Source organism: Mus musculus, chromosome 10 (assembly GCF_000001635.26).
Source record: "Mus musculus strain C57BL/6J chromosome 10, GRCm38.p6 C57BL/6J".
Classification (NCBI taxonomy): Eukaryota; Metazoa; Chordata; class Mammalia; order Rodentia; family Muridae; genus Mus; species Mus musculus.
The window spans coordinates 25,312,135-25,888,850 of NC_000076.6; the positions used below are offsets into that span (position 1 = coordinate 25,312,135).

At 42.0% G+C, this 576,716-nt stretch overlaps 2 protein-coding genes, 4 long non-coding RNA genes and 3 pseudogenes across 28 annotated transcripts; 4 read left to right on the top strand and 5 right to left on the bottom strand.

Moving 5' to 3' along the window:
• Positions 1-47,647: 47,647 nt before the first annotated feature.
• Epb41l2 (erythrocyte membrane protein band 4.1 like 2) lies at positions 47,648-211,385 on the top strand. Of its 21 annotated transcripts, none has more exons than XR_001779454.2 (22): positions 47,648-47,847; positions 129,439-129,923; positions 131,608-131,820; positions 148,658-148,762; positions 155,962-156,004; positions 157,062-157,137; positions 159,285-159,503; positions 160,942-161,029; positions 166,875-167,027; positions 167,534-167,631; positions 172,074-172,246; positions 176,817-176,959; positions 178,576-181,193; positions 183,311-183,457; positions 187,642-187,809; positions 189,444-189,497; positions 189,690-190,253; positions 192,003-192,125; positions 194,041-194,139; positions 195,643-195,723; positions 200,839-200,947; positions 210,163-211,381. XR_001779454.2 is itself a non-coding variant. In XM_006512506.2 (22 exons), exons 2-21 carry the CDS (start codon positions 129,453-129,455, stop codon positions 200,944-200,946), a joined length of 3,189 nt encoding a protein of 1,062 aa, XP_006512569.1. In that variant the 5' UTR covers positions 47,648-47,847; positions 129,439-129,452; the 3' UTR covers position 200,947; positions 210,163-211,381. The 21 variants fall into 21 exon arrangements, 20 of the variants coding, with proteins under 20 accessions (XP_006512569.1, XP_006512576.1, XP_006512577.1 ...); XM_006512506.2 differs by lacking the exon at positions 178,576-181,193 and adding an exon at positions 181,433-181,495; XM_006512513.2 differs by lacking the exon at positions 178,576-181,193 and adding an exon at positions 181,433-181,495 and having other exon boundaries at positions 189,690-190,004.
• A 4,423-nt stretch (positions 211,386-215,808) lies between these two features.
• Positions 215,809-224,138, bottom strand: Smlr1 (small leucine-rich protein 1). The gene is made up of 2 exons (NM_001195596.1): positions 223,827-224,138; positions 215,809-216,170 (listed from the first exon to the last, which is right to left on the bottom strand). Exons 1-2 carry the CDS (start codon positions 223,951-223,953, stop codon positions 216,097-216,099), a joined length of 201 nt encoding a protein of 66 aa, NP_001182525.1. The 5' UTR covers positions 223,954-224,138; the 3' UTR covers positions 215,809-216,096.
• Positions 224,139-224,251: 113 nt separating this feature from the next.
• Positions 224,252-361,209, top strand: Gm29571 (predicted gene 29571). The gene is made up of 4 exons (NR_136909.1): positions 224,252-224,535; positions 225,139-225,266; positions 258,859-258,974; positions 359,829-361,209. It is a non-coding gene; the product is annotated as a predicted gene 29571 (long non-coding RNA).
• Positions 303,498-309,429, bottom strand: Gm36908 (predicted gene, 36908). Its single transcript, NR_156009.1, has 4 exons — positions 309,399-309,429; positions 308,527-308,766; positions 307,551-307,677; positions 303,498-304,761 (listed from the first exon to the last, which is right to left on the bottom strand). It is a non-coding gene; the product is annotated as a predicted gene, 36908 (long non-coding RNA).
• A 25,400-nt stretch (positions 361,210-386,609) lies between the features above and the next one.
• Gm36543 lies at positions 386,610-402,137 on the bottom strand. 3 transcript variants are annotated; one of them, XR_380210.3, is made up of 4 exons: positions 401,888-402,137; positions 395,760-395,869; positions 393,579-393,713; positions 386,610-389,632 (listed from the first exon to the last, which is right to left on the bottom strand). It is a non-coding gene; the product is annotated as a predicted gene, 36543 (long non-coding RNA). The 3 variants fall into 3 exon arrangements; XR_380209.4 differs by having other exon boundaries at positions 395,760-395,939; XR_871536.3 differs by lacking the exon at positions 401,888-402,137 and having other exon boundaries at positions 395,760-396,131.
• Positions 402,138-467,179: 65,042 nt separating this feature from the next.
• On the bottom strand, positions 467,180-525,303 carry 4930401C15Rik (RIKEN cDNA 4930401C15 gene). The gene is made up of 5 exons (NR_045349.1): positions 525,273-525,303; positions 496,849-496,933; positions 476,567-476,718; positions 473,300-473,503; positions 467,180-467,572 (listed from the first exon to the last, which is right to left on the bottom strand). It is a non-coding gene; the product is annotated as an RIKEN cDNA 4930401C15 gene (long non-coding RNA).
• Gm19801 (predicted gene, 19801) lies at positions 518,990-524,097 on the top strand (annotated as a pseudogene).
• Positions 520,948-521,562, bottom strand: Gm8681 (predicted gene 8681; annotated as a pseudogene).
• Positions 524,553-525,118, top strand: Gm6906 (predicted gene 6906; annotated as a pseudogene).
• Positions 525,304-576,716: the final 51,413 nt, after the last annotated feature.

Here is a 576,716-nt window from a genome sequence, read left to right on the forward strand (position 1 = left end):
GACTGTTTAGCAAAAGGTTAGCATCTGTGGGCACGTTTTGCCTCTCTCTACAGCTGGCCATCTAACTGTGTATTTGGTGTGATGTATTCCTTGTTCTTTATTTGTGTGACCCATAGCTGCAGTAGAGGTAGTGTAGGATTGGAGAGCTGAATTTTATTTGCATTCTGTGAAATTGGCATAATTATACATTACATAGAGCATAATTGACAATTATCCTATGAGATTTTCTTTGAATGCTGTAAGAATTAGAAGGTATACGAAATGGGGAATTGGGAGAAGTTTAAGAGTAGAAAACTCACCCTCGTGTATTTTACAATTTATGATAGGGTTTCAAATCAGAGTAACTTTATTTCATTGTCTTGTGATACAGTCAGGTAATAAGCATCAAAATCATTGTAAACAAACTGAAACAGTCCCTTCAGCAAACATATTCACCTAAGATCCTCTGATCTTTCTTAATCTTTATCAGATGTAGCAGATTTTATGGACATCATTTGTATATATAAACAATACATATTATCCTTTACATCGGTTGTATTGAGCTCATTCCTGTAACCCCAACCTTTGGAAGGTTGAGGCAGGATGATTGCTGCAAGCTCAAGGCCAGTCTGGGCTACAGAGTGAGCTTCAGGTTACTCTGAACTACAGGGCAAGATTTTGTTCCATTCTGATGCAACAGAAAGACAAAAAGAAAGAGGGAGGGAGGGAGGAAGGAAGGAAAGGAAGGGAGGAAGGAAAACAAGTAACAAGTGGGAGGGAGTGGAGGGAAAGGAAAAGGGGGAAATAGGAAGGGAAAGGGAAGGAGAAAGAGGGAGGGGATGCTATTTCCCAAAATCTTCTCTGCCCTAGGTTTATCAATGTCCTAGTTCTTTACAGTCTCTCTCTCTCTCTCTCTCTCTCTCTCTCTCTCTGTTACACACACACCTGCTTGAGCCAGAGTGTGGCTTTGAACTCTTGAACCTGAAGACCAGCTTTACTTTACCATCTCTGCCTCAGTCAGATTTCTTCAATCACCAACAATGCTCATTTTTTCTTTCTGTCAGTCAAATGTTTACTGAGAGCTTCACAAAGCTTCTCCAGTTTAGAGGGTGTGGTAAGCTGTCCCTACTGACTCCAGGCGGCAGCGTAGTGAATCTGATAGCTCACGCATCTACAGTCAGATGCTCTGAAAAGATGCGGTGGGCTTCCCACACCACTAGTTTCCTGTGAAGTTAGCAATTCTTCATCTCAGAGTTGGAAACTTCCCAGTTCATCTCTACACACGCTTGTTGTTCTCCAAAACCTTCAGGATGCCACATAAACTCAGCACTTTTCTCTTCTTTAAGTGCCCTTGAGGACATCCAGCAACTATTGCTCCAGCGACTGGGCTGCTGTTCACTTGCAACGTCTCCTTTATTTGAAAAACCTCCGGTCCTTCCTTTACGTTAGTTTCTTATGCTGTCTTTTTCTGTTTAACCAAGGAGACAATTCCCCACTTTGAAACCCCTGTGTTATATTTTCACCTATCTTGGGATAACTAAAGTTCCATGTCACTGCATATTTAGGGCCTTGAGGATACCTGTCTGTTGAGCAGTTAATTTCATTTATAGTTTTGAAAGAGAGTTTCACTATGTAGCCATGGCTGGCCTGTTGATTTGGTTGGTTTTGTTTTCCCTAACAAACAGTCCATTTACTATGCATTTTCTCACTAAGACCTCGTCAAATCTATGTTAAAGCTTTTCAAAGTCAAGTGACAATTCTAGAAATGTCAAGATAAATTTTAAAACATCCTTCATCTTTTGTTGATGTTTAGAGACAAGGTGACTGTGTAGCCTTGTCTGTCCTGGAACTTGCTCTGTAGACCAGGCTGGCCAAATTAAAACATCTTAAAGTTGATGTCTTAGCAATTTCCTGACCGTGAGTGGCTTTTTTTTTTTTTTTTTTTTTTTTTGACAGTTTAGCCTTCTTTTATCTTCTCTATTGTTTTTGTCTTGAGACAGTGAATCGTGGAAGAGCCTTGAAGTCACTATAACCTTGTACTTCTGACCTTCCTGCCTCCAGTCCCCAAGTACTAGGATTACAAACATAATCTCCTGGGGAAATTTCTTAGAACAAAGGCATTCTATTATGGACATTCCCATCGCCTGTTGTCTTCTGACTCAGGCCAAAGGAATCCCACACCTGGTGCGGTTTAACAGCCCGCTGTTTCTGGAGCCACACCTGGGACTCCTCCTGGGAGAATTAGCCCTGGATTACTTTTATTGCTGCTTGAAGAAAGATCGGCTTTCAATTTAAGGAAGACTGGTTTCCAAAGAAGGGTTAGAGTCTCCAAGTAATTGTGCCTTCACGATGTGAGCGCGCTCGCCCCTTTCTCCTCCCTCCCAGCGCGGTCTCATTTTCCACCCCGGCTCTTCCAGGCTCACCCTGCGGCACGATATGCCACCACAGTATGCCGTCAGCATCAGCGGCTGTGCTGATGTGCCAGACCATTTGTTAAAGGTTCAAGGATTTTGAGAACTGGCTATTAACAATGAGTATTGCTAAAAATTCAATTGAATAAATGTACAACTGTTAGTAATTAAACCAATAGTGTCTTAAAACTTTTAGAACCTGAGCATAAGAGTCAGTCCTTGATATGATCCCAATATATCTTATCACACTGTTAGCACATTGCACGCATACATTTTACCTAGCAGCAGATATTAGATGTTCTAAGTCTAATTAACTGGGGTCCATGATTTAATTATGGGTGTTTTTGTTTGCGGTCTTTCGCTACTTAAAAACAGTGGTCGTATGAATATCATTGTGTATATATATCATTTTGCACCAAAATCTATACATTCACAGACATGGGGGAAAGAGAGTCAGTGTTTGTTACTTGGAGAGCTGGGTGTGGTAGCTCACACCTGTAATCCCAGCTCTCAGGATGCTGAGGAGAAGCCAGGGACTTAGCAACCAGGCTGGTCCACACAGGAAGATTCTGTCTCCCCAAACACACACACATACACAAAAACAACAACAACAACAAAAACTTTGTACTTGTCTCAGCAATGATTTAAATATAACAACGTCAAAAGAACCACTGATAAATTGGACTTTATCAAAATTTGTGTGTGTGTGTGTGTGTGTGTGTGTGTGTGCGTATGTCTGTGTAAGCACGCTTCCAAAGATACTATCAAGAAAATGAGGGCCTAAGTCAATGGTTCAATGGTTCTCAGCCTGTGGGTTGAGACCCCTTGGGAGATCAAACGGCCCTATCACAAGGTTCACCTAAGACCATCAGAAAACACAGATATAGACAGTATAATTCATAACAGTAGCAAAATTACAGTTATGAAGTAGCAACAAGATAATTTTATGGTTGGGGTGGGCACAACCTGAGGAACTGTGTTAAAGGGTCGGGCCTTAGGAAGGTGGAGAGCCCCTGAAGTAACTCATCAGTGAGGTGATGGCCCCACATCCTTGAACAATAGATTCAATCACTAAGAATGTAGAACGAGCAAAAGAAATGGAAAGACAAACCTACACAGCGGGAGTGGGAAAAACACTTTCATATCAAGTATCTGATAAGGGCTTGTATTTGCCACATATTTATTTCTTTGGTTTTTTGTCTTTGTTTTGTTTTGAGACAGAGTCTTGCAGTGTAGCCCCAGCAGGCCTTGACCTTGGGTCACTCCTCCTGGTTCAGCCTATCAAACGCTGGAAAGGCATGCACCACCAAACCAGACAGAGTAAAACTTTATAAATGATGTGTGTATTGTGTGCTGGCACATGAGTCCAGATCAGATCAGAGGACAACTTTTGGGGAGTTCGATGACTCTTTCCAGCTTGCTTTTGACTCAGGGTCTTTGCTTCCAGATGGCCCTCTGTCTCCACCTCCCATCTCATCATAGGAATCCTGGGAATACAAATGTATACCACCAAATCTGACTCTTTACCTGGGTCCTGGGGTTGAATTCAGGTTATCGGGTTTCTGTGATAAGTACTTCTATATGCCAAGCCTCTCCTCAGCCCCTAATATAAATGCTCATAATTCAGTTAGAAAAGGTCAATTTAATTAAAACAACAACGATAAAGGATTGGAAGAGATAGTTTACTGAACAAGATAGGCAAATGGACACTTAGCACGTGAAAAGATGTTCAAAACCACTCTCTTAGAGAAGTACAAATCAAAGGCACAGGCGCCATTTCTCCAGCACCAGAATGGTTTTGATTTAAAAAAAAAAAATTGGAGAGATATGCCTAAGCAAATTCCCCCAAAACAAAAAGTCAATATGCAGTTCCCTAGGCCTGGGAGAAGGGTGTGACTGTATATCACTGTGGGTTGCTTTTGGAAGGACAAATATGTCCTGTAGTTAGATTTTTGCAATAGCTACATAATCACATAGATGTATGAAAAATAGTAGAAGTGTATATGAGTTGCATAGGTGAGTTCATGGCATGGGAATTATATCTCAATAAACTTATAATTTCAAAAATATGAATATATAAAACATCACTTTGTGATTATTTTACAAGCATTTTATTTTTATCTGTACTCTCGGGGTTACATAGTCAGAGATGACTTACAAATAGCACCAGAATATAGCATCAAATTGTGTCTAATATTAAAACCACAGGATTGTTTGCTACAACTAATATCTTGTTTGTATCTTCATAACAGACAGCCAGATGGCCAGGACTGATAATGCGATGAGCTAATCCTTTAGGAAGGCTTGTTGGCTTGAGGTTCAGACATAATGATCTGGATTGTTATAGAGAATGCCATGTGTACCAAAATGTTATATGATAAATGTAATTTTAAAAGAAAAAGAAAAAATTCAAGAATAATGAAATAAAAAACATGATGCCAAGAAGATTGCCATGCCAAATAAAATGATTATAGTATGTTATACAGAGTATCGACTCACTTCTTCTGTTGTGTTCTACCCACAAATGCCTTTAGGTACTCTGGGAAATGAGATCATGAAGTAGGTCCCGTTCCCACACATAGTAGTCTCAGCCAAGGAAACAGGGATCCGTTTGACCACCTAAAGATAAAAGTGTTTGGTTTTAAACGTTTCTTGAGGCAGACTCTGGCTATTTGGCCCAGTCTGGATTGAAGCTTATGTGGCTCCCGCCGGCTTCAAATTCAATTTTTCCACTTCCATATCCTGGGTGCTGGGATCAAAGAAATGTGTCACCAAGCCCAGATTGGCATTTAGCTTACAGAGAATATAATACTTAAAAAAATTTGAAGGTTCTTAAGGAGTAAAGTTATAGAAGCTGCATCAGGATTTCATGTTTACTGAAGTCCAAAAAATTTGAACCAACTTGTTTTCATGCAGAAATCAGGAATATGTGATGTGTTTATAAAAAGATAAAGAGAAAGGAGATATGTTCTATGGGGGTATGATGAAGTATGGGGAAAGGGGATGTCTCAGTGGGCTCATGCCAAGGCATTCCTTCCCGCTGAGGGACCAGCCACACAACAGTATAACATAGAATAGAGTTTATTCAGGGCAGAGAAAGACAGAGAGAGGGAGAGAGGGAGAAAGTAGAGAAGTAGAGGCTGGCCATGAACACATGGAGAGAGGAGGAGAGAGAGGAGGAAGGGAATGGGGAAGGGAGGGGGAAAGGAAAGAGCCCAAGAGAGCAAGAGAGAAGCAAGAGATCAAGAGAGAGAGGAGGAGGGAAGTGGCCCCTTTTATAGTGGGTCAGGCATACTTGGCTGTTGCCAGGTAACTGTGGGGAGGAGCATACCTGGCTGTTGCCAGGTAACTGAGGGGTAGAGTTTAGACAGAATGCTAACATTATGCAACAGACTAAAATCAATAACAGGCCTCAAAGCCCCAGGGCCAGTCATTTCTTCTTTCCTTCCTTCCCTGTTTGCTTCCATCCCTCCTTGAATCCTCCTTTCCTTCCTTTCTCCCTTTGTCTTTTGTTTCTTTCCTTCCCATCTCTCTTTCCTCATTCCTTCCCCCCTCCCCTTGCTTCTTGTAGTTTTTCTTCTTTTCTTTCAGTGTATGTATTTACGGTGCACTCTGGTGTGCATGCAGGTTCACGTGCACACATATGCACAGGCATATGGAGCCTAGCTGTTGGTCTTAACTGTCTTCCTCTATTGTTCTCCACCACACATTCTTTGACAGGGTCTTTCACTTAAACTCAATGCTTGGCATTATGGCTAATCTAGCCAGTTAGTTTGCTCTGGGGTTTCTGTCTACATTTCCCTAGTGCTGGAATTACAGGTGGGTCACTGTATCTGCCCAGCATTTATAGGGGTCCTGGGAATCTAAACGCTGGTCCTCACACTTACACACAAAGCACTTTACCTGTTGAGCATTCTCCTCAGTGTGCTTCTTTTATGATGGGGTCTTGCTGCATAGCTCAGGATGGCCATAAGCGCCTGAGTCTCCTTAGTCATCCTCCTACGTGCTAGAGTTTCAGGAACAAGTTCCCCTCTCACGTTCACAAATCTACCACTCTGGGTAGAGAAAGAGGAACAGTTCTGCTTCTCCTCTGACTTCACATTCAAGCACGTGACACTTCAGGGACAGAATGTAAACTATATTTAGAACCCTGAGGGTAAGAGACTATGGAAAATAAGCCTCTTGTGTGTCGGCCCCTGACATGAAGGGAAGAGTATTGGAGAGATGTGATGAGAAGTGGTGTTGAGTGCTCATAATTGATGACTATTCATTATCAGAAATCAGATTATTCCCAGATTTACTGAAAATATAGGTAAATTTCTGAGTGTATACACAGTCCAGTTTGGGTTTGTTCCTCAACTGTAAGGGCTACAAGTGGCAGAAGTGACGTTTTTCCCTCACCTCACATCTGGAATGGCTTAACTCATAGGTGTCCTAGGCGTTTATCACGTTGGCAGGCCCTGAAGGTTACTGGAATATTATATTCTATCCTCTATGACATATTCTCAGAAACACAAAGAGCATTTATACATTCCTATCACTTGCGGTAATCACCATGATGTCACCAGTGCAATGGGACAATATGAAATCCTATGGAATGGAAAGATATGGAAGTCCCTATAGGGTATTTCAAAGACAGAAACCTAGAGAATTAGCCAACACTAAGACAGGGGCATTGTGTGAGGTTTATTCTTTTGTAGGAAGTAAGAAGTTCCTGGTGGTTTTAATTTATTAGTAGCATACTGATGTGTTTATAAAAAGATAAAGAGGTATAAGATATGGTCTATGGGGGTGTAGTGAGGTATGGGGGAAGGGTATGTCTCAGTGGGCCCTTGCCAAGGCATCCCTTCCCCGCCCGAGGGACCAGCCACACAACGGTATAGTATAGAATAGAGTTTATTTTTAGGGCATGGGGAGGAGAGTTAAGAGGGTAGTAGAGGCAGAGAAAGGCAGAGAGAAGGAGAGAGGGAGAGAGTAGAGAAGTAGAGGCCAGCCATGAACACGTGGAAAGAAGGGGGAAAGAAATGAGGAGAGAGAGGGGGGACAAGAGAGCAAGAGGCAAGAGAAAGAGAGAAGGGGCCAAGCAGCCTCTTTTATAGTGGGTCAGGCCTACCTGGCTGTTGCCAGGTAACTGTGAGGTGTTTAGCCAGAATGCTAACACATACAAAAGTCAGAAAGCTAGAGCCTACAGGCTGACCATTTGTGTTGTAAATAAAGAATAGTCATGGAAGCACAGCCACACCCATCCATCTACATATGATCTGACTGTCTTCATGCTACAAGAGCAGATGTGGCTGGGCAGGGACCACAACACAATAGGAACAAATGCTTGTTGCTCAAGCAGAAAGACCAGAACTCAAATCCCCAGGACCCACATAAAAAAAAAAAAATCATGTATGGCCATGCACACCACTGTAACCCCAGTGCTATGAGACTGAGGGATCAGTGTACGTCCCTGGCTGCCAGCCTGGTTCCAGGTTCAAAATAAGGCAGACAGTGACAGAGTAGGACACCTTGACAACCTCTTCTAACTTCTACATAACACACACTCACACACACAAACAAAGCAAGGAGGGGAAAGGAGAGGGAGAAGTTGGGGAAGGTGGAGAGGGAGAAAAGGATAGAGAAAGAGAGGGAGAAGGAGGGAGAGAGGAAGGGAGAGAGGGAGAGCAAAGGAGAGAAGGAGAGGGAGGGAGGGAGAGAGAGAGAGAGAGAGAGAGAGAGAGAGAGAGAGAGAGAGAGGAGAGAGAGAGAGCTTTATCACTGTCCATACCACAGCATAAAGGATTAAACCAAGGAGCAAGAAGACCAGTGAAGAGTTTAGCTGTGATGTTCTGAGCCAGCTAATCACAGGGAACTGTAAAGTCTCAATAGGTAACTTTTACCATTAAATAGTCAACTTGTCTTTAGGGAGTGACTTGAGGATAAGTCTGTTTCACATTAGCTATATGAGGCTTTTCTCCTGTATGCATTACTCATTAAGATGTGGTCCCTGCTTCACAGAGTGGTCCCTCCCTTTATTATTGCATAAGCTCCTTGTGAGAAAGTATGTCATTATCTCTGACACGGACATGCTTTCAGTGCATCATTGAGCTCCATTCAAACATGAAGCAAGAGCAAATACATTCTTCCTTGGCGTCTGTCAGAAGTCACACTCTGCCACATCCACGAGAGTCGGTCAGTCCCTCACTAAGTCACCTGAGAAGCACATATTATATGATGTTGTGCTACACATAAAATACGCCGATGTGCTAGACTTGTGATGAAGTAGAGCAACTTAGTTAAAAACATCTATCACAGATTTTGTGGCCTAATGCAAAAGCACTCAGTGATATATGTACATTTTTAGTGCTAAATTCGCACAGGCCCAGAATGGCTTTAAACTCCTTATGTAGTCCAAGGGATGACCTTGGACTCCTGATCTTCCTGTGTCCACCTCCCCAGGGTTAAGATTACAGGCATCCATCCTTACCTCAAGTTTATATGGTGCTGAAAATTTGACACAGGACTTCTGCCTGCCAGGCACGCACTCTACCAATTGAGCTATAGCTCCAACATAGAAATTATTTTCATTAGGAAGTAGTTTTAAAAAAAAGTCTAGATAGTATACAAGTACCCTGCTGTCAGCTAGTACAGGGGTCAGAAAAGGGCTACATGCGACTGTCTTAGGATTATTTTGTGGCACTTTTAATAAATTGTTTTTTAAGATGGCGTCTCATATGCTGACCTAGAATTCACTATGTAACTGTGGATAACCTTGACTTGCTGATCCCCCTGCCTCCACTTCCAGAATGCTGAGGTTACATATATTTGGTACTGGGGAGCAAACCCAGGGCTCCATGCATGCTAAGCAGGCACTTCCCCAACTGAGTCACACCCTCAACGCTTTGCCATTATGCAACCTGCTCCTTCTTAGAAACGCAGCCAGATGTGAATGAATGTGTGTGTCTGAGTTCTAGTAAGACTTTATGTATAGGAGTTCACATAGTTTTCAAGAAACAAAAACATTATTCTTTTTATTCCATACAAACCACCCAAAAGCAAGTAATAGCATTAAGGGTATAGTTCACCCGATGAGTGTTTGCCTCTCTTATAACATGCAAAGCCCTGGTTCTATCCAGCAGTAAGGAAGGGAGACAGGCAGATAGCAGAGTATAAATTTCTAATCCCTGATCTCGGAGACGTATCATCTAAGAAGGAGAAAACAGTAGTCAATGAATAGGAACAGTATGGAGGCAAAATAGTAAAATATCAAAATACCAACCTAGCACTACGTGGATGAGCAAGGACAGTCATGCATGATTAATTAAAACAAGCAAACAAAAGTTTATATTCAAAATTGTCACGCTGTCTGAATGTTGAATTGTTTTTCACAGTTTTCTGAACTTGACTACTATCTTTTTTTTTTCTATTTTGTTTTCAAAATAATTGACCTTGTTTTTCTAAAACAATGTATCCCTTGTAGACAGCATAAGAGATGAGAGGTGAGTGGCTTATTATGAGAGAGCTCTCAGCTCTCTTAGTATAGCCGACTCTAGTCATCAAAGGCTAGAAATGAAGGGAGGGTCTTGGAGTGAGGCTTGTGACTGGAGCTAGGAATGGGGACTGGAGTTCGTGGCCTGACTCCTCTCCTCCAGTAACTATGTGCACCCAACAATCCTGATGTTTTGTCTCATACCCTCTGAGCATCATTTACCCTGGTCACTGTAGCTAGCAGCTTCATGCAACAGTCGCCTCAGAGCAGTTTGCCTCGGGTTCATTATTTGATCTCTCTCTCTCTCTCTCTCTCTCTCTCTCTCTCTCTCTCTCTCTCTCTCTCTCTCCCTCTCTTAAATTGCGGGCTTCCCTGACTGAATGCATAGGAAGTCTCCAGGGACCTATTTAACATTCAAACAAGCGCACTCCAGATGTGTCAGGAAGCTTGAAGAGATTGATACCACAATGGAGTACCTGTAGTTGCTTGGGGCAAGATCCAGTGTTTCAAATATTCTCCTTTGCTCTCTGCCTTTCCTGTGTGTGTGTGTCTGTGTGTGTGTGTGTGTGTGTGTGTGTGTGTGTGTGTGTAGCTGTGTTTTAACTAGTTGGATTTTTTTGAGACAGGGTCTCACATACCCCAAGTTTCCATCCAACTCCCTAGCTGTCCAAGGATAACCTTGCACTTCTGAGCCTCTAGACAACGTACCCCATCCCCAGCTTCTGTCTTTTTAGAATGGATATTCTGAGGTACCTTGGAAGGTGTGAGCAGGAAGGTAGCCTTTTATCCATTTTTTTAATTCTTGTTGCTTTAAGGTTAAATGTAGTCTTCTGAAATCAAAATGTAGTATTTTCGAAACCAACATGGGATCAGTGTTATCCATACTACCAAGAAGTTCTCCAAGTCCCTTAACACAGACTGGGCATCTTATAATTCAGTCCAATTCCCACACTAACTGCTCCACGTTAGTATCACATGAGGTTAAAGGGTTCACTCTCAAAAGACAGCTCTCGTCGCAGATGGTAGGTGCATATCAGTTTCCAGCTGGACTTATGACCAGTCACTCATCAGGCAAGGTTCCCACACTTCCTTCCACGGGTTGTCTCACTGGCTAGGAAATACTTTACTTACGTCATTGGTTAATTTATCATAGAAAATATATACAAAAAGCCAGATAAAGAGATGTACAGAGAAAGGTCTAGAAGCTTCCTGTGTATGAGAACTTCTGTTCCTGTTGAGATGTAGCAGTTCTTGGCATGAGGACGTTTGCCTGGTACTGACTTTGTATGAAGGTTCTGTGATATAGGCATGACTTTATTTTTTTAATGTTGAAGGGGCTGGTTTACTTTATTATTTTATCTGTATGAGTATTTTGCCTCTATTTATGTATGTGCACCACATACATGCCTGTTGCATCTCTTAGAACTGGGATTATGAATGTCCAGACTGGTCTTGAACTCGTGGCAATCCTCCTGCCTCAGTCACCCCAGTGCTGAGATGATAGGTATGAGCCACGTTGTTTATATGATCCAATTAAATCATTGGCTACTGATGACTGGATTCAATTTCCAGGCCCCTCTCATCCCAGAGTAGATAAAAAAAAAAAAAAAAGTTAAAGAACTCTGATAATATGGTTCATTCCTCTGGGAACCAGCCGTATCCTGAAATGATCCTGGGACTCACAGAATGTTACCAGCTGTCTGCAGTCTCTGAGGACTTAAGAAGCTCTGTGAGGGACAAAGATGCTCGCTCTCTCTCTCTCTCTCGCTCTCTCTCTCTCTCACACACACACACACACACACACACACACACACACACACCTCTTCTTAAAGGGCACTAATGTCATTGGACTGTGGTTTGCCCTCACAATTCCACATAACCCACCACCTTCTATTATTAGTCAATTTTCCACCACTACAACAAAACACTTGAAGTGTCAGCTTATAAGAAGAAAAGGTTATCTTGGCTCCCAGTTTTGGAGTTTCCATCCATATTGACCCCATTGCTTTGGGCCTGTGATAGGCAATACATCATGCTAAGTGTGTGGCAAAAAAAAAAAAAAACAAAAAACAAAAAAAACAACAAAAAAACAAAGCAAAACAAAACAAAAAACCCATTCATACACTCATGTCTGGGACTGTAAGAAAAGAGGAAGGAGCTGGGGCCCATAATCCTCTTCAAGGACAGGCCTCCAATGGCCTAAGAGCTCCCATTAGGCCCAGCTCTTCTGCTCCCAGACCTCAACTAGGGATGAAAGCCAGGGCATCCCCAGCCCTCAGCTGTTAGAGGTTCCAGCCCTTCTTAACACACAAGCCTTTGGGACTCCTCCATAATCCAAGCTGCACCACCCACTTACAGTTCATTTCCAAATGCTACCACTTGGGAATGAGATTTTCAATATGGCGGTCATGGGGGTGGAGTGTCACAAGTAGTCCACAGCGTAGGATTATCTATCCAACTTTCCCTCTGTAATCATTTCATTGTGGTTTTTGTTCGTTGTTTGTTTTATTTTTGTTTTGCTGATGGTTGTTTTCTTTTTTTATGTCATCAATTTTATCAGAAATTTATTCTACTTATGTCCAGTTTTATCAGAATTTTTTCTATCTATATACTCAATTTTACCAGAAATTTCTTCCACATACATCTTCAATTTTATTACATATTTCATCTTTATATGTCTAAATTTTATCAAAAAAATTCTATAAATATCTTCAATTCTATCACAACTTTTGCTATATACATCTTCATTTTTAACACAAATTTCACCTATATATGTCTTCTGCTTATCAGAAATGTGTTCTATATATGCTATCCATTTTACAACAATTTTTTCTATGTAAGTCTTCAATTTCATCAGATAATTTTATATACATCTCCAATTTTATCAGAAAGTTTTTAATAAATAGCTCTTTATTCTTTCATTAATTTTTTACTCATTTTTAATATATATTTTGTTAGATATTTTCTTTTTTTACATTTCAAATGTTATCCCCTTTCCTAGTTTCCCCTCCGAAAATCCCCTATCCACTCCCCGCTTCCCCTGCTCCCCAACCCACCCACTCCCACTTCCTGGCCCTGACATTCCTCTGTACTGGGGCATAGAACCTTCACAGGACCAAGGGCCTCTACTTCCATTGATGACCAACTAGGCCATCCTCTGCTACATATGCAGCTAGAAGTAGGTTGTTTTTGGTTTTATTTTTATTTTTTTTTTAAGCTACGGGATGCAACTTAAGATGTGCGTATGTCTATGAGCCATATGCATGCAGCTCCGTCAGAAGCCAGAGCGGAAGGCCTGCTTGAACTGGAGTTACAGATGCTGGGAATTAAACCAGGGGTCTTTGCACTTAACCACTGAGCCGTCTCTCTGGCCCCTGTGGTCTTGAACTCCTGATCCCTGTGCCTCTCCCTGTCAAGTGCTGCAGTTACACGTGAGCACCATTGCACATAACTTTCTTGCTCACTTTCATTAGCACAACTATCCTGGCCTCAGAGACCATTATGCATGCATGTTTTACTACAATGATCCAAGTCTGATATTGGCAGCCATAATTCATAAAGTTCACACCTCTACAATGTCTGGAGATCGGAGTTATCCATAGATTAGCAACAATAAAATCACATGTGTAATATAGGACCTAGAAAATATCCCTCATCCCCACTGGGTTCTCTGAGGGCACCATAGGAGTTAAGTTACTTCTGATTAATCTGAATCAGGAGTTCCCAATTGAGACTACATAATAAAATCAACCATGGAGGGTTTGGGGAAAAAAAAAAAAAAAAGTCTGGGCCCACGTCCAAAGGCTGATTGAGTTGTAGTGCTTTTGTTTTGTTTTGTTTTCTTCTGTGCCAGAGATGAAACTCTGGGACCCATGCCCGCTAAGCCAGCGGTCTACCACCAAGCTTCTGATTTCATTGTTTTATGTAAGAAGTTTTACTTTCTAATGGGCAGTCCCAAAGGCTCAGGTTCCTGCTCCACGTGCCTAATGCCCATTCTCCATTTCCTGCTTGACAAACAGGGACTTTGGGGAAGAATTTAGTAAATACTTTTAGCTACAGGGTTTAAAAAAAAAAAAAGATTTATTTTTATTTATGTGTGTCTGTGTGTCCTATGGGTATGGGAGCCCTCAGAGAGCAGAAGAAGGTATCAAACCCGCTAGAGCTGGAGTTTACAGGTGATTGGGAATGCTTGCTCTGGGTGCTTGGGTTCTCTAGAACACCAGCACGCACTCTTAAACATTGAGCCATTCTGGTGTTTAACAGCGGCTTTTATTGAAAATAAACTTCCCAAGAGCACAGGTGACAGTCCATTTTAAAAGATCTGAATCACTGAAATGGCTCCTGGGTGGAAAGCACTTGTTACCTAAAGCTCCCGACGTGAGTTCAATCCCTAGAACCCTATGGTGGAAGAAGAAAGATGAATTCGGCTAGTTTTCATCTGACCTCTACATAGGAGAGGTGCATGACCAATACACACCACACACACACACACACACACACACACACACACACACACACACACATGTACATGCACACAAAATCACATACCATATATACACATGCACACACATATGCACACACTCATGCATAGAGACACACTCACACACTCATACACATATACTCACACACTCACACTCACATACATACATACACACTACACATACATATCACACATATACACACACACACACACACACACACACACACGCAAGCACACTCAAACACACCACACATATACCACACACACACAAACCCATACCTGTATACACTATAAATAAAAGGTCTTTGAGTCACTCCCAGGAAGTGAATTCTACCTTATTTGTGATGGTTTGAATGAGAATCACCCCTCATAGGCCCATGAACTTGAACACTTGCTACCCACTTAGTGGTGCTCTTTGGGGGTGGCCATAGTCTAGCTGGAGGAAGCAGGTCAGTGGGGTAAGCTTTGCGTGTTTAAACCTTGCCCCGTTCATGTGCTCTCTGCTTCCTCTGTGTGTACATTTGATAAACTCTGGATCCTGCCTCCCTGCCATACCGTCCATGAGGATGCTTCCACTCTGAAATAGCAAGATAAAATCAAAACTTGGTTCCTTAAGTTACCTTTGGCCACGTTATGTATTTTATCACGGCAACAGAAAAGTAACTAATACCTTATTTAAAGATATAATATTCCTTGAAAACACATGTGCTAGTGATGTTATAAGAACTGAACGGGTTGTATTTATATATTTAGGGTGCGTGTGTGTGTGTGTGTGTGTGAGAGAGAGAGAGAGAGAGAGAGAGAGAGAGAGAGAGAGAGACAATTAAAAAGAAGCCATGAATTTGAGAGAGAGCAAGGGAGTATACATGGGAGAGGTTGGAGGAATGAAAGGGAAGGGGGAAATCATATAATTATCTCAAAAAATTAGAAAGTAAAAGCAACATACTATACACCAATATTTGGCATCTTTACTTGCCAAAAGGCAGACATAATCCAAGTAGCCACATTTTGGAGGAAGGATAAAATGACTGTGAAACACGGATTACAACGGAGTACTCCTCGGCCTTTCTAGGAAAGAAATTCTGACACATGCTGCAACAGAGAGGAAGCCTGAAGCTTTATGCTAACCAAGGAAGAAAAGAGAAATGCTCTGTGTGGTGGGTTTAAATATGTGAGGCCCAGGGAGGGCCACTATTAGGAGGCGTGGCCTTGTTAGAGGAGGCGTGGCCTGGTTGGAGTAGGTGTGGCCTTGTTGGAGAAAATGTGTCATTGTGGAAATGGGCTTGGAAACTCTCCTAACCACGTGGGAGCCAGTCTTCTCCATAGCAGTTTTCAGATGAAGATTCTTCAGCTCCTTTCTTGATGGTAATGGATTGAACCTCTGAACCTGTAAGCCAGCCCCAGTTAACTGTTGCCCTGGTCATGGTGTCTGTTCACAGCAGTAAAACCCTAAGATACTCTGTAAACAGGTCTTATGTGTCTTACTTACAGAAACACTATGACAGGAATCTCAAAGCTGCCTGTCAAGTTCTCCTAGGAAACAAGAGTGTGTACTATATATATGAAAAATTAGAATTGAGTAAATAAACTAGAAAAAAAACAGAAATTGTCTAAACTATTCAGGTGCACAATGGCGTTTCCCAATTACCCTGGAGCCTTTCTGCTTTCTTTTTTTTTTTTTTTCCATTTTTTATTAGGTATTTAGCTCATTTACATTTCCAATGCTATACCAAAAGTCCCCCATACCCACCCACCCCCACTCCCCTGCCAACCCACTCCCCCTTTTTGGCCCTGGTGTTCCCCTGTACTGGGGCATATAAAGTTTGCAAGTCCAATGGGCCTCTCTTTCCAGTGATGGCCGACTAGGCCATCTTTTGATATATATGCAGCTAGAGTCAAGAGCTCCGGGGTACTGGTTAGTTCATAATGTTGTTCCACCTATAGGGTTGCAGATCCCTTTAGCTCCTTGGCTACTTTCTCTAGCTCCTCCATTGGGAGCCCTGTGATCCATCTATTAGCTGACTGTGAGCATCCACTTCTGTGTTTGCTAGGCCCCGGCATAGTCTCACAAGAGACAGCTACATCTGGATCCTTTCAATAAAATCTTGCTAGTGTATGCAATGGTGTCAGCGCCTTTCTGCTTTCTTGTGGCAACGTTTCCTTCTCTATCCCTATTCCACAGAAAGGTGGCTCACTTCAAAATGAAGAGGCTTTGTCACAGATCTCTTTCTCCCTAAACAACTGGCTCAGCTGATACCAAGGCTCTCCCCCTCTTTATTGCCCTGTCTATCAATAGCAACCTCCCTGTGCCTTGCCTGTGTGTGTGTTAGGGGGGCTCAGTATCCCACTTTTTCTCTTAACTTCTAATTTGAATAAGAAGTTCTTCTTCTTCTTCTTCTTCTTCTTCTTCTTCTTCTTCTTCTTCTCCTTCTCCTTCTCCTTCTCCTCCTCCTCCTCCCCCTCCCCCTCCCCCTCCTCCCCCTCCTCCTCCCCCTTCCCCTCCCTCTCCCTCTCTTTCTCCTTTTCCTTCTTCTTTTAAGATTTATTTATTTTATGTATGTGAGTACACTGTAGCTGTCTTCAGACACACCAGAGAAGGGCACTGGATCCCATTACAGATGGTTGTGAGCCACCATGTCGTTGCTGGGAATTGAACTCAGGACCTCTGGAAGAGCAATCAGTGCTCTTAACCACTGAGCCATTTCTCCAGCCCAGGACTTCTTTTAAGAGCTTCCTTTTGCTTTTCCTCTGCCTTGGGCCTTGAAGAATCATTACTCCAATAGCAAAGTCCAAGGTTTTCTTAGTGGCCATAATTAATCACCAGGATGAGTTTTCAACAGGATGTACTGTAAGTTATATCTAAGCTGATCTATCTTAGTACAGATGTAGAATATCACTATAGATACACGTATGTTAAGCTACTCTATGGTATTCCCCACCATTCTGTTGCTCCAACATTCATTGCTGTGGAGAGCCTTTTTGGGGTGCCGCTTGGCAGGTGTCTATCCTTGGCCAAGGATAAGGAAATGGGCTTCAGGCAGGAATCTGACATTGGCCAAGGACAAGGAAGCAAGAATCTGGTTTTAGGGTAGAACAAAGAAGTAGGCTCAGATATCTTGATCATCCTTAGAAACAGCATCACTAGAGAGATCATGGGACTTTGCTTGTTTCATGACTATTGTCCATGTTAGTTCCTTATTGTACTGTTCACCCTTAGTACTTGCATGTAATTAAAAATGGTATAAAAAGTGGATTGGGAAAATTAAATTTGCCTTCAGTCTCAGAATTGACTGGGTCATGCTCCATTGTCTAACTGTCTTTTTTCTTTTTAATCCTCACTCCTGTGCTGGAGAAGCTGTTGACTGACTGAGCGGGCTTGGTCACATTGCTCATTCATTTATAGATAGATGGACTAGGTTATCAATTCAGTTACTACAATATTAGGACATATAGTTATTATATGCTAGCTATAAGACAAGACTAGAATCACAGAGCCCGTACTAGTGAAGATAGCTTAAACAATAAAGAACTAGCATATAGAGGGTTAGATTGTAACAAAAGCAAAGAAAAATAGAAAGGAGAGAGGGAGGAAGGGACGGAATAAGGAGAGAGGGAGACAGAGACAGAGTCAGAGGGGGACGCAGAATCTTGAAAGAGTGAGGGAAGGCTCTTTTGAGGACATGTTTTAATAAAGACCTGAAGGAGGAGAGAGAGTATCAGACTCTTTTGAGGGAAAAGGACGTTCCAGGCAGCAGAGGGTTCTATGCGTGGGAAAGATGCCTCTGAGTTAATTGTGCATGCGATCCAGAAGGAAGAGCAGTGGGTGGAATCCAGAGGGTGGGGGAACCTCAAGAGCATCAGTGTGCGGGGACAGGAAGAACAGGTGGGCCAACTCCCGTTGACAGGATTTGACTTTCATTTGGATGCTCATGGTTACAGTCTTGATGGTTTCAAGTGTTGCAATACTTAGGAGGGCACTTCACTGACGCAGAGGAGAGATGATGGTGGTTTAGGCCATGATCAGAACACAGCTGAGGTGCTGAAAGGAAACACACCTTGAAATATTGGGCAAGGACAGTCAGTAGGCCAGTACCTGGGGAGCTAACGGCTGAGGTGTTGAGGGGCCTGGCTTGACTGTAATGCTCAACATGACAGCTGTCTCCGTTTGTCAGTCTTTGTCCAAAGATAGTTATTAGTAGTAATGTCTATGTGCTCAGATGAGGGAATCTAAGCTCAGAGAAGCTAGATCATTTGCTTGAATTCTCATCATGCATATATAGAAGGGGAAACCAAGGTTTATTTTTCAAACATAACTTGTTTGGCTATCAAACCAAATCTAAACTCGATTTATCATTTCTTAATAACAAGCTTTTAAGACCAGATGCAAAACAGCAGAAGTTATTATAAAGTTACATCCAGGTAAAAAAGAAAGCTACATCCATCAAGTAATAAAATCTGTTCCTTCAGTCAGGCGCGGTACTCTCATGTAGTTTCAGCAGTCTGGAGGCTGAGGCAGGAGGATTGACACAAGATCAAGACCAGTCTGGGCTGTCTCATGAGTACCAGGCCAGTAAAAGGTAAAGAATGAAACCTTTAAGAATAATAGTAAAATACGAAAGAAAGAAAGAAAATGAGAACTGTTCCTGTGATATTTTTTCTATCAATCACTAAACCGGTGTGCATGCACTGAAATGGGAATGGCAGGCAGCTCTGCCTCTGGATTGCAGGAACGGCTCTATAGAGAAAACAAGTGGACTGGGAGCTGACGATAACCACGAGGGAGGGAGTGGTCTTCCTGGCCTAGTTTGTACATCCAGACTAATGCTTTTTTAGGGAGCTGCCCACATCTGGGGAGGCTTGTTGTATTCTGGGGGTTTAACTCATGAGTTACCACGTTCTAGTCTTTCCAGACACTAGTCACAGATGTGACTGAGCCTGCTTCCATTACAGCTGAGCACAGGCTCTCGCAGTTCCCCTTGTGTTTTTGTCCGTTCTGGCCTAAGGCCTCACTTTGAGTCTCCACTGCTGTGTTGCTCTCTTTCCACAGTTCAGGGGATCAGTGAGCAGTTTCTTGGCAACACTGCTGCTGGGCTATTTAGATGCCTCAGTTCTTCTCTTTCACTTTTTGTTTTTAAATAGCCACCAGCACCGTATCCATTTTGAGCTCAAGTAGTTTAAAAAAACTCTTTGGACGTGCACTTTTCCATTAACACAACTGTGCACACTATATAAGCCAGTGACAGAGTTTTCTAACAAAAAGGATGTGAGCTTTATAGTCAGTATCCCTGAGCAGTAAGGATAAGTGTGAATGAATGTTATAAACGTGATACATTGTATGACTCAGATCAGGGCTCAAGACAGAAGCGTCCTCTTCCTCTGTCTCTAAGCAACAAGCGAATACAATGTACTGACAGCTTTCTTCCTGTATCCTGTCCCAGAAATGAGCATGTGTGAGGCTGCTTAGGGTTTCACAATATTAGCAATGGTAAGGAAGTTAATCACAGACTTTCATGTGACATCTCCTTAGCATGAAAGGCCTGGGTAACGTATTGACACCAGTGTTAAGAGGCAGTAGGAAGGGAGGGAGGGAGGAAGGGATCTCATTGGGCATAATAACTGGACACTGTTAGTCACTTCATTCTATTAAGTTTTATCCTCTATAATCTGAAGAAGAAAAAAAAAAAAACCTCACTCATAATCCCAGCTACGCAGATGGCTGAGGCAGGAAGCTCAAACTCAATGCCTATCTGGGCTTCTTAAAGAGATCTTGGTTCAAAATAAAACAAAAGAAGTCTAGTGTTGCAGCTTAATATAGAGCACATGACTAGCATGTGAAAGGCCCTAGGTTAATCACTAGAGTCAAAAATAAATAAGTAAATAAAAAATAAAGCTCTGAAATCCCAAAGGTTTTTTTTTTTTCTGTACCAACACAACAGCAACTGTAGGAAAGTCTACAGGTGGCCTTGTGTAGACACACACACACACACACACACAACACTAGATAAAATTACTTTCAGGGGTGGTAAGATGGTGGTCCATTTGGTAAAGGTGCTTGCTGCCACGTTTGAGGGTCTAGTTCAAACCCCAGAGCATGCATGCTAGAAAAAGTGTACAGGCTCCTACAAGTTGTCCTCTGATCTTCCTATGTACACAGTAACATGAACACAAAATAGAGCAAGAAATGTATGATTTTTAATTACCTTTTATTTACATGTTAGGACCCAAATCTCACCCCCGAAATTCATCGTTATACGTAAGATCAAACCTCTGGACATTACATGTGATTTTATCATCTATAGATGTGTATGGACGCATCCACAGCTATCCTAGGACAAATTAGGCCAATAGGATGGATACATCTAATACATGCAAATACCTCAAAATTTAAAACTTCGTCGGTTATAAGCATTTCAGATAAGCAACACTTAGCCTGTCTCTCACTTTCTCGTCTTGCACTGTAAAGCTATCACTGTTCCATGCAGAGAATGCCATGGCTCTGGGTAGATGGCAAACTCACTCTCTTCCTATAACATAGACCTGAAGGCTCAGGCTGACTTGAAAGCCAATCATATTTTAGTTTTGATTTTGATAAATATTTGATTATTTAGATACATGAGTGCTTTGTCTTCATGCACACCAGAAGAGGGCATCAGATGCCATCTTAGATGGTTGCGAGCCATCATGTGTTTGCTGGGAATTAAAATCAGGAACTCTGGAAAAGACTGCTGAGCCATCTCTCCAGTCTCCCTGTCAATCATATTTTAATATATTTAGTGCAAATCAAGGTGTACTTATGTGGTATCTTATATGAGCATACAAATCAGTAACTATATACATACACTATTTCATAAAAGCAAGCGTCCCCTTTACCCTTTCAGATGAGTGCTAAGTCATGGTTCACCCCCAGTAACGTTATATTTTGATGACGATATGACTAATTAGTGAGAGAAACAAGAGTCAAGCAGCAATGGCAGATTTAGTTTTACTTTCCACAGATCTGTTTTTATATGAAATTTGTAAAGTATAAATTTATAGTAAAATTTATAATGTGAATATCTTCCTGAGTATAACCATGGCATGGTTCCCTGAGTTCTGTAATAGCTTCCAGATGTGAAGATAATTTTGTTTTGAAAGTTTGAAAATTATTGGAGTTCTTTGCTGATTAAATAGGACTTATGTTAGAGTAAGTCTTCCCTCCACATTAGACTTCGAAACGTCCAAAACTTTTGAAGTCATAACTTCAAAGTAGTTTTTGTGTTTATAGTCTCATAGTAAATATGGGATGATAGATGTTTGTATAAGGCTATAAAGGAAATGAGAAAGAAATAATGGCAAACTCACTTCCCATGTTCATATGTCCTCATCTTAATGTTTACTCACTGATTGGTGACTGTGGGAGGCTGGAAACACTGAATGACATCAAAGGAGGTCTTCTCCAGTAAGAAGGTCAAGTGTGGTCACCTAGCTCTCAACTCACAGGCCACTGCTGCTGAGTTAAACAATTTATGTGGACTTCAGATAACGTCAAAATAAATAACATCTGTCCAGGGGAGGAAAAAGTTCTCTGTTGGAAAAAGGATATGTCTAATCTCTCTCTCTCTCTCTCTCTCTCTCTCTCTCTTTCTCTCTCTCTCTCTCTCTCTCTCTCTCCTCTCTCTTTTTCTCTCTCTCTTATAATTTCCATGTTATATTTATACCAGTTGTGTGCATTCCATGCCTTTGTGTGTGTTATTCATTTATTCGGTGTGTGTATGTGTGATGAGTGTGTGAATGTGTGTGTTTGGTATATATATGTGTATGTTCAGTGAGTATATGTATGGTGAGTATGTGTTGAGTGTGTGTGTTAAGTGTGTGTGGTGAATGTGTGTATGTGTTGAGTATACGCTTAGTGTGTGAATGTGTGTTGAGTGTGTGTATGTGTTGAGTGTGTTTGTGGTGAGGATATGTGTGTTGAGTGTGTGTATGGTTAGTGAGTGTGTGTGTGTGTGTATGTGGTAAATGTGTGTGTGTGTGGTGAATGTGTGTATGTCTTGAGTGTGTGTTACGTGTGTATATGGGGAGTGTGTGTGTGTGTGGTATGTGTGTGGTGAGTGTAAACATGTGCATGGGAGCTATGCACAATCACACTAGTCTACTTGTATGTGGAAGTTAGAGAATGACTTCCACTGTTCTTCCCCAAGTTCCATCCACCGTGCTTTGCAAGCAGGATATCTCATTGGTCTAGATATTACCAAGTAGGCAAGGCAGGCTGACCAGAGAGCATCACACCCTGTCTTTGCCTCTTGGGTCCTGGAACTACATGTGCCACTATCCCAGTTAGACTGGTACTTTCGAGGCAAGCACTTTACCCACTGAGCCGTCTCCTCTGGCCAAAGTCCCCTGTCTAGATCTCCAAGTAATCTAGTGAAGGTGGCTGGAGAGGTGGCTCAACAGTTAAGAGTACTGGCTGCTCGTCCAGAGGACCCAGGTTCAGTTCCCAGCACCCATATGATATGGTGGTTCACAATACTCTCTAACTGCAGTCCCATGGGATTTGATGGCTTCTTCTGGCCTCTGTGATCACTGTATGCACATGGCACACAGACATATATGCAAGCAAAACACTCATGCACATAAAATAAAATTTAAAAAGAAGATTCTATTTCACAAGGACTAAATGGCCTAATTCCCAGGTACCAGTTCTGTAAGGTTGCTTCACAGCTAAATTTACTTTTTAAAGTTTAAGTTAAAAAAAAAAATCCAGATATTGAGAAAAATTCTCTGTAATCTGCCAGTGGTGATAGCTCTTTGCTACTACAAGGCCCTCATACCGCAAGGAATTTTACACTCTCTCATTCTGTGACTGAATTTCAAATTGTGTCAAAGTGTTATAACCCGCTTTAAAATAGCACACATAGGGCCTTTAACACTATTTTTGTTGGATCGACTTTGATCTTATCCTTTGGCCTGTTATTGGCTGCTATCTGACTTACCAGCTCTTTCTGTCATTTCAGAAATTTTTGCATGATTTTATTTTGCTTTGGTTGGTTTTGCTTGCTGAAACAGTGGCTCCATGTTTAGCCCAGGCTTGCCTAGAGCTCTCTTCATATTCCAGAGTCATCTTGAACTTGGTCTTCAGGCTTTATCCTCTCACGGGCTAGAATTACAGGCATGTGTCAAAACACTCTGGAGAAAGTCTTTTTTTTTTTTTTTTTTTTTTTAAAGAAAGCTTAGTTGTCATAATTAAATATTGTATGTATTTTTAATTGCTTACATGAGCAACTGTATTTAATATCTGTCAACCACGGTTTTCCTTTGTGTTTAGAAATAATTATTGACTTTTAAAGAAAATATGTAAGGAAATGCCCATTTCTCTCTGGCTCTCTTTACTCTATACATATTTATTTTTGAACAGCATAACAGTGTGGGTTGGACTGGTCCTTCTTATAAATAGGTGAAGAATACAAGCAACAGCACAACTTATCAATGGACATGTGCACATGTGAAGAAAAATATAAATTTATCACATGAAGTGGCAACTGTTTTTAAAAACACTCACTTAGGGTAATGGAGATATAGCCTGTGGGAAAACTTACTTAGAGTAAGACGAAAATAATAGGCTGGGGAAAGCAAACTGGTTTGCTTGTTTTTTGTTTTTTTTTTCCAGTTTGGCGGCATGGCTCCTTTCATTGGATCACGGAACAATTCTAATAAATTCCCAGAGGACAGGATGAAAAACAAGACCATGGAGACAATGGGACCAAAGCAACTGGAAACCACTTCTAAATAAGCAATTGTGTGGAATCTAATCGGGTTACAACTACGCAGATGGGATTTTTCTCCTCCAAAGATACTTACAATTCATGTGCCATTTAAATTTCTTTAAGCTACACCCTAAAAAGCCAACCTGCTCAAAGATGGCTGAAGTCTCTTCCTGGATGCTTCTTACTGGCACAGTGCTTTTATCTAAACAGAGGAAAAAGAATGTGGGCAGCCAGGTGTGAAAATACAATCCTGCACTTCTAGATGAGGTGAGACAGAGGCAGTAGGATTGCTTGAGACCAGAAGTTTGGTGTCATAAGCCTTTAAAACATAGCAAGGCATCCTTCTCTTAAAATAAAAATCTGTGCATTTACCTCATCTGTTGATGACGGCCAGCAAAGAGAGCAAACCACTGGGGAATGGAACTGTTGGAAAAAAATCACACACCCAGACAACACAAAGCCCCAGATTTGACTCCCCAGCGCCTGATAAAGTCGGTGTGGTGGATGATGCGTGCCTTGGAGGTAGCAGAAGGACCATCATTACTTGAGAGCTACTGGCAAGTTAGAGGGCAAACTGTTATTAGGCTACATCAGACTCTGTCTCGAGAAACAAAACGCAAACACCAAACAACAACAGCAAACAACAGGTCCTTCCTTCTCTTGTGTCTTCTGTTTCTCAAGAGTTGGAGTGTGATTACCATCCCTAAGTGTCTTGTTCCCATTTCTTCGCCTCCTTTTTACAGTTCGAGGGATCAAACCTAGGGCCGGGTTTTGCTAGAGGAGAGTTTCAAGACTGAGCTACACCCTTGGCAGGCATCCCTTCTATTTTTAAATTTTAAACTAAATTTCAAGAAGATTTTATTTATTTTTATTTTGTATGTCTGAGTGTTTTGCCTGCACGGATGTGTCTTGTGCCCTCAGAGGTCTGAAGAGGGAGCTAGCTGGACTGGAGATGCGTAAAGCTGCCATTTAGATGTGGGGAAGTGAACTTTTAAGTGGAAACCTTAATATCAATGCAGAAACAAGAACAAATGTCAAATTCTTTTTTATTTATTTTTTTATTTTATTATTATTATTATTTTTTTTTTTTTTTTTTTTTTTGGTTTTTCGAGACAGGGTTTCTCTATAGCCCTGGCTGTCCTGGAACTCACTTTGTAGACCAGGCTGGCCTCGAACTCAGAAATCCACCTGCCTCTGCCTCCCGAGTGCTGGGGTTAAAGGCGTGCGCCACCACGCCCGGCTCAAATTCTTTTTTAAAGTTAATTCATTACTATTGATGATGATGGTGGTGGTGGTGGTGGTGGTGGTGGTGGTGTGTGTGTGTGTGTATGTGCCTGCATGTTATAATATGCGCATAGAGGTCAGAGGGCAGCTTTGTGGGACAGTTCTCTCCTCCACCTCTTCACCGGTTCTGGAACCAAGTCCAGGATGTCAGGCTGCTATGACAGGCACCTTTCCGTGCGGAGTAAGCCCACAAGTTCCAGAATCATCTATTTCATTGTTCAGTGATTTTCATTTTTTGCAAAAATTAATGTGCCAGTGTAACCACCATCCATAGCAGAAACCACTGCTGGAGCCTAACAACCTCCCCCCAGACGGTGCATCTCCAGTGTTTAACCTCATTACTGACTGCCGGTTTTGAACTTTGTGTAAATTGAGGCATCTTGTTTGTTATTCTTTTGTGTCTGGCTCTTTTTTTTTTTTCACTCAGAATTAATTCTTTTTGGATGCATCCATGTTTGGTGTTATCAATAATTTGTTTTAATAGCTTCCTTACAATTTTGTTCGGTGGGCTATTACAGAAGTGTGCTGCTGTGCACATGTCAAGTCACAGCCTTTGGTACTGGAAACTTGGCTGGGGTGGATGAGGGAATGAAGAGATTACAAACACTGAGGAAATGCAGACACACCTACAGAAATGCTGGGTAGCATGGGCCTTGCTCGCTCTGATGGAGACACAACAGCCACAGCACGGAAACACAGTGTCTTTATTTCATACATCTGGATCAAGAAGGTGGGCTTACTGTATACAGCTGAATCAGGAGGCAGGTTTAGTTCATCTTGGAAGAAGATCCCTGTAAGGAGCCGTCTCTGGCTGCAGCCATCCCCTCCAGGAGGAAGCTGTGTTGGATAGTTTGTGCACACACTGGCCAATCATTTGTAAACACTCACACCTGGACTACACAAAGGCCATGCCATTCCTATGGGTCTGAAGCTCTGGAGTTCTTCACATGGCTGTGCCTGTGCCAACAGCACACATTTTCTCAGGACGTCACTCTTTACATGTGCCCTCAGGGGTCTGTCCATCTCCTACACCTTTGGGTGCATTTGTGTGTGCACCCTTTTACAACATACTCTTTGGTGTGTAATTTTGTGTCATCAGATATATGTACGTTCACTTCCACTATATGATTCTAAGGAGGGATTTTTTTTTCTGCATGTACGTGCATGCATACTCATGTGTATGCAAGTATATGTGGGAGGTATGTGTGTGTCCACGTGTGTATGCTCACATGTTAGAGATCAGAGGACTATCTCAAGGTGTCTTCCTCTTTTGAGACAGGGTCTTTTACTAAGCCTGAGCAGTTAGGCTAAACTGGCCAGGCATTTAGTCCCCCCATCCCCATCCCCCAGAAATCCTCCTGTCTCTACCTCCATAGTGCTGACATTATAAGTACTCATTGCTATGAGTGACTGTTTGTTTGTTGTGTTCCTCAAGACACAGTTTCTCTGTGTAGCCCTGGCTGACCTGGAACCCACCTTGTAGACCAGGCTGGCCTTGAACTCAGAGACCCATCTGCCTCTGCTTCCCAAGTGGTGAAATTAAAGGTATGGCCCACCATGGCTGGCTTATGGTTGACATTTTTACACAGATTCTAAGATTCTACATTAAAAAACCAAAACAAAAAATTAAAAATAAATAAAAATAAAAAATAAAAATGGGGAGCTTGTGAGATAGCTCAGTGTGTAAGAACATTGACTGATCTTTTGAGGGTCCTGAGTTCAAATCTCAGCAACCACATGTTGGCTAACAACCACCTGTAATAAGACCTGATGCCCTCTTCTGGTGTGTCAGAAGACAGCTGCAGTGCACTTAGGTATAATTTAGGTATAATAAATAAATAAATCTTTGGGCCGGAGCAAGCAGAGTTGACTGGAGTGAGCAGAGGTCCTAAAAATTCAATTCCCAACAACCACATGAAGGCTCACAACCATCTGTACAGCTACAGTGTTACTCACATTCATAAAGTAAAATAAAAAAAAAAAGAAAAGAAAATACTTTGTCCATTTCCAACTTTGTGATTTTTAAAAAAATGATGACAGGTAAATCCATTTTAACCTAGCCACTTCTTTATTCAGGCACCATTGAGCAGTAATGCAAATGGTTGTAAGCCACGCCCCCATTTCCGAGGGGAGGGAGGGGTTGCTGATAAGCCTAGTCAGCTCAGTCTATATTGCAGGACAATATGTGCTCAATCTGATAAAGTTAGACTTGAGCATATTAGACTATGCGCTCAGGTTTCGAGGATGAGCTATATTTATAGTACAAGAACAAAATATAATAATCTAGTAGTCTTATGGGGATCTGCAGTGTTCCCTAGTTGTGTACAAAGGCTAAACTTATTCTCAAAGCCTCAATGCCATGGTTCAAGTGGCTTTTCTCACATTATTTCTGTCAGATGTACGTGATGCCCTTAGTCAGAGTTTAGCATTCCTCTCTTTACATTGCTAATACTTTCATTTAGGATTTTAAACTATTTTGTCCATTGATAGAATTGGCCTGAAAATTTCCCCTACTGCATCTTTCTTGTATTTCCCTACTATGAATGACTTGGGGTATGTGACTTCTTGTGTCACAAATGCATTAATTTATTGTTGCTCTATTCTCAAGGTCTGCTGGTGTGGGGAGCGGGTGTGGCGGCAGTCCCAAATGCAGCTAAGTCATATGACTTGCACCTGACTTCCTCATATAAGACACAAACATCTTGAGTGCTGCGCAGGTGTACCAGGATACAGGTGAATCCAATTTGGTGGAGATTTGCCCCTGCTGCCCTGATTAGCTGAAGCTGCGTGCCTGGTGAGGTGGCGTGGCCTGCTGTGCGTGGATGGGAACTGAGAGTATAAAAGAGTGAGAGGCCCAGGGTTCGGGCGCGATATATAAACAAGGGAGATATAAACAGGGGAGATATAAAAACAAGGGAGATATAAAAACAAGGGAGATATATAAACAAGGGAGATATATGGAGAAAGAAGAAACAGGACTGAATAAATGTGTGCAGAAGGATCCTGTAGCAGCGTCGTTCTTGCTGGCGAGTTGGGGGCGCGCTCGACATGCTGGTTAGCACCTGTAGTATGTCGGTCTATAGAGATAACATAAGGAGCAGGCAGCTTAACTGTACACTCCTCAGTTTAAAACTCAACGAGGAAATGAAGGCATTCCTGGAACATAGTGGAAACTATAGGACAACCAGAATCTCTGGGATACTCCTAAGGTGCTTCTGAAAGGAAAGTGTGTAGCTGTGAGTGTTTATATCAAAGAATCAAAATATAAATGATGCGAGCTCCAGCTAAGAAAAGCGCCGGTGAGATGACTCAGAGGGTGAAAATGTCCGTGGTCAAGCTGACTGACCTGAGCGCAATTCCCACACCCCTCATGCTAGAAAAAGAGAATTGCCTTACAAATGGGTTACTGACCATATGCACATGTGGCATGTGCCACAACTTTCCCACATAAATGCCAACAAGAATAAATTTAAAAATGTAAAGGAGAGAGACAGACAGACAGACACACACAGAGAGAGGGAATTCAAATAACCTAATGATGCACCTTAAGAAGTTGTAAAAAACCAGAATCAACCCAAACCCCAAAACAGTAAGGACAAAGAAAGAATAATGGTCAGCGCAAAAATCAATGCACTAAAAACTCCAGGATGATACAAAGAATGCAGGAAACACGTCTGGCCTTTAGAAATAACACCACCAGGACTGGCAAAACAGCTTTGTAAGGCGAAGGTTGTTCAAGAGACAGGCTCAGTGAACCAAGTTTGAGCTTCAAAATTCATAGGAAGAAAGAACTGCCTTACAAAGTTGTCCTCTGGACTCCATGCACATGGCCATTCCCAAAGCATCCTTTTAACTAGATCTATAATGCGCTTGTATTGATTGTAGTTTTCATTATAAATGGATTAATTTCTACTATCACAGTACTTTCTTTCAAGTTTAATTTCCTCAGTGCCCCAGGGTAATGGAAGCCATTTCCCTCCACTGGTTATGTGGAAACTGTCACTACCGTGTTTTTAAATAGTCTATTTGAATTTAAAATTTTGTATTACATTTATTTATGTGTGTGTGTACATGTGTGTGCATGCATGTCTGCAATGCTCTGTACAACAAGCATATGTGTGTGTGCCTGCATGTGTGCACATGCTTTCTACCGAGCGTGCTTGTGTGTGTGCGTGTGTGTGTGTATGTGTGTGTGTCTGTGTGTCTGTGTGTATACACAGCATATATGTAAAAGTCAGAGGCCAGCTTGCTGGACTTGGCTTCATCCTTACACCATGTGGGTTCTGGGAGCCACACTCAGGTTTTCAGGCTTGGTGGTTGGCACCTTTACCTTTTGAGCCACGTCAGTGGCTCCTTATTTGTATTTTAAAAAATGTTTTATAATTTCATGTCCCAACTTTGGTGTATATAATTTTTAAATTTTTATTTCCTTTTATAATTATGTATTTTTTGTGTTTTCTTTCTTTCTTTATTTAGAGACAAGCTATAGTATTATTAATATAGCTCGGGCTAGCATAGATCTTTTTATGAGTCCTGACTGGCCTAGAACTTACTATCTTGCTATCTCCTATGTTCTGCTAATACAGGTTGAGCAACACAAATGGCTTTTTTTTTTTTTAAGGCTAGAAAAAAAATATTTTTTTTTAATTTTATATCTTATGTGTAGAGGTGCTTTGCTTGTATGCATATCTGGTGTCCTTAGAGTCAGGAGAGAGCATTGAATCCCCTGGAGCTGAAGTTACTGATGGCTGTAAATCACCATGTGGAAATCAAACTTAGGTCCTCTAGATCAGCAGTGAGCCCTGAGCATCTCTCCAGCTCCTTCACTGGTTTTATTTGACAATTTCATGCATACATACTCGGAATCTTGATTTTATGCACACCTGATGCCCTTCCTCTGCCCCCGAATCTCCCAACACACACTTTCTACCTGGATGCCCTTACCTAGGTACAATAGGCAGGCCTTGAACTTTCAGTGATCCCCTGCCTCTATATCTTGAGTGCTGAGTTTCCAGGTGTGCATGGCTGATGTGTTATCTCTCTAAAGGCAAGGCTTCATCCTCACAGCACGCTTTGTTTGTTTGTTTGTTTTGTTTTGTTTTGTTTGTTGGTTTTTCAAGACAGGGTTTCTCTGTATAGTCCTGGCCGTCCTGGAACTCACTTTGTAGACCAGGGTGGGCTTGAACTCAGAAATCCACCTGCCTCTGCCTCCCGAGTGCTGGGATTAAAGGTGTGCGCCACCATGCCTGGCCCTCACAGTACTCTTAAAGGTGTTGCTTTTCATAACCAAATGTCTTCCAATAGTGTGGCTTCTGGAAAACAAGTTTAGAAGTATCAGAAACACACAGGTGGCTTTAGGCCAAAGCCTGCTCAATGGTTTTGGTTGCACAATAATAGAACACCCCCTAAAGGTGTATTTCAAATGGGTGTTTTTCCCTCTGAGCTGATTCAAGCTTCAAGCTACAACACATTTCACTTCAACTTCCTGTTCTCAGGCAGTGCACAGCCAGATCTGTGTGCAGAGTGCAGTGCCAGCTTTCATGGTTGTTCACCTCTAGGGGCTTGGTCTTCTGGAGTCACACCTTCTACATTTACTTTACCTTTTCCATCAGGCTCAGCTAGGTATGTACAATATATTTTATAATAGTAAATCTGGGGTCTGGGGATTGCCAGACAAGTTGCCATGCAAGCTTGAGGAGCTAAATTTTATTTTTAGAACCCACAGAAACGTTGGTAGTTTGTACCCATAATCACAGTGAACCCACAGGAACACTGGTAGTGTGTGCACCTATAATCACAGTTCCAAGGAGGCAGAGACTGGAGGACCCTGAGGGCTTGCTGGCAACTCAGTCTACGTGAATTGGCACGTTCTAGACTCAGTGAGAAACCCGGACTCAAGGAGATCAGGTAGACAGTGATTGAGGAAGACAAGTGACAATAATCTCTGACCTGGACACACATATGTGCTCACACATGCATGCGCACACACACCGGAACATATGTCCATACAAAACTATTGTATTTGAGCCGGGTGTGGTGGCACACGCCTTTAATCCCAGCACTTGGGAGGCAGAGGCAGGTGGATTTCTGAGTTCGAGGCCAGCCTGGTCTACAGAGCAAGTTCCAGGACAGCCAGGACTACACAGAGAAACCCTGTCTCGAAAAACCAAAAAAACAAAACAAAACAAAACAAAAAAAACTATTGTATTCATTGTGATACTTGTCTTTGAATACTTTGCCTGTCAAACTAGGAAATAGAAGGTACTTTACTTGTTTTTGATTAAGGATATTCCTTTTTTCTTTCAACAAATAATTAATGAAGATGGCTGTATTATGCAGGGTTCTCTAAAGTCACAGAACTTATGGAATTATTATATATTAAGGGAACTCATTGGAATGACTTACAGTTTGCAGTCCAACTAGCCCAGTAATGGGCAGCTGTGGGTAGGAAGTCCAAGAGTCTAGTAGCAGCTCAGTCCCATGAAGCTAGATGCTTCGCCTGCTCTTCAGTATGGAATCCTAAAGAAGTTGTTTCCAACAGATGTGCTGGCAAGTAAGTACAAGCAAAAACAAAGAACAAACACTTCCTTTTTCCATTGTCCTTATGTAAGCCTCCAGCAGAAGGTGTAGCCCAGATTAAAGGTATATACAACACATCTGGATTTGGAACTTGCTCTGTCCTAGACTGGCCTTGAACTCAGAATGCTTGCCTCTGTCTCCTGGGATTAAAGGCATCTATTACCCTGCCTGAGCCTAAGCTTTTCATGGCCACTATGCCTCAAGATCTGGGCCAGAAGCCTGTGCCTTCCAGCCTCAAGTTCTGGATCACAGATGTGCCCTTCATTTCTAGATTGTAGTTTAATCCAGATGTTGTCAAGCTGGCAACCATGAAAAGCCATCACAGTGGCTTATTTAAACCCGTGTACTGAGATTAAAACACCATGGGATACAAAGAAGTCCCTGCTTTCATAGAGCCTGTAGTTGTATGGCCTTTTATTGCTTTCTGGGTGTGGTTTTGTTTTTCTCAGCAATCGTGTTTTCCAGGAAATTTTTCCTCTGCAGAGGGTTGGGTCATGGGTGGAAGTAGCATCACACAACCTTAAACTTCATTTTAAGCTTTCCCCCATAAGCAGAACACATTTCTGTGCTATGGGGACCCACACGGAATGCAAGTAAGGGCTGGTAGTTGGTACTACTGGCCTTTCTACAACCAGTCTGTTTTGAATAAACAAAGGCCACCCTGCAGGAGAATGTGTTGTTGTCCAAGTAGAAGTAATTGTTTACTTAGAAATGGCCTCATTCCTGCCCAGAGGTGGTGCATGCCTTTAATTCCAGCACTCAAGAGGCAAAGGCAGGTAGATCTCTGAGTTTGAGGCCAGCCTGGCCTTCAGATTGAGTTCCAGGACAGCCAAGGCTATCCAGAAAAACCGACAAACAACCCCTGTCTCAAAAAACAAAGCAAAGAAAAAATAAAAAAAGAAAAAGAAAATAAATGCCTACATTCCTGTTTCAGTGTCTCTGTCACTGCTATTTCTACAGGCCATTAAAAACAAATGAGCCCATCAAGACTGGGCTACACAATATCCAGTGCCAACTTCAAATAATTGAGGGTCTAACTCTTCTAACTTTTCTCTTGATTCAACAATCTCTTAGCTGTTCCCATTGATATAAAATCACTGCTGCTAGGTTTTATATCACCAGTTGCTGAGGCCAGTCACAAATTATACTCCACAGGCAAGATCCCTCATAGCATGTTCAAAACCTTTGACATTCAGGATCACACATCATCAGAAGTTGTCTATGATAGGCTTTGGACATGTCACCCCAAACACACTAGATTTCTGAAGCTAAGCAGAGTCAGCCCTTGTGATGGTTTGAGTATACTTGGCCCAGGGAGTGGCACTATTAGGAGGTGTGGCCTTGTTGGAGTAGATGTGTCATTGTGGGCTTTAAGACTTAGCTGCCTAGAAGCAATCTTCTCCTAGCTCTTCAGAATAAGATGTAGAACTCTCAGCAACTCCAGCCCCAAGTCTGCCTGCATGCTGCCATGCTCCTACCTTGATGATAATGGACTGAACCTTTGAACCTGTAAGCCAGTCCAAATTAAATGCTGTCTTTTATTAAGAGTTGTCCTGGTCATGGTGTCTGTTCACAGTAGTAAAACCCTAAGACAGGCCTCATTAGTACTTGTGAGAAAATTGGTCCATGGAATTGTGGTGGTAGATCTGTGTGAGAAATAAAGTCCAATGCCAAGGCTTGAAGGTCATTTTGCCTCCCAACTCCCATATCTAGTTAAAAGGGTATGAGAAGGACATTGTTTCTCTATAATCTGATCAAACCCTCTTCTCAGTACAGCCTGGGAAAGAGCTTAGAACAGTAGAGACAGGCTGGCAGTGTGGCTGAGTGGGGAGAGACAATCAGAGGCCATTCCCATCTTATTAAAATACAGTGTTCTATCTTAGTCTCTCCCCATAGACAGATATCTGTTTGATCCAAGCAAAACTGGTACCCATGTTCATAATGCACGTTCTGTAGTCCCTTTGCCTTGGGTTCTTTTGGTCTTTGAGTGAGTCTAACTAAACTCTTCTCCTTTGCCTTCTGAACTCTCCTTGAGAAATTTTGAGACATCTTAAATCCCTATAGCTCTTGTTTACAAAGTCAGTCTAAATCAAAGTGCAAAATAACTTTTTACTGAATTCACTCTGTGGTTATTTTATGAATTGCATTGGCATGTAATAGAAATCAATGAAGTCTGTCATTCATATAAAATAGTATTTCGTCTTCATTGTTCATACACACTTAAAGATGACAAAGATAGTCTCTGTTAGGGCATGAGGACTCTCTGAGGGCCAGAGACAGCAACCAGAATTCCTGAATCCTTGTATTTTTTTTTGTTGTTGTTGTTGTTGTTCCATATTTACTGTCCACCAGACTCTGGACTTGGCAGTGGGCATAGTGTTTCACTCATCTTTATATTTCCTGAGCAAGACTTGGTATAGGATGATGTCAGACTGGTAGATTGAAATCATATAACTTTGTTGTAGCCTTCTAAAAGCTCCTTTTCTAGGAACTTTTTTTCAGGGTTAGGATTTGAATCTAGGGCCTCTTGCAAATGCTCTACCACTGAGCTACATCCTCAGGCCATTCTATTTCTGATTTTAGTTCTAGGGAGCAATTGGCCATGAGTATCCACATGCAACTGTGGAGTTCTGGTTCTCATGTTGGTGCTTCTTTCCCCTTAAGAGTGAGAAAAAACAGGGTACATTAGAGGAAAACCTATAAGTACAGTTGAAGGAATACCAACTTTCTGTAGACTTGAGAAGACTATGGCTACTATTAGCCATTGTGGAGTTGCCAAAGGAGACTGTGATCATTTACAATAACTTATATGCAAAGGGGCTTTGTGATGATTCTGATGGAAAAACTATAGAGACTATTACTGCAGATGGAAACTGGACAGGCTGCTTGAGGGAAGATTCTGATCGTGTGCTGGAAAAGTGTGGCAAAAGCAGGTGGATCTCTATGAGTTCATAGCCAGACTGGTCTACATAGTGAGATCCAGGAGAGTAAGAACTATGTAGTGAAAATCTATTGAAAAAAGAAAGAGAGAGAAATGAAGAAAGAGGTAGGAAGGGGGAAAAGAAGAGAAAGAGGGAGAGAGAGAACAAATGAGCCTAAGACTAGGCTACACAATACCCAATGCCAATTCCATACAACCGAGGGGATAACTCTTCTAATTTATTTCTTGACCCAACAAAACAATCTCTTTGCTTTTTCCATTACCACTGTTGCTAGGTTTTACATAACCAGCTTGCGGGGAGGTGGTAGTGTGGTATTTAGAAATTGTTTATCAAGATAACTGCCAACAACTTTTCTTTTATTTTTTTTCTTAAATTTTCTTATTATTTAAATGTATTTTCTACATCAAAAAATTAATAATATTGAGTATTTTGAGAATCAAATAATACATAAAAATTTGTTCAACTTTTTATTCATATTCCTAAAAATATCATTAGTGGATATTTAACACTATCATAACTGAGGATCCTATATCTAATGTTGAATACTAAATTGTTTCAAAGCATACAAAATATTCTTTGGAAGTTAAGCATAGTAAAAGAGCATAAAATGTTGAAAATTAATCATTAAGAAATATATTCAAAAGCCCTTATATGATACCACCTGACATAGTGAAAGAGTATTTAAAATGCATTATATATCTGTGTACATTGTTTAACAATCAGTTTACTTAAAAAAGATTATTCTAGAAGTTATTTTATCAGTAAGTATATTTTAAACATTTCAAAATAGCAAAAACTCTTTGAAGTTAAACATTAAGAAAAATGCTATTTTCAGCCACAGAGCAAAAAAATTATCATTAATATTTCCATGATGTTTGCAGAACATGATTTTAATATTTTCAACTGTTGATATTCAACAAACAGAATAATTATTTTAAGGTATATTTCATTGTTATGTCTCTCTTTTCATTTCTGATTTTGTTAATTTGGATACTGTCTCTGCTCCCTCTGGTTAATCTGGCTAAAGGTTTATCTATCTTGTTGATTTTCTCAAAGAACCAGCTCCTGGTTTGGTTGATTCTTTGTATAGTTCTTTTTTTTTTTTTTGAAGATTTATTTATTCATTTATTATATGGAAGTACACTGTAGCTGTCCTCAGACACTCCAGAAGAGGGAGTCAGATCTCGTTACCGATGGTTGTGAGCCACCATGTGGTTGCTGGGATTTGAACTCCTGACCTTCGGAAGAACAATCGGGGTGCTCTTACCCACTGAGCCATCTCACCAGCCCCTTTGTATAGTTCTTTTTGTTTCTATTTGTTTTGATTATTTCCTGCCTTCTACTCCTCTTGGGTATATTTGCTTCTAGAGCTTTCAGGTATGCTGTTAAACTGTTAGTGTAAGCCCTCTCCAGTTTCTTTTTGGAGGCACTTAGAGGTATGAGTTTTCTTCTTACCACTGCTTTCACTGTGTCACATAAGTTTTGGTATGATGTGTCTTCATTTTCATTAAATTCTAAAAAGCCTTTAATTTCTTTATTTCTCACTTGACCAAGTTATCAATGAGTAGAGTATTGTTCACCTCCCATGTGTATGTGTTTAAGACCAGCCTAAGTCCATGGTGATCTGATAGGGTGCATGGAGTTATCTCAGTCTTCTTGATTGAGATAATCTGTTGAGGCTGGTTTTGTGACCCATTATATGGTCAGTTTTGGAGAAGGTACCATGAGGTGCTGAGAAGAAGGTATATTCTTTAGCTTTAGGATGAAATGTTCTATAAATATCTGTTAGATCCATTTAGTTCATAACTTGTGTTAGTTTCACTGTGTCTCCATTTAGCTCATGTTTCCATCGTCTGTCTATTGCTGAGAGTGGGATGTTGAAGTCTCCCACTATTATTGTGTAAGGTGCAATGTGTGCTTTGAGCTTTAGTAAAGTTTCTTTTGTGAAGGTGGGTGCCCTTGCATTTGGAACATAGATGTTCAGAATTAAGAGTTCATCTTGGTAGATTTTTTTCCTTTGATAAGTATGAAAGTTTCCTTTCTTATCTTTTTTGATAACTATTGGTGGAAAGTTGATTTTATTTGATATTAGAATGGCTACTCCAGCTTGTTTCTTGGGACCATTTGCTTAGAAATTTGTTTTCCAGCCTTTTACTCTATGGTACTGTCTGTTTTTGTCATCTAGGTGTACTTCCTATATGCAGCAAAATGTTGAGTCCTGTTTACTTATCCAGTCTTTTAGTCTATGTATTTTTACTGGGGAATTGAGTGCACTGATGTTAAGAGATATTAAGGACCAGTGATTGTTGCTTCCTGGGTTTTTTTTGTTGTTGCTCTTGTTAGCGGTGGAATTATATTTTTGTGGCTATCTTCTTTTGGGTTTGATGAAAGATTACTTTCTTGCTTTTTCTAGGGTGTAGTTTTCCTCCTTGTGTTGGAGTTTTCCATCGATTATCCTCTGTAGGACTGGATTTGTGGAAAGATATTGTGTAAATTTGGTTTTGTCATGTAATACCTTGGTTTCTCCATCTATGGTAATTGAGACTTTTGCTGGATATAGTAGCCTGGGCTGGCATTTATGTTCTCTTAGAGTCTGTATGACATCTGCCCAGGATCTTCTAGCTTTCATAGTCTTTGGTGAGAAGTCTGGTGTAATTCTGATAGGTCTCCCTTTACATGTTACTTGACCTTTTTCCCTTATTCCTTTTAATATTCTTTCTTTGTTTTGACTATTATGTGATGAAAGGAATTTCTTTTCTGGTCCAATCTATTTGAAGTTCTGTAGGCTTCTTGTATGTTTATGGGCATCTCTGTCTTTAGGTTAGGGAAGTTTTCCTCTATATATATTTTTTTTGAAGATATTGACTGGCCCTTTAAGTTGGGAATCTTCACTCCCTTCTATACCTATTATCCTTAGGTTTGGTCTTCTCATTGTGTCCTGTATTTCTGGATGTTTTGGGTTAGGAGCATTTTGCCTTTTCTTTGACTGTTGTGTCAATATTTTCTATGGTATCTTCTGCACCTGAGATTCTCTCTTCTATCTCTTGTATTCTTTTAGTGATGCTTGCATCTATGACTCATGATATTTTTCCTAGGTTTTCTAACTCTAGGGTCATCTACTTTTGTGAGTTCTTTGTTGTTTCTATTTCCATTTTAAGGTCCTGGATGGTTTTGTTCATTTCCTTTGCCTGTTCGATTGTGTTATCCTGTAATTGTTTAAGGGATTTTTGAGTTTCGTCTTTAAGGGCTTCTAGCTTTTACCTGTGTTCTCCTATATTTCTTTAAGAGAGTAATTTATGTCCTTCTTAAAGTCCTCTATCATCATCATGAGAAGTGATTTTAGATCCGAATCTTGCTTTTCCAATGTGATGGTGTATCCAGGACTTGCTATAGTGGGAGAATTGGGTTCTGATGATGCCAAGTACCCTTGCTTTCTGTTGCTTATGTTCTTATGTTTGCCTCCCGACATCTGGTTATCTCTAGTGCTTCCTGCCCTGGCTGTCTGACTGGAGTCTGTCCTGCCTGTGATCCTGGTTGTGTCAGAACTTCTCAGAGAGCAAATGTCTCTGTGATCCTGTGATTCCAGGATCCTGTAATCCTGAGATCCTGGGCGTGTCCTGGGTGTGTGAGTTCCTGAAGTCAAGCTGCCTCTGGGACCCTGAGATCCTATGGTCCTGGGCATGTAAGAGTGCCTGGGAGTTGAGCTTTTTTTAGGTGTTGTGGGACTGGCTGAGGAGTTAGAGCCCAAGGTCTGCTCCAGACACCTCTGATACTCTGATCCTGGGCGTGTTAGAGCCCCTGGGAGTGGAGTTTCCTCTGGGTATTGTGGGACTTCCCAATAGTTCACTCCCAAGGAAGGTCTGCTCAGGTCACCGGAAGGAACCTGTGCCACTGGTCTGGTGGAGTTCCTGGGTGCCTGGGTCCTGGTGGTCCCAGTTACTCCCGGCACTGGGGCTGATGTTATGTCTTCCTCACCTCTCATCCTGTGATCCTGGGAGTTTTAGAGCACCTGGGAATAGCGCTTCCTCTGGGTGTTGTGGGACTGGCTTCAGAGTTCATGTCCAAAGTCTGCTCAGGGCACCAGCCCAGACCAGAAGGACCAACAACTTTTCTTCTCCATCAGACCTACTCTTCCATCAAGAGGTGAAGTCAATGGTCTCTCTTTCTAAACCAGGGCTGGTCTTCTGTATTTCTTTGATAAGACAATGGAGTGTGATACTGTACTACAGCTTGACTTAGGTTTTGCAAGCCTTGTAGGTTTTGTTCATATTTTCTTGAAAAACCAGATGCCATGTAAGAAATCTGGGTTTTTCTACTAGAGAAGCCATACAGAATGAGATAGAGGGATAAAGGGGAAGAGCATGCAGTGAGCATCCACATGGAAGAGATATTTGGCGCTCAAGTAACAGACAGGACCAACTGGCAGATGTGAATGTCTTAGCTTCTTCATCTACAGTTAAGCTTTTCAGCTGCTATCACATGGAACAGAGATGAGGAATACTTTTGAGGCTTGCCCCAAAGACTCATGGCTAATAATGATTGTTTTACCTTTTTGAAGCCCGACAAAACTCCACCAAAGGGTGGCCATGACAGTGTCTTCTACTGGGATATTTGAATGATGTCTTGGTTGCTTATCTTGAACTGGGATTGTCTGAATGTAAGCTTGAGAATATACGAGTCAGTCACACTAGAAAACTGTATTATTAGGTCTTCCTGTCTGTGTTCCATGCAAAACAAGGGCTGATTTTTTTCAACCCAGAGCCCCTACAGTGTGTTTCTGTGGCTTAAGCCAGGTACTCAGAGGCACACATATAAATTGCTAATATAGTAATAGTATAGACCAGCTTTCTTCCCAAGCCTGTGGACTTAGTAAGGCCATTGGGAAGATCATGTGTACACTGCTTGTCTACACTGCTTGTCTACATTGCTTGTCTACACTACTTGTCTGGTTTTGCTGCTGATGGTACTCACATTTGAGGCTGTTGGTACTTGGATGAGGTAACTCTCAGGTCTAGTACCTGAATTTCTATAGTTTTTGGTCTGGGTCAGTCCTTTGCCTGTTATTGTTTGGTTTAGGGATACCCAGTTATTATTACTGGTCTGTTTTCCTGAGGATGAACGCCTGCCCTTGAACCATAGCCTGGTAATTTCAGCAGTGTTTCAACCTTCCTGCATTGCTGAGAACCTCCTATTTAGGACTTTGCCCAAATGCCCCTCCCCTCCCTGTTAGGTTTCCTTGCTTGCATTGGCCACCTGTTGTTTGCTAATATCTCCCATCCTGTTTCTTTACAATCTTCAAATTCTCGGAACACATATTCCTCTCAAGTCTGCCAGGTCCTCACTGAGTCTGCTTGTCCTAATGAATGTTGTACACCTGGACATAGTGTTTGCAGCTGGCAGTCACAGCACTTGAGAGACTGAGGCAGGAAGATCATGAATCTGAAGTTAGACTGGGCAATACAGTCAAAGAGTGTCTCAAAAAGAAAAAAAAATAGAAAAAGAAAGAAAGAAGAAAAGAAAAAAAGGGAGAAGAATGAGTAAAAAGAAAAAAGCAAGCGGGCTGGAGAGAGGACCTGTGAAAACACTGGCTGTTTTTCTATCTTTTCCAGAGGTTCCAGGTATGTTTCTAACCCCCCATGGCAGCCCACAGTGTCTGTAACACCAGTTCCAGGAGACCCAGTGTTTTTTCCTGACCTCCATAGATGCCTTTTCCTGATTTCCATAGGCACCAGGCACACATGTGATACATAGATATATGTGCAGGCAAAACACCAATACACATTCAATAAAATAATTAACTAGTTAATAAAGCAAATACGCACACATGAAAACAACTGAATGTTAGTTGTTGCTATAGACTTCTTTCTGAATGTAATCTTAAAAAATAACCCAGTACAAATGTTTAAAGCCCTGGGTTCCATCCCCAGCACCACATGAGATGGTTGTGGCTGCTCGTGCCTGCAATTCCAGCACTTATATGGTGGTGGTGGAACCAAATGGTTCTAGGATCTTAGTCCAAGACCTGATACCCTGAAATTATTACTGGAGAAAAGTAGGGGCTATGCCTTGACTTACATAAACATGTAAGGACTTTCTGGATAGGACTTAGTAGTGCAGGGATTAAATCCAACAATTGATAAGTGGGACCTCAGGACATTAAAGCAAAGCAAAACAAAACAATAACATCTGTACAGTAAAAGTCAACAGCAACCAAGCAAAGAGGCAGCCTATAGAATGTGGGAAAAAAATCTTTGTCAGCTACATGTCTCATAAAGTGTTAACATCCAGAACATACAAAGAACTAAAAGCAACTCAGCAAGACAAATAATTTGTTGGAACTAATTGCATGGAACTGAACAGAGAGGCGTTTTGTTTTTGTTTTTGTTTTTTTAAATGACTTAGGAACTATTTACAAAAACTTTGACACCCTTAGCCCCAAGGAAAATGCAAATTAACTACTTTGAGATTTTTATCTTATCCTAATGGTTAAGATAAAAAATGGAATTTAATTTAGATTTTTAGAATTTAATGAAAATGAAGACACGTCATACCAAAACGTATGGGACACCATGAAATCAGTGGTAAGAGGAAATCTGGTAGCTCTAAGTCCCTCTTAAAACAAAACAAAACAAAACAAACAAACAAACAAAAAACCAACTGGATAGAGCTTACACTAGCAGCTTGATAGCACACCTGAAAGCTCTAGAACAAAAAGAAGCAAATACACCCAAGAGGAGTAGAGGGCAGGAAATAATCAAAGTCAGGGCTGAAATCAACCAAATAGAAACAAAAAGAACTATACAACGAATCAACAAAACCAGGAGCTGGTTCTTTGAGAAAATCAACAGAGAGACAGTATCCAAATTAACAAAATCAGAAATGAAAAGGGAGACATAACAATGAAATATATCTTAAAATAGCTATCTGTTTATTGAATATCAACAGTTAAACATATTAAAATTGTGTTCTACAACCAAACAAAACCACACAAATGACAACAAATTCTGCCCTGGATGTGGGGGAAAGGGGACACTTAGTCACCATTGATAGGAGTACAAAGTGTGGGAATCAGTTGGGCTTATTCAGAAATGCAGATCTACCATGTGCCAGGCTATGCTGGTCCTGGGCAGATTCCCAAGGACTCCAGCTTGTTACTCCAGGCTCAGTATTGCTCTACTCAGAATAGCCAGGGAATGAAAACAGCCTAGATGTCGGAAAACTAACGAAGAAAGGGTGAAAATTTACGTAATGGAACACTACTCACCTGTTAAGGAAAATAAAATGAAGTTTGCAGGAAAAGACACAGGAAAGAATATTTTCCTGAAATAAACACAGGTGAAAGGATGATATACCAAACACATGCAAAGACCCGTGATGAAGGAGTATAAATATGACCCCACAGACAAAGGGAGAAGAGCACTGAGCCTTGGTTTAGTTTTCTCTGCCTCACCGTGCCTCGATTAACGGCATGTGTATATTGGTTTGCCTTATGTAGTGTTATTGATCTCCACTAGACATTGATCTGCTCCTGAGGTTGCAGACTGGCAGTGTCTTTAGGATTGAACGACAGCTGCTGGTTCATGTGTGGTGTCTGCCTGCCAAGAGGGCTGGCTGGTCTGCAGCTGCCGAGTCGAATTTGGTGTTTGTTATGGGACTGAACTGCTGCCAAAGAAGATCAAGCTTGCCCTAAAGAAGAACAGGTCCACTTCCTCCATATCCTAATAACTTTCTTATTACCTCTTCTGTGTGGTGGGCCAGAGGAGAGATTAAATGTTCATTAAAAGTAGGTTGCAAAAAATGTATGCCTACATCCTATAATATGTGGGGCAACATTTCTCCCAAGCACAACTGACTATTAAACAAAAGGCACTGTGCCACCTCTCTGTCACCTCTGAGTTGTCAGTGCCGTCCCATAGACTCTCAAACACTGCACTCTATTACCATAGCTCTTCATTACTGTTTTAGTTTACTGTCCTGTTGCTGTAACAAACGCTGTGACCAAAAGTAGCATGAGAAAAGAATTTTTCTTTTCTTTTTTTCAGATTGTACTTCCATGTAATCACTGAGAGAAGTCAGGACAGGAACTAGGTTAGGAACTTAGAAGCAAGAATTGTAGTAGAGACCATGGAGGAATCCTGCTTACTAGATAGCTCTCTGATTCATGATCAACTGGCTCAGGACCACTTGCCTAAGGCTGTACTCCACTGGGCTGAGTCAATACAGATGTGGTCATAGGACACGGTGATCTGGGCAGTTCTTTAATTAAGGTTCCCTCTTCTTAGGTTCCTGGGCTATACTGATAAAAACTAACTAGGACAATTAATTACCCTTCAGAATTTGATGCTAAGACTCCACTGCTTCATAGGACACAGAGAAATCAAACTGGTACCAGTCTGGAAGCTCAGCCCTATTGCTTAGTAAGTGGCCCTTAGTCCGAGTGTAAACCGTGGCAGGACTAAGTGCACTCAGGAGCTTTAAGAAGATGAAAAAGACAGTCCACAAGGCTAGCGAGATAGATGACTGGTGGTTAAAAGTATTGGCTGCTGCTTCCAGAAGACCTGGGTTCAATTCCCGGTAGCTATCGGCAGCTTACAACTACTTGTAACTCCCCTCCTTGTGGATTTGCTACCTCTTCCTGACCCCTGTGGGCACTGCATGCACATGCTACCCAGGCATCCACGCAGGCAGAACAGCCATACACATACAATTAAAAATAGGAAACATTTTTCTTTGAAAGGAGAGAGGCTGTGGGGAATGCAGCGGAAGAAATAGGATGGAGAGAGAGGCACCACAAGCTTCTGCGACTCTTTGAATAGTCCTGATCCATTGTCCACAGTGAAGGATCTGACATGGTTCCCTGCAAGCCAGTGAGACGATACATAGATCCTAGGCCAGGGCGGTGGCTGTTTCTCTGGCTTTTGGGCAGGCGAGTCAGATTTCTGTTAAACATCTGTTGTGCCCCCGATTTGCCCTTGCCTATATAAACATAGCCTAATTGGCTAGAAAGCTGTATATTAGCTTATGTAATAAACAATAAAGTTAGATCTGAACTCTGATGCTGGTCTTCGGAGTCTGAATCCTGGGCACAGTTGTGGACTCTGCCTCCATTTACCCCCTATTTCCTGTTCCCTGTTCCCACAGAGGCCATGGTTTTGAGAGAGAAAAGCCATGGTGGGAGATTAGGGGAGGAGTTTGAGGGAGGGAATGAGGTGTGGTTTTGATCAAAGATTATTTATGGATATTGAAATTCCCAAAGCCAGCATCTTGGCCTCTCCCCCCTCCCCCCTCACACATACACACACAAAGGTAATAGCTTTTTAATAACATTAAATCATTTCTTCAAGTCAAATCTTTTTGGCTCCCACATAGAAGCACTTATGGATATAATTATCTTATTAATATCCTTTAAAAGTGACACAGGGCTGGGTACAACGGCACATGCCTGTACTTCCTCTGACTTGTAAAAAATGGAGCCAACCTTTGCTACAAGCAGACTCCACGGCCAGCATCAGCTCCTGTCTCCACTTAGCTTTCTATGGCTATGATAAAGCATACCAAGAGCAAAAGAAAAACAGAGAGGAAATAATTTTTCTGTTTATGCTTTCACATCAGAGTCTATCAATGAAGGAAGTCAGGGTAAAAACCTGAATTCCTTTTTCCTTCTCTTTTCCTTCTCTTTTCCTTCTCTTTTCCTTCTCTTTTCCTTCTCTTTTCCTTTCCCTTTCCCTTTCCCTCTTCTCTTCTCCCCTCCCCTCCCCTCCTCTCTCTCTCTCTCTCTCTCTCTCTCTCTCTCTCTCTCTCTGAGACAGGGTTTCTCTGCACAGCCCTGGATGTCCTGTATATAGACCTAGAGAGCTCTGCCTGTCTCTGCCTCCAGAGTGCTGACATTAAAGATACATGCCACCTTCAGGCTATGGCCTGTTTTCTTATAGCACTCAGGACCACAAGCCCAGGGATGACCCTGCACATGACCAGGGCCCTCCCATATCAGTCATCAATCAAGAAAATGCACCACAGGCTTGCAAACAGGCTAATCTGATGGAGGCATTTTCTCAATTGAGATCCCCTTTCCTAAAATGACCCTAGCTCTTGTCAAGTTGACATAAAACCATCAAGAAAAGCTACGTAAGAGCTTGATACCTTGTCTCAGCATCTCTTCCTGAACAACAACAACAACAACAACAACAAAGCATGTAGAAATGACTCACAGTGTGCAGCAGAGAATACTATATAAGAATCTTTTTTATAATAACATTATATTCTATTATTTATACATATGTTCATTTTACAAGTTTGCATTGGTATTTTAAAAATCATTCATCTGTATTTGAAACCCCAAGAAGAGTGTCAATTGTCCTATCATCTTTGGTCTTCTTCCTTTTGAGGCAGGCTTTCCCTCTGAACTTAGTCCTTTTGTGTTTTGGCCTAGGCTACTTGTCTGCAAGCTTCACTCATCCCTTAATGTTGACCCCAAAGTGCTAGGGTTATAAGCACCTGCAGTACTATACCTGGCTGCTACCTGGATGTTGGCTTCTGATTTCAGGTCCTCATCAAGCCACCTTTGGGACTATGTGGATCAAGGTTTTATGGGCCCCAAACTTACGTATTGAACTCAGGTTCAACACTGTGGTATGAACCTGCACTGTAGTCTTAGCTACATGTGGTAGGAATATCACTTGAGCCCAGGAACTCTAGGCAAGTGTGGTTGTCTTAGTCAGGGTTTCTATTCCTGCACAAGCATAATGACCAAGAAGCAAGTTGGGGAGGAAAGGGTTTATTCAGTTTACACTTCCATACTGCTGTTCATCACCAAGGAAGTCAAGACTGGAACTCAAGCAGGTCAGGAAGCAGGAGCTGATGCAGAGGCCATGGAGGGATGTTATTGGCTTGCTCAGCCTGCCTTCTTATAGAACCCAGGACTACCAGCCCAGGGATGACGCCACCCACAATAAGCCCTCCCCCTTGATCACTAATTGAAAAAATGCCTTACAGCTGGGTCTCATGGAGGCATTTCCTCGAGGGAGGCTCCTTTCTCTGTGGTAATTCCAGCTTGAGTCAAGTTGACACACCAAACCAGCCAGTACATGATCAACATGGTGAACATCTGTCTCAAACAAAAATGAAATATGTCTTATTCTTAGTATGGAATCCAAATTACAGATATTTAATTTCAATGTCTTGGAAAGTACTGGATCTTGAAGTTTGGTTTATGGGAGCTGCCTCTGTGGACCAGGTCTTAATTATTTCCCTGAAGGTCTTGGGTTGAAAGGCTTGGTCCCCAGTTAATGATACTGTGGGGAGGTGGGAACTTTTGCATGTGAGACCTAGTTGGAGGAGGTTAGGTCACTGGGTATATGTCAGTGGAAGGTATATTAGGACCTCAGTCTCTCAATTCTTGCTTCTCAGATTCCATGAGGTAGTTTGCTCAATGTGGTCCCTGCCGTGATACCTTGCCACCCATTCAAAGTAAAGGACTGGGTGACCAAGGACAGAAGCCTATGGCGCCATGAGGAAATCTCTTCAAAGTTATCTGTTTCAGGCATTTCCTCATAGCAACAGAAAAGCAACACCAATTATTCCAAGCCTTCTTTATGCTAGAAATGTATGTAATCAGGATTCCAGTATTCATTAAACAGCTTATCAAACTCTCCTTGTGTTCTTAGCGTCTGGGACTGAAGTCAACTAAGTCAACTCAAGTTCCTGACACACAACAAATGCTATTATAGCAATAATTTTATTATTTACAAGGATGATTCTAGCAAGTAATTTATTTCCCCAACTCTTTTCTTTTTGATGTAGGTACCCTTTTCATAGCGAGGAACCAGCTGATAAAACACCTGCATGTGTGCCATTACCTGGGAAGTATCCACACGCAAGGCATTGCTACTGATGGTTAATTTGATCTTGCTAATTTTACAATGTTTAGGAAGGAAATTGGCAGAGGTGAATCATTAAAGATTTTATTAGAGGTGGGAGGAAGCAAATGACTAGAAGAACACAGGGTGGGGTTGAAGATGCTGGAGGCAGTGGGCTGCCACTCTGACAGCTTGACATGCAATGCTCAGAAAAGATGAAATAAGTAGAAGAGATTGAGGTCTAATTGTACTAATGTGTAAAACTTACCACTATCTATCTATCTATCTATATCATTCATATATATAATATATACATATCACGTGTGTGTATTTTTTTATTTTAATTTTTTGTCACTGCCTTATCCCCATTATACTTTGCAAGCTAGGTTCTCAATTCTCTGCCGGGAGATATCCTGACTAGTAAGGCTGAGCATCAAAGCGCCTCTCCTCCACAGGGTTTACCCAATCTCTCCTGCCTCTCCCACAGGAAGAATAAATGGATTCTTTTCAAGCCTATCCTGTGAAAGCACTTCTTTCACTGCAGACTGAGGGGGGACCCGGCTTTCCTTATTCGGTTTCCTGGACCTGCTCTACCGTCTACCACGAAAAAGGCATCCAGTGAAGGTTTGGTTAGTGAAAGCACTCCGAAGAAAGAACTTTTCGAAGTTGAGAGGGCATTTAAGGCCAAGATACTCAGAAAGAACGCCTCGCACACGTGCACTGGCTGTCATTATCTCCAGGGTCGCTCCGAGGGCGAAACGCACCCCTGCGGCGGGGCACTGGGCCCGAGAGCCGCGCGAACCCCTCGGGAAGGCCCCCCTCCCACGCCAGCAGGCGCCGGGGGCGTGGCTTTGGCCGTGGGGCGTGGCCTGCCCGCGGGGGTTTCCGCGCCCGGGGCGTGCCGGGCGGGGGACGAGGGCGGGGCTTCCGCCAGGAGGGGGCGGGGCTTGCGCGGAGAGTTCTCTGACGGCCCCAGTCAGGGAATTTCAATTTGAAACCCAGAGGAGGGTGGAGGCGGCGGGTGCGGAGGGCCGGCGGCGTCCGAGGCTGGAACGGGACGCGTTCCCGGGGCGAGCAAGCTCGAGAGGGGCGGTGTCCGGGTAAGGAGGCGAGCGGGCTGCGGAGTGGCGGGCGGGGTCCTGACACGCTGCAGGCGGGAAGCGGACCCCGGCAGGAAGCCCGGACGGCCATCCCGGGCGGGGGAGGGGGCGGCCGCGGGCCCGTCTCTCTCCTTCCCGGGCGGGGACCGCGGCGGCGTCCCCGGGCTCTCGCGCCCCGGCCCTGCCGAGGCGTGCGGCTCCATCCTGGGTGCCGGGGGCTCGCCGCGCCCTCTCTCCCGAGGGTCGCCAGACGCGGGCCCGCGGCGCGCGTGGGCTCTGCGGGAGTCGGGGAGGGAGCGCGCCCCGCCAGCCACCCAGCCCCACGCGCGCCGCAGGTCGGGCCAACGCGGGCGACCCTCTGTCCCCGCCGCCCACTGTGCGGTCTGGAGCTGAGGACAGACACCCTCGCACGTTTTCTGCGGCGAGCCTTCCAGCTCGGACACCAGGCCATCCGCCCCCGATGGCTTCTTTTTCTCGGCGCTGGCAGCTGAGGGGTGGGAGCAGTTTAGGTGAGCTGCAGGTCAGGGGCTACGAGGAGGAAATAACCGAGTCGGTGGCGTTGAGGTTGGCATCTCGGGATCCCCCATCCTCAACCCCAGACGTCTGCGGTGGACGTTAGTCATTAAATGTCCCCAGACGCCAGCCTCAGGCGGGGCCAAGTTTTATTTATTTATTTGGGGTGAAGTTAGAAGAGCGCCCTCTTCCCCCGGTGTCTTATTTTGGGGAGTGGTCTCCGTGGAGCTTCCTTACAAAATGAGGAAGCCCTTCAGAAAATCTGTCACCTGAACAGCTGTCCCTGATTTTTAAGGTTCCTGGGAGAGTGGTAGGCACGGTGGCATCTAGGGGAGTTGTACTTACATTTCCTCCTTTGGGAATCAAGATTCTCTCTGTTTCTTGAACTTTGTTGCATGTGAAATGTGGGGTGTGCAGGGCAGTATGTTCTTGTTTCTGTGATTAGCTACAAAACAAAACAAAAACGGTCTCAGTTTTCTCCACTCATTTTTCTTCAGTCCTTCCTGTCTGTCTTTCTTCTTTTCTTTTCTTTTCTTCTCTCTCTCTCTCTCTCTCTCTCTCTCTTTCTTTCTTTCTTTCTTTCTTTCTTTCTTTCTTTCTTTCTTTCTTTCTTTCTTTCTTTCTGGGAGTTCATTATCTCTGTATTCTTCATTGCCTTATCACGCTGCATTAGCAACATTTTAGTCTACCCTGTCAGACATTCCCGTGGATTTGAGGAAAACTCGATCCGTTTCTTGGCTGTGGGAGATGAAGTTTAGAAGTTGCAGTGCTTGTACAGGTTTTCCTGTGCTATTCAGTTTGTTTGCAGGCTCCTGCTGTGAGAAATCTGGTTTGTCTTGCAGCCCCTGGTGGGCTGCCTTGCAATGTTATCCTGGATCTTGGTAGGCACCAGCAGCCCCCTCAGGTTGCTAGTTTGACATAACTTTGAGAGAGAGAAAGGCTATGTCACCTGTTAGGGCTAGGGCGATCATTTCAATAATTTGGTTTGAGAGCCACCATCAAACCTCAGAGGTCTTTGTACCCTTTGGAGAGCTGGAGGAGTTGAAGTAGTGGTGTGAAGTTTGCCCAGTTTAATCCTATTCTGTGTTCTCCACTTCTGAGGCAGAATTCCCATTGAAGTCAGCAGTGGTCTTGCTTGCAAACTGCCTATTGAGAACAAGAGGCTGCTCATTAACAGGAGAGGACGGTCCCCTCTCCTTTAAAACAATCCCCTGTAAGAAGGATCTAGTCCTAACAGTTCTTCACTCATTTACCTCTAGTAGAAGTAGGACACTGTGTGCAAGAAAAAAAAAAAGTGTGGCTGGATTGAGCCATCAGCTCTCTTGAAGTCTAATGAGAGGGAGACTGTTAAAAGGAATCCAAAGCTCAGCTGTTATTTAACGCCGTGCAATAGATTTTCAGTGATACGTTTCTGTGTAAGAAATGTAAGCTGCTGTGGGATGTTTTACGGTAACTGATTATGGATCTTTAAAATCCGAATTCTTAGGTCCAATTAGAAAGAAGCCCATTTGGAGCTTTCCAGGAACGGATGCCCACCCCCACCCCAAAATAACTGCAGACAGAAAAATAAGGGACCTCGGAAGTTTGCTATACCTGGAGACACGGCTTTAGGACATTTTGTTTGTGTGCATTTCATGTAACGTGTGAGTCTGGGCGAGAGGGACCGTGTTTAGGTTTGTGAGGACTCAGCTGACCTGAGTTGGTGAGCCTGGCATCTTCTGCTTTTTAATGTAATGTTCTTGGGGTTTACTTCTTTCAAATTACCAGTTCTAAAGAATCGAGTTTAGAAAACCTAGCCAGTGACCAGAATGTAAAAAATAGACATTAAAAAAATCAGAACCATATCCACATGGGCTTACCCAACCACATACTTTCAACTAAAAATAGTCACGACGAGAAGGCAGCCCTCAACTAAAATAGTTATTGGTAAATTTTCTCCATAACTAGCAGTTCTGTGTAGTTCCCCTTAGCATTTAGTTGTGCTCTGAATCGTCACCCTGTAATGCTGTGGCCGGTGACCTGCAGAGGCTGTATCTTTGCCATATTATTTAGGAATGCGGGGCTCATATTTTACATAGTGGGAGGTTTGATTTTTGTTTCCTTTCCACAGTAAAGCAAGGGCTTTTTCTTTCCTTGGACTGAGATAGCTGTGGGTAAACATTCTTGAAAAATATGAATTGCTAGTTGATTTTTTTCTTTTTTCAATAAGGCAGCAGAAGTTTGTGGAGCTCGTTCTCACCGAGCGCACGGCACGGGCACGTTGCTTCTCTGAAGTGTTTATTGGAGGAGACAGAGGAAATGTGCCTCTTCCCTCCGCCCCACCTTTATTTAGAAACATTTGCTTTTGCTTGTTTGTTTTTTGTTTTGTTTTGTTTTCTCTCCAGATTAGAGTTGCTGTATCTAACCACTGGGTACTCTCACAGATTTAAAAGCCTCAAGTCAATGTTTATTCTGGCTTCCATAGTCAGCAAATACTAGCCAAACCCTAATTCACTGCTCTTTTATAGAATCTTGGAATCTCAGGGCTGAACTTTTAAGAGTCAGCAAATCTACTCTTAGCTCTGTTCCTTTCCCCTTCCCACACAAACATCTCTAGCTTCTTTGGAAGACCTGAATAAATAGGGGCTTGTATGATTCCTTCACAGATTGTAGACAGAGCATCCTTGGGGAGTACTATGTTTTAGCAGTAACTTAATATTCATAAGATTTCTATCATTTGTCTCTCTGGGCAGTGTCCCAAACTAAAATCTAAGATTGAATGACTGCTGTGTATCATTAACTAACGGACATGGCCACTATAGCACCTATTAGTAGTGTAGTTGCTGAGAGGTCACAAGTAAGCTAGAAATGAAATAGGAAAACTATCTAATAAATCTTGAAAAAATTAATAGTTATAACTTTTTGAGGGTAGTTTTTTTTTACAAAGTACATGTATTTTGTATGAGATAGAAGGGAATACACATACACACCACATATTTACAGTATATCTGATAGATGGTGAATCAGTAGTAGAAAATTAATTCACGGAACCTTTTTTGTATATTTTTAAAGGTTGACTTTTTATGTGTGTGATTATGTTGCCTGCACGTATGTATGTGTACCATGTGGGTGCCTGATGTCCACACAGACCAAACGAGGGTGCTGCTTCTGTTGGAACTGGAGTTACGGGCAGTTGTAAGCTCTGTAGGTAATGGAAATCAAATCTGGATTCTCTGCAAGATCAGCAAGTGCTCTTTAACTGCCGAGCAGTCTTTCCAACCTTCTTGAGTATATTTTTAATTCCTTTAATTCCAGCACTTGGGAAGCAGGGGCCAGCAGATTACTGTGAGTTCAAGGTCAGCTTGGTCTATGTTGTGAATTTCGGGACAATCAGGGCTATGTAGAAAGGTCTTGTCTTCAAAACAAAACAAAGCAAACAATAAACAACAACAACAACAAAACAAAACAAAAATAAAACCCCCAACCAGCTAACCAAATAAAATTCCAAAAAACCAAAACAACAACAAAGCCCAGAGTTTCATATAGTTTAGAATGGTGCATATCCTTCTGTGTAGCTGAGGTTGGCTTTGAACTTCTGGTCCTCTAGTTTCTAGTTGCTAGGATTCCAGTTGTGTGCTTTGAAAACTTGAGACAACTTTATAGAGGTTGGTTGTAGCTCATGTAGAAACATCATGTAAATAATAAAGAGGACTGACTTTTGAAACAGCGCTGGACACAGTTCCCCCTTGTTCTTATCATTGGGTCTGGGATGGGTGTAGGGGCTTAGATGGGCGTTTTTCATGTTTACGATTGTAAATCATCTGTACATGGTTTTCCTGGTTTGAATAGCATTTATTATAACTAGAATTTTTGTAAAAAATGAGAGGTTTTCTGAGTTTTCTTTTTTTAACAAAAAAGAAAACTTTTTATTTGAGTTTTCATCTCAAATCCCAAGTCAGATCTTTATAGACTCTCAGTGCCTTCATACTTCTTCTGGGTTTCCCTCTCAAATGGGCCTTGAGTTAATTTTACATGCTTAGTGACGTTAAGTATGCTTCGTTCAGATAACTGATTTTTTTTTTTTACATTTTAACATTTTTTTTTCATTTAGCACCCTTTAAGATGAACTAAAAAATGGCACGTAGGTTCATCTACCATCCAGGCATGTTGGGTGTCCAGGTCTCTGGATGAGCTTTGCAGCTGACTCCATCAGGGTTTTACAGCAGTGTCTAGTTCACCCATTGTTCCACAGTGTGTGTGCCTACATCTCAGCAGTGTGAAGGTATGCAGATGTGAGTTATATTTGCTACTGTTCTTTGCCCTCCATCCCCCATTATCCAAAGAGGCTACTTTTTAAGAATAGACACACACACACACACACACACACACACACACACACACCCTCCACTCTTGGGGGACTTGGTCAGAAGTGCTTAGACAATTTAATTTATACTCTTGATGTGAGGCTCGAGAGCTTAGTGAGAATGTGTTGCTTGGGGTGTGCCTTGGACTGTGGTAAGAAGAGCGCTTCTGTTTGTGTTTGAGTGAGTGCAGGGAAGAGGTTGAGAGGTAAGGGGGACATAGAGAAAGACAAAATAGGAATATGAGAATATTTGGGTGATGAGAAGAGGCTTCAAATTGCTGATCTAATTCAGCAGTTATTTTTAAGTAATAATTACTGTTGTATGAAACAAGCTTTCGTGTAGACGAGGAGGCTGACCTTGAATGTGGTGTGTGGCCAAGGAGGACCTTGAGCATCCAGTTTATGTGGTGCTGGGGTCTGACCCAGAGCGCACACTCTATAGCTGAGTTGCATCCCAGACCTAACCTTAAATGTTGGCGATGAGGAAGTCAGAGTCTGCAGAGACACTATTTCCTTATCTCTCCTTTTGTTGTAAGGTTGTACTTTGTCACTGTTGTTTTTTTCCCCTCTGCCCGCTGTACTTACTTCCTTTCCATTGGATTCTCCAGTCCGATCCCTCTATGCTGTTGTCAAGATGAAACCGAGTTCTGATATTCAATCTTATCCACTTGTATTGTTACCTGTGAGTTTAATGCCTGCTTTTGTTTCCTCAGAAGTTTCTTGAAGTAGAACTGTAATTAGAGAAGGCCACTAACATGTCCATGCTGGGTGCTGTTGGCTAGGCTGACATTTTGCCAGGGACTTTGGGCAAAATATTTTACAAAGCCATTTCTTTAATGGTGTGTGTGTGTGTGTGTGTGTGTGTGAGTGTGCATGAGTGAAAATCGTACCTATTTCATAGAATGATACGAGAATTAAATGAGCCAGTGTTTATAGAATGCTTCACGTAGTGCCTGGCATCTGTGAGAGTTGTTTGCTCGGTTATGAAAAGAGCTAGTGTGTTGCTTGTGGTAAGCACATTTTCTGCAGTTGTCAGGAACCAGTTATCTGTGTGGAAGCAGAGTCTGATATGGGGCTGGGATTTTTTATACTTTGAATGCCTTTTAAAAACTATTTTTAGTACAGTATCTTTAGAATTTTCATTCTGTTCTGTGACCCCTGTTCTCGCCTATTTTTAAAAAATAATGCAGGACGTGCCCTGTATATGGTGGTTCTCTTGGGACCTGGTTTCAACAAGACGGGAAGAATGTAGTCTTTTTGTGGTGTTGCTAGAGGTAACGGGTCCTGAGTCTGAAGGGCCCTGTGTTGTCTCTCAAGTTCTCTTCTCTGTAGTTGAAGTAGTTGTTGAAATAAGGCTCTTAGTAAGTGGGTGTTTTACTGGTTGTTTAAGCTCTGGCAAACAACACACTAAAACCTAACCTTTATAGATCCAGTACCTTGTATTATATGTGAAATAAACCTGCAGGCGTATATTCCCCCAGTGTAGTGTTTAATTTTAAAGGATCTGCCAGTATTATGAGACCAGAAGTCTAATATAAATGCTTTTATTTTGGGTGGGAAACTTGGAGGACAGTGATTAATACTGGTTCCATTTGCCTCTACTGGGAGGACCATCAGCCCGACAGAGCTTGCGTTATTTTTTTATGATAACTCTTTTGACTCAGTTTCCCTATTTCCTTTTCATGTTACCTTTAGAGCAGTGGTTCTTAGCCTTCCTAATGCTGTGACCCACATGTTGAGGTGACCCCAACCATTAAATTATTTTGTTGCTACTTCATATCTATAACTTTGCTACTGTTATGAATCGGACTGTAAATATCTGATGTGCAGGCTCTGGGAATCTCTACCCACAGGCTAAGAAACTCTTCTCTAGACTGCTTCATTTGTATCGTGTGAACCAACTATTGGATTGATTCCTTTATTAAACAGTGGTTGAACTGACGATAGATGAGGCTGTGTGACCTTACAGCGAATGTTGCTTACAGTAGGGCTTTCCTTCCTATTGGGCCTCTCCCTCTGTGAAGTGTCACTTGTGAGTCACTATCAGGGTCATGGTTGATCAGCGTCCCCTGTGCAGTAAGCCCTCAGACATGGTGTTGAATGGTTCCTTTTCTGGTTTGGTTCTAGACTTCCTCATTTACTGTTCAACAATTTGCTCATCCTCTAAAGCTTACTTTTAGACTTCCTTAGCCCACGACTGAGCCTGATTTATCTGTTGTTTAGCTTTTTAAAGTGATGCTTTTCATTTCATCCTTTGCACCAGCCCATCAGTTCAGACTGTAAAGCAGTCTGTAAAACAGTTTGTCATGTGGTCTTAGGAAGTGCAGAGTTCGTGAGAAAAGAGAGGAGGTGGAGACCAGCAGTGCTGATTTACCTTCAAATGCCGAGAAAGAACAGGGGTCACATGACTTACAAAGGATAGAGAAGACAGTGTGTATACCATACAGGAATGCTCACAAAACAGGGCTGACAACCTCTTGTATCTCTGGACACAGTGAGCTAATTATCTGGTTATTTGGTCATTTTGATCATTACCAGATGTCATAGTCAAAGACCGGAGCAACCAAAGTTCACCCTTTGAGGCAGCAGCTTGATATGGGGTTAAGTCTTATTTTCTGTATCTTCTACATTTTCAAAAACAACTTTTCCTGAGACAAGGTCTCCTGCATCCCAGGACCACCATGCAGCCTGACATGAACTTGAGTCTCTCTTCCTCCTGCTTCCACCTTTCAAGTGTTGAGGACACAGGGCTTCAGGAGCTACCAGCCCTGATTTACGTGGGCCACCCTGGGAAAACCTCAGTGTTGTTTTGTGATTTTTTTTTTTTTTTAATTTTGAGACAGGGTCTCTCTGTGTAGCCCAAGCTGTCCTGGAACTCACTCTGTAGACCAGGTTGGCCTCGAACTCAGAAATCTGCCTGCCTCTGCCTCCCAAATGCTGGGATTCAAGGCATGCGCCACCACGGCCCGGCGTTTTGTGATTTTTGTTTCATTGTCAGTTTTAGATGACAATACTCTTTTATAATGTTCATTGGAATGCCATCATTACACTGAACGTTTCTTAAAGCTACCAAGTTGTCTGTCAGCATTGAAGTCTTGATTCCCAATTTCTTTCTTTTTAAAATTGGTTTGTATTTAAGCGCATGTTTGTGTGTGTGCCTGCATGCTAGTGTGTGCACAGTGCTTGTGGGGTCTCTGGAGGTCAGAAGATGTTGTAAAATTTCCCTGGAGCTGGAGTTACAGGTGACTGTGTACTGCCTAATATAGTCTCTCTGATCCAAACTGAGGTGCTGTGTAAGAGCAGGAAGTTCTGCTAACTGCTGAGCCATCTCTTCAGCCCCATGGTCTTTAACGCTCTTAAGTGTCAATTTTTAAAGTGGGAGGCTTTGAGACAGGGGCTCACTATGTAGCCCACATTGGCTTCAAATTCCTTTTGTAGTTCAGTCTGGTCTCACATTCTTTTATGTAGCCCAAGATGGCCTTGAACTTGTGATTTTCCTGCTTCCCAAATCAACTTTGAGATTATAGGTATATACCCACCATACCCAAGTGTCAATTTAATCAATGTCATTTTAAAAACGTGTATTTTATGTGTATGAGTGTTTTACCTGCATTGTCTGTGCCTCATGCGTTCTTGGTCCTTGTGGAGGCTGGAAGAGGATGTTGGTTTCCCTGGAACTAGAGTTACAGACAGTAGTCACCCACTGTGTGAACTGGGAATAGAACCTCGCTTCTCTGCACGAGTAGCACGTGCTCTTAACCATTAATCTTTCCAATCTTTCAAGTGCCAGTTATTGAAAAAACTTTCTTTGTATGAAGATGCAGTTAAGATTTGTACATGCAGTTAGTCTTTGTAGCCCTTAAGATTTAGTTATCTCTTTATTTCTTATTTTTCCTTTCAGTATATTTTGTTGAAGAAACATAATTGATTGTCCCATGTACTAAACACAGTGTGAATTTTGCTCTTTTCATCCCTGTGGTGTGCTTAACCTATTCCTGTACCCTGTATTCTCATTGATCTCGAAACATGACCCAGTTCCCTCCCTCTTTCCTATTTCTGTGAGATTATTCCATAGGTGTAGGCTTGTATTCAATATCTTTTATTGAATTTTGACTTTACCTTTATTTTGTGTGTGGGTGTACCACAGGGCATTGTGGAGGTTCGAGGACAGCTCATGGGAGTTAAGTCCTGAGGGTTTTAGGGATGAACCCAGACCCTTAGGCTTGGTTGCAAGCACCTTTACCCACTGAGCCATATTCCTCGTCTGTGGCCATCAGGCTTTTGATGCTGTCACAGCACAGATGGGTTCATTCAGTCTTAGGGGCTGCCTTCTTTTGATTATGTACATAATGGAGGTGTCAGCCACAATCAGTAACGGTGTGTTAGAAAAGAAAGAGAAGCAAGCCTTAGAAAACCAAACCCAAAAGAAGGAAGGCTGTTTGGACTGTATTTATACATGTTAGTGTGGTATGCAGTTCACTTTACAGATGAAGGTCACGGCACCCAGTGGACGTGTTGGCTGAATGTTAGTTTTGCCCACGGGGGAATGTTAGTTTTGCCCACGGGGGCCGGTAGTTATGTAAGTTATTTGATGCTGCGCCTAAGAACTGGACTTCATTTTGGAGGTCGTTGGCATCTTGAGCATCTGGCTTTTGTAGGAGATAGGCTTGCTTTCCTGGCTTGCTTTGGGCCCCCTCGTTTCTACTCTACTGTGTGATCTCCCCCCCCCCCCCCCCCCCCCCACTGAGTTTCTCTGTGTAGCCCTGGCTGTCCTGGAACTCACTCTGTAGACCAGGCTGGCCTCGAACTCAGAAATCTACCTGCCTCTGCCTCCCAAGTGCTGCAGTTAAAGGCATGCGCCACCACTGCCCGGCTTACTGTGCGATCTTGAAGCACTGAGTAACAAGTCTACCATGACTGAGCACTGCTTTGGGTTGTGCGATTCTTGTGATTGAAACAGGGCCTCATGCTCTGCCAGGGCCCCACAGAGCTAAGCTCCTGCTCAAGTGGAGAATGACCTCTTGCCTGTCAGGCACCGCTCCTCATCTGCTCCTCCGACATCAGCGAGACGTGCCAGAGTAGAAAGCCTAAGGATCAAGTGTGGCTTTCTCCCTCTCCCAACCAGCTTCTTCCTTCATGTGGTTTTACACGTGTGCTATTTAATTTACAGTGGAAATGGCACTCCCTGGAGGACTTTGGCATGCTGTAGGGATACAGGGGAAACAGTGGGCAGGCCAGTGCCCAAACTCTGATATCCGTCAGCTTCCCAGTGGCCGCTACTTTCAATATTTCTGGTTTTGTTTTTGGTGTGTTTGGTCTCTAAGAAACATAACTATCTTGTTTCTTGAGTTGAAGAAAATGATGAAATAGTTTTCATTTTATTATTTGTTAAAGTCTTTTGTATTTTCTAAGGGAACAGGACATGCTGGGAGTCAAGAACTTGGTCCCACAGACATTTAACAGCCACTGTCTGGTTGCTTGGGTTCATGTGGAGGGTTTTTGTGCATCAAAAGTTGTTTTAGTTGATGTTTCATCGTGGGAACACTTGAGAAGCCTATGCAGTCTTGCTAATGTCTCTTCCCTCCAGTTTCTTGTACATATAAATGATATAGCTACTTACTTTACGTTTTGATTAGAGTTAGCTTATTTTAATCGCTTCTCATAAGACGCATACTCTCTTTCCCAGTCTTTAACTAGAGAGGAGCCATGTAAAGTGCGTTGGTTAGGCCTGCAAAGATAGTGTTAAACAGTCTTATGTTTCATCCTGAAGACGGTTTTGCTTTTGTCTCATCTGCCTGGTGTTTGTGGTATCAGCCTTTAGTTCAGCTGTGTTAGAAGCTATAAAGTTCCTGCCGTTAGGCTCAAACATAAAACCATTTCTCAGTTCCATCTTACGCTCGTGTGTGTGTGTGTGTGTGTGTGTGTGTGTGTGTGTGCGCACATGTGAGTGTGCACATGTGTGCAGGTCTATATCTATGTACATAGAAGCAGAGCTAGTGTGACGCCTGGCGTAGGGGTGGCAGTATGGCCAGGCTGCCTAGGAAGAGCCAATGGCTACAAGTCTGTGCTTTATTTTAACTTGCCCAGTGGGTTTCAGAAGTTTATAAATTCCAACTCTCTATTTTTTTTTCTGTGAGAAGATAGTGCAGGTTCTAAATAGTACAGTGTCTCCCTGAACTATAACAATGACTGAGGCGTTGTGTAGACTCCTTTTAACCCTTTGACTGCATATGCAGATGTAGAATTGTTTCTAACTCTTATTTCATTTCTATTACTTAGCCAAACTTGGAAGCAGATACACATTTTAAAGTGATTTAGAGACAGACATTAAATTTAATACAGGATTTGGAAAAATTATAACATGGGTGCACAAATTACTGAAGCTAAAAGAGATGCATGCCTATAATTCGAGATGGAGGCAGAATTCAAAGTCATTTTTCTGCTTCGTAGCATGTTCTAAGTTAGCTTTGGCTACAGGAGGTCCTGTCTCAAATCAAAACAAGACCTGGAGCTGGAGAGATGTCTTAGATGTTTAGAGGACTGGCTGCTTTAAGAAGACCGGGGTTTGATTCCCAGCTGCTCAAATGGCAGCTTACAAATGTCTGTAACTCCAGTTATAGAAGATCTGACACCCTCACGTGGGCAAAATATCAACACACCTAAATAAAAGAAAGAATCCAACAAAACCAAACCCTTCAAAGAGTCCCACTGGGTAGGTTCCAAGGAAGATGTCTCTGCCAGTGCTTTTTTATGCAGTCCTTTTTCCTCTTGGTAACATATAAAGCTATGTGGTGACTGTGGTGGGCTTCTCTTTCCCTTCTCTTCTTCCACAGGCTCTCCCTGGCAGTTCAGCTCTTCTGGCTCAGTCTTCTTAGTGCTGGGATTATGTGTGTACCTAGCATGCTGCTTGCTTGCTTTCTTTCTTGCTTTCTTTCTTTCTTAAAAATATATATGTATACATATATATCTGTTAAAGTTATTTTTTTCCAACAAAAATCTCTAGAACATTTTGTCATTCTACTTTTAAGATTTTTTTTTTTTTTTAAAGTTCTGTTCGTAGCTCTGACAACTAAGAAAGGCAAGCCAGGAAGAGGTTAAATGGAAGCACTCAGCAGTTTAGTAATGGCAGCCAGCCTGGCCAGGCTCCTGTGTTCCGTGGTTTCTTCTCTATTCTACTCCTCTGCTCGTAATAAAGTAGCTAATTGGAGTTTTCTTGGAGACCCAGGAAGCCTGCCAAGTTTTGTAGGTAAAGGGATGTCCTGTAGCTTTTAAATATTTGCATCATGAGCCCTGAAGGTAGACAGACTTCCAAATATAGCTCAATAAATGTGTCAAGGTTTTGAAATACTGCTAAAAAAAACCCAAGGAAGTCTGGTACTGTGGGGGTTATTGGAAAATGATGCCAAGTGCTTTCAGAAGTGTTTGCAAAGCAGATGTGGCCCTGGTGGTATCTAGACATACAGTGTGCAGAGTCAGCGGAGGCTTTGGGAGACTCTATTTGTTATGATAATCCTTTGTGTCTTCCTGGTACTCTCTTGTTGAAAGCAGCTAACTGAAAATCTTCCTGGAGACGTTTCCTTTCATTCACTTCTCTTAATGAAGAAAAGAAAAACTTTCTCCCTCCATAAAATAAATAAAAAAAATATATAGGAAAACTTAAAGAGTGTCAAGTAATGAGTTGAGCCTGTCTAAAAAAGAAGTCAAGATTTTCCTCTGCACTTGTAGCCGGAACTGTCTTTGGATCATGGCCATTAAAATTAACATCAGTAAAGCTCGTGGCTTCACTTTCCTAGTGCCAAGCGTGTCTGTTTTAAATTAGGCGCATATGGGATTGTGAAAACACTGGTTTCTCTCCCAGGGCCCCACCCTAACACTGGAAGCAGGACGAGGTCTGTGGAGGGCATTTCCTAACGTCTGCAGCCCTGAAAAGGACTATGGATTGGTACATGTTTGGTGTAGGTGTGGCAGCTGCTTTCGTGATGCCAGTTCACTTTTATCTTGGTGCTGTGAGCTTAGGATAAAAGACTGTAGTGTGGATTCTAGACCGTTCTATAGCTTGGGACCTGTGTGTCAATTGCTTTGTGTAACATACAGGGCAGCAGTGGAAGATGGTTGTATTTAAGACTTTTCTTTGTATATGTGTATGTAATTTATTGAAGCCATGTGTGTGTGTGTGTGTGCATGTGTATCTGCTGCTCTTTTTTATTTTGAAATTCGTTCCTACCATACCATTATTCGTTACAGAAAACAGAAGTCTTTCTACAGAGACAGACCCTCATGTCATGCAGGCTGGCCTGTAGCTGAGGCTGGCTTTGAACCTCTTGTTCTGTGTTCAGTTCTCCAGTGCTGGGATTTAAGACCTGAGCTGACATGGCCTCCTCTGCCTCCCTTTGTACTTGGTTTGCAGAGTTTATAGGATGCTCCTCAGTAGAACAGTAGTAAAGAGTAACGTGCGCACGCGTGCTATGCGGAAAGCGAGCCCCTCATGTGTATTTCGCCTCTATTCCTTGATGCTCACTGCACCCACCCATAATATTTTGAAGCAGATCCTAAACAGTATATAATTTCCTGTGTAAGTAATGTGAGAGCCCTGTTATGTACTACACGGTGTCTGAGGTTCGTGTTTCCAACTGATTGGTTTTTGTGTAAGTCGTTCATTTATATCATACTTAGTTGTCATGTATTTGAGATAAATATTGAGTAGTGTTTTGTCACTGCGAGCAGATTTGTGTGAATGTAGCATTGTGTGTGCTGTCGCCAGTACTAGCAATGAAACACACTACAGTACATCAGTAAGCTGTGACAGAAAAATTCTGAATGATCACTAAGTTAGAGCAGAAGAGATCTAATTGTAGTATATTTTTATCTTTGAGAGAGGGTCTCAGTGTAGCTCTGGCTGTCCTTGAAGTTACTACGTAGATCTGGCTGACCTTAAACTTACAGAAGTCCTTTTGCTTATGCCCCCTGAGTACTGAGATCATACCTGGCCGTTAGTGTATTTTTAAGGTAATGTTTATGTATATGCATATTTTTCCTGTCTCCAACTTGAGTTTATTTTAGATTTTTCCTTTTTCTTCCTTTCTTCCATTCTGCCCTTTGTTATTTTATGGTTTTTTTGTGAGAACTAAAACAAGTGAGATATTTTTCTTTCTGTTGGGAAAGTTGTTAGGCTTCTGTTTGAACTGCAGTGTGGGGACAGTGTACCACTTCAAACATTGACCATGCTCTGGCTTAGAAGCAGCAGAGCCGTGGTAGAGTCTCTAATGCTGCAGTGCTTTCCTTACCTGGTAAGTGGGATTTTTATATTGGAACTAGTTTACATTTAAGTTACATGAGGTTATAACCTCTTAGTAAAGGTGTCAGATTATAAAGCATCGATAATACATGTGTGCCTGGCTTTGAACTTTGACTTAGGTTTACTGCTGAATCCTGGTAGTAGCTCAGCTTGGTAGAAACTGGTTTTTATAGGAGCAATCCTACAGTTGAGGCCCTTCAAGTTTCAGGAACTTACTTTAATTAACAGAATAACGTTATATTCTCAAATCTTCTATTCTAAACACTGCCCTGTATATTGATAAGAATATGGAAACTCCTTCAGACCTGTTTGTATCTGCACTCTTTGCCCCTCCCTCCCCCCAGCCAGGACTGCTTTACTGCATTTGGGAGTAATTTGCTCACCAGAGGAGTTTCACTCAGTAACTTGAAAGCAGTTGCTAAGATTGTGCTCCAGTTTTGTGCCTAGTCTGAATTATGGCTGGCAAGGAACTCTGGAAGCCTGTGGAGGGTTGTTGGTGACATGTCTGCATCTATCTTTTCTGAAGGGAGGGTCTTATTAGCACTCAGTTCTCCTGCCTCAGCTCATAAGTGCTGGGATTACAAGCATCCAAAGTCTACCTTTAAAGTAGATTTTTAAAAAAGGTTCGCATACAAGGTAATGCATTTCATTGTGTCTTTTCATGCAAACATATAATGGTACTTTGTTCTTATTCTCACTCCCTTCTGCTTCTTAGAAAATAATTAGCTGTTTTCACTGTGAAGCGTAATGGCTTTGTAGACAATTTTATTTAAGCACCTTGACTACATACTGTCTTCATTCAATGTGTCATGAACTCACCCTACTCTCTTCCTCATTCCAGCCTCTTCTCCCTTTTCTCTGTATGTGTGTGTGTGTGTGTGTAAAATCCTGACTCACTTATAGTAAAATTCTGTATTCAAGAGAAACATGATAAATCATTTTTGTCCCTCACTTATAGTAAAATTCTGTATTCAAGAGAAACATGATAAATCATTTTTGTCACCCCCCCCCCTTTGAGCCCACCCCTGCCTCTGAGATGGAGTGGGGATTCCATTTGGAATGCTGAGATGTCACAGAGGCCCTGGTGAAGGCGATAGTTGAAGGAAGGCAGCAGTGGATGGAGAGATCCTGTCTTGGACTGAGGGCTTCGGCAAGTGTATTGCTGGAGCGCAGGGTGCTTGGCCAGTGCTGGAGTCATTCACAGAAGTTCGTCCTGAGTCCTTAGAGTTTTCACAGAACAGGTAATTAGACACTGTCTCTCACCACTTTCTTCTGCAAGGAGAAGGTAAACCCATGACTGTAGCCCCATGTTCCAGTCCCAGGGCAGCGATTATGGAGGACAGTGCTGGGCGAGGGCATTGCTTTAATGTCTGTTTTCTCTTCGGTGGCTCAGGGTGGTGAAAATAGTCCTAATTCATACGGTTGGGACTCATTAATTTATCTCTGTAGTGAAAGTGATTTTAAAATGTCCTTATTAAAAATAGGTGAAAGATTTTGGTAAAATATTTGATGATATCATTATAGCAACTTTGGAAGAATGAGCGGAAAGCAGTTTGGTGGTAGCTGAAATCTTAGTGTTGACCATCTCTGATTCAATATAATTTTCCCACTAATGGATTTGTTTGTTTGTTTGTTTGTTTGTTTGTTTATTTGGAGTTTTTTGAGAAAGGGTTTCCCAGTGTGTAGCCCTGGCTGTCACAGAACTCACTATATAGACCTGGGAGGCCTTGAAATCAGAGATCCAACTGCCTCTGCCTCTGGGATTAAATGCATGTACCAGTACTGCCTGGCTCCCACTAGGATTTTTATTTTACATTTTATTATTGTACCTACTTTTGAGATAAAGTCTCACTGTATACCCCAGTAGCTTGCTGTGTAGAGCATGCTGGTTTTGAAGTGTTAGAGATCCTCTTGTCTCTCCCCCTAGTGCTGACATTAAACGTACACGCCACCATGCCCAGCATTAACGTCTATTTTTTAACTGATACATAACATAAAAATTGGGCTGTGTATGTATCTCTGCGAGTAGTGCTTGCCCAATGTGGGGATGGTATTCTGGATTCAGTCCTCAGCATCATGTGAACAAGTGAGGTGGGGCAGGTTGCTATTCCACAGAGGTGGAGGCACGAGACTCATGAGTTCAAGGCCAGACTACACGAGGTTCTGTCTCCTTGAAGTAAAACAACCCCAGAAAGAGGTTGAATTGTGATTTTTCATGTGATATTTAGATACATGTGTATGTTTTGTAATAAGTTGTATTCAGTATATCTCAAACATTTCTTTATGGTGAAACATTTAAATTCTGTTCTTTAAGCTTTTGAAAATAATACAGCATGTTATTATGACCTCACTGCTTCTTTGCTGTTATGAATAGTGATCTTGCCCCACCCTTCCCTCCAGTGTGTGTGTGTTTTCCCCTACCATCTGGGCTCCAGGGACTGGCTGCAGTTTGTTAGGCTCGGCAGCAGGTGCCTATACCTGCTGAGCCATCTCCCTACTGGCCCACGGATGTCAATTTGAAATACTGATTCAGTCTCCTCTGGATTGTAGAAGTTTATAGGGAAACTTCAGAAGTTGTGTACATTGCTGTGTTTCAAAGTAGATGAACAACACAAACTTTGCTAGAAGTGAGTTGTTGTTTCCCCAGTTATAAATTCCGTGAAGACACTTTAGTATGAAGTGAGAATTATCCTGGTACAACTTCCATACCTTATTCTTCCTACCCCATTCCTTTTCTGGTCTAGAATTATCACTGTGATCATCATTATTATTGAGAGAGAGAGAGTTTGGACACTCGTGTGTGTCACAGCCTGGACTTGAAGATCAGAGGACAACTTTTGCAGTCTTCCCCTTCCACCCTTGGTCCCAGGATTTGAATGTGTATTATCAGGCTCACATAGAAAGGGCTCCACCCACAGGCCACCTCACTGGCTCTACTCTCCTTGGTTTTATTTCAGTTTAGTTTTTTACAAGATTATGCCTGTTCCTTCCAAACTTCTATAAAAAATTATTTTCATTTTATTGTATGTGTATGAATGTTTTGCCTGCATATATGTCTGTGTACCACATACATACCTGGTATCTGTGGAAGTCAGAAGGCAGCACCAGATCCCATGACTGCCTTGGGTCACCATGTGAGCTGGTACTGGGAATCTAATGTGGGTCCTCTGGAAGAGCAGCCAATACCATTTACAATTCTTTATTTTAAGAAAGGGAAGGTACATTTTGGCTCCTAGTTCACGTATACAGTCGTCATGGCAGCAGGAGCATTTCATCCTTAGTCAGGAAGCAAAGAGGATGGATGCTTGTGGTCAGCTTGCTAAGCACGTCATGGTTTGTATTAGGCTTGGAGTAGGGCGTAGCACCATTAGGGGGTGTGGCCTTGTTGGAGTGGGTGTGTCACTGTGGGCGTGGGCTTTAAGACCCTCGTTCTAGTTGCCTGGAAACCAGTATTCTGCTAGCAGAAAGAAGATGAAGATGTAGAACCTCAGCTCCTCCTCCACCATGTCTGCCTGGATGCTGCCATGATCCTGCCTTGATGATAACGGACTGAACCTCTGAACCTGTAAGCCAGCCTCAAGTAAATGTTGTCTTTATAAGAGTTGCCTTGGTCATGGTGTCTGATCACAGGAGTAAAACCCTAACTAAGACACTCTGTTTTATGCAGTTTAGGATCCCAGCCTATAACATGATGATGCCCACATCTCTCGGAACTTCCTTTATACACATGTTCATCTTTTCAGTGACGCCAGATCTTGTTGACAGTCAGCATTAACTCATCAGTATACAGGCTTTTTGTCCATAGGCTGGCAAGCAAACAAGGCTTCTTCAACTTCCAAGTGCTACATACATGGCGTGCATTGTGCTTTACCTGCTGACGACCTTCTGAAGAAGGAAGGAAATGCAGCCAGTGTCTCATCGTTGCTGTGAATTACGGAGAAAAACCTCGTTTATTATTGCCAGTGGAATTTTCCCAGTTGTCCAGCAATCCCCAGGAAAGACAAAAGAATGTGCTCTCCTGGTTGTGCTAGCTAGTTTTTAACTTGACACTGGATATTCATTTGGGGGAAGAGAGAATTATCTCTTGAGAAAATGCCTCCACCAGATTGGCCTGAGGGCAAGCCTGTGGGGCATTTTCTTAATTAGTGATTGATGTGGGAAAGCCTGCTCTTTGTGGGTAGTGCCACCTCTGGGCAGGTGCTCCTGGAAGTGTATAAGCAAGCAGGTGGAGCAAGGCAGCAGTAGTGTTCTCCTTGTCCTCTGTGTACGTTCCTGCCTTGAGGACTTCTGCCCTGACTTGCTTAGATAATGGACTACATACAGGTTGTGAGATGAAATAAATTCTTTCCTCTCCAACTTGATTTGGGCGTTCTATCAAAGCAACAGCCCTAAGATAGCAATTGGTACCATGAGTGGGTTTTATTATGGTAGGTGTGACTATGTGTTTTTTGGGAGGATTGCTATGACAGTAGAATTATGGGCTACGAAAGCCATTGAGTGCTCAGAGGTCAGTGGGCTGTTTTGTTGGCGCTTGGAAGAGACCGGAGAGCAGACGAAGTTTCAGAAGGAAGCGAGGACTCTAGTGGTGCCCTTTCTGTGATATTCTGAATTAAGAATCTGTGGTTCCGGTTAGCTGGTGCTGAAGAATCAGCTGGGATTAGCAGGAGGCTGGCACCACTCACTGAAGTGAAAGCTTGGTTTTACGGGGACAGTTGGTGCTGGTTAGTGGAGCTGAGAAAGTAGCAGTGGTTAAGAGACCAGCTTCACCGAGAATCATGAATCTGGGAGTGTGTCCTCATAGTGAGCCCAGCAGAAGCTGTGCCTCGGAAGAGACCGAGACTGCATCTCATGCTGGCCGCCGAACTCTGTATTATACGAATCACCAGGTGCTGCTGGTTGAAGGCCATAGACATTGTGGGCAGCAGCTGAGCTTTGGCACTGAGAGGCAGGGCTGTTTGAATCGGAATCCAAGTTCAGCCCACATACTGTGATTGGAGACACTTCTCCTCACTCTCTTTAACTTAGGTTCTGCTTCCTCACAGATACTTGTATGAAGTGATAGATACATGTTCTGAACGATCTCCACAGTTTTTGGGGTGCCACTTATCTCTGTTCCTCTCTCCCTTTTACGTCAGTAAAACTGGAAACTTTTATTTTTCCTCATTAACATCTTGTTTTGTAATGTCTTTGAAAAATTTTGAGGTATTATTATTGTGTATGAATGTTTTGCCTACATGTATGTTTCTGCATCATGCACATGGTTGGTGCCTGAGGAAGCCAGAAGAGGGTGTCAGATCCTCTGAGCTGTAGCTACAGCAGGTTACAAGCTGCCTTATGGGAGCTGGGGACTGAACCCAGGTCCTGTGAGGAAGAGCCTCTTGGTCACTGAGCTGGTTTTTTCTTGTCTTTCTTCTATGTGTATGTGTGTTGTGACTGTATGTGTGTATGTTCACATGTGAGCAGTCAGGAGTGAGTTCCCTGGGACCAGCATTACAGACAGTTGTGAAGTCCAGTGTGGGGCTGTGAATAAATCTGGGCTCACTAGAAGAGCAGCCAGTCCTCTTAATGCAGAGCATTCTCTGCAGAACTCTGGTTTTGTTTGTTTGTTTCTTTCTTTTTTGTTTGTTTGTTTGTTTGTTTTCCGAGACAGGGTTTCTCTGTGTAGCTCTGGCTGTCCTGGAACTCACTTTGTAGACCAGGCTGGCCTCGAACTCAGAAATCCGCCTGCCTCTGCCTCCCAAGTGCTGGGATTAAAGGCGTGCGCCACCACGCCCGGCTGGTTTTGTTTCTTAATACCACTACAGGAGGGTTCCAGAACCAGCTGTAAGGATGCTGAGAGTCCTTCATTTTCTGAAATCAGCCGAACCCAAACTCCCCATGAAAACAAATGGAACCACTTACAGACTTGAGAAAGGTGATGGCCTGCAAACACCACACCCAGATACATACTAGAAAGAAGGCCTGGCTTTCATTTGGAGAAAGATGCTTTGCAGTTAAGCCAGGCTTGGTTTCGCTCACATTACATGACAGGGATGGGCCAGTTGTTGCCTAGGTTTCCCATCCAGTAAGCAAGTGTCCTTAAGTACTTTTTCCTCCTCTTTTCTAGACAGTTGGATATAAGGATTAAAGTGGGAAGATGACAAGTTAGAGATGACACCAAGATGTGTGAGGAGATCAAATAAACCTTCTCTGCAGGGAGCCTCTGAAGGCCTCTTGTAACCCCCATCTCCCTCGCCTTCTTCCTCCCTGCCCTCATTCCAGCCCAGCTTTGATTCTTTCAATGGAACTTTTCAGCTGCGGACACAGAGAAGACAGTAGAGAAATGGACACCAGCCGTCTGTCTCTGATGGCAGTGGGCAGTCTTACACTGCTGTCCATTAGAATCTTCGCCTTTTCCATGGCTTTTCAGACGTGTGGCACACAGTGGGTCCTTTGTCTTTCCTTCATCAATGCTGATGTTTTTGCTAGTTTTGTCTATGTGTTTTGGTTGGTTCTCATTATTGGTAGCAGGTGGAGGGACTTGGATGATAAACTAAGATGATGTAACATGCCTTCTTACTGTCTGCCTTTTTAAATGAATGGCTTTTACCCATGGTTTTTAGGTTACTAGTTGCCTGGAAGCATTGTGATTACATTCCTTTCATATGTATTTTTTACCCAGATAATTTAAGTTATGGAGCTCAGAGACTTTCATCTCTACATCTATATTATGTATTTGTGAAAAAGGGAATTCAACATTTAATCAGAGCACTGCTATTTTTATAACTGTTAATTGGCAGAACTCTCGAACATTATCTTGTTTTTGGTGTATTATCTGCAGTCATTCCCACGGTATCTTCTACAGTGTGCTTATTTAACTGGTCTTGCAAAGGAACCTTTCCTCACTTACCCATGCCTTTGCTACTTGGTGTCTTTTATTTTGAAATTCTCATTTCATTATGTTTTCATAATGGCGACTTGTTAAAAAGACATGATGCCACCTCATGTCTTCTAAGACCTTTCCTTTCTCTGACTGGGTTTTACTGTTTCTGTGGTGTATTTAGCTCATCTTTCTGTATCCCTTATTTCTGTCAAAGTAAAAGTCTGTCTGAAGAATTCAAACCAGAGTAAACATTTTAGTAGAGTGTTTAACAGCCAGACCCATTGCATCATCGCAGGAACCATACAAGTCAGTAGTAATGAAGGTGATGATTTTTCGATTGTGAAATCATGATTTCCCCTTTTATATCATCTAGGAGGAGTGAAATTTTGGCAATACATATACGTCTAGTTCTTCATCCAACTTCTACCTAATATAGTATCCATTGGTGGTTTTTACCAGTTATCTTCCTGGAATTAGCAAAAGTTATAAAAAGGATTTTTAAAGAATTGGAGTCAAAATATACAAACTTTTTATCTTGATCTTTTTACAGCATATAGTTCAGTATTACAATTTTTTTTGTGATGTGCCGATCTTAACTGCACTGAAACTGTATATTCTAAAATGGTATTTGATGCTTTAAAAAAAAAGATTTATTTTTATGTGTGAGTGTTTTGACTGTGTGTGTATAGTGCACCCACCATGTGTATGTATCCTGGGAAGCCAGGAGCTGTCGGGTCCCCTGGAACTTGGGTGACAGGAGTTGTGAACTCCTATTTTGGTGCTGGGAACTGAACCCCAGTCCTAAGCAAGAGCAGCAAGTGCTGTTCAGCTGAGCCAACTTTCCAGCCACCTTAGTTAAACAGCTCTAACTCTCTTTGCTAAGTGGCTTTCCTTTATCAATGCGGGCTCGTTGTTTACCATAAAATAGTTTTAAAATAGGAAACACTGGGTAAATGTTTTAATTTTTTTTGCTTTATTGCATTTCGGAAGGGGGCTTAATAGTTAGACCCGTTTCTTTTTTTCTGTACTAATAGAAAAAGTTTTGGGCTTTAAATGTTGCCAGATGTTCAAGCGATTTCTACAGCCTGCGGCCTGTGGGAGGAGGGGGGAGTGGTCAGGCTGTGGGACCTGCGGAAGCAAGTTGCGTCCTGGGAGGGGTTACTCTTGCAGGCATGCTGGGAATCTCGGCCTCCTCTGTGCCCCTGGCTGCCTGGGGTAAGCAGCCTTGCTGGACTTCACTCTGTCAACTACCATGAGCTCTATTGTGGGCGTAGGAATGGTGGCGCAGACTCACTGTGGACCGAAACCTTTGATTGAACCTGTGTGCCAAAATTAAGCTTTCATCCTTACAAGTTAGTTTGTCTCAGGTATTGTCACAGCAGTGGAAAGCTAACCAGAAGCAGTCTGCTTCCTTCTTGAGTATTGTCACTGATTTAAGATTTTTTTTTTGGGGGGGGGGGTGCTTTTTTTTTTTTTTTTTTTTGGTTTTTGAGATAGGGTTTCTCTGTGTAGCCCTGGCTGTCCTGGAACTCACTCTGTAGACCAGGCTGACCTCAAACTCAGAAATCCGCCTGCCTCTGCCTCCCGAGTGTTGGGATTAAAGGCGTGCACCACCACATCCGGCCGATTTAAGAATGTTTATATATTCTGTGGATTTCAAGCAGTTACGCAGACATTTTTTTTAACCTTCTGAATCAGGGTCTTGCTGTTTGCTGGATTACACTGTGATTGGCCAGTCATTGTTTTTGTATGATGTCCAGGTTTCCTAAGTCCTTTTATTTTTTTCTTTTTTAAATTTAATTTTATTTACATTCTAGACGTTGCCCCTCTTCTTGGTCCCCTCCCCGTGTTTTTCAACCCTCCCCCCCAGAGGGTGCTCCCCCACTGCCCACCAGGATCCCCCTTCCCTGGAGCATCAAGTCTCTACAGGATTAAACTCATCCTCTCCTACCGAGGCCAGACAAGGCAATCCTCTGCTGCATACCTGCCTGGGGGGTCACTGGGTGGCTTTTCTTTCAGTCTCTGCTCCATTTTTATTCCTGAGTTTCATTTAGGCTGGAACAAATCTGGGTCAAAAAAATTGAAAATGGGAGGGTGTTCCCCTGCCTCAACAGGGGGTCATGTCTATCTACTGGAGGTGGTCTCTTCCATCTCCCCACTGTTGGGCATTTTGGCTAATGTCATCTCCATTGAGTCCTGGTAGTCTACATCCAAGGACTCTGGGACACTCTAGAGGTTCCCCACCCCCACTCCCAGTCCCCACCGCTGTATATTTTGATTCATTCTCCTGGCCCCCTGGGTTTCTTTCTTGTCTCTCCCCATACCTAATCTTGTTCCTTCCTTCCCCTTTCTGAGTCCTTTTACACTGGCTCTTTTCTTTTTTTTTAATTTAGAATACCATCAAATCCCCATTAGCTTTCACACAAAACAGTCTGTGATGTAAAGAAGTGTGAAGCTGAGTGCTTACACTGTGATGTTGCGGTAAATCTCCCAAATATGCCCGGCAATGAAAACCCAACCCAGTTCATATGATTACATGCTGTGCGCCTAGATCGGGCAGATTGGGTAGCTACACTACCATCTTCCACATCTCTGAGACCCCTTAGAACTTGCGGTTTCTCCAGGCCATGTGCTTCTGCTCTGCTTTTCTTCTTCTTCCTCCTCCTCTGCATCCTCTCCACCTTCCCTTTTATCTGCCCAATCATCAGCTCTCCTTTATTTTACAAACTAAGGTGGGAAGCAGGTTTAGAGGAAATCACCTGAGTGCTGACTCATTCCTTGTTCACAACCACTCACAGGAGAACGGAATTAACATCAAATATAATTAGCCCCAGGGTTAGCCACAACACTGATACCAACTTATCAGCACTTAGGAACTGGGTGAAAGTCCTGGACTTCTTGTTGTATGGTTTGTGGTCCTTTAATGCTTACAATGTTGTTTTACTATTTAGTCATGAAGAGTTTGTTTATTGGTTTTTTGAGCTAGATGTCATAATTTGTTCTTCCCAGGCCACTGATTCAGTTTGGAGCCATGAGAGTCCCAGCATCCTTCAGAGTCACAAGCCTGTCCTCAGAGGAAGCTAGGAGGGCTTTGCATGCTAACCTCTGCCTCTAACTCATCCTAAAGCTAGCTCAGCGCTCTGCCTGCACGGTCACCTCGTCATGCTGGATTGATTAATAATTAATTAATTATTAATTAACTGCTGAGAGTCTCTGCGGGCAGCTCTGTTTCCTCTGGTTGGCGTAAACAGGTCATATTTGGAGTTGAAATGTATGAGTTTGTACAGGACTGCTCAGTAATTGAATAGAGTCTTCATGAGCACATCATGTTTCTACACCTCTGGGTAGACAGTGTCTGACCTTTTAAAGCACACATTGGCTTATGACTTCCTTTCTTTTCCTGCAGTGGAGTTTAAGGTACGTTTTGTTCATTGTGTAGGCAAAAGTTCTTTCTAGCTTTGTAGGCTTTCTTCTCTGAGTAAATGTGGCTTGGTTTATCCATGTCCTCACCCACCGGTCGCCATCATGACTCTCTCGGTGCGCATTACATAGGAACCTCCATCGTCGGAGTCCTTTGAGCGCGTACTGCATGGTGGGCAGCAGTGCAAATAATACAGCTGCATGCCATGCTAATACAAACCAAATGCTGTGCTTTGAAAAGCCATTTCTTTTCCAAGAATAGAAACTAGTATAACGGAATTCTGTGCTTATTCTACAGGGAGTTAAGTTTTAAAGTAAATAAAAAGAAGCCATACTATACTTTAGTTAGAAATACTCTTCTTTATATGTTTAAGCTATGTCAGGTTTGTAAACTATAACATTTTTGTAACTATAAGAAACTTATTTTGTAGAGACCCAGCACTTTAAAAAATATCTAAAATTGCATAAACTGCAGAAACTGAATACTGTCATTTCTAGCAGATAAAGCTTTTCTGTGGCTAGTCCAGATGTGGCAGCAACAGGATAATATGAATACTTGGTTATTTCTTTCACATTCATAATACTACTGAATTGTGAATGAGTTCAGTTTAAGTTGTGCAGGGTTGTCCTTTGTAAGGACAGGCTCTTCCTTACAGGAAAACACAAGTGTCTGAAGGTTGAATGGCAGTTACTTTGTATATTACCATACAATGATTTTAAGCCATCTTACAGTTAGTACTTACGATAAAATTTCTTTTTTTCCTTTTTTAAAGGAGTTTTTATTTAATGTACGAGTATCTGCATGTACACCTGCATGCCAGAAGAGGGCCCAAGATTTCACTATAGATGGTTGTGAGCCACCATATGGTTGCCAGGAATTGAACTCGGGACCTCTGGATGGGCAGCGAGTTCTCTTAACCACTGAACCATCTCTCCAGCCCTGTGATAAAATTTCTTAAAAAGCAATTAGGGTCGGGTAAATTAAGACTTAAACGAAAACATACAAGAGAGTGTCTGCATGCAACTGTAACTGCGGCCTAGCATATGTGTTGAAGATATTCTGTTTATTTCATTGCTTTGTTATTTTATTTTTGTATAAAGAATACTATGCAGTTAATGACTTATAACCCTCCAAAAGTATTTGTTCTATAAAAAATAGCAAAACAGCTATACACATAAATAGACTATCTGATTTATTCCTGATTTAACTGTTATTCTTTGGAAATGCTTGTTGAAGGTTATTGAAGACATTTTCCTCCTTAAATCCTGAAATTCTGTGTGTGTATGTTTGAGTATGTGATGCATGTACCTGCACATGTCCCTGGAGGGCTTGGGTGGTGTTCCTCAAGTATTATCTATTCTTTTTTTAATGAGATAGGCTCTCTCACTGTCCTGCAAGTTGTGCTGGCTGACCAGGAAACTTTAGCAATGCAGGGTTTACCTCCCCAGTGCAGAGGTTACGAGAGAACCCCGTGACTGCCTTTTCCCTCTAAAATGTAGCTTCTGGGGGCTGGACTCCATTCAGCTCCGTCAGCTTGGAATGCAGACATTTTACTAGCGAGTTTCCTGATCCTTAGAGTTTTTACAGCATAAGACAAAGCCATTGTGTAAGAGGGCAGTCACTGTTATTAAGGCTGGAAGCTCGTAATCTTAGCCCTCCAGATGCTGAGGCCTGAGGAGTTCTGCAAGTCTGAGGCCAGCTTGAACTATTCTGTGAGACCCGTTTCAACAGAAAGATTAGTAGCTGAGACTTTTCTGAGTTCGATCTATCTCTTGAGTGACTTATATACTTCAGAGCCAATTCTTCCCTAATTCTTCCCTAATTCTTGGTCCTTTTAAAACGAATAGTTTCTGATTCCCACCAGTCGGCTTAGCTGCCATCTCTTTGTCACTCTTGGATGTGCACAGCATCTACCAGGTTCCATTTTAACAGCCGACTGTGCAGGCTTTTCCAGCTACTGTCTTTTCTCAGAGCAGCAGCCATGCTTTAGCCTGCTCCTAGTGATTGGCATGTGTTAGAGCACTCTCTGCGTATTTATGGAATGAATAAAAACTAGTAAATGAAACACAAGTCTTAATGAAGTTCAGATTATGTTATGGTTTGAATGGAAATGTCGCCGACAGGTTTATGAGTTGAATGCTTGGAGCCTCAGCTGGAGGCACAGTTCTGAGAAGCAGTGGAGACTTTAGGAGATGATGGGGCCTGTCTGAAGCAGTAGGTCACTGGGATGTGCTGGCCTCTTCCTCACTCCATTTCTTTTCTGCTTCCTGGGTGCCTTGGCGTGAGCTTCTTGCCATGGATGCTTTCCTGGTCATAGTGGACCAAATGCCAAGACCTGAGCTGGAGTATGCTGTGCTTTTGGTTGAGTGTGGTGCTTGTCACAGTGAGTCCAACACACACTGTTACTTTTCTTTCCTCGCTAGGAATGAGAGTGCATTACCTGACTTGGATGCTCCTTTTGCCATGTAGAAATTGTAGGTGCTGGTGGTGATGTGGTATGTCTTAGAGTTGAATGAGATAGGTTCTTAGCGGAGCTGGGTATAGGTGCTTTTCTCCAGAGGGCTTACTCAGCTGCCTTCTCCTGTATCCCTTCCTGCAGAGGCGGCCTCCTGTATTGTCTCCTCCCCTCTTGGCTGCTCTCAGTGGCATTCCAGAATCCTCTCCTATCACTTCCTGCCTAATCAGATGTCCTGTTAGTTGATTGCAACTATTTAGTATTCCCTGTCTGCTGTAAGCACTGGTTCTCAATCCTGGCAATGTTAGAACCATCTGGGGGATTTGAAAAGAGGAAAAAGGATGAGAATCTTAGACCTACCGGATAGTACCATGGCAAGGGAGGAAAGCGCTGAGGGGAAAGTGAGATCTGGGGCCCTTTCCAAGAGAATGAACCATTTACCCTAAAAACTTGGCAACAGCTTGGACCCTTAGAACTCCTCTTCACAAATCCCGTCCCTATTCTTCACATTCTTCACGCTGAGGTATCAAGCCTGTCTTAGCCATTTGGTTTCCACTTTCTAGCTCCTTTCTGTTCCCTTTGATGTTCTTTTCTCCCCACCACTTCTCAAGCTGCCCTTTGTGCTTGATGATGTCACTTCCCTACTGTGGAGCAGTTAAGAGCTCCCTTTTAAGTGTCAGAATTCAAAGTCAACAGTTGGTATCCTTCTCACGGGATGCCCTATTCTAGCCATAGGACTTTCCGTGGCTGCTGGACAGCTTTGTTTTTCCAGATTTGAAGACATCCTTTTCATTTTATTTTAAAGAAAGGCTTAATTTCTATATTTGATTACTTGTACATGTGTGGGGATCTTTCTTGTGTGAGTGTGTGGGTTACCCTCAGGGTCCAGAACAGTTTATTAGATCCCCTGGAGCTGGAGTTAGAGGCGGTTGTGAACTACCTGATGTGGGAGCTGGGACTTGAACTTGAGTCCTCTTATAGACTAGCAAATGCTCTTAGCTTCTGAGAGATCTTGCTGGCCTCCTCTGTGAGTTGTATCTTAATTGCTCTCTTTTAGAGTTCCTACACCAGTTACTGAATTTTGAGTGGTCAAGAACTATAGCCATTCTTTAGTTGAACCTTTAACTTACAAATGCAACCCCAGGATGTTGACATTTTAAGTGACTCCAAGCAGCCCTAACCTATGCCAAAAAAGTAGCCACGGACCCTGATACGGCTGCCTCTGCAGCCACAGCCCCTAATACAACTGCAGCCTCGGCACTCTTCTCACTTCTTTTCCGTCTTAGCTGGCTCCACTTGTCTCTCATACCTTCTCTATCAGCTCAGCACAGGCTGTGGTGGAACACCTAATTCTAGTGTCATTTAGGTTCCATGACAGCATCAGACAGACCTTTTGTTACTGTAGTAATTAACAGTGCTGCTGTTGCTGATGATGCTTCAAGAGGTTCCCTCTCTGTTCCTTACAAACCTCTCTGCAGGGCACTGATACCCCCATTTTAGGAATAAGGAAAAAAAGGTATGAAGGTCTGAGAGGCGAAGTCCTTAAATATCAGGGTTAGGTTTGAGTGCAGGTCTGGTCAGAGCCAGGCTTATTTAGATGGTTTTGTAATTGTTTACTGTAGGTGTCTTGTTTTTCACTGACCATAAGGCTCTAAATAACAAGGTCTAGGTCATGGATGTCTCTTTCAGCAGCTTTCACCCAAGAGTGCATTACACGTTTTCTTCCTTAGTTGGAAGGGTGTCTAATTCGGATCACACTTGAGTGTAGTGTCAGAGCATTGGTAAAGAGGCAGAGAGAGCAGAAGGTGAGAGATGAAGCGTAAGCCTAGGACCTCATTAGGTCCTTCATCTCAGACATACAGTGCACAGCACAGTTCTCTGACTTTTATTGTTTAGTGTTTGAAACCAGGTTTTCATTTAGTTACCTGGAGAGTTTGTGCTAGCATCCCATATGACATTGTCACCTCTGGCCTTGTTCATTGTTGCATATGATGTTCCTTGGTTAAGAGGGACTGAGGCTGTCTCCTGCAAGAATATTAATGAGTAGCTTCCATGGAAGGATGCATCTTCAATCAGCATCTTCAGCTTGTCTAAGGCACTGAGGGCTTCCAACTTGGTGAGCAGCTGAACCAGGCAAGAGCCTTCTGTGATAGTGTGGGGCATGTGGACAGTTCAGCATCTATTGTCATGCAGTTATGGGTAAAGAATCTTGTCTTTTGCTTCTTGGGATGGTGAACCATTTTAGCTGATTAAGCTGATTTCCTGGGGTTTTTCTTTTCCCCTGAGATTTGTACTCAGTGTTCTTTGTTCTTCTGAAATAACTCTCACAGAATATTGTGATAGCCTAAGTCTTTACGGGTTAGAGTCTGAGAGTGCACAGAGGAGATTCAGGAGCATACTTGGAGGGTGATCTTCCAAGTTTATTTTTCAACACATTTGAATGGCCATTTTGAAATGAATGCAGTGTGTGGCTTGAGAGGGAAGCTCCAAGATGCACTCGGGCTAAAGCAAGTGTGTGGAGAAGCCTATGGAGGAGAGCAGAGACTTGCTTTGTTCTTGTCCTTCGTTTACCTTCAGCTAGTGAGTTGATGGTCTTGGAAAACTGAGGTGAACTCTCTGCTCTGCATTCGCACCTTTTAAGGAGTTGGAGTTTGTTACTCTTGCTCACCTTTCAGTGTGGTTACTAGTGTCAGAGCTCACACTCACATCTTATTTGTGGTGGAATAAAACCACTCCCTCTTGGAGGAAAAACAGGTCTCTAGTTTATCAAGTGTTTCTGGAACACAGCTGATTTGTAGTTCCTATCTTTATTAGGGAAAGCTTTAATGGTCATAAACACTTTCTCTGCTATAGATTTTAGCCCTTGAATTAATATTATCTTTATTTTAGTATATATGAAAGATACATTAAAACTCTATAAAATTTACATAAGATTTATCATTTTGCCTGCGCATGGTGGCACAAACCTGTAATTCTAGCACTGAGGAGGCTGAAGTAGGGAATTGCAAATTGAGATAAGCCTGGGGTACATGGCCTAGTGAGATTCTTCTGTAGAAAACAAATATGTTTCCATTTTAACTGTTATTCACTGGGAGTAAGGATATCCAGTGTTGTGTAGCTATTACTGCTATTTCCAGAACTTTTAAAAAACCTCTTATATCCTTTTTGTTGTAGTATATGTACATGGCTCTGTCTATGTATTTTCATGTTTGTGTGCCTATGTGCATATATATGGGCATGCAGTCAAGTGTGTGCACATTTGTGTGGAGGGGCAGAGGCCACTGTCAGCTGATCTCCTCTGTTACTCTCAGGTTTTTTTTTTTTTTGAGACAGGGTTTCTCTGTATAGCCCTGGCTGTCCTGGAACTCACTCTGTAGACCAGGCTGGCCTCAAACTCAGAAATCCGCCTGCCTCTGCCTCCCGAGTGCTGGGATTAAAGGCATGTGCCACCACGCCCAGCACTCTCAGTTCTTGAAGCAGGGTCTCTCACTGAACTTGAAACTGACTGATTGGCGAGAGTGGCGGCCAGCCTATCATCTGCCCCCCTTGCCCTAGACCACAGTGCTTCTATATTGGTCTTGGGAACAGAGCTCGTGTCTTCACCAACTGAGCATCTTCCTGAATTCTCAGTGTAGACTCTGTACCCATTAAATAATCACTCCTCCTTTCTCACCCCCGGTAGCCCTGCGGAACCTACCTCATACAATCATACACGTGGCTCTTTCTTTCATCTACTTTACCAGTGAATGGTGTCCAGGTTCATCTGTTTTGTAGCATGTGCTTGAACCTCCTTCCTATTTGAGACAAGACAGTATTTCATTATGCATGTACACACAGTAGGTAGTCTGTATGTTGTTTACACATGTATCTGTTGGGTCCTCTCCTGTCTTTATGCTTCTGCTTTTGTGGATAATGCTGGGTGAAGCTTGAACACAGGTGAACACGTTTTGGAGGGCTTGCTTTTAGGCTTCGGCTAGAAGTGGAATGGCCGATTCACAGTAACTTTTATGTTTGTGAGGAACCCTGGACGATGGTCTGTGCTGGGCTCTGCTGTTTCTATGTGCATTTGAGTAGGGCTCCATTTGCATCAGTGCCTAGTCTCACTTACATCCCTCTCCCCAGGTAATATGCATCCTGATGGGTAGGAAGTATCTTAACTGCGGGGTTGATTTACATTTCCTAATAATTTGAAGATGTTGATCAGCTTTTCTTAAATTTCTTTTTAGATTTATTATTTTATGTGTATAAGTGTCTTGTTTGCATGCAAGTGTATGGACCACATGTATGCCTGGTATTCATAAAGGTCAGAAGAAGGTGTGGGTCCTGGGAACTGTTTGTGAACCACTGTGTAGGTGCTGGGAACTGAACTTGGCTTCTCAGCAAGTGTGACAAGTGCTCTTAGCTGCAGAGCCATCCTCACCTGTCAGCTTTTCTTTTGAGACATGGTCTTGCTGTGTGGTCCTGGCTGGACTTGGCCCTGTTGTTACACTTGAGTAGATTCCATTATGGCTTAAAAAAATCATTTTATATTTTTTCGTACTTGTCTATCTGGCTTACTATGCAAATGAACATTTAGGGATTTAGGGAATGTGTTCGTGTTTTCTCTGTCTGTCTGTCTGTCTGTCTGTCACAGGTTCAGTCATTTTGCCTTTTTTGAGGGCACCTCATTTAATATATGGCTACATTTGTTTTATCAATTTATTCTTTGTCGTACTGGGAGTTGAATATAGGGTCTTGCACATGGTAGAGATTTCAGTACTGAACTACATCTGTAACCCTATTTTTATTTTTTTGTTTGAAGAAAGTAGTTTCATTAAGTGTTTAAGCTGCCCTTGAACACGCAAACCCCCACACCTCAATTGTCAGAGCAGTTTGGAGCCTGTGCTACTGGGACCAACCTAAACTGTATCTTAATATTCTTTACTTTATTTTTTTGGATATTTTTTGTATGCGTTTATAAGTTAGAACCTTTGGAATTCCTAGGGAGAGGATCTTAATTTATCGATCATTTGAATACTATGCAATTCTGTTTGACTGCAGATAGATTTTTATATAATGGCTTTGGTGGAGTTGTTAAATAAATGAAATGATTCAGTTAAGAATAGTTTAGTAGTGAGATAAGTGATAGAGAAATTGCCTGCTTAGGGATGGAGTGTTTGCTGGCCACGTTTTGTCAACCTGACACAAAGTAGAGTAACCGGGGAGAGGTGACTCTTCTCAACTGAGGAATTGTCTCCATCAGATTGGTCTGTGAGTATACCTGTATTGATGGCTGACGTGCGAGTGATGCCACCCCGGTTGGTACTCTGGGTTTTATGAGAAAGCTAGCTGAGCCAACCACGGTGGGTGAGACAGTGAGCAGCACTCATCTTCTCTCTTCCTGTCTGCTTCAGCTCCTGCTCCAGGTTCCTGACTTGAGTTCTTGTCTTAGCGCCTGCTGATGATGGGCTACACAATGCGAGGTGAAAGAAACCCTTTCCTCCTCAGGTTGGAATTGGTCATGGTGTTTATCGCAGAAGCAGGCACACTAAGATAGTGCGTGTTATAGAGATATGTTTGGATCTGAAGTGTGTAGGGAGGCAGCATGGTTTAGGGATCTTACTGCCATCCAAAGGAAAGCTTATGTAAAGATGTGGCAAACCAGTAGCCATTTAGTCAATTGAGAAATAACGTTCAGAAAGTTTATTAATAAAATCCAGGTACTTTATGGAGTGCTTGTGTAAGCCATTACTTTAAACTGTTTTAAAGGTCAGAGAGGCTGTTGTGAGAACAGGAGATACAGACTGCAGAGAGGGCCACAGAGCATATCTGGGACTTACTCGCATCTGGTTAAGGAGGGGCCGGTGCTGCAGGTTGTACAACCTTTGCTGCTTACTGTAAACATAGAGACCTCAGGACTTAGAAGGTCACCCTTAGCAGAGCCCTGAACCTTTCATTAAAGTAGTTAACAGAATCAAGAAAGGGCTCCAGCGCTGTAACGGAGTCCGTAAGCCTCTGAAGGTGACTGCAGCTCTCTTGTTATCCTCATCCACAAGTCCCTCCCTTGGACCCAATCCCAGTGCTTTATGGAGCAACACAGCAGCCCCTAAACCCAAGTCCAACCTTGTGGTTTTATTGATGATTATGTTGCTCAGAATAATCAGATCTTGGCTCAGATGTGGAGCTGTTGTGTCACCAGTGGCTGTGAACTACTAAACGTCCTTTTTGTGCTGTGTGGTAGCCACTAAGTGTCCTGGAATGTTCAGGCAGTTGCTTCGTAACTTGGTAGGTGTCTCTTAAGTTTCCAAGTGTCCATGTCTAAGCCGTTCTCGGGCATCTGAACCCTGTTCAGAGGTCCGCAGAGGCCAAATGGACTTTCAGGTTCTGAAGTTAAGTTGGCAACTTTTAAAAATAGAGAAGTAATGGCGCAGTCCTTGATTGTGTATGTATGCTTTGATTATGTGTGTCTTAAAGGCTCGCTCAGCGTCCACAGAATGTGACCGTGAGACATAAACTTAGCCTTTGATAGCCTGTGACTGATGTATTTGCCCACATGATTCGTCAGAATTTCACTAGTAGAATTTACTGTGATTGATTTTTTTCATAACTGCTTAGGTGGATGGGCAATGCTATTCTTAAGTTTTTAGTAACCAAACAAACACCAGACTTTTATGTGTAGTCCTAACAAGCTGAATAAAGTCTTCTCATTGTGCTAGATACTAAAGGAGGATATTAGTGAAACAGTCTCCTGTTCCCAGAATTCTAGGAACAAGAAAGGTATAAGGGAGGAGAATCCTGTGTGGGTGTGCAGTGATTTAGAAAGGGGGTTGTTTCTCCATTGGGATCATGGGCATTCTAGACTGACTGGGAGATGGGAAGCTGAAATGTTTGCTAACCAGAGCCTGAAGTACATCAGATTCCGGTACAACACACCAAGGAGCACTGCTTTAAGTAGCTGTTAGCAGCATTTGAGTCATGAGCATAAGTAGAGGAGTTCAGTGGTGAAGAATATCTATGTGTAGTTGTAGTAACTGGCTGCAGTACCTTGAGTGGCTGCCCATGCAAAAGCTTCAGAGAGCTGGGACCTTTTCTTGGAAACATGAGATGTGAAGGCTAGTGAGAAGTGTGTATTTAAGCATTACAGCACATGATGCTTTGAAGTCTGAGCCAGCTTAATGATTTGATTCTGTATTAATGATTTGATTATGATGATTGGTATTAGCATTTCCCCCTTTAAAATATTGAACCAGTTAGAGTCAGCTGTTAACAGAGTGTTGTGTGTCCAGAACATCAGACGGTTTCTTCATTCGTTTATTCTTAGGGAATGAAGCTCCCACTCCAAAGGATGATTGTTAGTGACCTGGCACTTAGTCTCAAGGGCAAAGTTATTCCTGTATATAGGAACAAAATGGGTACCTGTTTGGGGTGTATTTTTTAAAGGGACCTAAGGATTGGTGTGTTCCTCCCAGACTTAAGTAACTATTAGTTCTTGGATGATGTAGCAGCTCTGATGTTTCAGGTGACTGGTAATGTTAACTGGGTTATCCTCAGCCTTTTTGTACAGAGCAGTAGTGGAGCTCACATCTGGTTCATGGATTAGATGTGCTAACTCTTGTCAGCTTCTAACTTTAAACTGCCACACTTTCTTCACTGCTGAATGGAAATGCTCTTGCAGCTGTCAAATAAGGATACTGTGTGTCAGTTACTTGACTTCTCAGTAGGCACTTAACTGTTGAAGTTAGGAAGAAAAAAATTAGTGAATTTTTCTACAGAATGTTCTGTACAGAAGTATTTCTTTTTTATTTATTTTTTATTAGATATTTTCTTTATATACATTTCAAATGCTATCCCGAATGTTCCCTATTACCCCCCCCCCCCACTCCCCTACCCACCCACTCCCGCTTCTTGGCCCTGGCATTCCCCTGTATTGGGGCATATAAAGTTTGCAATACCAAGGGGCCTCTCTTCCCAGTGATGGCCGACTAGGCCATTGTACAGAAGTATTTCTAATCATGGAAGTTTTTAATAAATTTTAAAATTAATTATCAGCAGAAAGTAAATTGACATTGACTTTAGAATATTGTAAGAACAACTCTTGGCAACTTGAGTCAGTTTTAAATGATTTATAAAACTTTGGAGAAACCACACTCATTAACTGTTTGTATTTAGATAGAGTTCAGGACTCTGTTGTTGAATGAACAAATCTTTTTTTCCCTCAGTAAATCGAAGTTTTTCCAGTTTGGGAGTTATCTTAAGGCATTACTAATTCTTGGCATACTTATCTAAGAAATTATATACTACAGTGTTTGTAGATGTAAAATAAATGATCAGAATTGTTTTAAATGGTCTCTGTTGTGAGGCAGGAAGGGTTGGTCAGTGTTGGACCTTAAAGTTGAATAAGGATACTCCTTTGGATTATATTTCATTTTATCTCAGAGATAAGCAGGCTGCTGTCTCTAAATATTAGGTTACAATAAATATAGACCACAGGCTGGAGAGATGGCTCGGTGGTTAAGAGCACTGACTGCTCTTCTGCAGGTCCTGAGTTCAGTTCTCAGCAACCATCTGTAATGGGAGCTGATGCCCTCTTCTGGTGTTTGAAGACAGCTACAGTGTACTCACAGACTTTAAATAAATAAATACATGAATAAGCAAGCAAAACTGCCAGAGCAGGAACACAAACCATATAAGAATTTCACTTTTTTGATGATGTAATAATGTCCTCTTAACTTTTCAGAGTTGATGCTAGTGCTGTTGCTGACTGGCTCACAGAGCCATTACATAATCAATTGTTGGCTGTGTTTTCAGTATTGGCCTTGTTGCCTTTGGCAAACATTGCAGGCGTATGAAGTAATGCTCAGTGGTTTGACTTCCTAGGCGACGGTCTGCTGAGACCTAGTCACTTGTGTCCCAGGGGGATCTAAGCAGATCTATAGGGACATGGCCCCATGGAGAGAAAGCTGTGGCCTGACCATCTTTTGTAGTTAAAAATACATGCTGTGCATGAGTGATGCGCCTTCAGTATGGGACTAACTTATAGCCTTCCTGTCATGACTGAGTGTATTGCAAATTTGAAGCTAGTGATTGTATCTAGTGAATCTGGCTTGCAAGTAGTGGTGAGAGTAAGCCTTGAAGCAACTGTGAGTCCAACTTGAGACAGATAGAAAACATCATGGTATACACACACACACACACACACACACACACACACACACACACACATATTTACCTGCTTAGTCCCTTTCATAAATGGTTGGCATGAGGGAGTACAGGAGAATTCTTGTAACTAAGTTGTTTATAGAGTACTGAGCATAGTAGATTAACAATGCTAGTCACTATACAGCCTGCGATGTGTATCATTGAGGCTATAAGGGTATGTAAGGGAAGAAGGTGGACAGTGAGCGCGGGGAATTGGAAAGGGAAGGGAAGAGAGGAAGGGGTGTGAGATGTGCCTAGAGTGGGACAGGTCTCAGGGCCGTGCTGCATTCACAGGGCTGACTGGCTGCAGGGGACTTCCTGCATAGCCAGAACAGCTAGCATTTTATCAGAAAGACAACAGGGATCCCTTGTAGCTGCCAAACACTTTGTGTCTGTCAGACCAGACACAGAAAAGGTAGCCAAAGGGTTATAGCTTGTGGAGCTCTCTAGTCATTAGGAAAAGCAGGTTAGCACAGCAACCTGCTCATGACCGTCATGGATCTACGCCTGCCAGGTAAGCACTGAGGGAGGCCTAGAGATGGAGCAGCTGTACATCATGGCTGAGAAGGTGAATTGGCACCTCTGTACTGCCCTGTTGGAGAACAGTTTGGGACTACGGGGTAAAACCAGACCTGCGGTTCTAGGGGAGGACTTTCAAAAAGTCCTGTGTTAAGAAGACATTGGAGAAGTGGTCCTGAGGGATCTGTAGGAGAAAAGTGTTGGGGACAACCTATCTTCCAATTTGGAGAAGGAAAGAATACTTTATTTATGATAGAGTACTATATAGGAGTTAAAAAAAGAACATTGGCCTGAATAGAGCTATATGGGAACACAGAAATCCATAGTCTTGAACTAAAATCGAGTATGAATATAGTGATAATTATAAACATACAAGAGCAACACTGACCTATGAAAAGTAGTGCCTGAGAAGTGTGTTGACCTAGGAGATGCCTTCTTCTGCTCAGTGACTTCTGAGAGCCTGGTCCTGAGTTCGGAGCACAGCAGGGTGACCTCACTGGCTGTTTATGCATGATATGGTTTTATCTGCTTATGAAAACAGCTGACAGACTGCTAAGTTATAAAGCCTTTGGTAAAGCCATGTCTTCGTCTATGAGGCATCCCCATTTGTGTGAATGAAGTGGTCCTGTTTTGGCTCTCAGTTCACTAGCAGACTTATTCCTTAATAAACTGTGTACACTTTAGAAGTGGTGTGCTAGGCTTCCTATGGAAGAGCTCCGAGATGAGGCTTGGCACTAGTGATAGCTCATTGGAAGGTCTCCATCTCTCTACTGATCCTTAGTATGCATTCACAAAACTGGGGTGAGCCTAGGGTTGCCCTCAGAATCCCTTTCTGCCTGCTTTTCCCTCACTTAATGTGTTTCTTTAAGAGTATTGTTACCCCTCCCCTTTCTTTAGCCAGAAAGGTCACACTGTGAGTCCAGGTTAGCCTGGACTTGACTATATAGACCAGACAGGTACTTCTCATCAGTGAATAACCATCTGCTGTGCACATTTAATTTTGGTTTCAGTTTTCTCCCCCCCCCCCTTACTAAGTGCTTTAATATTTTCAGGAGGAATGTGCCCTACCTGAATTAATAGCTATGCCCTGAATTAATTGCTAATGGATAACACTGGAAAAAAAATCAAATGCTCAGAAGTTACACATTTGCTGAGACAGGCTTCAGGCGTGTCAGCCGTCAGCCTTGGGGTCACTTAGAAACACAACTGTATAATTGCATGGACGACTATAGAATTGCAAGGACTTTCTGAAGGAACTATAGTAGGAAGGATGAGTGAGTGAAGAAGGAAAAGCTCACGTTATTTTGTAGCAGCTACAGAGAGCAGCCTGGGAACTGCAGTTTTCTTTACCGGGAGCTCTGTAGCACAAGCTACTGCAGATGGTTCTGCTGCCCCTTTCAGCCTTTCCAGCACTCAACTGTAGATGATTCATACATAGCTGGAACCTACCTTCAAGACAGCACTGTCTCTACTGAAGCCAAATTGTTCCTAGCTTTCTTTCTAGGTACATGACAGGCACTCGGCACTACTGCTGTTAAAAAGTAACCTAGACAGAGGTTCTTAATAAGCACGGCACACAGATAGGCACACAGCACCTTGAACTGAGCCCAGCCTCTGTCCTGCTTGTCACTGTGAGCTGTGCACATGCTAATGCCAGAGTCCGTGGGAGCTGCATGTAGGCACAAGTAGGCTGGATCTTACTTACCAACTAGTGACTCAGTCTACTGTTCAGAAAACACCGTTAATGGGAAAGATTGAAAAACAGTCCCCAGTTGTCCAGTTAGCTCACATCTGAGGTACCGGTTTCCCAGGCTGAAGTTTCTAACATGGGCCAGAAAACCCATGCATTTGACAATTGAACTTGGAGCTTTGTTTTTGTGTGCCAGACCTCTGTGTGACCTCGGCAGTCGCTCTTCAGCTGGTCCCCTCCTTGGAAGTAGATGTGTGAGAACATGGGCAGCCAGCGGAGAAAGGCATGCTGAGCTTCTTTAGTGATTATCTTTAATTATGTTGGTGTCGACCGGCTCCTGTTTAGAGCAGGCTGAGCAACTCCAGTGCAGGGAGACTCGTCCTTTCCACATAAGCTTTCTTGTAGATAACAAGGACATAGATGTCCTTTGAAGACCCCGATAAGCTACTGACAGTAAAGTTACCTGGACTGCATTGTTCATGGAGATGATAGTCCATTACCATCATTAGTATTAATAACAGTGAAAGCAAGTAGTGGATTCAAACGTGTTGATTACTAGCCTTTGCTCCACTGTGAACTTTATCTTTAAACTTAGAAAAAGTATTTAAAATACCAGGTAAGCCTTTAAGCCTTTTTCACTTGCTTGCTGTCTATTTTCCTTGGAGTTTCTAGTTGGAGTGCCTTGGTCTGCTTCTAGATCTTTTTCTTATATCATCTGTATTGCTGTGTGTGTGTGTGTTTTAAATGATTGAAAGTTCTGCACAGGAGTTTTGAATGTCAGCCTAATTTCTATTCAGTCCCCATTCAAACTCTGACTGACAGTAGTCTTTTGATATCATGTCTTGGACAAGGGATGTAGCTCAGTTGGTAGAATGCTTGCCTCCTATCCTTGAAACTGTGGCTGCTGTCTCCAGTACTTCTTAAAACTGGGTGTGGAAAGCTAGTCTTGGAGCCCAGTGCTTGGAAGGTGGAGGCAGGAGGATCAGGTGTTAAGGTCATCATTGACTACGTAGTGAGGCCAGAGTCAGTCGTAAAAGGTACAGTGGGTCTCGCAGAGTCAAATCAGTTACTACTAAGAGGGACAGAGCTAGTTCATGTGTGTGTGTGTGTGTGTGTGTGTGTACGTGTGTACATTGTGTTATTATTGGAACTTGTTTTCAGTTTTAAGTCATCTTTGGACACAGAAAATGTCGCTTGAAAGACACTGCCAGATACTTGTCTTTCTTTAAGAATCATGAATTTTGTTCACAGCTAGGATTTTGGCTCTCGGTCCCCCCCCCCCCCCCCCAGTACAAGGCACTATTGAGCTTTATTTTTTTACCACCTTTTTATTACTTTGGCTTCTTTTTATTTTTAATAAATGATCAGTGTGTGAAATTTTAAGCCAAATGAGGAACAAAGGAATTGCTGGTTTTCAAAAGTTTGTCTTTAATTTTATATTAAGGAGGCAATGTTGGCTTTATTTTTAGAAATTAAATATTTTATAGTTTTTGGGTAATTTAACACCTGCTTTCACCTCTTCTTAAATAACTGGAGAAATCTCCAAGTTGTTTGTATCCTTGGATAAAGAGCTGACAGGGACTGTCAGTTCCATTCTGTGACTTGCCCAAATGCCTTTACTTGATGTGTCAGATTGTAGCAAAACTGAGATTAAAATCACAATTAAAGTGAGTGAGTTGCTTGACTTAAGACAAGCAAACCCCTTACTCCACTTATTCAAATAATATAAAATATGACAGGTTGGGAACAGTGGGGAACCTAAGGGTAATTAAGTGCAGGAAGTGGCTTCGCACACTGCCTGTCATACCTTGGTGATTTGTATAAAATACAAACAGCTGCGATTCCAAATGCCCCATCCACTTCAGATGCTCACCTTTGTGAGCTGATTCAGTAAAGCTTTGTCCATATGTCTTTGGTGACTTGCTTTCAGTTTTCTTCACAAAAATGCAAAATATTTGGGGCCTATTGCTCAATGGAGAGTTGCGTACATTTGCCTTTACACAGCATAGTACCCTCGGGAGAAGGGTTTGTATGGAGGGAGACTGCAGTTTTTGTGAGGGAACGGGTGAAAAGGGCAGTTTCCTGAGCTGCTGCCAAAAGGTCTGAACAATTTGTAGTAGCTCGTGGTTAGAAAATAGTGTGAGGCAGGGGAGACGCTGCAGACGGGCTATGGGTGAGAGAGAGAGTCCTTTCCGTGGTCACTACAGACAGGCTGTGGGTGAGAGAGAGTCCGTCCCATGGTCACTAAACCTTTGTGACAATTTAGTTTATAAAAGTGAATTTTAAGTCTCAATTACTAGAAATGATGCCTTGGTTGGTTTTGGACAGAAATCTGGAGAGATAGTTGCTTTAGCAGAAGTTGGACAGCGGTGCACTGTTAGAAGTAATATTTCTGCTTTGCTTATACTCTGATATTGATCGAGATAACCCATTTTCCCTTTACCTTATATGAAGGTAAACATGCATTTTACAGGCAGAGGGGGTGTCTTCCCGGGAAGCTAACTAGAAAGCCCCCCCTTCCACAAGCTCACATGTTGCATTTCATTTGGTATTAGATTCACACGTAGACAGTTCTGTAACTACTGGAACTTGCCACCTGCCTGTGCTGACAGTATCAAGCACGATGCTGATATCCGTACACGGGCGATGTCACCTGAATGGCTCCTGACAAGAGAAGCAGGTTAGAGAGGGTAGGGTGTCTTGTACCGAACAGCTCTCGGAGCTGGGATGTGGAGCCCATCTGCATGGTTCTAACTTTTTTAGGAAGTTACTATTCCAGATCCTTAGCCTTTAGAATAAAAGTCTTGAGGGATTATTCTTGTGGAATGTGCTTGGACATGTGGAGTGAAGGTAGTATTGGTTGGGTTCGTGTCTCGCCGAACTCTGACTTAAGTTAGCTTTTGCCACACATAAGCATCCAGTCATACAGTAAGCTTCCCTGGTGAGGAGGAGGGCTCCAGATGCTGCTGTGCTCCCTGCCTGACTTTTGGCTTTTGTTGCGGGCACCTAAGCTTTTCACTAATGCACGGAAGAAGCAGATTAGGGCAAAACCTCTCTCTTAATGTTTTGTGATACTCAGCAATGTTGATTTTAATAATTGTATTTGTGTTAAGCAGGTTTTGCTCCTCATCTAGCACAGTGGTTTTCAGTCCCACTGGAAGGCAGATCCATTGGTAGACAGAGCAGAGAGGCTACATCCTGTCAGAGCAGTGCTGGTCCTCATAGCAGGATGTTAAAACTGGGGAGGTTGAACAGTCCAGTTCAAGCAAGCAGAGGCCACAGGCTGTGTACCAGGTTCTTTAGAGACTCTGACTCATGAAGCTTTCTAATAGCAAGATGGTCCAGTTACTGTGGACGTGGAGGAAGAGGCTGTCTATCCATCTGCTCCCCCGCTCCAAGCTAAATAACAGAAGTTGACCCTTTGAGGGTTCTGTTTCCTGCCTTCACCTGATAACTCTATCATATGTTAGTAGAAATGGATGTTTTTGTGTGTTTTATTGTCACCTCGTGGTGTTGCAGTATAACATTTATGATTTTTGTTACATTTAAGATGAAAGGAGCAGTGTATAGGTGATTGTGAATTTTATATTTTACTTTTGAGATTATATGAGTACATATTTTCTCCCTTCCCTTTTCTCATTCCAAATCCTCCTATATACCCCTCCTTGCTCTCTTTCATATTTATGACCTTTTAAAATTGTTGTTAAATATGTATATGTATGTGTATTTGTATTTAACTGCATATTCCTAAATATAACTGGCTCCGTCTGTATAATGTTACTTGTATGTATATTTTCAGGGCTGACCGTTTGGTATTGGATAACTAGTCAGCATGCTATTCCCTGGAGAAGACTATTATGTCTGATACTCTCACATAGCTATGTTCCATAGTTGACTGTACTACTTAGTGTAGGGTTGAGGGCTGTGGGCTTTCCTGTGTCATTTTGGCATGTCTGTTGTTGTCCTTCTTCGGTTGTGTTTAGGCAGCCACGCACGTTGGTGAGAGTGTGTGTGCAGCCACTGGCATTACTAGGAGAAACAGGCTTGCAGAAGAGATCCTCTGGCTCGCCCAGTCTTTTCTGACCCTCTTCACCAGGGTTCCCCTAGCCTTAGGTGTGCAAGTTGTTTTGTAGACGTGTTCCTTGACTGGGCTTCACATGCTGCGTTTTGATTGGTTGTGGTAAAGTTTCCTTGAGTAATTTTTGTTCTTCCAGTTTTTCTTGCCCCCTGTTTCTCCTGTTTACAGCCCTGGTTTTGGCCCACTCTTCTTTCTACTTTGGCAGCTTTGCACGCATCTTTTTGTAGTGGCAATTTTTCAGAGTGGATGCTAATCCTGGGTTTACCCTTCCTCCCTCCCCTTCTCTCCTCCCTCTCCATCTTTACCTGTCAGGAGGAGCTGGGTCTGAGAGTGACGGAAATGATCCTTGAGGCCAGAAGAGATCCAGTCTTGGAGCTTGAGCGCCCTTGAGCTCTGAGCTGGGTGGTTCCTTGTGCTGTGCGCAGGTAGACTGACTGCCTCAGCCTGCACTTGTACTGACTTGAATTTCAGAGAGACAACTTAATTTTTTCTCGGGTTTAATCTTTTATGTGTATAAATATTACATGTTAGAGTAACTAACAAGTGTGTGTTGTTATTTTGATTGTTTTGGAATATGTGAAAGCATAGACAGTTGGATTCAAATGAGAGATAAATTGTGGGAAAGTTATTCCTTCATTGAGAGGCCCATTAGTAGGGCATTGGACTTGACTCTTGCAAATTGACCATGCCTGATTGCCCAAGTGTTTGCATGGTTAGACAGATTATAGTTAAACAATAAGCTGTTATACCCAGCAGTGATTGGACAAGCAAGGCATGGCTGCACACGAACTACTTTGAAAGAGAATACAACAAATATTACCATCATTTAGGGAAGAAAATAGAGCCACTGTTTGAGAGTAAAGGTTCCTCTCTTGCTAAGCAGCTATGCACCCTTGAGCTTGGTGTTATGAGAGTTCAGCCTTCAGTTGATGGGCAAATAAATCCTTCTGTGCCCTTCACACTCTCCCTTCCCTCTTCCTCTCCTCAAGTGTCTGGCATTGTATAGAGTTTGCTAGAGATGATATCAGATTCTCTTCCATTGAAGGATGGCTTAGTTTGACATTTTTTTTTTTTTTAAAGTATGTACAGATAGAAAGTTGATGTCTGTGATTGTGGAAATGAGTATGACTCAAGAACTTGGTAGGACTTTCTGGGATCAGCAAAGGTCCTGTTAAGGTTTGTAACTGTCAGATAATTTATTTTCTTTGTCTTTGAGATAGGGCTTCCCTCTCTAGCTCAAGCTTGCCTTGAACTTATGACAGTCCTGCCTCAGCCTCCTGAGTGTTTTGAGTAAAGAGTTGCCTTGCCTGAATACCGAGACTGAGAACAGTTTCTATGATGGTTTAACAAAAAATATACTTTTCATTCGTTGAGGCTTTCATACATGAAATAGGTGGGTTAGATGACCTGGGTGTGGGCAGCTCTAAACCTGGGTGGTGCAAGAGTGGGCAAGGAGTTAAGGTGCCACGCTGATGACGTTTGGGATCCAAGCTGCTTCAGGAGGGGAGTAGGGGCATAGACTCCTTATGGTCGGTCAAGCAAGTGTTGGAATTGGTGTTTGAGGTTTGCATTGAAAAGATAGGGAGAACCAGAAGCTGAGGTTGTGGTGAGGTTGCAGCTGTGGACTGGGTTTTCAAGAGAGTTATTTTGAGGGTCTTAAAGGGGAACAGTAAATAATATGAGACTCACGACCACATGGTGCTTATAAAACCCTTATGTGAATGAGGGAGAGGAAGGAGAGGGAAGGCCGTTCATTTGAAAACACGGTTTCCGGTAAAGCGGTGGCGTTTGCTATGCTTTTGTGAGTTGCATCAGACAGTAAATATTTCTGGGTCACAGTTGGGGAAGCTTGGAAGGTGGGGTGACTGTGGGAACAGGAAATGGGAATGGTGAGAAGAGGAAAACCGTCAGAGGTTGATTTCCAAGTAGGAACACATGGTTGTCCTGGCCCGTGGGGAAAGCAGGAGTGTGGGTAGTGAGTGCAGGTGTTTGCGTTTAGAACGCTTCATTTGCATGGGGAAGTCAGGGGCTCTGCCACACATCTCTGGAACACTGTCACAGACAGTTGAGTTGATGATGGAGATAAGCCATTGGAGACAGACAGATTTCCTTAGCCTACGTTGATAGGCAAGGCCCATAGCCGGCGTGTTCTCTAAGATGCTTACTGTCTGGTTTTGGTGAGATAAGGATTAACGATGTGCTGTGCTGTCCTTTTTTTTTTTTTTTTTTTTTTTAAATCCCAAAGGCCCCCAAATCAGTTTTTAGTCTCAGGAACTGCCTGTAAATAGAAGTACAAAACCCAGTCCCTCTGAGACCTGCTACCCAATAAAGAGAGCTGAGAATGGTTGGTCCTTCTAAGATTGTCCTAGCAGGATTTGATGCTGTGTTCTGTGAAAAGTTGAAAGCGGAGCGCAGTTCACTGAGTGAGGCTCTTAGGGCTTGGAGAAGAGCCATTTCCTTGGTAGGCAGCCTTGGGTGGGCTGTTCAGAGCCAGGGCTGATAGTGACATCACCCCCACAGCCACCAGATCATCTGTCTTTTCCCTATGTGGTCTGCCCTTGTCTAAAGGAAGCGGTGTGGTGAGGTACTGCTGGGAGATGCTGCACGGAGTCAGTTCTGGGTGTGAGCAGGGGATGACAGTGCAGCAGGCTTTGAAAACTGCATGGGATAGAACTCCAGCTATAGGTTCCGTGAGCTGTGAGCCGTGTCACTTGCAAGACAGTTTGGGAGAAGACACTAGGTGAGGCAGGGATTTCAGACTCTTCAGAGACAAGAAGTTGAGAAAACAGTTGGTGCTCGCTCTCACTCTGTGTGTGTGTGTGTCTCCCTCCCTCCCTTCTTCTCTCCCTCCCTCCTTTTCTTCTTTCTCTCCCTTTCTCCTTCTCTTCTCCCTCCCTCACCTGAAGACCACATTTTCAGTTTTTCTGAGAGAGCTATTGATAACCAGCCTATTTTCTAAAGGTTGAAGAACTTTGTTAAATGTCAAGTGTGGACTTGAGAGATTGGATCTGCTTACCGGAGGTGTATTAGATAGACTTTGCAATGCAGAGAGTCTTAAATAATGTGCCAGTCTTATTCCTCCCTTTACATGTAATTGTTATTAATATGTTGTTTTTATCCTTGTGCTATGCAGTCATAGCTTATGGAGTAAATGCTCTATAAACACATTCGTGTACGCTTTGGAAAGTGGGTCTTAGCTGTGTGTTTGGCTTAGATATCTTTCTTCACTCACTCTGTCTTTGTCTGTAGCTTGCCATGCCAGACTCTTTTGAAAATACTTACACCTTTAAGGTACACTAAGTAACGAGTAGTTGTCAGTTGTCTTCCCTCTAGATGAAGAAGGTAAAGCAAGATCAGTGCATTGCTGGTGATGGCAGTTACTCTCAGAGGCAGGCTAGACTCAGCCCGTGCAGTCCGGACACCTGTAAGTACACACGGTGCGCTGCGTGGCCTCACTGAGCGGGAGAGTTTGGCAAGTGTGAGTGTGCTCTAGAGTAAATTAGAGATCATTGACCGCAGAGAGGTAAGTCCCTCTGTCACTCTGAGTATGAAAAAATAAACAATTGAGACCCCCCAGACACAGCTACTCTGGGATTTCACCTGAGGGGCAGGTTTGAGAAGTGCTATGATTCGGCTGCTTTGTTGCCCCTTTGAGTTATTGGTAGAGACTTGAAAGGAGTTGGAGTTAAAGCGTGTTTTACCTTTAGCATGTGAATCTTGGATATTTTTCTTTTCTACTCTGTTAGAGTCCTGGAAGCTTTATGTGCACACTGTGCTCCCCCTCCTCCCCCTCCCCCTCCCCCCAGTGTGGAGCTGGGGATCCAACTCGGTCTTTTCACAGCAAGCACTTTACTGGCCACCACCTCTCCAGCATACTTGAGAGCTTTAAAAAAATGTTTTGATGAAGTAACTCACATCTCACCTATGTTTTATTCTGGAATGTATTTGCCTATATATTACCGAATTCCTATAAGAATTTGTAGCTTTCTAATTCCATTGGCTGTTGTTCACACATATTCTTCTGCCATTTACTCTGCTCTTAAATTTGGCTCAGCATTGTTAACCATGCCAGGTTTTCCACACAGGAACAAGGTTGTTGTTCTCTTGTTCCATCCCCTTCTCTTTATTCCTCTCCCTTCTTCCTAGAGGGGGCTGTCAAGGGCTCTTTTCATGTCTTACTGAAGATGTTCTGACCCTTGGGGAGCACGTGGGGAAACAGGATCTCTTGGGTTTAGGCTGGCCTTGCTGATCTAAGGAGTATCTCTGAGGAATGAGCAAGTCTGGCATATTTGGCACTTGTGTTTTGGTTAAAGGTATAGTTTTATTATGGCTTCAAACTCACGGACATCTCTGCAGTCGTTGTAAATCTTCAGGACTGTATATGAGCTGAGACAAACGTTGGTGAGAGGTGGAGGAGTACCAAGAAGCAGGTGGGGAAGCACCCAGTTTCTTGCTTTATTTTCTGAGTCTGTATCTGTGGCCTGGAACTGGTGCAGGCTACCCTGACCCCGTCATTCACCCTGTCTTAGCCTCCCTGGTACTGGTCCTGTAGGAAGGACTCAGCCAGCACGGCTGCCCTTCTCTGAGAGCTATTGCAGCGAGGAGGGAGGTTGGAGATTCTTAGTCTTGAAACTCTTCATCAGCAGGGAGTGAGGAGGGCTGAATCACTGCATCTATTTGTAGGTAGGGAGAGAGCAAGAATAGAAAGATGGAAAAACAGACAGCCAGATATCGAGGTGAGTCTAAGTCTAGTTGTCACTTGGCAAAGTTGATATGTAATTTCCTACAAGATTTAAAAAGTGATTGGGATGGGTATGGAAAGTTCTCTAGAGATGACATCTTAGGTATTAGAGAAATATAACAAATTGGTTTATGTTGTGGTAATTTCTTACCCCCCATAAGCCCATGTAAAAAACCACAACCAGTTATTATGTTTATAGTATAATATATAATAATATAGATTGGGACGATCTATCACTATACTAATTTATTTCCCAGCTATGAGACCCCTTGCTACTTGTGGCTTCTCCAGACCATGTGGTTCTGCTCCATCTTCCAACCATCTTCTCTTCTTCCATCTCTCTGAGACCTCCTGTACTCCCCCCTGCCCTGCCCAGCCATCTGCCTTAGCTTTATGTGACCAGTCAGGATGGGGAGAAGGTTCAGTGAGAAGGATCACCTGAGGGCATCATCTGCTCCTCCTTGGGGCAGCCCCTCTTGAGGAAGCAGAGTTAACATCAAGATACAAGCAGCACCTGGGCAACTACAGCAGGCCAGGTGGTTAGTTATGATAGGGAAAACAACTAAAAAATTGTTTTTCCCCTGTGGCAGCACTCAGTGTTTCTTATAATGAACCTAAGTTCTTTCATTTCCCTTGAATAGTTTTTGCTTACTAATTCACTATATGTAGCTGATGGTAGATGTGTATGTCCTCTATGCCAAACTTTGTTTTTTCCCACTGTAAAGAGTCTTCCTTTTGATTGACTGTGACAGCCCTACATTGCTTCTTGTTAGAGTAGCTGTTGGAGGCATCCGTACCCCACTTCTTGACCATGATGTGTAGCAGGTATGACTGATTGCATAAGCAGCTGTGGCACGTCATGGTCGTGCCCATGTGTGAGATGTGTCTTCAGTACACAAGCACGATTTCTTCCTTTAAAAAAGGAAAGGGAATAGTAATGTTTTTGTTTTAACTTTGTTTTTGGTGCTAAACTCTGTTGCCAGAGTGATCTCATCTCTTGATTATCTTTTGCTTGTTGATTTATCATACTTAGTAGTTGTGTATGCTCTCACATTTGGGAATATTTTCTGTTTGGCTGGAGAAACAGGTAAACTACCTCAGGAATTAATTTTGTGACTGGAAGGAAACACTGCTTCTTAGAGATGCTTGTGTTTATCTTTGGGTCCTAGTGTTAGTGGCACTATTCCTGGCCTGGCCTGTGCCGCCTCTGACTTAAGCGCTGGGACTGAATTGTGTCAGCACTGCTGCTTAAGGGTTTATCGTAATCCAGGCGTCCTTGGATTGTTCAGGGCTGGCAGGCGAGCAAGGTGGTGGCAGACGACGGCAGGTGTGGGCTCCCAGCACTCTTAGGGCTCCACCACGGATACTGTGAGTTGTGCTCTCCCTGGGATGCTGCGATTGATGGCGTGATGGGTAGTGAGTGAGTAGCATTTGTTCTTGAGGGCGTTATTCTTCTAGAGCAGAGTGCACATCTGCACTCGGTCTTCAAGGGCTCTGTTGTGTTGCAGCATGAGAAGGTATCTAGCCAGTGAGGAGCCAGCTGCAAGCGGCCGAGGCACTGTTCCAGTTGGGTTTTCTGGTGGTTAGGCTGACTGGATTTTCTAGACGACAAATTGTATTTTATTTAGCAATGTCCTAAATGCTCTGTGTGGCCATTGCATGTTATATTTGAGGGATCCAGAAGAGTCTAATGGTGGCTCAGTTGTGATATAACTGCTTTCCAGAATGCGTACCCCCACTTTCGAGGCACCTTTTTACCTTTGATAAGATTTTTTTATTAGGGAAATTTGGGTCCCTTCTTTGGGTCCATAGTTGAAGAACAGACTATGAAGTTTGAGGACAGTTTTAATAGGATCTTAAAGAGAAACTGCAGGTCAGCAAACTAAAGTTTGGCAGCTGCTGTGAGCGGAAGATGAAGAAGAGGAAGCCATGCTGTTTGAGTTAGGATGGTATGGAGGTCAGTTACATGGCAGACAAGTAGCTCAAGGCAGGGAGGGCAGCTTAGAGAAGGACAGAAGGAAGCCATTGTGAGGAACACATACTCAGAGAGAGCTAGCAGAAGAGTGTGAGGCTGACATTCTGTGATGTGGAGATGCAGCTAGCTTGCCTGGCTGCATGGCTGTGGCTCGCTAAGCACCCTGGGAAAGCCAGGAGTGGGGATGCTGGGAAGGAAGATACATTGTCTAACAAAGAGCTACTTATTCCTCCATCTCTAGAGTGGCCTAAGGTAAAACCTGCTCTCTTGATGTAGCCCGATGTCCAGCTGATTGGTAGGCCCAAAGGGATTGATTCTGTTTTATATTTGGGGAGCTGGCCCACACCAGCCAGGAACACAGCCTTCCCTGAGGCGCTTGTGCAGAACAAACCTCCCTGTCCTGCTCTGACAACCAGTGCTGCACACTGAGAGAGCCTCAGCACTCCTGTAGTTGGAAAAGTACCTGCCATCTTTTATCCATCCATCTAGCCATCCATCCATTTTAAAAGGTCCTACTATGTAGCTTAGGTTGGCCTGTCCTGCCTGCAGCTTCCTGAGTGCTGGTATTACAGTAGTGTAGCCATACCAGGCACTGTCCTGTATGCAGGAAAGGAATGAGCTTCATCTGAGATGAGAGGGAGTGAGGGTAAGTTTATTCAGAAACACAGTTCAGCACTACCTTCTAGCATTTCATGCAAAGAGGGACAAATGGCAACTCTCTGTTGCCTTTGGGTGGGGGCATTCTGCCTTTCTTAGAACGTTTAAAAGCTGACCTCTCATGTACTTACATCAAAGTCTCTCAGATTCTTTAATAGTTATAAAATAAGTGTTTTGGGATGGTTTTGTTTGTTTTTGTTACTCAGAGGGTCTATACTCTGGTCCATTCGAGGGTTCATTTCAGAGACTGCCTCTTTCCTCTTGCCTTCCTTAGAGTTAACACCTGCTCCCTTCATTCCTCCCCCAACTGCTGTTTTTTTGAGAGGGGGTCTCTCCATAGTCTACGCTGGTTTTGATTGCCCTGCCTATACCTCCAGAGTGCTTACCTTACACCTGCAAACCATCATCTGTACCTGCCATTCCTCATCTGTCCTAATGCACAGTTAAGAGATGACAGAATTTCTTATTAAAATGAGACAAAATGTACATGCCATGAAAGTGCTAGTTAATTTAATATAGCTATGGGATCATTACATGACTATCGTGGATATCAGAAAAATAAGATCATAATTGACAGAATTACTTGAATATGGAGGTCTACTGAATTTCCTCCATTTGTCCCCACTTTAAAAAAAATCTAACTTTAAGCATAACTTGTACATAGAAGCTCTGAGAGGTAGAGGGCACAGTTGGCATCCCAGAGGAGGGGAAGGGTGGGGTAAAAGATGGGTGGCAGGGACTCCACTCAGTGATGATGGTGATGGCTGGTGCTCAGCTCTGCTGTCTGCCTCTGAGTCTTGCCTAGGGTGTGAGCCTTGGGGCTAAGTGGCTTTCACCTGCTCAACTATAGCATTCAGCCTGGGAGAAACGAGGTCAGAAAGGATTGTCAAGCCAGCATCTTACAGGCCTCTGCATTCTGGGTGAAGAACTCCACTTGCTGTCTGTGACTAGTCACTGAGGCTTTCTGGACACAAATATTTCCATCAGAACTGGAATTGGGGAAGGCTGGTGAGAAGCAATATTCTAGAAAGACTGGAAGTAGGGCTAACCAGTAAGTTGTATGAAACAGAGGCAGAACAGTTTACTTGTGGGTGACTTTTGTACGTTAGTCTATTCATAGTTGTGATAGAAGTTTTTCTCTCAGGCCGTGGAAGAGCTTTTGGGGGCACTGTCTGGGGCACTGTCTGGATGATCTCTAGCACACACAGGAGAGTGATCGAATCTCCCCGCTGTGCTATTTCCCCATACTATGAGTACAGACATTTCCTCATTCGGGTTCCCACCTCTGACACTCTTGGTTTTTTTCCCAACCCATTTCTTAGTTTGCTTTTGCTTTTTTGTTGTTGGGAGATGCACCCCAGAAGCCCTGTGCTTGGTGTGGGAGGTGTGTGCTTTACCACTAAGGGCCTACCAGCCCTCCTGATTCATTTCTAAAGGGACTCTCTTAATAGGATTTTGAAAATATTACTCGGTTGACTGAGTTAGTATATCTTGATTTCTCTTTTCCAGAGGCATTAATCTAGCTACATTTTTAGTGCTGTTTTAGGGATGCTCTTGTGCCATTTTGAAAATGGGTTGTCTCTAAACTACTCAAATGTTCCTCCTTGTTCATAGTCTTGAAAAGTCAGTGTTCTAACTGGTAAGTGAAGGATTTGGAAATTAAAACTTGGTCTTCTTGACACCTAGTGTCCTTAGCTGTAGAAGGAAGCATTGACTGGGTTCTCATGAAGTGGTCCTGAGGGAGGAAGTGTCCTGGGAGGCTGCTGTAGCTGCCTCAGCAGCACCGGACTCTCACACACTGTGGTGGATGAGAAAAAAATATTTCTGCTGATAACTTTTGTTTTTAAGTTGTTGTTAGTTTTTCTTTGTAAGTTTCACATTTGCAGATAAAAAGTGTTTTTTGTTCTTTTTTTTTTTTTAAATTAAACTCTGTTCCATGTTGAAATGAGGGAAATTTGTGCCCTAGTAGTTTTAGTTTTTCTCAGTAGACTGTTATTCTGCATTTTTAGTTCTGCTTTGTAAATTTTTACTGGTTTTTCCCTCCAAAAGTCAACAGCCCTGTTTTTAGTGGAAACAGTGCTCTTTGTCAGGCTAAAGAAGTGCCTTTGTTATTCCCTTGAGACATTCTACAGATGCCATTTTGCAGTTCTGAAAAGTAAGTTCTTATATCGTACATGCATTGTGGTTGGTATCGTAATGGAGACATAGAGAAAACTAAACAATAGCACTTGTCATATGATAACAAAACAAAGACTTTCTCCATCCTTGGACATGTGTGTTATGTGTTCTTGGGTGGTCCCAAAGCAGATGATTTCTTCAGCACTTGGATGTGACCACAGATGACTGACTCCGCGGCCAACTTCACAGAATGACTCCTGAGAAGGACTCTCAGTTCATCATGTTGATATGTATTGCTCTTTAAATATCTTTGGATTTATTTGCCAAGTGGTTTTAACCCATGTATTCAAAAGAATTGGAAGCAAAAATCTTCTGGGAAATTGCCTTGAATAAAATGCAGGAAATTCCTTTCATTCTTTTGAATCCAGCTGAGATGAGTGAGACTTTTGAAAGTCCCTCTGCGTAACAGTGTCCAGAAGCCTTGTTCGTTTAGAGTCCAGCAGTTTGTGTGCCTGTGCTCAGAGAACACATGAATACACCTCTGTGTTCAGATAAATCTCCTGCACACGGAACAGTGCCATTTGGTAAAAGGATGGAGCCTTAGTCTTCTTTTTACTGCCTCTAAAACTCTCAGTGGGAGGAAAACAAAGGGAGAAGACTCCGTGTATCTCCAAGGATTGTGTATTATATATAAATTGTTATTACATTTATTTTATCTATTTGTGTGTATGTCTGTGTATATCAGGATAGCTTGTGGGAGTTGTATCTCTTTTACCAGGTTTATCACTACATCAGATTTAGTGGCAGGCACCCTCACCTGCTAAGCCATCATGATGACCCTACCTTTTTTCTTATTACAGCATCAGCACATATTATGTACAGAAAACTTGGTAATAGAAAAATACAATAGAACAAGATCTCCCAGTGCCCATATTTCTGGAATTAGCAGCTCGCATTTTGGTTAAACATTCCTAGTCTTTGGTTTGTAGGTATGCATGTGTGTATTAACACAGCAGCATTCTCTTTTTAAACTTACCTACCTTTGACAGAACAGGGCAATTAAAAAAAAAATCTGTGTTCTACAGGTAGAGTTAGTGTTTGGAAACATTAACTTCATTTGAAAGCTTGTATTTGGTAACAGGTGTCTATGTTAATTGATTACAGTTATGGCACAGAAAGGGCTAGGCTACCATTCTGGAAGTTTTCTGAGATCATAGACATAGAGCAGGTCCTTTCTGTTAAGGAACCATTGAAATAGAGATCAGATCACATAGCCTTAACTTGGCCTGGAGAGATGATTTGCAGATTTTCAAGGGCTGGTTCAAATGTGATCTGACGCTTGTTATTTGGACATGGGGGTTAACAGTGTTTGTGTCTATCTGGGCATCAGCTGTGCCAGGTTGTCCTGATTTCAAGCCCCATGTCATGATATTCCATCAGTTTCTTTAAAAAGTAAATAAAAGATTGTATAGGCAGATCCTGTTCAAATCAACTCCGTGACAAAATTAGAATTTCTTTTTTATGGGTGTTCTTGTATAACTTGGGGTCCAAGTTGATCCACTAGTCACTGAAGGGCACTTAAAGATTCTGGGGCCAATGGTCTATGGAAGAGAAAAGTAACCTGAATTTCCTTATTTCCTTACTTGGGATAGAGCAAGGATGCTTAGCTTTCTATAGAAACAGAACCGAAAAAAGCAGATTCCTTATTGAGTTAAAACTTTGCCGTTTAGTTTAGTCTAGTTGGTCAAACTGAAATTACCAAGGAGAATAGGAAAGGATTGTTAGGGAAGATCTGGTATGGTTCCCAGTTATTTCCATACCATACCTCTTGAATATGTAATCATCAGATTAGTGTTGACCATGAGGGAGGAAAGGTTTATACAAGTAGGGCAAAGGGGAGGTTACCTCTGTGTGTGTGTGTGTGTGTGTGTGTACACGTGTACACCTCAGAACACACATACAAGCCCTTACTTCTCCAGGGCAAATCTTTGCACACTGGTTGTGTGGTTCATAGGGTGTGGATGGCAGAGAGAGAGGGGGCAGAGAAAGAGGGGGTGCAGAGAGAGTGGTGCTAGTGGTGGATTTAGCTGGTGGTGTTTGTCATCTAGATTTCTGTTTCATGGCTTTTGTTATTTGTATATGTACCATCAATTCACAATCAACTATTGGGGTCCACTCAGGCCCAAGTGTCATTCTACATATTTTGTAACTGAAAAATCAGTAGTAGATTCATTGCTGCATTTGTTCACTTAGTGCCTATTTTCAGTCTTGGATCTGGAAGATCATGTTGTATTTTTTGTTCGTTTGTTTGTTTTTAAATGTAGTCATGAGAACTGGACAGTGTAGACCTAAGATAAAGGTTTGCATTAATGCACATGGGAGCATGGAGATGCATTTCTTGTTGCAGAAGTTGGTGTGTGGCTGGAGTTGAAGGGCGTGAGGGCTGTGGAGGGGCAGTGGAAGGCAGTGGGGAGGAACTATTAATTGCTTCCTCCCTTGGCAGCCTGCATAGAATTATCTTCAGGTGCCAAGGAAGTCAGACTTCAGAAGGAGGATTTAGGTCAGATCTAGCTGAAGTCTTGTACCCTAACTGTGTGTGATCTTCAGTTATAGGTGTCACTCTCAACCCCTGGGAGGCAACCAAGACCATATTCATAATCCACAATACTGTGGGGGTCCTGTGGACTTCCCTGATCAACCACTGGAAAGGAGTTGTCTCATGCTGGTTTTTTTTTGTTTTTTTTTTTTTTTTTTTTTTTTTTTGTCTGTCGGGAGCATTATCAGTTCAAGTAGCTTAATTTCCTTTAACACACACATGTACACATATACAACCACACACATGTGAACATGAACACACACACACACACACACAATCTTGTGTATAATTTTAGGTAAATATAAAAATAATCCTTGAAGTTTTATCAATAGTCTTGGCATTACTGCAATGTCATTAGTTCTTTGTTTTTTATGTTACTTACTTTAAAGACAACTTCAAGCTGTCTATCAGTAAAGTCTCTAGCAGTGAATTCCTGGAGAGAAACAATGGGAAGTTGGGATGCCATTTGAGGAGCTGACTTTGGTAATTGCTGCTGTTCAGTACAAAGCACTTTTATGTCCATTCTTTCCATGTGGTGGGCTGAGATGCAACCTCAAGAAGACAGAGCTGCTGAGTTCTCAAGACACTGGTAGTAAGACTTAAGAAATGACAATGTAATCAGTGGTAGAAATACAAGAGGGTGTACAGCAGTTAGCCTGGATGGAGAGGCAGGAACGCATTGAGTCTTGGTGTGCTTTCTTTAGAATGGGGAGCTAGTAGTAGCCTTTACTCCATGATTATATGCCGTTGCTTATAAATTCATCAAATGTTCTTTTACTCACCCATTACATATCAGGCATGATATGACTTCCTATGACTAGCGTGACATTTTCTGTCTACATTGAAGACAGCCACAGTGGAGCCATGTTACTAATGTGGTAGATGAAGGAGGTGGGAAAGGACTAAAGCAGTGGTAGACGGCCTGTTCACATGCTGGCCCTCTGTACATCCGCTTGCTTGCCTAGGACACCCCTGTCTGGCTGCTGCGGGAATTGCACCTTCATTTCTACTTGCAGGTGTTTGGTAATTCTCAGTAGAAAGGAAGAAGAAGCCGCTCTGGGTGTTTTCTGAGATAAGGAATTCTGTACAGAACTGAGGTCTTGATCAGTGAGACCATCAGGTTCTGATGGAATATCTATCCCATCCTCAGAGGGTGCCACCTCCCTCAGAGGTTTCGTTGTTGACATTTTTGCTCCTATGAATTTGGAGAAGCCCTGGAATTCCTTTTTTCAGGTCTAGTGCTAGAAATGGGAAGGGGAAGGACCATAGCTGTGTCTCTCCTGTCCCCGTGAAGACTTGTAGCTGTCAGCGGTGCTGCTCTCAGAAGGTTTCGGACTAGAGCAGTCAGGAAGGATCTCTACAGTTCCTCGTGCTGTGCTGACTCCCAACCACAGCATTATTTTTGTTGCTACTTCATAACTGTAATTTTGCTGCAGTTACAAATCTTGATGTAAATATTTGATGTGGGACCCCTGTGAAAGGGTTGCTCAACTCCCAAAATGGGTCACAGCCCACAGGTTGAGAACCACTGGACTAGCACATTCCTTTGTAGCAGAGCTGAGTTTATCTAATAACTATGAAGGCAAATGGTAAACTGAACTGTATTGTTCTTAGAAACAGTTTTTTTGTCATTTGCTTCAGTCCAGTTTTTGGACTACCATCTCCATAATGTAATCAGACAGTTTTGCCTTGAAGTAACCTGTTTGTGCAGCTTCCCCTTCACGGCACTCTGGGTCTTGAGGCTGATCTTGGTACTGATTTCCCTGGCTCAGTGGATGGCAGCCTCCGTTACCTGGGGACATGGCTTCTGCTTTGCCTGAGCCAGCTAAGCCTTGGCTTTTGTTTGCAGTACATAACATAAAGTTGGCTCTTGCCTTCTCGTTCACCATAACACTTTCTGTCTTTTCATTGGTGCCTTTAGATGATTGCATGTAGTTCTTAATGTGGGTGGGCACTGTCTTGCCGTTTGTTTTCTATTTCATCGGTTTTCCCCTCTTCTCCTGTCTTGCAGGTTAATTGAATAATTGTCTGATTTCAGTTTACCTCCACGTATGGTTGTCTCTGTTTCATTGATACCCAATCCAAAGTTGAATGTATTCCCTCACATCCCCACTGTTCCTCCTGTGATAATGGTTTCCGTGAAAGGCTCTGCTGCTCAGCTATTTAAATGCCTCCCCCTCCCGCCCTCTGTCACCCCCCACCCCTGTTCCCAATCTCTTTGGCCACATTCTTCTCACCATTCTGTTAGTTGGATATTTGCTGAGTTTATCTATTTCACAGATCTCACATAGGTGAGTTTGTTCATGGCTGACTTTAATGTTGATGTCCAACATTGGGACGTGCTTGTGTTTTTAATTCTGTGTTTTAAACAACAAAGGAGCGGGTTCATTAGAACAGTGCAACACTGAGCAGATTTCTTTATTACTTCCTTCTCTAGTTCTTCAGAAACTATAGATTAGACCTTATTTTCTTATCTAACCTCAGTTCCTCCTCCAAAGGCAGTACTAACAAGCTTAAGCTTGCGTAGATCTTGTCTTCTTTTTCATTATAATTTTTAAAAACGTTTAGATTATATCATTTCCCCATTCCCTTTCCTCTCTCCAGATCCTCCCTTGTACCTCCTCTCTGTTTCAGATTCATAGCGGTTTTCTCTATTGCTGATGTACACACACACAGCCTGCCTAGTCCATAAAATAATGTTTTTATATATGTTTACAGGGCTAACTGTTTGGTGTGGGATACTCAGTTGCTGTGTTCTTCGCTGGGGAAGACTGTGTCTCCCACTCTCAGCGTTCTGTCGTTGCCTGTAGATCTGAGTTTAGGGTTGAGGCTTAAAGAACTTTCCTGCTTCAACATTAGCACATCTGTGGGTGTTGTCCCTGCTCAGGTTATGTTTAGACTGCCATGTTGGTGAGACATGGAGGGTATAACTTCCTGAGAGACAATCTCAAAGCAAAATTCCCATTCCCCTGCCTTTTTAGAATCTTTTCCCTTATTTTCTTCAGTGAGCCCTGAGCCTTCAGTGCACACAACTGAGCAAGGATCTGTCCAGTAGGATGCCCCTTACTTTTCTGCTTTTGCCTATTGCACAGCTTTCTATTTGGTCCTTGCTTCTACTGTGTGTCCTTGCCCATCCTGGGTTCTTTACATGGATTTCTACATTGTTTGTATACTACAGCCAAAGATGTTGTGGAACCTGAAACCCTTTCCTCTTGCATAGAAGAAACCTTGCACATCCTGAACTCCTACCCCCTCCCTGAGCCTGCACCGCCATTTCCCATTGCCATCAGCAGAGCATTCAGGCTCTAGGTTTCCCAGATCCGCATGAACACCGTGTGTATGTATGTGCGTTCTCGTGCACACACACAGGCATGTGCATATTCGCTTTATTTTTCAGGTATGGTTTTGCTTTGTACTCCAGACTTGTCTTTAGCGCCTGGTCCACCTTCCAAGTGCTGGGATTACACACTAACACTGTTCAAATAACTTTTCATCTTCATTTTTCTTAAAACAGCTATCCCAGTGGGTGTGAAGAACTATTACAAAGTGAATTTGATTTTATAATGAGTAATCTCAAACTTTTTTCGTGTTGTGATTGGCCTTTAGTAAATACTGTGAGAAATGTCTTTCAACACTTGTCCAGATTTTGAGTTTGGTTTCATGTTCCTTCACATGTTCTGTGTGGTAGACATTTGTCACATACATGCTCATTCAGGTTGTGGCTTTGTTTTCCCCCATATTTTATAATGTATTGCATATATCTAAAAATGCTTTTGAGAAAATTTATTAGAGCAGTCCTGTTTGTGGAAATGTCTGTATCCAAATGTGAATGGTAGGGAGGTGGGGCCGTGCTTGGTTAGAGAGTTGGGGTTTAAGGTGTGTGGACTTATGCAAGAACCACAGTGCAATATTAAAAGGCCTCACATAAAATAGGCTAAGGTTCTACTCCACATTCAGTGGTCAGGATTCTGAAGCAGAATTCCACAGCCGACTTGTGGAAACCCAAGTCTGACGGTTAGCTACCATGGGATCTACATTCCGTGCCACGAAGGGAAGTTATTGAATTTCTCTGAGCCTTATGTAGTATGAAGTGAGTTGTTAAGTGCTTGCTTGCAGAGACTTGGAAATCAAAGTGAGGACGCTTGTGATTTGGGAGAGTTGCTCCTGAAGCAGGCAGGGTCACCGTGCTGAGTCAAACGCTTTGTTGACTTTAAACAGTGGCACCAGCACAGGTCTGCAGGCGTGGGACCAGGGTCAGAGTCACTCAGCTTTTTGGTTTAGCTCAGGGATGATTGTGTGTGTAGGCACAGGCTGGCCTTCAGGGTTTCAGGTAACATTGCAAGCTCCTCCTTTGACAGTTGCCTATTTCCTTCTGTTGTGGAGGTGGTTGTTCAGGATGAGTATTGTCAGAGGAGTTTATGTTCTTCGTCCATAACTCCTGCAGTTACACACTCACACCGTGCTTAACTGCACCTGCGCTTATCTAAATAGTAGGGTTTGAAAGTTGTGTAGTAGAGAACCTGACAGCTTCTGGAACAGGCGGAAGCACAGAGGCGCTGAGGCAGCACCCTTTGTGGGCCGGGGACAGCCAGCCACCGTCCGGACCGGAGGACAGGTGCCCGCCCGGCTGGGGAGGCGGCCTAAGCCACAGCAGCAGCGGTCGCCATCCGAGACCCGCCGAACTTAGGAAATTAGTCTGAACAGGTGAGAGGGTGCGCCAGAGAACCTGACAGCTTCTGGAACAGGCAGAAGCACAGAGGGGCTGAGGCAGCACCCTGTGTGGGCCGGGGACAGCCAGCCACCGTCCGGACCGGAGGACAGGTGCCCGCCCGGCTGGGGAGGCGGCCTAAGCCACAGCAGCAGCGGTCGCCATCTTGGTCCGAGACCCGCCGAACTTAGGAAATTAGTCTGAACAGGTGAGAGGGTGCGCCAGAGAACCTGACAGCTTCTGGAACAGGCAGAAGCACAGAGGCGCTGAGGCAGCACCCTGTGTGGGCCGGGGACAGCCGGCCACCTTCCGGACCGGAGGACAGGTGCCCACCCGGCTGGGGAGGCGGCCTAAGCCACAGCAGCAGCGGTCGCCATCTTGGTCCCGGGACTCCAAGGAACTTAGGAATTTAGTCTGCTTAGGTGAGAGTCTGTACCACCTGGGAACTGCCAAAGCAACACAGTGTCTGAGAAAGGTCCTGTTTTGGGCCTTCTTCTTCGGCCAGGAGGAGGTCCAAATACAAGATATCTGCGCACCTTCCCTGTAAGAGAGCTTGCCAGCAGAGAGTGCTCTGAGCACTGAAACTCAGAGGAGAGAATCTGTCTCCCAGGTCTGCTGATAGACGGTAACAGAATCACCAGAAGAACAATCTCTAAACAGAGTCAACTATAACTACTAACTCCAGAGATTACCAGATGGCGAAAGGTAAACGGAGGAATCTTACTAACAGGAACCAAGACCACTCACCATCACCAGAACCCAGCACACCCACTTCGCCCAGTCCAGGGAACCCCAACACACCTGAGAACCTAGACCTAGATTTAAAAGCATATCTCATGATGATGGTAGAGGACATCAAGAAGGACTTTAATAAATCACTTAAAGAAATACAGGAGAACACTGCTAAAGAGTTACAAGTCCTTAAAGAAAAACAGGAAAACACAATCAAACAGGTAGAAGTCCTTACAGAAAAAGAGGAAAAAACATACAAACAGGTGATGGAAATGAACAAAACCATACTAGACCTAAAAAGGGAAGTAGACACAATAAAGAAAACTCAAAGCGAGGCAACACTAGAGATAGAAACCCTAGGAAAGAAATCTGGAACCATAGATTTGAGCATCAGCAACAGAATACAAGAGATGGAAGAGAGAATCTCAGGTGCAGAAGATTCCATAGAGAACATCGGCACAACAATCAAAGAAAATGGAAAATGCAAAAAGATCCTAACTCAAAATATCCAGGAAATCCAGGACACAATAAGAAGACCAAACGTACGGATAATAGGAGTGGATGAGAATGAAGATTTTCAACTCAAAGGTCCAGCAAACATCTTCAACAAAATTATTGAAGAAAACTTCCCAAATCTAAAGAATGAGATGCATATGAACATACAAGAAGCTTACAGAACTCCAAATAGACTGGACCAGAAAAGAAATTCCTCCCGACACATAATAATCAGAACATCAAATGCACTAAATAAAGATAGAATACTAAAAGCAGTAAGGGAAAAAGGTCAAGTAACATATAAAGGCAAGCCTATCAGAATTACACCAGATTTTTCACCAGAGACTATGAAAGCCAGAAGAGCCTGGACAGATGTTATACAGACACTAAGAGAACACAAACTGCAGCCCAGGCTACTATACCCAGCCAAACTCTCAATTATCATAGAGGGAGAAACCAAAGTATTCCACGACAAAACCAAATTCACGCATTATCTCTCCACGAATCCAGCCCTTCAAAGGATAATAACAGAAAAAAACCAATACAAGAACAGGAACAACGCCCTAGAAAAAACAAGAAGGTAATCCCTCAACAAACCTAAAAGAAGACAGCCACAAGAACAGAATGCCACCTTCAACAACTAAAATAACAGGAAGCAACAATTACTTTTCCTTAATATCTCTTAACATCAATGGTCTCAACTCGCCAATAAAAAGACATAGACTAACAAACTGGCTACACAAACAAGACCCAACATTTTGCTGCTTACAGGAAACTCATCTCAGAGAAAAAGATAGACACTACCTCAGAATGAAAGGCTGGAAAACAATTTTCCAAGCAAATGGTATGAAGAAACAAGCAGGAGTAGCCATCCTAATATCTGATAAGATTGACTTCCAACCCAAAGTCATCAAAAAAGACAAGGAGGGACACTTCATTCTCATCAAAGGTAAAATCCTCCAAGAGGAACTCTCAATTCTGAATATCTATGCTCCAAATACAAGAGCAGCCACATTCACTAAAGAAACTTTAGTAAAGCTCAAAGCACACATTGCGCCTCACACAATAATAGTGGGAGACTTCAACACACCACTTTCACCAATGGACAGATCATGGAAACAGAAACTAAACAGGGACACACTGAAACTAACAGAAGTGATGAAACAAATGGATCTGACAGATATCTACAGAACATTTTATCCTAAAACAAAAGGATATACCTTCTTCTCAGCACCTCATGGTACCTTCTCCAAAATTGACCACATAATAGGTCACAAATCAGGCCTCAACAGATTCAAAAATATTGAAATTGTCCCATGTATCCTATCAGATCACCATGCACTAAGGCTGATCTTCAATAACAAATAACAGAAAGCCAACATTCACATGGAAACTGAACAACACTCTTCTCAATGATACCTTGGTCAAGGAAGGAATAAAGAAAGAAATTAAAGACTTTTTAGAGTTTAATGAAAATGAAGCCACAACGTACCCAAACCTTTGGGACACAATGAAAGCATTTCTAAGAGGGAAACTCATAGCTATGAGTGCCTTCAAGAAAAAACGGGAGAGAGCACATACTAGCAGCTTGACAACACATCTAAAAGCTCTAGAAAAAAAGGAAGCAAATTCACCCAAGAGGAGTAGATGGCAGGAAATAATCAAACTCAGGGGTGAAATCAACCAAGTGGAAACAAGAAGAACTATTCAAAGAATTAACCAAACGAGGAGTTGGTTCTTTGAGAAAATCAACAAGATAGATAAACCCTTAGCTACACTCACTAAAGGGCACAGGAACAAAATCCTAATTAACAAAATCAGAAATGAAAAGGGAGACATAACAACAGATCCTGAAGAAATCCAAAACACCATCAGATCCTTCTACAAAAGGCTATACTCAACAAAACTGGAAAACCTGGACGAAATGGACAAATTTCTGGACAGATACCAGGTACCAAAGTTGAATCAGGATCAAGTTGACCTTCTAAACAGTCCCATATCCCCTAAAGAAATAGAAGCAGTTATTAATAGTCTCCCAGCCAAAAAAAGCCCAGGACCAGACGGGTTTAGTGCAGAGTTCTATCAGACCTTCAAAGAAGATCTAACTCCAGTTCTGCACAAACTTTTTCACAAGATAGAAGTAGAAGGTATTCTACCCAACTCATTTTATGAAGCCACTATTACTCTGATACCTAAACCACAGAAAGATCCAACAAAGATAGAGAACTTCAGACCAATTTCTCTTATGAACATCGATGCAAAAATCCTTAATAAAATTCTCGCTAACCGAATCCAAGAACACATTAAAGCAATCATCCATCCTGACCAAGTAGGTTTTATTCCAGGGATGCAGGGATGGTTTAATATACGAAAATCCATCAATGTAATCCATTATATAAACAAACTCAAAGACAAAAACCACATGATCATCTCGTTAGATGCAGAAAAAGCATTTGACAAGATCCAACACCCATTCATGATAAAAGTTCTGGAAAGATCAGGAATTCAAGGCCAATACCTAAACATGATAAAAGCAATCTACAGCAAACCAGTAGCCAACATCAAAGTAAATGGAGAGAAGCTGGAAGCAATCCCACTAAAATCAGGGACTAGACAAGGCTGCCCACTTTCTCCCTACCTTTTCAACATAGTACTTGAAGTATTAGCCAGAGCAATTCGACAACAAAAGGAGATCAAGGGGATACAAATTGGAAAAGAGGAAGTCAAAATATCACTTTTTGCAGATGATATGATAGTATATATAAGTGACCCTAAAAATTCCAACAGAGAACTCCTAAACCTGATAAACAGCTTCGGTGAAGTAGCTGGATATAAAATTAACTCAAACAAGTCAATGGCCTTTCTCTACACAAAGAATAAACAGGCTGAGAAAGAAATTAGGGAAACAACACCCTTCTCAATAGCCACAAATAATATAAAATATCTCGGCGTGACTCTAACGAAGGAAGTGAAAGATCTGTATGATAAAAACTTCAAGTCCCTGAAGAAAGAAATTAAAGAAGATCTCAGAAGATGGAAAGATCTCCCATGCTCATGGATTGGCAGGACCAACATTGTAAAAATGGCTATCTTGCCAAAAGCAATCTACAGATTCAATGCAATCCCCATTAAAATTCCAACTCAATTCTTCAACGAATTAGAAGGAGCAATTTGCAAATTCATCTGGAATAACAAAAAACCGAGGATAGCAAAAACTCTTCTCAAGGATAAAAGAACCTCTGGTGGAATCACCATGCCTGACCTAAAGCTTTACTACAGAGCAATTGTGATAAAAACTGCATGGTACTGGTATAGAGACAGACAAGTGGACCAATGGAATAGAATTGAAGACCCAGAAATGAACCCACACACCTATGGTCACTTGATCTTCGACAAGGGAGCCAAAACCATCCAGTGGAAGAAAGACAGCATTTTCAACAATTGGTGCTGGCACAACTGGTTGTTATCATGTAGAAGAATGCGAATCGATCCATACTTATCTCCTTGTACTAAGGTCAAATCTAAGTGGATCAAGGAACTTCACATAAAACCAGAGACACTGAAACTTATAGAGGAGAAAGTGGGGAAAAGCCTTGAAGATATGGGCACAGGGGAAAAATTCCTGAACAGAACAGCAATGGCTTGTGCTGTAAGATCGAGAATTGACAAATGGGACCTAATGAAACTCCAAAGTTTCTGCAAGGCAAAAGACACTGTCTATAAGACAAAAAGACCACCAACAGACTGGGAAAGGATCTTTACCTATCCTAAATCAGATAGGGGACTAATATCCAACATATATAAAGAACTCAAGAAGGTGGACCTCAGAAAATCAAATAACCCCCTTAAAAAATGGGGCTCAGAACTGAACAAAGAATTCTCACCTGAGGAATACCGAATGGCAGAGAAGCACCTGAAAAAATGTTCAACATCCTTAATCATCAGGGAAATGCAAATCAAAACAACCCTGAGATTCCACCTCACACCAGTGAGAATGGCTAAGATCAAAAATTCAGGTGACAGCAGATGCTGGCGAGGATGTGGAGAAAGAGGAACACTCCTCCATTGTTGGTGGGATTGCAGGCTTGTACAACCACTCTGGAAATCAGTCTGGCGGTTCCTCAGAAAATTGGACATAGTACTACCGGAGGATCCAGCAATACCTCTCCTGGGCATATATCCAGAAGAAGCCCCAACTGGTAAGAAGGACACATGCTCCACTATGTTCATAGCAGCCTTATTTATAATAGCCAGAAACTGGAAAGAACCCAGATGCCCCTCAACAGAGGAATGGATACAGAAAATGTGGTACATCTACACAATGGAGTACTACTCAGCTATTAAAAAGAATGAATTTATGAAATTCCTAGCCAAATGGATGGACCTGGAGAGCATCATCCTGAGTGAGGTAACACAATCACAAAGGAACTCACACAATATGTACTCACTGATAAGTGGATACTAGCCCAAAACCTAGGATACCCACGATATAAGATACAATTTCCTAAACACATGAAACTCAAGAAAAATGAAGACTGAAGTGTGGACACTATGCCCCTCCTTAGAAGTGGGAACAAAACACCCATGGAAGGAGTTACAGAAACAAAGTTTGGAGCTGAGATGAAAGGATGGACCATGTAGAGACTGCCATATCCAGGGATCCACCCCATAATCAGCATCCAAACGCTGACACCATTGCATATACTAGCAAGATTTTATCGAAAGGACCCAGATGTAGCTGTCTCTTGTGAGACTATGCCGGGGCCTAGCAAACACAGAAGTGGATGCTCACAGTCAGCTAATGGATGGATCACAGGGCTCCCAATGGAGGAGCTAGAGAAAGTACCCAAGGAGCTAAAGGGATCTTCAACCCTATAGGTGGAACAACATTATGAACTAACCAGTACCCCTGAGCTCTTGACTCTAGCTGCATATGTATCAAAAGATGGCCTAGTCGGCCATCACTGGAAAGAGAGGCCCATTGGACACGCAGACTTTGTGTGCCCCGGTACAGGGGAACGCCAGGGCCAAAGGGGGGGAGTGGGTGGGTAGGGGAGTGGGGGTGGGTGGGTAAGGGGGACTTTTGGTATAGCATTGGAAATGTAAATGAGCTAAATACCTAATAAAAAATGGAAAAAAAAAAGAAAATATCGAATAAAAAATAAATATAAAAAAAAAAAAAAAGAATTACATAAATGTAAAAAAAAAAAAAAAAAAAAAAGAAAGTTGTGTAGTGAAATTTGGGGAGGCCTATTTCTTTGTGTTTTCATTTTTATTTATTTTTTTTTGGTTGTTGAGAAGTAGGTGTTGATTTTTCTCTGGTCTGCAGATGATGTATTTGAATAGGAGAGTCTGTTGTTGCCTTGGGAGTGACAGTGTCAGGAGGTGCCCATTGAGCTGCCAGAGTATGCCTTGGTATTACTTCAGTGGTTTTAAGATAGCTTTTTCTTAGTTTTAGCTGTCATGAAATAGCCACATGCCATAAATATGAAGTTCAAATAAATATTCTTAATATGAATACAAATTATTTAATTTTTTTTTTTTTTTTTTTTTTTACTACTACTACTACTCAGAAGTTTGAAAAAGAAATTTCTGCCACTGTAGATCCAAATTTCCTGTTTGAGATGATGGTGGCAGGCTGTAACTTGCAGATGTATGTTTATCTACTTAAGTTTTGGTTCAAATGGGGATTTTTCTCAAGTTTTTATGTTTTCCATTCTAAATTAAAGCAACTATTATGTATATTAGTTTTAAAGTTTGGATCAGGAGAGTGCAGTTCCACTAAGCAGTTTGTAGGGGAAACTAGTCCTGCTTCTGGCTTTTATAGACTCTCTCTGAAAGGGAGGGGCTGTGATCAAGTGGCTTCCAACAGCAGGGGAAGATGGCTTGCAGCTGTGCTGTTTTGGTTCCCCTCCAGATAGTGTTTGTGTGCACCGTCAGAACATCTTAAAGCCCACCCTGGACAGGGTTCAACTCTATAAAAGGAGCACTGTCTCATAACCTCACATGCTCTTAGGGGTCCTGTTGGTGCTGGTGGTCTTCACTGGTTATTCTCTGAACTGAGCTTTTATTAGACTCAGGCCTCACAGTTTCAGAGTAGGAATCACAGTTGTAGTTTTTCTATCTTGTAAAATAAATGTAGTTGGGCCCTTGGTAAACACTCTGATGAGAACTGACCACCCTTCCTTAAGCTCTTCCGCTTTAGTGGTGAGTTTTTCAGTTCTCTGCCTTCATACATCCTATAGGTACACTGACACTCATTGGGTTGTGTTCCTCGTGGTAGTTTACTAAGTTCTGCTTTACAGATCAAGTTTATATATCAGAAGATGAAAGATTATACAGGAAATTCCAAACACCGAGAAGTTAAAAAGCAGAAGGGAACAATCGCTTCTCTTTGAAATTGTTTAGCCCAAGGGTTCTTGTGTGCTTCCTGTTTGTTTACATGGATTGTGTGTGTGTGTGTGTGTGTGTGTGGTGCCCCTCATTAGAAGCGATTTCCCCTCTCTTCTAAGATATTGGTGCCTTAGGTTACATACGTGGAGCATGTGTCATCCTGCCCTCTGTGAGGTGTGGTAGTTACTGCTTCCTGCCTTCCCAGTGCCAGCCAGGCAGAGCTTCTGTGGCCTGCTTGCCTCTCCCTCCTGCACCACACTCTCTTAGCACCCCTTAATCTTTGTGAGTCCCTACAGCTGCCTTCCTGTGTGTGTCTGGATGCCTCCCGGCATTCACATTCAACGGCTGGCTCCCTTCTTGTCATCTCACACTGTTTCTTGAAGTTCCTTGAAAATTCATTGGGAATGTCTTCCTTACTCCCTTTGCCCCAGGGCTCTATCCCCTCTGACACTACCTGACCTAGCAGTTCGAGCCTCTGTCATTCTGTCACTACCCAGCCTTTCATTCTTCAGTCTAGTGTTGTATAGACACCTCAGTCAAGTACCATCCAAGTAGCTTTGATTCCTTTGTTCTTATTCCTGGTCTCTTTGGAAGGTTCTTTAGGCCAGTTGTATTCCTCTTTGTCTTTTGACTTTAAGGAATTCTGTTCTCCTTTCCTCCACCACCTAGCTTCCTATCAGTCATGTCTGTTTGCTCACTAAACAGTTCCGCACCCCACCTCTTTGTACTTCAGTTGCCCCATCAGGAATCCTCCGGAATCGTTGGGGCAATCGTGTTATCAGCTTCCTTTCATTGTATCACTTGTTCTCAGACTGCCAGAGCAGTCATCCAGAGACACAAAGTTAATATTAGTTTCCATCGCCTAGAGGCTCCAGTGAGAACTTCTGAGTTCAGTACTGACCAGGCATTGTTTGGCTGTGACTTCCGTTTTTCCACCTCTACTCCCCACCCTTTGTTCCAGGCAGATGAGGCACTCCCCGTTCTCTGCAGCACATTTATCTTTAATGGTCGCAGGCCCTTCCCCACTGTTCCCACAGTCTGGAATGTACTTATGCCTTCTTATCATCTGCCAGGAAGCTCCCCCTATCCTTCAAGGTCACTTTGGGAGCCTTCTCCCCTCATCAGTCACTTACTTACTGTTGAATTGTCTGCGCTTCCCTTATCGTGCTTACGGTTAATGAGAGGAGGGTTATTCCAGCCCTCCTCTCATGCTGCCAGGAGCCACTTTCCTTAGAGGTCGGTAGCCTCAGAACCAAAATCAAGATCTCATAGGCAAAAGCAATGATGATGTACAGGCTTGCTGGCGCGTAGTTGTGTATTGTGCTGAACCGAGGGCACTTGTGTTGAGAGTGTGTTTTTACTCAGGGGTACGATTGTCTTCTTCAATTCAAGTTTGAGTGCTGAAGTCACAGAAGCACATGCAGAAGTCTAGTTCCAGGTAGGATGCTGTAGAGCTGCAGTTGGGAGGCTGCTGATCTCCAGAAGGAACGTCAGCAGAAGTGCCGGGAGGTAGACTGGCTCAGGCTGTACCCCCCAGGCTGTGCCCATCAGCTAGCACCTTCATGTTTTCTAGTAGAAGCAATCTGTGTTCAGCTTCATACAACTTGCTTTTTGTCTTATAACTTTTCTACATTGTGTGTGGACAGGAGTGAGTTCAAAGGTCTGCGGACAGTTTTTGGGAGCTGGTCCATCCCTAGCCTGTGAATCCAAGGCATTGAATTTAGGTTGTCAGGCTTGGCAGCAAGCACTCTTACCCACTGGACCATATGGCCTCTTTATGTTAATGATAGCATTATTTTTTTTTTTTTTCCCTTTTTTATTAGGTATTTAGCTCATTTACATTTCCAATGCTATACCAAAAGTCCCCCTTACCCACCCACCCCCACTCCCCTACCCACCCACTCCCCCCCGCATTATTTTTTTTTAAAAAGAAAAAAAAAATGGGTGAGGAATATCCATGTGCTTTGTGTGAATTGGGTGAACATGTGTATGGGCGTGTGTCCACGTGTGTGCCAGACCTTGTGCCATTGGACGTCTTTCTCAGTTGCTCTCTACATTATTTGTCAGTCTCTCTGAAGCTGGGGCTTATTGATGGGTTAGGCTGGCTTGTCAGTGAGCTTCAAGGAGGTGCCTATCCTCCCCTTGGCCCTACCCCACATTGCTAGGCTTACAGATGCACTGCACTGAGGCCAGCTCTGTGTGGATGCTGTGGGCCCAAACCTAGGTCCTCCTCTCTTTACGGCATCTTCCATCCCCAGTGATGGCTCTTTTAAAAGCCAGATGAGGACAGATTTGAAGGGAAACTACTGGAGGTGGGTAGGTTGGAGAAATTGTTTTCATTTTGCATATTGAGAAAAAAATAAACAAATCACGTTGTCTAGTCAGATTATTATATTTTAATATCTTTTTAAAAATAAAATTAATATAGGACACATTCAGTCAGCAAAAAGCTGATCATTGAAGGTTTTTGTTTAATAGTCTCCTGCATTCTGGTAGTGTTGGCACTTCACTGGCAGGTTCTATGGTCATTTTTTTATTGATCCTAACACCTATCCTGTTAAAGACTTTAGTGGCTGATACCTTCATTCTATAGACTTAGGTAAAGGGCAGCGTGAGAATATTATTTAAATGGGTCAAGTGTAAGTTTAATGCCCTCCCAGGTGAAGTAAGTAGATAGTTGTGAGTGTTTCGCCTGCATATATGCAAGTGCCGGAGGAAAAGCTGCTGGCCCCCTGAACTGGAGTTACAACTGTGAGCTGCCCTGTAGGCTGGGAATGGACCCCAGTCCTGTATGGGTGTGGTAAGTGCTCCTGGCCACCAGCCACCTCTTTAGCCTGAAGAGAGATGTTTTTAGCAGTTGTCCTTTGGTAGCTGTCCTTAGGAGTTAACTGGCTTTTTCTTGAGAACAGAAGATGGGGCAGGCTGCGAAGTACTTTAGATCTGCACTTCTTGTACTGGAGCTGGTGGGTCTCTCTTTTGTTTGTTTGTTTCTTTCTTGGCATTAGGATATAGAAAAGAGCCTCGTTTCTGTTTTCGTTCCTTTCATTTTGTCTTCCTTTTCCTTCTTCAGCTGGGCAGGGCATGCTGTAGTATAGGTTTTGCAGGTGATGGGTGTTCACTTTTTAAAGGAAGATGCACAGAGTAGAGATGCTCCTAAAGAGCTCTGCTGTCCCCTTGTCCTTTCATGATACCCAGAACCTTTTTTGCACTGCGTTTGCACACTTCAGGGTTTGGAGTTTTGAGCTGACTGCTGGGTTATTGAGTCCTCTGCGTGCTCATCTCTCTGTCTCTCTCTGTCTCTCTCTCTCTCTGTCTCTGTCTCTCTCTCTGTCTCTGTCTCTCTCTCTGTCTCTGTCTGTCTGTCTGTCTCTCTCTGTCTCTCTCTGTCTCTCTGTCTCTCTCTCTCTCTCTGTCTCTCTGTCTCTCTCTCTCTCTCCTTGCTTGTTGTAACCTTGGCTCATCTCAGATTCCCAGCAGTCCTGCACAGCCTCAGGACTTCAGGGACTAGGCATGCGCTCACTCCTGTGTGCTCTCCTGCCTCCCTTCCCAGTCCTATTTTTTTTTTTTTTTTTTGGTGGAAAACAGTTTTTAAAAAATCAAGTTACCCTGGGGTTTAATATTAAAATCACTATAGACTCTTGTCCACAAATAAAGGATAATGTTTTCCACCCTAGCAAACAATTCTCTTGACCAGTGATACAAACCACATTTTAAAGATAAACTTTCTTTTTTCAGTTTTATGATAGTGATGATACAGCATTAAAAATAGAGTATAAAAATATTTTTCCAAAGATACATGAAACATATACAAGTGTCTGTCAACAAAAGGCAAGCCGTGTTTCAGCTTGTATACTCTGAATTGTTTAAAACCTTTTCAGAAACAATAGCTTACATGGAAATGAACATTTGTAGAATTCTCTGCTGGCAATATAGTGGCTAAGCTTTATAACTGGATTCAGTTAATAATCTAGAAACCAAAGGTATTAAAATTGATAAGAGAGATGGAAAGTCGCCTGCTTTGGAGCAGACTGGAGTAATTTTCGCTTTCCTCTGTACCGACGCCTGAGTGCAGGAACACATTTAATATTTTTGGGTTGTATTTGCAAATCCTAGTGCCACAAAGTTGCCCTGCTACTTAGCTCTCTTGGTCTCTCCAGCTATGAGGTTCATGTGTCTCATGAATGGGGTCTTCAGTTTGAAACTTCAGCAGCTGAGGTGACTCCCATGGCTGTGAGGAGTCAGGCTGATGGAACAAACCACCACAGACTGGCCTGGCCGGCTGAGACGTCAGATATCGCTTCTCACAGTTCTGGAGGTTGCACATTGGAATTGGCAGGGCATTCTGAGTTCGTTAGGTGGGTGTGGTGTAAGCTCTCTGCTGTTCTCACAGGCTTTTAGCAGAGGACCTGTGCTCCACAAGCACATTCTACATTTGCTATACCCTGAAGCCTCCACGTACTCAGTGCAGATCTTAGTGGGGACACGTTTCTGACCTTACAGCTAGGCTAAAGAAAAGAAAGGCACGCTGGTGTGGTAGAGGTCTGAGCTAGAGCTCTGAGACTTGCTGGCTGATGCCTGGGGCACTGGTGTTTGTGCTGTAGGTCAGTAGCTGCTAGGTTTCTTTGTTCCACAGAAGAAGTCTGGAACTGTGTATGTAATATATTCGTATGACCAGTATTTATTCAAAATGTGTTTTAAAGGCGTGTGAGATGCTCAGTGGGTAAGGTGCTTTTTGGCAAGTCTGAAGACCTCAGTTTAGCATGTGAGACTAAGACAGTGGAGAGAGGGACCTAGCTCCTGTAAGGTTCCTCAGAGCTTTACACATTCAGTATGCTGTGCATACTTGTATACACTTCTAATGTACAGAATAAGTAAGTGTAAGTACATTTAAAATAGGTTTACAGTTCAAAATTATGCATACAGGATTATACTTTGAATTAACTAAAATGAATTCTCCTGAGAATCTCAGCAAATTGCTCATTCGTGGTGCAGTGAAAACTGGGAACAGTCTGCTTTCATTATATAGAACAACACGAAAGTTTACATTGTGTAGTTCGACAGGAATCTTTTTGGAGCTACTATAAAAACTTAACCTTGAGTATGTCTTCTCATGAAGAAAACATTATTTTTTCTTGACCATATGGTACAAGTGGAATCTTATTTATTGAAATATCTAAAATGTTTCCCTTATGATGGGAAAATACTGTTTTTAACCTTTGAAGACCATTTACTTCCACCTTTGGTGGGGGGTGGGGGGACAACCAAAGGCAACGGCAGTAACTTAAGATGTTTGGGGAGTTTCTTGGACAGCCTTAACAGCTCAAAACAGTTTCTCATGCCTGATGTTAGAGTCTTTGGCTCTTGAGGGGAACAAAAATTACTACCATAAAACTGAAGGCTCAGTAGGTAAAGATGCCAGTTGCCAGGCCTGATGACCTGAGCTGATTTCCGGATTCATGTGAGAGAAGGGCTGACTTGCAGAAGTTGTTTTTTGTCTCTCCATCTCTCTGTCTCTCTGTCTCTCCCCTCTTCCCCTCTCTCCTCTAAGTAAATAAATAAAATGTAAAAAACCCAACTAAATGAGAAAGGCATTCTTAGTAATGGTTGAATCATGGAAATTGCAGTTACAGAACTGCAGTTTTATCACCGCGGCAGTCTTCATGGAGTTAACTGCATAGGAGAGGCAGCAGGAAGTGCGTTGGGCCACTTGACTTTTCCAGCTGAGGAATGAAGTGACTTGGAAGCAAGCTGAGCTTTTCTAGGGAGCATGCCTTCTCCATCCCGCAGGGTCCACTTGGGTGGGGCCACTCACTAAGCTCGGGAACTGGATTTCCATCGGCTTTCCAGGCTTCCAATGGCAGGAAGCAGGAGAGCTGGCTGGCTGTGCTTGGATGCTGCTTGCTCGCGTGTATGAGCAGGAGAGTTCTGTTGGAGCGGTTGGGTTATGGTACTTGCTTACTTGTTTCTACTTGGGAAAGGAAGTTTGTTGTTGACCGTGTGATTAAAGTCCAGGTTGAAAATGTAGAGTACGACAAACACTGTGCCGAGTAGGTGAGACACTGTGCCGAGTAGGTGAGACACTGTGCCGAGAAGGTGAGACACTGTGCCGAGAAGGTGAGACACTGTGCCGAGAAGGTGAGATGTGGTTGTGCATACTCTGGGAATAGAATGTTGTGCTAAATTTGCTGTAAGCCCTTTTAAAAATGTGTGTGTGTGTGTGTGTGTGTGTGTGTGTGTGTGTGTGTGTGACTGCATGCATGCATATGTGTATTTTAGTGGCCCAAGTTTTGTTTAGTTATTTGCATTTTTCTAGGCAAATGCTGAGTTGTGTGGGTTATCTAACACAAGTAGCTGTTTCAGATGCAGCGGTGAGTCACGGTGAGGCTGGTTTATGTCATCCCCCTGTCCTCCTGCCTTACCCTTGGCTCACACCTCCTGCCTGAGGAACCGCATGAGGTTCAAGTCTTTTTTAATGCACTGTGAAGGCCGTGGCCTGCTGCATAGTTGTTGGGTTTTTCCCCCCACATTAAGGGTGAAAATCTCAGTGTAGTACTAATTTATAGAATTTCCCTATAGGATCTGACGAAAGGGAATTGTTCTTTAGCTCTTAGAGATGGGAATTCCCACAGCTTCAGCATCTACAGTTTCTGTCGTCAAGAACTGTATGCTGTTTTCATAATGTTGTTCTCTGTCTTTTGTTTCTAAATACCTAATTTTGCCTTACTGAGGAAATTCACTCATTTGCTTAGATTCTGACATTTATATGGGATTAAGTAAGTTTTGTTTTATCTTTATATAATTTACTCATCTAGGACTCTTTAAAAATGAAGAGAAACTCCAACTGGTTCTATTGCTACTCCCTAACAATAGAAAGTGGTATGCGGTGACTGACTGGTGATCTCTGTGGTTCTGTTAACACCACAGGGATTGCCCTGCTGTAATGAGGGAGTCCCCCTCCCCCAGCCGGTGTGTTTACATTGCAGCATTCCTGGGCTTACACAGAAGAGGATTTGAAAGCAGGCCCCAGCTTGGTGGACTTGTCATAGTCTGGGGCATTGATTGACTTTGACAAGCTTTTGTCTTATGACCTATTAAAATGCAGCGTCTGCAGCCTGTGTGTTTATCCCATGCAGTTAACCTTGGTGGATTTGTCTGTAGCTTATTTGGGAAGAGCCTCTAGAAACAGAGTTGTTATTTTGTTGCCATAGGAGTAAGTTTATTTACACAGAAATAGGTAACTGGTTATTGATTACCACTTGATACCGAGAAGTGGATACCAAGTGTTCCAGTTGGATGAGCATACTATGAAGAGGGTAGCTGCAGTGAGCTCATAAAAAGTACATTTTATGGTATCCGTTAAAATCATGAGAGATGGGGGCTGGAGAGATAGCTCAGTGGTTAGAGCACTGACTGCTCTTCTGAAGGTCCTGGGTTCAAATCCCAGCAACCACATGGTGGCTCACAACCATCCATAATGAGATCTGACTCCCTCTTCTGGTGTGTCTGAAGACAGCTACAGTGTACTTACATTAATAAATAAATAAATCTTTTTTAAAAAAATCATGAGAGATGATGGGTTTGATCCTGCTCTGAAAACCCGTTAGTATATTTTTCTTTTCCATAAAGTATTACTTGATGAGCATCTAATAAATGTTCCCTAGATGCTAGGAACAACATAAAAGTATTATTGGGAAGCCACCGGATGTATGACATTGCACTGGGGACATGGAGTTTTACTCATCTCACAAAAATGTCCCTCTTTATGGGCACATGGTAGCAGATGTGGCCGGCGAGGAGGTGTGGACAGGAAGTGTGACATCTCTGTGCTTATGAGACCGGCTGGCTGCTGCTTTCCTGAAGAGGAAGCCGCTGAAAGCGACCAGGAGCATTTATATGTGATTGTCTGGCCTTCCCTGTCTGTCTTCTCTTCCCTTTCAAAACAGCTCTCTACTTTGAGACAAGTGGTGCGTGCAGTGTTTTCCTTCCCTCAGCACAGAGTAGCCGCGGCTGTTTGCATCCCTGCACGGTAGTGTTCTGTTGGACATGTTTCTGCTCTGTCCTGAGGTTGGGAGGGGAAAGGAACAAGCAAGTGCATTTACCTAAGTGCATTTACCTAAGTGCATAGAAGGTGTGTGCAGCGTGCCAAGGGGTGGGTGGGAGCTTAGAGACATTTCTTTCACCGCATGAGTCCAAGGGTCAAATGCGTAGTGCAGGCTTGCTGGCATCTTGAAGGCCCATGAAAAGACTTCTGTAAAGGAAGTTTTAAGCACATAGGTTTTTAAGCAGTCTGTGTGGGATGAGGTTGATCTGTAGAATATTTCAGATAGATTTGAAAAAATCAGTTACTTTGAGCATTAGAGGGATTAAACTCCGTGCGCTAGGAAATGAGTTTCATGCTTCCGAGTTGGAGTAGCCTGGCAGTTGTCTGTGTCCATGCTGTTTCTGTGTTGGAGCTGTGTGGCACGGCAAGATGGCTCTGCTGCTCTCTCAGAGTGGGAATCTATTCTCATGCAGTGCGAAAGTCCTTCATCTCATGGAACTTGGGCTCCGTGAGAACTCCTTTCTCCTGTACTGCATCTCACTCTCTCTCACTTCTCACATTCTGTTTCTCTTGGAGAGTCTCCCGTTCGGCCCCTAGTACACAAGTAGCTACCCGTGTGCACATGACCATTTATTGTTTGTTCCTAATATACGAGTAGCTACATGTGTGCACAGAACATTTATTCTTTGTCTCTAGTATACAAGTAGATACATGTGTGCACATGAGCATTTTTTTTTCACATACTATGCTTTCAAACTGAAATGTAGGATAGTGAGACTGTTGGTTTGAAATACATACTTGGGACTGTGATACGCTTTCTGCTTTGTTTTGTTTTTTTAATATTTTTATTTATTGTATGTATATGAGTACACTGTCATTGTCTTCAGACACACCAGAAGAGGGCATTAGATCCCTTTATAGATGGTTGTGAGCCACCATGTGGTTGCTGGGAATTGAACTCAGGACCTCTGGAAGAGCAGTCAGTGCTCTTAACTGCTGAGCCATCTCTCCAGCTCCCAAACTTTCTGTTTTTTAAGATAGGGTCTCAGTGGTAGCTCTGGCTGGCCTGGAACTCAGTGTAGAGCAGGCTGGCCTCAAACTCACAAAGACATGCCTGTGTCTACCTCCCAAGTGCTTTGATCCAAGGTGTTCATCACAGATGTTCATCGAGTTCTTCCCTGGGGTATAGTTATTGACAAATTGATTTCTGTATCATATGTGGTAGTACATCTGTATTTGAATGCACCTGTAACAGTAGCCATGCTCAGTGATCATGTGACTAAGGGGTGCTGTTGTGGATAGCCCTGGGGTTAATTATATTTGATGTTAATTCCGTTCTCCTGTGAGGGGTTGTGAACAAGGAATGAGTCAGCACTCAGGTGATTTCCTGTAAACCTGCTTCCCACCTTAACTTGTAAAATAAAGAAGAGCTGATGATTGGGCAGATAAAAGGGAAGGTGGAGTGGAAGGAGGGAGAGAGAAGGAGAAAATGGAAGAGGGAGAGGACGCAGAGGAGGAGGAGGAGGAAGAGGAGGAGGAGGAAGAGGAAGAGGAAGAAGAAGAAGAAGAAGAAGAAGAAGAAGAAGAAGAAGAAGAAGAAGAAGGAAAGAAAGAAAAGCAGAGTAGAAGCATATGGCCTGGAGAAACTGCAAGTTCTAAGGGGTCTCATAAGCTATGGAAGATGGTAGTGCAGCGGTAGGTCTGCCCTATCTAGACGCGCAGCATGTATTTATATTAACTGACTCGTGTTTTCATTGCCGGGGCATATGTGGGATGGAGAGTTACTGCAACAGGGTACCTCCATTGTACATTTGTAGGTATATTCCCCTTTCTTTTTTAAATACAGAGTCGCCCCCCCCCCCCCCACCTTAGCTTCCTGTCTATTGAGGTCATAGATGAGTATCTACCTGGCCTTTGGGAACATTTTTTTCACTAGGACTGCAAGTGACTGCCTTTTTAATCTCAGCTCCATGATCACCTTTAGCCAAGTCAACTTCTGAGTGCCTTTTGAATTTGGCAATCATTTCAGCCACAGGAGTGCATGTTATGTCACAGAAAATGGAACCTGATTGGTCTGGCATGATGGGGTTGGTCCTCATTTCTGTAATTTCCCTCAGTGCTCTGTATCCTGAGCTGACTCCTCCTTAGGCTTTCTTCCCAGTGGATTGGAGATGATTACAACATTCATTCCTCAGTGTTCTGAGCCAGGAAAGCTGGCTACCCGTGTAGAGGGCCGAATCTTGTCCTGCAAACATGGTACTGGATGAATGCCTGTCTTCTTGACAAAAAAAGGGAAACCTCAGGACCGCTCTAGACCAACAGAGTCTACACTGGGACCTGTCTGAGTTGTGCATACCCGAGTAAGGTGAGAGAGACTGAACAAAATGTGGTTTTTGTTAAAAAGGAGACAAAGCAGAGGAACTCGGTGCTCTGGGTGAAACCCAATCTAGCCTATGCTGGAACTAGCAAAGGGCAGTTTGTAGTTCATATCTTTTCAGTGTGTGGTCTTAATTTCAAGCAGATGTTAGTTTATATTTTTATAGTAACAGTATGAATGTAAAATTGATGCCATTTCATAGATGCCACGCACTGACCAATCATTTCTTTCAGTATATTTGCACTTAGTGGATATCGGGCATTGCATTTCTAGACCATCTCCTGCTAAGAGAAACAAAGCTACAAAGACTCTCCCTCCTCCCTCCTGGTTAGCATACTCTCTAACAGTGAGCTGTGTCCATCAATCTTTGCAGCCATGTTGTTTGCCTGTTTTTATTACTCTTCCCTCGTCTTCATGTTTTTTATTTTCCCTTTCCCCTTTGCTCTCTGTCTTTCTTCCTCTTTGCTGTTTTGTATTTGTGAGAAGCATCACTCTCTGCTTTCTCAGTAGAATTAGGTAGCTTCTGACTCATCTCGGCTTGCTTTTCTCACATACGCTGTTTTAATGGAAGACGGTGGTATTAGCTGGACCTCCCTTTGGCTGTGGGCAGTGGGAGCGATGAAAGTGAGCAGTTGTGGGTGTTAGTCAGGTTCCTTACTCATCTCTTATGCTGTCATAGCATGGCAGATGAATACTAATTCTGTTAGCTCTAGGGACAGCTAAATTAGAACTGTCCACACATTGTCAATATATTTTTATATTCATGGCTATTTGTAGAACAGTTTTGTTTCCTGAAACAAAAATCTCTTAGCTTGTTACCTCTAGCTTTGAAGTTTAAAAATGCATATGTTCCCCCTTTGTTAATCTTGGCTCTTTGAATACTTCTTTATGTTTTGGTAGGAGAAATGGGTTGCTTCTGATCTTAGCACAGAAAGAAAGCCACGCCCCCCAGAGCCCTACTTACCCAGAACCTTATGGTTTGGAGGAAGCACCTGGAGCTGCCATTAGCGCAGACACTTGACATTTTTTCCAAAGTTGTGTGGCTGTCTGTTTTGTGTAGTACTAATGATTTAATAGCCTTTGTTTTAAACAGCAGATGTATAGTAGATGGTTTAAGCTAGAATAGCAATAACACCTCGGTGTAAATGTGTTTAACCACGAGGACATAAAGAGTGGTTTTTTAAAATATACTTTTCTACTGAACATTATTGGTCTCTGTTGATAGTTTTCTGCTTGATTGCGTGTTCAATGCCGCATGCTTTTTCTCCTGGAGCTGTCACAATAACAAACACTTTCATCGGCCCCAGTTGGAGAATGCCAACATGGTGATTGTGTCAAACCACATGCTTATCTAATGGGCTGGTTGTTCACGTCCTTGGTCTTTTGGTTGTTGATAAGTAGAAAAATCTTTACTTCGTATATTATATAACTATACTACTAATGATGGAGTTGGGAAGTTCTAATTAAAGATTAATGAGCACTATATCGTTTGAGAAAAAAAATAGTCTGGTTTTGTCTTTGCTCCTTAAACTTTGTTGCCTTGGGCACATTTTGCTTGCTCAATGTTTTAACCCTTGCTGATAAAATCAGGATATAGGACCAGATTTTGTTTTTTTTTTTTTTTTTTTTTTTTTTGAGACAGAGTTTCTCTGGGTAGCCCTGGTTGTCCTGGTTGTCACTCTGTAGCTAGCCTCAAATTCAGATATCAACAAAGTTGTGAGCAACCACCTCCCAGTTTAGACTAGATACTTAGAATTCACAATGCCCAGACAATAGTATTTACTGAATAGTGTTCCCCACTTTCTGAAGACAAGTCTAGATGCTCCTGCTATACATTAAAGAAAGAGCCCTGCCTTCAAGGATTTTAGTGGGAACTACAACCCTGACTTATATTTTTGGAAGCACCCAGCGTGGCACTGGGTTTCCACTCTCCTGGGTGGGGCAGTTAGAGTCCCATGTACATCTGAAATGCTGAGTGTTACAAGCATGGTAATTATGGTGAGCTCGTGTGCTATAATCATGTTCTCTTGATGGGAGTGATTTGTTTAAGAAATCATTTTACAAACAAAGTGGTGTTGGGTTTGAGCTCTTGGAGCTGTTTTAAGAACATGGCTATTTACATAGAGTTTCACCTACCTTCACTGTTGACTCCTGGCGGGCTCAGTAAGCTTTGTCCATTGTGTTCTGTCTCATCCATCAGTTTGAATGAGTAATGTGGGTCAGCTCTGGGGTGTGTACAGAGGTCACCGATGCAGTGTGTGAGGCTCTGCCTGCTCTCCCTGTGCTCTGGATTTCCATAGTATCTGTTTGTAGTGTCTTCAACTTGGACTCTTTAGCTTTTGATCACACGGCCAAGCAATGACTTTCAAATAATATGTTCTATAATATGTTTTTGTGGGGTAGAACTACTTCTGAGAACACATTTTATACCATGTTCTATAATCATTTCCACAAACTGACATGGATCTTTTCTCAGGAGTAAAGCAGGAGCTTTGTGATCCACTCATGGATGTTTGAAAGAACAGAAATTGCACACTGTTGGACACAGTGAGCTGTTAATGGTTGTTTTAGTTAGGGTTTCATTGCTGTGAAGAGACACCATGACCATGGCAATTCTTATAAAGGAAAACATTTGAGGCTGGCTTACAGTTTCTGAGGCTTATTTTATTTTTGTCACGGCAAGAAGCATGGAGACACACAGGCAAGACATGGTGCTGGAGAAGGAACTAAGAGTTCTTCATATAGATCCGCAGGGAGCAAGGAGAGACTTTGTGTTACTCTGGACCTAGCTTCAGGAAGAGACCCCAAAGCCTGCCCCCACAGCGACAAACTACCACCAACAAAGTCACACCTCCTAGTAGTGCCACCCTCTATGGCCAAGCACCCCCAGCGTTCACACTCTGTGGTGGCTGTTCCCATTCAGGCCAGCACAGTGGCTTCTCCTGTGATTACAGTGTGCACAGCTATTGGTTCCTTAATACTACAGTGGTGGTAACTTCAGTACACCTGTCACAGGAAATTGAAAGTCAAGTTCTGTGTCTTGGCTAGACCAGTCTTCCTGGATATCCTGTTTCCATGGATAACTTCCCCAGCTTCCCATAACTTCCCTAGATTCTTTTTCTCTCTTTCCATGGTCTGGATAGCTTTTGTCTTTCATTGTGAGATCCATTTCTTACCCTCTTCTCGATTGCTTTGGCCTTAATAACAAACCATGCCTGGATTTTTGCAACCATCTGCCCGCTGTTCTTCTGCTTCAGTCCCATTTTAGACCCTGCAGTCAGGCTGGGCTGTTGAAACAAGAGTCTTACCACATTGGTACTTAAAGCCCCAGAGCTCTCTAAGCACCTAATTTCAGCATGTACCCATGTGAGAGCATATATTACAGCTTTCTTCTTAGGATTAAACAACTTTCTAGTATATTGATGTAGTATGTTTTAAAAGGGTCACGTGTGTGGTTTGTGACTCTGCTTTAAATAATTGTACTTTAGGTTTTTTTTTGTTTTTTTTTAAACCGTTGATATTTGTACCCTTTTAAGAAGCTAGCTGTGACATTACCCAGTGGCTAGGGTACCAGCACTCAGAGCATTATGGGAGAACTACCGTGAGGGAGGGAGTCAGGGAGCTTGAGCTGGCTCTACCTGCCTGCTGTCTGCTATGCTGGAGGAGTCCCTCTCTGCTTGTGTACAATTTAGGCTGCCAGTTATTTTTAGATTGAATCAATTTTGTGTCATTAGTTGTGATAGAATAAGTGATTAGGTATATTGTTCCCATTCTATGTGACCTTTACTCTTCTTACACACACACACACACACACACACACACTGAGAGAGAGAGAGAGAGAAAGAGAGAAAGAGAGAGAGAAAAGGGTAGAGGTTTGGAGTTCTGATTTTGGTTTTAATTTTTTCAGAAGTTTGACTTTTCGAATAGTGCAGGTGAATCAGGATATAAAGCTGGAAAGCAAAATAATAGTACAATTTGTTTCAGTAAGGTTTTATTGCTGTTAAGCACCCAGCATTTCAAAGTGCTTTTTCTAATACTTGCTAATATTACTGACAGTGTTTCTTTAATAACGAATAAAGGCCAGAAGTAAAAGAGAAACATAAGGATTAGACTTTCTGTGTAGTTTTGTAACTAGTTGGGATCAAATAACGGTAGTTGCTCTCTCTTGAGTCTGGGTGACTGTTCCAGCTGTGCAGAGTGCACACCATTGTGATGCCGTGGGGTTCTGAGAGTTCTAATAGAGCAAGTGGTCTTGAGTTGGCTGTGCCTTCCTCCTTACCAGCGCCTGTTCCAGCTTCTCTGCTGATCCTCTTCCCACCCTGCTTTGCCCTTTCCATCACCTCACCACCAGACTGAAAGTGGGAAAGTCTAAAATATTATCTTGTGGTTGTTTTTTTTTGTTGCAGTGTAAGCGGTAACCATGACTACTGAAGTTGGCTCTGCATCTGAAGTGAAGAAGGGCTCTGACCAGGCTGGAGCAGATGCCTCCAAGGAGAAAGCTAAAGAAGTAGAAAATGAGCAGACTCCAGTATCTGAGCCAGAGGAAGAAAAGGGTTCCCAGCCAGGTCCTCCGGTTGAGAGGCAAAGCACTCCCCGCCTGCGGAAACGAGGGAAGGATCCGTCTGAGAACAGGGGCATCTCTCGATTCATACCCCCGTGGCTTAAGAAGCAGAGGTCTTACAATTTAGTAGTAGCCAAAGATGGAGGAGATAAAAAAGAGCCTACTCAAGCTGACGTGGAAGACCAGATCTTAGGCAAAGAGGAATCCCTTCCTGAAGAAGAGAGTCGGGCCAAGGGTGACGCAGAAGAAATGGCTCAGAGGAAGCACCTGGAGGTTCAGGTGGAGGTCAGGGAAGCAAAACCAGCCTTGAAAAGCAGCGTGGAGACCCAGGTAGGTCGGGAAGACCAGAATGAGGGCATACGTAACGGGCTAGGGCAGGGATGAGGGCACAGCACACAGGGAAAGGGACTGGCTGGTTTGGGATAATTTCCCCCTTATGTACCGAGATACCACCTCAGCCTAGTGTGTCTGGAATACAAATCTTGGATTATTAAGCTTTAGTCTTCCCTGTGAATCTTAAAAACTATTCCCAAACCACAAAAATCAAATCAAAGAGCCACTACCACAGCAGGAAAACCCACACAGCCCTGTCTTAACGTGCCTGTTTCTGAGAGGGTTGACCTTGCCAGGCCCTTTAATTCACCTTTGCCTTATTCAAGTAAGTAGTGGTCTCTCCCTCTCCCTCTCCCTCTCCCTCTCCCTCTCCCTCTCCCTCTCCCTCTCCCTCTCCCTCTCCCTCTCCCTCTCCCTCTCCCTCTCCCTCTCCCTCTCCCTCTCCCTCTCCCTCTCCCTCTCCCTCCCGACCCCCTCCTGTGTGTGTGGTTTGCTTGTGGAAGTCTAGGTTTTCTTGTGGTTTAAGATTTTAGAAACTTTGTTATTTTGATGCTATTAAAGTACAGCTGCTGGGATTCCTAGGCAAATGGATGGACCTGGAGGGCATCATCCTGAGTGAAGTAACCCAATCACAAAGGAACTCACACAATATGTACTCACTGATAAGTGGATATTAGCCCAGAAACTTAGGATACCCAAGATATAAGATACAACTTGCCAAACGCATGAAATTCAAGAAGAACGAAGACCAAAGTGTGGACACTTTACCCTTTCTTAGAAATGGGAACAAAACACCCATGGAAGGAGTTACAGAGACAAAATTTGGAGCTGTGACGAAAGGATGGACCATCTAGTGATTACCATATGCAGGGATCCATCCCATTATCAGCATCCAAACGCTGCCATCATTGCATACACTAGCAAGATTTTGCTGAAAGGACCCAGATATAGCTGTCTCTTGTGAGACTATGCCAGGGCCTAGCAAACACAGAAGTGGATGCTCACAGTCAGCTATTGGATGGGTCACATGGCCCCCAATGGAGGAGCTAGAGAAATTACCCAAGGAGCTAAAGGGAACTGCAACCCTATAGGTGGAACAACAATATGAACTAACCAGTACCCGGGAGCTCTTGACTCTAGCTGCATATGTATCAAAAGATGGCCTAGTCAGCCATCACTGCAAAGAGAGGCCCATTGGACTTGCAAACTTTATATGCCCCAGTACAGGGGGACGCCAGGGCCAAAAAGGGGGAGTGGGTGGGTAGGGGAACGGGGGGGTGGGTATGGGGGACCTTTGGGATAGCATTGAAAATGTAAACGAGGAAAATACCTAATAATAAAAAAAAAGTTAAAAAAAAAGTACAGCTGCTGGAATATAGCTTCTTTTATTCATTTAATGCTTACATCACTAACCTGGAAAAATAATGGGTAATAAAAAATGATACAAGAAAGGGTAAAAAGCTTAAAACCCTTAAGTTTAAAGGTGTTATACTGAAAATCATAATTCTCATTAAAGATTCTTCTTGGGGCTGAGGGTATGGCTGGAGCGCGTGGTACTATGTTCATAACTGGGATAAGTTACCAGTCTGCTTAGAAAAGTGGGGTCTGATCTTTTTTTCTCTTGTTAATGTTGTCTACAGGTTGGTTAACTTTAACGTGGATTCACTTTTTGTTTTGGCAGCCTGCTGAAGAAGTGAGGAAGGACAAGGAGGAAACGATACAAGACACACAGGAAGAGAAACTGGAAGGAGGTGCAGCCAAAAGGGAGACAAAGGAAGTACAGACAAGTGAGCTGAAGGCAGAGGTGGCCTCTCAGAAAGCTACCAAGAAGACCAAGACTGTCCTGGCCAAAGTGACCCTTCTAGATGGCACGGAATACAGCTGTGACCTTGAGGTGAGGCAGAGAGTTCTCCTCGTGACAGAATAAATGCAGGCTGCGGTCTCGGAGGCACAATTGCTCTGTGCCCCTTTCACCAAGTTCCTACAGGCCAGGTTGTCGTAATTGTGCTTTTAAAGTGTTAACTGCATGTAGAAGGAGCGCCATTGTTCCCATGTCACACAGCACCTTCTGCCTCCCTGTTAAGCAGGGGCGATGCTCTGCCATGGCCGTTCAGTCTCGTATGGTTTGTGTCTGGTCTGAAAGATCTGCTTTGATACCACCTCTATAGGATATCTTACATGAGAAATGCAGCTATAGCTTTAAGTTGACTTTTAGAGTAATGAGATTTCAGCAGTTAAACTCTTGAGAAAGAGAATGATGTAAACCTAGGCCATCAGCTTTGTTTCGTTTGGCGAGAAAATGCCTGTGCGTTGTAAGAGGTGTCATTCCCGGCACTGAAGTTGAGAGGCCCAGGTGGTGCCTTAGAGTAGCAGCTCAGGGCTTTCTGTCACCTCAGTTCTTCACAGTGACTTCTTTTCACATGACATGCATTAATAGTTAGTGTCCTCTGAACTGTGTTGAAGTTCTTTGAGTGGCTCCTCATGTTTCATGTAAGACTCCATTCTCAGTTCACAGTGGGAGGTAAAGGCTTAGACTCAGTAACTGCCAGGTGGTGGCAGAGCCAGGTGGCAGCTTGGCACTAGAGCTTGTGAGAGCATGTCCTTGGAATTACAGCCATCCCGCCAGTGAGCTGACTAAAAATTAGCCAAATTCCTGACAGCCTTTTTTTTTTCTTTTTTTCTTCATTTTGGTTTTTAGAGACAGGGTTTCTCTGCAAGTGGCCCTGGCTGTCCAGGAACTTGATGTGTAGATTAGCCTGGCCTTGAACCCACAGAGATCTTCCTGCCTCTGTCTGCCAAGTGAGTGCTGGGATTAAAGGCATGTGCCATCTCCAGTGGCATTCATATTTAACAGCTTGCTAAAACACCTGTGGCTATCTAGTAGAACAGTGCTTTTATTATATTTGAAGATACTCGATTGCCAGGCAAGGATACTCAGGGAGCACTTATAATTGATTTTCTTATCTTTTTATAAATCCTCTTGACCCATGCGTATATAATAGTTCTGGCACTGAGGCATTTCAAAACTAGAGTAACAGAGAATTAAGAATCTTTATCTTAGTTGGTACTTGATGTTATAACAAAATACTTTAGAAGAGGTAGCTTTTAAAGAATAGAGTCCAGTGATTTTCAGTCTGTGGGTTCAGACCCCTTTGGGGTTCACATATCATGCATATCATGTGCAGGGTCAGAGAAGGCTAGCAGCTCCTTTACCATCTTGTCTGAGTGCGCTAAGGAGGCTCCACCTCCTAATACATGGTTAAGCCCATGGCCAACAGACAAGGCAAGGGTCCACTTTCTCCATACCTATTCAGTATCATGCTTGATCTTAGCAGGAGCAGTGAGACAACTGAAAGACAAGATACAACTAGGAAAGGAAGAAGTCAAAGCATCTTTAGTTGCTGAAGTCATGATTGTATCCATAAAGGACCCTAGGTCACCAGGAAACTCTATAGCAGATGAGCACCTTCATCAAAGTATCAGGATACAGAACAATCAACACCACGAATAAATACTCCTTTTCTTTTTCCTTACTTACATTTTTGTTGCAAATTTACTGTGTTATTTTCCTTCCAAAACCAACAACTAAGTTTTGTTTACTGATTATTTTTTACTTTGTAATATTTCCCCCTTTGCTTACCCTGCCCCCACCCCCATTCCTGTGTTTTCTGATTTTTTGAGTTTAATACTTAGAAATACTGCTTTTCTGGGTCTTCATTTCATCTTCTAGTATTTTCCATAGCATTACAGTTTAGTTTGACTTTGGAATTTATGCATCTGATTTAGGATTTTCAGTGTGTGTATATACCATGGGCGTGCTGTGGGAGAGGTTATTTATTTATTTTTTTTCCGAATCCAAATTTTTTTATTGCATTGTGCTCAGAATGTGGTCTAAAGTAGATTCTGTTGTGTTTAAGACCTCACACCAGGATATCTCGTTAGCATAGTTCTCGTAGAGTTCCATAAACATGCATTCTTTTCTTTATACAGAGGTTTGGATTTGTCCTTGATCCAATTAATTATGTCTGTTTCATGACTGTCCTGTTTAACTGCATTGGCGATTGATTTCTAAGTGTGTTAAAATGGCTGTATTCATTTCATAACTTACCTTAGTATTCCTGTAAATTTATATTTTCTAAAATCTCTAAAATCTCTAGAATCAATCTCTCTCTCTCTCTCTCTCTCTTTCTCTCTCTCTCTCTCTCTCAGGTTGGCCTCGAGCTCAGAAATCCTCCTGCCTCTGCCTCCCAAGTGCTGGAATTAAAGCCCGGCTATTTTCTAAAATCTTAGGCTAGATTATTAACTTCAGAATTATATATTGTTGGCTGTTTCCCTGATTGTTGTATTATACCTGAATCCATTTTACTAGATACTAATATTACTACTATAGTAGCATTTTACTAGATACTAATATTGCTACTATAGTAGCATTTTACTAGATAATAATATTACTACTATAGTGGCATTTTACTAGATACTAATATTACTACTATAGTAGCATTTTAACTAGTGAATTTACAGAGGTTTTCTCACAGCCCAGATGCCTGTGACTGTATTTTGCTGCCTGAGTTTGGGGTATCTCTTTGCTTACTTGCTCCCCACTTTCATTGTTCTTTTTTGGGAATTGTCTGTATTTTATAGACACTGATTTGAAGTTTGCTCCTCCTGTGCTTGTGTTAATGTGTGTTTATTAGATCTCTGATCTAATTTTAGAATACTACAAAGTCAAAGTGTAGCTAGTCTTCTATGATTGATTCTGTTGCTTGCAGAGAATCTGTTTGTTGTGTTCCCCAAAGGACTTAGATAATACCCAGGGCTAAAAGCTGCCACTTAGTCCTTTAATTTGTCAAGAATTAAGCTGTATTATAAGAGTCTCGTGATTTTATGAGAGTATGCACTTAAATTCTTTTTCTTTAATATGGGATTGTTTAACAGTCTACTTTAAGAAGAAACTTTTGAAGACAGTAGATCATAAATCAGCATTATAGCAACTGTGCTGAGTGAATGTCTTATTCTTTTCAGGCACAAAGCAAAATAAAATCTGGTACCCTCCTCCTAGTAGGTGTTGGCGTAGTGCAGAAGTCATGTGCTGTGTCTCCCGTTGTAATGAATGTTTCTTTCATCTAAATTTTCTTCTCACTGTGGTTGCTTGGTAACATTAGTTTGGATCTCTGTCTTCTCAGCCCTGCTGCATGTGCTCCTCAGGAGTGGAGTGCCGAGGTTGTGAGCCATGGTTGGGTACCCTCATGCTTCCTGTCCCGTGCTGGCCTAAACTCCTGGCTGATGTGCTCATGCTGCTGTCTGGGCTCCAGCAGATCTACACCGGAAATTAGTGTCTGAGTTCTAGTTGAGGAAGTATATGTTGGAAACTGGCTATTAATGCATTTCTGAGCAGTCAAGAAAGGCACATACAGTGTAAGGCACATAGGGGTTTTTGGTGGCTTGGGAGAACTGCCAGTAAGTGTTGTATTTCTCGTTGTTTTCCATTTCTGTATGTGCCGTGCCTGTTGAGGCTCTCTATTTCTGTATGTGCTGTGTCTGATTTTCAGTTGGTCTTAGGTTCTATACGACATGTCAGTAAGGAGGGCCTAGTCATTTCTCACCCACATTGATAGAGGAAACCATTAGATAACTGGCACCAGCCAGGAGCGGTGCTGCACACCTTTATCCCAGCACTCTGGGAGGCAGAGGCAGAGGCAGACCTGCTCTACAGAGTGAGTTTCAGCATAGCCAGGGCTATACAGAGAAACTCCATCTTGAAAAACAAATAAAAGAAAATTGACCACTGTAGGAAGTCTATATAGAATGTCCATTCACAGGGTCTTTATTGAATAGACAGGATTTGGAAGACGTCAAATGCCAGTATAAGATTAAAACTGACCCCTAGAGCAAAGGGGCCAGGAATAGTGGGACTGAAAAGGCCAAGCTGCCAGTTAAGATTTGGAAAGTGTTGGCTGTGTTGTTGCAGTAGCTGAGGGGTGGGGTGTTAACAGTTCACTGCACTGTTAGCATACGCATGCGTGGTCCACTGCACTGTTAGCATACGCATGCGTGGTCCACGTAGGCGACGGGCTTTATGTGACTTGTCAGTGTGGCAAACTGCTGTTTGTATTACCTACCTATCAGGGTTTTGTCAGTGAAGGGTCCGTCTTTGACTATCTGATGTAATATTGAATGTCTTTAATGCTAGGAAACATAACTCTGTAAGATTGGCTTGTCCTATCTAATCGTCATCACTCGACAGATAGAATTAACATTCAGGATATGTGTAAGGTACTCATATACATATTATTTTTACTGCTTTGTAAATCTATGTAATATGTTCATTTCTGTATACCCATGTATGCGTGTAGAGGAGGAATGGATATTGACAAGAACATATTTGACATGGGTGTAACTAAGTTACTAAGGATGGCCTCGAACACCTGAACTGAGAGTGCTCTCCCCTCAGCCTCCTCCAGGATCTGCGACAGTAGAATTCATGGGACTTGCCTTACTGGTTTGGGTTTTTTTTTTTTTTTTTTTTTTTTGAGGGGGGGTGGAGTTCCTGTTTCAAAATTTTTTTTCTCTCAGGGACCCCCTGAAACCTGTTTATTTTGCTCTAGAGCCCCAGGATAAAGACAGCTGCCAAATAAACTGGTTTCAAACACTTCTGTCACCTTCGAAGTTGAAGTTCTTTTGAGAAAGGAGCTGCAGGTTAAAATTAACACGTTAAAGAATGTCACACACATTTGCCAGAGTCCCAGAAGGTGGAAGTGACAAGCAGTGATTGGACACAGTACATTAGACATGGATTGTTTAAGCTCAGAGGACCCCATGGAAATGGTTTGACAGTGTGCACTCAGTTGTGTGCGCTCAGGCTTAGGAAGTGATAGTTCACTGTGACTTAATGCTTTTCCTTTTATCCAAAGCCTACTATATCTTTATGCATTTGTTTCAGATTGTTAAGTACCTTTTCATTATTGTCCATGAAAATTGCTGTTTATATATTATTCTAGAATATCGTTTGATAAATTGAATTGCACACAATTTTAATACTTTTGAGGATTATTATTTTTACTACTACTTTCGAGAAAAAAAATTTCAAAATATATCTAGCCCTGAATAGCCTAGAACTGTCCATGTAGTCCAGCTTACAGAGATCTCCCTGCCTCTGCCTCCTGAGTGCCGAGATTAAAGGTGTGTACCACCTAGGCAATGAGGAGTATTATATTTTTAAATGAAGGCCATATCAACTTTCATCCCATTCTGTTATTTAAGTGATACATGGCAACCTAATTTGGTACCAGAGCTTGAGTTGTGCAGAATTTTAGGGTCTTTGGATTCTGCATGCTGGCTGCAGACACTCGACTGTGGGAGTCTCTATGTCGCTGCAGCAGAAGTCACTTACCCACTCGGTGTGCTAAAGCAGCAGGGCTCTTCCTGTAAGGAGCGATCCAGTGAGGTTGATGTGAAGCCGTGGGGCAGCAGGATGCTTATGTTTACTTCCTATTGACTCTCCCTAGGTCTTGGGCAAGTGACTTCCTGCCTTTTCTTCTGGCCTCAGATTCAGCAAGAATGAAAACATTGGCTTCCTGTCTTTCTAGGATTGAGCTGGACTTTCTCGGGCTTGTAAATCTGTGTGCAGTTTTGAAAGTTGGAATAAGTCTGGACTGGGGAGGCTTGAGAAGTGTGATTGTGTGTGCGCCCTGAGTAAAAGCTCACATTTTCCTCTGGCATGTGTGCGTTTTCCCTCGTGTTAGTTTTGTCTGTGAATTGAAGGCATTGTTTTAGCCCACACAGAAATGTCACAACCATTTGTCCTGATTAATGAATAAGGCAGTCAGAAAACAGGCTGTCAGCAGAGAACGGAGTGCAGCGAGGTCTGCAGTGCTTCTCTGGACTAATTCTGACACCCAGAATCCAGTTTCTTATCCTTGCCTTTGGGTGTGCTATGTCTTTGTGTCTACTTTTGTCAACCAGGCTTGTTTTCAAGCTACAGTTGTGACCCTTAAGTTATCTGCATACTCTAGATCATACTTCTAGATCTTAGTGGATCTAGAAGTTGTAATACTCTAAAATCCCACAGAGATGGGTATGTGTGTACATGTGTGCGTGTATTTGGAACTGGGAATAACTTATGTGCAAATTTAAAATTACAGTGACTAGATCCAAACATAGTGTCTCTGACCAGCTCTCAGTTTATTCCTTAGGTTATTAAAAAGGTTTAAGGTTGTAATTGTGTTGAAGGACTTAAAAAAAAAAAGTGGCAAAGGGTGTCATGCCATGGAAGTCGTAGAACCTTTTGGTTTCACTTGAAAAATTCAAAGAACCTACATTTGTGGCAGCTGGACGGACTCTTATTTAAGCCACAAATAGCTGGTCACTAGGGACTGTTAGGTGTGACCCCAGGCTATCTTCCCTCCCCTGTTCATACAAAATGACCTTATCCTCAACATCCTGAGTTGTAAAGTTTCTGGTCACATGATCTCTCCTTGTGTTCCTCAGCTACACGATTCTTCTCTGGTCTCTAGCATCTGATTCATATCCAGCTCACATGCTGTTAGTGTGTTCAGTTATCACACAATGACATGTGAAGGAGTCTTTGTTGTTGAGCAGCTGCTAAGTTCTTGTTGGATTTTCTTTAATACTTTCATTGCTTCTTTACCTACAACTTTACTTTCTCCCTGCAGAGCATTCGTGTAAGACTTTGTCTAAGTTACTTCTCCTGAAGAGTAATTATTCCCATTTACTTTCTTGTACAGAAACAGGGCTTTTCTCTGTAGCTCTGGGTGTCTTGGAACCTGCTCTGGCTCTGTGGACTAGGCTAGCCTTGACTGCAAGAGATCCTACTTCTTTTACTAGAGTGATGGGATTAAAGGTGTGCACCACCACGTCCTGCTGCTTTGTACGCTTCTTATCCTTTTTTCCTAAGATAGCTTGATAGCATTTGTGTTACTCATTTCATCTTTCTCTGATCCTCACTGCACTGACTTGTAGAAATTCTTCCAGGCCTTAGTGAGTGAAAATAATTCATTATAGTTCTGCAGAAGGTTGTTCAGGCCCAGGAGTAAGAGCATTCTACATAAGAGACCCCTCAGGAGTTGGCAGACTGCAGGGATCTATGAGACTTCTTGGCTTTTCTTGAAGTAGTGAATCTGACTGGGTTGGGCTTGAAAAGGTGAATCAGCAATGCCTTATTCCAAAGTCTTTTCTTTAATAATGCCTCCTCTTGAAAGGATGGATTCGAATTTTGAGTAGTCATCAAGTCTCTAATATTCTTTCCACTTTTGGTTTTAAAATGCCAGAATTGTTTTTCTGACAAACAATGAACTTGCCATTTGAAAGTAACTCAAAGTGTGAGTGATCATCTTTGACTCTTTCTTCTAGAGATCCTTTCTCCTGGGCACTGTGTTGAGCCTGTGGTAGCTTTGCCTGTGCCCGCCTATTGGTAGTGAATGACAAAAAGAAATACAGGAGGAGGATAGGACTGTTCTAGGTGTGGAGGGAGGCTTATTGTAGATATGAAGGAGAGCAGAGGCAGAGGCAGAGGCAGAGGCAGAGGCAGAGGCAGAGGCAGAGGCAGAGGCAGAGGCAGAGGCAGAGGCAGAGGCAGAGGCAGAGGCAGAGGCAGAGGCAGAGATATCTGGGACAGTCCAGAGTGAGCCTGAGCCTGAGCCTGGCCAGGGGTCAGGAGAGTAAGGATAGATAGAAGGGCTGAGTTACCAAAGCAGCTAGAGGGGGAGGGGGAGGGGGAGGGGGAGGGGGAGGGGAGGGGAGGGGAGAGGAGAGAAGAGAAGGAGACTCTGAGAGAGAATAAATATGTTTGTGCATTCACTAAACTAGATATATACCTTGTCTAGAGATCAGAACTAAGTGTATGTTTTCAGTTCTAAATCTTAGTTTATGTAACAGATTTTCTATAATTGTTTCATCGCAGGATTAAAATAAACTTGTGGATTCTTACCTTAAATGTAACACATATTAAAGTTAGGTTTTAAAAATTCTTTTAAGAATTTTAATTAGTTCTAGCAGTCTTACAACTTCTATTTTGACACTGTTGATAGTTTTCTTAGAGATGATTTTATAAGTGTTGACATTCTTTCATTTTTTTACACATTTCTAGATAAGTACGTTATTTTGCATGCTTATTTAATTGGCTAGAATGGAAGTTTTTTTTTATTTTTTTATTTATTTTTGCTATTCTGTTTAAAATATATATATTTTTTTTTGCAAATTTGGTTGTTACTGGTTTTCTAAAGGGGTGCGGGGGTTGGTTCCCAGAACCACCACAAATACCCAGAGCCACACAACATAAGTTCTTTTCTGTAAAATAGTAAAACAGCCTAGTATTTTTTATATGTATATTCTCCTGTATACTTGAACTTATTGCTAGATCACTTAGAGTTTATAACACTGTTGATACAGTGTAAGTAGATATTAATTTGTACCGCTTTGAGAATGAGGACAAAGGAAAATGTGTGTGTTCAGTCAGTTGTAGTTTTTTTTTTTTTTTTCCCCTTCAAATAGGAATTTCTGTAGGTGTCTTTCCACTTTTGGTTTTAAAATGCCAGAATTGTTTTTCTGACAAACAATGAACTTGCCATTTGAAAGTAACTCAAAGTGTGAGTGATCATCTTTGACTCTTTCTTCTAGAGATCCTTTCTCCTGGGCACTGTGTTGAGCCTGTGGTAGCTTTGCCTGTGCCCGCCTATTGGTAGTGAATGACAAAAAGAAATACAGGAGGAGGATAGGACTGTTCTAGGTGTGGAGGGAGGCTTATTGTAGATATGAAGGAGAGCAGAGGCAGAGGCAGAGGCAGAGGCAGAGGCAGAGGCAGAGGCAGAGGCAGAGGCAGAGGCAGAGGCAGAGGCAGAGGCAGAGGCAGAGGCAGAGGCAGAGGCAGAGATATCTGGGACAGTCCAGAGTGAGCCTGAGCCTGAGCCTGGGAGGAATTTTTTGAGTTCTTGAAATAACCTTTTCAATTTTTTGAATTTTTATCAATGATCAGAGAAACATAAATGACTTATTTACTTGTAGAATTATGTTTTGAACATATTAAAGAAAAAAAAAGGTCATTGGCTCCGGTTTCCTTTTGCTAGAAGTTGAATGAACTTTAGGAACAGGTGCGGGACAGGTGACTCACTGGCGGGAAAAGAACTGACAGTCATGCCCTCCGGCTGAGGCTCTTTCCTCCTTTGCACAGCCTTAGTTGACTTCCTCGGCCCCACCACGGTAAATGAGTTATGTTGGCTCTGTGCATACCGTTGTTCTTGCCCTTTTATATTTGCACAGTGTAGTTTTGAGCGAGTGTAGAATGCATAGCTCTGGGGAGTAATGTATGGATTGCATTGTGTGGTTCCCGTCACTGCCTTCTTGGCACACAATAAGGGCACTGTGGAGGGGCCTACACGGAGACAGTGATGGTGTTTTAGAAACTGCCATGATGTGTGGCACCCTCTGCAATATGCTGGGTAAGCAGTTGCCCAGATTCCTCCAAGTTGAGGGGCCTCCAGAAATGTTCTGTTTTGGCTTCAGTTACGAATGCCACAAATAACGGAGCAGACCCAGAGCCTGAGCTGAGGCTCACATCTCAGTCTGCCTTCCGTTAGCTGGGGGCTGCTGGTTGGTTGGTTTGTTTAAAGAGAAATTTCTCATAAGCTAGTCTGCTAGTCCTCGAGTAAAATATTTTTGAAAACACATCTTAACTATCTTATTTTCTCTATCTCCTTTGCACGTCTCTAATATATTATGTAGCTTCTACCGAAACAAACAAACAAAACCAAAAAAGATGTGGGCTGGTGAGAGTTTCAGCCCACAGAGTGTCAGCACAAAGACCTGGAGTGAATCCCCAGCGTCCACACAGGAAGCCCTGTGAGGCAGGCGCAGACCGGCTACAGCTGGGCACACAGGCACAGGATCCCTTGGACTGGCTAACCAGAAGTTGAGCTGAACCCAGTGAGCTGTGGATCCCGAGACCTCTTCTCCAGAACTGAGGATGAGGGAGACCGCACACGCATGCATGTGTACCCCTTGCCGTATGGGCACACGTGTGAACTTCTACAGATCAGCCCTACATACAGACACATAAAATGTCTGTCCATGCCTGGAGTTAGAGCAGTCTCCCCACTGCACCCTTCTTTTCCCTGGTTGTGCAATGCTGAGATGTAAGTTGGGTTATCGAGTGGCACATGGGGGATATAAACTGTCAAGCTTGTTGAAATTTGGTATAAAAAAAAATTAGTTTTTCAGAATGTGGTTGGTAAGTTTTGTGAACTTTTTGTGACAGTACTGAGGATTGGACGGAGGGCCTCATGGATGCTCTACAAGGTTCCACCACTGCGATGGTGCCCCATTCCTGATTATGGGGTTTCACTGACTGATGGGCTAGTGTGCTACATCATCAGGACAGAGACTGACAGTTTATATAAGTTACCACATAAGAACAGATACAAAGCAAAGAAATGCCTCAACTGGCAATATGAAACAGCTTGGGAACCCCAGTGGACATGCATATAAATGTGGCACAGCCTATTCTAGGACAAATGCAGAGCAGCTTTCTGCCTGAGTCGTTCTCCAGAGGTCCGCTCTTGCTTACCGAGGAAAAGCGTATGTAGGTTCTCCCTAGCTCTTACTTCAGCGTGTTCTTGCTTTATTGCTTTGAATGTCTGTGGGTCGGTATTGATGAATGAGGACTCATGGGACTGTGTGTGTCTGCTAACCAGAAAAGACTGAACTCTGCACTCGAGACTGCTGGACTTCCAGCCTGCATTAATAATATGAGCCATTCCACTATTGCCCTACTGGTTTTTAACTCAGTGAAGTATACCACTTTAGAAGACATTGAGGCAAGATATGCCTTTTCTTAAATAACCTAGTCACTGAAATCCATCAGTATGGGAGGGAGTCAGAGTGCCGAGGAAGAAAGTCTACACTTGATCTTAGCCAAAAGGCCGAGAAGCGATGAGGAAGAAAGTCTAAATATTAGGAAACTGGAATACGCTTTGTAGTAGATGACAATTTAGAGATTTGCCTAGAAGCAGAGTGCACTTTGACCTTTGGAGGTAAGTAGGAGAGACTGGTGAACTGGTTAGGGAGCGGCTTGCAAGCCTTGCCTACCTCAAGCCCACTCCTACAAGTTCTTCTTTGACCTCTGTGTGTGTTTTGTGGCACACACAAAACCCACACAAATAATTTTTTTTTTTTAAATCTAGAGAAAGGCTTTGAATGTCTTCCTTATCTGGGCCCAAATCCCCGCATTATAATAATAGCCCATGAACTAACTGATGTGTTTATAAAATGATAAAGAGAGAGAGGGGATATATATGTTTTATGGAGGTGTAGTCAGGTATGAGGGAAGGGAAGGGTTTGCCTCAGTGGTCCCATGCTGAGGTACCCCCCTCCCCCAGGGACCAGCCACATTATTCTATAGTATAGAATAGAGTTTATTCAGGGCATGGGGAGGGGAGTTAAGAGGGTAGGGGAGAGAGAGAGAGAGAGGGAGAAGGACAGGGAGAGGGAGAGAGGGAAAGAGACTGGCTATGAGCACATAGAGAGAGACGGAGGAAGGGAATGGGCAGAGAGTGGGGGCAGAAAGGCAAGAGCAAGAGAGGAGGGGGCAAGCAACCCCTTTATAGTGAGTCAGGCACACCTGGCTGTTGCCAGGTAACTGTGAGGTGGAGCTTAGACAAAATGCTAACACTAACTATATACTTTTAAAATATATTTTTCAAAAAATTAAAGTGTAACTATCATTTTCTCACTTCATTTCCTTCCCACAGTGCCTCCCATGTTGTTGTCCTCCAACCTTCCTGTGCCCTTCATATCCACTGACAGCCCCTCTTAAATGCATGTTCTCCTTTTCTTTGATTGCTATTTTGATTGTTATTGGTATATGTGTGGAAGGAATAATTAGTCTTTCCTAAGGATAGGCCCCCTAATTGCTTATCCAGTACCAAGTAGTCAGCCATGTACCTGAAATCATGTCTGTACAAGCAACACATAAATGGAGTTGGACATGCTGACTTACAGGCATATAGATACAAACTGCTAATTTTGATACAAGTTGTAAGCAGATGTCTTTCATTTTGCTTGGTTGGCAAATGCTCATTTGTAATCTTTCCACCTAACAGAATTGTAGTTGTTTATAAGAAAAAACTTAATGGCTGGACATAGTTTTGCATGTCTATAATCTAGCACTCAGGAAACTGAGACAAGAGGATTTCAAATTTGAGGCCAACTGATCTACATTCTAATACCCTAGCACAAACACAGAAGAAACCTGCCTTTCTAGACAGAAGTTTAAGTGTTACACTTACAGAGATCTACCATTAATTTTACAAAAGAAATTCAGAAAAGCAGATGGGAAAACGGGATCGCTTCAACTTCCTGTAATTTCAAAGGAGGTTGAATTCAATAACGGAAACTTTTGAATTATATTTAACACTAATTTATTTTTTACAGCAGCTCAATTCCTCTATAGGACTTCTGTGAATTCATGAAATAGCTCATATATTTTATTAAACATGTTATACACCTAAATGAATTCTCTCTGCTCCATAGGCAGCATTTTACTGTCTATTGAGTTCATTGTCTGTCTTTCCTAGTTGAATAAACATTTCTTGAGACCATTTGTTTTATTCATCATTGTTTCTCCACTGGCTAACATGGGAGCTGACATCTATTGCTGGGCCAGCGTATTTAGCCTTCTAGCCTGGCAAACTCAGCCATGTGTGAATGGGACAGGACCTACCACCATAGTGACTGCCTGTGCAGTGTACGGTGGCTTTCCCAATTCATCTTACGGATCCTGCAGTGTCTCTGAGGAGAAATTCATTCCACCAGGCTTCGTGAGCACCAAAAGTGAGAAGTTGGGCCTCTCAGAAACCTGCGCTCTCTGCCTCCAGAATCACTGCCTCCTCTGAGACTCACATGCGATGTCATGCTCATGATTTCTTGCTTTCTTCTTAGATACAGTTGCTGGTCCTTGGCATTTCTATAGCACTGGAGAGTGGAGATTCCGAGTGGAAGTTTAGAAGCAGCTGTGCATAGTCAGCTTCTCCTTGGCTGCTAAAATATCCATGTTTTGGAGAGGGGGAAACCTAACAGGAAGAACGGCCCGAGCATCAAGACAGTGTTTCAGGTTTTGTGAGATGTGGGCCCAGTCAAAGAGCAGCGCAGAGTAGAAACCCAGCTGTGGTTGCCCTAGATGCTTTGCATCTCCTGTCTCATTCCCTTGATTGTTAGAGCTGAGAGGTGGTTCTTGCTTCTGGGTTACAGGCAGGAGGCTAAGTGGTTTCCTGTTGTCACACTGCCTAGTAACAGAAAAGTTCCTGAGATGCTGAGTGATGTTGAACAGCGGGGTCTGACTGTAGCTCCCGTGTTAGGGTTTGATGTATTGCTCAGCATAGGAACGCCTGACTGTGGGTGGCTCTGTGGATGTGTCCTACTAGTCTTATAGGGTAAAGTGTCCAGTAGAGCTGTGTCTGAGATAGAAACTATTGGAAAGACACGAGTTTACAGAAATTGACTGTAAGCTGGAGTGTATTTTCTCTATGATGTCATCTTAGATGTCTCTTAACTATCCCTATTTTCAAGGACTGTAGCCAGTAGTTACACATTTTAATTCATTTCATGCTTGCCATATACCTTGTATCAAATTCTATTATTCTCATAGCTGTGGAAACTGGTGGTGGAGTAAGGTAAATGTCTTGCCTTCAGTCACTTATTTTATTAAGAGGTAGTGATGTGTTTAGTTTCTGTATACTATAAACATGTAAATAATAGAACCACATGTCTATCTTAGTAACTTAACTATCAACTGCTGACCATTAATCCTCAATGATAGACATAGCACATTGCTTATGGTAATATAATTTGTGTGAACTTCTTTCATTTACTACTGAAATAGTAATCATAGTTTTGAAACATTTAGTAGAAGTACCAGATTCTACTCCAAAAGGTCTGTGTCTGTCTGTCTGTCTGTCTGTCTGTCTATCTCTGTGTGTGTGTATGTATAATTTCTATGTATTGCATGAACAAATAGGTGCATATTTTAACAATGGGGCATCCGCTGAGCCCTCTTTTTCTTGGTCCTGCTCTGATTTCACTGGTAACTAGTTGTGCTGCCTGTAAGCGTGTGGGGAGGAAACGCCTGTCTGACTCAGCTTACAGTTAGGACATTCCAGGGTTCTGCATCTTAACTGGAAATGAGTATGCTTTGTCACTGGATAAATGGCAATCACTTTTTCTATGTCTTCCTGGGGCTTTTAAGTCTCTTTTAAGTTTCCTAAAGAGTGGATATTTTCCAGAAAGTTAGAAATAAAAACGTAATTTAAGTGGAAAAAGCTGGTGTTGTATAAATATCTTGGAATAGCAGCAACAAGGAAATAAAGCCTCAGTGCTGACCAGCATGACTTGTGCGAGGTCACATCAGTCAGGGTCGGGGCGGAGTTCATATGACTTGTGCCAGGTCACATCAGTCAGGGTCAGGGGCGGAGTTCATATGACTTGTGCGAGGTCACGTCAGTCAGGGTCAGGGGCGGAGTTCATATGACTTGTGCGAGGTCACATCAGTCAGGGTCGGGGGCGGAGTTCATATGACTTGTGCGAGGTCACGTCAGTCAGGGTCGGGGGCGGAGTTCATATGACTTGTGCGAGGTCACGTCAGTCAGGGTCGGGGACGGAGTTCATATGACTTGTGCGAGGTCACGTCAGTCAGGGTCGGGGGCGGAGTTCATATGACTTGTGCGAGGTCACGTCAGTCAGGGTCGGGGGCGGAGTTCATATGACTTGTGCGAGGTCACATCAGTCAGGGTCGGGGGCGGAGTTCATATGACTTGTGCGAGGTCACATCAGTCAGGGTCGGGGGCGGAGTTCATATGACTTGTGCGAGGTCACATCAGTCAGGGTCGGGGGCGGAGTTCATATGACTTGTGCGAGGTCACGTCAGTCAGGGTCGGGGGCGGAGTTCATATGACTTGTGCGAGGTCACGTCAGTCAGGGTCGGGGGCGGAGTTCATATGACTTGTGCGAGGTCACGTCAGTCAGGGTCGGGGACGGAGTTCATATGACTTGTGCGAGGTCACGTCAGTCAGGGTCGGGGGCGGAGTTCATATGACTTGTGCGAGGTCACATCAGTCAGGGTCGGGGGCGGAGTTCATATGACTTGTGCGAGGTCACGTCAGGCAGGGTCACAGGGCAGAATTCATATGACTTGTGCAAGGTTACATCAGTCAGGGTCAGGGGGCGGAGTTCATATGACTTGTGAGAGGTCACATCAGTCAGGGTCACAGGGTGGCCTTCATGAGTTGTGATAGGTCAGTCACATCAGATGGTTTTGTAGGGCAGTGTTCTTAAAAAAAAGTGAATCATATTCAGGTTTTGAGGGGAAACTTGAAATACAATGTTTTACTGTTCACATGAGTAGATGAATACTTAGCATTTTGCTTTTTTTTAAATTAGGTATTTTCCTCGTTTACATTTCCAATGCTATCCCAAAAGTCCCCCATACCTACCCCCCCAATCCCCTACCCACCCACTCCCCCTTTTTGACCCTGGCGTTCCCCTGTACTGGGACATATAAAGTTTGCAAGTCCAAAGGGCCTCTCTTTCCAGTGATGGCCGACTAGGCCATCTTTTGATACATATGCAGCTAGAGTCAAGAGCTTCGGGGTACTGGTTAGTTCATATTGTTGTTCCACATATAGGGTTGCAGATCCCTTTAGCTCCTTGGGTACTTTCTCTAGCTTCTCCATTGGGGGTCCTGTGATCCATCCAATAGCTGACTGTGAGCATCCACTTCTGTGTTTGCTAGGCCCCGTCATCTGGGTCCTTTCAGCAAAATCTTGCTAGTGTATGCAATGGTGTCAGCGTTTGGAGGCTGATTATGGGGTGGATCCCTGAGTATGGCAGTCTCTAGATGGTCCATCCTTTCGTCACAGCTCCAAACTTTGTCTCTGTAACTCCTTCCATGGGTGTTTTGTTCCCATTTCTAGGAAGGGGCAAAGTGTCCACACTTTGGTCTTTGTTCTTCTTGAGTTTCTTGTGTTTTGCAAATTGTATCTTATATCTTGTGTATCCTAAGTTTCTGGGCTAATATCCACTTATCAGTGAGTACATATTGTGTGAGTTCCTTTGTGATTGGGTTACCTCACTCAGGATGATGCCCTCCAGGTCCATCCATTTGCCTAAGAATTTCATAAATTCATTCTTTTTAATAGCTGAGTAGTACTCCATTGTGTAAATGTACCACATTTTCTGTATCCATCCCTCTGTTGAGGGGCATCTGGGTTCTTTCCAGCTTCTGGCTATTATAAATAAGGCTGCTATGAACATAGTGGAGCATGTGTCCTTCTTACCGGTTGGGACATCTTCTGGATATATGCCCAGGAGCATTTTGCTTTTTAAATGTCAATGAGAATAGCAGTAAAGCAGAATGCATTTAGTTATGGCTTTTAGAACGATACTTATCATTAGGACATTAGAAAATAAATACTTAACATTAATTTGTAATAAATGACTGATGCTTTTAAAATAATATTTTAAAATTTATTAGTATATAAAATTTTATTATGACTTTTTTCATACAAAATTTGTCTTGTTGTTTTTCTTCTCCCCCATTTTCACCTCGTTTGCTCCTGCCCTAGTCCTCTCTGTCTCCTTTCCTGTCCCATGCCTCTTTCCCACTAAGCTCCTCTTTCTCTTTCTTCATCTCCTTTAGAAAAGTAAAGACTTGCTGTGTTTTTCTACAGAAACGTGCCAAGGGACAAGTGTTGTTTGACCGAGTGTGCGAGCACCTGAACCTCTTGGAGAAGGACTACTTTGGACTTCTATTTCAGGATCATCCTGAGCAGAAAGTAAGCGATTACAACTCTATGTCCTTTATGTGTATTTTTTGTAAACAGTTTAATTTCACAATAAATTTAACTTTCATTTACATGATTATGAAGAGATTTTTGGCAAATATTTAAAAGTGATTATGTGAGAGACTCACTAAAGCTTTTTGGCATTTTGGGTGTGTACAGTGCAGTACATCAGCAGCAGACGGAATGGAATGTTTTCCTGTCTTATTTGAGATTGAAAAACTGATTTTACAATTATGGGAAAGCTTTAGCTCTTGAATTCACAGTGGAATCAACTTCTGTAATAAGTTGTTGAGGGGAAAGCACTTCAAAACATATACATTAAAAGATTCAATAGTGGGAAAATTGATGATGTACCATGAAGAATATCTTTTTAAATAATACTGTCTCAGCCATGCCCTGTTTTTGCCTCATGCTCTAAATACAGCGGCCAAGTGGGCTCCTGTTAGCAACATACAGCTGTGCAGTGACCGGTGTAGTAGTAGTTATTGAATGAGCCTGAACCACAGAGAGCTGGGTGCCAGAGGCTTGGGAAGAAGGGTTTGTCTTGCTTAGAGGACTTGAGTGACTTTGTGTGGGAAAGATACTGGTGTCTTTGTGGCTGAGCTGTTGGGGCAGAAGAGGTGGCCGGGCCAGCTCCCCTCAGGTGATGTCTGACCAACCAGTGCTGGACTGGCCCTGGGAGTAGTGCTGCTGCTGTCACGAGTGTGCTGAGACACTAAGCAAGAGAACAGGGTGGGCGGTCTGATATTAGTACTAATTTTATAGAGCTTCAAAGATTCTCAGTTTCACAGGTAAAGTAAGGATAGAAACATTGGCCCTTTCTGGCAGGACCAGGGCTAACCTGTAGCCATCAACATTATTTGGAAAAGTGCTTTTTGAGTGTCAAGGTTTGGTGTGGGTGAGATGTTGACTGAAAGAGGGAAGAATGTGAGTTTGTCCAGAGTCGCACCCTACAGAGGAAGCCCATTTAGTCTGTTAAATTGCTGCTGTGGACAGGCTCTCTGTGAGCATTCTGTTGGGATGTATAGAGCCTTCAGTGATAGTGAAAGAGGGTTCTGTGTAATGTCAGCCTCCATATCTCAGCCAACAGAACAGTAGTCATGGGAGGAAGCATAGTGTGTGTGTTGTTGTTTGCCCAGACAGTGCCATTGTTTGTGTTTACAGAGCCCAGGAATGGGATGATAATTATATGCAAATTAAGTGTTCTCAACTTGTTCAGCTTTAAATCTCAGATCTGTAATTAGTGGTTTAATTCTACCTTTAGATTAAAGACAAATTGCAAGCCTGCCTTTTGAATAGCATGTATTTTTATTAGAGTTGTTTAAGAGTACTCTCCTTAGAAATAGAAACACACTCCACTAAATAAACTAAGTGCCTTGTAAAGCAATAAATTACAAGTTGGTAATGGCTCCAATCAAGTGCTCTTTGTTATTCCTCAAAGCTCCAAAGGAGAGTTACTTGCCAGTCTATCCATCCGTCCTTCCTTCCTTCCTTCCTTCCTTCCTTACTTACTTTTTTTTGAGATTGTCTATTGGTAGATTCATAGGAACGTTTACTTTTTGTAAAATATAAAACGATTCAATATGTTGTGAATGCTTTTGTTAGTACAAACAAAATAGACAGTCTGAATAAGTACTCCGGCAATAGAATTTACTGTTTGAAATTTAAACTTTTAGTATACATGTCTAGTCCATATGGTACACCAGAGCCTCTGATCCCCGTTCTCAGTTGTCTGCTGAACACTCCTGGTTTAAAAGCAAACTTTATCCTCCCATTAAATGTTGTCTGTTCCAGAAGGATAGTTCTGGACTCCTCACCTCTGTGAATAGTCAGGTGCCTGTGATCTAAGTAAAGTTAGAAACCTTTAGTGCACACAGTTTAATCCCCTGCAGTTGGCATGAGCTTTCTCCTCAGCACCATCTCACAGAAGCTGATAGTGAGTGTGTGACGGATTCTGCTTGCCAAGGAAGCCTGGCGGGTGTATCTATCTGCTCATGCATACTATGCCTCAGTGGCAGCTTCTTTCTCTTAGTATCTCAATGCCTGCCTTTCCTAAAGAGTGAGAAATGCTTCCCTCATCCACGGCCTGCCTTCTACCATCCTCTCCCCAGCCCAAGGAGGTGACTTAGCAGTTTCTTCTGTCATCAGCATATTAGTATTAATACAAACCTTATTTGTGTGTTGCTTTTCGCCTCATTACCCTGGTTGTATCTAGAAACAGGATGCTGAAGTGTAAGGAGGTGGGGAGTTGTGTGATGAGGAGACCCAGGGTTTGGCTTAAGATGATAAGATCAGAAGGGAGCTGGGAGTATAGCTCAGAGGTGGGTAAATCTGCATCTCCTCAAAGACAGTGTAAGGCTGATGTTCTCAGTGACAGAAAGATGCCACTTGCTGAAGAGGAGCCAAGCATTCCTTACCTAACTTTGTGGTCAGTGTTTCTTACATGTCACATAACATGATGGTAAAGTGGGATGGGCACTTTAGTACTTACACTTTGCATCTGTGTCCTCTGGGAGACTTACTTTTCAGAAAGTGAGTACTCAAATATAGTTTGAATGTGTTAAGTTACATAATTATGTGACTATAATGCTCATTTTTAGATACAATGTGTTTATATATAAAAATATGTATAGGCAAAATCCAGGTCTCAAATACATTTAGGCAAAACAACTTTCATTCTTCTCAATATAGATGTGTACAGTCTTCCTTTTTTTTTTTCCCCAGAAAATTGTTACTGTCAAAGTTAGCTTCACAGTCCTTCTTTGAAGTTCTTGAGGTTCCCACTGTAGGAGATGGGGTGTGTCCCTGTGTTGTGTGTATGCCAGACCCAGGCTTTACCACCGTGTCAGACTCCTGGCTGTGCTGCTTCCCCACACTAAATACTATGCATTTAAAGAAGCCGTGGGTACTTACTTCAGCCTCTTGTAAAGTGGGATTTAGACAGAGCTATAAGTATTTTGTGTAGCAATTTGTCATGTGGGAAAATGTGTGCTATCTTGGTTTTAGTATAGCATTGTGTCTCTTAGTTGTGACACGGAGTTGGAAGCATTTCAGTTTATTGTGATTATAAAAATGTAAGTTAGTGTCAAACTTTTCACCATCTGTTAAAGTCTCATGTAAACTGTGCTATAGAAAATGTTAAAAGTTTATAGACTAAAGCAACATGCTTTTCTTTGATACAGAATTGTAAGTTGATATAGTTTTGGTGTTCATTAATAAATGAATTCATCATTAAAGATATTGGACTCTTCAAGAGGAAAGTCTTGAATTTTTGTTGTTAACAGAGTCTAACATTTGACTCGACTCAGACATTATATAAGTCAGTTTCCTATAAGCAGTACTATAAGAGGTGCTTTTTAGAAGTATAGTTGATATCCATGCTGTCTTTCTGAAGTTTAAAGGAGTTGACTACTAGCCACCCATCCTCCCCAGAAGCAGAACTAAAGGCGCATAGTAATTAACTTTAGCAAGATCCTACGTGTAGTTCATTTAAACTTTATTATTTTCTGTTCTCCAGATGGGCTATAAGTTTCACTGTGATGCAGAAAACCTGGAACTTCCCTCTTGTGTTGGTGTCATGTGGTTCAGTTCATAGTGAAGGGAGCTGGTGAAACAGTGCGTGTTCTTGTGGAAGGGGAGGGTTAAGACAAGACTACTCTCATCCTTTCAGCATTTGCCTAACACACGAGAACTTGGGTGAATTTGTTAAATTCTCATAGCCAATCTGAGACTCTCCAAAACAAAGAAGACATGGGCACACTTTTGCTGGGGGTGAGCAGTTCAAACTCTGAAATCCTAAGATCCAGCCTGAAGAGTAGTGGGCGACTCCAGGGTGGAAGATGGTCACTTCAGTTGGGTAGATGTTGTGAATTCTATTTTGCTGTTGAGGAAATTGAGGCTTAGTCGGGGTGAAAAATGTAATGAAGTCATAGAACTGGTGGGAAGTAAGTGGTAGTTTGACTCCATATATTTCTAAGCCCAAAGTCTGTATTTGTGGTTACAGTAGCCAGTTCTTTACCATAGTAAGGAACATCCTAGTATTCCCTGAGGGGCTGCTGTGTGTGCTCACACGTGTGTACTTATGTGTCCACTCACCACCATCTTTAATCTCAACATCTTCTTTATTCACTGATGCTGGTTTTCATTTCTTATGTGTCTAATGCTTTATTCATTTTTTTCTTTAAGTGTCAACCCAGAGAAGTTAATTTCCATTTTATTTTTTTGTTTGTGAAGTATGGTAGTATATATATATATATATACAATTTCCTAGCACTTGGAAAAGTGAGGTGGAGGGTCAGGAGTTCCAAGAGCAACCTGACTATAGAGGAGTCAGAACAGAGCAGCACAAATAGTTTATGCTTGGTTTTGTGTAATTGGTAATCCAACGAATATACTTAAGTTCCTCTATAATGTTACATTAAATATTTTAAACTTTTGCTTGATTATTTATAACACTAGTCAAGAAATTATATACCAACCATAACCTACATACTCAAAGATAACTATTCAATAAAAGTAAATTTAATAAAATAATGTGTAGTCATTTAAGAAGACTGCAGGGGAGGAGGAAGCAGAAATGGACAGATAACACTCAACACGTATTGGATTTTAATATTTAATGTTAGGTTCCCTAAAAATGCCAAGCACCCTAGAGAGCATGGATACAGTCTATCCATGCCTGTGTACAACTGTACTCTCAGAGAGTGGACAAGACCTCCTGCCTCCATGGGAGGAATGGAGCTTACATAGTGGAAGCCAGTGTGGTAGGAAACAGTGGTTTCTGCTGCTCAGTCCTGTCATGTAGACACAGCCTCTGGTATCTCTGGGTAAGGATCCTGTACTGGATAGTTTCTGTTGTCAGTTTGATACAACCTAGAGTCCCCTGGGAAGGCGGAACCTCGATTGAATTGCCCAGATCTAGTTAGCCCATGGCCATGTTTGTTAGAGATCATCTTGATTGATGGTAGATGAAGGAAGGCCCAAACCTATTCTGGGCAGCTCCATCCATAGGCAGGTAGGTGTGAGCTATTTAAGAAACCTCACTGAGAATGAAGCAGTGAGAGAGGCAGAAGGGCATGGCCTAGGCTGCATTGCTCTCTGGTTTCTGCTTCGGGTCTTGGTTGAGTTCTTGCTCTAACCCACAGTGATGGCAGGTGACTTACAAGTGTAACGCCTAGAAACACTTCCCTCCCCCAGGTTGCTTTTGTCAGTGTTTCTCGTAGGCACAGGAAAGCAACCCAGAACAGAGCCATACAATACAAGATGCCACAGCAGCCTTCAGTGTGTCTGACAGGCAGTCAGTGTTGTGACAAGTGGCCTAAGGGTGACAGTCTCAATTTAACTTGCCAACTTGTCACTCGTGAATATTTAGATCTTTAGACCCCTTAGTCCCTCCCTGTTATCAGGTAATTGGGAGAGTTGGTCCTGAGGATAGAAAGTGTGGTAGCTGGGACCTCGGGCCCATGTGCGGGTTCCATTGTTCTTCCCTGGAACACAGAAACCATTTGCTTCTCTCTGGCAGGCATCTGTGTCAGCTTATCCTTAAGGAAACTGGGATCTGGGAGGTCTGTCTGTGAGACGAGCAGTATTTCTGTGTCAGGGATAGAAGGGGTCTTGTCACTGAGGTTTGTACCAGTTGTCCCTGAGTCCCTTCCCTTTGTGATCATTACTCTCTTGGTTTCAGTGCCACACATTTAACCCTCTTTCCCCTCTGCCTAGCCTCAGTGCAGCCTGATTAAAAGCTGAACGATGTGCTTTTCTTGTTCTTGTGTTCTTATCATAGTTACCCATTTGTGGCCAGCTGTGTGTAGGACAGCAGCTGCAGGGTAAGGAAACTGAATGCTACTTTTTTTTTTTTTTAGTGAAAAAATAGAGCTGTTTCCTAACACAGCACTCGAGGTTCCATTATGGGGTCTCACTGGTCCCTCACATCAGTGCCCCATGCAGCTGGAACATCAGTAATAGTGGACCATGCTCTGGTGGCTCATTAATGAGAGCGTTGACTATCTGTCACCAGTGTTAGGGCAGAGACACATATACCTTGTTGATTATGGTCTGGATTCTTGCTGCCAGAGTTCATGGTATAGTAAAATCTGAGGACTACTTTGAAAAGATGCTGCTGTCATTACTTTTTAATGGTGGGTCATGTGCTGTTAAAGTTCAGTAGATTGACAGCAGTTGTGTCACAACAAACATTTTGTTCTCTCTTCGTGGGAATAAGATTGTGTTTAAATACAGGGGTTGTAATACATTGGGTGGGAGACTTAACATCAGACTTTCTTGCTATATATAAAGTCAGTTGTTTGAATCAATGTGTTGTTTTTCAAAAAATGTACTTGTTCTACATTAGGAAGGTGAATGGCTTTCTTATGACTTAACAATAGGGTGGGAAAACACAAAGTGCAAAATTTTTGATAATTTGTAGGAACTGTTTGTTTTACAGTTTGAAAGATTCACTATTCTTATGTGGTTCAGAGACTGGAATTTATTTCTTTTCTTCCTTTTCTTCTCTCTTCTTTTACTTTTTTTTCTTTGTTTCTTTCTTCCTTTCTTTTTGTTGCTTTAAGATGTTTTGTTTTATTTTTGGTTGACTTTCTCAAAGAATAGAAATGAGAGGCAAACGGAAGGATATTGCATTCCAAGGATGTTAGAATTGTGTTTTCTAAATTCAAATGAGAAACAGAGCGGGGCGGATGGCATTATCTCTTCGAGGTCTGAGTTGTAGAGACAAGAGGCTGAAGGATGTGAAGAGGTTAGCTTTAGAGTTTGATGTGATTGTTTGGATCAGGGCATGCGTATTTCTGAGCCAGTGGTTTACAATTCACATTTTATCTTTAAGTAAGAAGAAACTAGGAACAACTTATTTCAATGTCTGCGGGGTGATTTGTGAAGCAGGTCTATGTAATAAAGTTATATATAGATAAGTTGCCCTTTATCATTATTGTATCAAAGATTTAACATTTCATATGCACACGAGAGCACATGCATACACATGGGTACACACACATGTACACACATGTACACTCAGGAGAATGCTAACAAGTGAAAGCTATATAACTAGATATGAGATGTAAGGTATGGACTATAAATTGTTCCACTTTATTTTGGGGATGTGGGATAGTTCTTATGCAAAACTGAGTTTTTGTTTTTGTTTTTTTTTTTTTGTTTTTTTGTTTTTTTCCCTCCTACAGAACTGGCTAGATCCTGCAAAGGAAATAAAGAGACAGCTGAAAAGTGAGTATTTAAGACCCATACTTAAATTAGTTCATATTATTTCTGCCTTTAATAAAAACCCATGGGATAGCTACTACAATTGTCACATAGAATAGGGTGCTGGTCCTGTTTTGCATGCAGAGATAACAATACTGTAAGATACTTGTGAAAGTGACTTTAGCTGGACATGGTGTCAGGAGCTTGCAGTCCTAACACCCAAGAGGCTGAGGCAGGGATCCTGAGCTCCAGGCCGCACAGTGCAACCCAACCTTAAACAACAACAAAACCACGAGTATGACTGTGGGTGGCTTTGAGCCTTCCCTTTGAGGAGGCAATAGACTTATTCTTACATGTCTGTGAAATCGACTTGTCTGAGATTATAGCCTGGCGTTTAAAAAATACATTGAACTTTTTTTGGGTGACATTTATGTTGTATGTATATGTTGTATATATCTGAATGTGTGCATGAGTGTGCTTTGTGTGTGTGTGTATGCGTGTGTGTGTGTGTGTGCGCGCGCGCGTGCGCACGTGTCCATGCTCGTGCCAGAGGTCAACCTTTGGTGTCTTCCTTGATTACTCCCCATCCTGTTTTCTGAGATAACAGTTTCTCACTGAACCTGGAGCCCATCAAGTTGACTAGACTGCCAATCCATTGAACGTGCCTTGCTCTACAGTGTCCACCTCCCCAGTCTGGAGTTCAAGTGCATGCCTCTCTGTACCCTGCAAAGATGGAGTCCAGGCTTCATGCTGTGCAGACTGAGCCATCTCCGCAGCCTCACGTTCCACCTTTTGTTTGAGATGATTTGCTTTGTGATACCTAATATAATTGTAGTATTCATTTTCATTTGGAACTGTACATTTTTTTTGTTTTGATGTATGTTTGTTTTTTAGTTTAGAGTTTTTTGTTTGTTTGTTTGTTTGTTTGAGACAGAGATTCTTTGTAAAACAGTTCTGGCTATCCTGGCACTTAATTTGTAGATCAAGCTTATTTATGTTAATTGAGGTGATAACAAATTACTCAAAACAAAAACCACTCAAACCTGGTATTTGGTAAATAACTGAGATTTTATAATTTCAGATCTTCCCTGGCTGTTCACTTTCAATGTGAAATTTTATCCTCCAGATCCTTCTCAGCTGACTGAAGATATCACCAGGTACCTTGTATTTACATTTTGAAATAATCTTTGCTTATTACTATTATTTATTTCTGTGTTCTGTGAGTATGGTTGTAACTGTAGGACTGAAAGAGCAATAAAAGAAAGTGTGGTATAAAATTTTGCCTGCATATCTATATGTGTACCACCTGCATGGCTAGTACATACAGGGAGAAGAGGGAGATGGGTTACAGGCAGATCTCAGTCAGTGTGTAGGTTCTATGAAGCCAGTTTCTGCCCCTTGTAAGAACAGTAAGTGCTAAGCCATCTCATAGTTAATATATATTACTGTGTATGTCAGAGAGTATATAGGGTGGACATGTAGAGTAAGAAGGTAACTTGTGGAGTCTGTTTGCTTCTCCCACCTCTGTGGATTCTAGGGATTGAACTTGGGTTATTAAGCACATGTCTTTGGGCTGCAAGTACCTGTAGCTGCTAAGCCCTCACACTAGCCTCCAGCAGCTGTCAAAACAAAATAAAACAAACTTAGATGTTCACTTAAAACTGGATCTTGTCCCAAATAGCTTGAAGTATTAGCAGTGTCAAGACTTTTAATTACTTACTCATCTTTGGTTCTTCTTTTCTATTTAAGTAATAAAACACTTGAATAAAAAAAGGTATTGCCAGCAAATTTACATCCTGTGTCTTAGATATATGGTGAAAGGCACTTACCTTCAGGGTTTCATATGTTAATAGTTTACCCCCGTGTATACCTGTGTCAATCTCATGTATACAAGTATCATGTATTTATATTTACCTAGTTAGTAGGCAAAGGAACCTCTGTGTGTGTGTGTGTGTGTGTGTGTGTGTGTGTGTGTGTGTGGACACAGGTGTGGGAGATGTAGTAAGGCTATGGTGTGGGTTCAGCAGCCTGGGATCCAACTTAAAATTCAGTTCTCCAGAGCAGTGCTGTTGTGTTTGTGTAGTTCTACAAGTCAAAGGAACACAACTGGCCTTAAAAAGAGGACTTCTGAAATGCATGAAAATACTCAGACTACAACCTCAGTGAGAAGATTCTTTAAGCAGAAAATTCTAGAGCGATTGCAGAGCTTGTGTGAGTCCTTTTGTAAGTGTGGGGCCATGCTGATCCTAGAGTTCCTGTCTCCTGTGGGATTGACCCATGGAAACTTGGGTAGAGTTAAGCTGAACTGGAGCCCTGCCTGGTTGCTCAGTGCTTCACCAGCCTTGAGGCCTGCCCAGAGACTGTGCCTCCCCTATGTGAAGGACAGAACAAGAAAAGCAAGAGACTAACAGCTCTTAAGATTCATAGTGGAGATCACCTGTCAGCCCCGGGGAAGTTCGTCACGAAGGATAACCCTGAAAAGATCATCTAAGTGAGGTCACTGCTGTTCATCTCAGGGTCACTGGAAACTTCAGCAAATGGTAAATTTGCTGAGAGCAGAGAAGAGATTAGGTTTTAATATGTCCCAAAAAAGTGTTGATAATGGAGCTGAAAAGAAAAAGAAAACAAACTTCATAGAAAATAAATCACATTTTATATTAGTTTAGTAAAAACCAACACTTCTTATATAATGGTGTACTGAGACAGTTATCGCCTTGACTCCAGGTAGCTGTTGCTGTTCCAGTTACCAGGTAGTGATTCCAGGCTCCATGCCAGCCGCTTGCTTATGCACCTAACATTCACTGTCACCCTCAGAGGCAGCACAGTAGCCTTGGGCGTCAAGCACGGTAACCTGTGCAGGACTATACATCAGCTCTCAGACTTCAGAGTCTCTTGTATAAGAGAGTAGACAAGCAAGGGTGTCAAGGTAGATTTAGCGGGACTGTTGTTGCTAAAGGCATTTTAGGAAAAGAGGAAATTAGTATGAAAGGGTAAGAGTGGGCAAGAGTGAGTGACTAGATTTTTTTTCTTTTTCCTTTCTTCCTCCCTCCTTCCCTCTCTTTCTTTCTTTCTTTCTTTCCCTTGATAAATGATTGCTGTCAAAATGTCTATTGTCTTAATTAACTTTTAGACTTAGTTTTATAAACACGCCAGCAGTTTAGATGCTCAAGGAGCAGGGTAAATCTTCATGTTATGAAATGGCTATTTTTGCTATGAGTATAAATAGTCCCAATAACGTGTATTTGTTTGCAGTGGAATGCTAAAATGTAAGGTTGACTGATAACTCTCTCTCTGACCCTCACAGATACTTCTTGTGCCTTCAGCTAAGGCAGGACATCGCCTCTGGCCGCCTGCCCTGCTCCTTTGTGACTCACGCCCTCTTGGGATCCTACACCTTGCAGGCCGAGCATGGGGACTATGACCCAGAAGAATATGACAGTATTGATCTTGGTGACTTCCAGTTTGCCCCGGCCCACACCAAGGAGTTGGAGGAAAAGGTGTCAGAACTGCATAAAACTCACAGGTCTGTCGATGAGCTGGCAGGAGACAGACACATGGTGGGAGACAGACATAGGCGTATTGCTTGCTTAGCATTGAGAAGCAGCTTTAATGTCTACTGGCTCCTTTGGGTGCTTGTCCAACACTGATGGGCACAGCCTCGAGCTCTTGAGATGCCCTTGTATGGTTGGTTTTAGTGTAACGTGGAGATTGTGTTCTTGATAAACTCCTATATCAGAGTAGCGTATGTTCCCACGTGACTTCTCCCTCACCCTGTTATTCTCAACCAGTACACAGGAAGCAGACTTGTGTGCATACTGTATGACATAACTTTACATTTCTTCTACCTCTCAGTATAAAGTATTACTATATTTTATAAGAAAGCCAGGGAGATGGTGGGGGGAGATGATATCAAAACACACTGTATTCATGTTTGAGATTTTTCAAAATAATACTTTTTAAAAAGCTAAAAGGTATTGAAGCATCTGGATTTGATGTGCAGATAGTGACGGATGGGGACAGCTGAAGTTAACAGCTGGCCCCATGAGTCACAGAAAGCGTCCCTTTGTTTAGGTGAGGAGTACTTAAATTACTTGAATGGTATGTGTACTTTTGATTACTTTCATATTTCTGTCAAGATGGAGTTTTATATGAGTTTTCTAATATCTTTCTAAGCTATAAAATATTTACATATGAAGACCATAATCTTATGGAATATTGACTAAAATCATTTGAATAACTTTCAGAGATTTAAAACTCTTAAGGGGCATTATACATTAACTTTCATTTAAAAAAAATTAAAAGGGCAACATTTGATTCCCCACCCCACCCCACCCTTTATTGAAATTCTACTCAACAGACATTTTTTTGTCACCCAGATTTGAACTGGTAGTATGAAATGCTGTGTTGGAAATGAAGACTTTTGAGACAGAGATCAGTATACCTGTTGCTTAAGTTTGTTTGGCTGGAGAAATAGAAATAAAAATACATTTCTCTAGGCAGAGTACTCTGCTGCTTGCCATACTTAGAAAATCAAATACAAGTAATTCTGATCAATACTAGCAGAATTAAACAAACAACTAGGAATTTACCAGTTTTAAGATTGCAAAGTCAGAGTTTGCTCATTCTCTCTCGTTAGCATGGGTTGCACCCGTATTGCTTGGGCTGTTCTCCACAGTGAGAACCACAAAGAGCATCATTTCAAGGAGAAAGTAGGAAGGGTGGAAGTCCACCTTCTTGAGCACGCAGGCTAAAGTTCTGTCTTTAGTACAGAACTGTCTTTGGTAGCCCTTACTCCTTACCCTGGCCTTAGAGGCAGAGCTGCATCTTGTCTCCTATTCTGCTTTTCTACAGCCAGACAGTTTCCCCCTGCAGCCCCAACTCTCCAGGCCTGCGAACAGCCATATCTGTCATGACTACACATGTTTGCATCTCCCGGTGACACAGTGTCTTTTGATTCTCAGGGGCTTATCTCCAGCACAAGCCGACTCTCAGTTCTTAGAGAACGCAAAGAGGCTTTCCATGTACGGTGTTGACCTGCACCATGCCAAGGTATTGTGAATGAATTCCAGCTTGGTGACTGAAGTTCTGAGAAATTTCCACTTTCACAAAGCCTGATTCTTTTTGGAAAAGGTGGTTTGTCACCACTTTGGTCTGCAATATTTCTTGGTGATTACTTATAAAATTCATGCTGTGGGAATCCCTTGTCTCTCTACTTTCTTCTTCTGTTGGTTTTATTAATGTCTCTGTAAGAGTTCTTACTACAGAACTGTCTTTGGTATCCCTTACTCCTTACCCTGTTGTCCTGGTTCATTGCTATGCTCCATCTTCTGCTAAGACCATTGGTTCTCAACCTGAGGTTTGTGTGTGGCCCATTGTGGGGGCTGAGGAACCCTTTCATAGGGTTTGCCTAAGACCATTGGAAAACAGATAATTACATTATGATTCATAACAGTAGCAAAGTTACAGTTATGAAGTACCAGCAAAAATACCTTTATGGTTGGGGCCAGAACTGCCTGAGGAACTGTTTTAAAGGCTTGCAGCTTTAGGAAGGCTGAGAACCCCTGTGTTAGGCCCAGTGCTGCTGTCTGCGCGCTGTCTGCGCTCCCTATTCCTTCCTCACCTCTTTTTTTGGGAGAAGAAAGCATATCTTGAAGCATGGGAGGGCCAAAAGCTGCACAGATGTGCCCTGGCTCCAGGTCATGAAATCCCACAGACTAATCTCAGAAGTAGTACATGGATGGGACGATGGTGGCTTCAGCTGTCTCACATGGATGGGATGATGGAGGCTTCATCTGTAGTGCATGGGTGGGATGATGGAGGCTTCATCTGTAGTGCATGGGTGGGATGGTGGAGGCTTCATCTGTAGTGGATGGGTGGGATGATGGAGGCTTCATCTGTAGTGCATGGGTGGGATGATGGAGGCTTCATCTGTAGTGGATGGGATGGTGGAGGCTTCATCTGTAGTGCATGGGTGGGATGATGGAGGCTTCATCTGTAGTGCATGGGTGGGATGATGGAGGCTTCATCTGTAGTGCATGGGTGGGATGATGGAGGCTTCATCTGTAGTGCATGGCTGGGATGATGGAGGCTTCATCTGTAGTGGATGGGATGATGGAGGCTTCATCTGTAGTGGATGGGATGGTGGAGGCTTCATCTGTAGTGCATGGGTGGGATGATGGAGGCTTCATCTGTAGTGCATGGGTGGGATGGTGGAGGCTTCATCTGTAGTGCATGGGTGGGATGGTGGAGGCTTCATCTGTAGTGCATGGGTGGGATGGTGGAGGCTTCATCTGTAGTGCATGGGTGGGATGGTGGAGGCTTCATCTGTAGTGGATGGATGGGATGATGGAGGCTTCATCTGTAGTGGGTGGGATGATGGAGGCTTCATCTGTAGTGCATGGGTGGGATGATGGAGGCTTCATCTGTAGTGCATGGGTGGGATGATGGAGGCTTCATCTGTAGTGCATGGGTGGGATGATGGAGGCTTCATCTGTAGTGCATGGGTGGGATGGTGGAGGCTTCATCTGTAGTGCATGGGTGGGATGATGGAGGCTTCATCTGTAGTGGATGGGTGGGATGGTGGAGGCTTCATCTGTAGTGCATGGGTGGGATGGTGGAGGCTTCATCTGTAGTGCATGGGTGGGATGATGGAGGCTTCATCTGTAGTGGATGGGTGGGATGGTGGAGGCTTCATCTGTAGTGCATGGGTGGGATGGTGGAGGCTTCATCTGTAGTGCATGGGTGGGATGGTGGAGGCTTCATCTGTAGTGGATGGGTGGGATGATGGAGGCTTCATCTGTAGTGCATGGGTGGGATGATGGAGGCTTCATCTGTAGTGGATGGGTGGGATGGTGGAGGCTTCATCTGTAGTGCATGGGTGGGATGATGGAGGCTTCATCTGTAGTGGATGGGTGGGATGATGGAGGCTTCATCTGTAGTGCATGGGTGGGATGGTGGAGGCTTCATCTGTAGTGCATGGGTGGGATGGTGGAGGCTTCATCTGTAGTGCATGGGTGGGATGGTGGAGGCTTCATCTGTAGTGGATGGGTGGGATGATGGAGGCTTCATCTGTAGTGGATGGATGGGATGATGGAGGCTTCATCTGTAGTGGGTGGGATGATGGAGGCTTCATCTGTAGTGCATGGGTGGGATGATGGAGGCTTCATCTGTAGTGCATGGGTGGGATGATGGAGGCTTCATCTGTAGTGGATGGATGGGATGATGGAGGCTTCATCTGTAGTGGGTGGGATGATGGAGGCTTCATCTGTAGTGCATGGGTGGGATGATGGAGGCTTCATCTGTAGTGCATGGGTGGGATGATGGAGGCTTCATCTGTAGTGCATGGGTGGGATGATGGAGGCTTCATCTGTAGTGCATGGGTGGGATGATGGAGGCTTCATCTGTAGTGGATGGGTGGGATGATGGAGGCTTCATCTGTAGTGCATGGGTGGGATGATGGAGGCTTCATCTGTAGTGCATGGGTGGGATGATGGAGGCTTCATCTGTAGTGGATGGGTGGGATGGTGGAGGCTTCATCTGTAGTGCATGGGTGGGATGATGGAGGCTTCATCTGTAGTGGATGGGATGGTGGAGGCTTCATCTGTAGTGGATGGGTGGGATGGTGGAGGCTTCATCTGTAGTGCATGGGTGGGATGATGGAGGCTTCATCTGTAGTGGATGGATGGGATGATGGAGGCTTCATCTGTAGTGGGTGGGATGATGGAGGCTTCAGCTGTCTCACATGGGTGGGATGATGGAGGCTTCATCTGTGGTGGATGGATGGGATGATGGAGGCTTCATCTGTGGTGGATGGATGGGATGATGGAGGCTTCAGCTATCTCACATGGGTGGGATGGTGGAGGCCTGTGATAGGAGGCCTGGGTTGATTGAGAGGACACCACTAACGAGCATTCCTGCTGAGTGATCCTACATGGAGTGGTGAGACTTTAGGAGGACAAGAGGAAAAGTGATAGGTTTGGTTTGTCTAGAGTCAGTATCTGAGAGATTCTACCCATTCCGCCAGTCGCATGCAGTTTACCAAGTGGCTATCGTGCTGCCAGGAAACGTCCATGCAGAGACGCCTTCTCTTTCTAGGTCTGTGGTTAGTAACCGTTGCTTTTGTGTTATATTTGCAAAGGACTCCGTTGTGCTTGGTGGCTTTATTTTAAAATATTTTTCTTCATTTCAAAATAATGTATATTTAACATAGAAAATGAAAATCACTTGTATCTCTTTGTGTAGAAAGAAAGTTAATGTCTTGAAGCATTTTCTTGCTTGACTTCATTTGTGTGGCTGGGTTGGTTTTTTTTTTGTTGTTGTTGTTGTTGTTTGTGCCTCTGAGTAGTCTAATTCTTGGCTTCTTTCTATGAGATCTGCTCTGAGTGTCTGTTTTATTTTTGTTTTACTTTGAAATAGGATCTCACTGTGTAGCTATGGTTGGCCTGAACTTGCTATGTAAAACAGGCTGGCTTTGAACTCAAGAGATCTACCTGCCTCTGTTTCCCAAGTTGCTGGGATGCAAGGTGTGGGTGGGCCTCCACATATGGCTTTAGTTGTTTGTATTGAAATTGTACTTACATTTACAGATTTCCTCCCTTTGAGTTCAGTGAATAGTCTCTGGTAATATCATATGTTTAGACTGCTAGATGAAACACTTCAGTTTTAAAAAATGTATTCATGTATACTGTCTTTTTGAGATTTGAATGTATTTGTTTTATAAACACATGAAATAATAAAGAGGACACCTTGTCTGATGTTGTCTGTGGCTGGCAGTCACCTTTGCCTGAGACTCTGATAAATGTTACTACTTAGTAAATCTGATCTTCCTAACGCTGGAGGGGCTTTGTTTATTTGCTTGCTTTAGTTTCTTTTTATTTGTAGAAGAAAAGGGGGCATGAAAGCACAGACAGTAGTCCCCGGGGACGCTGGCATGGTCCTGTACCCTCTAGTGCTGAATGGTGGACAGCAGAGTGGCTGCCAGACCTCTGTAGAAGGCTGGTCTGCAAGGGCTTGTTTCTGGAGGTGCCGACTGTTAGAACCAGCTGATGTGACTACACAGGGAGGGAGCCTTCAGCATCTTAAACCTCTCAGGAGACCTTCCAGCCAGGCAGCTTCTGGGTCAGAGCAGACGACAATTGCTGGAGTCAGTTTTTTTTTTTTTTTTTTATTGTTATTTTGTATTGTGCTGAGTGGCACAGCTCAGACCTGAAGATTGAGAGTGCTTTTCCTCCTTGCACTTCGTGCCCTCATCCATGACTGTTCACAAATACTGATACATTTAAAGCAGTGTGGGCCAGCCATACAGGCACTGATTGCCTTGAGTACAGGTCGAGTTGTTTTTTTTTTTTAAGTAAAATAAAAATACTTGTTTGTACTGTCTAAAGATTGTTTCGTACTAGATTGAGCTGGCTTTGTCTGTTTCCAGTGAATGTCACCTCCTTAGCTATGATGAAAACAATATTTTCGGCCATCTTGCACCCTCTCCCATTGGCCATGGGTGTTGATGCTTTTGACAAACACTTTAGTTTGAGGCCAAGTAGTTTGGGTACCTATGCCTAATTCACCTGACTTTCTCTGCTGCTCCTAGATTGTTGAGGCCGCTAGGATTCCCGAGAGTAGAGGACTGGCTATTTTACTTTGTTTTACTGTTGTGTGTTTGATATGTAAGTGGGCATGCGTGTGTGGAAGGCAGAGACGAGTTTGGAGCTGGTTTCCTCCATCTCCCCATTGGCTCTTGGGTCGTTGGGCTTTTGCAGCAAACCTTCATTGGCTGTCGGCAGCCCAGTGTGTTAAAACCTGCTAGTGTGGTCTACTGTAAGTTTGTGCCCTTGTATTTGAATTATTCAGGTATCATAGCAGAAAATGAAGTTAGTATCAATTAGTTATATTGTACGTTAAAGAAAAGCTAAATTATGTTATGTTCTTTTTTGTAATGGCGCTGGCAAACATGCTGTCATTGAATTGAGACTTCTTAATGTGTTGTCTTTGCTCTGTGTGAAATTTTATCCCATATTGTTCATGATTTCTTAACAAGTGCACCTCTCTTGAGTCGTACTGTTGAGTTTCTCTGTGTTGACTGGGATTATCTGGGCCCTGATGGAAAGAGCGCTTGTGTGTTCTGAGCATTGTGCATCTCTTATCTTAAGTACTGAGTGACTTTGGAAGGGAAGGGTCCCGTGCTTCCTTTTTAAACACACTTGAAGCTGACTGCTCTTTACTTTTGTGTGTTTGTTTATGTGAGCAAATAAACCAAACTCTTCAGGCGTGGGATTATCCTGTATTGTCATCTATCCCAAGTTAGCTCTCTGGGGAAAGGAAGCTATTGATGACTTTGGGAGTAGTCTCCAGTCCTTTGTAGCTGAAGGGCGCTGAGTGAGAACTGTGCGTCAGCACTTAGGGTACTGAATGCTTCAAGGGCTCAGAGGCCTCAACACTCTAGAAGACAGGTTTATAGGTATAATCTTACCAGCTGCCAGCTAGCATAGCCATGTAAGTTTGGTGATAAAATAGTAGAATGTACCTTAGAGCAGGCCAGGCAGCCTGTCCATGGGGACAGACTTGTTCCAGGGGCGTGCTCTGTCCTGTAGCCTCAAAATACCTCCATCTGGCGGTTGTTTCTTCCTTGTTAACTTGTTAAGTTCCTTGTTGCAGAACTTGAAAATGCATAAATTAAATCTTTTACAGGTTATGTCTTGTAAATGATATTTTCACATCATTTTGCAAATTCAACCTGATCCCTGAAGATGGATCATCTTATTAGTGGAGTTAATTTAGGCACTCTCACTAACGTTTAAATGTAATCATATTAAGTTGACATTTTCACTCATTTGAAGTTTGATTTGCCTCAGTCTACCTAACTTGTCACTCTAACTGTACCATCGGTCATACTTGGCAGGACTCTGAAGGTGTGGACATCAAGCTGGGTGTGTGTGCCAATGGCCTTCTCATTTACAAAGACAGACTAAGGATCAATCGTTTTGCTTGGCCGAAGATTTTGAAAATTTCCTATAAGCGCAGTAATTTCTACATTAAAGTTAGACCAGCAGAGGTGAGCAGTGTCCTGTACCCTTGGCGTGGCTAAAGCACTGTCAGTGACCCCTTCCTCTTAGGAGGGGTAAATGAATTCTTCCATAAAAATATTGCAGAAGGAAACCCTTCTTTGTTCTTTATGCTACACAAGACATCATTCTTGATGATATATGAACATTCCTGTTGCTGATTTACAAAATTACTAGATTGTTCACAAGAAGGATTCTTTTATTCCCTCTCCCACACATAGTAGGAGCTTTTTGTTGTTGCTGACTCAGGTAAGTGATGGAATGTGCTGTAGTGGCACTGAGCAGTCAGTTTGCTTGGGCAGTCGGCAATTCATACTGCTTTTCACAGAAACAGTATCGCAGTCGGGAATGTGTTTCTTGTATGATTATATAGATTGACTGACAGTTATTTACTAAAGAAGAATTCCTTCTGCCAGAAACGACTGCATCTGCTTACCGTAGCATATAGCCCTTGGTTAAAGAATAGGCTGATTTTGTTTTTATGGGTCTATTCCAGCTGGAACAGTTTGAGAGTACCATTGGATTCAAATTGCCAAACCACCGGGCAGCTAAACGGCTATGGAAGGTGTGTGTGGAACATCACACTTTCTACAGGTAAGGGAAGAAGTCTCATGGAGTGGCCAGCTGTACCTTGTCCAAGCCAGATGGGACGGATGGCATGGCAGATGCATCTGTGTCCTACATCAGAGTTGTATTTCACAATGGCTATCTTTGTTGCCTGTAGCCATGCTTCAGTGTGCCATCTGGTTCTTTGCCTCCTCTCTCCCCATCACCACCATGGGCCTATCATTGGTCCTTTTGTTCAGAGAGGATCTATCCTGCTCTCAAGCCCCTGTGTCCTAACACACTAGCTACCCCAGTGTGCTGCTACTGGTTTAATCTGATGTCCTGACATGGCCGTTTCTGTGGTTATTGATGCAGTGTCACAACCTTGGGTATCAATGCTATTTCAGAAAACTCTTTTTCAGCACTAGTTGGGTCCTCATTGCTGCCAGCCCACCAGCCCGCCAGCCCTTCTGCCTCCCTTAGCATCTGAACTATTCAGTCTTCTAGAGCCGTTCACACTGGCCTGGCCTCAGGATTGCTCTCAGTGCAGTGCAGTCACTGTAGAAATCGGGGGTCACAAACACCCCACCTTTCTTTAATCACCTCTTTTCCTTCCAAAAGTATTATCGCTCCATCTTACCACCTTCCTTGTTTAATGTTGCCTGTTTTAAGGATGGATAGACATTGTTTTGGTTTATTTATTTCATCCCTCCTGTATTATCATCAATTCCAAGTTAACTCTCTGGGGAAAGGAAGCTATTGATGACTTTGGGAGTAGTCTCCAGTCCTTTGTAGCTGAAGGGCGCTGAGTGAGAACTGTGCGTCAGCACTTAGGGTACTGAATGCTTCAAGGGCTCAGAGGCCTCAACACAGTCAGTCTAGAAGACATCAAGGCATCCTGCTTGGCAAATTTACTTTACCATAGATACCTCTGGCTTCTTTGGCCAGTTACATACCCATGCTTTCCAAAGCAAAAGCCCCAAACTAAAAAAATTCCCCTAAGAGCTCCTAAACTTCAAATCTCAGTACGTGGGAAGTAGAAGCATGGTGGCTTTCTGAGTTCAAGGCTAGCCTTGTCTACATAGAGAAATAACCATGCAACAATACCAACAAACTCTCCAAACCTCCTTTGACTCCAGGCCACAGCTCTTGTATTATCTCCTTAAGGCCTTCCTCAGGGCTGCTCTTTGCCAAGTCGTTTGCTGGCCTTCATTGCCTTCATCTCCTCTGCCTTTGCTCACTGGTTTATCAAGCCAGATGGGGTTAAGTGTTGTCTCCAGACTTAGGACCAAGCACTGTGCTGCCACACTAGCCATGGAATAGTGACAAGCTAGACAGCCTCTGTTTCCCCTTCATTATCCCTGCGTGATACTAATAAAGGGTCCTTTATTTCTTTATGGGCTTGTTTTCAAAATTAAATGAGATTTTACATGAGAAGCAAACAAGCTGTTTCTAGTGTATAATAATGAAAAATAATGTCATCAGTACCACTTTAAAAACATTGTAGTTATTACAAATGACTGGTTCTTGCAGTGAAATGGAACAGATTTATTTTCAAGAATACTCTAATATGCTAATTTTAGAGAAGACATATAATTCAGCATATATTTGAATCTGTCTGACTCAGCTATAATAATTGTAGAAGTCCTTGAAAAGTTTAGATGTTTCTTGGTAGCTAGAATCAATGTTTTCTGAAGAAGTGTGGGCCTGCCTCATATAAAGCTAGATAATGGCGTCGGCCCTATAGGTCTAGAGTGGACAGAGAGCAGGCTTGCCATCAAAGAATGATGCCAACAGCAAGCATCCTGTTGGAAATGACAGGTGCTAGGAATGCTGTTATTGCTAGACACACTTTATTGTCTTAGAGTGCAATGGTTTGTTGTTTTATAGAAGTAAGACCAAAAAGAAATAAGTGATGATGTATGTAAAACATCTCACACAAAATGCTCTAATGGATAAATGTCTGGATATATACTTAAACTGTAACCAACTGACTCTAACCTTACCAGAAAATGAATGAGAAGACATTTGATTCTGTAGCGATCCTTTCATGTGGACATGGACAGTAGATGTCTTCTCAGCCCATGGTAATGAGAACGGGCAGCTTTCAGATTGGGTGGAGGGACAGCAAAACCAAGCTCACCCTCAAGCTCATTTTAAGGACTAATTGTTTTATGTTCTCCTAAGACAGAGCATTTCAGCAGCGGCTCTAGTGATGGCTCAGAGGTCAAGGCTTGCAGCACTTGCTTTTTCCTAAATTTCCAATACGCTGAACAAAAAAGTTGCTTCAAGTCTGCATCCCTGAGCTGTCAGAGGAGAGTGCTGACGAGGTGCTGCCTGTGATTCAGCTTTCTGTGTGTGTGTGTGTGTGTGTGATTGTGTGTGCACACGGGTGTGTGTGTGTGATTGTGTGTGCACGCGGGTGTGTGTGTGTGATTGTGTGTGCACGCGGGTGTGTGTGTGTGTGATTGTGTGTGTACGCGGGTGTGTGTGTGTGTGATTGTGTGTGCACGCGGGTGTGTGTGTGTGTGATTGTGTGTGCACACGGGTGTGTGTGTGTGTGTGTGTGTGTGTGTGATTGTGTGTGCACGCGGGTGCATATACCTGCACAACGACAGTGAGAGCAGACAGAGACAGGACTGGGGCAGGCTGTCACTTGAGTTCATGGTTTAAGACCAGCTCAAGCAACATAGTGAAACCCTCAAACAAAACAAAGCAAGCAACCCATTGAGCTGTGGTTTGGATGTGTCTAGAGTTGAGGTGACAGTGGGCCCCAGGTCTAGTTACAAAAAGTAAGTTAACAATTGCAAACCTGAAAAAGTTTAAATTTTCTTTAAAATTGTTTTCTTAAGCATAAGAAGTTTGTTTTAAATCTATTTTGTTCAAAAAAAAAAACAGAAAATGTATTAGAATTTGAAAGAGGATTATCTCTTGAAAATATGTGATCTTTAAAGTTTTCTTGTAGTTTGGTAAAACAGGTGCCCTGTCTGTAATTTCAGATCTTTCTTTGAGATCTCTTTCAGGGCCCAGTGCATGTGTCTTTGTTGCAGGAGTCTTTAAATCTTCTCTATTCCTGAGTAGACTTCGTTAATAGACAAGAAGGATCTATGTGTCTTTAAATCTCTATTCCTGAGTGGATTTCAGTGACAGACAAGAAGGAGCCATGGGATTTGGCTAGAGAGTATTTCCCAACCTCTGGCTGTACCGCCCAGCAGCCTTCCTCCCATTTCTATAACTGATTGCTTTCCTGCAGAGCAGTTCAAGGTCATGTTCATAAAGCATTGCGAGCTGGGGAGACTCCAGCCATCAGGAGGCAGCCGGGGGTGAAGAGCCCCCAGAGTGCATGCTCTCAGCACAGCGCTCTGTTGTATCTCTGAGGGTAGAAAGTGGAGTGTGCTTTATGACATGCACATGGCTTTATGTGTCCACCACATGAGTAGATGGGGCCAAGAAAGCCTGATGTCTTAGCTTCTCTTATTTGATCCTGACTGTCTCTCTGAGGAAACAGGATTTAGATGCCCTCTGAGCAGGATTATTCCTTACCACCTTAACTCAGAACTCGTCTTCCCCTAAGCCGAAGATTTCCAAAATCTTATGCAGAAGATCTGGGAATACCTGGAATGATTTTAGGGAGAAAAAAAAAAAACTTGTAAAAAACTGACTTTTCCTTGGAAAATGATTGAAATCTCCATATTCTTGAACTCTCAGCTAAAGTCTTCATTAGTAAATTGTAAGATCTCTGAAAGTATATTTTTGTTAAGTGTTTTTCTGACTCAGATAATGGAAAGATGATTTCAGTTGTATCAAAAAAGCGTACTTATTAAAAGCATGCTTTACGTAAATCAGAAAATTATTAGTCATTAAGTTTGAATTCTTGCATTATGAACCCAACTGCTTGGTAGAGTTACACCGGCAAGAAAGAATATTAGCCACCTCTGAGAACTACTGCCTGTTCTTCAGGAACAGATTGCATAGCTGAATAGATTCCCTGACTTAGATGGGGTTTTTTCCTACCAGAAAGAGGCATAAACATTAACAATTGCTAATGATAATGGGCTTTTTACTTGACACTTAGAGCTAGCAGCACAAATTCAGACATATGTGTTTACATAAGTGATCTACACTAAATCAAATAAATACTCTTGATACACACTCAGAGCAGCTGCTCTTTTGGTTGGGCTTAAAAAAAAATGTGAGCACATTACTATTACAAAACTACCTATGACCACCTCCCCCTCCCCCAATCTGGTGCTGCACTTCAGCCCCAGCACTTAGTGGACGAGTTGGAGGCCAACTTGTCTCAAAAACCCAAAACAACAAGAAAACCACACATACAGATAGGAAGGATGTTTTTATTAAGGCTGTGGAGCAGTAATTTTTTGACTGATCATATATGAAATGAGAACTTAAAATACATACCTGTGGTTTGGTTTTCTTAATCCACCTGAAGACTTTGTCCTTATTTTATTTTATTTTTTCCTTCTTTGTAGGCTTGTGTCTCCAGAGCAGCCACCAAAGACCAAGTTCTTGACCCTGGGGTCCAAATTCCGCTACAGCGGCCGCACGCAGGCACAGACCAGAGAAGCAAGTACCCTCATAGACAGGCCGGCACCACAATTTGAGCGTGCCTCTAGTAAACGTGTCTCGAGGAGCCTAGACGGAGGTAACACGTTTATACTTTTGGATTCTACTCATCTTTTCTAGCCCAGTGGTGTCAGAAAACAATAATCTAGTCATAAGACCATGAGACACCCTCTAGAGCAGTGGTCTTCAGCCTTCCTGATGCTGACACCATTTAACACAGTTCCTTATGTTGTGGTGACCCCAACCATAAAACCATTTTGTTGCTACTTTATAACTAATTTTGCATCTGTTATAGATTGTGATGTAAATATCTGATATGTAGGATATCTGATATGGATCCCCCATAGAAGTCACAACCCGTAGGATTGAGGAGCACTGGTCTCAAGTGATAGACAGTTACCCCCAAATTAGTAAAATGTTGCTATTCTCAAAGTAAAGTAATTGTATGCAGGTTGTCACTCTGAACATACATTTTTGTTGTTATTGTTTATGTATGTTGTTGGCAGCATACATAAATAGTATGTATTTTTGTGTTTATAAGCTATTGGATGAATATGTTTCTCTTGGTTTTATTTGATTATGACCTCTAATGTGGCTTAATTTCTTTTTTTTAATACATTTTTGTGGTCCTCTGGAAGAGTATTAAGTGCTCTTAACTACTGAGCTTTCTCTCCAGCCCCTCATTTGTTTATTATTATTTTTTTAAAGCATGCTTGCTTGCCCTCCCTCCCTCCCTCCCTCCCTCCCTCCCTCCCTCCCTCCCTCCCTCCCTCCCTCCCTCCTTTCTTTCTTTCTTTCTTTCTTTCTTTCTTTCTTTCTTTCTTTCATGTGAGTACACTGTAGCTGTCTTCAGGCACACCAGAGGAAGGCACTGGATCCCATTACAGATGGTTGTGAGCCACCATGTGACTTGCTGGGAATTGAATTCAGGACCTCTGGAAGAGCTGTCAGTGCTCTTAACCGCTGAGCCATCTCTCCAGCCTCCATGGTTTAATTTCTTAAACTTGTTAGTTGCTCACATTGCTCTATGGGAATTTTGGGGTATGTTTGCACATGGATTCCAGTAATTATAAAACAGTTATAAACTACTCAGATTTGAAGGTGTGCTTTCAGAAGTTTACCAGACTCAAAACATGTGAGAAATCATTCTAGGTTTCAAAAGTATTAACTTTAAATATGATTTTAAATAACAATAACAAAAGAAATACATACTCATGTGTCTGGGGAGATAGTATAAATATTCATGGTTTCTCTTAGAGTTCTGGTGAGCTACATATTTGTAGTCTTGCATGGCAACATTCATGGATTCAGGTGATGTTTCTTTTCCACATATTTGTCATATCGCTTATTAGTAAATTAGGAATTAATAATGTTTTTATACAAAAGATGATGTTACATTTTTATTAAACTGCTTTTCTTTTTTTTTCCATTTTTTATTAGGTATTTAGCTCATTTACATTTCCAATGCTATACCAAAAGTCCCCCATACCCACCCACCCCCACTCCCCTACCCACCCACTCCCCCTTTTTGGCCCTGGCGTTCCCCTGTACTGGGGCATACAAAGTTTACGTGTCCAATGGGCCTCTCTTTCCAGTGATGGCCGTTAAACTGCTTTTCTTGTTATATAACAAAAATAATATTAATTTTCATTGAAAAATAGTGTTTCAACCTTTTTCATTATATTGAATATTAATATTGAATAGTTTGAAAAATTTTATTTTTATTGCACTATTAGCAAAAATACCATTTTGATTGTTGTTTCTTTATATAACTATAGAAATATGAAATTTGGACTTGAATAGTAAGATGTTAAATACTTAGATAAGACAGATGATTCCTAGACTAACATTCTTTCGTTAGTAGAGGATTCTCACAGGTTAGCCTTGCTCTATTTTTCCGGGTAGAAGAAATGACTAAATAGGTGCAGGCACACACAGTTACTTCCCGGGCTTTGCTTGTGGCTATTTTGATATATGTGGTTGTTAACGCACAAGAGTCTTCCTTAAACTTTTAAGGAATCACCAGAAAAATACAGGCTTCAAGCAAATAATTGTCCATATTTCCAGATAAGACTATTTATAGAGAATTAGCAGTGTCAGACAACAACTAAGTATATTCCGTAGTAGGTCTGAACAAAACGTGCCAGTTGGAGTAGGCATCTCTTGAGTCTGCTCTTGCCATGAGTAGATGCAGTTGCTGTTGTTTCTGCCCCAGAGGAGCCTTCTGGGGACCGTCGCCAGCTTTTGTTCTAAGACTGGAGGCCGTAGAGTTCTCATGTTGTGTTAGAGCTAATGAAGGACAGTCAGCCAGGGCATCTTTGTAGGCCGTGCACTTCTTTGGGAAACCTGCCATCTTGATTGAGCAGTTATTACAGAAGGTGAACAGTTTTCCCGAGGAAAAGCTATAGGCGTAGCGCCAATCCTTTATTTCCCATTTGTGCTTTGGACACTGTGATCCATCGGATGGGCAGGGCATCAAAAGGATGATTGTGTTACTGTGAAAAGTAGGAGACTTTGCTTGCTAGTATGGCAGTGAAATCTGGCTGGGGTCTGTGTTCTGTTTCCCAGCATGGCAGAGCTGCTCTGACCCAGCACCGAGCTTCTTCCTCCAGCCTTTTATCAGGGTTCCATCAGTGTTGCTGATGTGTGTTGTGTTTGAAGGTTTGAACAATATAGATAGTTGAATAATCTTCCTTTAGTGATTGCATCACAGGCAGAGTTGAAGGTGACATCAGAAGACTTAAAAGTAAAGATCACCCAGAGCAGCTGTCGTAAAGCAGGGAGCCTCCTCTGAGGTTAGGAACAACAGCAATCTTCATGTGTTTTCTGAATCTGAGTTATCAATAGACGGGGTGCTGGGCTGCGTAAGTAGAGTCCTCAGGGAAGGAAGCCTTCTCAGATGCCTAGAAGGATGAAAGAGAGACAGCCATGACAAGAGAGGAGAACATAGGTCATCCCAGGTAGTGGAAGGTGCAAAGCGGCTCGGAAGTGAGAGACCAGAAAAAAGACAGCACACTCAGGCCTTGTAGGCGAGCCTGCTGCTGCTAGCTAGGCTTGCTGGCTCCATTCTGTAGGAAGCCTTGGAGGGATCCTTAGTGTGTTGGTCCTACCGTGCAGAGCGCAGTGTTAGTTTTGAAGAATCAACTGGTCCCGGAGAATGGTGAGAGAAGATTGAGTCAGGAAGCCCACAGACTGCATGCAGTGGTCACATAACAGTGTCTGCTGTGGTCTTCACCTTAGGTTGGAGCAGATCACTTGGTTACCACACAATAGAATGGGCGAGTGTTTAAATGTGTGCCATCAACATATTGTCAACTTGGCTTTGTAATTTTTAATTTTATATTGACTCATATTTCAGTATTAGTATAGTTGAAACTATCTTTTGGTCAGATTTTTCATTTTGTCATAATTTGTGATGGCAGCAAGTGCTTAAAATTGTATAATAAGTCAAAGAGGTATGCATAATTATATGCTTCTACACTGGAAAATTAGTAAAACCTTAGCAAAAACAAGCAAAAACCAGCTTTAGGAAATAAATAGGTATAATGTAAGATGTGAACTCATTTTAATGTTGTAACAATTTGTGTGGATTTTGAAAATACATTCAAGGGCCCTGTTTGACTTGCTAGTATTAAAGGGTGATGTTCTAGAATTTGAGGTTCCTGACTAAAGCAAATGGGTCTAAGAAGAAGTATCATTTGATGCAAAAGCAGGGCTAGGAAAGGGGCAGGTCGTGGCGGGACAGGCGAGGGGTGTGGAGTGTTTGGTACTGTGTAGAACAAAGATTGAAAGGGTAGACCCCTTGTTGAACTGATGGCTTACACACACCATCCTTTAACAGTTTCCGGCCCTCTGGGTTTTTTGTTTATTGGAATTTTTCTTGGTGCATGGAAAAAAGCAGACCACGGGGTGTAAAAAGTAAAGCACTTTTTATAAGGAGGAAAAGACCTGAGGGGTATTTCATTGTTCAGGAGGAGTCTCTGGTAGAGAGACTTGTCACTTGGCTTGCTGACTCTTGAGGTGATCCAACACTATGACAAAAACACTAGTACAGTAGGTTCTGCCTCACTGAGAGAGAGAGAGGACAGCAGCACACAGTAGGTTCTGCTACAATGTGAGAGAGAGGACAGCAGCACACAGTAGGTTCTGTCTCACTGAGAGAGAGAGGACAGCAACATACAGTAGGTTCTGTCTCACTGAGAGAGAGAGGACAGCAACACACAGTAGGTTCTGCTTCACTGAGAGAGAGGACAGCAGCACACAGTAGGTTCTGCTTCACTGAGAGAGAGAACAGCAGCACACAGTAGGTTCTACCTTACTGTGAGAGAAAGGACAGCAGCACACAGTTGGTTCTGCCTGACTATGAGAGAGAGTATTGGTGACATTGTAATTCTGCAGTTGGGCCGAGAGCTCCTCCTACTGGCCAAGTACCTGGTGAGCCACATGCTCAAAAATCTGATTTACTGGATGGATTTTTAAAAACTCAGACTATTAGTAGAGTTTTGTATTAGTTTAAAAATAAGTTTATATTACATATTGATATATCCAAAGTTCAAACACTATGGTCTAGCTACATTTGGTTAAGGGGTTCTGTTCTTCAAAGCTTTACATTCACTGGTCTAATGTATTTCAACTTCTCTTCTGATTAGCCCCGATTGGTGTTGTGGACCAAAGCCCTCCTGGAGAGGGCTCAGTGCCTGGCCCTGGAGTTATCAGCTATACTACCATCCAGGATGGCCGGAGGGACAGCAAAAGCCCAACAAAAGCTACACCCCTGCCCGCTGAGGGAAAGGTATGGCCTATTAGCACTTGTGCTGCTGTGTAGGATGCTCAGATCAGAGACTCTCTGCTGCCTTTAGTAGTTAAGACGTCAGAATTTCTTGTTGTTGTGTAACCTACGCTTACAATCTTCTATGTTTCAAATGGAGGCTGCTACTTTGCACTGTGATTTCTAACCTTGTTTTTATTATTTTTCAGAGTAAAATATTTGTTTCCGTGTAAATTATACTAATGCAAGAACAGAGTAGATTATACAAAAATAAGAAAGCAATGTACTGGCATTTCCTGTTTTCTTAGTTTATTATCAGTTGACTTAACAATGATAAAAGCCATGTGGTTTGAAATTGCGTATTTTATTACTAGTCAATTTTAAAGGTAATCCCTGTCTTTTATTACATTAATTTAATTTTTTAAAATGAATCCACTAATAATACAAAGCTGTGAATAAGTGCAGGATTATATGCTGTCTCTGCCTTGTTTGTGCTTACACTATAGCTAATGAACTGAGGCATTCCTTAGTCTGTCAGTTTTGTTATTTTGTTACTAAAGTCATTTCAAGTGGTTACCAGTCACTTGACTAAAGAACTTTTGAGCTCCTCACAAATCATTTCCATGCTTGCACAAAGCATTATTTTATATGTAACATTGGAAGTAGATCACACACACAAACACACACACACTCCCCCCCCCTCTCTCTCACACACACACACATACACACAGAGTCTCTCTCTCTCTCTCTCTCTCTCTCTCTCTCTCTCTCTCTCTCTCTCTCTCTCCCACACACACACTTCCTCTCCCTCTCCCTCTCCCCCTCACACACACACACACACACACACACAGCCTGGATCATCCTTTTGATACACTGTGCCTTTTTAGCTCTGGCTTTGAAAACTGTAGTGACATGCAGAATGAACGTGTAAAGGAACTATTAACTGCTGAAGCATCTGCTGATACTGTAGGAATTCTTGCAAGCACTGACAGCCTCTGTGGCCACCACAGACACATGCCACAGGACAGTGTATCAAACAGCAGGGGATACGAATCATTTGCATCCTTTTGTTAAACAATTTGTGATTGTCGTGTTGAAAAGTATCTGGCTAAATACCATTTATTAAAAAGCAACACAGCTTGTGTTCTACATGATATCCTTCAAGTGCTAAGTGGTCAGAATCTTTTCAGTCATGCTTACAGAGTATCTGAACAAACAGCTACTGAAGAGAAAGTTCAGGATTTCTGTTCAGTTTGTCTTCAGTTTATATATGTAATTATGAAAAAAATCTAGACAAATATTGTATTAAGTTCTAAATGAAATCTTTCTTATCTTTAGCAAATGACTAGTTCTATGAGCATTTTTCTAGCATTTTTAGATACATGTGTCAGCAGCTAGGTTTGAGTAATGTTAGCTAAAACCTCATAGTCATTAATATGTGTAAATTTTATGTGATAAAAGGAGTCCAGTTTCTCTCCTTAAAAGTGGATTATTCAGTTAAGTTTTTAATGACTGTTTTTTATGAAACTTGCTTGGGCGTGAAGCTTTCACTAATGTTTCTTCTTTTCTTCTGTTTCCTTCTTGTTTCTTTGAAAATAACCATTGTGGGATTCATCACCAACCATGGGTTGTTTAAATAGACCACTTGCATGTGCCCCCTGTCACCTCTCATTTGCTGTACTTCATCTTTTCCTCCTTACCTCCTGCCAGTCCTTGAAGTGGACTTGCTGTCAGACATTTCAGAGGAAGACCCTTTTGGGGAGGCTGATCAGACCACACTCGATAGCTTCGAGCTGCTTTCCATGGGTGGGACATCAGAGCAGGGTGACTCTGAAGTGGCCACATTGGATTCGGTCTTAGATCCTATTGTAGCCCCTCGTCAACCTGACTGTCCTTCCATGCCTGAGAAGACTGTCAGGTCGGCTGTCCCTAAGGATGCTGAGCTGGGTTACTTCTCCTTTACCTTTCACAAATGCTTTGCCTCTGGCTTCCCATCCCTCCTTGATGAAGATGGCTACCTGGCGTTCCCCAGCCTCCCCAAGCTCTGGGTTTCTTTCCTCCCTGCTGATGTCCAGCATTGCGTCCCCATCACATCGCCTTCCTTCATCCCTTCACTCCTCCTCAGCTTCGGGCTGCTGCTCTCGGCTTCTCAGTCGGTTGCTTTTTCTCTTACCTTTTCCCTTCCTCTGGCACTAGCCCTCTGCTATCTGGAAGGGAAGGCCACTGCACTTCATGTTTTTTATGATTGTGATTTGAGTGACAAACCAGAGGAAGAAGAAGCAGTGACCATCATGCCTCCATAAGCTACAGTGTCTGAAGTCTACCCTCCTGTTTTTGTTATGTTCCCCCTTATAATATAGAGTCTAGCCATGTGCATCAATTTTACTGACTACCCTCATAGTATGTACACATTTACACACACACACACACACACACACACACACACACACACACACACACACACACGCACACACGCACGCACACACTCACGAGCAGTAAGTTAAGCTACTTTTGCTATTTGAAGTCCAGGTCTATACACATTCTAAATTCAGTGCAAACTGGTAAGATCATTGTATGAATATCTTAGATCATACAATGTTAAAGGAGTGTCTGAGCATTCATATTGGCTATGTTTTGAAGATAATAAGTATCAATATTGTTCCTTAAGCATGTGAACATTGTTTTGAAACAAAACTTAGAATGTTTTGGGCATAATTGTAATTGACACGTGTCAGGAGAACATAGTATTTTAATCTTGATCAAAACTCAATATTGCACTTGCACTTATGAGCCCAAGTCTGTATGTAAATTACACTCCTGATGTTTTAAGTCTCAGAAACTCCATGTCTTTTGCACTTTTAGCATTTGGGGACCAAGTAGATAAATTTTACTTAGTCTTCTTTCTTTTACCCTGAATTATGTAATTATATAAGAGTAATTATTGAGCATTTTATAAGATAGATGATAATTCGGTTATAGTGTGTATTAAAAATGAACCATGGCTTTGAGATATTAGACTAAACATGAGGTTGCCCTTCCCATCTATGTATTTAGAATTAGGTGTCTGAGACTTCTTACATCTGTGTAAGAGCTTGTTTGACGTGTTCTACCTCCGCACTACTAGGAAGCCAGCCTTAGCATGTACAGCACGATTTTAATTATTTTGTTCAATATGGTCTGGTTAATTAAGTTAAAGTATCTTGTATCTTAGGAAGTCTATCAACACAGAGTACATATCATAGAAAAAAAGGCAAACAAAAAGAAAAATATAAGAAATTGAATGAATATGCCATTGTAGAAGAAATTGTAATTCTTTACATTTACTTGAGAAATAACCACAAATCAACATTTGAGTGAATTAAATGTCGACCAAGAAAGTAGAAGCTGACTCTTCCCAAGTATAGTAGCTATGTCATGCTTTTCACCTCTGATACAGAGGTGGGGAAAAGCTCTTAGCTCCCACTTACCTCTCACACATACCACAGAATGGTTAGAAAACAGGATTCCTTCCACTCTGTGGCTTTGTCGTGGCAGCCCAGGAGGGGAGCTCCTGGATGGGCTAGCCTGGGAAGCTGACGTTCCTTTTGTGTCTGTTTTTGTTTCTGACATGAGTCTCCTAATGTCAACATTTACTCAATATTTCTTAGTCCTACTTGCAGATTGATTTCTGGGGTCATTAAATATTTGGAAATATCCAACTGCAGAAAACTATTACATAAAAATTTTATGGAAAGTGGCAATATATGAAAGATTATTTGTAAATATCTCCTTTAATATGAAAAAAAAGCTAATTGGCTAATTTTGCCCCAAGAAAACCTATGTTTAAAAACTGACAGGGCAATGTATAGTGATGTAAAATTTGTAACCTACTCAGAGCTGAAGACAAATTTGGCGTCTCTGTACCTCGTTCCATTGCTGCTTGGCTTTTGCCATCTTTGCACTCTCATTTTTATTCTGCTTAAAAAAGAAAATTCTTTAAAGTGGAGCGCACTCTAGGGACTGAGAAAGAGTGAGTTGCCCTTGTCCATCCCACCCACGCAAAGGACCATTTCATCATGCACAGCAAGCAACTAGCGAAGACAGCCACTGGCTTAGCGTGTCCTGGGGTAGGGCAAGCTTGTCCTGCCACAGCGCCCATTCAGTCGGACACAGCATCTCTGCCCTGGAGGTGGAGCCCTGCCAGGAGCCCTCCTTTCTGCCTGTGTGGCCAGTGGCTTTGCAGGGGAAGATGGAAGATGCAGAGATGTCCCCAGAGCAGGTGTCTGCTTCCCTTATGTTAAATAAGTGCCTGCTGCCTGTTGCTCCTTTGCTTAGGGTTGGAGTGGGATGGGAGATGATGGTGGAATGTACTCAGCTTTGTTTGTTGTGACTCTTAAGATTTTTATTCTTTTATTTTAAAATCTTAGATTATGAAATTCTGGGTTGTTTGTGCTGCTCGATGACTGATACACTTGTGTTTATTTGCCTTTTCTCCCTGTGTGTGATTTAATTTCACAGAAAAATACCTTGAGAGTAGACGGGGATAATATTTATGTCAGACATAGCAATTTAATGTTGGAGGTTTGTATGATCTAAAAAAGCATTGCACTCTGCCCTCTGGCTGCCAGGCTGCTGTGGACGGGAGGTCACGCAGAGACTGGCTGGCTGCTCTCTTCAAGCACAGTGCATGCAATGCATGGGGCTCTTGATCTTGGGAGTGCATGTTACCAGTCCGCCTTGGTTCTTAGATGGCGTGGGAAGGAATATTTCTACTGTAAGTTTTCAAGCTGACAGCTTGGGAGAAAAGCTCTTCTTATTTAAATTAGGTTTATTCTTTACTAAGTAAGCCTGTTTTTCTAATAGATCACCTTTAAGCTATACAATATGAAGTAATACAACCTCGAGATTAATATACGTCAGAGTAGGTAATTTTTATATAATGTTAGCCCACTTGCTTAACCCTTGAACTATGGCTTCCCCTGCTTGAAATCTTACTGCTATCTATGTGACGAGGTATGTGGTCCCTTTAAAGTGTTGGACCTGAGAATATGCTAGTTAATAGGATTGTCCCTACTGAAAGAAAAGAAGAGAGGAGAGAGGGTGGGAGGGAAGGGAGGGGGAGAGATATAGATAGAGACATTGGGAACTGTAAAGTGTGCTCCCCATGTCACAAAAGGACATCTTTCCTTGTTGTGCTGCAGGGTGTACAGCATATTCAGGGACCCCCGCAGCTCTAGTAATCTGACTAATCTCTCCGTTGCTTTGGCAGCTTTGAGAGTGTGAAGCTGTATTGTCGCTTACCTTACTAAAGTGCTGTAGAGTATAATAAGTAACATTGTTGTGAACAGACGCAAGAAACGTGCCTGATCTCAAGCCAGTCATTCCCCATGCCATGCAGCCGTTTCAGGGTCTCCTGACTTGGCAGATGGCTATAGCAGCTCCTGGTGAGCGACTCTGCTTGTGCATGACTGTGGATTAGCTGGTTTACCAGATGCATGACCTGCCTGCCCTATGGGAGTGGGACTATAATCTACAGGCAGCCTGGTACTTTTGAAATACAACAGAACATTTAAAATGCCATTCATTCAAATTCCTGAACATTGGCTATATATGCAGTACTTACCAGAGCCAGTTTCCATTTTGCTTTGATTTTTTTGTTGTGTTTTTTCTTTTAAATCTGCCACTTATCTGATTCTTCTGGGTCCATGGCAGAGAGAAGAACGAATAGGCCTTTCTCTTGTGTTATGTTATTACATGAGACCAGTATGCCGTTCATTTAGAGAGAGACCAAGCAGAAAAGTCTCTGGAAGGAGTTATTTTTATTCTTTAAGAATTAGAAGACACTGGCATTTGAATTTCCTGACAAAGCCATCCCTTGGTTTTTCTATTTTTGGTGATGGTTCTGGGCGGGTTTGCTCCCTTCAGGCCAAGTGTGTCTCTAACTTTACCCTTCTGTATTTTACTGCATTCACAGAATACAATTTAGGAAGACCCTTTATCCCAAAGATAAATGTGTGCTAACAAAGTCATAGGCTGCAATTTAAACCCAAGTGTGTGTATATGTGGATTCTTAGCCATTATAGTCAGTTCCATGGCTCCCTTCTAATGTGAATAATTTTAAATCATTTAAAATCTCAAATAGAGAAGAAATTAAAATCATTCAGATATGAGTAAAAGAACTCAATGACTTTGTTTTCAAATTTTTATGTACTCAGGGTTATCCACAGATAATAACATGGCTTTTGAGACTTGGCATCTTTCTTGCTTTATTACGTTTTTGAATCATAAGTTTACTTTATTGTTTTTTTTTTTTGTTTTTTTGTTTTTTTGGTTCTGCTTTTGCCCTGCTGGGTTTTTCGTCCTGGATTCCCCCTTTGTCATGTTACATGTTGCTAGGACCTGGATAAGGCCCAGGAGGCCATTCTGAAACATCAGGCTAGCATTAGTGAACTCAAGCGCAATTTCATGGCGTCCACACCTGAGCCTCGCCCCAGTGAATGGGAGAAGCGGCGGGTCACACCTCTGCCTTTCCAACCACAAGCGGTATGTCACTGGCTGCCTCTCGGCTCTCTGTCTCGTGTGCTCCTGCAACTTGTTTGTCGATTCTCAGACGTTAGAAAATGTTTGCACATAAACTCTTTTCTATTGCTAACAATTTTTAAACTACTAAGTATTAACAATGTAATATTTGTTAGTTTAATTCTTAGGTAAATTTTATGCACTGCAAAGTACTTTGGAAATATTTTCAGAGTAATTTTATTGTACTTAGGTAATAAATTAGCAGTATTGAGTTGTTAGGCCAACTCAGGAACTAATGCAAGCTGTGTGTCTAAGAAGCTTAGTTACTGGCTTCGCAAATACAGATTCTGCTTTGTGAAGGAAAATATATGTAGATTAGTTTAAGTTTATTACTATGAAGATAAGGAGCTAAGATTTACCTTTGGAGATTGATGAGCTCTGTTGGAAAGTTCTGACATATTACAAAATACTATACATCAATACTCTTAGGGCACTTCTTGGAAAAACTTTTAAACACCAGTGAACCCCAAACATTCTTCTTTGTTTTTACCGAAGGTAAGGCCTTACTGCTTACTGTCACAAGGATTGCCTTTAGAGTCCTCTCAGATTATCTCTGCATCCATTCCATTTTCTGCCTTCATATTTTTTTTCTTGATGCTTCCAGATACAGTTTATCCTTCTTGAGATTCATAGTTTGCTTTTCACTTTGGAAAGCTGCTGTGGTAGAATTTATTATGTACCTTTCCTTATGTAGTGCCTATTGCCCAATTGTAAACATTTGGTTTGGATACTTCCATGTTGGTTTTTCTCGCCCCTCTTCAGCGCAAGCCCCTAGTAGTAATATGCTTCTAAGTTCGTGGCCTTGAGTGGAAAGCAGAGCTTTAAAAACCAGTGAACAAAAGCGGTTGGTGAACTGAAAAATAAAGCCTGTCAAATGGAGAGGTTAGATAAGCTGCACGCTGTGTTGTGAAGGAAGAAAGCAGCGTTTACTGGCCGGTGCTTTCAACAGCGTGGTCTAGAATCTCTAGAGAAGCAGTGACTTCAGATCTAGGACTGAGCGGCCTTCCTCTGTGTACTGTTCCATCTGGTTTGTCCCACTGCCCCATGCACGCATCCTCTTACATCTGTGTCGCTAAGGTGTGATGCATGTGTCTTTGTGTTGATTGTGTCATTGTTTAAAGCAATAGAGAAAAGGCCAGAATCCTTTCAAGGATATTCTGTCTGCGAGGGAGCAGTACCCGATGGCGGCAGCACAGGTATCATCGGCAGGGGCAGCTCAGGCGCACAGGTGCTTTCCTCTCATCGCTGCGTCTGCTTCCACTCCCTTCCTCCAGAGAGTTCTGCTCACATTCAGGAATACGATTTTTAACGTCAATTTATCTTTCAAATAGTTTTTGAATGTTTAAAAAGTTAGGCTCATAACAGCCAAAGTTCCTCAGAGGAAACAAAAAACAAACAAACAAAAAGAAAAGGCATGGTGACGCACGCCAATAATCCCAGTATTTGGGAAGCAGAGGGAGGTGAGTTGAAGGCCAGCCTGGCCTTCTGAGTGAGTTCTAGGACAGCCTGGGCTACACAGAGAATCCATGTCTAGAAAAATCAAACCAAACAAAATTAACAAGTTAGGCTCATGTGTATTTGGGACTGTAGGAACATTGGGGAGAAATCCTAACCCCTTACTTGCGTTTTGAAAGTATGGAAGTCTAGGAAGATCAGCCATGTTAGGTGATGCATGACCCATCATTGTGCTTGGGAAAGGACCTTCACGGGACTGCCCTGGACTGCCCCTTAGCACAGCTGCTGCTACTCCATGCAGCAGCTTCTTCCTCTCTGTCCCTGAGTATTGTCACAAGGGAGGCAACACTTCTTTCTACTGTACTTCTGCTCTGGTTGCTTAGCTGGCTTGGTAGCCCTGAGAGCTTAGAGTCTGCTGGGGAGGGAGACAGCAGGCGCACGCATGCAGTGATTAGAGAGTGTCATACACTAAGAATGTCAAAAGGTAAGTCTTAGTGTGTGTTAGAAGGGTCAGGAGGACCCTTAAAGTGGGTTCTTAATGGTGAGAAAGTTAGATGAGAAGATCTTTCTACGCTAAAGGAAGAGCATACACAACTGTTGAGGCTTAAGCTATAAGGACACACAATGGCTAAATGACAAGGGAGTATTAATCAGAATGCACAGAAGCCAGCTCAATGGCATCATTTGAAGGGCTTTTGGCAATATTACCTAGAATTTTGGTGAAGATATTTAAAATTACCATTTTTCTGGATCTCATGTTCTAAGAATATATAATAATATAAAATAATGTATAGAGTGGAATTATATGATGTTTAATCAAGGAACGTTCCTAGAGGGATTATATACACTTGAAATGACTGTATTTTCTGTCTTGTGTATAAAATATATACGCGTATACTACATATCAGGTGTCTAGCACCTGTTTTCTGGTTGCTTCACCCACAAAACCTTTATGGCCCTGTGTCTGTGTTCTTTTGTTCTCTTGAGATGACAGACCACTGTTGGAAGTGTGCGCTCAGTGTGCTCAGGCTCTGACTTGAGCTGATGCCATTTCAGTTGTTCTATGTCTCCCTTTCACTGTTGATTTTACAGGGTTTCTTATTTATCTTCAGATAATCATTATTGAAAAGTAGAAAAAAACATGTCCATGTATTTGCTTAAAGTTTCCAGATTCTCATAATATGGGTCTAAGAAAAATAATCAAAAGATTTGTGTATTTTTCTTTTGTGTGTGAGTGTTTGCCTACATATATGTATGTATACCTCATGTGTGCTTGGTGCCCAGAGAAGTCAAAGATAAGGCATCAAATCCCCTGAAACTGGAGTTACAGATGCTTGTGAATCGCTTTGTGGGTGCTGGGAATCGAACCTGGGTCCTCTGCAAGAACAAGGGCTCTTATCTGCTGAGCCATCTCTCATCTCTAACCGACCATTGAGGTAGCTGGTTTTTTGATTTTTTGTTTGTTTGTTTTGTTTTTTGTTTTTTTGGGGTTTTTTTGTTTTTTTTTTTTTAAAGAAGTGGTGTCTTGTTTAAAAAGTATATACATTGAATTGTTAAAATGGCTTTGGTTTGACCATGAATAATTTTGGGGGCAGAACAGCACAGAAAATTAGAGGCCAATAGATTTTTAGTCTTTAATGGGTAAGTAACCACTGTGTATTCTACAACTTGTATTCTCTTGACTCTGCATGAGAGAAGAGCTACACTTTGTTGTAAGGTACTTTGGGGGGCTGCAGTACTGAGGATGGGTCCCAGGATGCTGAGCATGCAAGGCAAGCACTCAGCCTGTGCAGCATGCCACACGGTGAGAGACCTGGGAAAACACTCGATCCAGTGCACACATAGCACGGTAATTGCACAATTTTTATTAAGATCGGAAACTTTTCTTTCTCTGCTGAAAATTTTAAGAACTTGCACACTCTCCCACTCTGAAGAACACTTTATACATGGCAAGCATTTATCTTTTTAAAAAGATTGCTGGAGAATGTGGTTTATTAAGAATTCTCACAAAGTTCCACTTAGTCGGGGCAGGAGGGGTGGAAGGATTTCCTAGTTCATTCTTTATGAAATTCCTAGTTTCTGAGGATTGTCACAGCTTTTCTGTCACCCTCAGGCTGGCTAGGAAGTATTGGTTAAGGGATAGAAATATGAACGTTAAATATGTGTGGATGCTGAGTTGTCAAATTTTGGGATTGTCTTATTTTTCAAACCATTTTTGAAAACAAGTGGACCCCACCCGGTTCCGTCAGGACTGTTTGTTGCAGTTATATGCAGTAGAGAGGAGAACATAGGAGTTGGGTGGTTATGCTTTGTCACGAGGGTGCTCAGAGATCCAGAGTGCATATGGAAGTGCATGGAGAGCAGGGCCCAGCCAGGAAAGAGGCATTTCTAAAGAAGGGGCTGCTGGAGAGAGCTCTCTGGGGAAAGTGGCCAAGGGGCTGCCTCAGATGGCAGTGTTTGAGGGCTTGAGGGGTGCCCTTTGTTACAGTGCGGGTGATAAATGGCAGTGCAAACGCTGGCATTCAGGCAAGCCTTCACTTTCGCCTGCTTCCATCTCCAATGTTTTCATCTTTGCTTTCATTGGATGCTGTTCTGTTCTTTCTTGTATAACCTTCTTTCCTTCAGTAGGTCACTGCTGTCTGTCTGTCCTGATGTGTTGCTAACTCTTTGCCTCTTCCTTTTCTGACCTCTAGAGCCTAGAAGAGGAGATAACATCCATTCTGTTTAGTGGGCAGGGCTTTTCTCTTAGTGTGAAAGCCTCCTTCCCTTCAGCCACCACTTGGACAGCAGAGGGCCCTGTTGTGAACGCTAATGCACCCAGAGAGCCGCTTTCTTCTTCGCCCTTTTCACACTCGCCTGAGGTGCATTTTACTTCATTTCCCCACCCTGCTACTGAAAGCTCATGAGACGGGTTTTCATTCTGGGGGCATTTAGGTATCTTTTCCTCCACTTATTAGTAAAGTCACTGGGAGAAACATCAAGAAACAATGAATACGATTATAGAGCACCTCTCATAGACTGGGGGGAAAGGCCAGCATGTTGAGAACTGTTGAAAGCACTGAGGCCCAGAGCTGTAGTTATTCACAGAAGAAAGCCTCACCTAAGCAGAGCCAGCTAAGAGCTTTGCAGAGCTCAAGTTTCAAAACCCAAACTCCAGGTATCTTCTGGTAGTTTATTATTTAAAACAGCACTCACATGCCCGACCACAGTTGCTGCGGTAAGTGTGTTGGAATGATCCTCTGGAATCCTGAGCAAGCCAAACCTGTCTAGCCATTGGAGGCTCAGTAACAGTTCTGCCACTGGCCTATAGTGAGCTGGAGATGCGTCCCTTAGAGATGCTCTGAGTACCAGGCACCTTCATCTCTGCAGGAGTCTGTAGTTAAATGAACTTGCTTATAAGAGCAGGCATGAGGTTTTCAGTTTACTCTCCGCAACTCTTGAGTCTTCAGTAAAATTGGAAAGGTGATTCTTTGATCTATTGATCACACTTTTACCTGGCATGACATGCATTTTGAGCAACTCAGACATACAGTTGCCATGACTTTGAGAGTAACCAGTGACAGAGGCTGTAGCCTATGTTTGTAGGAACTACAGACGATTGTATCGCTTAGCTTTGGATGTCCTTGGTTGCTGGGACCCATGATGTGACTGATGCCTATTAGGAAAACCTCTGAGTACAGTTAGTGTCTTGATGGCACAACAGTTAGCGTTCCAGTATGGTCAGAGGACCAGTGCACATCTGCATTCAGTGTGGGTGATATTTTGAGTAAACAGTACCGCTGCCTGGAACTAAATTATTTTTTGTTAGGTCACTAATAGGAGTGCCACAAGGATATAAACTTATCTCACTGTTTTATTTCTGTAAGTGTAAGGTAGCATGAAGCATTGAGCCTCCTAAAAGAACCCTGCACCCCAGTTAATACTGGACTAGAGAAATTTATGTTACTATATCTCTACTTCAAATTGAGGTATTAGTAACTTTCTGGAATGAACATCTTAATGTAAATAGCTGTTTGAAACCAACCACAATAATGCCAATCCAAGATGCTTTTTTTAAAAAGCATCATCCAAAAAGAAAGAAATCAATCAGTCCGTCCTTGATGCTGCATTTGTTTAGGACTTGGGGTCCCAGCCCTTCTTCTAGATTCGGACTAAAGGATTTGGGGCACAGAATTTTAATTTGAGAACTTTATCCTTTAAGCCGATTAGTAAGCTTAGGTATAAGAGCATATTTTTTTTTTAACATTTTCAAGTCCATAAATTGTCCTAATAATTTTTAAAAATTTCTTTGTGAGAATACTGGCTGTGTTGGTTGTTGGTTTGTTTTTGTAAGTGTTGTGGCATTTGTCTAATTGTCCTGTGTGTGACCTTGAGCACAGCGTTCAGTAGGGTTAATTCTCGCTGTTCTGTGTTTGCGTTGTCACATGTCTGTCTTGGTGGTTGTTGAGGTAAAACCATATTGATTTTGTGTCCTTGGTTGCTTTTTGTTTCGCAGACTCGTCCTCCCACGTCGGAAGGGCCTTGCACTGGACCCAGGGACGCTGTTAAGGTTCTCCTTCCATGTTAATGCCATTCCCTCACACCTCTCATCCGCCTCATGGTCACGCTTCCCTTTCAGTCCGCATCACAGTCATCTTGTTCTTCCTCATGACATGAATCTGCCATCAGTTAATTTGGGCTTCCACTGTTTTTATTTATTCATATATTTTTGTTTTCCCTCATCCGTCTTGTTTTTGTACAGAGTTCACATGAGACTCTGAATGTAGTGGAGGAGAAGAAGCGGGCAGAGGTTGGGAAAGACGAAAGCGTAATCACAGAAGAAATGAATGGTAAAGAGATGTCACCGGGGCATGGTCCTGGGGAGACTCGTAAGGTGGAGCCTGTGGCACACAAAGACTCCACCTCCCTGTCTTCTGAGAGCAGCAGCAGCAGCAGTGAGAGTGAGGAGGACGTGGGAGAGTACCAGCCCCACCACCGAGTGACCGAGGGCACCATAAGGGAAGAGCAGGAGGAGTGTGATGAAGAGCTGGAGGAAGAGCCCGGCCAAGGAGCCAAGGTAGTAGAGAGGGAGGCAGCAGTGCCCGACGCCGTCCCAGACAGACAAGCAGGGGCCAGTGTGCTCCCAGTAGAAACAGAGGCCCAGGAACATGTAGTTGCCCAAAAGTTACCTGGAGAAAAGGGTGCACACGGAGGCACTGCTGAGCAGGACCCGAGAGAAGAAGCAGAGGAAGACCCGCACAGAGTTAATGGAGAGGTGCCCCATCTTGACCTTGATGGTTTGCCAGAGATTATTTGTTGTTCAGAGGTAAATGGGAGTCTCGGCATGAGCTAAGCTATAGCACTGTTTCTCAGGTGGAAACGCCTGCCATTCTTCCCCTTCTACTGATTCTCCTTCCGCTTTGCAGCAAGAGTCTGGTTTTTCTGTCTCGTGGGAAGAAGGGAAGGCACTGCTCTGCTGCTCATCTGCAGGTCACACTTGCTGCCTTCTCTGCTGCTGTGGCTGGTCTGCAGGCCAACTGCAGCTGCAGCCTTTTGCTGCCTTCTCTGCTGCGGTGGATGGCTTGCAGGCCAACTGCAGCTGCAGCCTGCCTTTCTTGTTTCCATCCAGGTTTCCTTTGCATGTTCTGCATGCTTTTGTCTTCCTTTGCATGCCTTCCTCAATCACATGCCGTTTCTCATGGGTTTATGTAGTAAAATGTGTGTGTACTGTTGAGAGTTGAGAGGCGGTGGGTTTGGTGTGCGCTCCTGAGGTAATGACTGCACGTGACTCCCTGCATCTTTCCATTCTTCCCTAGAGCTCACAGCAGCTGCTGTAGGTAATGGGGAGAATGCTGTTTTTTGGGTGCCATTGCGACTTGTCTTTAGAGTCCAGGGAAAATGTGGTTTGGCTGAGTCTTTTTCTTCTTGGCATCCAAGGACTAAACAGTGCACTGCAAGCACAGGCTTCGTGTTCTTCCATCAGTCCTGGACTCTCTGCCATTATTTTGTAGACCAATCTATATTAGATGTGTCTCCTCTTTGTTGTCAAGAAAGAGAATCTTGCATATTCCTCTCAGATTGGTTCTTGATCGTGAGGGGCATTGACTCACGTGATAGTTTACTTGAGCAGGAATGTCTCTCGGTTCCAGAAGGCCCACAGTTGTCAGGGTTTGTCAGCATTTCTCTCTGATGGAGTGGACAGTCTTTAAGTGGGTTTATTTTGGAGTAAATAGTTTACTTTAAATTTCATATTTCACTTCAGAAAAGACATCTAAAGAGTCTTTTGAGCACTCTGATCTGCCTTTTCCATTTAAGCAGTTACCCGTGTTGGGCGCTTTCTCTCAAAGACATGCTCGAGCATTTGGCAGTGCTGTAGTCTGCTATGCTTTGATGCCCAGCAGGGTTAGCAGACTCTGTACCTCTCCTCATGCTTAAAATCCTTCAGAGCACTTAACCCGACACTGATGGACTGCTTTTAGATAATAACATTTTATTGTACTTTCTGCGAAAGAAAGCAAACTTTCAGATGAGTGTAATTGAAAATACTCATACTTGAAAATATCCTTTCTGACAAGGGTTTCAGAAGTTGGGGGAAAAGGAGCAAATCTTGGATCTTAGAGTTTACAGTCAAAAATAATAAGTCTTCACATTTGGTTCTTTAAGTGTCAGTAAAGATAAAGGTACCTTTACCTTTATACAGTACACGCTGTTATCTTTCATTTTTTCCAAAGTAGAATGGACATGTGTTGGTGTAATGGTTTAGGACCAGCACAGTCTGAAGAGTAGTGCAGTTCAGGGAACCACTGTGTTAGCTTAGCTTAGCTTAGTATGTGTGTGTGTGTGTGTGTGTGTGTGTGCATGTGTGCACGTGTGTGCGTGTGTGCGTGCATGCGTGTGCGTGTGATGTACTTTAAGGAGATACATCTTTTATATCTTTTACTTTATTTGCTTTACTCTGACTTTCCATGCATGAATGTATATTTGGATATTTTTAACAATTATTTTTGAAGGTTCCTTTAACCACTTCTACTTCATGACCACTAGAATTTATCTTTCCCTTCCTTTTCCACCTCAGCCACCAGTGGTAAAAACAGAGATGGTAACAATTTCTGATGCCTCACAAAGGACAGAAATCTCCACCAAGGAAGTCCCCATTGTTCAAACTGAGACCAAAACCATCACATATGAGTCTCCACAGGTACAAAAGCTCACGATTGACACTGTATTTGAATCCCCTTTCTTGTTCAGGATGCCTATTTCTGTGTTCAGTGTCTTCCCCTGTTCCTGGCTTTGATAGAACTTTTCACACACTGCAGCTGTCCCAACACTGTGACTAGCTCTGTTGCTGTCTTAGATTAGACAGAGAGCTACAGTCAACCCCGACACCTACAGAGAAACCGCAGTTAGAGAAGGAGAGGAGGAACATGCTGGTGACCTGGTGCTTCACAGGAGAGCCGTACACATGGGTGGCTAAGACAGGTTGCACAAGCCCTAGCCTGTTACTACGGGGCTTTTCTGGCCTGTTGTATCTAAAAATGTGCACATTCTTAGGACTCAGATGACTCTGCAAAGCTTACTAGATATGATATTTTATGTAGATCTGTAGTGTTATAAGCTCCCTCAGCACTGACTTCATGAAGGCAGACCAAATAAGCTCTGATTTTATTATGTCGTTAGAGGCACCCACATACTTTCTCCCTTATTCTGGGCCATTTACCTTACATGTGTGGTGGATTCCATGCAACAGTGTCCAGGTGACTACAGGAACCTCATCCTCTACAGACTCTGGATCTGCAAAGATATTTTAGATAAGAAAGCTGGAGAGATTGCTTACTTTTATGGTAAAGTTCTTCCTACACAAGCATAAGGACCCGAGTTCAGATCCCTGTTCAAAGCCGGGAGTGGTACAGACCTATAGTCTCAGTGCTGAGGGGGGTCATCCCTGGGCAGTGCTGCCAGATTCAAATGGGTAGGGGAGGAGTTGCGGAAGACATCTGACACTGTCCTCTAGGCTCCACAAGCATATGCATACAGATGCCAACGAATGAAATGGGACAAGAAAGTTCACTTCAAACTGGACCTGTGTAAAAGTGTATGTGATAAGTAACTGACCTTTCTCTGGTAGGATTGCAGTATGGTGAAGAATGTCAGGTCTCAAAATACTTTAAGACTGAATGTATACATGTATGCAACATTTATCGAAACAGTTTCAAGCATGTTATCTATATGTGTGCATGGCTCCCCCCTAAGGGCAAGCAAACTGATGTGGGCAGGCAGATCTGTGAGAAGGTTGCTCTGACTAGGTCTGCAGTGTTACTGGTAAACCTCTCAGAAAGGGGGTCACTTGCCTAAGGTGAGTTTGAGAGAAGCCTCCTTGTGTTTATGTCAGGAAACAGGGAGCTGTGTTTGTGAGTCTCACATAACTAAGCTATTAATTTGCCTTGTTATTTTTCCTGGGAGTCTCTAGAATCCTCTGCCTCTTCCAGTGTTAACATAAACAAAGTAGCTCTTTTAAAAATATATACAGTGGCATATGTGTGTATGTATGTGTGTGTATCCACACATGCAGTATTATTATGTACACTCATGTATATACTCATGAGATATCAACCATTGGAAGAACTTTGAACATTTTACAGAATATATTCCAGGGAAGTAAATGACCAAATCCTTCAAGTCCAGTCTGCTCTCACCAGGTTCTACCACTTAGTAATCTGAGGAAATGTTGACCTATTTTTACCCACCTGTGCTTAAAAACAGTAAGCAAAGCCAGTACTTCTGGTCACTGTGGAAACGTCTTCCTCGGGTTCTCGGGCTCTTTTTCTAGCTTCTACAAATGCTCTTTCCTCTTGTGTGACTGACAGTCCCACCTCCTCCTTCATTCTTCCTCCTCCTGACATGGTTTGTTTCCGTACATCATGGTTTTTACAGCTCTGTTTTCAATGTCAGCTGCTCTCTGGACCATGAACCACCACTACAACACGCAGAGAATAGGAAGATAGGATCTCCTGCCAGCTGTGGAGCTCTTAGAAGATGCATATGTAGTGGGGGGCTCTTTTCTGACATGATGGAAGTTAAGCATTACTTTGTATTTTTCCTCCAACTGTCCAAAGATTGACGGCGGGGCTGGTGGTGATTCGGGCGTGTTACTGACCGCACAAACCATCACATCTGAGTCCGCGTCAACAACGACAACCACACACATCACCAAGGTAAAGCAACCCAGGGGAGCTCTAGGGAGAAGAACGGTCCATGGCAAACAGCTCTTTTCTGTAGTGCTCCTTTGTTCCTTTACACACTTCTAAGTAAGACACAGACAGTGCCAGTGGACTGAAGTGCCCTTCTTAAATTATCCAAGAAATTAGGCTCCAATGACAAATTGTTTTGAACCAAATTTCAGTTTTGTAAAGTACAAGGGGGTAAAAATATGACTAGTATATTTAAGACAGCTGCATAGACAGTAGTAATTTAGTAAAACTGTGAGACTTCTCTCATTTATTTCAATCCTAGTGTGTAGACCTGACATTTACCCAGAGCCCTTTCTAAACATTTAATGCTATATCACCCATAGTCCTCAGCCTGACAGCATCTGCTGTGTCTGGGGCTTGGAAGTCTAACAATTGCGCTGAGCACTCCAGACCTACTAAGACCCTAGGAGGAAGCGTCTAGCTGACTCTGCCGCGTGTCAACGCATTCAAGTCTGACTTTCCAGCATTTCACTTTGCTTCTGCTTTCACATTGGATTAGTGCTTAATGGTCTTAGACGTATTTGCTATATCCTTTCCACCCATGTTTCTGGACAATAATTTAAAGAAGCAAACAAAAATAGCAGGAAATGTGAGTTAGAAATGAAGTGAATGCTGGCTCTCATTCTAACATTGTAAAGCTAGTGGTGAGCATTGCTTCTCAGTTACGTGCCACTGCTGGGACATGGTGTGTGAATTCTGATGGTTGTAGAGGTTGCCTGTGTGCCTGCTCAGGACGCTGGTATTGGCTGTGTTCTGTTTCAAAGATCTCAGAGCATCTCCAGCATGCCCCGGGTACTCTTGAGCTGCACCTGAGCAGTAACCCTCATGAGTCCATTCATTCATGCAGGGCCTCGGTCACCCTAGTCTTCTGCATAGCCGGTGCACAACCACACATGGAAGCAATCATCAGTTCAAACCTTTAATGAAAATCTCATTTGCTTTCTTTGTCTTAAATCAAATGCGAGTATTCTTTTTGGTTGCTCTAAATTGAATGAACTCACGAAATGAATTTGTATGACTGGAATCAAGCATCAAAACTGTAGTATCAAACGATTTCCTAAATGTAAAACCCACCTAAAGTATTTGTAGCTCTACAAATCCCAAACAGGTTTTTCTTCTTTCTACTATTCTTTTTACAAGGTGGCCAACTGACAGGGAAGAAACATGGGGAATGTAGTAGATTACCCCAATGGAAACACTTGGATTTTAAAATGGCATCTGTTCCATTTTAATCTCATCAGAATGTTGGTATTTTGGGGGGCTGCTGTCAATCAGAGGACACGTATGATGCTGCATGATTTTAGCAATAGGACTCTGTGTTGAATTAAGTACAGCACAGGCAAGATCTAGAGCCCGAGTCTTGCACTGCTCTGTGTTCTGCTCTTAAGATGGTGACAGGTGGAAGCTGGGCTTGGCCTTTAGTCTCTGCTTGCATCTCCAGTTATTGTGTCTTCTTTCTGACCTTAGACTGTGAAAGGTGGGATCTCTGAAACACGAATTGAGAAACGCATTGTGATCACAGGAGACGCAGCTCTGGATCATGATCAGGTAAGCACCTTTCCTGTCACGTCTGTGTGTGGTTGCTTCCTGGTACATCCTGGGTATCGTCCAAGTTCCCTCCTTAGAGGGGAAGGACACTTCTGAGCCTGGAGTGTCCCGCCCTCTAGAGGTCCCAAGTACATCGGCACAAAACATGCTGTATTCTTCATCATCCACTGTGATGACATGCAAGAGAGGGAGGGCTTCTGGTGACCAGGGAAGGGCTTCCCATTGGCCTGGTTTAAAGACAAGTCGTCACATGTTGTAAAACAATGGCAGTTACTGATGTCCCTAAAAATCAAACAGAGCAAAAGCCACCAACACTTCTCATGCCTAGTTGTTAAATATTTTCAAGGCATTTTTAAAGCAAAGGAAGAAGTTGGGCTATTGACTACTAAGGACTTTTCCCTGTTATAATTTGGAGTAGTAGAGGGAAGAAAAGATTATCTAATATTTCTCTCAAGATGAAAATGTATTGATCTCAGAAAAAGAGTAACTAATAAGGTCCTCTTCTTCAAAATTGATACATTAATTACAAATATCAAGCAAAACATTCAGTCTCACTCTGTTGTTTTTTTTTACAAGCCACCTCCCAAATTAATTGTCTATGTTTCTTTTGGCTGTATAAATAATTTTGAAATATGTTAGTTGTTCTGAAAACTATAGTACAGGATAAAAACATCACATAAACAATCCTACTACTAATAGAGAGGCTGAGATAGGAGAAGCATGATTTCAAGACCATTATGTGGCACACAGTAAGACCCTCTCATATACAAATAAGAAGTGTATATAGATTGTACAATATTGGACCTATTTCTCTCATTACCAAATTAAAGAGATCAGTGGATGACAGCCAAGAAATTTCTAATTCCTCATATTTTTGAATTTCAATTGTTTAGGATATGTTAGTAATATTAACTTTCATATTAAGAGATATTAAGGAAACGCGATTGTTCCTTCCTGTTATTTTTTGTTAGAGGTGGAATTATGTTTGTGTGGGTTTGTTGATTACTTTCTTGCTTTTTCTAGGGTGTAGTTTTGCTCCTTATGTTGGTGTTTTCCATCTATCATTCTTTGTAGGGCTGGATTTGTTGAAAGAAATTATGAAAATTTGGTTTTGTCATGGAATATCTTGTTTTCTCCATCTATGGTGATTGAGACTTTTGCTGGGTATAGTAGCCTGGGCTGGCATTTGTGTTCTCTTAGGGTCTGTATAACATCTGCCCAGGATCTTATAGCTTTCATAGTCTCTGGTGAGAAGTCTGGTGTAATTCTGATAGGTCTGCCTTTATATGTTACTTGACCTTTTACCCTTACTGTTTTTAATATTCTATCTTTATTTAGTTCATTTGTTGTTCTGATTATTATGTGTCGGGAGGAATTTCTTTTCTGGTCCAGTCTATTTGGAGTTCTGTAGGCTTCTTGTGTGTTCGTGGGCATCTCTTTCTTTATGTTGGGGAAGTTTTCTTCTATAATTTTGTTGAAGATATTTACTGGCCCTTTTTACTCTTTTTCTGAAATGAGGTGTCTGTGCCATCCTCCAAGCAGAACCACTGTTCATTGAAACAGTTGATGAACGACTTCATGGATACACCTTCTTAATACACACCCCATTTTTTAAATGAATGTAACCTGTTCCCTGTGGTCCGAGAATGATGACAATCACTTTAGTCAAATAACTTTGTCCATAGCAGGAAATCTGTGTCCAAATAATCGTGCCTACAATTCATTCCTTGGCGCAGCAGAACTGTCAACTCTTAGCTTAGCTACTGTGGAGGTAAAATCCTTTGGTGATGTGAGGGACATTGAAGTACAGCCTTCTTACAATGAACTCCAATGTCTAAAAATTGTCCTTATTTTGTGTTTGTACCACAGTTAAGAGCCAAGATTTTAAACTCTACTAAAAACAAAACAAAACAAAACAAATAAACAAGCAAGAAGACTTTACCTATTTATGTTCATTTAATAACATGTCCATCATTTTTATGATTGGTATAAAATATATATTGTGTTGAATAAAGTAAAAAATAAAATAAAAAAAGAAAATGTATATTGATTCTATTTATTTGTTTGTTTGTTTGTTTATATAAGTGCAGTGCTTGTTATAACAGTTATAAAGAGGTAATAATGAGCTGCTTGATGCTTGATTTTAGACTGTAGTCCCAAATGATGAGAAGAGTTGTTTGCTGCCTTCCTCCTCCTCTTTCTCTTCCTCCTTCCTCTTCCCTCCCTTCCTTCCTTCCTTTTCTTCCTTTCTTGTCTTTCTAGCTCTCTGGCTTTTCTTTCTTTCTTTTTTTTTTTAAATGATTTTTAAAAAGGAGAACAAGGTTTTTGGGGGGTGTTGTTGTTGTTTCACAACTTGAAGAAAGGAAAAGAAGTGTTTAGTGGATTGCTTCTGCTGGAGAAGAGGAACAAATGGTAGACAAAGCTTTGAACACAGCATGGTCTCCAAGAAGGCCACTGTTAGATATAAGAACTGCGTGCTTGAGAAAGGCTCTGTGTGTGATGTTTGTAAGCATGGTATTTTAATTACATGTTCCATAATTTACGGGGATTCGTTTGCTTGTTGGTTTGTTTTGGTTTTGGTTTCTGAGGGTTAGAGATAAAGTTGTTGTGGGCGCTCAGTGTGAACTTAGTGTGAGGGGTTTCTAGGAGCTGCCTAGTACACTCATCGTGGACAAGAACCTTGTCTTGGAAGTGAGGCTCCCAGTCTCCCAGACTGTCAGCGGTGCGCGGTCCACTGTTGTCCTCTGGAATCTGGACACCCCTGAACTGGAGGTGGTGCTTGCCTGACTCTTATTTCCCTCTGGGCTTCTTGCTCAAGAGCTGTTTGCTAAGTTCCTTCAGCATTCTAAGCAGGAGAGTGTGAATGTTCCCAGCCATCGTTTCTTTAACTCTCCCCAAAGTGCAGGCCTTCCCATGCTTTGTAAGGACTTTCCCAGCTGAGCAGTGCTGGGTTCAGTTCTGTGTTTCACCTTTTATAGCCTGTTCGCCTTGAAAACTCGTGTTTATGTAGCATTGCTTGTGAAAGGTGAATATAACAAATGTGAAGCATATGGGTAGGAAAATAACACAACCCCAATGTAGATGACTCGGCAGGCTTACCTGCCTGTGAGACCGGGCTTCTCCCAGGCCTCAGCTCTGCTAAAGTGAGGTCCGACCCGGACACTCCCCACCAGGAGCCTGCGGCACGTTCACATCCTCCTTAAAGCTATGTAAGCTTAAATGAAAATGGCTTTCTTGCCAAACAATGATGCTGATTACATAGTGACCCTGGGTGGTCATTCACACGTTTTCTACATCCCCTTCCTTGTGTTCAGAGGAATCTTAGGCTATTCCTTTCTATGAGCTACACACAAAGAGAAACACCTCCTCACGTTGGTATGTCTGCGAGGCGTGCTCTCTTAGGGTCCAGCTCAGCAGCTCTTCCTTCTGTGCTGGGCATGAATCCTGCTCCATTCTGGGAGTAAACAACCTGTTGTTTCTCTTCTGAGCACATTTCTTCCTAATACAACAGTTCTCAGTCTGGTGCAGTGGTGCGGCCTGTTGTTCAAGGTCCGCTCTCAGGAGACTAGATTAGACGGAACCCATGAAGTTCAAAACTAACTGACTCTACTGAGACTCATGCTCACAGTTTTTTCCTGTGATTTTGACAGTGATATTTTCTCATGATCTTTATTATTGCCATAATACATGTTGTTGCATTTAGCTTCTTGAGTTGATATGGAATGAAAGGGTTACAGCCATAATTTAAGATATGGGCTGAAGAGGTGGCTCAACGGTTACAGGATGCTGGCTTTTCTTCCAGAGGACCTGAGCTTGCTTCTCAGTGCCCATCTGGTGGATCATCACTTTTTATAACTCGGTCTAGGAGACCATACACTCTGTCTGGCTTCCAACGACACCAGCATACATGGGTATACAGGCAAACATGCAGGCAAAAATACCCATGCACATTCAGGCGTCAGGTATTGATTATGGCTCTTAGTCTTCCCCTGTGCTTATTAGCTGTACCTGGTTTAATGAGCAAAGCTTCAAGGTGTGCTCCATAGCCTTGCATCAGAGAGAAGCTGTACTGTGATCCGGCAATGCATTTGTCTCCACAGACAGGCCCCCGGGGAAAAGAAACACTGCGCTGCGTTTTGCTGTTTCCAACTACCTGGTTTCCTTAAACAGTGAGAAGACCTGTACCTTAAAGGATTTTTCCTCCCATTTAGAATTCTTTCCAAGACTTTGTTCTTGTATGGTTTTGTTTTCTTTATTTTTCCTCCAAACCTTCTTTACAAATAAAATTGGCAATAATTAAGAAAGATATGTCTCTCAAAAATAGGGTCTTTCCATGTTACATAGTTTGCTCTCTGATGAGACAGAGGTATTTTTAATCCCTACCTTGTCGGTGGAAGAGACCATGAAGCCGTGCTTTTGACACTGGATGCTCTTCACTTGCTGCTGATGGTGGCTGCCTGTTTGAGTCTTCAGCTGCAGAAAAGGGCCTGCAAGGTCCATCTGCTCTTTGTCTTAGTGATGGCTTCTATTGTTATTGCTGTTCTTTTTTCTGTCTCCTATAGGTTTATAGGTGTTTTTTTCTGTTAATGTTTAAAATTAGATAGCAAAGACTAGGAGGCCTGCTCCCATGTCTTGGAGTTCCCAGCTGTCTGTATGGTGGCTATACTTGAATGTTCATATAAGGCACTACACTTTTGGTTGACATCATTTACGTTCATACAGCAAACCTCAAAATATTCTTTATTGCCTTAGTCTGCACTTCCAGGTAAAAGTTATATAAGGCTCAGAGAAAACTTATGTTCTCCTAATGTGCGTGCAAGCCAAAACTCAGTATAGTACAGTGAGTGCACCCAGTTCCAGGTGAGAACGGGCTTCAAAGCCAGCGAGCTCTCCTCCATGCATCACCCTGCTGAGGTGCACAGGAAGGACAGGAAGTGCAGAACAGCAGGTATTCTTTGCCACGACCCCAATTCAAACAGCCCTGTTACTGTAAAGGAAGGCACAAGAACAGATTGCTGGAGCTTGTGTCTGGTTGATGAAGTTGCGTGTATTCTGCCATCTTTGTGTGGAGCCAAATACTCAGCTCATAGTTGCTTGTTCTTCTGACCCTGGTAGGCGCTGGCTCAGGCCATACGGGAAGCGAGAGAGCAGCACCCTGATATGTCGGTCACAAGGGTGGTAGTGCACAAAGAAACAGAGTTGGCGGAGGAAGGAGAAGAATAAGGTAAGTGAGCCTGGCCATCCGCAGCCTTGCCTGGCTGCCCTGTGTCCCTGTTTGTGCAGTTCTCCATCAGTGTCTTCACCGGATGAGTTTCTCCACATTGTTGTTCTCTTCGAGCACAAACCTCTGGCTGGCTGTCTAGTGCCAATGGCCTTCTAAAGAAGCTGCCAGCAGTGGGCACTTACGCTCCTTCTCCCATCAAGTGTGCTAGTGCACTTGGTAGTTAGTAGTCACAGTGACTGCTGGGGGCGATGCTGGCACCTTTCTGCTAGATTTATAGTCTTTAAAATCTATATGTTAAACATTATGTATCAAACAGTGAGCTATAGAGAGAGCATAAAGCTAGTATTGCCTAAAAGTTTAAGATTTTAGCTGAACCAAAGGGGAAAATAGTGATAAGTGGTGTTTAATATAACCAGCAGAAAAGGACTAATATTCTCAACAAACTGGGAAATCTAATAATTTATGAAGAAAATGTAAACACTTCTGGAGAAAAATAGGCTAATGATCACACAGGTAAACCATTTGAAAACTTAAGTACAAACAAAAAACTTTGGCCTTATTCTTTTGCTTAAATCATTAAAAATTATACATCTAGTATAACATTTTTTACCCATGTGGTAAAAATGTATGTTTTAATCACTGCTTGGAGATTGTGAGAAGAAACCATAGTTACATACTATATATTTTATTTCTTAGAAGACAATTTGGAAAAACCTATCTCAAAGTATTTACATTATAGTTACCTATCTTTAAACTACCTTTGAGAATTTAATGAGGGCAGTGAGATGGCCCAGCAAGTAAAAGCTCTTGCTTCCAGCTAGACAACCTCAGTTCCGTCCCTGGGACTCATTTTCCAGATGGACAGCCTCAGTTCCACCCCTGGGACTTCTTGCCTGCAATGTTGGAGGACAAACTAGGGCCTGCAAATGCTCAGTTGTTTGTGTTGCTGTGATGAAACAGCATGATGAAAAGCAGCCAGGGAAGGGGAGGGCTGACTCAGCTTAAACTCCACACCACTCTTCATCATCAAAGGAAGTCAGGACAGGAACTCAACCTGGAGGCAGGAGCTGATGCAGAGGCCATGGGGGTGCTGCTTACTGGCTTGCCAGCCTGCTTCTTTATAGAACCCAGGATCACCAGCCTAGGGATGGCACCACCACGATGACCTGTGCCCTTCCCCATCAATCACGAATTTTGAAAATGCATTACAGCCACATCTTATGGCAACATCTTTTCAATTAAGGCTCCCTTCTTTCTGATGAGCACAGCTTCTGTCAGGTTGACATGAAATCAGCCAGTACAGAAGATGAGGTGGGGAAACTGCTATTGCTCCAAATGTTATCCATCAGCTTCTTACAAAGAAGAAAAACGGGGCTGGAAAAATGGGTCAGTGGCTGTACTTCTAAAAGAACTGTGTTTGGTCCCTGGACCCACTTTGGGCGGCTGCTTATCTTTTCAGGAAATTCAGTGCAGACTGTGAGCACCTAGATGTATGTCTTTTTTCTTTTAATTGAAAATAGATTTTTTATATAATATATTTTGATTATGAATTCCCTCCGAAAGCTTCTCCCAGCTCTTTTCACTATCTCACCCACTCAAATCTCTACCCTTTGTTTCTCTCATTCGAAAACAATCATTAAAAAAATAAAATAAAAACAAATGAACCAGAATAATACAAAACAAACAAAAACGAGCAAAAGAAAAAGCACAAGGAACACACAGACGCAAAGACATACCTTTGCATATACAGCAACCCATACAAGCAATGCAAAGACATACGTTTGCATATACAGAAAACCTATACAAACAAAAGTAGGAAACCATTTAAAAAACAAACAACCAAATAAAAATAAAACCTTGCAAAATATCATTGAAATTTTTTTGTGTGTTGTCCATCTACTACTGGGAAGAGTATGTGCCCTTAAGTGTGGTTTATATACACAGCAAGACTTCATTGGAGAAAACATTTTTTTTTCCTTTGAAAGCAGTTATAATTTAGAGCTAGCTTCTGGGTTAGGGGTGGGGCTTGTGTCCCCTTTCTCTCAGTACTGGGACCCTATCTGGCTTAGACCTGTGTAGTCCCCATGCATGATATGTCGGTCCTGCGGTGTCTAGAAGACTTGTTTCTTTGGTGTCTTCCCTACTGGGTCTTAAATCTTTCATTCTAACTTCTACAGAGTTCACTGAGCTCTGTATGGAGGGATTTGATGGAGACATCCTATTTAGGACTGGGTGTTGTTCCAAGGTCTCACTCTGTATCCTGTCCAGTTGTGGGTCTTTGTGTTAGTTGCCATCTTGTTCAAGAGAAGCTACTCAGATGATGGCTGAACAAGGCACTAATCTATGAGCATTGCAGAGTGGTGTTGGAGTCTTGTATGCTGTGTGCCTTTAGCAGGACAGTAGTGTTGGGTTTCCTCCTGCATCCATTACCAGCTAGTATTAAGTTCTTGACCACATGAGCAATGAATGTTAAGCTTGCATTTCATCTCATGGAACAGACCTTAAAAAACAACTAATCATATAGAGGCTGGTCGCTGCCACAGCTTTTGTGCCACCACCACATCTTTGTATCCTACAGGCAGGACACATCTATAAACCAGATTTGTAGTTGGGTTGGGTTTAACACTGTCTTTTGATAGTGTGCAGATAGTGTACTTCAAGTACCATGCATGGTAGGTAGTCCATGAGAGGTGAAGGCTCTGGTAGGTACCAGTTTGACTTCTCCATGCTCTGTGAGGTGTGTGGATGTTGTCTTGAGTAGTAGGCCTTTCCCATCAGCGTGTGGAGAGCAGCCACTCCTGTTATCTTAGCCACTCAGATGTATCAATTCTTAGCACTGCAGCCCTCATTCCTTGGCCACAGATGCCTACTTAGGCTCCCATTTGTTGATTTTTTTTTGTTTGTTTTTAGATTTTTTTCACATATGTATATATTTTAAGGAACTTATACTATATTATGCTTCCATATGGCCTTCAGTTTTAACTGTCCCTCTCTGTATTTCCTTCCTTGCCCGTAACCATTTCTTCCCATCCCCATTTGATCTCCCGTTCTAGTCTGCCTCCCCATCCCGTCCATAACTATTGTTTGCTTCTCTGTTTCCACCACTGTCCCTTACTCTGTATTGAACTTATATAAACTCTAGCCTACTTAACAAGACTTAACAGTGAATATCCACAGATAGATGCATATGAGCCGTGTTTGTCTTTGGATCTGGGTTACCTCGCTCAGCGTGATTTATTTTGCCTAGGTGTATCCATTTACCTGCAAAGTTCATGATTTCATCGCACCTTTCTCTATAATAGCTGAGTAATATTACATTCTGTAAATGTACCACATTCTCTTTATCCAGTCATCTGTTGGTGGACATCTAGGCTGTTAACAATCTGGCTATTGTTAGTAGAACATCCATGAACATGAATGAGCAAGTATTTCTGTAGAAAGATAAAGAATCCTTCAGCTGGGTCTTGAAATAGAGCTTTTCCTGTCTTCCTGAGGACCCTCCACACTGACGTCCATAGTGGCTCTGCAGACTTGCACTCCCAGCAACAGCAGATGAGTTCCCTTTTAAACACATCTCACCAGCACACGCTGTCATTTGTTAATCTGATCTTGACCATTTTGATTGGTATAAAATGAATTCTCAAAGTAGTTTTGATTTGCATATCCCTGAAAATTAAGGATGTTGGACATTTAAACACTTCTCAGCCATTTGATTTTCCTCTTTTGAGAATTCTCTTTTAGATCGGTACCCTATTTTTTTTTATCATTTGATGATGTATTCCTACTAATTTCAAGCGGAAAAATATTTATTAACTTTAAATATACTTTGAAGTTTCATTTTAATGATCAGTAATAGCATCTACCAGTTTGTACATGGTAATAACCAATGCATCTTCATTGCCCAATATACATGTCACAAGTACATTCCTTATATAAATGACATTCTACTTTCTTTTTTTCCTTTTATTTTTATTGGATATTTTCTTTATTTACATTTCAAATGTTATCTACTTTCCTGGCTTCACCTCTGAAAAATACCCTCCCCTTTCTCCCCTATTTCCCCTGCTCACCAACCTACCCACTCCTGCTTCCTGGCCCTGGCATTCACCTACTCAGGGGCATAGAGTCTTCATAGAACAAAGGACCTCTCCTCCCATTGATGTCCAACTAGACCATCCTCTGCTGCATATGCAGCTGGAGTCATGAGTCCCACCATGTATGCTTTTTGGTTGGTGGTTTAGTCCCTGGGAACTCTGGGGGTACTGGTTAGTTCATATTGTTATTCCACCTATGGGGCTACAAACCCCTTCAGCTCTTTGAGTCCTTTCTCTAGCTCCTTCATTGGGGATCCTGTGCTCAGTCCAATGGATGGCTGTGAGCATCCACCTCTGTATTTGTCAGGCACTGGCAGAGCCTCTCAGGAGAGAGCTATGTCAGACTTCCATCAGCAAACACTTGTTAGCATCCACAACAGTGTCTGGGTATGGTAAATGGGATGGATCCCCAGATGAGTCAGTCTCTAGATGGTCATTTCTTCAGTCTCTATTCCACACTTTGTCTCTGTAACTCCTTCCATGGGTGTTTTGTTCCCCCCTTCTAAGATGGATAGAAGTATCCACACTTTGATCTTCCTTCTTCTTGAGCTTCATGTGGTCTGTGAATTGTATCATGGGTATTCTGAGCATCTGGGCTAATATCCACTTATCAGTGAGGGCATAACATGTGTGTTCTTTTGTGATTTGGTTACTCTTACATGCATTCACGCGACCGGCCAGGAAGAACGCAACAAACCGGAATCTTCTGCGGCAAAAGCTTTATTGCTTACATCTTCAGGAGCCAGAGAGCAAGAGGGCAAGAGCTCTATTGCTTACATCTTTAGGAGCCAGAGCACAAGAGCGCAAGAGCTTTATTGCTTACATCTTCAGGAGCAAGAAGCAAGAGAGAGAATGGCGAAACCCCGTCCCTTTTAAGGAGAATTATTCTCCGCCTAGGACGTATTACTCCCTGATTGGCTGCAGCCCATCGGCTGAGTTGTCGTCACGGGGAAGGCAGAGCACATGGGGTGGAAAACTACCCTTGGCACATGCGCAGATTATTTGTTTACCACTTAGAACACAGGATGTCAGCGCCATCTTGCAACGGCGAATGTGAGGGTGGCTTCCTACAGGTTACCTCAATCAACATATCCTCCAGATCCATCCATTTGCTTAAGAATTTCATTGTTTTTATTAGCTGAGTAGTACTCCATTGTATAAATAATGGATACAGAATATGTGGTACCCTATTTTTTATTTTAAATAGTACATGTTTTATTCTCCTATCCCCAGAGGGTGGTTTATCCAGAAACCAAGAAAATAAAAATCAACCAGAATAAATTCAAGGGGGGGGGTGGTGGTGGAGAGAAACCCATTAACGACCAGGCAGGCAGGCCAGCAGCCTCCCTCCACCTCAGAGGCCCACCACCACAAGGGGAAAATCAGGAGGGGCTGGGGAGGGCATCGAATCAGCTATGTCTTCATTATGAGAGTGAGAGAAGTGGCAGAGATATGCAACTAGATGGATATATATTTATATAATAAATTCGTAAGTTGATATAGTAAATAGTAAATCTCTGGAAGTTCTTAACTTTTTATAGTTTTCTTTTAAGTTTTTTTCTTTTCTTTTCTTTTCTTTTTGTTTGTTTGTTTGTTTCTGTTCCATTCTTTGTATTTTGTTGGTTTTGGTCCTTAGAAAATCTGAGACTCAGAGACCAGGTGAAACAAGGCCGGGTGGGCTGGGGCTGACTGCCCAGCAGCCACTCCTGAGGCAGAGAAGGGTTATGTATGGCAGGTCCTCTGCTCCTGGTGACCACACAGGATACCTTGTTTTTTAATTGAGGTTTTTCTTTCTCCCTTCCCCTCCCCCCTCCCCTCCCCCTCCCCCCTCTCTTCCTCTCCCTCTCTTTTCCTTTCCTTTCCTTTTTCTTTTCCTTTCTTTTCCTTTTCTTTTCCCTTTTCTTTTCTTTTCTTTTCTTTTCTTTTCTTTTCTTTTCTTTTCTTTTCTTTTCTTTTCTTTTCTTTTCTTTTCTTTTCTTCATCCAAGACAGGGCTTTACTATATAGCTGTGGCTGGCCTGGAACTCTTTCTGTAGACCAGGGTAGCCTGTAACTCAGAGATGTGCTTGCCTCTGTCCTCAGAGTGGCGGTGGGATTAAAGGCGTTCATTACCGTGTTGCCGATTTGCTCTCACGGTGCACAGTTCTTTAGATACTTTGGGTGTTAGCCCTCTGTCGGGTGCTGCTTTCTCCAGTGACGATGTCCTTTGCCACACAGAAGCTTCTCAGGGTTATGAGAACCCACTGATTGATGCGCATTGTTCCTGTGCTTTCTGTTCAGAGTCCTCCTGTGTCAGTGATCGCAAGACCGTCCACCACTTTTCCTTCTGACAGATCCCGAGTGTCTGGCCTTACGCTGAGGCCTTTCCATCTGCTGGTAGTGTCTTTGATTTCTTCTTTTAATGCCCTCAATGTTTTTATTATACAAGCCTTCCACTTTCTTGGATAGAGTTAACCTAAGATATATACTTATGATTTTTTTTTTGGTTTTCCGAGACAGGGTTTCTCTGTGTAGCCCTGGCTGTCCTGGAACTCACTTTGTAGACCAGGCTGGCCTCGAACTCAGAAATCCACCAGCCTCTGCCTCCCGAGTGCTGGGATTAAAGGCGTGCGCATGATTTTTTTTTTATTATTATTATTAAGAGAGATTTTTAAAACCTAGAGAAAAATGTCATGAAGAGTCCTAAATGTCACCTCTGCTGTAGATTTTTGAGACAGTCACCGCTGACTTGTTTCTTCTTTCCAGTCTTACTACTGTGTCTAACCCATTGTACCTAAAGCATTGTTTCTGTGGGTGAAAGGGTTTGTTTTCTATGCTAACTAGACAGCTGCGACAGTTGTGATCAAGAAATGACACAGATTTACCAGGCAGGGCAGAGATACTAGGTCTCAAAGTGCAAGACGGGGTAGTGAGTCCAGAGGTCACAGATAACTGTCCTGGGCAGTTGATTGGTCACCATCCCCCACATTTCTCTTTGGCATTGGTAGCCAAAAAGACTTTGATTCCATTGATTTTCCGGCCTGGACTCAAGCAGAAGTGCTAATGAGTAATGAGATAGTCCAAGGAAGACAGCAGGGTGGGAAACAATGGACTTCATTAGTCATCCTGCCCTGGTTAATCAAGAGGCTCTCATATTATCTGTGCTGCTTCTTAATAATGAGGAGTATTTTTTCCCCTATCAAAATAAGAATTTTATCTGACCAATACCGTGTACATTCTCTATTTTGGGGCTGGTATGTTCTGGAAAGAACATTAATGTCCACGGTTCTCTATAATTAGTACATTTGCCAGAATTTTTGTCAAGTTGACATAGACTATGAAACAGTTATATCTAGAAACCTTTTGCTAGCTCAGGGATGGTGAGTCACTTGCAGTCCTTTGTGCTGTCTGCCTGCCTTTAATGAGGGGCTTGGGAGCTTCCCAAGACCGTGTTTCCTTTTTCTGTGAAGCTCACATCCGGTCTCCTTGTGCTTGGTCTTGCTGGGATCTCTGTGTGCTGACTCACAGATCTGCCTCTAGGCCTCATGGCTCGCACATGCTCTCGGCCTCCCTTTTCTGCCCCTTCTAGGTTCCAGACTTTGTAGTATTATATATAGCCACTTTTCTTTTTAGTTGTTTTTGGTTTTGTTTTGTGACAAGGTGTCACTATTGTTAGCCTTGGCTAATCTGGAACTCAGTATGAAGTAGATCAGGCTGGCCTTAATACCACAGAGCTCCACTTGCATCTGCCTGAGTGCTGGGGTGAAGGGCATGAAATACCACTGGGCAGGCATTGGTCCTGTTCTGTGGCAACATCTCAAACCCGAGTCTTACCCCTCTTCTGATAACACCTGCTTGCTTGTTGCCATCTTCTTCATCCAGCTGGCACCTGGGGTGCTTCTTCTGTCCAGCGTTCTGGCCTCGTTCCCCTTCCCCTTCAGCAGACTTCCCACACTGAAACCATAACAAGGCTTTCTTTGAGACTAGGAATCCAGCTATGCAGACGTCCTCAGGAGCAACAGTTGCATCTCCTCTGTGTTTGTTCTGCATAGCTGATGCCCCTCACTCTTGACTCCTCTTCTCTGACTCTGCACTCCTCTGGCTCAGGTCCGTACGCCTCACTCTGGTTAAGAAGAGCCTGATCCATCTCACCCTTGTTACTGTGTGCCCATGCTTTCCAGTGTGCTGCTTCTGGATGCGTCTTCCTCTCACCCGTCTTCTCCCCCACATAAATCTAAGTCTGTCTCAGTACCATGACCCTGTACCTCTGAGCCTCTGTGCCTTCTGTGTCTCCCCGCCTGTTCCTCTCAGTGAGTAAAAAACGGCTAGTCCTTCCCATGCTGAGCTTAAAGCCTGCATCAGTTAGCTTTCATTTATATAAGTGTGTGTGTGTGGGGGGGTACCTCAGCGCACTTATGTCTCACTGCTCTGGTAGATGCCTGAAACCAGCCAGTACTGAACCTCCACGCACTGCCCCTTTGGCTTTTCAGTCAAGGTAAGCTTATTGACTTCTGAGCAAATCTCAATTGTCAGCATCTCTGCTCAGGCAGTTTGAGACCATTAATAAGAAAAATAGGGATTACTTGAAGGCAACCACAGAAATACTGTGATATTTGACTTGGTAACCAAAACAGCTGCTAAAGTGGTGAATGGCAGGTGGCCTGCGCAGTATATCTGTGCTGGACAGAGGGGTCTCGGCTCATCAACTGGGTGGGGCTGGGGGAGAGACCAGCAGTCTACTTAAAGCAGTCCTCAGCTTCAAGCTTTACCTTTGAATTTCGCATGTAATGTCTGTGGACCACAGTTGGCTATGGGGATCTGCGGCTAAAGAAGGGCAAACTAGAGACTAGACACTGGGGTGTCACACTGCGCACATGGACACCGGTGTCACACTGCACATGTTGTCTCCTTGGCTATAATTAAGTCTTGCTACCTCTTTTGTTCATGTCAGTTTTCTGGGAATTTTAAGGCTTCTAGGTTTGGAATGTGTGCTTCACGTTTGTTTTCAGTAGATACACTGGCTCCTGTTAAAGTAGGCAGATAACTTGATTACTTGATTGAAAACTTTGATTATTTAACTCTGTTTTTAAGCCACTGGCTTTGGAATATTTAAGATTTATGTCTTTTTTTTTTTCTTTCCTAGAAAGTCTTTTTTAAACAACATTTAACTTCATGAATCTGAAGAACTTTGACCATTCCAAGTCTTAACGCCGTACCACTACTCCAGCAAAACTGTGCTCCGACTGGTAACAGTGACCAGAAGCCTGAAGAATTAAAATGCCAACAGCAAACCATACCTTAACAGCTCTGGTCTCTACTATTCCCATACACTTCTAATATATTGTTTGTTATATAACCACTTCTAGACACCCTGCTCCCCTGTTCTTTCTTTCCCTACCTTTTTTTAATTCTTTGTTTTTTATTAGGGTTTGTGTTTGTTTCCTTTCCCTACCTGCTTTTTTGACTCATTTGCTCAAATGACAGTGAACAAAGCCAGCCGGGCTGGTAAGGCGCTGTTCACCTGAACAGGTGCTGTTATGTGGAAAGGAAACTCGTGACTAATTTAGATAGCAATTTTCATTCTTCAAGATTGTCTCCATTCAACTCTTACAGTCAATATTTACAGCTTTCAGACTGCAGTAGGGATACTGCATGAGAACATATTAATACCAATTAAAAGCATTTTTTACATCTTGAAATTTTTCTAATATTAGGGAATTTCACTACGGATGATTTTTATATAGATCTTTGACCTTCCAGTCCTTTGACTTTGTACTTCAGTAGAGTCAGACAGAGACTCTCTGGACTGGAGAATTAAGAAGCTCACTGACCAGGTACTGTGTTGAGAGACCCTCGGCCCACAGTGCAGTACTTCTCAGACATGCGCTTTGCCACAGCATTCCAGAACAGGAGGAGAACCACACCGTGTGCCCTTCCCTTTTACTAAGAGAAAACCAGGCAGCTTCCAGCCTTAGAGATTTCTTTCTTAACCTTCCCAGTTCCAGTTCTTCCCACTGTCTGAACACTTGCTTTGTATGAAACTTGTCTGTCTCCATGTACACGGACCCTTTGCTACTGAGCAGGTAATCTCTGACATAGTTTGATGACTTGCAGCTTTGAAGACACTGGGAAGAAGAGGTTGGGGACAGTCGGTCGGGGGTTTGGTTGGTTGTAAGAAGCCATACCATGTAAAACTAACATCAGAGAAGCTGATAGGAGTTTAACTGTATTGAACATTCTTCTCATTTGCTTTTGACTCTATGTATAGTTATGACGGCAGATTAGATTTATGTCAGCTTCAAGTTGTATTAAATATTTTGCTTTATGTAATACTGTTATAAAATAAAAGTTTGTTTATTCTATAAATGTGTCACTTCTCTTTTCATAAACATTGAAATAAACTGGGGTGCTATTTTTCCATCAGAAAATCTAGCATTTTTACAAAATATTTAAAATAGTAACATTTTAAGAGTGGCTAAGCTGTGTTTTGTTTTTCAATTTGTTACTCCTGCTAGCCTCAGTAAACTGGTGGAAATTGTGAAAAGTTTGCAAATCCAACATTTCATATACCAGATGCCTTGTGATGGGTTAGATGCTCTGGGCAGTTACAGGGTCTGAGGTGTGAGTCCACCAGGGAGGGCTGCCTTCCTCTCCTTGGTGTGCTTGCAGGCAATGTTTCAGCAGTACCGCTGTGCCTTGCCACCACGCTTTGTGTCCTGCCTTTTGTCCGCAGTGTGTTCACAGAGCTCGGAGCAGACTGCTGAGGGACTGCGTCTGCCTGGGATTGACACTGCTCACTGGGAGCTCTCACAAGGCACCACAGTATGGGCCTACTCGTGTTTTAAACATGATACCAAAAATGGTCAACCATCCAGTCTTTTTTGAAGTGCTACATAGAATTTCTTTATGTGGTCATTAAAAATGAGCGTAGGAAATACGATTTGCAAAACTGTCTTCTTTGAGATCTGTTCCTACTAAATTATCTTTCAACTTGTGAAAGGCCTTTCTCATGTTCTCTATAATTGTCACAAAAACAACTATCTGAGAAGCCTGTCTCAGCGAGCCAAGCCGTGGGGATATAATGAGACCAAACGTACTTCTGTATATATACTTCCCACCACAAAGTCAGTGTATATAGAGTCCACATTTTAAAAATCATCTGTCGACCTTCCTGAAATGGTGGGTGAGAGCTCTCTTTTGTATGTGTATCTAATGGTGAAAAGGGCCTCATAGAGCAGCTATGGGTGAAGCAGTGCACTCGATGCATGGTCTCAGTTTTATTCTCCTGAGGCAGCGGGAGCAGGGGCCCTGGAAGAACACCTTCAGCCCATCGCTCAGTAAACTGGCTAAATGGCGGGGTACGTAGGAAAGTGGATCCAAGAGTTTCCAGGTACAGAGTTGAGATTTTTAAGTCGAATTTTTTTTTTAATTTTTCATCTTACTGATTATAAACACAAATCTTAGAATGTGTGCTTGCCATTGCTCTTGGGTCATTCATGCTAGGATCGGCACCACAGCATACCACTGGTACCTCGGGATCTGAAGGAGAAAGTTTATAGTCTTACTCTCTCAGAGATTTTAGTTCATTATAGTTTGAGAGGCACAGGGGAGCTGGTAGCAACCAGGACAGGAGCATGTGCCAGAATCACCTCATGACGCACAGAAAAGCAGGACCTCGGGGCAGGCCCTTGGACAGGTAAACTTCCCACTTCTGCCAGGCAGGGTCCATCACCTAAAGCTTCGAAATAAAGTTGGGGGCCAGGTGCTCAGCACGTGCACCTGTGGGGGACAATTTAGATTCAAAGCATAACCTTCAGCGCATGCTTTGAAATTTTTATCTGAAGTGTGTTTAACATTCTCTAAACTCTAACAAGTTGTAAGGTACGAATTCTGATTTCTAATGCTTTTGCCGGAGAACTGAGATTTCAAGAAAAATGTATTCTTTTTTTTTCATAGCAGCCTTATTTATTTATTTATTTATTTATTTATTTTATTACGTATTTTCCTCAATTACATTTCCAATGCTATCCCAAAAGTCCCCCCCCCCACTCCCCTACCCACCCATTCCCACTTTTTGGCCCTGGCATTCCTTTGTACTGGGGCATATAAAGTTTGCGTGTCCAATGGGCCTCTCTTTCCAGTGATGGCCGACTAGGCCATCTTTTGATACATATGCAGCTAGAGTCAAGAGCTCCGGGGTACTGGTTAGTTCATAATGTTGTTCCACCTATAGGGTTGCAGATCCCTTTAGCTCCTTGGATACTTTCTCTAGCTCCTCCATTGGGGGCCCTGTGATCCATCCAATAGCTGACTGTGAGCATCCACTTCTGTGTTTGCTAGGCCCCGGCCTAGTCTCACAAGAGACAGCTGTATCACGGTCCTTGCAAAATGTATTCTTGACTTACCCCATTGCTACTAGAAAGCGCTGAAATCCCTAGAATGGCTAAGTATTACTTTATGGCTAAGAGACTGCAAATACCGTCTTGGAGGACATGAAGTGTATACCTATGACTTACCACCACCTAGGTTCAGGATGTGGAGTGGCCACAGATTTGGAAAGACTTCTAGAAATGGTTCTAGAAGTCTTTTGATGGACCATCTTGGGCAACACCAAACTGCCAAGTACAAATTCAGAAAACAAAAAACAAACAAACAAACAGCAAAAAACCAAAAACAAACAAACAAAAAAACCACCTTGAAAAACTACCACAGCCTTAAACCTGGGTGTGGTGATGTTTGTCTGTAATCCTGGCACTTGGTGGGACTGAGGAGGAGGGTCATGAGTTCAAAGCCCTCTTATCTGAATTCTAGACCACATACGTAAATAGAATTTGCCCCCCCCCCCCAAGCTTTCACGGCTCTATAACAATTTTTATTTATTTTCTTTGACTTACAAGAGCCGTGTGAAGGTGCTTAGCCCATTGAAGTTTTATTGCAGGACTGGAGTTGAAAACTGTTAAACCTACTGGATACTTTTTTTAGATAGTAGGAAGGAATATTAGCAAGGTTAGCAGGGAACAGAGAAGAGGTTAGGAGCTGCTGGGGTGAGAACAGTTGGGGTTATGGGAAGCCCTGTGGCTCCCTGGGGATTCAGAGCATAGGTCGAAGTTGACTTGGGAGTGGTGTAAGGAGATCGTGGTCCGAGTTAGAAGCTGCCAGAAGCTATGATGACTGAATGAGATCTAAACTGACATTTGAGCAAAGATTCAACCCTGCAGCTGCTTACTGTCCTCAGATTTGGCAAAGTTGTTAGCAGGGCCTTCACTGACTTGGCAGTAAAACCCTTGGGGCTTTTTCATGACAGCTAACATTGTCTGCATGCATATGCATATCCCCTGGAACCAGAGTTACAGATGGTTGAGAGCTGCCGTGTAGGTGCTAGGAATTGAGCCTGGGTCCTCTAGAATAGCAGCCAGTGCTCCCAACCTGAGCCATCTCTCCAGCTACCTAATGTTCTTATAAAAACCATGCATATGGTTTTGTCAATGCTTCGCTCTCATGTCCAGCATGAACACCATGAAGCCATCCTAGAACAATCGATTATACTTACTATTCAAAACATGCATGTTCCAAGCTCACCTGTTACACAGTGAATGCCAGGCGGCCACCACAGCCCAAGCTCAGGTTTCTGAAGTTCCTATTTCTAGAGGAAGGGGATCCAGCTAATGTTGAGCCACACATTTGGCTGGCAGCTGCCCAGTATGGGACTCTGCTGTGTCCTTTCACACTGCCTGTTAAAACAAGTTTTACACAGACTGCTTCCACCAGGGCCTAAAAAAAGAGATCCTTCCCAAAACCGAAAGAATAGTGTTACTTCTTCCAAATGGCATGAACACTTAGAAATTACCCAATTCTGAAAGGCCCAACAGATAGTCTGGATAGAATTGGGTGCTATTAAGACGAAGAAACAAGTGTCAGTTGATCTGAGAGTTAAAACTTGCAAGTTGTGCCAACAGAAAGCTCACCGGCTGCCTGAGAAGAATTCCAGGGTAGGGCCGAAAGGAAAAGGCAGGAAACACCAGGCCACAGTGAGGTGTGGTGACTTTCGATCATTATAGTCTTGGCTGATTGTCACTACTAAAATTGGTGCTTTAACAAAAAAACAAAACCACAAACCAGATGACCACACTGGCCGTTTCAGAAAACCACTCAGAGCAGTGGACTCATGGACAAAGGTTGGGATTGAGCCAGGGTTGGAGACTGCTGAACATGTGTTGCTATTAACTGGAAGACCATGAAGAGTACAGTAGTGCACATAATCTGTTTAACTGTTGCCTTGAAGGAAGTGCCCTTTCAGTTGTCTGTGCTCTTTAGAGCCCAGTGAATGATAGGAATTTTGCTTCTGAAAGGCCAACTTTCTACTTAGGGCTCCCTGGTGTTTGGGTTTTACTAAAAGAAAAAAAAAAAAAACTTGAGTTATTCTCCTGGGGCGTTAAAGGAACATTTGTCTTCTCTTCCTTTCCCATGTACCACGTCATCACCATCTCTGCCATGGGTAGCTATGTTGGTGAGAGACCCATAGCTAACACTGAGATTCACATGTTTGGTGCAGCCAGCCACAGAGATGGCTTACATTGTCTTAAAGTTGGGGAAAGGGAGACACACAAAGTCAGGTCTTGAACACTATCTGAAGCTACCACGTTTCAGGGTGGCTAGAGGGCCAAATGGAAGGACGCCTGCACAGCATCCACTGGGCTAACTCAGGGCACCGTCTTCTACTGTTTCATTTTTCTCAGGGTTGCCTTACTCTTAAAGGGAAATTTATGTGAGATTTTATAGAGTAATATGATGAGATCTAGAAGTTTTAATTTAAAAATATTCTCCATAAAGTAAATAAGCATAGTCAACAATCAAAGAAACTCAAGATACGCCTGGTGCATTGCGCCCGTTAAAGAAATGTTTAAGTTCATGGTGCTTTCGGAGGAACTGCCATTAACGTCGGATCCCACCGAAGTCCTCCCGGAGCAACTGGTGTGTTCACTGTTCTTTCTCGTTTCCTGGTGGCCCTGTTGACTGCTGCTCCGTGACCTTGAGAAATTCATGGTGCTTTGCCCATTGGTGACACCAACCCCCACCTTCACCTCATTCTCTTGCGCAGGGAAGAACCAAACTTGTTCTGGCGATCAGAAGTGTGAGCCAGTTCTTCTTCAACTGAAAGGAAAAGCACTGGTGAATTTGGAGACAGCTGAGAGCCTTGGACCTTTTATCACCCATTAGAAGCTCCTGGCCAGTATTTCTAACTCGCCACCCTGTGAGTTACAGAAGACCGAGTTTCTATTGTGGGATCTCACCTCTGGCTTCCTTTTAAAAGTTGCATTGATATTTTCTCTGTGTGTGTATGTGTGTAGTCATGAGCATGGCACAGCCTATGTGGAGATCTGAGGACAACTTGGATTGGTGTGTTCTCACCTTCCACCATTTGGTCCCAGGGATTGGTCTCAGGTCATCAGGCGTGGCGGCAAGCACCTTTACACACTGCCCAGTCTCTCTGACCCTCGTCAGTCACTTCTAAAATTGTCCCTGGTTAGGACAGATGGTTACTGAATCAAAGATCATTAACATCCAACTATCTTGTTTAGCAGATGTTTATATTCTCATATTCAGTAAATGTGTGTAGGACATTAGTTGGAGATACAGGAATTAGGAAAGCAAAGTTTCTGTGCTTTCCTCCTTTTCCAAAATACACTTGGGACTATGTCATCCATCGGCAAGGCAACTCATTCTCTGTTTGGGCTTTAAGCATGTAGCCCCTTTTACTGGCAATCCTTTCAACTTTTCAGAGCCTATGAGTTCCTAAGCTAACACCGCTCTGCTTGAATACTACAATCCGTAAGTGGTACCCTACTTCTGCTGATTTTCTAAACCCAGTGGCAATTCCCAGTCCCCAGTTTCCACTCGCTCACCCCTCCCACCATGCAACCTTTTCACTGCCCACAGACCTTCAACTAGTGTGTGTGTCTGTCAGCAACAAAATGTGATTTAACCTTGAGATCTCTGTTAAGATCTAAGTATACATTCTGTAGATGCTTCTGGTATGCACACACACACAAGTTTTTGTTCCCGACAGCTACCTACACTGATTACCAATGCCATGCTTATGGAATTGACCTAGACAATATTCTTATTGTCTATATCAAGCTATGCTATCAATCCCTTATCATGTACCTGGTAAACCTTTTCTACCTGGCTTCCATCCTTCCATGATCCCATATTATGATACTTAGGGAATGCTCCATATTCTTAGATGAGGATATGTCCTAGGCTATGTGAGCCACAATACTTAATATTTGTCCAGCAATTATGTACCAGATACCCTGTGCTAAGTTTGCATGTGTTAGCTTGTCTAATTCTTGCTCACTTCTTAATTCATGGATGAGCAGAAAGAGACCATGAGAAAGCAGTTTCTCCCAAGACTGTAGAAATGGATGTATTCAGGATTTGATAGCAAGCAACCTCACTTTAGAGTCTGTACTTTCAGCCACTGGGTTACATTGCTTTTCCACATAGATGATTTGCTATTTCAAACATATTTTTTTGAGATAACCGTGGGCTTAGATTATGAACTCATTGAAATAGTAATTTCTTCCCGGACTGTATAAGAAGTGCTTTAAATGAGTGACTAAGATATACATTATAGAGCTGAAAGTGGGTGGCCCAAATAAGAGACCGAAGGGACACAGCTAAAAGAGACCGAGGATGGGGGAAGATGAACTTGGTGAGCTGTGGTGAGTCACCTAGTCAGTGACAAAACTGTCCACTCTGCAGAGAATAAGAGAAGTAGAATCATTTACCTCTCTCCAAAACGAGCTTGCAACAGGGCTATCATTTTAATCTCTGCATTTAATCTACTGGGGAGGATGTGCAGAGAGATTCAGCAGATGGCTTTCAAAACATCTGAGTTTGTTATGGAAAATTATATAAGCAATAACAATTTCCTTTGTTGGGCCATGGGGTGAAGAATCTTCCTGACTTGGGGGAGATATTTATGTGAATTATCCTCCCTAGGAATAATTTGTATTTCTTTTATATTAAAAGATCAACCCACCCAAAGCTTTTGTCAGAATTCTTTCCTTATTTACAGACTTTCCACAGTTGCCTTCAACTTGGTAGTAAGTTTATTTGCTTGGTCCCAGAAACCGATCCACTTAGTTGGCAGGAGACCTGCGTTGTAGTGTATGGGCTAAGGCAGCTCTGGAGCCAGGCAGCAGGGATTCATCTCTTGCCTACTGCTTTGCAGGTGAGTCACCTTGGGGTGGCATAATTATTCTAAGACAATTATAATGCTACCTATCATGACACAAATGGCCATTTCTTGGGATTTATAAGCCAGTGGGAGTAATAGTAGCTAGCTGTTTATTCAGAATGGGGACCGTTTGGAACTGTCTGTCACAGCTTATTCCTGTAGCTGAACCCTGCTGCTGCTATTCCTACAGACAAGAAGGCTAAAAGCTTTGGAGGATTAAGTAGAGAAGCTGTGTTCCATACTCAAATGCTAATTGATTTGGTTCTGTAATTGGGAACTTAGCAATGTCACTCTGCTGACTGGTTGCTTCGCTCTTCCCAAGGAACTAAAATGTGTGAATGAAATCCGAGAAAGAGGCTTTAGCCTCACTGTATTGTCAAATGTTGTTTGTCTGGTTTTTTTTTTTAAGATTTATTTATTTATTATATGTAAGTATACTGTAGCTGACTTCAGACACTCACTCCAGAAAAGGGGCAGATCTTGTTACAGGTGGTTGTGAGCCTCCATGTGGTTGTGCTGGGATTTGAACTCAGGACCTTCGGAAGAGCACTCAGTGCTCTTATCCGCTGAGCCGTCCTCTCCAGCCCCGTTTGTCTGTTTTGTAACACACAAGTTGCTGAAGGTGTGACCACTTGTTAGCTTTACTTACTCTATCTAACTAAGCCCTCAGACATTCGGCAGATACACTCTAATAAACTGACAGCTTTTACTGCTGTCAGTTATTTAGAGCACAGTTTGTTCTTGATCAGGGTGATAATACCTTGAAAGATGGGCGGCACTAGAGGTGGAGGTTTTGGACTGTTAGAGAGCAATGAAAACCGCATCTTGCACCTTATGATATATGAAATGTTCATGGCCCTGGTCCATAGTGCATTTGGCTATTTCTGGAAAGTTTTAAGGCCCAGCCCGCCTCCCCGAGAGTTGTTTCTCAAAGCAATTGACAGACTAAAATGTTCGGGACGTTGGAGACTTTTCTTTTTTTCTCCATGAGAAAATTAATGTTCTCGACACACTAATTACATTTCCATGCACCATTAGCTGCCAGGGCTTGCAGCGTGGTGATGAGTGTTGAATGACGACAGTGCCTCCATTTACTTCCCATCGCATCCTAAAGTGCCTCTCTTGTGTAACCGTCTAGGATATAGGAAGCTCACGAGCTGGCTTTCTGTTTTAGGATGCAGGACTCCTGCGGTTCTGTGAACACAGCAGTTCATCTGTCAGTGTCCTGCTCTTCATAGAAACAAAATGGGAATCGTTACACTTGTAGCTCTCGGTGGAAGATTAACTATAGGGCATTTGCCCATATGTTTATAATATGGATCGAAGCGGAGGCTGTTAAATAGAGATACAGACTGGCGATATTTGAATCTGGGCCAAAGGATCTCCTTGGCCCTCTTAAACTGCAGAGGAACAGTGCTACACACCCTTCAGGAAATGACTACAGAAAGAACTAGTTCTTAAGCAACAGGCCAGAGGCAAGACTTCCACTGTGTTCAGTGACTGATGCACAGATTTGTCCCACTGTAAGAAATGGTGCTTCCACTGCCTCCAGCTTCCCATACTCCCTTGACTACAGCCCAGGCATGCTTTATTAAGAGCCAGCAAAAGAGAGTGACAATGGGGAAGGTGGTTTATTTCATGACTGGGTTGTTCCTTAGGTATTCAGAAGATCCTGCCTGGTAACAGGTCTCCGCTTTGACATTTTGGAAAAGAAGTAAAAGTGAAAGAGTTTAGATTTGGCTAAGTTCAAGGGCTGAGTTCAGTCTTAACTTGGCCTGAGGCCAATATCAGAAACCTACAAGTTTACATCTCTGGTGTTAGATTAATTTTTTTCTGATGCTTTTTTTTTTTCTTTATAAATGTAAGACTGTGTCCTCTTGAACTAAAAATTTTATGGTAAAACTCTGTCCCAGTGCCTAGGACAAGCCATAGAACATAGTAGGGCTTTAGTTTGGTCTGCCACCAAAAATTTGCTCACTCCCACTGTGAGGTTCTAAAGCTCTAGGGCCAGATGAGGCCGTTAAGAACAAAACTGTGCTCTCATGAATGGATCAACAAGTAATGAGATTATGCGTTATTTTCAAAATAATTTGGCTCTGTCTTTTAGGTGCATCCCTCTTGCTATGGGACCACAGAGTCTCTACTTGCAAGTGGTACCTCACTTAATGGGGCCATTTGACCTTGGAATTCCCAGGCTTCAGAACTATAAAAATTAAGTTTCATTTTAAAAAAAAATGTGGTACTGCACATCGCCTGGGTCTGAAAGTTCTGAGAGAGAAGGACTAAATTTGTGGTTTGAGAAAATCCAGGAGTTAGGGCAAGCTCATTAGCATGTCCTACCCTTTGGAGGTGTGTCTTAGTCAGGGTGTGACTGCTGTGAACAGAGACCATGACGGAGGCAACTCTTGTAAGAACAACATTTAGTTGGGGCTGGCTTATAGATTTAGAGGTTCAGCCCATCATCACCAAGGCAGGAGTATAGCAATGTCCAGGCAGGCCTGGTGCAGGAGGAGCTGAGAGTTCTACATCTTCATCTGAAGGCTGCTAGAAGACTGGAGGAGGGTCTTAAAGCACATGCCCACAGACACACATCTGCTCCAACAAGGCTACACCTATTCTAACAAGGCCACACCTCTAAATGGTGCCACTCCCTGGGCCAGCATCTGCAGAACATCACAAGGGGTAAAGGGAGAAAGGATGAAGATATATGAATTATGTGCCCACTGTGCTCACATGTTGCAGAACACTTCCCATCTGTTGACCCACAGATGTAGTTGTGTAGTGTTTATTGTGACTTGAGCTCCCGGCAGCTTCCCTGGGGAGGGATGTGCTCAGGACAGATGGAGGTCACTATGCAACAGGCATAGTGTTATGAACACATGGGACAGTTCTGGGCTGAGCAGTGTGGTCTACCACACTGTCCTGACTGGTTTTTATGTCAACTTGACACAAGCCCGAGTCCTCTGAGAAGAGGAAGCTTCATTTGAGAAAATGCTTCTGGAAGATTGGACTGTAGCCAAGCCTAGAGGGCAGCAGCTCTCAACCTGTGGGTCAAAACCCCTTTGGGGGGCAAATTTCACTGGGTTGCATATCTGATATTGCATATCAGGTATTCACACTATGGTTAATAATAACAAAATTACAGTTATGAAGTAACTACTGTAGGACACCCTTTCCTCTTCAAGTTGTTTTTCATCGTCATGGTATTTCATCACAGCAATAGAGACAATTGCTAAGAGAAACACTTTGTCTGCACAGCCGGTGACACAGTGCAGGGATGCTGGGCCACACTTCCAGCTGCAGGTTGGCCTTTCCAGGGTGTTCTGAGGAGTATGATTTGCTTAGACCTCAGAGGTATCTAAATACTTAAATAAAATACTGTGTGCTCACTTGTGTTTCTCATGTTACAGATATTTCCCCAGGGACAAGAGAAGCTGTAGAACATGTCATCTTTTTATAGGCCACCAGCGTCCCACAGAATCATCCTATCTATCATAACTGTTGAGCAGAGGCCACGGGGAGACTGAAATCCAAGAGGCTCTTGTGATCTGTTTGTCTTGTTTTGTGCTTGATGCGGTTTTGAGACACTGTACACTGTAGGGTTTATCCTGCTAAGGAGGCAGCTGCAGATAAAACAAGTATGTGAAGAATGCAAGTCCTTGACTGACACCCACTTCTGCTCTCCAGTGACAGTGGGAGCCCGGGGCACCTGTGCCTGGCCGTGCTCACTACAGCAACTGTGAGGGGCCTTCTGCGTAGAAATGTTTGTAGCCCCGGACAGTGAGCCAGTGTGCAGGATTGAGGGAACACTGCTGCAAATGTTTGGGGTCATGATTTTCAGATTCTTCTTTGTTTTGGAGTTTTTTCTGAGGTTTGGAATTCTTAAATATCTGGGTACAGAATTTCTAGAAGTCTGTTCTTGGGGACAGGGAGGGGTGTGATGAACTTTATGAAGAAAAAGATGTTTGGTGTGGGTCTTGTAGAGGACAGTGCAGTGTCCCTTAACCATCCTGCAGGAGAGCCCTTTGGAGCCCAACAACCCTTCACAAGGGTCACCAAGGACCATCAGAAAACACAGATGATTCATAACTAGCAAATTTATAGTCATGAAATAGCAACAAAAATAATTGTATGGTTGGGGGTCATGGCAACATGAAGAACTGTGTTAAAGGGCTGCAGCTTTAGTGAGGTTGAGAACAGCTGGGCTCCAGAGTTCTCCTGGAGGCCCTGAAGGGAAGCAGCATTTTGTAATGCAGTCTGCCATCTCGGGGTTCCCTGTGTTCTAAGTCTCACTGTACACATGAGCGCCCCTAGTTGTTCGGCTGCTGGGGCCTGATATTAGTAATTACTTAAGAGCACACAGGAATGCTTTGCTTGATCTTGGCGAGTTTTTGTAGACTGAGCAGAGACTTTACAATCGTTTTAAGACAGAGACTCATGTTATAGTCCAGGCTCAACTCAAATTTAAGCAAGTCTCCTGTCTCAGCCCCCTGGGTGCTAGAATCACAGCTGTGTACAACCATACCAGCTTTCAAACTTGTTTTTTTCAGTAGTTTAATATGAAACCGTCCAAATTAAGAAGCGGGTTGACTTTAGTGACGTGCCTAAAATAAGCATTAACCTTTATGGCATCTAGAACTTACTGAAAAACCAAATGAACATGCACCCTCTCAAAACACAGCTCGGCTCCAGAGCAAACAATCTCAGTCCAGGAACAAAACGCCCACAGCAGATCACCTAAAGCTTCTGAATGTATCCCGTGGTTTCCGGTTGGTTGGTTTGTTTGTTTTTTAAATCTACCCATCTTATGGAAAATCTCTGCTGCAGTCCAGATCCAATGTTTTGCGTTGGCTAAACGCCGATAGCACAATGCTTAGAACATTTCTTAAGCAGAAGTTCAGAGGCTGAAGAAGGCATACGCACATGTACATGATCATGGGTGTATACATGTGTGCAGAGTCATGAAAACCTGTGTGTGTGTGTGTACTATGAGTCCATCTTGACCTGCTGTATGCCTCACTTCACGCTTGAATCATTTTCGAGGTTCTGAAGGTTTATCTTGAGAAGGAAGCAGCAGAGATAAGATGTGGGGGTAGTACGATGGACTAGTTCCCACCTGGGCCATTCAAATCCCTTAAGTCTCTCAGCGGCACTCAGTGTCAGTGGGAGCCCAGTGCACGTGTGACTGACAGTAGTCCTTGTGAGGACTATGACATATACACACACATCTGTTACGTGGGGGAGGCAGACCGTGGACAGCATAGAGTCTGATGCCTTGAGAAATAAACAAGCAACCCTATGTCCAATTCGGTGATTCACAGTTGACTGTCTACGGGGAACCACAGTGAAGGACGCCCTATAGCAAGTGGACAAACCCTACGTACCTCATAACTTACAGAGTTGAAAGTATCAAACTTTGCCCCGTTCATCAAGAAAGGGCTGGAGGGTGGGGGAAGAAATCTGTCAATCAAACAGGTACATCTCCCCAGCTTCCCAGAGCACCTGCCGGCTTGGGTGTGTTTCAAGGATGAACCAAACCCTTCCTCGTGGGGTCTCACACTTACCTGCCATCAGTTTGATCCTGAAGTAGGCAAGAAGGAGGAGAAGCAGCAAGGTCACAGGCAGGAAGATCCCCAGGACCAGGACAGGGCCGGGGAGTTCCTGCAAGAAGATTGCCAGCACGGAGCTCATGGTCCCCACTGCTCGGGACAGGCGACTTGGCTCTGCTCTGTGGTTGTCCTTTCCCGAAGTTCTGGCCTTTGCTCATGCTTTTCCATGAAACCTGTTGTGGACTTTGCTCTGGCTTATTAGTGGAGTGAATACTGGAGCGCTGTTGGCAAGTTACTCTGTAACTCAGCTACAGTTGTAGAAGAACCGAAGAGTAAACCTCCCAAGCTGTCCTGGAGATGCGTCTTTGTCTGACAGGAAGTGGGATGGTCCTGGTAGGCTGGGGTTAAATATCTGACTTCAAACAAATGCCCTTCTCTCTATGTGTTTTCACAGAAACCCAGGCCCAGGGAGAACATTTACCCCTCTTCCTACATTTCAGAGCTGAAAATGTCGGAATTGTCATGGTAATGCCCATAGTTGATGTGACAGATACTGAGAAGGAAAAACACGCTTGCCACATGTGAAAACTGCCTGGTTGGTTCTGCTCTGAGTGCCTCTCTGGAGGGCACATTGATGGATTTGACAATCACTTAATTCTACTAGAGCCTGACCTTCAGTCTGGAAGTCAGATATACGCAGCAGAGACGTAGATGATAGCCGCAGGTGAGTGGGGGGGGGGGGGGGTCCAGACAACGGCAGGGCCCTGCCCTTTCCTAACTGCTGCAGCTCACTTTCCTCTCCGCTGTCTACTCATTTGCCTTGGCCCAAAATGCAGGCTGTTATGACAACTCCAGACTTCCAGGATAAGAGACGGCAATAAACTGGCAAATGCCAAGGTTCATGATCATCTATTGACTACCAGTGAGCTGCCTTGTACCAATTTAGGGGAAAACTTCCAAAGCTACTAGACTACTAAGGTTGACTAAAAGACTCATTTCCTAACTCAAAGGATCTTTAGAGACTTTGGAAAAGTTTGGGCTTTTTCTTTTTAAATTTCATTTTTATTTTATGTACATTAGTGTCTTGACTGCACAATATATCTGTTTGAGGGTGCCAGACAGACCCCTGCAACTGGAGTTACCTGCACTCGTGAGCTGCCATGTGGGTGCTGGGAATTGAACCTGGGTCCTCTGGAAGAGCAGCCAGTGTTCTTAACTACTGAGCCATCTCTCCAGCCTCAAGACCGAGGGAAAGTTTGCAGGAGATTGGTAACCACATTCAGGGCTTCACTTCCGACTTGTGTCCCCTCTCTGTCCCACCCCATAGGCTGCTGCTGGTGGGAAGCTGACAGAGTCCACTTTAAAGGACTGCCTTCAGTACCATCTACATTCTTCTACCTGGGACTGTGTGTGGCCATGCGGACAGGCTCTCACCTTCACTAAACAATTCAACTGGTAAGGGTAAAGGGGCCGGGGGGGGGCTTGCCTGGCATCCCTGAGTAAGTAACAAAGTTGGAAGGAGAGTGTTAGAACACCAGTATTGAGCCTGCATTCATTGAATGTATTTCCTTCTCTTCCTCTCTCCACAGAGGGCTGCTGCTGCTGTGGTTTGTGCATGCTCTCTGTTGAGATGGTTATTTGGTGCTTATTCAGCTGGGCTAGAATGCTGATTTGTAAAGTGTCAATCTTCAGAGAACCTTCATTAACTGGAGGCAAACAGGTTTGATGTTAGCCAGCTGCTAGGATGGATGTTCTGTATCCACCCACTCGGCAAGGCTTACCTGAATGCCTAGGCTTCGTTGAGTGTGGAGAAGAGGCAATGTGAATAACAGCGCTTAGCCCCAGATTCACATAGAAGCAAAGCTCTGGGGCGGCGCTGACTCGTTCCAATGAGAGGTCTGGGCTGTTCACAAAAAGTTCTCAGTGTCTGGAGCCTGAATAGCTGAAGCAGTCAGCTCAGATGCACATAAGCCCGAAGCATGGCAGGTCTGCGGAGAAAGGGAAAGAATAGACAGGGGCAGAAAGGCAGAGCTCATGTGGAGTTGAAGCTGGAAAGAGAGGTATTGGAGCTTATAGACTCTTTAGCCCTACTCAGGACAATGTTATGTGGACAGGGAGAGCCACCAAAGGTCTTTGAATGTAGATTTGCATGGACTTAGAAAGTATTTGACAACCCTTTAAGGAATAGAAGGAGAGATAACACTGGCTTAGTATGTCTCAAGGTGGACTCAAAATGCAATGGATGTGAGCTAGAAGTCAATAGTACAGAAGGGAGTGGGGACAGAGAGATAAGAACAGTTCTCATGGAATAATTGAGTGGGTAGAGGTGGATGCTACCAGTGCCTCCAGCCACCGTGGTACCTACTTTCTGTCTGGCTGAGCATGAGTTTATGATTTCTTTTGGTTTCCATGGTAAACTTATAAAGAACTTCATTTTACAGACGGAGAAATGAGGTCAAAAGCCTAGCCAGTGGCACATCCCTGTAAATTCCAAAGCTAGGCTTTCCGTTCCAGAGAACGTTCTCATCCATAATGACATGTCTGGCGTGTAATGGCAGTGGCCAGGAGATGGAAAGAAACTTAGACCTGACCCCAGGCAAGGCCACAGGTTTGGGTAGGGAAGATACACAGGGTTGTGTAGACGGTATGCTTTAAATGGTGAAGAGTCAGCTGGCCAGTGAGGACCAGGTAGAAAGGCAGAGTTCAAGGCAGGGGACCACACTCAGACTTTGCCACTGTGAGAGCAGCATATTCTTGTGTGTGTGTTCATTAATTAATTACTTATTCTTTTTATATCCTAATTGCTGCCCACCCCCTCAGAGTCCCTTCCCTCAACCCTCCTCCCATCTTCTCTGAGATTATGATGATCCCCTGGGTATCCCCCCACCCTGGTGCATCAACTTTACAGGATTAGGCACATCCTCTCTCACTGAGGCCAGACAAGGCAGCCCAGCTGGGAAACAGATTCCACAGACAGGCAGCAGCTTTAGGGACAACCCCTGCTCCAGTTGTTGGGTGACCTACGTGGAGACTGAGCTGCACATCTGCTACATATGTCCAGCCTGTGTGTGCTCTTTGGTTGGTGGCTCAGTCTCTGAGAGCCCCAAGTATCCAGGTTAGTTGACTCTGTTGGTCTTCCTGTGGAGTTCCTATCCCCTTTGGGGCCTGCAATCCTTCTCCCAACTCTTCCATAAGAGTCCCCAAGCTCTGTCCAGTGTTTGGCTGTGGGTTTCTGTGTCTGTCTCAGTCAGCAAACAGCACACTTTTACCAGGTTTCTTGCTATGGAGGAATAACCATTAGTATAACTAGAAAAATCTGCATTGGTGGAGATAGAGTATAAGACAGGGGACTAAACTGTACTGTTGGTTTCCTTGGTGACAAATGTTCCCTCTGCTGACTTACATGATATAAGGCACAAGCAATTTACAGAAGTTGGTATTTAGGATAAAATTCCTGACTTCTGCCATGCTGTCTCCTACAGAGGACTCTTAGTGACAGCTGGCCAAGAGTCTCTGTAGCTAACTCTGACCTATGGAAGCAAATGCCAAAGCTACCAGCCATCTGATTTGGATTTTCCCTGAGTTTGAGCCATGAAGAGTGATTCATAGCAGTCATATGCTGGAGAGCAAGGAAAGTTCTCAAGTTCATCAGCAGAAGGTGCCAGAGCGCTGTAGACTGTTTTCTAGGGCATCAGCTATGAACAGCCATGGAGCAGTAGCCAGTTCCAAATACAGAAGCAGAGACGAAGCTAACGAATGTCTGTTGAAGTGGTTTCATTATGTGGGCGATAGTTTGTTGAAATGGAAATTCTCTCACAATGTTAAGTCTGTGTGTACCAGTAGGAGAGCCTGTATTTCTTTCTCTGGCTCTAACTGACCTTCTGAACTTTGCTTATCAGCCTATGCCAATTAAAGTAATACCACTTGACAGCAATTCCACAGTACATACAAAATTAAAGGCTCTGAAATGAGGAGAGGGTTAGGTTACAAGCAATAGAATGACCTCTACTGTGTGGACTCGGACCAAAGCCCCATCGGCCTTTGTCATTCACACTTGAAGGTGACAGATATTTATTCTGGGTTTGGCGTGTGCTTGCGAAGCACTGGTTTAGGCACTGTGATCATTTAAGGACAAGACAAAGTCCTGTCCCTATTGCGACAGACGAACAGTCAATAAACAACAGAAGATAGCAGAATAGTCACATGGTCTCAAGTACATACCTAAAAACTGCACGTACATAGTAACCTTGTTTCATTGTTATTATAGTGCTTTTGAAATAGAAACTATTATTTTGTGTGTGTGTGTGTGTGTGTGCGTGCATTTATGGTGGGAGAGAGATACCTATGCACATGATTGTGATCATGTGAATCCATGTGTGTGGAAGCCAGAGATCAACCATGGATATTGTTCCTTATGCAACATCTACTTTAGTTTGTCTATCATCTATCTATCTATCTATCTATCTATCTATCTATCTATCTATCTATCTATCTATCTATCATCTATCTATCTATCTATCTATCTATCTATCTATCTATCATCTATCTACCTCTCTATCACCTGTCTGTCTATCAACCTATCTATCATCTATCAATCTATCAATCTATCAATCTATCTATCTATCATCTATCTATGTATCTATCTATCTATCTATCTATCAATCTATCTATCTACCTACCTACCTCTCTGTCTATTAATCTACCTATTATCTATCTATCTATCTATCTATCTATCTATCTATCTACCTATCATCAATTTTTTTGAGACAGGGTCTCCTACTGCCCACAAATGCACTAATTAAACTAGGCTGCTAGCCACCAAATCCCAGAAACACACTGGTCTCTGCCTCCCTAGCTCTGGGACTGTGCACATTCACTACCACAGCTAGATGTTTTAAATGGGTTCTATTGACTGAACATGGGTTTTCATGCTCACACAACAAGCACTTTACCAACCAAGCTGTGTCCCTAGTCCCTAAGACAGTCTGTGTTTCTATCACTACTGTTTTAGAGGTGGAGAAACTTATGGACTTTTCATAATGAGGATTGCATCACACAGAAACAGCAGAATCTAGATTTGAACCCATAACCAAACAGTAACCCTGAATATACTACTATATACTCTTAGCCTCCTGGAGAAATACATATATGATGTTGAGTAGTGTATTTCTGCACTAGGAGATGAAGGAGTAATGAGAAGTGCTAAATTAGATGAAACTGTCAGAGAAGGTATACTAACATCATAAGAAATAAGTCATATGGTTCATTTTCAGTATAGGGTGTGCCTGGAACTCATCAAACAATCACAGATAAGCAAGAGCTTCTGGGCTTTATCTTTCCTTGCCTGAAGCCAGCACCTGCTTGTCTCAGCACTCAGGCAGTTGAAAAGTTGCAGGCAGTTTGCTATGTGACTGATCCCACAATCAGAAAGAAGACAATGTTCCAGCCCAGGGATAGTCATCAGATACAGATCTCTGCTCTGAACCAATAGGGTGCGAACCTTGGCGTCTTAGTGTTTCGTTACTATGAAGAGACACCATGACCAAGGCAACTCTTCTATAGGAAAACATTTGGGGCTGGCTTATAGTTTCTGATGTTTAGTCCATTATCATCATGGCAGAAAGCATAGCAACATGCAGGAATACTTGGTGCTGGAGGAGCCAAGAGTTCTACACCTTGATCTACATGCAACAGAAGTGGACTGTGTCCTATACTAGACAGAGCTTGAGTACATATATGATCTCAAGTCCCACCTCCAGTGACACACTTCCTTTAATAAGGCCATACCTACTCCAACAAGGCCACACTTCTTCAGCATAACACTCCCTATGGCCAAGCATTCAAACACATGGGTCAATGGTGCCACCACACTTGGAGAAGTGAGTCAAGTATGAAGACTGTGAATACTGTGTCCTTCTAAAGCAGGGTTTCTCCCAATCGGGGACTTGAAAGATTTATTTATTTTATGTATACGAGTGTTCTATCTGTATGTACATCTCCCAGACCGCATTATAGATGGTTGTGAGCCACCATGTAATTGCTGGGAACTGAAGTCAAGACTTCTGGAAGAACAGCCAGGGCTCTTAACTGCTGAACCATCTCTCCAGTCACAGTCAGGGACTTTAAAAGCCAGTATGTGACAAAAGTCAATACACCAGCCATTTTTGTCCTCCCTCTACACTGATCTGCAGAATTGAATATTAAAGACTTTCATGTCCACTAGACTCTTGAGTTTATTACCTGAGAGTGAGTCTTTCTCCCCACAGTATTAGTCTCCATAGTCTCTATGACCAGATGCAGCTTCAGTCACAGGGGGCCACTTTCTGGAAGCTGGAATCCACAGTTGAGATGCATGAGACATTGCTTCCTGCCTGGGCTCACTGACCACCACCACGCCCACATAGGCTTTCTCTTTTGTGTGTGCATGCCTGGTACTTTGTCTTTTAAGAACAAAGTCCTGTTGTGTTGAAGCTCTTAGGGCCTCAGAACATTAATTACCCCCACTAAAAGTTCTACAATCTCCAAATATAGTCATGTAGGGGACAAGGAGGTTAGCATATTGCATTGGAGGTGGGAGGACTTTGGTCCATAACAGGGAAATTTAAACATCAGCCCCCTTTTACACAGGCCTTTTCACGACCCAGGGAGTGATGCTGGAATTTATCCACATGATAATAAATTTTAGAAAGTATTTTAAGCTTTAAGCATTTATTTTTGTGTTTATTATTATGTGTAGAGTGGTGCTCCCTTGTGTAGAGGTGAGGTCAGAGGTCACCCTCCTGGGATTGGTTCTCTCCTTCATCCTTCATGTGGGCTCCAGGGATTTAACTCATGATGGCAGGCTTGGGCGACAAGTGCTGTTGTACTTGGAGCTGTCTTCTCATTCCATGGGTCTTTTAAAAAATAGTTCTTAGATTTATTTGTTTGTTTATTTATGTATTTTATTTCATACGTATGATACACACACACACACACACACACACACACATGTGCATTACATGCATGCCTGGTGCCTTGGGACACTGTACAGTTGTATAATGAGCAGGGTAGTCCTGCACAAAGAGGCTATGGAACTGGAGTTTGAGATGGTTGTGGGCCACCATGTGGGTGCTGGGATCTGAACCCAGGGCCTCTGCAAGTGCAACTATACTCTTACCACTGAGCTATCTCTCCAGCCTCCCCATTCCTATAGATTTTTATAGTTTACCAGAAAAAAAGAAGAAAGGTTTATCTGATGCAACTAGTTATCACCCTGCCTCCCCTTGCACAAGTGCCCTTTTTAGGAGATAGGAGTGAGGGGCAGATGTGTGAGGGGCATTTAATTTAGTTGGGGAAATTTCAGTGTGGCATGTGATTATGTTTGCATATTATTACATGGTATTTACCTGTCCCAATGTTGGAATGGCTTCCAGAAACACTCCTGCTATCAAGTGCCTTTGTATGACCCCTGGGTTGTAACTAGTAGGACAAATGGTCATACTGCAGTGAATACATCCCCTGCCCCTGACTTCTGAAGTATGTGGGAAACAGGAGAGGAATATATTTTGAATGTATGGAGCCAGAAGTAACTCTGAAAAATGCCCCCAGTGTATGTATTCTCGCTGATACTCAGATGGAAAGTTCTCTCTTGTATAAACCATTATCAGCAGTATGTATGTATTTTCTTGTAAGTTTTATGAAATAGAATTTGTTGGATATCACATATTTGAGGACAGAAAGTGAAAGATATGGATTGTAGTACAGCAGTGAGTGCATCTTTGGTTTGTAGATCACAAACTACTAGGTCACATAGACATGAACACATACAGTACACAGGGTGCGCCTGGACAAATAGCATGAAGAGTTTCCACTGGAGGAGAAGAGCCTGAGAAAAGAAACGCTCCACGTGGGCAAGATTTCCACTTCTTATCTGTTTGAAGGAAGAAAACTCCAGTTGAGATAGATAGTTTAAGCTAAAGTTTATTTAGCAAAGCAGAATAAGGAACAGTGAGTAATGAGTTCTGGCTTTTGTTTCTGGCTTTTTTTGTTTTTATCTTAAAGATAAGATCTCTAGTACAGCCTTGGCTAGTTTGGCGCTTGCTAAGTAACCGTAGCCTTGAACTCAACATATAAGCTAGTCTGGTCTTGAACTCACGAAGATCCGCCTGCTTCTATGTCCCCAGGGCTGGGATTAAAGGACTGCACCACTGTGAGGACTAACGTTTATTTTTATTTTTAATCATGTGTATGTCTCTGCGGGAATATGTGCACATGAACATGGGTACCCCATAGAGGCTAGAAGAGGGTACTGGATCCACTGGAGGTAGAGGTGGTGGTAAGCTGCCTGATATGGGTTCTAGGACCTGAACTAGATCTTCTGTGAGAGTATGCACTCAGCCACTGAGCCAGTTTTTCACCCCTGTGCTGTGGATTTTAAGGAATTTTGTAAGGTGAATTTTTATAACCTAGGTGGCATATTCATTAGGTGGATGTAACCATTTTTCTCCCAAATCGTGGGTGACTGGATTTTCCTCTGGAGACAGGGGAGGGGGAGTAGGGCGCAAATCAAAACATAGATGCAAATGATTATAATGAAGCCAAGCCTTTGCAGGATGCAGGCCTTTTGATAGAACCCACGCATGATAATCTTAGTTGGCTTCTGCTATATCAACAAGAAGCTAACTACAGCTTCATGGCTGTTTAATCATAAAAGGTCAGGGGACACGGCCACCAAGACACTGCTGCAGCCTCCTTCACTCTTTGGTGTCCTGTTCCCTGCCAAGCCAATAATAGAAGGGTTACTGTATGAATTAAAGACCACAGCTATAGAGCTGAATACAAGACATGACAATTTAAAATTACATTTAATTCTTCTTTTAGAATAACTTTATATGTTTTTCAAGATTATTGGTTCCATAAAACTTTAGATTTAATGGAAAGGAAATTCTCTAGTGAAAGTTAGAAAATGCTGAAAGACTATGAGAGGCCTCAGGACATAAAAAGAATTATTGGCTTGGTACAGTTTTAAAATTGTAATTTGGGGACCTGGAAAGATGACTCGGTGGTTAAGAACACTCAGTTTTGATTCCCTGTGCCCACAGAGAACTGCAAAAACATCTTTAAGTCCAGTACTAGGGGATTCAATGCTCACTCTGGGTCCCAGGGGCATCAGACATTCAAGCAAAAATACCTGTGCACATATAGTAAAACAAAAAAAATAATAATAACTTTTAGTTTGCAATTAGATATACTTACACATATGGTCATAGGCACTTAAAGCTGAGGCAAAAAGATCAGGAGTTTTTTTTTTTTTTACTCTTATTTTTTTTATTAGGTATTTTCTTCATTTACATTTCCAGTGCTATCCCAAAAGTACTCCATACCCTCCCCCCCCAACCTCCCCCCCCCTCCCACTTCTTGGCTCTGACGTTCCCCTGTACTGAGGCATATAAACTTTGCACGACCAATGGCCTCTCTTTCCTCTGATGGCCTACTAGGACATCTTCTGATACATATGCAGCTAGAGACACTAGCTCCAGGGGGTACTGGTTAGTTCATAATGTTGTTCCACCTATAGGGTTGCAGACCCCTTTAGCTCCTTGGGTACTTTCTCTAGCTCTTCCATTGGGGGGCCTGTGATCCATCCAATAGCTAACTGTGACCATCCACTTCTGTGTTTGCTAGGCCCCGGCAAAGTCTCACAAGAGACAGCTATATCAGGGTCCTTTCAGCAAAATCTTGCTAGTGTATGCAATGGTGTCAGCGTTTGGAGGCTGATTATGGGATGGATCCCCAGATATGGCAGTCTCTAGATGGTCCATCCTTTCGTCTCACCTCCAAACTTTGTCTCTGTAACTCCTTCCATGGGTGTTTTGTTCCCAATTCTAAGAAGGGGCATAGTGTCCACACTTTGGTCTTCGTTCTTCTTGAGTTTCATGAGTTTCACAAATTGTATCTTATATCTTGGGTATTCTAAGTATCTAGGCTAATATCCACTTATCAGTGAGTACATATCATGTGAGTTCTTTTGTGATTGGGTTACCTCACTCAGGATGATGCCCTCCAAGTCCAACCATTTGCCTAGGAATTTCATAAATTCATTCTTTTTAATAGCTGAGTAGTACTCCATTGTGTAAATGATCACATTTTCTGTATCCATTCCTCTGTTGAGGGGCATCTGGGTTCTTTCCAGCTTCTGGCTATTATAAATAAGGCAGCTATGAACATAGTGGAGCATGTGTCCTTCATACCAGTTGGAACATCTTCTGAATATATGCCCAGGAGAGGTATTGTGGGATCCTCCGGTAGTACTATGTCCAATTTTCTGAGGAACCGCCAGACTGATTTCCAGAGTGGTTGTATAAGCTTGCAATCACACCAACAATGGAGGAGTGATCCTCTTTCTCCACATCCTCGCCAGCATCTGCTGTCACCTGATTTTTTCATCTTAGCCATTCTGACTGGTGTGAGGTGGAATCTCAGGGTTGTTTTGATTTGCATTTCCCTGATGATTAAGGATGCTGAACATTTTTCAGGTGCTTCTCAGCCATTCAGTATTCCTCAGGTGAGAATTCTTTTTAAGCTCTGCACCCCATATTTTAATGGGGTTATTGGATTTTTTGGAGTCCATCTTCTTAAGTTCTTTATATATATTGGATATTAGTCCTCTATCTGAATTAGGATAGGTAAAGATCCTTTCCTAATCTGTTGGTGGTCTTTTTGTCTTATTGATGTTGTCTTTTGCCTTACAGAAGCTTTGCAATTTCATGAGGTAACATTTGTCAATTCTCGATCTTACATCACAAGCCATTGCAGTTCTATTCAGGAATTTTTCCTCTGTGCCCATATCTTCAAGGCTTTTCCCCACTTTCTCCTCTATAAGTTTCACTGTCTCTGCTTTTATGTGGAGTTCCTTGATCCACTTAGATTTGATCATAGTACAAGGAGATAGGTATGGATCAATTCGCATTCTTTTACATGCTAACCGCCAGTTGTGCCAGCACCATTTGTTGAAAATACTGTCTTTTTTCCACTGGATGGTTTTAGCTCCCTTGTCAAAGATCAAGTGACCATAGGTGTGTGGGTTCATTTCTGGGTCTTCAAGTCTATTCCATTAGTCTACTTGTCTGCCGCTATACCAGTACCATGCAGTTTTTATCACAATTGCTCTGTAGTAAAGCTTTAGGTCAGGCATGGTGATTCCACCAGAGGTTCTTTTATCCTTGAGAATAGTTTTTGCTATCCTAGGTTTTTTGTTATTCCAAATGAATTTGGAGATTGCCCTTTCTAATTCGTTGAAGAATTGAGTTGGAATTTTGATGGGGATTGCATTGAATCTGTAGATTGCTTTTGGCAAGATAGCCATTTTTACTATATTGATCCTGCCAATCCATGAGCATGGGAGATCTTTCCATCTTTGGAGGTCTTCTTTAATTTCTCTCTTCAGAGACTTGAAGTTCTTATCATACAGACCTTTCACTTCCTTAGTTAGAGTTACACCAAGGTATTTTATATTATTTGTGACTATTGAGAAGGGTGTTGTTTCCCTAATTTCTTTCTCAGCCTGTTTATCCTTTGTGTAGAGAAAGGCCATTGACTTGTTTGAGTTAATTTTATATCCAGCTACTTCACTGAAGCTGTTTATCAGGCTTAGGAGTTCTCTGGTGGAATTTTTAGGGTCACTTATATATACTATCATATCATTTGCAAAAAGTGATATTTTGACTTCTTTCTTTCCAATTTGTATCCCCTTGATCTCCTTTTGTTGTCGAATTGCTCTGACTAGGACTTCAAGTACAATGTTGAATAGGTAGGGAGAAAGTGGGTAGCCTTGTCTAGGCCCTGATTTTAGTGGGAATGCTTCCAGCTTCTCACCATTTACTTTGATGTTGGCTACTGGTTTGCTGTAGATTGCTTTTATCATGTTTAGTTATGGGCCTTGAATTCCTGATCTTTCCAAGACTTTTATCATGAATGGGTGTTGGATTTTGTCAAATGCTTTCTCTTCATCTAACGGGATGATCATGTGGTTTTTGTCTTTGAGTTTGTTTATATAGTGGATTACGTTGATGGATTTCCGTATATTAAACCATCCCTGCATCCCTGGAATGAAACCTACTTGTTCAGGGTGGATGGTTGTTTTGATGTGTTCTTGGATTCGGTTAGTGAGAATTTTATTGAGGATTTTTGCATCGATATTCATAAGGGAAATTGGTCTGAAGTTCTCTATCTTTGTTGGGTCTTTCTGTGGTTTAGGTATCAGAGTAATTGTGGCTTCATAGAATGAATTGGGTAGAGTACCTTCTGCTTCTATTTTGTGGAATAGTTTGTGCAGAACTGGGATTAGATCTTCTTTGAAGGTCTGATAGAACTCTGCACTAAACCCATCTGGTCCTGGGCTTTTTTTGGTTGGGAGACTATTAATGACTGCTTCTATTTCTTTAGGGGATATAGGACTGATTAGATCATTAACTTGATCCTGATTTAACTTTAGTACCTGCTATCTGTCTAGAAATTTGTCCATTTCATCCAGGTTTTCCAATTTTGTTGAATATAGCCTTTTGGAGAAGTATCTGATGGTGTATTTTGTATTTATTTCTTCAGGATCTGTTGTTATGTCTCCCTTTTCATTTCTGATTTTGTTAATTAGGATGCTGTCCCTGTGCCCTGTAGTGAGTCTGGTAAGAGTTTATCTATCTTGTTGATTTTCTCAAAGAACCAGCTCCTCGTTTGGTTGATTGTTTGAATAGTTCTTCTTGTTTCCACTGGGTTGATTTCGTCCCTGAGTTTGATTATTTCCTGCCTTCTACTCCTCTTGGGTGAATTTGCTTCCTTTTGTTCTAGAGCTTTTAGGTGTGTTGTCAAGCTGCTTGTGTGTGCTCTCTCTAGTTTCTTTTTGGAGGCACTCAGAGCTATGAGTTTTTCTCTTAGAAATGCTTTCATTGTGTCCCATAAGTTTGGGTATGTTGTGGCTTCATTTTCATTGAACTCTAAGAAGTCCTTAATTTCTTTCTTTATTCCTTCCTTGACCAAGGTATCATTGAGAAGAGTGTAGTTCAGTTTCCACGTGAATGTTGGCTTTCTATTATTTATTTTGTTATTGAAGATCAGCCTTAGTCCATGGTGATCTGATAGGATGCATGGGACAATTTCAATATTTTTGTATATGTTGAGGCTTGTTTTGTGACCAATTATGTGGTCAGTTTTGGAGAAGGTCCCATGAGGTGCTGAGAAGAAGGTATATCCTTTTGTTTTAGGATAAAATGATTTGTAGATATCTGTTAAATCCATTTGTTTCAGAACTTCTGTTAGTTTCACTGTGTCCCTGTTTAGTTTCTGTTTCCACGATCTGTCCGTTGATGAAAGTGGTGTGTTGAAGTCTCCCACTATTATTCTGTGAGGTGCAATGTGTGCTTTGAGCTTTACTAAAGTTTCTTTAATGAATGTGGCTGTCCTTGCATTTGAAGCATAGATATTCAGAATTGAGAGTTTCTCTTGGAGGATTTTACCTTTTATGAGTATGAAGTGTCTCTCCTTGTCTTTTTTGATGACTTTGGGTTGGAAGTCAATTTTATTCGATATTAGAATGGCTACTCCAGCTTGTTTCTTCAGACCATTTGCTTGGAAAATTGTTTTCCAGCCTTTCATTCTGAGGTAGTGTCTGTCTTTTTCCCTGAGATGGGTTTCCTGTAAGCAGCAAAATGTTGGGTCCTGTTTGTGTAGCCAGTCTGTTAGTCTATGTCTTTTTATTGGGGAATTGAGTCCATTGATATTAAGAGATATTAAGGAAAAGTAATTGTTGCATGGTTTCCGTCCTTGTATTTTTTTTTCTGTTATTATCCATTGAACGGCTGGATCCGTGGAAAGATAATGTGTGAATTTGGTTTTGTTATGGAATACTTTGGTTTCTCCATCTACGGTAATTGAAAGTTTGGCTGGGTATAGTAGCCTGGGCTGGCATTTGTGTTCTCTTAGTGTCTGTATAACATCTGTCCAGGATCTTCTGGCTTTCATAGTCTCTGATGAAAAGTCTGGTGTAATTCTGATTGGCCTGTCTTTATATGTTACTTGACCCTTTTCCCTTACTGCTTTTAATATTCTGTCTTTATTTAGTGCATTTACTGTTCTGATTATTATGTGTCGGGAGGAATTTCTTTTCTGGTCCAGTCTATTTGGAGTTCTATAGGCTTTTTGTATGTTCATGGGCATCTCTTTCTTTAGGTTTGAGAAGTTTTCTTCTATAATTTTGTTGTTAATTTGCTAGCCCTTTAAGTTGAAAATCTTCATTCTCATCTATTCCTATTATCTGTAGGTTTGGTCTTCTCATTGTGTCCTGGATTTCCTGGATGTTTTGAGTTAGGATCTTTTTGCATTTTGTATTTTCTTTGATTGTTGTGCTGATGTTCTCTATGGAATCTTCTGCACCTGAGATTCTCTCTTCCATCTCTTGTATTCTGTTGCTGATGCTTGCATCTATGGTTCCAGATTTCTTTCCTAGGGTTTCCATCTCCAGTGTTGCCTCACTTTGGGTTTTCTTTATTGTGTCTGCTTCCATTTTTAGGTCTAGTATGGTTTTGTTCATTTCCATCACCTGTTTGAATGTGTTTTCCTGTTTTTCTTTAAGGACTTCTACCTGTTTGGTTGTGTTTTCCTGTTTTTCTTTAAGGACTTGTAACTCTTCAGCAATGTTCTCCTGTATTTCTTTAAGTGAGTTATTAAAGTCCTTCTTGATGTCCTCTACCATCATCATGAGATACAGTTTTAAATCCGGGTCTAGCTTTTCGGGTGTGTTCGGGTGCCCAGGACTGGGCGAGAGGGGAGTGCTGCGTCCTCATGATGGTGAGTGGTCTTGGTTTCTGTTAGTAAGATTCTTACGTTTGCCTTTTGCCATCTGGTAATCTCTGGAGTTAGTTGTTATAGTTGTCTCTGGTTAGAGATTGTTCCTCTCATCGTTCTGTTAGCCTCTATCAGCAGACCTGGGAAACCAGCTCTCTCATGTGAGTTTCAGTGGTTAGAGCACTCTCTGCAGGCAAGCTCTCCTCTTACAGGGAAGGTGCTCAGATATCTGGCATTCGGACCTCCCTCCTAGCAGAGGATGAAGGCCCAAAACAAGATCTGTCCCAGAAGCTATGTTGCTTTGGCCTGTCACAGAAGCTGTTAGCTTCTGTAGTCCACACTCTCACCTGCACAGACTAGTCTCGGAGGGATTCAGGAACCAAGATGGCTCCCCCAGGTGCTCCAGCAAAGCCCTCCTGGCAGGGCAGACACCTCTTCTCTGGCAGGGAAGGTGCCGGATGTCTGGAGCCTGAAACAGGGTCTGTCTCAGAAGCTGTCCTCTAGGGACCTTGGGGGTGTCCGCCGACTCTGCACCCAAGGTGCCCTGGTGCTGGTGCCGACTGGAAGGGATTTGTGACCCTGGTCAGACCGGGTTTCCTGCTTCCCTAATGCTGTCTCAGGTCCCGCGAGATTGGATTGGAACAGAAGTTGTGTTCCACTCACCGGTGGTCCTAAGATCACAGGGAGAGTCCTCTAGGGGACCTTGGGGGTGTCTGCAGACTCCACACCCAAGGTGACCTGGTGCTGGCACCGACTGGAAGGGCAGATCATGAGTTTTAAGCTCAGCCTGAAATACACAATGACCTCCCATGCCATGAAAACAAAACCTAAGTAAATAAAATAATTTGCTGGTTTTTTTTTTTTTTTTTTTTGGCCTAGGCAAGTATTCACTTTTGAACTTGCAATTTTTGGTTTATAATCTTGTTTCCTCCTTAGAGAGTCCTCTACCTTCAAATATATAAGCTTCAAAATACCCACAAACTGGATTAAGTTACAATTAAAAACAATATTGCTTGAAGAGTAAACCCTAGCAGAAATACCAGAGGACCTTGCAACTCATTTTGTGAGCTCTGAGTTTGCCAATTTTACCTCCTTTTTATTATGACTTTGGGAGGGTGCTGGCCTCCTCTAATTGGTCTCTCTGGCTACTCAGAAATCATATTAATGTAGTACATCTCACCAGGGGGCTACCCAGCAACGATGCCCATGTTAAAGGGGAAGGCGACAGCATGCCAGAGACCCCACAACATATGTCAGAGAGGAGCTTTGCCAGAGAAAGAATTGAACCTAATGCAGTTACCATCAACTATTTGGTATCTTTAACTCAGAGAAATGGTGGTTAATTTTCATTGTTGACTTGACTGGATTTAGAATCACCTAGGGAATTGCTGATGCATGGCATGGCTGTGTCTCTGAAGGCATTTCAGGGGGGCATTAACCTCTCTGAATGTGGGCGGAACCCTCCCATGGGCTCTGGGTTTTGATTGAACAAAATGGCTGGCAGAACCTGACATGCTCCACCCTGCTTTCTGGCCTGCCAAAGAGAGCTGCTCGCTTCTCTTCTCTACATAGCCAGGAAGCTGTGATGGACTGATACCTCTTAGGCTGTGCGTCCAGAGTAACCATTCCTCACCTGCAGTTGGCTCCCTCAGGCATCTTCACCTGAGCAGCAAGAAAGGTAGCAAGACATGGGCCAGCCTTTTCTTCAATACAGTGTTATTCCTAAATGCACATCACAGGTAAAATAACTCAACACAATGCCTTTACGCATAATCAGAAACACAAGTCAAAATGTGTTTTTGGATAGAATCTTACTTCACATTCCTTTTTAGGTAAACATTCTTGCTGCGTTTGTAATACTTCCACAGTGTTTGCACAGAGCTCAGTTAGGCCTAAGTGTTTGTGAACAACAGACACCTGACCACTGGCTTTCTTGAGGAGTGCTTCGTCCCGGGCCTGTAGTTTAGAGGTTCCTTGCCACAGTGTAGCCTTTCTTTAGCAGGAATGTATAATGTGAAACTTTGTATTAATCTTATGGGCATCTTACCAGGCCATCTCCAGACTTTTGCCAAGGTAGTAACAGAAAAATAACAGCTGTTTGTCTGAAGAAAATAGGAGCCCATTTGTCCTGCTCTTGAGGCGTCAGAGAGAGATAGTGCTGTCAGTCGCTCAGATTTAATTTGACTTGTGCTAAAATAGCATCAATATACATCTCCACCTGCCATTCAATCTCCTTGAATTTACTGATTAATTTACTCTTGTTTCACCCCGATGCTGCCAGGCAGTAATGAGTTGTAGCCATCTGGAAGTCCTATTTTATCTTCTGCCGTCACCTAAAAAGCTGCAGAAGCAGACATTCTTTACCAGCATCAATCCAGCTTCTCAGAGTTTCTCGTCGTCCTCTTGGGGAACAGCAGCAGATGTCTGTCCAGACTCTGGATGCCTGAGTCAGCTCCCAGGTTTTGTGATGTATCTAAGGAGCAAAGGCTCCTCTGTTTCAGATTTGGAAGGGATGACTAACAGAGTCTGTGTGTCAGAATTAACAGTTCAATTGTATAAAAAGAGTTTTGCCAAGTACGACCACTTCTATAAAGTGATATTTATAGATGTATATTAGCAGGAATCATACTGAGACAAAGTTCTTAAAGGCACATAAAAAAGATTGCTAATATTGTCTTCACACTTAAAACTGGAAACCATCTTAGTAATTGCAGAATTTTTTTCTTCATAATATTCTCAGAGCAATTACCCCACATATAAAACATATTAGCCCACACATAAAAGAATAATAAAACTGATATAAAACTCATTTTATTTAAAGGATAATGTTTTCTAAAATTTAACTTTATCAAGGTATAGGTTCTGTACAGTAAAATGCATGCATCTCTGTGTCCCTGTCTGAGCCTTGGCACATTTATATTCATAAAATCACCACTGAAGTGAAGACAGCAGGTTTTTACATCATCCCTCTCAAGACATCTGTGTCCAGGTCACAGACAGTCCCTCTCAGCCAGTCTTCACAAGCACCAGTATCAGAGTAATGCTTGTGTTCCATCAATAAATTCATCCATTGTAGAATTTCAGAAAGATGACATCTTTGCAGATTTTTGGCTTTTGCCTGACTTTTGCTAAGCATTGTTTGGAACAAGCAAAAGAAACTTGTTCTAAGTGCTACCATTTCGTTTTCAGACTCGGTTTAATCATAGGGAGAAACTAAATTCAGGGTCCCAGCCCCTAGGGGAGCTGGGGACTTCCCTTTAGCTGAACAGCTACGGTTGTAGACAGTTGTCTAGTTCATCATCTCAAGGACAACTTCTCCTCCATCTTGCTGGCAAGGTCAAACAAGTTCAAGTTCCTAGACCTTGGCAGCTAACTCAATCCTTTGTCCCCTTATCTCTGGACCTAATGTCTAGGAGAATGAATCAAGGACCTTGAAGCCAGGATATAGCCCAACTTCCAATGGGTATTCCCTTGTTTAACCCGTGTCAAATATATTTGGATAACGCTGCAGATCCCCCTAGCTCCCACCTTGCTTTGTGTTCCCATCTTATAAAAATGTTGTACAATCTCCCTTCAGGGATGCGGTTCAGATTCCAACTATCTATCTCCCTGAGCTCTCAGAAAATAAAGTTTTCGTTTTTAAGCTTCTCTCTCTAAAGTGAGTTTTCTCATCTTCCACCGTGAACCCAACAAGCGCAGTTTGTCTCTGTTGCTGCCTTTTTCAGTATTTCCTGGTTTTTTGTGCTCAGTAGAATTTCGCCTGTGTAGATTCCATAACCCCGTGGAGATGTTATGTCTGCCTACACTCCTGGATGGTACCTGATGTTCTGCTGTCCTAATCACTATGGATAGTAGTGGAATTGGTGACATTCTGCTAAGTGTATCTTTAACCTTATGACCAAATGGCTTGCCAAAATGATTCTTCAGTTAAGAGTCGCACCAGCGATTTATGAGGCTTCCAGTTGCTCTCTGACCTGATACTTCACATCCTCATCTTTTAAAGATTATATTTGCGCTGAAGTGTGTAATGGCATGTCACTTTATCTCTAACTTGAATATCCTTACATTTAAACATACAGTTTATTAGCATTTAGGCAAATTGCCAGGTCAATAGATCAAATGGCTGCCGTGAAAAAGATAGACTGCTAAATGCATTGTTTATCTGTGGAGTATAGTTCATTTACAAAGCAGTACATCAGACTATCAATCCCAACCATCTCCTAACTCTGTACGGAGAGATGAGTTACTTATTTTGCTATGATCGTAGGTACTTGATTAGCCCAGAGGACCAGTCGTTTTGAAGTCAGCAAGGACCGAACTTGTCAAACCAAAATAGAACAAAATAGAAGTGATTATATACTCAATGAGTAACAGACATCTTTTATGTGTAGTCTGACAATTCACAGAGCTCCTTTGGTAAATTACTTAAATACTTTATCCATCTTTCTCCCCTGTGCTTTCTTCTTAAGTTTGGCCAATTAAATTCTTATGTTTTCTGGAAACACATGTTTTTTTCCGTTATTTGTTTTGCACATAATCTCTCCTGTTCATTAGTGTGTTTTCTCATTTTCTTAATAATGTCTCTCAAACAAGTTTTAAATTTTGATGAAGTATCATTTATCAGTTTTCTTTGTTTTATAGGTGTTTTGCATGTTTTGAATAGGAAATGTTTGCCTAACAATTTTTCATAAAGATCTATTTTTTCTAGATGTGTATAGTATTAAATATTACATTAAATTTTGTGATTCTTTTTAAGTTAGAATTTTGCATGGCCTTTATCAAGGGCCAATCCCCACCCCACCTAGTAACATTTGCTCAAAACTCTTCTTTTCCACACCGAACCAAATTGACGTTTTCATGTCACTAGAAATCAGCTGGACATTTAAATATGGATTGGTTTCTGAATTTTGTATGTATTCTCTATATTTCTGTAGCTTTAGAGCAATCTTCAAACATAAAATGTATGTCACAAAACTTTAAATTCTTTGACTCTTTGCATTCCTGCTCCCTTTAAATTAGTTTTACGATCAGATTTCAGAAATGAACACGGGGCTTGGGATTTTGGTTGGTTTGGTGCTGCATCTACAGTTCAGTTTTCAAAGTGTGATGTCTTCTGTCGAGTCTGTCATCAACGGAGTTTTCATTTCCACATTATTAGACCTTTTAATTTTGTATAGTTTTTGATAACCTTCAGATCACATGTATATTTCATTTATTGCTATGTTATGTTGTTAAAATTGAATCTAAAATTTTCAACTTTACAATTTCTTTTTTTTTTTTTTTTTTTTTTTTGGCTTTTTTGAGACAGGGTTTCTCTGTGTAGCCCTGACTGTCCTGGCACTCACTCTGTAGACCAGGCTGACCTCGAACTCAGAAATCCACCTGCCTCTGCCTCCCAAGTTCTGGGATTAAAGGCGTGTGCCACCAACGCCCTGCCAGAATTTCTTATTGCTAATATGTAGATACAGATTATGTTATATTTCCTTAAATTTGAGATTATAATATGATTACATTATTCTTCCTTCCCCTTTCTCCTCTAAAGCCTCTTATATACCTCTATTTGCTCTCTTTCGAATTTATGGCCCTTTTGTTTTCATTAATTGTTGCTGCATGCATAATATGTGTATGTATACACACATACATATTTAACCTGCTCAGACTGTATAATGGTACTCATGTATATGTTTTCAGGGCTGGCCATTTGATATTGGAAGACCAATTGGTGAGCTCTTCCCTGGGGAAGCCTGTTTCTCAGTGTTCCTTAGTTGCTGTTATTCTTTGTGTAGGTTGAGGCCTCATGGACTTTCCCCTGTCCAATCTGTCATGTCTGTTGGTAACATTCTTGTTCGGCCCATGTATAGGCAGTTGACTTGGTGAGACTTTGTGGGTGACTGACATTATAAAGAGACACAATCTCATAGCAAACTCCCTGATCGTCTGACAAAGATGATTTTGTGTGTGAGTGGTTGAGCGTGCCCCAAGGCACACTTGTGGAGGTAAGAGAGCAATTGTTTAAGGGCCCAGTTCTCGCATTCTTCCGTGTTTGGGGGGACAAGTCCTCTGTTGTGTCTGCATTGGGCTGCACTGAGTATGAGCTTCCTGTCAGTTCTCTGCCTATCTTGTGGTGTGGGGCTGGGATTACAGAGGGAGCTGTGGCATCTTGCTGTTTCATGAAGGTCCCGGGGATCAAACTGTGGCTACCAAGATTGTTCAGCAAGCACTTTTCCTGAGTCATCTTGTCAGTCCACAATGTTTTTAAACACGTTAGTCTTATATCTCGACACCTTTACAAACATGCTTTTTTTTTTTTTAAGTTTATGTTCTGGTTAGCATAGAGGTAAATGAGTTTTATTGTAACAGTTTCATATATATATGCATACACACACATATGGTATATGGACACACACGAACACACACACACCACACACACACACACACACACACACACACGTACCCCCCACACTGTTCTCATTCAACATTCTCCTCAATGCACTCACCCATTCTCCCTCTCCTTCTTGCTGTTATTTTACTCCCCACAAGTCGTCATTGCTTCTGACAGCTATTGTGTATATGTGTATCATCTATCTATCTATCTATCTATCTATCTATCTATCTATCTATCTATGCATCTATAAAATTGGGATTATCTACTTTTAGGAAAGATTTACATACATATTTTGTCTGAATCACGTGGGGTTTTTTGCCCAAGTTTCGGAACTAGGAGAGGGAAAATTAGTCACTGACTCCAAGTAGAGAGGGCAGTGATAATTACCTGCTACGAGCAGGTATTAATTATAAATGTCTGTGGCTCCAGGCAGAGAGTTGAACAGATAGGTGGTATAACAGGATGGCTGCTCTAGGCAGAGAGCTTAACAAGTAAAGACTGCCTGCTTCCTGTAGGTAGATATAAGTGAAAGTTTAAATTAATTGCTTTGAAGAAGGTATAGAGATATCTTGCTCTAACATGCCTCACAGGATACTCAAATTCTGTCTAATGTGGGCTCCATGGGAATCTTGGGTTATTATTCTACATGGCAAAATAGAAAAGGCCTAAGAATAGGCACATACAGTATTTCAGTTTACTTCACTTGTTTTGAATTGTTGTAATTTTTAAAGTGGGTGTGATTTTAAGTTTTGTGGTTATATTATTCCTCTAGAAGAGAAGTCAATATAAAGGTTTTCCTGGTTCCTGGCTCAAGGATGTGCTGATTGGGGAGAAAGGTCCTACAGTGTCTATCTATCCATCTTCCAGAGTAATATGGATCAGATTTGATAGAGGGATACCCCCCCCCCCAGAGAACTAGATTCCAGAGAATTAAACAAAAAGTTATCTTGATGATACTAAAATTTTGTTTTGAGATTTGTATATAACAGAATATCCAGCTTTGGTGAGTCTCATCATCAGACATGCTGAACTGACCTGCTTGAACTCCTGATGTCTTGGAGTTTCAGCCAGATCCAGTCAGGACACAGACATCAAAGACTACAATCACTTGTGTGGCCTTCTTAAGACCCACCAACTCCCCCATTTTCCCTACCCTTCTATCACCCTTCAAACATTTCTCAATGCCCACATTCAGCTTGAAGAAGTTATGAAGAGTCGTCATCCCAGTTCCCTGGGCTTTGGGGCTGGAGGTGGTTATTCTAAGGCTGCCTTTCTAGAGAATTTAGAAATGGTCATAATTGGAACAGGGAGGAAATAGCTAGGATTGATTGTATAGCCATGATCTCACTTGGTAGAAATCTTTATAATTTTTACTAAGTTGAAGTCAGAATTTCTTATTTTGGTACCGAATTTATTTTGATATAGAATCAAGGTTTCATTGGTACAAATTTCTTCTATTGATACAAAAATTTTGTAAGTACAAAGCTTGGACCCAGTCCTTCTATAAATGCCGTTATAAACTGATCTGAGATGTTTAAGCCTGTGAGTTAAGAGCCAAATAGCAAAATCATGGCTCTGAGTTTATTGCTAGGGTGTTTACAGAGATTTTAATTAGAAATAGCTGAGGGCAATTAACGGACAACAGTCCAGAGTACTTTACATAAATAGTTGGCTTTCAAAAACGTCAGAAATCCACAGAATGTGACATTTAATGTTATTTATTCACTTGTTGTTGAGACAAATCTGCACCTAACAGCTTCCCATTCCTGGATTCAAAGACGTAACTGACCATCTTACCTCCAGGTGAGGCTGTACATTGTGGCTGGGTGGCCACTGGGCAGAAATTGCCTCTCTTTCCTGCAGACCTGTACCGTTCTTGAGAGGACACAAGTTACAGGTTAGGACAGCTTAGTTCTGCCGAGACAGACTAGGCTAGTCCTTAACAATTCCTGTTTTTCAAAGGCCTGTCAGAGATGATCCTGGGCCAGCAGGCTGAAGTCTGATGCTCCAACTTCCTGACTTACTGGGGCTGTATAGGTAGGTAGCTGTCTCTACAACCTGTCTCAGTTTTGGAAGCTGTTTTAGGCTTCCTATATCTTTCAGATAATGTTGGTCATTCTTGGGTTTCGGACAGGGTTGAAAGACTACTTATAGTCTCATAGCAAACCCAGGCTATTTAACATTGAAAGAACAGATTTGAGAGGATGGTTTTCAGATGCCATGAAATCTAAAGCCAGGATGTAAGTCAGGTGTAGAATTATAAGTCTTTTAAGTAAGGACAGATGACAGAGTGTTCTATTTTTATTGACAAAAATGATGGACTGGGTGTTAGGTCTCCCTTGTACCTTATAAATTACAAAATGGTAATACTTGTGCTCAATTTATATTTGAGAGAAAGGCTTTTTTTAAAAAATTTTTTTGAAAAGAAAGGGTGATATGTAGCAGAATTTTCCCTGTCCAATTAATTTAAATATTAATACAAGAAGCCTGTGATTGAACAGGGAAAGGGAGGCGGAGCTAAGAGTTGCAGAGATAGGGATGGACACAGAAGGAAGGAGAAGAAAGAAAATGGAGGACGAACAGGACAATTCAGAGTCCGAGAGGCTTTAGACAGACACAGGTAGCTATAATATCATATAGAGATAGAATGATTGCTATAACTTGTCTAGTCTAGGTGGGCAGCTTGTATCGTTATCAATTGGCTCTGAAATTGTTGTGTGGGCACCTTGTGTATTGAGAATTTATTGATATGTAAATCTTACTGATTGATTATAAGCTTCTGGAGTTTTGGTTTTATTAGGTTACTGGGTATTGCAACAGCTAATCACGAGGTGGGGTCATTGCATGGGCTGGTGTAGCCATGACCTGCGAAAGGAACTTAGTGAATCAGGTGGAGACATTTTGGGAGCTCTGGGCCAGAGAGTGTGCCGAGATGAGAATGCCCTGCTGGTGCTATGTGGCCTGCTGGTGCCAGGTGTAGCATGGGAACTTGCCTTTTTTTTTTTAACATTTCCTGCAACAATCTATCATCTGTCTATCAATCTATCTATCTATCTATCTATCTATCTATCTATCTATCTATCTATCTATCTATCAGCTATCACCTGTCTCTCAGTAACTTCACTTGTTTCCACCTTCTCTTAGATATTCTCTCTCCCCTCTCATAATCTTCTTTATACTTTCATGTTCTATGTGTGTGTATTTAAATATGTACTCCATAAATAAAAGAAACATGATATTTGCCTCTGAGTCTGGTTTATTTTTCTTAACAATCATCAGTTCTCATCGTGTTCTTGAAACGGCCATGGTTTCACTTTTATTTATATCTGAATAAAATTCATTGTGTAAATAGATCACATTACTTTCATCTATTCATCTCTTGTGGACATCTAGGCTGGTTCTTATGTTGTCTATTGTGATGAGTGCAGAAGCAGTAATGAATGCATTGTACCTCTGTTGTATACTGAATTTGAATCCCTTGGGTGCACACTCAGGAGTGTGCTATTAGATTATATAGTTCTCTTTAACATTTTTAGGAGGAGTCCTCATACTGTTTCCCACTGTAACTGTACAAATTTATCCGCCCCCCCCATCATTGTGTAAGATTTTTTGTTTCTCCACATCCTTCCTAGCCTTTGTTGTTCTAAGAGTTTTTTGTTTTTGTCTTTTTTAACACTAGGCAAAATCAGTCAGCCTTCTCAGTTTACTCTATGAGCCACATGAATCCATTTACTGGTTATGCTGTGATGGGAGAGCATTGAGATCTGAGGTGACTGCCTGTCTTAGTTAGGGTGTCCATTGTTGTAAAGAGACACCATGACCAAGACAACTCTTATAAAGGACAACATTAAATTGTGGCTGGCTTACAGGTTCATTGAGATCTGAGGTGACTGCCTGTCTTAGTTAGGGTGTCCATTGTTGTGAAGAGACACCATGACCAAGACAACTCTTATAAAGGATAACATTAAATTGTGGCTGGCTTACAGGTTCAGGACTTCAGTCCATTATCATCAAGGCAAAAAGCACGGCAGCATCCAGGCAGGCATGAAGAAGGAGTGGAGATATCTGCATCTTTATCAGAAGGCAGCCAGAAGACTGTGTTCAGGCAGCTAGGAGGAGGGTCTCATTGCCCACCCACACAGTGACACACTTCCTCAACAAGGCCTAATAGTGCCACTCCTTGGGCCAAGCATATTCAAACCACACACTGCCATTTCTCTAACTTTTGTTTTTAGCTCAAATGTCTCCAGACCTTTCTCTGGCAGCCTAGGGTCTTACTTTTCTTTTTTGCAACTATTTTGTTCCATGGCATGTGCATATCTATAACAGAAATATTTGAGTCTTAAAACAAGTTTCTATTTAAAGTTTTTATCCTTAAATAGCAGAGGCTGGCTTCTGTAATCCATTTGGGGCTTTCCTATTAACACATTGAGTACTTCTGATTATCAATATATGTGTAGATATGTAATACATTTTGGCAGGCCATTTTTGAAGGTTGCTATGCACAGTACTGAACCAATAATGCCAGCCAGACCACTTGGGAATTTAGTATTTAAATTGAGAACTGTCAACTTACAGTACAGACTGCTTTTTAAATCTGTGTCACAAAAAAAATGCCATAGTATTTAATATTTAAAGATGATCTGTAGACAAAAAAATATCTCCTATCATATGGAAAACATATTCTGTTAAAGAATGCTTTCAGATGTTTCCATAAGTCTGTTGGATGGAGGAGATAAAATACACTCTGTAGTTTGTATTTCATTATTTATGGTGGTACTTGAAAGCATTTCATGTTCCTAATCTTCTTCACACTTGATTTTGCTCTTTAGAGAAAAGAATTAGAATTTTTTTCTCCTTTTATGCATGCCCATTTTGGAAATGGAGTATCTTACTTATGACAGTTTTACCCATTTTAGTATTTCAGGTTTGAAACCCAGAGATCTTATTAGGTTTATATTATTTTTCCATAGAAAAAAGTAAACAGGTTGGATGGAAAATGAATTACAAGAGGGACATGTGTGACAGAATTTTAATTTATAATTGATATTATTGCCTGCATAAGAAATTCAGCCACATAGCTTTATGAATTTTTGGTTGTTTTAGTATAAATATTAGCATGGTTAGATTTGAACGGACCTAATATACACAGAGAGAGCTCTTCCTTAACATCAGCAATACTCAAGTTCTTCCCAAGTGAAAGAGGAACATTTTCTAGGCTGGGTTTTATATGATGGTTATCATAGAAACCATGGCCTCTAACCTTAGTGGGATAAAGATAGAAAGCAATAATAGAAGTAAACCCAAAAACTCACAACATTGTGGGAATTAATAACACATTTTTAAATGAACAGTGGATCAAAAAAGAACCCACAAGGGAAATTAGAAAATACTGACAGATAAGAAAAAAATGGAAATACAATATATCAAAACTTAGAGCTGGGCTTAGGGAATTTGTGGCTATAGGCGTGTTAAAAACAAAAACAAAAACAAAACAAAACAAAAAAAAAAGAATAAGACAAACTCAAAGTGAGCTCGATGAACTTAAAAAATGAGAGAGGTCTTGAAATAGTAAAAGAAAGGTGAGCTGGGAGGGTGGTGCTGGCATATGTGGCCATTTTAGCATGTAGGCAGGGGGAATCTCAAGTTCAAGGTTACCCTGAGCTACACAGAGGGAAGAAAAATTTAAGGGCCAGCCAGGGATGGGATCCCTGGGAGTGGGTAGTGTGCAAATTCCTAATTTGATCCAAAGCACAGCAAGAAACCAACAAGAACAGTGGCAATAATATAAATAATAAATGAGAGGATTTTGATGTCTTTTCTATAGAAACAAAACAATGAGCATAAGAAAGCAGTGTGAACAATTGCGTATGAACATCTCACATACCTAAATACAGTGGAGGACATTTTGGACATACTGAACACCCAGGAAAAGGATGGAGAAGCGGGAATAGTGAGAAAGGCTTTACAAGGCAAGATTGATCAGGAATCTGAAATACAAAAATAAATAAATTAATAATTAATTAAAGGAGCCCTGGAATGAAAAGATCCCTGGGTGAATTCTACTGAAAACTTTTCTCCATCTGATAGCTAATTTTCTCAGACTCTTTCACAGAATGGAGAGGAGGCATGCCGAGGCTAACATGATTCCCATACCAAAACCAGAGAGAGGCACTATTTTTTAAAACAATCCTGTGATCTGGTTGTTGCCAAAAAAATCCTCAACATAAGAGTAATAACCAAATTCAACTGCATATGAAACGATTGCAAAACGTTTGCAAGTAGGGCTTATTTATGCAACTTCTGGGATGATTCCACATCACACAAACACCAGTCAGGGCATCTTGGCATGTTAGCAGAATGAAGGGAAACAGTCATGTGATCACTTTAATAGACATAAAACTCAGCACTCTGCAAATTAAAGATACAAGGACTCTTCCTACTGTTAACAACAGCAACATGGGAAATTCCCCAGGAAACATCATACTCCGTGTTGAATAACGGAAAGGTTCTCTCTTTCAGTAGGAATAAGTCAAGGGCATCTGTTCTCTCTGGTTTTAGTTCATGCAGTGTTGGAAGGCCTAGATAGACCAATTAAGGCTCAAAAAGAAACAAAATGAATCTAAATTTGAAAGGAAGAACCAAAATCATCTCTGTTCACAGATGTGGTGGTTTGAATATGCCTGGCCCAGGGAATGGCACTAGTAGGAGGTGTGGCCTTGTTGGAGTAAATGTGTCACTGTGGGTGTGGGCTTTAAGGCCTCATCCTAGCTGCCTGGAAGCCATTCTTCTCCTATTGGTCTTCAGATGAAGATGTAGAACTCTCCTGTACCATGCCTGCCTGGATGCTGCCATGGTCCCACCTTAATGATAATGGATTGAACCTTTGAAACTGTAAGCCAGCCCCAATGAAATGTTGTCCTTATAAGAGTTGCCTTGGTCATGGACTCTGTTCACAAAACCCTAAGACAACAGATACTATGGCAGGACATGGGGAAAGCCCAACCAGTCCTCAAAGCACCCCTCCTAGGCCACTAAATGAATTTAATAAAGTTATAGAATCCAAGGTCAATATACAAAAATCTGTTTTGGTTTTCTACATTGTTCTTGAACTATCTAAAAAGGAATTATGAGAATTCCCTTTTATTTTATTTTATTATGAATTCCCTTTTTCCCATTGCGGAAAAAAAATCTAAAAATAAGTTTAGCCAAGGACACGAAATATTTATACTTTAAAAGTAACAAGCTGACGAGGAACAAAATTAAGCCTCAAATTAATAGAAAAGAATATGATGTGCAAGGCTGGAAGAACTTATATTGTTATAGTGGCCATACCACCTACAATCATTGATAAATTCAACATAATTCCTATGAAAAATCCAAGTATTTTTGAAATAGAAATAGTAAAAAATAGTACTAGCATTTGGATGAAATTAAAAAAGATCCCAAATAGCTAAAGCAGTCTTGAGAAAGTGAAAACTGAAGGTCTCAGGCTTCCAGATTTCAAATGACAGAATTATCAAAGCAGTGTGTTATTGATGTAAAAGTACACAGGATAACCAGGAAGACCCCAGAAACAAATGCACGTACAACATAGTAAGGTAACTCTATCAAGGCACCAAGACTTCATGGCATACAGTCTTCCAGAGTCCAAGATACACAAAGAACTCCCTAAATAGAAAAGAAAATGAAAAGTCTTATTTTAAAATGGAAGAGGGACTTCAGCAGAATTTTTCCAAAGAAAATATAAGAAGGGTCAACAAGTATATGGAGAAATCCAGTCCACAATAGCAGTTTAGCTTGTTCTCATTGCAAAGACACTGTAATAAAACAACTCACTGAGGTGTGTGTGTGTGTGTGTGTGTGTGTGTGTGTGGAGAGAGAGAAAGAGAGAGAGAGAGAGAGACAGAGACAGAGAGACAGAGAGAGAGAGGTAAGTATGTATTATGTGGATATATATAAAAATTAATTCAGCCCATAAAAGATATTTGTATCTTCACAATTATTGCTACATTATTTATAACATAATAGATATTAAAATAACCTAAATGTCTATTGATGGATTGATGGATAAAGAAAAATTGTGGCATGTATATAGAAAAGAATAGTGTTCAACCTTTTAAAATGAAGATAATTGCTGCGGTTAATATTGATTATCACCTTCAGTGGATTGAGAGAAACTTGCAGGTTAGTATAGTACACCAAGAATACCTTCACTGTTCTTTCCAAAGATGCTGACGTCATGAGGACTCTGACCTAAAGAGTGATTAGATCCACCTATAGGTTCAAAACTTGAATAGACTACTGGGAAGTCATATAGCTGTGAAGAGTGGGGTCTGGTTTGGCTATGTAGGCTACTGAGCATGCTCTACTGGCCTCCACCTTGCCCTGGCCCCTTCCTGTTGCTGCCCTTATCTGCTTCCTGTTCAGGTGATGGACATCTGTCTTCCATGATGCACAGAAACCTCCAACATGATAAGGAAAGAAAATCTTTCATCCTTAAACTGTCCCTATTAGTGTGTTCATGGTGGTGTGTGCTAGCATTTGTGATAGAATTATTGAGCTGGGAGGGAGGCTAAATGAAATAAGCCAAAAATAGATATAGACACATACTCTATTACTTATACAGGGAACCTGAGAAAGCAAAGACATAAAACCAGAAAGTAAGTGGCTTTAGGAGCTCTGGTGTGGGAAATAGGAAAATGCTGGTAAAGGGAAAAACTCTTATAAATTGATTGAATAGCCAACAACAATGTATTATACACTTGAAATTTGTTAAGAGCAAATCTTATGTGTTCTGTGTGTGTGTCTTTCACACATACACACACAACTCTATCTTACACACACACACACACACACACACACAGAGAGAGAGAGAGAGAGAGAGAGAGAGAGAGAGAGAGAGAGAGACATACTAATTAAATGAGGCAATAGGTTCACTAACTTGATGTGGTAACCTTGACAATAAGTGTGTGTATGCCAAATCATTACATTATATTCCTTAAATAGATGCATTTTCTATTTGTCATTTGCCTCTCAATAAAGCTGCATGGGAAAGACCAGTGCTTCATTAGGACCATCTAAACCTCAATAAATCATACTATTATTCCTGTGGGGGAAAGTTCCATAGACATTAAAGGCAGAGAATGAAGTTATAACCTGTAGATGAAGGACATATAGGAAAAGAGCCAGGGCACTGAAATGTTTGGGCCTTTAATGACATGTTTTGGTTGGCCAAGATTCAAAGGAAACAACCTTTCCCAAGTGGATGAACATCGTCAGAAAGTGAAAGGATGAGACTGGTCACTGTCAGACTGGAGGACGAGGGCAGTGCCAGAACCTTCCAGTGTAACCACACTGGAACCTTCCAGGAAGGGCCACCCTCAGAGTCTCTCTAGCTAATTACTCTGAAGCCTTGAATTTCTTACCAGCCATGGCATTCAGTTTGTTTTACTGGCCACAAAATGTAAAGACTTTGGAGCCATGGCTCACGTTATATACAGGGAAAGGGATGGAGCCCTGCCGTGTGAGTTCTAGCCTGTGAGGTTCTTTCACATATATTGTCTCAGTTAAAAGAATTCCTAAATGATTCTGTTTGACAAGAAGAGGGGGACATTGTAATTGGCAGAGAGGATCAATTGGCCGTGTCTGCAGTAGATTTTGCTGACAGAAGTTGATAGATTCCATTCTGACTTAACTGGGCTGTGGAGCTAAGTAGGTAGTGAATGTTGGTCATTAAGGGGTGACCTCATTCATTAGTGTGTTCCTGTCCTCATGTCCTGCCTTTCTGTTTTCTCTCCCCCTGCTTATTCTCTTGATCCATTTTGCCTTCCCTCCCTTAGTTTCGGTTAGCACAAAGTCTCAGTAGCCTGCTGCTCTCTTCCCAGTTCCCTAAACCTCATTGTTTGTACAGCTCTGCCCTCCAATCAGGGCCTCCTCTGACAAATTCTGTGGTTCTTATTTAATGGGCTATAATCAAGAACACAAGGAAAGATCTGGTGTGCAAGTCTTTTTACATATGCTTTATTTCTTTCCTTTTTATTTCATAGGATATTTTCTTTATTTACATTTCAAATGTTATCCACTTTCCCACATCCCCTGAAACCCCCTATCCCATCCCCCCTTCCCCTGCTTCTATGAGAGTGTTTTACTACTCACTTGCCCATTCCCACCTCCCTGCCCCGGTATTTCCTACACTGGGGAGTCAAGCCTTCAGAGGACCAAGGACCTCTTCTCCCATTGATGTTTGACAAGGTCATCCTCTGCTACATATGCAGCTGGAGCCATGTGTCCCTCCATGTTTACTCTTTGGTTGGTGGTTTAGTCCCTGGGAGCTCTGGGAGCAGGGATCTGGTTGGTTGATATTGTTGTTCTTCCTATGGGGTTGCAAACCCCTTCAGCTCCTTTAGGCCTTTCTGTAACTTCTCCATTGGGGACCCTGTGCTCAGTCGAATGGTTGACTTCGAGCATCCACCTCTGTATTTGTCAGGCTCTGTTAGAGCCTCTTAGGAGACAGCTATATCAGGCTTCTGTCAGCATGCACTTCTTGGCATCCACACTAGTGTCTGGGTTTGATGACTGTATATGGGATAGATCCCCAGGTGAGCCAGTCTCTGGGTGGCCTTTCCTCCTGTCTCTGCTCCATACTTTGTCTTCATATTTCCTCCCAAGAGTATTTTGTTCCCTCTTCTAAGAAGGACAGAAGCATCCACACTTTGGTCTTCCTTCTTCTTGGGCTTCATGTGGTCTGTGAATTGTATTTTGGGTATTCTGAGCTTTTGGGTTAATATCCACTTATCAGTGAGTGCATACCATGTGTGATCTTTTCTGATTGGATTACCTCACTCAGGATGATGTTAAGAGATATTAGTGACCAGTGATTGTTGTTTACCGGGTTTTTTTTTTTTTTGTTAGAAGTGGAATTATGTTTGTGTGGCTATCTTTTTTTGGATTTGTTGAAAGAAGATTACTTTCTTGCTTTTTCTAGGGTGTAGTTTCCCTCCTTGTGTTAGGGTTTCCATCTATTGTCCTTTGAAGGGTTGGATTTGTGGAAAGATATTGTGTAAATTTGGTTTTGTCATGGAATACCTTGGTTTCTCCATCTATGGTAATTGAGAGTTTTGCTGGGTATAGTAGCCTGGGCTGACATTTGTGTTCTTTTAGGGTCTGTATAACATCTAGTATCTTCTAGCTTTCATAGTCTCTGGTGAGAAGTCTGGTGTAATTCTGATAGGTCTGCCTTTATATGTTACTTGACCTTTTTCCCTTACTGCTTTTAATATTCTGCCTTTGTTTTGTGCAGCTGGTGTTTTGACTATTATGTGATAGGAGGAATTTCTTTTCTGGTTCAGTCTATATGGGGTTCTATAGGCTTTTTGCATGTTCATGGGCATCTCTTTCTTTAGGTTAGGGAAGTTTTCTTCTATAATTTTGTTGCAGATATTGACTGGCCCTTTAAGTTGGGAACCTTTGCTCTCTTTTATACCTATTATCCTTAGGTTTGGTCTTCTCATTGTGTTCTGGATTTCCTGGATGTTTTGGATAAGGAGCTTTCTGCATCTTGCATTTTCTTTGACTGTTGTCTCAATGTTTTCTATGGTATCTTCTGCCCCTGGGAATCTTTTCTCTGTCTTGTATTCTGTTGGTTATGCTTGCATCTATGACTCCTGGTCTCTTTCCTAGGTTTTCTATTTTCAGGCTTGTCTCCCTTTGTGATTTCTTTATTGTTTCCTTTCCATTTTTAGGTCTTGGATGGTTTTATTCAATTCCTTCACCTGTTTGGTTGTATTTTGCTGTAATTCTTTAAGGGATTTTGTGTTTCCTTTTTAAGGGTTCCTACTTGTTTACCTGTGTTCTCCTGTATTTCTTTAAAGGATTTATTTATGTCCTTCTTTAAGTCCTCTACCATTATCATAAGGTATGATTTTAAATTTGAATCTTGCTTTTCTGGTATGATGAGATATCCAGGACTTGCTATGTTGGGAGCACTGGGTTCTGTTGATGCCAAGTAACCTTGGTTTCTGTTGCTTAAGTCCTTATGCTTGCCTCTGGCCATCTGGTTATTTCTAGTGCTACCTGCCCTCGATGTCTCTGACTAGAGCCTGTCCCTCCTGTGATCATGGTTGTGTCAGAACTTCTCAGAGTCCAGCTGTCTCTGTGATCCTGAGATCCTGAGATCCTGGATGTGTCAGAGATGGGTTTCAAGCTGCTTCTGTGATCCTGAAATCCTGTGATCTGAGGCATGTTAGAGCACCTGGAAGTCAAGCTCCCTCTGGGTGTTGTGGGACTGGGTGCTAAGCCAGTGCCAAGGTCTTCTCAGGGCACCTCAATTTTATTTCTTAAAGGGGAAATAACTTTGCAGAAAAACAAGATCCTTTGTCTTACGTCTTGATTTATTTTTCATGTTAAAGCTGAATGTGGCTGTGATAATTTAGATTGTCCTTTTAGCAGGGTTAGAGATACCTTTGGGTATGTCTGTGAGGGTGTTTCCAGAGAAGATAAGCAGGTTGCAAGATTTGTCTTCAATGTGGGCAGCACCATCCCACAGGCTGGGTTTCCCTATTAAATAAAAAGAGGACGGCATTTATCCTGTTTGCTTCCTGATTATAGGTGTGATGTGACCACCTTCGTCATACTTCTAACTTGATAGATTCAGTTCTCCAGTGGGCTGTCTCCCTTTGAACTGTGTGTCAAAATATATTCTTCCTCTGGCAAGTTGTTCATGTTAGGTACTGTCACGACAAAGGGAAAGCAATTAACCTATTGGTAAAGGGAAGGAGTTTGAGTGGGAGATGTAAGGGAAGGATGGAATGCTTGCCGTTTAGATGGGATGACTTTTCTTTTCTTTGTCAAAAAGATTGTTTAATCTGTATAAAGAATGAATAAGTATAAGATGCTGTTCATTTCATTAATGTAACACTTAGTTTGCCTTTTAGAGGTGGAGGAGAGGGAAGGAGGAGCTACAAGCATCTATAGAAACAGAAGAGTGATGTTGGGGTCCAGGAGTCACCCCACAAACCATACAAACACTGATCTCAGTCAGCTAGGCATAGTTTATTGAACAAACACACACCTAAAAGACTGATTGATTGGGCTGAAAGCTATGCACTGGACATTTCTCAAGGCCAGCTTATAAAGCCTAAGACCACAAAAAACCCACAATGAGCTCATATGCAGGTGACAGAAGTGCTGCCTGGTGGTTGGCCCTGACTCAAGCCATTTTAGACATAACCATTCATATTGACCTTCAATTTGATTGATTCTAAGTGAAGTGAAGCTTACGGTTGTGTCATTTCTTAAGATTAACAAACCTCATAACATATAGAACATAACAAGATATGTAGTCAGCATGACCCTGCTCCCAGTCATGTTACTGTTCTGTTTCAATGATTGGCAGCCATATTACATCAACAATATGAAATAACTGGCAGGCATAGATCAAAATGGCCACAGCTATGCTGCGGGGGGGTGGGATGGGGTAATTACCTCAACAGATAATATGTTCAGAAAAGGATGGATTTACAGAATATTGTGAGAGTAGAAAGAAGGCCATACAGAAGGCAGACGTGCAAAGATCCACTGGGTTGGACCACCAAGGGCCTGCGTGCCTGGAGTTCATCCTATCTGTGCAAGCAGGCACTCCCTTTAATACTGGTCAGTAGTAGCATGAGAATAACTCAGTTAGTACTGTAGCCAAGTGTTGTCCTTGGAGGTTGTTGTAGCATCACTGGGTTATGGTCTGGTGACTTGGGGCTTCAGAAAAAGCTTCCTGAGAGGCCAGGAGGTTGGGGAACTGAATGATTGACAGTCACACAAATTCTGAATGCTTTCTGTGTTCCCCATGTGCAGCTGAATTCCAACTATCACGACAACCATTTACACCAGTAAAATGAACCAGAGAAGTCAGTGTATCAGAACCTAAGACGGGAAAACTCTATTGGATTTCCTTTTACCTTAACTCTTAGGTAAGATGTCATTTATTCCCTTCATTCCGCCCCCCCCCCCCCACTTTTCATCTCCCCCCTCCCCGTTCCCACTTCCTAGAAGTATTCAAATGTTCATATTCATTTGCTTTCCAGATGTTATGTTTCTCTTGAAGGGAAACCATCAGATCTGTGAATGTGTGATGAATAAAACAATCCTTTCAAAGGAAAAAAAAATCACAGAAAACAATGAATGTCTTAGATGTCTTGTGAGCAGATCTCCGCAGACATCTGCTGATGGACAGCACGGGGCTACGATGGGGAGGAAGAATGGGTTTGATTAAGGAGCCTGGTGTCATGCAAGCAGGGTGGAAACAAGTCTGAAAAACCTAATCCTCTGCCTCCAACAAGCCTCATCAAGCCTGCTGGCTGAAGAAGGGCTTATTAGGTCTCTTGTTACAGGGCAGATAAGATGGCATACTAGATTTCTCACACTGGCGCTGGCAATTGATTTATTCTTCTATTCATCAAATCACTAACTAATGAGATTCGGCAGCTGTAACAGTGCAAGCATTGCCTGCTGCTTCACAGTGACCAGCTTCTCTGCTGTTCTGTAGTACTCACCGTGCCTTTCGTCTCTGCTCATTCTTTGTTAGCTTTCCCCAATTGTGTGCCCTTTCTGTACTAATGGCAGATAAAACAAGTCACAGGGGATTTTTCTCATCAATTATTTTTAAAGCAAAGTCTTTGGTGTTGATATTACAAGTGAGACAGTAGAAATGTTTGCCTTTTGAATCATTAGAAAGGACTGGTCACTGGTACTAACATAGCAGAGCCTTCCCTACAGTATTTTCATGGTGTTCATTAATATTGCTCAAGTGCAAAATGTGGGATCATCAGAATATTGAATGGTTGTGGGATAGACCTTTGAAATAACTGGAGCAAAGGCTCCTGAGAGTGAGAAAATCGATCCCTTGTTAGTGGCATCTTTCCCAGATCTCTAACTTGCTCACCACTCTCTTTGCCTGGCTGGTTTTAATATGTTCTTCACCTTAGTGCTTGTGTATTTTCTTGTTGAAGACAACGGCTATGCAGATACTGTATCTGTATAAGGGGTTTGAAGACCCTTGACAAGGCTGACATTTGAGTAAATGAGACTTCACATGCCATAGAGTCCTGGAAGACTCTATGGAGATTCTTCCATTCCCGTGTAAGTCAAGAATTATGGTCCATATAGTTTCCGGGGAAGTCAGAGCCTACTTCTGGGGTTCTCAGTCTCATTAATAAAAACTTAAGAGCAGAGGCACAGGAAGCTTGAAGACAATTTTATTAGGTTTAAAAAGAAAAGAAAACAGCAAAAGCAATCAAATGGGGCAGCCAAGATGTAAATCTCGGCTGATGCTAGGAGGAAGAGAATGGAAATAGAAGAAAAAGAAGCCATATAATCTGAATTAAGTGGGCATAGAAGCCAGCTATAGTGTGAGACAACCATAGAAAGGAAGGGAACTTTAGAAAAGGGGGAAAGGAGCACCAAGTGCCAGAAAATTCAGGCTTAGGCTCTAACCAACATCTGGAGAAAGAGACAGAAAAGAAAAAATGAGAAGTTAGGCCTTTCTGAATCAGGACTTAGAAAGGCAGGCAGACCCCACAGGACCTCAAAGTAGGGACTGTGCCAGGGGTGGGAATTTGGAGAAGGGAAAGTGCGGCATCTCATTAAAAGACTAAGCTGCCTTCCTAGGTGTGGTCCCTGAACCAGGTCAATGACCTGGAGTAAGAGACAATAGCATTTCTCAAACTAGACATAGATCTCACTCTTTTGGCTAGTTAGGAACAGCTTTTCCCTAAGGCTCTTCAATGCTACTCTGACATGCTGTGTATTGGTGTGATGGTTTGAATATGCTTGCCACAGGGAGTGTCATTATTTGGAGGTGTGGCCTTGTGGGAGGAAGTGTCTCACTGTGGGCATGGGCTTTAAGACCCTCGTCTTAGCTGCCATGAAGGAAGTCTTCTCCTAGTAGCCTTCAGATAGAGATGTAGAACTCACAGTTCCTCCTGTTCCATGCCTGTCTGGATGATACCATGCTCCTGCATTGATGATAATGGATTGAACCTCTGAACCAGACCCAACTAAATGTTGTCCTTTACAAGAGTTGCCTTGGTCATGGTGTCTGCTCACAGCAGTAAAACCCTAAGATAACTAAAGACAGTATTAGTAAATTAAACAGTACTATGGTGAGAAAGGCCTATGCCATGGGCCTACTTTTGTGATAAGAGTATTATCAGGATTTCTTGGATTCTTAAAGCTTTATGAAGATGAGCCAGTGTAAATATATATCAAAAGCACGTTAAGGCATCAATTCTCAAGCTGTCTGACTTTATTTATATGCAAGAAAATTAATTTATTCTCATGACTTTCAGAAACAATGCTGAACAAGATGTGGACTGTGAATCAAAGCTACAGAGCCTTGCACATGCCCAGGGAACTGTCCTAAGAAAATATAGGAAAATGGAAATATAACTGATACACAAGTGGGAAAGGATCAATGTTTTAAATAAATAATATCTCTGATATTATTTATAGCTGATATTTCTACAAGTCTGTGCTTGTTGTACAAAATTAAGCTCTCTCAAGGACACCCACTTACAATGATGTCTTTGACAAATCCAAGATACAGACTTATTCATGGGAGACCCTGAACTGCTTTGATCGTATGTGGCATCCCAGGCAGTCCCAGAAAAAAATGTAAAACCAGACATTTTGGCATTTTCTGAACATACGCTAAAGGAAAAACGAGCCACGAGAATTACAAGTGAGCGAAGGGAACACTGAGGGCGTCTGGGGATGAAGCTGGGGTTGCTTATTGGGGTGGTCTTCCCTGTGCTCACTCGGAAAACAGAAATACTCTCTGTACAACTCTTCTTATTTTGTTTGTCGAAGTTCAGCAGCTCGTTTTAAATCTGCATGGCACCTCAGAACTGGAGTTGTTTCAGAGGAGAGGTTCCAAGCTTCTTTGTATAGACTCCAGGCTGTGAAATCTGGAAAGGGCTATGCTGTGGAGTACAGTCAGAACGAAGTTCCCTGTGGCTGGGCAGTGTATTAGCTTTCATTCAATGACTTACTTTCACACTAGGGAGGACAGATTAAAAAGGCCTTCTAGCATTTTTCACTTCTTACAGAGCTTTTAATAATAATAACTGTTGGATAGAAATAGCCATTAATATCAGCCCAACTTTCCTCTTATACGGCGCTTCTCTCCATTTGGAAGAATGTAGAACACTGGTTCTCAACCCTTCTAATGCTGTGACACTTACATAAGGTTCCTCATGTTGTGGTGACCCTCAACCATAAAATTATTTTTGTTTCTACTTCATAATTGTAATTTTGTTGTGAATCTTAATGTGAATCCATGTTTTCTGATGGTCTTAGGTGACCGTTGAGAAAGGGTTGTTTGACCCCAAAGGGGTCACAAATCACAGGTAGAGAACTACTGGTCTAGATCATGCCCATAGACATGATTATTTTATTGTTCATAGTTACAGGACCGGGGCTGTGAGGTACTTGGTGAGATGGCTCAGACAGTAGAGGACTTTGCTGTGCCCCAGGGTGGAAGGAGAGAGCTGACATCAGAAGGTTATCCTTGATCTCCATAAACTGGTGTGTTTGTTGTGCCCAATTCCTAGCCCAATAATAATATTTTTTAGAAGCACATATTTACCTTTGCCGTCTTATCCCACAAACATTTATAAGGAGAGACAGAAAGGGTGTAGATTTAATGGGAGGGGACATGGGGAAGACCTCAGAGGTTTGGGGGAAGGGAAACTGTAAGCAGAGTATACTATATTTTCAATAGAGGAAAAAAAAAAGATCTTCAAATCTCCATTAGACATTTTGCTACACTTCAACTGTGAGCTATGTAGCTAGAATGGAAACATAACAGAAAAAATGCCCATTGACTCTTAGTTCCTTGAGGCTGTAGGTTGTGTTCTAGGTTTTATGGCTTGCAATTATCTCACCGTATAGGCTACAGAGCCTATTTTTCTGTAGTAGGAAGAAGAAAATTACCTTAAACATTTCCAGGCAGGTACTCTGCATAAGAGGATAAATGTTGTGGGAAGATTGCTCTTTCCATTGTCGATACCCAACTGCAGTCCTCTGGGTAAGGGGACAGAACTGTCAGCTCTCTCTCTCTCTCTCTCTCTCTCTCTCTCTCTCTCTCTCTCTCTTTTTCTCTCTCTCACTCACTCACTCTCTGTGTCTCTCTCTCTCTCACACACCATATACACAGAAACATACCACACAAACACAGACACACACTGACACACAGACACACACACAAACACAGCACACACAGACAGATAGACATGTACACACACAAACACACAGAGCTAGCTGTCTCTGGGTCCCTCCATGTCTATGACAGGTCCTGCTCTGCAAAGCATTTTCAAAGCAAGCATACATTTTTTTTTTCTCTCTTTCCTGATTCAGTTTTCTTTTTCTCATTATCTTGTTCAATGTGAAAACTGTTCTCTTGGCCCAGTTTCCATCGTATGGCTAGCAGGACAAGAAGATCCGTGGTATTTGACTTTGTGCTCAGATGTCTGTGTCAAGTGGAACACCACTCATCTTCGCTCCCACTTCTTCCTAGAGTCACAGTGGGATAGGTAGCAGTTTTAAATGAGCTCATTCTCATTCATAAATGGACTTTAAAAATTGTTTTTCACTCAAGATGAATGTATTAATGACATGTTTTTTTGTTTTTGTTTTTGTTTTTTTTCTGTTAGAGTTCTGGTAAACCCTTTTGTTCATTGATACACATTTTCCCTAGACTTTGTGGAGGGAAGAAAGATATGTGTATGTGGTTTCATCTGGGAATAATGACACACTTTCTGTAGCCAACAGCCAACATCTGTCAATCAAGCTGGGACTCACAGGGTTGAAGTAACTGAGACTCTGCAGATAAAGGAAGCTCACTTTAGTTCATGCTTCTTGTTTATGAGGAAAAGATGGTTTCCTAGTAGCCTGTGAGGACCCAAAAGTACCTTCTTTTCCTCCTGCGAGTAACACTGGGCTCCTTGTTTTTCTGTGGAGAGGCCACCTGCACTGCATCCTCCTTTTGCCTGAATTCTTTGCCCACTTACACCCTGGCAATCATCATCACCTTCAAACCTGTGTGTAGTAGTTACCTTCCTATGGTGGTGTGAATATGCTTGGCCCATGGGAAGTGACACTATCAGGAGGTATGGCCTTGTTGGAGTAGGTGTGGCCATGTTGGAATGGGTGTGGCCTTGTCAGAGGGAGTGAGCCGCTGTGGGGGTGGGCTTTGATGTCCTATGCTCAAACTCCACCTAGGGTGGAAGAGAGACCCTCCTCCTGGCTGCATATAGAAGAGAGTCTTCTGGCTGCCTTTGTACCAAAATGTCAGCTCCTGTCTGGACACTGCCATATGTCCTGCCATGACTGTAATGGACTGAACCTCTGAACTTGTAAGCCAGCCCCAATTAAAAGTTTGCCTTTATAAGAGTTGCCTAGGTCCTGCTGTCTCTTCACAGCAATGGAAACCCTAACTAAGACACTTCCTAATGACATCATCCTTAAATTCTTTCCCTTTTCTTTTCTTTTTTTCTTTTTCTCAGAGAAGACAACCAATATAAAATGGTTAAATTATGATGCTTAAATAATTCACTTATTGTGTTAATCATTGTCTGTCTTCGTTGACAAATGTGAACCTTCTTACAGATCCTGGGAGTTGGATACAGTGGGCCATTAGTAAATACTTTTTAAAGGAAATGCATAAAGTATGGAAATCTTTACTGCCAGTGGTCCCTGTGTGATCTACTCCCTACCACTGTCTCCTCTCCCTCATGAAGCATTTTTTTTTCTCACCTGAAATAACTTATCTTGTGTCAGTAGATCTCCCAGAGAACACACACTCTTCCAGGACCACGTGTGTTTGTTTTTATATCCAGCATTCACATTGCTTTGTGAAAGCAGTTGATACCCATCTGTTATTTGAAAAAAAAAAAAAAAACACATCATGGCCAATGATGAAGACAATGGGATCTATTATCAATTTCCTTGGTGTGTATCTCACTCTGATTTCTGTTGCTAATAATACAATATCACAGCCTAAGCAACCTATAAAGAAAAGAGGATTTTAGGGTTTGTGGATCAGAAGGAGCAAGCCTAGAGGGCCTTGTCTGGGGTGATCTTCCTGCTTGCAGAATTTCAGAGTAATGCAGGGCAGGTGGCAGACAGGGTAACTGTGTGTCTCATAGGTGTGTCTTCTGGTCTCTCTTCTTCTGGTCAAGCTAGGTGTTCATTGGTGTTCAGTTGGGGGTGCCTACTCTTGATGATTTTATCTAATCTGAAACATCTCTTGATACCGCAGCTAGATTAGGCTTCTACACACACTCCCCCATAATACCTAAAGGTGAGGATTTAGTTCAACCTGTGTTTTGGAGGAGCTGAATAGTGATTAAACAATAGCAGCAAATGACTCATGCCATACGTCTAGTTTTAATTTTAGCTTTAAGTAGAACTATGGCCTCAGTTTAGGGTAGTTTGTGCTGTCCTTCCAGGACATGGGCATATGTTAGTGATGCCTGGGCAGGAAATGCTAGTACCTCACTTTTATCTTAATAATCTGAATGAAAGTATCTTCAATATCAACATGGAAAAACTGTTTGTTGGACTGTATAAGATGTCTGCCCACCTGTACTGGATAGTTTTGTGTCAACTTGACACAGCTGGAGTTATCACAGAGAAAGGAGCTTCAGTTGAGGAAATGCCTCCATGAGATCCAACTGTAAGGCATTTTCTCAATTAGTGATCAAGGGGGGAAGGCCCCTTGTGGGTGGGACCATTTCTGGGCTGGTAGTCTTGGGTTCTATAAGAGAGTAGGCCGAGCAAGCCAGGTGAGGCAAGCCAGTAAAGAACATCCCTCCATGGCCTCTGCATCAGCTCCTGCTTTCTGACTTGCTTGAGTTCCAGTACTGACTTCCTTGGTGATGAACAGCAGTATGGAAGTGTAAGCCGAATAAACCCTTTCCTCCCCAACTTGCTTCTTGGTCATGATGTTTGTGCAGGAATAGAAACCCTGACTAAGACACCATCCCTCCAGGAAACACAGTTAACAGTGCCCAACAGTTAACTAGCAACAGCCAGTTACAAGCCTGGCTCATGTATAAAGACTGTTCTCGTTCTCTCTCTCTCTCTCTTTCTCTCTCTCTCTCTCTCTCCTGTTCTTCTCTGTCCCCATTTTTTCTCTGCTTCTACTCCCTTCCCCAGACCCCCTTCTCATGTCCCAGTAAACTTCACTTTATATGAAGTTGTATGGCTGATACCTGGGGGGTGGGGGGTGGGGGGTGGGGAGGGGACCCGCCTCAGCATGGGCCTGCTAAGGCACACCCCTCACACTGAATCATGCCACTGAATTACAAAACATATCAATACTTGTAGGCTCCTAGAGGATGTATCTCTTAGAAGGCTGGGAACCCACTGTATGTTTTAACTGCCAATCAGCCAAAGTATTCTCTGTAGGTAGAAAGGTTCTTAAGAGACAAAGTGGTTCTCAATAGAAAAAGGGAAAGAGGGAGGCTTCCCAGGATACAGAGGATAAAATGATAATGTGGCTGTGAGAACCTCAGTGCATGAGGAAAATAACAATTTTCAAGGTATCCAAAGGCAATGCCCTTTAAAGAAATTAAGTCATCCATTGCAGCTTGAAGTCTTCAGTTTATCTTCTTCCTTTTCACTATGGTTTTGATTCTAAAGGAAGAGACTGACCAAGAGTATCAGAAGATGGTCGGGTGTCAAGAAAGACTGTTAGGAGGGGAGCCAATAATTGCATAAACTCAGTAGCATATGTAGGAAAAAAACTACAAACACATGAAGATGTTCTGGGTCTGGGTTGCCCTCTCTCTAGCTGCTACAAATCTGTGCATGGCTAGTACTAGACACACGAAGTAATTGAAGATGTAGAAGGTTGTATCTGTCATGGGTGTCACCCTAGTTGTAAGATCAACATGGATAAAATGACTTTGAATATTCCTCCTCAGTACATAATTAAGTATTTATATTATATGGTAGAACCCAAGTGCCCAATTCAGAGAATGGAGGCTTAAGCTGCCTCCTGAAGGATCATTAAGATAGAGCCTTAGGTAACTTTTCTTTAAGAGGGACATTGGTGAAGGAAGACACAAAGGCATTACACACAGGTTTGCCAGGGGACAGGTCTAAAGGAGAGGAAGAATGTGTAACAGACTACAAGGAGAAGGCTGTGGGATTCATTTCCACTTTCAGCTTTCATTTTAGCTAAAGATGGCCAGAACTTGTGTGTAATTTTAAAATCACGCTATCAAGAAGTCCAGTGCCTGTGCTATGACATCTCCCAGTTCCCCTAGCTCCAACTCAGTTGCAACCATCCCCTAACCCGGGGAATCCAAAAGCTGCTGGCCACACTCTGAGGTTCTCTCACAACTAGCTTCACCAAGCCACCAATAACCGCCCCTGCTGCCTGCTTTCTCCTCCTGCCCACCTAGTGCCATGGATGGACAACACTAGACAGTTTTAATATTTTAAAACTAGCCAGATAATTCAATGGATGTGTGAAGAATTTCTTTCCCCTTATCTTGGCAACTAGCTATTTCCATTCTCCTTGAGCGGAGGCTACAAACTATAGATGCTCAGAGACCTATATGTCTGCAGCATCACAGCCTGGTCTGATTTCTGTGTCCCCTTGTCTTCCTCCTGGGACCTGGAAGTCCCACTGTTCCCCATTCACCCAGCATTGACTTCTGCCTACTTTATTGGCACAATCAAGAACCAACTAGGGAATCAACACCTCCCTCTACAAGAACTCATTTTTGCCTCAACTGATTCCCTCACCCCTTAATAAACACCCATTGACAGTGATTGGAGAGCTGTCTACACTGAAACAGTCTAAACAGGACCCCCACTATTTTGCCTTTCATTAAGGCCAGGTCTGCCGAGTGTGCAGTGGCTGGTCATTCCCCCGAATTTTCTGAGCAGATGACAGCACAGGTCACATTCTAATTTTTATTCTGAGTTTTCCTACTTCTCTCAAGATGGTTTTCCTTCTCCCAAATGTCTGTTTTTACTCAATGCCTTTCTGAAGCCATTTCTATTCCTTGTCATATTAGATTTTGCTCCTTTAAAGTATCTGGCCTCGATTCAAGTCTAGTTCTGGAAATTTCCATAAGGCTTTAATGCTCCTTAAGAGGGAATTACCATCATTTGTGGCTGACTCTGTGGCATCATATTTCAAATGAGTAAAAAAAAAAAAACAAAAACATATTGTTTTCTCAGTTCTGAAGGCATCACTGGAATTAGTTTAAGGACAGCTCTTTACACAGCCTCAGATGCTCTTGTTCAATTGTGGATTAATTATTTCAACAGCAGAGTAGAGGACAAGTCAGAGGAATATCCTGAGCAAGTGGCTCATCTTTGGATTTACTTGTTATTCCAAATGTCCTTGAAACTTCAAAAAACCCTGAAGTAGGAGTGTAAGAAGGGTTATTAAACCCAGACTTAAGTATAAGAGCTAATTAGAAAGATGTTTGGGGACTGTATCTGGGATTCATACTTAGGAGCTTAAGTGTAGTCCAAGTGACAAGCCCAAACAGAATACGATCTTATATATTCATATTCACCACATTCACGTTCACGTACATGTACACGTACACATACACGTACATATACATATGCATGTATCTGAAGAGATAAAAGGAAAAACAAATTTAAACAAAATCTTTTACTTGAGGGAAATAGGTTTCCAGTCTGGCACTACTTGCTGTCTAATTCCAGGAGTACTGAAGGGTACAGGAATTCTTCTACAAAGGATGCAGAAATAGTTACTCAATTGTTTAGTAAATAGCTGATATGCAAAAACCAAGGGTATGACATTAAATCCCATGTTGTGTGTTTTCTTATTGAAAGAAGAAAATAGCATTCAATAAAAGTTATAGTGGAGTGTTAATTACTACTCAAATATTAATTCTTCAATAAAAAAAAACACACAAGAGTGTACCAGCTGAAGAGCAGAAGTCTTTTCTTTGGGTTTGTATATCTTGCAGTAAGGTATGATTGTGTGTGTGAGTGACCTGGACTAGCAAGGCATTCTTCAGTGGCAGGTTCCAAGGAGGAGGAGAAGGAGGAGAAAAAGGAGGAGGAGGAAGAGGAGAAGGAGAAGGAGGAGGAGGAGGGAGAGGAAGAGGAGGATCACCATCACCACCACCACCACCACCACCACCACCACCACCACCACCATCACCACCACCACCACCACCACCACCACCACCACCACCACCACCACCAGGGATCCAGAGATAAGAACAGTGAGGACAGGAAAGCTGGGGTCAGGAGGTCTTTATGAGCTGATGACTCACACCAGCAAGTGTATTAAGACGTACAGGATCTTCTATACTGTGTGTGGGAGAAAAATGGGTCAAAAGCAGAGAGCTATCACAAAATGGGGCAGAGTGAGCAGAAAGCTAACCAAGCAATGCTGCACAAAGGGAACATAGGATGTCTCAAGTATGTCATACACTAAGCACACAGTGGCCTTGGGTCTGATAACAACAGCCCTTTGGAGTTGGAAGAGTCAGGTTCCTAGGATCTGAAACCTCAGCCTCCCAAGGCCCTGGCCCAGGCCATTGCTGGCCTTTTCAAGCATGTGTTTCTGGTTTTAGACAGGGAAAAGTTCCTTGTGCATACACATTAGGGCCCCAGGAAAGGCACAGACCAGCCTGGCTGTTAGCAATTCCTCTATGCTTCATTTCACCCAACACCTACCTAGCAACAGCTTGAGTTTCCACCCATGCTAGGCTTCTCTCTCTCTCTCTCTCTCTCTCTCTCTCTCTCTCTCTCTCTCTCAGTTCCCACGTGTTTCCAGCTAGCTTCTTCCCCTTTCCTCTCTTTTTCTCTCCTTGTCTGTCCTGCTCTTTCTGCTTCTACCCACGTCTCTAGGTCCTCTTCCCTTCCCCCAATAACTTCCTTTTGTACTAGACCGGTTGTATGGTCCATGGCTGTGATTCCTCAGAGAGCCACCTTGGTCTGACCCACCAAGGTGCTCCCTCCAGCTGCATTATACCATGTCTTATAGAACACAACACTGGCCCCAAAAGAAGAGTTGGGTTCATGAATGCTAAGTCAAAGTTACGTCCAGGAAGGCTCCCTAAAAGAGAGACAAATTCTTTTTTCACTTTGATTAGTAGCTATTCTAGGCACAAGGTCATTCTGAGGTCCGAAGACAGGAGTTCTTTGGGTCATTAGAGGCTATCAGGGTTGTTGTTTTGTGTGGTACCAGGAATGTGAGATTTTGACAAGACCTATATCCAACTTCATTTTTAAAGGAGAAATGAAGCTTATCTGTATGGGTTGGGTCTTTTTTGTTAGCAACCAAATTATATTACTGACTGATACACATATTTAGTAATTCTAATAGCACTTCAAAGGTTATTTCTGAGTTAACTCAACTCCCCTTTGAGTCACATATTACAGACTTAGAATATTTAAGGAATTTTCAGAGCCATAGAATATTTAAGTGCCTTAAAATTTGAGCCCAACTCATATCATTAAGAGCTCAAACTCTCAAGTCCTCTATTGTACCTGTGACCTAATCTAAAGGCATGATGCAGAGGCTGAGCTTGGATTGGAGGTTTCCAATGTTTTGTTTTGTTTTTTTTTTTTTTTGAATCTCAGTTATCATAATGTTTCTTGGCAGATCCAGGAGGAAGTAGGGAACAAACATTACTGGCTATAATCAGAGTGTACAGGAGGACAACACATGCTCTGGACCCATTTGTTCAGGGCATGCTAATCAAAAGAGAACGTTTCAAAAGGAAGGAAAAGCCGAGGGCAACAGCGCAAGGAAAGATGCCTTGGCTCCATTACATGCTACAGCAAATTCTTGTAACAGGCCCCAGACCTTAATACCATGATGGAAATATCGCTCAGGCCTTGGAGCCCAGCATATAGGCAGCAGCACCACCTTCCAAAATGAGAACAAAGACCTAATTCATGGAAGTCTATAGTTCTGGGAAAGCTCTTGAATGTACTTACCTTGCTATTTTGACTTCTGTAGTTCTACTTCTAGATAACTGTTCTTGATGACTGAGACATGTCAATCCAGGATGTGGGGTGTGTGTGTGTGTGTGTGTGTGTGTGTGTGTGTGTGTGTGTGTGTGCATGCTTGGAATTCCATCCTGGGAAAGGCTCAGGATCACACTCAGGGCCTGAATGCCCAGTGTAGAGGCTGACTGGCTAATAAGAACTTTCTATCAACTTGATCCTATGTAGTCTCTGATGGGTACATCACAACTCCCTGCATGATCCAAGTTAGGATTTGCTGAATGAGGCATTCTTGCTCATACATTACCCTCTCAGTCTGGCTACTAACTGACTTGTAAAAGTATATGGCGAGAGATATAGCTCAAAGGAGACTGCAAGAACTACTTTGCAGAGCCTGTGGCTCTATCTCAAGTCCTACAGTGCAGGCCTGGTCACCTCTTAGTTGCCCTGTTGCTCTGACCTCCCTCCTGCCTGACCTGGGAGAGGCAGTGAGAACAACAGAGCTCCCATTCCACCATGAGTAGGAATCTGTTGTTTCCTTCCTTATAATTCACCCATCACTTTTCATTATCTTCCTGATAGAGCCCAAATTCCTTGGCCAGCCTTCTGGTCCCACCCTCTGCGGTTTCGTGTTCTGAGTTTCTTCCCACATCTGCTGCTCATCTTCCTACAGAAAACATTTTCCTTTTGTAGCATTCTTTTTGCATCCAGCCAATTTCAAACCATTCAGTCCAGACACATCACAGCACTGAGGTACAGTTTTAAGAACATATTTAAAATTAATGTATTTGTTGGCAGTTTCACATGGCTGTGTAATGTGTTCTGGTCACACTCACTCCTCCATCGTTTCTTCTCCCTTCTCTACCCCTTCTCCTCTCATCAAGCCTCTTACCTTGCTTTCCCAGCTCTTCATTTGTTTTTGTCTTTGCTTTGTGACCCACTGGACTTAATGAGTGTGGAGCCATCGACTGAGAACTCATAACTCACCAGTTATGAGTCACTTACTGAGGAAAATACCTTCCTCTCTACCATCAGCTCTGACTGATGCAGGGCAAGGCCTCATGAGTCCCTCCTCAATTCATGACTGAATTTTTATGGGTTCAGTCTTATGTAGCTGCCTCCATGTGAGTTCATGAGTGCCAGGGTCATTGGTCTTATTTTGAATTTAAGTTACACTGTTGATTTCTAATGCTTGTGCCCCATGTCCCAAAGACCTTACTGCTTCTATAAAGGCACCAGCGTAACCTCCACTTTTTTTATGTCTTTCTCACTATCTCTGGGTAGTTTAAGAAAGAACTCTGTCTTCTCTTGATGTTGGACAATATTTACAATTTACAAGGTTGTTACTCAACAAAATTGGGGCTCTGTCTTTCATTTATTTTTCCTCATGTGACCTCACAGAATTACTCTTTCTAATGTCTCTAAAGACTTTGTTTTCTATAGATAACACATATCACATCTTTTGTCCACATTATACCATTATTAGTTAACTCCATACTAGAGAAAAGGGGGAAAACCCCTCATTAATTAATTCTCTAATCCTTGTGTGGTGATTTAAATAGGTGCCCCTTCCACCTCCCCACACCCCATACATTCATGTGTTTGAATGTTTGGTCCATAGGGAGTGACGTTATTAGGTGTGGCCTTATTGAAGGAAGTGTGGCCTTGTTAGAGGTAGTGCGTCGAGGCAGGGGTTTGAGGTTTTAAATGCTCAAGCTATAACCAAGTGTAGAACACAGTCTCCTCCTTGGTGCTTATGGATCAAGATGTAGAACTCTCAGCTTGTTCTCCAGCATCATGTCTGCCTGAATGCTGCCAGGTTTCCCACCATGATAATAATGGACTGAACTCTTGCGTGTAATTTTATCATCACACCACCTCCTTGCCCAGTGCCGCGGCCTGCGCTCCAACCTCCTGGTTTAGCTCCCTGATCAGGTGCCAGTCGCACTCAGCTCTGCCAATGGCCAGCTGGCAGTTTTTCCCAGGAGCTGCAATCACTCCCCCAGCCCCTCCCGGCTAGTTTCATCAAGCTGCCAACAACTACCCTGGCTGCCCTTTTTCTCTTCCTGCCCACCTTAGTTAGCTCCACAGATGGAAAACACTAGATAGTTTTATTATTTTAAAACTAGCCAGATAACTCAATGGCTGGGTGAAGAATTTCTGCCCTAATCCTATCAGCTAGTTCTGGTCAACCTCCTCGGTCCCCACCTGCGGTGGTTGCTACAAACTCTAGGTCCCCCAAGAGCTTACATGACTTGAGCTTCCTACTCGTTCTGAAGCCTGGTCTGAAATCCTCTTCCTTCCCAGCATCCTTTCAAGTCCTCTTGGGATCCGGAAGTCCCACCTTTTTCCTTTTGTCCAACAATTGGCTTCTGCCTTTTTTATTGACACGACCAAGAACCAGTTAAGGAAACAACACAACCCTGAACTTCTGAAACGATAAACTCTGCCTTTATAAGAAACTGAAAATTACCTTTATAAGAGTCACCTTGGTCATGGTGTCTCTTTACTGCAATGAAACCCTAAGACAACTTCCAAGATCAACCATCACAGTGTGGTGTGGAAAGACTTAGATGGGGGCTTCTCCTGAAGTGAGCTGCATTACAAAGAAATGCCAAGGCCAGGGAATGACCATTTTCAGAGCAAGTGAAAATAAGTCTGACTTACCTTAGTCTCGGGGTAGTGAGTCCTTTGTCTGGCAAGGTTGCAGAACCAGCCCTGGAAAATGGTGTGGCAGAGAGTGGTCAGAGCCTTGTGTTCTTGATATTCTCTGTGAGAAAATACAGCTTTGTGATTCTGGTGAGGAGCTTTCCCTCGAGCATGACACATAGGGTGTGAAGAGCTCTGAGCTCTGGTGAACTCTGGTGGGTCCACAGGGCAAAGACAAGGTGGCAGGATTTGGTAAGTAACACATCAAAGGCTGACAAATGTTTAAAACTTATTTTGTAATGCTGAGTAGAAAGATATCTGAGCCTTTGGAAACTTGTCATTCTAAATGGCATTTTCCATATTCAGCTTCACAGTGAGAAAGATTCCATGGCAGAATTTAGAAATATCTCCTTCCTGAATACCACACATTTAGATGGTGATGGACCTTTCTCTGACCTTCTTGTCTATGTCTTCATCCATGTTCTTTCTTGTAGATGTACTAAGAGAGTAAAAGAAAATAAGACTCCTTTACATATCTGAGAGAACAGTCAGGCTCTTAACATTATCATCTCAAAGGTACCACCTCACAGTGGGAAGTTTAGCAAATTCTTCTGTTTTGAGAAAAGAGTTTCAGCATGTCCAACATGCCTCAGCTTCTACCAACCTTCTACACAATCTCATCTTCTCCATCCCAAAGAGGTTTTGATTCTTCACTTCAGAAGAGAAATTTCTTTAAGCTTTCTTCTCATTTTTAAATTTGTGTATCTGTGTGTAAATATGCACACCTCTGTGAGAGTGCCAGATTCCCCAGAGATGGAGATATGAAAGGCTGAGAGTTGCCCAGTGTGTGTCCTGGAAACTGAACTCAGGTCTTCTGAGAAAACAGGAAGCATACACAGAACTGAGCCACCTCTTCAGCTCCCATAAAAGAAATTCTAATAACATTTTCTCATTATAGATGATGTAATCATAGGCTCTGAGAACTGGAGACAATACAGAAGTCATGCATTGCCCTGGTAACTCCATCCTGTTTATGCTTTGAGAGCAGACTTTTCACAAAGGGAGAACACGGCTTTATTTCTTAATTGCTTGTTTGTTTATCTTTTTTGAGTCATGGTCTTTCCATACAGACTAGACTGCCCACTGGAATTACAGATCTGTATCCTCCTACATGTCCAGAAGTTTTCCTTACTGGATTCTGCATACATGTTATTTGGGAAGCTTCAGTGTCTGTCTTCTTCACTACTTATCCTCCTGGGAGCTGGTGGAGAAGGGAGGGAAGGCTCTCTGACTGAAGCAGAGCTGTGAGGTGTGGGTCACACTGTGCTTCTGGAGTCTGGAAGTCTCTCCCTGAACCCCACACAGCTTTAGAGCATCCAGAGCTCACCAAAGGCTTAAGGGACAATTGTGTTTGTATGATTGAAAGAACCTAGTGGGGAAACCCCCACTCAATTCCCGTTTGGCATGCACCCAAGAATCACATACAGACGACCATCTTGATGTAAAAGCATGAGGTAGTTTAATGACGGAGCTCCGGGCCGACACATATCTCCTGCAGGAGACAGAGGTGTCGACCACATGGTGGAGCCATAATGGTGGAGCTCCGGGTCGAAACGTATCTCACGCAGGAGACAGTAGTTTCGACCCTAAGGCTTGGAAGCTAGGGGCTTTTATAGAAAAGGGGTGGGGCTGGAGGAGGAATTGGCGCGGTTTCACATGATTGGTCCATTTAAACATCAACAGACTGTCAGAAGGGCGGGAGATAGGGAGGCACCAAGCCAGTTAGGACAGTAACGTCGGGCCTGCCTGGGCATGTCCTGGCCTGTTCTGCTATGTTCTCAGCCCCAGGTTTCAAAGCTCACAAATAACTCTTTGGGCTATTTGACATACATTACATGAATCACAGGTCTCAAGTTTTATTTGCTTTCATGATCAAGTCTTAAGCAGATGTAATAGTAGGAGCTCCAGATAGGCTTGTACCTTCAGCTCAAGTCCACTTCAGGGAGAAGGCATCAGCTCCCTCCTTCAGCTGTCTGCAGTCTTCAGTCTGACTGAACTAACATTCAGGGGCCAGGTTGGCACCAGAGACCTACATTGTCTTTGAATGTTCAGATAAATATCAACCAACCCTTAGCACTTCAGTCCTAGGACTCACTCTGAAGCCATTTAGGCTGATTGTACATACTAATTCCCTATCGAAGGATGTGGATCAGTTAGTGTCAGAATAGGATCTGAGTCCCGTGGCTTGGGATCAGATGATGATTCACTGTAGCATGCCTCCCTGGGATAGAGATGTAAGAAACAGCCTGTAGGGCTGGAGAGATAGATGGCTTGCTGGTTAGGAACACGGGCTGCTCTTGCAAAGGATCCAAGTTCAATTCCTAGAACCCACATTGGAGGATTTATATTTGGCTACCTGTAACTCCAGGATCCAACCTATGCTTCTGGCCCCTGAGGCCAGTAGCACACAGTGTGCAAATATACACACATACACGTAGCATGGAATAAAGGGAGAGGAAGAAGAGGAAGAGGGGAAGAGAAACAGCAGCAGCAGCAATCAATGCTGTGATAACTTTCAATTTATAGTACCTGGTGCTCCAAGTTTTCTGTCATCCAAATCACACTGAGTTAAATCACATGATGTGCAACCTCTGGCCATTTCCTAAAAGGTTATAGAAAGTTACACCTTCCCTTTGTTCTGGGGAGTCTGAGACTCCTGAGAAGACCTTGCTGATTGGCCTGAAGATGAAGGTTGCTCCCTGAAGAGGCCCCTCTGCATCTGTGTCGGTGTCCTCTCTGTCTCTCCATCTCTGTCTCCCTCTCCCTCTCTGTCATTTTCAATTTTTAAAAAATTGAAAGGAGAATTTTCTTTCATACAATACATTGTGATTACACTTTCCCTTTCCCCCAGGTCCTCCCAGATGCTTCAGGACTCCCTACCCAGGAAGCCACACCCTTTCTCCGTCTCATTATAGTGCAAACAGGCGTGATGAGCTCCTCTGCTGGCTTTCCCTAGATGCCTCCCTTCCCTGAGGCCCAGTGGTCGGATAACTCTTTACATATTGTGCAGTTTCTGCAGGCAGACTTTCTGTGTTTACCTTGAAGGGTCCATCACGGCCTTGAGGCTCTTTCTTTATAATAAACCTCAGCCTTGAAGGGAATTTATGCGTCAGCTTTCCAGTTCAGATTGACCGCAGTGGCCTTTCTGTCATCTTCCTTTGTAACAACACTCTCTTACTGTTAAATAAGACTCCTTTGGCTCCAATGTCTGCTGTTGGTAATAAGTCAAGTGCTCATTTTCCCCCAAGGAAACTCCCACTCTACACAAATAGCTTTGCTTCTAAAACCCAGAGGTTCTTGACGGCTTATTCCGGTGTAAAGGGAAACGTAACACGGCGGTATTTGCGTCAGAACTCAAATTTGTGATTCATAGTAAAACAGAATCTGCTGCTGCCTGGGAGGAAGGCATTTGAAGTCTAAAGGCACATTTAGCCAATAATGGACATCCCAGTTTCTATAATTGCAGGAGCTGGTTCCTGCAAACAAACCTCTGATTCTGTATTTATTCATCTATGTATGCGAGAAGACAATAAAGAAAGCTGCCAAAATGGCCAATCCACCCCTTTAACATTTCTTCTAGGCTCCGCCCAACAGTTGCCTAGCAACTGCCAGGTACAAGCCTGGCTTGCTATTTCTTTCTCTCTTCCTTCTCTTTCTGCCCCTCTCTATCCCCTTTCTTTCCCATACTCCCTTCCCATGCCCCAAATAAACTTCATTTTTATACTAGACCTGTCATATGGCTGGTACCTGGAGTGGGAGGATGTCTTGACATGGGACAGCTGAGGCAACCCCTCATCATGCCACCAGGGGTGGGGGTAGGGTGAGATGGTACTTTTTATTGTGAATATGAAAGAAAATATCTGGAGGCATCTAGAATAGTCCAGAGCAGGGAGAAAAAGTAACCGATGAAGCCAGGACAGGACAAGGGATCCGAGACAGTGGGAAAGAACGGTGGAGATAGCAAGAGATAAAGCACTGGTTCTCAACCTGTGGGTCACGACCCCCTTGGGCTCTAAAGACTTCCACAGGGGCAGCTTAAGACCATCGGAAAACACAGATTATTTACATTATATTCTGTAATGGTACCAAAGTTGCAGCTGTGAAGTAGCAACAAAAATAATTTTATGGTTGGGGTCACTACAACATGAGGGTCACAGTGTTAGGAAGATTGAGAACCACTGGATTAGCGTACAGTAAGGGGGGGCTGAGTGCAGTGTCAAGAGAGCTGGGATGTGAAGTGAGAGGGGCCAGGAGGCTATTGGGGGAGGGCTTTGAAAAGTATAACAGGCACTTGTAAATAGAGACTGAAGGAGCCTGGAAGCCAGTATGGGCTTTCCTATGCTGACGGGCACCACAGGTATATGTCAATACAGAGACCTATGCCCCTTCTGCCAGAGGCAAGGAAAATGACTCCTTTTGGGGAGGAAAACACAGTTCACAGATTCCCGAAGAATGCTGCTTTTTATGAAATGGCCAGAAATCCTTCTATAGTCCAGCTTGAGCTCCCTTCTGGATATACAGGCTGCCTGAGACCTAGCAACTGTTGGCTCTGCTCCTCTGGAGCATCCCCCGCACGGGGGTGGGGTTGGGGGGTGGGGGTGGAGAGAGACCCGCCTTCCTCTTTTCTCCATGGCTTCAGTAGTGAGTCAACCTGTCTTATAGGTGAGGTAACATTATCTATTGTCCCCAATGCATTGCCCCTGAGAGGGAAAGAGGAAACTATTAATGATTCTTTGGAGAAACAGGTAGAAGCTGGGCTTTTCCTAGACAACTGGCATACAGGGCCAATTCACTAAAAGGGACCAAAGCTGTAGAGTAGTGCTGCTCTACTCAGTTTGAAGGGCTGGTGGAGGCAGTAGCTTAGACTTCTGTATTGTAGAAAAGGAGGGAAGAGGCCCTCAGCACAGCTTAAGTCATTGAGGGGCATTAGTACTGATGTTCTTCAGAGAGGTCCTAATATAGTCCACGTTCACTTCATCCCATGCTTATCTGTGAGCACAAGAACACTTATATCTCCCATAGTAACTGACAAGGAGGAGGCTCTCCTGGCCAGTTGTGTGGTTCGAATGAGAATGGCCTGTATCTGCTCATATATCCTAATGTGTGCTTCTAAACTGGTAGACTGTTTAGAGAATGTGGTGGTTTGAATATGTTTGGCCCAAGGAGTGGCACTACTTAGAGGTGTGACTTTGTTGGAGTGGGTGTGAACTTGTTGGAGGAAGTGTGTCACAGAAGACATGGACTTTAAGACACTCATCCTAGTTGTCTGGAAGCCAGTCTTCTCTTAGCGGCCTTCAGATGAGGTTGTAGAACTCTGAACTCCTCCTGTACCATGTCTGCCTCGATGCTGCCATGATTCCACCTTGATGATAATGGACTAAACCTCTGAACCTGTAAGCCAGCCCTAATTTAGTGTTGTCCTTATAATAGTTGCCTTGGTTATGGTGTCTTTTCGCAGCACTAAAACCCTAAGGCAGGAAGGATTAGGAGGTGTGGCCTTGCTAGACGAGGTATGTTACAGGGGGTGAGCTATACCCAGTCTTGCCCTCTTGTTCTCTGCTTTTTGCCTGTAGATACAACGTAAGCTGTCCACCTACTGCTTCAGCATCATGCCTACTTGACTGCTGTCATGTACCCCACCAGGATATCATTGACTCTGTAAGCAAACCCCCAATTAAATGCTTTCTCTTATAAGTTGCCTTGGTTATACTGTTTCTTCACAGCAACAGAAAAGGAACTAAGACATCCTTCCTATTGCAGGTGGTAGGGATAGATCTGGGAGGGTGGCTGATGGTGGGGAAGTCAGAACATGTATGAAGGAACCACTGGATAGGCAGTAGAAAGTGTCAGGATTGGTGGTCTGAAGGTAGCATGAAGGAGGCAGCAGGTATGCTTGAGTGAAACCCTTGTTTCAGAGCACACAAAGCCCTGTGGTGTGTGGTATCCCTGAGACCCATAACTATTGATCTGTTGAAAACAGGTGGCCAATGCATTCCCAGGGTGTTTCACAGTAGACATATGAATCACAGAAAGCAGAGCAGGGTCATATTGGAAGGCTGGGGACTCCAGTGTGTAATATCAGAGACCAGTTTATAATAGCCATGAGGTGGGGAGCCGATAAAATTGAGAGTGAATAAATGTGTTTTATTGACAAGAGCATAGCCATGCCAAGGACGCCATTGCCTCGGACACATGGGGATGGAAGACATGGTCAGAATAAAGGTGTTCACAGTGCATGTTGAAAGTGTCAGTTTTCCTGATGACTGCCACCTGTCCCATATAGAAATTCCTGCCCAAGATTAGCTGACCACCTTCTCCTAGATCCTGATGCAGACAATAAATATGACAGATTTCTGTACTATTGCTGGTGTGTCTCCATCAGAGTTCATGGTCCACCCAAACTCAGCTTTTCTCTCAGTGTTTCTGTCATTTCCTTGTTCACAATCACTCTGGTCAGCCCCAAAGCTATGCAAGCAGCATTAGGAGGCACTTCTGGGTTCAGGAATTCCTGCTGTGTCACATAGTAAGTTTGCATCTGTTTCTGTTGGGGTTGGCCAAACTTAGTGATGACCCCAGAATAATAGCTGCTGTCCAGGCTACCACTTGTTATGTCTATGACATGGTAGGGAGGGAAATGAGATAGATACTCTACCAATCCAAGGGGAATCTTGTCTGAAGGATCTACAAATCTTTCTAACTGTATCTTTGTAGTGTGTAGACGCATATTAGCCCTGGGGCCATGCTATATAAGCAACCATAGCAGGAGTCTAGGAAAGCAGACGGAGGAAATATTCCTAAAGTCATAGTGATTAAGTTTAGAGTTGAGGTTGAGAAAAATCTTTCGACAAGGCTTAGATTCACAATATTGCCATTGGTAAGACTGGAAAAAAAACTTTGACCACTGGAGGAAGAGCAGAGACTATGCCAGACACAGTATGAAAGTCCTGGAAGAACACTGCACTACACTGGGAAAGAGTACTTCCTGCTTGTATTGAAATGTTCAAATTAGATTAGAATATACACAAGTGTTGATAATGGGAGGGTGTTCTGTATTGTGGACAATGTGCTACTACTGTGTTTGTACTGGTGGTACCTGGGATCACCTCACTGGGGCTCAAACCATGTGAAGAGGGCGAGTCTTGATTGGTTGTTATTAGTGAGGCAGATTCAGACCCTGATTCCTTGAGAGGAGAAAGGATAATAGAAGTTGAGAGCAAGCCACACTCCTTGCAGGCCATAGCACTTTCAGCAGGTGATGTTCTCTGAAACAGGGGTGTGCATAGAGCTGCGGCTATTTTTCCTGAAGTCAAGCCTTTGCGGGTGGTGACCAAGAGTTAGATCTGGGGCACTGCTGACTCTGTGTGAATCCCTATTCAGAGAGAGGCCTGTAAGCATTATTTTGGAGCTATAGGTTGATAGAATTGGGCCAGCCAGACTGCTGACTGGTAAGGTCAAACTGTAGATTCCTCCAGATTACACTTGAGGAAGTGTTTGGTGGGTGGGTGCAAACTCCTCTTCCAAAAGGACAGGTCCTGACCCAGACTGCTCCAAGCTACACACTGAGCCTTGGATGTCTGCTAAGTTGGCATCTCCCCAGGCAGAACAGGAAGCTCAGCAGTCAGAAACCCTTTCGCTCTCCGTTTCCCATTCTGCCGAGCAGCTGGTGGAAGGAGGATCGGCTGCCTAAAGACCTAGGAGACATCTATGGATCCAAGGTGGGTTTTCTGGACAAACGAGAAGAGGCCAGGTTCTGCTGCAGGGGGCTACTCTTGAAGGAGGAGAATAGAGAGAAACCTGGTACTATGTAAGGGCTGGGTGTAAACTGTGAAATCATTTGGGCTCCTCAGAACATACTGCATCCATGCTGGGAGGGTGTGGTCCAGCCCACATCGCAGAAGGAGAAGGTGCTTCCAGATCAAGAATGCTCATCTGTCAACTGAGACAGGCTTGAACTGTCCGAAGGTCCAGGAGTCTGTGGCACTACACCATTAGCTTCACGGGTGTAACCAAATCCTGTCTCAAACATGTTCATCAAGCTCTGAGGAAGTGTTCTTAGAAGCAGGATGTGACGTGGTGATATGCTGGGAATTACTGAACACCAAAGACTTGCCTGACAGAGGAGACAAACAGATCTAGATGAAGCAATAGTGTCTTCTCTGACACTACAGCAAGGCCAGTAATGACTGCCACATTCCCATAGGCAGATACTGTTCTGAGATATAATGCAGTGGATAACAAGGCGGTTTAAAGGGGTGGGCAGAAGTACCTTGGTGGGCCCATGCTATGGCAATCCCCCTGAAGAATCATACCATGGGACAGACCTAGTGTAAAGAAGATTAATTGAGGGGGAAGGGAGCAGGGACCTGGAAAGGGATAGAGGCAAAGAAAGGTTGGGGGAGAAGGACAAAAAGAAGAAGAGAGAGGAAGAGAGGCCTGCTGGAGACATGTGGGACCAGAGAGAGAAAGAGAGTAGAAAGGAAGGGAGTTAGGGTAGCTGGCAGTCCTCTTGTATGCTGCTGCCACATCTGGCTTGCTGTGCAGGTTGTGTGTGTGTGGGGGGGGGGGGTTGTTGCTGGTGGGCGATAACACCGCTGTTGCTAGGTAGCTGTTGGGCGAAGCCTGGCAGGATGGTCTGTAAGCCAATAGAGACACTGAAGACACTCTAGAGACAGTGAAGATGCTCATCTCAGGAAGAACTACATTCTACTCTTCAGGTCCCCACTTGCCTTAGTTAGGGTTACTATGCTGTGATAAAACACCACAGGCAAAGGCAGCCTGGGGAGGACAGGGTTTATTTGGCTTTTGCTTCCACATCATAGCTCATCATTAAAGGAAGGCAGGACAGGAACTCAAACAGGGCAGGAACCTGGAGGCAGGAACTGATGCAGAGACCATTGCAGGGGTGGGGTGGGTGGGTGGGTGAGTGGGTGGTGGTGGTGGTGGTGGTGGTGGTGGTGGTTACTGGTTTGCTCCTCATGACTTGCTCAGACTGCTTTCTTATAGAATCTTGGGCCACCAGATCAGGGATGGCACCATCCACAGTGGGCTAGGCCCTCCCTGTCAATTATTAATTAACACAATGCCTAACTGGCTTCTCTGATGGAGGCATTTTCTTCACTGAGGTTCCCTCCTTTCAGATGACCTCAGCGTGAGTCAACTTGACATAAGGATCTCGAGCACACCACTCTTCTGGAAGTTCTCCGTGAGCCCATGCCTTCACTTGGTTTAGAATCGCCAATGCTACAAGGCCATTGTCAGCATTGTGTGGCGCTGCAGAGAGAAAGGCTCCCACTCTCCCCCATCTTCTGCCTCTCTTCCCCTGTTCTTCTGATCATTTCCCAGGAAAGTGTGTCTTGTCTCCTGCAGACATTGATGGCTGTACTCAGACATAGCAATCACATGCTTGTCCTGGTTCTTGCTTGTGAGACAGATTATTTTGTTTTATCCAAAAATTCAGAATCTGCACGGTCTGAAATCATTGGACCATGCCAAATGTGTTCTTCTGTGGCCTGTGGACCTGCTTAGGCAGGATCTGGCTTTTGTTTTGAGTTGTTCTTCGTTTCCTCAGACTCCAATAGTACCCAAAGATCATGAATTCGTTTATACAAACAGCAGTATTTAAATGGGAGGATTGCAGCCCCCTCTATGCCCTTGCTAGCCCAGTCTTTTTAGGGTGAAATAATATTCTTTTGAATATTTATTCATTCATTACCTGAAGGATAACTTGGTGACTTCCAACTTTCGGTAATTATGAGTAAAGCTGCTGCAAACATTCCCGTGTAGTCACTTTCTTGTGTAGACAAATCTTCAGTTTATTTAAGAGAACTACTGAGAAGTGGAACCAATGAGTCAAAGAGCAAGAGAAAAACAATGCAACAATGTGCCATTTTAGAGGTAACTGGGAATAGTCTTCTAAAGTGACTGTATCATTTGTGTCTCTAACAGTAAAGAACGAGATATCTCTGTGTTCCACATTCCCATCATTATTTGGTGGTGTCGACAAGCAGGATTTTGGCCCTTCTGGGAGATGGGTGTGTGGCCATGGATCATAGGTGCTTCAGTCACAATCTCATGAGAACATAGGATTGGGAAAATCTTCTGTGTTCATTTGCCACCTGTCCCTTCCCAGGTGATGTGTCTGTGAGGCCATCTTCTCTTTTTTTGATTGCCAAGCATTCTTTGTTGGCACTCCTTGTGTGTTTCTCACAGCCATCCTTTTATAACATGACTTGCTGTATTATTAACCTTGTTTTATATTTTGTTGTGTTATCAACCTTGTCTGCGTTGTACCTTGCACCAATTGATTATGACTGAGTAATTACAAACCTCAGTTTGTCTGTTGTGATATAGAGTGGGACAAAGTCGAGTTGGCTAAATTTGAAACATGTTTCACAGAACAGAGTATGGGTGTAGGAAATGGAAAATGAGACAAGTTAGCCTTTTAAAATGTCATGTTAAAATCAGGCTGCCACTCTAATGAAGCAAACCACAGGGCCTTTTCTGTAACTTGGAAATCCAGTTCTCTGTCCTAATTTAGAATGAGGCTGCTTCAGTTCTAACTAATGTCTCCAGGCACTTCAACAAGGAACTTTTTTTGCCAAGTAGTTTTTTGATCGGCTTGCAAGAGGAGTTTGCCTGAATTTAAGTAGGCCATGTTTTCTTTCCCATCTCAACAGAAACATGCTTTATTAAAAGCTGAAACAAACGAAATGGAGACTGATTTTTAAAAAAAAGTGAGTCTGAAATGTTATCAAGTTAGTTGCACATTTTTTTTTGTTTTAAGCTTTATTTATGTGTTTTATCTATATGAGTATTCTATTTGTATGCATGCCTGTATGGCAGAAAAGGACATCAGATATCATTATAGCTAATCATAAGCCACCATGTAGTTGTTGGGAATTGAACTCAGGACCTCAGGAAGAGCAGTCAGTGTTCTTAACTACTGAGCCATTTCTCTAGCCCCTAGTTGTACAATTCTTAAAAGTTTCAAATTCAAACGGTAAAAAGCTCCTATACGTGAGACATCACTCTTCTCTCTAGCCCTTGGTGACCTCTCTTTCTTCTGAACATGTGGGCCTGTAGTACAACTGATAGCCACTGTTTGATGTTTATTTTGGAAACATTCTGTTGCCTGATGTTATTTAACTTTCCTCTTTCATTTCCGCAGCTGGGAATTTCATGAATCTGTTTCTGCAGATGCAGAACCCAGAACCAATAGGATATACTTTGCAGATAGAGGTTTGTTTTAAGGATTTGGCTTGTGGGCTTCTGGAACTGGCAGACCCCAGATCTGTAAAGCAGGCTGTGGCTGGCAGTTCAGCTGATGTAGCTAGCTTGAGTTGAAATCTGCAGGGAAAGCCATGGGATTGGAGACTCAGGCAAGGTTCTTGTGTTGCAGTGTGGAGGAAGAATTTCTTTCTGTTTGAATTTGTCTTTCTTGTGACTCTCTTTAGCCACCTGCATGAGGGACATCTGCTTTACCTAGGTCAGATGACTGTGCTAACGACATCCAATAATAAATATGCTTCTACAACAGCTAGTGTTTGACCAAACATCTGAGACAATAATGAGGCACACCAGCATTTGAAAGCTGAAATAACAAAATGTATTTTTGTGTGTGTGTGTGTGGTCTTGATAGTGTTTATTATTAATTGAGTAAGTACATACATGTTCTTAGATGAATAAACACTAACTAGTGTTCTAGTGTACTTAGTGTTCTCTTTTTATGTTGTAAAATTTTGTTTATTGTGTGTCGGTCTGTCTCTGTCTCTCTCACACCTATTTATAAAACTTCCTGCATAAGTATGTCAGTCATATTCATAGTTAATCTTCACAGTGTGTGTGTGTGAGTGTGTGTGTGTGGTGTGTGTGTTTGGGGTGTGTATGTGAGTGTGAGTGTGTGTGTGTGTGTGTGTGGTGTGTGTGGTGTGTGTGTGTGTGTGGTGTGTGTATGTGTGTGTGTGTGTGTGGTGTGTGTGGTGTGTGTGTGGTGTGTGTGGTGTGTGTGGTGTGTGTGGTGTGTGTGTGTGAGTGTGTGAGTGTGTGTGCGTGTGGTGTGTGTGTGTGTGTGTGTGTGTGTGTGTGTGTGTGTGGAGGGTGATGTAAACCATGGTAGGTAGAGGTCAGAGAATAACTTGAGGGGTTTGGTTTTCACTTTGACTTCACTGTATGGGGTCCAGGGGTTGAACTCAGGCTGTCAGGCTTGGGAGCAGGTGCCCCTTATCTATTAAGCAACCTACTTCACCCAGATTTAATTTTAAAATATTCAGAGTATAGACCAACAATACTAATCATGATTGCATGAAAGTTAGCCGTACACAATAATAAAAGGAAATATCATTTAAGGAGACAGAAGCAACCTGAGCAATGGAAAGTGACAGGTGGTGGGCTTGGTCTGCTTTAAGGACAGTGAGAAAACAGACTGTACAGGTGGGTTGTGATGGCTTGAATGAGAAATGTCCCATAGTCTCAGGCATCTGAGTACTTGCTCTAAGTTAGGGGTGCTGTGCTTGGGAGATTAAGAGGTGTGGCCTTGCTGCAAGAAGTATGTCACCTCACTTCCAGTTCCCTCTGTCTGCTTCATGCTTGTGGTTCAAGATGTGAGCTCTTCCCTTTCTGCCTCTTCTGCTGTGCCTGTAGCTGGCTGCCATGCTTCCCTTCCGTGATGGATGCTTATCCCTCTGGAACCACACATCAAGATAAGCCCTTCCTTATTATATAAGTTGTCACAGTGCCTGGGTTACACCCTACTCCCATCCACTCCTCCCTTTGTGATAGTTCTGCTCCCTGTCTAAACAAGCCTGAGATTTGGAAGACATTCACTTAGAAGTTACCTCTTTCTATCCATTCTTGCTATATTCTTCACTTCAGTTGCAAGAACATAGGTTCCAATGGAGAGACAGAGCAAAATTGTTTATGGGGTAACCAACTACTCTCTGGATTAGATTTGAAGTCTGGTGCACAGGGGAGAATTGGTGTCTGGTGCTGCACATGTGGACAAAACCCATGGCTACAGGAAGCCATAGCCTAAAGGAGACCCCACTAATGCTGACTTACTAACTGGTCATATTATCAAAACTGCCTTCTAAATATCTGTTTACATCCATAGATTTGTGCTGGTTCAACCTTTGTCAGGGAAACATCTTATTCAGTGGGTAGTAGTTAATGGAGAGACTCATACTGTCCTAAGTGCTGACAGTAAATGGCTGTGAGTGTCTAGCTGCACATGGGATAGCTATATTAGCCATACCCCCAAGGCTCAGGAAACATGGAAGAAGAGACAGAAAGAATATAAGAGCTGGAGGATGAGAAGGAATCCTGTAGATTGTAGTTCACCTCCACATGAACCAAAGACCTCAATATAAGGCCAGAAACATTGAATCTGATTGATAGGAAAGAAAGTGGGGAATAGTCTTGAACTCATTGGCATGGGGAAAGGCTTTCTGAACAGAACACCAGTAACACAGGCACTAAGATCAACACTTAATAAATGGGACCTCATGAAACTGAAAAGCTGTATGGGAAAAGAGACACCGTCATTGGAACCAAGCATCAGCGTACAGAATGGGAAAAGATTCATACTGATGTGTTAGAATGGTGGGTCACACCTCAACAGCACACTAGGCCAGGACAGTTCTATGTGGAAGAGGTTTCATTGGGAGGGAGAGACAAGGTGGTAGCAGAAAGGAAGGAGGGGGAGAAGAGAGAGAGAGGGAGGAAGAGGGAGAGGGAAAGGAAGAGGTAGTGGTAGAAAGAAAAGAGGGAGAGAGGGAGGGTGAGGGAGAGGGAGAGAGGGAGAGGTGCGTTCCCCTTATTTATATGGAGAATGTCCGTAAACAGCAGGCAGGAAAAGGTGGGAGGTGAGCCAAGTGGATTCTGGGAATACACTGCAAGCCATGCTGTCACCTATGTGATGTCATAGGTTGGGGAGGTCCTAATGCCAGCACTTACCCCCTCCACATCAGATAGAGTACTAATACCCAAAATACATAAAGAACTAAAAAATCCAGATATTAAGAAAACAAATAATACAGTTAAAAATGGGGTACAGAACTTAACAAGGAATTCTCAAAGGAGGAAACGCAAATGCTTAAAAACTCTTAAAGAAATGTTCAGTATCCTTAATTGTCAGTGAGATGAAAACTGAAACTACTTTGAAATGGCTATGATCAATAAAACAAATGAGAGCTCATGCTGGCCAGGATGCGAAGGAAAGTGAAACTTGTCCATTGTGGTGGGAGTGCAAAGAGCCAATATGGAAATCAGTGTGGCTGTGGCAGTTCCTCAGGAAGATGAGAACTGATCTACCTCAAGTTCCAGTTATACCACTCTCGGGCATGTATAAAGGATGCTTCATCCTACTACAGAGACACTTACTCAACCATGTTCATTGTTTCTGTATCTCATGATCCAGAAACGGAAAACAACCTAGATGTCTATTAATGGATGAATGGATCTACTCAATGGAATATTAGTCATTAGAAAATGAAATCATGATACTTACAGATAAATGGATGGAACTAGAAAACAATCATCTTCAGTTAAGTCACTCAGAACTAGAAAGACAAATATGATTTATCTTTTCATGTGGATGTTAGTTACAAAGTCATTGATAAGAAAGTTACAAGCTATATAACCACAGAGGTTAGGCGGAGAGTCAGGACGAGGCAGGAGGAATGGATCTCTCTAGGAATGGGAAATAGAGTAGATAGTTGGTGGATGGATGGGGCTTGGGGAGACTAGAAAGAGAGGATCATATAGGGAGGGGAAGGCATGAGATTAGGGAAGGAATACAGGGAGGGACAGAGACACAACTGGACATTTCTTGTCACCAAATGAAACTTCCAGTACCAAGATTGGGTTATATCTAGTTCAGTTATTGGCCGAAGTTTGGCAACAACCTATTGCCAAGGCTATTGGCAGCTTTCCATAAACTGATAATATGGCCCTGTTGCTGAAGACAATACTCACTGAACACAGAGAAGTTGTCCTGGTGCCTACCTAGAGCCTTCACCTCCTGAGAGCTACTGTTTATGGTACTGGAAGGTACTCTACACGTTACCAGAACTGAAAGGCAAGTACCAACCTGGTTAGAAACCTTTTGATCTACAATAGTGTTGTATCTGCATACTCATTGGTGCAATTGTGACACAAGCTTGTGAGAGTAATCAATCGTTATTTGATTTGAGCTAAGGCCCACCCGAACACCGTTCATGTAGCCAAGAACCTGAAACTAGATAGCCCATGGACCTAGGGGAAAACCGAATGCTACTCTTCTCCTAAAGAAACATAGCAATAAAATGACTCCTACTGACATTTTGCTGTATTCATGGGTAGACCCTTGCCTTGACCAGCCATCATCAGAGAAGCTTCCTCCTCTAGCAGATTTTTGGGAAACCCTGCTATTAAGGTTGCAGTCTACCATGACCGGACCCTAAGCTTGGCACAAAATGGAGGACTCCCCTTTTCAGCAAAGCTTTCTCTTCTCTTTCTGACCTTAACTGGGGAGCCTGACATCACATATCCTCTACCTGAGGAATGCCATATAGTCACAAGTTCAACTTCCTTCTCCTGATAAAAACCTGCTCAGCAAGCACTTTGAAGGCCTTTTCATGCAAATGAGATATTCCCAGTACCTTAAGTCTCAGCCAATGAACATTTACCCTAGAAGAAAAACCCCTTCCCACTCTCTAAGGTTTATATAGTTCTTGCTCACCCCAAATAAAGAACACAAGCTGTTTCACTGAATACCATCTGAAAGAGTTGTAACACCAAACTACTCTGAGAAGGCGCCCTTCCCCCCACTTCCAACCAGACTGAGATCCTATGAACCCACTTACATTTTCTGGTGTTCAGTGGGAAGAATTGGAACTCAGAACCACAGTAGATGGGAACAAATACTAACACCCACAGACAGACAGTATGCAAAGAACGAGAGACCTTGAGACACTCATCCCTAAAGGCATGTCTCCATCAAATTCCTCTTCTCAGGTAGAATGACTCTAGAATCAGAGGGGATGGAGGATACTAAAGTCTTTTAAACATACCATGACTGATGCACATGTGAGCTCACAAAGGCTGTGGCAGCATACACAGGGCTTGCATGGGACTATACAGAGGGGGGTCCTAGAGCTGAAAGTAGAAGTGGACACATTCCTAACCCAGGATTTGTCTTCAATTGATTGACACTTGCATATGGAAACTTAGTTTTCTCCAAGAGAGTTTCATTGGGAAAACAAATCATTCTTAAGTGTAGGGCCCGATGCCCAGCAGTAGATATTCAACACAAAATGAACTCAACAAGGTTCTTCATGTCACAGTGCTTTGTCAGGGCTGTTGTTGTTGGTGGTGTTTTATTTAGTTTTTACAGGTCCTTTGCATATACATTATGGCTTCTGGTTTTGTGATTTATGGGATTCTTGTGTGTGGGAATGTGTGTTTCTCTGGGTCTATGTGTGCTTCTTGTGCTTTTTCTTTGCCTCTTATCCTTTTGTGTGTTTGTTTTGTCTTATTCTGGTTTGTTTGTTTTTGATTTATCTTAATTTTATTTTATTAATATTCCTTAGATTATTGTTTGTTTTCTAAGGAGGGTCAGAAAGGGTGTGAATCTGGATGGAAGGGGACGTGGAAAGGAACTGGGAGGAGTTAGTGGAGGGAATGTTGTAATCAAAATATACTCTATAAGAAAATCTATCTTTAATTTTTTAAAAAAAAGAGGAGAGGACAGGAAGTTGGGAGGGTGATGCGTTGAGAAGGTCTCTAGGGGTTATAGATAATCAAAATACATTTTGTATATGTATGAAATTTCAAAAATAATTTTTAAATAGAAAAAGAGAGGCTGGAGAGATGGCACAGTGGTTAAGAGCAATTGTTGCTTTTTTCTCTCTTTTTTTTCCATTTTTATTAGGTATTTAGCTCATTTACATTTCCAATGCTATACCAAAAGTCCCCCATACCCACCCACCCCCACTCCCCTACCTACCCACTCCCCCTTTTTGGCCCTGGCGTTCCCCTGTACTGGGGCATATAAAGTTTGCGTGTCCAATGGGCCTCTCTTTCCAGTGATGGCCGACTAGGCCATCTTTTGATACATATGCATCTAGAGTCAAGAGCTCCGGGGTACTGGTTAGTTCATAATGTTGTTCCACCTATAGGGTTGTAGATCCCTTTAGCTCCTTGGGTACTTTCTCTAGCTCCTCCATTGGGAGCCCTGTGATCCATCCATTAGCTGACTGTGAGCATCCACTTCTGTGTTTGCTAGACAACCTGGAATTCAGTCCCAGCACTGATGTGGCAGCTTACTACTATCTGTATCTCCCATTTCAAGTCTGCATAGGGCCTAGGCATGCATGTCGTGAGCAGACATACAGGTAGGTACAACATCCATACACATAAAATAAAAGTACATGTTGGAAAAAAAAAAGGGTTTCCTTCTTGACAGAGTCCCTGTTGTGTGACCTCTTTCTAGGAAAGCATGAAGACATGTCTACTCACTTCAACTGGGGTACTGATGGCAGATCCTAATGACTCCACAGAAGTCTAGCTTGGGGATCCAGTGAGTTTTTTGTGACTAGTTAAGAGATTACAAGTGAGAGGTTACCTACAGGAACATCTGTGACTAAAAGACAGCTGCATTGTTGCAAAGCTCACCTTAGCTGCTGATGGCTCAACACTCAAAGATGCATGCCAGTTTCCTGACAAGTGACAGGCATCTGGGCCATTTAGAAATGCTCCTGTCCTGTTGGAGATTGGTTCTAATGCTTTGGTTCAATCGGAAATCTACGTGCCCAAATGCTAAAAGTCCTTGTCCCTAGTTGGTTTTTGATTGATCAATAAAGATGCCAATGCCTAATGGTGTCATGAGGTGGGACACTTAGAGTTGTACAAGGGAGGATGAAGAGAGGAAAAGGAAAATCGCCATGACTTGGGGTAGAAGGATGGGACAGGAGCCAACCAGCATGTGAAACTTTGGGTAAGTGGTCACTGGCCACTTCCTTGATTGGGCTTGGGGTAGCATGGGAAGGTTCAGAAGTGCCCAGCCTTTGAGGTAGCCGATGAATTTTAAAAATAAGCTAATGTGTGTGTGTCTCATTTGCGGATCCAAAGACAGCTCCTGGGCAGGTGCATGAGTGAGATCTGCCAGGAGCCAAAGTGGTGAAGCAAAAACTGATACACTGTCCCCACAAATCTCTTAGTACTTCTATGATATTGTAGAAGGAACTTGACACTTTTGTGGCTTCCTGACCTAGGTAAATTTCATTAGCTTCTCCAGTCTTCAGTAGTTCCTTGAGTCTTTTGAGCTTCTTTGCCCTCTCTAGGAAGCAGAAACTGTGCAGAACACTGCTGGCTTGCTCCCTGGCTTGCTCACTCACCTGCTCACTCACTCACTCACTCACTCACTCACTCACTCACTCACTCACTCACTCATGCTAACCTAGCTTTTCTATTGAGCCCAGGACCACATGCCTAGAAATGGAACTGCCAACAGTGGGGTGGCCCCTCCTGTATCAATCAGCAATGTGTCCAACATACCCACAGATCAATACTATTTAGGGGACTTGTCAATTGTGGTTTCTCTTTCAGATAACTCTAAGAGTGTCCAGTTGACAGTTCAGACAAAAAAGCTCCCTCCTTGACAACCTTTCATTTCCCACAGACACCGATATAAATACTGTCCACGATCTAAAATGAGGGAATGGAGAAAGAGAACCTTACAGCTAAAAGCAAAAAGGTTATTTTTCAACAAGCTGATCTGATATGTGGGCTTGTCAGATCTTTCTGCTACTACTACTATGCAAACTAGCTTTGCCTGGGTTTTTTTTTTCTTAAATTTTCTTCAACTATTGTAAAATTAGAAACTACTTTTACTTTCTTTTTTGTTGATTTTATGATTACTTTTGGAGAGGAAAGAGTTTATTTCATCGTCTATCTTACAGTACATTATGAATGGTAGTCAGGACAGGAAATCAAACATGACTTTGGAGGCAGGCACTGAAGCAGAGGTCATGAAGAAAAAGAATTACTGTCTTGTGCAACCTGATTTCTTATTCCAGCTGTTCAGGGATGGCACTTGCAATAGTAAATCATCAGTCAAGAAAACACTCAATGATCTTTTGTCTACTACACAATCTGATGGAGACATTTTCTCAACTGAAGTTTCCTTCTTCAGTTTGACTGTTAGACTATATTTGATAAAAAACAATGAAAGAACAAGAGAAAGAAGGAAGGAAGGAAGGAAGGAAGGAAGGAAGGAAGGAAGGAAGGAAGGAAGGCAGGCAGGCAAGAAGGAAAGAAAGATTTTTCTCAAAAAATCAGTTCCTGGTTTTGTTGGTTTTTATATAGTTCTTTTTGTATCTTCTTGGTTGATTTCAGCCCTGAGTTTGATTATTTCTTGCTGTCTACTCCTCTTGGGTGTATTTGCTTCTTTTTGTTTTAGAGCTTTTAGGTGTGGTATTAAGCTGCTAGTGTAAGCTCTCTCCAGTTTCCTTTTGGAGGCACTCAGAGCTATGGGTTTTCCTCTTATCACCACTCTCATTGTGTCCCATAAGTTTGGGTATGTTGTGGCATTTTCATTAAATTCTAAAAAGTAATTATTTTCTTTATTTCTTCCTTGACCAAGTTATCAATGAGTAGGGTGTTGTTCAGCTTCCATGTATATGTGAGCTTTATGTTGGTTTTGTTGTTATTGAAGACCAGCTTTAGTCTGTGGTGATCTGATAAGATGCATAGGATTATGTCATTCTTCTTGTATCTGTGGAAACCTGTTTTGTGACTGGTTATATGGTCAATTTTGGAGAAGGTGCCATGAGGTGCTGAGAAGAAGGTAAATTCTTTTGTTTTAGAATGAAATGTTCTATAGATATCTGTTAAATCAATTTGGGTCATAACTTCTGTTAGTTTCACTGAGTTTCTGATTAGTTTCTGTTTCCATGATCTGTCCATTGATAAGAGTGGGGTGTTGAAGTCTCCCACTATTATTGTGTGCCATGCAATGTGTGCTTTGAGCTTTAGTAAAGTTTCTTTTATGCATGTGGCTGCCCTTGCATTTGGAGCATAGATGGTCAAAATTGAGAATTCTTCTATGTTGATTTTTTCCTTTGATGAATATGAAGTGTCCTTCCTTATCTTTTTTTTTTTTGATAACTTCTGGTTGAAAGTTGATTTTATTTGATATTAGAATGGCTACTCCAGCTTGTTTCTTGGGACCATTTGATTGGAAAATTCTTTTCCAGCCCTTTATTCTGAGGTAGTGCCTGTCTTTGACATTGAGGTACATTTCCTGTAAGCAGCAAAATGCTGGATCCTGTTTACATATCCAGTCTGTTAGTCTATGTCTTCTTATTGGGGAATTGAGTCCATTGATATTAAGAGATAGTAAGGACCAGTGATTGTTGCTTCCTGTTATTTTTGTTGTTAGAGGTGGAATTATATTTATGTGGCTATCTCCTTTTAGGTTTGTTGAAAGAAGGTTACTTTCTTGCTTTTTCTAGGGTATAGTTTCCCTCCTTGTGTTGGTGTTTTCCATCTATTATCCTTTGTAGGGCTAGGTTTGTGGAAAGATATTGTGCAAATTTGGTTTTGTCATCGAATATCTTGGTTTCTCCATCTATGGTAATTGGGTATAGTAGCCTGGGCTGGCATTTGCGTTCTCTTGGGGTCTGTATGACATCTGCCTAGGATCTTCTAGCTTTCATAGTCTCTGGTGAGAAGTCTGGTGTAATTCTGATAGGTCTGCCTTTACATGTAACTTGAATTTTTTTCCCTTACTGCTTTTAATATTCTTTCTTTGTTTTGTGCATTTGGTTTTTTGACTATTATGCGATGGGAGAAATTTCTTTTCTGGTCCAGTCTATTTGGAGTTCTGTCGGCTTCGTGTATGTTCATGGGCATCTCTTTCTTGAGGCTAGGGAAGTTTTCTTCTATAATTTTGTTGCAGATATTGACTGGCCCTTTAAGTTGGGAATCTTTGCTCTCTTTTATACCTGTTATCCTTAGGTTTGGTTTTTTCTTTGTGTCCTGTTGCCCAGGTATTTTAAATAGTTCATTGCAAATCCAACCCAATAGATTCTATAGCGTTTCACAGTTCTTAGATGCTGCAATAAAAACCTTAGTTTTGTTTGATGCATATGATGTTTTTCTTCTATTGTGACTGCCCATGGAAACCCGAGGAGAAGGACCACCCCTGTTAAGAGGCTGAGAAGCAGTAGAGTTGGTGTTTGCTGCTGTACCGTCTCTTATCTGTATTATTCATAGTTGTCTACAAGGATGTGAGCCTTTAGGTAATATTTCAAGGAAATAGGGTTTGGAGACTGGTTTTCAATTTGAGGCAAAATAGAAATGAGTATCTTGTCATTTTTTGTAGGTTAGAAATGGAGTTGCTTAGACTGATAAGATATCAAATTAAATGTTGCAGACATCTGTAATCAAAGGTCCCTTTAGGAGAAGGCAGCCTTGCTTGATGGTGTTGTCACCACCATATAAGTAGAATTAAACATATTAAAAAATGATAGGTGCATATTTTTGATAACATTGATGGCTTAAACAGGGACCGATAAGCCCTGAATCTTTAACTTCTCAGTTTAAGCTGTGGAATGAGATTCAGAGATGTTTTGTAACCTTGACGTAAGAATAACTAAACTCAGTTTGTACAAAAGCACAATTGAGTAACTATCACTCCCTGTATCAGCTGCGTGGAAATGCAGGCATTGATCAAAAGAGAAGCAGCTCTGTGGTTGTAGAACAGGGTTCGTGGGAAGACTCAGACATCTAAGCAACTCTAAAAGCCCATTTAAAGTCCCCGTTTCCCAAAGGCAACAGCTTACCAATCGCTGACCAGATGAGGTAGTTCTTTTCTTTCTTGAAGACTCTTGATATTTCATCTTAAAAGAAGAAATTTTCTATCTGTTTTATACTTCTGTTGCCTAGAGGAATAAATAGAGTTAAATCCCAATCTGGCCTGGGATATATCTTGAGATCACAGCAGAGTGGTAAAAGCTGACAATTGCAAGAATGGCCATGCTTTGCTCAGATTTTAGAAAAGTGCGATGTGATTTGATCAGGAACGATTTTGTACTTTACCAATAGGGAGAAATAGAACCATGTATGTGACTGATTTTTAAAATGTGTTCATTTACCAGACATTTTATGTTCAGAACAGTCCTAACCAGCTGCAAGTTTCCAAAAATCTGGCTGGGTGGTCAACCAAATCTGGTGTCAACAGTGGCTCTCGGGATTGAGCCAGATGGAAACTTTTTACCATTAGACTAAAGGAGTAGTTTAAATAAACATCAAGCAACAGGGAATAGAAATCAACCTGCTGTGAGTGTCTTGTTCACTTACATTCTAAGTTCAAGCCCAAACTAGTTTCAAAATCTGCTCTTCACCCAAGATCTTCAGACACATGCTGTTAAAGGAAGTATGATTTCCAGAAAGAGCTATTTTAGGGGGAATGGGGATTCTGAAAGGTGACCAGAGAATTGAAATGAGTGGCCTGATTTCAGTGCTGATGGGAACATCAAGGAATGGCAGAGGCAGGATATTCCACTGAATTATCACAAAACTAGCCCACCCCCCAATAATGCAATAATGTTCAGCATGATGATATAAGTGGTTTGACCCAAAAAGATTCTTTTTTCAATAGAGATAATTGTTGTTGTCATTCTCTGGGACCAAAATGTCCAAATTACTCAGCTGTGGCAATGAAAGAAAATTGTTCCTGATAATACGTACGATAATTTTTTTTTCTTGATGGTGTTCTTTAGCTCCAAGATAGGAACATTTTCTGGCTTGGTTACAGAAATTAGTGTAGCGTGTTGGGTCTACACTTTCATGTGGCAGTTTCTAGTTCATCATGTCCCAGAGCAAGCAGGACAAAGAAGGCTGACTGGGGCATAAAATTGAGAAACAGGCTTTGGCTTCAGTCAGGGACATCAGGATCTCAGCCCTTTTGGTTAATTAGTTTTGGACAACCCCACCAAGACTGCTCTAATTGCACCAAAGGATCCATTAAATGAAAAAAGGAGAAAGAAAGAAGGAGAGAGAGAGAGAAACCAAAACCCAGTACCAGCTTTATGCTTATTTATGAAAATAAACATTATAGCTCCTGATTCATTCAATTGTCACTTTATAAAGACACATAGTCACTTTAACTGACTTTCTTTTTCTTTCTCTCCTGTAGTTTAGAGGATCTATTATTTGTGGTTCTATTTATAGTTAGGTCATGTGCTTCGAGATATGGAGAAAAGTATCCAACACTTGGAGATCCTTAGTAAGACCTGGGGTGACATTACTACTTATTTCCTTTTGAGAAGTGAGAGTGTTCTCTGGTGTGTTAGGACGAGCTAGTTGCTGTTAGGAACTAATCCTGGCGCAGAAGGGCATCCTGCAAAACATAACCAGTTTCCGAGCTGTTGAGTAGCGACGCCTTTCCTATACTTTCTCCATGCTGCAGTTTGGATCTCAAAAACCCTACAAAGGCCTAACTATACCTTAAAGGCTTGGTCTCATCCTGTGGTGAACTGTGGGGAAATGGATCCTCTAGAAGGTGTCTGAATTTCTTTTCCTGTTGTTAGGATAAAAATACTCTTGACAAAAGTGCTTACACAGGGGTTGGGGGTGGTGGGATGCGAGGTTAGGGATGTGGGGGATGGGGGAAAGAGTTTATTTAGGTCGTGGTTCAAGGTTCATGGTAGGGACACCAAGGTGCCAGGAGTCAAGCAGTTAGTCATGTCACACAGTCAGAAGAGAGCAAGAGTGAATGCTCGACAGAGCTCAGTCTGCTTTTCCTGTTCTTACACCATCCGGTATCCCCCATCCTGGGTCCCCTATTCAGGGGATGGGTCTACCCACAATTCAAATGGGTCTTTCCACATCAGTGAACACAGGACATTCCTCCACAGAAACGCTTAGAAGACCACCTCTCAGGTGAATCTAGATTTATTCCAGTTGGAAGTTAATATTTTCCATCACTAGGGGTAAGACCTAGTGGAAGGATTCTAGGTTAGAGATTTGTCACCCTGAAAGGGAGGGACATCAGAATCATCCCTTCATCCATTCACATCCTTCACAACGTGAGCAATCGTTTTCATTGTGGTCACGATGGCTGTTGCATAGGCTAAATGATCGCTGACAGAAGCCTCTAAGACTATAAGCACAACACACCTTTTCTTAAGTATAGCTTCTCAGGTGTTCTGTCATAGTGGCAGAACATTGGTGTTTCCATGTTTCTTCTCATGGCTGCTTTCTTGTAGAACCCAGGGCCACCAGCCCAGACTTGCACCACTCACAATGGGCTGAGCCCTCACCTATTAAGTATTAATTAGGAAAATACAGGTTTGCCGATAGCCTAATCTTATGGAAGCATGCTCTCAGTTGAGACTCCCTCTTCTCTGATGACTCTCGATTATATCAAGTTGACATGATCTTCCATGTTTGAAGGTCCTCAACTGTTTATGATTCAGGAAGAAATAAGTTTCTGATTTGGACAATAAAGAAGACAGATTGGTCCTAACCCTGCATTTCAGAGCTGAGGAACTATGTATGTCCCAAGCCCAGGCTTGGACTTTTTCTGAAATATTCCACCATAAATCATAACATACAAATCTGGAAATGGGATTAAGTTTTTCACCTCAGTGTGATAATGGTGATGGCCTCTGTTAGAGGCTGACACTGGGATCTGAAAGGAGATTCCTGCTTCCTAATGAAAACCATTGTGCACTTCTTGGTGTCCAAATCAGGCCTGCTTTTATTCTATGAACTCTCGATTTTTCCACTAACTTACTTCCCAACTTACAACAGCCACATTTGGTTATCTACATCTTCAACCAAAAATATTATTTAAGTAAAAAGTAATATCAGTTCTTAAACTTAAAAAAAAACTTAGTAAGGTAAGTCTGCCAAAGTCAGTATGTTTATTTTCTACTAGGAGGTTTTCCCAGTACTGTGGAGAACAGAGCTATCCACCTTCAGTTAAATACTAATTTATATTCCTGAGGCTTTGTTTGTGTTTCCAAATTCCACATTTTCTTCCTCATTCAGTGTCTTACTCATCACAGAATCCTAAATGTAGAATCTCACATTTCTATGCTGTCACACCAGTGGGGAAGTTTCCCCAGGGGTATTCAAAGAAGAAAGCCAAGCACACCCTTCAGTGTGGAACCAGAGGAGATGGGCAGATGGAGTCTGCGAGTTCCAGGACAGCCAGGGCTATTCAGAAAAACCCTGTCTCGAAAAACAAACAAACAAACAAACAAACAAACAAACAAACGAGTCTGTGCTTTGTAATCCCAAGCCTGCTCTCATTACCTTGTCAGTTCAGATGCTCAACTCATGAAACAAAGAGCTTTGCATCCATGCTCTCCTCCCAAGCATCCTGCAAAGAGCCTGTAGGACTTTATAAATAATTTCATACTCGAATGTATTACATTAATGAGACCTAAAACACTGAGTTTTAATTTTATTTCTGTCATTCATTTCAAGTATCTTTTACTGTTTTTAATCTGCCCAAATGTCTCTCTTCTTTCTTCTTTATTTTAGGGATTGTGGCAGCTAATTTTATGTCAATTTGATATAAGCTAGAGTCATCAGAGAAGAGGGAATCTCAGTTGAGAACATGCCCTCCATGAGACTGGGCTATTGGCAAGCCTGTAGGGTATTTTCTTAATTAATGCTTATGGGTGAGGGCCCAGTCCATTGTGGGTGATGTCATCCCTAGGCTGGTAATCCTGGGTTTTATAGAAAAGCAGGCTGAGCAAGTCATGAAGATCTGGCCAGTAAGCAACACCCCTCTATGGCCTCTGCATCAGCTCCTGCCTTGAAGATCCTGTCCAGTTTGAATTCCTACTTTGGCTTCCCTCAATGAACTGAGACAAGATATGTAATCCATATAAACCCTTCCCTCCTCAAATTCTTTTGGTCATGGTGTTTTACCACAGCAATAGTCACACTGACCAAAACAGGAGTAAGCGAAAGTGTTTGTTTGTTTGTTTGTTTGTTTGTTTGTTTTCTTATCCTCATACCAGAACATTAAAACAGAGTCATGTACTATTCCAAAGATGACAACTCTCTCTGATAAATTAGCTTGGTCTCTGAAAGACTCAGTGGGAAGCCTATGGGCCAATAGTGCTGACTTCTCAGCTTGCTTTTCTGTTTTCTTCTTTTCTCCCTATCATTTCTTGAGCGTTTAAGAGCTTAAGCCCTCTCCCTGTATTTACTAGGTTCAACTAAATTATGGTGGCAGGATTCCCCGAGTACAGGACAGTAAAATCTATTGAGAATAAGTAGCATGTCATTTTGACTAGTCAGAACATGAAGTAAAAGTCAAAACTTGGAGATTATTGGGTGCCCACCTGGTGGAACCTTCTTACCATGACCTCTTTGTTTAGCAACATTGCCAAGGTGTTTCTTAGCAGTGAGTCCTAGATAGGCAGTAGTGGGCAAGGCTGATCTGGACACTAATAGACACACGTGCTAAGACCTAACGATGAAGCAGAAAACATAGGAGACTTGGGGAAATTCAAGAAGAAATGATGAGCTTATAGCAGGTACTTCTCAGAACCAGCAAGCAGGACATAGATGGAAAATAAGCTGAGATCTCGCCAGGCCTTCCTGGGATCACATTTGCTTCAATATTGGAACAGCAAAGGCAATGTCAAGATTTCTGTGGTTTAAATCTTGAATGTGCGTTGAAGAAGAGGTAGAGATCTGACCCAAGGGTTAGGTTTGCTGCTCAGAACTACACCCTGCCACTTCCTAAGAATTCTCACTGACTACCTGAAGTCAGTGACTTAGATCCTAGCTGTCTTGGTTTTCCCAACAACACCTTTCTTTTCTTCCTTCTACATCATTTATGTTCCAGCCACTCTCAAGAACTCGACAATATCATTTCTCTACTCTTGCCATTTCCATAGTGTGGCAAATCTTTCCTTTTCACCATTGAACATCTTGTGTGTTCTAACACTGAGTGTTCAGTGTAGTGTCTTTGTATCTCAGGTCAGAATCATGACTTCTTGAGCTTTTTCTTCCAGGCAAGGCCTGGTCTGCTCTGATCACTCTCCTCCCCTGTGTTGATCTGACTTACACTTCCTCAGTCTCAGCTTTGTCTTATATTTTAGGACAGCTACTGACGGGAGTTGATTGTTGGTGTGTGTGTGTGTGTGTGTGTGTGTGTTTGTGAGTCTCTATGTCTATGTGTATGTGGATGGATTTAAATAATTCTTCCTACCTCAGCCTGTACATCTATGATGGGCTGATCTGGGGGGTCTAGTATTGTTCAGCTTTACAATCAAGTCTCAGAATATATTCACGAATTTGTAGCCCCAGTTTATTAACTAGCTATATGTTTTAGAATTTCTTCTTACCTTGACTAGTCTTATAGCTATTCATCTGAGAAGAAATTCATATGAAAAAAATATTAAGAACTCAATGCCAGAAGATAGAATAATTCAACTAATACACAGACAACCCAGAATATATTTCAAAAGCTAAAGTAATGTATCTAATAAATGAAAAAAATGTTCAACATTTTCACCATCAAAGAAATGTAAATCAGTCAGAATTGCCATTATCATAAAGAAAGTATTGCTGGCAAGGACATAGGTGGTAGGGTTGGGATGGTAGGAAAGAACAGCCAAAGGACTGAACTGAGATTATAAATTAGCCATAAAAATTCCTGGGAAGGTTCCTTAAAAAATAAAATTAGAAATTCATACAATGTCCCACTTTGAGCTATACTTCTCCTGGGCATGTACACAGGACTGTAAGTCAGCATAGCACAGATACTTGCACATTCGTGTCTGTTGTAGCACTGTCTATGGTATAAGGTGTAGAACCAGTCTCAGATACATGGAAAAAGGAAGTACAGTATATATACACAACTTAGCTTTGCTCAACCATAAAGAAGAATAAACTTGTATCATTTACAAGAAATGGAAGGAACTGGAGATCACTGTATTAGGTGAAATAAGCCAGACATAGGAAGGTGAATGTCACATTCTCACATATAGAGTTTGGGTTGAGAAAATAAAGAGAACAGGAAAGTACAAAGGGTGATTCATTGGGAAGAGAAAGGGGACATGTGAAGGTGGTATTAGAGCAAGTAATGAGGGGAGGTGAATATTATCTGAGAATATACATGTGAGCAAATGTCTTAATGAAACCATTTTTTGCCATTAATATACTAAAACAAACAAACAAACAAACAAACAAAAAAACAAACACATAAACACATTGAGTAGACTGTGAGATGAGGATCTCTCTCTGAGTCTCACCCTATGATCATTGGCTGCCAACTCTCTGTATTGGTGCCGTGCTTTTGAACTCAAGCTCTCCGGCCTGCTAACAGGATGCGCTGGACCTCTCCGGGTTGCTTCCTTGTGTGTGTGTCTGTGACTATTGTCTACTTTGTAAACATATCTACTTTTACTCTAATGATAAGGGCACAGCGTTACCCAAAGTTGGATTTCCCTAGTGGTGAAATGATGTATCTAGCTTTATATATGGGCATACTTGCTGCCCGGCTTCTATATTGTGATTGCAAAGCTGGTATTCCTCTTGCACTTGGATCCAAGTCTGTCCCAGTTGGCTGCCATGGGCCAAGCAGTACCCTTGAGATGGCCAGTCTCTGTAGCATCCCTTTTATTAAAGGTGTGTCTTCTGACTTTCACTGGGTACAAAACTCTTTGATTACCACATGCCTTTCCCTTTTACATTCCATCCAGTCCCTGCTTGCAGCTGAACCTCGGAGAGCAATCAGCATTCAATGTTCTGTAGTATAAGGATCCTCCAGCAGATCATCTCTAGAGCTAGCTCTGACTTCTGCTCCCAGAGTCACCATGGTGGTTAAGTATGAATTTGATGGTCATCTGGAATCAGGTGAGTGACACATCTCTAGGACAGTTCTTCTGGAGTGGTATTTCTTGGAAGGATTAACTGAGAGGAAAGACCCTCCCTGAGAGTGAGAGGTCCCTTTGGGAGGTAGCCCACATGTAAAGAGGTCTAAGAGAAGAGCAGTACTGCTTTTGCTCACATGTTCTTGCTCCTCGCTGATGAGTGCATTCGCACTTATGAAGTTGCTGCTGCTGATGCCATCAAAGCCTTTCAATGTGACCTGAGACCAGCAGTCCTCCAGGAGTCTTCTAGGCCATCAGAAGCAGGTTGAAACTGCTCAGAAGTGCAATTCTGTATACCGACCAACTACTTTCTTGTTCTCACTTTAGCATGATGGACTTATTTTTCTTTTCTATTTTAAAGATGCTGTTTTATTGTCTTCTAGATCCTAGTTTAGATGAGATATGAGTTCTCATTACTACTGCTGTCCCTTTAGGGCAAAAGTCTTTTTTAAAAAGGCTTAAAGGCAGGCCTGTGTGGGTATTTTCTTGGCTGATGATTGATGTGGGAGGGAAATTCCATTTAACCATGGGGGGTGCCACTGCTGGGCAGATGGCCCTGCATTGTATAAAGTAGGTTGAGAAAGCCAGTAAGCATCACTCTTCCATGGCCTCTGCTTCAGTTTTGCCTTGCCTCCCCTTCATGTTCAACTGTGATCCTGAGTTTAAGCTAAGTAAACCCTTTCCGTCCTAAGTTGCTGCTGCTCCTGGTGTTTATCGCAGCAATAGAATGCAAACTAGAACAGTGAGCCTCTTGCTGCTTTTGGTTATCTGTGAAAAGACTGGGGACTTACAGAATTTTTTCAGGTGGACATTCTTATTCTATTTGTTTATTTCCTTGTCACACCAAAAACAAAAAACCAAACCAAAACAAAAAAGTATGTTGTATAGAGGAATTTTAATCCAACAATGTGGCTGCTTTGGGCAAGTGATTACATCCAAAGATTTAGGTATATGTGAACTGGCGGGAATACAGACATAACTCACATCTTTAATCCCTCTGGCAGGAACACAGACATGCCCTTAGTATACACCTTTAAGGTAAAATTGGTTTGTAGAAGGAAGTAGTAATGATTGAAAGTGATAGCTAATTGAGGGGCAGATAAAGTGATGAATAAGGGAAAGATTTGACAGAATGGGTCAGGTATAGGATACACCCAACTCTCATGAGAACAGCACAGGACAGAGAAGCTATTTAAGAACAGTGCAGGGAGAGTCAGTCAGTGGGGAGTCAGTTCAGTGAGTGCAGTACAGTGGAGGAGAGTTTGTTCCTAAGTTCCTGCAGTTCAGGGCAGGTCAGCAGAGGCAGCTGAAGCCAAAGAATAAGAAGGAGCCAGAAGAACAGAACAAATGACAGAGTTAGTTTAAGGTCAGGCACAGAAATTCAGTGAGATCAAAGAGAAGCCAGATTGAATCAGTCAGCTTGGAGAGGTGTTTTGAGCTAAAACAGCTGAGTTGAACCAGCCAGCCAGAGTTCAATAACTAGAAAAGATGAGCTTATTCAAGAGTAAGCCTCTGAGACAACAGTTACATCTGTTGAATAAAAGTTACTTTTACAATGTTGAATGTTTGATATTATTTCATAGATAATTCAGATTTTGTTTCTTTTAAAATACCTTTTCTTTTCTATTTGAGTTTGTGTGAATTATATTCACTTGTTTTCAAATTCCCTAATCCTGTTCTTTTTCCTGACTAACAATCTTTTACTGCAGAACAATCAGTTTATTTTAAATATTACATTTTTAGTTCTAGTATTTCTATTTCTTTCTGATCCCTTTTCTCTTAACTTAGATAAATTGTATATACATTTCCTAACTTTCTCCATCTGCTTCTTTATTCCGTTAACTTTTTTTTCCCCTGTGAATTCTTTAAATGATTACTTCATTTAATTGTTACAGTTGTTTCCAAGTCTCTTTCTGTTAACCTCAGCATCTGTGCCATCTGTTGCCCTGATTCAATTGACTGGTTATCTTATTTAAGAATTCGTCCTTATCATGTGGGCATGATATGTGCTGATGCACGGAGGTCAGAGGTCAGAACTTCCCGGAGCTGGTTTTTACCTTCCGTCTTTTATGTGGTTTCAGAATAAGACTCAGGTCAGCAGGCTTGCCCAGCAAAGCACTGTCACACAGTGGGATCTCACAGGCTGAGGGAATAGCAACAAATAATGAGTGTCTTCCCCATTGCTCTTGTCCCTTGTAAGTCTGCCAAAAGCCTTCCCAGCTCTGCCTCCCCTGGATCACTTTCCAGTGTCTTTACAGTTGCTCTTTATATGCACAAGAGGGATTGGTATCATATGAAGTGAGGCTTCACAGCCTCGCCCATCGCCTTGGATTTAGTGGCCAGTGGCTTCCCATTACCATGCAGGATAAGGATGAAGATACAGATTCAAGGCTAGAAATCACTATGTTATCACTTAGAATTAGGAATCATTCAGAAAGAAACATATCAATAATTACTTTATAGAAAACAAATATTGTAAATAAGATTGTAAGACTCATTGGGGAAACTCTATATGTTTTTGGTTATTATATTTTGTTCTTTGTTTGGAACCATTTAAGCTAGTCATGGTGCAATACACCTCCAGCCCCAGCTACTGGGAATGCTGAGGCAGGAGAATTGTGAATTAAAAGGTCAATCTGAGTAACATATACTTTATTTTAAAAGTTTTTTTTTTTTAATGTAACAGATACAAAGATATTTGTGATCATTTACCGCTCATGCTCACAGCTCTGGAGAATAGAATAACGTTGATTAAACACTTTTTGGGGGACTAGGTTCTGTTAGAAAAGCTTTATTGTAGTAACTCTCAATCTTTACAAAACAGGGTTTCCTTAGCAGCAGTAGCTTTGGGAACTTAAGCCTGGGGTCTACCCAAAGAGCTTATGTTATATAAGGGAAATGTTAGTGATCTCCAGAAACACACACAGGAGCCAATCTGATGCAATTCACAGCAGGGTCTTTATTCTATTCCAGCTAGCTCTCCTACACCCCCACCCCCAATGCACCACCATCACACAGGATGGTTTTGGTGGTGGGGGAGCCCCGAATGCCTATGGGGCAAGGCTTTATAGTAAGTAGCAAGCAGGAAGTACGTGTACAAGCATCTAATTGGAAAGCTATTGTGGCCTCTAATACAATTGACTGGTGCTGAGAGTCATATAAACTTAACTTCTGCTCCCCTCTGAATTGGTGGTCATTAGGCAAGGGGTGGGCTTGTAACTTGGAATGCAGGTTTGTTGGAGGAATAACCTAGAGACACTGGTAAACTCTGCTTTTGTGGGGATTAACATAGAGACTGGAGCTAGGCTCAGGTTTTGTTGCGGGGGGGGGGGGGGGGCTGGGGGGGGAGCAACTTGGAAACTAATGCTAGGTACCATCCTGTTAGTTCACCTGGGTTCAAACTCAGGTCAGCTTCCCTAAAATGGAGTCTGGACTTAAAAGCTTTGGCATCTCATCCCCCCACCCCTTTCTCTTGTGACTAGAAGTACCAATCATGGGACTTTCTGAACCTTCATGAAAGCAGTAACAGTAATATCTTTGCGGTGGGGGCATGGGTAGGAGCCCATTAATGGGAGACAGGAAGGAGTCTTGAGGCTGAATTCTCCTCCTGCTGGCCAGGGTCTTTCTTCTTCAACTGCAAATGGATGTGTGGTGAATCCACACTGCAACTCTGTAGCACAGGGACCCTTTCAGTGAAGCTCTAGTGACCTCTGGCAGTGTCTCTTGACTAGGGCCCAATCTCCAGGCTAAAGTTGGTGGAGCTTTGGAGGTGGACCTGTTTTATGGAAAGCACGAAGTTTAAGCCAAACACATTTGTGTACCCACTGGGCACCCTTGAGGTCACGTAATAACTTCTGTCAGTAGGTGAATCAAACATAACTTCCAAAGGAGTGAGTCCCATTTGGTATGGGGAGTTCTGTACTCTATAAAGGATGAAGGGAAGAAGAGTCACCCACTCACCATCAGTCTCTAAGGTCAACTTAATTAGGGTCTCTTTCAGGGTTCTGTTTATCTTCTCTACCTATCCTGAACTCTGGGGTTCTGTAAGCACAATGGAGTTTCCAATCAATCCCCAGAATATTAGCTAATCTCTAACTCACCCGAGACACAAATGTAGGATCATTGTCTAACCCTATAAACTTAAAAAAACATATTTGGAAGAAATTCTTTTAATATTTTCTCTGTTGCCATCTGTAAAGTCTCATGTTTAATTGGGAAAGTCTCAAAGGTGTCTATAAACATCAGCAAATATTTGTATCTAAATTTTCCTGGTTTTTGCCTCCGTGAAGTCCATTTCCTGATAGACTCCTGGCTTGGTGCTCCAGGGTTCTTCTCATTGGCAACCACATTAGTCAATTGACAGGCCTTACAGTTTTTAATGATTTTAGCTTTTTTCAAATTGGCATCTCTAATTCTGATGTGTAACTGGCAGACTAAGTCCTGTATTCACCAGAATCCCATGTGTGAATAACGATGGATCTTTTTCAATGTGTGTAGATCCATTTTCTCTGGTACAATTAGTTTGTAGTCAGTTAACTGTCCTCCATAATCTCATGACACTGAGACATGGGCAGGTTTTTTTTTGGCCCAGATCACATTTTCTGTCTGGTCAGAGAATGTGGGATCTCCTGGGTTTAGTGTGATCAAGGACATGAGGGGGCCAATTTCCAGGGCTACCCACTAGACTATCTTGTTGTCCTCTAGAATGCAGTTTAGTTCTTCCTTCTGCTGTCAGAAGGCCTCTCACCCTGTCAATAGCCCCACAGATATGAGTGGTAAGCAAAGGCACATGGCTATCTGTGTCTCTTGTCTTTTCTCAGCTCTATCGCCTTGGTCAGAGCTGCCAGTTCAGCTTTTTGGTCTGACGTTCCTTCCAGGATTAACTCTGCCCATATGATCTTGGTGTTTGAGTCCACCACTGCCCCAGCGTACCTCTGTCCATCCTGAATGAGGCTGTTGCCATTGGTGAACCATGTTACCTCTGCATCCTTCCGAGAAATCATGCAGGGACCCATTAATCGAGCTCAAGGTCAGGCAGTAGGACAGTTGAAAAGTTATCCTGGGGACATTCAAGAAGAGAGGCTGGTAATGAGTCATTCTGGCATCATATTTACCTAGAAGATCATTGCTGCACTGATGTGCAAACAGGGCAGGGGCCAGGTTCTGCCAATTGATGACACATTGGCCATTGGCTGATGCCAGGGCCCAAAGTCTGAGTATGTATCCCCCTGGTCTAGTGCTGTCACCTGTAGTTGACAGAATAAGGCCTTGTTAGCAGATGTTCAATAGTCCCAAATTTATTAAGGCCTCTAAGAGATCTTGAGTTTTTGTTTTGTTTGTGTTGCCACTGGGACGTCATTTATAAAGTGATAAAGAGACTTTATCTTCAGGTTTTAGCAAGACAGAATGTTGAACTTTATTAATTGTCAACAAAAAAACTTGGTGGGTTTCCCTTTTACTTTTAGGATTACCCTGGGCTTGGGGAGGGGGCACTTTTGATTCTCAGGGCCCCTTTTATCTCCTTCTTCTGAATCTGTTTTAAGTGTCTCTTGAAATCTTCTTGTTTGGCCTTGGATGCCAGTGGGATCTTTGCTAGGGGTCAAGTTGTTGTTTCTGTCCTCTCATATTCTCTCTGCCACTATCACTAAATTCCTGAGACCCCTTTTTACTGAACCTCCCAACCCCCTGGAGCTTTTTTTAAATAAAAGCTAGAGTGACTGCTGCCTTTACCTCTGGTGATTCAGGGTCCATGGGGGTGTCCTCCCCCATGCCTCCATGACCCTCTGGAAAAGTCCTTTTATTTTCCCCCTGCCTAATATCATACACTCTGGCCAAATTTGTGGGCCATTTGTGGCTGCCCTGAGAGCTGCCTGTAGAGCCTGATGGCAGAGCAAGAGCCTCTCCTTACCTTCAACTGTGCTAACATCTCAATCTGGGAGAGTCCAGGGAAAACAAGCATATTGGGAGGACTCCCCTGTGGGGCCAGAAGCCAGCTTCCTGGCCTCTTTCGTGGTGAAAGAAACTTGTAGAATGTGGTAGACATAGCCTGTTTCGTGTTAATATGTCTGTCAAGTCAAAGTCACTTTGTCAAAGTCATCTTGTCGAAGTCACCTCTCAAATATGAGTGGTAGCAAAGGCACATGGCTATCTGTAATGAGAAACACAGATATAACACACAAAAACCACAAATAAAACCTTCCCTATCTATCGAGCAGAAACAAAAATCAACCAGAAAGTGGCTCTAACTGTCTCCTTCTAGCAGGCAGAAATGAAAAACAACCAGAAAGTGGTACACACCCAGAAGAAAAGAACCAGATTGGTGGTCGTCTCTTGGCTCCCCTGAGCTCACACCCACCCCAGACCAAGACTCAGGACGTACAGCCCTGCTGTAGCCATGGCTCCCAGATCTGTCTATCCTAACTGCAACCAGCCAGGGAAACAAATTCAAGGCCTTGTACCCAGAAGGCTGTGACATCATTTATAATCAGTGAACAGAAAAAGGCACAATCAGAACAAAAATCAACCAAAACCAGAAAAAGTACTGCCTGTAGTAACAAGAACCAACAAGAAGGTGGCACTCACACACACACACACCAACCCTCAGTACTGCACAAATGTTTACTCACACCTGGAAAAAAAAAATCACCATGGCAACATAAGTCATTTATCTTTACACAAATTTTCGTTACTCTCTGTAGATCTCACAGAAAGTTTCAAACATTCAGACAAATTAGCCACCACATAAATCACAAGCTTTTGGGCCGCTGTGCAAATACTCACCTCCTCGGGCCGCGTAGAAAGCTTCTGCCACTCAGACAAATTCTTCAACATGCCTCAAAACTAGAATTACCATGGCAACACAAGCCACCAGGTTCCACACAAACAAATCCTCTCAGCACGGCTGGAAGGGCTCCACATTGACCTTTATACAAGCTTGCTTCCATTCCGCTCTGCAGATCTCACACAGAAAGCTTAGACAAATTCAGCACTCAGACAGGGAAAAAAAAGCAGGAAGTTTAACCCAGTGTTACAAACATAAAACCACAAATACCTAAACTACTTTTTCCTGCTTTAAGACCCTCCAGATCAGTAGTCCTGTGTGTCATGGGGAACCTGCCAATGCACCAAAAGGTTGTGTCAGGGAAATGTTTATTATCTCCAGAAACACACACAGGAGCCAATCTGATGCAACTCACAGCAGGGTCTTTATTCTATTCCAGCTAGCTCTCCTACACCCCCACCCCCCAATGCACCACCATCACACAGGATGGTTTTGGTGGTGGGGGAGCCCCGAATGCCTATGGGGCAAGGCTTTATAGTAAGTAGCAAGCAGGAAGTACATGTACAAGCATCTAATTGGAAAGCTTTTGTGGCCTCTAACACAATTGACTGGTGCTGAGAGTCATATAAACTTAACTTCTGCTCCTCTCTGCATTGGTGGTCCTTAGGCAAGGGGTAGGCTTGTTGGAGGAATAACCTAGAGACACTGGTAAACTCTGCTTTTGTGGGGATTAACCTAGAGACTGGAGCTAGGCTCAGGTTTTGTTGCGGGGTGGGGGTGTGGGGGTGTGGGGGGTGTGTGTGGGGGGAGCAACTTGGAAACTAATGCTAGATACTATCCTGTTAGTTCACCTGGGTTCAAACTCAGGTCAGCTTCCCTTAAATGGAGTCTGAACTTAAAAGCTTTGGCATCTCCCCTGTTTAGCCATTTGCAGTCATGGCTGGCAATCTCCCAGAGGTAAGACTATGGGAGGATAAGGATGCTGGATGTCAAGAGATGTAGTGCACTTTTCACCGATGCTCATTTACCCAGTCCTCAGTTGGCAAGCCATGCTTGCTGTTGGTGATTCTAGACTGATCTAAGCAGGAACACATGTCTTTAAATTCTATGAGAGCAACAATAAGCCAGTCTGTGAAGAACTGGTTTGTGAGCACATTAATAGATGGCTGACTTCCTCTGCACATGAGACAAGAGGCTGGGAGCTCCTCCAGCGCATCACAGCTTCCCTGCTGCAGTGTGCTGGTGCCTCCTCTCTGCTCCTCTGGGATGGGCAATTTCACGTGTGTCATCTTCCAATGCTCATGCAGCACCCGAGGCAGCTTTTCCAATTATCTCCTGCTGAACAGAACCAATCGACCACTGACAATTGTCAGTTAGGCAGAACCTGTGTGCCTAATGAGAAGGCATGGCAGAGTGTTGCTCGGATTTCCAGTGGAAGCATCTGTATTAGTCAGGGTTCTCTAGAGTCACAGAACTTATGGATAGTCTCTAGATAGTAAAGGAATTTATTGATTACTTACAGTCGGCAGCCCAATTCCCAACAATTGTTCAGTCGCAGCTGTGAATGGAAGTCCAAGGATCTAGCAGTTACTCAGTCTCACGCAGCAAGCAGGCGAAGGAGCAAGAGCAAGAGCTAGACTCCCTTCTTCCAATGTCCTTATATTGTCTCCAGCAGAAGGTGTAGCCCAGATTAAAGGTGTGTTCCACCACACCTTTAATCCCAGATGAAAGGCATAGCCCAGATTAAAGGTGTGTTCCTTAACTCGGAGATTCAATCTTCTGGAATCCATAGCCACTATGGCTCAAGATCTTCAAACCAAGATCCAGATAAGGATCTCCAAGCCTCCAGATAAGGGTCACTGGTGAGCCTTCCAATTCCGGATTGTAGTTCATTCCAAATATTGTCAAGTTGACAACCAGGAATAGCCACTACAATCCACCCCTTGTCAACTTGACACAAATAATATCTCATGTTCACATGAAACAATAACAAGGTTGTAAATACGCCTAACATGATATAACTATCCCTCGTACAATCGCAAACGCATTAGTAAATTTACAATGGGCATTCATATTACTTTATAATCCTCGTTTCTGCAACTGGTTACGTGGCCTTAATTGGTATTTATAACTACCTTCCTCTACTACCCATTCTGTATTTCCTTCACCTTCAGCCAGCACCTCAGCAGGTCTTGGCTCTTTTCCTGGAGGATTGACCCATACCTTCATTCCTGATGGGTCTGCGTCCTTTGTCATCCTGCTTGGATTAGGCTGTTGTAGTTTCCCATTGACTTTAATCACAGGACATGGTAGTACTAAGAGACGCCCTAAGGGATCTCCTGCACTCCAGACATAATCTTGCTTACCACCATTGTGAAGAGGTAATCCAATTTCCCCATGGTAATCTGGATCTATCACCCCTCCTAACACTGTTATTCCTTTTTTAGCCTGTTGGTTTAAGGGCATTAGAAGCCCAAAATGACCAGGGGGAAGTCTGAGCTTCCAGTTCAATGAAATGTTTGTTGTAGCTCCTGGTAGGAGCACTCCCCTCTCTGGAGCCAAAACTTCTAAGCCAGCAGAACCTAGAGTTATGGGGACAGGAAGCAAAAATTTTCCTAGAGGGTCACTAGGAGTGATAGTAAGTGGAACTATTCCGTTTTCCACCCCTTGATTCCTGGACCCATGAATCCTGGCTATGGGTGAAACTGTACCATATATCGAGCGCTGATTCAAAGCATATACTGCCTTCTGAAGAACTCTGCCCCAGCCTTCCAAGCTGTTACCACCTAATTGGCGCTGTAACTGCGTCTTCAAAAGGCCATTCCATCTTTCTATCAGCCCAGCTGCTTCAGGATGATGGGGAATGTGGTAAGACCAGTGAATTCCATGATCGTGAGCCCACTGTCGTACTTCTCTGGCTGTGAAATGAGTTCCTTGGTCAGAAGCAATACTGTGTGGAATACCATGACGATAGATGAGGCATTCTGTCAGTCCGTGAATGGTGGTTTTAGCAGAGGCATTACGTGCAGGAAAGGCAAATCCATAACCAGAATAAGTATCTACTCCAGTAAGAACAAAACGCTGTCCTTTCCACGAAGGAAGTGGTCCAATGTAGTCAACCTGCCACCAGGTTGCTGGCTGGTCACCTCGAGGAATGGTGCCATATCTGGGGCTCAGTGTTGGTTTCTGCTGTTGGCAGATCTGGCAATCAGCAGCAGCTGTAGCCAGGTCAGCCTTGGTGAGTGGAAGCCCATGTTGCTGAGCCCAAGCATAACCTCCATCTCGACCACCATGGCCACTTTGTTCATGTGCCCATTGAGCAATGACAGGGATGGCTGGGGAGAGAGGCTGATTGTCCACAGAACGGGTCATCTTATCCACTTGATTATTGAACTCCTCCTCAGCTGAAGTCACCTTTTGGTGAGCATTTACATGGGACACAAATATCTTCACATCCTTTGCCCATTTGGAGAGATCTATCCACATACTTCTTCCCCAGATGTCTTTCTCACCAATTTTCCAATTGTGATCTTTCCAAGTCCCTGACCATCCAGCCAATCCATTGGCTACAGCCCATGAGTCAGTGTATAATCGTACATCTGGCCATTTCTTCTTGCAAACAAACTGTAATACCATGTGTACTGCCCGAAGTTCTGCCCACTGTGAAGATTTCCCTTCACCTGTGTCTTTCAAGGTTGTCCCAGAAAGGGGTTGTAATGCTGCAGCTGTCCACTTCTGGGTGGTGCCTGCATAACGTGCAGAGCCATCAGTAAACCAGGCTCTAGTCTTCTCCTCTTCGGTCAGTTGATCATAGGGAACACCCCATGAGGCTATAGGTGCATGCTTGGCAGCAGATGGCATTGTAACAGGAATAGAAACCATAGGCATTTGAGCAACTTCTTCATGTAACTTGCTTGTGCCTTCAGGACCTGCTCTGGCCCGATCACGTATATACCACTTCCATTTGATAATAGACTGCTGCTGTGCACGTCCCACTTTATGACTTGCAGGGTCTGATAGTACCCAGCTCATGATGGGTAGTTCAGGTCGCATAGTGACTTGGTGTCCTATTGTCAGACGTTCAGTTTCCACTAAGGCCCAATAGCAGGCCAAGAGCTGTTTTTCAAAGGGAGAATAGTTGTCTGCAGATGATGGTAGAGCTTTGCTCCAAAATCCCAAAGGCCTTTTCTGTGATTCACCTACAGGGGCCTGCCAGAGGCTCCAAACAGCATCTCTATCAGCCACAGACACCTCAAGTACCATCGGATCTGCTGGGTCATATGGTCCAAGTGGTAGAGCAGCCTGCACAGCAGCCTGGACCTGTTGAAGGGCCTTCTCCTGTTCCAGGCCCCACACAAAGCTAGCAGCTTTCCGAGTCACTTGGTAAATAGGCCTAAGTAACACACCCAAGTGAGGGATGTGTTGTCTCCAGAATCCAAATAGACCCACTAAACGTTGTGCTTCTTTCTTGGTTGTAGGAGGGGCCAGGTGCAATAACTTATCTTTCACCTTAGAAGGAATATCTCTGCATGCCCCACACCACTGGACTCCTAAGAATTTCACTGAGGTAGATGGTCCTTGAATTTTGGTTGGATTTATTTCCCATCCTCTGATACGCATATGTGTTACCAATGAGTCCAAAGTGGTTGCTACTTCCTGCTCACTTGGTCCAATCAGCATAATGTCATCAATATAGTGCACCAATGTGATATTTTGTGGAAGATCCAAACGATCAAGATCCCTTCTAACTAAATTATGACACAGGGCAGGAGAGTTAATATATCCTTGAGGCAAAACTGTGAAGGTATACTGTTGGCCTTGCCAACTGAAAGCAAATTGCTTCTGGTGGTCCTTATGGACAGGTACTGAGAAGAAGGCATTTGCCAGATCAATAGCCGCATACCAGGTGCCAGGAGATGTGTTAATTTGCTCAAGTAACGAAACTACATCTGGTACAGCAGCTGCAATTGGAGTTACTACCTGATTTAGTTTTCGATAATCAACTGTCATTCTCCATGATCCATCTGTTTTCTGCACTGGCCAGATAGGAGAGTTAAACGGAGATGTGGTGGGAACCACCACCCCTGCGTCTTTCAAGTCCTTGATAGTGGCAGTAATTTCTGCAATGCCTCCAGGAATACGATACTGTTTTTGATTCACTATTTTCTTTGGCAAAGGCAACTCTAAAGGCTTCCATTTGGCCTTTCCAACCATAATAGCCCTCACTCTACAGTTCAGGGAACCAATATGAGAATTCTGCCAATTTCTGAGTATATCTATCCCAATTATACATTCTGGAACTGGGGAAATCACCACAGGATGTGTCCGGGGACCTACTGGACCTACTGTGAGTCGGACATCAGTCAAAACTCCATTAATCACCTGCCCTCCATAAGCCCCTACTTTAACTGGAGGGCCACAATGTTTCTTGGGATCCCCTGGGATCAGTGTCAACTCAGAACCAGTATCCAGCAGACCCCGAAAAGTCTGATTATTTCCTTTTCCCCAGTGTACAGTTACCCTTGTAAAAGGCCGTAGGTCCCTCTGGGGAAGAACTGGAGAAAGGGTAACAGCAAAACCTTTGAGTGTCTTATCAAGATCCTTCCTCAGAGGAACCTGGCCACCCCTTCATTCAAGGGGTTCCGGATCTACAAACTGTCTCAAGTCTGGAAATTGATTCACTGGCCGAGATTGCTGTTTACCACGATCTAATGTAGCCTTTCTTTCATTTGGCTGTTTACCACGATCTAATGTAGCCTTTCTTTCATTTGTTTGAGAATTTTTCTGCTTATACAGATCAAACAAATATGCAGTAGGCTTCCTATGTATTTCATTCCTGGAAACACCATGATTGGTTAGCCAGTACCAAAGGTCCAACCGAGTCATGCCATTATAAATTTCACCTCTCCTGTGCTGACCATTACTGGGTATGTTATTATAAACATTCTTTTGTCTACGCTGTCCATTATAATAACTAGAATCACCTTGTCTCGGGCGATTCAATGCTGCCACCTGGCCCTTGTTACCTCGGAATCCAACTAAACCCAGTGAATTTAATTCATCTAATTGAGCAGAAGCATCTCCAATGCTAAGATCTGGCACAAGGAAAAGGGAAAGAACAAAACCCTTCAAATGTGCTGGTGCCCCTCTCACCAATTTGCGTCTTATAGAGCTGGTGAAAGGCATATCTTCTGGACCTTCCCATTGTGGACAATTATGCTTTACACAATATATCCACTCTAGCATTGCAATTTCCCTAAGTCTTAAAATCCCTTCATCAACACTAAGCCATGGAATATCAGGCATCTCCAAGTCATTTCCAGTAGGCCATCTTTTGATAAACACCTCAGCCAACCATTCAAACAAACTTTTGACACCTTTTTTAACTATGCGAGCTTCCGTATTAAACCTAGAATCTCTACTCAGAGGACCCATGTCAATAAACTCAGCCTGCTCTAGTTTTATGTTCCTTCCACCCTTATCCCACACCCTTAAAATCCATTCCCACACATATTCACCAGGTTTCTGCTTGAATGAATTAGCAAACTCATTAAGCTCCTTAGTAGTGTAGCGAATTTCCTCATGGACTACACTTTCTACCTCCCCTCTAGGAGCCTGTTTTGCTTTGAGTCTGGTTACAGGTCTAGAAGAAACTATTGGTGGGCCGTGAGCAGACTCTGCAAAATTAATTTCCTCATGTGGGGAAGGCATTATTTCAAGAGGTGGGGCTGAGGGTACTACTTCCTCAGGTGGGGCAAACCCTTGAGAATCTGAGGATTCAAAATTCTCAGCTTCAACATGGTCTTCCCACACATCCCCATCCCATGTTGTAGGATCCCATTCTTTGCCAATTAGAGCCCTTACTTTAACTGTCGACACACTCTGAGGCTGAGACTTGAATTTTCGCTGTAGTTCAGCCAACCTTACAATGAGAGTTTCTGTTTGATTTTCTGCAACTTGAGCTCTATTGCTACAAGAGAGAAGATTCTCCTCAAGGACACACTTAGCAACTTTTAGATCGTTTACTTGTGTCTGGAGCCTTTCGATTTTATCACACAACTCCTTCCTTTCATTCATCATTTTTTCCACAGATACTAAGAGCAGCCAGCCAGTAAAATCATTTTTCGATTTTTTCCCCATCTTGTAGAAAGCTTTGTGCACTGAATCACCTAATTCATTAAGAAAATCAAGGGCATTAGCTTCTTTAAGTTCGGAATATAGTTTCAACCATGGGTCTTCAAAATTCTCTGAGCTCCCAGGAGGGAGAGAATCTGGAGAGGTTTCAATAGTTGAAAGTGCTGGTGGATCAACAAGCCAATTCCAGAATTTTAAAAGATTCATCCTTGTACTTCTGTTACTCTAGAACCACTCCTGGTACCAACTTCTGTATTAGTCAGGGTTCTCTAGAGTCACAGAACTTATGGATAGTCTCTAGATAGTAAAGGAATTTATTGATTACTTACAGTCGGCAGCCCAATTCCCAACAATTGTTCAGTCGCAGCTGTGAATGGAAGTCCAAGGATCTAGCAGTTACTCAGTCTCACGCAGCAAGCAGGCGAAGGAGCAAGAGCAAGAGCTAGACTCCCTTCTTCCAATGTCCTTATATTGTCTCCAGCAGAAGGTGTAGCCCAGATTAAAGGTGTGTTCCACCACACCTTTAATCCCAGATGAAAGGCATAGCCCAGATTAAAGGTGTGTTCCTTAACTCGGAGATTCAATCTTCTGGAATCCATAGCCACTATGGCTCAAGATCTTCAAACCAAGATCCAGATAAGGATCTCCAAGCCTCCAGATAAGGGTCACTGGTGAGCCTTCCAATTCCGGATTGTAGTTCATTCCAAATATTGTCAAGTTGACAACCAGGAATAGCCACTACAGCATCTTTGTTACATCCCAGTCAGGCTTCTAATTTAGTTGTAGCAGAAGAGGGAAAATGGATGGACTACTTGATTGGCAGAGATAATTCCAACATGCAGAAGTGTGTGCTTGCCTACAAAATAAAGAGTCCCAACACTTTACTAGTGTTTACTTCTTAGCAATTGACTTGTGGGTGGTTTTAATTTTCTTATTTGTACATCTCTGTATCTTTCTATATCTAAAAAAAAAATAGCAATTCCTCCTGGACTTTTATTATTGCTTATGATAGGGTCTTGTGTGTATGTAGCTTAAATTGGTCTTGAAATGGATATGTACCCGGTAATGACCTTGAACTCTTTCTATTTCCCTGTCCCAGGGCTTGGGATTATAGATATGTGGCACCATGCTTGCCTGGGACTCAGACCTTCCAAAGATTAGATGCCTTTCAGTACTCTAATTTCCAAATGATCTTGAAGTATAAAATCTTATCTGACAAAGCCCTAACTCACCTCTAAAATATAAGACTTTTTAAAAATCAAATAGGATCAAAATTATATTTTTTTTTCTAGAGTCCGACCCACTTTTCAGTTTCCTATAACAAAGAGAAAAAGTTATATAGGTTCCCACCGAGACATAGCACACAGCCAAAGTCTAGGGAAATGTGTAGAAGATCAAATGAATAAACGGATGAGAGAATAACGTATTTGGCTCAGAGTTTGCCAACTACAAGTTTCTAAAAATCTAGAATAAATGTGGCAGTATTGACAGACAGTCAATTGGCAGTATTGTATTGGATAGACATCAGACCCCACACAGGTCTATTTGATTTTGTATTAACAGCTTATTAGTCAGCTTTGGCAGGTCTCAGGGGTATGGGGAGTCTAGAGAGCTCTGCAATGCCATTCTTAGAACTTTTGGCTTAAACTGAAAAAGACGTTACATCAGTGGCAATAGATGATTCTAGATAAGTCTCCACCTGGACCACTGTGAGTCAAAGTCCACCGTTGCACAGAGCATGGTGAGCATGGCAACTGATTGTCCTGAGTCTCATGGAACTAAGAACTCTTCAGGTGAAGGATGTAGAAAAATAGTTACCGAAGTAAGGAGGCAGAATGGACACCAAAGACAGCACCCTTCAGTCTACAGAAAAGCATTACCGACAAAAACAAACAAACAAACAAACAAAAACCAAAAACCAACCAACCAACCAAACAAACATTTACTTTACGCAGGTGTCATGTAAGACCTTCATTCCCTTTACCTGAAAGTCATCCCACATGCTGCAGGTACTGAGGAAGGTGCTAGTATAAGTGACTGGGCCAGGACCAGGGAACAGTGTGAGAGTGTGAAGATTTAGCATTCAATGGGATTCCTTGACAAGCCTGATAGAGCGTGAAGAAGTAGCATTCAATAGGATCGGTGTGCTTGCTTTTATACAATTCCCCCCTCCCCAAACAGGAAAGAACCCCATTCACGAACTAAATTTGGACCCATATTGTTGACAGAAAAATTTATTTAAAGGTTTGCCTTCCCTATGACTATGGTATTAGAACCATAGTCCGTTCATCCTCTGAGGGGTTTAGGACAACACTTGGCTTGGTAGATGAGAGATCTCTTTGTTTTCTTATTACTCTTTGCATTTGCCTAGGGATTTAGTGCTACCTCCTCATGGCTCTTGATCTGTCTTTGTTGTTATCACACCATCACACACAGAGGAAATACAGTTGGTGTTCTCGATCTTGGCTGTGTGCATCTCCTGCCACATAGCTGCAGGGATCCCAAGGACATCATTTATGGGCTAGGTCGCTGAATAATTTACTGTTCATACAAAGGCCAGCAATGGGTACTTTTATCTGTTGATCTCGCCAGGAGATGCCAGTGCTCAGTCAAATTGGGATTGAAGAGGCCTTACGGCAAAGACTAGAGAGTTCCCGACAGGGAAAGGAGAGCCTTAACTTGATGCTAACTAGCACTTTCACTGCATAAAAACCAAAAGCCCAAACCCCAAATAAAAGAAGAATCCAGACAGGCTATAGTGGGGTAACTAGTTATGTTAACTCAGGAACTGAAATCTCCTAAATAAACCAGTAGTCCACCTAAACCAGTAGAATCTATCCTTAAATCTCTCAGAAATTCCAAAGCTGGCACACCACATCTAAACTTTACCTGTTTCAAGTTAATAGTGCAAGAAGATCGATGCTCCAGCATGGAGAGTGTGTGGTTTATTTACATCTGTATTTGTGCTTTGATTTATTTATTTGGAGATAGAGCCAGAGCACTCTTCTGCTTTGGTTGTTTGTTAGCTGAGAGCCCTCTGAGACCAGAGGGTCAGAAAAGGAAATGAATGAATGTGATGAGCCACTCTGCCTGTTTCTTCCTGTGTGTTGTCAGCTTTTCCAGGTTGTCAGTTTTGAATAATGCAGAGTGTATATAGACACTTAATGTCATCAAGATGAGCCTAAAAACAAGAAGGGCTGGTGACACAGTGGAACACACTCCATCAGAGAGCAAGATCCTTATACCAGGGGGCATTTTGGTATCAAGTTTATTCACCTACTGTTCTTTGTTTGACTTGTTTCATTTTATGTTCCAAAAAAACCTGAAATGGAAACATGATCACCCTGTACCACTTTTATCATCCTTTGAAGTTATGCTCATTGGCTGTTAAGGACGCCACATGGTACCAAAACAGATGGGTACCTGTGCACACCATAAGCACGGAAAAGATTGATTTGCATTTTGTACAAGAAAAGGGTTATCATGTCTTTTGCATCTGGGTGTTTCTTTTCCAGGAGATAAATATGCATGTTTGATGAATATTCAAAGGAGCCATCATGACCTTAGCCTGAGTGAAGATCCCATATTCTGGAAGTTTGTAATCTCTCCTACAAACTAAAAATCTTCACTATGAGTCTCAAAGCACCTGCAGACACATCTTTGAATACATTTCACCATGTGTAGTCTCTTTGACTTTGCCTGAGCCCCATCTGGGTCCTCTCCAGGGAGGTAGAGTTCAGCAGATTCCAGATGTTTCTGGCTTTGAACTGGGAGAGTAGGTGGAGGCAAAATAAAGGAGCTTCTAGTCTTCATCGAGTTTCCATGATAAAACCACGGAAGGGTGTGGGATATGGCTCAGTTGGTAGAATGCTTGCCCAGCCTGAAACTCCAGGGTCGATTCCAGCACAGCACAACCTAGGTGTGGTGGCGCAGGCCTGTTATCCCAGTACTGGATAGGAGAATAGGAAGCTGAGGTTACTCTTTCAGATCTTATACAAAGAGTTTGAGACGCCAGGCGTTGGGAGGCAGAGGCAAGCGGATTTCTGAGATCGAGGCCAGCCTGGTCTACAAAGTGAGTTCCAGGACAGCCAGGGCTATACAGAGAAACCCTGTCTCGAAAAACAAAAACAAAACAAAACAAAACCAAAAAACCCAAAAAAGAAAAAACAAAGAGTTTTAGACTAGCTGGTTTGGGCTACTTGATTCCTTCTCTAAAGAACCAACCAACCAAACAAACAAACACAAAATTGAAGAGGCTTAGCTTTAAAGGAATGGTGAAGGTACTCACATTAGTTAAGGAATTTGGGAGAGATTTTTGGAAGGGTCCATTACAGCTTAGTATTTATCATACAGTTATATTACATTTCTTTCTATTATTACTATTTATATCCAAAAGGTTATAAATATTGATTTGGGGCCATGCTTAAAACTTTATGTTTAGAGCTGATCTTTTTGATTGCTTTATTGGTTTCAAACATAAAAATCCTAAGTTAGGTCTCTCACTCATTCAATTGTGTCCTGACTAATGTTCAGCCCCGGCATTCCATCACACACTTGGATGAATAATGCTGTCTCACTCCAGATTGAAGCAGGGGAAATTTGCAATTCCCTCAAAGGATTGGAAATGAGCCTGTTGTCAAGCTGCCAAAGTAAATTAACAAGATTTAAAATTCACCATAATATCTATCAGAAATTTAAATGACTGGTAATTAAAGCAGGCCTTGCTCTCTCATGGCGCGTGCAGCCTGATAAAACAGCTCTGGTATTTTACCTCACCACTTCTGGGTGTTTTATTATATCTACTTGAGCACCAGGTGGCTTGTTCTGTAGAGTCTTATAGTCTATTAAATTCTAAACATGGTATAGTGGTAAAACACAATAAATATTTTATGCCACGGGTGAGGCTATGATCCTCAAAGTTACTTTGTGCCCTTGGGTTCTGTAAGAATGGTATTTTCTATAAAAATATTTGCTTATCATTATAGGAAGTTTTAAGGACACAAAAGGGAGAGACTCCCCGTAACATCACTTCATGGCAGTCATCATTAGCATGTTTGTGTGTGTTTACTGGGATTTATGTATTTTTGCTACATATTCTGAAATAGTTGTCATCCTTTTCCATATGAAACCATCTAAATATCTGTAAACCACCATTTTCTAATTAAAGAAGTAACTCAGTGAGAAGATAAAAGGAACCCAGAGTCTCATGGAGCAATCACCTCTATTAAAACGTCGGCATCTGCATATTATAACCCTTCGTTGTGTGTAGATGTATGCATTTTGAAGCCAGAGTGTTATTGAGGTAGTTGTCGGAGCTTGGGACTGGTGATACACTTACTTTGCAGAACCAGGGAAGGAAAGATGGATTTTAAAGAAACAGAAGATGTTTCTAGGTCATTTGGCAGTGAGAATGGTTTTCACTTTCTTGCCAGGAGCTGCTGCCGATGTGTAGGGAAGGAGAGACGATTGAACAGGAGAGAAGACACTTCCAGCTTAGTTACTTTGTAGTCGCTTTTGTGAGTGTGCCAAGCTGCCACCAATGAGCTGGGATTCCTCCTATCAGGCGGCACTTCAAACTAGGGTGCCACAGAGGACTTTAGCTGAACCCCGGCATGTCGGTTGGGATCTTCAAAACATCCTTTCTGTGTAGGGAAAACCCAGAAGCAGAAGACACACAACCAAAACATCTAACGCCATGAAGATTTGTCCCCAGCTCATGGAGATTCTTGACAATACATAGACTACTGTTTATTATTATTTGACTGTTTGCAAAGATGATTTTTAAAATTTTGGTCACACTCACTCTTTCCTCCAGCTCCTTCTGGATGCACCTCATTTCCATTTCCTAAGCTTGGTGTCCTCATTCAGAGAAGAAAAGAAAACAAACCATGGAATCCAATTGGTATTGCCTATGTACTCTTGGGTGTGTGGCCTCCCTCCTGGGTGTTCTTTACATGGCATACCCTTAAAGGAATGGACTCTCCCTCTCCTGGCAGCTGTCAGTTAACAATGGGTCCTCAGCTAAACGTGGAGCTTAGTGCATACCTCTCCTTCCGTGAGTACATTTTATCAGGTTGGAGCTTGCATAGGTCTTGTGCAGGATGCTCTTACGAAACTGAGTTTATGTGTGTGCCTGGATCCTCTTTGTTTCCAGCATCAGTCTATTAAGCATCACTTGGATTCCAATACTTATATATAGGCACTACTTACCTGCCTTTAGCTCCCAATGTGTTTGTTAGGAAATGTGTATGCAATGAGACTAGGCATGTGCTCTCAGAGGACCTGTTTTCCCATGACCAGTTTGGCCCTCTCAGCATCCCCTAGTTGATGGCTTCTGTAGGCTGTTTCACAAGAGATTTTGCTAATGCCAGTGGCATCTGGCTGTGGTAGATTTCAGAGTCATAGTGAGACTGACAGTTCATCATCTTCCTAAAAACATAAAGACAATTTAGATTGCCCTTTTGGGTGGCAATGTTTTACTTATTAGTTTGTGAACCTTGTGCCAAAATTGAGAGAATGGTGTCTTACAGTGATAGTATCCTAGTCAATGAGAGAGAGGGAGGACAGGGGAGGGAGAGGGAAGGAGAGAGAGAGAGAAATATCTGGCTTGGCCTGGTACAGACACCTATCCATAATGAACACTGCAGCATTAGAAGGGAGAGATGGCTGAGCATTTGTGGAAAACATAGATCATAACTAACTGTGAGGAACTAAAAAAGGGGGCCCTGGGGAAGAGGGGGTAAGGGAAGACCCACACCCTGCCAGAGATCCACCTATGTTCTGGTCAGTCAGGTGCGGGAGAGTTGCCATACACTTTTTACTCATTCCCGGGTGGGCATTTAAGCCTCTGACCCACTCTTTGGGGGAGAGGGGTGGCCAAGGGGCAGCCCTACCTGGGAGCCCCGGAGCTACTTTGCTAAAGCCACTGGGGTTATGGGAGAGAGGGATGAGGGAAGAGAGGTTCCCAACACCAGGGAGAGTGAGTGCAGTGGATCTTGACTGGAGCACAGGAAGGCCTTCCATCGGGAGATTAGAAATTGCTTATTAGGAGAAAGCCTGTCCCATCCTCCAAGCGCAGTGGGCCTTGATGAGCAGAGACATTCTATGGTCTTAGAGCTTTATTATAGAAAGTCAGGAAGAAAGAGAGAATGTAGAAAAGAGAGGAGGGGGGAAGGCTAGAGAGAAAGAGAGTAAGAGGGAGGGAGGAGAGGAGAAGACAAAGAGAGGAGTGGGAGAGGAGAGAAGACAAAGGAAGAGGAGAGAGGGGGTGAGAGTGAGGAGCAAGAAGTAAGAGGAGAGTAGTGAGAGAGTAAGAGATCAAAGTGGGGCTGAACAGCCCTTTTTATGGTCTTTACTGTTGCTAGGTAACTGGGGAGGAGTTTAGCCTGAAGGTCAGAAGCTTGGGCCATTGCCTACATGACTTCTAGCCATGCTTCTCTTGTGGGGGATGTTGGGGGTGGTAACTTAGGCAGGAGCCAGAGTTCCAGGAGCATGAGGGAATGCCTTCATGAAGGTGAATTATCACCCTTTGGGGTTCAGACCTCAGCTCAACTGGAGACCAGCCTGTCTGTGCATAGCCCAATGCCCCTACAACTAACCTAGTCTGATGATAGCCATGATCACCATTTTTACCCAGAATGTAGTGCTTTCATTGGTTAGCTTGGTTCACTTGATGTGGATAAACTTGTTTAGTCCTCACTTTAAAGAATTATCAATTTCACAAAAGTTCTTTATGCCTCTATTGCCTGTGATGGCCTGGAAATCATAGAGATCTGTCTACCTCTGCCTCCTGAGTGTTGGGATTAGAGCCCAGAGTGTGCAGCATCTAAGCCGACTACTCCCCTCCCCTCCCCTGCCCCCCCTAAACACACACCACTGAAGGCCCATCACAGGCTTTACTTGACAATCCAAGCACTCTAAAGCTTGGCTCCTCCCACGGTCACTCTTTCACTGACAACCTCTAGATTTTACTGACTGAGGAGCTCCCTTTGGTTCTACTGTGGTTTTCTTGCCTCAGAACTTTACTCCTCTTATCATCTTTCTCTTTCCCTCTAATTCTAATTTTCCTCTTAAGTTGGTGGTTTCTGTGCCTTTGGGTCTATCTTTTATACAGGTGGTTTAGTATCTACAACATGTCTAGGATACCAAATAATTGTGAAAATGTTTGGTCCATACACTATATATCTTAAAGGTTGATGCTTTGAATGCTAGAATATTTAGGCAGGTGTTTAAATCAATTATTTTAACAAGATACTCAAGGCTGGGGGCAGGGGCGGGTCTGAGTTGCTAAACATACACCTTTGGATACTGCATGCTCAGATGGGTGATTCTGAGTCCTGAGATGAATGGAATATAAGAAAACGTCTAAACCAGCTGTGTAGGAACCCACTCTCCATTCCCAGGGAAGGGGTGGGCTCAGTCTGTCTTCTACCTTACACCCAGTTGTTTGGAAGTATTGTAGTGTTTGAGGGATGGGTGGTAGGGCTGGGCTGTAGGGATAGGAACCCATCCTTGAGAAGAGGCTCCATCAGTCTCTATGGAAGTCTTGCTCATTTCAAAATGAATAGCATTGAGTCTCTCCCCTCTCCATTTAGATGCCGTTTCCAGCAGTTCTTCTAAGAAAATAAAACTGAACATTTACAGCCTCAAAAGTGATAAATCTCGTAAGTGAAATCCAATTTATTTCTCACTGGCTACTGAGCTCCTGAGTGGTCTCATTTTCCTTGGCTGTATCTTGGATGAGGAGACTGTATTAGGAGATCCGTCACAATTGCTCAGTGATTTGGAACAGGGGTCACTACTAATGTATACATGCTGCATTTCAAGGCATCGTACAATACATAATTCTTCATTTGCTAAAGCCATGGCTTGATGCTGAAGGTCACAACATAAAATACTTTCACTTCATGGCAATTACAGCTTGTAATGGATGTCAAACATAGAAGACTTTTAAACCCATATTTCTGTGGACAATAGATGCTGTTGCTAATTGTTAATGCATCCAGGACCCACTGCTTCTCTCAGCGCTGAGCAGAGCATTAAGAGACTAAAGGACAGCATATCCAGTGTGCATGTGCTGCCTCTGTTGACAGTTGTGTTGTTTGCAGCGGCTGTGGCAGTAACTATACTAGTTAACAATCCAGTGTAATGTTTATTCAAGGAAACTTTCAGTTCTGTTCCTATAAATTAACCTTTAAGAATTGATTTTTGACTTCTCAAGAGAATTTTTAAAGCAGACATTCTAAAGGTGCAGTGGTAGTGGTTGTGTGGTTGTGTGGTTGTGTGGTTGGTGTGTGTGTGCGTGCGAACATGTTTTCCTTCTTGCACATGAGTGTCTGGTGTGCATGTGGAATCTGGACAACAACCTCAGGTGTCGTCCTTGGGAAGGCCATCCATGTCCTTTGATACATGGGTCTTATATTGGCTTGGAGCTCACCAGTGAAGACAGACTGTTGAGTTGGTGAGCCTCAATTATCCTTTCATCTCCACCTCCCCAGTACTGTGATTACATGTGTGTGTGTGTGTGTGTGTGTGTGTGTGTGCATGTGTGTGTGTCCACTTGTGCACTTGATCATGCCTGGCTTTTTACATGGGCCTGAGGATCAAACTCAAGGCCTACCATTTTCAAGCAGTTTGCTGAAGGAGCTACCCCCAAATCCTAAAGAAAGATTTCTTCGAAGCTATTTAAAACACATTACAAACACTTTTTCTCTATTTTTAAGAATGAACAAGAATTGACCTTATGTTTACATTAGAAGTTCATCAATGTTGATCCACATTATTCTTGGAAACAGTCAGTGTATTTAAATGGAATTTCCTTTTGTGTATTTTCCATCACGAATGCATAACGTTACTGTTTGTTTATAGTCTAGGCTCACATGTGTACTGACCTGTCTTTGTCCCTTCCACTTAATAAGTAGGAAGGATATAGGTTAGAAGGACTTAGATGGCAACTTGGTACTCCCTGCCCCCCCCCCCCATGCTGTAATAGCTTCAGTGACTATGTCTAGTCCTTTCTGCATTGCTTCTGTGCTCCTTCAAGGATCAAGAGAATAGAATTGCAGAATAGATGGGTCACCCTGCAGAGCTGGCTTGTGATTATGCCTATAATCATATTCACCTTTGCTCAAGCTTCACAGAGTCTCTTTAGCTTTGGCTTCCCATGGTGTTCAGTGTGTGTGCATCTCTGACTATACATCACTTTATGTTGTTATTCAACTGCGGAGTGTTTTCAAGTTGAATTTCTTGTGATAAGAGATAGATATGACCTATAGACTCTTTTCTTAGTGTCTCTCACTATGGGTTCTGTCTACACTTAAAGAACCTGGAGGCAAATGGCTTCATATAAAAATGTGTCTGCCTGCTCAGGGAATCAGGGTGTTCAAATTTATTTTATTTTGTGGCTAAATGAGCATAAGTCAATAAGTTGTTTCATTTTAACCCCTATTTAAAGTTCTTGATTTAGTAACATGTATCTCAAGAGTTCTTAGTGAAGAGAGAAAATATATAGTACAATATCAACCAGGACACAAAATGTATCTGTTGTATCAACTAGTACAAGAAAATGTTAAGATATTAATCTCTAATTGTATTCCTTTGTTTTAGTTAGTTTGTTTTGTTTTTCCAAGCACTTAACATTTTTGGACCTCATAATATTTACTTTTGTATTAGAAGGAAATCTGAAAACAAAACATGTTTTCAGAGCCAATATTTCCCTTCTGCATACATGTGTGTGTGTGCGTGCATGCATGCATGCATATATGTGTGTTCATTTGAGAGAGTTTTCTCTTTAAAATAAAATAAAGCAATAATGACAGCTCCAAGCAAAGTTGGATTGAGGTTAATTGCTGTTTTACTGAAATGTGTAATATGTTGATATAATAAAAATCATTTTGTAAAACATTTATTAGGCAGATCTCTTACTCTATCACATCTCCATTCTCTCTCTCCCTGATCTCTTTTATTGTACATAAAGGTCCAATTTACATGCTAGATGAAGAGAATATGTTGTAATGAATCAATATCAGAGTTCAAGAAGACAATTTCTAGTTCACAAAATTCTACTGAACAATAGATTTTATTGTTTATATTCATGTCAACCATCAACCTCTCAGATTGAAACTTTGTGCATACGTACTTAGTACTCTGTTGACTCTCTGTAAGAGCCTGTGTGATGGTTAACTACACTTCCCAACTTAACGTGACCTAGAATCACCTGAGAAGAGAGCCTAAATGAGGGATTGCCTACATCAGGTCGGCCTGTTGGGCAAGTCTGTAAAAGATTGCCCTGATTGTTAATTAACACAGTCCATTGTGGGAAGCACCATTCCCTAGGCTGGGCACTGGACTGCATTGGTGTAAAAAGATCTAGATGAGCAGAAGCAGACAGGCAGCATGTGTGCATTTGTGGGTTTCTGTCTGCTCTGTCCCATGACTCAGATGTGACCGGCTCCTTGAGCTCCTTCCTGCCTTGAGCTCCCTGGTATGATGGGCTGTGACATGCAATTATACACCAAATACCCACACCCCCAGGTTGATTTTTGGCTAGAGTGTTTGTCACAGCCTCAGAAATGAAACTTGGGAAGTCCGTTTAGACACTACAGGAATTATAAAGTGATAAAGCTGAAAATTAAAGCAACAAATCTGTACTGAGTACCCAATGCCAGTCGTGCTAGGCGTTGGGAGGAAAGAGCTAAGTATTCCAATTTCTCCATATAAGGAGCTTCAGAGCAGACGTAGAAATAGTAAATGTTCCAAGTGCTATGACTGGCATTACATTCAGACTCCACACTGACACAAAGTTGCACTGTTGTGAGTGACATTGCTGTTGGTCTCCAGATGTTCTCATGAGCATTAACTTGGCTATTGCATTCTCTCTGCTTCTGTGTAAAGGTCCAGTTGTTTCAGTCTTGGTCAGGCTTGACTTCTGATCCCACATCTCACTGGTGTCTGTGAGTGGCTGATTTGTAGAAAATGGTTTGGTTGACTGTTTTCTCTATCAGCAGTTGTGGTAGGTCAGCTGTCAGGTGACATACCTGGCCCCAGACAAGACCAAGGCTCAGAACAAGAATGCAAGTTTTAGGAATCAGTTGCAACACAAGAGTGAAGGAAATTCCAGTTTTATATCTATATTCTTGTGCAACTTCTATTTCTGGGCCTCTATTTCACAGTGCCTGTGCCCAGGTTGTAGTAACAGTTCTACACAGGATTAAGGGGACCACGGTGTTGAGATAAAGCTCATCCACAATCATTCAAGGCTGACGTTCTCTGGTCTTCTTGTCCCTCTCACGGCTGAAGCTTTTCTTGGCTTCCTCCTCTACCTCCAAGGCAGTGATGCTCATTGTTAAGGCAGACAATGCCCTGCCTTGTCATTAAGGCACATAACCACTTTTTGGCATCTCATGATCTGTGAAGTAGATAGCAAACTTGGACTGGCCTCATGTCTAGCACACTTTCTTTGCCCATCTCCTCCCCATCCCCTTGTTTTTTGTTTTTTCCTGGTAAACATATCATTTTTACTTAAAAGTAATTTTCTTCTCTTTAGTGTCTGTGGAGGCAGTGTTTCCTCAGATTAAGGTTTTACAAAGCCAGAACTGGGAAGACATACATCATGTTTCCCCTCAGCAACACAATACAGATAGGATTGTATATAGAGAGTATACAGGTAGGAAACCATGGGGGTGAGAAGCTGCTCATCGAAAGAGAAAAGGGGAGGCACAAAACATAATGAAAACCGTATGAATGTCTTAAGGATCTACTTAGCTACAGACAATTCTCTAAAAAAAATATATCAGGAGAAAAGCAATAGATGATATTTACATAGTATGGTGGATTGGCTAAAAAATCGTCTAGTATTCTTTCATATGCTTATTTTCCAGGAGAGGAACTCTGTCTCCTCCTGCACACTGAGTATGGCCTAGTCATAATGACTGGCATTGATAGCAAGATATGGTGGAAGTGGCTGACTGCAGTTATGACAAGAGGCTTCTGCCTTGAGCATGCTTTGCCTGAGAGAGAGAGCTAGCTACCATGTTGTGAACTTCCTATGGAAGAGGGAACTGGGCAGGAGGGAAGAAGGACTGCTCAGCTTTTCACCATGAGCTGAGTTGGATTGGCCACTGTGTTGTTGTAAATGTCACTTTTATTTCCTCGGATGATGGGCTGAGCTGAGAGCCACACCCAAGTTATGTGAGTACACCAATACCTCCAAAGATGAACTCTTGCTAGAGCAGCCCTGGGGCTGGGTTACAATGTATTTCTCCACACTATGTATCTTCACATAGTTGCTTTCAGTTCCATTTGGACCTGAGCATATCACCGGCCATCCATCTGAATGCTTCTCACATGGTTACAACCATTTATAAAGCACATTGTAACCAAATATAGCAAGCTAAATACTTCCACGTTTTAATTGGGTCAAAGTAACTTAGTACAGTATTTCCATGGCAGTTGTACAGAAGAGGTGATTTTCATGGTATCGTATGCTGAAATAGTATAGTATACAATGCTTTAATAAAAGGCAAGAACGGTGTGCATAGTTTGCTATCTAGAAACCTCGAATAAAGGAGATGCCTGCGTTTTCCCAGTCTAGGGCCAGTAGCACTGTGTGTGCAGTACACAGGGTGGTCACGTCTGCTCTCAGCATCTCCAGCCTCTGCTGGAGTTTTGAAGTGGGCTGTTCCTCTCTACACTGATGTTTATCATTGAAAGCATAATTGCTATAACTCTGAAGCAATTTAAACAATGCTTTGTTAAGAAAAATCATCCCTAAAAATGTGATTTACAGGGAACACACTGGGATAAGCAGCTACAATGGTCTCCGTTGCCATAGAAACGTGCAGTTCCCATTTAACTTGGGGGTATTAAAATAGCCCAAGAAAAGCTAGTGGTACCAGAATATGGAAAGACACATACGCTGACATCAGCTTGCCATAACCTTGGGATGAAAATCATAATAAGCATTTTTTTAAACAAAAGATATATTGCTTTGTTTTGAAAATGTAACGTTGAACTCAGACCAGAAATTACTGAGGATTTATAAGTGGCCCTGTTGTGAGTAACTATTCTCTGAGCCAAGCTAACCCCATCTTGGGGAGTTTAGTTGTTCACGCTTGCAAAAGGATCTTTTCAGCTTGTTGACTATTTATACTACGTCATGGATGAATAAGTAGAGAGGATCCCAGGGCCTGGGTATCCAGCATCCCTATCACCTGTTAGGAGAAGGGGACTCCCTCTGTGCTGCCACAGTGAGAGACTTGTTGCTGCTGGGTGAAGCTGTCCAAATACACGCAGCCTGTTGGATGAAGGAACATCTTCAGTCCTCTAACCAGTTCCTTCCCAGGGCTCTGTAAGGAGGCCAAATCAGTTCATTGGTTCCTGCAGATGCAATCATGCCTCTGTTTGTCTTTGAGATTTAGGAAGAAGGTAGATATTGGTTCTTCCAAGGGATTTTAGTAACAGGCCCTTTGTATTAAAAGACGAAGACAAGGTTGGTCTAGGAGAACTAAGGCATGGATGATCATTTCCAAAGCTTATTTATGATATCTACAGTGATTTTTATTTCTGTACCAGAAATACCCTAAAATATTTAGAATTATAGTTTCATTAAGGATCATGAGAGGAAGAAAAGTGATACTAATATGGTAAAGAAAATCAATGAGCATCCCATACTTCAGCAGAAAGACTTATATACCATAAGCCTGTGGCCATGTAAGCCAGACTCAGACCCTTACAAAGTTAGGCCAAGGACTGTTTGCCTATTCTCTGGTTTATATTTTATTAGTAAAGGTGACATTTCAAAGCTGCCTCTGCAGTCATCTCCCCAGAGACCTTAAAATAACAAAAGCAAAAATATTATCTTTGCAAGAATACTCTTTGAAGGGGATCTGGGATATGACAGTGAGCCTGGGCCAGGCACTTAAATCGGAAAGGTTTTAATGCTCTGTCTTGTTTACATGTCATTGTAATGGAAGTGAGTCAGGATCTGCTGCTCCAAAGTATGCCACTTTGGCATAAGAATTATTTTGAGCAGAAAAAAAAATTGAGATTCAACAGATGTAGAAAAGCCATTCATATCTGACTAAAAGCAGAAACTCTGAGTAATAAGGTTCATTTTAAATCCCTTCCCCAGGGGAAAGTTACACAGCATGAAGATGACAGAAAATTGGCACCAAGACAACCTGGCACAAACGAACTTTGCTAAGTTAGCCTTGCTCAGTTGTGAGTTTTCTCATGTATTTACCTTCCCACAGGTCTCAGTCCTTGCAAATCTCAAGAGTCTTGCCCTTTCCTTCGGCCTCTGTAATTTATCACTCTCAGTCAGAAGCATATACAAGCTCTTGGGCCTATCTGTTCTATTTCTTTTCTAGGGAGGCCTCTGTATCACATAAAAATGTCAAATAAAATGTATACACTTTTCTCTTATTAACTTTTCTTAGCCCAGTTTGCGTGACCCCAGATGCAAACCCAAGTGGGAGAGACATTGTGTGTCTTCTATGGAATTGAAATACCACATCATGGAGGAGTAGAGAAGACTTCAAGACCCTCATCTGGTTATCCCTACCACAGCAAAATGTTCAAGTTTGAGGTTATATGATAGAAAGCCAGGATAAACATGAGTAGGCTTTTAGTTTAAAATTAGAATTTCAATATGGAAGAGAAAATTTGTAAGTAAAACAGGGATGTAGAAAACAGGAGAGAAACATTGGTAGACATGGGCTCTGTGTGTTTCCTTCCCCTACTGAGTCCTACAAGCTTAATTTTAGGAATGTGGGAGTCAGGTTCTTAGGGACTTAGAAAAGATCTGTCTTCTTAATGTTACTGTTACTATTACTATTATTTGAAGCAGCTTGATTCCTGAAATAACAAGAAGCAATATGCAGTTGTGAAGAGAGTCAGTAGGCAGCTTTGTCTTGATCCTGGGTCCCTGGCTCAACTCTCTCCTGACGCTGGAGCTCCAACATGGGGACACTCTCCTACTCAGGACAAACTTGACAGCAGGCTCAGTGACAGACACTTCCTGCGTTTCTCTTTTCTCTTTTCTTTTCTTTTCTTTTCTTTTCTTTTCTTTTCTTTTCTTTTCTTTTCCCTCCCCTCCCCTCCCTACCCCTCCCCTCCCCTCACCTCCCTTTCTTGGTTTCCCCTCTGAAAATAACTTATCCCATCTCCCCTCCCCCTGCTCACCAACCCACCCACTCCTGCTTCCTGGCCCTTGCATTCACCTACACTGGGGCACTGAGCCTTCACAGGACCTCTCCTCCCATTGATATCTGGCAAGGCCATCCTCTGCTACATACTCAGATGGAACTATGGGTTCTCCATGTGTACTCTTTGTTGGTGGTTTAGTCCGTGGGAGCTCTGGGAGTACTGCTTGGTTTATATTGTTGTTCCTCCTATGGGGCTTCAAACCCCTTCAGCACCTTGGGTTCTTTCTCTAGTTCCTCCATTGGGGACTCTGTGCTCAGTCCAGTGGTTGGCTTTGAGCATCCACCTCTGTATTTGTCAGGCACTGGCAGAGCCTCTCAGGAGACAGCTATATCCGGCTCCTGTCAGCAAGGACTTGTTGGCATCCACAATAGTGTCTGGGTTTGGTGATTGTATACGGGATGAATCCCCAGGTGGGGCAGTCTCTGGATAGCCTTCCTTTCTTTTCAAGAAGAATGTTGGATGGTGATTCCCCCCACCCCCACTTATTTAGAATTAGATTATCATCTATCCTTCAAGTTTGCTCATATGTAAATCAGACTTCCTGGTTGCTCTCTTAAGTGTGGTCTGCATGCTACATAAAATCCAGCCAGCATCTAGATACATGAATTTGGTACATTTCTCCCATGACCCTATTCTATAGTTATCACTTTTCTTGTTTGACAGGTAAGAAATCCAAACCGAAGAAACGAAGGAGTGGTAACCCAGAGTTTGTTTCCTGAATTTATCTTGCAAAATGGTCCTTTCATCATCCATATGGAATTAACATTTCTTATTCATATTCTGTTTTAGGTTGTTTTGTAGTGTCCATCATGATGGCTTAAAATATTTTTTTTAATAATTGGCAAGTAAAATTACATATTTATTAGCATAGAGTTTGGGTGCATTTGTGTGTTATGGAATGGCTAATGAAAATTTGGTTTCCTTGCAGGGGTTGTGATAAACACAGGGAGGAAGTGTAAAATGAATAATAAGTGTAATAATAAGTGTAATATAAGTGTAATATAAGGGTATGTAATAAATTAATCTGGCTGCTCTACTTCTTTACCGTAGTCTCAGCAACCACCCAGAGAAACCAAGATTTATCTCAAGCTGCACCTCAATACCTGGGCAGTTAAATGTATTAATCCTCTATGCTAGTGTGCCAACCTCCAGCCATGATCCCAATATACTCGCTTTTATTATTGGTCTTGTTCTTTGGGCTTCATGCGTGTTTTCATGATGTCTTTTAGACTCTCTCCTCATGGCTGCAATTCCTCCGTGGTTCCGGCTGATTTGAACCTCTCTCCATCTCTGTGCTCCTTTCCCTGGCTGGTGGAAGTTCTGCCCCATTCCCTTTTCTGCCCAGCCATTGGGTGATCGTCATTTATTGACAAGGCAGAGAATAAATGGTAAGAATTGTTTACACAAACTTAAGAGACAGGAGATTCTTAATATAAACATTATAATGCCATGTCCAGATTGAAACAAGATATGAGGGCAGAGAAACCAACATTTGAACAACACAAGGATAACCTTTACACAATGCACACAAACGTTGTGTTTACAAGGAAGGGCTTACTACAGCTCACAGTTCAAGGACTAGTCATATTGGAATAGTTAAGACACAGGCAGATGAAGCAGCTGGTTACATTACATCCACAGTCAAAGAGGAGATTGGTGCACACATGCTTGCTAATGCCCAGTTTCCCTTCTCCACCAAGATCTCTGACTCCAGGCAATGATTCTTCCAACATCAGGTACAATAATCAAGAAAATCCTTATAGCCTTGCCCAGAGACCTATCTCCCAGGAGATTCTAAGTCACATCTAATTGATAACTGAGATGAATCATCATGGAAGTTGGCATGTATGACTGGATGTATTTATTTTGGGGATGAGAATACTTAAAATAGTCTTAGCCATTTTATATGAAGTGTTGTTAGCTGTAGTCACTATGATATATAATAGATTTATTAGATTATTCCTCTTGCTTTACTGAGGTTTTTGTCCTATGATCAACATCTCCTTGACTCTTCATCCTCCAACCTTGAGACCAGCCCTCACAACCCTTGAGACCCCCTTCTACTGTCTGAATTTAACTTTGGTTGTGGGCCAAATTCTACTGAATTTAACTTTCATTCATTCCATATAAAAGTGGGATTATGTGGTATTTGCCTTTTTGTATCTGGATTATTTTATTTAGCATAACATTCTCCAGGCTCATCTATGTGGGTACAAATTATAGCATTTCCTTTTTTTAAAAAAATTAAATAGTAATTCATCCATTCTGTAGATTTGCTCGTTGACTGGTTGATTCATTCACTGGTGAAAAGGTCGTTGAGCCCATCTCTTGGTTATTGTGGATAATCTTAGCACAGGGTTCTGCCAGGAGAGATTCCATAGCAGTTACCTAGCTGATTGTTATAGTATGTATTTGTATACTGTTTTCCCAGCCTTCTTATGTCTGCATTTGATATGTTATTTATTCCCAGAAAAATTTCTTCTCGATTAGTATGTTAGGGTTTTGTTTTGTTTTTTTTTTCTGGAGAGCGAAAGGTGAATAGTTACTGTGAAAAGTACCCCAAAGGTTTTATTCAAGTCAGGCAGAGTGTCTGCCGCTAGTCCCGACACCAGGGAGGCTGAAGCAGGGTGAACATCAGTTCAAGGCAACCTTGGACTTCTTAGGGAATTTCAGGCCAGCTTAGGCTACATATCAAGACCTTGTCTCAAGGAGCAAGAAACCTAACGAAGCAGCATTTGTTCATTCCTAAGTGCAGATTTGTAACGCGCTGTAAAAGGCCTCAGTCTACTCTCTTTTGATTTTATAAAACCTTATTACTAATTGTAATGTGTGGACTTCAGCTACTGTTAAGAAAGCTAGAACATTTAATTAATCTTAGTCTTTGAGCTTTGTAGTAATTTGTTTTGAAAGTCATCTTCTTTCAGTCAATTTAGCATTGGAGTCAAAGGTCAGGTCATAGATGGGGGGAATGGCTCCATGGTTAAGAGCACTTGCTGCTCTCACAGAGGGCCTGAGTTTGGCTCCCAGCACCTATGTGGTAGCCCACAACCATTGTACTTGAAGGGGTTCTGATGCCCTCTGCTGACTTCAAAGGGTAGTGCACACATGTAGTACACATGCATGACCACTGACAAAATATACAGATAAAACAAATCTTTTTAAAGGTAATGCTATTAAGTCCATACAAAGGAGAATAGAGCTGGAAACTTCACACCTAGGTTTGTGGGGCCATTAGTGATCACAGAGGCGTCTCAGTACTCAAGGCCACTGACAGACTGGAAGTCATCCTGCAACTCAATGCTGTTCTGCTAAAGTCCAATGGTTCACTCTCAGGCGAGGCTTTCTGATGAAGGGCGAGACTGAAAATCCACACTCAGAACATCTACTACATTTTAAGAGTGTTTTCTTGCAAGCATTGCCCAGATAACTTTCAAATGGAAGTTTTAAATACCAATTGTTATTCCAATAACCTGGCAGGACACAAGGCAGACATGAGCCGATCTAAAATGGAATTGCCTAAAAATACAAAAATAGCTGTATTTGTCACAATTACTTCTATTTCAGTATTTATATATTTGTGAGTATGTGTTTATTGAGCACAAAGGTCCTTGTGCTCACAGATGAACACTAAGAGAGTATTAAACATACAGGAGTCAACAGGAAAGATGTATAAGCTGTTTTCCCCCAAGAAGGCAGGGAAAGGAGGTGGACTGACCTTTGCCTTACTGTATGGCCAGAGGTTCTCCCAAGCTCCCACAACCAGGACTGTAGGTGCCTAATAGCTTAAATCAACTCTATGCTATCTGTATGAGAGACCACACCAGATCCTCTCTCAGGCCCTTATGATAACACATGTAGAACCCCGTCTTCATGGAAGAAGTGATATGTACTTTGAGGAGAGTTTCAATGTAATTATGCCTCCTTGTGCACAGGCATTGTATTATATCAGGAAACTTTCCCCCAAATTGTACTGTGATTAAATATGCATATAATAAACTGCCTGGTGTCAGACTCCAGGGTTTGAACCAACACTGGCTAACTAAGTTGTGTTGAATCAGATTTTTTTCCTTTTTGTCTCAAATAGATAATTCCTCTGCTGGCCCTGGATGAGTGGGGTCAGGTCTGAACACACATACAGACACACACAGACACACAGACACACTCACACACACCACCATTACCACCACCACTACCACCACCATCAAAACTCTAAAATATAAATGTAATACTTGCTCTTAAACAGGACATCTTTTCCTTTCTATTCCTTAATACACACACACACACACACACACACACACACACACACACACACACATGTTTCTGAGTGTTTTGCCAATGTGAATGTATGTACCTGTATGTACAATGCACACATCGGCCAGAGGAGGAGTCAGATACCTTGGGACTAAAGATAGTTATATTTCTTCCCTCCCTTCCTTTCTTTGCTTTTTGTTTTATTTTGTCTGCTTTTTAAATTCTTGATTGACAATGTTTATTTTTCCTTAAGTAACACTGTCCCACTGCTTTTCAGTATATTGATTCTTTAAAACTTTTTAAAAAAAATTACACTATAGTTACATTTTTCTTACCCCAACACTCACTTCCCATGCAGTCCTCCTGACTTGCTATCAAATTCATGGCCTCTCTTAATTGTTGCTATACACATGCACACATTATATATTCCTAAATCTGTAAATATAACCTGCTCAGTTTGTATAGTGTTACTTTGTGCATATGATTTCAGAGCTGGCCACTTTGATACTGGATAACCAATCTGGGGGCTCATCCCTGGGGAAAACTAGTTCTCTCACTCTGAGTGTTCCTCACTTGCCTACAGTTCTTTGATGAGTGTTAAGGCACTGTGAGATTTCCCTTCCTTGTCCAATGATGTCATCCCTGTTCAGGTCTTGTCAGGCAGTCATGGTGATGAGGCTACATGGGTGTAGCTTCTCCATGGAAAACTTACTGTTCTTTCTCTCTTACAGACTTCCTGTCTCCTCTTTGCTATGTTTTCTGAGCTGTACTGTGATGGCTTGCATATGCTCGGCCCAGGGAGTGGCACTATTAGAAGGTGTGGTCTTGGAGTAGGTGTGGCCATGTTAATATAGGTGTGTCACTGTGAATGTGGGCTATTAGACCCTTGTCCTAGCTGCCTGGAAGTCAGTACTCTGCTAGCAGCCTTCAGATGAAGATGTAGAAGTCTCAGCTCCTCCTGTCCCATGCCTGTCTGGACACTGCTATGCTTGTACCTTGATAATAGTGGACTGAACCTTTGAACCTGCAAGCCAGCCCCAATTAAATGTTTTTTATAAGACTTGCATTGGTCATGGTGTCTGCTCACAGCAGTAAAACCCTAACTAAGACACTTACCTACAGGAGATGTGCTGAAAGTGCTGGGCCTGGGGACCACTGTTCACTTGCTCTCTGCATTCTGATCAGTTGTGTTCTGTAATGGTCTGTCTGTTGCAAGAGGTTTCTTTGATGAGGGGTGAGACTGTGTCTTTTACTTACCTGTGGGGATAAGGATAACTATTTAGAACATAGTTGGGAATTACGTTGTTTATAAAAAATAAAGCACTTATAGGTTCTCCTCAAAGGTCCTTGAATTCACTAACTCTGGAGAGTTGGTTTCTAGTACCAGTCATGATTTCCCTCTTGATGAGTGGGCCTTATGATCAATTAGAAAGATTTTGGTTACTGCCAAGGTTTGTGTGCCACTACTGTACCCTTAGGGCTACTGTGTCTTGTTAGTCTTTGTTTTAGTTCATAGGCATTACAGATGTGTAGGACGATCAGTGGCTTCCTTGGTGCCACGAAAGCTAGTCCTCAAATTAGCTGTCAGTTCAAATCTAGCTCAAGTCCACTAGGTCTTGTGTTCCAAGTACATGATGTCTTTAACAATAAGAACTTATCTTCAACTTCTGGGATGCAACCGAGGGCAACAACAATAGCCTATGTTCTGAGAACCTCTTGGACAACCCTGACCAACAACTCTAAGGGCTTCTCATTCCTAATGCTGTTTTTTATTTGTTTGGTTGTTGTTGTTGTTAAATAGTTTATGGCTCTTGAGGGGAGGATTGATAGCCCAAATGGGATTCTATATTCTTAAAGAGGCTATTCTTTAGGAGTTCCTACTTTTGAAATTTTATTACTGATATTCAGCTATAAATCAGTTGTTCTCCAAAATGACCCTTTCACAGGGGTTGTTTAAGATCATCAGAAAACACAGATATTTGCATTATGATTCATAACAGTAGAAAAATTAGTTATTAAGTAGCAAAGAAAATAATTTTATGATTGGTGGTCACCACAACATGAGGGATTGTATGAAAGGGTCAAGGCATTAGTAAGTTAAGAACTGCTGCTATAGATCATTTTTCTAAAGAAACAACAAAAATAACTATAGCCATCATTCTTAATATCTTTAAAGTAAAGAAAAACAAAGGCCACAACGACTGAGAAATATGAAAGGAGTTTAATGTTGACATCCGTACAACTCACATGGATTTGTATCTTGTGCTCAAAACTTTCTGAGCTACATCAGTGGAACGTCTTCATTAGTGGAAATCTGCTTATTCAAACAGCTGCCCAAACCACCATTACCAAAGAAACCCAGAGTGATGGCTATTCTCAGTTGTCAACTTGACTACATCTGGAATGAAGTACAATTCAGAAACGGAGGGCACAGCTGGGATACAGATCTTGGAGATGGAAAACACAGGCTTTTGGTCTGGATCTTGAAGCATAGTGGCCATGAAAAGCTTAGGCCCAGGCAAAGCAATACACACTTTTAATCCCAGGAGACAGAGGCTAGCCAGTCTCTGAGTTCAAGGCCAGCCCAGGACAGAGCAAGTTCCAAGTAAAGAACAGCTTAGGTCCAGGTATGGTGGTATACACCTTTACTCTGGGCCACAACTTCTTCAGGAGGCTTACATAAGGACAATGGAAGAAGAAAGGGTTCGTTTTTTTCCCCTGCTTGTACTTACCATCCAGCACATCTGTTGGAACCTCCTTCTTCAGGATTCCAGGTAATACAGAAGACCAGGTAAAACAGCTAGCCCCGTGGGGCTGAGCAACTTGGACTTTCCTTTCAAACCTGGCCATTGTTGGGTTAGTTGGATTGCAGCCTGTAAGTCATCCCAATATATTCTCTTAATAGATAGACATATTCATCAGTTCTGTGACTCTAGAGAGCACTGACTAATACAATGAGGATTCAGTGAATACAGGGAGAGGGAACCTGATGCTGAACTTGCTTTGAGGCTATAATTAAATGTCCCAGGAGCAGTGGATTGGGTATTTTGTGATTCAGGCTGTTGGATATCGAGCATGTAGAATTTAGCACATGATGGGGCAGTAGGGATATCTGTCTCTTTGTAAAGACAGATCTCTAGTTTCTCCAGACCAAAAAAATCAGCTCATCAATGGTTAGTTTTGTACAATACACTGCTTGAGCTTGTTGAGAACACAGAGATGTGAATGACTTAGTTCCAACACCGAAGAACTTGTTTTCTTTCACTATCTAGTCTACTTTCTCCTTATCCCCAAGTCTAGGGCTATCCACAGGGTTACAGCAACAAAGGCATCAAGTTTGCTGAAACCCTTCTCTCTGTATTGGAAGGGAAATTTGCTTTGTGAATTCCTTCCCCTCTTTTCTTCATAGGCATAGGAGAGTAGCCCAAAGGTTAGGATTTAGGTAAATTTCACCTTTCCACCATCTGGTCCCCGTTCCCTTTTCCCATAGCTTAATTTCCACCCACTAAAATTTGTTTGGGTTGACAGTGCTTCTGGGAGCAAGGCAGCTCTATCCTTTCCCTGGGTGGTCTGTAAGTGGCATTTATGTCCATATATGTCACACCATGTTCCATATCTGACATCAGTGCAGAAATTCAAATTGAATGGTGAATGACATTTCAATCATAAGCTCTCGCAAGAAATGCAAATTGGATGAATGTATGAACCGTGGGTTCCTGTAATTGAATTGTTCTCTTCTACCATTTAGCTGAGATTCTGGGAATGTAATTTGCAGTTTACAATGGTGGGAGGCGCAGGCAGAGTGGTAATTTGAGATAATGAGCAGGAGAGACGGAGGGCAGCCAGTGGCAGTGTAAGAGGGACTGGACTCTAGGAGATAGGAGGGCTCTCTTCTGCAGGGAAAGAAGAGGACCAAGAAGAGCCTGCAGAATTAGCAGAGGCAGCTGCTGGCTTGCTCTATGGGCCAAGTGTACTTCTAATCTCTGCGTGTCCCCCACAGCCACAGCCAGCATTCCTTCAGAAAACTGTCCTGAGCAAAGATTTCTTCACCGAAGAGTGTGACGGATGTTTATAGTACACGTGGCTTCTGGCGACATTCTGTGATAATTTGATTCTGTGCCCGGCTCACAGAAACTTTAGTCTTCAGTCATATTCAAGTAAAGCGAACTGACTGGAGAGACTTTCTGGCTTGGATGATTTAAGGACAAAAGCATCCACCCTCAGCGAACATGTGCTTAGCTTTGAATTCCAGGGCCCTTGCCATGATTGCAAGTGGCACGGATCTCAGGGAAGATTCTGTTGCTAGGTCTGGCAGGACGGTTGAACAGAATGACGCTTGGTTGCACACAGGAATGGAGCAGGCTTCAGTACGTAAAGTATACAAATATACTAGGTAGACTCAATATGTAGCCCAGGCTGGCCTTGAGATGACAGTGTTTCTCTTGCCTTAGTTTTCCTCAGTTCTGGAATTATAGGCGTGGTCTACCATGCCTGACCTACCACTGTTTCTTTTATTGAATGATTCCAAGGACTCCACAGATGTTAATGATAATGTTGATTCTTAAGGGCATTGTACATAAAGTAGGAATGTGCCTGAAGATTACTTACATATTGGTCAGGCAACCGATCCACTGTACATTGAAATTCTTTACTTTCCAAGAAGTAAAGGTAAAAAGAACTAATGTTATGTATTCATGTGTTAGTGATACAGTCCTGTCATTAACCACCTCAGAGTTCAGCACCTTATAATCACCATGTGGTATTGTAGTTTATAAACCTGTGAGTGGTCTGATTCAGTCGTGTGTGTGTGTGTGTGTGTGTGGTGTGCATGTGTAGTGTATGTGTGTGTTATGTATGTGTGTGGTGTATGTGTGGTGTATGTGTGTGGTGTGTGGTATGTGGTATGTGTGTGTGTGTGTGTGTGTGTGTGTGGTGTATGTGTAGTATGTGTGTGGTGTGTGTGTGTGTGTGTGTGTGTGTGTGTGTGTGATGTGTGCACATGTGTTGGCTGAAGGCTCTGTCCTGAGCTGGGCATGGCCAGTGCTTCTTATCTAGAGCAATTCTACGTTACATGTCCTTTTCTCCTACTAGGAATCTAGAAACTCCCCAGACACAATGGTTTGACTTGAACTGACAATGTTACAATGTTGTGGAAGTGGAAGAAGTTTCACTGGAAACCATTCTTTGTACTGTGAATCTTATTTGCTTCCCAGGCTGGCAATATATGGTAATATCCTCTCTGGAGAAACTGGGCAGTAGCAGTGAGCCATAGCTCATAGTCAGGCACACAGTCACAAAGGACACAGCCAACACTCTCTAGTGTACCATGTCACCAAGTGATGAGAGTCAGCATTGGATGTGGTAAATGTGCTTCTTCTCACTGGTAAGGTTTCAGCTCACAATGGTTTGATCTGGTTGCAGCCCCTTGGACATAGAGGAGTAGCCAGGTTCCAGCTCAGGCATGCATTTTTTTGATGATAATAAGAAGCTTAAGACAGCAAATGGCAGCAGTAAGACTGTCCCCATGCACTCATAAAGTTGCAAAGCTTCTGCAAGGCAAAAGACACAGTCAATAAGACAAAAAAGACACCAACAGATTGGGAAAGGATCTTTACCTATCCTAAATCAGATAGGGGACTAATATCCAATATATATAAAGAACTCAAGAAGGTGGACTCCAGAAAATCAAATAACCCCATTAAAAAATGGAGCTCAGAGCTGAACAAAGAATTCTCACCTGAGGAATACTGAATGGCAGAGAAGCACCTGAAAAAATGTTCAGCATTCTTAATCATCAGGGAAATGCAAATCAAAACAACCCTGAGATTCCATCTCACACCAGTGAGAATGGCTAAGATCAAAAATTCAGGTGACAGCAGATGCTGGCGAGGATGTGGAGAAAGAGGAACACTCCTCCATTGTTGGTGGGATTGCAGGCTTGTACAACCACTCTGGAAATCAGTCTGGTGGTTCCTCAGAAAAGTGGACATAGTACTGCCGGAGGATCCCGCAATACCTCTTCTGGGTATATACCCAGAAGATGTCCCAACCGGTAAGAAGGACACATGCTCCACTATGTTCATAGCAGCCTTATTTATAATAACCAGAAGCTGGAAAGAACCCAGATGCCCCTCAACAGAGGAATGGATACAGAAAATGTGGTACATTTATACAATGGAGTACTACTCAGCTATTAAAAAGAATGAATTTATGAAATTCCTAGGCAAATGGATGGACCTGGAGGACATCATCCTGAGTGAGGTAACCCAATCACAAAGGAACTCACACAATATGTACTCACTGATAAGTGGATATTAGCCCAGAAACTTAGGATACCCAAGATATAAGATACAATTTGCTGAAAGCATGAAACTCAAGAAGAACAAAGACCAAAGTGTGGACACTTTGCCCCTTCTTAGAATTGGGAACAAAACACCCATGGAAGGAGTTACAGAGACAAAGTTTGGAGCTGTGACAAAAGGATGGACCATCTAGAGACTGCCATATCCGGGGATCCATACCATAATCAGCTTCCAAACGCTGACACCATTGCATACACTAGCAAGATTTTGCTGAAAGGACCCTGATATAGCTGTCTCTTGTGAGACTATGCTGGGGCCTAGCAAACACAGAAGTGGATGCTCACAGTCAGCTATTGGATGGATCACAGGGCCCCCAATAGAGGAGCTAGAGAAAGCACCCAAGGAGCTAAAGGGATCTGCAACCCTATAGGTGGAACAACATTATGAACTAACTAGTACCCCGGAGCTCTTGTCTCTAGCTGCATATGTATCAAAAGATGGCCTGGTCAGCCATCACTGGAAAGAGAGGCCCATTGGACTTGCAAACTTGATATGCCCCAGTTCAGGGGAATGCCAGAGCCAAAGGATGGGAGTGGGTGGGTAGGGGAGGAGGGTATGGAGGACTTTTTGGATAGCATTGGAAATGTAAATGAGGAAAATACCTAATAAAAATATTTAAAAAAAAAACTGTCCCCATGCTTTAACACTGTCAGGTGTTAGGGCTTAAATCTCACTGGCTCATGCTTTAAATGCCCGTTCTTCAGCTGGTGGCTATTTTGGGAGACTGTGGAATCTTTAGGAGGTGGAGGCCAGCGGGTAGAATTGAGACGCTGAAGGTTCCAGCCTGAGACCTAGTTCCAGCTGCTCTCTGCTCCCTAGTCTACGGTACAGTGGGGAGCACCCGCTACCCACTCCCAATGGTATGAGCGCCATTAAACTCTGTCTATTGGGAGGGATGGAAAACTCCTTGAGCAATGTGGAGAACACACCTTTCCCCTCTTGTTCCTGTCAGATATTAGCATCAGAGAGGTGTAAAAGCAACTAACGTCTCGAGTTATGATGTTGACCTTGAGGTCAGGGTGGATGGAAAGTAGACAATTTGTGGGAATCTCGTGGCAAGAGGTCTAACTTGGGGGAGGAATGAGGAATTGCAACTATTCGTGCTATCCAGTACAGTATAATTTGGAGGTCATAGAGTAAGATATATCTGAATTTAGTCATTATTAAGTGTATTAATATTGTCCACTTTACACTGTATCCTCTAGAGGGAATAAATTCACGTTTGCTCTTGCCGGCCAATTAACAATTAGTCCAGGAGTTCTTTAGTTCTTAGCCCTCCACCACTTCTGAGTAATTGGAATCTGACCCACAGAGTTTCAGAATCAAGGCGGACTGTGAATTTTGCTCGACTGTGTGAGTTCTAAGAACTCATTGCAAACCAACGCTGTAAGCGAATGGAGTATTCATGCTTCATGCTTACCGTTTGTCTACTACTCACTACTTACTTCCAATATCACAACCTTTTTTACTTTCTAATATACAAAGGAAACATTAGTTTAGACATTGTCCTCGTGAGCTCAGGCATGCATTAGGCTACCCTCACATTTGCCGTAGCAAAACTTCCTAAAACTTGTTTCTTCTAAGCAATATGTTGCTTTCAGTACCTTAAGAATTCAGTTGCTCCCTATTGGAGGAACAACAATATGAACTAACCAGTATCCCCAGAGCTCGTGTCTCTAGCTGCATATGTAGCAGAAGATGGCCTAATCGGCCATCACTGGAAAGAGAGGCCCATTGGACTTGTAAACTTTATGTGCCCCAGTACAGGGGAATGCCAGGGCCAAGAAGTGGGAGTGGGTGGGTAGGGGAGTGGGGTGGGGAGGGTATGGGGGACTTTTGGGATAGCATTTGAAATGCAAAATAAGAAAATACCTAAAAAAAAAAGAATTCAGTTGCTCAAGAGATAAATTAATTTATCAAATGTTGAGGTCATCTTTGAAAGCTAATATCTTAACATGATGGTGAATCACTCCTATAGTTTTCAGGAAAAAAAGAAGCTACTGATGTCTTTGTAAAGATTTTTTTTTTTTTTTTTTGAATCCAGTTCAAGTCAGTTTGCAGGAATGTGGCAGTATCTCCTAGCAAGGCTTCACGGTGTACAAGTTCTATCTGTGTGCAGCTTAGGGAGGCTTTTCTGAGAGCTTTTGAAGGTGGATGATACATTCCGAGTTTAAGGTAGGCATATGGGATTAGGTGTTCCAGGTCGCTGGGGCAGAGGAATTCTGCAGCCTGAGGTGGAACACAAAAGATAGTTCAACTGAAATGGTTACATAGTGTCCTAGTTTGGGATATATTGCTGTGAAAAGACACCATGACCAAGGCAACTCTTTTTTTTTTTTTTTTTTTTTTTTGAGTTTTTTCGAGACAGGGTTTCTCTGTGTAGCCCTGGCTGTCCTGGAACTCACTCTGTAGACCAGGCTGGCCTCAAACTCAGAAATCCCCTGCCTCTGCCTCCCAAGTGCTGGGATTAAAGGCGTGCACCACCACTGCCCAGCTCCAAGGCAACTCTTATAAAGGCAAACATTACTTGGGGTTGGCTCACAATTTCAGAGATCATTATGATCCTGGCAGGAAGCATGGCAGCATGCAGGCAGACATGGTGCTGGAGTGGGCCTCGAGATCTACGTTTTGATCCAAAGGTAGCCAGGAGGAGGGTCTTTTCCACACTGGGTAGAGCCTGAGCATAGGAGGAGACGTCCAAAGCACCAACTCCCCATTCAACATCCAGTGACACACTTTCTCCAAGAATGCCACACCTCCTAGTAGTGCCACTACCTATGGGTCAAGCATTCAAATACATGAGTCCATGGGTACCAAACCTATTCAATCCACCACACATAGGCTACAGTGTTCTTTTTGGCTTTATTCTTTATTTTGTGTGTGTATGTGTGTGGGGCACGCATATGTGGAGCTCGGAGAACATCTTTGTGGAGTCAGTTCTCACCCACCTTTACATGGGTTTCGGGAATTGAATTCAGGCTGTCAAGCTTTGGCAGCTGCGCCATCTCATGGCCAGGTGATGGTGTTCTTTGCCTTGGAATTCTTCTCCTAGCTGGCAAACTTCTGCTATTTCCCCATCTCACCCACCGTCATTTTCTTCTAGACAGTTGTTTCTTATTTTCCATAAAGCTATGCTGCTAAGTATGGATCAACCAGCTATGTCAAAGGGAAGAAACCCCCAGACTGTAGTATTCGCCATTTTCTGTAGTGTAAACCTTCCAACCATGACTAGTTTCAAAGTAGCAATGGGTTAACATTGTTGGGAAAACACACTAACTTGGTGAGCCAACTCCAACACGGCACTGACTCAAACCCACATCTTCAGAGTACTTGCCAGTAAGAATAAACTGCTTTATATAAAATATTAGATGCAGAGAGTTGTAGAACAACAGATGTTGCATTACGTGATGGAGGGGTGAAGATGATAGGTTGAAGTCTGAGATTTCCAGTGACCCGGGATACAGGCAGGAGCATAACCGTCCCATCTCCACTTTCAGTTGATTTCCAGTGAGGAACAGAGGCAAGGGCAGTTTCTTCTTGAAGCAGATCTGTGAGTTTAAGGCAATTTTCCTCAGAGTCACCACAGCTGTGACCATGTCAGTCTCCCTGAAGAGACTGGATGGCATATGAGCAGTGCTTTTTAATGCCCCTGTTGAGATCAGGTCAGGAGAGAAGGGTCCCTGCTGCACCCCTCCCCTTGTACCCTGTAACTCGGGCTCAGGAGATGGATTGCCAGGCCAGGGAATGGTGAGAAGTCCACAAGCGTGTGAGAGCTCAGAAAAAAAGCTGACTGCCATCCCAACTCATATTTCAGCAGATGCAAGATGACTTTCTTTCTTTTCTAAAGAAAAGGCAAAATAAAGCTGAAAATGGTTTGCAAGGCGGTAGTAATGGCAAACTGTGTAATGAAACTTCCATGGCTCTAGTTTCCACAGATCTGAGAAAATGTCTGTTTTCTTCTTATTGCCTTTCGCTCTGCCTTAGACTTCCTGTTTCCCGAACTTGCTACATATGAAGTGGTCTGCAAACCTATTGCTAGAATGAGCTTCAGCGAGGACGGAATATGGGGTAGGCTAGAAAATTTTCTGTATGGATTTGATCCAGAAGCCAGAAGAAGTTCCATGCAGAATATCTTCATCTTGCAAAAGTGACAGCATTAACAGAATTTACAGACTCTTTATTCTGTTATGCATTATGCTAGATTATGTGGCTATATTACGTGATCCATCCCATTAATATGGATTGTGATGAGACAGAGAAAAGATATAAATACCCTCTAGAAGATATATATGTTCAGGTGTGTTGAATATGTGTGTACATACCTGTGTATGTGTGTGTTTGTGTGCACATGTGTGTTGCTGTGCATGTACATGTGTGTGTTGTATGTGTGTGTGTATCTCTGTATTTCTATACATATGTGTATTCTGGAGATTGAATTCAAAGCCTCACATACATTAGGCTACCACTCACTAAGTTCAACACTTAGTGCCAGGCAAAAGCTTTTTTGGTACAAGCAATCTCTGACTTTGAGAAGGACTGGGCTCTAGATGCCATGAAGCAATCTCTAGCAATCCCATAAATATGAAATTTCACACACCATATATTTCTTCGAGTGCTCATTTTCTGCTGCTGGTGACAAGGGACACGCTCTGACCCAGTCCCTATGGTGGAGTTCTGGAGCGTACCAGGACAACAGAGGCAGGAGTTTGAATGAAATTGGAAGCTAGAAAATCCATTCTGATTTAAAAGGAAGAAAGCAAGCAGGATGCAAAGCACACATACATGCAATGAAGTACACGACACACTGTGTCTGTGAATGAGGTAAGGTAAGTCAGTCACTTTTTGTGCACCAGGGCCTGTTCAATGCAGCCATCCCAGGATCACCATTTAATAAACTCAGAATAGATTTCCATCCACTGCTCTGTCTGTGTACAGCCATTTCTTGCCCCCAAAGTCACTTTGGAAACCACTGAATCTGATGGGATAGAATTCTGACCTCTGATACAATGTGATCTTTGCTGACATACCACAGAGACCATTTGTGGTCTCAGAATTCTGTTTGTGGGTTTCAAAATCACATTTTAATGTATTTATTTGTGTACACACAGGAGTGCCATGACATATGTGGGCAGGTTATGCGGACAGACTTAGAGGAGTTCGTTTTCTTCTACCGTGTGTGTCCTGGGGATCAAACACCCCGGGTAGAACGCACCTTTACCCTGAACCATCTCACCAGCCTGTCTGTACATTTATAAAAAGAAGAATGTAAAAATGTTTTCTGTGGCTGGGTTTGCTTCTGCCTAGGACTCACCATTTCTGGCCACGGCCTGCAGTATTTGCTCCTATGTGCTTGCTTCTTTCAGGGGTGGTGGGAGAGGGGGTACACATGGATTTATATAGGGTTCAACTCCTTTCCTCTTCCCCTTGTACTCTCTGCTCCATTTTTAATTTTTTCTTTTGCTCTCATGTAGCTTTTAGGACCCCTGGGAAACATAATATTCTTAATGGCTGAAGTTTGAGAAAAACAGTAGGTTGCTTTTGCAAATAACATGTGCTTTGGGGGCTATAACATAATATTAATCTGCCTCTTTGCCCTGCAAAGTGTACAAAGCTAAAATATATGGAGAAAGCTAGACAATATTGTAATAAAAATTGTCCTGCTCAGATATTTCTTAGAATAGGCTATCAATAATGATTATAGATTAAGTTCTAGAAAGAAAGCTTAGAAGTAAGGAGTGGAAAAAAAAGAAAAGAAGGGCAGAAGGAAGGAAGGGAGGAAAGAAAGAAAAAAGAAAGGAGAGAAGAAAGGAAGAAAGAAAGAAAGAAAGAAAGAAGAGAAGGGAAGGGAAGAAAGAAAGAAAAAAGGAAGAAAGGAAGAGATGGGAGTCTATTCGTCTCATAGGCCACTTTCTTGTCTTCTCCTGAGACAGACAGACAGACAGACAGACAGACAGACAGACAGACAGACAGATAGACACACACACACACACACACACACACAGACTCTCGCTATCTTTGCCCCCCCCATTATCAGAGTCTCTAGTGTCTCTAGGTGATATTAATCTTCATTGGTTGTAAAGCTAGAGACCCTTAGTCCAGTCACAGAAGTTGAACCCTCCAATAGCTCTCATCTGTGACTGACAGGGAGCTACTAGAATCTAGTAGCTAGAATCCAGCAATCTAGAAGATTTCTACTTATGCCAATCAATTCCAATCAATCCCCATCATTATGTGCCTGATTAGCTGGCAGGTCCCTTCTTACTATAGTGTAGCAATGCTATTATGAAGGACAAAGGGAGGACGCTGGAGGCAAATATATACTGGACTTTCTTTCCATATCCAATCCCTCCAGTGAGGGGATGTATTGTTTTTGTCAGCTTGTATCCACATTCTTTTCTTAGACCAAGTCAGTCATAAAACAAATGAGAAAAAAGATAAGACAAATTATCTTGTTATATTTTATGGCCTAGAAGCCCATGGTGAGTAGGAATGGCACCCATAGACGCATGTTTTTGAATGCTTGGTCCATAGGGAGTGGCACTATTAGGAGATGTGGTGTTGCTGGAGTAGGTGTGGCCCTGTTGGAGGAATTGTGTCATTTTGGGGCAGGCTTTGCTGTCTCTTATGCTCAAGCTACACCCAGTGTTGCTCAAAGTCTCCTGCTGCCTGTGGATCATGATGTAGAACTCTTAGCTCCTCCAGGACCACATGCTGGATGCTGCCATGCTTTTTGCCAGGACAATAATGGACTGAACCTCTGAAACTGTAAGCCAGTCCTAATTAAATGTTGTTCTTTATAAGTCTTGCCTTGGTCATGGTGTCTGCTCACCGCAACAGAAGCCTAAAGACAAAGTCCAACCTCTTTCCATTTTCTATTAAATTTTTCATCACAATGTTCTGTTTCTGGGCTCTTTCTTCAGTCATTGTCCTCCCCTCCCCCCATGTTAGTTTTTCATTGCATTTTTGTCCACACTTATTTCCTTAATCTTTTTCTAGAACCCTTGGCCCCTAGGAGTCAATGATATCTGAATGATCGGGACAGAGAAAGTGGGATTACCAAATTGTAGGCAGTAAGAATAGTATATGTTTCCTTCACCCCACTGAGAAACTCTTTAAAAATCCCATCCTATTTTGTGGTGCTGTTCTGTTAAACAGGAAGTAGAATTGTGGTGTGTGTGTGTGTGTGTGTGTGTGTGTGTGTGTGTGTGAACAATTTGGAAAATATAACCTCTAAATGCATATCTGGAAGAAGGTGAAATCAGAATGTAAGACTTAAACATGATTTTGGAAAACAACATATTGTCAAATTTGGGATTTCTAGGTAGACTAGTGTTATGACGAAATGCTACACTACCTATGTAACAAGCCACTCTAAAGCTCAGTGAACTCGAACTCATGAGTTAGTTTAGTTAGGTTGGCTAAGAGTTGGATAGAGTCTGTCATGTGTCTTTGGTTAGCTAGTAGGTCATGTAGAATAAGCTGTGTCAAGATGCTTTCACTCATAGGTCTACTCTGAGGGGATTGGTGGAACATGAAGTCACTTGTCATATTCTCCAACATAGAAATGACAGATTTCTAAGAAAGAGTAAAGTGTACTTAGGGCACCTTATGGCAAAGTTACACATTAATTATGCCACATTCTTTGGTCAATACAAAACATGAGAATACTCAGCTACAAATAGTGAGAAAACAAGATGGAAGCTCTTGATCATATAAGTTACAGAGGCATATGGGAGAAGTGGGTCCAGGAACATCACTCACAGCATCTGTGTTTCACTGATCTAAGATACACACTTCCCAAGGATAGAAGGCCGTCTCCAAGATTGATAGAGAAGCTGATGAAATTAATTTTATCCTTTAATTTCCTGTGTTTCTCTTATTTGTTCTTCAATGAGAGGATGGAGTTTTACATATTTAGGACAGCCTGGACATCTAATATCAGTTAAAATAGCTCTTGGCTGAAGTTTCTATCTTCCCAGGAGTGTTTAATGGAATGTTCTTAAATGTGCAATGATTGAATTTTAGATACTTAAGTTAGTGGTGAGAACATAAATTCAGAAGGTAGCAAATGTGTTCTTCAATTTTTAAATTGCATTAATTACTTTCAAGACTAACCCTGTTAGGCATATTGGATTAATTAGTTAAATTATAGAGCTAGACATTCAGTTTTTAATTCTCTTCTATACCCTTCTATTAGCTTTTACTAAGCCAATTCACGTTAAGTTTCCTTTCAGTTTAATGTGAAATTAGAGAAACATAAACCAGTTAGAATTGAGCATATTTCATCAGTGTGTCCCTGACACCCAGAATCAAAGGCAGAAATATTCCCATATTTCAGGAAGGATTGTGTCTTAGTTAAAACTTCTACTGCTATGAGTAGACATCATGACCACAGCAACTCTTTTTTTTTTCCATTTTTTATTAGGTATTTAGCTCATTTACATTCCCAATGCTATACCAAAAGTCCCCCATACCCACCCACTCCCACTCCCCTACCCACCCACTCCCCCTTTTTGGCCCTGGCGTTCCCCTGTACTGGGGCATATAAAGTTTGCGTGTCCAATGGGCCTCTCTTTCCAGTGATGGCCGACTAGGCCGTCTTTTGATACATATGCAGCTAGAGTCAAGAGCTCCGGGGTACTGGTTAGTTCATAATGTTGTTCCACCTATAGGGTTGCAGATCCCTTTAGCTCCTTGGGTTCTTTCTCTAACTCCTCCATTGGGAGCCCTGTGATCCATCCATTAGCTGACTGTGAGCATCCACTTCTGTGTTTGCTAGGCCCCGGCATAGTCTCACAAGAGACAGGTACATCTGGGTCCTTTCGATAAAATCTTGCTAGGGTATGCAATGGTGTCAGCGTTTGGATGCTGATTATGGGGTGGATCCCTGGATATGGCAGTCTCTACATGGTCCATCCTTTCATCTCAGCTCCAAACTTTGTCTCTGTAACTCCTTCCATGGGTGTTTTGTTCCCAATTCTAAGGAGGGGCATAGTGTCCACACTTCAGTCTTCATTCTTCTTGAGTTTCATGTGTTTAGCAAATTGTATCTTATATCTTGGGAATCCTAGGTTTGGGGCTAATGTCCACTTATCAGTGAGTACATATTGTGTGAGTTCCTTTGTGAATGTGTTACCTCACTCAGGATGATTCCCTCCAGGTCCATCCATTTGGCTAGGAATTTCATAAATTCATTCTTTTTAATAGCTGAGTAGTACTCCATTGTGTAGATGTACCACATTTTCTGTATCCATTCCTCTGTTGAGGGGCATCTGGGTTCTTTCCAGCTTCTGGCTATTATAAATAAGGCTGCTATGAAGATAGTGGAGCATGTGTCCTTCTTACCCGTTGGGGCATCTTCTGGATATATGCCCAGGAGAGGTATTGCTGGATCCTCCGATAGTACTATGTCCAATTTTCTGAGGAACCGCCAGACTGATTTCCAGAGTGGTTGTACAAGCCTGCAATCCCACCAACAATGGAGGAGTGTTCCTCTTTCTCCACATCCACGCCAGCATCTGCTGTCACCTGAATTTTTGATCTTAGCCATTCTGACTGGTGTGAGGTGGAATCTCAGGGTTGTTTTGATTTCCATTTCCCTGATGATTAAGGATGTTGAACATTTTTTCAGGTGCTTCTCTGCCATTCGGTATTCCTCAGGTGAGAATTCTTTGTTCAGTTCTGAGCCCCATTTTTTAATGGGGTTATTCGATTTTCTGAAGTCCACCTTCTTGAGTTCTTTATATATGTTGGATATTAGTCCCCTATCTGATTTAGGATAGGTAAAGATCCTTTCCCAATCTGTTGGTGGTCTTTTTGTCTTATTGACGGTGTCTTTTGCCTTGCAGAAACATTGGAGTTTCATTAGGTCCCATTTGTCAATTCTCAATCTTACAGCACAAGCCATTGCTGTTCTGTTCAGGAATTTTTCCCCTGTGCCCATATCTTCAAGGCTTTTCCCCACTTTCTCCTCTATAAGTTTCAGTGTCTCTGGTTTTATGTGAAGTTCCTTGATCCACTTAGATTTGACCTTAGTACAAGGAGATAAGTATGGATCGATTCACATTCTTCTACATGATAACAACCAGTTGTGCCAGCACCAATTGTTGAAAATGCTGTCTTTCTTCCACTGGATGGTTTTAGCTCCCTTGTCGAAGATCAAGTGACCATAGGTGTGTGGGTTCATTTCTGGGTCTTCAATTCTATTCCATTGGTCTACTTGTCTGTCTCTATACCAGTACCATGCAGTTTTTATCACAATTGCTCTGTAGTAAAGCTTTAGGTCAGGCATGGTGATTCCACCAGAGGTTCTTTTATCCTTGAGAAGACTTTTTGCTATCCTAGGTTTTTTGTTATTCCAGATGAATTTGCAAATTGCTCCTTCTAATTCGTTGAAGAATTGAGTTGGAATTTTGATGGGGATTGCATTGAATCTGTAGATTGCTTTTGGCAAGATAGCCATTTTTACAATGTTTATCCTGCCAATCCATGAGCATGGGAGATCTTTCCATCTTCTGAGATCTTCTTTAATTTCTTTCTTCAGGGACTTGAAGTTTTTATTTTACAGATCTTTCACCTCCTTAGTTAGAGTCACGCCAAGATATTTTATACTATTTGTGACTATTGAGAAGGGTGTTGTTTCCTTAATTTCTTTCTCAGCCTGTTTATTCTTTGTATAGAGAAAGGCCATTGACTTGTTTGAGTTTATTTTATATCCAGCTACTTCACCGAAGCTGTTTATCAAGTTTAGGAGTTCTCTGGTAGAATTTTTAGGGTCACTTATATATCCTATCATATCATCTGCAAAAAGTGATATTTTGACTTCCTCTTTTCCAATTTGTATCCCCTTGATCTCCTTTTGTTGTCGAATTGCTCTGGCTAATACTTCAAGTACTATGTTGAAAAGGTAGGGAGAAAGTGGGCAGCCTTGTCTAGTCCCTGATTTTAGTGGGATTGTTTCCAGCTTCTCTCCATTTACTTTGATGTTGGCTACTGGTTTGCTGTAGATTGCTTTTATCATGTTTACGTATGGGCCTTGAATTCCTGATCTTTCCAAAACTTTTATCATGAATGGGTGTTGAATCTTGTCAAATGCTTTTTCTGCATCTAACGAGATGATCATGTGGTTTTTGTCTTTGAGTTTGTTTATATAATGGATTACATTGATGGATTTTCACATATTAAACCATCCCTGCATTCCTGGAATAAAACATACTTGGTCAGGATGGATGATTGCTTTAATGTGTTCTTGGATTCGGTTAGCAAGAATTTTATTGAGGATTTTTGCATCGATATTCATAAGAGAAATTGGTCTGAAGTTCTCTATCTTTGTTGAGTCTTTCTGTGTTTTAGGTATCAGAGTAATAGTGGCTTCATAAAATGAGTTGGGTAGAGTACCTTCTACTTCTATTTTGTGAAATAGTTTGTGCAGAACTGGAATTAGATCTTCTTTGAAGGTCTGATAGAACTCTGCACTAAACCCGTCTGGTCCTGGGATTTTTTTGGCTGGGAGACTATTAATAACTGCTTCTATTTCTTTAGGTGATATGGGACTGTTTAGATGGTCAACTTGATCCTGACTCAACTTTGGTACCTGGTATCTGTCCAGAAATTTGTCCATTTCATCCAGGTTTTCCAGTTTTGTTGAGTATAACCTTTTGTAGAAGGATATGATGGTGTTTTGGATTTCTTCAGGATCTGTTGCTATGTCTCCCTTTTCATTTCTGATTTTGTTAATTAGGATTTTGTCCCTGTGCCCTTTAGTGAGTCTAGCTAAGGGTTTATCTATCTTGTTGATTTTCTCAAAGAACCAACTCCTCGTTTGGTTAATTCTTTGAATAGTTCTTCTTGTTTCCACTTGGTTGATTTCACCCCTGAGTTTGATTATTTCCTGTCGTCTACTCCTCTTGGGTTAATTTGCTTCCTTTTTTTCTAGAGCTTTTAGATGTGTTGTCAAGCTGTTAGTATGTGCTCTCTCCCGATTCTTCTTGGAGGCACTCAGAGCTATGAGTTTCCCTCTTAGAAATGCTTTCATTGTGTCCCAAAGGTTTGGGTACGTTGTGGCTTCATTTTCATTAAACTCTAAAAAGTCTTTAATTTCTTTCTTTATTCCTTCCTTGACCAAGGTATCATTGAGAAGAGTGTTGTTCAGTTTCCATGTGAATGTTGGCTTTCCATTATTTATGTTGTTATTGAAGATCGGTCTTAGGCCATGGTGGTCTGATAGGATACATGGGACAATTTCAATATTTTTGTATCTGTTGAGGCCTGCGTTGTGACCAATTATATGGTCAATTTTGGAGAAGGTCCCGTGAGGTGCTGAGAAGAAGGTATATCCTTTTGTTTTAGGATAAAATGTTCTGTAGATATCTGTCAGGTCCATTTGTTTCATAACTTCTGTTAGTTTCACTGTGTCCCTGTTTAGTTTCTGTTTCCACGATCTGTCCATTGATGAAAGTGGTGTGTTGAAGTCTCCCACTATTATTGTGTGAGGTGTAATGTTTGCTTTGAGCTTTACTAAAGTGTCTTTAATGAATGTGGCTGCCCTTGCATTTGGAGCATAGATATTCAGAATTGAGAGTTCCTCTTGGAGGATTTTACCTTTGATGAGTATGAAGTGTTCCTCCTTGTCTTTTTTTGATAACTTTGGGTTGGAAGTCGATTTTATCCGATATTAGAATGGCTACTCCAGCTTGTTTCTTCAGACCATTTGCTTGGAAAATTGTTTTCCAGCCTTTCACTCTGAGGTAGTGTCTGTCTTTTTCCCTGAGATGGGTTTCCTGTAAGCAGCAGAATGTTGGGTCCTGTTTGTGTAGCCAGTCTGTTAGTCTATGTCTTTTTATTGGGGAATTGAGTCCATTGATATTAAGAGATATTAAGGAAAAGTAATTGTTGCTCCCTTTTATTTTTGTTCTTAGAGTTGGCATTCTGTTCTTGTGGCTGTCTTCTTTTTGGTTTGTTGAGGGATTACTTTCTTGCTTGTTCTAGGGCGTGATTTCCGTCCTTGTATTGCTTCTTTTCTGTTATTATCCTTTGAAGGGCTGGATTCGTGGAAAGATATTGTGTGAATTTGGATTTGTCGTGGAATACTTTGGTTTCTCCATCTATGGTAATTGAGAGTTTGGCCGAGTATATTAGCCTGGGCTAGCATTTGTGTTCTCTTAGTGTCTGTATAACATCTGTCCAGGCTCTTCTGGCTTTCATAGTCTCTGGTGAAAAGTCTGGTGTAATTCTGATAGGCCTTCCTTTATATGTTACTCGACCTTTCTCCCTTACTGCTTTTAATATTCTATCTTTATTTAGTGCATTTGTTGTTCTGATTATTATGTGTCGGGAGGAATTTCTTTTCTGGTCCAGTCTATTCAGAGTTCTGTAGGTTTCTTGTATGATCATGGGCATCTCTTTCTTTATGTTTGGGAAGTTTTCTTCAATTATTTTGTTGAAGATATTAGCTGACCCTTTAAGTTCAAAATCTTCATTCTCATCAATTCCTATTATCTGTAGGTTTGGTCTTCTCATTGTGTCCTGGATTTCCTGGATGTTTTGAGTTAGGATCCTTTTGCATTTTGTATTTTCTTTGACTGTTGTGTTGATGTTCTCTATGGAATCTTCTGCACCTGAGATTCTCTCTTCCATTTCTTGTATTCTGTTGCTGATGCTCGCATCTATGGTTCCGGATCTCTTTCCTAGGGTTTCTATCTCCAGCGTTGCCTCGCTTTGGGTTTTCTTTACTGTGTCTACTTCCCTTTTTAGTTCTAGTATGGTTTTGTTCATTTCCATTACCTGTTTGGATGTGTTTTCCTGTTTTTCTTTAAGGACTTCTACCTGTTTGGCTGTGTTTTCCTGCTTTTCTTTAAGGGCCTGTAACTCTTTAGCAGTGCTCTCCTGTAATTCTTTAAGTGACTTATGAAAGTCCTTCTTGATGTCCTCTATCATCATCATGAGAAATGTTTTTAAATCTGGGTCTAGATTTTCGGTTGTGTTGGGGTGCCCAGGACTAGGTGGGGTGGGAGTGCTGCGTTCTGATGATGGTGAGTGGTCTTGATTTCTGTTAGTAGGATTCTTATGTTTGCCTTTCACCATCTGGTAATCTCTGAAGCTAGCTGTTATAGTTGTCTCTGTTAAGAGCTTGTTCTTCAGGTGACTCTGTTAGCCTCTATAAGCAGACCTGGGAGGGTAGCTCTCTCCTTAGTTTCAGTGGGTAGAGTATTCTCTGCAGGAAAGCTCTCTTCTTGCAGGGAAGGTACCCAGATATCTGGTGTTCGAACCGGACTCCTGGCAGAAGTTGTGTTCCACTCACTAGAGGTCTTAGGATCCCTTGTGGAATCCTGTGTGGGCCCTTGCGGGTGTCAGGCAACTCTGCTGGCAAGGAAGCCCGGGGCTCGAGTGGAGCGGAAGGGGCTTTTGCCCCAGGTCAGGCCTGGGTAGTCTGCTTCCCTATGTACTGCAGTCTCAGGTTCCGCGCGATTGGATTGGGGCCAGCGCTGTGTTCCACTCACCAGAGGTCTTAGGATCCCGTGGGGAATCCTGTGTGGGCCCTTGCGGGTGTCAGGCGACTCCGCTGGCAAGCCAGCAACTCTTATAAAGGAAAACATTAAATTGAGGCTGGCTTACAGTTCAGAGGTTTAGTATACTATCGTGATGGCAGCAGATATAGTGCTGGAGAAGGAGCTGAGAGTTCTACATCTTGATCTGAAGGCAGCAGGAAGAGAACTAGCTTAAGCTTGAGACTTCAAAGTCCACCCCCTAATGACACACTTCTCCAACAAAGCCACACCCACTCCAACAAGGCCACACCCTCTCCAACAAGGCCACACCTCCTGATAGAGCCACTCCCTATTGGCCAATGGGGACTATTTTCTTTCAAATACCACAGGTTAAAAGATCCTGGAACTCTGACAGGAAACCATGCTCTTCATCTTTTTCCTTGGTATCTCTTTCACAGCTTCATGTGTCTTCCTGTAAAGCAACATTGTGTAAGGCAGAGTTTTAGGGTCTAGAAACATAGTCGTGTGTTAGGTTGACAAGTCCTTGCTGTTATGGAGAGGTCAGGGAACAAAGTGTGACAAATACACAAATAAACTATACCAGGTAAAAATAAAGGCCATAAGGAAAAATGTGAAGAAAAGATGATGAGTCATGACAAGCAGGATTCTGACCGAAAGATTGAGAATGTATCTATCTATGCCAGTGATTGCCAATATGAGAACCACAGTTGATTGGTCTGTTGAGGTTTGACCTTTGGTTGAGCATTGTAATGCTAAATGTGGGACCCCAAATCCTGGTTGCCCCAGAGATGAGAGAGTCTGCATGCAGACTCAAGTGACACTACGTGACCTCACCCCCAAAATTATTTCTGATTGTATATAAAGATGCCAACAGCCAATAGCTGGGCAGAAGAGACACAGGCAGGTTTTAGGGTTCCTGAGCTTGGGAGGTGGAGAGAAAACCATGAGGAAGAGAAGAAAAAGGAGAAAGAAAAAGGTTAGGATTCACAAAAACGTGGCCCTGAGGACTGGCCAATTGGAGTTAAGACCAACTCCAGATGAAACATGGTAAGTAATAACTGGGGGTTATCAATAGGACACAGATTTTAATAGCAAAGAGGCTAGATATCTGCCCAGCTTTAGTGTCGACTAAGATTTATTGTAAATATAACGGTTGTACATGTCTTTTATCTGGGAACTAAATGGTCAAAGGCAGGGTAGAAACCCCAGTTTGGGATTTAAAATTTCTACAACATTGGTCAGTCTATTGACATAGAAGGAGGAGGAGCTTCTGGGTTCTATCCCACCCAGAAGATTCCTGTAAACAACCGCAGTGAAACTCATTAGGTCCTTCCTCCACCCACTGAAAGGACCTGAAGTTAAAGGAAGGTTAGCAGGTTAGCTGGAAAGAGTCAGTGGAGGAAGGGAAGACAAAAGAGAATAGTAGATATGTGTGTGTGAGCGTGTGTATGTGCGTGTGTGTGTGTGTGTGTGTGTGTGTGTGTTTGTGTGGGTGTGTATGATCGAAACACATTATGTCACAATGAAACCCATTATTATGCAATACTAATAATACATGCTAACAAAAACATTAAACTGAAGAAATGTATCTCTGAGATGTCTTATGAGCAAAGAATTGAATGAGGTTTAAGCCTGCATGAAGTTGAAGAGTAGATGGGAAAATAACCTCTCTTTATTGGTGCTTTCCAAAGAAGACTATATCCAATCTGGCTTAGATCTGTACCCAACATCTGGAGGCTGCTGCATGGGCATTGGGGAGCAGAGAGCCTGGTGGTTTCCATAGCCTGGAACCCTATGGATAGACAGGAATCTTGTCTCCAGAGAAAGGAAGTATGTTTGTTCCCCTTTACCATGAAACTGTGTCTTAAAACAGCAGAAATGTATTTCTATAGTTTTGGAGGATAGAAGGTCAAAAAAAAAAAAAAAGTTCTTTGCAAAGGCCCTAAAGGGAATCTTTATTCTCTTTCAGATTTTGGTGGCTCCTGGTCTTCTTAAGTGAGTGGCAGTATGACTCCAAGCTTTTTCCTGTGTCTCCACAAGGTCTCTCTCCTTATATGTGTCTTTGTTCCTTTGGGGGGGTCTCTTATTTGAACACTGTCATTAACATTAGTGCTTGGCCTAACCTAGTTTGATAGTCTTAAATTTTATCTTCCCTTTACCTATAAAATCCCTATTTCTAAATAAAGGTATAGTCTGTGATGTACAGAGCACAAAAATCTTGGAGTAAAGAAAGCCCCACTTCACTTACTATATGAGAGAAGAGTGGGTGGTGTTCCCAGGGGTTGGGGAAGGTCTGTAAAGGTGTCTCCTGTGAGATATATTGGGAAATGAGGGTATAAGTGACTTCGTGGTGGATCTCACAGTCTAGGAGTAGAGACAGGCTGATAAGTGCCTATAGTGCAGTGAGAGTTAATGGTAGATTATATAACACTAACTTAGAGGGGGAGTGTGCCTAGGGATGCAAGATGAGGTCATCTCAATGAGGGGATATTGAGTTGTCTTGAGCAAAGCATAGAAATACTGATGAATGCTAGATTCAAAATTGAGGCAATCCTTTTTTTTTTTTTTACAACCTTAAAAAATCAAGGTCTTTGCATTTCACTAGATTGCATCCTCTTTTCCATAGGAAGGCACTTGAGTATATATTACAGAACTGACATGGGTTTGAAAGCTGCGTATGGGCCCATTAATTTTTGGTAGACACCTATTTCTTGCTCCTAGAATCATAGTTGTTGCTTGATGTTTCTTCTTGGCCCATTGCTCCTTCTCTAGTTTTCTATTAACCACTTAATTTAATAAACCTTCATCTGTACTGACAATAAATGTGTTAATATTCCTCCATATCACAATAAGTGGCCTTTCATGGTGTGGCTAGTAGCCATGTCTCTGATACACTAGAGTTCTATCTCTTGGTGCAGATATGAAAGGTGTTGCTTCCCATGAGGTCTTTCTCACAGAGGGCCAAGAGGTTCCCGAAGTGCCTAGACAGGTACTTCTTGTCATTTAGCAGACTGTTTGTCTACAGTCTGAAAGTGGCCCAAATTTTCATAGAAATTGGAAACTCAGGGGGTATCAAAAGGCCAAAGTTTCTTGCTTAAAAGGTTTTCTGGTCCCAGGTTTTATTTGCTATTATAAGAATCAGCCTTCATAGCATTGTTAATATGAATGTCTACAGACATGGTATTTTTCCTGATTTATTGCTTGACATTTAGTTCTTCAATCTTAATGTCTAGATTTTTTTTTCTTTTTTCAATTCCATCTTTAGCTTTGTCAACAATGGGATTCAAATGATGAAATTTAATTATTTGAGATATACAGTGAGTCCATGTGATTCCACTATAAAAAAGAACAGAAAAAAAAAAAAAAAAGAAGAAAAGAATGGGCTGAGAAGATGGCCTGGTGGGTAAGGACTTGTCAGGCAAGTGTGAAGATCTGAATTCAACTCTCCAGCATCTACGTAGAGCTCAGTGTAGAGCATGGGTCTGTAATTCCAGGGTTCTTAAAGTGAGATGGGCGGTAGAGTTGGGGGGGGGTCCTCAGAAGCTTGGGGGCCAGCCTGGTCTGTGCGATAACATAGAACAAAGACTCTATCTCATACAGGGAGGAAGTTGAGGACCAACACCCAAGGATGTCCTGTGACCCCCATGGATGTGTGGTGGAATGCACATACCTGGTAATACACATGTTACACACATATCATCATCACACACAAAGAAAAGAGAAAGGAAGAGTATATTAAAGAAATTAGAGGGAGAAAAGAGTTGACAGACGTGCTAAGAAAATTCATGTAATCACAAAGCATTCTTTATGTGACATTTAAACAGAAAGTCTGTTCACATCGAAAGTCAAGGCAGACGGCGGAGAAATACAATAATTAAGAAGAAGATCATTGGTCTGCACCCACTTCCCATGCTGGTTCTCATTGAACTTAGTGTCACTTCATTCATATTTAAAAGCAGACCAATTCAGTTTATCTTTGCTATCTCAGAACATTATTGTAGCCTTTGTCCTAAACACTGAAGTACCGACATAGTGATTCCTGGGCCTCTTGGTTTTCTTGATCCAGAGCTTCTGTCATGGCATTTCTACATTCTTGTGTGTGTGTGTGTGTGTGTGTGTGTGTGTGTAAAATCATGAACTAGAACCACAAACCATGAATAATTAGGAAGAAACTCCCCTGTGGATTTTCAGAGGACTGGGGATGTTCCAGCATAGGATTCTATATTTTCTTCAACTGTGCAGTGTTTGGAAAGAACAGTTTTATTAAGTATCCCTGGAGCTGGAGCTATTCAAGCAGTTCCTATTGACTCTTGCATTAAAGTGGTGTGCATGCCAGGGGGCACTGTAGAATCAGGCAGAGTATTTGATGTCTTTTAGGAAATTTAGAGAAGCGTATGGAAGGACCCTTTTGCAATCTGTGATATTTAGAGTGTGGGCTTCCTCATGGCAGACCTGGGCTTACATCTGGCTTGATGACCTCCCGGCCGAGTCCTTTGTAAATAACTCCTTCCACATCTGTCTCCTCCACCCGAAAGCAGGGAAGAGACGCTCCTTTGTTTCTCCATGATCATTAGATGCAATGCCAGAGCATTTCTCTGCCCTCATCTTTCCTGCTAGTCTTCAGAGCCAGCCCACACTGCCTTCCCTAGGCCAGTCTCATACCTTGCCACTACTGATTTTTTTTTTTAATTTTATCTTATTTTTTATTTATCACACAAGTCAGAAGAGGACACAACATTATTTTTACTGTCACTCTAAGACAAACACTTTGCCACCTCCAAAGCGTCCACATCATCCAAGCATTAACCCTGCCATTTGGACAGAACCTCTGGTTCTTTTGGGGTTCTGGATCTGAATATTAGAACACCTGTGCAGGGGTGGAGGGTGGGGTTCTATGTGGCTGCTCTGCTGCCTCCTCAAATTCATTATCTGCTCTGTTTCCAGGTGGGACTTATCACCTTATTCCCAGAGCTGGGTTTTCCTTCTCTTGTTCTGTATTAATGACACGATATTTTTAGCTATCCTAGAGAAAACAGAATTATCTTCAATGCATCCTTTTAGCCATCCTAGAGAAAACAAAATTTATATTCAATGGCTTCTTCTCCTTGAATCTTTATGTTAGAAACTGAAATTCATGTCTATCCCTTTTCTTCTCCTCATTCCTCGATCCTGTGTGTATCAAGTACATTTATGAAGCCCCTTGTTTGCTCCTCTGCAGCAAGCTCATTGTGATTGTTGGCATCTCAGTGTTATCCACATAGAAAAACGGTGAAGCCAAATATAAAGGCTCAACGCTGGAAACACCCATTCTGGATATGAATCCCGTTGCTGTGAATTCCTCCCACAGTTCACCAGCTTTACCCAGCCCCAGACATCTCATCTGGACGGGGAACACTGATAGTACTTGCCTCATGAGGCCATTAAGATTTAGTGCTTTAGCTCATGTCGACTGTTGAAGAAGCCCCAGTGTGCAGTAGATATGATACACGTGAGAGGTTACACATGAGAGGCACTAACCAGCTCCCGCTTCCTCTCTCTGCAGCTGGATCCCTTTCTTTACCTAAACAAAGCTGTCAGGAGATCGATCGGTTCCATTTGGCTGTGTGCTCATTCTCTCCCAAATACGGGTGTTCTCTGCCTGGCGTGCCAGACGCTGTCAAACTCACCTCTCACTTTTGCTAACCTCCTCCTCGTCCAGAGGGCACATCTCCAGGTGGCTCACTTCTTTCCAGTGTTTGTCTCCTGTGTGTCAAGATAGGCATTTTCCTGAACTGTCCTCTGACGGCTCTGAGGTGTAAAACATTCATTTATTTGGGGGCATCTCATACATGTTCACTGCATCTCAATCATTCCAGTCCCCCTCCATCACTCCCAATTCATGTTTGTTACTTACATGTGTATTCATAGGTATATGTACACATGTATGGATATGCACATGTGTGTATAACCTACTGAGCCAGTGAGCCTGTACTAGATCCTTTAGCTCCACAATCTCTCCCAGTCTTCTGGACTTGCCAGTCCTGCTCACACATGACTAACTCATGCATGTGTCATGAGTGTAAGACTTTATGTAACTTGCCCAAGGTCAGAGAGATTTGCATCAGTTTACATGACCCCCTTGCCTGGGCACACGGACACTTAGCATACCCCACAATATAAATAAGGGCACAGCAGAGCTGAGCTTCGATCTTGGATTTTTGTCCAAGTCTACACACACACACACACACACACACACACACACACACAGCTTGATTTGTGGGTTCAGAGCAACTACAACTAGCAGGGGCTTATTCCATCAAAGGGGGCGTGTAAGGCAGGACCTGCCTCTTACAGTCGAAGCAGAAACTACGATGAAGCTGTTTTTGTTCCGTCTCTAGGTTTAAGCACGTGAATTTAGTTGAGCCGATCAGAAGCACTTGGCTGAGCCTTGCGCCTGGTCAGATGGTTTTGTAAGGAAGCAGGCACATTGGAAGAAGCACCAGCAATTCCTTGCGTGGTGTGATACAGAATCCCAGATTCACTCTGTGGTGGGTACTGGTAGCTCCCGGGGTCCTCCCCAGCAGAGGACTATGGGAGGATACATGTCATCCTGGCTCTGGAGAGGCAAAGAAAGCTCCCTACAGCTCTCCTCCAGACAGCCTATCCAAATGTCTGCACGCCAGGTTAAGTAAGAGACGCCATCTCAAAATGTAATGCATAGAGCAACGGAAGAAGGCAGTCAACGCTGGCTTCTGACAGCTTACACAACCACATACACATCAGGTGACGGGGAGAATGGTAATGTTCTTCACAAGTTCATAAACTCCAAACCATCTACTCCAAACCAAAGTTGCCCAACAAAGGCAGACACTGACAAGACTTCTCCAGGGAAAACATCAGCACAAAAGAGATGTGATAACCCAGGCTCTTGCGCGCCTTCATTTCAGCCTGCTTCACAGTGACATGCGCAGTATGAAGCAGCCCTGAAATGGAAGCAGCCTGTATTTGCAAGCGGAATGAGTGGTGCTTTGAAGGTGATAGATAGAATAAGATTCAGCTTGCCTGCACAGGATTATCTAGTTTGCATTAATTGACGTGGGAAGACCCACCATAACTGTGGGCAGGACCTTTCATTTGCCTTGGATTCTAGACTGTGCAAATGGAGAAAACGGGGTGAAGCACAGGCTGATTGCTCTTTCCAGTGTGGGTGTAAACAGCCACTTCAAACTCCTGCTGCCCTGACTCCCACTGCCATAATGGACTAAACTCTGAACTGTGCTCTAAAATAAACTCATTCCCTCATAAGTTGCTTTTGTCACGCTATTTATCACAGCAACAGGAGAAGAAACTGAGAGGTAGTTGGGGCACCTGATACCTGATTTAAATTTTAACTGAAATGTTTTCACCAAAAGGGGTACATGCTGTACCCCAAAGAACTCCATCTGAAATTGGCCATACAGTAGAATAAGGGCAGTTAATTTTAGAAGGAGACATTTTCCATTTAAAAGATCTTAACTGGAACAATCACTATTACAACTTCAGCAAAGGGCCAGCAAGATGTCTCAGTAGCTGCAGGTGCTTGCTAACTTTGCTCCCCAGAACCAATGTAAAGGTGGAATGAAAGAACCAACTCCCGCAAACTTGTCACACACCAGTAATAATAATAATGATAATAGTCAAAGTAGCAAGAAATTCCAGATTAAAAAAATAATAAACCTTATAAGTTATTTCATGAAATCTTGGAGTGCTTTAGTTCCAGCGAAGTGTCTTTGTCCCATTTGCTGAAGCAAGCGGTAAACTGTGGAGAAATAACAACCCTGATGAACCATGCTTGTCTAGCAATAAGCTATGCTCTGGAAGGGGGAGGGGCCATCCAAGACTTTCATCATTGCTACACGCTGTGGTTAATCATTTAAAGGAAAAATTAGCCTCCCCCCCCCCCCAATTTTTAAGTACCATCCAGAGCTCTGGATCTTTCAGGAGTGCTGGGCCAGTGGATAAAACATATGCTGCTTTCTCTTCCTGATGGAAGTTGAGTTGCTTCTGGGCCATTTGTGAACCACCTGGTGCTCAAAGACCAATGTGGAAATCCAGCAAGCTGTTTCCATGGTGATGAGGCTTCCTCTTTCTGGCAACCACTCCTCCCCCCAGCCTCCTATCCTTTTCAACTGTCAGGAGTTTAGATTTGCTGTAAAGAGCAGGAATAATGATAACACAAGTGCAGCGTTCTCTCTCTCTCTCTCTCTCTCTCTCTCTCTCTCTCTCTCTCTCTCTCCAGGGTACTCTCCAGGTGTATCTACTATATGCCAAAAATCAGCGGGGAATCCCCTTTGCGCACAGGTGGAGATGCTCAGACATATTAGGATCTGTATTAGATCAGTGTTCTATAGTAGAACAGAGTGATAGAATGATAAAGCGAGATTCAATAGATTGGCTGACATGATCAAGGTCTAGACAAATCACTGATTGCTGCCTTCACCCTAGAGATGCAAAGAACCCAAAAGCTGTCCAGTCCACAAGGCCAGAAGCCTTAGCAGTCTCAGTATGGTGGTAAAAGCCTGGAGGACTTGTGGAGGATCTTCAGTCCACACTAGAAGGCAGAAGCGGAGTTCTAATGCCAGTTTGTGCTCAGTAATCCCCAGTTAATGTAATCAGGATGGTGTGGTGGTTCTCATCGTCGATGCTAGGGTCATAGGATCTACTTGGAGAAATTGTGAGAATTATAAGTCACGCTTGAAGCATTCTGGGGGGGGGGAGGTGTTTAGTAAATGCTACTTGGGTGCCTGGAGAACCTGGGATATATATATGGTACTAGGAAGTGACATAGCAGAATGCTGGCTCCTGTGTCACCTGTGGCGTGAGTCCCAACGCCTTGCTTATCACATGGTTTTTATTGCCGTTAATGACATGCCAACCCAGGTAGTATAAAGGAAGGGTCTCACCTGGACTTACGGTCAGCATCTGATTATTTACACTGGGACATAGGAAGCATCCCAAATTTCAGTGAAAATGCGCATATCAGCCATATGTTTAAAGTCTTATCAGTTGACTGAAGCATTTTATTATTGAAAGACTAAGCTGTTCTGAATTAATGGTGGCTGTTAAAGCTGTTAAATTGACACACCAAGACGGTTACGGTGAGCATTAAAATGGTCATCGAGTAAATGGGGAACGTGTTTGGAAGTTAACCAGCATTAACTTTGATTCTTTCCTTATATGGTGTTGAAAGGATCATTATTTATCTTTTTTTGGAGGGGGGAGGGCAATACCACGGATCCGGACCCAGGGCCTGGATCCACGGGCTTGGGAAGAGCTTTACCGCTGAGCTCTACATACGTCCAGGCTTCTGTTCACTTTTGTTTCTGCAACAGAGCCTCACCAAGCTGCTAAAGCAGGCCTGATTCTCTGAAGTCTGCTGAGCAGCTGGAATTATGGACCTGAACGATCAGACTTGACCATTATATACCTTTGAGCAAAGAAACTATGACAATTTGAATAGTAATATAAGTTGGCATGAGAGTAGATTATATTAAAATCCTACATTCATTGTTTTGGTATACTGATACATTTTAAAAATAATTTTTAGGCACTGTGTTTAATTTGAACTTCTACCTGGGTCCTGATTCTTGTAAAAAAAAAAAAATAGGAGGAGAATTTTAAAATACAGGATGTCAAAATTTCCACCTCAGACTTTATAAAGAAGAGCACCATGTACATGGTGCAGCTAGCACGAGTCCCTTTTTGATGTTGACGGGATAAAGATGTAAAGAAGAAGAAGGAGGAAAATGATCAGGGAAAAGGTGGCCTCTCCAGAATGTACCATATTGCCAACCAAACCGTAGAAAGAGATTTACACACACACACACACAAAAGCCTTAAGAAGATTATTGTTTTATAGATGACTTTTCAGAGGCTTCAGTGGGAAGTAGAAGATGGGTGAATAGATTGCTCCAGCCCTCCAGTCAGTGCTCATAAAACGGGGTGAAGGTTTCTCTTCTTTGCTTTTCTGACTGTATGGGTGTAAAGGCACAGAGTTGCTTACAGAAAGCACGCTCTGGATTTCAACCCACCACCAGTCTCCGAAGGACCCTGATCACTTCCTGTCCAGAGGCCTCGCTGATATTTCTATTTTCCTTAAGTTTCTAATTTTTTAATTAAAAAATGTTCCAAATAGTGTACTTTGATCATATTTCCCCGCCTCCAACTACTCCCAGGTAATTTCCACCATCCATGCAACTTCATGTAAATGTGTTCTCTCTTTGTCTCCAAACCACACAAGAAACAAGAACAAACCAACAACAAACAAGTGACTGAGAAACAAAAATCAAGACAAGCAGGCAAAAGACTCACAAGACGGGGAAAAAAGGCAAAGCAAAGCAAAGCAAAGCAACAGGAAAAAAAAAAAGTACACATTGAATTTGTTTTATGTTGGCCAACCATTTCCGGGGCCTGTCCTGGAGTGTGGTTCATAAGCCAAGTGAAATTCCATCGGAAAAATGGATCTATTGGAGATGACTTCCTGTTATGTGTGGGACTTCTCTGTCAACTTCTCCCCTATAGCCCTGGGACCCATACTGGCATGGACTTGTGCAGGCCGGCTGCATGCTTCACAGTCTCCGTGAGTCCGTATGTGCACCAGTCCTGTGGTGGTTGGAAGACATTGTCTCCTCGGTATTCCCCATCACCTCTGGCTTTCCTCTTCCTCTCCACCAGAGCTCCCTGAACCTGAGCAGAGAGATTTGATGAAGATGCCTGTCAGCACGTTGTCCTACTATGGATCTCTGTGTTGCTTCCCATCTACTCCCAGAAGCTTCTCCGATGTGGGTCGAGTGCATCACTGATCTATAGATATAGCAGCATGTCACCATGCTGACTGACATTTCTTAAAACTTAGAAATGAGTGAAGGGCTTCGCACACACTGAAGCAAGGGCAGCTCTGGGCCCTGATCACTTCCTGTCCAGAGGCCTCGCTGATATTTCTATTTTCCTTAAGTTTCTAATTTTTTAATTAAAAAATGTTCCAAATAGTGTACTTTGATCATATTTCCCCGCCTCCAACTACTCCCAGGTAATTTCCACCATCCATGCAACTTCATGTAAATGTGTTCTCTCTTTGTCTCCAAACCACACAAGAAACAAGAACAAACCAACAACAAACAAGTGACTGAGAAACAAAAATCAAGACAAGCAGGCAAAAGACTCACAAGACGGGGAAAAAAGGCAAAGCAAAGCATAGCAAAGCAACAGGAAAAAAAAAAGTACACATTGCATCCTTGCTTTTCCTCACGGAGAGCTTTCTTCTTGCCAGTTTTCTACAGAGTCACTGGTAATGTTCGCTGTTTTGCTCAACCCAGAGTGCTTCCCCTCATTTTCAGGGGTATGAAAAGGTCTATTAAAAAGGCTTCCTAGATCCTTTCAGTTAAAACAAAACCTGGGGAAGTGTCACTGTGCCGTTAAGTGTGGCCACTTGGTGGCGCCAAAAAGTAACCTTAACCCTTACAAAGAGCAATAGAAAGATAAACAGACACGCTTTTGATAAAGGTGTATTGCGACTGTGTACTTCTTCTTCTTTTCCCTTTTTATTTAAAATGAAGATGGTCAGTAGTCCAAGGAGTGAGTGTAAACTGGAAAAGTCTCTCAGTTCTTTTATCCTTGACCTATTTAAACTCAACTGCCATGGCTTTCAAGTATGTTCCTTGGGGAACTAGACTGAAAAGTGATGTCTGATGTTTACAGAGCCCTGGATACATGCATCACACGGTTTAGCATATAAATATTTCTATTGTTCATTTTTTTGTGAGTTTTCATTTTTCAAATCCTTACCACACTGTAGTTAGAACAGTATCCGTCACTGTCAATTTACATGGAGAAGCTGACTCGAGAGTGATAGAGCCGGGATTTGAACCCACCATCAGTCTCCAAAGGCAGAGATTTCATCTCTGCACTTGGTTTGTGTCCAAATGATTCTTTATAGGAAGGAAGTTTACTTCCATGACATTTGTACGTATGGTGTGTGTGCATGTACATTTGTGCATGCAGATAAGTATGCATGTGGTTCCGACCCAACTTGATGGCTGGTGAGTGCCTTCCTCTGTTGCTTCTCATCTTTTTTTTTTTTTTTTTTTAAGACTTCTCGCTGATCCTGTGGCTTCTTCTTTTGTTTAGATTGGCGGTCCAAGCCCCAGGGCTGCCTCTGTCTTTGCCTGACTAACATTAGGATTATACATGTGTGCTGTGGTGCCTGGCTTTTGTATAGGTTCTGAGGATCTGAACTCGGATCCTCATTATCCATTTGAGTCATCTGCCCAGCCAGCTCTTCAATAATTTTAACTCCTTGAAAAGAAAGGTTTTTAAAAGAAAAAGCCTTTTAAACATCCCCACCCCCACCCCCAATATCAGAAAGAACATTTGCTGCTGTACTTTTAACATGGGAAAAAATGACACTCACATAATTTTCCTTGTTTCAAAATTTCAAGTTGAAGCTTGTTCTTAAAGATTCACAGGCACATTTGGTCAGGGACTCCAACAGTGCCAGGCTAATGCTTTTGGAGTCTAGCAGTGCCAGATAATTCCTGCTTTAGCCTGAAGTCCCTGGGCAGCAATCTCCAGCAATATTCTCAGTTTCACGAGGCAGTTGTGTTCTTCACTTTACTGTTAGAAAAGGAACTTGACCCTTGGCCTGACCTTCCCCCTCTATTACAGCCTGAGGGACGAGTGGCTAACTCTCCAAGCTGAGCCCTATAAAAGAGGTGAGATGCCCTTTCTCAAAGTCTTAGGTGGGTAGTGATAGAGAGAGACACCCAGTACACATGCACATATCTCTACACATGAATTGCTCAACATGGCTTTAGTGTCTCTTTTTTACTTTGCTGTTCCTGTTATTTGTTGGTTACAAGGGATGTGCTAGTGGGAATCATGGGACTCTATTTTGGATGCTGCCAACCACAAGTGGAGCCTTCTTAGCTAGTTAACAAATTTGTGCTATTATCACTGAGGCATGCACAGAGAGTCCTGAGAGGGACCTAATCAACCTGGGATCCCAGTGCTATGACAACCTCAAAGACCATGTTCCCTTTGCTGGAGAATGGTTTATAGGTCCTTTTCTCTTGACAGGAGAGTTTTGCCTCTCTGCCTAATAAGTGTCTATGCTGGAAAAGCAAGGTAAGAGCTGGATGAATGGCAGCAGGAACTGGGAGGTTGGCAGGCTTGTTGCAAGGATAAAAATAAGTTGACACCGACTTCATGCAGCTCTGTAATTTGGTTGCTGGGATTCTCTGGTCAGTGAGAGAGTAGTAACTACTGGCCAACATGTGGGGTTTGGGTTATCTGGGAATTGTAATTACTCCTTTTTGTCTTCTCTTTAAAAAGACAATGGACATCTGGCTATATAAGCAGAAAATTTAGAAGCCACAGCACCTTTTGAAATTTACTTCTAGGTTTATGGAGTGAGACAATGCCTTTGGTGATGGGGATAGAAATCTCTTTTTATCTCCAAGGATTCTCTGCATTACTGCGGCTTCTGCCTAGTTTGGACTGAGCTGGAATCTTCTGTTTGCAATCATTTTTCATCTCTGAGAAGCATGCATGGAACCCTTAGGAGGAGTTGTGGATTATGTTTTTAGTACTTTGTGTGTCTTTGAGGAGAAAGGGCCGATCATCAGGTGTCTCCCTCCTTTTGGAAAAAAAAAGCTTTTGTTTCTAATCTAGATGGGTAGGGAGACTGGAACAGAGACAGAATATAATGAAGATCCTGTCCTCTGGTCAAGACATTTGGATGAGTCTGTTATAAAGTGTTTTAGTTATGGGATATTTGGATGTCTGTTATAAAGTGTCTTAGTTATGGTTTCTATTTCTGTGATAAAAAACATCACGATCAAAAGAAACTAGGGGATGAAGAAGTTTATTTCTGTTTACAGTTCCCGTCACAGCTCATCACTGAGGGAAGCCAGGGCAGGGACTCAAACAGGGTAGGAGCATGAGGCAGGAGCTGATGCAGAGGCCTTGGAGGGGTGCTGCTTACTGGCTTGCTCCCCCATGGCTTGCTCAACCTGCTTTGTTATAGTACCCAGGCCCACCAGGCCAGGGATAACACCACTCACAGTGAGCTGGATCCTCCCAAATCAAATATCAATCAAGAAAATGCTTGCCCAACAACCAGTCTGGTAGGAAGATTTTCTCAAAGTTCTCTCTTCCTGAATTACTCAAGCTTGTATCAAGTTGACATAAAATTAGCTAGTATGTATGTGTGTGTGTGTGTATATATATACGTATATATATATATACACATACATATATGTACATATGGTTTCTTAGTAATTATAAACACTAGATCAGTATTAGTTACCATTGAATTTAAGTAACTATTTTATTGCTTTGTCAATAGAGAGAGCAAGTAACCAAATCTTCAATAGTAGTGATTTGGGGTTTTTGTTGTGTTTATATTAGAAGATAAGCAAAGACATATCTTGATTTCTGTAGTATCCCTTGGCTTAACTATCTTCTTTAGGGTACCAGAATGAGGGATTGATATTCCCAAGACCTAAGTCTGTTTGCTTGCTGCTTAAAAGACAATACTAGGATGATAAGATGTTGGGAAGAAAAAAAAAACCAGTTATTCACATATACAGAACATGACAAGATGTAAGGAGCTGCCTACCTTAAAAACAAAAGAAGACCATCAGGCATAGGAAGGAAAGTTTAGTGGGAGGAGATGTGGTGGGGATGTAGGTGTTGATGTGCAGGGCAGGTCAATGATGAATAGGTGTAGTATTTGTTGCACATTGCTCCCTCCCTCCTGCTGGAAAATCATAGTTGCCTTCTGATCTTGCAAGGCTAGTTTCTCTCATTCTTTAGGCAACAACTTTCCAGGAGGCAAAACTCAACACTGCTTATGATATGTGTTAGGCGATGTACAGTAAGTAAAGAGTGTTTCACATTCTGATATTGTTTGAAAGAGTCAGATATCTGGGTTCTAAAATTTTAAGGGACGCTGTAGAAGTTAATATCTTTATCGTTTGGGTGTGACTTTTTCTTAGAATGTGGAGTGCTGGGCTAAGGAGCTGAAGCTGAAGCACCTGAGCCAAGGACAAAAGGGCCGAATTGTTCCTCGGACATCCACTGGATGAAAATGAATTGAGTAATCTGTTTGGTGCTACATACTGATTCTTGTGTGTGTGCCTGCATCGTACGTGTCCAGGTGTATGCCAGTAAATGTGTATGAGCGTGTGGCAGCCAGAAGTCAATATTGGTTTGTCTTTCCTCAGGAGCCATCCATCTTGTTTTGCTGAGACAGAGCCTGGTGTAGAGTTTGCTAAGTAGGCTGGCTTGTTGGCCAGCAAGCCTCAGGGATCTGTCTATTTCCACTGCTAAGCCTGGATATGTGTATATGTATGTATATGTATATGTATATGTATATGTATATGTATATGTATATGTATATACAGATATAGATATGTGTGTTTGTGTTTGTGTGTGTGTGTATTCTGGGTATCAAACTCAGGTCCTTATGTTTGTCAGGTAACCATCTTGCCAAATGAACTATCTCCCTATTCAAATTGTTAATTCTTTGGTTCATCAATTATTTATTTCCATCTGAATGGTTTCAGGTTTGGGGTTCAAATAGGAAACTAAAGTGAATTGCTTTTTGGGTAAAATATTAATTAAAAGAATTATTAGCATCATAGATAGACAGACAGGCAGACAGATAACAGTCTGGGAAGGGTTCTCTGAAGAGACTAGAGTCCCTTCTAGAGAAAGGAGGAAGGTTCTATGGCACATTGGTGGAAAGCCAGACTGTGAATAAGATAGCAATGAGGATGGGGAAGGCAAGAATCTAGAGAAAAAAAGTTATGTTAGTTCTAAAACCCAATACTGTAGTTTCTAGAATTAGCACAGCTCAATTAAAATGGAGATACTTTAGAAAATGGGGCAGGCCTGGTTAACAACATGTATAGTTGAAGGGTATGGCTAGGTAAGAATTGGCGACTAGACAGAACCTCTGACCTCAGAAGCTTCGGGGGATGATGATGTGAGTGTGTAAGCAAGACGTAGATTTGCTCTATTTGACTCTTCCCCCAGATTTTTGAGGATGAATGTTTTCCAGAGTTGCTATGAGTTTTAACGTCCATCCTTCCTGTTTATTCTTCTCCGTGCTTCTCTTTGGCTGGGCCTTCTTTTCTCCTTCCCTGATTTATTGCATCTTAACTGAGTAGTTTTTTTCCCCCCTAGAAAGTTCAGGTATTATAATGAGATATGCATAGTGTACTTAGGCTCCCAGGTTAAGAACTGAAAAGCTGCAGGTAGATAAATTTGTTCTAAACTGAAGCATTTTAATTGTAATCAAAAAGCCAGCCCTTTGAAAGAATCTCCTCTGCGATGAATCCTTTGCAACACAAGTCTCCTTTTGTGATGTAAATAACGATCCTTTGTTTTAGCTGTTGACAGAACCGAATTTAAAATGGATGATCTTGCAGAACAATGTTAGAATAAAATTAAAAACCTTATCACTTCCAAAATGCCTGGGTAGAAATAAGGATCACATGTAAATGGTTGCCATCTACTATCAAGGTTAAATATCAAGAGTGGAAAGTTTGTGTGAAACTGTAGAAAGCACCACCTGTTACTTCTAGGCCTGTAAGGTTTTTTTTCTTCATACTTCATCTCAGTCCATTGCTCCAGTGATCCAGTATTTGTCTTTCTAATATAGTTGCTACATCTTATGTTGTATTTTCAGTTTTGTTAGTCATGAGCATAATTACTGACATTCAATAATTATTTCTTAAGCTAGTGCAGTTGGGGAATAATGTTCATGAAATAACATGTGCGAAGGTCTGGAGCTTTTCAGAACCAGACAGCTCATTTGTTCTTAGACTATCACAGAATCTACAGTTTCCAACCATGACTGTGACCAGCTTTTTAGGACAAAACCTCAGGCTTTAGTTTGGCCACCTATTCCAATACTCTAATTAGAGAGATAGGTAACGGTAAAAAGCAAAGGGGGTGGGTATTTGAGGAGGCCACACTGGATAAATAAAGGGTGCAGTGATTCCCCCAGCCCATCTTTGTTAGCTGACTGAGCTTTGAGTTTAAGCGGGAAGTAATGGGTTAGTGTTAGACAAGGCATGTTTGCTTGGTCATTATCTCAGTGCTTGTTGTGATGAGTGACATAAAGACCTTTTACTTGGAAGGAAAGCTTGGTTCTCAGGGGACAAGTGGGTCAGTTTGTTGAATCCAATATTAATTAATTAAACCTGAGCTATTACTTACTAATTCCATGTTCTTTCTTGGCTGCTCTAGACCCAGTTAGGAGTCCTCTGGGCTGCACTGTCCTGGCTCCCTCATGTGGCAGTTAAACCTCTCTGTCCTGCATCTCTCCTCTCTTCCACACACTCTCAGCCCATCTCTCCCTTCTCCTCCTGGGCCCAAGCTCTGGGAAATCCTAGAGACCTACCTCTGCCTATCCTCCCCAGCTGTTAGCTGTTGGCATCTTTAGTTACCAATCAGAACCAGCTGGGGGCAGGTTCCCAGAAGCTCCGTGCACTCTACTGGAAGCTGTTGGGGGGGGGGCATAATTAACATTCGTAATAGAAGCAGCTATACCAGTTGGTTCTCAGGAGACTGTAGCTTCTATTCTAGGGTGCTGCCTTCCACATGGATTAGTGCCTTCACATAAAGGGTGGCCTGTCCTGTGAGGTTCTGCTGTTTCTGGAAAATGAGCCCTGTAGGCACATTTTGGGGTCTGGAACAGGATGTTTAAACAATATGACAGTGAACTGCTGTAGTTTTGAGTATATATATATACACCAGGGGAGCTGACACTTGCCTAAAATATGAGAAACAACTAGTTAAATTTATTAATGAAGTTGACAAGTTAAAATAGTATTTAAAATACCACCAAAAATTTTATAGCTACTATTTATTCTTAATGTGCTAATTAGAGGTAATTCTTAAATAATTAACATGGGTGAGCAGAGCTCACATGAAGTTTACATGAAGCACTAAGCATTCTTTCTTTCTATTAGAATTTAGTGGAAAAAGTGGGGACTCTACCGAACCTTAAAACAGACCCAGCTTTCCTCCTTCCTGTGGATGCTCTCCACCTCTCACTGGAGCCTCCATGTCAGCCACCTATTCATGGAGGCACTCTCCACCTGAGAACCCCCTGCTACACCTGCCTGGGATTCAGGTAGGTGATCTGCATCCTCCTTCCTGTCCTCCATTGCCAACCCTTCCATCTCATCCTCAGTGCTGTGGTAGACCTTTAGTAGGGACTTCTGCTCCATCTCTGCCTCTATTCCCTAGAGACTCCAAGCCTTGTGGTGGACCTGGCTTTCCTTCTTTCCTCTCCATACCCACATCTAGTACATCTCTGTTCCTTTATGACAGTCTCTAATATCTAGAAACACATTCTACCCAGAATGCCCAGTGGCAACACCTGGATAAAACTTTAACCAAATTAACCAAAGATGGAGAGACAAGTTCCAAATTAATAAAATTAGAGTTAGAGGTGAAATGGGGATATAACAACAGATATAGAGGAAATCAAGAGGGCATAATTTAAAAATCTGTATTCCCCCAAACTGGAAAATCTAAAAGAAATAGATACATTTCTACATCACCCATCACCTGCCAAAGTTAAACCAAGACCAGATAAGCAATTTAATCCGACCAATGATGCCCAGTGAAGTACATGCAGTAATCACAAGTTTCCCAACCAAAAGCTGCCAAGGGCCAGATAGATTCAGCTCAGAATTTGAACAGATCTTCAAAAATGAATTAACAACACTCTTCAAATTATTGCACAAAATAGAACCAGAAGGCCAAGCCCACAGTTACCCTAAACCACACAAAAACTCACCAAGTTTTATGAACATAGATGTAAAAATAGTCAATGAAATACTTGCAGCACAAACACAAGAATACATCAACAAGATCATCCGCAATCATCCAGTAAGCTTCATTGTATAGTATGAGTTATGTAAACTGATAAATGTCATCCACCATCTAAACATCAAAGGTAAAAAGCACGTGTTCATCTCATTAGATACAGAAAAGGCCTTTGTCAAAGTCCAACACTCCTTCATGATAAAAGTCTTGAATACATTAAGGATACAAGGGACATACATCAATACAATAAAGGTAGTTTACAGCAAGCCTACACCATCAATATAAATGGAGAGAAACACAAAACATTTATACTAGAACCAAGAAAAAGACGAAGTTGTCCACACTCTCCATATCTATTTAGTATAGTACTTAAAATCTTAGTGCAATAATACAACTGAAGGAGATCAAGGGATATAGATTGGAAAGGAAGAAATCAAAGCATCTTTATAGGTACTATACCTATGTGACTCTTTCTACCAAAAATAACCTACAGATTCAATGAAATCCCCTCAAACATTCCAATACAATTCTTCACAGAACTTGAAAGGACAAGTTTTAGCTTCACATGAAAACAGAAGAGAATCCAGGAGAGCTAAAATTGTCCTAAACAATAATAGAACTGCAGAAGCTATCACCCAGCTTCTAAACCATACTATAGAGTTATAGGAATAAAAACAGCATGGCATTGGCACAAAAACAGACACAGTGACCAATGGTAGCAATCTGGAGACCCAGACATAAGTCCATACATCTACTGATATCTAATTCTATGATACAGAAGCAAGAAATACACACTGGAAAAAAAAGATGGCATTGTCAAAAACTGGTGCTGCTCAAACTGGATGGCTGCATAATAGAAAAATGCAAATAGATTCATGCTTATCACTTGCGCAAGCTCAACTCCAAGTGGATCAGAGATCTCAAAACAAGATATGCTGAGCCTGATAGAAGAAAAGTGGGGAATAGTTTTGAATCATCGGCACAGGTAAGAGCTTTCTGAAAAGTATACCAATAAGACACTGAGATTAACAATTAAAACAGGACTTCATGAACCCAAAACATTTCTGTATGGCACAGGATACAATCATGTGGATAAAGCAACAGGTAGGTAGGCTACAAAATGGCAAAATGGGAAGAGATTTTTGCTAACTATACACCTGAGAGAGAGGGCTAATAGATAATTTTTTTTATGACCTAAAAAAAAAAAAAAAAATCATCCCAGAGTGTCCCAGAGTGACCAGAAGAAAGACACGTAAGCACCAGCCCTGGCCTATTGGTGGGTGCCATACCGATGACATATTAGCTAATATGTGATGGAGAGATGGGGAAAGTGGAATATAAGGTAGAAAGATGGGAGAGAATGTGAAGCCTAGTGGTTTGTGCACCACAAAGAGAGGTAGAACTGGAGATACAATGGCAGTGAGGAGCAAGTAGATGTGAGGAACAAGTACAACCCTGAGATTATGGTTATGCCCAGGCCTTGCTTCTGTTAAGGGCCATGTCTGGGTCTGTGGCCCTACTGTGGGTCTGTGCTGATGTCTGTGGGCCATGTGGCCACTGATGGACATCTGGATATCAATGGTCTGGGCTGATGCCTGAGGCCATGTTCATGTCTGGGAGGCATACTACATGGGGTACCAAACTGATCTGAATGTCCTGTGCTACCACCTGAGTTCATGGTAACTTCCTGGCTGCTGAGGGCCAGGTATGGGTCCATGGTTCTATTGCAACCAGGGTCTGTATTGATTTCCAAGGCCTGTGTTACCACCAAAGGTCATGTGGACACAACTAGTCTGGGCTGCAACAGCCTGAGGCTATATTGAGGTCCAAGCACTGTGCTAAGCTGGCCTTACCCCTTGCCTGGGCTGCATGGGAGAGCTGGCCCTGCCCCTAGTCTGCCATGCAGTGGCATGGGTAAGAGAGAGATGCTTCTACTTGGCCCTTGTGCTATGTGAGCTAGCCCTAAGGGCATGAGAGTGGGAGAACTGGCCTGGTGATGAGGGTACAGAAGAGTTGGCAGGCTGACTAACTCAGCTTCAGATCCAGAGCTCTGAGTTAACCCACCCCAACATCTGCCCCATTTATGAACTGCAGGAACATGTGAAAGGGACAGTCTTGCAGACCCACAGCTTCAGGATCTCTATGACACAGGGCAACAACAGGATAGTCAAAAGGAGTACCAGTGATGATCCAGTACTGTTAGTGTAGCAGAAGCCAGAGGCCTCAAACAACAACGACTCATTGCAATGAAGATTTGTAAGTAAAGATATGTGGGCAAAGGGGGACACTGTGACTCACTGTGCCACACTGTGACAGACCACAGCTTCATGGTGAGATTTTGTTGTTGTTTTATTTATTTTATTTTATGTATTTTTAGTTTTAGGTTTTTTTGGGGGGGAGATATGAAGGGACAGAGAGACGAATAAGATAGTGCATAACTTGAAATTCATGAAGAATCAATAAAAAGTTAAAAAGTGGGGTATATATCTAAACAAAGAGTTCTCAAACATTGAAACACAGATGGCTGAGAGACAAAAAAATATTCAACATCCTTAAGTCATCTGGGAAATACAAGTCAAAACTACTTTTAGATTTCATCTTACATCAGTCAGAATGGACAAGATCAACAAAACAAATGATATCTCATGCTGGGGAGGATGTAGAGCAGGGACAGCGCCATCTCCTGTGAGTAGCAGTGCAAACTTGTGCAGCCTCAGGAAGCTGGGAATCAATTTATCTCTATATCGAGCTCTACTACTCTTGGGTACATACCACAGGACGCTTCAGCCTACTGTGGAGATATTTGGTCATCCATGTTTACTGTAGCTTTATTCATATTAGTCAGAAATTGGAAGCAGTCCATCAGTAGATGAATGAAGAAAAGGGTACATTTACCCAATGAAATATTACTCATCTGTTAGAAAAGGTATCATGAACTTTGCAGATAAATAGATTGACCTCAAAAAATATTCTGAGTGAGGTAACCCAGACCCCAAAAGATAAACATTGCAAGAATTTGCTTATACATGGACGTTAGCTGTTAAGTCTTCAATAAGCAGGCTACAATCCATATAAGCACAGAGATTAGGTATAGAGTAAGGGACTGGGATCAGAGAAGGGAAGAATTTCCCTACTAAGGGAAATAGAATCTATATTTATGGATGGACTATATGCATGGGGGAGTTGGAGTGGGGGGAGGGGAGCAGGGAAAGGGTTCATAAGAAAGGAGATATAGGGATACAGTAAAACTAAAGGTCATTGGAAGGATATGGAAAATTAATATAGCAGACACTTTTTAAATATATACATATATGAAAGAAATAAAAATGTGATCATGAAATAATGGGATGAACTGGGCATTCTCAGCACACAGTGAAGCCTCCAGTCCCGGGGACATCACATCTAATTGAGCTATTTGCTTAAGAGCTCCATAAAAGCCCCAAACAACCCACACTATTGCCAAGGCCACTGTTTTCTCTCCACAAGCTGTTGGTAAGGCTCCATTGTTGAAGGCAACATCTACATTAACTCAAACACAGAGAAGTTGAGCTGCTGTCTACCTCAAACCCAGAGCCTTCACCCAGTACTGACTACTGTTCTTGGTACTAGAAACCACTCTACAGACTGCTGAAGGAGAAAGGTAAAAACCAAACCAGCTACAAACCTTTTAATCAACAATGGTGACTTGGAATAGTTTTAAGGGCCACTCATGAGATAAAACCCATGCTCAACATAACTCATGTAGCCAAGAACCTAATACCAAATGCTACTGTTTTGCCAAAGGAACAGAGCAATCAAACACTTCTATTATACCTATATGTCAGTGCCTTGCTCAGCCATCATCTGAGAAACTTCCTGTTGAGGTAGATGCCAACATATACAAAGAATCACAGCTGGTCAAGAGCCAGTGGGAATGGAAGACACCAAGAAAACAAGATCTTCTAAACAAAACAGGACTGACACACACATGAACTCAGAGACGGTGGCACTTGCACAATGCTTGCACAGGTCTAAGCCAAATGGAGTCCCAGCACTGAGAGAGGGAGTGAACCCAAATCCTAACCCCAACCCAAAAGATATCTCCAACTGACAACAATTCACAAAGGAAAAGTTAGTTGTCTCCAGTGGAGTCTCACTTGGTGTATGGCCCACACTTAAGGGAAGCTCTGATGTCTAGCAATAGTTGCCAAAACAAAAAGAACTCAACATTATTTCTGAAGGATTTTTGCCTCATAATGCTTGGTTTAGGCATACAGGTCTTATGGTTTCAGACTTTATGGTTTTTATAGGATTTATGTTTCTTGTGTTTCTTTTTTTTCTTTTTTTTCTAATGAGAGATAGAGAGAAAAAAAGAAAGGGTCTATATTTGGGTGAGTGGGAGGTAGGGAGAATCTGGGAGTCAAGGGGGAAGGGATATTGTTATAAGAATATATTATATGAAATATTTTCAATAAAAATAAAAATTAAAAAGAATATAGAGGAAAATTAACTAATATGACATAGAGAATTATTATTATTTTCATTTTCTTGTAATTTATTATTCTGGGCATATATATGTATCATTTTCCTCCCATTAAATATTTTATTGTGAGTTGTTCAGACCATTGTACAGAAAGTATTTTTCAATGAAGCATGGGACTATTGTCCCATGTTAGTTTCACTATTTTATTTTATGATTTTTTTTCATTGTCTGACATTTAAGATTTTACACTTTTCCATTATGACAAATAGTAGGATGAGCAGTACAGACATACAATAACAATCAATGACAATAACAATCAATAACAATAAGCACCAATAACAATACATAAAAATCAATAATGATAACAACCAATAACAGTAGTTAATAACAATACTAGAAACAGAACCAACGTGCAGAAGACAAGGCCTTTAAGACATTGCCCTTAGGGAAGAGGTAATGACAGAAAGGTCTTTCCTCCCCTCTTCCCTGTCTCTCTCTTCTGTGCAAAGCCAATGATCTAAGAAGCACTTACAAATTTGATAAAAGAATACTATAGCATTATTTAGTTACATTTGTTGATTATTGATAAGGTTGACATTCCTTATGTTTTCTGCCCAACTCTATTCTCCTTTCTGTGAGTTTCTGTAAAAGCTTTCTTCATTTCTCTAATGTTTACACCTTATTGACTCTTTCCCCCCACCCCCTTTAAAACTTGCTCTGTAAACCTGCTGGCTTGGAATTCACTGTGGAGAACAGACCGGCTTCAAATTGTGTCTTCATGTAACTTGCTAATGAATATTATTTTCATTCCTGGGAAGGAAACATGAAAGATTTAGCCTTGGTTCTTTACTCGACACACCTTTTAAATTGTCTCTTTATTTTTCTGAGCACTGAAATGAGTTCCTCATTGGTACTTTGGGAGCATGGCATTCCATTTGAAGTGCAGCTGTGTCAAGCAGGAGTCATTAATCAGTTGAACAGTGTGGCATCAGTTATCCACACATCACCTGCCTGACTCCTACATGCCTGACTCTGTGAACATGCAGGGTTTCTATACATGGCTGTACGGAGGTATGAACCCTTTCCACTTTCATCTAGATTGACGCTTCTAGAAAAGGATAAAGAGAAGACATAGGGAGAGATAGCAGGCTTGAAGCACAACAAACAAAACCCAAAGGCAATTCCATCTCCATGTCCCGTGTTAGTAACGTTCCCTGGTCAGTGTTTGGAAGCAGAAGGCAACAGCTGACACACTTTTATTACAGACTCCAGTCCCTCTGCCAAGCATCCTGGCTTCACAGGGGCAGCTGCCTCCCTGTACCATGAAAGAATGATGTTTCCATTGGAAAATTCCCTGCATGCAGTGGAACTTCACCCATTCACAAGCCTGAAAATGTGGGTGTTCTTAACTGACTTGTAACTCCCAGTAAGGGAAGCACAGCTTGTTTACCTTGGAAGCTCTCAAGTGTTTTATCTATACCGACTTCTCATTGGATGACTGGTACCTTCACAGCTTAAGAAATAGCAACCCCTGGCTGAGAGTTCCTCAGTATGGAAGCATGAGGAACTGAGGTCAAGTCTCAGAGTCACCAGTTAAGTACCCATAACCCATGTTTTAAAAAGTCAGAAGTAGAGATGTGTGGTTATAAAGACTGAATGAGTTGAGAAACAGTGGTCAGCTTACTGGCCAGTTGGTCTCAGTGAGTTCTATGCCAGTGAGAAACCCCTGCCATAAAAACTAGTTCCTGAAGAACAATAACTTGGATTGCTCTTTGATCTCTACATGCTTGCAGATACACACACACACACACACACACACACACACACACACACACACACTCACTCACACACACACACACTCACTCACACACACACACACACACACACGCACACACACACTGAACTCATCTTGTTTTCAACTACAAAAGAAAATTATTCCAGGCCTTTGGAGTAGCAGTTTAGGGCTATTCTACTGTTACTCATAGACATGCACACACAAATAGCATCCTTTGGAAAATTATGGATATTAACTGAAATAAAATATTAGTCAGTCAGCATACTATGAGTGTCTTAGGGTTTTACTGCTGTGAACAGACACCATGACCAAGGCAAATCTTATAAAAAACAACATTTAATTGGGGCTGGCTGACAGGTTCAGAGGTTCAGTCCATTATCATCAAGGTGGGAGCATGGCAGTATCCAGGCAGGCATGGTGCAGGAGGAGCTGAGAGTTCTATGTCTTCATCCAAAGGCTGCTAGTGGAAGACAGACTTCCAGGCAACTAGGGTGAGGATCTTATACCCACACCCACAGTGACACACCCATTCCAACCAGGTCACACCTATTTCAACAAGGCCACACCTTCAAATGGTGCCACTCCCTGGTCCAAGGATATACAAACCATCACAATGAGCATCTGTAAAAGGGAAGAAAGGCCTTGATACAGAGCACAGTGAGACCCTAAAATTCTTTCAGTCTCCGTTGCTTTCTGGGGTGACAGTTGTCTGAGGTCTCCTTTTGCTCAGGCAGCCTGCTTGTCCAGGACGTAGGACCGTCAGGGCGTAGAAGTTGCATGGATAATGCCTTTTAAAGCACTCTGCTGTCGATAGAATTCTCCATGTACTTATCTTCATTTGTCTGGGAAATGAGAGGTAGTTGGTGTGACTCACCCCCTGCTACTTTGCAAATGAATCACTTCTCCACTTATTACGAGGCACATAGCAGCTCATCAGGACGCAGAACCCAGGATATTCTTGCTTTGGTAAATGTGCCAAACCTTATAACCTCGATATGCCCTTGTTGTAGCAATATATAAAATTAACAATTAAAAAAAAAAACCAGGTAAAGGCACTACATAGCTATTTCAGAAAAGAAGGTACACAAATGGCCAATGGTTATAGAAGGAAATGTTCTTCACCCAGGAGGTGCAAGCTGCAGCCATAATGAGACATTATTAAAAAGACAAAGGATAACAAGTGTTAAGGATGCAGAGGAAAAAAAAAACCTGCACATTGTCATAGGGAATGCGAATGAATGCAGACTTAATGGAAAGGGCATGGACATGACTCAAAGCTAAAACAGCCCACTGCCGGTGGATATATGTGCAAAAGAGAGGAAAGCAGCATGCTAAAGAGGTAGCTTCACTCCCAAGCTCACTGGAGCATCAATCAGAAATAGTCATGCGCAATCAACCTGAGAGTCTGTCCGTGGATGGATGGACAGATACAGAAACTGAGCTAGAGATACACTGTGGGACATTATGTAGTCTTAGGAAGATCACATTCTCAAGTTTGTAGCAATGTGAATGTGGTAGCTTTTTTTATATAATGGACACAATCTAGATGATAGCTTATGATGAGAACAGGTGGTTCTCCTTCGTGGCTTTGGAGGGTCCTGTCTAATAGTCATTTTATTGAGGCTCTTGTTGGATGTACTGTGTGGCAATGCTGGAAGTGCAGGGTGAAGTAAACTGCTCATCTTGTGCCAAGAAAGCAGAAAAGAAAGGAAAGACTGAGGTCCTGCAGTCTCCCCCAAGAGCACACCCCTAGGGAGCTAAGGGCTTCCCTTAGGCCTCTCTGCCCCTGGATCCCAACAGAACCCAGCTATGCTACAGGGGAGCCAGACCTTCAACACACAGACTTTTGGTGGACATTTAGCACCCAAACTATAACCATGGAAGACCGTAGAGAATATTGTTATATAATTTAAAAGTGAAATGAGCCAGAATCAGAGCTGTAAGCACTGAGAGAACCCATTTACACCCGAGATCTAAAATATGTCAAGGTCATAGAAGTAGAGAGGAGAGAGGAGATGCTCAGAGGATGGAATGGAAGGGGCTTGGGGGTAGAAGATGCTGGTGCAAGGTGAAAAGCTTCAGTTAGACAGTATGTATAAGTTTTTGAGACCTGCTACAGAGCATGGTAATCACAGTTAATAATAATCTCGTATACATTTGATATCATAATTTATATTGCATCTTTGTGCCACAGTGCCCCTGTGAAAGTCAGAGAAATATGGAAACTGGTTGTCTTCTTCTACCTTGGTCTGAAATTGAAGTCATGTCATCAGGCATGGCAGCAGGTGTCTTTACCTACTGAGTCTTGGTGGTCCCCAGCTCAAACTTAATACGATAAATTATAACTATTTTTTTCAAATTTTTATTAGATATTTTCTTTATTTACATTTCAAATGCTATCCCGAAAGTTCCCTATACCCTCCCCATGCCCTGCTCCCCTACCCACCCACTCCCACTTCGTGGCCCTGGTGTTCCCCTGTACTGGGGCATATAAAGTTTGTAAGACCAAGGGGCCTTTCTTCCCAATGATGGCCAACTAGGGCATCTTCTGCTACATATGCAGCTAGAGAGACAAGCTCTGGGGGTACTGGTTAGTTCATAGTTTTGTTCTACCCATAGGGTTGCAGACAGACCCCTTCAGCTCCTTGGGTACTTTCTCTAGCTCCTCCATTGGGGGCCCTGTGTTTCATCCAATAGATGACTATCAGCATCCACTTCTGTGTTTGCCAGGCACTGGCATAGCCTCACCAGAGACAACTATATCAGGGTCCTTTCAGCAAAATCTTGCTGGCATATGAATAGTGTCTGCATTTGGTGGCTCATTATGGGAAATCAAAACTATTAACACATTAAAATGACAAGTAGACTGGGTGTAAGTAGATTTTTCAAAACAATATTTTTATTAATTATTTGTGAATTTCATACAATGTATTTTGATTATATCCACTTCTTCAACTCCCTGTAGATACATTCTCACCTCCCAACACAGCCAACTTTACATCCTCTTTTTATTTGAAAAATCCAGAGTGCAATTTGTGCTGCTCCAAAACTCTTGCATATGGGGCCATTCAATGGAGCATGGTTGACCTATTAGGGTCACACCCTTAAACAAAACTAACCCTACCTTTTCACCTGCTCTTCTGCAATGATTCCTGATGGTCCAGAGGGAGGGACTGATAAAATGTCTCATCTAGAGGTGATCACTCCACAGTCTCTTACTTTCTGCTCTTTGACCAGTTGTGGGTCTCTGTGTTAACTGCAAGCAACTAGAGACTTCTCTGATGAGAGCTGAGGGATGCACAAACCTTTGAGTATAACAATAAGTCAATAGGAGTTGGATTAATACTATGTCTACATAGCAGAATAATAGTATTAGATTTTTCCCTGGGGTCTAAGATCTAACTAGTCACAGGTTCATAGCTCCTAAAATGGTGTTAGGAATGGGTTCATCTTGAGGTGGGCCTTAAAGCCAATCAGAAAGTGATTGCTTTACTGTTATACCAGTGGGCATATCTTGCCAGGTTGGTGGTTGTTGGAACTTTCAGGGTCCACTAATACTTTTTCCTTCAGTGGTATGCATAGCATCCTCCAGCACTATGAAGGTTAGGCAGTAGGGATGACGTTTTTTGTATCAGTATGAAATCTTCAAGTTCTATGACTCACGTATGTGGTACCTCCAACAATAGAGTCTCCCTGTCAGAATCTACTCTTCACCTTGGTTCAGCAGGCAGCCAATGAGGGCTTTGATTTTTATTGTTGATAACATTTCTATGGAACACTCAGTCAAAGACATTCTGTTTGTTGACAGCTGCATTTCACAGCAGATGGCAGAAGGGTGAGATGGGAAGCTCAGAAGAGTGCGGGGCCTACCATGAGGTACAGAGTCTATGCTGAAGGAGCAGACTTGAGGAGCCCTTGGGTGCCAAGAATAACAACCAGCTTGGAAATCAGGCCACTGCCTGGGCTCTACATCCTAACTATGACTTCCCAGTACTCCGAGTGGATTTGATGTTTACATTCCTTCAAACTCCTAGATCCTCGTTCCTAGTATCAGGAGTGGGGACATTGGGATTGACTGTGGTATGAAGGCAAGCAAATAGGGTTTGTGTCCCTAGAACAGAAATACTTTGTGAAGACACAGAGAAAGACAGATCCATCTATAAACCAGGAAGCAGGTCTGAATCCTTCTTGAGCAATGGCACCCACACTCATGACTTTAAATTATGTGCTTCTTGAAGCCAAATTTATATTTCCAGCATAGACGTATTTCTGAGCTCTGTTCCCCCACCTGTTTAACACTTCTTTCGACACGGAACTCAAATATAGCACATCTGATACAAAATGCTCTTAGCATTTCCCTTGGGTCTTTCTTTCCTGCCCTTGTAGAAGGAACTCTTCTCTATCTGTGGTTCTGGGTTGGGAAGGAACTTTGATTGCCCGGCTTCTCTGACACCCACAGTTCTGTCCATCAGCAAATCCTGTCTGTACTTCTTTAAAAACATACCCTGGATCTATATTCTCCATCCCCAGCTGTCATCCTGGGCCCAAGCCACTGTGGACTGGATCACGAACCAGTTTCCAAGGGATCTGTTTCTTTCCCTTCAAGGCTCTCTCTCTGCCTGTTTTTATTGAAGTAGACAAGGCTGACAGTACAAAGCTCAACTTAGATTCTTCTGCTCAAGTCTCCTCAAAGCAAACAAAACACTAGAGTCTCTGTCTTGACTCGCAGGGTCCTTCATTGTTGGCTTTTATCTGATTCTTCTCTGACTTTATTCATGTCAGCCCAACTCCTTCTGTATTGTTCATCAAACATAAATTGGCCATATTCCTAGCCCAGGATCTTTATCTATGACCTTTCAATTATATTTCTGTGGTTTCTATGTGGCTTACTTCTTTAACTCTTTTCTATGACTCTAGTTTTCCAGCTCCCCTATTAAAAATTCTGTCCCCTTTAAGCCTCCTAAGCCTCCTATTCTCTCCTGCTTCCTTTTCCATGTGACTTATGGCTGTTGGCATGCTATACTTACTATTTGTGAACTTCATGTGTGCCAGCTCCATTAAGGCTATTACTGTTTCTGTTTTTTTTTAAATTATTTTTTATTCAAAAATTTTTATATGTATTTGTGTCTGTATGTACATCGTGTGCATTTAGTTCCTGCAGAGGCCTTAAGAGGGCGTCAGGTCCTCTGGAGGTGAAGTTAAAAGTGGTTGTGAGCTACCTGCTGTGGGTGCTAGGATATGAACTTTGATCCCCTGGAAGAGCAGAGATTTCTTTAGCCTTAATTATTTATTTGTGTGTGTGTGTGTATACTCCGTGCTTGTGCCTGAGTGAGCATGCAGAGACAGAAGATGGAGACTAATGTCTTATTTTAGTCTCTGCCTTTTCCTTTGAGGCAGGGTCTCTCCTGGAACCTGGGCTTCACATTCTCTCAGCCGTACTAGAGAACCAGTGAGTTCCAGGGATCTTTCTGTCCCTGTCCCCTCGGAGCTGGTGGTTACAGGTTTATGCAAGACTTGTGGCTCATTTTGTGGGTGCTGGGACTGACCTACAGTCTTCTCGATTGCTCATCAAGTGCTCTTACCCAAAGAGTTGTTTCTCCAAACCCATTTCTCTTCTATTTACTTTCATGTGCTGAGAAACTTGACTGATAATAGGTTCTAACTAAGTTCCCAGTGACTAGCTATTGAATGAATGGACTCAGACTGAGTATATATGAATGCCTTAATCCACACTGATGAATTGAACTAGGTTATCTGGGCTGGAGAGCAGGCACCTGCAGTTTTAAAAGGCTCCTTAGGTAATTCTGCTACAAAGGTACTTTAGAAGCTAAGATATCCTTTGTCCAACAGTACCCATTAGGCCATGTGCCTATCTCATAGAAACCCCAAGTGTAGAGTTGACACAGGCTATTTGTCTCCTTTATCATATTGAGCATTCTGGGTAAAACTCGGCAATTTAACAAAGGAAGAAAGAATTGTGACCAGAGTAAATTAAAGCAAAAAGGAAGCCTGCTTTGTTTTCACAGATCGCTGTTCTTGCCATATCAATACCAAGCCTAAGGCATTTTCAATAACACAAAGGAATTAGTTCTGTAATTACTTTTGCCCACACAAACCTACAATGTCTGGGGGCTATGGGTTTTAATAATGTTTTTCAGATTACATTTGTTCATGTGGTTGCCAGAGGAGGCCAAAATATTGATTCATTTCAACAGGCTTGCATCCTTCATTAGCCTTGGCTATCTTACCTCTCTGACTAGAGCAGATAGTACATATGAATGCGTGCACACACACACTCTGAAACAAATACACATACATATACACATGTATACACACATAGTCTTCACAAGGGGATTCCTCAACCCTAAAGAAATGTTAGCATATCTTGTTGGATAACAGAGACAAGATTGTGTGACAAGCCTTTTTCTTTCCTCTCACTCTGCTTAGTTCTGCATCTAAATTCATCGTTTTTCTATTTAGCTCTCATGAGTTATACCACTGACTATGTAAAATACTCTGGCCATAAGGCCCTCCTTCCTTGAGCTGGTCCACATCTGGCTTCGCACATCTGCTTGAAATGATGGAAAATCCAAATTTGTGCTGAGCATTGCTCCTCTCTCCTGGGTTGGTCTGGGACCAATAAGGACCAAATCTGCAAAAAAGAGGGGAGGAGAATGAGCTTGCTTCCACTGCTTTCTGAAAAATTGACTATGTGGGTGGTGGATCTGAGAGAGCAGTCCTCTTCTAAAATACTAAGAGCAAGCAAACAAGAAGTAAAGAACCTTTACTAGGAAGTAAACAGGAAGTGAGGACCTTTACTAGGAAGTGAACAGGAAGTGAGGACCTTTACTAGGAAGTGAACAGGAAGTGAGGACCTTTACTAGGAAGTGAACAGGAAGTGAGGACCTTTACTAGGAAGTGAACAGGAAGTGAGGACCTTTACTAGGAAGTGAACAGGAAGTGAGGACCTTTACTAGGAAGTGAAGTGTATCCCCAGGCACAGTTCCCCATACTTTCTTCCAGTGATTCACTCATGACTAGAAAACAGACAGAATATATTTTTTTTTCCTGCCAAGAAAACCTTGTATATCTTCAGAGTGTTGCAGAATGTGCTAGAAGGGCTCTGAGGCCTCTGCTGATGGGACTGGATGAAGCCTGAAATGGTTTTACGATGCTTCTTCCCTTCCCACTCACTGCACTCCTTCCTGCAGGCGCCACTTCAGTCCTCTCAAGCGTGTGGAGCTGAATGGAAATTTTATACTATTGGTAGCAGCAGTTAGAAAATGTCTGGTGTGGGAAGGAGGATCTAACAGAACAAGATGGTCCTTGAGGTGTGGGAATGGAGCCTGCATTGTGTTCCTACCTCAATAAGCAACCTTGGGTGCTGTATAATAAGAAGGGAGAGGGAGGAAGGGTGGGAGGGAGAGAGTAAAGGAGGCGTTTCCCTACTTCCTCATCCTATACTCTGAAAGTGTTTCCCTGAGAATCTCCTTGCAGAAACATCTGAATGTCCCCTCAGCACAGCCAGGGCTGCTGCACCCTCAGGTGTTTTGTTTTGGCAGGTTTGAGGTTGGGACAAGGGCACCTGGGTATTTGGGTTTTCCATTTGTCTTTCTTGACTCTGGAGACCCGGTCTTAGAGTCTTTTAACACATAACAGTAGCTGCTCTGAGTAACAATGTCTCAGAAAAGTGGGACAATGCCAGGAGAACCAGGACTTAACTCTTTGGGTCACTAGGAAACTTCTAGAGATCAAGATGGCTTCTGATCACTGTTTTGTACAGAACATGGAAAAGTTAGCTCTTTGATTATTTTTAAAGAAATAAGATAGTAGTGATGATGAGTCAATTTGTTAACACAGGGCTTTGAAATAATCATACTTTTTTCTTTTTTTTTTACAGAATTACATGTGTCTGTGTTGTCTCCCCAGAGGCAGAGACGGAGATTGACTGAACCACCATTCAGATGGTGCTATTAAATTCCAGGAGGTACTTCTGGTGGTGAGTTCTCCATCACCACTCAGCATTCCTAGCCATCAGTCACTGGTGAACGAGGAGAGAGAGGGTGGGGAGAGGGGACCTGACATACCACATTCTGTTCAGCTCATGACTTAGAGCTGAACAGCAGCGTGTGCTGGTACAGGGGCAGATGATCTGATTCTGGCACTGGGAATCTGTGTTTTAGGCATCACTTTTATAATTTAAGTAAAACTGAGGATTCAAAAACCACTCTTGTAGATTATTTTTATTCTCAGTGATTCAATTCTGTCCATTCTGTTAAATGTGGCAAATGGAAGCTGGTTGGATAAATGCTGGATACTTACCTAATAAGAACACTAAGTTAATACATAATATTGCTTGTTGAAAGCTAGCATATTCTTATCATAATCATATGATATAATATAATAATATCTTATCATAATCAGTATAAATGAGCAAATATTTTGAAAGTACACTGGGCTGTATAAATACTGCTTATAGCCAAGTGATTATAAACAGTTAATTACATGCATATATGGTGAAGAAAATCCTATCCAGAGCATTTTCGTACTATTCTCTCGTGTATTTTAGTGTCTCTTGGGATAGGATTGTTCATTAACATGAAAGATTGTTCATAGCATCCCTTTTCCCTCTATTAAGAAAATGTTTAACCATGCATATGAAGATAAGGCACAAAAATTTAAATGCTGACAATAAGCAAGATATTTTTACTTTGAAATATTTATTTTGATATTTAATATTGTGATAGCTATGTGATTAAAACAGAATAGATAATTTTATATTTATTTAGAGTAAATCCCACAGCTTATATCAGATTAAGCAACTACGATAATCTTCAGTGGCCTCCTCTAAGACTGTTGTCCAGTGACTGTTATTATTGTATCACCATTGGATAGTCATATTCCAGTGTGGGTTGAGTTAGGAAATATTTCCCCAAGGTTTTTTTGTATGTCAACATCAAGACAGACACTTGAGGGTTTTTTTGTTTTTTGTTGTTTTTTTTTTGTTTTTTTGTCAGTTTCCAAACTACTTAGAAATTTATGTAGAAGTTTCCACCAGAAAAAAAAAAATGTCTAGCGGTTCCTTCTGTGCCTTGGCAACCTCATCAGGCTGGGCTGGCACATGGGAAGAGTTTAAGAAGCACATATGCAAATCTATAACAAGAAATTTCAGATAGAATTTAGGAAGTGGTAGTTAAAACTTTTCATAAATTCCAGAATGTGTGCTCTAGCTGGGACTTGGAAAGCTCAGATGTTAGAGACTTTCCCTAGCTTGGTACCCTGGGAAGTTGGGGGCTTACTTGCTTGCAGTGGAACCTTAATCCTTTCTTCTCCCTCTTGGACCATTCTGGCTCCAGAGCAAGCATCATCCTCCACGGGCTCCTGCATGACATTTTGTTGACTAGCTATATCTAACGGTGATAGAACCAGCTAGCCAGGGACTGAAACCTCCAAAGAAACCAAGCAAAGCTCTACTCTTCCTAAGCCAATTCCTCTAGGCATTTGTGGCCATAACAGGAAGCTACGCAATATTCCCTTCCCTTGGCTTCTCCTCTCTGTTCATCTTGTGCTAACAAAGCATGCGGCACATGTGAGTATATGCTAGCAGTGGCTTCAGTCCTTAAGGAGAAGAGAGGGGAATTGGATTCCCCTTTCCATACTGTTTTAAAAAGTATATGTGTTTTTATTATTTTTATTATTTATTTATTTATTTATTTATCTTTGGTTTTTCGAGACAGGGTCTCTCTGTATAGCCCTGGCTGCCCTGGAACTCACTTTGTAGACCAGGCTGGCCTCGAACTCAGAAATCTGCCTGCCTCTGCCTCCCAAATGCTGGGATTAAAGGCATACGCCACCACGCCCGGCTAGTATATGTGTTTTTTTAAAAAAATAAGTTTACACTCTGCAGTATTCATGTAAAGGGGTTAAGCGTGAAAGCTGTAAATCTGCCTTCAAAGATCCAAGAACACAATGCGATGGAAAGTCTTCAGGGAGTTTGTTCTATAGTAGCATTTTCACGACCCAGGATTCAATTTTGTAAGTAAATGAACCTGGTAAGAAGGCAGAGACAGAGGCTGCTCATGCTGAAAATGTGGAGTGAGCTCTCCCATATTAAAGGGGTGTTTGCAAAGTCTTCTCAGCGTTAACGTCACAGCAGCACTTTATTTTGTTAAAAAAAAAACAAAAGTTGAGATTAAAGTTCTTTTCAGATGTATGCCTTCTGCTGTGTACTTCAAATGCTCTGGTTTTCTGGTTTTCAAAGTGTATATTTGAAGTATTATTCAAAATGTACAGTAGCTAAGTCTCTACAGGTGCATGGTCTCCCTCCCTGAGACCCCAAAACATCTTCTCAACAGACTTATCTGTTTGGCAGATGGGTGATGGGGAGTTGGAGATCTTGAACTGGTTTTGGGACTCACTGACTTAGCGATCTGAGCTACAGGAGGCTTGTTAGCAGAAGCTCTTCTTTCTTCAGGTATATGGATCTGTTAGTAGTGGTAGAAGACAGACTGCAAAGTGCTCCGAGCCTCTGGTCTGATTTTCACAACAGTGACTAGACAAAGCATAGAATTCTCTCAGAAACTAGAGTTGGTACTTACCCTTGAAATTTCAAGATGAAAGGTTGTGGTCTTTAAAACACCAGACAGTATAGTGATGTGGTCCTCAGATACTCTTCGGGCATCTACGGAAGCCACCAATGAGAGTAGTATGTGTGGAAACACATGCTCTGGGCCCTGGATTATAGAGAAAAAGAACCAACAGGCTCTACACAGAGGCACATAATATACATCTATGTAGGGACTAATATGAATATAGATGTATATTATAGAGAAATATATGATGAGGATTACCTTAGGAGATCATGGCGGATGTAAAAGTCCCATATTAGCCATTTGCCAGCTGGGGGCCAAGGAAGGCCGGGAGTGTGATGGAGTCCAAGTTTAAAGAACTGGGAGCCAGGAGAGTGTGTAAGTCCTGGTTTCAGGCTGACAGCCTGAGAATCAGCAGCTCTGATGTTCATGAGAAGGGCATGCACACATCAGCTGAAGGATGAAATCCATCCTTTCTCACCCTCCCCGTGTTCTCTGCTGATTGGACAGTGCCCACTTGAACTGCTGATCTCTTAAAAATACCCTCACAGACACACCAGGAAAAAGCATTGACATGCTGGGCATTCCTCTGCTCAGACCACTGGACCCAGAACCAGCCTTCACAGCATCTAATCTGCATTTGTTTCCTCTCATCCTTGTGAGCAATGAAATGGGAGCTTATCACTGTCCTCATTTTATAAACAAGTCGAAGGGGAAAGATAATTTGTTTATGGCCTCATGATTAGAAAAGGCTAGACTCTAACCCCGTGGTTCTCAACCTGCGGGTCGCAACCCCTTTGAGGGTTACATATCAAATATCCTGTATGTCAGATATATACATTATCATTCATAACAGTAACAAAACTACATTTATAAAGTAGCAATGACATAATTTAATGGTTGGGAATCACCACAACATGAGGAACTGTATCAACGTGTCCCGGCTTTAGGAAGTGTGAGAACCCTTCCTATATGGAATAATGGGAATGACTTTTAGGGGTCAAAGCTATAATAGGGACCCCAGGAAGACAGATGCCACAGCATGAACCACCTATCTTGGGAAGTGCAGATAGCAAGCAGAACCCCCCCCCCCCCCCCCCAGAAAATAGCTAGTTGGGGTGTAGCCAGCAAACTGCAGGGATGAGCTACCTCAGCCTTAGAGAATCTGCAGCCCTCCACAGTATGCTGGATGCTATGGGCTGTAAAGCTCTTCTCCGCTCTTGCTTCAGTCTGACCCTTCTTTTCCTCCCTTTTGGAGTGGGACACTTAACCCTCTGCCACTGCATCTTGGAAGCTTGTGACTTGCTCTTTGATTTTTCTTGAAGAGGCTCCCATTTGAATTTGGTTGGCATTGCAAAGGAGATACTAACCTTGGATCTTTGAACAATGCCCGAGCAGTGAAGGTTTCAGAGACCCCTGCTGGGCCGGGTTGTTTGCATGGTGAGACAGACATAAGTCTTTGGGCACCAGAATGGGAACACTGTGTGTGGGACGGATTTTACATGTTCCCCCACGTTGCACATGCTCCGAAGTCTTGGTCTCCAGTTGAGGACTATTGGGGGTTGGTGGATATTTTAAAGAGCTGTCATCCAGTGGGAAGTCTACCAGCTACTGGACGTGAGTCTTTCCTGCCAAGGGGTGTGTCTCTAACCCCTTTAATATTGCTTTATTTTTTCAACATCACAACCAAGATGTAAGTGGCTTTTCTCTGCTTAGCCCAGCCCCAAAGGAATCAGGGACTGAAATCTCAAAACCTGTGAGTCAAAACCTGAGTCTTTTTGCTTCATACATTGATTTGTCGCTGGTATTTGTTATAGTAACAGAAAGCTGGCAATCACAATCCATGTACTTTACATTGAATTATTAAAAATTAGCAGTCAAGGCTGAACAAAGTCAAAACAGCTCCTGTGGTCCTGGTCCTGAAGAGGTAGACAGATGCTAGACTGAAGGCTCTGTTCCCAAATGCAATCACTGTGTTCAAAATTTTGGGGAGAAACGACTCAATCCCTAGCTGGAAAAAATCAAGGAACCAGTCATCTTAAATTGAACCAAAAGAGACCTCAACCCTGGTTAGGAACACTGGTCTCTTCCGAAGTCTGGCAGTTTTTGGTAGTAAAACTCCTCAGGAGAGAAGATCTATAAGAAAGTGAGGCAGGAAGAAAACAAGTGTTAAACAGAGCTCATGCTCACCTGCGCCAGCCAGCAGGCGTCCTGGCCGACTCCTGGGAGGGTCAAGTGCCTCTGAGTCGATGCGCTTCCTGGTTCACTGCCTGTACTTCCCCTTCCATCTTCTTAGTCGTCTGGAGGTGAAGTGAGAAAGCGGCCCCATTTGGAGGTCTCAGAATTCCAATCACGCCAGCACTCAGAGCACTGTTGAGTATTGGCGGAAGAGGCCATCAGCCCCTGGGAAGGCAGCAGGTGCGGAACCAGCTAGATCTTTTCTGAGTTAGGAGCAAGGAGGTGGGGGGCTGAGTTCCAGGGAGCCAGCTGGTGGCTCTCTTCTTTTTGAGTGTGACTCCTCCTGGCAGGAACCCCTGTGGTTCCTGGCAGGCAGCCTGGGAAACACCTGTTGAAATGATCAGGAACCTGGATTGCAGTGTGCCTTGGAACTAAATGGTTAGTACCAGGGTGGTGGTGGTGGGGGGTGGGGGGGGGGGAGACTTAGGCCGGTGGAGGACGCCTTTCACTGGTTTTTCTCTTTGATTTGCTTGTTCGTTTTAAAATAAAATCTCACCCCTGGAGTGGTGTGCTAAGGCACAAATTCCAAGTCCCATTTCCAGTGTGAACCATAAGCACAGTTACCCCTACCCCCAAAGTAAACAGGATACAGGAATTAAAACCCTCTGGACTGTAGGGACAGATGCTCGCCTCCACAACCTCCTAGCAACCCGGTTGCCAGCTGCATTGCGCTCAGCCTTTACAGGTAATTTAAATGATGACATTTTCTTCCTTACATAGCTCTCATTTTACTATAGTTGCAAACTAGTATCCTGGCATATGGTCTGAGAGAGCCAAATTTCAGTCTTTGCAACTTGAAGTCATATACAAATTTTTATTAAGGGTTTATTGAGAGTGGGTGGGAGATTCACTCAATGGTTAAGAGAGCTTGCTGCTCTTCCAGAGGACCCCGGTTCAATTCTCAGCTTCCACGGGCATCTGTACACATATGCCATACATACACATAAGCAAAAATAAAAAGATGAAAAGATTGTATCAAGAAATAACATTCTGATTTCTTCAGTCTGGAAATATTGTTATAAGTATTCTTTCTTTGAAATATTTGTGTGACCTTCTGGAATTTTAAAACAGGCTTATTTTAGTAGATGCAAGATTGTAGGCTCAGATTTTTCAAAACTTTCTTTTAATAAGGGTTCTCAAACGCTTTGACCCCCCCACCCCCTTCCAGCCCACTGTCCAAAGGCAGGGGAGAAAAGATGGTAAATAGGACAAGGAGATGCGGACCTATTTAGGAGTAGTTCTTTGGGGCAATTGCCATCTCTTGTTTGTCAGGATACCAGCAATCCAGTTCAGTAGTGTCAGGATAGCAAACACAAATCAGAAGTGGGGGCACGACCCAGCAGAAACAGCCAGACCTCCTCCAAATCTGCAGGAGTGACCAGGACCACCTGGGACACCAGAAGTTCTCTGCTGTGCCTCCCTCAACAAAGTGAAGACCAGAAGAGGTGAGACTGAAGCGTTGCCCCATCACTGTCCCTTGAGTCCTATTTTTACTCTCTCCAAACATCACATGCCCTCCTGCATGTCTCGCCTCAGTAAAACACCATGTGACTCTGTATCACATGTCACATCCAGAAACTTTCCATTTCATAAGATCTCTTAATTTTCACAGGTTTCTAATCATCCTTCCTTTTTTCTTATAACTCACTGGGCACTTTAATACAAATCACAACACAACGTTTTCTGTTTTGTCATGCATTGCCCAGCTGTGCTATTTTTCCTGTCAGGTCAAGGATGATCTAGCATACGAACCTGAATGTAGAAAGAAGACATCTCTTAAGCATCTGTCATCTGCTGTATTCCACCTGTGATACTTAGATTACATTGACAGATGAATAATCATACTTGCTCTCAGTCATTCGCATCCCAAGTAAAAAGACCAGCCACAGACTGATGTCGGCGTAACAGCCCTAGAATGAACATACAGGCTCACACTCTCAAAGCCTGGCTTCTGCGCTTCTTTCAACCATTACAAAGAACCTCACCAAGATTTTATTTTTCTGAGTGACACCTACCAAGCTATCAACTAGAAATTAACTCCGAGAAGTTAAAAAGGTAATTAAAAGGACTAGCCCACTATATGCTAATATCATATACTCTATGAAAAGTAACTATTTTCAAAGACAAAAATATATTAGTTGTAAGAGGAAGATCATTATTCTGCCTTTTGGGAAATCTCTTTGATATATGGATTAGTAGAAGACACTGGGATTCCCATTTCCATATGTGCAGTTGGTCTGTTAGATTCAGGCAACACACAGCTAGGAGAGGTGAGAAGAACATTGCAGCTGCATGCCAGGGAAGTAAACACATCACGTTTTGCTAAAACATCAAGAAGTCATTCCCTGCCCAACCCCCCCCCCCACACCCCCCCCCCCCCGGAAACTGCTGTTTTTCTTTCTTCTTTTGCTACATTCACTCCAGTAGTGATACGTGTGTGTGTGTGTGTGTGTGTGTGTGTGTGTGTGTGTGTGTGTGTGTGTGTGTGTGTATGTGTGTGTGTGAGACAGGCCCAAAAAACCTGGACACAGTCCCGAGGCAAAAAGTTCACAGAAATTTAGTCTCCTGGAATTGTGACATCCCGTATAACTAATGCTCCAAACTTGTCCTTGCGAATGGATCTGTGTGCTTTCTTTCAGTATTGTTTTATTATGGGTGCCTCCAAGCAATGACTTGCCAAATACCTAAGCAAAATCAAACTTTGCTTCCTGGCCTTCACCAATGCCCTAGGTAGTCCTTGAGCCAACCCTGGGCTTGGAATTCAGTAAGAATGTTACCTATTCAGTGACATTCGGAATTGCCTCTAGTATTGTAAGAGAGATAGTGAAAGAAATCAGGCATTACTATCTACTACATAGAGTTAGAAATCTCAGGGCAAGCTTAGCAAAGTAAGTTTAGAATTCTTATTATAGTTATGTATGGCAGACTACATTACTTATTAGTAGAAAGTCCCCCCACACTATCACTCAGAATAAAAGCCAAGTCACTCCCATATACAGGAATGTACAATGGTTTAGGAAGTAGATCAGGCTGTGGTTTTAGAGTATTGCACTATTCATGAGATGGTTAGCTAGAGGGCAACTCCCTAATTAGAACCATGACTTGGGCATGAAAGCCCTTGCCCCAGGAGTGTAAAGACCTCACACCTGGCTTCTGAGAATATGGCTGACCTTAGATAGAGCTGACTTTGTCTCAGTTGTTTTATTGCCCAGTTCCTGTCAGTCTTTATGTTTGCATTCCTCTGTTTTGTGTTAGAGTCATTAAGCATCCGGAAACCTCATTTTACCTTGCTGATATGTCACCTAACTTCCCCATTTTCTTCTGTATTAAAAGTCTGGTGCTCGATTTGACAAATTACATTCAGATACCACATTCACTTGTGTTCATGCCTGTTTGCCACCCTTTTTGTCGCCAACTCCTTGCCCACCTGTAACTGGAACCCCCTGGTTTCTTCCGCAGATTGAGGGGGGCTGACTGAGCCAGGTCCACAGCATTCTTTCATTCTTTTCCCAGTGAAAACACGTAAGATCTATTTACTAAGTCCAGCATAGAATATACAGTTTTAACTGCAACCACTGTGCTAAGGACCAGGGTTCCAGCACTGAAATTTAACCAACATCTTCACCTTGATGTCTTTCTATTTCCTAGTAACTCACTCTTTTATCCTGCTTTTGAGTTTGAGTTTTTCAGATTCTATTCTAAGTGAGATCTTGCAAGTGTGTCTTCCTGTGCCTGGCTTACTTTTCCTACATAATACCCTTCAGGGTCATGTATGCTGTCATGGTGGTAGAATTTCCTTCTCTTTGAAGGCTGAATACTAGTCTGCTCTACACATGTATCCCATTTTCCCCATCCACTTGTCCATCAGTGGATGCTGAAAGTGGTTCTATTTCTGATTATTGTGAATTGTGCTGCAAAGAATACAGGGGTGTAGATATCTTGTTTACAGACCAATTTCATTGCCTTTGGATATAGACACAGAGATGGAATTATGGGATCATATTATAGTTCTACATTTCTATTTTAATTTCTTATTACTTAATTTATTATTATTAATTTATTGAGAAATCTCCATACTGTTTTTGAATAATGGTTCTACATCAGCTATACCCTTGGCATCCACTTTCTCCACATGCTTGGAAACACTTGTCTTTTTATCTGTCTATCTATCTATCTATCTATCTATCTATCTATCTATCTATCTATCTATCTTTTGGTGGTGACCACCCTAGCAGGTGTGGGCTGAAACCTCTCAGTGCTTTATATTTGTCTTTCCCCAGCTTTCAGAGATTCAAAGCAGGTGTCTGTGTGCTCACTGCTGGCTGTTGGCATTCCTTCTACGCTCTGCTCCACACTTACTTAGAAATAGCCAGGTAGGCCTGGCTTGCTATTTGGGCTATTTGGCCCCTATTTGGGCTATTTGTCTCCTATTTGGGCTATTTATTGGGCTATTTTGGCCCAAATATTTGGCTATTTGGCCCCTCCTTGCTCTCTTCTCTCTCTGCCCCTTCTCTTTCTTTAACTCTCTGACCCCTCTTTTCCTCTCTCCCCTTCCATAGTCCCCCCATCTCTTTTCACATGTTCCTGGCCAGCCTCTCTCCCCTCTCCCTCCCTCTCTCTGCCTTTCTCTTCCCCTACTCCCTTTTCAACTTCCCTTCCCATCCCTAAATAAACTCTATTCTATACTCTACCCATCATGTGGCTGGTACCTCAGGGGAAAGGAATGCCTCAGCATGGGCCCACTGAGGCACCCCTGCCACCTCACCATACCAATACACACACACACACACACACACATCTTTGCTCCTTTTTATAAAACACAGTACTGACCATTGGGTGTTACTCTTGCTTTGGCTCCTGCATTCTATAGCCGTTTCTTAATGCTTAGCTGCAATACAGAGTCTGAAATAAAGTGTTTTGTGTCGTTTGCGTTTTGAACTGAGTTTTTTTCTCATGAGTTTTGAGACATGACTGGTATTGGTTCACTGGGTCCATAAAAAAATTCAAGTACTGACAAGTCACTATACACTACTAAAATTATTGCTGATCTAAGTGGAAGTGGAAGTTACTTTAAGTGCTTGCTGTCTGATCGACCATGGTGGGAACATGTTTTCTCTTGAATGTTCAGATCTTAAGACTGACAACAAATACTGCCAATTATTTTCCTTAAAGTATCAGATTTCTTCATTCACTTTTGAGAAACTGTCATCCAAGCACTCAAGTGTGAGTAACTAAAGTGTGTGTGTGTGTTCCTCAGGAGCCATTCACTTTGGTTTTTTGAGTCATGGCCTCTCAGTGGGTCTTAAGGCGTGTTAGTCGGGCAAGAGTAGCTGGCCTGAGTCCCAGGGATTCATCGTCTCCACATCTTTAGTCTGAATCCCAGTGGTTAAAGTCTTGCACCAGCAGGCTTGGCTTAAAAAATAAAACAAGCCCTTTTTTATATAAGGGTTTTGGATTTGACGTCAAGTACTGTGTTTGCATGGAAGGCCGTTTACCAGCTGATCCATCTCCCCTCCCCTTATCTCAGTGTCCAGTCTCCCATGCTGAAGAGGGAAGGTGTCATTTTGGCTGTGTTTTCCGCTAAGGGGTCTGATCTCCCTCCTAACACCCACGGTTGCCGAGAGCATACAAGACAGCACAATTTTGGGCTAAGGTCTCTCTTTTGCAGGTGATCATTGAGGTGTGCTTCTCAGACTCTGCTCTCAGACGTCCAGCTATGAGTCCCCCTCCCAAACAGAACAGTTTCATCAAAAACATTAGGCATCTTCTTTCTCTTCTGATCTATTCAGAAAGGGCTCAATTAAAATAATTCCTCCCCACACCCACCTTTATCTGAGACCCATACCTTCTTAACACGTAAGAAAGTCTAGGCTCTGAGCAAAACTTGTATGTATATGGAAGGGGACAACACCACACCGATGGGCACACGGGCTGGGGGTGGGAGGGACAGTGAGAATCCTGCACAAGGCCCGCAGAATTCTGTCCAGCAGCAAAGGACGGGATTCAAACTGAGAGAGAATCAAAGAGGGAGTAGACTAATGGCTGGGAGTCCTCCGCTGCCATATCCTGGGCAATCTCACCTGATCAAACCTCCTTAAATCCTGGGCCTTGGCGGTCTCCTGAGGGTGACTTTGAAAAAGAGGTGAGCTTTCATTCCAGTTTCACGGAGGAACTTTCTCCAACTGTTTCAAAACAGGCTGAGCTGTCAGCGATTGCCTAATTTGGAAAAGAGAAAGATATTCCTGACCTCAGGCAAAACACTGAGACCCGGGGTTGAATCCACGCAAAGGATTCTTTCAGGCTTATTCATGCTGCTCCACACAGCTCCTCTGAGCCAGCAGCGGGATTGTCCCAGCCGCCCACAGCTACCTCCCCAGCAAGCCTTGATCTTCCCACGCGGTCACCAAAAGCTTTCTCACCGAGGCTTCATTTTTAATTAAGCTCCTTTCTGCTCAGAAGTCTGGGAAGACTCCGGAAAGACTCCGGTGAAACCAGAATTTCTGATCAAGGATTTGATGTCTCTTCTCAGAGGCACTCGCCTGGCTATGTAGCCTCCCTCCTTCCCAGGCACCGAGCTGTCGACAGCAAAGCTGGAATGGTCCTGCCATGAAAAAATTGTAGAAAGTTGGTCAGCATCTATAGCCCTCTCTGCTGTTTTAATGTTTCCCGGAATTACTGAGTTAAATCCAGGTCCTCCATAGTCATTAAGAAAAGAATGTTCAGAATGAGCAATATATGACTAGCAAGTCATTAACAAACAAAACAGGCCAGTAAAAGCAGAGAAATGGCTGTATAAACCTGTATTTCCAGCACACAGGTGGAAGAAACACTGTATGTTTGAAGCTAGCTTACTGTACCCAGGTCCATGCCAGCTAACATTATATGAGGAGAGCCAGCTAAGCCAACCAAACAATAGAGGGCTGCCATTTAAACAAGGCTCTGACTGTAAACAAAGGCAGAGCTATACCCTGACCCTCCTCCTTTTGTACTGGCTGGTTTTGTGTGTCAACTTGACACAGCTGGAGTTATCACAGAGAAAGAAGCTTCAGTTGAGGAAATGCCTCCATGAGATCCAACTGTAATGCATTTTCTCAATTAGTGATCAAGCGGGGAAGTCCCCTTGTGCCTTCCCTGGTCTGGTAGTCTTGGGTTCTATAAGAAAGCAAGCTGAGCAAGCCAGGGGAAGCAAGCCAGTAAGTAACATCCTTCCATGGCCTCTGCATCAGCTCCTGCTTCCTGACCTGCTTGAGTTCCAGTCCTGACTTCCTTGGTGATGAACAGCAGTGTGGAAGTGTAAGCTGAATAAACCCTTTCCTCCCCAACTTGCATCTTGGTCATGATTTTTGTGCAGGAATAGAAACCCTGACTAAGACACCGTTTAGTTTAATTCTTTTCTCTAACTCCAGTGAGGATGGCTAACTGACTGTGAGTGGTATTATCTGGCTCCTGGTTGTTTTGCTTTTCTTTCTTTAACAACATAATTTCAAATTCTTTAATCTTTTTTGATCATCTTGACTTCTGAACACTGCCCAGTATATTTAATTCTTTTAGTCCCTCCTTCAAGAGGGGTCATTTGTGGGGGATGATGGGTAAAGAGAGTTTACCATCCAGTGTAACACAAAGGAGTCAGGGCTATTTGTACAAAGGTATTGAGGTCAGCAAAGTTTGTAGAGAACTGAGCTGCTCAACTGAGCCCGCATGGTTGAGTATTTTCTGCATAAGTGAGCAGAAGATGTATCAAGGAGAGGATGTGGGATAGATAGCACTTGTCACTTTGAATAGTGACAAATAATTACCCATGCACTCACTTTCAACTCATTGCAACCTCAATATAGTCATCAGTACACCCCTAGATTATGGACGGGATCTAAGGTCAATCTATAAAGTGTGTACCCCAGAATAAGCTAAACCAAATCAAAACACAAGAGGCAAGAAATCAGGCCAGGGAAAGAGCCGAGGTAGGAAAAGCAAGAGGAAGGCACCAATTTAGACACAGAAGACACGCCCACTTCTGTACTTGCCAGAGGAGGCCATAAATTTGCAAGCAAGCCTCTTAGTGCCAACTGCATCAAGAAAGCCAGTTGTTCCGGAGCAGTGCAGCTATTCCTGGTCCTGAGGATGGAGAATTTCTCCCATGGGTCTGTGTGTGATGGACATTCAGTTATTAAGGTTAAACTTTTTAGTTTAAATTTCCTTTATTTTTTTTTAAAACCAAGATAAGAAAAAGTATAAAACTTAAATGTACTATAAAGTTTTTTATAGGCTAAATTTCTTGATGCTCGTTTAATGGTCTTGAACCATTAAACGTAGGTACCAGCTGTCTTTATAATTTTCTTATTGGGCTCTGCAATTAATGCTTACCGTTTTCTCTTTGGGGTGTTTTATAATTATTTGCCCTCTTTCTCCATTAGATGGAGAAATCATGTTGTCTGAGGCTTCCCATGATAGTGGTTATCCAACTGGGATGGTTGAATGACTGCTTTGGGGGGATTTGATCTGGCTTCAGTTGTTTCTTTTTTCTTCTTTTAACAAAGTAATTTCTTAATCCTTTAATCTTTCCTGATCTTCTTGCCTTTGGGAACATTGCCTTGCACATTAATTCTTTGATTAGAAACCTTTGTAATTTTTATTTTCACATCTCCCACAGCCAATGCCATTTAAAATGAGTCTCAACATAAAGTTAAATAATATTCTGGATACTTAGAGGACAGAATAATAATAACCCTGTAATTTTCAAATATGACCTATTCTTATTCAAGTGTAAATCTAAGAGGCTTTGGCTATAAGATAAAAGACATTACTGTTTCAGCATTGGTTTTTATTCTGCAGCATAAACATCCCAGTCTAGACTTACATGTTATTTTTTCTTCTACCATTACAAATCTATTATGTTTTTAATATATAAGTTTTTATGTAATAAATAACATGTCTTTTAAAAGTAAATATCTATTCTAATATAAACAAGGCAAATATTTAAATGTATCAACTCCAAGCTACTCTATGCACACAGGCAAAGCCAGATAAGAGTATTTTAGATATGGAGCACTAGTAAGCTTTGTGTTGGGTTTTGCCAGGCAGCAATTCGGAGCTATAGTCCCAGCTGTGCAGAGGACCAGGGGGTGGCTATTTATAAGACAATTGCAGAAAGACTCATAATAAACCTGATTCTTGCAGGTAGCTCAGCCACAAGGAAGCAGTTCTCTTCTGAGAGGGCTTTAGGTCTCAGAACAAAGGATTTACCAAAAGAAGCAAATAATTAACTCTTAAGACTTATGCTAACCTCTTAATGAACCAGTATAACATTAGAATTAATAAACAAAAACAAAATAACAACAACAACAACAAAAAGTCCCCCAAATCCAAAATGCCCTTGTAAAAATAAACAAGAGAAAGATAGAAAAAAGACTGTTAGTGATACAATTACATAAAACAGTTGTGAAATGGAGATGAAGGGAGAAAGAGAAGGGTTCTCTTCACAGCTTGTGATGGCCAAGAATCAGCCTCATTACATGCCTTTTGGCACAGACTCCAAGGCAAGTGGAGGAACAGGGGCTTTGCTCTGGAAAACAGAAACCCACCTGGAACTGAGTTGAGGGTGAGGTGGGCTAATGAGCTAGCCTCTTAGGGTTGCATAGTTGGCTTTTCTGGCTTGTTCTGATCTGTAAATGGAGTGGGTAGGGATCAGGGAAGCTGTTGGTTATTAAAAACTCCTGTTCATTCTTGGCTAAGTTATTGAACTTACTTGGTTTTCTGGATTGTTATTAGAGATACAAATCTGGCTGTTAATCTGCTTTTCAGTATTATAATAAAATGCTAGAGACCGGGTACTTTATAAAGGAAAGAGGTTTGTTTAGTTCACTGTTTTGAAGGCTAAGATCAGGCAGTCCTAACATGGTCAGGGTCCTTTTGGCTGCACCATGCTATGGGGATGATATCACAGTGGTCGGAGAAGAGACAAGAGGACCACATAGCAAGAAGCTGGAAAAAGATTCCTGGGCAGGTGTGCTCTTTTGTAACTATTCATCTGCTCTGGTCTGCTTTCTGTTACTGTGATAAGCAGATGATCAAACCCATCTTGATGGATGCAAGGGCTTATGTCAGAGTACAAGCTCTCCTCCATATGGAGGAGAGCCAGAGCAGGAGCTCAAACAGGAATCTGGAGTCAGGAACAGAAGCAGAGCTCCTGAGGGAGAGGTGCTCATTGGTTTGTGTCCTGGCTGACGCCTGGCCAGGCTTCACTGTACAGCCCCAGATCAGACACCTAGGGATGGCACCACTGACAGTAGGCCTGGCCTTTGTACATCAACTCGCAATGAAAATGTCTCCTAGATGTGCACACAGGTAACTCTGATAGGAAACAATTCCTCAGTTGAAATTCTCTCTTCCTATGTGTGTTGAGTTGACAACCAAGGTTATCGATGGCACCATCTGTGAGAACAACCTCAAGAGCTCTATGCCAACCACTTCAAACCACAGTGTCTCCAATAACCTAGCTACCTTCCACTAGGCTCTGCCTCCTAAAAGGTTCTACTAGGTCCCAACATGGCCACATTGAGGGACAAGCTTCCAACTCATGAGCTCTTGGCAGGTGTATGCAAAGCTAATCTTAACACAGCACTGGCTTCCTACAAGTCTGACCTATAGTGGGCTACTTTCTGCCTGCTGTTATTATTCAGAAGGGGCCTGGCTTCCTGTGTAGAACGTAGCAGAACATTTTTTAAAAAATCTTTTTCCCTCCCTCCACGTGTGTGTGTGTGTGGGGGGGGGGCGTTGCACGTGCATATGTTTACAAGCAAGTGTGGAGGCCACAGAGCAATGACCAGTGCATTTGGAGCTCTTCAGTTATCCATAATAACTGGCCAGCAAACCCCCAAATCATTTGCACAGTGGTACTGAATGGGATTTTTATTCATTACTGACCATGGGGATAGTCTCTTCTCAGCAGAAAGAGGAGCCTAGTTTGCTATGAAATGACTATGGAAGAGGGATAAGTGTCAGATTACTTCAGATGGTTCTCTCTGCTTGCTACCAGTGTCATGCAGGCCAAGCTTGCTCAAGGAAGGAGCTCTGTGCGTGGGTACCCTTGTCCTCAGGCTTTTTGGTAGAAATGCTGGTCCCTTTATTTACCCAAGCCTTGGCAGACTACCATTTGGAAAAGTTATAAAATGTTTCTGTACTCTTTCTAGGGCAACAGAGGGGAAAGAGAAAGAAATTCAGTGTTTGACACTAGGAATCCAAAGAAGAAAAATAGGCCAGTGTAGACATTCTAAGAAATTTGTAGCCAATCAATAGGTTTGAGAGGTAGGGATTTTTGAGAGAGGGGCATCATGCCAATTATTTAGGCTTCCCTGTGGTACATCCACCAAAGCCTAGGGACCCGTGCTACCAGCATCCTCTTTAAGCCTTACACCCAGACTTGATATACATCATCTCAGGATGATGAACTGGGTTCAGGCTGACAGAAATGGGATGTTTCCATCTGAGAAAGACTAAAAACAGCCCAATAGAGTGTTCACCATCCTTTCAGTTTCTTCAGTGACTTGAGTGTGCAATAGGGACATACACAGACCTGCACACACAACTGAAACTCACTTCGCCAAGTGATGCTGACTTCAGGTGTAGCAAGCCTACTTTCTGATTTAGTCAGATCCCTCTCGCCTTTAAACAAGGAGTGTGGTGACCCACTTGAGGGTCCAGGCCAGCGAATGGGTCTTCCTTCTCTGTTTGCACACGCTAATTTAAATGTTTTCTTGCTCAAAATATTATTTACAGTTGACTTTCTGGTAATCTTCCTTCCAACTGAGAGGCAATCCATAAGTCAGCATAGGTGGGGAAATGACCAAGAGAGGAAAACTGATATCCACAGTCCAGGAGGTTGCATGTTAGTCAAATTTCATGACCTGTCTATAAACGTCTCCTTGCAGGTAACCCAATGCAACTGCTTCCCTTTCCCATAGGTTTTTTTTTGTTCATTCATTCATTCATTCATTCATCACATATTGCAGTGAACTAACTACTCCTTTATACTATTCTGGGCCATGAGGAAACAGTGGTGAAACAGACAAAGCTGATCGTATGGGTTGTGTGTTCCATCAAGTCAATGGAACACATTGTGGGGGTCACATCAAAAACAGTAAAGGAAATGGTTCACTGTCAGAAAACACTGTCATGGAGTCAGAAGTCACCCAGAGAATTCAGAATGACCTTCCTGGGGAGAAAGGAGCAACAGCAGCAGCAGCAGCAGCAGCAGCAGCAGCAGCAGCAGCAGCAGCAGCAGCAAAACAAACCACTGCCCCTTGAGCGTGTAAACATGGGTTAGTTATCATTCACCTTGTAGAACATGTCTATCACAGTTCTGTGAAACATACCACGACATTCATGGCATAACATGTCAAGGCTGCATTCCTGGTAAATGTCAGAATTCTGAATGGACTCAGGTCTATTTCTCATCCACTTGTGAACTTTCAACTGCTCCATGTTGCTTGGAGAGCTAGACCATTAGGTTAGGCTAGAGGTATTAAAAATATGTAGAATTCAGTATGGGCAGGTGATGTATCTGTCTGATCTATCTATCTATCTATCTATCATCAGTCATCTATCTACCTACCTACCTGTCTACATACCCATCTGTTTACCTACCTATCTATCCTGTATATAAATATAAATATGTATGTAGGTCTATTTGTTGTGAAAATATAAATACAGATATTTATGAATATTTCAATTTATCTGATACAATTAATGTAATATATAGCGCAGAACATTCACCAAGCCATTTCAGCCGTCACCGAGCCATCTGTTGAGTCGCAGACACTGGGTCCACAGCGAATAAGAGATGGTGGAATGTTCAGCCTTAGTTGGGACATCTATATTACACCCCTCTTCTGAAGCTCAGGGATTTTTGCAGAAGACAGGGAGGATAGAGTTTAAGAGCTGAAAGTGGCAAATGGCACCAAGGAAGCAGTGCTTTCCAGGGCAGTTGCATGTAAGCCACATGGTGAGAATGAAAACATGCACAAGATCCCAGGATGGAGAGGGAAGGCAGGTATGAGTCCAACCCCTAGAGAGGGAGACATTGGCAACTGATAGAAGCTGGGAGAGGGGAGTCAGTTCTCTTTAAGAATATAGCTGGTAGGTCAGCTATGCTCCAGTGGAAAGCCATACAAGAGAGTGGATTTCTCCTTCCAGAAATGATACTGTTCACAGTATTGTATCTTCTGCCAACCCCTGCTGCACCAGTATCAATCATATTGCTGGTTTCCAGCTCTTATAATAGTAGTTGATAACATTTACATTCTCTCTCTTTGTCAAAACTATGAAAATGTCTTTTATCTCAATAACTGAAACCATTTTAAAATTATTTACTTCTGTACACAGATTCTTTCATGCAATATATTTTCCACTGTCTGATCATTTTACACTTGAAATTAGTGGTTTATATAGTTGATTATGTTTCATCTTTAAAATAGTATTCCCAACTGTCCTTAATAAACTTCTTTATTAGTTTATATGGCTTTAATATATTTAATTTGTTTAAATTATATTTATTGAAAACATCCCCACTAACAATTAAAGCATTTCTTTAAAACTATGGAAAGCATTGACATTTATAACAGAATGTCACTTGTTGGAGCCATTCTCTCCATTGGACTTTTCCAGTGCCTACACAGAGGTCCAGTTTATTCCCTAGGATTGCTGGCCTGATTTGCTTGACGTAAGCCAGCCTGTGTTCAGGCCCAGCTCCAGGTCTTGAAGACAGATGGTGACTTCGATAAGGAGTTTTTCTCATGACACCCAGCCTCTATGCAATCCCTGCTTACCCTTCAGGGCAAAGCTCTCTTCCCAGGACTCCGACAGAGATGGGCAAGCTGTGCAAAGCCCAAGGTTTTGCATTTCCAACACCAGAGAGCGACCCATCAGATCCAAATAAGTTTTCTGTTTGTTATTCAAGCCTCAGCTCACACATTCTTTAATTTTTCTATGGTGTTTAATTAAGAAAAGACTTAAGATTTACATAAATTTCATCTTTTATGACATCATCTGGAAAATGAAGTGCTGAATTAGAACAACCAGAAGGTTTTAGAAAAGGAGATAAAGCTGCATTCTCCCCATGGTACTTCCCACAAAATTCTAATTTTTATAGACAGAAGCATTTTTCTTTAAAACCACACTTTCCTCAGTTTTGACTCTAACACATTTTACATGTATTTGCCACTTTTGTTGGAAGCACAAAAACTATTGAATAGGCCCAGATACCGAATTTCATATTTTAATTAAAATATCAAAGTGTTTTTATGTAAAATTAAAATGTAGTTGGTTGTACCAAGTTTAGTAGTTTACTAAAAATATGTTTTCTCATTTCGGCATGTACAAACATGCATATACATGCATAAGCACATACCATGTTTGCAGACATGCTCACATCATTCTTGTTTTAAAAGTCACAGTAAATCAGAAACAAATCTGCCAGATTGTTTTTACTTTATAACATGCTATTATAATTTACAAATTTTCTCCTTGGCTCATGGTTTTCAACAGAGCATGGCTGCCATTTTGATGTAATAAATAAATGTTGAGCAAATTTGATTTTGAAAAGCACTTGGAGCAGTATTGGCATTTGATATTTGTCCATGTTAACATCATCTTACTCATGGTTTTGCTGAAATGATCTTATTTTCCACTCCAGGAAACACATTATGCATTTCATTACATACTGACATATACTATATTAGAGGACTTGGGCTGTCTAACTTTTCCTATCAAGTTAGTAGACGACTGAGCCCCAGATTCATTATAAATCTCATGTTTTCTTTAGTTTGCTGAATGTTTTCAGCAAAGTATCCTTAGGATATTTCAAAGGAAAGGTATAAACCTTGCTCACTAATGACCAACACAGGACTGAAAAGGCCAACAGCTTGGGAACAGGGTGCCTTGAAAGATGCTAGAAACCTCACAACCTTGTGACACTGACCCCATCAGCCACGCTGGGGATGTTTCTTAGGTACTGGGAGGGCTGATAGGATGTTAGTTTACAAGTGATTTGCCCTCTTACAGCCTTTGCATATTAGTTTGAGCGAATGGCTTCATATTGGAGCTAAATTACCAAGTACTATGCTGCTCCTGAAGGACTTAGTGTTTTAACAGCTGCAGACAATGGCTATGGTTTCACCAGCTGACATCAGTCCCAAGGGTTCTGCGTCTGAGTCCTTGAATTACCTTAATTTTTAGATACCTCAAACCAAGTGATTTGTTATTTCAATACCTTGCTCCCTTTCCCTCTTACAATATTTACTTGTAGTTTTCTCCCCATTTAAAATGTCTTTCTTCTACAGCCTCTCTTGATGATTTTTTCCCCTTTCAACTGTAATCTGACCTGAATGCTATTTGTCTCTTTCATACTTTCCTCTCTAGCTATCCATCCATCCATCCACCTATCCACCCACCCATCCATCCATCCATCCATCCATCCATCCATCCATCCATCCATCCATCCACTCATCCACCCACCCATCTATCCACCTCCATCCATCTAATACTTTATTTCACTTTCAAGTACTCCCTATTGCCAATGATAAAAAAACACAATGAAGCCACTTTGCTTTGTGAAGCTCTTTCTGAAAATCAACTCAGCTCAACCTGCTGAGGCTTCTCTGGCCCCAGAATGAGGACCTGTGAACTTTACATGTTTACAGTTCTTTTATGTATGGCTCATGATCTGGGCCATAACTATTCAGGAAGAGATATTTCACATTTATTTTTATTCCCATTTTTATGCCTAGTATATTGTCCTGCATAGAGCAATCATTTCTAAAATTGTATATTATGGATAGAATCAGAAAGAGTCAAGCTTTCAAATTGTTTTCTTCAGACCATTTATGTTGTATGTGACCTTATAATTTTCTACTCACTCTTCCTAAAAAGTATTCTATCAAACAAATTTTTGAAAATAACCTTTAAAACTGTCTTTTTACATACGTATCTATATGCACATATCTATCTGTAATCTTCATATTCATTTCTATAGATAGATTATCAGTTTAGGCCCATCTTTTCATTAGTCCTGAGTACCTCCCTGGGTTTACATAATCAGCTTAGGCCAAAATAGCTTTGTTTCTGAATCTCTGTAAAACATGAGGAAACTTTGGAAGTACATCCTCTTCAATATACATGTTAAACTTGGAGCATAAATCCTGAAATAGGCCTTGAAATTATTCATGTGAAGAGGATCTGAAAGCATAATAAGTCAGTCAAGAAGTAACTCTTTTTTTGAGGATACGAAATAGGACACAAAGTCTGGGTGTGCTTTATAAAAACTGTGGAACTAGAGAGAGAGTAACAGCTGGTTAATGTCCCCAACCTGCAGGCACTGAAACATGACATGATGTCATGAAGAAAAGGACCAAAGAATGGGTTTGGCTAGTTAGAGGGTTTTTTGTTGTTGTTGTTGATTTTTTTGTTTTTGTTTTTTGTTTTGTTTTGTTTTTAGAAAACAGAGGTTGGAGAGAAAAACAGTTGTAGATGAAGAAACACAAACGGCCTCCCCTAAATCCATAATAAACCATGATAAATGTTAGAAGTGTAGGGTGGCCATGACACTTTAGGGTATCCATGATGCTGTAGGGTGTCCATGATGCAGTAGGGTGTCTATGATACTGTAGGTTGTCTATGATGCTGTAGGTTGTCCATGATGCTGTAGGGTGTCCATGATGCTGTAGGGTGTCTATGATGCAGTAGGGTATCCATGATCCAGTATGGTGTCCATGACTCAGTAGGGTGTCTATGATGTAGTAGGCTGTCCATGATGCTATAGGGTGTCCATGGTGCTGTAGGGTATCCATGATACCGTAGAGTCTCTATAATGCTGTATGGTACCTATAACACTGTGGGGGTACCAATGACACTGTACAGTGTACTGCCCATGACAGTGTAGGGTGCTCATGACACTGGAGGATGCTCATGACACTGCTGCTTATCAGAAGAGTAAGAAAAAGATCATGGCTGAGATTGATCTGTGAAGAAAGTCTAAAAGGAAACAAGAGGGACAACCTCAGATTTGCCCTTAGGCTATTACCTGCTGTGTTTCAGAGAACGATGCCATTGGGTTGGTAAACACAGACATCAGGCTGCTTATGACATCAGTCAGAGGAAAATATGTCATAACAGGGCCTGAAACAACATCTGCAGATATAGGATTTGAAATAATTATAATAAAGAAATGCATTCAGCTACCCGAAGTGTGTAAAACTGTGCAAGACACTAAAAAATCCATAATATTTATAAATTCCTCACTGTTTATCATTAAGATTAAAAGTGAAATTCTACCTTGTAGAGACACATTTTCCCACATACTTGTCTTTTTTTTTTTTTTTTTTTTTTTTTTTTTTTTTTTTTTCCTTTTTGACATAGGATGGGGAGCTGGTCTGGAATTCAGTGTGATTCCAGTGATGGTCTTGAACTCCTGATCTTCCTGGTTCTGCATCCCAAAAGCTGGGTTACTGGAATGTACCACCACAGCAGCCTTTCTCTTGTGCTAGTGTCTGAACCCAGGGCTTTGTGTATGTTAGGAACGAACTCTACTGACCAAGCTACATTGCACACCCCTTACCTACTTTATATATATATATTTTAATGTTTGTCTTTTTTTTTAAAGGAAAGGTAAGTAGACATATAGCCACATACTTAAATTATATATTTCAAATATATGTTGACTTAGAATAATTTGCATTTAAAATGGCTTTGCAAAGTGGTAGGAGGGTCCTCACAGAACTGTTCTGAGGAACTTTGGGAATGCAATAGGGATGCAAGGTCAGGCTGGTGACAACTCTTTTGTGTGTTTATGATTAGTGCCAAAATCACTAGGGTTTGTACATTAACTGTTTATAGATGTGTGTGTGTGTGTGTGTGTGTTTGTATGTGTGTGTGAGTCACACCCCCAGTGAACGTACTCAAGAGATCAGTTCAAGCTGTCTTCCATGCTGCCCCTGGTGTCAGCCCTGGTTGTCTTCTTGTGGTTCAATTGTTCTCTGGCTTCTGCAGAAATAGCTCTGTCTATTTGGTGCCCTGTAACATAGTTCATAGGCTAGGCATCCTTGGATTTTTCTTATATAAGAAAATACATAAGACACAATGCATTCTTTGCTCTCCCAGTGGCTTTTAGTGGGTTACAGGCTTTAATAACCATTTAAAGAATATAGTGTGCTTGCCCCTCAGCACTGTCAATAGCTTTGGGTTGAACTTGAGGCAACCTTATTCTAAGCAATCTCTTACTCTACTACCCTGTGAACATTTATTCAACTTCTCAAAATATTGAAAGCAAAGAAAAAAAGCCTGTAGAAGAATCATATACATAAACTACAGTTGGTGCTTGGTGCTTTCTGCTCGCTATTTTAATATGAGGTCAATTTGGATGATTAGTTTAAATGGAGAATATTTCAAAAGCTCTGTGGCTGCCCTTTTTGAATAGTCACCAGACAGTGGGGTGTTAAATTGCATTACCAGTTTATTTCTTGGCTCTAGAGAACATGTATGTGGTCAAGTGATAAACAGAAAAGAAACAAGGATGAGCAGACCTTTGTACCATGTTATACGTTTCAAGTAGATTGTAATGTCTAAAGACAAGACTGGGGTGAGGAGAGCTTTGTCCAATTTCCAAATGAGAAGAACACAAATGCTCAGGAAGCACTGGGCTTTGCCTCTTTTCCTAACTGGCCTTGTGTTTCTCAGTCTCCTGCTCTTCATTTGCTCCCCAAGCACCTAAAATAGCCAGAAGTGGGAGCCATTAGGCTCTGCTTCCAAGGAGTGTTTCAGAGGTTACTGGGCGTGGCAACACCAATCTCTCACAAAGGTTCTTAAGGCTGGTGAGATGGTTCAGTGGTTAAGAGCACTGACTGCTATTCTGAAGGTCCGGAGTTCAAATCCCAGCAACCACATGGTGGCTCACAACCATCTGTAATGAGATCTGACGCACTCTTCTGGTGTGTCTGAAGACAGCTACACTGTACTTATTTATAATCATAAATAAATCCTGGGCCAGCCGGAGCTAGTGGAGTGGACCAGAGCGAGCAGAAGTCCTAATTTTGATTCCCAGCAAGCAGATAAAGCTTCGGTACAGCTACAGTGTGTACTCATTTACATGAAATAAATGATTAAATTCTTAAAATGAGTAAATAATTCTGATTCTATTATTAAAAAAAAGAATGTTTTTCAAATTTTTATATGTAGACATTGGGCCTATCATTTTGAGATTTTGTTCTAATTAAGACGTGAAAATATACTTTAAAAGCTTTCCCAAGCATTTCACAACATGGCCTGGAATAAGCAAAAGTGTTAGGGATTTTAAAGCAGGAAGGTCCCTTTTCCTTCAAGGATTTCTCATGTGCAAAGGAGCTCCTCTGAAGGGTCTTGCTTCTGGTGCTGAATTTGTACGAAAGCAGTCTGAAATGTGTTGACTTAAAAAAAATCCAAAACAACACCGCCACCAAAAAGACTAGTCAGGGCTGGAGATGGCTCAGTGGTTAAGAGCACTTTCTGCTCTTGCACAGGACCAGAGTCCATCTCCAGCACTCATGCCAGGCAGCTAACAACAGACTGTAACTTTAGTTCACTGGATCTAACACTCGCTTTTGTCCTTCAAAAGAACACACACACACACACACACACACACACACACACACACACACACACACAGAGACAGACAGAGAGACAGAGAGACAGAGAGAGAGTGAACACACACACACATACATACATAGATGCATACGTGAATAAAAATAAATCTTAAAAAAAAATCTGACTTGAACAACCAACAAAACGTGGCTTGTAGTTTTCACTATTCCTTTGATTCAGTCACTTATGCTGAGGATGACTAAGCTGATGCAGAGAAAACATTTCAGGTGTGCACATACTACAGGAAATGTTTTATGAGAATATTTCACTGGGAAAGGTTTTTGTTGGCCACTCTGTTTCTACCACTCAGTTGCACCACTGTCCCTCTGGTAGGCCGTGTAACGTTCCCTCGAAGTTGTCTGTGTCAATCATTCTTCTTGTGATATGTAAACATGCTACTTGGAACATCAGGAGACCTTTGTAGATCGTGATGACATCCTTTGAGATGGAGGGATATTCTGTATTGACCAAAGGAGTCCAGTCTGGTCACACAGGTCCTTAGCAGTGGAGAGCCTTCCCCAGCTGCAGCCAGAGGGATGTGTGACTGGGGAAGGATCCTCAGAGATTATTTTAAAGATGGAGGCCAAAACAAGGTAATTTCTAGAAGCTAGAAAGGCAAACGAACGGGCTCCCCCTGGAGAGTGAATGCAGTCCTGTCAAAACACGGAGTTCAGACTGCTGAGAGCATCCGAGTCTGAGCTATAGAATGGGAAGTGAACACATTGTTATAGGAGGGAATTTGTTATAGCAGTAATAAAAATCCAATACAGCCTCCTTCTCCCGTGATACGAACTTTCCTGAGAAGCAAATGAACAGAATTTGAGAACTAATTGCAGAATCCTTTTTCTTCTCTCCCAATCTCACATCTGGAGGGATGAGGCTGGGGGCTGCTGAATCAAAGAGGGGACAATTTTGAAAGAGCCCATTTTTTGGATCCTTCAAACCTTAGAATACAAACCTCAGACTGTGACTATATCCTCTTAACAGACCACAGGGTAGATATTTAAACTAGGAAAGGGAAATCCTTAGTAGGGTTCTCTAGTTGCTTTTCCTGTATGTAGGAATCCTCAGGATTTACATCGAAGATTTAGAGTAGGTAAGTTGTCTAAATATATGTGGGGAACTGTATAGGGCTCCTTTCCTTCCCTCACTTATTCAAATATCAGTGTTGCTGCCTAGAAGATGAACACTGGACCCAGAAAGGTAGTTGTGGTCAGGTTTTAACACCAGCTCCCATCCAGCACTGTCTTCCAAGGCTTACAACTCTTCTTATTCTGACAAGAAATGTGTGAATAGACAATTACAGCAAGCTAGCAGAAGTGCAGAAAAAGGCCATGATAAATCTAAATGTAAGCCAGCTTCAGGGGACCAGCATTCAGTACAGCTGTGGGAGGAGAAACCTCAACAATCTACCTCCCTTATTTCACAGATGCTCAGGAAAGCCAAGACATTCCTCTAAAATTGGTTTAAATAGGCTTCCAGTGGCAACTGCTAATGAACCACACCTGGTTTCTCTCTCCTTCATCACACCTGCCCCTTATGGGCCACCTGCTGTTCATCTCCTACCAAGGGACCTGCTCACTTTTCTTTGTTTTTTCCTGTGACATCATCCTCATTTGGTACCTTATTTTCCAAGTCTTTCCTGTAACCAACCACCCAACTCATGGTAGAACCCCCATGAGGAGGCTAATTTGTCTAATACACCACACTCTACAGTAGGACTTCACAGTTTTCTGTCCTCTGAAGACTGCAGTCCTTTGCTTTTGCCCCTAATGCCTGACACTCACCCTGCGTACCAGCAGGGACAGTCCTCAGGCACTCATGCGTGTTCCCTCTTGTTTGTGTTCGCCTACATTATCAGTTTCAGTCTTAAGGCAGATAATGCCTTTTCCCTCATTCTGCCTGAAAATCAGGATAGGCTCATGAAGCCTGTCTTAGCCCTGTTCTTGCTACCATCTCTCTCTCTTAATAGATCCAACCCAGTTAGGCCATTTCACGAGTGTTTTCCCCTTAGGCAGTTTTCCATATGCAATCCAGGCTGGCTTTGAATTCACATTTCTCTTACCACAGATGCCCGAGTAGTAAGTTTACATAGTGTGTATACTATCTTGCCTCATGTTCAAGGACTTTAGGCAAACTCTTCCTTTGTCTTATGTACAATGGCATCCAGTTTAGCTGTCACTGCACACAGCCTGTTTCTTGTGCACAGTGGAAAGATGATGGATTCATTTAATGGAGAGACATTGGTTTCTAGTACTGACTTTTTAATCATCAGAAAAACGACACCCTGGGGTTGTATGCTGTCCCCAAGGGCAGTCTGAGCCGAGAGACTATTTAAAGAGTGAGACTGGACTCTGGACAAAGGGAAGAAGATGGCCAGGAACCTGAGAAAGACCATGAGTGGTGGCCTGGGAGAGGGTGGAAGAACTGGAAGAGACTGTAGTGGGATGGAAGAAGCTTTGAAAGAGGAAATTCTTTGTGTACTTTTACAACAAAAGGCTTCCTGGAACAAGAGCTTAGTTTTGAGTTTAAATTCCTCTAGGAAGCAGCTTCTCTAAGAGAGCACAGAGACGGAATAATAAACATGCAGCTGCAATGTAATTCTTATTTATTTTTATTTTTTTGAAAAAAAAAAGTTTTTAAAGGGCTTGCGGGATGGCTTGATGCATAGAGGAGCTTGGTACCAAGATGGGTGATCCGAGTTTGATCCCAAGGGTACACATGGTGGAAGAAGAGACCCAACTCTGGAAAGCTGTCCTCTGATCCCCTCAGGTACACAGTGGCATCTCCCCCACAGCAAGCAATAAACGAATAAAGATAATACAAAAAATGTAAGGTATCTTTGAAGATTCAATCTGAGTTGGTTCCAAACTTGTAAGTAGGTGTGATGAAAAGACAAATAGCTTTTAAGCAAAGAGCTAGTCTAAAAACAAACAACAACAAACCAAGAGGAAAGGGAGGAAGAAAAGATTACTGAGGCAAAGAAATCGAAAGCTAACAGCTAGGCTGTTCATCATAATCACACAGCGGGTTGTTGCCAAATTCCTCCTCACACCACAGAACAACTTAACTCTGGCCAGACTATTCCTTCGGGGAGACAGGCTGCTAATTGCAATCACCTTGGCAGTGACCTTAAGGAAAGTGCTACAGCATTGAGAACAACCAAATTAGTTGTGTTTGATTTATTATGGCAGCTAATTAGGAGAGCCTTTGACTAAGTGATATTCTAGTTTAATTGAGTAAAGGAAGTACCTGCAGAAATCAACGGAGTCTCTTGCATGATAGGCAGTAAAGAGACTAAAGGTGGTCTTTGGAAAAACCGAGCCAGGCATTCTGCAATCACTACCAGGAGGGAAAGATTATCATCATGATAGAGCTAAGTCTGGATGCCCAAATGTAATTCCTCTGCATTCTTTAGCCAATGCTGTGTTCATTCTGTGGATAGGTTACTACCTCAGTAAGAATACTGGGTGGCCACTTGAACATCTGACACATGTTCTTGCTAGAAGATAAGCAAAACAACTTCTATATTTGCATGTAAAACCATGAAGTATGTTTTATATTTTCCTGTTGGAAGCTGAAATGCACATTTGCCCTCTGAACTTTCAGTATAAGATTCAGATCAGAACCTCTGCTCTTTTGGGTGTGTAGTAAGCTAAGAATAGCTGCTATTAACAAATGCGGCAGAAGTGTCCTTCAGAACTCACACTTACCTGGAAACTCAGAATAGGACCTTATTTGGAGATAGGGTCTTTGTGAATGTAGTTAATTAAGATGATACTTTGAGCTGGGTCCTAAATATGGTAACTGGAATTCTTCTAGGTGGAAAGAACAGGTCAGGGAAGAAGAGACACGGAGACTCAACAGCAAAGTTGACCCTTTGTCCCAGATTATTGTCTCAGAGTTTCTTGGTCTATTCACTAAAATGCCACCTCTGCGTGGCCCCAACCGTGCACTCAGCCCCCGTGGCTGCTCAACAGACAGCTTTGAGCATTGCCATGTGCGTTCAACTGCTCAGTGGTTGCCATTTCTTTTTGTGTGATTTTTTTTTCTAGCCCCCAGAGGTCATACAGTGGTCATTTGTAGCCGAGTGTAGTTACAGTATAACAGGACTCAAGACACATGCGGGAGCTCCCTTTAGACAAAGGGTCTTTACTTAGATAAAAGATCATTGTATTGGTGGGAGCCTGACCTCTAGCTTCTTACTCTAAGAGCCTTTGAAGTCCTAGTGTATGCTCTTTATGTAAGAGCTTCTAGAAGTGGGACCCTAGGCTCGGAATCACTCATTTGACTAGATGAGGGACTGATGCCTTTTCTTGCAACTCGCAAGAATGGGGTGGTTTTACAGACAGCGCAGAGTACCCTGCTTCATTGCTGACTTCCCGGGAGCACAGTCTTTACTACCTTCTGCCTCTGGTCTCTGGTCTCCTCATAGGGTGGCTTTAAATTCTAAATGTCTTAAACATACAATGGATATAGAGTGCTGCCTGGTACTCTGTAAACACCAGACCTCCGTGCTTCATTACTGTTAATTGTGTTTAGTATATGTCAAATAGAGATGCTGATTCCACACTGGTTGCTAAGGAAAAGGCACAGTCTTCAGGCAGTCAGTGTACTGAAATGTCTCCTGTTTTGTGGCTGTCTAGTCATGTTCAGACAGCCGTGTTGGAACTGGTTGAATGATTCTGAGGGGTAAAAGAGGAGATACTCACTCAAAACTTTTCAGGAAGTCCTGCTAACTGAAATGGATGATGTCACAGGTGTATGGTAATCAATTCCTTGGGATAACAGAGAAAGGGCATTGAAAGTACACACAAACTGGTAAAAGTACAACACGTAACATAAAGAGGCTTCATGCTTATATATCTGCTATGGGTTGGGGTCGCTTGAGAACGTCGACCCAAAGTCCATGTGCTAGAGGCTTGGCCTCAGCATAGTGATGTGCAGAAATGCTAACTCTTGAGGATGTGTGTCCCAGAGCAAAGTCGCTGGGGATGTGTTCCTTGGGTTAATGTAGTTATCTCAGGATCTTCCTTTACTCATGAACATGGATTATAAAAAGAGCTAGCTAGCATATTCCCTGGCTTCCCGGTGCTCCAGGATGAATCCATCCAAGGCCCTTAGCAGAGCCAAGCAAAACAAATGATCTTGGGTTCAGCCTCCAAATGGTGTGCTAAATAACAACAACAAACCCTAATACAGCACTTGACAAAACGTAAATGTGAAAATGGACAGAAGTATATAGTTCTGTAGTAGAGCATTTCTGTAGCATATGTGAGACTTTGGTTTCAACCCTTAGCAAGACATAGACAAATATGCATGGGATCACATGCACGCATACAGGTACACACACAGACACACACTCACCACTATCATCTGTCCATCTGTCCACCTACCCATCCATCTGTCTGTCTGAAGAAACTTTGATGGAAGGATAATTTTTTTAAATGATTCACAATGAAAAATTTTAAAAAGTATAAAACATAGCAAAACATGGCCTATAGTGTCTTTGGAATATGGTCACATGGTGTGTACAGTGTGGTGTTTAGTCTTCATAATTCAAACAAGACTGATGTACTATCCTCAGATACCCTCAGAAGCAGAAAAAAAAAAAGCAATATGATGGAAGTTATCCAGTGACCCAGTGACCCAGTGTCCCCAGCTAACAGTGTGTCCAAAACACCTTTTGTCCTAATACCCAGGGTTGATACTCCAGAGAATATAGTTTATGGAGTTTATGTATTAGCTACTTTTTGTTACTGTGGTAAAATACCTGACAAGAGCCTGCCTGGCTTACACTTTGGGGAACAATCCATCCTGGTAGGGAGGGCATGTCTATAAGAGAACGAGGTGAGTTAGTCACATATTGTCTGTAGTCAGCAAGCACCGAGATGATTGATAGTGCACATCCCACTTTCTCCTTTTCATTCAATCCTGGACCCCAGACTATGATATTGTAGCACCTACTTTTACAGTGGATCTGCCTTCTTCAATTAAACCTCTCTGGAAATGCCATTTTAGACACACTCATAGCTGTCTTTCTGTGGTGATTCTAAATCCATTCTGGCTGACGAGGAAGATTAGATTTCACACATTGTGTAAATAAGTTTTATGTAATATAAGATCAGAAGAATGTCTGTGTCGTGGTTTGAAGCCTGCAGCGTCAAAAGAGGTCAGAGCCAAATGAGAACTCTGGGGGTCTTCGCGTGCTTAGGGTCTCTATACCATTTTTTTTTTTTTTTTTTTTTTTTTGGTTTTTCGAGACAGGGTTCTTTGTGTAGCCCTGGCTGTCCTGGAACTCACTTTGTAGACCAGGCTGGCCTCAAACTCAGAAATCCACCTGCCTCTGGCTCCCAAGTGCTGGAATTAAAGGCATGCGCCACCACGCCCGGCTTGGCATTCTATACCTTAATGGTGTAGAAGAAATCGCGGTCTAGACTGGCTCACCAGCCAGACCAGCAGGTTTCATCTCAGAGGCTACGCAAGCAGAGGCAGTGGGAACATGGGTGTTCCTGTTATAGAGAAGGTGGACCAAGGGAGACGATGAAGCCAGAGGTGGATTGAACTGAGCCTTTGAAAGTCTTAGTTGTCTCTGACTTGGATAATTCTGTCTTCTAGGAGTATAAGATAGTGACGGCATGACTCTTCATCACGCTGCTCACTTCTAACTCACTGTAGCAGCTTCATCCTATGCTCTCTAGTTGCTCTCACCAAAATAACTGACCAGAACATCTCGAGCCAGGAGAGACTTGCTTTGGCTTATGGTTTCAGAGGGTCTCAGTCCAGCATGTCAGAGAAGGCACAAGAACAACTCAGTTCATGATGGCAGGAGCGTGGGGCTGAGCTTCAAACATCATGGCAGACCACGAAGCAGAGAGCAACCTGAAGCAGGGCTGAACTATTATCTTTAAGAGCCTGTCAATAGTGACCTACTTCCATTAGCCTGTTCTTGTGTTCTAAACCCTACGCAGCCTCTCAAAGCAGCAAATAGCTGGAAAACAAACACGAAAGACATGCGCCCATGGGGGATGCTTCAGATTCAAGTCATAACTGTTGCTGTATTTGTTTTAATATTTTATTGGGCTCTCATTCCTCTGTTCCCCTTTGAGCCCTTATTCCACCCTAACCTCTTCCAACCCCCAACACTAGGTGGGAGAGAATGAAAGTTCAAGTGGAAAGGGGAGCAGCAGCCACTACAGGCCCACTTGGGCTCTCACATTTATACTTTCTCCAGTGTCCCCAGAATTAAACTATCCTGCACCTGTGATTAAAACTCATACGTATTCATATAACATAACTAGGATTTTTAAGAAGCCAAAAACTCTCACTACACATAACACTAACTTTCTTGGAATTGTGATATAAGATTTTAGACAAAGTTAAGTGGCCGATGTGTTCATCAATGTCCTACCATACAGCATTTGGAATCTTAGAATTAAGATAGTTTTAGAATGGACAGCATCTATATCTCTGTGATTCCAGGTCTGAAGAGACACAAGTAAACCAGCACACTCTCCCATCGTTAGGGAACTGCCTGCCACCATGTCTTTCTCACCATGGTGAACCATATCCATCCAGATACCAGCAAAGACAAGCCCTTCATTCATTAAGGTGTTTTTTTTGGTCCAAGTATTTGTTATCATTGAGAAGAAAAGTCACTACTACAGAAAACTGCTAATGTGAATGTGGTCGATGCTGTTGTGTGGAACCTATTGCTGGAGTTCTTAGGCCTTCAGAATTGCTTGGCAGTAAGATATGGAAGGGCTTGGTACTGAGGGCTGCAGAATGCTTCCTGAGTGATTCTGGTTGGAGTGAACAACACCAGAATACTAATGGAAATATGAACAGAAAGGAAGGGCCAGGCTAATGATGTTGCAGAAGAAAACAATTTCTTTTAAAATTTTGAGCCAGTCTTGAAGACTGGAGCTCCAAAAGAGCACAGAACCAATAAAAAAATGGGAGATCCCGTCATGTTTTTATTTATTCTATGAGGATTTCATACAATATATTTTTTCATTAATTTACTTATTTATTCACCTTATATCCTGATCTCAACTCCTCCCTCATCCCAGTCCCTCCTTCCATCTCCCGCTTCTTAGAGAATACACATCAGGACTAGACACATCCTCTCTCATTGAGGCCAGACGAGGCAGCCCAGCTAGAGAAAAGGGATTCAAAGGCAGGCAACAGAGTCAGAGACAGTCCCACTCCAGTGGTTGGGGACCCATATGAAGACCAAGCTGCACATCTGCTACATAGTGTAGGGGGTCTAGGCCCATCCCATGCATGCTTTTTGGCTAGTGGCTCAGTCTCTATGAGCCCCCATAGACCAAGGTTAGCTGACCCTGTAGGTTTTCTTGTGGTGTTCTTGATCCCTCCAGCTCCCCTAATTCTTCTCTCACCTCTACAAGACTCCTGAGCTCTGCGCAATGTTTGGCTTTGGGTCTTTGCATCTGTTTCCATCAGCTGTTGGATAAAGCCTCCCAGAAGACAGTCATGCTAGGCTATTGTTTGCTAGCACAGCAGAGTATCATTAATAGTGTCAGGGGTTGGCTCTCTCCTATGGGATGGGTCTCAAGTTGGGCCAGTCACTGGTTGGCCATTCCCTTAATTTCTGCTCTATTTTTATCCCTGCACAAATTTTGAGTTTTAGGTTTTATGGGTAGGTTGGTGTCCCCCTCATTCTACTGAAGTTCCTTCTGGTTACAGGAGGTGGCCACTTCAGGGTCCATATTTCCCTTTTGCCCACTCCCCTCCACTGCTAGGAGTCTCAGCTAAGGTCATCCCTATAGACTACCAGGAGCCTTCCGAGTTCCAGGTCTCCAGCTCCCAGAGATGCCCCCTCACACTGATTTTCATTCTCTCCCAGCCCTACTCGAACCCTTGCTCTCCCTGCACCTAATCTCCACCCTGGTCCACCTAATCTCCACCCTGGTTCCCCTCCCTACCCCTTCTCGTACCCAGTTCCCTCCCTCCCTCCACCTCTGTTGTCTATTTCCTCTTCTGAGTGAGATTCAATCATCCTCCCTTGGGTCTTCCTTGTTATTTAGCTTCTTTGGGTTTGTGGATTGTAACATGGTTTTCCTGTACTTTATAGCTAATATTCACTTATAAGTGAGAACATGCTATGTTTGTCTTTCTAAGTCTGGGTTACTTCACTCAGGATGATCTTTTCTAGTTCTATTTATTTGCCCACACATTTCATGATGCTCTTGTTGCCAATTGCTGAGTTGTATTCCATTGTGTAAATGAACCATATTTTCTGTATACATTCTTTGGTTGAGGAATATCTAAGTGGTTTCCAGTGTCTGGCTATTATGAATAAAGCTGGTATGATCATAGTTGAGCATATATGCCTAGGAGTGATATAACTGGATTGGAACTAGTCTCAATTTTCTGAGAAAACACCAAATGTATTTCCAAAGTGGTTGTACAAGTTTGCAATCCCACCAGCAATAAAGACTGTCCCCCTTGCTCCACATCCTCATCAGCATGTGCTATCACTTGAATTTTTTATCTTAGCCATTCTGATGGGTATAAAATAGATTCTCAGAGTCATTTTGACTTGCATTTCCCTGATCACTAAGGACATTGAACATTTCTTTAAATGCATCTCAGTCATTAGAAATTCCTCTTTTGAGAATTCTGTTTAGCCCTGTACTTCATTTTTTTATTGTGTTATTTGGTTTGTTGGTGTTTCATTTCTTGAGTTCTTTATATATTTTGGATATTAATCCTCTGTTTAATGTAAGATTGGTGAAAATCCTTTCCCATTCTGTAGGAAGCTGCTGCTTTGTCTTATTGACAGTATCCTTTGCCTTACAGAAGCTTTTCAGTTTCATGAGGTCCATTTATTAATTGTTGATCTTTTTTAAAAATTAATTTTATTTATTCCCTTTATATCGTGATCGCAGCCTTCCTCTCTCCTTTCCTCCTATACCCATGCTCATACTCCCTCCCCTGCTTTCTCTTCCCTTTTTCCTCAGAGAAGAGGTGGGCTTTTATTATTATTATTATCAAATATTTTCTTTATTTACATTTCAAATGTTCTCCCCTTTCCTCCTATCCCCTCCAAAAACCCAACTATCCCATCTCCCCTCCCCCTGCTCACCAACCCATCCACTCCTGCTTCACTGTCCTAGCATTCTGCTATACTGGGGTATCGAGCCTTCACAAGAGCAAGGGTCTCTCCTCTCATTAGTGTCCCACAAGGTCATCCTGTTCTACATATGCTGCTGGAGCCATGGGTCCCTCCATGTGTACCCTATGGTTGGTGGTTTAGCCCCTGGGAGTTCTGGGGGTACTGGTTGGTTCATATTGTTGTTCCTCCTATGGGGCCTTCAAACCCCTTCAGCTCCTTGGGTCCTTTATCTAGCTCCTCCATTGGGGACCCTGTGCTCAGAGACTCCATTTCTGTATTTTTCAGGCACTGGCAGAGCCTCTCAGGAGACAATTATATAAGGTTCCTGTCAGCAAGCACTTGTTGGCATCCACAATAGTGTCTAAGTTTGGTAACTGTATATGGGATGTATTCCCCAGGTGGGGCAGTCTCTGGATGGCCATTCCTTCAGTCTCTGCTCCACACTTTGTCTCTTTATCTCATCCCATGGGTATTTTGATCCCCCTATTAAGAAGGATCGAAGAATCCACACTTTGATCTTCCTTCTTCTTGAGTTTTATGTGGTCTGTGAATTGTATCTTGGTTATTTGGAGCTTTTGGGCTAATATCCACGCATCAGTGAGTACATACTATGTGTGTTCTTTTGTGATTGGGTTTCCTCACTCAGGATGATATTTTCTAGTTCCATCCATTTGCCTAAGAATTTCATGAAGTCATTGTTTTTAATAGCTAAGTAGTACTCCATTGTGTAAATGTACCACATTTTCTGTATCCATTCCTCTGTTGAAGGACATCTGGGTTCTTTCTAACTTCTGGCTATTTATTATAAATAATGCTGCTATAAACATAGTGGAGCATGTGTCCTAATTACATGTTGAAATATCTTCTGGGTATATGCCCAGGAGTGGTATAGCTGGGTCCTCAGGTTGTACTACATCCAATTTTCTGAGGAACTGCCAAACTGATTTCCAGAATGGTTGCACCAACTTGCAATCTCACCAGCAATGGAGGAGCGTTCCTCTCTCCCTACATCATTGCCAGCATCTGCTGTCACCTGAGTTTTTGAGCTAAGTCATTCTGACTGGTGTGAGGTAGAATCTCAGGTTTTTTTTTTTTTTTTTTTTTTTTTTGATTTGCATTTCCCTGATGACTAAGGATGTTGAACATTTCTTTAGGTGCTTCTCAGCCATTCGGTATTCCTCAGTTGCTTAGCTGTGTACCCTGTCTTTTAATAGGGTCATTTGGTTCTGTAGCGTCTGACTTCTTGAGTTCTTTATATGTATTGGATATTAGCCCTCTATCAGATGTAGGGTTGGTAAATCTGTTGGTTGCCATTTTGTTCTACAGTCAGTGCCTTTTGCCTTACAGAAGCTTTGCAATTTTATTAGGTTCCATTTGTAATTCTTGATCTTAGAGCATAAGCTATTGGTGTTCTGTTCAAGAAATTTTTCCCTGTGCCCATGTGTTTGAGGTTCTTTCCCATGTTCTTTTCTATAAGTTTCAGTGTATCTGGTTTTATGTGGAGGTCCTTGATCCAGTTGGACTTGAGCTTTGTACAAGGAGATAAGAATGGCTCAATTCCCATTCTTCTACATGCTAACTGCCAGTTGAGTCAGCACCATTTGTTGAAAATGCTGTCTTTTTTCCACTGGATGGTTTTAGCTTCTTTGTCAAGGATTAAGTGACCATAGGTATGTGGGTGTTGCAGAGAGCCCTGGGGCTAATTATATTTGAGGCTAATTCCATTCTCCTGTGAGAGGTTGAGAACAAGGAACAAGTCAGTACTCAGGTTATTTCCTGTAAACCTGCTTCCCACCTTAATTTGTAAAATAAAGGAAGGCTGATAATTGGGCAGATATAAGGGAAGGTGGAACAGAAGGTGGAGAGAGAGAGAGAAGAGGGAGAAAATGGAAGAGGGAGAGGAAACAAAGGAGGAGGAACAAGAAGAACAGCAGAGCAGAAGCACATGGCCTGGAGAAACCACAAGTTCTAAGGGGTCTCTTAGATGGATAAGATGGTAGTGTAGTGGTAGCTCTGCCCAATCTAGGTGCACAGCATGTAATCATATGAACTGAGTCGTGGTTTCATTGCCTGGTCATATTTGGGCTAGAGAGATTTACGGCAACATGTGGATTAATTTCTGAGTCTTCAATTCCATTTCATTGATCTACCTGCCTGTCTCTGTATCAATACTATACAGGATTTTCTTTTTTTTTTTTTTTTTTTGTCACAATTGCTCTGTAGTACAGCTTGAGGTCAGAGATGATTTTCCCAGAAGTTCTTTTATTGTGGAGAAGAGTTTTTGCTATCCTGGGTTTGTTCTTATTCCAGATGAATTTGGAAATTGCTCTTCCTAACTCTATGAAGAATTGAGATGGGGAATTTTGATGGGGATTGCAGTGAATCCGTAGTTTGCTTTCAGTAAGATGGCCATTTTTACTATATTAATCCTGCCAATCCATGAGCATGGGAGATCTTTCCATCTTCTGAGATCTTCAATTTCTTTCTTAAGACACGTGAAGTTCTTGTCATACAGATCTTTCACTTGCTTAGTTAGAGTCACACCATGATATTTTATATTATTTGTGACTATTGTGAAGGGTGTTGTTTCCCTAACTTCTTTCTCAGTCTATTTATCCTTTGTGTAGAGAAAGGCCATTGACTTGTTTGAGTTAATTTTATATCCTGCTACTGCACTGAAGCTGAAGCTGACTGACAGTCACTGGAGAGGTGAGCCTTAATTGTTGATCTAGTGCTTGAGCTGGTGGTGGTCTGTTCAGCAAGTTGTCTCCTGTACCCACTCTTTTAAGGCTATTCCCCACTATCTCTTCTATGAGATTTAGTGTGTCTGGTTTTGTGTTGAGATCTTTGATTCACTTCAACTTAAGTTTTGTGCAGGGTGATAAATACAGATTTGTTTTCATTCTTCTACATGCAGACTCCCTGTCATGCCAGCACCATTTTTTTGAAAATGCTTTCTTTTTTCCATTCACACAATATATTTTTATTCTAGTCTGTCATTTCTCCAAACACCTCCCAGATCTTTTATTAACCCCCCACACCCAAATTCATGTTCTTTAAAAAAGAAACAAATCAATAAAGAAGCACACAAAAATCACTATTTGTCTTGATCAGTTATCCCTGAGCATAGTGCCTGTCCTGGGGTGTGGTCGGTTATGCCAACCTATTGAGAGACTCAATTTCCCTCTCTGAGCAACTATAAATTCCTAAGAGCTTCTTGACAAAAATGAAATATGTGAAAAATGTATAGCTTGTTAAGGGGAAGTGTATAAACATAGTTAAAATTATAGACAGAGCATATAAAGACAGTATAGCTGTAATGGTTAAGAGATGGTGATCATTACAGTAAAACTTCCATTCTGCCAGATGATATTAAGCGTGGTAGCTTGAGGAACATGACTCATCAAAGTCTCCAGGGTATATAAAAGCAAATTCATCTGAAAGAAAAATGCCAGGAAAGAATGTCTGACAAGAGATCGTCTCTAGGGCACTCTGCTACATCTTGAACTGGTATCACTAGTTTGTGTTATACACATGGTGCTGTTTGGTTTTGTAGGCAGGCAGGATGTATGAGGTATTAGGCAATGGAGACTTGTACCAAGGTAAAAATAAATAAATAAATAAATAAATAAATAAATAAATAAATAAAAGAAAAAGAAAAAAAGAAAAAAGAAAAAAGAAAAAAGGCTCCTGTGGCCAGGCAATGTGTAGCAGCATCAGATAACTCCATAGAGCTTGTGAATGGGCTGCAGATGGACCATGAAAGTAAAGCTTGAGATTCACTGGATTCCAGGGTATTGAAGATATCAGAAAGGTATGAGTTCTCCTTGAGGAAAGCTGAAGGCAGCAAGTGGAGCAGTCCAGAGAGAGGCCACAACTGCTACACGCAATATAACTCGAAAGGCAGAGATGCTCAAACATGTTGGGCCGTGATGATACATACCATCATGAGTCCAAGTTTCAGATGTAAAGGATTTGGTGTTTGGTTTGTTTTGGTCAAATGTTTCCTTATCCTCTTCCTCATCCTCCACTGTGAAATGGGGAATGTATATCTTCTTCCATTGCATATCGGGCATATGTAACTTTTCTATTTTTTGGGGGGCCCGTAGTGAAAAGACTGTCTTAAGTTGTAGAAAAGATTGTGGGTTTTGGACAAGTAAACCATGTTGGAATTGTAAGACTATCAGGATATTCTGAATATAGTTTGCATTTTAAGATAGAGGGCCATCAGTCTATGGATACCAGAAGTTAGAACACTCTGAATTGGTGTGACAAGTTTGCATGTCCTGTTGGTATGAGGTAGACTTGCAATAGCTAATTTTCATTGTCAACTTGACCAAATTGAGAATACCTCAGAGGCTGAGACCTCCTTTTGTATATGTCTGTGAAGAATTTATCAGCGAGAATAAACTATGGTGTAGTCCTCATCTAATGGGCTGTGGGCTGGGTGCAATAAAAGAAAAAAATAGGAGCATGAACATTCATCTCTATTTTCTTGTCTGCTGAAATGTGAGCCAACTGCATCGTGCTCCTATTGGCGTAGCTGCTAGACGCATCCATCTCTTGCCATGCTGAACTGTAAACTCTTAAACCATTCTCAGAAACAAATCCTCCTGTGCTGTTTTTTTTTTTTTCTTTTCTTCCTACTAATGACAAAAACTGTAGAAACCTTAAAACAGAATGGAAATCAACATACAACTCAAATTTCCTCTTGGGTTCATTAGAGCTGTATGGAAGATTAACATCACAGTATTGTCATACTTACTGAGTTCAGGAAGTAGGTCACTGTGAGGTCATGTAACAAAAGTTCAAATGGAGAGATAATTTTTAAACCCAGTTATATTTTTATCTGTGAAGAGCTGTGTATATCTCTATTTCTGCTTCCTTTATGGGGAGAGAGAAATATGTAATTGTCTACCTTTTATGGCAATATTACCCAAATTGTTATCTACATGAGAGAGTACAAAATGAACATATTCTATCGCAGGCCATGTTTAGCCTAGATTCGATATAGTCTAATTCACAATGGCTTCTATTCTCATCTGTTGGCATATGGTGTTGATCATATGGTATGCAGTAAGACAGACACAAGGTTTCCAAATGCTGGAAAGTATTTTAGAGGTCTGAATTCTACAGAATAAAAAAAAAAATCACATTTGAGCCCTGTTGCTAGGCAAGTTGAAGGCAGCTGTGCTCAGAGTCTTTGACAGCAGGACATTGTGCTCGGTGCTGTGCAGTGAATGCCAGCATCTCTTCATAGGAGTGGAGCTTATTATCAAAAATACCAGGAGAGCAGGTCTCTACAAATGCTCTGGAGGTGTACACACACAAACACGGGGACAGACACATAGTAAGATCCCCTGTCCCCTTCAGTCAAAGCTTTCCTACTCTCTTCAAAACAACAAATTGCAGCAAGCAGGAGAATAGCAACAGCTGCCATTGTGCGTTGCTGCTTTTCATTACTGAGAAAGGAGGGAGCAGTAGTCAGTATAATAACATTAGTCTGATTAAGGCTTTTGTTCATAGGGAGGAAAACTCTGTACAGGTCAGGCAAGACGTCTGCTCAAGATGACATCACTGATAAGAGCATCTTTAAAACAAACATAGGAGTTATTCATTGGTAGCATTTTATTTATCAGGTATTTTGTGTGGAGGGAAAGCCATTTATTGAGTATTGTATAATTGATCAGGTGTAATTGATTGTTGGGTGTGGGGGTGATAGGCCAGTTTCTGGATTCTCTGTTAGGTGTGTGATCATAGGCAAATTTCCTCAGAGTTCTAAATCTTTCCCCATGTCTAAACTGAAAAGACAAAATCTTATTTCTAGCATGCCTTTAAGTAACTCTTAAATTCCAAGAAATGCTAATTCAGAAAGATGATTTCTGTGTGTCTGTGTGAACATTTGATTCAGTTACTTTATCATTCATAATAAAGAAGAAATTACGCTAAAACAAACATTTATTTTTTAAAAAGACTGTTTCCACACATAATGTAAAGTATGGAAGAATATATCTAAAGCTATGTTAAGAAAAGATTTCATATTTCTGTATACTCATAACAGTAGAAGATGACATTGTATGGAATAAAAAATTTTAAAGTATATATTTTAGTAACTGTGATGAACACTCACCTTTGATTTTTTAAAATGTGCCTATGCACCATCTTCTACCAAAGCGACAAGCGTTGGTGGCAGTCAGCCTACACAAGGCGATAGCCTCTCACCTGTGACTGAGGCCTCATTCCCAAATATAATCTTTACAGATACAAACAGTAGTGGTAGGTTGGGCTAGATGAAGGTGGTGTTCATATTAGCAAGAGGAAAATCAGAATACAGAGACCCAAGTGCACAGGTAGGATATCATGCAATATTTGGTGCAGAGTCTGGAGTCTTATACCATGAACAGACAGATTCTACCAGAAGTTATGAGAAAAATATTCTCCAGGAAAAAAAAGCATAGTCTGTCAAGAACTACATTTCTTCCAGCTTCCTAAGCTAGGAGACAGCTATTGTGTTGTTTTGAGCTATTTAGTTGGTAGTACTTTGTTTTATATGACCCAGAAAACCAATGTGTGTATCACTGTATAGGAAATTGAATTATCCTTTTCACATTAGTGCTGGTCTATATTCTATTTCAAATCATATATAGAAATAAATTTTATATATTTTTTGTAAATATGAAAATCAAAATAATAATCCTTGTAGATTATAGTATATGGCAAAATATTTTTTTACAGAAGAATGGGAGTAGAGTATTTTATCAGAATACACAAAAATGCTAACCATAAAGAAAATAATTGTCAAACCCTACTATTATGTGAAGGAGCAAGCTATACAGTAGACATAAATCTTGGCAACATATATGGCCACCAAAACACATCCAGAACACATAAAGACTTGTAGACATGAAAGTGTTTGATGAACACAGGTGAGAGCCTTTGGAAGGTGTCCATACATTGCTCTGGGGTTTTAAAATGCAGTAGGTAGTATGGGAGACAGTTGGACAGTTGAGTTATGCTTGTAAATATTCATTCTCTGAGACCAGCAGGTCTACAACCAGAGATGAGTACTTATGTGGCTAGCGAGACACATCTGCAAGTATATTCTTAATGATGTGTTTGTTAATGTCTACCAACAGTTGAACAGAAAAGAAAACAATGAGATTATTATATACCAAACTATAAAACTATGAAACCCAAACAAGCAACATATAAATGCATGGCGATTACAGGCAAAACGTTGAGCAAAGCACTGAGCCACGGAGATGGATGAACTATGTGACTCCACTACATTCAACTTCATTTACATCAAGTAAAAATCAAACCGTAGTGTTTACAGGTGTGTGCTTAGGTTTCCATATGTTTGGAAGGTAGTTTGTGGGGGTGGGGCGAGGGTTCAATGCATAAAGCACTTATCACACAATCATGGCCAGAGGTCAGATTCCCAAGACCAAAAGTGCTGGGCGGACCTGGTGTCTTGTCTGTGGAAACAGTGGGTTCTCAGAGCAAGCTGGCTCCAGGCTCAATGGAGACACCACCCTGAATGAATAAGATGCTGAGGAAGACTCCTGTTCACATGCACATGTACACACACATACATGTGTCCTGCATACATACCATATACCCTTACAGGTAACATCCAAACATGGAGTGGTGGTTATGATTAGGTTAAGTAAAGACACTGATTATGTGTGGGCAGAGAGGGACTATGATTATACATGGGCTTCTGACTCTGATGCAATATTATTAGCCAGGGGTTCACTTTGTGCCTAAGTAAAACTTGCCTTTGTTGTGCATTGCTTTTTAAACTACAGCTGTTTCATTTCATAGTAAAACATTAGCTGAAAAAAAAAAAACCAAGCATATGAGACAAATTCTGATTTGAGATTTAGTGTTCTTCAGCTGCTGGGACAAGGCCACCTGGAGCCTCTTGTTGCCCTAGCTTTGGGGCACCCTTCCTTGCTTTGGGGCTCCCTTCTTTGCATTGATGCTCCCTTCCTTGCTTTGGTGATCTTTTCCTTTCTTGGTGATCCCTTCTTTGCTTTGGTGCTCCCTTCCTTGCTTTGGCGATCCCTTCCTTTCTTGGTGCTCCCTTCCTTGCTTTGGCGATCCCTTCCTTTCTTGGTGATCCCTTCTTTGCTTTGGTGCTCCCTTCCTTGCTTTGGCGATCCCTTCCTTTCTTGGTGATCCCTTCTTTGCTTTGGTGCTCCCTTCCTTGCTTTGGCGATCCCTTCCTTTCTTGGTGATCCCTTCTTTGCTTTGGTGCTCCCTTCCTTGCTTTGGCGATCCCTTCCTTTCTTGGTGATCCCTTCTTTGCTTTGGTGATCCCGTCCTTGCTTTGGCGATCCCTTCCTTGTTGCCATTAAATCTCCAACTACAGTAAGCCCATTCAAGGAAACCACAACTTTGTTGCATTTAATTTTAGTAACACGCTTGCTCTTTCTCGAGAGTTCATTCTGAGCTCCCTCAACGTCTTGCAGCTAGTTCCACCAAACTGCCAAACACCACCCCGGCTGTGCCTTTTCTCCTGTCCACCTTAGTCGCTGTGGATGGAAAACACCAGACACCCTTATATTTTAAAACTAGCCTGAGAACTCAATGGCTGGGTGAAGAATAACCTGCCTCATCCCCCTTGGCCTCCACCCACGGCAGAGGCTATAAACTATAGGTGTCCCTGAGACCTACATGTCTATTGCTTTCTCTGCTCCACTGCCTGCTCTGACTCCTTGCAGCGATTGGCTTTTGCTGTCTTTATTGACACATCAAGAACCAATTAGGGAAAGGATACCTCCCCTACACTTTCTTGGTTTGGTGATCCCTTCATTCTTCGGTGCTCCCTTCATTCTTTGGTGCTCCCTTCCACTGGCTGAGTGTGACTAAGACGGGTAAAGTTGGGGAGGTCTGATCAATTGCACTAATGCTTTTCCCCACAAAACATGAAGACAAGCTGAAAACACTAGTTTATATAGAGTATGATGCACTCAGAGGTGTGCTCCAACTATGTCAGTTTTAGGAAGAGATCTCAGCACAGATCCTCCTGCAGCTGAGAAAGTCATCACTCATTTGTTAGAAGTGACTTTGTACAGTGAGCTTCCTTATCTCCTTGTTCCACACTGATATTCACAGGTCGGCTTCTCCCATGCTTGCTCTTCCTTTCATGCAGCTGGCAGGATTGCTTAGTTGGTACTTTTAGTCAGCTTCATTGAGGCTTGCTTATCTCACTCTCAAAGTGACTTTTATTCCATTGGGTGGCAATTAACATTTATAAATTAGTTGGACTTTTTCCTCTGTATATCTCAATTAAAGATCAAATAATCTGACTAATGCACCCTAGAGAAAAACGATGTAGTCTATTTGTGAATTACTCTTTTAACCTTAATCTGCTTCCAAAGCATTCTCTTGGTGTTTTCATCTCTTTCTTTTTTCCTCCCCTTTTTCCACTTTAAAGAAATAACTAAGTTTGTTCAGGTCATTTGATCACGGGAATTTGCTTAGCTTCTACTTCTATTATAAATATTTTCAAAACCACAAAGTCCCTTTTAATTTTCCTAATCCTCCATGCCTTTTCTCCATTGATTGTCTCTCTAAGGGCAAAGCTTTCTAATATCGTACATCATCCCATATCTAGAGCATATCACAAAATCCTTTATAAAAAAGATAACTAGAGAACAATTCAAACTGAAATTTCTTTTAAAAAAGCTCATTATTATATCTTTGAAAACAATTAATAACAGTCACTACTCAGTGAATGAGACAATCAAACAAAATCAGGAAGTATCTACAACCAATAGTGGGGTGACTGGAAGAATCTTCACTTGTTAAATTGGCTTGTTTGTTGTTTCCATAAATACCAGTCTGCAGGAAATCTAAAGACCCTCCCCACCCTAACACATAGCAAAGAAAAGGTTGTTTTTTTTTTTTGGGGGGGGGGGGTTGTTTGTTTGTCTGTCTGACCTGAAGGCTTCCTTGAGCACATATATTCATGTATACTATGCTTTTGAGTGAAAAAAAAAAACAACCCATCATTATTATTTTAGTTCATTATGCATTGTTGATTTTTTTTTTACTTCACATTATTGTTGATAGTTTCATAAATTTACACAATGACTTTTGACCCTCTCATACCCATCCCAGCTCCATGTGTTTGGCTTCTTCTCAGGGTGCACGTCTCACCCCCATGCCCTGTATTTGCATGTGGCTCCCTGAGCATGTTATTTAGCAGAGTAAACCATAGAAGGTCATTTAGCAGAGTCAGAGTAACTTATCTGTGGATCAACCATTGAACAAGAATGACACTCCTGGGCCCCTTTATCCGTGAAGAGGTGTTGATGGTCTGATCTTGTGCAGATTGCTTATGAAGTGGGTTTTTCAGAGCAACAGCCAATGACATGTCCAGAAGATAATTTTTTCCTACACATTGTCCCATGCTCTGGCTCTTACAGTCTTTCTGACCTTCTCCCCACTTCCGCGATGTTCCCTGAGATTTCAAGGTGGGTATACAGTTGTCCTATTAACTGTATACTGTCTGGTCCTAAGACATTTCAAGTAACCAATACACAAGTAGAATATCTAAGGCATTGAGTATTAAATAGGAAACAGAAAGGTCGACATTAATAGACTTTGAATGTCTCTAACCCTAGAGAAGGCAGAGTGGTGGGCAAGCCCCCTCCAACAGGTCATAACTAAATTCCTAAGTTAATGGGAATTTTGAGACTTTATAGCACCTGGCCCATCCTGAAGTCCCTGCTAAGCTGAGTAATCCTAAAGACACTCGAAGGAAACTTGTAGCAAAGGTGGAGCCAAACTTGCCTTCAGCCAGACAGAGATAATTTCAGTTTTCTGGTCTGGAACTCATGACATAGCTCACAAATTGGCCATAGTCTTTTTTTTTTTTTTTTTTTTTTGATTTATTTATTTTACTTATATGAGTGTACTGTGGCTATTTTCAGACACACCAGAAGAGGGCATCAGAAGGATTATCAGTCTTGATAATCCTTCCTCATCCTTTTGAGGTCTTGGGATCGAAGTATGAACCACACACCTGCTTTATTTATTCATTTATTTTTATTTGTTCTATATGGGATTTTTCCATATTGCTCCAGGTGGCATATAACTTTTTTCTTCTTTTTTATTGGATATTTTCTTTATTTATATTTCAAATGTTTCCCCTTTCCTGATCCCCCCGCCACCAGAAATCCCCAACCCCATCCTCCTTTCCCCTGCTTCTATGAGGGTGTTCCCCTGCCTATCTACCCACTTGCCCGTCCTCAATTCCCCTACACTGGGGCGTCTATTGAGCCATCATAGGACCAAGGCCCTCTTCTCCCATTGATGCATGACAAGGCCATCCTCTGCTACATATGCAGCTGGATCCATGTGTACTCCTTTGTTTATGACTTAGTCCCTAGGAGCTCTGAGGGGTCTGGTTGGTTGATTGTTGTTCTTCCTATGGGGTTGCAAGCCCCTTCAACTCCTTCAGTCTTTTCTCACACTCTATTGGGGACCCTGCACTCAGTTCAATGGTTGGCTGTGAGCATCCGCCTCTGTATTTGTAAGGTTCTGGCAGGGCCTATCAGGAAACAGCTATATCAGACTCCTTTCAGCATGCACTTCTTAGAATCCACAATAGTGTCTGGGTTGATAACTGTATATGGGATGAATACCCAGGTAGGACAGTCTCTGGATGGCCTTTCCTTCAGTCTCTGCTCTACACTTTATCTCCATATTTGCTCTTGTGAGTATTTTGTTCTCCTTCTAAGAAGGATTGAGCAGCCACACTTTGGTCTTCCTTCTTGAGCTTCATATTATCTTTGAATTGTATCTTGTTTTTTGGAGCTTTTGGGCTGATATCCACTTATCAGTGAGTACATACCATGTGTTGTTTTTTTTTTGTGATTGGGTTGCCTCACTCAGGATGATATTTTCTAGTTCCATCCATTTGCCTAAGAATTTCATGAAGTCATTGTTTTTAATAGCTAAGTAGTACCCCATTGTGTAAATGTACCACATTTTCTGTATCCATTCCTCTGTTGAAGGACATCTGGGTTCTTTCCAGCTCCTGGCTATTATAAATAAGGCTGCTATGAACATAGTGGAGCATATGTCCTTATTACAAGTTAGAACATCTTCTGGGTATAAACCTAGGAGTGGTACAGCTGGGTCCTCAGGTAGTACTATATCCAATTTTCTGAGGAACTGCCAAACTGATTTCCAGAGTGGTTGTACCAGCTTGCAATCCCACCAGCAATGGGAGAGTGTTTTTCTTTCTCTACGTCCTCCCCAGCATCTGCTGTCACCTGAGTTTTTGATCTTAGCCATTCTGACTGGTGTGAGGTGGAATCTCAGGGTTGTTTTGATTTGTATTTCCCTGATGACTAAGGATGTTGACTATTTCTTTAGGTGTTTCTTGGCCATTTGGTATTTCTCAATTGAAATGTTCTTTGTTTAGCTCTGTACCCCATTTTTAATAGGGTTATTTGATTCTCTGGAGTCTTGAGTTCTTTGTATATATTGGATATTAGCCCTCTATCAGATGTAGAGTTGGTAAAGATAAACAACTTCAGCAAAGTGGCTGGATATAAAATTAACTCCAAAAAATCAGTAGCCTTCCTATACTCAAAGAATAAACAGGCTGAGAAAGAAATTAGGGAAATGACACCCTTCACAATAGTCACAAATAATATTACATACCTTGGTGTGTCTCTAACCCAGCAAGAGAAAGCTCTGTATGACAAGAACTTCAAGTCTCTGAAGAAAGAAATTGGAGAAGATCTCAGAAGATGGAAAGATCTCCCATGCTCGTGCATTGGCAGAATTAATATAGTGAAAATGGCCATCTTGCTGAAAGCAATCTGCAGATTCAATGCAATCACCGACAGAATTCCAAGTCAATTCTTCATAGAGTTATAAAGTGCAATTTGCAAATTCATCTGGAATAACAAAAAACCTAGGATAGCAAAAACTATTCTCAACAATAAAAGAACTTCTGGGTGAAAAACCATCCCTGACCTCAAGCTGTATTACAGAGCAATTGTGATAAAAACTGCATGGTATTGGTACAGAGACAGGTAGGAAGATCAATGGTATAGAATCAAAGAAGCAGAAATGAACACACACACCTATGGTCAGTTGATGTTTGACAAGGAGCTAAAACTATCCAGTGGGAAAAAGACAGCATTTTTTTTTTGTTGTTGTTGTTGTTTTTGTTTTGTTTTTATCAGATAAACTCATAAAAGTATAATTTTATTTCAACTTCTCAGACAAGAAGCAAAAATTCATCCCTAGTTGATCTGTGCACCTTGCACAGTTCGCTCTTTCTTTCTTTCTTTCTTTCTTTCTTTCTTTCTTTCTTTCTTTCTTTCTTTCTTTCTTTCTTTCTTTCTTTCTTTCTTTCTTTCGTATTTTCTTCATTTACATTTCCAATGCTATCCCAAAATTCCCCCCCCACTCCCCTACCACCCACTCCCACTTCTTGGCCCTGGTGTTCCCCTGTACTGAGGCATATAAAGTTTGCAAGACCAATGGGCCTCTCTTTCCAATGATGGCCGAATAGGCCATCTTCTGATACATATGCAGCTAGAGACACGAGCTCCAGGGGGTACTGGTTAGTTCATATTGTTGTTCCACCTATAGGGTTGCAGACCCCTTTAGCTCCTTGGGTACTTTCTCTAGCTCCTCCATTGGGGGCCGTGTGACCCATCCAATAGCTGACTGTGATCATCCACTTCTGTGTTTGCTAGGCCCCGGCATAGTCTCACAAGAGACAGCTATATCAGGTCCTTTCAGCAAAATCTTGCTAGTGTGTGCAATGGTGTCAGCAATTGGAGGCTGATTATGGGATGGATCCCCGGGTATGGCAGTCTTTAGATGGTCCATCCTTTCGTCTCAGCTCCAAACTTTGTCTCTGTAACTCCTTCCATGGGTGTTTTGTTCCCAATTCTAAGAAGGGGCAAAGTGTCCACACTTTGGTCTTCGTTCTTCTTTAGTTTCATGTGTTTTGCAAATTGTATCTTGTATCTTCGGTATTCTAAGTTTCTGGGCTAATATCCACTTATCAGTGAGTACATATCATGTGGGTTACTTCACTCAGGATGATACCCTCCAGGTCCAACCATTTGCCTAGGAATTTCATAAATTCATTGTTTTTAATAGTTGAGTAGTACTCCATTGTGTAAATGTACCACATTTTCTGTATCCATTCCTCTGTTGAGGGACATCTGGATTCTTTCCAGCTTCTGGCTATTATAAATAAGGCTGCTATGAACATAGTGGAACATGTGTCCTTCTTACCGGTTGGGACATCTTCTGAATATATGCCCAGGAGAGGTATTGCGGGATCCTCCGGTAGTACTATGTCCAATTTTCTGAGGAACCGCCAGAATCAGACTGAGTTCCAGAGTGGTTGTACAAGCTTGCAATCCCACTAACAAATGGACAGCATTTTAAACAAATGGTGCTTGTTCAACTGACAGTCCACATCTAGAAAAATGCAAATTAACCCATTCTTATCTCCTTGTACAAAGCTCAAGCTCAAGTCCAAGTGGATCAAGTATCTCCACATAAAACCAGAGACACTGAAAATCATAGAGGAGAAAGTGAGGAAGAGCCTCAAACACATGGGCACAGGGGGAAAATTCCTGAACAGAACAGCAATGGATTGTGCTCTAAGATCAAGAATCAATGCATGGTACCTCATAAAATTGCAAAACTTCTGTAAGGCAAAGGACGCTGTCAATAGGACAAAAAGGCAACCAAGTGATTGGGCATCCAACTTTTTGAATCCTTATGTCTCAGCCCTCTTACTAGCCTGGTCTACTGGAACATGTGCCTGGCTGAGGAGATGCTAAGGTTGTTGGCTAACACATCACCACTAGATAAGGCATGGCAGCCGCAGCAGCAGTGGTGTACCTCACTTTGGCATGACATCAAATAAGCATTTAAAAATACTTATGCAGCTGTGAACTATATGTATCCTGCAGAAATTAATAATTTATTTTCCAGCTCTCTAAAGCTCAATAAGCCTTTACTTTTGTTTTGAAGTATTGTTCACTTTTAACCATTGAAACAGGACTGGTAGGTGAGCTTTATGGAATTAAAAGGCCAGAGAAATGGTTGGGGCTATAGGTCCAGGAATCTCTCTGCAGATGCCAAACAACACTAGTTGATTTTTGTAGTAAATCTGTATAGGAAATGTACTAATTTATGTCTTCACTTTAATTAATTTAATTTTTTTTCTTTTTTTTTATTATGTATTTTCCTCAATTACATTTCCAATGCTATCCCAAAAGTCCCCCACACCCTCCCCTCCCACTCCCCTACATTTCTTCCAGACTCTGCCCAACAGTTACCTAGCCAAGTAAGAGCATAGCTTGCTATAAAAGGACTGTTTGGACTCTCTTGTGCTCTCTGGTACCTCTCTCTGGTCTCCCTCCCTCCCTCCTTTTCTATATTCTCCCTCTTCCCCTTCTTTCCCTGTGTTCCTGACTTGCCTTCTCTCTCTCTCTCTCTCTCTCTCTCTCTCTCTCTCTCTCTCTCTCTCTCTCTCTCTCTCTCTCTCTCTCTCTCTCTCTCTCTCTCTCTCTCTCTCTCTCTCCATCCCTCCCTCCCTCCCTTCCTCCATGTCTCTCTCTGTGTCTCTTTCTCTTCCTCCCTCTCTCTCTTTCTGCCTCTGTTCTCTGTCCTCTTTCTCTGCCTCTATTCCCTTAACTTTGTTTTATACTAGACCTGTCATACAGCTGGTACTTTGGGTGGGTGGGTGGGCTGCTTCAGGATGGGCCAGCTAAGGTACCCCCTTCTGCCACATTATACCACCGTTTACAAAACATGTATGTATATATGTATATATATGTGTGTGTTATGTACATGTTCACATGTGTGCATGTATGTGTACATGTGTGTAGAGGTCAGAGGCTGATGTTGGCTGTCTTCCTGAATAATTATCCACCTTGTGTTTTGGGACTGTATTTCTTACTGAACCTGGAACTTTGCAACTAAACTGGGGTTGTGCCCGGATTCTTACCTGAGTTCTTCAGCACTGAAGCCATGTTCTCCTGGTTCCTTGGCAAGTACTTTAATGACTGAGGCATCTCTATGGCCCTTTACTACTTTGTCATTAGAAAAGTTAACATTTCTGCAAAAAATCTGTAGCAGTGTCTCAATAGATAGTTTTATTAGCTATTATGCATGCATGTATTATATGGATTATATGCATGTGGTACTTACTGTATGTGTACATGTATTGTGTGTCTGATATAGTGTGCAGAGGATGGACCAGGAGGTGGTTCTGTGGAGGGAGAGGAGGAAGGGAGCTAAAGGAGAAGGAATCCAGGCAGGACACTTGCTGTGTCTGTAGGTGGCTGTGCTCAGCCTTGGTAAGAACTTGGTTCTTAACCCAAGTTGGCTCCCTGCAACGGGTACAATTTCTAGCTTGTGTCACCCACGACGCCAAGGCAACTGTAAATGCTCATATTTCTCCTTTAGCAGGCAGGGTCCTTGTGGCAGAATTTTCATTGCTGTTGTTTTCAAGAATTGATATTTGGAAGGAGAGCTCTTCTGTTTTACAGAAGTGGATTCTAAACAAAGCCAAATCAACCTGACATGTACCCCATGTTTTTTCTCATGGGGTAGTTATATTACAGTTTGAAATTAAATACACTTTTCATCCTGAAATAAATGACCCTGCTTGAAGCAAGCTGTCCATGGTGAGGACAAAGGACACATGGCATATGAAAGGCTGTTGTTCTGCAGCTGTCCTAGAAAATTCAGTTTGGGAGATTCGGCCCAGGCAGCATATCCCACTCTCTCCTCCCCCGCTTGCAGACAACACAAGTGTAAATACATCTGTTGCTTATTTATGGATCCTAAACTTAGAACAAGGAAACACGGGAAGTTTGCTCTGAGACTCTTCTGAGGTGAAGAATTGAGTTTTAAAAGTTTTACTGAAGGTCACAGTGTTGGCCTCATTTAAACTCATCAGAGATGGAGTTTCCATCTCTCGCTCCAGGCCTGTCTCAGGGAATTCTTCCATCTCCTCTGCTGTTGATTTGAAAGGAGGGTTGAGTGATTTATAGATGGGCCCTTGACTACCTGACACATTCTATTTGTTTCTGGAATATTTTGATATTAAATGCTTTATTTTTGTGGAAACTATTTTTATTCTGGATTATTGTCTTTACTGATATTTTGCTTTTTCATAACAGTGATTGCCTAATTATGTTAATTTCTATAAATTATAAGTTGGTCCTATTTTTCTTGTAGCTTTAATTGATTTTCATTGTTCAGAGACAGTATCTTGATTTGTAGCCTTGGTTGGCCTACTACTCACTTTGTAACCCAAGCAGATTCCAAACTCAAGACAATCCTCCTGCTTCAGCCTCCCATAAGCTGAAATTATAAGCAGTTACCTCCACTGAGCATGGTTAACTTTTTAAATGATAAAAACAATATGAAAATCATGACCTACTACAAAGTCAAATGGTACCAAAGTCTGTGAGATAAAATGTAAAATTTTACATCTCTACCTCAAATCCTCTCAGACAGACATAGTTGAGATAATTATCATTTGAATGTTAAGCTCTTGGTAGCATTCTTAAGACCAAGAAGTGAGTCCTACCTTTGCAACTGTAAGTGAAGTGCCCAGTTCCTGAGAATGGAATTGAAGTGTCCAGATGCACATTAGAGTTTGAGAGATATTGACAGGCAGCTCCCCGCCACCTCTCAGAATTTTACACAACAGCACAGTCCTGCCTCCTCATAATAGGGAAGCCCTCCTACTCTGCCAACCAAATAGGTGGAAATTTCATGGTGTGATTCTTAATTTTTCCTGACATTTAACATTTTCTGTGGGACTTATTCATTACCTGTATCTCTTTCTGTATAAAACATATCTTAATAACTTCTGTCCATTTTTCTATTTTCTCTTTTTGATAATGTTTATAAGTTGACTTCTGAGGTGCTCCCTAAGATGGTTTGTGCTGTCAAGTACAATGTGGAACTATGTGTGGAGCATCATTTAATAGACTGGAGTCCTGGACTGTACAAACAGAGAAAGGGGCTGAGCACCAGCAGCCTTCACAACTCCCTACTTCTTGATTGTGGATGTGATGGGACCCGCTACTTCATGCTCCCGCTGCCTCGATTTCCCTGCTATGATGGACTATACATCACGGCATGATGTTGTCATGTGAGCTGTGTGCACCTGTGCTTGATGACCTTTGAGCCAGAATAAATGTCTTTCCTCTTAAATTATCTTGGTCAAAAACATTTTAGTAAAGCAACCAGAAATAAAGTAAAAATACACCCCTTTATATTATAAATTAAGCCTTTTTCTGTAATTATGGCCCCTTTCTTGTTAAGCTGTTATTTTGGAGGAGCTACTCTTGGGGTCAATTTGTTAAAACATTTTTTGCATGGAAAAATCTTTTATCATAGTGTCTGGGTTGTATGTTGTACTTAAAAGTCTTCTCCCACTTCTAAAAATACGAATTCATAGAATATGAATTTCAACTGCTGGTCTCTGGGTCTCCCATCCTCTCCTCTCCTTATGTCCTCCTTTCTCTTATTTCTTTCTAGTTTTTAAACACTCATCTTATCCAAAATTTAATTTAGTGTGAATAAGAAAGGATGCATGTTTTTCTTTGAGTGACTAACCAGCTGCCCTACATAGTTTACTTAATTATTTATTCATCATTTAACATTTCTTTAGAATGATGCAAAATCAGATTCCTAGACAAATAATTAGGCCTGAATATCCAAAGTTGGGTTTTTCTCCCAGCTTGAGCTTCCTTAGCAAAAACCTTAATGGGGTGTTTTAAACATAAGCTGTTTATTTCCAAAGGCTTCCCCCTCTATCAGTGGTGTTGTTGATTTCTGATGGGGGTTGCCTTTCTAATTAGCATTCAGTTGTCTTTTCCTCATGTTATTCAATATCTGCTTTCCTTCTCACAAGGGCAGTAGCTCTGTCACTGTCACCTCCACCATCATGGTTTCACTGAAAACTGCTAAAGATAGCACCACCAAGTGTGATGATTGAATATATGAATTTGAGGAAACACATCTAATCCATAACCATTTCAGAAAGCATTAAATATAAGTATTGCTAATATCTGGGCAGAATAAAGAGCCTACCTATTTCATGTAGCAATACTCCATTCTACTCAGATGATTTAAGAGGCATGGTCTGTGCCTCTCTGACAGGCAGCTCCTAGTGTTTGTGGTAGCCAGGCTATAAGCCAATCCTAACAACACAATGTATTAACACTGTCCAGAGCCATTCATTCATTCATTCATTCATTCATTCATTCATTCACTAATTATGTGAACTATGGAGATATATGTGTCACTGATCTCACAGGACACTGAGCCTTGTGAAACATGAAAGATGATCTCCGTAGAATAAAGTGTCTTCAGCCAAATGACTTGTAGCAACTAGTAGGAGTCGTTTCTACCCTGTTTTATGATGATTCTTACCATCAAATAAATGCCACACACAAGCACTTCAAGAGAAAGCAATAACTGTTTTATTTCAAAATCCAGTTGTTATTAGTTCACACATACGTCTGTAAGAAGATTTCCAGGATATGTGAATTAAGAAAAAATTTACACTTGAGGGACCTTTGAATTGCCTGCTGGGAACTTAGTATCATGTCTTTTCAATGGCTTCCTGGTTTAAGAATACATATATACACATACATACATATATATCATACATATGATATATATCATCTTTATATATATTAATAGGAATAGTAATGACTAATTAAGGAAAAATCAATTTCTGTTCTATAGAATCTACTAGAGATCAATCTTGCTAAGTAACTGGTAAGCCACATAAATATTGTATCTGGGTCAGCAACAGCTAATCAAAAATATCTAGGGTGTTTTCCATTTACTTGAATTGCCTTGAATCATAGTTACTAGGCAACAGGCCATGGCATATTGTTGTGGCCACTGGTTAGGTTATTATCAGTCATGCTTAGACCTGTTGTCTGTTGCAGCTAAAATGAGCACAGACTCCTAATGAAGTAAGCAGTGGGGTGAGAACCAAGCAAGTGAGGGAAAACACTGAATTCTCCAACAGTTTGCATAGATGTATTTGGTGATATTACTCCAAATAAAATTGGCACTAAACAGAAACAGCATGTGTATTGTTGAAGCTGGACACATGTTACTCAAATCTATGATTTTCTATGGAAAGAAACATGTACATTAGAGCTACTGCTTATCCAGGCATGTATGTAGCTAGCTGGTGTCCAGAAATGTCCTGGCAGGGTTAATGGGTTTTGCGTTTTGTTTTGTTTTTTTAAAGTTTGCTTTAAGTGGTGCTGAGGATGGAACCAAGGCTGTGCACACAGTAGGTAAGCAGGCGTTCTTCCACTGAGCTAGATCCTGAGGTCTTATGCCTTCTCACCCACCACCCCCGTGTTTGCATTGAAAATAAGATTTAAAATTTCCAAACCACATGAATAGAGTTCCTTGAAATTCACAGTCTATTGCTTTATTCAAAATGTTACCCCTGAAGGTCGGGTGTCACCCTCACCACTTGCTTCCGGTGGAGCTATGATCTGATGAGGCCCAGGAAGCAGAGAGGAGACAAAGCTATGGACTCTTCATCATGGAACAATTTCTCCTTTTTAAAGATAGGCATGCTCATGATATCCATGAAAGAATACTGGGAGAGTTTTAGAACCACAGCACTTTGCTGGGAGCGCTCATGGCTCAGCTAACAGTGCCAATAGGTATCTAAGTAGGAAACCACATCCCACAGTTAACATCTCTGTGAATGATGACCCAAGCAGCGTTGGCCTGGTGTGGATGATCATACATATAGCTACAGGTAAGAGTGTGAGTAAAGAGGGGCAGGTGAGACCAACAGAGAATGGATGGGAAGGTCCCACCCAAAGAGAGTTCTAGAACGGAGGAGTTGCTAGCTCACGAGAGAAACTAAAATAGAAAATACATGTTCATTGTGTCTATTATCTACAGTCCACATACAGATTTTCATTTGTTTTGAAACAAAAAGATTTAAAATGTTTATGAGGGCCATCTTCTTGCTTCAACCTCCTCAGGATTACAACCATTTGCTATTATATATAAATTCCAAAAGGAGAGGGGGGAGGAGAGAGAGAGAGAGAGAGAGAGAGAGAGAGAGAGAGAGAGAGAGAGATATCTTTTACATTTTGAAAGGTAGCTATTAAAAACACTACTAGCAATGACTAGAAGTCAAGCAGACTTGAGCACATGGGCCTACCCATTGGAATACAGAAATAGAATGCAGGCAAAGAAAATATGTATTGTATCTAGTAGGGAAACCTTAGGTTCTTAAATATTAGGTGTCAGAGCTCTCATAGTAACGGTGTGCAAGAAAAGGTTGCACTCTGATCAGTTCCTGAAGGGTGCTGTGGTGATTTGAATATGCATGGATCAGGGAGTGGCACTATTTGGAGGTGTGGCCTTGTTGGAGGAAGTGCGTCACTGTAGGGTGTGCATGGTTTTTAAGACCTTCATCCTAGCTGCCTGGAAGCCAGTCTTCTGTTTGCCTTCAGAATGAGATGAAGAGCGCTCAGCTCCTCCTGCACCATGCCTGCCTGGATGCTGCCATGTTCCTACCTTGATTATAATGGACTGAACCTCTGAACCTGTAAGCCAGTTCCAATTAAATGTTGTCCTTTATAAGAGTTGCCTGGGTCATGGTGTCTGTTCACAGCAGTAAAACCTTAACTGAAACAGGCACCATGGCCACTGCAAACTCATTTCCATAACTTGCAGGGAGCTGGAAGTGTATAACTTAACCAAATCAGTTAGTAAAAGACTCTGTTTCATGGTTTGTAGCGTTAGTAAGTTATTCAAAACAAGCCTTTGTTTGGTTATATTAAGAATTTATTACTATAATTTAGAACATAATTATACTTGAGAGAAAATTTTACTGTATTTTGATGTCAAAAACCTTAATTTTCTATACCATACACATGATGAAATTATATGTTAAAGCCATAATTAAAGTAGTAAAGAATTCAAGACCTGGTGTTCTTTAGAATTCTAGTTCATGATGTTAGTTAACACCACAACATATCTGAGGGCTATTCTCTGAAAGGGACATAGTTGGGAGACTAGAGTCTCTGTAATACATTTATTGATGTCAAAGGAGTGAGTGTGAAATTGCAGTATTAATAAATGGGGATTTAGTATTTGAAAATTGAGGATGATTTGCAGAATTTCTTTTGTTTGTTTATTGAAGAAAATTCAAATCTGCCCAATTAAGTGGGGGATCAAATGTCTAAAAGATACCTGATAAAAAACAAACAAACAAACAAACAAACAAACAAAGAAACCCAAGATCCCAAAACCCCACCAGTTTACTAACACTGAGCCAACAGAGTTAGCGTCAGTGCACACTTGTAACCTCAGAACTCAAGTGGCAGAAACAGGAGAACTGAGAGCATAAGGCCAGCCAGAGATACTCATGAGGCCCTGCCTCCTTATTAAAAAACAAAAACAAAAACAAAAAACCAAAACAACCAACCAAACAAAAACCAGGGAAAGGTATTAAGTACTCAGGTCACCAACTACAACTCCTTTCATTCAGATGAAAGGATACACTAGCTAGGACAAAAATCAAGAATAACAGCCAATCAGAGCCAATATGCAAATAAAGTATATTTGCATATTGATTTAAGCGATGTTAAAATTGATTGTAGCATCTTGTCAATTTTTCTCCCCTCCCCCAACTTATTCTTCCTATTCTCTTTACTCCTTTGTGTCCCCCCCTGGGCTCTTCTTTTTCTTTCTTGACATACACCTGCTTTCAAACATTCAAACCAAACCAGAACAAGACGATCAAATCTTAGTGCAAAACAGCACTGGAGGAATTATTGGGTATAATGGTTTTAAAAAATACAAAAGAAATAATTCAAGATTTCCTAAGAGACCAAACTTGTTTAAGATGTCCATCAATTCATTTGCTTTGGATGTAAAGTTATAGCCGCAGAGAAGCCTCGGAGGGTCCCAGTGTGCCTGGGGATACTTACACATGATAGGCAACCTTCCTTTATTTTAGATACACCAAAAGGCCAGCAGAGGCTTAGTGTTGGTACACACTTGTAACCTCAGAACTCAGGAGGCCGAAGCAGGAAAAACAGAGTGCAAAGCCAGTATCAAGGAAACCCGTGAGGCTGCCTCACTAGAAGGAAGAGGAAAAGGTGCTACTCAGATCATCAGCTACGGCTCCTTCCATTCAGACGAAGAGGCTTTGTTTGTTTGTTTGTTTGTTGGTTGGTTGTTTTTTCTAGAAAATGGTTGAAAATACTAGTGAGGACAAAATTAAGAATATCAGCCAATCAGATCCAATATACAAATATAGCATCCAGTTAAACCTGGTTCTTTGTGAGGCTAAATTAAAACCTGAATAACCATAGGGGTAAGTCACCAGAAAGAGTCTAACTGGATTGGTTTTCTAAAAGGGAGGGGGCCCATTCTTACTGACCACAGCCTTAGAGAGTGTCAACATTGAGAGCAGGTTTGGGGCAACATTGTCCCCCATTTAATGCCATTTCTAAGGCAGCTGGCCATCATCTATCTGTATTTCCCTATGAAAATATTTCCTGGGTGTTTTCTTTTGTCTTTGTTCCAAGAAAGATTAAGAGGAATGAACATGAGGCAGTTTTGAGATAGTTTACTATTAAAATATTGAATCTGCTTTGATGAAAGGAATATCACAGATAAAGTTTTTATATTTTGTTGGGCAATGGTAAAGTATTGATATGGCTTCGAATTTCTCACTTTACAAAGAGAGGTTCCCATCAGAAAAATGTTGTAGTCATTTGTGCTGGCTAGTTTTCTGACAACGAATACAAGCTAAAGTCTGGAGATGAGGGGATCTCAATTAAGAAAATGCCTTCATAAGATCTTTCTGTAGGCAAGTCTATAAGGCATTTTCTTAGTTAGTGATTGACCAGGAGGGCCCAGCTCATTGTGGATGGTGCCATCCCTGGGCTGGGTGTCTTGGATTCTATAAGAAAGCAGGCTGAGCAAGCCAGTAAGCAGCACCCTTCCATGATCTTTGCAAAGCTCCTGCCTTCTTTGAGTTCCTGCCCTGACTTCCTTCACTGATGGACTATGGATGTCCAATAAACCCTTTCCTCCCCAACCTGCTTTTCAGTCATGGTGTTTCATTGCAGCAATAGAAACCCTAACTAAGACACTTATACTTTAAGTTTCTTCTTCCAGTCCCATAGAGTTTTAAATAACCTTTATGTCATAAGTAGTTACAGAGTTAAATACAAGTGAGTTCTTTTCAATTTTTGAAGGTTCAGTTTTTACTTTTATCTGTGTGTCCCTGTATGTTTATGTACAAGTGCCCACAGAGTCCTGGAGAACATTGTTCTATCCCCTGGAGCTGAAGTCGAGGCAGTGTGAGCTATCCTGTGGGAACTTGTGTCCTCTGGAAAAGCATCAGGCATGTTTTCCTATCCACTTGACTATCTCTCTAGAGATAGTTTACTGGGATGCATCTTTAAATCAAAGTAGGGAACTAAAGTGGGACTTGGAGTGTAAGTATGAATAATAATATATAATGCTAATTTCCAGGTACCATTTGATGATTCTAATGAAATAGTCAAGTTAGATAAATTGGCACCACCTATGTTAGATTTTAAAGGACCACACTATGCCCATGTCTCCAGGTATTTGTGAATACTGTGAGCCTGAGGGCAGCCACAAGCTTGTTTTGCATTTGTCACAGTTGGTGTCAGAATGAAGTTTACTGATCATAATGAAGCAAGCTGAACTAAGTGAGAGGTGGGTCAACAGTCGCTTGCTTGCTAGCAGAGGGAAGCTTAATTTTCTGAAGAAGCCAGTGCTGCTCTTATGAAATGTCAGTGTGCTGACATTTTCCCTAAGAAGTCAGGGTTGATACTGGAGTCCTGAAATTTAATCTGAAGACCAGTGGACAAGTATTATGACAGTGGTTAAGAACCACAACACATCTGGGGTGCCTGCATTGCTTTCAGGTTCAGAACACAATCAGTGCTGTTTACAAAAGGAACCTGGCTTTTCAAAAAACGAATATTAATGTCTTATTGCCTTATGGATTAGAGAAATTCTTTCATTTTCCACCTCATAATTGGTTTATCAGGATGGTGGTTAAATCCTCAAAACGGTCCTGAGTTTTCGGCAAGGCTGTCACTTATTTGCACTCTGAATCCTATATCCCTGGCAACTGAAAATAATTTAAAAGAAAATTTGAAGATGGAGGTCTATTTTGGATAAGAATCACCAGAAGTCACATGTTTGTGACTCTGTGACTAGGGCCAAGAGGTGCTGCTTCTATTCATGAGCTTGTTGACCTTTGAGCTTCCCGACACCCCCACCTGTGTCTATTGTAGATGAAGAACGAGTGGGTGTGAGCTCAGGAAGGTTCAGGTTTGGTGAAGAAGTTTCCATTATAGTTTTTTTTTTTTTCTGGTAGATGACAGTAGTTTCAATAGACAAAATAAGTCTCCAAATATTTGGATTAAAGACGTGTATGCAACTGACTAGCCTTTTAAACATCCAAGTAAAAGGTATACCCCAAATAAAATATCAGTCAGTTGATTTGTTTTTATGAAACTATAGTTTTAAGTGATAGAATTTTTTTTTTTTTGGTTTTTCGAGGCAGGGTTTCTCTGTATAACCCTGGCTGTCCTGGAACTCACTCTGTAGACCAGGCTGGCCGATAGAATTTTTTTAAGACGCCATTTTTTTATCCTACTGTTCATTGACAGTTTATCTTTTTGGTCAATATTGATCATCCTGGAAGAGATGGAATTACTGAGAACCACAAATAATGAATTATCCTTCATCTTCAATTTGCTGTTATTCACTTTATCTTTTTTTTTCTGTCTTAAACATGTTAAGAATATTCCTTAAAGACCCAATTTGTGAAATGCTTTTTAAATCTGCAATATGAGCAACTTTGCCTTTTAACTCCAATAACTTTAAAACCAACTTTATTAATCACCAGCAAAGTTTTCTGTGACTTTTTCCAATGGGCTTGAACACCAGCAGCTGCGACTTGATTAAGCCTGGGGCATTGGGAGTCATGTAGGGTGTGCACATCTTTGTTTGGTACTGCTGCTGTCTGGGACACAGTATCATTTACAGATACTAAATCCTTTGCAGCTCTCCCAGAGACTCAGGCATCATTCTTTCAGCACCTGGGGAGCTGCACCCAGCTGCTAGCACCAGTTGCTATTTCACCAACAGGAAGAAGTCTTTCTTTCTAATTATCCTACCAATTGACCCATCAGTCCTGTTGCAGTGACTTGTTAGACATAAAAAAAAAATTGATTGGATGTAAATATTCTCTTGTTTCAGGTATATTTATTATCTTAAAAGTGGCAGTAGGCAACAAGAATAATGAGAACAATACAAAATGTAGTTAATTCAACTATTGGTCTGTGTGCTGCAGGAAGCAGAGCTGGAGGCATGGGGCCCTGTAAGCCCCTGGGAACCCAAGTGATTCCACAACATACCCCCAGATACCTGGCATGGAGTTGCAGAGCTTGGTTTCTGCCCTGCTGTCTTTCACCCCTGCTTTTTGATATGACCAGCCCCTGCCCAGCCCGGCCTCTCCACCTCTTTTGGAGTATTTTTTCTGTGCCTTTGCGTAATGTAATGACATAACTTGTTTTTTAATGCTATGGGACTCAGTTAAGAGGTTGGTTGAGTCTCAGAAGTGGCTTTGAACTTTAAACTGGTATCAGAACTAATAAATATATGGGGAATTGTGAGGGCTGACTGAGTGGACTGGATGGACTCCCATTATGAGATGGCTGTGGGCCTGAGGAGACCGTGATTGGGAGGAGATGGCTTAAATGCAACGTGTTCGGTCAGGTTGATAAATGGTGGACTTGCGGTAGCTAACGTGGACTGACAACTTGACAAGATTTGTAATGACTTTAGAGACCAGCCTCTAGGCATGCCTTTGATGATTATCTAGAGAGTATTTGAGGTAGGAAGCCCCATGCCAACATTAGGTGACATCATTCCATGGGCTGAGGCAATCAACTGACAAAAGCTGAAATATAGCAGAGCACCATCCCTCATGCCCAGCCTCCTGACTATGGCTGCAGCTCCTGCAGCCTGCCTCCACTTCCCGGAACTCACTCTGTAGACCAGGCTGGCCTCAAACTCAGAAATCCGCCTGCCTTTGCCTCCTGAGTGCTGGGATTAAAGGCGTGCGCCACCAGGATGTTTAAAACAGTAGAAGTAGGCCGGACATGGTGGCACACACTTTTAATCCCAGCATTCGGGATGCAGAAGCAGGTGGAGTAGACGAGGCCAGCCTGGTCTACAAAGTGAGTTCCAGGACATCCAGGGCTACATAGAGAAACCCTGTCTTGAAAAACCAAAAGCAACCAACCAAACAAAAAACCAAAAAACAAACAAACAAACAAACAAAACCCAAAACAAACAAAGAAACAAAAAACCCAGTAGAAGTAACAAGTACTTTATCAAGGCATGGCTGGTGATAAGAAGGCAGTTTTGTTTGTTTTTAAGTGTTGAGAGGGATATGCAAGTTTTAGTCAGTTTATACTCTCATTTTTCTAGGCTGGAGGTCTCATCTAATTTCACTTAGAATGTGAAAGCCAAGTAAATTATTTCTTTGGGACCCATATCAAAACTATAATTTGTCTCTTTTAAAGGGCATCTCCAAGATACATTTGAAAGTCAGCATTTATACCTTTCCCATAGTTTGTGGTAATATCTCTTTATAATTCAAACATCCCAAGTAAAGAACTTACAAAACAAACCCATGTACAGTAGATAATAACCAAACCAAAACCACAACAAAGTCCCTAGGACTAAGCTCAGCCAAGGAGACAGAAGATGGACTTTGAGACATTCAAAGCTAACACTGCTTCAAGGAAACAGGTAATTAAAGAAAAGATCTCTCATGGAGTGGTGTGGAGTGGGGGGTTGGGGGGAGCAACATTTCAAAAGCATCCAGTTTCCAAAGGAACTGAAAGGTGTAACACAATCTCTGCCAGAATCACAGTATAACATTTCTCACAGAGAAAAAAATTAATATCCTCTCAGGATCACAAGCTCACAAAAGAGCCAAATCAATTTGAGTAAGAAGAACAGAGCTGATACCACTGAAGTTGTCAGTTCCAAAAAGTATCATGGAAGTGCAGAAATGAAGTGTGGTGCTGGCCTTCAGGATGGATGTTCAAGCAGCGAACAGAAGAGAAGGTGTGGATGAAAACCCCAGATAAGTCAACTGATTTCAAGGAGGAAGCCAAGGCCAGGAGATAGAAAGGAGCACTCGTCTCAGCAAATGCTGTTGAAAGAAACACACACCCACATGCAAAGGGTAAGACTGATCTCTGCTTTTGATCCATGCACAAACTAAATATAGACTGAAGACTAAAGCAAACCATGGAAACTCATCCACTGGAAGAAAGCATAGAGGGAAATCTTTTTTTTTTTTTTTTCTTTTCTCCAATTTAAGGGTTTCTTGTTCTGGAATAGGCAAGTCCAGAGCACTGAGGTCTGGCCTCTAGGCAGTTAACTCTAGAATCCCAACATATAATAGAGGCTCGGTCCCCAAAAAACAGGAGCTAGAGAAATACTTCACTGTCAGAGGTTCTGCTTACTGGACCACAGGTCCTCTGGACACCGAGCTGGCCCGGTCTCCTCTAAGGCATTTAATAATATTAGTAATTAAATAGCAATGCTCATCCCCCAAACCGGAATGTACGACAGGTGTCCCATTGTGTCATGTGGTCCTGTGGGGTCTGGTCCCATGAGGTCTGGTGCTCAAGAGATGGAAGGGGGCGTCTAGAGGGAAATCTTTACAACTGTGCTTTTGGCAACAGTTTACTAAATATTATACTAAGGACATTCAGTAAGTAGTAAGCAAAGGTATATCAAATCAAGAATTTCTATGCAACAAGGAGAATAATAGGGTGAAAAACCAATGTATAGAGTGGGAGAAAATATTTGTAGTAATATATTTGTTAATGATTAGTAGTCAAAATATATAAGAAGGCAATTCGCTAGCAAGAGATAAAGTGAGCAAAGCAACAACAAAATTCTCACCTAGTTAAGCAGTGGACACATGGCTTGGAGAGAATCTCGCCAAGGAAAGTAGACAAATGTGCCAGTAGGCATGGGGAGAAAGTGGATAGGCTGTGATGATCAGGAAAATGGAAGTAAACATCCCAGTGTGGAACATGTCAGGTTTTCAGGGTGGCTGGCAAGGATGTGCTGAGAGGGGGTCTTTGTGCATGACTGATAGGAGTTGTGCTTTCTCTTGATGGGAGCAACCGTGGGAAACAGAAAGGATGCATCTCAAATAAAGCTAATTAATACCACCACATGGTACTGAATCTCACTTCTGCATACAATTAAAAAATAAAAACCAAGATCTCAAAGAAATATCTGTACTCCTTTTTATGTAATACCTTTTACTTTAAAATAATTGCATACATTTCTTATACATGGTGCTGTAGTATAGAAAGACATTTTTCTTTCTTTCTTTCTTTTTTTTTGGTTTTGTTTTGTTTTTCGAGACAGGTTTCTCTGTGTAGCTCTGGCTGTCCTGGAACTCACTTTGTAGACCAGGCTGTCCTTGAACTCAGAGATCCACCTGCCTCTGCCTCCCGAGTGCTGGGATTAAAGGCGTGTGCCACCACTGCCGGGCTAGAAAGACATTTTTCTATACACACACATCACACACATTTCTATCTATCTATCTATCTATCTATCTATCTATCTATCTATCTATCTATCTATCTATCTATCTATCTATCCTACATTAGCATATTCCCCCCTTCAAGGTCCAGCATCTGACTACGGCAGAAATTCAGAACATGATGGTCAAATCACTTGCCACAGAAGTTGCGATAGTTCATTAACAGGCCATTTGGTGGGTGGAGACAATATTTTAGGTCAGTTATTCCCATATTAATATAAAAATAGAACTATTGGATGCAGCTATCAATAGTCTGATGGTTCCCATGAGTCTGGTCTTGCTTAGCTTTTGCTTTTCCACACTATCAGCTGCATACATCATACTTAATTTGCCACTTAATTCTCAGTTGCATAGCTCCTGTTCCCTAGGGTAGGATCTGTGATACTTGATATGTTGTCATCTTTAGAGGGCAGGAGCACCAGCCTGTTCCCCTTGAGTTCCTGTGACTCTCGCAGAATGCTGGGTGTGTGCTCTGCATTTAATGCTTAGAAAACTGAAGCCTGAGATGGCCGTTTTGGTCAACTTTAGTCAGTTATGGTGACAAGGATGTTTTATCACATGCACAAGATTAAACTAGGTTCTCTACCTCCTGAGCGCTGGTACTGGTGAGTGTCACCATGCCTGGGTGGAACTTTTGTCTTAGAACCATTCCGAAAGCACTATCACCATGTTTTGTTGTTGTTGTTGTTTGTTTGTTTGTTTGAGAAGAGCAGAATGACTCCACGCTATGCTACAGGACCAGATAACTAGAGTAAGTGAACACCTTGTGCGGGACAGGTACTAGATCCATATCAGTTGATTGCATCTTTATTGATTCCCTGTCATGTTGCAACTACAGGGTTTCAGTGCCCACTTTTGGCCTCTGAGAGCATGGCACGCACACACACACACACACACACACACACACACACACACACACACACGCACCATTGATTCTTTGTGAGTTTCACATCATGCACTCTAATCCCACTTGTCTCCCCAACTCTGCATACTTGCCCTCCACCCTTACAATCCCCCCCCTTGAAAAGAAAAGAAAAGAAAAGAAAAAGGAAAGAAAACACAACAAAAACTCACCACGCCATGGAATCTGCAGTGCACCACACAGTCTATCCTCCAACAGCTTTCCTTTCAAATATTCACGGTAATGACTCATTGGTCTGGTTTGTGGCCTCTGGCGTCTGCTACTCTATCCATACCAGATCCTCACTGGGACTCCGTTTGGATATCCTTTTGTTGCCTGTGTCATGGAGATCCTGTAGCTTTGGTTCTGTAGGACTGGCTCCTTCACACACTCGAGCAGTTTACAAATGGGATAGATGTTGGGCTGGGCCAACTCAAAGCTCTGGATCTGGGCCTGGGTGGTAGCTGAGTTGCTCAGCACTTTCATGTCCACATCGCAAGGGCCAGTTCTCCAGCTCTGTCACAGTAAAGGGTGGGACAAGCTCTCCCATACCCACACCTCCAGGACCATCTCTACCGTGCTGCCCAGGAATGTGCAGGCCCACTTTCCTGAGTGCTGCAGCTAGTGAGGGGTTGACCCAGTTCTCCCACACTGCCCAAGTCGGGGGAGGACAAGCCTCCTGCTACAGTCAGTGAGGGGCATCTCTTCCACACCCACTCTACCAGGGCCAGTTCTAATGTGCTGCTCAGGTGAGGGGCAGGACCCTCTCTCCTGAGTGTGGCAGCTGGCATAGGGTGGCGCCAGCTTATCCACGCTCACACCCTAGAGGCCAGTTCTCTCACACTGCCCAGCCGAGGGAAGGGACCAGCTCTTCCATCTGCTGCAGGGATCAGGGGGCTGGGTGGGCGTCTCTCACAACACTGCACAGCTACCAGCTCTCGTGCCTTCAGGGTCAGCTGTCCTGTGCTGCCCAGGTGGGGTGCGGGGCCAGCTCTTCTGAGTCCTGCAACCAGAGGAGGAGCTCTCAGGTCCTAGGCAACAGCCCACATCAGGGATCCCCGCATGGTCTTTGGTGATGATGTGAGCCATAGACATCATAGCAACACACAGCTGCTGCTGCAGGGCCACAGACCCAGACATGGCCCTTGGTGCCAGCACGGGCCAGGACATGACCATGGCCTCACATGGCAGGGCAGGCTACTCATACCAGGCTGCTCCTCACCACCTTCATGTTTCCCGTTCCTCCTTTCTTCATAGTGTACAGACCTTTCTGCTTCTCTTTCTCTCCCATCTTTCTCCCACACACTTGCTCATCCAAGTGGTACCCACCCAGAGCTATACCATGCCTCATCATAAAAATATTCTTTAAAAAGGAAAAAAAATATAGGGGCTACAGAGATGGCTCAGTGGTTAAGAGTGCTAGTTGTTCCTGCAGAAGACACAGGTTAAATTCTTAGCATCCGGATGGTGACTCACAGACATTTGTAATTCAAGTTCTATGGGCTCTGATTTCCTTGGGCAACACACACACACACGGTGCCTATACATGTATGCAGAAAACACTCATGCAATGTTGAAATAAAGCTAAAATAATTTAAGGGACGGTTATTTATCTAATATCAGTTTTAGTGTGTCATAGATTGAACTTGATGTTTTGTGGAAACTTATTTTAAAATATGTCCTGAGTCTTGTGGAGAGTGTTTCTGTTTTAATAATACTTTTCATGCAAATTTGAATAGCTTCTATTAGCTGCTTTTCATGTGAATGGAACAGCCTGTAATAATGAGTATAGTTCAGTTTCTGAAAAAGAAACAGCTTCTTAGTATGTGTTGAAAAACACTCTTCCATTCCAGGCCCCACCAACCTCTGCTCTGCAAAAATAACCACTACAAAAAGAGACTGCATCAAGTCTCTTCCCCCATTTTCCTAGGAAATAACATTCATATTCATGTACTGAATAAGATACAATTTTACATAAGTGAATCACAAGAAATGAATTATCCCATACCATATTTAAATTTCAAAGTATATTCCAAATGTGTTTTTATATCTATCAATTTTTATCTTTTCCCTCTTTTATTTACTGCAATATGCTTCAAAGTGTTATAGTTTTAGGCTGCAATGTCCCCTTCCCCCTCTGTAGCACATACACTGAACACTGATCCTCACTTAGTGATGCTGTATTGGAAGATGCTAGAAACTTTAAGAGTTAGGACCCAGCTGAAGGAAGTAGGTTACTAAGTGACATTTTTCTGTGTGCTCTTACCATGGCCCAGAAACGATGGAGCAGCCAGCCAAGGACTGAAAAAAGTCTAAAATAACTTCTCCCTTTCAGTGGCTTGTGTCAGGTACCCATCACTTCTGTGACCCCCCACACAAAGTGTGGATGAACCATAGTCAGTTCGGATATTTCTCATCAGTGGGCATTGCTACAGTTTGAAAGTTTTGTCTTCTGTGTAACTTGTGTTGAACACTTCATGCTGTGGTTGTGTTTCTTGGTCCGGCTTTGTTGGAAGGATGGCAGTGTCCTCATGAGTGGTTAGTGACTTGTAAAGGCTTTCTGGGGTCCCCAGATCATTTGTTATTGAGCTTCACAAGACACACCATTCTTTGCTTTCGGAGGCTAAAGCCTCAAGACTGGAGTTTGGAGACACACAGAGTGGCTGTTACCAGATTCTAAACATGTCAATTGCCCTCCTTAGGATGTGTTAGCCTTTAGAACATTCTGGTAAATACATCTATATCATTTATAAATGAACAAGCCTGAGGTTTGTTTGTTTGTTTGTTTGAGGCATGGCTTTGCTCTGTAGCTCAGACTACCTTCAAACTTGTGATCTTTCTGCCTCTGCCTCTTGAATGCTGGGTATATAGGTATGCACACCTTCCTGGTTCAGGCAATTGTATTTTGTCATAACAGCTGGGTTGAAGTAAGGACTTGTCTGTAATTTTTACTATTGCAGGTTGATCTAAAAGGCACACCCCATATGTATTTCTTTCTGCAAATGATACTCAGTGGGTATTTTGATATTTATCATTATACTTTAGAGAGTGATCTGGGCACTTGGAGAGAGAATTAAGAAAGTTTCTTACCTTCATTAGATTTCAGCATATATGGAAACATATTGAAGTATTCACAGGCTGCTTTTAGCATCCCAATAGAAGGAATGCCTGGTGACCTTGGGTAATTAGGGAAGGATTTATGGAACAAAGGAGACATGTCTTGAGGAATGAGTAGGACTTAGCCACTGCAGACTAAAGCTTCTTTAGAGATATTATATTGTAGGCACAAAAGTGATAGCATTATCTCACACTGGGGAGCAAAGAAGTAGACAAGGCAGGCTTGAAGTCTCTAAGGAACACTCATCTGAACAGTGCCATGGGAGGATGGTTTTCAGCTAAATAGCCTGAGCAGAAGCAACAGAGAAGGGAATGAATTTCCAGGAATGATAAATAGTGGGATTTGGCCACAGCAGAAGATTTGCATAAAAGGCAAAGGAGGAAAAGGAAGGACAGGAAGATCAAGGCCAAGTCAAAACGGTCTTGAATTTCTGGTAGAAATTCAACAACCAGCTAGAATTCTGGAGAGCGTCCCTGTATTATATAGGATGGAATGTATTTTAACTGCAGGCAATTAAAAAAAATATTTTTGACAACATCAGTTAAAAATTGCCTCACATTTTAAAGTGCTCAGGTACCTACTAACCCATCGCTGATTCATTTCCTAGTGATCTTACAATACATATTTAAAATTCTCACAGAGAGACAGAGAGCAGTGCCTTGCATTTGTGTCACTGAGAGTTTCGCTGCTGCTATGGACGACAGTCTAAAGGAGGGTAACGGTGGCAACAAGGACAGCTGGGGGTTACAGCAATGGGCCATGGTGTCCTGGGAAGAATGGGAGGTTTGTGGTGATGTGTGGCAAGTGGGACAAGGTGGGAGCTATCTGCTGAGAGAAGAGAAGAGCAGTGTCAAGGATGACTCCATGAGAATGTGCTGTGGGGGTGGGCAGAGACAGGGGGAGGGCCTCTGTGTTTACTCTGTTGACAGGCTCATACCAGCTTGCTTGGCAGTAAAACTATTAGTTCTGTCATAGTCATTGTTACTTTCTTTTTTTCTCCCCTTTTTTATTGGATATTTTCTTTATTTACATTTCAAATGTTTTATTCCCTTTCCTGCCAGCCCCAGTCCCCCATCCCATCTCCTTCCCCCTGCTTCTATGAGAGTGTCCCTCCACCTACTCACCTACTCCTACCACCTCTCCCTGGCATTCCCCTTCACACTGGGGCATCAAGCCTTCACAGGACCAAGGGCCTATCCTCCCATTGATGCTCGACGAGGCTATCCTCTGCTACACATATGGCTGGAGCCATGGGTCCCTCAACTCTTGGCTGGTGGTTTAGTCCCTGGGAGCCCTGGGGAGGGCAGGCCTGGTTAGTTGATATTGTTGTTCTTCCTATGGGGTTGCAAACCTCTTCAGCTCCTTCGGTCCTTTTTCTGACTCCACCATTGGGGACCCTGTGCTCAGTCCAATGGATGGCTGTGAGCATCCACCTCTGTACTTGTCAGGTTCTGGCAGAGCCTCTCAGGAAACAGCTACATCAGGCTCCTGTCAGCAAGCACTTCTTGGCATCCTCATTAGTGACTGGGTTTGGTGATTGTATATGGGATGGATCCCCAGGTGGGGTAGTCTCTGGATGGCCTTTCCTTCAGTCTCTACTCCACACGTTGTCTATGAATTTCCTCCCCTGAGTAATTTTGTTGCCCCTTCTAAGAAGGATCGAAGCATCCACACTTTGATCTTCCTTCTTCTTGAGCTTCTGTGGTCTGTGAACTGTATCTTGTGTATTCCGAGCCTTTGGGCTAATATCCACTTATCAGTGAGTGCATACCATGTGTGTTCTTTTGTTATTGGGTTACCTCACTTAGAATGATATTTTCTTTTTTTTAATTTATTTTTAAATTAGGTATTTTCTTCATTTACATTTCCAATGCTATCCCAAAAGTCCCCAAGCCACCCCCCCCACTCCCCTACCCACCCACTCCCACTTTTTGGCCCTGGCGTTTCCCTGTACTGAGGCATATAAAGTTTTCGAGACCAAGGGGCCTCTCTTCCCAATGATGGCTGACTAGGCCATCTTCTGATACATATGCAGCTAGAGACATGAGCTCCAGGGGTACTGGTTAGTTCATATCTAATTTCCATCCATTTACCTAAGAATTTCATGAAGTCATTGTTTTTAATAGCTGAGTAGTACACCATTGTGTAAATGTACCACATTTTCTGTATCCATTCCTCTGTTGAAGGACATCTGGTTTCTTTCCAGCTTCTGGCTATTATAAATGAGGCTGCTATGAATATAGTGGAGCATGTGTCCTTATTACAAGTTGGAACATCTTCTGGGTATATGCCCAGGAGAGGTATAACTAGGTCCTCAGGTCCAATTTTCTGAGAACTGCCAGACTGATTTCCAGAGTAGTGGTACCAGCTGGCAATCCCACCAACAGTAGAAGAGTGTTCCTCTTTCTCCACATCCATGCCAGCATCTGCTGTCACCTGAGTTTTTGATCTTAACCATTCTGACTGGTGTGAGGTGAAATCTCAGTGTCATTTCGATTTGCATTTCCCTGATGACCAAGGATGTTGAACATTTCTTTAGGTGCTTCTCAGCCATTCGCGTTTCCTCAGTTGAGAATTCTCTGTTTAGCTTTGTACCCCATTTTTAATAAGGTTATTTGGTTCCCTGGAGTCTAATTTCTTGAGTTCTTTGTATATATTAGATATTAGCCCTTTATCAGATATAGGGTTGGTAAAGATCTTTTCTCAATCTGTTCGTTGCCGCTTTGTCCTATTGACAGTGTCCTTTGCCTTACAGAAACTTTGCAATTTTATAAGGTCCCATTTGTCTATTTTTGATCTAAGAGCATAAACCATTGGCATTCTGTTCAGGGAATTTTCTCCTGTGCTCATGTGTTTGAGGATTTTCCTCACTTTCTTGTCTACTAGTTTCATTATGTCTGGTTTTATGTGGAGACCCTTGATCCACTTGGACTTGAGATAAGAATGGATCTATGTGCATTCTTTTACATGCTGACAGCCAGTTGAGCCAGCACCATTTGTTGAAAATGCTGTCTTTTTTCCACTGGATGGTTTTAGCTGCTTTGTCCAAGATCAAGTAAACATAGCTGTGTCGGTTCATTTCTGGCTCTTCAATTCTATTCCATTGATCTTTTTGCCTGACTCTGTACCAATACCATACAGTTTCTATCACTATTGCTCTGTAATACAGCTTGAAGTCAGGGATGGTGTTTCCCCCAGAAGTTCTTTTATTATTGAGAATAGTTTCCACTATCCTGGGTTATTTGTTATTCCAAATTGCTCTTTTTAACTCTATGAAAAATTGAGTTGGAATTTTGATGGGGATTGCGTTGATCTGTAGATTGCTTTCAGCAAGATAGCCATTTTTACTGCCTATCTATGAGCACGAGAGATCTTTCCATCTTCTGAGATCTCTGATTTCTTTCTTCAGAGACTTGAAGTTCTTGTCATACAGATCTTTCACTTACTTGGTTAGAGTCACACCAATGTGTTTTAAATTATTTGTGACTATCATGAAGGGTGTTGTTTCCCTAATTTCTTTCTCAGCCCATATATCCTTTGAGTAGAGGAAGGCTACTGACTTGAGTTAATTTTATTTATCCAGCCACTTTGCTGAAGTTGTTTATCAGATTTAAGCATTCTCTGGTGAAATTTTTGGGGTCACTTAATTATACAGTCATATCGTCTCCAAATAGTGATATTTTGACTTCTTCCTTTCTATCTGTATCCTTTTAATGTCTAATTGCTCTGGCTAGGTCTTTGAGTAGTATATTGAATAGATAGGAAGTTTCTAGGTTTGGGCAGTGTTAGCCCATATGCAATAGAAGAACTTGAGTTTCCTCATGCTGAATCTCCTTCCCCTCTGGGATGCTCTGAGTTTCCTGTCAAGACTAGGTCACAGCTATAATTAGATTTTAGCCAATTGGAAGGGGCACATTCTTGGGCAGTGCGTTCTAACTCTCTGGTTCCTATTTCACCCATTGGTGAGTACTCAGTCACATGGCGACAACCTGCCAACTAGTCCGAAAACTGCAGTTTAGCCATGCATCTGCTATGGTTCATTTTTACTGTAGATGATTAAAGGAGCCAGTTTTTGCGGCCATCTATAAGTCTGCTACTTGCTCAGCTCATTAAGGACTTATTTCACATTGCTGTTTCTATATTCGTGGGAGAGTTTATGAAATAAATGTCAGATGGTATATGTAAGAGAGCAACAAAATAAAACCTATGAAAATAACCATTGCTTTTTTTTTCCTGACCTGGTTAAAATGACCTATTCATGCAAGTGTACTTCATGGGAAAGAATAGCAGGAATTAATCAAATTGGTCCCACTCTGAAGCAGCAGTCAGCCTTAGCAAGCTGTGTTGAGAACCTGGTTCTCTTGTCAATGGTCTGGCATGGTATGCAGGTTGGGTTTTTGTCAACTTGACATAAGCTAAAGTCACTGAGAAAGAGTACACCTCATTTTAGAAAATGCCTCCATCAGATTGGACTGCAGGCAAGTTTGCAGGGGCATTTTCTGGATTAGCGATTGATATGGAGAGCTCAGCCCACTGTGGATAGTGTTACTTCATAGCAGATAGTCTGTGGTTGCATAAAAATGGAAGAAGCCAAATGAGCCATGAGAGCTTGACAGTACCTGTAGCTTCCTTTACACCTGTACACCTGCCCCGACTTCCTTTAGTGATGGAGTTGACCTGGCATGTGTTAAGCAAACCCGTTAATCCTCAAGTTTCTTTTGATGTTTGTCACTGCAATAGTAAAGCCAACACATGGATTATCAGGACTAGACCCTGTGTGGCCACAAGCACCACTCTGCATGTTTGTCTCCCAACTGTCACTCCCCTGTCACATGGCCAGCTCTTGAAGTTCATGACTGGGAAACCTGGGCATTCTTTGATTTAGGAAATTTCTTCCTTGATTTAGATCAACACAATTTATGTTGCCCTGAAAAGTACTGTTTTTTACACACAAGGCCCCACACACTTCTATGATTTGAGTGCCAGTTTCCTCCCCACACTTTTCTCAACATCATATGCTTTTCTTTTCTTTCTTTTAATTAAAAAAAAATTATGAAGGGTTTCATGATGTAGTCCAGGATGGCTTCAAAGTCACAACCCTCCTGCCTCAGGCTCTTCAATGATGAGATTTCAGGTATGTGCCACCACATGTAGCTTAGAACAACATTACAACTTGGAAATGCAGAGCCAGCTAGGAGCGAAAGACAGCGCTTATTAACTCTCAGGGGACCGAGTGGGCGCCATCCCCTGTTGAGAGCAGCTGGCAGGTGATGTGGTTCATGATGATAAGATGCTTCTAAATACAGTGTTTAAACACACAGACGTGCGGATTACTGCTTTTATTTCTTCTGCTGCTGTCTTTGTGCGCTCCTCTCCCTTTCTGTGAAGAATGTATCGGTGTGCATCTGATTTGCTTCTTTCCTATTCAGCTCCCATTATCTTTATGCAAATGCCGATGCTTAATTACTGCCCATGCTTCTGCCACAGCCTTTAGTCTAATAGCAGCCATGCAGGTATTACATGGGGAGGTACCAGGAGATTTCATTCTTCTCCAAGAAGCCTTATTCAGATCGATACCTCTGACGCGTACTATTGTTAAGTGTGTCAGGGTGGGGGTCAGGGGAGGATCTCTGCCTTTTTGTGCTCATTCTCTGAAAGATTAGACCTGATGCAAAAAGGTTTTAAAAAAATTGTTGTATCTGATTCCATCTGGGGTCATGTGAATTCAATGCCCTGCTACAGTGTACTTAAGTCTCACATTCCAGGGAGAAGTCATCTCAAAAGCTGGATCTAGCTCTATGTCATCTATATTTCTATACGTCTATCTCTATACATCATGCTAGAGCAGCACAGGTGTATGCTCAACTAAATATGACGTTCATCCTCCTCTTTGGCTAATGGCGTTGGTTCTTCCAGCACCATTGCTTTGGCATCCCTCATCCCTGCCATGCCCCTCCCCATCTCACCCCCCACCCCTGCCATGCCCCTCCCCACCTCACCCCCCACCCCTGCCATGCCTCTCCCCACCTCACCCCCCACCTCTGCCATGCCCCTCCCCACCTCACCCCCACCCCTGCCATGCCTCTCCCCATCTACCCTACTACTTTCTTGTCCTCAGCACACGTAGTAGGCACTCATCTAGTATTTGTTAAAAAAAACAGAATTAACTAACGTTCTTTAGCTTGGTGTCTTTCTTCAGCCCACTATTCTCTCTCTAAATCACCATCAATTGCCTCTTAACTGTGGAGCCTTCACTCAGGCAAAGTCCTTTTTGCTACTCAGGAAGGGCAGGAATTTGTTGCTGTCCCTGTCTATCATTCCTACGAGGTCTGCACTCATCACACCAACCTTTACTTTCATTTTCCTCAGGAGGCTGTGAGCTACTTGGGGTCAAAAGTCAGGGTTGGATTGTCACTGGATATCTTATAATTAAGCAGCATGCCTGACACACTGCCAAGTGTGCCAAGGAAGTTATTAACTCACAACAGTACAAATGCAAAGGACAGTGTGATGTTCTTGGTAGCTGGTCAGCTCATCCCCTTCCCAGCAGATTCATTTGCTCAGGAAAACTAATGGCTGTGAAGACTTTCTTGGTGAATATGGACTAAAGCTGGGTGCCGCACAGCATTCAAGGATGTTTTCATTATGTTTTGTGAGTCGTCCTTTTCGTTCCTATAACAATGTGCTGAACCTGTAAATGCCCACAACAGTGAGCTCACGCCTTCTCCAAGGAAGAGAACACCGCTGGGTTCCTGACTCTCCCGACTCTCGTGCCAACCGGGAAAAGACATTTCCTAATTGGATTGCTCTAGAGTTTCTTTTAAGAACTTCCTCTGATGTGACTTTTTGCTACCAAAGCCTTTGAAAAGTCACTAATAACCCTAAACTTAGATTCTATTACAGTGCAGGACAAACATGTGCTACAGATTCCACTAATCAGAGCCTGCCCCAAGCTTTAATGGGAAGAAGACAGTCCTATGCTTTTAATGGAAGGAAAACATGGCAGCTGGTGAGCACAGGTGGGAAGCAGGGGTTCATCAGGACGAGGTTCAGCATCGACACACAGGTCTTCTGGGTCCAACAGGTGTGGCTGCGCCATGCTGGATCCCGAGGTATTCTTGTCTATTTTGAATTCTTATCCTTTCACCTTTTCTTCGTGGCCTTGTATCACTTAATACAATTGATTCTTGTTTCAAGTAGGCTGGGCAGAAGTTAGTATTTGCAACTAACATTCTTATTCAACACTCATAACGATCCCATTATTTAAATCATAATTTCCAGAGAAATGTTATTTTCTAATTATTCCCAAGAAAGGTCCCAGTCATGGTATTTAAAACATTATTTCTTATATGACCTTGCCCATTTCATTAAATTCTGTTGCTTTTTTAAACTCAGAGTAGTAATAGGACTTTTAAAAAACCTTTTCTTCTTCTTCTTTCCCCCTTTTCTTCCTCTTCCTCCTTCTTTTAAATTGAGTTATGGTGTTCCACTGAAAACTCTCTCTCAGCTCACTACTGAAGTCAATTTCTATTATGTGAATTGACCCATGCTTATCTAGGAACTGAAGATATTTGCTTGCCTGGTCCTATCCAGCACCCATATTTCTAGCCTGTTGTTACTCACAGTCCGTTGGCAAGACAGTTTGCTTTCCACAGCTGAACCAATCTCCCTGACTCCCATTCTACATTCTTACCAAGCCAGCTGGTCCCGTCTTCCTCTCTGCCAAGTCAAATCAAACCATCCTGTTAAATCATGTGTAACTAGTAAACTATCTATTGCATGTACATAGAGTACAATATACGCACAACAGGTTTGTATAATATTCCACATACTTAATTCAAGAACTGTCCCATCAAACACTCTGATTTCTCAACTGATCCGTTTTAACACTGCTTATGGAAAGCCATTCCTTGTAACACACAGCATTCAGAAGCCACTGCTTCCTGGTTTGTCTTCCTGTTTATCAGAAACATGCTTTTCAGGGAGTATCCTGCACAGTCCTCACAACAGGACTTGAAGATGAGGAAAATCACACAGAGAAAAGTTAACTGTGGCTTTTGTTTCCTTTGGGTCAAAGTCACACAGCCTGGAAATGGCCACACCAGTGTCTAAACTCAGGCAACCTCCTGCCAGGGCTGCACTCCTTCAGCTGCCGGACACTCCCGAAGGCAGAGGTATCTTCAGACATTCCTTCATATTGCTTCCCTGCCTCCTGCAAAGAGACATGATAAAAAGAGTGATACTCTTATCACAATGCACACAAATGAGACTGCAATGCAGTGAGGCCCAGAGGCTTGGTCAGCTGGGAGCTTGGAGCCAATGGGCTCACTGACAGCGACACCAGTTTCCACAGACTAAGTATGGAGCAGGAAGGACCACGCTTTGGCAGGAACAACACAAGACACACACTGGTTCTAGACATCTTTTGCCACTTTCTGTCCTGCTTATCAATGGATAGCACAGGTGACAGGTTCCTGTCTTCTGCTTCTGCTTCAAAGCAAAGCTTTTATCTTTGTTTTTTAAACACACACACACACACACACACACACACACACACACACACACACTATTTTTATTCTGTGTGCCCAGGTTTTGGCTGTATATGTGTCTGTGTAAGGGCATCATCAGACCTTGGAGTTACAGAGTTTTGAGCTACCATGTGGGTGCTGGGAATTGATCCCAAAACCTCTGGAAGAGCAGTCAGTGCTCTTAACCACGGATCCAAGGATTTATAACGTTGGTTGCGAGTATCCCTCAGAGAAGGCCTCCTGGGACTCAGAGCTCAGCATGAGGGTTTGAGTTCTGACTCCACTGCTGTCAGGAGACTTCAGCAAGGCCCTCAGTCTTAGCTTCCTGGTCTGTGAAATAAAGGGTGCTTCAGTAGCACAGCGGCTACAATCAAAAGAGGAAATGCAAAGTTTTGGATGTTTTAGGTGAAGGGATAATTATTGCTCTGTTGCAAGCATAAGAACAATTTTAACATTCATGATCATGTAGTTGAGAGCCCACTCCCTTAGCAGAAGAGGGAGTGAGTTTCCATCTCTTTACCAGAGAAGAGCAAATGCATCAAGACACACTGTCATCACAAAGCTGAGATGTGTCATAGACAACTCTGGCATTTTAGAAAACATGGAGATAGCAGCTGCCGTACAGGGGGATTTTGAGTTGAAATCTGAATGTGAGACTTTATTTGCAGACATTGGTAACATATATGGGAGCCTATTCTTTGGGTCATTTGGACCCAACCAGATGCTCTTTAGTACAGGAAACCTGCTTTCAAATTGCAATTACAAACTCCAACAGACTGAATCACACAATTATATTAATATTCTCTAAAAAGGGTCTCAGTGCTTTTGTGTAGTTTTTTTTTTAAAGGTTATTTTCTCAAGGAGCCTTCTCCATTTGATAATGCAAAGGAATACGGAAACTAACTCAATAGGAAACGTTTGCTTTAAAATAAAAAAAATTTCAAAGTTGAAAAATGAAGCCACAGCCCGCCCCATATTTTTGGTGCTATTTTAGTTTTGGTGTGGGAATAAACAACTCTTCTTAGGAAGTTAGGATGGAATGGCTTTACTTTCAATTTCAATTCAAAACAACGCCCTCACATTAGTGAGACTTTGCAGTTTATACTGGCCTTTCCCTCTTAGTGCCCAGATGCCCATTAAGTCTTTCTTCGGCAAGATCAGAGTCCACCAGCATCAGTAGCGTCACACCACACTTACTCAAGGCACAGGCTTCAAATGAGGGACCCAAGGGGGCTTACTCTGTCTTAATAATGTTAGTTCCTGTTTCTATGGAAACTATCTGTCCTGTTTTGCTATTTGCATAAGATACCTTTAAATATATTAAAATAGATTCAAAGAGTTGAAACTAATAGTCACATTCTGCTTTGAGGATAACACTACACCAAGATTCTCACAGATGATTTAATAAACCAAAATATGTTATTTGAAGTTGTGCTGATGTAAGACAGCAACTGTAACTGGAGACTCAGCTTTTGAATTCCTGCATGCTTCTAAAATGCCAATGTCAGGATTCAAAGAGGGAAACAATTGCTTAAAAATCATTTAAGACAAATATAATAATGCATGCAAAAAATAAATATGTGTTTGAGTAAATACATTAAAACAAAAAGTCGCTAATGAAGAAAAATGCATAATAGTCGGTATGCATAATTTATATTTTAAATAGAGTTTATGTTATATAAATATATGTAACTAATAAAAATATTTTCAGTCTGACCAGTTATCAAGAAATACAGTTTACAACAATAGCAAGTGAGTATTCCGCACCGACTAGTCTAGATGAAAATGAACGATAAACATGGGTGGAAGGGTTGTAGGGAAGCAGGCATCAGAATGAGAGTGCAAAGCGTACGCATTGCTACATGTTTCTCACAAGCACACTGGCAAAGTGCATGCTAAACCTTCAGCATATGCAAGCTACTCAACCCAGAAACTTTGCTTGTAAGAGATTTACCAAAGAATTTATAAAGAACTTGTAACATCCATTATGCTAGAAAACACACAGGAAAACATTACATCAGTCGTAGTTTTGTCTTCACAGATGCATGATGGGTGTTAACAATGCTGTATGTTGTTTTGAAATTTGATTCCTCTATGTTGAAACCCTGTAGCAGAAATTGATTGGACTCTTCTGATCCATTCTACCTATTTAAGCTAGGCTGCTATTCCTAAAATCAGCTTTATGATATTAGTTACCATTTCAAAGTTGTCATTGTCATTTGGCTATATGCTAAGACCTATAGGATGATTATGTTACCTCTCAATTCATATGCTGATGTCCTGGCCACAAAGCTAATATTATTTGGAGACAGGTACTTTTGGAGGTAGCTGGGTTTAAATAAGGTCATGGTGAAGGGAGCCTGTCTTGAGGTTTGTCTCTTAGCCATGAGCCACATGGAATCTTGACAACAGAAACTGTTTATAAGCTAGAAACAGAGTCCTCATCATAAACCGAACCATCCTTCTCTTGATCTTCGATCAGCCAGCCTTCAAACCCATGGAGAGCAAATTCCGGTTGTTTAGATGACCCCATTCCAATACTGCGGTCAAACTCTCTCAACAGCTTCTCTAGGATGAGAGCTTTGGTAGATCGTCAGCTGTTCATCCCTGTGCTATGCCAAACTCTCCAGCATCCTTGGGATCTGTGCATAGCGCCTCCTGTGGTTATTCATCTCTCCATTCAGATTGCCTTTACAGACTGGAAGGGAATTCTACTTGTTTCAAAATTGTCACTTTAATGGGGTCTCCAGGATTGTCTCATTCATAATCCAACTTGCATTATAATAATGTTATGGGAGGTTGATTACAGTTATCAGAATTACCATGTTTAAATGTTCTTTGTGAACATATTTGAGTGTAAATCGCTTCTTGGTTGGCTACTCCCGCCATCTCCCCTTGCCTAGGTAGCATGGCCAAATCCAAGCAAATCAAAAAGGAGTATTTATGAAGTAAAGTCTGAATTACTAGCTTCTTTACTAGGGTTATAAACATGTTAATGAAAGACCCACAACGTGAGGGCTCCCCCACGTTCTGACTCAGGAGAGGCGACACCCCAAAATCACCCACAAGAAACGGGTCTTGCTGCAAATTGCAAGAGGATTTTTATTCAAGAGCGCTCTCGGGCCCATGGTCATACACCACGCAGGGGTAGAGGACCGTGGTGCCCCGAGTAGCTGGGTAAGGGGGTATTTAAAGGAAGAAACCGAAACTCAAGGAAGTGGGGAGGGCGTTGTTGGAAGATACCAAAGATACCAGTTAAGAGTCACAAGGAAGTGTAAAGTTACAAGAGTCACAAGGAATACCTGGTAATTGTTAACTCTCAAGATAGCTTCTAAGAGCCCCTAACAATAGCACATTTGCATTGCAGGTTCTGGGTGACTTTCTTTGAATGAGCACTCTTTGAACCCAGGAAGCGGGTGGGTGGAGGAAAGTCGCTATGTGTTTTATGATTAGCATACCTTTACAAAGGCCACATTCCCAAGCCTGGGCCTAAAGGCCTAGAATTCTGTTTTTACGTTGTTATACTTTCATTAACACACACTTAACTATGTGTTCAAATAAAATGCTTTTATAAAATAATTGAGTAAATCAGGCTTGTTATTAGTATCCATTTTCTTAAAATATGTTACATAAGAATGTTGCACATAATTCTGAAACTTTCTAGGTAAAAATTAAGACTCAAACCTGCATATTTAGTGACAGTGTCTTTAAAGATATGTAAAAGAAGGCTAGGAATGCAGCTCATGGTACTCAGAGCACTTGTCTAGTGCAGTGGTCAGTACCGAGTGTCTGCTCTACAGGATTTGGAATCATTTACAAGGATTTTTTTCCTGATTAGGTCAACTGAGGTGGGAAGACCCATTAGAAACATGAGCTGCCCCATTCCATGTGCTGGGCTCCTGGACTCTGCAAAAGGACAAAGCTCGCTCTCTCTCTCTCTCTCTCTCTCTCTCTCTCTCTCTCTCTCTCTCTCTCTCTCTCTCTCTCTCTCCTCCCTCTGCCTCATCAGTGCGTCTGTGTCCTTCCCCACCCCCACCCCCCTCTGCAGGTGGTACGGCTTTTATCAGGGATAAGTCAGAGCTGTTACAAATGTTGCTGATGAATCTGGTGTGCATGGAGCCCTGTGTTTGATCCCCAGCTTCACAAAAATGGTCTATGTGCAGTTAAAGCCAGTCAGATAGAATGGAATTCCCTCCTAGGGAGGAATACACAGGCTACTTAGATAAATACCTATGTAAGAAAGCTGGGATCTTCAATATCTTGATAATGCATCTTATCTGTGGAGTTCCTTCTTTCCCCCAGCTTAGTTTTGAAGAGCCCCTGCTTAAACTTTAGGGCCCACCTGAGCCTACATATCCCAGAACAATTTCCAGTGGCACTTTTGAGAACTGCTACATGAAAAGCCAGCTTCTATTTCCTTCTATGTCTAATTTTCTGTGAATCTTGATTTTCTGTCAGTTATCATTTCAGCCTGAGCTACAGAAAGGGCTTGGTTCTTAACTCATTTCACCCAAAAATGATTACATTAGTGTGAAATTATTGGCTTGGCATTACAGCAAAGGTGTGGAAGTATATGTATGTATATGTATATACATATATATATATATATATACACATATTATATACATATAGGTAAATATGTGCACCTGTATGTATATATTTTCACACCTTTACCATAATGTCAAGCCAATAATTTTATACTGTATTCATATGTACATATACACACACACATATATATGCAAACTTTAGAGAGTTAAATAGAAATAAATAGGCCAATAACCCTTATCAAACAATTTACTATATATATATATATATATATATATATATATATATATATATGTATGTGTGTATAACATACATGTATCATATATATATATAATAACTTACTACTATATATATGTGTTGCTATTGACCTATTATTTCTACATAGCTCTCTAGAGTTTACATTTTTATTTCTTGAACCTGTCTATGGCTTCCAGTCAGACACACACATCAGTGGCTCAGCAGGACAGGACTTAGTGATTTGTTGCAGTGAGGTAAGAACATACACTGAGGGCAAGTGTTGGTGGCTCAGTAAAATAGTATTCGAGTGTGTTAGGATGTGAGTTTGTGCTGGAACAGTTCAGGGAAGTGGAGCTCCCCCTGGACTGGGCCCTGTGAGGATGTGGATTCTGCCACTTGGGGTCTTTAATAACCCTATGTGGATGGTAGAGGCATGAAATCACCCTGCATGTATAACTGGCAGGGAAGCAGAACTCCCCTCAGCCAGGAGAAGGCAGGTTCAGGGATTTTGGTGGTTTCAGCAGACTTGTTGTTTTGTTCAAGTTCAGACATGGCATAGAATTGGTCTAAATTTGTCAGGATCCATCCATGTCCCAGTGTTAGCAGGTGCAAGTGGTCTGTGAAGTTACCTTCAGTCGAATGCTGTAACCCCTGGATGTGCCTGTAGGCTCGATCCTGGTGGATGGACCTCGCTATTTCTCTTAGCATCCTCAGCCAGATGTAAGAGTCCTTCAGGACCACCACCTTGCTTCGTGGGTATCAGCAAGCACTACCAGATGCTGGGTTTTCCGTTCTCTCTGCTCAGCTTGCCCTTGAGGGTGTTTTTTTTTCTTCTAAATAAACAAACATAATATTAAAAGACACAAGTCTAATTTTAAACTTGCTTAAGAAATAATTATCCATTAGTGAAGAATGTTCCCTCAGTTCCAAATATACTATTTTTTGGTTGTCTCAATTAGCATAATTTATCAACACTAAAAATAATTTCTGAAACAAAAATCTGCTGAAAATAGAAGTAAACAGAGTGCACTTCCTCCTCATTTTAGAAATCAACCTCTCTTTGTTTCGTGACCAAACCTTTAAACAGCTATAATGAAACACTGCCACTGATTTGAATTCGAAATCATTTTCTGATTACTGCCCATTAACCATTTGAAGCTCCCACCAGGGAAAGCACAGTGCAGACATGGTAAGTATTTCCCCAATACCAGTTTGCAAATGTGGCATGTTTGTACGATTAGCCTTGGAAAGATTTATTATACAACCCTCAAACCACCTTGGTTATGACAGTGACCATTGCTTATTCCATGTGCGTTTGAACCTCATTGTGAAGAGAGGTCACCAGAAAATGGGGACTTTTGTTGTCAGGAAGATGACTCAAGGTTTTGATGACAAAGGTCTTTCGTTCTCCAACAATTATCAGTCAAAACTCTGAGTTTTAAATCTGAGCTAGGGTTGGTGCTGCACGCTGGATGTCAGTGGAGTTGAGAATCGAGCACAGAAGAGTAACCTCATGACAGAGCAGAGAAAATGAACGTGGGTCGCATACACAGATTCATGGCTGTCTTATTTATTGTATACAGGAGTCCTCTGGATGGAGGGAACTTATTTCCATGAAAGCATGGGATAGTTGTACCCGAAATAAACCACACTTCAAGAAGAGACACTCTGCATCTAACGAGATGATCATGTGGTTTTTGTCTTTGAGTTTGTTTATATAATGGATTACATTGATGGATTTTCATATATTAAACCATCCCTGCATCCCTGGAATAAAACTTACTTGGTCAGGATGGATGATTGCTTTAATGTGTTCTTGGATTCAGTTAGCGAGAATTTTATTGAGTATTCTTGCATCGATATTCATAAGGGAAATTGATCTGAAGTTCTCTATCTTTGTTGGATCTTTCTGTGGTTTAGGTATCAGAGTAATTGTGGCTTCATAGAATGAGTTGGGTAGAGTTCCCTCTACTTCTATTTTGTGGAATAGTTTGTGCAGAACTGGAATTAGATCTTCTTTGCAGGTCTGGTAGAGCTCTGCATTAAACCCATCTGGTCCTGGGCTTTTTTTGGCTGGGAGTCTATTAATGACTGCTTCTATTTCTTTAGGGGATATGGGACTGTTTAGATCATTAACTTGATCCTGATTTAACTTTGGTACCTGGTATCTGTCTAGAAATTTGTTCATTTCGTCCAGGTTTTCTAGTTTTGTTGAGTATAGCCTTTTGTAGAAGGATCTGATGGTGTTTTGGATTTCTTCAGGATCTGTTGTTATGTCTCCCTTTTCATTTCTGATTTTGTTAATTAGAATGTTGCTCCTGTGCCCTCTAGTGAGTCTGGCTAAGGGTTTATCTATCTTGTTGATTTTCTCAAAGAACCAACTCCTCCCATAATTAGCCTCCAAACGATGACACCATTGCATACACTAGCAAGTGTTTGTTGCAAGGACCGTGATATAGCTGTCTCTTGTGAAACTAGGCCGGGGCCTAGCAAATACAGAAGTGGATGCTCACAGTCAACGATTGGATGGATCACAGGGCCCCCAATGGAGGAGCTAGAGAAAGTATCCAAGGAGCTAAAGAGATCTGCAACCCTGTAGGTGCAACATTATGAACTAACCAGTACCCCGGAGCTCTTGACTCTAGCTGCATATGTATCAAAAGATGGCCTAGTTGGCCATCACTGGAAAGAGAGGCCCATTGGACAGGCAAACTTTATATGCCCCAGTACAGGGGAACGCCAGGGTCAAAAAATGGGAATGGGTGGGTAGGGAAGTGGGGGGCGGGGGAGGGTGTGGGGGACTTTTGGGATAGCGTTGGAAATGTAATTGAGGAAAATACGTAATAAAAAAAATATTTAAAAAAAAAAAAGAAGAGATATTCCTTGGAAAGTGACTTCCATGTTGGAAAAGGGGTAGGTGAGACACACTGGGGGATGAAGGAGATGCGGATGACTGAAGAATGTGGTGGATCATAGCAGAGCATGGACTAGAAATAGGAAATGGACCCAATGTAAGAAAGGCTTCTATCTTAAGTTGGGTTCTCTCGAACCAGATGCTGAGACGATTTGTGGCCAGGTGTTTACGGTTTGTGCTTCCAAGACTAGAGCCTATAAGGAGAGGAGGGTGTTTAGCTGGAACTGCTTTCAATAAAGGCCTTTGTGTACTGTACAGACTGATGGGGGCTTCTGCCCCTCCACTCTCGGGGCCAGGACTCTGAGAGTCTACCTGAGAGACTCAGCTATAAGACCAGCAGCTCATACTCTGTTCCTCGAACTGGAAAGGGAAACTTTGGGCTGTTGCAGGTACCTTGATGTCTGCCCTGTGTATGGCCAGAGGTCAGTGACTCAGAGGGTGAATGTGCAACAAGGCAGGCAGCTGGGCTTGTGGCCAGGGGACATGGCATGGAGGCTGGGGGTTTGAAGGTTTTCTTAGGAATGAACTCTGGTGGAGAAACTGGGTAAGCTGAACCACACCGGTCTGTGTGAGGTGTCCTCTTTTAGAGCAGCTCAGTTATCTTATCAGCCACTCTCTAGGATACTCATTCCAACACTCCTGGTTGTCTTTGGAAACAGAAAACAGGCAATAGTATAAACGAATGAATGTATACGTCTGTGGCCTAGGAAAATCCTTGCCCCTTTTAAGAGTGTCCAAGTACTAATGTTTACAAAAGCTCTCTATGATTATATTATATTTCACTGACTGTTTCTCAGTCAGTACTTGAATGTAATATTCCCACCTAAGAATGACACTTCTTTAATTCCACAAACCATGTTCCTGTGTCAGGCCACCACAAGGGATGCCAGCTGCAAAGGGTTACATTCTCTTTCATATGTGACTATATTCTGTATATCTAAATCACTAAACTCACCTATAAAGTGACATTTTAAATATTTACCAGAAAGACCAAGTGGATTTAGGAAAACTGCATGCTGTCTGGGTGAATCGGATGACAGGAGTATGCACTTAGTGTTTAGATGTCCAGTCTGATCTCCACCGTGAATCACTCTGGCTCTACTTCTCCGCCCAGTATCTGATCCTGAGAAGATCCTGAGAAGCAGCGGAAATGACTCTCGGTCAGATCCTTTCACTGGAAAGATGAATCATGCTAATTCATAAAATACCACTCTGAGCTCTGGCCTGACAGTTTAATAGCTTTTTCCTTTAGTCAGTTGGTGTAAGAATCTAATTTTGAGCCTATTCATTTATCCTAAAAGGTCAATGTAATTTCCTGAGAGGCCCCGTGGTCCTGCTTCTAACACAGCACTAATGCTAGCACCAAGTTGTGAAAAGATAAAGCTCGCAGATGTCTCTCTTGCTGACTACTGAACATCTGTTCAGATCCACAGGTACAAAGTCTTCACCTGAGCGTCACGTGAGCCCTTTGTTCTTATATCACAATTAAACTATATGCCGTGTCTTCCCTGTCCTCTAGAAACTCTCTTTCATTTGGTCTGCCACACTTGCTTTGATCATGTCCCCCATCAATGCATCCAAATAGCCTACAGTTGTTCACCTGAGGCTAACCCCCAGATAGACCTCCCAGGGTACTCTTCTCATGATAACCTGTGAGGCTTCCACTCAGCCAAGTTGACATTTTTCCCTAGCTAGGACTTGCACATCTATGCACACCTGCACACCTTGTACTCTGTATTGCATCAAAAGGTCATCACCTGTCCTGAGGAAAGCCTTTCAAACGGAAAACATTATGAAGAACAATGGTACAAGAGGCAGTGTTTCCAACTGGAGGCTTGGTAGGAGGAGTGTCTAAAAGAGACTGTTGCAGTTCTTCCTAGTTCTTTCTTTTATACTGTTGAAAATAGGGTGAATCATTTCCTTGATGTGAAAAGGCTTGCTGGAATTATATGCTTCGATGAACTCTGGTATTACATTGTTTTACATTATAAGGATTAAAACACATCACCTGGTGAGACAAGACTCTGATTGTGAAAAATTATACCAGAAACAGCTAACTACAATTGCAACTACTTCAATATCGGAAAAGGAACAAAATATTCTGACTGAAGTGCTTAGAAAGAAACAGCATTTGGTTTGGGCATTGGAACAGAAAGAAGAATAGGAGATCTGAAAGGAGTCCTAAGAGGAACAGAGCCTGAAGATTCCTGGGGAGGTGTGCCCTCAGTAGCTGTGTTGGAGGATGCAGAGTTAGGGTGAGAAGTGATCCGGGATAATGAATGGTACTCGGGGGACAGGGGACTTTGATGCCATGGGAAGGATTTCCATTTTGCTCTTAACAGAGAGACCTGTTGAGAGTGTTTTGAGTGGGTCTGATTTGTAGCTTTGTTACTCAGCTGTGGGAAGGAGTATCTGAAGAAGCTCAGGCATGAAGAAAAGAGTGGGACAGAGGGTGGTCAGGGCTGCCTCACTTGGACTATAAGAAGACAAGCTTGGGAAACACTGCATTCTCGCAGTAGGGAAGTCTTACAATGGGTTGTATATGGCAGAGGGGAAAACAGTTGAAAAGATCATAAGGTTTCCTATTTCAGCACAACAACAAGCCCCAAATGGTCCCCATTGATTCCCCACTCCTTGGCTTCACCCACACTCATATGGGTCCTTCCCTAACCGAACAAGGGTTATTCTCTTTGGCCAATTGAATATGCCAGAAGCGATGATGTGCCTCCATTGACATTTTGATGAGAGCCAGAGCCTGAACTACTCAGCCAAGTTTCCCAGACTCCTAACACTCAGAAAAAAAAACTTCTAAGTTTTCAGAATTTGTTATGCAACAGCAGACACCAAATACTTTGGATGACTAGGACAATTTTGATTAACTATGAAACAAAGCAGAGGAAATGGGAACTAGTTATATCAAAGGAATGAAACTTTCTGTTTTTAGAACATACTTTGGCTGTGACAGCTTCCTGCTCCCTCCCTGCTCCTCGGGGATCTGGGGATGGACACAGACTAGGAATTCATTCACAGAGTGCAGATGGTGCTTCCAAGATGAATAATTCATCAGAATCACTTGACAAACTGGTGGCTGGATCAGACCCCCTAGTGTCCTGGTTCTGCTGGTTTGAGGATGGGTCTTGAACTAGTGTTTTAAGTATTGTTCATGATTTGGGTTCAGGAATCAGTCTTGGTACCATTAGTACAGTATGAAAGAAGGAGATGCAGAATGCTAACATGTATTATAACTAACAGTTCTGTGGGCCTCTGTGGTTTGGGTTCTGATGCTCCCCCAGATATCCATGTGTTAAAGGCCTTATCTTCTTTGGTGCAAATGGGAGGTGATGGAACCTTGGGCTGAGGCTAGTGAGAGAGGTGTGTTCTTAGAGGGGATGGCAGGGTCCTGTCATCTCTTGGTTGCTTTCGGGCAATGAAGTAAACGGTTCATTTTACCCATGTTCCATACCCTTCTCCTCTGTCACAGCCACCAGAGGCCCAAAGCAATGGGCCCATCTAACTATGGACTGGAAACTCCAAAACTGTGAGCCAAAAGAAAACTTTGCTCTTTGCAGGTTATCCTAGGGTGTTGTTGTTTTGGTTGTTTGTTTGTTTTGGGGCAGTGGTTCTCCAATTAAAGGTGGTGATTTTTGTGAGCAGCAATTAACTTATATACTTGTGCAGCTTAGTGGAAAAAGTGTAGTGCCCCAAAGTGGGGAAGAGATGTTGATCTCCAGCAACAGGGTCTGCTACCAGTCCTTGTGGGCACTCACCTCTCCTCTCAGTGGTTGTCACCAATGACAAAGTGGCCACTGAAATGATAATGGTGTTAAATTAATGTTAATAATTTGTATATTGTATTTTATTTTTAGCTGCCAGGGGAAAATTCATCCTTAACCAAGCACACCTAATTGGTTTTTTTTTTCCTTTTGGATTATAGATGTAAAATACCCAGCTATAAAAAGAAATGTTTTGCCGAGCGGTGGTGGCGCATGCCTTTAATCCCAGCACTTGGGAGGCAGAGACAGGTGGATTTCTGAGTTCAAGGCCAGCCTGGTCTACAGAGTGAGTTCCAGGACAGCCAGGGCTACACAGAGAAACCCTGTCTCGAAAAACCAAAAAAAAAAAAAAAAAAAAAGAAATGTTTTGTTATACTTGTAGGTCTGATGTTCAAGATGTGTTGTAAAATGCAAGACTTGGGTAGATTTTTAAAGAATAGGATTATTTTAACCACACTGTTCCCAAACTATAAGCTGTGGGCATCACATCTGTTGAGGGGGAAAGATGCTGGAAAAAATAGTGAATCTAGCAAATGTCCTATCAGTTTGGAAGGTATACAAGTACACACAGTAAAGATTGAACTTGCATCAGAGGGTACAGCTAGAGCGACAGTTGTGGCTTCACAGTGAACATCTTTCCCTTTAATTCTGCTCATGCCCTTTGCTCTTCACGGTGTCTATTTGAAACCTGTGAGTGGGTTTCAGGTGATTAGGAAGTATGAGTTGAAAGTAACACTAGAAGATCTTAAAGTGTCCAATTCTGCTCCCCAGGATTTGGATATTTCTTATATCACTGGGTTAAGTCTCTACAGATCTATCTTATTTGACAACCAGGAGGACAGATGACGTAAGTCCCATATCAAAACCATGCAGCACGAGGTGCCATGCACATCTCAGCAGAGAAAGCAAACAGCCTTCTAGATGGGAGTCTGTTTCTATAATGAGTAGAGATTCATGGAAATAGAGGGTTACATTTCTTTATTCTTTTGAAAGTTCTCATGTATACCTATTAAAAGCTTGATTCATATAATTAGCTAACCAGGGAAAGACAGTAAGCTGAATGTTACATTTTTCAGTGGTGTGTGTCTGAGTGCACGTGTTTGGATGTGTGTGTGGTATATGTGGTGTGTGGTGTGCATGCAGAGGGTGAATGTGAATAGTATGTATATGAAGGTTTTTTTAATTCTTTTTTAAAAATTATTATTATTTTTATTAGGTATTTTCTTCATTTACATTTCAAATGCTATCCCAAAGTCCCTTATACCCTCCCACCCACTCCCCTCCATACCAAATCCCGTTCTCGACACTGGCATTCCCCTGTACTGAGGCATATAAAGTTTGCAAGACCAATGGGCCTCTCTTTCCAATGATGGCCAACTAGGCCATCTTCTGATACATATGCAGCTAGAGACACGAGCTCCGGGGAAGTGGGGGAATTGGTTAGTTCATATTGTTGTTCCACCTATAGGGTTGCAGACCCCTTTAGCTCCTTGGGTACTTTCTCTAGCTCCTCCATTGGGGGTCCTGTGATCCATCCAATAGCTGACTGTGAGCATCCACTTCTGTGTTGGCTAGGCTACGGCATAGTCTCACAAGAGACAGCTCTATCTGGGTCCTTTCAGCAAAATCTTGCTAGTGTATGCAATGGTGTCAGCATTTGGAAGCTGATTATGGGATGGATCCCGGGATATGGCAGTCTCTACATGGTCTATCCTTTTGTCACAGCTCCAAACTTTGTCTCTGTAACTCCTTCCATGGGTGTTTTGTTCCCAATTCCAAGAAGGGGCAAAGTGTCCACACTTTAGTCTTTGTTCTTCTTGAGTTTCATGCGTTTAGCAAATTGTATCTTATATCTTGGGTATCCTAAGTTTCTGGGCTAATATCCACTTATCAGTGAGTACATATTGTGTGATTTCCTTTGTGATTGGGTTACCTCACTCAAGATGGTGCTCTCCAGGTCCATCCATTTGCCTAGGAATTTCATAAATTCATTCTTTTTAATAGCTGAGTAGTACTCCATTGTGTAAATGTACCACATTTTCTGTATCCATTCCTCTGTTGAGGGGCATCTGGGTTCTTTCCAGCTTCTGGCTATTATAAATAAGGCTGCTATGAACATAGTGGAGCATGTGTCCTTCTTACCTGTTGGAACATCTTCTGGATATATGCCCAGGAGAGGTATTGTGAGATCCTCCGGTATTACTATGTCCAATTTTCTGAGGAACTGCCAGACTGATTTCCAGAGTGGTTGTACAAGCTTGCAATCCCACCAACAATGGAGGAGTGTTCCTCTTTCTCCACATCCTCGCCAGCATCTGCTGTCATCTGAATTTTTGATCTTAGCCATTCTGACTGGTGTGAGGTGGAATCTCAGGTTTGTTTTGATTTGCATTTCCCTGATGATTAAGGATGCTGAACATTTTTTCAGGTGCTTCTCAGCCATTCGGTATTCCTCAGGGGAGAATTCTTTGTTTAGCTCTGAGCCCCATTTTTGAATGGGGCTATTTCGTTTTCCGGAGTCCACCTTCTTGAGTTTGTTATATATATTGGATATTAGTCCCTTATCTGATTTAGGATAGGTAAAGATCCTTTCCCAATCTGTTGGTGGCCTTTTTGTCTTATTGACAGTGTCTTTTGCCTTATAGAAGCTTTGCAATTTTATGAGGTCCCATTTGTCAATTCTGGATCTTACAGCACAAGCCATTGCTGTTCTATTCAGGAATGTTTCCCCTGTGCTCATATCTTCGAGGATTTTCCCCACTTTCTCCTCTATGAGTTTCACTGTCTCTGGTTTTATGTGGAGTTCCTTAATCAACTTAGATTTGACATTAGTACAAGGATATAGGAATGGATCAATTCGCATTCTTCTACATGATAACTGCCAGTTTTGCCAGCACCATTTGTTGAAAATGCTGTCTTTTTTCCACTGGATGGTTTTAGCTCCCTTGTCGAAGATCAAGTGACCATAGGTGTATGGGTTCATTTTTGGAACTTCAATTCTGTTCCATTGGCCTACTTGTCTGCCACTATACCAGTACCATGCAGTTTTTATCACAATTGCTCTGTAGTACAGCTTTAGGTCAGGCATGCCTATTCCACCAGAGGTTCTTTTATCCTAGAGAAGAGTTTTTGCTATCCTAGGTTTTTTGTTATTCCAGATAAATTTGCAGATTGCTCTTTCTAATTCCTTGAAGAATTGAGTTGGATTTTGATGGGGATTACATTGAATCTGTAGATTGCTTTTGGCAAGATAGCAATTTTTACTATATTGATCCTGCCAATCCATGAGCATGGGAGATCTTTCCATCTTCTGAGATCTTCATTAATTTCTTTCTTCAGAGACTTGAAGTTCTTATCATACAGATCTTTTACTTCCTTAGAGTCACGCTAAGGTATTTTATATTATTTGTGACTATTGACAAGGGTGTTGTTTCCCTAATTTCTTTCTCAGCCTGTTTATCCTTTGTGTACAGAAAGGCCATTGACTTGTTTGAGTTAATTTTATATCCAACTACTTCATTGAAGCTGTTTATCAGGTTTAGGAGTTCTCTGGTGGAATTTTTAGGGTCACTTATATATATACTATCATATCATCTGCAAAAAGTGATATTTTGACTTCTTCTTTTCCAATTTGTATCCCCTTGATCTCCTTTTGTTGTCGAATTGCTCTGGCTAGGACTTCAAGTACAATGTTGAATAGGTAGGGAGAAAGTGGGCAGCCTTGTCTAGTCCCTGATTTTAGTGGGATTGCTTCCAACTTCTCACCATTTACATTTATGTTGGCTAGTTGTTTGAGATAGATTGCTTTTATAATGTTTAGGTATGGGCCTTGAATTGCTGATCTTTCCAAGACTTTTATCATGAATTGGTGTTGGATCTTGTCAAATGCTTTCTCCACATCTAACCAGATGATTATGTGGTTTTTGTCTTTGAGTTTGTTTATATAATGGGTTACATTGATGCATTTCTGTATTTTAAACCATCCCTGCATCCTGGAATGAAACCTACTTGGTCAGGTTGGATCATTGTTTTGATGTGTTCTTGGATTCTGTTAGCGAGAATTTTATTGAGTATTTTTGCATCTATATTCACAAGGGAAATTGGTCTGAAATTCTCTATCTTTGTTGGGTCTTTCTGTGGTTTAGGTATCAGAGAAATTGTGGCTTCATAGAATGAATTGGGTAGAGTACTTTCTGCTTCTATTTTGTATAATAGTTTTTGAAGAACTGGAATTAGATCTTCTTTGAAGGTCTGATAGAACTCTGCACTAAACCCATCTGGTCGTGGGCTTTTTTTGGTTGGGAGACTATTAATGACTGCTTCTATTTCTTTAGGGGATATAGGACTTTTTAGACCATTAACCTGATCCTGATTTAACTTTGACCTGTTATCTGTCTAGAAATTTATCCATTTCTTCCAGGTTTTCCAGTTTTGTTGAGTATAGCCTTTTAGAAGGATCTGATGGTGTTTTGGATTTCTTCAGGATCTGTTGTTATGTCTCCCTTTTTATTTCTGATATTGTTAATTAGGATGCTGTCCCTGTGCCCTCTAGTGAGTCTGGCTAAGTGTTTATCTATCTTGTTGATTTTCCCAAAGAACCAGCTCCTCATTTGTTTGATTCTTTGAATAGTTCTTGTTTTTACTTGGTTGATTTTGCCCCTGAGTTTGATTATTTCCTGCCATCTACTCCTCTTCGATGAATTTGCTTCCTTTTGTTCTAGAGCTTTTAGGTGTGATGTCAAGGTGCTAGTGTGTGCTCCCTCTAGTTTCTTTTTGGACGCACTCAGAGCTATGAGTTTCCCTCTTAGAAATGCATTCCTTGTGTCCCATAAGTTTGGGTATGTTTTGGCTTCATTTTCATTAAACTCTAAAAAGTCTTTAGTTTCTTTTTTTATTCCTTCCTTCAGAAAGGTATCATTGAGAAGAGTGTTGTTCAGCTTCCACATGAATGTTGGCTTTCTATTATTTATGTTGTTATTGAAGATCAGCCTTAGTCTATGGTGATCTGATAGGATGCATGGGACAATTTCAATATTTTTGTATCTGTTGAGGCCTGTTTCGTAACCAATTTCATGGTCAATTTTGGAGAAGGTACCATGAGGTGCTGAGAAGAAGGTATATCCTTTTGTTTTAGGATAAAATGTTCTGTAGATATCTATTAAATCCATTTGTTTCATAACTTCTGTTATTTTCACTGTGTCCCTGTTTAGTTTCTGTTTTCATGATTTGGATGAAAGTGGTGTGTTGAAGTCTCCCACTATTATTGTGTGAGGTACAATGTGTGCTTTGAGCTTTACTAAAGTTTCTTCAATGAATGTGGCTGCCCTTGCATTTGGAGCATAGATATTCAGAATTGAGTGTTCCTCTTGGAAGATTTTAACTTTGATGTGTATGAAGTGCTCCTACTTGTCTTTTTTGATAACTTTGGGTTGAAAGTCGATTTTATTGGATATTAGAATGGCTATTCCAGCTTATTTCTTCAGACCATTTGCTTGGAAAATTGTTTTCCAGCCTTTCATTCTGAGGTAGTGTCTGTCTTTTTCCCTATGATGGGTTTCCTGTAAGCAGCAAAATGTTGGGTCCTGTTTGTGTAGCCAGTCTGTTAGTCTATGTCTTTTTATTGGGGAGTTGAGTCCATTGATATTAAGAAATGTTAAGGAAAAGTAATTGTTGCTTCCTATTATTTTTGTTGTTAATGTTGGCATTCTGTTCTTGTGGCTGTCTTCTTTTAGGTTAGTTGAAGGGTTACTTTCTTGTTTTTTTTAGGACGTGGTTTCTGTCCTTGTATTTCTTTTACTGTTATTATCTTTTGAAGGTCTGGATTCGTAGAAAGATAATGTGTGAATTTGTTTCTGTCATGGAATACTTTGGTTTCTCCATCTATGGTAATTGAAAGTTTGGCTGGGTATAGTAGCCTGGGCTGGCATTTGTGTTCTCTTAGTGTCTATGTAACATCTGTCAAGGATCTTCTGGCTTTCATAGTCTCTGGTGAAAAATCTGGTGTAATTCTGATATGCCTGCCTTTATATGTTACTTGACCTTTTCCCCTTACTCCTTTTAATATTATATCTTTATTTAGTGCATTTGTTGTTCTGATTATTATGTGTCAGGAGGAATTTCTTTTCTGGTCCAGTCTATTTGGAGTTCTATAGGCTTTTTGTATGTTCATGGGCATCTCTTTCTTTAGGTTTGGGAAGTTTTCTTCTATTATTTTGTTGAAGATATTTGCTGGCCCTTTAAGTTCAAAATCTTCATTCTCATCTACTCCTATTATCCGTAGGTTTGTTCTTCTCATTGTGTCCTGGACTCTTGGATGTTTTGAGTTAGTATCTTTCTGCATTTTGCATTTTCTTTGATTGTTGTGCCAATGTTTTCTATGGAATCTTCTGCACTTGAGATTCTCTCTTCCATCTCTTATATTCTGTTTCTGATGTTTGCATCTATGGTTCCAGATTTCTTTCCTATGGTTTCTATCTCCAGCGTTGCTTCACTTTGGGTTTTCTTTATTGTGTATACTTTCCTTTTTAGGTCTAGTATGGTTTTGTTCATTTCCATCACCTGTTTGGATGTGTTTTTCTGTTTTTCTTTAAGAACTTGTAACTCTTTAGCAGTGTTCTCCCGTATTTCTTTAAGTGAGTTATTAAAGTTCTTCTTGATGTCCTCTATCATCATCTTGAGATATGCTTTTAAATCTGGGTCTAGCTTTTCAGGTGTGTTAGGGTGCCCAGGGCTGGCTGATGTGGGAGTGCTGGGTTCTGTTGATGGTGATTGGTGTTGGTTTCTGTTAGTAAAATTATTATGTTTGCCTTTTCCCATCTGGTAATCCCTGGAGTTAGTTGTTATAGTTGTCTGTGGTTAGAGCTTGTTCCTCTCGTGATTCTGTTAGCCTCTATCAGCAGACCTGGGAGACTAGTTCTCTCCTGAGTTTCAGTGGTTAGAGCACTCTCTGCAGGCAAGCTCTCATCTTGCAGAGAAGGTACACAGATATCTGGCTTTCGGACTTGCCTCCTGGCAGAAGATGAAGGCCTGAAACAGGGCCTGTCCCAGAAGCCGCTAGCTTCTGCAGTCCACACTCTCTCCTGTTCAGACTGGACTCAGAGAGATACAAGATGACTTCCTCATGTCCTCCAGCAAAGCCCTCCTGGGTGGGGTGGACACCTCTCCTCTGGCAGGGAAGGTGTCCATATGTCTGGAGCCTGAAACAGGGTCTGCCTCAGAAGCTCTGTGACTTCTGTCTATCCCAGAAGCTGTTAGCCTCTGTAGTCCACGCTCTTACCTCACAGACTAGTCTTGGGGAGATCCGGGAACCCTATATGAAGGTTTTTAAGGATTGACTATTTTTTTTTTTTTTTTTGCATGTGCAGGACTAATTTTACATCTTCCTTAGCCACACTGAGTTAAAAGTAGGGCAAACTATGTCACCGCTAATGTTTTGATAGAGGAAGCTTATTCCCCTTAGACTCATGCACTCCAGATTCCTAGTAACTGGCTTTCTATCTTGCTGATTGAGATAGGTTTCCAACCTTGTTGCCTGGTGACCATGCTGATCTGGAATTCCTACCAGTCAGTGCCAATTTCTTGTGCCTGGATTCTGATGCCAACTTTTGCCTTCCAAATTAGACATTCATGGCCTGCTGCATTGGAATCCACATAGCACACATCTTGTTGAGGGTATAATGTTCCTTACCACTTGATTACTCACTATAGATTCACTGCCCAGGTTGGGACCTAGCTGGGTTTGAACCTATTTTAGGTCGGTGCCTGCCATTTAACTAGTGCTATCTCATTTAGACTCTTAGCTACTGATTTCTCCAGTTTAAGTCATCAGCAGCAAAGCCTTAATATATGCCTTGTGAAGACAAAGAAAAGATTGAGTTTGGGACTGTGCAGATTAGAGAGAAGCAAAGATGACAGCCCTTTCTTGAGGCGTTTCACCAGGGAAGCTGAAAACTGAGTCCATTCTGTTACTTGACTTGTTCATTAATGAAAAGAGATCTACCGGAGGCTATCACTTAAGCTCAGTGAGCCAGTTAAAATGTCTTATTTTTACAGGTATTTTATAGTAATCAGGTATCTTTCAGCTACTTCTTGATGCACATAGCCTGGTCAGAATGTCAATCAGAGTTTTGTGAACATGTACGAAAAGGAATGGCTGTCTCTATAAAATCTGCACAGGGAGACACTCTTCATAACTGTTACTTCCTCAGTTGGTTCTCTTCTGCATTATTACAGGCACAGGCTGTGCTATCCAGAATGTTTTTGGCACAAAAGGTAGATTGTATTCATCTTCCATAGTCAGGAAGAACAAGAGAGTTGCTTGATAGACTCTCGTTAAAGTAATAATATATGTGTATACAAAGAAGTCTTCCAAACCCATGGAGTGCAGGGAGCAAACCCAGCAGCCTTCAGATTTATATGAATGCATAGAAGCTTTATGACCACAGATTTAGCAAGAACTTAACACAGTTTATAAATGGAAAATAATTGGCTTATTTGAGGATGCATACAGAAATAAATAGGATAAAGCTACCTTCCAATTTTGTGCCAAAAGTCTATTAGTATGTCTTAATTTAAATGTTTCTGACTTAGTGATACTGTCAGCAAGTACAGCGCTCTGAAGAATTTAAGGCAACTGTGGTGGTTTGAATATGCTTGGCCCAGGGAGTGGCACTATTAGTGTGGCTTTGTTGGCAGAAGTGTGTCACTGTGGGGGTGGGCAATGAGACCATCCTAACCATGTGGGAGCCAGTCTTCTCCTAGTGGCCTTCAGATGAAGATGAAGAACTCTCAGAAACTCCTGTACCTTGCCTGCCTGGACACTACCATGATACTGCCTTGATGATAATGAAACTGAACCTCTGAACCTGTAACCCAGCCCCAATTAAATGTTGTCCTTAATAAGAGTTGCTTTGGTCAGGTGTTTGTTCACAGCAATAAAACCCTAACCAAGACAGTACTTATGATCAAATGTGTCGGTGGCATTCTGGGACAGTGGGTCATTTAGGATACTACTAGATTTTCTCTCATGGGCGTTCCCCCCGTCCCCCTTCTAGACAGAGTCTTACTATGTATCCTCTGTTAGCCTCAAACAAATGGCCATCTTGCTTCAGCCTCCCATGGGTTGGGATTATAGGTCTATGGCACCACACCAAACTCTTTTAAGGATCCTTGGACGTTCTGAAGTCTCATTGGTGCTGTTTCCATACTCATGGATGTGGTGATTGCACAGCTGTAAGGTGGTGTATTAGTCACTTGTTCTGTTGGAAGTAAAATATTCTTACAGAAGCAACTTAAGAATGGAAACAACTTATTTTGTTTCACAGTTACAGGCTATAGTCTACCAGGGTGAGGAGGTTATGGTAGCAGGAGCCTGAAGTAGTCATATCAACTTTCCTGTCAGGAATCAGAGGGAGATAAGAAACATTGTCTTCTAGCTTTTCCATCTTAAGTCAGTCCAGGACACAGGCCCAGGGAATGGTGCCACTCACTTTTTCAGAGTGGGTTTTCCCACCTCAAGCAACTCAATACCATCCTTCCCAATGTACATGGATGCTTGCCACCTAGGTGCTTCCAGATCATGCCAAGTTCAGTCAACACTAACCATCACAGGCAGACCCTGTAATATAACCACAGATATGATACCTCAGCTATTGCACTGTCAGCTATCAAGGAAGACTGAAAATAAATTCATAGTTTCAAATGGGAAAAAAAAGGAAACTGGGCTCCTGTCAGTTTCTTCAGGCCTTGAAGAAGGCTCAGCTATGCTTGCTCTACATAAGGCAGCATTGGGACACAGCAATGAGCTCAAAGAGCATTGAAAGTAGGTCCTTTGGGAAAGTTTGTCTGGCTTGTGGTTTGAGGGGGATAATTTCATTATGGTAGAGAAGGTATGGCAGTGGAGCTGGAGGCTGGCCCAGTCAGGAAGCTGAGAGCAATGATGGCTCATGCTCCCTTAATTTCCTCCTTTATTGGGCCAGCAGTATCCTCCCTTCTAATTAACCTACTACAAAAGTCTCAAGGACCCACCCAGAGATTTGTTTCCAAGCTGATTCTAGATCCTGTCCAGCTTCATAGTTCACATACACACCACACTGGTTCTGGGGATTTGTTTATGTATAAAGCAGTAGCAATTTAAATACGAGTTTATGCTGTACTCTAGGAAGCTGTCCACTGTTGGTCACATGGGATCTGCAGAACCATTAGTTTCCTAAGACAGAACCTGACAGCTGTTCTCATGACCTCTGGGTATTCTGTAAACCTCACCACTGCAGAACAGAAGGCCCACGGGACTTGGGCAAGGCAGTTATTAATTTGAGTTTCTGTCCCTGCTAGCTATCTTGTTACATCATGTAACCTTTTCAAACCACAATTTCTTCATCTGTAAAGTTGGGTTATTAATTACTTCATTTTGGGTTGTAAAGAGCGTTAGATAAAATAATGTAAGGCCATCAGTTCAGTGCTTAATACATGATAAAATCTCAACAAGTAGTACTATCCTGTTCACACAGCACCAGTTACATGATGCTTGGGGCCGAATGAAAAGTGTAAATGTGATCTTCCTCTTGGTGCAGACCATGAAGGGAACTGCCATCTCTCTCATGGCATCATGGTTGTTCACTCTCAGACCACTGTGAAATCCAAATTTATGGAAGAGGAGGAGGAGGAGAAAGAGGAGGAGGATGAGGAAGAGGAGGAGGAGAAGGAAGAGGAGGAGGAGGAGGAAGAGGAGGAGGAGGAGGAAGAGGAGGAGGAGGATGTGATGTTTATCCAGCATCATTTAAAACAGTGATTCTCATCCTGTGGGTTACAACTTCATAACAGTAAAGTTTTGAAGTAGCAAAAAAAATTCATGGTTGGGGGTCATCACAACATGAGAAACTGAAATAAAAGGTCACAGCATTAGGAAGGTTGAGAACTACTGATTTAAACCAATATGTCCAACCCCAAATAGGTGTGACAGTGAGGTATGAAGAAGATTCAGAGACTAGACCTTTATGTCCAACATGAGTTGTTGGGAACGTGAAAACAAAGTACACAATGCTCAGTGGATTCTAGAAATATTTTTTTTTCCCACAAAGTCAAGGAGCTAGGAATTTTCTGTCCTGAGACTGCACAAAACATTTCCTCTAAGAACTATGAAGCCACTGTGGAAAGAATGACTCTGCTGACCAGAAGCACAAGTTTGAATACTAGGTGCTCAGCAAAGCAAATGAACAGATGGTCCTTGGACTTAAATGAAGCCACCAAGCCACCAAACAACAGACCAGCCAAATGGAAATGTGTGCCCTCTAATTCAGGCATCAGTGTGGAGGCCAAGAGTTTGAGGCATAACATTGAGGCAAGTGCATAACCCTTCTCAGAGCTGGGAGCCCCCAACTCCACAGATTGTCGGTGAAGCCAACCCTGAGGAGCGCACCAGAATGTGGGTCAGCCTAATATGATTTTACCTCACATTGTTTTGCCTTGGAGTCAGGTCTGAAGAGATGCAGGTTTTTACTTAAATGCCTTTCAAAGATAAGGCCCTCCCCTCCTCTCTAGAAGGCTGAGCATTAGGTTATAAAAGGAAATGGTGTTTTTAGATGACATTGGTAATGACAATACAGGTAGGAAACGCATTCCATCAGTTTTGGTTGCTTGTAACTTGTAAGACATCTTTAAAGATGATGTACAGTCTAATGTCTAGGGTCCATGCCCAAGTGTTTCATGCTCTTTGGCAAAATAAGTTTAAATAACCACTGTGTGATTTCTTTTTATTAGCAAGTACTTTACGATACACTACTACTACTATTAATAATAATAATAAAATTAACAGTAGTAAACAAAAGAGTACAGCAGTTTCCCTCCAGACGAGGCAGATTTCTAACTGTGGCTAAAATTGCTATTGCTAGGAGTATCCCTCTTTTCATTCATGTAGGGAAGGAAGCTGTGTTTATTTCAGTGCCAAAGAATAGATTTATTTTTAAAAACCTGTAAAAGTTATTTGCTATCTGATTTGTACATGTCTTATATTTATATAGATCAAACAAAGCTTCTCAAAGGACAATCTCAAAGGACAATTCCATAGGGACAAGACAGACAACTGTTCTAAGGTTTAAAATGGCTCTGGAATCTTTGAATAAACTACTGTGTGTTCTTTCTGTCTGAAACACTTCACACTTTTCTTCTAGGAAAACAGACAGCCAAGAACAACAGTAGAAACAAACAAAAATTAAAACACCTACTCATGCTTTCAGTCTTAGCTTAATGCCATTTTTTTTTGATTCTTCAAACTAAATTCAGCTTTATGCTATCCAAGATCAACTTTTTAAAAACTGCATGATTCTATCCGTCATCAGACTCACCTCAGCTCCTTCACACCATGGCTATGTGGGTTTACTTGGACAATTCACACCCCTCCTCTGTGTCCATGTCCGTGTCTGTCTGTCTCTGTTTGTCTGTTTGTCTGTTTCTCTCTCTCTCTCTCTCTCTCTCTCTCTCTCTCTCTCTCTCTCTCTCGTGTGTGTATGTGAATGTGTACTCTTAAGACAGGAATCTTGGAGGTTTTGTTGACTGCCTTGTCCTGTAAATTTGATACAGTGCCTAAAACATGGAGTAACTCATTACATATTTTTTGAATGGGAAAAGGCATGAAAATGGCCAAAGATATGGATGGTAGATAAAAATACCGTGTTCTACATTTACTAGAGACACTTCCCGTTACAAGTCACTGTGATTTCCTAGGAAATGGTACTTAAAGAAGTTAACACACATGTCCTTAGAAGGCCTCTGGCCTGAAAAAGGGATTAAAAAGTACTTAACAAAGAACAAACTAAGAAAAACATTTTCATGACACATTAGCTAATTCCTTGACTTCAGAGCCGTGGCAGCAGGAATGGATAGCAGGATTAGGCTGAGTTTCTTGGAATTGAGCTTGAGAGCCTTGCTGAGTTCCTAGTGACCTAATACGGATGCTGTAAGAAGCTAGCCTTGCTGCTGAATTTATGAACAAAACAAGACAACCATATGTCACTATACTGATAACAACCAGCTCTCTCAAGAAATATCTCACCAGATTAGAACACCTGAGTATTCCCTTACAGTAACTCGCTAAACTCCATGCCATGGTTGTCAGAGCAAAGAGTCTGGTTCTTTTCTCCTGGTTATTTGACAATGAGTTCATGCTGTGTTTACACAAATCCAGATCCTGGGTTATGAGAAAATACTGGCTGAATTCAGTGCTGACAATGTGAAATTTGGAAAGTTACTTTAAATTACATAGTTGAAGGCATGGCTCTTTAAAATGGACATTCATAAAGGAACATCTCCCCAGAGCAGAGCTGGGTGAGCCCGACAGGCTGGAAACCCAAGGATGTCAGGTGAACACAGGAGAGAAAACAAAGATGGGTGCACTCTTGCTCACGATCCTGACATCAAAATCCAGCACCTGGGTGTAGCAACAAACTAGGAGCAGGCAGTCAGCACCAGTCAGAACAGGAACCAAAATGTCTCCACAAACAAGATAATCCTGTAAAGAGCCATAAAAAAACAGGCTCTAGGCAGCTCAGGAGATGTTTGGGTCTCCAGTATACTACAGCACACATGGGTCATATACTTCATAACAACAAAAGAGTCTTCCTATGACTGTGTCTCCTGCAAACATCTCCTGCCTCTTACTTTGCTCTTTCCTTGGCTACCATTGAGTGCCCAATACTGACAGTGGCTAAGTTGGCCTGGCTAAGCACACCTGCAGCCTTGGGCAGGTGAGCTATCCTCCATCGTTCTCAATAAACATCTCTTTCAAGGAGCTACAGCCAGTATCCGCTCACTGCCCTTCCCTCCCCAGTGAATCTGGACATGCTGCCTTGCTGTGCACTTGGCAGTTGGACTTGTGACATGCTTGTGGCACCTCTCCTTAATGCTCATGGGTGAGTGCCACCTTTGAAGACTGGTGTCATTAGAGCTAGATTGTTAGGATGTTAGCTTTGTTGTGAGTTATTTCCTCTTTTTATGTGTGAACAAGAAATTGTGCACTTGGAGACACTGGATTGTCTGCTTCTCTGTGACACATAATTCCTGTTCAAGACAGGACACAGGATAGGTCTATGAACATATAACACTGGAGGACAGAACTGGAGTTCCATGAGGGCCTTGTATATCACAGCAAGGCAATGTATCACTTTGAAAAAGGAATTTTCAAATAATCTGGGCCACTTACAGCTCTAACCCCAGCACTGGGGATTGTAGGGCTGAGTTTTAGGCAGTCTGAGACCTTGTCTTAAGAAACAAAAGAAAAACAGGAAGGTGTTTTTCTACCACAGGGTCGCTGAACAAAGCAACTTCTAGACACAGTAAGATACTGTGTGCTAACAGAATCTGGATGGGCCTTTATAGGAACTGTGCTTACAGTAGATAAGAATTTTAGAAGATGTATTTTAATTTTTAATTATATGTGCATTTCTGGGTATAAATGCCCATAGATTTAAGTGGGCATGAGTTCCCTGCAACTGAAGTTATAGGGAGTTATGAGCTGCCCGGTGTGGTTCCTGGATCCCTCTGAAAGCAACACTCATTTGTAACCACCATCTCTAACCTCTACAACTTGCAATTAAGATTACCTTCAATTCTATAATTTTTCTAGTATTCTAGTGTCTAAAGGAGTGGACTATATATGGATTTTTATCAAATGGTGGTCATTCTCAATGCCTCAAACTTCTTCTACACTAAAATATATAAAGCACAAGGGCAGAACCTATTTTTTTCTCTCTTGCCTTTGTAGATAAATCAGCTTCTCGATTTCCCCCTTTTACCCCACCACATCTGGAGGTCATTAAGTTCACTTATCAACTTGAGAAGCTCTGGATCTTTTTTTTTTTTTTTTTTTTTTTTTTTTTATAGATATTTTGCTCTGGGTCTTTACAGACCATCTAGCACCTGATACTGCTGGAGACCCACCTTCACTTATCATCTTGAGAACCTCTAGGTCTTTACAGACCATCTATCACCCAATACTGCTGGAGGCCTGCATCTGCACAGTATTCTCTCATCTCTGTGACATCCCACCTTTCTCATTTCCTCCTGTTTCTGTCAGCCTGTGGACACTACTTCCTTTGCCTACCTCTGAAATGTGACATTCTGGCAAGTTGAGTCCTGATCTCCCTCTACCTCCAGCTATTTCCAAGGCTTCACTGATCCTCTATGCATTGAACTTGTGACTCTGGATCATGGACCCCGAGGTTTCTGGCATGGACTCCACATCCAGACTTCCCACTACCTTGCCTTCTCTTGGAACGATACTACCAATGACCTCATAGCTCCTCACCTTTCTGATATCTGCTCTTGGCCATATCCAATATTTCAGGGATTTGTCTTCTTGGCCGCTCAAACTGCAGACCCAGGTCTCTCTTCCTGTCTTATGTCTATTCTGAGTACAGAACATTTTCCATTTTACCTCCTTTTTAACTGCATGAAGCCACCATACCTCTCTATTCTGCATTACCCTTGAATACTATCTTTCTCATCTAGGATACTGGTGTTGGCTTATAAAACTAATTTCTATCCTTTTATGACATTAGGCCATATGACAGTTAATTTTTAAAAGTTGTTTTTTTGTTGTTGTTGTTGGTTTTTTTTTTTTTGTCTTTTTACTTAAGACCCTCTAATAGGTCCTATTGCCTTAATAATAAAATATAAACTCCTAACATATAAGACTTGTTATAACCATGTGAGTTTGGCTAGATGTATCAGGATATACCTTTAATCCCAGCACTCAGGAGGTAGAAGCAGGTGAGTTTGAGGCCAGCATGGTTTATATAAAGAGTTCCATGTTTAGCCAGGGCTACAGAGTGAAACTCTAACTCAAACAAACAAGCATGTAAGTCAGTGTCCTCATTGTCACCGTAGTTTGTTTCACATCGACAGCATTTGTACAGAACTTCATAAATATTTGTCTCCTTCTCAAGCTCTCTCTGTTCTTCCCTATGTCCCTCCACCCCTTTCCCATATGACCAGACTAGCACCATTGTGCCAAAGCAGATTCAGACTTCAGCAACTTTAGAGGCTCATTTTTCTGTAACCACTATCTCTACACCGACAGATGATTGCACTCAGCATCTGGAGGCTTCTGACAAATGAGATAATGACAGCCCAGGGAAGGTACCATTGACTCCAGGAAGGGTTCTGTTATTAGAAAGAAAAAAAAAAAGGAACATGCAGAAAATTATTTGACAAATGAAAGCTTTGAGGTTATTTTGATTGATTCTAGGAACAATATCTGTGCTCTGAAGAACAAAGGAATTGATTAGGTGATAGTTAGGGTAGGTTGCTTTGTTTTCAGTGCTGGGAAAGAACCCAACATACAACCACAAGCATACAAGACAAGTGCTGAACCCCTGAGTTACAGCTCTAGTCACCAGCTCTTTTTTAAAACACAGTAAGAGAAAATCTTGGTGTTTTGAAAGTACAAACCTTTCTCAGGATGTTCTCATATCAAGAGAGATTCCACAGCCTTGCTTGTGAAGTAACATTAACAATTTCCTTGAGGTAAAAGCCTCTGTTATTCTATTGGGAATTTATAAATGTGATCAGGGAATACATATTGTAAATAACCTTGTTATTTCATTTTACTAACACACTCTTGAATTCCTCAAGGTCTATTCTAATGATATAATACACAGCATTCGAAAGACCTTTTCTTAAACTCTAGATCTTAGTTGCTTATCATAAATTAGCTTTACTGCACATAAATATTTTACATATTTTGTATGCCTAGAATAAAGGAAAGGACAACATTATCTTTTTTTTTTCACAAATTATAGAACAAAGATTTTTCCCCCAAAGGACATTGAACATCACTGCTGATGTCAAATCTGTGCAGGCAAGGATCAACATCTTGTGTGTCAAAGTCACCACTGACTGAGTGTCACAATAGAGTAAGATAAATGTCCCAGGAAAATGCCAAGACAAGGAAGTTGACAAAGATTTTGGCTTGGGTGTCTGGGGATAAAGATCAGTTGATAGAGTGCTCTCTCAGCACAGAAGAGGCCCCAGGTATTTCCTCCAGCACTGCCTGTGGGCTTAGCATACAGGACATAGGGGTGGAACAATTGGACATCCAAGGTCATGGATGATTACACAGTAAGCTGGTGGCTATATGATACCTTGTAAGAGAGGGAGAGAGAGAGATGGGGGGGAGAGAGGGAGGGAGAGGGAGAGGGAGAGGGAGAGGGAGAGGGAGAGGGAGAGGGAGAGGGAGAGGGAGAGGGAGAGGGAGAGGGAGAGGGAGAGAGAGAGAGAGAGAGAGAGAGAGAGAGAGAGAACAGGATTGAGGAAATTCCCCATTAGTGAAAGGGTAATTCTTTTAAGTATCTGTTCTTATTTCTAATCATGTTATGGAGAAATCCCTCAAATAGAACTTATATTTTTAATTTTTAAAAAAGATTTATTTTATGTGTGTTTCTTTCTTTTTACTAAAAGTATACTCTTATTATACAATATATACTTATTACAGTTTTACCTTCCTGTACTCCACTCAGTTCCTCCCCACCTCTTCTTCTATCTGGTCCACTCCCCTTCTGTCACTCTTAGAAAAGAACAGGTTCCTAAGAGATAACAACAAAACAGCAAAACAAAATAAAATCTAATAGGACGTTAAAACAAAACTATCACATTGAAGTTGGACAAAAGCAAATCAACAGAAGAAAAAGAGCCCCCCAAGAGAAGGTAGAAGTAGAGACCTACTCAATCCATACACTCGGGAATTGTTGCAGACCCTCTTGGTCTCTTGTCTGCATAGAATGGGTCTCTGGTTACAGGTGGACAAGGAGTCGGCGAATGAATGACAGACAGATGCAACACAGGAGATTGTGTAGAATCTGAATGTATTGTCACAAAGAGAACACCAGTCTTATATAATGCAGAAAATAAAGGGGGTAGGATGTCACAGCAGGCAAAGTACATTGAAGTTACCTGAAACAAAACAAAGGAATGACTTCAAAAGGACTACAGGAACCAGGTAATATTTACAGTAAAGATAAAACAGCCCTGCGTAGGGTAGGCTAATGACAGGTAAGGATTTCACATCCTAGTCACAATTTGTGCTACTCCTTTGAGCCTTGTGAAAGCTAGCACCAGGGGGTTCTGCTCTAGCAGACCTTCTCATGAATAATGCAATACCACCACCCCCATTTCCTAGGCCTTGATAAATTCTTGTATAAGTGCAACTTGGCTGTTCTTTTAAGTATCTGTGGAGAATCTCCATTTGTCAGAAGAATTCACCAACTTGCTTCTAATATACAATATAACCTGCTATACCTGGCTGTAGTGAAGATTCCTGTCTCAGTGGGATTCCCTAACTCTTACATGGTAAACCCACCTATTAGCTAGGCCATTGTGTATTCCCTTGTTTGGGTAAGACTGGCTACTGTCCTAAGAAATCACTCTGCAGACTAGCTCTGAGCTATTCTAGCTCCATTCTTTGTAATGCCTAATTAGTTTCACTGTCTCTACTAGAAGTAAATTTGAATGTTACTGAATAGATAACCTTCTCACTGAATTCCTACTGAATTCCAAGTTTGTCAGGTTCAAGGATTTTCTGGGACGTTGGAACACTGATGAAGGCTTAGCTATGCCAGAATTCAATCTTAAAAGGCACTTATAATAAAATAATACTAAAAGAGAGCATGTGGATCCATACACCAGACTAACGTGGGGATAGAGTATGAGTATATGGGTTATGAGAAAGCCAAGTTTCCAGGAGGTGAGTTTCTCTGAAACTCTTTGCCTCGTGAGTGCTTCCAGGCTTCTCTGCCTGTCAAGCAGACTACACTGGAGTGTGCATAGCAGGAAATCCCATAAAAACACTAAACTGCCAGGCAGTAGTGGTGCATGCCTTTAATCCCAGCACTTGGGAGGCAGAGGCAGGTGAATTTCTGAGTTTGAGACCAGCCTGGTCTACAGAGTGAGTTCCAGGACAGCCAAGGCTATACAGAGAAACCCCGTCTCAACAAACAAACAAACAAACAAACACCCCCCAAAACAAAAAACCCTCCAAAACAAACAAACAAAAAAACCCCACTAAACTGAAAGCTACAACATATATGTAGAGGACCTGGTGCAGACCTATGTAGGTCCTATGTATGCTACTTTAGTCTCTGGGAATTCACATGAACTTTGCTCGTTGCTTTAGAAGGCCTTGTTCCCTTAGCATCCTCTATCCCCCTCAAGTTCTTACACTATTCCTGCCTCCTTGCCTTGGGTTCCCTGAGCCCTAAGGAGAGGGATTTGATGGAGACATTTTGTCTAGAGCTGAGTGTTCTAAGGTCTCTCACTCTCCACATAATGTCTGGCTATGGGTCTCTGTATTTGTTCCTATTTGCTGCAGGAGGAAGCCTCTTGGATGATGACTGAATAACAGACTGGTCTGAATGTAGCAGAATATCATTAGGAGTTGTTTTATTGCTACCTTTTTTTTTTTTAAGGACCTGTAGGTTTTTGGTTTGATCCTAGGTATCTGGGCTATGTATTCTCTGGGTCAGAATTGGGTTCCATCTCATGGAGTGGGCTTTAAGTCAAAGCAGACATCAGTTGGTTACTCCTACCAGGTTTGTACCACCATTGCCCTAATCACTCAATACAAAAAAGGATAAAGAAAATGTGTTTCATTTACATAATGATTCAGCTCTTAAATGATGTCATGAAACTTGCAGTAAAATGGATAGAACTAGAAAAAGATCATCCTAAGTGAGGTAACCCAGATCTAGAAAGATGAATATAGTATATACTTACTTATAGCTGGATATTACCCATTAAATAAATGATAACTAAGCAACAATTCATACAACCAGAGAGGTTAGGCATAGAGGAAGGACTAGGGACACATGTATCTCTCTGGGAGGGAAAATAGAATAGATTTTCTGGGTAGACTGGAGCCAGGAGGATCAAGTGGGAGGGGGGAAGAGTGAGGGATTGACAAGGGAACAAGAAGATAGACAGCTAGAGTTGGAGGGCATTTGAAGTGCTATATGGAAATTTAGTGCAGCAGAAACTTCCTATAATATATGAAGGCAATCCTGATGAACTCTCCAAATAGTGAGAGAGATTGAGTCCCAACTGTCTCTTGTCACCAAACAAAGCTTCCAGTGTGGGGACTGGGTTTCCTTCCAATTGAGTTGTTGGCTGAAGGGGTCCCATGGAAATTCCCAATTGGCCAAGGTTGTTGATAAGACAATAGGTTGCTCACCAGAAACAGATGGCAGGGTCTCTTTCCTGAAGACAACATCTACACAACTCATTGAACATGGAGAGGTTGAGCTGGTGGCTACACAGAACATTCACCCACATATTCTAGTGTCTATGACACAGAAAAGTTCTCTCCAGGATACCAAAAGAGAAAGATAAGCACCAATCCAACCATAAAACTTTCCATGTACAATCTTTCCTGCCTCCAAAATATACTAGGGTAATGATAAATCAGTCTTTTGAAAGCTGGCAGCTTTAACATGATTTGATTTAGTTTTTAGTTAAATTCAGATTAAAGCCGAACCAGCATTCTTTCTGGATAGGTTCAATACAAGATGTTATGAGCAAAGGTTCTCTTTTGCCAAGGAGTATTTAATTTCTCCTCACTGGGACCAAAGGTACTATACCACAGAAATGTCAATGTATTTAAACATATTCACACGAGAGTCTCAGAGGGAGAAGCTCCTTACTTCCTGAAGGGCTGCAAATGCTCTTATCTTATAAGAAAGCTAATCAGCTTGAAAGAGTCCTTGAAAAACCTAGGTTCCCATGGCTTCAATTCTAATTATTTCTGGATTCAGAAACTATCCAGGGCAGTTATACAAACCAACACAAAAAGAAAGGGGATTTAATAAGATTTATTTGGTGGTACTTGGAGTAAAGTGTTAAGACATTTCTCTCTTGATGATAAACTAATAGAAATCATTGAACACCAGTCTATCCCCAGAAGATGTGTTTATGAGCTGAGGAATGTCAAGGGATGACAGAACCTTTATTCATGCTACAAATTCTGGACTTGGTAAAACATCTCTTGCCAATATCTCTCTCTCTCTCTCTCTCTCTCTCTCTCTCTCTCTCTCTCTCTCTCTCTCTCTCTCCATCCTCCCATCCACCCACACACCTACCTATTGCCAAGCACACCCAGTTCCTCATCCTTCCAGGTCTGCTCCCTTACTCCAACTTGTGACCCACATTTTGTGTTGTCCAGAGCATGCTCAAACTCCCTGGTGGCCAGTTCTGAAAAGAAGACTTAGAACTTCCTTTCCCACCTGCATACCCACCAGATGCCATCAATTGTGGAGAGAGCTACACTTCAGCATCCTTATCACAATTTTTAAGAGTTATTTTCCCCTGTGTTTTCCATCTGTGCCCAGAGCTCTGTGCCACAGCTCTCCGTACCCAGATCCCACCAGAAGAAACCCGGTCTCCCAGGAGTGCTGACACACCTGACAGCAAAGCTCTCTATACCCAGGTCCCACCAGGAGAGAGATGGTCTCCCAAGAGTGCTTACACACCTGAGAGCACAGGGGAGGCCACCATTTCTATTCAAATTCCTGGCCGAAGAGGGACACATCCAGAACCATCAGGGCACAGAAACTGAGGAGCAGCCTGGACAGGGTCCTTCCAGTTTCTGTCTATGTCCCAGAGCTGATCCTGTGCCACAGCTCTCCATACCCAAATTCCTCCCTGAAAGAACTGGTCTCCCAAGAATGCTGACAGATAGGCTTACGGGAGGGGCAAACCACAGTCAAAGACAGCAAGACCAGCTAACACCAGAGAAAATCAGATGGTGAGAAGCAAGGGCAAGAACATAAGCAACAGAAACCAAGGCTACTTGGCATCATCAAAACCCAGTTCTCCCACTACAGCAAGTCCTGGATACCCCAAGACACTGGAAGAGCAAGATTAGGATTTAAAATCACTTCTCATGATGGTGATAGAGGACTTTAAGAAGGACATAAATAACTCCCTTAAAGAAATATAGGGGAACAAAGGTAAACAGCTAGAAGCCCTTAAAGAGGACACACAAAAATCCCTTAAAGAATTACAGGAAAACATAACCAAACAGGTGCAGGAATTGAAAAAAAAAAAAAACTATCCAGGATCTAAAAATGGAAGAAGAAACAACAAAGAAATAAAAAAGGGACACATCCCTGGAGATAGAAAACTTAGGAAAGAGATCAAGAGTCATAGAGGAGAGAATCACCAACAGAATACAAGAGATAGAAGAAAGAATCTCAGGTGCAGAAGATACCATAGGAAACATTGATACAACAGTCAAAGAAAATGTAAAATGCAAAGAGCTCCTAACTCAAAACATCAAGGAAATCCAGTACACAATGAGAAGACCAAACCTAAGGATAACAGGTATAGACGAGAGCAAAGATTCCCAAGTTAAAGGTCCAGTAAATATGTTCAACAAAATTATAGAAAAAAATGTGCCTAACCTAAAGAAAGAGATGCCCATAAACATACAAGAAGCCTACAGAACTCCAAATAGATTGGACCAGAAAAGAAATTCCTCCTGTCACATAATAGTCAAAACATCAAATGCACAAAACAAAGAAAGAATATTAAAAGCAGTAAGGGAAAACGGTCAAGTAACATATAAAGCCAAATTTATCAGAATTACACCAGACTTCTCACCAGAGACCATGAAAGCTAGAAGATTCTGGATAGATGTCTTACAGACCCTAAGAGAACACAAATGCCAGCTCAGGCTACTATATCTAGCAAAACTCTTAATTACCATAGATGGAAAAACGGAGATATTCCATGACAAAACCTAATTTACAAAATTCTTTCCACAAATCCAGCCCTTCAAAGGATAATTGTAGCCATCCAGCAGCCATGGAGAACTGGGTCTACCTCAAAGGAGGGCTGGAAATGAAAACGGATGGGGTGCAAAGAAGAATGAAGCCAAGACAAAGGTTCTGATCAAACTCAAAGCAATATTCAGCATTGTGTTTATATGGGGAAAGCCCACAGACCCATCTTTTGTTTCAGCAGGATTGTTCTGCAAAGCAAGCTCAGTGGACAGTCTACTCCTCAAGATCCTATAGGAAATGGCAAATGACTAGAGACCAGATGACTCTGGCTAGGTAGTAAAACCATTGTGGGTCTGTTAAGCCTACTCAAGGCTGGGAGAAGGGCACAGATAGTAGATGGGAAACTCCACACAAGAAGGGAAACTACACCCTAGAGAAAGCAAGAAAGTAATCTTTCAACAAACCCAAAAGAAGATAGGCAAAAAAACATAAAAAATAACATTAAAAATAACAGTCGGCCAGCACTGGAAAGAGAGGCCCATTGGACACGCAAATTTTATATGCCCCAGTACAGGGGAACGCCAGGGCCAAAAAGGGGGAGTGGGTGGGTAGGGGAGTGGGGGTGGGTGGGTATGGGGGACTTTTGGTATAGCATTGGAAAGGTAAATGAGCTAAATACCTAATAAAAAATTTAAAAAAAAAACAGACCAAAAAAAAAAAATAACAGGAAGCAACAATCACTTTTCCTTAATATCTCTTAACATGGACTCAATTCCCCAAGAAAAAGACATAGACTAACAGACTGGATACATAAAAAGGATCTATCATTTTGCTGTATACAGGAAACTCACCTCAGTGACAAAAACAGACACTACCTCAGAGTCAAAGGCTAGAAATAGAAAACAATTTTCCAAGAAAATGGTCCCAAGAAACAAGCTGGAGTAGTCATTCTAATATCGAATAACATCAAATTTCAACCAAAAGTTATCAAAAAAGATAAGGAAGGACACTTCACACTCATCAAAGGAAAACTCTACCAAGATGAATTCTCAATTCTGAAGATCTATGCTCTAAATGCAAGGGCACCTACATTCATAAAAAAAACTTTACTAAGGCTCAACACACACACTGCTCCTCACACAATAGTAGTGGGAGACATCAACACCCTACTCTCATCAATGGACAGAACAATGGGAACACAAATTAAACAGAGACACAGTAAAAGTAACGGAAGTGATGAACCACATAGATTTAAGAGATATTTATAGAACATTTCATCCTAAAACAAAAGAATATACCTTCTCAGCACCTCATGTACCTTCTCCAAAATTAACCATGTGATTGCTCACAAAATAAGCCTCAACAGATACAAGAAGATTGAAATAATGCCATGCATCCTATCAGATCACCACAGACTAAGACTTGTAGTCAATAACAAAAACAACAGAAAGCCCACATACACATGGAAGCTGAACAACACTTTGTCAAGGAAGAAATAAAGAAAAAAATTAAAGACTTTTTAGAATTTAATGAAAATGAAGCCACAACATACCCAAACTATGGGACACAATGAAAGCAGTACTAAGAGGAAAATTCAGAGCTCTGAGTGTCTTCAAAAGGAAATTGGAGAAAGCATACACTAGCAGCTTAATAGCATACCTGGAAGCTCTAGAACAAAAAGAAGAAAATACATCCAAGAGTAGATGGCAGGAAATAACCAAACTCAGGGCTGAAATTAACCAAATAGAAACAAAATGAACTATAAAAGAAAAAAAAAATCAACAAAACCAGGAGCTGGTTCTTTGAGAAAATCAACAAAATGAATAAACCCTTAGCCAGAATAACCAGAGGGCACAGAGACATTATCCAAAGTAACCAAATGAGAAATGAAAAAGGAGATATAACAACAGAAACTGAGAAATTAAAAGAAATCACCAGATACTACTACAAAAGCCTATACCCGACAAAACTGAAACATCTGCATGAAATGGACAATTTTCTAGACAGATATCAGGTACCAAAGTTAAATCTAGATCAGATAACCCATCTAAACAGTCCTATAACCTCTAAAGAAATGGAAGCAGTCATTTAAAGTCTCCCAGTTCTATCAGACCTTCAAAGAAGACCTAATACTAATACTCTTCAAACTAGTCCACAAAATAGAAACAGAAGGCACTCTACCCAATTAGTTCTATGAAGCCACAATTACTCTGATACCTAAACCACACAAAGACCCAACAAAGAAAAAGAACTTCAGACCAATTTCCCTTATGAATTTCGATGCAAAAATATTCAACAAAATTCTCCCAAACCAAATCCAAGAACACATCAAAACGACCATCCATCATGATCAAGTAGGCTTTATCCAAGGGATGCAGGGATGGTTCAATATATGGAATCCACCAGTGTAATCCACTACATAAACAAACTCAAAGAAAAAAAAACCACATGATTGTTGTGGATAGCCCTGGGATTAATTATATTTTATGTTAATTCCGTTCTCCTGTGGGTGGTTGGGAACAAGGAATGAGTAGCACTCAGGTGATTTCCTATAAACTTGCTTCTTGTAAAATAAAGGAGAGCTAATGATTGGGGAAGTAAAAGGGAAAGTGGAGTGGAAGGTGGGGAGAGAGAAGAAGGAGAAAATGGGAGAGAGAGAGAGAGAGAGAGAGAGAGAGAGAGAGAGAACACAGAGAAGGAGGAGAAAGAATGGCCGAGCAGAAGCACCTGGCCTGGAGAAACCACAAGTTCTAAGGGGTCTCATAAGCTGTGGAAGATGATAGTGTAGTGGTAGATCTGCCCAATCTAGGCACACAGCATGTAATCATATTAATTGTGTTGTGTTTTCAAAGCCGGGGCATATGTGGGATGGAGAGATTTACCACAACACATGATCATGTCATCAGATGCTGAGAAAGCATTTGACAAAATCCAACATCCTTTTATGTTAAAAGTCTTGGAAAAATCAGAAATTCAAGGCTCATACCTAAACATAGTAAAAGCAAAATACAGCAAACCAGTAGTCAACATCAAACTAAATGGAGAGAAATTTGAAGCAATCCCACTAAAACCAGGAATTAGGCAAGGCTGCCCACTCTCTCCCTACCTATTCAATATAGTACTCAAAGTCCTAGCTAGAGCAATTAGACAACAAAGGAGATCAAGGGGAGACAAATTGGAAAGAAAGAAGTCAAAATAATACTATCTGCAGATGATATGATTGTATTCTCAAGTGACCACAAAAATTCTACCAGAGAATTCCTAAATCTGATAAACAATTTCAGCAAAGGGTCTGGATATAAAATTAACTTAAAAATATCAGTAGCCTTTCTAAACTCAAAGGATAAATGGGCTGAGAAAGAAATTAAGGAAATGACACCCTTCACAATAGTCATAAACAATATAAAATATCTTGATGTGACTCTAACCAAACAAGTTAAAGATATGTATGACAAGAACTTCATGTGTCTGAAGAAAGAAATTGAAGAAGACCTCAGAAGATGAAAAGATCTCCCATGCTCATGGTTTGGCATGATTAATATAGTAAAAATGTCAATCTTGCCAAAATCAATCTACAGAGTCAATGCAATTTCCAATTCAATTCTTCATAGAGATAGAACAATCTCAATTCATTTGGATTAACAAAAAACCCAGGATAGCAAAAACTATTCTCAAATAAAAGAACTTCTGGGGAATCACCATTCCTGACCTCAAGCTGTATTCCAGAGCAATAGTAATAAAAACGACATAGTATCGGTACAGTGACAGGCAAGTAGATCAATGGAATTGAATTGAAGACCCAGAAATGAAGCTAAAATCAAAGGAGCTAAAACCATCCAGTGGAAAGAAGACAACATTTTCAACAAATGGTGCTGGCTCAAGTGGCGGTTAGCATGTAGAAGAGTGCAAACTGTTCCATTCTTATCTCCCTATACAAACTCAGGTGACAGCAGATGCTGGCAAGAATGTGGAGAAAGAGGAACACTCTTTGATTGCTCGTGAGACTGCAATTTGGTACAACCACCTGGAAATCAGTCTGGCAGTTCCTCACTAGACTGGACATAGTACTACCTGAGGACCCAGGTATAACACTCCTAGGCATTTACCCAGAAGATGCTCCAACATGTAGTAAGGACAGATGCTCCACTGTGTTGATAGCAGCCATATTTATAATAGCCACTAACTGGAAAGAACCCCAATGTCACTCAACAGAGGAATGGATATAGAAAATGTGGTACATTTACACAATGGAGTACTACTCTGCTATTAAAAACAATGACTTCGTGAAATTCTCAGTTAAATTGGATGGATCTAGTAAATACCATCCAGAGTGAGGTAAGTCATTCACAAAAGACCACACATGATATGTACTCACTGATAAGTGGATATTAGGCAAAGAGCATGGAATATCTAGGATACAACTCTCATACCACATGAAGCTCAAGAGGAAGGAAGACCAAAGTATGAATGCTTCAGTTGTACTTACAAGTGGGAACAAAATAATCAAGGGAAGTAGAGGGTGGTAGGAATTTGAAGGGATGAGAAGAGGGAGGAGGGAAAAAAGAGGGGAAGCATCAGGTATGGGAGGGGATGGAGGAGATGTACAGAGGGCCAGGAAATTGAACAGAGGTATATAGCAATGGGAGATGGGGAACTGGGGTAGCAACCAGAAAGTTCCAAATGCTAGAAAAGCAAGATTTTCCAGGACCCCACAGAGATGACATTAGCTGAAATATCCCACAAAGGGGAGGGAGAACCTGTTGAGACCATATTCAGAGGTTAGGCATCCTGGTTGATGGATGGGGCCACCCACCCATCTCCAAAATTTTAACTCAGACTTGCTTCTGTCTAAAGGAAAATATAGGGACAAAGAGTGGAACTGAAACTGAAGGAAAGGCCATCCAGAGACTGCCCCACCTGGGGATCCATCCCACATGCAGACACCAAACCCAGACACTATTGTGGATGCCAAGAAGTGCTTGCTGACAGGAGCCTGATATAGCTGTCTCCTGAAAGGCTCTAGCAGATTCTGACCAATACAGATGCAGATGCTCGAAGCCAACCATAGAACTGAGCACAGGGACCCCAATGGAGGAGTTAGGGGAAGGACTGAAGGAGCTGAAGGGACCTTATCTGGCATCAATGGGAGGGTAGGCCCTTGGTTCAGTGAAGGCTTGATGCCCCAGTGGAGAGGAATGCTAGGGTGGTGAGGCAGGAGTGGGTACACCCTTACAGAAGCAGGGTAAGGGGGTATGGGATAGGGAGTTTGCAGAGGGGAAACTGGGAAAGGGGATAGCATTTGAAATGTAAATAAATAAAATCCAATTAAAAAAGAATATTAAAAAATAGAGCTCCTTTAATGGCTTTGTCTCTCGGATGTTATTTTAGGGGTGGGGCGTCATAGACACCTCTCTCTCTCTCTCTCTCTCTCTCTCTCTCTCTCTCTCTCTCTCTCTCTCTCTTTCTCTCTCTCCCCCTCCCTTCCTTCCCATCCCCATCCCCACAGTGAGCTGGCAGTCACCAATACCATTTGCCAAGCTCTCTTATACTCTTTAACCACCTTCAGCTAAGTATTTCAGATGTTTCAGAACATTGTCCCGTAAGCAATCATAGATCGCATTGTAATATGAGCACTCCACCATCAAAACGTGTGTATTTAGTACTTTTAAAGTGCAGGGAAGGTCTGGGTATTCAGTACTAGAATCCTTCCTAGCATGTGCAAAGCTCTAAGTTCCATTTCCAGTACCACAATAAATAAATGAATAAATAATATTGCGGTGCATAGTAAAATGGTCCCTAAAAAGCAACCTAGGGCCAGGGGAAGAGTCCACAATGTCATGAATTGCCTCCTGTTGACTGAATTCCAATGCTTCCTGGTTCTTTCTTATCTTCCCATGACCTAACTTGGACCCTGCTACTCCTTCTAAAGGAGAGTCAATTGTTTGTCTTGGTATCCTTGTGAAACTTTTAAAAGAGAAGCAGTGTGATATCCGAATTAACTGTACAGTCCTTTGATGTGGATCTGATTCTGCTTGGATCTTTCATTCCAAACATCTGAAAAAAATTCAATACCCAAGGTCAGATGATTATATTAGCTAGAAGATAATAGCCTCCATATTTTATTCAAGGACCTTAAATTAGGTTCTGAAAGGCTGGAGGGAAGAATAGGGGCTTGGTTCATATTCTCTCCCTCAGCTGTGTGAGTGTAGCTATGAATACTCTGGAGAAAGGTGAGCAACTGAGCTGGGGACAGAGCAGAATAGATATACTTTCTACTCTGTGTCTTCATGGTCCACTTTACAACCATGGGCTCTTGCCTCAACTCCAGCAGCTCTGCACTGACTTCTTGCCATGAGCCCATTTCCATTCTCAGTCTGGGTACTCTTCTCTCACTTTATTATCTTCCTGAGAAAACATCATTATCATCACACACACACACACACACACACACACACACACACACACACACACACACCTGTGATGGGGTCACAGTTGCACTATGAATCAATGCCTGACACCAAATGTGGTGGTATGTGACTCTAATCTTACTGCTTGGGAGCCAGAAGCAGTAAGGTTACTTGCAAGTTCTAGGGCAATGTGGGCTACCCTGAAATTTCCAAGCTAGCTAGGGCTGTTTAGAAAGACTATGTCTTTAAAATAACAAAACAAACAAACTGACTGACTGATACAAATATTCAGGAATGTCCTGAATTGTCTGAGATTGCCATAGATAAAACCAACAGGAAATAACGATTCTTGTCTAGGAAGGCAACCCGAAATTACATGGACATATTTTTCTCACATTTAGTTCACCTCATGACCAAAACCAGCCAAGGCAGTGGTCCTAATGTGTACATTTTTGTCTAATATCCCAAGAAATTTGAATGCACACACTCCTTGTTAGAACTGGTTGATAAGCACTTAAGGCCCTTTATTATCTATTTCTTATCCTGACTCTAAACTGGAGAACTAAAGAAATGTATTTGGAGAAGGTACCATGAGGTGTGAGAAGAGCCAGGAGCCTGATATAGCTGTCTCCAGAGAGGCTCTGCTAGGGCCTGCCAAATACAGAAGTGGATGCTCACAGTCATCCATTGGATGGAGCACAGGGTCACCAAGGAAGGAGCTAGAGAAAGTGCCCAAGGAGCTGAAGGGGTTTGCAGCCCCATAGGAGGAACAACAATATGAACTAACCAGTAGCCCCAGAGCTTCTTGGGACTAAACCACCAACCAAACAAAACACAAGGTGGAACTTGTGGCTCTAGCTGCATATGTAGCAGAGGATGGCCTAGTCAGTCATCAATGGGAGGAGAGGCCTTTGGTCCTGTGAAGGCTCTATGCCCCATTATAGGGGAATGCCAGGGCCAGGAAGCAGGAGTGGGTGGGTTGGGGAGCAGGGGGAGGAGGGAAGGTGATAGGGGATTTTTCGGAGGGAAAACCAGGAAAGGGGATAACATTTGAAATGTAAATAAAGAAAATGTCTAATAAGATAAAAATAAAAATAAAAATAAAAATAAAAATAAAAAAAGAAATGTACTTAGATAATCAATCAGGATTGCAAACTATCTGAAAGAAAAAGTGATTGAAAAGTTGAAAAGACTACACTTAGCACACTTAGCACAGGAATAAAAGTTTATATGACAAACAGGAGCTTTTGTCCAACGTCAGACTGTGTAGGAGAAAGCCAAAGATTTTATAGATATGTAGACATACTTCATGTCAAGCAAGTATCAGTGCCAGCTGAATTAGTCTTAAAGGAGTATAGTTTTAATTTTTAAAGTTATTTCTTTTCCCTTTTGAGATTATTGTATAACTGTATAATTGCATCGTTCCCTTTTCAAACCTTCCCACATAACTCTCCTTGTTCTCTTCAAATTCATAGCCTCTTTTTTATCATTAATTGTTGTTAAATGCATATATGTGTATATATACATTTACACATATATTTTTTAAATATTTCATGTTCTGTCTGTATAATGTTATTTGTGTGTATGTTCTCAGGGCTGTTTGCCACTGAACAGCCAGTTGAAGTGCTCTTTCTTGGGTTAGATCATGTCTCCAGCTTTCAGCATTCCTGAGTTGCCTGTAGTTCTTTTGTAGGGATAAGGCCCGCTGGGCTTTCCCTGTTGGTGTCATCCTTGTTCAGATGAGGTTTAGGTTGTCATGTTGGTGAGACTTTGTGGGTGTAATTTCTGACATCCCGAGGAGATACAATAGCACAATAAACTCCCCAACAGTTGGCTCTTAGAACTTTTCTGACTCTTCTACAAAGCTCTCAGCCTTAGGTGGGGGGAGTTGTTCTGTAGATGTACTGTGGGACTGGGCTCAACCGCTCTGCATTTTGGTTAGTTGTGGTTTTCTTTAAGGATCTCCAACTGTTTCGAATAGAAGCTTCCTTGATACAGAGTAAGGAATTACCCTTACCTGTGGGCAGAAGGACAAATGTTTATAATGAAGTTAGGGATTATGCTGGTTGAGTAAAGTGGAGGTTGTAGATTCTTCTCAAAGACTGATGACTTCACTAGACCTGTAGTGGCACACATGACTTGGCAGGAACCAACAGCTCTCCAATTGGACCCCAGAGAGAAATTGCTAATGGAAAGATAGCCAACTACCCAGGGCTAAGGAAGTTAAAAGGCCAGATGAGGCAGCTCTTTGCTTCGTAAGTGCAGGGGACCAGAGACTAGCCCATGTATGCCATTTGGTTGGTGGCTTCATCTCTGCAAGCTCTGAGGGTCTGGGTTAGTTAATGTTGTTTTTCCCATGGGGTGCCATCTGCTTCAACTTTTGTTTGTTTGTTTGTTTTTGTTTTTTTGTTTTTTCGAGATAGAGTTTCTCTGTATAGCCCTGGCTGTCCTGAAACTCACTTTGTAGACCAGGCTGGTCTCGAACTCAGAAATCCGCCTGCCTCTGCCTCCCAAGCGCTGGAATGAAAAGTGTGTGCCACCTGCTTCAACTTTTAATGACCAGTGTTTCTGGTTTTGGTGCTACGTGCATAGACAGATTCACACTGGCTATATCTTAAGTCATGGTATAAATAACTCATCCAAGAGCCCATTTATATTGATATTTCTTTTAAAAACTTTACATTTATTTAGTGTATGTGTTGTCACAAAGAACATGTGGAAATAAGAAGACAACTTACAGGAGTTGATTGTCTCCTACCATGTGTGGCTCAGAGACTGAACTCAGGCCATTGAGTTTGGTGGCAAGTGCCTTTATCTACTAAGCCATCTTTTCACCCCTGTAGTGACATAACTTAGTGGGTCTCACTTGTAGGTGAATATAATGCAAAGTGGCAGGAAATAGTAACATCTTCTAATACTTTCAATATAGATGGTACCTAGACCCCAGAGATGCAATTGGAATAAATACGTGAATGTTAGCCAAATAATACTAACTCAGCACAGTTGGCAGAAAAAGCTATCTGAGCATGGGGCAAATAGGAACACAATGTTTTTTTTTAAATTGCCTGCTACCAAGGAAATCCAAGTTGAGGCTGCATGGAGACTAGCAGGGATATGTGATTAAGGAAACGCTGTGTCATTTGATTTGAAACATGACATAGTGCGGGAGTTGAATGTGGGGAGGGAGACAGGAAATATGCCTGCCACACCTGAGCATATTCTTTCAGGCTGAACTTCAGAAGGCACTGAATTGACCATGTGTATGAATGATAGTGTTTCCTACTTATGTCTGACCTCCAACAAGCATTACAATTTTGAGGTCCTATTATTTCTAGAATGCCAAAGTTTTAGCATCACCTCCGACTTCTTCCTTTTCTTGCCACCCTAGCTAAAGTGAAGCCACATGCCCCATGACACTTCAAATAACATACATTGCACATGGCTTCTTTGCTTTCAGAGCAGGGTTGGGTTCCTCTGAGTATTACTGTAGCTTGGAATGAAATGTCTTTTTGTCGCAGGAAAGATTCCTTCTTGTTTTCCTTTACCTTCAGGGCCCCAGAATCTGTCAGAACAAGGGATTAACTGTGATTAGTTTACCCAGAAATTACTGTTAGCAAAGCCTTCCTTCTTGTCACACAGATCTTCCGTCTCTATGGGAAACTTACTCTGGAGTTTGTGACTGTTTCTGGTACAGGTTTCTCTCTATTTATTAGATTACGATACACTTCTAGTTTTCACATGTGCCCAGTATTTTCTCATTAAATTTTATAGGAGGATTCCTCTATAAGAAACAAAGCAAGCTATGACAGTTTGGGTGTATGTTCTAGTTCCTTTTCTATTCCTGTGATAAGACACCATGATTAAGGCAACATAGAGAAGAAAGGGTTTATTTGGGCTTATGGTTCCAGAAGGCTAGAGTCCATGATGGCCGAGCAAAGCCATGGTGGCAGCAATAGCGATCTGAAGGCTCACATCTTGAATTGCAGACACAAAGCAGAGAAAAACAAACTCGAAATAGTGCAAATCATTTTACTCTCAAATCTCTGTCTCCATGACGTATATCCTCCAACAAAGTCACACGCTCTAAGACATTCAAACAGCACTATCTATTGGGGACCAAGTGTTCAAATGCCCAGATTATGAGTCACACTTACCACTCAAATGACAGTGTACTTTGACTGTGCCCCTCTGGGTTCCTATGTCTCAGTTGGCTTTCATTGTCACAGCAGAAACATGGAGTGGAGTATTGCAGTGGTTTTAGGCCATTGGCAATGTGACCTTGAAGGGATTCATGTGAACTTAGGTCAGTTCCTGTCAGTTGTTATGAAACAGGAAGACTGGTTCTTTTTTGCCCAGTCTCTGGATTTCTCTCTCATCATAAATCCTAGGAAGCTTTAGCCATCAACTTAACATAGCTCAGAGTTATCTGAGGGAGTCCAAATTGGAAGGGTTCCGAAATGAGACTGGCCTATGGCCATGTCTATGAGGAACTGTATCGACCATTGATTGACCTGGTATGGCGTTGTGGCCAGTTGACCAAGCCAGTAAGCAGGGTTTTGTTTTGTTTTGTTTTGTTTTGTTTTGTTTTGTTTTGTTTTGTTTTGTTTTTTTCATGGCACTTGCCTAGATTTCCTGCCCTGATTTCTCTCAATAATGGCTTGTGACATAGAAATATAAACTGAGATAAACCCTTCCCTCCTCAACTTGTATTTCATTATGGTGTTTATTACAATTATAGAAAAGCCAATTAGGACACGCTCTTTTAGTGTTGTGTGTTCTTTACATGCCAGCCAGCATCATGTGACACAGTCAAATGAACCCTCATTAGAAGCCAAGTCAATGAAGCTACCAATGTTGGATTTTTCATCCCTCTGAACAAGGAGGTAAACTCTCTTTGTTACAAAGTATCCAATCTTGGAGTTTTTTTTCTTTTCTTTTTTCTTTTTTTTTTTTTTTGTTATAGCAACAGAAATGAACTAGTATAGGATCCATTGCACCTTGAAATGTTTAATCCTTCAGACATTATCTTAAAAATTCCATCTTTATTCATGTCCATTATGTTTATTCTTCTTCAATGCCTGTAACACAGCTGTGAAAAGTCGACAGAAACTTCATAGGATGATACACAGGACCCACCTCTGCATAGCTTCTTTCTTTATTGAGTGACTGACATTAAGTAGCTTCTCAGCTTCATCTTAATCATGAAGATAATTACATCCACTCAGTAGTATTACCATGAGGATTAGTTGAGATAAAATATGTAAAGCTCTTACCATGGTGTCTGGCACTTGAAAAATACTAGCCCCCTTTCCTTTGCCTTTCTTTTACTAACTGGTTGGTTTCATGCCTGGCCATTATTTCAGATACTGTAGTATAGACTAATAATTTACATGAATTAGGCAATGCCAGTAGTTTCTGATTTACAGTGATTATAGACCCCTGAATGAAAAATGTTCCCCATAGACTCCCATGTTGAAATATATGGTCCACAATTGGTGGCTGTTTGGGGAAGCTGTGGAATCCTTAGGAGGTGGGGTCTTGCAAGAGAATGTATGCCACTGAAGGAAAGTCTTGAGAGCCTGTTAACGTGTCTCATTTATAGTTTGCAATCCCTGCTTTCTGCTTGCAGTTGAAGATGTGGTCTGTCATCCCTCTGGAACTGTAACTCAACAAAAAATATTTCTTCCACAAGTTGCTTTTGGTCCATAGTGGCCAAATGGTAACTAATACATTAAGGTTTGTGGATGCTGATGAATAGTTTAAGCCCCAGCCTAAACCTGATTTAAAGGAGAAGAAATGACAGAGACTTCCATGTTACTCTCACCCCCAGTTTACATGAATTTTCTTTGGATACTTATATGACACTGTTCAGATGTGTCCTGAGCAGAACATCAGATATAAAGCCACTCCTTTAGAAACCTAACCTGTATAAGGGAATAGGTTTAATAAGTACATCCCTTGTTTTGCATAGACTTGGCTCCTCAGATTCACCTTTTATATTACTCAGTTTTCCTTTTAATTTACTTTAAACTATCTTCCAATTTGTAAACACTACCAAGATTAAGGAGTCAGATACTCACGAAAGCTGTATTAGCTAAACCCATCAGATCTTCAACCCTAGTTCTCGTCTTCTGCTTCTAGAAGAAGGCCAGTTCGCCCAGCTTTGTCTAGGTTTGGAGAGGGACCACAAAGTGTGAAAAATGAATGTGTGGAGTTCCTCACATCTTTTAACTAATCAGCCACTGGTCTCCAAATCTCTACTCTAGAGACTATGATTGGTAAATGTTTTAGAGAGGCAGTGCAGCTCCAGGGTAGAGCACACGTGAGGCCTTAGATCTAATTCCCAAGTGCCACAGAAATATTTTAGAGATTATATATGAACTACTTTTGAAAATTATTATTTTATATATATGGATGTTTTGGCTGTGTGTGTATCTATGCCCCAAGTGTGTTCCTGAAGCCAATGGAGGCCAGAAAAGGGTGTCACATCCTCTGGAACTGGAGTTATAGATTGTTTTGAGCCAACATGTAAGTGCTGGGAATTGAATCCTGGTTCTTTAGGAAAAGTATCCAGTATTTTAAACCTCTGAGCTACCTCTCCAGTCCCTATATAAACTATTTTTGAGGGGAAAAGATTTCTCTTGCACCAACCCTATCATCTGATGGTATGAATGAATAGATGAATGAATATTCAATATTTAGTGGTTACAAATGCCTATGCTATAATGTTAACACTACAGACTCTTATTGCTATTTCTTCTTTGCAGACATTTTCTTTTTGTATGACTGTAAATGGTTTTATATGATCACTTCAACTCTCCTTGGACTGTTTTCTCTGTACTACTGTCTGTCCCCTATTTGTTTTGATTTTCCTTTTTCACACTTGAGGTCCCTCTCCAAACCTAGACAAAGCTGGAAGAACTGGTCTTGTTACCTCTGGCTGTCAGTTTGAGGAGATGTGTGACATTTTCTTCTGGAATTTGGGCTCTGTCTCCTTAATCTGTATTGGATAATCGGATTACCCAGAGAGGTCTCCTTTAGCCTTCTGCTCAAAGTCTCAACACTCTCTTTTATGTAATCCTCATTTAATCAACTTTGTTTCTCCATATCTATTTCCTGTAATCCTATACAATTGGAAGAAAACACCTCGGCCGGGAGGTTGTAGATTATACAACAAATTAACAAAAGAATTAGACTTTGCAGCTTTAAACTGGATGCTCCATCCTCAAAGAGTTATAGCCCAGTCCCCAGCTGCCTGGATCTGAGGCTACCTTGAATCATAACTTTATTAGTATCTTCTGGACTGCCCCACTTCTATCCAGAGGCTCTGTAACACCTAATATATAGGCTAAGTCACAAGGCATAAACCTTTCTCCCATTTGGAATCCTGTAAGAGCAAGAAATGTCTTTGTGCACTGGAACTGTGTCTTTGGTGTCTATGTCTTCCTTTAGGACCCCAGCATAATAGGCAGATGTAATTCTTCTAATAAAACTCTTATGTGAATGATATATCTCTTCAGTACCTTCCATTTGCACCTACAACATACCTAACAAGACCTTTCCAAAATCTGTCTAACAAAAAGAACCCAGAGGCATGTGTCCTTTAACTAGTTATTGCTGTCTTTATTGTGTTTATGTAATGATGTCAAGGTCTGATCTACAATAATATAAACTCAGTAATAGTTGGTATTTGTATTTTCCAATTTCATTGCAAGATAAACAGTTGATTCACCATGATATGAAGTATTCATTTACAATAAGGCTTATTGCCTCTTATCATATTCTTTTTCTTGAATTGTGATGTCTTGAAATGCTTACTCAGTGAGTGTGTGTATACACATTATACACACCCCCACACACATGCACATACACACATACACATGTGTCATGTTGTATGTGTATATATGTTATATACTGTGACTATGTACAGTTTTGATTTGTAAATTAAACCTTAGGCCCAAGGAAAATAATGAAATAAAATAAAATAAAATAAAGTAAAACACAGGTAATTACATCCAAGATCCTGCCTCAGCATGAGGTACGTGTGTGTGTGTGTGTGTGTGTGTGTGTGTGTGTGTGTGTGGGCGGTGGGGGGGGGGGGTCCTGAGAAAGGTAGGAATGGGAGGGGCGCTAATCTAATGAAGAGTCAGTAGAGGATGCAACCTGTCTGCTCCAGTCCTTTCTCTTTGCCCAAGGAGTCTCACCATTGCTTCTTCTCCTTTCTTCCTTCTGCCTTCTCATTCTTTTTCCTTCTGATATGATTTATTTCTAGATCAGATACAAGCCTTTCTCCTAGAAAATAAACTCATCTATCATTCACTTGTATTTTATCCTTCTTTTCCTATCCATGCCTTTCCTTCTTAAGACCATTTTAACTCTCTATCCTCGATGTCTCCAAGTTCACCCCGGCTGATTAATGCTGGAGTCGCCATTGCTCACCACTGCAGAGCATGAGGTTGCTGACTTGTACATGGTAATATATTAGCAGGTTGTAATTGACATTATGTGTATTTTCCATACCTCCACTTTTAATATACTTCAAACTGCTTCAGTGTATTTTGTTAATATAATATGATAAGAGAAATGAACATTTGGCAAAATAGAAAAGGAAGTTAAATTGTCTTGAGACAGGCTGACTCCATGACAGGCTTCAAATGGGCAGTTCAGGAGAATAGGCCTAAGAATTGGACCAGTCCAGGCAAGCTTAGGCAAGCCAGTTACTAGGAAAACCCCTGGCTCCAGGCAGCTAGGCAGAATCTGCTCTGCCATCAGAAGCTGCCCTGCCACCTGGCCTGAAGAAAGGACAAAAGGTAAGCAACAGTTTCCAGCCCCCCATGCCCCAGTCGTAGTTCTGGAATGTCCCCAGAGATGGAGCAAGATAAAGGTCACCTACCCTGGAATTCCCCTAATTTGCTTTTTTTTTTGTTTAACAATTTTTTAAATTTAGATATTTTCTTCATTTACAATTCAAATGCTATCCCCAAAGTCCTTATAACACCCCCCCCCACCGCCCTGCTCCCCAAACCACCCAGTCCTGCTTCCTGGCCCTGGCATTCCCCTATATTGGGGCATATAATCTTTGCAAGACCAAGGGCCTTGCCTTCCAATGATGGCCCATTAGGCCATCTTCTGCTACATATGCAGCTAGAGACACAAGCTCAGGGGGTACTGGTTAGTTCACATTGTTGTTCCACCTATAAGGTTATAGACCCTAAATGTCAAGGTGGTAAATTTTCATTTTATTTTATAATTTTTTTAAAATTAGGTATTTTCTTCATTTACATTTCCAATGCTATCGCAAAAGTCCCCCATACCCACCCCCCCAACTCCCCTACCCACCCACTCCCACTTCTTGGCCCTGGCGTTCCTCTGTACTGAGGCATATAATGTTTGCAAGACCAGTGGTCCTCTCTTTCCAATGATGGCCGACTAGGTCATCTTCTGATACATATGCAGCTAGAGACACGAGCTCCGGGGTACTGGTTAGTTCATATTGTTGTTCCACCTATAGGGTTGCAGATCCCTTCAGCTCCTTGGGTACTTTCTCTAGCTCCTCCATTGTGGGCCCTGTGTTCCATCCAATAGGGACTGCTCTCTTATAGAACCAAGACTACCAGCCCAGAGATGGTCCTACACACAAGTTGCCAGCATCTGCTGTCAACTGAATTTTTGATCTTAGCCATTCTGACTGGTGTGAGGTGAAATCTCAGGGTTGTTTTGATTTGCATCTCTCTGATGATTAAGGATGTTGAACATTTTTTCAGGTGCTTCTCAGCAATTCAGTATTCCTCAGTCGAGAATTCTTTGTTTAGCTCTGTGCCCCATTTTTTGGGGGGGGAAAGGATTTTTACCAATCCTAAATCTAATAGGGGATTAATATCCAATACATACAAAGAGCTCAAGAAGCTGGACTCCAGAAAATCAAATAACCCTATTAAAAAATGGGACACAGACCTAATATGCTTTAAATCGGGCCTGCAAGTTCACTAGGTTGTCTCCATCTTGGAATGAGAGACCCCCACATGCTGGACTTTTGCAGAATAAAACACTCTTTCCTTTTGTTTATTATTTGAGTTTGGGGTATCATTCTTCAGCTAACAATGAACTCTTATAGTCTCTGCTTTAAACAACAGGATATTATAATGAAAAGACCATAAAGACCCAAACTAGAAAGCTCCCAGACTTGATAAACTCTTTAAAAAAAAATAACAGGATATAAACTCAGCAAACAAATGTTTCTATTTACCAATAATGAACTTACCAAGAAAAAAATCTGGTCAGAAATTTCATTCATAATAGCTTAAAAATATAAATTAAATGTGTATAAATTAACCTTATTATGGAGATCCATCCCTATAATAAGAATTTTAAAGAACTGGAGAAAGAAATTGAAGAAGACATTAGATCTGATGGGATGACTTTCCGTGCTCATTAATTGGCAGAATCGATATTAAGAAAATGATTAGTCCAGGATGGTGGCTGCCGTGGGGCCTGTGGACGATGGGGAGGCTGTGGCAGAGATAGCTTCCTAACCACGTCTTGTTCTTGCGGCTCCACGAGGGCCTGAAAAACCAGAGTCCAGCCGAAGCGGTTAAACCAGCGGCTTCCACTTCACTCTCGTGACCACCTCTGCCACAACATTTGCAGATGAGAAACCTGGTCTTCGGCCACGGAGGTGAACTGTTCCTGTGGGATGCAGAGTGACAGCGTGGAGCACCCTCTCTCCCACTATCATAGATTACTTTGCATTAATCCACCCTTGTTTGTCTTGTTAAGTCCGACACAACATCATGTAGCACTTATAGGAAGGAAAAGACTTATGGCATTAGAATTACCTCAGAGATGGGGAAGGTTATGGCATTAGAATTACCTCAGAGATGGGGAAGGATTCTGAATTTGAAGGTGGAAAATCAACTGTGACTTGTAACCCCACCCCAATTGCTAGGTTTTCACCAGCTCTACTCTCTGACTCTATACTACCTGGTATCCAAGTGAGATGCTGGATCCCCACATAGTAATGTCGACTTCAGACAATGTGGTAAGAGCATACAGCATCTCTAGGAGAGACTGCAGTGGCATTTGACTTTGGTCTGGACTTGATTTGTTCCCACTATCTTAGTAATTGCGAGTGAGTCAGGAATGCTGTACCACTGTGTGGTACTAGAGGGGGTAAGCAGCTTCTGTCCATTGGTTGGGTGCAAATAAATGCATCTGACTCTTTCAGCTGCTTTCTGTGTCTTTAGGAGGACAGTCACGATCAATCCCTCTTTGTGAGTGTTCCATAGCCTCAGTAATAGTGTCAGGCCTTGGGACCTCCCCTTGAGCTGGATCCCACATAGGGCCTGTCACTGGACCTTCTTTTCCTCAGGCTCCTCTCCATTTCCATCCCTGTAATTCTTTCAGACAGAAACAATTATGGGTCAGAGGTGTGACTGTGGGATGGCAACCCCATCCCTCATTTGATGTCCTGTCTTCCTGCTGGAGGTGGACTCTATAAGTTCCCTCTCCCTACTGTCAGGCATTTTATCAAAGGTCCCTCTCTGTGAGTCCTGGGAGTCTCTTACCTTCCAGGTCTGTGGTGCATTCTGGGGGAGGGGTCCCCCAACCTCCTATTTCCTGAGGTTGCCTGTTTGCATTCTTTCTGCTGGCCCTCAGGGCTTCAGTCCTTTTCCCTCACCCAATACCAGATGAGGTTCCCCTCTAACCCGAATGCCCCCCACCCCATCCACGTTCCCTCCCAAGTTCCTCTCTCTGTCCCTCCCCACTTGTGATTGCTTTCTTCTCTCTCTCAAGTGGAACTGAGGCGGGCTCACTTGGGTACTTCAGTTTGTTGAACCTTTTGAGTTCTGTGGACTGTATCTTGGGTATTCTGTATGGGTTATTTTTTTCTTTCTTTTTTGGCTAATATCCACTTATTAGTGACTATATACCATACATGTCCTTTTGGGTCTAAGCTATCTCAGGATGATATTTTCTAGTTCCGCCCATTTACCTGCAAAAGTCAGGGTGTCCTCATTTTTTTTGCAAGTAATATACATTATTTTATTACAAATTTAAAATACAAACAAACAAACAAAAAAAAAAAACAAAAAAAAAGCAACATCCTAAAAAAATTCTTTTTACTGGTAATACAAACTCCTATGAAGTTTTTTTTTTTTGCTACCATAAGAAATTAAAGAAACCATTAAATATTTAGAAACATTCAACATCAAAAGCTTTAAATCTAACTGTATGTTGTAGCCCCTGAAAAAGCTACAAACTCTTTTTAAAAAGTATTTTCTCTACAAAGACTCTCATCAGCTATAGAAAAATCTGTACAGTTTTTATACTGAAGCTAATGTTGAGCTGCACTTGAGATTCACATTCTTAGCAAAATAATTGCCTGAGCACAGATACTCCACACTTTAGGACAGCCACTTATTCTTCATCCTCTTCTTCCCCCTCTTCATCTTCCTCCTCTTCTTCCTCATCTTCTGGTTCATTCTTCTTCTTTGAGCCTGTTGGCCTACCAGGACCCTTCTTTCCTGCTTCACTTTTGCCCTTGGTATGCTATGTAGCAATATCCTTTTCATACTTCTCCTTTAGTTTAGCTGCCTTCTGCTCATATGGTTGTTTATCTTTGACAGATTGTTCAGATAACATCTTACCTAGTTTCTTCACAGTATCTCCAATAGACAGGCCAGAGTGTTCAATTTTGATCTTTGGGCGATTTTCAGAACCAATAGGAAAGAGGCAGACGGTGGTCTCTTCGGAGCATTTGGGTCTTTTTTTCTTTCCTTTCTTATCACCTTTGGGAGGAACATAGTTCTTCATCTCCCTGTCATAACGAGCTTTGTCACTATTGGCCAAATCCTTAAACTTTGACTTTTCCTTTGAAGACATGGTCTTCCATCTCTCAGAGCATTTCTTGGAGAACTCGGCAAAGTTGACCGACGAGTCTGGTTGCTTCTTCTTGTGCTCCTCCCGGTAGGTCTGCACGAAGAAGGCGTAAGAGGACATTTTGGCCCACAGCTTGTTGGGGTCATCCTTGCCCATGATGTCTACCTGACAGCATCTACCTGGCATGAGCGCTTCCCTCAGACCTTCACAGAGAGACTTCCTTCCCCAAGCTCCGTCGAGAACTGGTTTATCATTAACGAAATCCCCAGCCTCTTGTTTTGCAGCTGTCCTCATTCTTAATAGCTGAACAGTATTCCATTGTGTAAATGAACCACATTTTCTTTATCCATTCTTCTGTCATGGGGCATCTAGGCTGTTTCCAGCATCTGGCTATCACAAATAAGGCTGCTATGAACATAGTGGAACATGTGCCTCTGTGGCATGGTGGGGCATCTTTTGGGTATATTCCCAAGAGTGTATAGCTGGGCCTTTAGGTAGCTCTATTTCCAATTTTCTGAGGAACCTCCAGATTGATTTCCAGAGTGGTTGTACCAGTTTGCAATCCCACCAACAATGGAGGATTTTTTTTTCTCCACATCCTCTCCAACATGTGTTGTCACCTGAACTTTTGATCTTAGCCATTCTGACTGATGTAAGGTGGAATCTCAGAGTTGTTTTGATTTGCATTTCTCTGATCACTAAGGACTTTGAACATTTCTTTAGGTTCTTCTCAGCAATTTGAAACTCCTCCATTGTGAATTCTCAGTTTAGTTCTATACCCCCTTTTTTGATTGGGTTGTTTGGTTTTCTGGTGATTAACTTCTTGAGTTCTTTATATAGTTTGGATATCAGCCCTCTATCGGATGTGGGGTTAGTGAAGATTTTTTTCCCAATCTGTAGGTTGCTGATTTGTCTTACTGACTATGTCCTTTGCCTTACAGAAGCTTTCCAGTTTCATGAGATCATTCCATTTATCAATTCTAGAAAAGTCCTGGGATCCCAGAGCTGACCTCATCCCTCCTCTGTACGTGTTTGAGTGCGTTGAGTTAGAGTTTGCCCTGAAATGGCCATCTGGAAAAGATGATCCCTTTGCTTCTGACATTTCCTGTCCAATTAAACTGCACAGAGATTTCAAGTGTCCTTCACATACCACTGTAGCCATGAAGCTGGCATGAACAGCATGGGACTGAGTTGGATTCACAAACTGCACAATTTCTTGGATGAGATGAAGAAGATAAGGATAGTTTACAGGAACTCACTGCAGAGCAGAAATGCTTTGTGGAGCACATTCTTTGTACAAAGCCATTGCCATGCAGGCAATCAGCTCTAATTAGAGGATTCTGGATCGTCCTGAACATCCTGGGGCCCACAATGATCTGCATCACCGTACCTATGAATGTCTCATAAGGCCTTTATTAAGTACAGTCCACCCAGCATCCCCTGCCCTGCTCTGTAACTGAGAAGATGCTGAAGTGGCAGAGTCTCCACTGTGCATTGTGGCTGAAACTCCAGACCCCTTTGAGAAGCATATTAAAAGAATCTTACAACATAGTGCTGCCAACCCAGCATTTCTCAAATCATCTGAAAAGGATCTGGTTCCCCCTCCTGAGGAGTAATCTTCAGCTTATCAGCAGAGCCACCAGGTGTTCTGAGAACAGTACATTCTCAAGCAGGACCTGGCTAAGGAGGAGATTCAGCAGACGGTCAAATTATTATGTGACCAAAAGAGGAAACAGCTAGATCTCAATTACTGTAGAGAGGAGAAGAAAAGTCTCCGGGAAATGGCAGAGCACATAGCTGACAAATATGAGGAAGCCAAAGAAAAACAAGAAGATATCACAAGATGATATGATCAGCAAGAAGATATGAACAGGACGGAAAAAGTGCTTCACTGTTTTCATACTCAGCTCTGACAGTGAGAGAGACATGAAGAAAGAGTTAGAGCTGACAGCTGATCAACCTCAATATCTAGGCAATGCCATCGAACAGGTTACTATGAAAAAAGATTATCTGCTGGGAGCCGGCTCCTAGCAGAAAGCAGCTCTCATCTCTGCAGCCATCTCAGGTTATTTATTACATCTCAGGTTATTTATTACATCTCAGGTTATTTATTACATCTCAGGTTATTTATTACAGGTTGGTACTTTTCCATCCTGACGAGAGACTTGTTTTCCTAGCATGATGTTTTTGCAAGCAGCCCACCACAACTGAACACACTCTGATAACATGCCGTTTTTCTCAGACACATCCTGGACTTACGGTTTAGTACTGCAAGGTACTTGTTGTTAAGTGTCTCCAGCTGCACTCCCCAGCTTGTGCTTATATACTGATAATTGCCTTTTAATAAACAAGACTTGATCAGACAGACTGTCTTGTCTCCATTCTTCGAGTCTCTTGCCCCTCCATCTCCCCTCTCTCCCTTTCAGATCCTGTTGACTGACCAGCGGGTTGGGTCAGTTATCAGCAGTGAAAGATGGAAAAAGTGCTGAGTCCCCAGAAACCCACCATTACTCTCAGTGCCTACCAGCAAAAGTGCATTCAGTCTATCCTAAAAGAAGAGGGTGAACACATAAGGCAAATGGTGAAGCTAATCAATGAAATCATGCCAACTTCTGACACCACCTGAACACAACTGAAGGCTTACAAACCCATGCTTTAAAAAACACAGGTAGAACTATCTAATTTATGAAGAAAAATGACTATATTGCCAAATATGACCTACAGATTCACTACATCCACTAAGAAAACTTCTACTTTCACAGAATTATGAGAGTTAAGCCTTGAATTCATATGAAAATCTGAAATACCTTGAATAGTCAAATCAATTTTTAGCAGAAAATGCAATACCAAAGGTTTGGCAATAAATAACATCAAGTTACATTACAGAGTTATAATAACAAAACAGCCAGGTAGTCGCACAAAAATAAATGTGTAGACCAAAGGATAGAAAAGAACCCAGAAATTAACCTATATAGCTATGGCCACCTGATTTTTGACACCAGTACATGTAAAAATATCCATTAATGAAATGACAGCCTCTTTAATAAATTGAGCTGAGAATAGTTGCTGTTTCGACACTTGGGCTACTCTCCCAGGGAGAGTAAGACACGAATGGCCAGGCCCAGCCGCAGCCAAAGCCAGACACAAAGAGAGGGGCCAGCACCAGCTCCTTGTCATCTTTGACCTCCAACCAGCAGCCCAAGAAAGAAGGCAACACCCCCAAGAAGAAGGAGAGTAAAGTCAGCATGAGCAGAAATTCGAAGCTCCTCTCTCCCAGCACCAAGAGGATCCAGAAGGAGCTGGCAGGCATCACTTTAGACTCTCCGCCAAACTGCAGCACTGGCCTCAAGGTGATAACATCTATGAGTGGAGATCAAGCACTCTGGGTCCTCCAGGGTTTGTGTATGAAGGTGGAGGATTCTTCCTTGACATTACTTTTACACCAGAGTATCCTTTCAAGCCTCCAAAGGTTACATCTCGTACAAGAATTTATCACTGTAATATTAATAGCCAAGGAGTTATTTGCTTGGACATATTGAGAGACAACTGGAGCCCAGCACTAACCATCTTGAAAGTCCTCCTTTCTATCTGCTCACTCCTTACAGACTGCAATCCTGCTGACCCTTTGGTGGGAAGTATTGACACTCAGTATATGACCAACAGAGCAGAACACGACAGAATGGCTAGACGGCAGACCAAGAGATATGCTACATAAACTGGGTTTTTTCAGTTCTTACATAATTTGTCTGTCACAGAAGAGAGCTGTTTATGAGTTTTGAAAGTATGGGAGTGGGAGTTGGTAAAGAGTAGGGTATTTCTATAACAGATATTATTCAGTCTTACTTTTCAGGATTGTTGTAACTTACAGTATCAAGGGAGTGTGGGAAGCCGTTGCAGAGTGGCAGTTACAGAGTGGCAGTTACAGAGTGGCAGTTGCAGAGTGGCAGTTGGCTACTGCTGGTCACCACACATACATAGGCAGTAAAGGTTCTTTTGCCAAGATGAGGTTTTGAGAATTGACCAAAGTTAACCAATCAGATGAGAGACAAGTTAACCAATCAGATGAGAGACAAGTTAACTAATCAGATGAGAGAGAACGCCTCTCCTAGGCCTATATAGGCTACAGTAGACAAACTGGTAATAGTGACTTTTAGAGCTGAAACTTTGAACTTTTAGAGCTGACTTTTAGTACACCAGGAAAGAATGCCTGTGTAGACACTTGTGCTCCATTGATTGTAGTCTAATATACTTTCAAAATCAGCTTAAATTTGTATAGGTTACACACATGGTCATTTATGTAAAGTCCAATTTTTTGGTTCAAAAAAATTGGAATTTGTTTTTTCCTTCTTAGAAGGAAACAATGGTATTTTAAAAGTTTGCAAAGATGAGTTTGTTACCTCATATATGTAAAATGGATACCTGGCTACAAGACACCATGTAGTTAATGTATTTTATTTTATATGCAAATTACTCTGAGGGTTGAATCAGGATTTGTGGAAACCTGTAGTGAAATACCTTAAGCTGTTGCAAAGATGAGTCTACTGTAAGTGTGGAACAGGAACTGTTCAGTTGATTGGTTAATTTAGATTTCTTATGTCTGTATTTGTTACTGTGCTAATAAACAATATTAAGAACAAAATAAATAAATAAATTGAGCTGAGGAAACTGGATTTCTGTATGTAGAAGAGTGAAAGTAGACTTGTATTTCTCATCCTGCAGAAATATCTATCCAAAATGGATCAAGTATTTCAATGTAAGATGTTGGGGGTTGGTTTGGTGCTGCTTGTATCCATATGCTAAATTCTGTACCCCGAGATCTGGTTGCCACAAAAGGCTCATGTATATCAGCCTTTGTTGTACAAAACCTTACTCCCCAATTAAAGCAATATTGGTTAAATAAAACTGGCAACAGCCAATCACTTGGGAGGAATAGAAAGAGGTGAAGTTGGAGTTACCAGGCTGGGGGGGTCTCACTCAAGTAGAGATAAAAAGGAGGAGAAAGGAGAAAAAGGAGAGAGAGAAAGCAAAGGAGCACAGAGGAAGTAAAGACAGAACAGGGGGCCTCCATTAGCCATGATGGACCAGCAGCATGTACCCCTAGTGAAATGCCTCCCCAGGACACCAGACTGCTGGAACAGAAATAACCCAGTTAGATTCAAACTGCGACTATTTGGTGAGCATAGTTGAGGAAATAGCCAGTCTAGTCTTAGAGTAATCCCCTAGTAATTGTGTAGAGCCTAATAAGTGATAGTTTGAGTCTCATTCATTTGAACTAGATGGAAATAAGCATAACTCATATTAATTTACAGTAAGATATAAAAGCTTGAAACAGAGGAAGCATAGCAAAAACATTTCATTATATAGTTATAGGCATTTTTTTCTCAAAAACATTCTAATTGCTCAAGAAATAATTCCCAAAACTGACAAATGGGAATACATGAAATTAAAATCCTTCTGCAAAGTAAAGAAGAAGAAAACAACAACAACAACTGCAAAATAACACCCCCCCCCCCACACACAACTAAAAAACAAAAAAACAACCCAGCGGTATGAAAAGAACCTACAGCATGGGCAAAAATACCTTCCTAAAATACACATCAGACAGGTGATTTATGTGTAGTTATATAAAGAACTATAAAAATTAAATGCAAAAAAGCCAAACCATGCAATTTAAAAATAGGCCAGCAAATTGGATACATAGTTCTCAAAAACAAGAGAAACAAATTGCTGAGAATACTTGAAAAAGTGTTCAGCATCCTTAGCCATCAAGGAGGTGCAAATTTCAACTGCTTTGAGATAGATTCCAACTTGCTTGTCAGAATGGCTGTCATCAAGAAAACACAGGACAGTGAATTTAGTGAGGATGCCAAAGAGGAAAAATTGTTTACTGAGGTGGGAATAGAGACATGTATAGCTGCTGTAGAAATCAGCATGGTGGTTCCTCAAAGAACTAAACATAGAACTGCTGTATGTTTAGCTCTGCCACTCGGGTACATATCTAAAGGAATCTACGTCAACATACTACAGAAATATTTGCACCTGTTTAGAGACTTAGCATTCACAACAGCCATGATATAAAACCTGTGTACATATCCATCAACAGATGAATATAGGAAATCTGGTATGTATACATAATGGAATTTTATGAAGTCATACAGAAAAATGAAATCGTGACATTTGTAGGAAAATGGGTGTAACTTGAAGTCACTATGTTGAATAGAATAAGCCAAACTTAGACAAATGCATGCTTTATTGTGGATACTATATTTATATGTGGAGATATATATATATATATATATATATATATATATATATATATATACCTACATACACACACACACACACACATATATATATATTTGTCACAAAACTAGGAAGGGCATGATGGGAAGGAAGAGTTCTTAAGCAAGCTGGGAAGAGAAATGAGAAATAGAGATAACAATGAATGTTAGTATAAGAAAGGAGACTTGGAGGCTAATTAGGAAAAGGGACAGAACCAGCTAGAGAGATGTCCTGTATGTGCCACCTGCAAGAGCCTTCCTATTCCCTCAGTCTGAGGCATTGTCGTCTTTTAACATAGCCATGCTAACGCCAATAATGCATATTTACTCAGGAAATTATATGTTCCCCATAGTCTTGACTGGGTTACAAGGGATAATGAAAGTCTGGGATGGGGTGGAATGGTTCTGATGGAGCAGTACCAGCAGTTTTGAAACTCAGTGTGTTGCATACAACTAAACAAGGAGGGGAGAAGTCTTAAGCTACATTCCTTCAGGAGGAAGAAGCTGTGGTCGATTCTTTCTGCACACACTCTCACCAATTAGATCACCGGAAGACCATGTCATTTACCCGAGCCTTACCCAGCCACCTATGCCTAACCCAGGGAAGGCCATGCCATTCCCCTAAGTCTGAGGTATTGTGGTCTTCAACATGGCCATGCTAATGTCAATACATTTATGCAAGACTTCATCTGCTCCCTACAGTCCTGATTATTTTTTTGGGGGGGGGTCAACTTGACACAATCTAGAGTAAATGGAGAAGAAACCTCAATTAAGAAAATGTACCCATAATGTTGGCAAGCCTGTAGAGCATTCTTTTGATTGGTGATTGATGTGTAAGTGTCTAGCCCAGTGTGGATCTTGACATCCCTGAGCAGGTAGCGCTGGGGTATATAAGAAAGCAAATTGAACAAGCCTCTAAGACTGTTCCTAATGGCCCCTGCTCCAGTTCCTGCCTTCAGGTTCCTGCCTTGACTTTTCTTAATGATGGACCATGATCTGAGTGTGGTAAGATGAAGTAAACCCGTTCATCTCTCTTTGCTTTTGGTTAGAATACTTTATCACTGCAATAAACCAAGCTAAGACAGGAAGAAAGAGGACAAACTGGAGAATCATGAGGGAGGAAAACAAATGAGAAAAAAATATAATGATGCATATGTATGAAGATGCCATAAGGAAACTCATTAATTTGTATTCTAGGTTAAACCATGGAAAATCAATATTTATTTTTGTAAACATGAATATATCTGAATTTCTCAAAATAACAATATATTAGTGTATTTAACCCTTCCTCTATTCATATCACGTCTCTTCCAAAGTCATATTAACACAAACAAACAGGATTCCAAGTCATCCTCCTGCCTCAGATAATTACTTTTTTTAGCCAGAGTAGTATTGATTGGATTTTGCTCATGGATTTGAGCTAGACAATCTATTCCTTTTCCTCTATTGAGAGCTCTCATGCCAATAGCGGTTCTATACCATGACTTATGAGTTAATTGATATTTTTCTTCTGGAGAATATTGACAGTGTTGTCACATGAAATTTAACTCATTACTATAGACAAGATTTTATTGTTGTACAAACACGTCACTGTGGTTTAGAAAACCAAACAGACACAGATCTCTTGAAGTTGACTAACATATAACATTGGAAGGAGATGACACAAAAGCATTTGTTTCACCCCTATCTTTTCTGATAAACTGAAAAACGATAAAACTCTGCCAGTGGCAACTTAACAATAACAAAGCTGCCCTTCCCTTCTATAGAATTACTAGCACTGGCTAACTACTCAGTGCTGAGCCCTTTTAATGGACAAGGTGACCTCTTTAACCCTGAAATAACACTAAAGGAAATATCAGAATAAACACCATGACAATAAGAAAAAGATTTGAGAAGCACGAGGGCAAAGATTTTCTAATTTTAAAGGAACCAAATTTTGTACTTCACAGAGCCCAAAAGAAAAGAGAAGAGCTCAGATAAGCTTGACAATGAAGAGAAGGAGAAGCAAATTGAGGGGCAGATGAGGACGGCGTTCTCAGAGAGAAAGGAGATGTCAATTTTTAAAAAGTGGTTCAGTTGATGGTTAAGTACTCATTAAATAAATACAGTGACATTTGTCCCTAGTAACTGTTGTAGAAATGGGTTAATCAGTGACTCTTGTGTCTAATACACAACTTGAAGAAGCCTGAATAATCATGATGGACTCCAAGCTAGTCTTGAAACAGTTTCTCTCAGAGTGTCCAGTCTTGCCAGACATGGCTGCACAGTGGACAGCTATACATACACAGGTCAAACGTGGAGGGATTAGCCCAGAGGACTCTCTCTGAGCTGAACATGGAGTTGTTGAAACTGTGAGACTACAAATGTTGAGGGTCAGGAAGAGAGAGGACTTAGGGGAATAAATATAATATTTCTAAGGGGATACCAGTGTGTTATTGGAATATTTAATACCTGGTGTTTAGCTAACAAGAAGATAGAGCATTTGATATTTTTGAAGATAAAACATAAGCTGTAGCTGAGAGAATAGCCTCTACTTTCACTCCTTTTGAAGTTCACCATTTCACATTTTTCGGAAAGTGACCCATGGGTTACACATAAATGGTGCTTCCTGCAGGAATGGAGCCACACCGATCTGATCATCACTTTCTCAATAATGCACATTAACAGCATGAAGCAAAGCATGCCATGCTCTGCGCTTGTTGGCAACAGAAACTATAAAAATATCCTGTGCAAATTGTTAAAACTGACACTTAAGAGTGGAATAATAGACAGAAGCTAACCAGCCCATAAAAATACTGAGGCACAAAATATAATTTGTTCCACACCTATAAATTATCAGATTTAAGACAAGTATTAACTGCTTGAATGTTTAAATAGAAGACTGTCAAAGCAAATGCAATTAGATATGCAAAGATAGGGTCAAATATCAATTTATTACCAAGAGGGAAAAACCAAAATCCACTACTGTGTCCCTCTTGTGAACTTCCTGTTTTGTAGAGGACTCTATTGAGTTAAGTGGATGAGATTTTACTTAATATTAGACATATCCAATTCCATATGTGGATGTGTAATGGTTCCTTTCCTCGTTCTTCTCCTTCTTAGATGAGATAGAAGACTTACAATGAGATAAAAAACATTGATACTGGTGTCTTTGAGAAAAACATACACTTTTTATAGGAATTGGAATTGCTTTAAAGTTCCATGACAACACTAAAAAACCAGAAATGTGGAAACATCTCCTTTCTCTTACCATTCAGCCCAGGTGCTCAGTGAGAGTTTATTGTATGAAAGGGACGGGGTCTCACACCTGATAGGACAAGACAAGTGTAGTGTGTTCTAACTAGGTATGTGTTACTATTGTTGGTAGCATGAACCTGGGAGAGCAGATCCTAAAAATGAAGGGGACTAAAGTCTCATGTAATAACCAGCTTTGTTCAGAGCATTAGACTATTTATATTTGGAGATACTTGGAGGCTTAAGAAAGGTCACATGAGCAAAATTCACATAAGTTTAGACTATCTCCAGTCTGAAGGACAGCTCATGCTTAGAAATACCATCTGCACAGTCAGAGAATGTGTAACTGGGAACATAAAGCCTATCTATGTTGTGATTGCATATGGAGTCATGGAGAGCACACGGCAGTAAGTTTATAGCAGAGAATTGAATTAGTCCAACCAGAGGACCTCTGTGGTAGGGAGTGCTAAGGCCCCTTGAGATACAGCTCTGGCTTGTCTCTGGGCCTCTGGTCCACCACTAGTCATGTATTCTACACCAAAGCTTTCAGAACTGTGTACAGTTCTCAGTCATGTCCGACGTTCTTGCCTGAGAGAATGTGTGTCTCTTTACCTTTTCCCTTGCTACCTGTCAGTGGGTAGGAATCTGCAGGAAGCCCTGCACAATTAGGACAGCTAAGAGGACAGATTGCCTTATCAAGACTCTTAGAATCCCTCTGTACATTCAAGTCCCTCTGTAACCATCTGCTCCTGGCTAAACTCTCTGGTGGGGCTGTAAACATATTTGTTCTTCTAGCCATTCATTTATTGAAGAAGTATTAGACTTCCTAAGCATGTTACAAACAGGCCTTGGTATTCAACCTTGAATCAGACCATACAGCTCCTATTCTCATAGACTTCTAATCTAGGGAAAGGTCCTGAAATATGGTGCCCAAAAGTTCCCCTGATATTAAGGATTAACACAAATGGAATAGTTCTGTTTATAGGATTTAAAAAAAAAAGATTTATTTATTTTATGTATATGAACACACCATTGCTCTCTTCAGAGACACCAGAAGAGGGCATTAGATCTCATTATAGATGACTATGAGCCACCATGTGGTTGCTGGGAATTGAACTCAGGACCTATGGAAGGTATGGCTTAACTGCTAAGCCATATCTCCAGTCTACTTTGGTAACACAAAAAGCCATACCTAGTACTTGAAAAGTATTACTCAGAAAACCAATAGGCCACTTGCAACTAAAAACTTAATTTATAAGTAAAGGTTTCAGGTACAAAGAGGTGAACAGTCAGGCAGTCTATTGTTTCCACAATGTTGTATGCAATTTAGGCTCTTTCAACTTCCAGCAACTTTGAATATTCAGCTTTTATTGATCCAGCTTGTGGGACAAGTGGCTGGTCCACCCTCAGCATCATGAAACATCTTAGGCTAAGCAAATCTGCTTCCTTTGGGGGATTCCCTTGAGTTCTGCTTATGTTTCATGCAGTACCATACTACAGTCATAAGGAGAGCAAAAAAGTATATATACATTTCAAAGTCTGGACACTCTGTTAACACAAGCAGTACTGAGATTCTGTTTACTAAAAAATAAAGAAAGAAGACAATGGATAGACAGCCTGCAGTATGCTGCATAAAAAAATCACTATTACAAGTCATTTTTTTCTTTGTTTGCTGGTACATATTACATAGGCAATTTCTATCTGGATTGACCAATGCTGTGAAAATGTTCATTTTTCTGTTTAGTGACTATAAGTCATGTTGTAGCAACTCAGGCTGAAGTTGCAAAATGGTTTTTGAATGCTCATTTGCTCCCAGTGTGCTCCAAGGAATGCCAAACAGCTAGGGATTATATTGTAGAAGAAACTCCAGAAGTACTGGGAGAATCTAACTCTAACAGCTGGGGGGAGCCTTATCCTGTTTACCAAGTGGTGAAGATTAAGAAACAGATGCCTCAAAAGGTACAGAAAACAGCAACCAGAAAACAAACACCATGGGTCTAATTCCAACTAATAGAAAAAAAAGAGAAACAAATTATATGAAAAACTCAGGTTTTAAAATCATACAGGCCAGGCTCATATTCTCCATGAGCGTTAAGTTGGCTGGATTGAAGGACACCTGGAGAATTGGTAAGGCATTATTTTGCAGCATATATACAAGAGTATTTTATATATGGAGTATTGTATACATGTAACCCCAATGGAGGTTGGTGGATGGGCAATTGAATTAATGGGGATAGATAGGGTCACCCTCAGTGTGGGGTAGGATAATCATCTAATCATCTCGGATTCCATATGGGCCAGGAAAGCAGAAGTGTGGGAGGCAGGGATCGTCTCTCTGGTTTTCCCTTACTGGTGTGCATTTCCTTCCACTGCTGCCCTAGCACAACAGATTCCAGGGCTTCTTACAATTCTCCAGCATCCTTTTGCCTTCATCTTTTATGGTTCTTGCTATGTGTTATGGGAGACTCCTTATGCTTTTTTTCCTTTGGGAAATTTTATGTGGGTTTTGGTAGAGGCTGTGAATGTATGCAATGGTAGTTTCTGTAAACAAAATAATTCTTTGGGGAAAAAAATCTCTGCCACAGTGAAACCATATAGCCTGCTAACTTCCTATTCCTACATGAGAGTCTCCATTTTGCTCCCGTTTGCACCAAGAATAGAGAAATTTACGATTTATGGTTTCAGAAACTCTGGGGTCCTTACACCTGCTCCTAAGGATAAAAACATAATCTAGAGAGAAAATGAGTCCAGACCCAGAGTATGAGGCCTTGGCAGTTGGGGGCAAGAGTTCAGTTAATAACTATAGAATAGTGCTCATGATTGACTTCCTAAGTAGGTGACATACAGGATGAACGGCATGACCTGGTATGTCCCACAAGGAGCAGATTTTGTTAAGAAGTTAGACTGGCTTGATCCATATACAGGAGCTTACACTGAAGGAAGAAGAATGGTATGACATACTGGAAAAAGATCAGTTCCCTTTGGGGAGTGTATGAGGAGTACAAGCCCACAGTGTAAGACGGAGGCACACAGGAACGCCATTAGGAAACAGCTCAATGCTTGCTGTCCTACACGGTACAAACACTGTATCATGTCTCCTGAGGAATGGAAATTGCTCTTGAGGGTTTGTTTCTCAGGACTCAATGCCTGGAACCTACTGACCACAAAAGCTGGAAGTGTACAGGAGAAAATGTAAAGGGTACCTGGTGGGGTTGCCGAACCTTAGAAAACAATAGGAATCTCCTGCTTTTGCTTCAAAGAAAAATACTGCAATAAATTTGGTTACTTACCTCTTTCATTCTGGATGTTGACAAATAGAACTAAAATGTGTTTTAAAACAATCTGTGAAAAGATCATGTATCTCTTAGGATCATTAAACCTTTCGTCATTACCTGTGATTTTGCTACTATGCAAATATAGAATTTAAAAGGTGTAGCCTTTTTTTTTTCAATAAACACACGAGCTATCACAATTTGCCCTCAGATTCTGTCAGTCCCTTTCTGTCACTGACTCCACACCTCCTCTTTGGGATCTGAACCCAGCTGGAGTTGGACTCTAGCAGGGCTTTTATCTGACACAAGGTCCATATGTAAGGCCTTCTGGCTTTTAGGTCTCAGGCTTCTTGGAGTGAGCTTTTACCTGATTCTCTTGCAGCAAGAACTTTTCACACTCTTGTGATTGACCACATGGGCCAGTTTCCTTCACACACACACACACACACACACACACACACACACACACACACACACACACATTCAGTAGGGGGTAACGGGATAGGGAGAGTATGTCTCAGAAGTTGGCCTAATCCAGATTTTAATACCAAGAGTGACTTTATGGGCATAGAACTTTAACTTGTTCAAATAAAAACTTTAACTTGTTCAAATAAAGGTTCCTATTTGGTTTAGAAAGTTCTGGAACTGATTTTGATTAAGCATAAGAATGCTTTTGGTGCCACTAAGTATAGTGTTCACCCATAATCTATGCATGCAAACCACTTACATGTCATATGAACTGATTTATTTCTACTGATATAATTATCAACATAATTATATTACAATATAATTAACTGATTATAATTAGTATAATCAATAGATTAGATTTGGAGGCACCTAGGAGATCACTGAAGCACTTTCTGAGGGTGTCTGAGGGTGTTTCCAGAGGAGACAAGACCATGAGGGCTTGGACTTGTCAGTGAGTTAATACATTAGTACATCAAACTATGAATGGATTACTGAGGGGAGGTGCAGTGTGAGTGGCAAGCCCAGCTGGAGGAGGTGAGACACTGCAGGCATGTCTTTGATGGATATCATGTCCCTGGCTCCTTCCTGGAACCCATTACCCTCTTTACCTCTTGGATGCCTTGAGATGAAAAGTTCTCACATGGTTCACCTCACCCAAGATACGCTGGCTCATCAGAAGCTCTGCCTCATGACTAACAGTGGACCCAGCCCACCAGAGCTATGACCTCTGCTAACCAACCACAAAAGCACCCTTCTCTGAAGTGGATGTTCACAGGTATTCGGTCACAGTGACGAAAAACTGATAAACACGGGATGCTTTGATACTCCTTTTATCTCTGAAAAGAAGTGTGGAGCACTGGGCTCAGTGTGTGAGAATTAGCCAAGGGGCTATGTCAAATCTCTGATACCCAAGTAAAAAGTTGTCATGATTGAGTGTGCTGTGTCTGCAACCCCAGGATTGAGTAGGTTAGACGGATGATCCTAAGAACCCATTGAGCAGCCAGTAGTCCCCAAATGGCGGAGCTCCAACACAGCGAGAGTCCTGTCTAACAGGAATAAGACAGCTTTAGAGGAAGACACCCTGTGTCCCACTCTGGCATCCTCACACACAAGTCCACATACCCACTAGTTAATGTGCTCACATCAGAAACAAACAAGAAAGATAGATAGAAAGGAAGGAAGAACGGAAGGAAGAAAGGAAGGAAGGAAGAAGCAATGGGGGCTGAATTGATGTTTCCGGTGCTTTGTTTGAAAGCGTGAGGACCTGAGTTAGATTCCCAGAAGCCATGTAAAAACAGCCTGGTATGGTTGTGTATGCTCATAACCCCCACACTGGGGAGGCAGAGATAGATAGTTGTGTGCCTGGGCCTCACTGGTCAGCCTACTTAGTAAGTCCTATGAGGAAGAGACCCTGTCTCAAAAAATAAGATAGACAGCTCCTAAAGAATAGCACTAGAGGCTGACCTCTGACCTCCACACAAGTGCATACACATTCCTCAGACACTCACATATGTATTCACACAAACACACATACACTCACTCACACATGTACAAATACACTGTAACCCACATACCTACTCACACGCAAAAAGTGAAGAAGTTTAACGATCAAACATGTAACATCTGTGGAGAACCAAGGAATCTAGTATCACTGGTGTGTGCCTCCAGGGCACCTAGTCAGAGCAATGAGCGAAACGGACGAGCTCAGGGAGTTTAACTCCCAACCCCAGATATGAATATTGCTGGAGAGCTTCGACGAGGGTCTGGCAAGAAGACCCTGTCTGTTAGCCACAGGGTGAAGTGGATGAAAGAAAATGACAAAGCTCTAGTGTGTGATTGTGGAATCTTGAGAGAAGTTCAGTGCCCATGACTAAGTGTGGTCACAGATTGAGAAAGAATAGGGTTGTGTAAGTTGAGATGGGTGGCAGGCTCCCCGGTGTTACTGGGGACCCTGTGTTCTTCAATTCTAACTTGATTATTTACTTACTTACTTACTGTTAGAGGAAGTGACAATGTCTCCGCTCCAGCGTTTGCCCCTCCTCTTTCTGAGGAGTCAAAGCCTACATAATCTAAGGCTGCAGGGTGATGACCATCCAGGCAGTTGCCAGTTGCAACAAGGATTCTCTTCTCCTCAGTACTCACCTACCACCTCCCATAGCTCCTCCTTGCTTCCATAACTAATCTCAAGCGCTGATAGTTCCCGAAGCTGAGGCAGACAGTATAATCCAGAAGGAAGTAAATACACTCCAGCACAGCAAAGCGAAACAGCACAACCTACCTGGCTTTTCTGATTTAAAGAATAGGTTTGTTCATCTATGTGGCAAGAAATACAATTTTATTTACATTTCTATTATTTAGTAAATTCCTTCAAGTTCGTGGAACATAAGCAACAACCTAGATAATTATCACGAGGTTAAAATGATAAAGTAATTGTCATTAAAATGGATTTTTTTTCTCAGTGCTGGTTAGGAACCTAGATCTCTACACTTTCAAGGCTAGCACTCTCCCTCTCAGATAAATCCTTCAACCCCAGAGACATCTTTCTCAGTTGACATTCTGATTCAGATACTTACAGATTCAAATGTAATTTTAGCAAATAATGATAGACTCTTTACATTTTTGCCCGGGTTCCTCCAACGGAAGCACTCAGGAAGGCTGTAATGTGAAACTGTAGTGGACATGGTGGCACACACAGTGGCCTCTGTTTTTGAGATTTTCCTGGGCATGCTTACATTCCTCTGTTTATGTCGAAAATTCTCTCCAGTTCTTTTACTGTGTAAGTTCGAGAACTGGTCAGTTCTAACATCAATGCATTGGTCTCCTATGTTGTCTTTTGTAAGCATCTCCATCTATCACCCACTTGCTCCTGCCCCTACCCTTGTTGACTGGTTACGAAGACTGCATTTAAAGCAATTAGTGATAAGCAATAAAGCCTGTCACTGATTTATTTTGCTTGTTTGGTTTCTCTGTGTCTTGTCTTCTGTTTCTCCTTTCTTGCTCCCTTTGGGCTATCTGAATTGAATGTTGTAGAACTCTTTCTTCTATTTATGTCTCCCTCTCTTTTCCAGTTTTGGGTATCACTTCCCGGGCTATCAGACGGTGTTATGTATCTTGTTTCAATTGTCAAACTCATGAGGGAAAGGATGGTTCTCTATGGGTACACATGCTCTCTCTGTTCCTTCTGATGCTCAAAGATATTTTCTTTTCTGGTTGTCAGTCTGAAAAGCATCCTTTTGTGACTCCTTAAGGGTGTGTCTACTTGACATGAATTCTAGCTTTTCTTCAGCTAAGAATGTTTTTTATTTTTTCTCATTCCTGAAGGCTCTTACAAGACATGCAATTCACAGTCGACAATTCTCTTCTTTCATTCCTCAGTGGATACATATTGTGTCTTCTTCTGTCTCCTTAGTTTCTCATGAGCTGTAAGCCATTATTCAAGTTCTTTCTTCTCTTAAGTATTACATTGCCTTTCAAGAGTTGTCTTTCACTTTTCATTTTTAGTGACTGTGTCTTAGTTTGGGGCTCTTTGTCTATTGTATTTGGGTTTCATCTAACTTCTTGTAATATGTATAGGTTTTCAACCTTTGCCAAATTTAGGGAATTTTCAACCATCATTTTCTTACACACTTTTTCTACTAAGCTTATTGTTTTTCTAGAATTTAGATAGAGTCAGCATAGATCCTGTTACTACCTTACCAGTGTTTGAAGTGCAACATCAAGTAAAAAAAGAAATCTACTTTAGGTTTTCAGGCTGGGATGATTCAATTGTTCTCCCAACAGGTTTATGGTGTTTAAGCTCTGCCTTGTCTGCCTGGCTACTGAGCCTCCAGTGGGTTCTTTATTGCTCTTGCACACTGCATCGTTGTTGTATTTTTCAGTTCTGGGAGTTTTCATTTGCTCCTCTGTTATAACTTCTACTCCTTGCTGGAATTTCTTTTCTCAGTTTTCAAGAGAATTTATAATTGACCACTGAAGCATTTCTGTGTTGATTGCTTTAAGATCCTGGGCAGACAGTCTCTGCATTTGATCCTTCTAGGTGCCAACACCTGCTGATTGTTTTTTGTTTTTTGTTTTTTTGTTATTTTGTTTTTTTTTTTCTATTGAAATAGTGATTCTTCTGGGTGCCGGACATTTCAGATGCTTTTCTGGGAAGTTTGTCTATTTAGTTAGGCACTTGATATTATTAACCCCCTTTCCCATCAGCAGCAGGCTGCTTATAACCAGAACAGATCCTAGACTTCTCTTTCAGACTGTTACTCTATTGGCAATATATTTTGCAGAATCCTTATGACTTAATTTTGGTCTGTTTGGGATATCTGATGCCATTTTAGCTGTTTAATGGGGGTTGTTCCCCAGTTCAGGTTGCAGACTATTTCTCATCTGAGGGAGAGCTTTGTTAGGGTACTCTTCTGTATGGATGTCTGTGAAGGGTGAGGAGTGTGAGAGTCTCAGATGTGTGATGAAATTGAGACATGTCCTGGGCTCTGCTGCCCAGCTGTGGCCCTTGCTGGTATGTTTGACTGAGGTGGGGCAAGTCTCAGATTCACAAAAACAGAGAGGCTGTGCATCCTGACTGTTGGTGGCTGGGTTTCTTCACCTAGAGCCACACACATAACGTATTATTTCAAGTTTGCCATTCATGGTAATGTTTAGGAAAAGACATTTTAGCAATGCTCAGAACTATTTTCTAGGCTGTATTTGCACGCCTGGATTTTAGTGCATTTCTTAGATCTGAGACCCTACAGGCTTTTGGGTAGCAAACTGAATATTCCTTCTATTAAGACTGCCTTATCTGTTGAAATTTTGCTACCAAAACTGATGAGGGGTTTGGAGACTGGCTGACAGGAAGGTCTCCGAGCTTAACGATCAGTGACTGTAGTCATTGCTTTTTAGGTTTGATTTAGGTTTTTAGGTCACATTTGAAAATGAGACAAAACAATAGAATTGCTAGTTCAGTGAGTACCTGAAGTCAGAATCTCAGCCAGACAGAACACTGGGCAGAAAGTAGCGCTTCAATGAGGACAGATATAACTCAGTACTGAAGCTTTTCATAATGAATCTAATTTCCCTTTACAACTTTAGAGTCACTCCCCACTTTGTCCTGCCTGGTTTGTTTTTTGTTCTTATCATCATTTTAATTTTGTTTCAAAACCAAGATGATGTTTGTCAGATCTTGTTACGGGCCCACATTCTACATTAAAGTTTCTATCTTTACTATTATGTTTTCTTGAGACAGGATTTACTATGTGGTTCAAGCTGGCCCTGGACTGTGGATCCTTTTGTCTCTGTCTGTTGAATTATAAGATTAGAGTCATGTACCACCACTTCTAGCCAGTGTTGAATCCTATGCTATCTTTTAAAAAAATCTTAGTGAGGCAGGAAAGCATAGGGAATAGATTAGAAACCTGGGACTCCACTTGCCTTGGGCTCTACATACATCCTTCTTTGAACAATGCAGGCTTCAACCCATTGACAACCTAGGACCCTTCTGTACAGGGGGCTGCATATATACCTGCTTTAAACAAGATACTCCCTTAACATCCTCTTATTACATTCAAATACATCCTGAATGCATCTGGACTTAAACTACCTTTGTGTACATGTGCAATCAGGCAAACTGTGTCTATAAGTGAATTATTAGGAAGAAATGTCTCCTTGTAATCTTATGCATATATAAACATGGTAATTTGAAGGGGAATGGCTCCCATGGATTTATGTTTAAATGCTTGGTCCTTAGTCAGTGGAACTATTTGGGAAGGAATAAGCCTTGTTGGAGAAGGTGTGACATTTTGCAGATGTGTCCCGAAAGTAGGCTTTAAGGATTCAACTCTCTCTCTCTCTCTCTCTCTCTCTCTCTCTCTCTCTCTCTCTCTCTCTCGGCCAGCAACTTTGTGATCAGATATGATCTCTCCAGCATCACATCTGCCTGCAACTATGCTTCCCACTGTGATTATCATATACTAATCCTCTGAAACCATAATCATGCCTCCATAATCATGCCTCCAATTAAATATTTTAAAAACTGTCTTGGTCATGGTGTCTCCTCATAGCAATAGAAGAATAACTCAGACAGCATATGATTAAAATCAGATGTATTATGGAAAAAAGGAATTATGTAAATTAAATCTACCAATCAAACCAAAAATGTCCCCTTAATAACTCAACTCTTTCATTTAAACCCCATGAAAGAAAGACCAAAACAGTAATCAGGTCCCTTAAGTACCCTCACCCATGTGGCCCACTGCCAAGAGTGACCATGAAATTCTTTTTAATCTGAACTATTGTTTTGTTTTGAAGAAATTGTTCTTGTTATCTTATATCTAGGAGTGCTGTTATTTCTTTTTTTAAATAAGATGTCAAGACCCTGGAAACACCAGGGCTAAATCCAAGAACACAGGGAACCCAACTAGGAGTCTAAAGTGGAATCAAGATTAACATATAAATGGAGCCAGTTGGGCTGGTGAGGGGGCATCAGCTGGTAAAATTGGAGGCTAGCAAGCCTAACAACCAGAACTGGATCCTTGGTACCTACACGGTGAGAGGAGAGAACCAGCTCCCTAAAAGTGTCCCCATGGCATGTGTGTCCCCTGCAAATAAATCAACAAAATTGTTATATAAATATAAATTTTAATAGAAGCTGGTCAGTCGAGGAATCCTGGAAACCCCTCCTACCACAAGCCACGCATATCAAAACAAAGTTGGTGGGCTTATGTCTGAATGCGGAGTCTGGGTGCTATCTAGTCACCTGATACAGAGTTACGATGTGATCCTGGAGGTCATCAGCCTGGGTGTTTGAATGTGTTCCAGATCTCTGGCCTACTTCTGTTCTTGAGAGCATCTTTCTGTTTCTTAATACATTGCCGCCATTGCTATTATTTTCTATGTGTCCTTGTAAACTTCTTTGTAGAAAAGCTTAGAAGTCTCATCACGTGCCTTGGAACTCAGCAATGCCTGTGACACCAAGGCTTTGTATGCCCTCTGTAAGCATTCACCAACAGGCTATATCCCAGAAGTTACCATTTTCCCCAATCATCTTATTTTGAGCCAGAATCTGAGTTGCCTAGACTGATTTTTAATATCTCTCTGGCCTGGGTAGGCCTTGAGCTTGATAGCATCCTCTCTGACCCTGGGACTACAAGTGCACACCACCATGGCTCTTGATATTCAAGCTTGGATTTTCCACTAGTGGGGAGCCTAGCAGTATGGCTGAAAGTATACATTTTAAAGTCAGATCTCTTAGGGTTTGATATGAGCTTTATCATTCATCACGTGTATCACCTCGAATAAAGCAGTGAAAATCTCCCTGACTCCCACTGTTTCAATGATGAATTGGGATTAATAATAGGGTCTATCTCATAGACATGTTATTAGTGACTTATAAGAAAACATGCAAAACATAGTAACTGGCCCATAGACATAATTCTTACTATTATCAAGAGACACTTGGAAAATCACAGGATTTTAGAATTTGGATTTATTCATCTTTATTGCAAACTTTCTGTTTGTTGAGACTTCTCTACCAGTAATGTGATTAATGAGAAGAAATGTGGGTTCCTAAGGGTTTCTATGAGAACATCTGTGTGAAAGACACATGCTAGCCACTGTGTTTTTCTTATACACATCACACTCTGATTTTTCAGATATCAGTTATTAGACAACCAGAATCTACATTTACACAGATTTCTTGGATTCTACATTTTGTGGAATTCCAGAATGAATGAACTTGTGGTTTTGTGTTTCATTCTACTAAAACAGCAGTCCTCAAACTGTGGATCATAACCATCAGAAAATACATATTTCCAGCTATAAATTTATTTTTGTTGCTATTTCTTACCTATAATTTTGCTACTGAGCAGTAATCTCAGTTCCTAAGACCATTAGAAATGTGTTTTCCAATGATCATGACCTACAGGTTGAGAAACACTGAACTAAAGCAACTTGAAATTTTGGAAGTGAATAATGCTAATAAATAATATATATTGAGTGCTTTCTGTCTATGGACACTAGATTATGTTTCAAGTTATCTCATGTAACTTTCATCTCCGGTCTTATAAAGTAGCTTATCTTCATTTTCTGTAGGGCATTCTGTAAAATGAATGTCAAGGTTGATTTGAACCCAGGTCTTTCCAATTCTAAAGCTTAAACATGTTCCCTCATGCTTTGGAACAGCTGAGGCAAGAGAATCAGGCACACCCTTGGTTATGCACTAAGTCTCCTACCTCACCATATCTTCCTCTTGAGTGCTTCAGGAAACCTGTTCTGCCAGCTGCTAATGATCTTCCTGCAGTCTGTACTTCCCTTTACGTCTCCATAACTACTTCCCACTCTGTGTCCTGTGGTTGTTTGTTATAGTCACAGAGCCTCTTGACCTTTGTCTACATAGTGGCAGCTGGAACATCTCAGGAACATGACAATTTTCTTCTAGTAGTTCACCTCATCCTTCCAAAGCGCCATCCAAGGCACCATGTTGTCTAGCCTTCACCATTCTCTGTCTCGACCTAACCCATCTTGTGTGTATCAATCTCATTTCAGGTCTCAATTCATCCCCTGCCTCATGACTTTTGACTGCTGTGCTTTCTGCTTAGAATGTCTCCTTGACCCCTGCCTCCACCATCTTTCACCTTTGTAAAAGGGGCAGATATTTTCAAATTTACTCCAAATATCACATTCTGTTCTTCTCTTTCCTCTTATAAAATGAATTACTCATACATTAACCTGTTTCCTACACTCCTAACATCTATCTAGGTGAATGACAGCTAAAATAATTTGTGGACCTTATTATTTTGATCCTGATTTTTAGAATTTTGTCTAAATTTTTGAACAGTGATATAAACTTGAGTATTTCCTAAAAATTAAATTTTAGTTTTGTTTGTGAGAGAAAAATTCTAGTTATAGGTTTAACATCTCTTTTGTATAGATGGAAACATTTGAAGTGATATGATGGCTTCGATTTTGTTTAAGAACAGCTAGAAAAAAAAGAAGGGACTAGGAAAATTAGAAAAATAGAATTACTGTGTTTTCTAATTACTGAAGCTAGGCAATGAATACAGGGGAATACTCCATTTTTCTTACTTTATGTTTTTAAATTTCTAGTAAAACATGAAGTTTTGAAGACACCTTTGACCAAACAAACTTCTGGTGGTCAAGACCAGAATCTGCTACAGTCCCCGTTTCCAATGGATTTTGTGTCTCTCATATATCCACCAGGAAGCCACCCCTGAGAAGTTACATGAGCTCCTGCGGTCTCCTCTACCTCGTCATGGCTGCACAGAGGCCATGCTGTTCATCTCGTGGTCTGACACTGTCTCATCTGCCCACTATGTCGCCATCTTTCTTTCCAGCTCGTTTCCAACAGATGGGTACTCTTCGTACCTCATGGGACAGACTCCTTTACTCCTGTGATCTTTGATTTAATACATAAATGAGTTCATAATATTACTGTTGCTACTATCTGCTAAAAATTGAGTGTCCATGGGGTAAGAAGTATTTCACTGGGCTTTAAAACTGGAGACAGAGTTTATTCATAATCTCTGGATTTAAATACACTCATTGGTCTATTCCAGCAATAACTCTACCTTTTGATTCAGTATGGATGGTTACTGAGCTTCTAGAGCTATGCCTGTCTGCAAGAAAGAATAAATAAGCATTCTATAAAAATAAAACATTAGGAACACCACTTGGTACGCGTCTTTAGTTGTAACTCTGAGGTCCTAAGCTCCTTTATGTAGGCAGGGAATGAGTCACGTGTTCTGGGTCAAGGCGCCAATCCAGAGCTTTAAGATTTCTTACATGGGGCTAGAAATGACCTTGTAAAGGAAGTCAGCCTGCCAAACAACATCCCCAGTGTTAAATTAGTTTGAACAGCTCAGTCTGATCTGTGCACAGACAAGTAGGCTGGAAATGAAAACTTTTTAAGAAAAAAAAATGGCATTAGAAATGAGTATTTTTGTTTTTGTTTGTTTGTTCGTTTTGTAGTTGGTTTTCCTCAATACTTGTTAGTCTAACACCTAGTGAGTTTTTAAAGCTTGGCCTAGAACTTTTGGTCTTTCACTTGGGAAGCACTATCTCTGTCTCTGGAGGTTTTAATCACTCATACATTGAAGGTGAAGTGTACCAGGGCCTCCTGCTGCCAAAAATTAATTTGCACATGCATCAGGCCATGCACTAAGCGCATGGCCTGGATTCCAAGGAAATGCGCCCCTGGTTATTTTGTGAGCTAATATGAGTTCCTACATCAGCACTGTGTCTGCCATTGGCTGAAAAACTGGGCTATGACTCAGAATCTGCCCTCCCGCCCCCCATTTCTATTTTTGTCTTTTCACTGACTTAATGTGTGACCTCAATGTTTTAACCCCTTTCTGCCTCAGGGTCTTCACCTGTGCAATGGCTTTACCTTCAGAGACGAGAAAGGAGAAGTAGAGATATCACACCTAAGAGGAAAGAAAAGTACACATTTGGCTTCAGTGAAGGCACTCGTTGCTGTGGATCAGTTCCATAACTGATTCTTCATATGTCATATTAAAAATGTGATCTAATGAAGGAATGGAGGATAGAAGACTGGCCAAATCTTATGATCCAGCTAGGCACCGTGATAGCTAGCTGTCTTGATGTTTTTATTACTTAGAAGGCTGTATCCGTAGTGCTTAAGTACAGAAATTCCAGTTTGAATTTCTATCTAATTAGATATGTCATTCACATTGCAACATAATAGGGAGGGGGATGTGATCTCACATTAAATCCTTTCGCTGCCACCAAGGGAGAAAGCTCTCTTGCTGGCGTTTTCTGAGTGGAGTGAAAGCAGGAGTAGTTTTTACAGAAAAGAGGAATGAGACATGGCGATCCACCCAGAAGTGACAAATGACCACTGGCTGAGAAACTATTGGCCGTTGATTGCTGTCGAGGATGAGAGAGTCATTTTCCTTTAGAAGTGTGGCCACTGGTAGATTGCCCATTTCCGAGGGGATGACCCCATATCCCTATGCCTGTGGGCAACAGTACCAGGGTTCAGTGGTTTAAAAGGAAGCAAACAAATGAGTGAACGAACAAGCAAATGAAGGCAACAAAGTTGGGAAGGAGATAAAGTGGGGGTACCCTGAATGGAGCTAGAAGGAGACAGTGAGAAGTGGATAGCATCAATATACATTGTATGCATATGAGAAATTTGCAATATATATAAAATATAGTAGACTTCGGGAGGCTGGTGAAATATCCCAGTGGATAAAGGTGTTACTACCGAGCCTGAGAAGCTGAGTTTGAGGTCCATGTCCCATATTGTGGAAGGGGAGAACTGGCTCCTCTGGGAACTAAACCCTTCTCCTACACCTTTGCTCTTGGCCTCAGCAATCTGCTCCACTGCTCTTCTGAACACAGGGATGGAGGAAGGCAGCCTCCCTGCAGACAGAACAATGGCAGGTTTTACAGCTCTCCACCATGGTCTGTGAAGGGGTCTGGTACGTGAGTCACATGTCTGCTCTGGGAAGGACCGGCTCACCCCACTTCCCTGCCACTGTCCTTCAACTCTCTGACATGTTTTCATTCCTTATGCCAGGCTCACAGGATTCGTTGTCTCCTGCCCGCCTCCTCTCTGTGGGAAGTACATCTGCAGATCTGAACTGCAGCCTAAGTGATAAATCTGCCACTACAGTCTGGCCTCATTGTTGCTTCAGCTCTTGCCACCATGACTCCTTCAGAACCAATCCGTGAGTTTTCACTGCAAGATATGCATGTATTGGCCAAGACACTCACAAGTTAATTATACTCGTTGTTCTATTGCATGACTTCCACGTACGATGAACAGGCATACAGCTGTCTAAATGCTTCTCTCTCACACAAACCCCAAAACAAAAACAAAATCAGAAAATTGCAGAATGTTACACAGCATTTACAAAGTTTGCTTCTTTCTCTGGAATCATCAGACTTTACCCTGCCACTTTGGTCTGAAAGTAGTTTAGTAATTTCTGCATTAATTTTGTCTTTTTTTTTCCCCTCTAAGAAACAGATGTGAAATTATGTATCTTTCCAGTGAATCAGAGTGGATGCTAGTAACAAGCTCTATGAAGGTAGTGCATGTGGCATCTGTAAGGACATCGTTTGATTGACATTGTCCCTCGAGTCCCTCAGAAACTGTCACCCTTGTAGTAGCCCGTGTGCCCATGTAGTTTTCACTTAGTATCCGAGAGGAATTGTTACTGTGGCTCCCGTGGAGTGCACAATCTAAAATCTATTCTGTAAAAATGCTACACATAACTTGCATAATTTTCTCCTGTATTTAAATCAACTCTAGACGACTTATAATGGAATACAATGGAATGTGATGTCAATAGCTGCTCTCTATATAATTTAGAGAATGGTGATAGGACAACAGTCTGTCTGCACAAGTTCAAGTACAGATGTCATTTTTTTAATAATTATTTCCAAGCCATGGTTGTTCGAATCTACAGATATGGAATCCAGGACATCTAGCATTGACTGTCTGCCACACTGCTCCCTCTTCTCATGCTCTGTATGCCTTTTAAATTAAACTTCTTAAACAAAGCATGGTAAGTGAACATGCAACGAATGAAAATCGTTTTGCCACATGACCTTTGGTTCATTTTGCTCTCACATTTGACTCTGAAAAGAAACCTCAAACAATCACATTCTGCTTGGTAACAGTATAGCTCCCAGTACAATCAATACTACACCAGTCTGTGTTTTTCTTGGATTTCTTGTGCTGTGATAAATATTGACATGCACTAGTTGTTCACTGCATAGTTCCCAAGCCCAGAGGACACATGCCTATGTATTGAAAGTTTCTTTAATTAATTACTATAGTATGAGAAAGACTATCATCTCATCAATATATCTTACTTTACAATATGTTACAGTAACATACTAACACATCTTTGCTTGCATTTGTGACACACACACAAACGAAGAAAGAGAGTGAATTTGTCTAGCAGAATGTAGAATGCTACAGAAGTATCCAGTTTTATGTCAAAGGTCTCCAGGATCACCAATACAGAGATTATTGATTACAAGTCTGCCTTGATGTCAGTCTCCAGTAGGTTTTATTTCCCAGTGCTATAATTGTGCTATGTTAAAAGGTATTTTCTTTTGCTCATTAGTGGGGGAATTTTCTCTGAGGGGTGATGGGCCATATCTACCATATCATAAATCATAGCTAACCACTGAGCAATTAGACTAAATCACAAAGGGGGTCATTATGTGTGTGATCTGTGCATGCATGTGTGCCATCAGACTCATAAGTCCACAGCAACTTGGAAAATCCTCATTATCTTAAGTGTACATTTCTCCCCTCATCTTCTCCTTCTTTTTCTTCTCATTAAGTGTCATTATATGATCTACTAGGACTAGTGGGCTGAACAGGCATAATACCTGCCTGTGATAAAAAAAAAAAAAAAAAACAGCTTTTGTTAAACACATAACTGGATGAGGCACTGTACCTGCTGCATGGTAAGAGCTACACACACACACACACACACACGAGCCTGCTGCATATTTTCTTGCTGGAGAAGATCCCCACACTCAAAGGCTACAGTTCTGGGTGTTTAGATTTTTATTCAATGGAAGGTTGACATAATACATGACAACTTGTAAATCTTTGCACACAAAATAATCATGTGGAGGTAGTTTCCCTGATTCTTCTCTTTTTATACTATCTTTTCTTGTTTTTTCCTTTCCCTGGAGTCTGTAAATTCAGAAATAGTTGAATAAATTGTTTTACTTTTGAACTCAAATGATATTTGGTGTAGGCAGATTTTTATGTATCTGACCCTTTGTTCAGAGCCAGCTAAGAGAAGCTGAATGGTTTTGATGGGTATGATTTTAGGACACACCATTTTAGCCCTGTGCCTCTGACTCATTCTATACAGGATCCTGTTGAACTATGTTTGCTTCCAGCTTTTCCCCACCATGTTTTTACTGTCCACTGAATGCTATATTCACTCAAAATCAACGTGGCTAACTAACATTGTCAGCCCTTCTCATCATTACCCCATCTTTGCTTTTTCAGTCCTTCAAAAAATATCATAAGTTCCTTCCTCTTGTTTAATAACCAATTAATCATAAATGTGTATTGATTCTCTTATCAAAATATCCTGGGCATCCATCAGACCTGTTTTTAGTGAGTGCTGGTGGTCCCACTCTTCCTCGTTTAATGGGCTTTTTCTTTTGCCCTGATCCAAACTCTATCCATTGCTCATCCCTGCATAAATCAGCTGGCTACCCCAACTCAAGAGATTTTTTTTTCTTCCTTCAAGTTCTCTGCACACTCTGAAAGTTTAAATTCCTTGAGGACCGGGACCTCTTCCAATGTACCATGTCACTACACACCCAGCACATCCTGCTATCTAGTTTATATTCAGAAAATGAGGTCCTGTTTTCTCCTCAATGCTAAAGGCTGATCTTCCGTTACTCTTCATGTATCTACCTGAGAGCATCAAAGAGTAATCAGCAATGGCATGCAACCATCAAACCTTTCCCCACTTCTCATTATTCTACATTATTTGACCGGCTATGCAAATAGGCAGGCCAAAGACTTCACCTATTCTTAAACCGTCCTCTGCTTTAGACCTATGTGCATTTACTCATCAAAATCTCCTCAAAGGATCAAGCATTCCAGCACCTCACCATGCCCAGCCTATGTTTCAAGGTTTTCCCTTGCCTTGCTGCAGTAGTCCCAATGACGCTTCTGCTCTTCATCTTTTCCTCTTCAATCCATTTCACGCGAGGTAGCTTGTTCTTGCACGCACTCGACTGGCTAGGAAGAACGATGCTGCAACAGGATCCTTCTGCACACGTTTATTGGGAGAGCTTGATTGTAGAGGCGAAAAGACTTTGAGCCCAGAACTGGTGCTGCTTTTATAGGCCTAGGAGGGGCGTGTCTCACACCCGGATTGGTTATGCACTAAGCCTCATTTGCATGTTCCTCATCTGATTGGCTACTCTCTCTCAGTACCTTACAGAACCTCATTATCATACCTCATTTGCATGTCTCACATCTGATTGGTTATACTCTCAGTACCTTACAGAACCTCATTATCATGCCTGGGCCAGTCAGTGTCTTTGCAAAAAACTTTACTGCATATGTACACATTGGTTGTTTGTCCAATCTTATGCGTGGTGGCCAGCAGTAGTCAATGCCACTCAGCAACGGCACATGTGGCTTCCCACATCTTGTGACCTTTATAGACTTCGAAGCTGAAATTATAATTTCTCCTCTTCAAGGTTGATAATCAAAGTTTGTCACATGACATAAGAGACTTATTTGCATACTGTAGCCACCATGGAAATCAGTATAGAACTTCTTTTTTTTTTTTTTTCCATTTTTTTATTAGGTATTTAGCTCATTTACATTTCCAATGCTATACCAAAAGTCCCCCATACCCACCCACCCCTACTCCCCTACCCACCCACTCCCCCTTTTTGGCCCTGGCGTTCCCCTGTACTGGGGCATATAAAGTTTGCAAGTCCAATGGGCCTCTCTTTCCAGTGATGGCCGACTAGGCCATCTTTTGATACATATGCAGCTAGAGTCAAGAGCTCCGGGGTACTGGTTAGTTCATAATGTTGTTCCACCTATAGGGTTGCAGATCCCTTTAGCTCCTTGGGTACTTTCTCTAGCTCCTCCATTGGGAGCACTGTGATCCATCCATTAGCTGACTGTGAGCATCCACTTCTGTGTTTGCTAGGCCCCAGCATAGTCTCACAAGAGACAGCTACATCTGGGTCCTTTCGATAAAATCTTGCTAGTGTATGCAATGGTGTCAGCGTTTGGATGCTGATTATGGGGTGGATCCCTGGATATGGCAGTCTCTACATGGTCCATCCTTTCATCTCAGCTCCAAACGTTGTCTCTGTAACTCCTTCCATGGGTGTTTTGTTCCCAATTCTAAGGAGGGGCATATAATAGATCTGTGATTTATTTGTGATATATCAAAACACCCAGCAAGTGGGGAAGTGAACCTCCATATTATCCAAGTATACTGCTCATAGGTGTATGCCTAAAGCAAGTGAAGTCAACATATAAAAGATAAACCTGCACATTCACATTGACTGGGAGATAGAAGGAGGAGGAGAAAGAGGAGGAGAATCTCTGTGAGTTTAAGGTCAGCTTGGTTGACATAGTGAGCTCCAGGCCATCCAGAGTTCTATTGTGAAACAAACTAATCAACAAAACTCAAAATAAAAAACAGTAGCCCAATTATATAGAGTCAAGGTGTCCAACCACAGATGAATGGATATAGAAGACGCAGTAGTATGTATATGCATGTCTCTGAGTATCTAAGTATACTCATGCCATTTGAAGAAAATGGGTGGAACTTGAGATGACAATGTTCCTTGAAATAATTTCATGTTTTCCTCTCATGTGTGGAATTTAAATAAAAGGAAAAAGTGGTAAGATCTGAACTTCAAAGATTATACATCACAATTGTGTCTAGAATGGGTCTGGGACATGGGTCTGGGGCAGAGGTAAGACAAGAAGACATGGTGTTAGGTAAAGAAAATTTGGATGTGGTGTCATATATTCATGGAAAAGTTGTAGAGAAGCCTATCAATCTATGTAATTAATGAGTTAATAGTAAAAAGTTAAACATTAAAAAAAGATAAAATGGCCAAGAGCAGACAGTCTATTTCTTGCGTATTCTGTTGTTCCCCCCCCCCCCACACACACACATAAAGACTTATTTCCCCAACTTGTCTTTCAAGCTTTACACCTCTCTACGTGTTCCCTGGCCTAACTCCTTTTCCTCAGACTTCAGTTATGGTGGTGACTGACTCCTCACAGATCATCCATGCATGTAACTTGTCAATGGTATGGTAATTGGTAATTTGCTCAGAAAAGGAGAAATGACCCAGTTTTTGCCAATGAGATATAAGAGGAATTGTGTAGGTGGTATTCTAGTGGTTTGTCTAAGAACTGTAGCTAAGAGGAGGACATAACCTTTCTGCTATGAATATTGGTGTGTCTGGCCTTGGTATGTGCTTCAGCCCTCTTGCTGTAAGTGTGAAGATGAGTCCAGGAGACAGAGGTGGGCAAAGCTTGCAGAGCAGGTACAGCTTTGGGAGAGCACTATGGACGTTGATGTGCTGCTCCGGATGTCCAACTCACAGGCTTCCTTCCAGATGAACAGAATCATTTTCTTATCATCAAAGCACCTGAGTTCTCTGATACTTGAACCTGAAGACATCAGTCATGATAGGTAGTTACCCAAGTTGCCAGCTTTCTCTTCCCTTCTGGTCCATGCACACTAAACCAATATGAATGTTTTCTCTGTAGCCTTTAAGGCTCAAAAAGAGGCCAACTTTTCTTAATTGTCCGTATACATAATGCAACCATGCTATACACATCTGAGATCTCAGGAGTCTATAGCTCTGGGCTGTGGGTGCTTTGTAAGGATGCTCCAGGCCACGAGTTTGGCAAAAATAAACAAAACCTTCCTCAAGCCCTTTAAGATTGCTCATCTTTCTCCCACAGTAATCTTGTTCTGCACATGCTGAGTCGCAGGGCTTTCATGCTAACAGTGTCTTTCAACCCCTTCTCTTAGACATTAGTTGACAAATATTTATTGTGCCTGTACTTTGTGCCAAGTATTATTGTCAATATTGAGATATAAGTAAATGCAAAGCAATTCTTTGCCATTGTGGAGTTTAGATTCAGGTCAAAAGAGAAGCAAATAAGCACAGAAATAGAAGCATGATATAAGGAAATCAAAGCAATTGAGGGAATAATTTAAATATAGTCAGAATAGGCTTTTTGAGTGTGTGTGTGTGTGTGTATGTGTGTGTGTGTGTGTGTGTGTGTGTGTGTGTGTGTGTGTGTGTGTGTGTGTGTGTGTGTGTGTGTGTGTGTGTGTGTGTGTGTGTGTGTGTGTGTGAAGCAGATGTCTGTGGATGTCTTGAGAGAGAAAAATTCTGTGACAAGGCCTAAAAAGGCATCTGGGTACACCGAGGACCAATAAGGTAAGTGTTGTAGATTTGGCTTTATGTTTATATTATGTTAATTGGGTCCCCAAAATTGTATGAGAATCCTAATGTAAGATGCTGAGGGTCCCTACCCCTATTTTGTTTTGATTGCTAAATAAAGTTGTCAGTAGTCAATGGCTGGGCAGGGAGAAAGAGGTGGGATGTTTGGATTGAGAGAGGAAGGAAGATTTAGAATCACCAGGTCAGGAAAGGAAAAGACTCAGGCCTGAGGGGTGTAGAAGAGAGAGCCTAGTATTCATGTAAGAGCCAGGGAAGAGGAGCTCCAGAGAACTCCCTGACTGGATCTAGAGCAACAATGATAGAATATAGATTTTTATTAAGAATTAACTCAGCAATATTGGAGGGAGGTGTTAGCCACATGGATGTTTGGGAGTGGCCCAGTCACTGAGCTAATTAAGACATATTAAATAGAAGGTTTTGTGTGTGTGTGTGTGTGTGTGTGTGTGTGTGTGTGCATGTCTTTCATTTGGGAATCCAGAACACTGGGGCAGGTAGCAAGGAACTTGTGCCTCCACCACCAGAACAATTTGAGTGGGATTAATCACCTACCACAGTGTGTCTGGACTGGAGTGAGAAGGGAAACTGGGAAGAGACATGGTCTGAGAAGTATCCTTAGATCAACTGATGTGGTATCCCATAGACATAGATGTATATATCAGAATGGTGATTTTGAGCTGGAATTTCAATGCATTTCACTGATGGTGTGTTAGGAGAGTGCTGCAAGAGGGAGAAAGCCGAACCAGGGACTACTGACCATTGTCATGTTCCAGGAAAGAGAAGGTGGCACAATGGCCAGGTCCAACAAGCATGGCAGTTTCTAATCACCATGGCCATGTCCTCTTGCTTGCCAAGTAAAGCAGCCTTTGTTCTGTATTGGACAGCCGTGTTCCCACTACCATCCTACCCTGCACCTTGGTATTGGGTATTCCCTTCTGGGGCAACTTACCCATAGGCTTTACACTGATTATGAAGTGGCCTCAGATAGAAACCCCCATGGAGATGTGAATGAGACACATGGAGCTAAAGGAGGAGGAAATGAACTGCAGAAAAGAGGGGAACACACAGCAAGTAATGGTTCTATCAAAGGCAGCACACTAAGTAGGACACATGCATTGAAGCAATTACGTAAGAAACAAGTTTGCCTGGGCCCAAGGAAGACTTGATTGCTAAGTGGGCTTTGAGTTACCATTCTGTGGAGTCCATAGTGGGATTTCTATTATCAAAGCTTTGTCTTTTCCTATGGCCAGTTCCTATTAAAGCATGAAGGCTTATTTCAAGTCCTTACTACTAGGAAAACTCAAAGGTACCTTTGCTCATTTCATGGAGAAGGTCAGGTACATAATAACCACTTGCTGGATATGACATACTCTGAATGGGAAGGTCCTAGATTCATGTTCAAAGTTCACTGTGAAGAAAAGTCCATAGTTTGCAGTGGTATCTGGTGTACTTGCCTGTGGTTCCCCCCTCACACAAACCATGATCCCCCTGAAGGCAGCACTTCCCATTAATTGGATGTTTCTTGGTTTAAGAAATGGGTCTAAGTCCTTTTGTCAAAGATAATGTCTGAGATAATGAATGCCTCCCCCAGCACTAGATGTCTTCATAAACAAATATGCAAGCTATATGGAAGGTTGCTCAGCTAATGGTAGGTAAGAAAATAAAGCAACATTATAGCACCACTGGGAGATGAATTTTCTATCTGCATGCATCTTCAAGGCTGGAACTTCATATGGAGGAGATGGCTTCTGTCTTTGAAGAAGTGAAGCATCAAGCATACCATGTTTCTTGGCAATTTGTGAGCTAAAAACTAGTTGTTGCAATAGGAGTGGGAATGGAAGTTGAGAGAAAGCAAAAGTTTCTTAGCTACTTATCTGTTGGTATGAAGAGGCAGAATGATCAAGGCAACTTAATAAGGAAGACAGTTAATTGGAAGTCATGTGATCCCAGAGAGTTAGAGTTCATGATCGCCATGGAGAAATCATGGCAGCTGGTATGGTGCTAGAGTGGTAGCTGAGAGCTTATGTCTGATCCATTAGTTCAAGGGGACAGAAAGAGAGAGAGAGAGAGAGAGAGAGAGAGAGAGAGAGAGAGAGAGACTAACAAGGAATGTCATGAACTTTTGAAACCTCAAATCCTAGTGACATACCTCCTTCCTCAGGCCATACCTTCCAATCCTTTCCAAACCAGTTTCAGACTATGTATTAAAATACATGATCCTATGGGGCCATTTGAACCACCACAACAGGGCCACACCATCCTCAGATTAATTTCTAAGTAAGAAAAAGGATGGGCAAAGTGGTCACGAATGAATGACAGTTTCCATAGAAACAATGTAGGAAAAGAATTTGCCTCCATGGGGAAGGAGGAAAAACTGTAATGTGTTGTGGAGGGACAAAGTCATGTGTATACCTGGATTCTTCCAGCTCCCAGATAACAGTGAGATAGTCTACTTGTCCATCTAACTTTGGTATTCAAGTTCTTTCTTCTCTCTAGAAAATGAGAAACACAAAAAACAGTGTCACAAACACAGAGGCAAATTCTCTGAGGACAAAGGGCCATTCCTGTAAGACTGTGTTGCTAATGCTTTGCATAGAGCCTGACTGAAAACTAGAATCTAAGAAGTGTATGTCTGACAAGTAAGAGGGTGAACAGAAATGAATGTCCATGGAGTGATGCACATGAATGGATAAAGTGAGATTCCAAAAGGAAGCACAGAGGGTTTTTTTTTTTAAAACCAAATCTATTTTTAGAAAGAAAACCATATTATTTCAAGAGCCTTTGTAATACAAATGTATTTCTAGCACCTGAATTATAAGTGCTTATGGTAGAGCAAACATCTCAGTTCACAAAGAGATTTACACCATGATTTCAACCTGCTCTGTAATGGCAAGGAATCCACTTTCTGGGTTGCTTTAAAAGGAAATACAAGGCAATCTTAAGTTGTTATATCTATTTGTCAAATGATACAATAACCCCAATGAAGCACTTTGGTTGACAGGTTTAGCCAACTTTCCTTGATGCCTTTACACAGCTAGAGTGTACCATAACCTCTTTAAGGCACACTATTCTTTTCTGTCTCATGGCTCTACACATTCTCTGGTGAAAATGGAGCCCCAGTTCAGATGCATGGGTCAATATATAATTATTTCAGTTATCCTAATTCAATCATCTAGATCTGTGGGATTAATAATAGAATGTTTATATTCTCTTTAAGTGACAAGTCCCATTTCCAAAGTCTGGCTGTCACAAGTCAGCCTCTGGTCATGTACAGTAAATATCAGAGCCGTTTGATCCTCTGGATTTCTATGTGAGAACACTTATAGTCAATGACCTCTAACAACTACAATAGCTATTAATAGTCTTAAGAAAATGACCTTCCTGTATGAGGATAACAAAATAACTTTTGAAAAAAATTCAACTCCACCTCATAAAAACTGAAAAGATGATAAAAAGCAGAAATTTCTCATTTATCTGACTTTTATTTACCTAAAAGAACTACAAATCAAATCATCTCTGAAATTTGTTGTCTTTGAGTACAGGAAGTATCAAGGGAAATGCCATCCGAGGCATTATTGTTGAGCTGTGTCAGGTTCCCACTGTGTAAGGTTTATATCAATTCAGGAAAGAGTTAGGGATTTTTAGTGAAATGTAGCTATGTTTTTAAAAGTACTCAAAACAGGACAATACTCAGGCAAACAAAACTCCAAATGTTCAAAATTGAAAGAGACATATTTGTGTACATGGCGTACATATCTGAGACCTCCTCGTTCTGGAAAACACCTTTGTGGTTAATGGATGTGATGTTGCCATGTGTTCTTCACTGTCTGTGGGATTCTTAACCTCATTAGGGACAAGGGCTCCATAGTTTTCAGTAAAGATGAACACAAAGTCACCCTGAGAAAGGAGTCAGTGTATATGGAGCAGGCTCAGAAGATGCTCCCTTTTCAACGTTGATAAGTCCTTGGCAGATCCAGAGAGGCAGACGTGAATGAAGACACACTAGCAATTTAGTAAGATTGAGTGACAGATTTAATAAATGATTTGTGTGCGGAACGGCAAGAATCTAGGGAAATCTCCTTGTCGGGATACTGCAGTAATCTTCTTGCAGACATTCTTAATCACCTGCACCATTCTGCTCAAGGCTGAGATGTAATGAGATGCAGAATGGTCTCCTAATCCTTCAAGTCAGCTCAAGTTACTGCAGGAATAATGGTATCGTGTGTTACATGTAAGTACCAAGGAGCTCTGATTGTCTCAAGAAGGATTTTACAGAGTAAGCAAGTAGGGATTAGAGCCCACATCTGCTTGTCTCTAAAATGCACGCTAAAACCCACAGCCCTCCATTTTCTCAAGTCAACATGATTTCTGTATCTGAATAAGATCTGGTTGGCTTTCTTTCTAAAAAAGTGGAAACACTGTCACCAGGAGTCCACCTGCACAAGCCAGTGCTGAGCGAACATTAGCAGAGGTCATGTAAAAGTGGTGGTTTGAATAGGGATGGCTTGGCCCATAGAGAGTAGCATTATTAAGAGGTGTAGCCTTGCTGGAGGAAGTGTGTCACTGTGGAGGTAGGCTCTGAGGTCTCCTATGCTCAGGCTATACCCAGTGAGACACAGTCTTCTTCTGTTGCTTGCAGATCAAGATGCAGTGCTCCCAGCTTCTTTTCCAGCACTGTGTCTGCCTGCATGTTGCCATACTTCTGGCCATACTGATAATGCACTGAACTTCTGTAACTAGAAGCCAGACCCAATTAAATGTTTTGCTTTGTAAGAGTTCCTGTGGTCAGGGTGTCTTTTCACGGCAGTAGAAACCCTAAACTAAGACATGCTATAAAGTGCTCATCACCCATGCAGAAGAGCTGGAACGTTTAAGAGGTTGGACCTATTAAAAGGACTCTAGGTCACTATCTGCCCTTGAAGGAAATTGTGGAGCTTCCATGACTTCCTCTTCCTCTGTAGCTTTCCAGCTAATGAGATGGAGAATTTCTGGTTTCTTCTGCCATGAAGAGTTACTCCTGCCAGAAGTACAAACACATCTTGTATCAGAAACTTAAGAAACACGAGTCATAAAACTATTCCTATGTATAAGTTAATTGCCTCTGGTAGTTCCCTTGGGGGCAGAAAGCTAATGCAGGAGGCAACATGTATTTGACAACTCATGAACAACTTGAAGTTGCAGATGTGACAGTCTTTGTAGTGAGGTAATGACAGCAGCTATCATTTCCACACATTCTGTCAGCTGATAATGAGTTATCTGCATGCACATTTTTTCCTTTCACCCTGACCAACAGAAGCTCAAGCTATAAAATAGTGTATTCAAGGTCACAAAGAACCAAGTGTGTAAGAGCCCATGTCTAATACCAGCACTTGGGAGGCCAAGGCAGGAAGATCTCTATGGGTACCAAACCAGCCTGTGAGTCACAGGCCAGCAAGGCTCTACAGTGAGATCCTGTCTCAAAACCAAACAAAGTCAGGAGATTAATCTGCAGAGTCAGCGAGACCCATTCACAATTCAAAAATCATATGCAAGTGAAGCAACTCCAACCCTGCATTTAGGTTAAATCCGATATTAAGTTCAATTTATGTTTGATCAGGTTGTTTGTTACACATTTGATTAAGTCATTTGGTAGTATATTTCTAATGCATACAATTGATGCTTGGTAATTAAAAGACTTGGCAGTGGGCAAACCCTTTTGATTTAAAGAGAGGATGCTCTGATTTCAGCAAAGGTAAGGGGAACACATTGGACTCCAAGAGACCCTAGCTAGAGTCTTTATGGTAAACTTTGCTTTTATGTGTATTTGTATGTGCCTATATGTAAATGTATAGCCATATTCCTCAATGAAAAGATGGAAATATATTTTTTAAATGGTGATAAAGCCCTAAATGACAACAGATGGCATCATGGTTTAATGAGGTAAATTGTAATTCTATACATACTCAGAAGTCCAGGCAGAATAACAGCAATGAACCTGAGGCTAGTATGAACGTTGCCTCAAGCTGAGGAGCTGTGGATACCAGAGGCTAGAGGAGGACAAGGGATGGGCTTAGCTTGCTTAAATGGCTTGCAGAAAAGCATATATAGCTGGCAGAACTCTCTCTCTATCTCTGTTTCTCTCTGTGTGTTTCTATTTGTCTATTCCAGACCCCCTTCCTTTGTGTGTGTGTATGTGTCTCTATGTCTCAGCAAATATCTATTTCTCTGGACAAAGAGCTAAGCCCAGAAAACCAGGTACCAATTCGTTCATTTTCCTCTAGGCATGTTTCCTAGACAGAGGGAGCTGCCCATCTATGTAACTCACGGCAAGAATGAATGTGAGCCAACAGGGAAAATGGATGGAGTAAAGACGGTCTGAAAGGCAGAGCTAATAAAGCTCGAACTGAATGCTTAAAACGAAGCTCATGCTATCCATTACTGGGAAGATTAGGAAAAGTATTGTACCCAGAAATTAAATTATGAGCAGTTAGAACTAATTAGAAATTAAAATTTCAATACTTATGCATGATTAAAGTACGCACACAATAGTGAAGTAGGAGAAACTCCCCTTAGCCTGCTGGAAGTCATTTACTGGGAGTACCTAGCAAAGGTTATACTTACAGGTGAAAGAGTAGGTAGGTGTACAGTACATTACTGCAGGACTAAGATGCAGGTGCTGCTCTTATTCACATTGGGTTCAAAGACCAAGGGAAAAAAAAATGTGCGATTGAAAAAAGAGTAGAAACTTGCACCGATTCATGGTGTTTGTTTCCCTAGAACCCAGATAGTGAATGGCATGCTATTGGAGGGACTTGAACATACAGAACAGAGGCTGATGTACCTTCATGCATGTGCCTTTTTAGCAAATTTCCTTTATAATAGCAACAAGCACCATGAAGTAATAAGAAGCATGCTCAGTGAGAAAATAGAACACCCACAGACAGGAAGTATGCAATGTCATGGAAGGACATTGCATAATACTCCAACAAATGCTGAGATTCCCTACCAAAAAAAGGCCTTGCTCATTCCTATACAAGGCCATGAAACAAATGCAGTCCCAATCAATACCCCCATCACAGAAGTTAAACAATATTATAAAATTGGCCTGGACTATGAAATATGTACAGTTAATTGAAGCAACCTCGAAAAACAGCAAATGAGCTAAACTTGCCTTAGCATAGAGGAAATCTTCTTAGAAAGGTGGGCAGATAACGTGTTGTTGAGGAAGGAATAGGCACATAGATGACAGCACCAAAAGCAGCCCATGAGGAGATGGAGTTACATGGAGAATCTTGACGGAGAAAGAGAAGAGGAAAGGGGCTCAGTAGATGATTCCCTAAGGACTGTTTAACTGCCCTCAAAGCCCACCTCCATCAGGAAGAAAAATGCCACTCCAGGACAGATGCAAGTGCAAATCAAAATTAAACTTACACAGTCGATGGGGAAAGAATTCTCAGGAGACTAAAAGCAAAACAAGTCAGGAACATCAGCAAACGCTCAGATCGCAGTATCTGCCAGGCCAACAACGCCTTCATTCAAAGGCTGAAAGCTAAGAGACATCCTGGAAGAAAATGTTTGTCGTCTCTAAGAGGAAATGTTCATACCTAGGCTACATGGTGAAAAGTTAACCCATGTATTATTTTTCACTCACCAGAGTGACAAAATTCAAATATTAATATTAAACATCAGCAAGAACTTGAGGGAACAGGGTTAGCTATAAACTGATGAAGGTAAACCTATATGATTACTTATTTATTTATTTACTTATTTATTTATTTCTTTTTGATATGCATTGATGTTTTTGCCCACATGTATGTCTGTGTGAGTGTCTCTGATCCCCTGGAGTTACGACAGTTGTGGCCTGCCATGTAAGTGCTAGGAATTGAACCCAGGTCATCTGGAAGAGCAGCCAGTGCTCTTAACTACAGAGCCAACTCTCTCACCCTAATATAATGATTTTTAAAAGGAATTTTCCAATAGCCAGTAAAGTGTCAAGCATCTCCACATGTTCTATTGCTGGCCTATATCTCTGGTAGATTTTTTTTTCACATGTAGAAAAGATATGCATAGCATTATTTATAATGGCAAAACATTATTTATAATGGTTCTATATTTAAAATATAGAATATATTCTTCTGCCACTCATAAAATCAAGATGAATTTGCAATCTGAAAGAGCTTTTGTCAGTGTAGATTGCATTCCTCAGGACTGCTAAGCAAGATCCACCTTGATTTTTGTCCAATTCAAATGCCTCCATATCAAAACAAGAACTCCTATAGGTGCAGAGTTAAATGCAAATCAGGATCAGGGATAGTGACATGAAATTGCTTAGAAGTAAAGGCAGTTGTAGCCAGGTCTGATGACTGCTATGGATTTGATCCCCTAGATCCACATCTTGGAAGGAGAGATCTGGCTCTCACATATAAAATCAGTATTGGGGCTGGGAAGATGAAGCTGCAGGTAATAGTGCTTGCTGGTCAAGCATGAAGACTTGAGTTCAATACCCAAAATTCATGTAAAAAATGAAACCGTGGCCACAAGCATCTACCTCTTCAGGATAAGAAGGCTGTGAAAACCAGAGGAGCCTAGGGCTTCTGACTGTCAGCCTAGGACCAAGTCCGGTCAGGACCCTTCTAGAGAATTAACATGGAGACTGAAAGAGTGGGATGTCTGACTTCTTCTCTGGCTTCTGTTTGTGCATATGGGCATACACATCTACATGCATACACGCACACATGTACCGTACACACATCAATATTAGTATGGAACATATACAATTATGTCATTTAATTAATGGTATAAAATGTTTAAACTATATACTTTTACATTTGTTGTATTTGTGTGGTTTGGATATTAAATGTTCTACCAAAAGGTTCTGGTGTTGATAGTTTGTCAGGGCCTCAGGGTTCTACTAGAGGTGGTAGATTCTTAGAAGGCAAGGCCTCTTGGGAGGAAGTCACATCCTTCCTTGAAGTTTTTTCAAGGAAATATTGAATCGCAAGCTCTTTCCTCTTTCCCTTCCCCGCTTGCTTCCTGGCCACCCAAAGGTAAGCAACTTTTGTGCATCATGTGGTCCCTGCCTTGATGCACTATGTTCATGTGGTCCCTGCCTTGATGCACTATGCCCCGACGCAACAGAACCAACCAACCACTTACTTGAGTTAAGTAAGGTAATTTGTCACAGCAATGGGAAGCTGTGATAAACAGAGCTTTCACACTATTTTATATTAAAACACGGTGTTTAAATATATACAGAATTTCACCCCACTAGTGGACCTATAAGATAGAGAAAAGAACATAGAGGAGAATAATAGACAGCAGGCAAATTATAACTTTACTGTATAATGTTCTATGTTTAAAATATAGAATATATTCTTCTGCCACTCATAAAATCAAGATGAATTTGCAAACATATTATTAAATGTTACAACTTTACTCAGGTTGCATGCTCTTTCCAGTCAGGGTCATACAGTTCATTCTTAAATGGACACGCAGTATTTACTGGTCAGTTGCCACATGCTAGGCACTGTATCGGGTTTTCACAGTGTATTAACCTGACAGTGATCCTGGACATTAAGTATTAGTGTAGTATTTAAAAGATGTTAGAACCACAAGGATAGCATCATGCCAGCATGAAGCCTTCCTTAAAGCTGTCTTTCCATGTGCTATAAAGCAGTGTGGGAACACCTGGCCTTATTTTTTTCTTGCATTTCAGCCTAGGAAAATAACCCTGCTTGTTCCATTGAGAGGGGCCTGGAGGAGCATGGGCACACACAACAGCCTAAGCCGCACAGCTTCTGTTGGCACCTCAGGAACCTGGATGTTGTGCATTATGAAGCCCAGAGATCGATGAGATGCACCTTGTCTGTGCACGGTAGTCTCTGGAATGCATCCTTGTGGGGCCGTGTGTGGAAACATGCCTGCCTCAGACATAAATACAGCTAGGCTGGGAAGGGTAAGCTGTGCTTCAAGAAACTTATCCACCCAAGTAGTGTCATCTGTGATTCTGAAAACCCTTTGGAGAGATGTTGCAGGTGTGTTGCGGCCACATCTATCTGGGATAGTGCAGGAAGATGCTAAGTAGCACCAGTTGTACTCATAGCTCACTGCAACTGAATGAGTTTCTAGAGCAGAGGTGGGGCAGCCACTGAAGGTGGTCTCATTGTACACGGTGTGCATCCTTACTGTGCTGGCTTCTTGGAGTTCTCTGATGCATGATCCCAGCTTGATGGGCCCTTTGTGATGCGTATGGCTAATTGATCCTTCCACAAGTCAGTCCCATAAATACTGGCAGACAATACAGTAACTGTGCACACAACATTCTGTGCATTGGCCTTTGTTTTGATGGATGTTCTGGTTATTTATCATGATGGCACATTTGTTATGTCATCTGTCCATGCTTTGAAAGTAAACACTTGGACGATCTTTCAAACACTTGTATATTCTCCCAGTATCTTATGACAATCCTTCTGCATGGAAAAACTTTGACATATGTACTATGATTTTTATATATTTATTCTTTAAAAAAACCCTTATTTTATAATCCTTTCATAACCATACAAAGTAAAAGTTATACACCACATGACTAATTCAAGTTATAGTAATGTTAAAAATGATGGTGAGAATCGAGTTGGGTATCCTGTCTTCTTTGATGCCCAGATAACAACAAAGCTTTTCCTGTTTAAGTATAGTTCCATTATGCAGAAGGCACTTACCTGTGCTGTTAGCAAGATCCACCTTAGATTCATCAGACAAAGCATTGCTGAAGAGTGCTCCAACATTGCCAACTGATGTGTGAATGACAGAAGGCAGGATCTTAGGATGTGGTCACCCCAACCATCAACGAGCCCTGACTCAAAGTCAGAATACTTTTTTTTTAAAATTTAAAACATCTTTTTAAAAGATTTATTTATTTATTATATGTGAATACACTGTAGCTGTCTTTAGACACTCCAGAAGAGGGCATCAGATTTCGTTATGGATGGCTGTGAGCCACCATGTGGTTGCTGGGATTTGAACTCAGGACCTTTGGGAGAGCAGTCAGTGCTCTTAACCGCTGAGCCATCTCTCCAGCCCCAGAAGAATACTTTGTTGAGGTGCACTATGCCAAGGTATGTCTCCATACATTCAGTTGTTAATTCTGTACTGGCAGAGAGCTATGGCCCATCCCTGGACTCATTTTGTAACTATTTGTTCCCTCCTCATCTACCTAAGGCAATCTAGAATGATATCTGATTGACTTTAATAAACATCTGAGGGCCGGTATCTAAGCAGAAAAGAGAAGGTGAAACTCCGGGGCAGAGAAAGGGACTCAGAAAGGAAATCAGAGGCGGGACATTTGCCAGCAGACATAGGGGTGAATGGATGTAAACAGGAGCAGAAAGGCAAAGAACTATGGGCTGGAGAAGCCAGGTTAAGTTAATGAGCTAGCGAAGAGTCTGCCTAGCTAAAACACCTAAGCTTGAAAATATTAGTAAGTCTCTGTGTCAATATTTAAACCATGGGCAGTCTGAAATAATACCACTAACACTTCATTCTAGAACCCCCCCTCCCCCTTTAGGAAGGCAATTGCAACTTTGCTGATTTTCCACTTCTAGTGTGAGTTGCAGACACTCAAAAATGTGCCTTCAAAAGAGTTAATGCAATAAAGTAAACCTGGCAGATGGTGAAGAACAAAGCGATCACTTTAGTTTAAAAATAACTTCATCAAAATGAGGATGGCTTATCTTATTTGGGGTGAGCGCTCTAAGAAGCAGCCACAGGCTGTGTCTTCAAGTCATACAAAATGACAAAATTTGGTTACATCATTGATTTCACATGTTCTTTGTGATATAAAATAAGCTCCACTCACTGAAGTATTTTTAAAAATCTAACATCATTAGAAAGTGTGTATATTCTACTTCTCCTGTGAGGCCCGATCTCACAGCTATCTCAAGGATTTCACACTCACAGTAATATTAGGCCCCTTCTCAGGGTGCTTCAGGTTGGCAGGCCACTGACTGAGTGTGGGAGCCACACAGGAATAGCCATTAGGCTGGGAAAGTGACAGAATTCTCCCAGCTATAACAGCAAAGACCCAGTTGACTGTCCTAAAGTTAGCTTCATAGTCTTGCCCCTCCTCTCCTAGTTCATTTTTTTTTTTAATAGTGGGTCTTAGTGGCAGCTGTCCTGATCTGGGGTTGCCTGCTTGCTCTAGCCAGAGGCTGACGCTATGCAAAGTAAAATATGGCAAGCATGCTGCAATGAGAGCTTCCCTGGTTTCCCTAGGCAACAGCCAGGCATCGGTAATCTTCAAAACTCTCAGTAGCTCTTACCCTGAGCCTACAGGGATACAGACTCACAACCATAAGTAGACTACTTTAATTATTTAGTTATAATCCTAGTAGTCTGGGACACAGAGTAATATCTAAATTCATATACTCTCGTTCTATCTCTGATTTCATTTAATCCAAATAGCCTATCCAATAGAGAATGTTATTTTACATATGAGAAGCCTGAAGCCCAAAAGAGTTGTCCGTGTTAACCAAAAGTCACATGGATTAGCATTGCTGACTTCAAAACCTGTAATATTTTCATTGTGGCCTCTTGGATCTGTTGGTCCAACATTGAAATGACTTTTCAAATCTTTTAAATATATATATATATATATATATATATATATATATATTTCTTGAACAGATTAATGATTTACTATCATTACAACAAAGGGTATTTTCCTATTCTAATACCTAAAATATTGTTTAAAATTGGAAATCAGTGTGTATAAGAATTTCTATTTTCTAAATAGAGCCAAAATCAAATGGGGGGATGTTTTCATCCATTCTTTGTAGTATGGGTCAGGGTTAGCTGTTTCTAGGTTCTTTACCTCTTATTCAATTAAATGAAATAGAGGCTCATGGTGGTTGCAAAGTAGCATGGGAACTATTCAATGCAAATTTAAAGAACTGGTCAGAGTGCACTTCAAGATAGCAGCAACTATAGAGCAAAATTACTCAAAGAGCCCAATTATTGTCTGGGGCTTCATTCTAGAAGATTCAAGAGAAGGAAGAGCTTGATACTGAAGGGCTCAGCGGGAGCGTCTCTTTGTTGATTAATAGGTCAGGTCATGTTACTATTTTTCTGCTGTGAATGCCCCTTACCATCTGGCTTTAATCATATGCATATCCAATAATGAATAGAAATCAGATACTAAGTAGGGATGGAGTTCATCTGAGGACACAGCTTGCTTTACTTCTCATGCACACTAACCAGTCCAGATCAGACATCTCAGTGTCAGACCAGGGTGTGTGTGTGTGTGTGTTTGTGTGTATGTGTGTGTGTGTGTATGTGTGTGCATGTGAGTGTGTGTGTAAAATTGTGCTTGTTGGATCATATTATTATGTTAAGATGTAGGAAAATAATGAGCCTTAGGACTACAAACCAATGAAAAGAGGGGCCTGACTTCTCAGGCAGCCCCCATTCCAGTGATACTCAGGAAGCCATGGTGGGGAAAGAAGGAACCATAATGTTAGGAAACTGAAGTCTAGTCCTGGAAGGATGCTGTCATAAGTAATTTGTTGATTAAAAAGGTATCATTCAAATAACTTCCATTTGAACAGGTATTCAGAATTAGAAGTCAGTGACAGAAACCCCGGGGAGCCAGTGTACCCCTTTCAGCCCACAGTAACTACAGAAAAAAGACAAAAGTCATTCCCCAGACAAATATATGGTGCTCTTAAAGAAGACCCATCTGGAAAGCATGGATGCAATAAACATTAACAGAAATAATGCAAGAGAATTCTTCTAAGAAAGAGTCTTGAATGTATCTGTTGAAATGGTGTGTGTTCTGAAGAAAGTAGGCCCAGATCTGTCAAGGCAAAGGCAAATCTAATTAAAGTAACTAGGCTTTACAACCATAACAAAAAGCCTGTGGTCATCAGGAAAAAAAAAAGCTCATTATTGAAGGCTAAAGAAACTGTATGTTTCCCTGGCTCAATTTACTTCCAGGAGACAATGGAAACCTTTCTAACCGAGTGCACATCAAGGACTTTATCTTTGGGCAACTTACCCTTCAAGTAGAAAGGCCAGAGGAAAACATAGCTTTTAATGCAAGTGCTCAGAGGGTGTCATTCCCATGAGCATTTCTTAAATCTACTTGAAGGAACCTTCATTCAACCACAAAATCACTGGGAAAGCACAGCAAAGGGCTGACAGCAAGGACAGAGAGCACTTGGCTACCATCTGTGTCTAAAGTAAATGTGAACATCAGATGTAAGGTGGAATGTAAATGCTTGCTCATCTCTGGGATGAAGTGGAAGAGAGCAGGAAAAGCAGGGAGGCAAGGATCAAGGTCCTGTACTCTGGGTCGTGTCCTCAGCTTCGTTTGTTATGTTGTCACAGTCTGGATGACCACCATCACTCACAAACATCTCATTTGTATTTTTAGTAGAATATTCTTTATATATGCATGGCTGAAGTCTCCTCATTACTGAATGCAGACTGTATTTCTAGTCAGAAAATAATTTACATAAATGGGGTTGTGTCCTTCTCAGGACTTCACCCTTAGAGTCTATGAAGCTTTTGAGGAGGCACTCATAGCTAACTGTAACATCTAGAATCTTGCTGAGATGTGGTATTTCTCTACTAGGCAGTCATTGTTCCATTTATTTTTCCTAGCTACTGATAAATAGTATGTGGTGATTTGAATAGGAATGTCCCCCATAGACTCATGTGTTAGAGTCTTGACCCATAAGAAGTAGTACTACTAGGAGGTGTGCCCTAGTTGGAGTGGGTGTGGCCTAGTTGGAGTAGCTGTGGCTTTTTGGAGAAAGTGTGTCACTGTTTGGGGGCGGGCTTTGAGGTCTCAAAGGCTCAAGTCACTTTCACATCTGCTACTTGAAGATCAAGATGTGGAGCTCTTAGCTCCTTTTTCAGCACCTGTCAGCAATTCATGTTGTCATGCTTCTTGCCATGATGATAATGGACTGAACCTCTGAACCTGTAAGCCAGCCTCCTTTATAAGAGTTACCTTGCTCATAGTGTCTCTTCAAAGCAGTAAAATCATAACTATGACATAGTATATGGAGGAAATATAGTAAAGGTATTAAAAGAATGTTTTCCTGTTATTTTTGTTTTGTTTTGTTTTTGCATTCTGAGGCTCAGACCTAAGGCCTCACACATTTGACAAGTACCCTAACCTGAGACCCACCAAGATTTAAAGTTATCCAAGTGACCAGTTCTTTGTCAAAACATGTCTCTTAAGGTTGTCAAGTAAAATCATGAGTGTCTGTATGCAATAGTACAAATGTAAATGTTAAGGAAAAGAACACAGTTAATCAAAATAGAATAGAAGAGATTGGCAAGAAGACAAAGGAAATACACTGTGAAAAGAAAGAAACCCAGGAGTAACATACAAAACATAAACAGAAACATATATATGACTTTCTACAAATTAATATTGCATTTAAAAATAAAACAAAAGCTAAACCAATAAACTACACAACCTAAGATTCATAAAATTGTATTAAGAAAATACCTAAGGTAGTATTAACTGTCAAATCTGCATGTAAAAAAGAAAGCCTCCTTTTCCTATTAAAGGAAATGTATTTCATAGTGAACCTGAGCAGCATTTATCTTTGTGTTCTATGTAAGAATGAAATGTCAAATGGACTGACTAAGAAAGATGGAAAGATTTAATGTGGACACATGTACACCAGGAAAGTGCAGGCCCAAATCTCAAACCAAGGATTAGAACTGCAACAGATTTAACTTTAAGCAAGATGATATGAGTGACAGACTAGGGAGGAGGGAAGATGGGAGAGTGGGAGGAGGGAGAGACACGAGGTCATAATCCTAGCATTGGACAATATAAAATCAGGTCAAAGAACACGCAGCAATTCAGCACAAAAAAATGTACCCTTGGCAGTCAGGGTGCAAGCACAGCAGTGTTTGAAGTTTGTAAGCTCTGAGAGGATACAAATGAAAGGTCCCATGGTTGGGAAACCTCGCCACTCTCAGCCTGTGACAGATCAGGCAAATAAAACCAAGTACAGGAAAGAGCTACCAATGTAAGTAGCAATAATGTGCTAATATTGATATTTAATCACGAGGTCGTAACACTACTAGGTGGATCTTTTGGATATATTCAAAATCAGTACTCTCAAATAGCCTTGGTAGAGAATCACAAATTAAGGCATATTAGATAAATGCAAAAAAGTAGAAATAAAATTTTCATTTTCTAACAGAGCATAGTAAAGACCAAATTCATAGAAAAATCAGTTCAAAGGCCTTTCCAGCTTAGAAACCAAAATTAGCAGAGCATAGAACACAATACTAAAAGACAACATTTACAAACACACCTTGATTTATTTGTTTGTTTACTACTTCATGTGACCAGGTCTTGCTCCTCAGCTTGGTTTGGCCTCAAACTTCTGCTCCTGCCCCAGTCTCCCAAGTGCTAGATGACAGGAGGCAGCAGGACCCCAGGCATGGGGATGTTCTAAATGAGAGGTCATTTATCTTAACATGAATGAGTCAATAAGTAACAAAGACACTTAGCCATGGTTAAGAGCAAGACAAAGAAAATCAAATTATGATAAGGTAGAAGGAAAAAACTATACAAGGAAAAATGCATGAGCTAGAAAACAGACGTCGCGGCACAGATGGAAAGGAAGCTAAGACTCTTCCGCTGGACGGCCAACCAGTGGGCAAGCAAGGGAAAGAAGACCTCCTTACAGAATCAGTTCTCTACATTTTCCTGCACACTCTGTTACTAGTTCTAATATATGACACATTTCTAGACCGTTTGTTATGTCAATACTTTCCAGTGTATTTGCCTCATTTGAAGGAAATAGTCTCAGGCTCCTTATATTAAAGAGTTTCATTAGTCGCCATCACAGAATGTCAAGTGCGATTGTTCATTGTGCTCGTGTTCTGGTTTTAAACACAACGTGTGGGTTCCGCACAGCGTAACCTCTTGAACTGCAGCAAAACCAGCTCTGCTCCCATCTTCAGCAGGAGAGGATGGCCAGTTAGACACAGTAGGAATGTCCGTAATTCAAAACACTAAAATCTAAAACGCTCCAGCATCTGAAACTTTTTGAGAACTAATCTGATGCTAACAGGAAATTCTTTCTGTTGGCCCACTGTACATACACTTCATTCACAATATAGCACACACATGGCTTTCACAATATAGCACACACATTACCTTCAGGTTATGTGTATTAGGCATATAAAATGGCAGACAAGTCATGGCCCCTCTACAGCATGTCTTTAAGAAGCAGGAAATATACTGTTCCTTTGGGGGGCAGTGATGGAATCAAATAAATTTCTTGTCCTATTCTCCAGAGTTGAGGTTATTTGAAGACTTGGCTGTAAGGAAGGGAGGAGGCACAGCCAGCAGCAGCTACTATGATGCTGACTAACTCAGACCAAAGCTTTCAGATGCTGTTAGTTTCAACTTGGTGGCTGATTTCTCAGCACGGAACTATTCTGTTTTGGCATTTGCAAGGAGATTAAATATAAATGAGAAGGAGATTGATCTGAAGCGTGCTTCTTTAGAATACTGTTTTGCTCTACAATATAGGAAACACAAGCAGAACAATTACCTTTCCTCAGCCGTGTGTTTAGGGTCAGCCCACCTAAACATCTACGATCCCGGTTCTCGCTTTTGGACCCTTTCAAATACAGAATGCATATCTTCATTTGCCCCTCCCCAATAAGAACGTAAATAGAAAAAGAGCTTGCAAGCCCAGCTGCTCGTTCGTATAACAGTAGCTTCTGTGGTAAGGTGAAGTACACAGATGAGCTTCATCATGGGAGTTGTGGAGAAATATGTATTCAGTACCCACCACGGGGGCTCCCAGGCAAGCCTCCATGGCCTGTACCATACCCAAAAGTATAGTCGATCGTTTCCCTGTGAAGAAAAGTTTTTTTGTTTTCTCTTCAAACTCCACCAGGCAGGAGATACAACCCCCTCCCCCCTCCTCTTCCCACTGTACTTCAGAGGAGGCAGACAGGAGCCCTGCTTTTCTTGATCGAGCTAAAAATAACTCATTTGTAAGGTGTGTTACCATTACCTCCTTCAAGAAGCAGGGAAAATAAAATCACCCTTGCTGTTGGTGAGGGTGAGAAGACAGTCGGGCCGGCAGGTGTGGAGCAGCAGCTTTGCCCTCCCCAAAGGGCACTAATTTTTTTCTGATGGAATAGCTGGAGTGACAGGAGCAGTTTTTGCCTCTCACTAGCTGGCGACTGAACGACACACAAGCTGTGATTCCTGCCCCATCCCCCTCAGAAGTAGGAAAGCACAGGAAAAGCCAAGATACTGGTGAGAAAACCTATTCTAACTGGTAAACAGGAGAGGTTTCATATATTTACAGAGAAGCAATTTAAAGAGGAGAATGGGTCGGACTTACAGAGGTTGAGACACAGCAGTCGGAGTTAGAGCCTCAGAGGTCAGCTGTGGTAAGGCACTAGCTACAACCACCATCACTACTGTGATGAGAGGTTTTTACCAGGCTGGAGGCCACTCATCCAGGAGTTTTCCTATTCTAGCCCAGGAACTGTTGCATTCCAGGAAAGCCTTTGTTTTCCTGGTAAACACTGGTAGTTGATCATCATCACGCTCCACTAGCACAGAGGTACTTGGAACCAGGATCATACATAGGGCCTGGAACTTATGGTAGCTTCTAGCGGGGACTGCAGCTCCGGATTGGAACCAGCTGCTGTCACGGGATCTGTGCGCAGTGAAGAAGTCGGTGGGGAAGAGAGACGTGTGGCTATCATCCGTTCGATAGTCTTTCACTCGGATAAGTGCAGAAGCTATTTCTTGGCCTGGTTGCCATCAACAGGACACCAGCCCGTGGCTGCTGCCATTCCTCCCAAAGAGAGCTGGTTTTCAAGACAGCTTGCCCTCTCATTGGGCTCAACTGTGGGATTTTGCTCTTTGGTTAAAGGGGTAGTAAACCTGAAAGGGCTTTCAGCTTCAGGTTCCAACAGATCCTTTGTGCCTGTCCCTTCCCCACCCCCACCCCACTTCCACCACACACACACACACACACACACACACACACACACACACACACACACACTTCCTGATCCACGTACCTGAAAGATATGGTTTGATGAAACAATGGGGCCATTTGAAGTTCAGACTCAAGAGTAGCTCTTTCTAGAGGGTCAAAGGTTCTCAAAGGTTCCCAGCTGTCACCTCAGTGGGACTGCCTCACAAAGGATAAAAAAAACCCCACTCCGCAAAGCTTGCTCGGTGTTCTGGTAGAGTCTGTGTTAAGTGAGGATGAATCTTGACAGGATATGTGAAAGGACTACTGACTAATAATGTCCTGTGAACAAGAGACTGACAGAGCAGAAGTTTACTTTTAGCTTTGAAAGTTGAGTGTGTGCCTCCAAATATGTCCAGGATTGCCGTGAAGAGAGTTCGATGACTCTGTTTGGGTAATGGCACACTTGTAAGTCTAAATCCAACATGGAAACTAAAAATGATATGCTTATTTGGAGAGAGGCAGTAGAGCTTGGATGAGAAATGCCCTCTGAGAAGTTCATTAACAGTGCTAATAAAATCTGCTGCGCTCCTCAAGTTGAGGCTTCAGGGCTGGCTCTCTTGACCTGCCCTCTGTTCTGTCCCTTTGTCCAGGTCAACACACAGATGACATTCTTCTTTTAAATAGATGACCTTGCTGACATTTATGGTCCCCTGTTGATAGACTTGCCTCACATAGTATGTGGAGCTGTGGTTGTCGTGAGCAATGTCACTCCTGCAACATCAGCAAGTCATATTGTGAAGGAATCAAGGGGAGACAGCAAGAATGTCATTTAATTTATAAGTTATAGGTTGCACTATTAAAAAACACTGTAAAAGACTTTAGCTCTGAAAAGGTACCTATTTATAGACATTTGTTTAGACATTTGTGGATTTACCACAGTGGCAGGTGGCATGGGTTTGAATATCCCAACTGTCAGTTAATTATCCTTATTATGGAATACGTGTTGAACACAGCCACCTCTGTAGACCATGGTAGCTGACAGGAAGCCAGAGTTTAATTTTTTTTTTCTTGTTAGTTTTTCCATCTGTTGTAGGTGCAATACTTAGTTGGATTATTTTCCCCAAGAATAAACCATACAGTTACATATGATTTTAAGACGAAGTGGAAGGAGAGGTACTTTGGATTTTTCTTCCCATCTGTGTCTCCTATTGGCCTAATCAGATGTCAGTCAGCTGAAGTGGGAGCCTCAGAAGGTCATCTGATTTCCTTCAGAAATAGATTTGAAGGCCTGAGCCTGAGCCTGACCCTGTGGCAGACACCAGTTACCTTACCTTGCTGATCCTGTATTCTCTTGACTGTGTGGTGGTGGCACTGTAGTCAGTTGTAAAAAATAAGAGACATGCAAAGTGCTCCATCTGTATACAGGCACACTAAGAATTTAATGAGATGGGAAAGGAACAAGAAGTGTTTCTGATCTTTGGTTTCATATGGTTGTTTCCTTTCTTCTCTTTGCTCTTTAATTCTAGGAATGTGGTGGAATATGGAAATAGTCTTGAGTTTCTTTTTGGTTTTTACTTTTGGAAAAAAAAAAAGTAGGCCCTTGAGGAATGGGTAGATGAGTCAAAATGCCTGAGAGAAGTTTGAGGAGGAGAGAGATTTCTTGCCAATCTTCTCATTCTGATACTTGAAAAAATTCTTCAGCAAAGGACTAGAAGAGATGGGAGGAGAAGGATTACTACTGCCCTTGGCTGCAGACCCTGCAACCTTGTGATTTAGTTCTCTCAATGATGCCAAAACCCAAGCAAGAGTCTAGGATCACTCTGGAGAAGGGGGCCTGTGTTCTACTCCTTGAGCAGAGACCATGGGAGGTGACAATGCTCAGGGAGAAGGGAGGAGTGTATATTTGGCTCTTTGGAGCCGTTGGAGTCTTCACACTGTAGAGAAAACAGGGCACTAAAGAGGCAGGTAGACAGGATAAGAGACTTCAGTTGTAACAGTGAAAAAAAACACTGTGATTTTCTTCCTGTATTCTAGTGAGGTGCTTTTAAACCGGGGAGTATATGAAAAAGGCACTACAGAGTTCTTAAACTGAAAGAACACTGACACACTCACAAATAATGCCATTTATAACGAGTCAGGCTAGGCCAGAGTTTGTTTTGCAGTGGACATCTGTTCGTTTTGATTCTCAGCTAAGCCAGTCAGTATTTTACAAATCCTGCAGAATGGCTTCAGTAGTAGATGCATGGTCTCAGGGTGGAAAACGTTTGCGTTTTCTGTCCTGTGAAGCTTTTTGTGGGGACAGAATGGAATCAAGGCCCAGTTATCTGAAATAGATATTAAAAAGTCAAGTCCTGGTATTAGGACGTTGGAGCCTTGACTGAAGCTTTAGCTGAAACTAGTGGCTTCCTTGGGCTTTCCGGTTATTTGAGTTAACAATATCCTCTTTTTGTCCATTGCTATTGGACTCCCACTTGATTGCAAAAGTCTGAAGTTATTTGCTGTTCAATTTATTTATTATTCCACTTGACAGTAAGTAAATGACCCAAGCACCAGAACCCATTTCCTAAGAAAGATTAAATGAAACCTTTTAACACATGTTGTGTGCTTGGTTACGTTGTATTTAAGAAAATGTTATTTACCAATGCTATCACTTTATGCAGAATTTCCTAGTGTTCCAGGAGCTTGACTTTAGGAACTGACCCACCAGGATTCTAATCTTAATCCTGGCACTGACTAGCTGTGTAAACCTGGAGACATTTTGTTTTCTATGGAGCTTGGTCATTTCATATATAAAACTGGGAAACCATTACTACCTTCTTATAGGTTTGTTCTGGGGTGACAGAGTTAATTCTTATTAAATGCTATCTACAGTCCCAGGCATATGTGTGGTCAAGACGTAAAACTCCATTAGTCATAACACACACATATCTGATAGGATAGAGCCTTGGACATAATAGATGGTTGGTTCAGTAATCTAAGCATTGACTAATTCAGGCGAAAGCTGATGAATGACAGAGTAAATATGACGCTGGATTTGAAGTCAGGAGAATTTGGTTCCTGTCACCTGTTCTCTGGTCTTCTGAAAATCCTTCAATGATCAGGAGCCGCAGAGCTCAGAGGCCAGAGGCTGTTGGTTGTGGATTGCCTTGGTGCTATTTGTATTAGGGGCTAATCCTGGCCCGACGAGGATGGGGGTGTCACTTACTTGGGAGATTCCATGTGAGCCTGCTCCCCATTGTGATTGAGCAGGGGGAGGGGAAGGGGGAAGGGGGGACTGGAAGTTTTAGAGAAGGAGAGAATGGAAGGAAGGAAGAAGAGGATGACTGGGGCGGAGAGAAGAGGAAGAGAAAGAAGAAGACAGAGCAGACTCATGTGGCTTGGAGGAACTGCAAGTAGCTAGGGATTTCATAGCTGGGGAATAGAGTCCTGTAGTGGTCTATCTGCCTAATCTAGGCATGCAGCTTATAAATGCTATAACTGAATTGTGGTTTTTGTTTGTTTGTTTGTTCGTTCATTTGTTTTGAATGGGCATATTGTGGTTGGAGATTTACTGATACAAATCTGGCTGGTATAAATAATAGTGTTTTCCTTTCATGGGGCTAAAGGGAACTGAGTCTACAGACCAGCCACAGGGGAGAATGGTAGCTCCAGGGGTTTCTGGAAAAACAGGTTTGGGCTGCTTAGTAAACCAGCCTCGGGGAACTAGGGCCGAACAGCTGCTTTTGGCGCCAGGCAAGCAGCAAGGGGAGATCAGGAGAGCCCAGCATGAGAGCTGAGTGAGATGGGGCGGCTGCCAGCCCCAAAACCTAGCCAAAGTTAGCATGGATTATTAAAATTGGAGGTTGGTGAGATGGCTCAGCGGTTAAGAGCACTGACTGCTCTTCTCCTGAGTTCAAATCCCAGCAACTGAAAGACCCACAACGTGAGGACTCCCCCACGTTCTGACTCAGGAGAGGCGACACCCCAAAATCACCCACAAGAAACGGGTCTTGCTGCAAATTGCAAGAGGATTTTTATTCAAAAGCGCTCTCAGGCCCATGGTCATACACCACGCAGGGGTAGAGGACTGTGGCGCCCCGAGTAGCTGGGTAAGGGGGTATTTAAAGGAAGAAACCACAACTTAAGGAAGTGGGGAGGGCTTTGTTGGAAGATACCAAAGATACCAGTTAAGAGTCACAAGGAAGTGTAAAGTTACAAGAGTCACAAGGAATACCTGGTAATTGTTAACTCTCAAGACAGCTTCTAAGAGCCTCTAACAATAGCACATTTGCATTGCAGGTTCTGGTAATGGCCAGGGTGACTTTCTTTGAATGAGCACTCTTTGAACCCAGGAAGCGGGTGGGTAGAGGAATGTCGATATCTCTTTTATGATTAGCATACCTTTACAAAGGCCACATTCCCAAGCCTGGGCCTAAAAGCCTAGAATTCTGTTTTTATGTTGTTATACTTTCACAACCACATGGTGGCTCACAACCATCTGTAACAAGATCTGATGCCCTCTTCTGGTGTGTCTGAAGACAACTACAGTGTACTTACATATAATAAATAAATAAATCTTTAAAAAAAGGATTATTAAAATTGCACGCAACAGTTAGTGCCACCTTTATGTTTGGTTTTGGTTTCTTCTTGTTGTTATTTTCATTTTGTTTTGTTTTGTTGTTATTTTCATTTTGTTTTGTTTTGTTGTTATGAGACAGTGTTTCTCTGTGTAGCCCTGGCTGTCCTGGCACTCTGCAGACTTGATTGGCCTCAAACTCAGAGATCTGCCTGCCTCTGCCTCCCAAGTGCTGAGATTAAATGTGTGCACCACCACCGCTGGCTATTGTTATAACAGTAAAATGTAACTGTCATTCTTGTAAAGTTTACATCTCTTGCAGTGAATCCCAGGTTCTGCCCTGGCTGTGAAATGCGATGGTGTCAGAAGCATTGTTAAAGTGGTGACACTTGGCAGAAAGTGAAAGAATAGACATTTTATCATAACCAGTTTCAGAGCCTGCTGAGTTGGCTGTGGGTTAAGGCCCCTGACTCTGTGATTTTAGACTATTCCTCATGTGATAGGACCTCTTATTAAGAACCACTGGCAGAAGTCACTGTGAGTTGTGAATTCA

Coding starts and splice junctions, on each gene's coding strand:
- Epb41l2 (XM_006512506.2), top strand. CDS start 129,453: ATGACTACTGAAGTTGGCTCTGCATCTGAAGTGAAGAAGGGCTCTGAC. Junction 187,810..189,443: donor CCTTTTCACACTCGCCTGAG/GTGCATTTTACT, acceptor TTTGTTTCGCAG/ACTCGTCCTCCCACGTCGGA. Junction 195,724..200,838: donor CAGCTCTGGATCATGATCAG/GTAAGCACCTTT, acceptor TGACCCTGGTAG/GCGCTGGCTCAGGCCATACG.
- Smlr1 (NM_001195596.1), bottom strand. CDS start 223,953: ATGAGCTCCGTGCTGGCAATCTTCTTGCAGGAACTCCCCGGCCCTGTC. Junction 216,171..223,826: donor CAGGATCAAACTGATGGCAG/GTAAGTGTGAGA, acceptor TTTTCCTTTCAG/TTGAAGAAGAACTGGCTCAC.